Source organism: Cyrtonyx montezumae, unplaced genomic scaffold (assembly GCF_038088225.1).
Source record: "Cyrtonyx montezumae isolate F1298 unplaced genomic scaffold, pur_monq_1.0 scaffold_25, whole genome shotgun sequence".
NCBI classification, from domain to species: Eukaryota; Metazoa; Chordata; class Aves; order Galliformes; family Odontophoridae; genus Cyrtonyx; species Cyrtonyx montezumae.
Genome location: NW_027071992.1, coordinates 3771025 through 4347740, shown reverse-complemented (window position 1 = coordinate 4347740; position 576716 = coordinate 3771025). Strand labels below are relative to the sequence as shown.

Genomic DNA, 576716 nt, shown 5'->3' with positions numbered 1-576716 from the left:
TCCCAGTGAAGCTTCTGTTGGTTTCATAGAACCTGTACAGTCAGCCCTCTGACACCAGACACCAGACCTATGGGATTGGTGCTTAGAGGCTTACAAATTTGTTAGAAATCCAGAGTCTTCTATCTCCATTTTTACTAATGTAAATAACCTGTCTGTTGTGCCATGGTGTCTCTGCAGGAATCATGGAAGTCAGGCTGAGCAAAATTTTGTAGTCCAGGTCTTATTAAAATTCACAACCAGACTACACTTGGTGCAGGTTGCAAATATAAGGTTCTCATGAGGGTTCTAATGTTTGCACATAAGCACACATGTATCTGTCTGTTGGCTGTTATCATTCTGAATTCAAGCTATTGTTGTCACTCAGAAAGCCCCATAAAAAGTCTGCTTCTCCTCCAGAATCTCATTTCTGTTCAGAAAATGTCAACTCATTTCCAGCACTGTTTCAGTAGTTCCCTTAAACTTGACTAAAAAAGTCAATTCAAAGGATCTGAAGCACCTTCATACTCCTTTCCCAGATAGGTTTTGGCACATCTGATAAGAATGTCTATTGTTTGAAGATGAATGGAGGGAGGAGCACTTCAGGGAGAGCTAAAAAAAAGTTCTAGTTTAATTCTATGTTGTCATTTTGGTGAAACCAAAACCATTCAGGAAATTGCTGAACCTGCAGAGGATCAAAATGAAAAGCCCAGATGCTTTAACTAAAAGGCCAAAGGTTTGCTGAAATTTTATTTTTGCTTATTGAATGCTATTTTATTTTTTATAACTATGCTCTATTATTTTTTATAACTCCTTATTTGTCTAGTAGACATGAGAAGAAAAAAAGTGTATTCAATATGTTAAATTATTCTTCTGAATTTTAATATTCTACTGATGATATTATATTATTATATATGATTGTTATATTATTATAATAAGTATATGCATACTCATACTACTTTCTGGTAAGCTATTTATATATATATATATATATATATATTTTTTTTTTTTTTTTTTTTTTGCTTTTTAATATCTCTGTTGAAATTGTTTCTATATAATGAGCTGATTTAAAGCCAGTGTCAGGTGATCGGTTTTGACTATCATAGAACAAAAAAGACAGTCTGTGGAGGGCTACAAAAATGGTGAAAGGTGTAAAGGAGAAGGCATATGAGGAGCAAGTGATGACCCTTGGCTTGCTCAACCCAGAGCAGAGGAGGCTGAGGGGAGGCCTTTGGTCTACAGCTTCCCTCAGGGGAAGGAGTGGAGGTGTAGCACTGAGCAATTCTCTCTGGTGACAGCAGCAGGACCTCAGAGAACATCACAGAGCTGGGTCAGGGGAGGGTCAGGTGTATATTATGGAATGGTTCTTCATCAAAGTGTGGTTGGGCACTGGAACAGACTCCCCAGGGAAGTGCTTATGGCATCGAACTTACCAGAGTACAAGAATCATAATCAACAGCATCCAGCTTCAGAGGTCAAAAATAGATGAGCACACTTTCCTAAAGACCTTCTTTATTAGGGCATTTCTAGGGTTGTGAGCTGCTGTTATGCACATACACAAACTTCTCCTACATGCTTGTGTTGATAATTTGCACCAATACTAGGCAGCATGAAGGAGGAGTAAATCAGACTGAATGTACATGCAGTGCCAGTAAGGAGTTACCAGAGTCTTTGCGTTACACAGTACAGATAGCATGAAACTATGTTCCCACTACCCACTTTTGAGATTGAATATGCTTCAGTACTACTTGTGAATATGGAGAACTGAAATCCAGCTTCACTGCTTGCCTTGCAAGACTTCTCCATCAAAAAATAACAGATTATTTAGGACCATTTATTTTTGTCCTTTCAGAATTGAATACATCTTGAACACTGTTTAGTTTTGGGCCTCTCACTACAAGACATTGAAGCCCTGGATCAAATTCAGAGAAGGATCAAGAAGCTGGTGAGTGGACTGGAGCATAGGCCTTATGGTGGAACTCTAAACATCAGAAAAATAGGATTTTTAGTTTTTCCAGCAAATCTCAGCCCATAAGATCAGTTCTAGAAAGTTAAACTTAGCACTGGAGATGTAGGCAAACTGCATACAGATATAAGCACTCCTACTTGCAGTTCCTAGCTCCAGCAGGGTCAAGGTTAAGGAAATAGATTTGTTCTTGATTCTTTGTTTCCTAGTTTCAAAGAGAAAAGGAAAGAGGAAAGGAAAGAAAGGAGAGGAGAGGCGAGGGGAGGAGAGGCGAGGTAAGGTGAGGAGAGGCGTGAGGTGAGGAGGGGCATGAGGAGGGGAGGGGAGGGGAAAGGGGGAGGGGAGGGAAAAGGGAAAGGGAAAGGGAAAGGGAAAGGGAAAGGGAAAGGGAAAGGGAAAGGGAAAGGGAAAGGGAAAGGGAAAGGGAAAGGGAAAGGGAAAGGGAAAGGGAAAGGGAAAGGGAAAGGGAAAGGGAAAGGGAAAGGGAAAGGGAAAGGGAAAGGGAAAGGGAAAGGGAAAGGGAAAGGGAAAGGGAAAGGGAAAGGGAAAGGGAAAGGGAAAGGGAAAGGGAAAGGGAAAGAAAAAGAAAAAGAAAAAGAAAAAGAAAAAGAAAAAGAAAAAGAAAAAGAAAAAGAAAAAGAAAAAGAAAAAGAAAAAGAAAAAGAAAAAGAAAAAGAAAAAGAAAAAGAAAAAGAAAAAGAAAAAGAAAAAGAAAAAGAAAAAGAAAAAGAAAGAAAAAGAAAAAGAAGAAGAATCACCTGCAGAATTAACAGGGAAATCCACAGGTAGTTTAGGCTGCATAGTGCATGATCCAGCCTTGCCTCAAATGTCTCCAGAGATGGAGCTTGCACCATATCAATGGGAGCCAGTTCCAATGCTTTACCAACCTCACTGTAAAACACTTTTTCTATACATCCCACCTAAATTTACTCTTTAAAATTTGAAACCATTTTCCCTTGTTCTATCACGAAGACCCTGATAAAGAGTCTGTCCTCTTCTCTCCCTTAGCTCCCATTTAGATACTGAGAGGCTGCTGACCTGCTTCTTTAGATGCAGCCCAAAAGATAAATGCTATAAACAGCGAGTCATAGTATAAACAGAACTATTTTATTTGATATATCATGACATAAAAATATATCTCTGTCTTTTCAAAATTTTTAACATGACGCTGAACATCACAGGATGTTGCTATAGTTCCTCAAGGCTATGGGAGGTTCTTTAATTGTTGGGAAGATACAGTTTAAATGTCTCACCAATAAAGAATTTAGAGTTGATAAAATGATTTTTTGTTTGTTTTCACAGGAGAATACAAAAGTAAGCAATTGTGCTCTATACTTTATGTTCCTCCTTTATCTCTGTAATACTGAGTAGCTTCTGTTTTGTTTTAATTTATGAATTCTATAAATATTTGTCTATTCATTGAACATCCTATTAGGCACACTTACTTGTCCACTTTAAAAGTCTTTCTAATGAAATTAAGTAAGCAATCAAAAACAAATTTAACTGTCAAAAGTAGAAAGTGTTTTATTGCAAAGTGTTTGGAAGGTAAGAAAAAGTACAGATTGCATAGAGAATTGCTTTGAAGAGCCCACGTGGCGATTCTGAAGCAATTGAGAGATATCTGCAATTCCTAAAACAGTGAAGCCTATTTCATACTTAACCTTGTCTGCTCTTACAGTGGTTTCTGCAAGTAATGCAATCAACTGGCTTTTTATGTTTTTTTCCTTGGAGGTATACCATAGGCTAGAGTGTTAGAAAGAAAAGGGGATTATGTGAGCTGGTTGGAACTTAAACACTACTTCTTCCAAGCTCAAGATCAGTGCATCCCTAAGAGTAAGAACTCAGGGAAATGTGGCAAGAGAAGTGTATGGATGAGCAAGGAATTCACAGATAAACTGAACGGAAAGAAGATTCATGAAATGTGGAGAAAAGACTTGTCCACTTGAGAAGAATATGGGAATGTTGTCAGCATCTGTAGGGATTCAGTGAGGAAGGTAAGGCGCTTTGCAATTAAATATTGCAAAGGAGGAAAGTACAAGAAGAGAGGTTTCTTTAATTATGTAACTTTAGGTAAAAGAAAGACTAAGGAAAATATGGGTGCCCTATTAAATTTGGGTTCCTGGGGGTGTTCAATAAACATTTAGATGTTGTACTGAGGGACATGGTTTAGTGGGAAATACTGGTAATAGGTAGATGGCTGGACTGGATGATCTTAGAGGTTTTTTTCAACCTCAATGATTCTGTGATTCTAAACGACGTGGGTGACTTATTAAAAGGGGACACAAAGAAGGTAGAGATTCTGAATGTCTTCTGTTCTTTGGTATTTAATGATAAGATTAGCCCTGAAGAATCCCAGACCCTAGCGGTAAGTGAGAGAGTCTGGGTAGAGGAATACTTTCCATTAGTAGAGGAATACTTTCCATTAGTAGAGGTGGACCTGGTCAGAGAGTGTTTAGATAAAATCAGTACACACAAAGCTTGGCCACAAGCCAGCAGTGTGCCCTTGTGGCCAAATGGGATCCTGGGGTGCATTAAAAAGAGCACGGCCACCAGGTAAAGGGAGGTGATCCTCCCTCTCTGCTCAGGTGAGGCCACATTTAGACTACTGTGTCCAGTTCTAGGCTTCCCAGTTCAAAAAGGACAGGGATCTCCTAGAAGGAGTCCAGCTGGGAGCCACGAAGATGATAAAGGGGCTGGAGTGTCTCTTGTATGAAGAAAGACTGAGTAACCTGTAGTCTGTAACCAGCAGCCTGTTCAACTTGGGGAAAATACTGAGAGGAGATCTGATTAATGTTTATAATTATCTAAAGGGAGATGGGAGGCAAATGGCTGATGCTCTTCTCATGTTGTGTAGCAATAGGACAAGGAGTAATGGCCTAAAATTTGAACACAGAAAATTCCATATAAACATGCAGAAGCACTTCTTTGCAGCAAGGGTAATGGAGCACTGGAGCAGGTTCCCCAGAGAGGCTGAGAAGTCTTCTTCTACGGAGATATTCAAGAGTCAGATGGATGCCTCCCTGTGTGACCTATTGTAGAGAACCTGCTTTAGTAAGAGGGTTGGACTTGATGATCTCTTGAGGTCCCTTCCAACCCCAACAATTCTGTGATTCTTACAGCATAAAATCTAACAGCATATAGGCACACAAGCAGTAACCTTTCCTATGCAAATTTTAGCTTTCAGTACACTGATCAGACTTTACAGATCACCAAAATAGTTTACTTGACACATTTTTGGTGGAGAAATTGAGAGTAGAATCAGGTAGGTAAATATTAAGTTCCTATTGGCTCATTTGTAAATCAGATATGAGCTTAGAAAAGTTAATGATTATGCTGATAATCCTTTTACCTGCACCAGTATAACTCTTAACTTTAGGGAATAGGATCCTGCTTTATAGCAATCATAAAGAGCCTTAAGGATTGTAAGTGCAGAACAAGCTGACTGTGGACTTTAGTGATCATAGGTGCATGAGTACAAGAGGCCCAAGACATATTTAAGAGAGTTTATTTTATGATGTTGATAGTATTTAATGATGAAATCTATATAATCTATAACAGGGACATCCACAGCTTGATCAGATGGCTCAAAGTCCCATTCAGCCTGGCCTTGATTAACATCTCCAGGGACAGGACTTCCACCACATTTCTGAACAACCTGTTCCAGTGCCTCAACACCCTCACTGTAAAAGACCTTCTCTTTATATACAACTTAAATCTACTCTCTTTTAGTCTGAAACCATTTCCTCTTGTTCTGTCACCACAGATCCTGCTAGTTTGTCCCCTTCTTTCCTGTAGCTCCCCTTTAGATACTAAGAAGACAATACTGAATGATAACCAGTGTGTTTTTTTCCTTTATGAAAATAGGTATTTCTCTCAGTTGCATTTGTTCTTTCCCTTAGATATATTTCTCTGAGCATTTTTCAATGCTCAGATATGAATAAATAGGAAAAAAATAGCTTGCTTTTGGACAGCACTAGGACATCTGTGAGTCTTTGAGAAAGTTGGTGGTGTTTAGTCAAGGCTTGGAATTTTTATTCAGTTCTTGTAGTTTTGCAAGATGATTATGAGGTCACAACCCCTGCAGGTTCTATTTTTGATTGCATTATTTGTGGTTTAATTCAGATGTTTAATATCAGCTTGTTAGAGCATACACTTCTTACTGTTCAATCTGCAAATCAAAGGGCACTTCACAGATTGCTGTAGCTTGCTCTCAGAGAAAGATTAATGCTATTTTGATTAAAGCATATTTGAGGATTCTTCTCTTGGAGCGATTGATTCTGTTTACAATTCCATAATGAACATTTCAAATCTTTTATTTTTATTTTCAAATCTTTTTTTTTTTTTTTTTTTTTTTAGAAAATAAAGATGAGAAGTTATTTCAGATACAAAGAAACCTTTCATCTAGTATAAGAGTTCATTTGATTTTTGAAGATCACATTAAGGTATATTTGGAGGGGAAAAAGTCTCACCTCAAATTAGCAAAGTGAACTGCTTCATTTGTAAAACTTGAAGTTTGAAAAAATTCTGATTTTTTTTCTATGCTATGCTCCATTTTCTCCCAAAATACAATTCAAACAAAGATTGTGAATTTGAAAAGGATTCTGCTGCTGCTAAATCCTAATTTTTAATGAAAAATTCAATTGACTCCTTTACTACATACTTGTATAATCACCATATTTTCATATACAGAGAAGTTTATTATGTCATTTAATACTCCACAGCATGAATTATTTTCGTAATTTGTTCTACAAATATGGCAATAAAAATGCAATATACTACAATCAGCTTTTAGAAAGTGTGCTGTATTAAAATTTGTCTCTGATAAACCTCACCTGAACACCTCCTTAAATTTAGCTGCCTACATTTTTTTTTTGCTTCCCAACAGTACTCTGAGCTAGGACAGTTAGATCAGATTCCTTAGGGCCTGAGAACTGAATATCTCCAAGGAGAGAGAATATTCCACGATCCTATATAACTGTCTCACCCTCCATTTTTCAAACAAGTACCTGTGTTAAGAAGAATATGAACAAGGCTAACTAACTCATAATGCCCCAGTTACTGATAAAACAGCTTGCTTTCTTCTGCTGCATTTCAGAAGACCAGAAGTACGTGGCATTAGTGTCATCAGCAATTCTAGAATTGTTAGATTTTAAATAAAGAACTGTTGATAATATACTTTTTTTAACTCAAAAGCAATCCAGTAGCTTGTAATTTTACTTTTAAGTATTGCACTACTTCATTGGAATCAAATGCAATTTTACCTCTAACTGTGACCCAGATAGACAAGATTAACTCCTATTCACTGAGAACAATACAATTCCTTATGAGAACTAAGAGCAAGCAGTTTTTTCAATAAAATATTTATTTTCTGTTTGGTGTTGTTCAGTATGGATTCCTTAACAGTAACAGATCTATTTCAACACAGCTAAGACCCAGAAAATTTTATCACTAAAAAATGCAGCATAAAATGCCATTCTATCTAAACTATTTTATTCAATTGCAGACTCTTCTTTCAGCTTTTGGTCTTTACATTCTGACTCACTAGAATATGCTAAATGCCAAAGTACGATAAGTACAATTTTTGTTTTTGTTTGTTTGTTTGTTTTTGAGGCAGGGAGTTGAAATGATTGCATTCTAGATAAACCTGAGATCAAAACTTATACCTTAAGGCAGTCTTTGAAACTTAATAAATCAACTTCATTGTGAGAAAAAGAGCAGAAATACAAATACAAAAAAAAAAAAAGAAGTTTTTCTTTTTAACTACAGTCTTGCTTTCTTTTATTATGCTGATTTTGTATATTTTGATAGGTACATAAAGTATTAGATAACATGCAACATCTGAATAGTGATCATTATCTGAGCATATCATTAAAATAAAGTTCTGCTTAATGGGGATGTCTTTTTCTTGCTATTTCATCTTTCCATTTCAAAGAGAGCTTCAATTTAAATCATATTAACACACGTTAATAACTTCTACTGATTCAAGTCTATTACTGACAGTTCAACATAAGAAACCCCGGTCTATCTTATTTCATTCTGCTTCAATGACTTTTTAAGTCTTCCGTCACTGATCATTTATGTTTTTATTGGTTTTTCTCTCACCAGGATTTATTTTCATAAACAATTAGAAAAGAAAATTGCGTATTCCCACTTCATTAAAAACATTATTATAATTATTTCAAATGATAATTCAGAGCAATCCATTCTGATTTAAATTAAGAAACTGAGAGTGTAATCGCCACATATATTGAATGTATGTTCATTCACTCTTGCAGCCAAATTGTCCCATTTCCAGTACTCTCTAATAATTTAATATTTCTGTTGTGGCTAAATAACTGAGATAAACCACAGGAGAGCCTTCATCACCAGAATAAAAACAGATACATAAAGAGAGAAAACTACTATACTCTTTATACTGAGATGCATGAAGTCTAGAACCATAAAATGGTAAAATTAAAATAAAAGTAATGAAAAAATAAACTCAGATTTTTAATGAAAAATTCTGATGAACATCTTTTTTCCTCCTGGATGACATGCTTGATCACATGAGGAATAAGTGGGTGATCCAAGACAGCCAGCACAGCCTCATCAGTGGAAGGTCATGCTCATCATTATCTTGAAAATTGTTTTTATTATAGAGATAATGTCATAGCCACAATTTTTACAATGATAAAAGCGAGGCAAGATCCATAGAGAATGCCTTTCTTTAAATATTATCAAATGTTATTTCTAAATTATATGCATTTCCTAAACTTACTTTAATTGGCATAAGATAATCTCCATTGTAACTTCTTTAGGGGAACCAAGATAGTGCTGCTCCCTGAAATGTTATATCTTGAAAGTGAAGATCTTTCTTTCCATTCATCATTTATAGAGAGCTCTATAAACTGTTATTCCAAAAGAGATCAATGTTAAGTGCACTTTAAATTTTAGTTTTCTTGCGTCTACCTTTCCTTTGTCAATTGTTCTGAGCATTCAAATCAATTTAAGCTTTTATTCTACTAGAATTGGTTTCCTTTTCCTTTAATGCTTGCCAGGCTGTTAAAATGATGAATTTAGATACAGTGATTGCAGAAATATTTGTTTGAGTTTTATAAGTTCCCATATGTCTGCAAAATTAGGTTTGTGACAGAAAGAATGCCTTCATTGTAAGGTGTTAGAAATGGTAAGGGAAATAATCCTTACTGTACTAAGTATTTTGTTCTTACTTACATGAACATTGGAAATCACAATTAAGAATACATCAGAATGCTACAATATGATATCACATATATTCTACACGAGAATAAGACAGCAGGATATTAATAGCTCCTTATAGTTTTACCAAAGATATAATTTTCATATGCAACTGCAATTGATTTGCATGATATTTATTATTTCACACTCATAGTGGATGGCTGTAATTGATTTTCTTCTTTCACAACACAGAAACTGTGCACAGAAACAAGTCTTTCTTGGTACTTGAGGGATTATCAAGTTTCTGCAGTAGGAGAGGATAAAGCATGCTTTAAAAGAAAATATTGATCTTTGAAAAGTCTATTCAGGATTTCACCATAGAAAATTGTTGTAATGTAAATGTACGAGCACTGTTAGACCTAGAGGATAATAGACAATATTCAAAATAGATAAGCTCATCAGAAAAAATAATTAACTCTATAATGTCTCAGGATTCTCTTGTATGATAAATTTATGCCCCAGTATGTCCGTGAGTTTCCTTTTTTTTTTTTTTCAGGTAAGTATATCGTGACATAATACATATCTTTCTCTAGTGCAAAAACATCAAATGTCAGCCTACAGAATAGCTTTGATCTTTAACACAGTAGAAATAATAGCATCAGGAAAAGAGAAACAGAAGGTTAAAAAAATGCTTTGCACTTTTATTAAAACTAGGACTACACTAGAACTAAAAGGAATAGAGTGTAGCTAACAGATCAATCTTTATTATGGTTTAAGCAGAAGGAAAACATTTAACAAAGTTCTGACTTAATGGAAATGCTTAAAAATTGAATGAAAACAAAACAGATGAGGAGTCATGTTGTTTGTCATTGTCCAGGTCAAAACTTGTTAATGTTTAGCCCGAAAAACACAGCTTCTGTTGTACAATCCCAGGAAATGAAAATCAACCATTAAAAACAAAAATAAAACAAACAAACAAACGAAGCAACAGAAGGAGAGATGGAAAGACCAATAAGATTTGAGCGCAATCCTTTCTGCATTTTAAAAAGGAGTATATTCAGTTTCATAGCATATCAACCACCAGTACAAAACAGAAAATGAGAACAAGAGGTCTAGGCCTTAAATCTCATGATGCTGATGAAAAGCTTTGTTTTTCATTCTGATTGCACATAATATAAGTTGAACTGATGGTTAAATTCCTACAGAACTGGTACTTAGTGCTTAAATTTTTTCCACTTGAACATTGATTAAAGACAAGAAAAGATCCTCTGAAAGCCTTAGGAGCAACTCAAATGTGCAAAAGAGAAAATATTTATTATTCAGTGCAGTAGCCAAGTGCTTACCTAATCTATGCTTGAAGAGGATTGTTAAGTCCGACCAAAATTCTGTAAAAATTACACCTAAGGATCTGCAAGTGCTTTGCAGATATAAAAATATACTTTCATTTCCATGTATCCACTCTCTAATACGCTGACTTAGTTTTGAGAAAAAAGTTTCAAAGATAATGAAGTGAATGAAGGACAAACTGAAAACTTTTTTTTGTTTTGTTTTGTTTGTTGTTGTCTCTCTTTTTTTTTTCCAAATAATGCACTAATAAATTTTTTCCAACTCCCAGACTCTTTCTATACTTATTCATTTGAAATCTTATAATTTTCCTGAAATAATATTTGCACTGTTGTAAGTGACAATTTCAAATGAAAACTGAAAATATTCTGATACATTAAATATATTCTCAACTTTATTATTGTATTTCTGGAACATGATGAATTAAATGACATTTCTTTCTATTGTCTGTTATTACATGAAGAAACTACAGTGAGGTAATTATAAAAACTAGTGATGTTCATAGTATCCCCTGCCAGAAAGGTGAAACAGGCAATCATTCATCATAGATTAAAAAAAGCACAATTCAATAAAAATACAGTGATGTTATAAGTTTATACCTGGACTTCTCCCACGTGTCAAATATATACTTCAGTATCTTTCTAAAATTGAATTAACATTTTCTAGGGCATTTTTGGTGAGGGAGGAGTCAGAAATTACAGCAGCTCTGAATATTAACCCTGTCTGGAGTCTGGAATAGCTCATCCTTGCCTCACTTGGAGAGAACTGAGGCAGGTAAAGCAGCTTCCTTTGCCTGAGATTTAACATTAAATACTCATTGGAAAGATAGAATGAAAACATGTTTTTCAAACTTTTGCACTGTATAGATATCTCTGTGATGGACTTTCAGTCCAGACATAAATCATACTGATTTTCATTTCCCCTTCTTACCAGGACAGGCTAAAACTCTTCTCCTTTCCATAAATAATGCTCTTTGAGGTAGGAAAAAAAAGAACAAATGAAACAATGTGAAAGTTCTCCCTTAGAACACTGTTTTTCCACATGTATTACATGAGTAAAATGAAGCTTTATCTGGAGAAGATAAGTATGAACCTCCCAAATCAGGCACCATCATATGTACTCAGAATGTCTGTAGGATATAAACTTTTCCAAAAGTTCACTCCTTTCCGACAGAGAAAGAATTTGAGCTATGATCACCCAACACCAAATGAATGCTCAAACTATAGGCTACTAGGCTACTAAAAAATGTGGGAGTGAAGAGAGGGAGGTTGGTGCTTCCTCTGTGGAAGTGTGGTCATCTCACACTGATGGATTGTTCTTTCATTCCCCCTCCTGAAAATAACTGGGAGAAAATATGTCTCATGGCTGGACTTAAGGACAGGAAGATCACTTACCAGTTATGATCATGGGTAAAATAGACTAAGTATAGGAAAATTAATATAATTTATTTCCAATTACTAACAGACTACAGCAGTGAGAACTAAAAGGACACTACAGAATTCTTGTTTTAATTCACTCTCTTCTACTTCCTCCCCCTGAGCAGAACCGGCAATGGGGAATGAGGGCTGCAGTCAGCCCATAACACTCCATCTCTGCTACTCCTTCACGGCTACTCTGCCCCTGCTCCTCATGGGTCCCTCCCATATGATTCCATCCTTCACTAACTCATGGGCTTGCCACAGACTGCAGATCTCCGAGAACTGCTCCAGGATAACTCTATACCCCGAGGGCCAACCCTCAGGAGTGCCCTGACCCAGTACAGGACCTCACAGCCAGCAGCTGCCGCAGCCCTCCTGCCCCATCATGGGTCACTCCCCACGGGCTGCTCCTGCTGGGGCTGTCCGTGGGCTGTGCCTCCTCCAGGCCTCAGACACAGTTGCACTGTGGGCTCCATGTGGCTGCAGGCAGCTGCTGATCTGTGCCTGCAGGGCTGCTTCTCACATTTCTCACTCCTCTCTCTCAGCTGCTGTTGAGCAGCAGTTTTCTCCTTTCCTAAATCTCCCTGCTCCGAAGCACACCCATCATTGCTCATGGCTCAGCTCAGCCACTGATGAGTCCCTTTTTGAGTTGACTGGAGCTGTTTCTCATCTGATACAGGGCAGTTTCTGGGCTCTGCTCACAGAGGACACCCCTTTAGCCCCCTACTACAGTCACATAAGCACCCCCAAAAGTGCCCATTACTGTATGACCAGGGAAATGTGTTGTTAGTATGACCTATGATGGATGCAAATTAGATGTAAGATCTATCAGATCTTAAGTCACTGGATCTTTAAAAAGTGGCAGATGTTTGGGCCATTTTCTGCATGAGAGGGAAGAATAAAAAGTCAGAAGTGCCAGAGGATTTACATACTTCAGGATGAGAATCATCAGTTAGGTGTCCAGGCAGGTCTTGAACATCTCCAAAGGAGGAGACTCCACCACCTCTCTGTGCAGCCTGTGCCACTGCTCCGTCACTGCACTGGGAAGAAGTTCCCACGCACATTTGTGCAGAACTTCCTATGCAACGCTTTGTGGCCATTTCCCCTCATCCTATCATCACACACTGCTGGAAAGAGTCCAGCCTCGTCCCTTTGCCTCCCTCTGCTTAGATATTTTTAGACACGGATCAGATTCCCTCTGAATCTTCTTTTTTCAGGGCTGAACAGCCCCAGGTGTCTCAGACTTTCTTCATAACATGTGTTCCAAGCCCTTTATCATCTTTGTAGCTTTCTGCTGGACTCTTTCCAGAAGAGCCCTGTATTTTTTTTGTACTGGGCAAGAGGTCTAAATTTTTTTACTGAAATACCCAAATCCCAATTAAGCAGTTTCTCATTTCACAGCAGTTCATGATGATATTTTTCCATTGATATCAATGGGACTTTTCAAGGGTTTACTTTGAAATACTGTGTCTGTTTCCAGTAAACTCACTAGTCCCATACATACTAGTCTGCATCATTAAAGCAGCTTCACAATTACCATAAATGAACAAAAAATAGAGAAATCATTTTAGAAACTCAGAAGCCATTTTCCTTCTTCTTCCATAATAAATCTGGAGTTCTGTGAGCAAGGCAGTAACATTACTATATTATCCCTAATTTACCTTCCTGCTTCATGTTCAATTACAGTGGTTTAAGAAAAGCAAGAAAATCACACTATCATAGAAATATAGAATGGCTTGGGCTGGAAGGGACCTCAAGGATAATCAAGTTCCAAACCTCCTGCCACAGGCAGAGTTGTCAGCCTCTAGATCAAGTACTTAACCAGATTGCCCAGAGCCCCGTCCAACCTGGTCTTAAACACCTCCAGGAATGGGGCATCCACAACCTCTCTGAACAGCCCATTCCAGCAACTCACCACTTTTTCAGTAAATTCCCTCTGATATCTAATCTAAATTTCCCTTGTTCTACCACTATCTACCTGGGGTAGAAGTTGATTTATCTTATGTTTAATAAGTTCCCTTTAGCTATTGGAAAGTCACAATGACGTGTCCCCTCAGCATTCTCCTTTCTGGGCTAAACAAACCCAGTCTGACTTCATAGGAGAGGTGCTCCTGCCCTTGGATCATCCTTATAGCCCTCCTCTGGACCATTTCCAAAAGCTCCTCATTCTTCCATGTTGGGGCCCCAGACTTGGATGCAGTTCTCATAAGTGCAGAATAGAGGGAGACAATCACCTCACTCTTACTGCTGCTGTTCACTCCTCTTCTGATGGAACATAGGATACCATTGGCCTTCTGGTCTGCTCATCTTACATTTTTCATCAAGCAAAACCCCTAAGTCCTTCTCAACAGGACTACTCTCAAGGAGTTCTCCCAAATAGAGGAGATTTTCAAGGTGGAATATTCATCACAGTCTCAGCAAATTCTTTATGATCTCAAAAATATCAAGATCCTACTCCTTTTGAGTGTAGCTAAGTCTCCTAAATGAAATAAGGATACTGAGTTCCCTGAATTGGTCATGACAGTGATGTCTGAAATCTCTTGCACTGGAGAGAGGACTAAATTGTACATGTGCTTAGCATGTCTAATTCACAGGAAACTCTGTAAAACTTATGAAATTAAATTTTCAGCAGCAACATTAGCAAGATCTCATCACTGATGTTCTTCAAAAGTTGGAACATGATGGATTGAAAAAACTGAAATAAAATCTTCAGATTAATAAAGGAAAATCAATGAGGGTTGGAAGCATGCCAGAACTGATCGTTTGTAATTTCACCCAATTAAGGATGTACATCATTTAGCTGCAAAATAAATTATTACAGACTATGGTCTCCCATCCATTCCAAAATAAATATTAGAATTGCAAATTTTTTTAAAACATTGACAGAGATTAAAGTCCATCAGTATCAGCAAAAGACTTAATGCTTTTCAAATTAAACTCTCATTCCAAGCAATTCTCAAGAAATTAGAAGTCTTCATTAATATTGCATGCAGATCCTGTGAGAGCTCTTCTCATTGACAGGAAGTTTTCCTACAATTCATGGTTGATGAAGAGGGAGACAGGGGATGGGATTCTGGCCTAATGACAAAGAATGCAAACTCTTGGCTTTTTCTGGTCATTTCTATGTTCTAAAAGAACATAGAAATTCTGAAAGAGTTTTCTGAAAGAGTGATCAGGCACTGGAATGGCCTGCCTAGGAAGGTGGTTGAGGCACCATCCCTAGCGCTGTTCAAGAAGCGTTTAGATGAGGTGCTAAAGGATTTAATTTAGTAGTTGGGTAGAGATAGTGATAGGAGGATGGTTGGACTAGATGATCTTATAGGTCCTTTCCAACCTTATGAACTTATGAACTTATGAACTAAAAGGCAGCTTCTGCAGGTGTAAAAGCTTATTTATGTATTGCAGAGAAAAACACAGAGTGCTTAACTGTAGGCCCTAAGAAACTTCACAGAACACATTTTAAACAGGACACATTATCTTCACAGGAGCTTCTGAGATGTCTTGAGGCAGTGGTTCCTGCCTATTTTCTTTTAGTGAAGCTTTGGATCCCTTTCATTCCTCCTCTGGATTTCTACTTTTGCTCCCTCTGTGTTTTTATTTTTTTTCCACCCCTGTACAATGTTTTCTCTCCACCAAATAAACTTTAATCTTCAGGATCAAGCTGGAGACATCTCACAGGGCTGCTCCTCTGCTTTCCAAATGACCTCCAGTAGGGATAAGGAATGAGGGGGAATCAGCCTGCTGCAGTGACCATTAGCTTTTCCCAGGACTCTTTCCACCACTTAATGTTTCCAGCCCAGCAGGCAGCCTCCTCTTTAACACCAGTCTAAACTGCCCCATGTGTCCAGATAACAATTATTTGCCTCATATGCTGATGGTGTGCTCAGTTTTACTGAACTTTAACTTTAGCTTTAAATGCTACTGGTTTTCTTCCTAATTTTTACATACAAGAGGACAATTTTCCTAGAATCCTTTTGTTTAATTCCTCAGCATGACCAGAAGTGTTAAAAATTTTCAGTGTTACAAGAAAAATGAAACCATCTCTACTTAGCATCCTATGTCATCTATCTGATCTGTTATTTGTACTACAGTATTTGAGGCTGTTAACTCTGTGTGACAGCCATATTGAAGACTGTCTTTCATTCTCAACCCAAGTTCCTCTAACCTGATATTAAGCATACAGTGATACTTTCTGAAAACTGCTAATCAACATTTCAAACTTTCAGTGAAGATGAGAAGATAGATGGAAACCACTGGTTACAAACATCAGAATTCTCAATGCAGTTAGATACAGTAAAATAAATAAATGCAAAAGTACAATAAATAATACTTCAAAAGCAGAAAATAACCTCTCTAAGTTGTAACTTCATTCTTGTGTGATGGAACTGGCTCCTACCAGAACCAGAACTTTTATTCTTTCTGAGATCATTTCAGCTCAGTCAAGAATAGGCTATATTGCAGCATCAGTGGCAATTGTTACTATAAGGAATTAATTCTGCTTGTCAGAGTTCCTCAGACAATTTCAACTGAAGCGGCAGTTTCTCTGATCATGCTTCCAGACATATTTATTTTCAGAAGTACCTATTTTAACTATGTGTAGGAAATACCTAGAAAAAGGGTATGGACTACTTGCTGTGTTAAACCACAAGATAGCAACCATTTTATTTTCTTCCTCTTTTTTTATAGAGAGGGAAATGCAGACAATGTGGATTAAAAGAGATTTGTTTAAGGTCACAAAAATTAAGGTCTCAAGCCTATGTTCTTGCCCTCTGGAAATCTCAGTCCCTAAAATTTTCTGTCAAAATCTGGCAGAGAGGCAAGGAAATTAACGTTCAAATTGTGATTTGCCTGGAATTACAAACTAAATCAATGTGTAGGTCTCCACAGATCATGGAAGTCTTCACTGTATAGCCCCAAAAGGATCATCTCTTCACTTCTATTAAGCATTTATATCTACCAGTTGTATTCTAACAAGTCTTTCTTCATCTGAAGAAATTTGGTGACTTCATTAGTATGCTCAAAACTCCTGTAATTTTGACACATGACAATGTTTTCATTGTCTTAACAGTTTATTGTAATCAATAAGTGGATGTTGACACATTGACATTTATGAGAATTTGTTAACTGCCTGATAAAAATAGTAGGTTATCATAATGACCTATAACAATTTGACTGAAATGGACACAAAGAGAAAACTAAAGTTTTGGTTATATTTTCATCTCTAATTTTCTCTGAAGAAGCAATTCACTAACAGTCCCTTACACTGTCACAAGGTATTGCTTCTGCTTCTTGATACAGAAACTGAAGTAAGAAAATAAATAAAATTAAACACAATTTAATATACATTATATGTAATTAATTCAAACTTTTGTTCAAATACATATTTTAGTGAATTTAAGGACAATAAAATAATTTCTATATAATCCCCTCAAAAAACTGACAGATCTCTCTAATATTGCATAGTTGCACAAAATAAGTGCCATAGACATAATTCTAGTTCTGCATTATTTGTATGGTAAGGTTGCTGTGGCTCTGGGCAATTTTAATAACTTCACTGAGTTCATCAGACTGTTCACATAGGCACTCACGTGGAAATGCAGTATGAAATCTGACAACCAGGAGCTGCTTATACTGGTCTAAAATTATTCAAAGTCCACTGGTTTCAGCAGTTACCCATTATTTACACCAGTTTCAATTAGTGAAGAATCAGTCTTCATAAGTTTGCTGGAATTGTACATGTTTTCAAAACATTCAGTAAATTTCTGCTATTGCAGAAATTTAACACATTCATTAGAATCATCTGAGCAAGCTAGATATTTATACCAGTTACAAAGAAAATTAAAATGTACTATCTTAGTTTTTTTAATTACTTCTTTGGATGAAGCAGTCAAATTATATGAACCTGGTAAAGTTCCTGGCTTGATGTCTGTATTAGATCATTCTTTCCAATTAAGTAGTTCAGTCTTTTTTTAAACATTCATTGGAAAATGCATCACAAATTTCATGCAATGTTCACTGAAAAATAATTAGTGTGAGGTACCACCATCAAAACTAGCAAACACAACATCTTGTGAAAAATAGAATCCTCTTTGATCTGACTAGTGACAGGATGATGATTCCTTAATGACTGCCAGCACTTTGTTCTCACCAAGATGACCTCTTTATGTAATTTAGCCTGAACTCATGAGAATTTTAAATGACTACACTTTAGTTACATTGTTCTTATTCTCACCCATACACTGTAACATTTTGTATTTCACTTTTTTAGTATAGACAAGGAATTAAGTTTTCCAAGTCTCAAGTCCCAAGAAAAATTATGGAGCAGATTGATGTGCTTATAGGTTTGTATTTCCTCTAATCCTGAGCACCTTGTAAAGTCCCCATATCCTAACACTACAGTGGGGATAATAACCAGCAAGAAGCTCCTTTTAAAAGGGATTACCATCACAACCTTCAGAAAGAGGAAGTCTCCATTTCCCAGTGTGCTGAGAACTGAAAATTATATCAGTTTATCTATGTCTCTTCAGCTTCCTTATAACACTGCTCTGTCATCACCCTTAATTGAGGTCTGATGCAAGTGTTGAGTCTGAATTAGGCAGTTATAATTCTCCATCTTTCTGCTGATGTGCTTATACACTTCAGACTTCCACCCCAGACAAATTAGCTTCTAACACCTAATAACGTATTTCTTGATAAACACAGTGGAATCATCCTTTCCAATACAGAAGAGGACATGAATCTCTTTGGTGGCCTTCAGATATCTTCAAAACCATGAACAGGACCACAATTTTCGTAGGTCTGACAGAAGGCCTTTTGAGTATGGAACACTATGTGCCAAAACAAAATAGTGTAGCCAGCAGGAGCAGGGAGGTGATCATCCCCCTGTACTCAGCTCTGGTGCGGCCGCACCTCGAGTACTGTGTTCAGTTTTGGGCCCCTCACTACAAGAAGGACATTGAGGCCCTGGAGCGTGTTCAGAGAAGGGCAACAAAACTGGTGAGGGGTCTGGAGCACAAGTCTTATGAGGAGCGGCTGAGGGAGCTGGGATTGTTTAGCCTGGAGAAGAGGAGGCTCAGAGGAGACCTTATTGCACTCTACCACTTCCTGAAGGGGGGTTGTGGTGAGGAGGGGGTGGGCCTCTTCTCCCTGATAAATAACGACAGGACGAGAGGGAATGGCCACAAGTTGCGCCAGGGAAGATTTAGATTGGACCTGAGGAAGCATTTCTTTTCTGAAAGAGTGGTCAGGCACTGGAATGGCCTGCCTAGGGAGGTGGTTGAGGCACCATCCCTAGCGCTGTTCAAGAAGCGTTTAGATGAGGTGCTAAAGGATTTAATTTAGTAGTTGGGTAGAGATAGTGATAGGAGGATGGTTGGACTAGATGATCTTATAGGTCCTTTCCAACCTTATGAACTTATGAACTTATAATTTACTGTCCACTGCCAACAGACTAGCACAGTAAGAACTAAAAGCAAACTACAAAAAATCATGCTCTTCTAATTCCTCAACCTGAGTAGTGCAGAAGAATAGGGAGTGGGGTTTGTCATCTTGTAAATGGTTTACAAGACAGTTCTGTGACGAGTGGGGCAAGGAGACCAATGAACCAGTGCCCTGGAAAAGGGGAAGGGGAAAAGGGAAAGGGCAGGGAAATGGACCTGAAAATATCAGCAATGCTGTGAGGAGGAAAACTAATTTACTAAATAAGATATTGGAATGTAAGATAACACAATATAAGACCATATAATTGAAATTGAAGCTAATAAATAAAATGAGAGTCTAAAAACCAAAGACCTTAGTCTAACTCTGTGGTGGCAAGGTAGTACACATTTTGCTGGGATGATCCAAAAGGGAAAAGAGGGATCTCCAGACTTGCCAACAGTTTTATATTTCCCTCTGAATGGAAAACGGAACAACACAAAATAACACAAAGTTCTCTGGAGTACGTAGTTTTTCTTATCTTCTCAGACAGGTATACCCAGAACTATTGATTGATGAAACTGGAGCATTAACTTTTTAACTCCCAGTGCACTACATCATGTTATGATGTGGAATGTTTATGACAAAATCATAAAACCATGATACATCTCTATTTCATTTCTGCTGCACCTTTGTCAGTGCTGCAGAAAGTTGCTGCAAATCCTAATAGATGGGAAGGAGCCTGTAAGGGGTCTTCACATCTTGGTCAGGGACAAATCCACCACATGGGTTCTGGTCACAATACAGACTAAATGATGTCTTCCCAACATCCCTTTATTCTGACAGTGAAGATACCTGTCATGATCCTAAATCTTCCTGAATGGTCAAATCAGAAAAAAAAATGGAAAACAATATGGAGTTCTTTTTGTATGAATCTGGTAAAGCAGGTAAAGACATCCGAGCCTGTCATGCTTTCCTTCAGGTATGTGGGTTTAATCATCTTGGACTTAGTCCATTGTGTACTGAGAATGTGGGAATGTCCCAATACCGTGCCATATATCTCTTTATAATGGAGATTTTTAACAATTCTATGGGAAAATAGCCCGAAGTCTGAATATATCCTTGGAACATTATGGCTAAAGATACGTGTTCTCATTTTAATTTACAGATGAAGAGCAAATACTTACTGTTGCTGCAGGGAATTCTTTCTTAATTACCTTGAGTCAAAAGCTGAGTGCCTGTGTTCTTAGCCTTTCTTTAAAATATGTCAAAGATGGCTTTGTGCCGATATAATGTAAAAGGGATTGGAACTGAAGCTGGATTGCGGCATAAAAGTATCTGCTCTTTCTTCAGTGGTAAACCTCAGGCAACCCCTGCCCTACGTAGGTTACTTACCTTCTTATTTCAGTCTCAGCAAAGCTCCACTTTACTGTGAGCTAGGTCTCTTCTAATATACTAGAGACAATGCAACACCCACTTTTATGATCCTGTTGTCGTCAAGAGCACAGATGGATTGCTAGGGATTCTTGGCCCTGGTTAACAGGCAGAGAGTGAAGTGTCAGAAAGCATTCTAATTACCAACTTTAACAAGGGTATACTACTCTCAGTAATGAGACTGTCCATCAGCCTCCCAGTATGCATCTCTGAACTAATGCGTACTTTCAAGGCTTAATTTTGGTGTGCCAGTCTAACAGAAGACCAATGCAGGCTGCTTGAAAAGGAAGATGTTCTTATATTTTACAGTCAGCATGTATAATTGTGTTTTAGTAAATTGGTTACTTGGGATTATTCAGAAAATACTTCAATTCTGTCATTCCCATCATTCCTTCCATTTGTTGACAAAGGGCAAGCACAACACTTTTGCAATTTGCCAAAGTGATCTTTCAGAAGACAGAGTCCATACTTCCCAGATATATTTTTGGAAGGTAAGTAGACAGAATGCAGGGAAGTGAGAACTGGGGAAATGGACTCAGGCTCAGATGGAGAATAGAGAAAGGGGAATTCTTCAAATTTGAAGAATATCACAGCCTCGCAATGGCAGAGTTAATTAATAGGCTCATCTCAGGGAGAAGAAACATTGCTGCCTGCAGGTAATACCACACTGAGATGCGGAGACTGCCCCCAGGGATATTTGGCATTTAAATTCTTGAATGCTATCATTCAAATAAAAAAGGCATTGTGCTATGCTTAGGAAAAAAAGAAGGCAGAAGAACTTAGAATTTTTTCAGTAAAAAAAAATGAAATATTGAAATGGTTACTTCCAAAACTGCTACAAAAAACAAACTTGAGTCCAGGAGAAATATTTATATTTGACTCAGCCATTACCTCACAGCATATTTTCATAAGTCTAATGTCTGTAGTACTCCAGGGATTATATCTGGGTAAAGGAGAAGTACCAAGAAGTTGAAAGAGTAAATAGAAAGCACTCCTGGTTCCTTTCAAATCAACAGTTGCAGTACTCCATCAAAACTTTCTACATATCATTTGCTTGTTTGTCTAGAGAAATAATATGAATCCATTTGATCTGTTTGGGTACAATTTCACAGAAAGTCAAAGGCAATTTTTTTCTTTGTATTATCTGAACTTACAACCCATACTGAATATTCTTTATCTTCCTTGCTGCCTATTAAAATATACCCAACCTAACATAACGAAGGGGATAACTGTCTGTTTAAAGCAGAATATTGGTTTTCAGGAAATGCAATATTGTTGGAAAACACTCATAGTTTATAAGTTCTGAGAACTCTTGGTGAGAACTGGGAACATTTGTGGTTAATAGGCCAATTTATGCAACCAAGTTTGATATGAAGAAGAGATCCAAAATTTCTAAAATAATATTAGAAGCCACAAGTAACTGGCAGATTAGGTTTCCACCAGAATGTGTGGAAAATTAATGCTTGCAGGTGGTACTAAATCCCAAGCTAGAAGAAGATGCCTGGAAGATGTTTGGTTAGACAGGGATTGTTCTTGTTTTTCTGGCTTATGTCTCATCACAGACCTGAGAATTTGGAAGTCTTAACTAGAACCAAACCATAGGAGCTACATATCCATGCAGAAAAGCATCTATACTTAAAATATAACTCAGATTTTATGGTATAGAAGTACTTCAAAGTTTAGAGAGAATTTCATTGAAAGGAAATTTACTGTTGCAAAGTAGTATTGAAGAACAGAATGAATAAAATGGTGGTTGAATACAACAATCATATTTTTATGGGAATTAAGCACTGCCACATAAGATAAAAACTATTCACTACTGTATGACATAAAGTTGTATTGATTTTTCATTTAAACTCGAAGAAGAAGAAACTGTTCAGAGCATTACCTGCTCATAGAATAGTAATTGAGTTTATTTCATGGCAAGTTATGTTGACTGTTATCACCACTCTCAAAAAAAGAGAGTAAGCAGTGCATCAAGGCTGGTTAATAACCTTCATTCTGGTCCCTGTGACTTGATGCAGTGTCTGAAGGCTGAAAGAAACAGGCACTGCCTGTCAGCCACCAGAGTATAACCCAGTTTGATCTACCAAACATGTTATTTCTTCTGACCCTTCAAGGATACTTCTAAATGTAACATGTTTAGAAAATGCTTTATGCTGCAATCAAGTCTCTTGTTAATTTTTTATTTATTAAATACATGCCAAACCACTAGGAATTTAATCAGAGAAAAAATAATAGTTCTTTTCTTGTGTGTTTTTTGTTGTTGTTGTTTTTGTTTTGATTTTTTAAACCAGCTATGCGGCTTCATGTAACAGAAGTAGAGAGCTAAGGCAAGAGTAATACTGATGGTTCTTCTTAATATTGGAGTAGTAACTTTCTTTGTGTCTGTCTCTCATCAACATAGAAACAAGAGTTATATTCAGTCAGTACAATCTGTTTCAGTAGCATCCATTAAGCAATCATTTTCATAAATGGAATAGAGCTCTGGAATTACTTCTTTCTTCATTAAGCCATCTGAAGGTCTCTGGTAACTAGTTTGTTTCTCCCTTTGTTCTGAATCTGTATCCCAGCTCCAAACCTCAAGAACCCATCTAGGATGATCCCAAAAATACAGGAGGATCCCTGATTTCATCCAGGGCATTTGGCTCTGCATCATGAAAGTGAAAGCTCAGTTTCTGTGAAGTGGCAGTTTGTATTCAAAATAAGCAGAGGAGAACTGAACATGTGAAGTATAGAGTAGTGCAGAGCTAGATCCACTTATGTCCATATAGGAGAGTAGGCCTTCTATGTCCTCTTTGCTCTTACCTACAGAAAAAGTGTAAGAAAAATAAAACAATATCTGACCCTAAAGTAAGCAGTCACTGATGTTCAGTCGTAAGTTCCTAAAAAAATACTAACTGCTTTGAAAATACCAAGTTGTTCACTGCTGAAGAAAAGTTACTTAAAAGTCATGTTCTATTCCCTTTGAAAAATATGTTCTTTATAATAAACTGATAAAAGCTTTTGTTTGTAGAGACTGGCAAGAATCCATTCCCAATTAAATGCAAATATATTTCTTTCTGTCATTCTAAACTATTAACAGAAATTTGCAAAGATACTGGCATTTCTTCATTTCAGGAGTTACATTAGTTCATCTATATCATGTGGGATTTGTTGTTATTAATCCTGATTTTTCTTGAGTAAGAGAAGTTTTAAAATTACTACTATTTTTAGCTTCAGCTCATATTCCTGTGAGATGGATAGCTAATCTTACAACAGCTATATTAAGTATAATGTGAAACAAACATAAAATGTATAAAATATATATGATGAATGTATACTGGTTCAGCCTTGAGAGAGTCACTCCAGGAACATAATCTACTGTTCATTGTACCATATGAAACTGGTAACCAAAATGATGAAGAATCTATTTTGCACTAATGTATTTAAGACAAAACCAAAATCTGTATATACTTAATAAGGTCAACATCCATATATGCCTAATAAGGTCAACATATTTTTTCTTTGATTCAAATACATATATGTATGTCTTATTTACAGTGCAAATAAAAAAGTCTGATTTCCTTACTATTAGCTCTGGAAAACATCTATTGACATTCACAAAATATTCTGTGTCATAGTTCTGCATATGAGGCATGAGGGTTTTGTCTGTCCCTAGCATTAACTATGGAACCATAGAACCATGTATTTTGGAAGGGAACTCATGAGGTAATCTTGGTCTTTTCCCTGCTCAAAGCAGGGATTGCTTCAAAGTTAGATCAGGCTGTTTTCAGACAAGTAATAAATAAAGAGTAATAAATACTTGAAGTGTCAGGGGAAAAGCATCTGTTCATAATTTTTTATCATGAAAACCAATATTTGAATTGTTCTTCCAGATGAAAATCCTGTGATGTCCCCTTCTTTACCTTTTATGAATTCTCATTTCCCAACAGCTGAATCAGTGGTATTTATAATTTTTTGGCTGCATTATCTTAAGATTACTCTTTTGCAGCTACCCTATAGACTCAACAGAGGAGATAATTCCATGAAAACTTATTTAAAAGATGTTCTTTATAAATTATCCCTCCTCTGTGATAATTAAATGTCACATTGAAAAAAAAAAGCTAAAGAATTCTGTCCTGGTTTATTTATTTATTTGATTGATTGATTGTTTATGTCTGAATATGCCATCCCCAGTGGAAGAAGAAACATCAGTTTAGAGGAAATTGATCATACTTTTCATTAATAGACTTTTTGTTGTTCATGTGTGTGTTTTAATATTTCTCTAGTTAATCTACTTATTGTCATCTGTTTTTGCACTGAGGTAGAAAAACAACATGCATGAGTACTTGATCTAAGGATGAAATCATAACTGACAGGATTGATTTAACTGTAATGAGTAATTTCATCAGAGGAAAGGAGATTTAGTTCAACTAAATTGGGGGCTGAATTTTAACAAGGTCCCATCTACTATGGTAGTGATTAGATCTCCTGTCAATGGTTTACAGACTGGTTTGGCCCAGTTCCATGATTATTGGTGTGGGGGACCCACAGCCCAGCAAAGGGGAATGGGGAAAAAGGGAGATGGGCCTAAAAAACAGAACAGCGGCAACAATCTGAGGAGGAAAGCTAATTTTCTAAATAAGATATCAGAAAGTAAAATAACACAATATAATACAATATAGTCAGAATTGAAGCTAATAAAGCAAATAAAATGAGCAAGAGAGAGTGTCTGATAAACCGAAGGCCTTACGCTAACGCTGAAGGCGGACGGCAGTGAGCACCCACTGCTGAGTCCATCCCAAAGGAAAGAGAGTGTCCCGTGACCACAGACAGTTTTTATCTTTCCCTCTGAGTGGAAACATGTAAAAATGCAAAGCAATGCAAAGTCCTTTGGGGAATGTAGTTCTGCTCTTCTGAGACAGGTATACCTGGAACTATTGATGATCCACAGAGCTGGAGCATTAACTCCTTAACTCTTAATACACTGCATGATGCTATGATGTGGAATATCAATGCCAAAAATCATAAAACGATGACATCTCCCCATGAAAATCTAAGTGTTAAATAGAAGGTGGCTTGCTCCTCTACTGCCTGCTGCCTTCAAAATATCCTATATTTCATGAGTATTGCTGTTCTGTTTGCTCTTAAATTTGTATTACCCTGAAAAGTGAAGATTTAAAAGGAATATATTTTTCCTATTTGGTTGTGTTATTTTACCTGTAGGATTTTTTATTTTATTTTATTTTATTTTATTTTAATTTAATTTTTCATATAAGTCCTTTCATTTAATTTTTTTTTTAATTGAAATTTTTCAAAATGGAATTTGAAGATTTTCCATATATCCTCAATTTCTGGATGTCTACTAAGTGTCAGATGGGATATTACTTCACAAAGAAGTGAGTTGACTCACCTGATGTGTGTTTAAAAACTGCGATGAATCTGCTCAGCAAATCTGTGTCTACATCCTGTGTGCTATACAGCACATTCAGCAATAGGAGGGAACTTCTGTGCATGTGCAGCAAAGCAGCTGTGATCCTGAATCTCAGAAGAACCTGGATTCAATAGATTTGGCACAATGCTCTGTTTAGAAAGCTTTACTATTGATGCTGCTGCATGTATTAAAACATGGCATCAGAAGAGTCATGTATACACAGATGTAAAAAGAAAATAAGGCTGGAGGTATATTGAACACCAACTAGGTATATCTGAATGAAGTTAATTTCACTTTCAGTCACATTATTGAAGATGGACATAGACATTTTCTTTGCATTTTGATGGTGCAGAGTGCCAAGTAGTTATAGCTGCCTGTCTATTTGCTATCAAAGGCCTGATGTAGGACAGAGCTTGAAACAAAGATTTGTTTTTTCCCATTGCCATCATTTTTGAACATAGCTCTTCTTCAGTTCTCTCCTCCCACACACAGTGTAGTCTAGCTATTTGCTACAGAACAACTAACTCTGGATTTTGATATGGAGGCCATATTAAGACCTAATAGTATAATCCTTTTTAGGCAGAGATCTAAAGGAAGAGGATCAGCTCAAATGCGGGAGGCAATAAAAGTGGTTTGAAGGACTGGGAGGGGGAAGCCAACTGGCAGATCCTGATAAACAAAAAGGTTGCTTGACAATATAGTATTCAAGGTAAAGGAGTGGAAATACAGTATTTGATAGACTTTGTCACAGACTTCTTGTAGTCATTGTAATAGTGCAGTGTGGATGTAAAATGAAACCCTGATACTAAGTACAAAGTATATGCTGCCACAAAGAATTCTGTTGTACAACAAGTAACATATATATACAAATAATATATATATATAATGGTGTATATAACATTATATATTATTAATAATATAATTCATATTAATAATATAACCTTATATATTATTATGATATCTATACTATTATATGTTATATATATTACAATATATATATTTATTATTATACACACACACACACTTGTTTGTTTGTTTGTTTGTTTGTTTGTTTGTTTGTTTTTACCTCAATTTGAAACTATCCAGATATCCATCTTGGAGAAGGGATCTGAGCAAGCTGAAAGAAATGTGAGAAGATGGGAGTGCATAAGGGAGAGCAAGAGCCTGTTCAGATCACATACACACAGAAAAAGATTGTCTTACATGAACTGCAGCCAGAGCTCTTCTTGTACTAAAAGCAAATCATGTGTCTGTAACACTCTGGAAACAAAATTCTCAGCTACAGGCAGACATGATTAAAGCTAAACTCAAGAAATTCCACAGTCAATGTGCAGAGTATGCTAATGGGAGCTGCAGCCAGCTGCCTGTCAGAGGAAGAATAAAATTCACAGGAAACATCTGAGGTTGGTAAAAACAAACAAACAAACAAACAAAACCATTCTGTGTGGTTCCTTCCCTCTGAACAATCGAGAATCAAATAGTATTTATGTTTAGCAAGTAGCTTTCTTTGACAAACCATGATAAATCTAGAGCTGCTCTGCCGGTATTGCACTGATCAAACCAATTCCTTTTGCACTTTAATATATTAGCTACACCAATTGCCAGATGCAGCCCTTAGGAACAGGGATATATCTTAGAGGAGTGATTGCAGACAAGGAGAATACCAACAATGATCTTAGTCTTAGGCCATGGAGAGAGAACGCAAGTTCATTTTCAGCAGGAAAGAAGATCTGAGAGTGAAATATCTTTGCATATTAAGTCAAAAGGGATTCTAAAATGAAACATCTCATAAAAAACACAGAACGCCAAATTCATCTTTGTACTTCAGCAGGTAGAAGTGGACGTCCCTGTACTACACTGTGTAAAACTTCTTTGCATCTGGAGAGTTTGTGGCCAATTTTATAGACACTCAGAATAAGAAAGCTGAACAGATGGGGGAAATTGAAAGATGCAGATGCCCAATGGAATACATAAGTTAAAGCAAAGTGATCATCAAAAGAATAACTGTGTCAAGTAAGAAGTTAATTACTATAAACTGACAGTCTGAGTCATTGTACTTGTCACTGTGAGTTTTTAGAAAACCCTTATCACTCTTGTTCTGAAACTTTCAGGGGAAAAGGAGGGAAAGCAGTCTATACACTACAGCAAAAAGAGATCAGGATGGATGGCTGCTCTACATCTTTTTTATTTTTTGCTTGACTGAAGTTACCTGATGTCAAAGAAATGTGACAAATTAATTACAGTTCTCATAAATGACCTTTACAGAAGAGTATTCCCTGGCCATCTCCAAACTAATTCTCTATTAGCACCAGCTCCAATCACATTCCAGATTCATAGAGTCAGAGAATCAGCTATTGGAAAGGACCTCTGGTGATCACCTGATCCAACCACCACCCCACACACATACACATAATAAAGCAAGTCCCCTATAATAGATTTTACATTCTTGAAGAAGTTCTGGCTAGGAGTGACAGAGAACTTGAGAATGACTAGAGGGTCCAAGTAAACACTTGTTTTTGAATGGCATATTGTCTTCTTTCTATCACATACTGATTCCTGAGTTGATGCTGAAGGTATCAGCTAGTGTTTATGACAGTGAATTCAAAAGTAGAATTTTCCAAATCCAGGATGTGCTATTTAAACAAATAGGACACTAATTTTACTAAATTAAGCTGAAAATCTTTTTTGTATAAACATTCTCATGTGTCCACTATCAGAAACTCCGGATATCTCATGAATTAAGCCAAATTCCAATAGTTAAAATTGAGTGAAAGGCTTCAATAATTTTTGCATTTCAGAGGAGTTTAGATTTGAAGGCTGCTAAATAGAATAGAGATGATTAAGAAGAAAACCAGACTGCCTTACCTTTCCTCAGGACTTTGAATATTAACAAGGTACATTTGTAGGGACAGCTATTGAAGAAATCATTACATCACAATTTTATATCCAGTTCCATATTTTTCTAATGCTACAAACCAGGAAAGGATTTCAGAGTCATTTTAACATGTAACACATTTTGAATTAAGATATAGTAACACTTAGATGTTAAGTAAAATATTAGGAGGTTTTAAAGAGCTTTTTCAAATGGGTTTCAAAAAAAACCTGTAAATATAGCTGTAAGGCTGAGGCATCATGTTCCACGTCAGCTAAAAGGAAATGTGCATGGACAAACCCTAACGTGTAGGAGTCTATAAAGGAAGTGCTGACCCAAGTTTAACTATAGTGATGTGAAGAATACTACACTAATGTAGCATTTCCATATGCATTATAATTCTGCAGCCACAGATTTTCTTAAAGAAAACAGCTGCAGTGCTGAAGTTTTAATCTTCTCAAAATTAAAAGGCTGAAAAATTACTCAGACCTCAAAATCGGAGTATCACACAAACAAATTGTTATGAAGACTGTCATTATGGTAACTATCAACTCTTGCTAAAAAGATTTTTAAACCTCTAGTTTTGTTGTGATGATTGCTTTCATTAGCCCATCGCAATGTCCATCATTTTTACAACACAAGAGCAAGTTTTCTAAGATGTGTAATAAGAAAAGGGACCCAACACAGTTAATGACAGAGCTCATGCTCGTATAGGTCAAAATACCTATGCATCAGCTATCAAGTTAAAAAGAAAAAAGAAATTGCTGATTAATGTTCATGCAAGCGAAGGGATGGATGTAGTCAGTAATATATTTCTGTCTGATGAATATATTCTTGTCTGATTTTCAGGTGGAGAATGTTTTGAAAATGTGCTGCAGCTTTCTTCTGACTTGCACAACCGTATTTCTTCTGGAGAAACTAAAGCCTTCAAGAATAATTGTGTTGCATTTCTTTGTGGTCTGGATGAAAGGAGGTATACATTTTGGTCAGGAGTTCATCTTTTTGATCTGTGTGAGTCCCTTCCGACTTGGGTTATTCTGTGATTCCATTATAAGCCTGGACATCATTTCAGGCCCACTACATTAGATATAGTTACAGTGATGAAACTTCAGCTGTCAGGTTCAGATCTCTAAAGTTTCAGTTATCTTGGAATCATAGAATCATCTGGGTTGGAAGAGACCTTCAAGGTCACCAAATCAAAACATCAGTCTGACCTACTGAGTTCCATAACTAGACCATAACCCTAAGTGTTACATCCACATATCCACATCTTACATCTCTCCAGGGATGGAGACTTTAACACTGCTCTGGGAAGCTCATTACAGTATTTGGCCACCATCTGCATAGAGAAATTCTTCCTAATATACAATCTAAATCTCAATGCAGCTTGAGACTATTTTTTCCCATTAAACTTGTCAATCTCTTGATCTTTGTGTCATTCTCCGGCACTTGCAGTGCCAAAGTTTCTCTAATGTTTTGGAACCTCATATGACAAATCTGTCTGATCAACATGATGAAGAAGGCTCACATAAAGTGAAAAAGCCTTCACCACTGTAGCTGGTATTCACATAACCTCATGGAATTCTGTAAAGGACATATATCTAAAATACGTTTTCTTTATCTTTTCTTGCTGAGCAAGGAGGATTCACTTGAGACATGTTTATTGATTTCTTCTCATATCTATGAATGTTTGAAAAATACTTCTCACAAGGAGAAAGCTTTATATGGACTGTCTTTTCTGCACTAGATAACTGAATTAGAGGTATTCACCTACCAGATAGTGCAGAAGAAGATCATAGTATGCCTACAAAGAACTTAGGTTCATATGTTTAACAAAGAAAAATAACAGGATTCACTGTATTTGAAGAGGCTCATTGATAAACGATTAAGCACTGATTATTCTGCTATTTTTAATCGGGTTCCACACCGGGAAAACATGCCTATCACATTTTCATCTAGTGATAGTAATATAGTGATTTTTCTCTATTTAATTTTGAACATCTTATTTGTACTGTATATTACATATATTATATATAAGTTTGGAATATTGTATAGCCAGCACATAAGAGCTTCATAGCTCACATGGCCACAGAAAACAGGGCACAAATTACTGTTAATTCCTTTCTGTAGGTGTAGAATTCAAAGTGGTGGTAAAATGTCTCATAGAGCTGGGATTATCACGGATGAGGTTTACATTACTCCCAATCCCACTTTAGTGATCACTCTGCCTCAAGGAGAAAGCACAATAACTTGAACACCAAATAATCTTTACCTCATAAGAGGTGAATTACAGTGTCAGGAACTCTGGTTTCTGGACACTTATCACTAGATTCCTAGTGCATCTCTAACCTGTAGGGATAATTTTTTCATTGTATTATGAGAAAAACTATTATTTAGAGCTGCTGTGATGACTGTGTTTGTATCTAACTGAGAGGTGAAATCAGAAGTGATTTAGTTCTATCTGCTGTATACCTCTGTTCATAGAGTTTTAAGCTGAGTGCGTTGGAGTACGCAGCATTAAATATGAGATGAAGAGGTTATGGATGAAGAGCAAGAACATTTTCAGCAGTTGGTACCTGCAATGGAAATTGTATCATAGGGAAAACATTTGAAAGCTCCTCTTTGATCTGACATGCTTAATCTTCAGCCCATAGTTCAGGATAGCTAGTCATGCAACCTGGCTCCTGCTGCCATGTCATCATGGTGGCAGCTCTTCACTGCTGCATGGCATATGTGCACCCATAACTCAGCAACAACAAAACCATTAGTGTGCTTTTAACACAGTCTGAGCTGAAACTAGGACCAAGGGAGAGAACGCTTCAGTTCTAACTCTTCCCATCACACTTGCCACTCACGTTCAATCAAATTGAAATCACCGTGTATTACATCTTACATAAACTTGTGCCACTTGGTGAGTAAAATACAGAAATTGTCAATAATAATATTTCAACCTGTTAATGGCATTGAAAAGATTCCTCCCCCCCAAAAAAAACAAACAAACAAAAAAAAAAAACCATGGATGAAAAAATAGGGTTTAAAAAAAAATGGATAGCTATGGATAGCTGAGTACATTAGTAGTACAAGTCTTATGAGGAGCAGCTGAGGGAGCTGGGAGTGTTTAGTCTGGAGAAAAGGAGGCTCAGAGGAGACCTTATTGCACTCTACCACTTCCTGAAGGGGGGTTGTGGTGAGGAGGGGGTGGGCCTCTTCTCCCTGATAAATAATGACAGGACGAGAGGGAATGGCCACAAGTTGTGCCAGGGAAGATTTAGATTAGACCTGAGGAAACATTTTTTCTCTGAAAGAGTGGTCAGGCACTGGAATGACCTGCCTAGGGAGGTGGTTGAGGCACCATCCCTAGCGCTGTTCAAGAAGCGTTTAGATGAGGTGCTAAGGGATTTGATTTAGTAGTTGGGTAGGGATGGTGATAGGAGGATGGTTGGACTAGATGATCTTGTAGGTCCTTTCCAACCTAATGTATCTATGAATCTACGAATTATTGTTGTGAGAGATTATACAGTTGTATTTGTCAGAAAACCATGTCAGTTTTCATAGATTAAAATATGAAAAAGCATTATATGCAAAAGCATGCTTCCATATTCAATTCATGTCAAAGAACATTTTGTAAATATAAAATAGCAGAACTGAAAAAAAGTCTGTCATCTCAATATTTTATTTTATCATTTAGTTACAGTTCAAATTAATTCTACTGTGAAAAAAAAAAAACAACATTTATGTGGTAGAAAATGTGACAGCAAAAAAATCAAAATCATTTACTGATGGCAAATCTATTAAACAGTGTGTAGAAAGCAAAGCAAATGTAACTTGTCCTAATAATAAATGAAAATATATATATATATATATTTCTAAAATTAGCTTTTCTCACCAGGCTATAGCCAGGTGTTCTGAAGAAATAGGAAAATCATTAAAAAAAATGTATACAGTAAATACTAATGTTAAATTTTATGTACTGGTGATAAACTATTGATTCTACAGCCAGGGCTCAACTTGCCATTTTTTTTATATATTTATTGATAATGAATATAATGTCACTAGAAGAACTAGTCTCTTTTATGCCATTAAAGGACACAATTAGAATTAAGCTGTAAAAATTACAATAACTTTCTTTAACCTTTGTTATTATACCTGCTATAGCTACCGATGATGTCCCAGTGATGATTGATTGATAAAAAATGTGAATCTATAGAATTAATAGAAGACTATGCAATTGCCACCAGCAACTCATGTTTGATGAAATATCATGGCACCGTACTTCAAGAAAAATTATTCATGAAAGCTTTAAAAATTGATAATAAGCAAATTGTTGTAAAAGCTATGAATTTCATGAAGACTAAGGGACGGAATTGTCACCTGTTCAAGGTTTTCCTTGAAAGTATGGATGCTGACTATGAGGATATCATTTACTTTTCTGAAGGAAGAAGGCCAAGTTGAGGTAAAATACTAAGAAGATTTCATAATTTGGCAAATTAAATCAAGTCATTCATGAAAACAAAATGAAAAAAATACGCCAAAAATGTGAAGATTAAAAATGGCTCACAGATGTTGCATTTTTAGGTATACAACCACTCTTTTAAATAAGTTAGATGCAAATCTTCATGGAAAAAATCAGTTTATCTGCACTATGTTTCAAACCATAACAATGTTTGAAATGAAAATTAAATTACAACAAACTCAAGTTATGGCAAATAATTTGATGCATTTTGATGCTAAACACAGTTAACATAGAACTGTGATTTCTATTTTGATAAAGGAATTTGGGAATAAATTTCAAGATTGACAAAAAAGAAAACCATCAATTTTTTGGTATATTTTTGACTCCATTTTCAGTCGACATAAATACACTACCTGTGAATTTTCAAACGGAATATACAGAGTTGCAATCAGATGTTTGACTCAAAAATTTGATCAGGTCTCTTTAATACATTATTCTAAGAGTGGTGAGTGATATCCTGTCTTTAGAGTGAAAATTATCCCCCACTTCACAATCAGCCTTATTCATGTTTCTGCTTTTTGGCAGTACTTATATTTGTGGACAAATATTTTCAAGGATGATGTACAGGAAGTGAAAAAATTCATCAGAAATCTTTGGCAAACACCTCACCAACTCAAACACTTCAGTTGAAACAGATTATTCTGTTAGTTTCGCAAAAGCAAAGTTTTATGTCTTTGTTGCTCTCTTTTTATGTTTTTATAAGAAACATAAACATATTTTTAAAACAAAATAAGTTTTATCCTACTTACATTAACCATAACATATGCGGCCCAGAACAATTCTTATTCAATCAGTGTGATGTCAGCAAAACAGAAGATTGGACACCCATGTCCTAGATGGACACAGTTTAATGACTTGATAATCTATTCCTAGCAAGTTAACTGTGTTAGCAAGTAATATAATAGTGAAGTTTTGGGGGGTAATTAATGTTGTAATTAAAAATAGTGAGAATTACTGCAGATCCAACTGTTTTTTGTTCTTCACTTTCATCTTCTATCCTCCTTTACTTGTACTTGTGTAGTCAGATGTGTGCTTAAGCCCTTCCATTTCTCAAAGTCAGCCTTCTCCATGTCAGACGTCCAATTGTCTCCCCAATTTATGCCAATAAAGAGTAATTCTAACAAAGTTAGTGAAGTTAAATTAATGAAGAAATCTCAACGTAAATGAAAAGAATAAAGCTCTTTAAAGCTTCCAGCTAACATTCATAACGCAGCCCATCTGTTCTGTGCTCCTCCACCTGATGTAAGAACTCATAAGACCAGTGTAAACGACAAGATAGCCAGGGAAGTGGGAAGGGGAAGGCAGGCAATAGAAAATAGACTGGTAATAAAATCAAGGACTCTTTGTAGAAAGCGAGAGAGAGTCCCCACCAAGTCTGCTTGTAGTTGAGATATTGGTCTTCAGAAGTTGTGAGTCGACAGAGATTGTGCTGTTCAGTTGGCGACTGCTAATGGTGACATTACAAACTTATTTATAATAAGTCCAGAATGGTCGAGTCAGGCTTTTTTTTTTTTTATTTTTTTGGTGTGACAGTTGCTGGCATTCGGGTCTAAACAGGAACTTCTTTGTTTCCCATCTTCCGGGCCTTGCAAACTTAATCCAGCAGATAAGAGGAAGCAGGGAGATGCCAACTTGTATCCTATCTTCACATGATACAGTGGTAGCTCATCCCCCAGTCTCCCACACCAGCTGGAGATATTTGCTCTCAGTCCAGATCTTCCACTAGTAAAAACATCTGGTCTCTCCCTTTTGAAAGCAAACATCTCCAGATAAATGCTTTCAAATGTAAAATTGTCCACAGAGTGATGTTTATTGGCACAAGGTGACACCTATCACCCACTCACCTCCTAGATTAATCAGTTAAGAGTTTTATAACAAAAAAAAACATGTCTCAGAAGGAAATAATAATAGTAAAAAAAGCTATTTTCTTTCACAAGACGTTAGTACAATTTTAGTAAGCATTTTCGTTATCTATATTATGCTATTTTTGTAGAGGAAAAAACTCATATTTTATTCCTGATGAGCATCTTTTCTTTTAAATGCACCCAATTGATCTAGAAATTGACATCCTAAATAATGGCATGCTCATTATGAAATCACTTAACTGAATCATCAGGTTTTTATATTAATATAACACATGTAAATTATCTCAACCAATAGGAAATCAAGCCAAGAGGATATCTAATAAACCATGAGTAAAAATCACCCCTGACGACAAAAAGTCACCATCATTATTTTAAACCATGTTAGATCAATAGATTCCTTTTTAGTGTGATGATTTTTATAGTACATTCCGACCACCTCTTTGCAAGAAACAAGTTCTAGTGGTTAGTTAAAGTTACAACACTATCGATTTTATTATAATTAAAGATCATCACTTCCTACCTTGGTAAACTGCAAGCACAGCACTGAAAATACACAACCTGTTTATCATATCATCTTTGTGAAATACAGTCTAAACAAACCCAGCTTATGTAGAATGTGGGCTTAGCTGATTGATTTTTAGAACTCATATCAATTTTCACATTTACTCATTTTATGTGAAACCCAGTGATTTTTTGAAATGTCAGAATTAAAAAATCATAAAATGGTTTAGGTTTGAAGGGATCTTAAATATCATTCAGTTTCAACTCCCCTGTCATGGACAGGGCTGCTACCCTTCAGATCAGCCTACCCAGGGCCCCATCCAACATGTCCTTGAATACTTTCAGGTATGACACACACACAGGGCAGCCTGTGCCAGTGCCTCACCACTCTGAATAAAGAATTTCTTCCTAACATCTTTTCTAAATCTGTCACAATCACTATCAAACTGCATAAAAAACTCCCCTCAAGTACTGGAAGGTCACAATTAGGCCTCCCTGGAGCCTTCTCTTCTCCAAGCTAAACAAGCTTTTCTTTGTATTAGATGTGCTCCAACCCTCTGTTCATCTTCATGGCTCTCCTCTTGATCAGACTACAATAATTCCATATCTTCCTTGGGCCTCGGGCCTCAGGTCCTTAAGTATTGCAGGAGGGGACTCACAGTAGAGGGGAACAATCACACTCCCTCTCCCTGCTGGCTACTCCTCTACTGAGGCAACTCAGAACACTGCTTGCCTTCTGGGCTGCAAACACACACTGAAGCCTCATGTACAGCATTTCATCCCCCAGAATCCCACAAGTCCTCTGCAGTGCTGCTCTCAGTCATTTTTCCCAGTCTGTACAGATATATATGGGATTGCCCTGACCCAAGTGCAACACTTTGTTCTTTGCCTTGTTGAACCTATCTTTCCAGAGGAACAGTTACATGACCTTCCCAGGCACAGAAGTGAGGCTCTGTGGTGAGGCTGTAGTTCACCAGATCTTCTTTTCTCTGTTTCTAAAAATGAGAGTGGTGTTTCCCTTTTTCTAGTCACTTTTCTAGAACTTTTCCAGACATCTAATACTTTTCAAATATAATGGAGATTTGCTTAACAACCACATCAGACAGTTCCATCAGTAAACTGGGTATACATGTCATCAGGTCCCAAAGACTTGTGCACATTCAGCCTCATGAGATGTTCTCTGACTTGCCCTCCTCTTACAGAGGGAAGGATTTTGCTCCTCTGATCCCCACCTAGAAGTGCAGAGATGTGAAAGTTGTGGGAGTTCCTCAGCCTTCTTCATGGCTTGTTGAAGCCAGTCCTCTCTTATAATTTATCAAGGGTGAAATACTCATTGCCTCTCTTCTCATCATTGTACCTGCAGAATGCCTTCTTGTTATTTTTCACATCTTTCAACAAATTCATTTCCATCTGCACCTTGTCTTTCCTGATCCCATCCCTGCACATCTGTATGACATCCCTGTGTTATTCCAAGGCCACATGTCCCTGCTTTCACTACCTGTACATTTCCATCCTTTCATTCTGTTTGACCTGCAGGCCCTTGCTTGTTCATGCTGGCATCCTGTTTCCTCTGCTGGATTTATTATGGTGGAAGTTGGAGAGCTCTCAGAAAGATGTCCTTAAAGACCTCTCAGCTCTGAGAGTACCCCAGGTAGTTGCACCCATTAATAACTTAAACAGACAGAAGTTTTCTCTCCTAAAGTTCACTGTTTTTACTTGAGCATAAGAACACAACGTATTTGTTATTTTTGTCTTTTATAATTTCAGTATTATAGTCTGTGTATTAATGGAATAAAACCCAAATGCAACAGGATACATAGCTGTCAGAATACAAAATTTATTCAACAAAGATTTTACAATACAAGCTTTGGAGATCCAAAAGAAAGCAAGACCTAATAGATTCAGATGAGCCTATCACAATTTATATTCTGCAGCTAATATTGGCTTTTGCTTTAGTTTGTTTTTCTCTCTTATTTTTTTTAAAGTGGTCAATTATATTCTAGTTTGTTTATGAAGAATGTCTTTTAAAGCTGTCTATCCTCTTCATGAATATGTCCCTCAGGTCAGCATTAGAATTGAACTCTAAAAGAGATGGTGTTGGATGATCCAGATATGGAATAGTGTTTGTCATCAGTACTAATAGAATGAAGGCATACTCTTCTTGTCTAACCTGACAAAATGACAAGGGAGTCAGTCATCCATCTACATAGCCTGGGACTGGGATAAGGTTGAGTTTACTACTATCACAGCTTGTTAATCAATTATTAGAGGGCATCTATTCTCACAGATTCTCCATGTGACAGTTAGAAGAACGATTCCCCAGAATTCTACCAGTAGTCCCAAAGAGCTACCAGGAGAATCAATTATAATTTGCCTTGGCAAAATACTGCCATACTTGATTGTAATAACATTGAGATATTTTGTATGAAGGTAGCATCTATAGCCTGGACAGCCTATTTTTCCTGAGATCAGTCCTCCCACTTCCTATGTCTTCATTGTTATCATAGATAAGTCTTCTTATATTCTCAGCTTAGCTATTGTACTTGCAGGTCTGGACGCTAGATATACGAACAAACAAGAAGCTTGTAAAGTTTTCAGACTTTTACAAAAGTCTCTGCAATCAGTGTGTAGTGCACAGGTCAGAATTCTAAAGGAGTATGCTCCCAGTACATGCATCAGAGGTGATTGTCAGGTTAGAGATTTTAACAGAACAAGGTAATGCATTTAAACTAAAAGCTTTTTAATGAGAAAAAGAAGTCTAATATTGAAAAAAATCCATCAGAAAACTGCTGAGTTTACAGTGACTAATGAACAATAATCAGGCAAGGAGCTTGTAATATTTTGATATACGACCTCTGAAATTGAATGTGATCTGTTCAGAGACTTAAGGTGATACAATTCCTTATGGCCTTCTGAAATACACTACAAACTGATAACATTACCTTGAAACATTTTCTTTAAAGGATGTGCTCATTACAAATTCTTTTTCTTTTTTTTGAAATTTCTTTTTCTGTTTTCCTCATTCCGAAGGGAGAAACTCTCCTGATCATAACATAGGTAGAAGCAGACGTATCTTGGTGGAAGTCAGAAGAAACTATCAGATGTCAGTCCCAAAGAAGCATCTGGTCATATTACTGGGAGAGTTTGCACTTAGTCATTTGTGGCAGTGTCTCATTATTGTATTGGGAGTTATCTACAGTTCAGCTTTAGGTAATATCAACATATATATGAAGGTCATTTTGGGTAAGAGCAGTCATCCTTAAGATTGAGGAGAAATAACTGATTTCTTTAACATAGAACAGAAAGGCTGCAGTCACCCAGGTACAATCTGTTTCTATTGTAAGCTTCGATGAATAGATTTGCCAGTTTTCCATGCAGGAGCATCCTGCTGTTCAAATACATTAACTCTTTTGTTGAAGCAGGATTTTAATTTCAAATGTGTGCTAACAAATATGAAGATTTATGTCCATTAAAGTTTAAATGCAAGATCAAGACCATTAAAAAAAACCCATTTCAAAGTGGACTGCACATGGCTATCAAGTTGTTTATTAGTAATCAGTGAATAGAACTAGAATAAAACCCATATTCTTTGACTGGAAGCAATGATGGAAGAGTTCATGTGCTCCTGTAAAGTGTAGACTACAGTTCACAATGAAAATGCCAAAAGCTAAAATCAGTCATATAGCATAGGAAGCAACTGTAGATGTTGCTTCTGTTAAGTTTCCACAGCATTAAATAACTTGTTGAATCATCCCTAACAGAGAGTAAAAAAGAAAGCATAAAACACCAGTGGTTCTTGAGTTGCCAATATGTCCTTAGGTAAAAGATCTTACTTATTTGACTTCCGTAGTCAAGTGAAAGCCTAGTGTATGAGGAAAACATAACAATTTCACTAAGAAATGAGAGTTCTGCAGCAGACAAAAATTCTGCAGCAGAATCCTATGGACAGAATTATATTTACTTGCCTCTACACATAGCTGGGGAAAGCCTAATGCATAAAGTGTTAGTTTTACAAATAAATACAGAACTCACAGCAATCCCTGACTGTACCATGACAGCAAATTTGAGCTTCATTTGTAAAACCCAGGTTCAAAAGAACGTACTTTTTAAGCCGGTTTTCACCAAATAAAATTTTAGCAGAACTGCAAGTTCAGTGAAGTTACTCCTCGTTAACCTTACCTAGTGGAAGTGATAGAGCCTTCACATCTGCAAGCTGTGTTCACATACAAGAAACCACCACAGAGGCCAAAGTAAAGTAGTTTTAGCTTCAAAGAATTACATACCCCAAGGAAGAGAGATATAGATTGAAGGGTTGCCTATCTTCTGGAGAGATCACTGGAAATCCAGAGCTGCTCATTTTCTGCCTAAAGAAAAATGGCAAGTTTAGATTTTGAACTTTGAAAACTTCTGTGGAACTACTTCTTCAGTTCTACATTATATTCAGTCAATCTTGCTATTTTCCTCTTCAATGAAATCTATTAAATAAATTCTTAACCTGGAGATGAATAACCTCTCCTCTTCAATTTGTTTGTTGTCACAAAGTGATACTTCTTCCCAAGTACACTGTAATTACTGTGGTTATTTCAAGGACTAGTCTGCATGCTATTTTGTCTAGTGCTGTTTTTATCCCTACATTACAGATGTTTTATCTAGTATAATACAGTAGATCTGTCTATTCTGCCATTGAATTTATTGTTGTAACTTAATAAATAATTATACATCACCTACACTGCAGTCTGTATACCAGAATTGCACAATGTATTCATAATTCTTTCTGCCATTAGTGTTTAATCAATTTATATAATGTAATTCTTTTGAAATGTAATGACTAGATGTGATGACTTAGGAGGTGTGTTCTTTCAGAGATATGTGTAATAAGAAAATTGCTGCTGTGGAAGGACTTTTCATACGCTATTGTGCCTAATTAATACTCATCATTTTCTAAATGAGATGAGGTGGCATGGAGGAATGTAAGTTTTTCTTTATTTTTGTTTTGTATTTTATTTTTATCGTCATGAATGTACAGATTTTACTGATAAAGATGTGTGCCTGAACCTTTTATGTATTCCTTACATTTACATCTCTTCCAGATTAGCATCTTCTGACTTCTTATACATGTTCTGGAGCAGACCCAGTGATTGCAGCAGAAACCATCAAAACAGTGCTGGTTGTGAGAAAATTCATTACAGTTTTGGAATTCCTAGTAGACAATTAAAAGAAACCAGCCAATTGGCATTTGGACAGGCCTCATTCTAGGAGTCTGCAAATATAATCTTTACTGACTTAAAAAGCTTAATAAAAATGTAAGAAAAAGGAGGTAGCATGATCTGTGCGATCCTAGAGTCTTTCATAAACGTTGGTCTGACTGGTGTTATCAAGGAAACAGTTAAAATTTAGTATGCATAACAGTTGATTAAAATGTCAGACAGAGAATCCAGAATCCTCTTGTATCTCAGTTAAATGACTGAAAAGCACAGACTTATTCAATAAAAGGTACAATTCTTTGTCTCTTTTAAACTTTCCAATCAGGTAATGCTCATACAGGTACAATCTCCACTACACATAAACAAAGCATGTTGACCTGACCATGAAGGTACTTTTATGAAGTGGCTTGCATTATAACACTGATTCATCCACAGACTCTTACCATTATATTTACAAAGCCTGAAAACCTCTTCCTTTCTCAAAATTCTGCAAATTGTCTACGTCTACTTCCTTGGAGTGAGAGCAAAGAGATCATGAGATTGGGGGGCTGAATTCACAACGTGCATGAAGTTGGAAAGAACATCTGAACGTCATCTTGTACAATCCCAGTCAACCATCAGCAGGTGGTGAGCAATTGTTTTTGCATCACTTGTTTTGTAAATATACATATATAGTATTATTACCATTTTTAATATTTGTATCTCTTCCCTTTCAATCTTGATAAATAGTTTTTATTTCAGCCTATGAGCAGAGAAAAGAAGGCTCCCAGGAGACCTCATTGTGGCCTTCCAGTACTTGAAGGGAACATATAAACAGGAGAGGGAATGACTGTTTACATGTGTTAATATTGATAGGACAAGGGGGAATGCTTTTAAATTAGGGCAGGAGATTTAGGTTACATGTTAGGAGGAACTTTTCCACTCAGAAGGTGACAATGCACTGGAACAGGTTGCCCAGAGAGGTTGTGGATGCCCCATTGCTGGAGGCATTCAAGGCAAGGCTGGATATGACTGGGTAGCCTGGTGTGCAACCCTGCCTACAGCCAAGGGGTTGAAACTAGATCTTTGACGTCCTTTTCAACCCAAGATATTCTATGATTCTAGGATTCTATGAGTTCTACTTTTTTTGTCTCTCTCACTCATCCCAAAGGGTGGAAAAGGGGTAAGCAAAAGGCTGTGTGGTGATTAGCTGATTGCCAGGTTAAACCACAACTGCATCTCCTCTGTCTGCCTCCCTAGAAGAATGTAAGCCTCCTACAGATCTTTTGTAATATCTGTGAGCTCCATGAAAACGATTCAGATTCCACTGGGCACTTAATGTGGTACTAGACAACTGTTTGGACAAATTAGTGTCTGAGTTGCTTTGAACTAGAATGCATAAGGGTTTCATAGCACCAGCTTGACACTAGCTGTATTAGGTAAAGCTATCCTTTTGGGTTTTTTGTTGTTGTTGTTTGTTTGTTTGTTTTTGTGCCCTGGTTTGTTTGTTTGTTGTACTTTTGTTTAACCAGTTCTCAGAATCATATATAGATTGCTCTGAAAGTAATACTTCCCAATTATCTCCATGGAAACTACAACAGATATGAGGAGCACATTATCACAATTGGACAGTGCAAATTTTCAGCTACAAAATGCTCTTTTTCAGCATAGTGACCATCCTTAGCTGAGCATTTTAGCCAGCAATGAACAGGAACAAGCATGCTACACTTATAAAATGTGCTCCAGTGAATGTGACCCACTGTAGACATAGACACTGCTGAAACACCAACATAATAATATAGGAAGCATTAGTTTCATGAGCCCTCTTAGAATCATAGAATATCCTGAGCTGGAAGGGACCCACAGGGATCATTGAATCCAACTCCTGGCTTCACACATGACCATGTACATACAAACAGTATGTCTGAGAGTGGTGTCCAAGTGTTCCATTTCTTGAATTCTGGCAGCTCAGTGCCATGATCACTCCCCTGGACAGACTGTTCCATGGCTACCACTGTTCAGTTAAGAACCTTTTCCTAATGCCCACCTGACTTTCCCCTGACACACACTTCCATGCTGTTCCCTTAGGTCCTGTCACTGCCAGTAGAGAGCAGACATCATTTCCTTTGCTATCTGTGAGGAGCTGCAGCCTGCCATGAGGCCTCTTTTTCTAGCCGTGGTCTTCTCAGAGTTGGCACAGACATTTTGTTTTGTCTCTTGTTTTACTTGTCTCAATTTTATTTCTCAATAGCTAATTTGCCTCTGAGATCAAGGCACAGGTTCCCCAGATGAGGTCATGAAACTGAAGTATGTGTTCAGAGAAAAGGTACAATACAGTCCCATGTAATGAACGTAGTTCTCATATCAATTTGTCCTCAGAACTATAGAGTCCACCTTTGAAGACAAAAGCAAATCACTGAAGTTTCAAGCTACTTTCCACTTGTCACTTGGAAGAACCCCTTCAGGAACTTTCCAATTAGTTATCCAGTTAATTCAGGGGAAAAAACAGTAATTCATTCTTCATGTAACATCAAGTGTCATAGTCAAATACATGTAATAGGCAGACATGACATAGCTACTGAAGTAGTGTAACATTTTGGGTCAGAAGTTGGTATTCTAGATCGAGTTGATACATTCCATCCTTGGTACCCAGCAGTCAACACTGAAGCCATTAACTCCTAGTGTGTACTGGGACAAACAAGTCCAGCAATCATATTTCACACTTACCTTCCAATTAATTAAAAATTAAGATTGCTTTTAATGAGAAGCAGATGATATGTCTACTTCAATTTCTTTGTGACCTCATATGGGTATTTGTGGACAGTTAACAAATCTACTTACTTTCAGTGCTAAGAAAAAAAAGGAATGCTAGTGAAGTAGGATTGAAAACCATTAAAGACGTTTCTTGGAGTACCTAGTGTGAATGGTTATATTTTGCACTCATGTCAGGTATGAAACTTCCACTGCAAAAAAAAAAAAAAAAAAACCAAACAAAAAAAAACAACCAAACCTGCTGTGGTAATGAAACTGAAAATATTGTCTATCTAAACAACACATTTGCTCACAGGTTTTACCCATAAATTGAAAATCTTTAGAAGGAAAGAGGTGTTCTCTAAGCAGTGTTTACCTAAAACTGTAACAAATATATAATGGCATTCAGACATACAAACCTACAGCATCCATACTTGATTTATTATGAAAAGTCAGTGAGACTTTGTGAATCTGATGGAGGGAAACACTTACTGGAAAGATGAGATAAAGAGGAAACCATAGGTTCTTATCAACAGGCAAGCAAAATAACGTATCACAGCCATCTCTGGATGCTGAGGAAGAGCAGTCTCTGTTTTCTTCAGGTCTGGGTATTTCCAAACTTATCATGTGAGGAAATCCCTAAACTAAAAATCAACAACTGACAGTGACAACAGCTGTAAGGACCAAATGTGTATGAGACAGGTATATGACAAAGTAGAGGTCAATTTTTTGAGTCTTTCTGTATTACGGCCACATGCCAATCACCTGAAAATTACTGAAAGAATTTATTAATCCTATAAGAAATGCAGTTGTTCATATGTTTACACTATAGGCTCTTCTGAATGCCTTCTTAGATGACTTTTATTTCCATTGCACTAAAATGTATAGAGTGAATGAAATAAAACAAAAATTGAAAATATAACATAGGTTTTAGAATTGAAAAGGACATTTCTGGATACTTTTCAAATAAAACCTAATGCAAAATAGCTCTTCTATATGTAAACCAATGCCTGGGCTGCAAAATAAAAAAAAAAAAACAAAAAAACAACCATTTTCTACTTCCTTAAAGTAGTGGAAAAGCTAAAATTCTCACACACATCTGTTTTACTTGTGTTCCTTTCAGACTGAGTGAAAAAGCACAGCCATCTGTCAGTGAGTGTCAGGCAGGAATCAGCCTCAGTAGCAAAGAAAATGACGCCTTTGGGTGACCTCATATCCAACCTGCTGTTCATGTCAATGCTATCCTCAGACTGGAACTCTGGAGCCTTTGGGGAATATACTTGAAAGTACAAGTAAAAGGTAAAAGTATTCTTTGAGTCAGAATAATAATGCCTGTCTCTGGACAGATGAATTTTTCCGAGGAAGCAGAACATTTACTCAGAAGGAGCAAAACCTAGGTAGAGTAGTATAGGTTTAAATTAGATATTAGAAAGAAATTCTTCACTATGAGGTAAGAACAGCCATGAGGCATGTTGTAAGTACTGATGGCTATTCTTTTGTCCTTTGAATGTTCACTACTGTTTTGCTCAGAAATATTTTCTAACAGAAACTTGGCTGCAGAGTGCTTCTGTCCATTTGATGAAGATTCATGCAATTTATAATTGCTAAATATATGCATTAGTTCTACATATATTCACTATGTTTACTATACCTCAAGGAATACTTGCTACACTGTGGTGATATCAGACCTTTCTATTCAAATATAAGTAGAAAAAGAAGCACATAGATTTTCAGAAGTCTGAGGGATTTAATTTTAAATTAAATGAAAAAGAAAACATTAAATAGATATAGCCTCTTCATTTTCTAAGTAGAGCTGTAAGAAGTCAAGGCTCCTCAAGTGTTACTGATCTACAGAATATGCTTCTGTACTATAAAACACAGATTTAAACTCCCTTCTCCATCAGAAAATCTTCATGTGCAGTTTATTAACTCCTGTGAAAAGATATCCTGTGCATGCACATTAAAACGTCTACACATATTGTGTGCTAGTATAAGCACATGCTATTCCTATTCATGTTTATAACAGAAGAAAGTTTTTATTAGAATAGAACATTGCATCAAACATACTGCCTAAGCCAAAACGTATGGTCAGTATCTTGCACTCAGTAGAAGAGTATGTAATACATCTTTATGTGAAGTACTGAAAAGATATGTAGATTGAGATAAATGAAAATTAAAAGGGTTACATTAGTATTTTCTAGTAAAATGCTGTTAACATATTATAAATATGTTTCTATTGGTATAAATTTCTTTTCTAAGCAAGGAAATATGACTTACTGTAAGGGAGACTGTCTAAATCCATAGCATTTGTTACACTTAATCCATTGCAGTACATTTTTCAGCTTTGAGCATTTTCAGTCTTCTCTTGATATCACTGTCAAGAGCATGGAGATTAGACCCAGGCAGACAAAATCAAAGTGTTTTTTGTTTGTTTGTTTGTTTTTTTCCCTATAAGCACACTAACTCTGCAGAATTTCAAATCTGAGACCATCCTGTAGTCTTTATTCACTAGGATGTACCTGCTGAGGGGGTTTAAAGCTCAGAGTGGTAACGTGACCATCGCAATATAATTCCATTGTAATGATTTACTTTAACATGGCTAGGGTAAAGGAAGGTAATGACATCTTATAACATGAGTAGTTAAAAAACTTTGATGTTTTATTTACTTAGATTAGAAATAATGTTTCAGCATTATATTTCTGGGATTTTATGGCCAGCCTTCCATAAACTGAAAAAATTCTTACTTCAGATTTCTTAAATATACAGTTTTAGGCAATCTCTTTTCCAGTGTTTCAGCTACAATCTTAAAGCAGTACATGATCTTTGATATGATATAAACAATAGTCTACTTTCAGGCTCTCTATCTGTGTAGACATGCTGTTTGGGATACTGTCTATTTTAACAGATAGTTTCATCAGCTGGGGACTTACTAACAGTGTAGCTTATGCTAAAAAAGACAGATAAAACATCATTTTCTATATGGGGCTCTATCATTTCAATAAAATAGCTCAGTGGAAGTGATGAAAATTTTGAAAAGAAGGAAGGTTAGCTTTTAACGATAGATGTTAAAAAAATTTATAGTCACAAATGGACTCAAAGGGTAAAAAGCATTCCTTCTTTCACATTAGAAGCTTTTGATATGTCCCAGGGTTTCTGGAACATGAGCTTCAAGTTACGATTTCTACAGGAAAACATTAGCTCAGTAGCTATAAGCAAAGAACTATGCATTAGCAATTATTCCAAAAAAAGAAAAAAGAAAAAGAATTCACTGTAATTTTCATAAATCTGAGGTTCATCACTGCCTCAAATAATGTGACCACATCTGCATGCCTTCCTGCAGAGTCCTCCTGCACCTGGAAAAATGTTAGAGAAAGGCAACATGGGCAGTTAGAGATACTGGACAGCTTCCATGCCAAAATCAAGGCAATCGGTTGGGATTCCTTATCCTGTATCTGAGATTGTTTAAGGGGAAATATGATTCAGGTCCACAAAAAATGAAGTGGCTAAAAAGAAATACATGTAGCTCAATGATCAGCTACATTCAACATAGGTAAATAACATGTACATAGGGTAGAAAACACTTCAGGTCTCTGCCAAGACAACGAACAGGGACTATCAGACAAAGCTGGATTGGAAAAAGAAAAACAAGAAATTGGTGCATCAAAGAGTACATGACAAATGAGTGGGCTCCTTGCTGTAGGAAATTGTGGTTGCCTTGTGGATGCCCTGCTGTGGACCTGTCAGCCACACTCAACAAACTGCCACCTCCTGGTGGGTCTCTCTACTAATCTGGCACTTTCCTGGCTCAGGAAACCCCATTGATATTCCTAATCAACTGCCTTGCTGTAGGTAGATCCAGCACTGGAGCTGATCACATTGGTGGATGAAGGCTGAATGAATCTGTGGGAAAACCATTGGCCTGTCCCATGGGTAGCCATTTATGACAACTGTTGAAGGCAGAAAGATGAGCAAAACATACTGTTGACATGAACCAGAGGAAACACATTTATAGTGTAGCCATGAATGTTAATAGGAGAAAAAAAATGAAGAGCTCTGATTATGAGTCTGATAAATAAGACTTGGATAACCAGAAAGATTTCTTTAGAATGTGGAATTTAAGGAAGTTGATTCTGAAATATATGTATAGACAGACATAAATATAGATGAGAGATAGAGATAGAGATAGATAGAGATAGATGAGATAGAGATAGAGATAGAGATAGAGATAGAGATAGAGATAGAGATAGAGATAGAGATAGAGATAGAGATAGAGATAGATAGAGATAGAGAGAGAGAGAGAGAGAGAGAGAGAGAGAGAGAGAGAGAGAGAGAGAGAGAGAGAGAGAGAGAGAGAGAGAGAGAGAGATGAGATAGAGATAGATAGAGATAGAGATAGAGATAGAGATAGAGATAGAGATAGAGATAGAGATAGAGATAGAGATAGATAGAGATAGAGATAGAAATAGAGATAGAGATAGAGATAGAGATAGATAGATAGAGATAGAGATAGAGATAGAGATAGAGATAGAGATAGAGATAGAGATAGATAGAGATAGAGATAGAGATAGAGATAGAGATAGAGATAGAGATAGAGTTAGATAGAGATAGAGATAGAGATAGAGATAGAGATAGAGATAGAGATAGAGATAGAGATAGAGATAGAGATAGAGATAGATAGAGATAGATAGAGATAGAGATATAGAGATAGAGATAGAGATAGAGATAGAGATAGAGATAGAGATAGAGATAGAGATAGAGATAGAGATAGAGATAGAGATAGAGATGATAGAGATGATAGAGATAGATAGAGATAGATATAGAGATAGAGATGATAGAGATAGATAGATATATTTGTTCCAAATAATCATGATATGTACTCGGAGTTAAGTGGGAAAAGCACTCAGACAAAAATAAAAGTATCGACAAATTTAAAAATAAATAAATAAATGTATTGTGCTCTACTTTAATAATAGTCCAGAAAAACATATCACCCTTCTTCATTAATTTTTGAGGGATTAAATATATTTTGTTATCTTTGAGGGTTACAAAGTTTTCATATTGTTTTTTCCAATGATAGGTTTAAAATATAGTAAAACATGCCAGAAATACTTTTTCTGCTGAACTTCACCTAAGTCAGGAAATAATGCAAGATGTGAGAAGAAATCCAGTACCCTATCAACTCAAACTCCTCTTCCCAAAACCAAATGCTTCAGATAAGGATTGATGTACACTCTCCAGAAACAAACATTTGAGCAAACTAATCTTCCTCTATGAAATATTTGTTGGGCTTTAGTGCATTAAAACTTGAAATTTCTAGGTGGATCTGGGTGAGCTTTGTTTCTTAGTGCAGTGAGTTACTAATACAGATCTGAGATCACAAAAATAGTGTCTTTCATAAGCCAGCTCTGAAAGGGGCAGCACTGGTATTTTTTCAGGCAGAGCATAAGGCTCTCTATTGCTCTACATGCCTGTGATTGAAGATAATAGTTATTGAAGATTTTTTAATTGAAGACAAAGTTATTCCTGTAGATCCTTCACTTTCTTGTTATAAATAAACTAGAATTTATTGGTCTTAGGAGGAAAATTCCTGTAATAATCACATGTGATAATATGGCTGAGATAAACTTTGTCATGAGGGTGGAATCCATCTATATCTGTATGGTATGGATGGACTCGGGACTGCCTCGGGAAAACACAGAATTGTTTAGTGTGTGGAAAATAGAAACAATGACCTTTTTGTATGTGGTCAGAGTTTGAATGTCTGATGGGAAAGAATATTGTGTACTTACTTACAAAATAGTAGATAAATCCTGCCTATTAAGTGGACTCTGCAAGACTTGGTAAGGGCAGCAAATCTATGATCCATTCCAATTTCTTCTGTTTTCACAGCATTCTCTTGGGAAGAATATGATCCTGCCCTTGTCCACTCTGGTGCACTTTTGCAATTGATATTGCAGCTGTCTGTGAAGTAAACACTCATAAGGTCCTGAAAAAAGGTCCCATTGCCTGAAGGTCTTGTTACTATAGCATGTGTAATACATATTTCAGAGAGCCAGAGATGTTAACAGGAGGAACAGTTTGTAACCTACACAGAGATGCTGCTCTCAGTAATTTCAATTTGATAAGAAGTAATTAGATGATAATGTTATAATTAAAGGAGTGATGTCTTGCTATTTACTGTCACCATACATATCACAACAGGGCACTATCCTGGGCAAACTCAATTTTGTGACAGCTGCAGTATAAATAATTCAGCTTTAATCAAAAGCCACATCTGGTCAGTCTTACATGGTAAAATGTCATGTCAAAATAGGCCTTATTCCACCTGACGGTCTTGCATGTGATTTGTATTACTTCTGTATGAAAACATCACAGCCTGTGCCCCTCAGAGGAATGCAAAGCACATAGGCACATTCAGAATAAGGCTGAAATTGTTCTTTAGAGATGCATCCTTGTATTGCAGGCAAAAACTTATTGTTTGTTTATAAGCATTACCTTGCTATGCCACACTCCCACTGCTATCATTTACTAAGTCTGTGGAAGTAGTCCATACACATACAACAGAAGACAGCATTTTTCTTGTTGTTATAACCCACAGATGATCATTTTCAGGGCAATAATACTCTACTGTATGTCTTAGGCATAGTGGAGTGAGTATGCATGAGTGCAGCTTATCTACTTACTTGGTATGTCAGCACAAAGCAAAAGATTCTATTGGAAAAATAAGTACACGTTGATTCTGTAACACACCTTGCAGTTAAAAAGCCAGAGTGAAGGACTGCGTTGTGATAGGAGTTAAAAACTGCGAATTAGCAGTGTGACAGACTTCGTAACACATACAGTAATCAATAAAAACAATGGGCAAATATTTTCTCCTGTATGCTTCTAGCTAGGACAACAAACGCTCAGGACCAGAGAGTATCTCCCACACTGAGTCCAGGCCTCTGGAAGCAGCTATATCCCTTCTTCTGCCCTGAAATTAGATAGCATTTTGTCAGAATCATCTTCTGGCAAGATTTGACTAGAGAACCACTTTCATCCCAGTTAGAAATGTACTACTGCCCAGTACATTCTCAAACACAGCCAGTTCATTCACAGTTGTTTCTGTGCAAGCATTTTCTTTCAGCTGAAATAATTATTTTCCTTCGGCATATTTGCCCTTAATTTTTGCATTGTGAAACATCCACTGTCTTTGAGACGACTTTTAACTTACTGCAGCCTGTGGGCAAATGAGAAATTCCAGTTGAGTTAGCTCAGGTGCAAGACTGAGAACCTAATTTAGTTTCATTAGATTTATTTCATAGCAAGACTCTTTAGCCTTAACTGAATTCTCATCCTCATTTCCCTTATTTTATCTATAATTTCTATCAAATACTTACTGAAATTCAGAGACAGATTGCTTTTCTGTGAAAGTACATTTCCTCATCAAAGATCAATATAGATATAATCTTTAACTAACCCATATGTGTTTTGTATTTTGTTTTAATATCTCTATCCATTATTCTAATAAATATGTACCAAAACTTCACATGGTACTGAGTTTGAGTTAGTTAAATAATATCTATTTGAATCTCTTCCTTCATACTTTTAGATCTCTCTCCCCTCATAATTTTCCTGTTTTAAAATACAGTTATTTTATGTGTAGTTCTGCAATTAAATAGTGTTACAGTGAGATCAGTAAGGGTCTTTTAAACAATATTCTTTTCTGTGCTTGTCATTGAAGTATTAGTTCTTTCAAAATCTAGAGATTACATATGTGTTATTTTCTTTTTCTTCCCTTTCAGCTGACATAAAATCCAATGCCATACCTTCATTTGTATTCACCGAACTACTTTGTCATTACACAACCACTGTAATTATGGAAAGTTGGGGCAAAATACATATTTTGTGCTGGGACCAGATCTAGATTGCTTTTATATTGTACCCCACACTCACTGTGGATAAAATTCCTTCACTGTTTCCCTTTAACCTATGAGAGCAACAAAATCTTTTCTACTTGGTTTAATTTCCTACTCAAGATCAACATCAGCTTCGTATTTGCCAGAACTCACATTGCCATTGAAAGGTTTGCTCTATAAAATAGCTTCTTTTGTTAGTCAGTTGAATTCTTCATTCTAGATTCTTAGATATACAGGTTCATTTGGGGGGGTGACTATTGCCTTGGTTGTAGCTGAACCTCTTCCTGTTTTCCAGATGACGAGTCTGTTCTCTAACATCCTAGCTTTACAGAAGCTCCTTCACCAGTATAAAGGAGACAGGCTATAGTTATATGATGGAAAAGAATAAACAGAGAAGTCAGGGAGAGGAAATAAGCTGAAATTCTGGAAGCCAGTAGGATGAGGGGTTTTTTTTTGTTTGTTTGTTTGTTTTGCTTTTTTTTTTTTTTTTTTTTGTAATAGATGATCGTAACGATAGAGCTTCCTTGTCTCGAAAACTGTCTGGTTTCAGAATGCTGCTCCCTGAATATAGATAATATTTTATTACTTTTTATAAAATGAGAAGATCATGTTCTGTTAAAATATCTCTTACACTAATGACCTTTTCAAAAATGTATAATACTGGTAGCAGAAAACATTCTCTTCTGTGAGGTACAAGCCTTTATTATTAGCAGGCTTCTTCAACGCAACATGTCTATATTCAAACAAAATATTATTGCCAATAATCTCTGTGGTTCTTACACTGGCAAATTATCACTGACTTCAGAGTTAAGGCTGAGGTACTGTCAACAACAGGGTTGTTACAAACATGAAAAAAGGTATTTTAAGGTATTTAGCTCTACAATTACTTCTAGCCTATGAAATTTTTCCTGTTTGTTTTTTCTTTATAGTTGTTAGTTTTAACAGCAGTGAAAAAAATTATTTTAAAGAATTTCTGAGAAAAATAAGTTTGAATTCTTATTAACTTTGAGTCATTTCTCTATCATTACAATTATTTCTTATCTAAATGCATGGACAATTTCACCCAGAAAAGTTAGACCAGAAATGACAAATTAACCATCAGATGATCAGATAATGCCTGTCAACTAGAACCTTCCCTTTGCAGATTAGTTGTACCCGGTCAGGCTGAATTTACAATACATTCAGTGTAGTATTCATCTCCCTTTATCACAAACGGACACAAGCGGTTCAGCTATATTTTACATGATTGCAAATATCTATCAGGAGGAGCCAAAAGCAAGGATAATGGGATAAAAGTGTTACTGCAATTCAAGCTAGAGGGTGTGGATGGATGACCACATGGGATCTGATATACAGTGCTTTTTTAGTACTGTTTTAAATTCCTTCATATGAATGAGCATCAGTTGGAAAATATGAAGAAAATTACACTATGAACAGCTGTGGGATATGCACAACTGGAAGCAAGAACATCAGTGATGATTTGGTACTTCAACCTGAAAGATTTCCAAAAGAAAACTTTTTTTCCCTTGAAATAGAGGGTGGTAACAACTACAGAATCAGCAGCTAGTTTGAAATTAAGCCCTGACATAGACTTTCATTGTGTGAGGACAAACTTTATATGGAAACTAATCATTTACCATCTAGAAGATGCACTGAGAAGCCTTTAGGATACTGATATACTACTGTCTAAGAGAAATAATGCTATTAATAATCCTACATGCAACATAAAATGGAGTTGTTCTACGTATGAGAAATGGCCTCAGAAAATTACTTGCTAAGGACAATGTGATCAAAGATTTAGAAAAATGATCAAGGAAAATCATTGTAAATGCTTCACTTATTAAAGAAATGGATAACATTTACTGTTTTATAACAGATTTGTAGCCAGCTTAGAGACTTACAATGATACAGCAATGATGGCTTCAGTCAGAAAAACAGATAGCTGACCAGAGTTTCTTTTTTACACTATATGCATTCTCACAAGTAAGGGTTCACAGAAATCCATGTTATCACAGAATCATAGAATGCTTGCATTGGAAGGGATAACAACCCCCCGCTGCCACAGGCAGGCCCACTAGCCTGGTCTGAGTACAATCTGGTACAAGATCAATTTGCCCAAGGCTCCGTCCAATGTAGTCTTGAAGATCTGCAGGGATAGCACATCCACAGCTTCTCTGGGCAGCTTGTTCCAGCACCTCATCACTCTCTCTGTAAAGAACTTCCCTGATGTCTAATCTAAACTTTCCTTCCTTGGGCTTAAAACCAGTCCCCTTTGTCCTGTCACTATCTACTCTTGTAAAAAGCTAATTCCCCTCCTGATTATAATCCCCTTTTAAATACTGGAAGGCTGCAATGAGGTCTCCTCTTATCCACGCTGAGCAAGCCCAGCTCCCTCGCCTGTCAAACCATGGCACAAGACAATGGAGATGCAACTGGAAATAGAAAGCTTTTTTAAAAAAAAAGTATAGCAAGGATATTTCAGAGATCCTGTTCCTGATCATTACTATGGGACATTTTTGGCCCAAGGTAGGATCACAGTGGCAATTCAGAATGCATCTTCACTACAGATGTCACTTGACTGATTAGCTCCAGTGGTCCTAGCTCATTGCGAGAGTCTGCACTACTAGATCACACTGATGTCAGTTTTGTGTTGTGGACACATGTGACAGAGAACAATGTTTCAAAATGATACATGTATATGGATGCGTGTATCCGTGGCTAAGGGCAAAGAATCATTGTCTTAGCACCACGATTCTGGGACAAAAGATGAATCGTTCAGAAAACCAGTGAGGGAGAACTTTGTTGTTTAGACACCTGAGTAGAAACCACCTGCCAAGATCATATACAAACCACGAGCTTTTTACTTTTATTCAGTTCTATATTGTGACTTCTGTTCCAGATTTTAACTGTTTTGGAAGGGGTGTATTAAGACTTTGACTTGTACCATATCACTTCACTAGGGTTAATCCCATCTCACTGAACAGTTGCAGAGCATATCATGTAGCTCTGAATGCTAATGTCCTATGCTTGACACCTGGAGAAAACAGTGAAAGTGTCATGCAGAACAAAGGGCCAGTGTATTACTATTGTGGCATTCAGGTAAAATGAATTCAAATGGCTTGGTAAGTATTCAGTTAAAAGTGACTTTTTTGAGCTATATTCCCTACATAGATTTAGAACATCTTCGATGAATAATTCATTTCATGAATATGGTTTATTGTGCCTGAAGAACTAGTCACATCTCATTGCTTCTCAGAATTAAGATCACCACAAAATAGGTTTGAAGGATTCCCTAAAATCAAGAGTCTGAGGCAAGGCCGCAGAAAACTATATAAAAAAATCAGCTCTGTCTTTGAGTTGAAGTTGATCCATCAGTCATTTAATCATGACATGAAAATACAAGCAGTAGTGAGTCAGTCCCTGGAAAATAGTTTCACAAACCAGCTCTCACATCAGTCCTTTATTCAATATTAAAATTGTTTGGATAATAATATGGAGTATACCTTATTACATCTTTTCTTTTGTATTTTGTGCCTTTTATTATCACTGTGTGAATGTTTGTGTTAAAAATTAGGAGATATGATTCATGACTTTCAGGGACAACTTTAAAGAACGTTTTCTTTCCCAGCTACATATTTCATTAACCTCTGTCTTAAGCAATCTACTGTAAGTAACACTTCCAGCTCTGTTTTTCTTTGAGCAGTTATTTTTGATCACTGCTTCCAGATTTTCCCTTCTGGTGATCCCATTTCTAGTATCATATGAGACTAGTGGATGTTCTCAGTTGGCAGTTCCAGTTTTACAGCTGAATTTTCACCTGACATTTAACTCCAGAACCATGGACCATGATTTAGTCAGGCAGTGGCTGCTTGAGTGGGTATTATTTGTTAATTTTTGAATAATCATTTGTAATGTAGAAGTTACCAGACAAAGTTAAGGAAAAGCATTTCTGTCTATCTCGGCTGTTGACATTTAAATTTCCTGTGTTTTATTCAAGCATTATATTTCAATTTTCATGTTGAAGATGCATTTCCAGAGATCTCAGAATCACAAATTATCCTCTGAAATAAACCAAAGATCAATTCTTATCATATAGCTTTGCCTGTTTCTCACTTGCATTTGGCACCAGAAACATCTGAGCGAAAATCTTTTCTACTGATTCTGTCATTAATTCTGATCCAAGTTATCCACAGTGATCCTTTCAAATGTGCGAAGTTATTTGTTTTATAGTCAGCTACTGTCATTACTTGCTGCTGTTTGTTGAAGCTTACTTCTACTGTCTGCCTTTTTGACCATTTAGACTCTTTCTTGCAAAAACTATAATATTGGAGTACTCAGAATTAGATGGACCAGCATCTGGTATCCCAAAATAAGTGAGAAACTGGCAATCACTACTTGCTATATTCTTACTGAGAATGCTCATGACAGAGCATCAGTATAGTAAAACTGCCCGTATTTGATGCCTCTTCATCATTCCATTTCAGACTCATTTATCCACATTTGAAAGCTAGTGTTAAAAAGAGATGGCTTTGAACCTGGATCCAGCAGGTCTCATAACAGGGGGTATTCAAATTCCATATCAGCTTGCTTCACTCACCAAGGAGGTGAATTTACCTTCTGACATTCAGAGAACCAAAACAATTAATTGAAGATTATATACAAGAGTGTTCTTCTAAAAATATTCCTTCTAGAAAAGATATCTATATTTTCCTCCAGGTTTACAAGATTTTTACTTCCAAGGAGAAAAGTTGTGAAATAAGAAGGTGGTAATAGTGGTGGTCAGGAAAAAGAGCAGAGGAGAAAACTGAGCTTGTCTGGTAGAAGAAATACCAAAGACATTTGTGTCACTTTCATTATAAGGATCATATCTAAGCCGGTATCTTTTTCTGATTTGTTTGCTTCTCTTTTCATCTGTTTCTGAAGGGAAAGAACAAGAATTTGTCCTTTCATATTGTTGTATAAGAGCGGTTAACTTTGAAAGACAGTGAAGTACTAGAGGAGAGTAAAAATATCCTTCTCATATTCTTGACATTGAACAAACTCAGACTGTAGAAAAAGAATATTTAAATCTTCAGCTATAGGGACAGTCTATGTGGATTCGGGGTCATTCTACAAACACTCAAAGCCTCAGGAGAACAGGCTGGTGGATACAAAGTTTCTGTATTTCAGCTATGAACATACACACCACTGAAGTTTTTTGCTAAACAGAGTCATAGCCGTATACTTTAAAATATAGATGCCCAGCTTATCTGTAAATATGGCATATTTGGGAATCTCTTAGCACTCAGTGAAACACTGGAGCTTGGTATATGATTTCACATAGTATTGTACCACATAAAAGAATACCTATAGATCTATGACTGTGATCACTCCTTGTGCTTGAAACCCAGTTGGGAGATGTAGGTTCCCCAGGAACATAGCAGTTTATTGGTAAGGCAGAATAACCTACTTCGAGTTAGAATTGGTAGCAATCCACAGCCTGCATTTGTTTCCAAAGGGACTTGAAGAACTATTTTAAGCTTTCAGTTTCTATTCATCTACAAGAGCTGTTCACAAGTTTTCTAATGATGATTTATCAATATGGGAATTCACACCCTCTCCAACACTAGTCCAAAATAATCTACATCTTTTCCATATTGAACGGGCCAGAACTTTCCATCTGTCAAAGGTCTTTGCAATAGAACATATGCAATAAAATTAAGATAAAAGCAGTTTGTTTGTTTTCTGCTGTTAGTTATGGGTAAGGAAAGATTTTCTGTTTCTTCATGATTGTATAGTGTACATGTAATTGGCCGAAGTGTGCGCAAAGTCTTAATGAAATGTCATTTACACTGTCTGCTGAAACACAGACTACCTAATTATTTACCTAATTCAAAGGGAAGAATGAAAAATGCTTTAGACTTTCTGTCTAAATCAACAAGATTCATAGTTTATATTTAACATCTCTCCTTAAGTGCCCAAGTGTCTCATCAATCCAAGTCAAACACATTTTCAAAATATGATTTACCTACCGTATTCTTTGATATTGTAAAAAGGACCAATTTTTTATGTACTAAATTGGAAGAGTAATTTTTAGCATGCCGTGTGAAGATTTAATTGTGCATCTCTCATTAAAGCTAATGGAGATTGTGTTGTTAAATCACATTGCGCATAACATTCCATATTCCCTTAAGTGTCCTTATGTTGTTGAACTGGGAAGAGGACGAAGCAGTATGCATATGTATTTTGGTAAAGATCTGTCTAGGAGGCTAATTTAGTTTTCAGGTCTGAGACAAACACCCTTGAATATCTGGTCCCATGTGTAATCAAACTAAACCAGATGAACTCAAGTCTTTTAAGTGAATAAGTGAAATAGCCAGAATTAGTTTAAATTAACAAGATGTTGTATCTGTGTGGGACTTGGAAAGTCCAAGGAAAAATGCACCTGTAATAACTTTTAGAAGTAGTCCCTTCACATGCACTGATAAAATCTACCATGTGAAGCTTGGAGCAGGTAAATTATTTGGCTTTAGTACTGTTCAAGTTTAGCTTCATTTTTTCCTGCCCTTTTCATCATTTCCTTGTTGTTCTTTCTGTTTTTGCTTGTGTTATTATTGTTATTCTAAATTGTCCTAGAATTTTTGTTTTAAGATCTTCAGCTAAAAATCTCTTACAGCCTTGCAACAAAAGAAGTAATTGCGAGGTTATCAAAAAACAGACCTGATGATCATTATTGTAGCTTTGGCATAGAACTATTTTACTGAGGAAACTATTTCTGCTAAGATCAACAATTGGTTCACATGAAGCTTTCTTGATGTGCCCATCTTCTCATGACTAACTCCTCCCTAAATCACTAAGGAGCAATTTTGAGACTGGAAGGAGAAATGGCAGAAGTGGATAACTGTGTTCTACTTCATTATCAGAAAACAGTAACAACAATTAGAATTCCAGAAGGAGCTCTGGAAGGAAACTCACTGGTGTAACCAGGACACAAGGATCTCAGCTAAGCATAAGTACTGCCCCACATCTCACAGATACTCTGTTGGATATACATACATTTTAAGAATATGAGGAGTTTGCAGGTAAAATCTTTCCTATTCATCACTGTCATCTTTTTAGGTGGTATCAGTGATTTATCTTAAAATTACAAGGGCTGCTCTGAAAGTAATGCCTCTCATTTTATTATATTGACCCACAACATCAGAGGTTGGTAATGTGGCAGCAGAGGCTGAATTTTTCCACTGATATTGCATAACATTTCATTGCTGTGTGACAGGTGGCAGCAGAGGGGCACTCTGAAAAAATGGTGTTGGACATGGAAGTGCAGATGAAGCAAAAGTGTGTCAATGAATTCTTCCATGAGGTAAAAATGACATCTTCTGACATTCATCAACATTTACTGAGTGTTTATGGAGACAAAATAGTGGATGTGAACAGTGAGGTGGTGGGCGGCATTTCAGCAGTGGTAACAGTGATGTAAAAGACACAATATACAAGGCTGTCACACTATGAAATGAAGAACATCTTGAACAGCTCATCTGCATGAATTGGTGGATTATGACCAGTGTACGAACTGTGATTATGACCAGTGGACAACCATATTACAAACTTCGTACAGTGCTGAATATCAGCTTCACTGTGTTGAAAATGATGGTGATAGCACTAGAATATTTCAAAGTCTATGCCAGTTGGGTTCCATGAGTGTTCACATAAGAAATTAACAACATTTTCAAGTTTTTCAGGACCTATTTAACCACTGTTAAGGATGAAGAGAACAGTTTCCTAGATCACATCATTTCCAATGACGATGAGATGTGGAACCAACATGATCAGCAAGAGTCAAAACAGCAGTGCATGGAACAGCAACATGTGAATACCCTACTGAATAAAAAGTTCAAGATACAGCCCTTAGTGGGAAAAGAGTTATGCACTGTCTTTTGGGATAAGAATCATAGAATGATTTAAGTTGGAAGGGACATTTATGATCATCTAGTTCCATCTCCTTTGTTATAGACAGGGATACCTCCTAGTAGACCAGGTTGCTCAAAGTCCTATCTAGCCTAGTCTTGAACACTTGCAGGGTGGGAGCATCTACAGCCTCTCTGGGCAAGCTTTTCCAGTGACAGACCACCACCACAGTACAGAACTTCCTCCTAATATTTGGTCTAAATCTACCCTCTTCCAGTTTAAAACAATTTTCCCTCATCCTGTCGCTACATGTCCTTATAAAAAGTCCCTCCCCAGCTTTCCTGTAGTCCCTTTTCAGGTACTGGATGGCTGCTATGAGTTCCCCGAAAGCTTTTTTTCTCTAGGCTGAAGAGCCCTAGCTTTCTCATCCTGTCCTCATAGCAGAGGTGCTCTGGCCCTCTGATCATCTTTGTGGCTCTCCTCTGGACTTTCTCCAGCAGCTCAATGTCCTTGTGTTGGGAGCCCCCAAAACTAGGTATAGCACTCAGGATGGTTTCTCATGAGAGCTGAGTAGAGGGGCAGAATCTCCTCGACCTACTGGTCACACAATTTAGGATACAGTTGTCCTTCTGGGTTGCAAGCATATTCCCAGCTCATATGGAGTTTTTCATTAACTGATACCCTTAATCTTTATCCTTAGGGCTGATCTCAAGCCATTCTCCATCCACCCTGTATCTGTGCTTGGGATTGCCCCAACCCAGGTGAAGGACTGTGCACTTGGCCTTGCTGAACTTCATGAAGTTGTCATGAGCCCATCTCTCAAGACTGCCCAGGTCCCTCTGGATTGCACTGCTTCCCTCTGGTGTGTCAACTGCAACACTCAGCTCGATGTCACCTGCAAACTTGGTGAGGGTGTTATCAATCCCACTGTCCATGTCACATCAAAGATGTTAAATAGCACCAATCCCTGAGGAATGCCACTTGTCACTGGTGTCTACTTGGACATTAAGCCATTGAGTGCAACTCTCTGAGTATGACCATCCACCCAGTTCCTTATCTAGAGAATGGTCCATCCATCAAATCCAATTTTTTCTCCAATTTGGTGATCAGAATGTCATGCAGGACAGTGTCAAAGGAGTATCCTTCTGGAATCCTGGAACTCTGACTGCTGCATCACAAAACTAACTGAGCAGGAGGTTAAAACTTCCGGAGTCAGGCCAGAGAAGGAAGATAACCTTCCTTTTGCAATATGATAACACGAAGCCCCATACCAGCTTGAATTCTGTGGAGTATATTGCCAGTCTTGACTGGACTATCCTACCACACCCACTGTATAGTCTATATTCAGTGTCTTCTCACTTCCATCTGTTTGTGCTGATGAAAGATAGACTGTATAGGCAACATTTAGCTAGCAGTAAAGTGCTACTGTCGTACCAGGTGTGAAACAGTGGGTCAACTCTGCTGGTGCAGACTTGTATGAGCTCAGTAGGTTCTTGTTCATCACTGACATAAATGCATAGCTACAGGTATTACTGTTTAATAGTTGTGTTTTGTAGATGAGATTTTGCACTATCAAATAGAGTTAGTATAGTCTTTGCATCTTTTGTAGTTTCCATGGAGATAAATAGGACCCATTACTTTCAGAATGACCTACATAGGTAGCCCTTCTCTCTCTCCCACCCTAAGTTATAAGTAACATATTACCTCCAAAGGAGAGAAATTTACCATCTTCTCAGCTGCTCTATAATACATATGGAGTAGATTTCTGAACGTACAGGACTTCCACGTGGACAGAAAAAATTACTAACCATGATAGTCATAGAGCATCATAGGTGTTTATTAGAGCATTCCAGAAGGTAAAAGCATTTTTTATTGAGACCAGAAAAATGAAAGCTAGAAAGAGAGATGACTGCTGTGTATTGATTAAGTAAGCTATGGAGACTGCTCATGATGCACAGTTTCCCCAAGAGCAAGAAAAGTAATTGAAATGTAGTCTACTCTTGGTTTGTTTTCTTCCATTTCCTTTTTGCAATACCCATTAGCATTCTATTTGCTATACATCAATTTTCCCTTCCACTATATCTGCCAAGGTTCTTACTTTAATCTTCCTAGCTCTTTCTGCCTCTGCGTCCTTTCTTCACATTCCCATAGACCAGCTATCTCACCAGTATTTTGCAACCTCCTCATGTATGTTTTGTGCATTTTCTTGCTGCTAGCTTGACAAAAAGCAGCAAGGTACAGATATGCAGCCTTCTGCCAGTGAAAAATGGTTTATTTCCCCTGCTCTACTATAGTGGCATTAGCCTCTCACCTCTAGCAAGCTGTTGACTAAGATGAATTTGCTGTCTTTGGGAGAACTCCTCCACTATCACACAAGTCTCTACCATTCTGGAAAAAATGCTAGAAAGAAATTTACTGTATCTACAATTTGATACAAATACATCAAGAATACATTTTAGACTGAAAATTATAAGTTTAAAACTTTTAAGTTGATTCAAAGACAGCCCTCTGACATGAATTGTGCAGAATAAAAAATATGATTTACTGATAACATACACAACTTTACAACATAGTTAAAAAGAAAGCTTTACATGATATGGTGGAAGAGAGAGTGTGACATGACAGGAAAATCCTTCCAATTTCATATTTTTTGGACAATTTTATAATCTAACATCTCCTTCTTAAATAATCTCATACAACACACATCACTAAAATACAGGCTGAACCACAGAGTGATTCCCTCATAATGTTAAATCATAAAATAGTAATTTTCAAGACCAGATGAATTCATGACTGATGAAGCAATGGATGCAGACCTTCCCCTGGGAATGTTGTAGAAACACTGCACTTGTAACTAGGAGTCCAAAGAGACAGAAGTGTTCTTCAAAGAACACACTGAAGTGTTCTGTGAAGCCTTTACTTCTACTAGATCCAGACTGTATTTTTGGCCGTATAGTGATTTTCAACATCTTTTAACTAGCATCAGTACCAACTGCCACTAACTGTCATCTGCCATTAAAGCCTCTTCTTAGTTAGGTATCTTTAGCCTTCTTTGATTTTATTAAGCTCATACACCTGGGCTGAGTTCAGAGAAGAGATGAAACAGGAAATAGCTAGGAGGAATCAAAAAGACTGAAGTCATAAAAATCCAGTGTCCTTTGATAGTTTGATGACAGGTAGCTGAATGAATTTAACTAGTGAGAATCCTTCTGCCAAAACTCTCTGTTCCAGAATAAATATATTTTTCACATTTCCTTATCTTAGATTCATGATGACCCTGAAGATGCCTGTGAACAGTATGACCTTTGATACTGTTTTTATTCTTTTAATTAAAGCAACTATCTCCTATACACTTCTGTTTACTTTCCCATCAATTAAAGTAGAATGGAACAATTCTGGAATGTAAATCACTCATGAGGCTTTCAACAGCCATTTAATCAGCTTTTCTGCAGTTCATGATGTATGCAAAATCAATTAATACCATCTCTGACTCATGACTTATTGTTGTCCTTGGTTGTAAATAACTCATTGCAAAGTTTATACCTTGCATCTCATCTCACTGAAATTTAAGACCCAGATAGTGAGATAGCACATATTTTCTTCAGGTCTGACAGAATCATAGAATCATAGAATCATAGAACAGTTTGGGTTTGGAAAGGACCTGAAAGACCACCCAAACCCCTGCGGTAGGCAGGAACACCTCCCTGTAGATGAGACTGCCCAAAGCCCTATCAAACCTGGCCTTGAACATTTCCTAGGATGGGATATCCATAACTTCTCTAAACAATTTGTTAAAGTCCTCAACAGCCTTATAGTGAAGAATTCTGCCAAGAATTCTAAGATAAACCTATCTTCTCTTTAAAGAGTATTAAAAATCCATTTGAAGCTGTTACCCCTTATTCTATTGCTACATTACCTGGCACAGAGTCATTCCTCATCTTTCTTGTATAGTAATACAGTAATAATGAATACTGGAAGACAATCATATGGTCCTCCCAGAGCTCTCTCTTCTCTAGGCTAAATAATTTTATTTCCCTACTCTTCAAGCTAAGTAGAATAAAGCATGTTCACTTTTGAAATGGAAATATTTACTGAAACCATCCAAATGCAGAAGCAATGTTAACATATGTCAGTAAAGTGTGTTTTTTCCTTCTGCACTGATGTAAGTGAATGTATCATCTTGCTCTGATGGGGCATCAACTGGTACTAGAATATACAAGTTCATGTTTTTGGCAGAGCTGAAGAACCAAGATCAGTCTATTTATAGAGCTTAAAGTGATTGTAATGTAACTGAGAAAGGGGCAACTGCAGTTCTTACAGACCTCATCAAGTTCACTTACGTTCTAATTAACACAGCCTGTGCTGATGATCATGAAATAATGGCTTTACCCAAGCATCATGATAACCAAAGGGTGGCCAATGCCCACATTACTACAGTTTTGTTGTTCCTCAGATCCAAAATGTTTAGATCAAAACTAGCTGATGTTAGTCATTTTCCAACCACAGAATCATAACTATATTTTGTCCATGTAAACACAAGCTGTTTTTGCATATTATCTTTAACATTTCTCCCTGTTCATGATTGTGTTATGTTTCTATGTTGTTGTTTTTTCACGACTGACAGTTACATATCAGTCATTGGTGAACCCACTCATTTGTATCTCATGCAAGAATATCTGTGTTTTGAGATACAAATTTTCAGTGTTGGCAATCAAAAACACAGAATTTAAGGTTCAATTAGTGTTCATTTTTCCCCTTACTTTGTCAAGACTTTTGAGCAACCAATATGTTATCTTGGTTAAACAACTGTAAAAATCTTTAATGTAATGTAATTTCCATAACCAAATATAAATAATAGTGAGCAGACACCCTTAGGACTGAGCAGATGAAAATATAATTTTCTTAGATTTTCTTGAGCCTGGAGGATAAGTGCATTTTAGAACAGGATTTGACACATCTACTCTCTTCTAAAGTTTCATTTTAACTTAAGTGCCATCTGAGATAGTTGATGCCTGCTTTCACTACAAATAATTTTATGATGACAAAGAACAGTTAGTCCATTCAAAAAAAAAAAAAAAAAAAAAAACTAGTAGAAATATCTGCAAAGGAATTCATAAGTTCATAAGTTCATAAGGTTGGAAAAGACCTATAAGATCATCTAGTCCAACCATCCTCCTATCACCATCCCTACCCAACTACTAAATTAAATCCTTTAGCACCTCATCTAAACGCTTCTTGAACAGCGCTAGGGATGGTGCCTCAACCACCTCCCTAGGCAGGCCATTCCAGTGCCTGACCACTCTTTCAGAAAAGAAATGTTTCCTCAGGTCTAATCTAAATCTTCCCCGGCGCAACTTGTGGCCATTCCTTCTCGTCCTGTCATTATTTATCAGGGAGAAGAGGCCCACCCCCTCCTCACCACAACCCCCCTTCAGGAAGTGGTAGAGTGCAATAAGGTCTCCTCTGAGCCTCCTCTTCTCCAGACTGAACAATCCCAGCTCCCTCAGCCGCTCCTCATAAGACTTGTGCTCCAGACCCCTCACCAGTTTTGTTGCCCTTCTCTGAACACGCTCCAGGGCCTCAATGTCCTTCTTGTAGTGAGGGGCCCAAAACTGAACACAGTACTCGAGGTGCGGCCGTACCAGAGCTGAGTACAGGGGGATGATCACCTCCCTGCTCCTGCTGGCTACACTATTTCTAATACAGATTCTATTTGCGAATAATAATAAATAAAATAATTCTATTTGCGAAGAAACTTATGTTATTGAAAATTTCAGGGCCACCATGCCAAGGGATAGCTCTCAAAAAGCATCAAAGAAACATGATCGAAATTGCAGTCTTCAAGTCTCCTCCTGTTAGATGAAAGAAAGTCTCAGGTAGTATAGCTTATTGTTCAGCTCATGTTTTTTGAATGCTCCGAGTGAAATCTCCCCATCTTATCCAGACACAGACTGGAACTGGCATTCATTTGACAACATATGAGGATGATGTCTGATGTGGATAAAGAGCTATAAGAAGAGAGATATATGGAAACTTGACAAGGATTTCACAGGGAGACTGGGAATAGGAGACAGTGGGCAAGAGAATTTAGGAATGTCATTGTGTAAGTAAAGGGTATATATATTATTTTATACACCCTTATAATATGATATTCTGACCTATCATATTGTCTGAGTACTGAATTCCAAACCATTACTAATATTTTATTACCAAAATTACTAATATTTTATTATTATATCAGATTTTAAAGAAATAGGTTTTCACATATAAATACACATACCCATGCATAATTTAAAACATACAAAATACTTGTTTAAAGACCTTTTTTTTTTTCCCACGGTAAAGTATTGCAGAATCATGAAATGCCTGAATTAAGGGTTTCCAGGCAACTCAGTTTGCTTTCATGTGTGAGTACATTACAACAGAGTTAAATTCCAACAGTTTCTAGGGCTGAAGTAGTTCTGTGTACACCAGCAGTAGAACAAGTCTTTTGGAAATTTTTCTAGACACCATCCCTGGGGCCTCTTGCATAAAAATTCCTACAGAAAGAGGATTTATGACAATGCTAGCAATCAGACCCAGTAAAAATGTGGGTGCCACAGATAGTTTGAAAGGCAAATCATTAAGAAGTGTCAAAATACAATGGAAAGTATGTTTTAGATTGGACTTGGTGATTCCCTTGGAAAACTAGCAAAAAAAGTGCCATACCGAGAACAGGTTCACAAAAAAGTCAGTCATTTTGTTCTAGTTTTTGGAAACGGAGGGAAAGAGATGCTGTGGAAACTGTAGGCTTAGAACTATTAATTATAGTTTAACTAAATCATTCTGAATTAAATTGCAGCTCCAAAGTAAGGTAAGGTATATATTCATGGCAAGAAGCTTGGTAGGGGATCATATTTAACTCCTTACACATTGAAGGTGGTGACACTGCAAATTTTATTCCTTCTGCACATCCATATATGCAAAACCCCACTTATTTTAGAAGATGGACAGCTGAGTCCTGATAGTAGCTACAGAGCTTTATGCCCCTCAGTGCACACAATGTATAAAATATGCTTTCACATAGAAGTCATTAGCATCTTGGAACTGGTAGGAGAAGGGATAAAAAAGGCTCCTTCTGAGTCAAGAAGTCCAGATCCTGCTGTCCTGCAAAGAGCTTTTAGAAATTTCCCAGTGCTCTGAGTTACATTCTGAGACATCTTTTGCAAACAATTATTTGTATCTGTTGGTATCCTCTTGTGGCCCACAAGACATATGTTTCGGCAGATTCCAGCCTAATAAAATGTTGCTACATATTATTATGACAAAAAATAGCTCTGGATTTTTTTTTCACTTGCCAAGACAGCTGTGGTGTTTTTGCAGATTTTGGAATCATTAGATCAATTTATGGCTATAAATATTTTAAAACACAAGAGAAAAAAGTTTTATTTTTCTGCTAAACTGAGATTGAGAACAAGCAAACTTCAGCTGTCATGCTTTCTCTCTGTCAAAATAAACATCAAAATGGTAGAAAAATTGGGAATATTCTTCTCAGATATGCTGCTTTATGAGGAAAGAAATCCCAGTGCATTTGCCTCTTCAGTACCTGCAGACGTCTTTCTTCTCTGTGTAGATAAACAACTGCACCTTAGTTTTTCAGTTTTTCTCAGCACATCTCCTGGTTGTATAGTACTAGGAAGACTCAAGGCTTGCATTGTCCAGTGGAAGATCTAACATTTGAGAGGCATATTTCTGTGGAACAAGATTAAAAGAAGTACTTACTCCACTTAAACAGTGTGAAAGGACTTCCAGATCTTCACAGATTCAGTTAGAGGAAAATTGCCTTCAAATAATTCACTCCTGCACAGAGATCCTCATCCTTAGTACTGACCAATACTCTTGTGCATTAATGGCACCTGAGAAGAAAGCAGAAGGGAAACAAATGCTGGTTCATCATCCTGTTGTTAAGGTAGGGAATTTGAGAGAGTGTCAGGAGACATGGATGCTTTCGCATTCTTTTTACCTATACGTCTCTAAAACGATTTGGGAAAAAGTCATAAAATAATAAAATCCTTCGATTTTGAAGGGACCTCTGAAGGCCATCTAGTCCAACTCCCCTGCAATGAATAGGGATATGACAGCTAGGTCAGTTCACCCAGGGCCTGATCCAGACTTGTCTCAAAAGTCTCCAGGGACAGGGCATCAACCCCATCCCCAGGTAACCTGTTTCAGTGACTCATCAGCCTCATTTTAAAGGATTTTACATATATCCAACTTCAATCTACCCTCTTTGAGACTGAAAACATTTCTCCTTCATCTATCACCACAGACCCTGCTAAAGAGTTGGTCCTCTTCTTTCCTGTAGCTCCCCTTTAGATATTGAAAAGCCACCATCAGGTCATCTTGCAGCCTTCTCTTTTCCAGGCTGAAGAAAGTCTCTCCAGGCTCTCTCAGCCTGCCCTTGAAGGAGAGGTGTTCACTTCTTGGTTCATTTTTGTGGCCTTCCTCTGGATATGCTCCAGCAGGTCCACATCTCTCCTGTACTGAGGACTCCACATGTGGACGCAATACTCCAAGTGAGGTCTCACTGGCACAGAGAAGAAGGCAGGATCACCTCTCTTGACTTGCTGTTCATACTTTTTTTTATGCAGCCCACATTACAATTGGCATTCTGGGCTGCTAGGGCACATCCCAGATTCATCTTAGTCTTAATAGTTAGGCCTTATAGGACAATAACATGCTGGTATCTTGTCATTACTTCCAAGAGCTGAACAGGTTTAAGTCTCTCAGTCTCCAAGATTTTTATTTTTCAACTGTTGATTCAGCCATGTGATGGGCAGTACCCCTTGCTCCTGAGAAGTGTGAACCATAACCACTACAAAGCTTTGATACTTGGATGCTATATGGACTTCAATTTTTTCTAAAAGGACCTTGTGGTGGTAGTTGTTGCTTCTCCGATGCAGTAGAGTCTTCCTCCCTTTCACTGGTAAATAACGTGGCACAATTAGATTTCAAAGACTTTCAAACCATGTGACTGATTTTTGAACTTTCTAGGTCCAATAAATATTTCTTTTTTGGGCCATTCTTTTGGAGGCACTCAGGTTGGTTACTGACAGATCCTACATTCTTTGGACCACTTCAGAACTTTTGAAAAATCTCTACAAATATCTGAAGAGGTTGCATCCCCCTACAACTGATAGACCTTGTCTAGTCATACTGAGCCAGCTATGAGCCACACTGCTGTTACGTGCTACAGCCTGAGTAAAGTGCAGAGAGACACACTGTGCCAAAGCATGTGAAAAACACATTTCTCCTTGACATCTCTCCTCTCTCATTTTCCATGACTGTTGTCACACGTATTTCATAGTTCTGCTTCACAAAGATGGTCTCAGGCTCTCCGATTTCCTAAAGAGGACAACAATGGCATTGTTGCTCTGGAAATGTAACTCCTCTGAAGTATTCATCAGGACTCATTGTAGGGTAAATAATCCCCAAGGATGGTACTCAAAAATAGTATGGAAGATGTTATATTTCAGTAGGCCTATATGGATGGTACACAGATATCTAGCAAAAGAGGGTGGCTCACCTTTAGGATGATAAAGGCTCACTGTGGACTCCACACAGGAGGGATCTCCAAGAAGAGATCTTTTCCTGATGGTGGTCAGCCCTTAAATGGAGTTTGGGAGAGGTGGAGCCAGGCTCCACCCCTTCCAATCACACAGGTACATTACCTTCACCTGTGCCCCTGTGGCTGACTCGGTGCTCACCTCAGGTGACCAATCAGTGGTTCAGGCCATGATTAAACAGTTACCATACACTCATCCTGCAGCCTAAGGGTCAGTACATCACAGTAGTGGCAGTCAGTACTGTCCCAGCACCTTCCAATGAAAAACAACAGAATACTTCTCCACTCAGCTAAGGAGTTCACCTCTAGAACTGTTTTATCCAGTATCAAATTCAACAATTAAAATTACCAAATCATTTGAGTTTTTTAACACTGTGTTAGATAATCAGCTAAGCCTTTTCAAGCAGAATGCAAGAGTTAAGAGATATTCTGACATCCCTAGGTAACGACTGCCAAGATCCACTCTGTCTTATAAGCTCAGAGGAACAGTCATCCCTCTGTGATCTCTTGGCTCACTTCCCATATATACTGCAAAGGCAAAAACACCTCTGGTTGTGAGGAATAAGGATATGCCTATATCTGTGGTGTGAGCAGGTATACAAACCATACTTCTCAAAAATGTCCACTCGGTAACTTACATGTATCCTTATTTCAGTTTAAAAGAGTAACTTTGTTTTTATTTCTGAATTTATTTCTTCTCTGGCTTAACTTTTACTTGTTACAGGTACATTTTTTCTTAACACAATTAGGACAATAATTTCTGCAATATTATTTTACAATTTAGAAAGAAAGCTTGCATCACAGTGCTAACAAAAAAATGTTCGGTTGTTTAATTTTCATGTAGTCTCACATATTAAAATGAAGAAAAAGAAAGAAAAAAAATGAACTTATCAAAGCCATGCTAGAAAAATTTTAACACTAGAGGGTTTTGTTGCTCTTTGTTTTGTCTTTAATTCATTGAGGATTTTTTGTTGTTGCTTTGTTTTCTTTCAGTTTCCTGACATTCTAACATTTTATTCAGGACTATGTGGATGCATATTTTTGCTACTGTTTTGTAGTATATTTCCTTCATACAGATAAAGGAGAGAGGAAAAAAGCACATTCTGAAATGTGGGAAATTCAAACAGTGAAGTCAAAAATATTAACAGGCAGTTATAAACATATTAACACATTGATTTAACTCCCTCTGTCTTTATGGCTATTTCACTGACTGAAGTAAAAAGAAATTATTTTCTTGCCTATTTTCCTAAAGCTACCCTCTTAGTTTTCTGAGGTGTTAAATTTGCCAAACTTGTAAAAAAATGTGCAATTCTTCTGCAAGCAGTAATACAGCTACAGAGAACTGTTCTGGGATTAGTACTCCTTTCCATATAGAATTCTTCTGAAAAATGCCATTGTGTATGAACAACTCCAGTGAGTCTCTGTGCCTGTAAGACAGTTATAGGCTCTCCCTTTCTACTCTGCAGCATTCCACAGAATACTGTATGACAACAGTAATTTACTATGTTCAATCATAGAACATCTTTTTCTTACATTGAATTTCCCAACGTTTTGAGAAAATTTGAACAGAAGTGCATGCCCTTGGGCACAAAATCAAATGCAAGTCATATGTAATTATACTGAATGCCATTGACTTCACAGGTGACATCCATATGCCATCTGTATGTCAGTCTGCACAAAACTAAGTTATTTTGTATACATAAATTATCATAATCATTTTTGCATCTATAATTATTGTAGTATTTCACCTTTATTTCTTTTATTATTTTGTTTTTAATTTTTCATATGCATGCCAAAATCATGTAGCTGTATTTTTGTTTCATTCTCATGGATCCCAGGTTTTCACATAAAAAGAAAAAATACAAAGAAGAACGCACAAAGTGTTTTTCAATCATTTAGATACTCTGAAAAGATTGTAGAAATTAGTTTAGAAATACTTAAACATTTTGAAATGGAAGAATTGCCAACTCTCAGAATTCTGTTTCCACTAGCACTGAGTTTGAACCACTTTTTATAGTAACTTTAGGAAATGGTTGCTTTAAAATCTTCATTAAACTCTATCCTTAGAAATAGGATTTGAATATCTGGTAGAAATGAATCCCCTTCTGGAATGCCTCTGATGATTCACTTCCCTCCAAAAATTTTCTATCATTTTTCATTGTACCTCATCAAATTTGTTGCATTTGAAGATAAATGGGAACAATAATGTAAGATGAAGAGTGGTCTTTGATCGGTAAATGACCGTGAGAACCTCATGCCCACGCCAGCTGGATGAAACTAATTTCCCTTTCATGCTTTTACAGTGTCGGCTGTCATGAGGAACAATTACTAAAGGATTGTGATGTTCAGGTATATCACAACAATGGCAACTATAAAGCACTGTGTGTCCTGTTCCTTTGTAATGAAAATGTTAATCCAACTTTCTATTCTACACTGTTGAATTTCTTTGATATAGATTATACCTAAAAACTCAGCAATTACCTGTATTTTCCTAACTTGAAATGCTTCATATGTATTTTTGTCAGTTCAAAATCCAGCTTTCTGTCACAGAGATAATTGAAATTCTTATGTGGGAGGTTTTTTAAACCAATTTATCCATTCCTCTTTCCTAAAGAAGTTTTTTTCCTCAAAAAATTAGTCACATTTTGATTACTATACCTATATTTTCTAAATATGACCAATTGTGAGTGCTCATTTAGAATGTTACAGTTGCTCAGAGGAGCTACCAGTTGTGATTTTCTCTTATCAAATCAGCTGCCTGGATAACATGGGAAAGTCTTACTCTCACTTTTCAAGTGAGCGACAAATGACTGGAGAGGTTAAAAGAAACATAGCCACATTTTGCCTGCTATCACCATATTTTAGGCTAGTTCTGCAAACCTCATTTATGCCAGATTAACTAACTCATTCACTAGCAAAATCCCATCTGGCTTTTCAAAGTGCAACTTAGCTCACTAATATTTTCATGTCCTTTTTACAGGATAGAGATAGCATTATACTGTAGAACAGAGCAATGTGTTTTGCACTTCACTGCTCACTTGAAGAATCAAAAGAATTTGGGAAGCCAGAGGCTCACCATGACTGACAACAAATGTAATATCCCAGTATCCACTACATTTGCATCTAATGTGACTGCAAAGATGGTTATTAGTGATACATATTCTCTTTTCTGAATCTTACTGATCTTATTTCTTGTAGCAATGGATTCCAGAGGCTTATGTTATTATAGAAAGAAGCACTGTAATCAGTCTTACATTTCTGGCCTCTATTTTTAATTTAACATTATACGAATTTATTCTTTTGCTTTAAGAGTTAGTAAACATACTTTCCTCATCTATTTCCTCTTTTACTTTTATTATGTTCAATAACTGTAATTAATCTCTCTGTAAGACAAATAAACCTAATCCTCTTGATGTCCCAGAGGAGCATTTTCTCTGTCTCTAATTATTTCTTGTCAACTAACTCCTCAGCATATTTTAGACATCCAGGCTGAGATATTTCTGTGCAGTCTATCTCAAGTGGTGGAATAATACTGTCTACTTTGCTTCGCAGGCATTCTGTTATATCATGTTGTGCTGTACAGTTGCTCTGTTTTTCTTTCTCTAAGTCAAAATTTAGTCCGAAAACCAAGAATGCAGATTTTTTTTCCTTATTCTCTACTTTCAGTCCTTCCTTTTCATCTGTCACAAAGCACTTTAGTCACTTGCCTGTGCAAGATTCATCTGGAATTATTCAGCTTTCCCTAGCACTTACCTTACACAGAATCTCTGAAGTGAAGATGATACTGAGCAGGAAATTTTGGTATGTCACCAGTGATCCTGTCATTTTTCAAGTCTTACCTTGAGAATTAGATTTAGTAGTTTAGTGGGTAGGGATGGTGATAGGAGGATGGTTGGACTAGATGATCTTGTAGGTCCTTTCCAACCTAATGTATCTATGAATCTATGAGAAGCTCCCACTGCTGCTCACTCACAGCTTCTTCATCAGGCTGTGTACATGCTGCCCTAGACTGCTTTTCTTTTTGTTTTAATCTTTTTGGCTCTATACTTCGATGGATCTTAGTCTTCATGGATTAGTCTTGTAACTGCCCTCAAAACCCCTTCTGGACTCTCAGATCATGTGGAAAACTTTCTCAAAAAATTGGCAGACAGTATTAAAAACAAATGGACTTTTATATCCAAAACAATTTAAAACTAAGCCTGGAATCCATCTCAAAAGTTCACCTTCAACCAACACAAATTAATATAGAGGGAGGAGTTAACCCTAGGTTGACAGGATGAATGACAAGGCTCATGGGTTTGTCTTTTCACACCCACAAACTTGAGCCAAATTCACGATTATGCAAACAGCTACATGTTCTCCTTTCATTGTGTGTGACACATTCATCTCTAACATGGAAAACAAGTTTTTTGACTTGGCATGACTGTATGAACCTTTAATAAATTTGCTGCAGGTTGGCAGTCTGCAGCTAGGAGAAAGAATGCAGCATTTCTGATGTTCATGTACCATATCACAGGAAGGACATGCACTGTTTATCTTTCCACATTACAAACAGTTCATCAGAATTTAATCTTCTTAACTGAAGTCATTATTGTAACACATTTAGACAGGCATTCCATTTTTGTGTGGTTTGTATTTGGGACACTGTATTTTATAAGTCGAGCAGCATGTTTTTCTGTGTCCAAATCAATGTGTAGATTGAAAAGTATTTAAAATACCACACTTAATTTCTTCCTTTGAACTTAAACAAAATGGCAAATGTTTAAGGGAAACATCATCACTCCGTTAGATTGTGATCTATGCCTCATGGATTGAGGCTGTAAAAACACATACTGATTTATAGATCTGGGCCTCCTTTTGCAGTAACTATATTTCTAATTCAGCTCCTGTGCAGAGCTATGTCTCACAGGGGGTGCAGTTCCTGGAATTCCTTTTATAATCTCGTAAATCCTTCGATCAAATGCAGCATCTGAACTTATTTATATTCCTGGCTGTTGTTCACTTTATTGAAGATAATAGGGCAATAAGTGCGTGTTTTCCTGTTGAATAAACAGGGGGATTTAGCCAGGGGAAACACAAGTAAACCAATACTATTCACTTCTGCTTCTTCTCTTGTCAATTGTTTATCATTATTAAATGAAAATTCCTTACGAAATGCTACAATGTGCAGTCTTCCTTAATCTTTATTTGGTTTCTTTTGATAGTATGACTTCTCAGGACCATTATGGGATAGTTTAACAGTGCAAACATGAATCTCACACATGAACAAGAATTTCAGCTTTCTGTTAGATTCTACAATAATGAGATATAATTAGTAACAATAATCTACATGCAAATAACATGCACTGATGAAAGTATATTTAGGGTAGCATTTTAAAACCTATCAAAGACAACACAACTGCACAGGACGCATTTCTTTGCAGACAGACGTTTGTCACTCTCCATGAAGTTTTATGTTTACTTTTCCATTTACCATGTGTGCATGCTCTGCTTTTCAGTACTCCTCTACACTGGACAGATTTCCTCAGACCTTAAAAAAATTGCAGATCTCACTTAAGAAACTTCTCATGTCTCCTTCGAACTGAGAAATACCCGAGTAACCATCGCCACAGCTTCACAGTGATCCAGTAGGTCTGCAGTGTCACAGAATCATAGAAGTAATGGAAAGGCTTGGGTTGCAAAGGACATCAAGGATTATCAAATTCCAGCCCTGTCGCAGGCAGAGTTGTCAGTGACTAAGTCAAGCACTACATCAGGATGCCAAGGGCCACATCCTAACTGGCGTTGAACACCTCCCTGGCTTCTCTGGGCAGCCTGGGCCAGTCCCTCAGCACCCACTCAGTGAAAATCTTCCTTCTGACACCTAACCTAAATCTCCCTCCTTTAGTTTAAAATCATTCCCAATTGTCCTATCACTATCTATATGTGACAAAAGTTGATTTTACTCCTAATGATAATCTGCCTTTTAATACTGGAAGGCTGTAATGAGGTCTCCTCACTACCTTCTCCAGACTGAACAAGTCCAGATCCTTCAGCCTGTCTTCAGCCCTCTGATCATCTTCATGGCCCTCCTCTGGACCCTCTCCAAAAGCTAAACATCTTTCCTGGGTTGGGGGACCCAGACCCAAACACAGTACTGCAGATGGGACCACACAAGGGCAGAGTAGAGAGGGACAATCACCTCCCTGTCCCTTCCAGCCACCCCTCTTCTGAAGCAGCCCAGGATACCATTGGCCTTCTGGTCTGCAAGTGTCTCTGGATGGCACCCTCTTCAATATCAACTGCCACCGATGATAAGACAAGTAGGATTTGCTGTCTTCATTGATGTTATGTCTCTCTTCCCCTTGGCACATCTCTGTACAGAATCATTCATTCATTTCCAACTCCCTGATTACTAGACTCCCACATACAACATGTAATTAATATTGAATGTTGCTCCAGCCTCTGTAGTTCACAAACACTTACCATCCATTTCCCCTCTTCTTTCAGAGCAATCCATCACATTGATCTGATCATAATAATCACTGCAGGTATTCCCAAGTTTAAGGTGATTCCTACTTCTCAAGGAAAGCCTAAAATTCACATAAAAGAATGCAACTGTCAGGTGCCACTCCAACTCCTAATATTCTGAACTTTTTGTTTCATACCAAATGGAAGCTGTCCGAGTCCTACCATCTTTGTGGACTGTTTTGGAGACATGTTTTGCAAAGCAAGCATGAGGTGTAAGAAAAAAAACAAGTAAAGCAAACCTGCTGTTTGTAACTGTTCTTGCTTGATCCAGTTTTAGACTGGAGTGGAGCTATCAGCCCTGAGCCCTAGGTGAGGCAAGGACAGGCAGAGAGGCCATTAAGCTGTCCTCAACTGCAGCAGAATATCTTCTTGGGGCAAATTTTGGAGGTCTGGCCCAGCTCTTTTCTGTCCTCTCCATCTGGAAAGGCCAAAGGCTCTGGCAATTCTCCACCTTTCACCTTACTCAGCCATGGTGGAACTCTTAAAAAAACACTGGTTAAGTCTAGATCCAGAGTCTAGTCCAAGAAAATAAGAGTGTTTTTTTTTTCCAGGTACACACAAAGCATGGTTTTATATTGGATGAATGCAGGCAAATGCTGTCCTCTTTATACAGCCATATCCGGAACTGTTTAATTTTTTGGAGAAAACTCAGAGGTAAACATTTTGCTGCAGTTTGCTTTTATTTTGTTGCTGTGCCCTCTCAACAATCTTGCATAAATTAGACTCACAGAAGTTTCCGTTAATGCTTTTTCTACTCAGCCACTTTCCTTACACTGACAATAATTTTAAATCATTGTTTCCTTCTGGTGGGTTTTTTGTAAATCTTCCAGTGTTTCAAAACCCTTCTAAATTGTGCTCTGCACTTTGCATACACATACACAGAACCCATTCAGTCAAATCCATGTCTCTATTCTCTCATCCTTCTACTCAGCATACAGCATGGTGATTATGACTATCTTTACCTGCTTTCAAACAAGAAAACTGGTGTTAATCTTTGGAAATGTCAGATGAGTAGCTGAGAATTTGGCTCTTCTGTCCTCCCATGGAGCTCCCAGGACAAAATGGACTCCCTCACCTGCCTTGTTTGGTGAATGCAGCAAGGTTTGAGGCAGCGCCTTGTCCCAAGGCTCTCCCACTCTGTTTCTTCATTCTGCCTGTGCTGGCATGGCAGCTTTACGATCTTGTGTTAGTGCACATCACCATTAAACTTCTGCTAAAAATGTTAAGTTACCCTACAGAAGTGTTTGTTTTCACATTCATCCACCAGCTCCAGCAATCTAAAGTTGCTAGTAGTTCAATCTTATCTCAGCTAGTCAGTTTTGTGACTTGCTTAGTCTGCTGCTTATTCATATAATTATATTCATGATTTCTGTCCAAAAATATAAATTATTTATTTCCTTCTTTTCTGGTACATAATTTCTGTTGTTTCCTTCCTACTTTTTAGTTTTTCTTAATTCTCACAACATCTGCCAATTAAATAAATGTGTTTTCCAGTAGGTAGGAGGAAGATACAATTCATGTTCTGCACAGATTATATTGAGCATTCAACACTGTGAAGTCGCACACTCCACTTAAAAATAGCTGAAAGGAGGAGAGGGAAGAATAAATCATTAGTAGCCTGTTTGTCTGACACACTGCTGGTAAAATTTAGAGAGGTAATAGGAAACAGTCACTGGAAGAGCTATGGGACTTTACTCTATGGGAATGTCTCCTTGTGATCAGTACTCATGGCAGAGTCTTCACCTTTCCTTTCTAAGAGTAGCTTGATAATAAGTTGCATGCCCCTTGTTCAATCTGTAAGCACAACTATTATGAAATATTCACCAAGTGTGTGTTTCAAAAGCTTACTCTTCTTATATCTACTCATCCCCTACATTATGTACAGAAGATCCTGGAAATATGTAGTATCTTTAAAGCACGAAGTGGCTATCAAAGACTACTCATCCATTTTCCTGAGTACTTTTTTCAGGGACAAGATTGTGGCTTCTGGAGACTACAGTTGAAAGGTATGGATGAAAGCTATTCTATCAAATGTTGCTGTCTCGGCTTGCAGGTCCTCTCTTGCCCTGCCCAGTCCAATATGAATCTGGCTCATAGCCTTCTTCCATTGTTTGTGTTCAGGAGCTGAAATTGCTGTTACTTCTTTCAAGGCTGGAGTTAAATAAAATTCCTAGGTTTCCACTGGAACTTCATTTACTAAAAAGAAATAAGAACACTGCTATGAAAATGCAAGGTTTTAAAGCAGAGTCAGCTGCAGTTCTGCAAAAATTAACCAGCACAGTTGAAAAATTAATGAGCACAGTTGCAAATAAAACTTGGGGTTTGGTAGTAGTGGTAAGTTAAAATGCCATTATTACTCACAGAACAAAGGGAAATCAATCTTCATAGAAATCTGTACAGGGATAGCTCTGAATCAACGTCTTAATTATCAGATGAGCTCCCTCAGCTAATCTCAAAAATGTGAACTTTGCTGATGAACTTTGAATACAATTGTTGGACTAGATTAATACGCGACATAGTGTTTGAATGATCACCTTTATCTTAAAAGTCAAATGAATCTCCTTCATCTGAGAATAACGAGCTTGTTTCCTTTTTGTGTGTCTTGGATTTAGTAGTGTATTTCACTGTAAATGGTATGTTTGGCTAGAATATTAAAAAGTTTTAAAACACCACATTGGTGTGATGTGATGAGGCAAGCCTCTGGGATAGAGAATCAGAGCTGTCCAATCTGCTGTGGCTTGCTTGCATCTTGAATGGTCCATTAAATTATATGGTCTGATTCTTCTCTACCCACTAAGTATGGCAAGATGAGCTTTTAAAGAAGACAAATTGTTACTCAATTTGTATATCCAAAGTTGCAGTAATGCAGTCAGATAGCATAGATGCCTCTTCACTCCATCAGACTCAGCAGAGCTGGCACAAGGCTGTAGGCAGTGGATACGCAGAGTTGGAGCTGATAGGTTTAGCTGATTTGGCTCGTCATGACCTCTCTGCCTCTTGCCATTGGACACTGCTGAAAGGAGAAGTAGGAGCAAAAGGACTAGTCCCAGTTCCAACAGCTGAACAAGTTCCTGCCATTTAAGTACTCTTTTATTCTTCCCTACACTTAAATATGACAATGTCCTTGGCTAGTGCTCTTGCTCCATTCCCAGAAAGGAGTAACAAGAAAATGAGTACAAGTCAATGTGCAGGATGTTAGACTGCTCTTCTCTGAGTTCAGAGGTAGGTGAACAATTGAGGAAGGGAAGGGTTGCAATTACAAGTGTAATGCTCAAAGGTACTGCAGAAAGAGACCTCATGAAGGCTGGCTTACTGGAAGATTTAAAAAAATCAGGAATCCCACTTACCACCTGCACCAACTCCAGTGGTATCTCCCCACCCCAGGAAGCCTGCTGATTCTTCAGGGAGCTCTATTCTGAGTCCTGAAAATCTTTATCTCTGCCAGTTCTTATCCCTCTTACCCACCTTCTGAGTCTCCTGCAGGCTCTTGCCAGTTCTGTTTCCCTATTATTCCTCCTACTCGAATACCTTCTGATGTCACTGCAAAACTGATTATTCCTTTTAGAAAGACATTGTATCTGCAACCTCTTCTAAGGGTACATGCACAGATGTCCAGGTCTTTGCAAGACTTGGAGATGTGTGCTCATTTTAAAACTTTCTTTGAGAAAAAATTTCCTCATAAGTAGTATACTGAAAACATACCGATTAAAATAACCAAAAACAAAATCCTGAGTACATCATGTTGAAAACATCTACCACCTCAACTCCAGCTCTTTGAACACAGTGAAGTCTGTTTCTCAAACTACTTTCTCATATACACCAATTGTATTTTCTCTATACTTTTTTTGTTTGTTTTACTTAAGTTTTTCATTTTCTGAATGCTTTTTTTTTAAGACAAAAAAAAAAAAAAAAGAAAGAAAAACACTTCAAAGCAGGAAGAATTCCTCTGTTATATGAACTATTCTTAACTTTTGCGAGGTGAAGTCAAGTATGAGACAGAATGGTTGGAAATATTCCCAAGTAATATTTCACTCATTCAAATCCCCACATAAATCTATATTTTGTTGTTGTTATTGTTGCTGCTGCTCAGAGCTATTTAAAAATCTTTGAAAACAGGAGTTCATAATGAACACAGTTTCTTAAATTACAGTACTGAGATACTAAGAAGTAAGCACCACTATAATCAAGCTAATTAAAAGGCCATCTTAAGGATGGGAATCTGCATATGAAAAGGAACATCATTTTCCTGACAGCAGTTTTACTATCCTCTTATATTTGCATGCACCCTTACCATCATTTGAAGATGTACTGCTTAAATAAAAAACAGGTTTTCTCTCCTTTATCTCTTTAAACCAAAGCAATAGTTCTTGTTTTCACCAACTGTTCCTGTGTTTTTCAAAGTTCATTCTTTGAAGAACTGAAACATTTTCGTTTATCCAAAAAGAGCAGATGCATAGCACACTTGGGGACAAATGAGATGAGTGAGTTGTGTACTGCATTTTTAATGATCTTTCCCTGGTAGAGACTTCAGAAGGCACTTTTGAAGATTACAAACTAACTGGATAATGAGCAGTTTTCTTCAAACCAAAACTAAGTAGAAAGATCACTGTTGGCTTCGATATTCATAAGGTGTTGCAGGATGGTCTGTTCTTAACCAGTTTTATTAATTGCCAGAAACATAAAGAAGTGGAGTGGGGGAGACTCTAACAAAAGACAGTAAAATTCACACAAGTCTCTTTCCTACAAATCTTTCGTATGAATGTTTTGTCTCATGAAATCTCTCTTTTGGTGACAAATAATATGTTTTCTGAAGATGGAAACTTTGTTTAGGATACAAAACATTTTGATGAGTTCTTAAGTTCAAACAGAAGGAGATTGCTTGGAGCTTAGCATCTGGAAGTATAGAGTTGATGAATGAAATACTTTGCCACAGTTTTTTGTTTTTGGTTTTTTTTGTAATTTATTTTATTTATTTATTCTTGCAGTGTATCCCTACAGTTTCAGGACTAAGCACATAAACTCAGGAAGGAACTTCTACTTCTTCTAAAATATTGCTATAAACTTGAAAACTTACAGTATCTGTGCTGTAGTGACCATGCAAAGGTAGAGCTCACACTCCTGAGGGATATCAGATCAACAAAGAGTAAACCACTATACTAAGTTTTAGGAAAGCCAAATTCCAGCTCTTGAGGGAGTTAAATAACAAAATCCTCTGGGAAAAAGCCTGTAAGGACAAGGGAGTAGTGCAGAGCTTGCAGATCTTTAAGAAAGCTTTCCTTAGGACACAAGCACTCTCTATTCCTAGGTGTAGGAAGTCAGGAAAGGAAGGAAGAGACCAGCTAGGCTGAACTGGGACCTACTGGTCAAACTGGAGAGAAAGAAGAAAATGCACAGGCAGTGGAAGCAGAGACAGGTATCCTGGGATGAGTATAGGGATACTGCTAGGCTGTATATGGACAGGGACAGGAAGGCCAAGGCCAAGGAACTGAACTTGGCAACGGGTGAAAAGAGATCACGTCTGTGACCACGTGAGAAATCTGAACATACATAAATCTATGGGTTGCAATGAGATGCAACCCAGAGTCCTGAGGAAATTGTCTGACAGTTTCCAACACACTCTCAATAATATCTGAAAAGTCAGATGGTGGTCAGGTAGAGTTCCTGGTGACTGGAAAATGTCATCTTAGCACTCATTTTTAAGAACAGTAGGAAGAATGACCCAGGCAACTACCAACATGTTAGTCTTATCTCTGTGCCTCCCTGGCAATGAGCGTCATGGAGCAGATCCTCCTGGAAGCTATGTTTCAGCATAAGGAATAGAGAAAGATGATACAGCACATCCAAAAAGGCTTCAACAAAAGCAAGACTGTCTTACCAAACAAGTTATCTTCTATGATGGTGTAACTGAATCACTGGACAAGGGGAAAGCCACTGGTGTCATCTACCTGGACTTCAGTAAAGCTTTTGACATAGAACTGCAAAACATCATTCTCTCCAAATTGGAAAGATATGAAGGGGGGTGGACAGTTAAATGTTGTTTGCAATATCGCACCCAGAAAGAGGTGATAAGTAGCTCAATGACCCTGAAAAGCAACTGGATTATGGGCTGGATCAAAGGAAGTGTGGACAACAGAGCAGGGAGGTGATCCTGCCCCTCTACACCGTGCTGGTGAGGCCTCACCTGCTGGAGTAACACATCCAGATGTGGAGTCCTGAGTACAACAGAGTCATGGGCACATTGGTAGACCTGTGTCCTGAGAAGGACCACAAAAAAGATCCAAGGGGTGGAACACCTCTCCTACCAGGACAGGCTGAGAGAGCTGGGGCAGTTCAGCATGGAGAAGATCTGAAAGCGGCCTTTCAGTACTTAAAAAAGGGGCTACAAGAAAGAAGGGTACAGTCTGTTTAGCAAAGTCTGTTGTGATAAAACAAGAGGAAATGGTTTCAAACAAAAGGAGGGGAGATTTATGCTGGATATAAGGAAAAAGTATTTAACCAGTGAGGTGGTGGATGCCCCATTCCTGGAGACATTCAAGGTCAGGCTGGAGGGAGCTCTGAGCAATCTGATCTAGATGTGGAGGTCCCTGTACATTGCAGGGAAGCTGGACTAGATGACCTTTAAAAATCCCTCCCACTTGTAAATCACATCTATTCTGAGATTCTATGATACTATATAATGCCTGCCAAACATAACAAATTTTTTATTAACTGTTCACACCATTTCCTAAGGTTGATAATAATTTAAGGCCTCAGGGAGTGCAGCATACTGTGGATAATTTGTTAGTCAGCTGTGGTTTACTTTTCAAGTTTTTGTTCACAGTCTCATTGTTTTGCTTTTTTCTTTTTGTGTGGAATTTTTTCTTGTTCTTATCTTTAAATCATTCTGAACTACAGACTTTCTGGAATTGCCTAGAAGTCTTACAATTTATATGCAGATTTGCAACTATTTCCAGTCACTTTTATTACCCTGTTCAGTGAATGGACTGAGGGACTAATCCCAAATGTCTTGTTATGTCCTTGTATTTCTTTTATATTTTAAATTCCCTTTGGCTACTCACAGCTGGAATAAGGTTGAGGGAATATATCATGAAGAATATTTAACCTGTTAAGTTTACAATAATCTAGTCACACAATTGCATTGAAATGGTTGTTTCTGAATCTCAAGTTTTTCTAAATTGGAAAGTAATGAGGGGACACAGTAAACTTTCAACTCACTTTTTCACATAGCAATTTCATATCCATCTGCATTCACCTAGTACAATATAAATCTACTCTAGAGGAAGTACACCATCTTGTAAGAACAAACAAACAAACAAACAAGTTATTTGTTGTTCGGTAATGTATAGAGTCTATGTGGGGCTAGGAATAAGCTGTGTGATAACTTTTTTGTTTCTGTTTGGTGTTGTAGAGACATAAAAATCTGTAAAGAAATGAGCAACAGCATTAAACTAATTTCAAGTCAATAGACTGCCTCGATTCTCCTATTTAAGTATCTGTTTCCAATTATTTTACATCAAACAATTGTGTATATTTCCTGTAAAAAAAAAGTGTCACTGCTATGTGCCCACTGCCATTAATGATTTTAAAATGTCCATTATTATTATGTTAGTGGGAGCAAAATGGGTTGAATATCTCAATCTCTGTATACTATACATGTGAACAGATTGCTATGTACTACACAACTTATATTGTCAAGTAACAATCTATATAAATGTAATACATGCAAAGGAATATATTTTAGAAAAAAATGGAATTTTTTCAAAGGAATCAGATTCAATGAAATAAATGTTTTTGGCTGAAAAAAATTTGGCGAAAAGTTGGACTGGCTGTAGTCATTCTTTAAATAAGTTTTAGTCCAGTAACTTCTACTGACAGTACATTAGTGTTGCTGACATTCCGGTAGACCTTCAAAGCTGCTTCCAGAAATGTGTGTCACTTTCTCTCAATAGCATCTTTGATGCTAATCCTGTGATAGACACATAGACATCAGAAGGGACAAAGCCCACCCACTTAGTTCAGATAAAAAATCTCATTGAGTAGTCAGTCTGATACATAGGATAAAGACACAAGGAACATTTGTTTGTATCTTTATTGTGGTAGCATGCTCGACACAAGAAATCTAAGGCAGTTCGGTTCATGTGTATGTGCAGTCTACATGTCTTATAAAGAAATGCCTTCTTGAAATTAACCCTACCTTTCCTAGTGAGGCAAAAATTGGTGGCTTCCAGCTGAGTGACTGAGCTCTGTTGCAATTGCCTTGGCAAGAAGCAAGGGGCTGTATGATGTATTCTTCTGCATGTACTCATGGCACATTTACAGCCTGGAACTATTCAGACTCAAGGAATGAATTATGGTAAAATCTTCACTGATTAACCACTGTTCCCAAGCTCACTGGTTACAGTAATCTTAATTAAAAGCAACTTTTAAATAGGAGCTTCTATAATATTATTAGTGAGTGAAATGATGCCTGACAGAGATATCTGAAGAGGGAAAATACTTGCAAGAACTGCATATATATATCTTCAAGATGTCTGTGTGATCCACAGTGTCATGTCCTGAAAAGAAGACTCATGAACCTTTTGGAAAGGACACTTGAGAGTTATATATTACTTTCCTGCCAACCACATGGTGTCTTTCAGATGATAAAAACAACACACTGTACATGAGAGATAAATTCTGTCTTCAGAGCCATGTTAATCTTAGAGATTAAATAAGAAATTCAACTGTGGAGATGCAAATCACAGAGGTGACGAAGTTCAGGAACAGTTTTAAGGAGGTGATATATGAGTAGATTATTGTCATTTGTGCTGGGGATCTAAAATTTATTTTAAAATAAGACACATCTCAAGTGATGTTGTGATAGCTTTACCTGGGCAATGTAGGTAGTCAGTCAGTCATTTTTATTATTATCAAATCTCCATAAATAATAAAGCCACTGTAAATCTCCTCACCATGTATGGAAGATCTGTAGGACAAATTCCAGAAGGAGTAGGAACTTTTCAAATGCCAGAATCATTTCTAAATGTAAGAATAAACACAAGCAGCAGAATGAGAAGAAGCAGTGCAGTAGGCAGAGTACTCCAATCACTGTCCCTTCCTCCTCTTCCTTCTTTACCCCTACCACGCAGACTTGTCTTAACAGAGTAGAGGAGCTAGCCAGTGAGTCCAAGTGTTCAGTTTGGCAGTGACATTTGGAACATCAGATATAAAGATGAAATGGAAGACAGAAATGTTCACAAAGATCTCTGTTTTCCTGGAAAGCAAAATGTTTGCAGCCAAAATATTTTCCAGATTTAACTTTCTTTTTCTCTTGTGTATTCTGATCAAGTATGTCTCAAACTGGAAATTAATTAGTCAGTGTTTAGAAAACATCTGAACAGAACCAGTGAAGTACATCTGCATACTGATGAAAGCGTATCTTAAGTCTTTGTAGCCAGAGGCAGGATTTAGAAAAGCAATGTCAAGAATTTCCAGATGAGAGTCTGCCAGGCAGTTGGCCTGGGAGTAGGAGAGCCCAGAGCAAACATTGCAATCTTGCACTTGACTGAGCAGGCACTTGATTCAAAAGTCAGTAGGGAACAATACTGATGTAATTTTTTTTGAGAGACAGAACAACCTGAAAATGTTGATTCTGTTCTGTACCCATTTGTAAGGAGAACACTGAAAAACTATTGTCATAAAAAGAAGCTCCCAGATGATGTTGCAGATCAGGACAAAAATGCATGAAAGCTTATAACAGAATTGGCTGATGTAGTCACCAGGCCATTCTCAATATTTGAAAAGTTATGGTGGCAAAGAGAAGTACTTACTTACTTTAAAAATGCAACATCAGACCTATTTTTAAGAAAGGTAAAAGGGATGACCCAGGGAACAAGCAACTGCCAATCTTGCTTCTGTGCCAAGAAAGATCATGAAGCAGATCCTCCTGGAAGTTATGCTAAGGCACATGGAAGACAGGAAAGTGGAATGGGAGAATCAGAATGATTTCAGAAAGGGCAAATCCTGCTTGACCAACCTAATGGCCTTCTATGATGGTGTAACTGCATCAATAGACAAGGGAAGAACTACTGATGTCATCTGTTTTGACTTCAGTAAGGCCTTTGACGCAGTACCTCACAACATCCTTCTCTCTAAGTTAGAAATATATGGATTTGGACCATTCAGTGGATGAAGAACTGGCTGCAGGATTTAATCCAGAGAGAGGTGGTCAATGGTTCAATGCCCAAATGGAGATCAATGAAAAGTGGTTCCCTCAGGGTCAGTACTGAAAAAAGTGTTCTTTAACATCTTCATGTCATCAACAGTGGGATCAAGATCACCCTCAGCAAGTTTGTGGATGATGTCAAACTGTATGGTTGATGTGTCTGAGGGACAGGATCCCCTTTAGAGACCTAGGCAGGCTTGAGTAGTGGACTCAGGAAGTTCAATAAAGCCGAGTTCAAGGTCTTGAACCTGGTTTGAAGCAACTCCTGCTACTCATTCAAGCTGAAGGATGAAAAGATGGAGTACAGCCCTGCTGAAATGGACTTGAGGGTACTGAGGATGGGAAGCTGGACATGAGCCAAGTGTGTGCCCTCACAGCCCAGAAAGTCAATTAGATCATGGGCTGGATCAAAGGAAGTGTGGACAGCAGAGCAGGGAGGTGATCCTGCCCCTCTACACCGTGCTGGTGAGGCCTCACCTGCTGGAGTAACACATCCAGATGTGGAGTCCTGAGTACAGCAGAGTCATGGGCACATTGGTAGACCTGTGTCCAGAGAAGGACCACAAAAAAGATCCAAGGGGTGGAACACCTCTCCTACCAGGACAGGCTGAGAGAGTTGGGGCAGTTCAGCATGGAGAAGATCTGAAAGCGGCCTTTCAGTACTTAAAAAAGGGGCTACAAGAAAGAAGGGTACAGTCTGTTTAGCAAAGTCTGTTGTGATAAAACAAGAGGAAGTGGTTCCAAACAAAAGGAGGGGAGATTTATGCTGGATATAAGGAAAAAGTATTTAACATTGAGAGTGGTGAGTCATAGAAAGAGGGTGCCCAGTGAGGTGGTGGATGCCCCATTCCTGGAGACATTCAAGGTCAGGCTGGAGGGAGCTCTGTGCAATCTGATCTAGATGTGAAGGTCCCTGTTCATTGCAAGGGAGTTGAACTGGATGATCTTCAAAGGTCTCTTCAAACACTAGGCAATCTATGATTCTATGTTACCAGAGAAAATGACAGTCAGTACATAAAATATATTACAGGTTTTCTAAGACCTTATCAAAGGCATTGTTGTTCCATTCCCACCACTGATCAAAGACAGTTGAACTCTACTTCATCATTAATGTTGCAAGGTGATTTCACTTCAGAGGTCACAAAAACTGCACCAAAACTTTCTCCCTACTGTTAAGTTCAAAGGAAATTTTAGCAGAAATAACTCACAGGGTAGAAAACATATTGGTTTCTGGTCAGAACGTGTGTTTGGTCATTTTTAAAGATCATTAAAAATACTAACACTGTTCTGAAATTTTTAAGCATATTTACTTGGGATTTATTGCTGAAGGCTTTATGTGTGAGCAATTAGTATTAGCTCTGCATATTAATTTGTAGTAGGTGAAGAAGAGATTGCAGCTAGTAATTCAAAATATATTCCCTCAATTAAACCAAAATAGTCTTTAGAAACCAAATCTGGATGCAGACAATGGATTTCTGCATGATTCCTAAAATCTGAGCACAGTTTGTAAAGACTATTAGTTTGGTAAAACACTTTCAGTTGTGCTTTCCAAACTAGAAATGAACAGTCTTGTCTACATCTTGTGTACAGCTCAAAAGTCTACAGGAAAGCTCCTTTCCTTTTTTATGTACATGGATATCATGTGTTCACTGAGCACAATGTGCAGTGCTCTGGCTAAGGAGAAATTCTACCTTCTCCCAAGGTTCCTCCCACCTCTGTAACTTTTCTAACTCTTGTCTTCTAAGCTTTGCTCATGCAGGCAAAATGTAATCAAAAATTTAACTAAATGTAACTCAGGTTACTGGAAAAAAAAAAAAGCAGTGCATTTGAAAAGTGTTGCACTTCCTAGGAAATTCTATTGACTCATTCATCATTGTTTACATCAAGCCTTCTTCAGCAGCTGATTTCTGTTGCTGATAATCTGCAACCTTAGACTATTCCTGGAGCTGTTTATCACTGTCAGGTTGAATCACATAGTTGTAACTTGAAGCCTTGAAACTTGATTGCAAATCACTGTCAAATGCTAAGACTTCTTATTTTACTTTTGCTTCTAAGAACACAATGGGAGATGAAGAGAATGATTTACATTGTCATCTTAAACATTTATGAAAAACAGATAAAAAGTAACAGAACACCGACTAGATAGACACAAATAGAACTAACAGTACTGTATGTCTTATCCCAGAATCCATGCTGACAAAATAACTAGTTCATTAAAAATTATTTTTGTATCCCTGTATACTTTTGTGATGACAGTGTTTTATTCAAGTGAGTGAGCACAGAGGGGAGCACTTGTGGAATTCCTTTTTTTCTTCTGGTTATTTTGTCTGTAAAGCAGATTTTGTCAAATTCTTGACTACTGAAGAGGCAGAAATAGAGCTAATGCAAGCATGGTGGAAATACTCACAGACTGGAATCATCTCCTGCTCTGTACTCAGGCAAAACTCCAACTGATTTTCATTATTTAAAAAATCTTTGTGTTCTGCCTCTGCCCTGAATATATTCATTTCCACTGAAAAATGTTCTGTTTTGTTTTCTTTTTCTATTTAGTCCTACATGAGGTTGACTATAAACTAATGAAATAACACAAAGGCATAGGTAATTTTCAGTATATAACAGAGAATTGCTTCACATCCAATCAAAAGTAGGGAACCAGGGAAGAAAGAACTCAGGCTTACAGTTACTTCACGTAGTAGTTCTTTCTATGGTCTTAATACTTTGCTTTGATTGTTTCACTTTGGATCTTATTTTGTGTAGCAGAGAATGATAAACTTATCTATACTTATAAAGAACTTTGAGAACTATATGAAAAACAAAATAGATTTTGGTGACTCACTACCTATTCAAAATCTGAGTATATCTGTGTCATGACTGAGCATCACCGGGGACATTACCAATAGGAAACAGACACAATCTTACAAATAGTCTTATCATCCTTCCACTGAAGTCAGTACCATTTTTGGTACTGACTTTTGGTAATTTCACATGTATGTCCATTTCCATAATCTCCTTTGAAAACCAGAGGAGAAGACAAGTTGGGACCCAAAACTGAGGTACTCTTTGAAAAGCATTCCGTTTGGGAACAGAATCATTGCTAGAGACTTACTTGGTTTAACCTTTTTGCTGATAAAAACCACAATCTTTTTGTATTTCTATTGCCATTGCAGTCATTATATGTGCATGGTCTTATAATGCTATTTCTAGCCAGGCTTGCTCACTGCAAGGATGCTGCATGAATGAGCTATTATTTTCCAGTATCCAAGCTGTGTAACTAGTTCCTGTTCTCACACAGCCATTCACTTTGCCAGATTCTCACTACTTCCACAAGAAAATTCTGAGTAGGATCCTAAATAGGCAAACCATGCTTTTATATCTCAGGTCTAGACATAATTCTGCATATTCACTTCCCATTTCTTTGCCCTGAAAAAATTTGCAGCTCAGCCCTGTTGGAAAACCTGAAAGGTGCTATAAATTGTGTAGCAAAGAGATACAGTACATGTCTTTTCTCCATGCAGGTGACCATGGCAAATGCTAATCCTAGAAATCGTCTCATGCAACCTCATTTCCAAGTGCTGAGAATCTGAGTGAGCTTCAACTTCTTGTATATCATCACATACAGCTTCTGTGGCAGTAGCATTCTCATGTGAGCAGGAGAGGCAGAGGCACTGGAATCAAAAGGGGTGCTATAGACACGTGGAAATCTCAGCATGTTAATACATCCTAATTTCAACAGTCTTTTTGTGCCCTCAAAATCTCTCTTATTTCTGTGTGATCTATTTTTCAAGCTAGTAATAAATACACATCTTTTTAAAAGGTTGTAGCAATTAGAAAATATTTATTAAGTCATAAACACAACTAGCAAAACAATCAGAAATCTGGAAAATTAAATCCACCTGCCATCAAAAATAGCTGGATGTTATTCATAAAAGCCTCTACAGGGCATGAAGTGCCTTCAAGCCTAGCAGAGTTCAGAACAGGAATTTAGTCTGGCTTTGTAATTGAATCAGGCACCTAGATTCATCAGCCTATGTATTAAAGTGTTGAAATACATCAGAGGCACCACTTGCGTCACAAATCCCTTCAGAGTAATCTAATCTGTTTTATTTAAACGCAGTTAGTTCTCTGTTTTTGGCATGCAGAACACTTGTTTTCCAGTCACTGAAACTAAGTGTACAGCAATGTCACTGCACCCTCTCTGTAAGCACAGCAGTCCAATACCAGAAAGATTATCAGCAGAGATCAGCTGAAATGTCTGACCAGACTAAGAAGTGTCAAGTCATGCATCTGCCTATGTGGCTAGTATGGTCATGCTCCCTTGTTTCAAGGGCTCCTGAGGTGTTTAACAACTTTGGTCACATTCGTGGTGCCACTCAAGAGCTTGCATGGCATCCTTGAAGCATGGCTCCACACTACTTCCGCTGGTTTTGCAAAAACAACTCAACACAGATGACTCTGAACAGGCATCTGTGGCACAGCAGTTCCCTAAGAATGAAGAGATCCCAAGAGATCCTATTTTCCTGACTTTTCCTTCAAAGCATCCTAAACTTTACACTTAGTAGGTAATAAAGAATCAAATTGAACTAATTAATTTTCGCTGACAAATACATAAGCTTATCTTGAAATGCTGAATGTTTTAGGGGCATGGAATGGAAATGAGCCACTTGTCTAACCCTTTGATTTAAAGAAAGAGTCTGAGAAAGCAGTTCACTGTGTTCTACCCATCTCAGTGGTGGCCTAGTAGTATGGAATAAATATCTGAATAATTCAATTTTCCAAAAGCAGGCATGGTCATACATTTCTGTACAAAAACCTTTCATGTCAAAAGTTGACAACAATGTCAGTCTTAGCTGGAAAAGAGTAATGCCTAACAGTGAGGTGATGAGAGCATGGAGAGATAGGGCAAACAGTATCACTTGCCTGCAAACTGACATTTTCAGAATAAAAATCTTTTCATAATTTTCTATTCAGAAGAAAAACTGGGATGAAATTCTTTCAATCCAAGCCAAACTATTTCAGGATTGTTTTGTCTTTTTTTATTTGGTTTGGTTTGATCCTCATCTCTCTTTCCCTGGTTAATGTGTGTGTAGACACATACTTGTAGACACGCATGTTCCTTGGGTGTCACTTGATCACCATTGCAGTACCAGAGTTTGCTTTCACCTGTCATTCCTGATGCATGAGGATTTACACATCTGGCATGATATGCCTTACATCTTGAGGAAATAAGTAAATGATGTTTTGCCTTGAAGATACTGGTTTTGAGCTGTTCTAATAAGTTCCGGCCAGAGGTCTCTGAATGAAAGTAATTTCAGTAAACAGATACAATTAAGTCCAGGACAATTAGGATTCCTACACTGAGCATGACTCTCTGTCTTTCTTGCTAAGAAATCCTAAAGCATGCATTTGAAGGACCTATGACAACACAGATTCTACGTTGTGCAGCTTACTGATAGCACAGTAGAAACTCAGGGAAGAATTTATCCATACAGGAAGACAGTCAAAAAATTTAAGCTTCGAGCGGCAGTATGAAAGTACTTGGCTATACCAAAGAGATAAAAAGAGCAATCAGTTACCCATAAGACAGAAATATCAGACCAATGACACTTCTACGTTATAAGCCAGATGGATTGATTTTAATAAGATCAATACAGATTCTACAACTCATCAGATTAATTCTATTTTTTAGCTCTTTTCATGTCCCACAGCTTGGTTTATGAAAGAACCAGCGATGTGGTTTTGAAACCTTTCTTCTCTTACTTTAAGTTGTAGTTAAGTAATTAAACCAACCAGCTGAGACCTAATGACCAGCTTTCTGAAAAATAAAATGAAAAATAAATCCAAGTCCCCAGTTTGGTTAACGTGGCATGAAAGGGAAAGAATCTGTCATTCAAACAACTTAATGACCTGCAACCATATTTGCACAGTTAAAGACTCCAGCATAAAGTCTTTTGATCTTTCTACACCACTATAGGAAACAAAGTGTAGTCATTGTTCTCCTGATGATAATTTTAACTCTAGTGATTTTATAGGATTTGAAGTTAGCTTTAAAATATAGCAGTTTAAGCCTGAATTCCAGAGGCTTCCTCATTTTCAGGTGAAAGTTTTGAGTGCCCTCAGTTCTGCCTCCCAAGAACTACTCCAACACAACAGCTATTTATCTCTCAGCTATATAAGCCTTCCATTTATCCAGAAAAAAAAGATGGAAACTCACCAAAGGCCCTTGAGAGGCAGAGCCCCAATACACAACTGTGGCACAGATCTCAGTAATATCCAGAAAGTATATTCTTTTCCATTTGTCCTTCCAACTGAAGGTAAGCAGAGATCTCAGATGGCCTTTTTAAGCAATAAGAAAGTAGTTAAAAGCTCACAGATTATTTGGGAGGATCATGTTTTATGGTCCTCTGTGTTCAATACAAACAAAAAGGGGTTTTGTATAAGCTGTAAAATTTTCTGCCTCAGGGAAGTTGTGGATGTAAGGATCTTTCACATCTTCTAAAAAGCATACAATTGCCATCCTATACTATGTCATTCTTGTCTGTCTACACTATGGATTTGTTATTTTTAAAAGCATAGAGATGAAAACAGTGAATTTTGCTTTCTGAGTCTAGATAGAAGCTGAATATTTTTGGAGACACCAAATATCTGGAATATGTGATTTGTGAAACACATCTTACTGGCTCTGCAGGGTACCCTGAAACTCTGGCGTTATGGAATGTTCTTTTAATTGTTGTCTCCATTCTTGGAGATTGGACCACTGAGGACTAGCAATCTCCCCACGCTAGGGCCACTGCCATCACAGACACCAATATGGTTATGTAGAAAATGGCAAAATGGCATTTAATAAGGCACGACAGCTCCTTATATACATACATCTATTATCGTCTACTCCCCTAAGCATGCATAATTAATTAATCTCCGAGCAGGGAAGGTCCTGTCCCGTAACATCCCGATGTCCCAGCCACGCCTACTACAACATCTCCCCAACCCTTATGCTCGGTTAAGCCTTGCCCGTTACAGTGTGAACGCTACCTGCACCCTTCCAAAACCTCCCATGTAACCCGTGATACTATCATTGATCTGTTAGACAAGTCCTTTCTATCACTCATTACAAACAGCTTCGCAAGCATTCTACAAAGCACAGTAGCAAGCATTCTATAAAGCATGATAGACAGATCAAAATATATACAAAGATTGTGAGCCCTATGGCAAAAAGCCTTAAACAGTAGTCTTAGTCACGAGTCCATCTGTGATTTCTTCTATCTATAACATAATACCATTTGTTACCACCTTTCTGATATATCTCTCATTCATTACTTGTTGACATCTTCAGTCTTTCCTCAAAGTAGTATAATCATCCACACCTTTCTGATCTATCATGGCTTCTGTGTCTCCTTTGGTCATGACTCCTGCTCCGTCCTCTTTCTCTGCTTCTTGATTTCTTGTGGTCTCGTGGATGGCTCTCGTGAATCTTCTGTCAGATGTTCTTAACCCCCTTTATTATTTATTAGCAAACTATTAATATACTACAAACTAGTAACACTCTATAACAGTATTGCTGAATGTAAGAAAGAGACAAAGCAATGATATTATAAGGACAAGAAATATTCTTAAACTTAATAAGAAGTGAACAAACACACATTTCACACATAGCTTAAAGTTCCTGCAACCTGGAAAAGAATCCCTAAAGGTTCCATTCTTTGTGTACCAATAACTGATTAAAAAGAATAATTGCATGTCAAACAAAATCAACCTCAGTGGGTAAACCTGCTAGAGCACCACTAGTGGTATTACTTTCCTTTTGACAGCTAACATCCTAACTTGGTGACTGTGACTAAAGCTTAAGTGGTGCTGTTTCAGGGTATGCTGGATCTGAGAGACAAGATATCTCAAGAGCAGAAGCAAGCAAACTGCACATTCAGAGTAGCACAAAGGGTTAAAGTTTAAGTCAACATACACACACAGACATCCATTTTGGATAAGAGTAAGCATGAAGCAGAAACTCCCTAAGCAAGTGCATTATTAGCTATTAACCCTTGAGAAATGGCAAATCATTGGTGAAAGAAGAAAGAAAAGGAACATGCCAGTGGTGGATGCGAAAGGCAGTGCTAGCAAGGCGTCCCCTGCTTCAAAGTGCACTTTTCCTCTCTCACTTTAATCTCAAACTTTAATCCTTCTCAAAGTTTGCAGAGTTTTTTCCATTTGTACTCTGCATCTGTGTAGTCAGTGCTTGATGCAGAGCCCAAAAGGAGCACCTGCTTGCAAAACAGAACTACCAAGGTTAGCTCTCACTAAAATACTTACAGTCATAAATATCAGTTGCCTTAAAGCTATCAGAATACTTTGTTCCTTCCCAAGATCATTCTGTCAGGGGCTTTTAGGTTCCTAATATGGGTGCTAATTAAAGGAATCAGTGAACTTAACTATCTGTTGGGCAATATTTCTCTGTTAGAATCATATGTCAAATTGAAATAAGATAGTGTGTGCATTTATCTCAAGTGATGCATAGTCATTTTTTTTAAATTCTGATTTGTGGGTGAAAGAGAGTTAATCATTCTAAAACAAAATCATCCCTTTGCCTAGGATCCTTTTCCAGGTTTGTCTTAACAAATTAGAAAAGAGCTAATTGATAGGCTAACAACATAACTGTGCGTTCTAAATACATTAGAAGTGCTATTTCCATAGACTCCAACATTAGTAACATCAAATCTTATCTAACTCACACTTGACTTACTACTAGTCTAGAAAAGGCACAGTCACTACAAACTCTGCTGTGCACTAAATGCTGGAATGCACAGCTGGAATAGCACAGCCGGCAGCCTGTCATGCGTGGGAGACCCATACTTTCACAGCCAGCAGCCACGCTGGGCCCCAGTAGTTGCCAGGCAATGCTGGTAAGAGACAGGTCCAGGATCCCAGGGCAAATCAAGAAGTCCAGGGGAAAAAGAAACTTTTATATTGCCCCATAAAAATAAATTCCGTTCCTCTGAATTGCTATTGCTTCCTGAAATTTGAAATGGTAAACTCCTGGGTACAGCTGTGGACAGTGTGCCCCGCTCGCTCACAGCTGTAGGCAGAAATGGTACGCCCCTAGGTGTGACTGAGGAAGGTAAACTCTGCCCCTCATCCAATCCAGGCAGATGGACCTTTTGGTCCATCCAGACCAAAGGGTCTGGCCCCTCCCAGAGGGAGTAACGAGCTGGGCAGTAATCTGGTCCTGCCCATGAAAGTCACCTATTGCCTCACTCCTTCCATTATTTCCCCCGTTGTTCCCCCCATGTATGGAATGTAACTGAGATAAAGGATATAATGTTTTGACTAGGAATTCCAGATATGGCGATGGCGGGTAAGTAAGAGGCTGCAGGCTTCCACCAACTTGTTCATTTTTCAAGTAGGAGACGATCAGTGATGTCAGCGCCATCTTGCCCTTGCTTTTTCCCAAGCTGAGTATGGCCAATTCTGCCAGCGTTATATTGCTCACAGCCATCAGCAGCAGAGTGATCACTTCAGCCAGCTCCAACTCTTTTTGGTCTCTGCAAATGACAATCTCTCCTGGGCCCCCACCGGACATATGGCTGGGGTCCCCTCCAGAGCCCCCCGCATCCAGTGCCTCGCCCCCATTGTCACCGCTTAAGCCCAAAAGTATTTCAGCCTCCACCCATATCTTTCCCTCCTATCTAGCCACTTTCAATGCTCCCAAAATGAGACCCCACGTTTTTAACTCAGACCCCATCTGGATACTCATAGTATGTTGCACAAGCCTAGAAGTGAGGTCATCCCATCTCTGGTGGTCGAAAATCTCTCGGGGGGTTTTAACCTCCCCCTCCCACTCTAACCGGGAAATAATTGCAGTAATCTCCTTAGAAGGAGCATTCTTATCAAAGTAATCCTTACATAGCAAGAATATTAACTCAATTACCGATTCCATGATCCACACCGCCAGCCAGCGTCGTCACCCCGCTGCTCTCTACTGGTCGTGTACAGTCAGTTCAAGACCTGGATTGTCCGCATCTTCACTGTGCCTTTCCACTTCTACCGGGCCCCGGCTCAGTACCATCACCGCACTGCTTCAAGCTGGAGGGAAAAACGGGGGGGAAAGAGGGGCAGCGGCAACAATCTGAGGAGGAAAGCTAATTTTCTAAATAAGATATCAGAAAGTAAAATAACACAATATAATACAATATAGTTGGAATTGAAGCTAATAAATCAAATAAAATGAGCAAGAGAGTGTCCGATATACCGAAGGCTTTACACTAACGCTGAAGGCAGACGGCAGCAAGCACCCACTGCTGAGTTGATCCCAAAGGAAAGAGAGTGTCCCGTGACCACAGACAGTTTTTGTCTTTCCCTCTGAGCATAAACACACAAAAATGCAAAGCACTGCAAAGTCCTCTGGGGAATATAGTTCTTCTGAGACAGGTACACCCATAACTATCGATGATCCACGGAGCTGGAGCATTAACTCTTTAACTCTTAATACACTACATGATGTTATGATGTGAAATACCAATGCCAAAAATCATAAAACCATGACATTCCACCCCTTATTCCACATCTCTACATCATGCTTGATATATATACATGAACAATGATTAACATGCATTAGATAAACACACACACCATATATACAAGTATATACATGGAATTACTGATTACACTTGCCCAGCATCAAATTCCCTTGTGGTACACACTCAACATCCCCATTCTTCTGCATCACCCACCAAGTGGACCCAGATCCCTGAGCAAAGACAGTTCCACGGAGAGGTTTGCGCTTTCCAGAAGCTGGAAGGACCCAAACTGCTTTTCCCAACATGTTCTTTACATGTACTACAGGGACCTTATCTCCCTCTATAGTAGGTAGAGAACTGGATTGGGCAGGACCATCGTGACTTATGGATCCTCGGGTGTTGACCAACCAGGTGGCTTCTGACAAATGCTTCTCCCAGTGCTTAAATGTTCTGCCACCCATTGCTTTCAACATGGTTTTTAGTAACCCATTGTATCTTTCAATTTTGCCAGAAGTTGGTGCATGATAGGGGATATGATAAATCCACTCGATGCCATGATGTTTGGCCCAAGTATTTACAAGAGAATTTTTGAAATGAGTCCCATTATCGGACTCAATTCTCTCTGGAGTGCCATGTCGCCATAGGACTTGTTTCTCAAGCCCTAAGATGGTGTTTCGGGCGGTAGCATGGGGTACTGCATATGTTTCAAGCCACCCCGTGGTTGCTTCCACCATGGTAAGCACATAATGCCTACCATTGGGAGACTGTGGCAAGGTGATATAATCAACCTGCCACGCCTCCCCATATTTATACTTTTGCCATAGCCCTTCCCCCCAGAGGGGTTTCATCCTCTTGGTTTGTTTAATTGTGGTACATATATCACAGTCATGGATAACCTGTTCAATAGCATCCATAGTTAAGTCCACCCCTCGGCCTCTAACCCACTTATATGTTGCATCTCTTCCTTGATGGCCAGAGGTCTCATGGGCCCACCAAGCTAAAAATAATTCACTCTTGTGTTGCCAGTCCAAGTCTACCTGAGCCACCTTACCTTTGGCAGCTTGATCTACCTGATGGTTGTTTTGTTGTTCCTCAGTTGCCCGGCTCTTAGGAACATGAGCATCTACATGACGCACCTTTACAACCATATTCTTTATTCGGGCAGCAATGTCTCTCCACAGTTCAGCAGCCCAAATAGGCTTACCCCTTCGCTGCCAGTCATTTCGTTCCCATTGCTGTAACCACTCCCATAAAGCATTTGCCACCATCCGTGAGTCAGTATAAAGATAAAGCACAGGCCACCTCTCTCGTTCAGCAATATCTAAGGCCAGTTGGACAGCCTTTACCTCTGCAAATTGGCTTGATTCTCCTTTTCCTTCAGTGGCCTCTGCAACTCGTCGTGTGGGGCTCCACACAGCAGATTTCCATCTGCGGTGCTTACCCACAATGCGACACGATCCATCTGTGAACAGGGCATATCTCTTTTCATCTTCTGGCAGTTCATCGTATGGTGGGGCTTCTTTAGCACGTGATAACTCCTCTGCTGGTGTTGTTCCAAACTTTTTACCTTCAGGCCAGTCCATGATCTCTTCTAGGATTCCTGGATGACCGAGGTTCCCCATCCAAGTTCGCTGTGTAATCAGTGCAGTCCACTTACTCCAAGTGGCATCAGTAGCATGATGGGTGGAGGGAACCTTTCCTTTGAATATCCAGTTCAGCACTGGCAATCGAGGTGCCAGAAGGAGCTGCGTTTCAGTACCGATTACTTCGGAAGCAGCTCGAACCCCCTCGTACGCGGCTAAGATCTCCTTCTCAGTTGGAGTGTAGCACTCCTCAGACCCCCTGTACGCCCGACTCCAGAATCCAAGGGGTCGGCCTCGGGTCTCTCCAGGAGCTCTTTGCCACAAACTCCAAGTGGGACCTTCCTTTCCAGCAGCAGTGTAGAGGATGTTCTTTACATCCTGTCCCATCCGCACTGGCCCCAGGGCCACGGCACGGGCTATCTCCTGCTTAATTTGCTCAAAAGCCTGCTGCTGCTCAGGGCCCCACACAAAATCATTCTTCTTCCGCGTCACCCGATAGAGAGGGCTCACAATGAGACTGTAGTTTGGAACATGCATTCTCCAAAAGCCCACTGCACCCAAAAAAGCTTGGGTCTCTGTCTTACTTGTGGGTGGAGACATGGCAGTGATTTTGTTAATCACATCTGTAGGGATGTGACGACGTCCATCTTGCCACTTTATACCTAGGAACTGAATTTCTTGGGCAGGCCCTTTCACTTTGCTTCGTTTAATAGCAAAGCCAGCTCGTAGGAAGATCTGGATTATTTTCTCTCCTTTCTCAAAAACTTCTCCTGCTGTATTGCCCCACACAATGATATCATCAATGTATTGTAAGTGCTCAGGAGCACCGCCCTGTTCCAATGCAGTTTGGATCAACCCATGGCAAATGGTTGGGCTGTGCTTCCACCCCTGGGGCAAACGGTTCCAGGTGTACTGAATGCCCCTCCAGGTGAAGGCAAACTGTGGCCTGCATTCTGTGGCCAGAGGAATTGAAAAGAAGGCATTGGCAATGTCAATGGTGGCATACCACTTGGCTGCTTTTGACTCCAGTTCATACTGGAGTTGTAGCATGTCTGGCACAGCAGCACTCAGTGAGGGTGTGACTTCATTCAGGCCACGGTAATCTACCGTCAGCCTCCACTCTCCACTGGCTTTATGCATCGGCCATATGGGGCTGTTAAAAGGTGAGTGAGTTTTACTGATCACTCCCTGGCTCTCTAGCTGATGAATCAAGTTACGAATGGGGAGCAAGGATTCCCTATTGGTGCGGTACTGCCGTCTGTGCACTATTTTTGTAGCAATCGGTACCTGTTGCTCCTCCACCTGTAGCAACCCCACAACAGACGGATCTTCTGATAGGCCAGGCAAAGCAGACAGCTGCTTAATGTTATCTGTGTCCACAGCAGCTATTCCAAAAGCCCATCGGTACCCTTTGGGATCCTTAAAATATCCCCTTTTGAGGTAATCAATACCAAGTATACATGGAGCCCCCGGGCCAGTCACAATAGGATGTTTTTGCCAGTCTTTACCAGTGAGGCTTATTTCAGCCTCCATCATGGTCAACTCTTGGGAACCCCCAGTCACCCCAGAAATATAGATTAAGTCTGTCACTTGGTGACTCGAGGGCATTAGAGTGCACTGTGCACCAGTGTCCACCAGTGCCTTATATTTTTGTGGTTCTGATGTGCCAGGCCATCGAATCCACACAGTCCAATACACACTATTATCCCCTTTCCCCCACCTGGCTGGGGGGCAGGGGCTATTGTGGCTTGTAGGTACCTTGCTCAGTTTTGAAGGAGTACTGTTCAGACAGGAGGACATCTTGTTCGGACTGGAGGGTGTCTCTTTCAGGTTGGAGGGCACCTTGCTCAGATTGGAGACCGTCTTGTTGAGACTGAGGGTTGATGAGTTCAGACTGGGGGGGGCATCTTGCTCCGTTTGGAGGGCATCTCTTTCGGGCTGGAGGGCATCTTTCTCGAACTGAAAAGCGACTTGCTTGGTCTGGAGGGTGTCTTGATCAGACTGGAGGCTGTCTAAATTGGACAGGAGAGTCTGATTGGTCAGCTAAAAGACTCTCTTTTTTTTTTTTTTCTCTTTCAGAAAGGATCTGGACACTGTCCCTTTTAGCTTGGAGGCTCTCTTTCAGAAACTCTATGCCTCTCTGGGATAGTATTGAATAAGGTCTAATTGGCATAAGCCAGACCCCAAATAATTTGAGCCTCCTCAGATCTGTCTGAGCCACAACATCCCTGTCTCAAATATCTGCTTATGTTCTCAGGATCTTGCAGGTGCTCAGGGAAAAAGTCCCAGTACCTTTTGAGCATTAAAATGGAAAAACAATGAAATGTAGCCCCTTTAACAGCAGTTTTAGAAGAGAAAGCATTTTTTTTTCCTTTACTAAAACAAGTTAGCAGCACCCAAAAAAGTTTACATATATCCCAGAACAACTGGCAGTACGCCCAGACTTCAAGGTCATGTTTTGCAGCACAGCACCTGCAGTACAGATAAGCTTCCTAACGAAGCTCTCTCTGAGAGCAAAGAGAGATTTGTTCTAAAAGTTCGTGCCGCACGTTAGGCACCAAAAGATTTCAACAGTTTACCGGCCTGGTTCGGCCCAGTTCCGCAACAATTGGTGCGGGGGACCCACAGACCCACGCCCCAGGAAAGGGGAAGGGGGAAAGGGAAGAGGGAGATGGGCCTAGAAACAAAACAGCGGCAATGATCTGAGGAGGAAAGCTAATTTACTAAATAAGATATCAGAAAGTAAAATAACACAATATAATGCAATATAATTGGAATTAAATCTAATAAATCAAATAAAATGAGCAAGAGAGTGTCCGATAAACCGAAGGCCTTACGCTAACGTTGAAGGCGGATGGCAGCGAGCACCCACTGCTGAGTCGATCCCAAAGGAAAGAGAGTGTCCCGTGACCACAGACAGTTTTTATCTTTCCCTCTGAGCATAAACACGTAAAAATGCAAAGCATTGCAAAGTCCTCTGGGGAATGTAGTTCTTCTTCTCTTCTGAGACAGGTATACCCATAACTATCGATGATCCACAGAGCTGGAGCATTAACGCTTTAACTCTTAATACACTACATGATGTTATGATGTGAAATACCAATGCCAAAAATCATAAAACCATGACAGGTACTTAACTGGAAAGCACTGCAGGAAGTGTTTCCTTTTAGCATTCTTTTGTTGTTGTTGTTGTTTGTTTTCTTGTTTGTTTTTTACTGGAATACTTCTAGTCCTAATAAGTCACAGGGTAAAAAAAAATAAAATAAAATAAAATAAAAAGGAAGAGGTTTGCATTCTGTAACATTTCTTTTCAAAGACAGTACATTTTAAAATGATCGTCATAAAACCTTATTTTAAAAATCTATCAGTGGTATTTTTGTATAAAGTATTGCACCACACAGTATTTGTAGACTAATAAATGCTTGTCAGTCTTTATTCCTTTCTCCTGAGAAGAGATAAATAATTTGTGTTGCATTTTGAATGACAGTTATTCACTCAAGTGGATAAATGCCATAGAAGAGGTGACAGTGCATGTGACTGACAATGTCTATAATTGCCTTTACCTTCATAAACAAAAACATTAGCATATGCTGGGTACTCCAGAGAGCATTACCAGTCAGTCTTCAAAGAACACTGGGAAAGCCAACAGTCATTAAAACTGCGATTCTAAATTTAAACAAAACAAAAAAAAAAAAATAAAACATGACAATAAATAAAATTCTAGAAAAAGAAGTCTTAAGAGTCTGTCACCCTATTTCCACCTTTAAAACCATCAACGCATTTGTACTTTTGTGTTGTTTAACAAAAAATTGTGTTGAAATTTATATGGAACATCCAGGAACAACCCATCCAGTACTTTTATTTTCTGTACCATTCATGAAGACACATTCAAAGAAAGAAGGCTGGGGATGTTGAATTCATTTTGTAGATTAATACTGCCAGGAAACATGTTTTATATTATGAAAGACAGTTATAAATTATATAACAAAGTACCATTTGCTTGTCTTATTTACTCTTCATCAACCATGCAAGCTAATTAGCAAATAAAGCTAGATTTAACAGACATCTTTCTACCTGCAAGCCAAATTGTTTTCATTATTAAGGTGGTATAAAATTGGATAAATTGCACTGAAGTCAACTGTCTTATTTCAGAACTACATCAATGAATTCAGAAAATAGTAAAAGATTGACCCTGCATAAGAAAGTGGTTGAATGCAACTTCTAGGAAGATGAAATGTATAGTAAATAAAGCACAGATTACACACAGCAAATTGAACATGGCCCTGCAACACAGACAGCAGAGGGGAAAAATTAGTTCATGGTCTGGAATTTCCAGCACAGTTCAGCTCTTGCCAGCACTGCACCATTACTGCCTGAAAGTCAACCTAGCAGCATCATTCAGGGAAAAATAAGGACCTTGGTGACAATGTCCTCACAAGAAACGAAGTTCACTGCACCTTATCTTATAAATCCACTACTTCCTCAGTGTGAAAATTCTTCCAGCACATATATCATTCTTGTCACCAATCTTTTAAAATCCCTCCTGCTCTGAGAAATACAGATATTTCTCAGCCATATTAACTTTTTTAGCACAGAGCCACTATTTGCTAGTGCCCTAGCTTGGTATATTCATCCCTGGAAATGTAAAGGCTTACAATCGCTTTTGTGACTGTACATTTCATGAATAAGATATGATTCTCTTAATGGAATACAAATTGTTATTCTCCAGAAATACAGGAGGAAAGGAGCAGGCATAGTCCTAACTTAGTTTTTGGTAGCAGGAGTTAATTAGCAGCAAATGAGATTCAATGGATTTGCTAGTCCTATGTCTGCCTTCACTGGTCTGCTATAGTATCTGGCGGATATCTCACACTAGTTTTCATAGTTCTCTTCAAAAGTTGTTTTCAAAGCAAGGTGCTTTAGATATGCTTTAGGTATTAACTTCTGTCTTGATTTCAGGCTCTGAGGGCCACATGCAGACCTTCTGCTCAAAATATTCAGCTATGGCAACCCATGTTGCCATGATGCCTAGGGAGGTGGTTGAGGCACCATCCCTAGCGCTGTTCAAGAAGCGTTTAGATGAGGTGCTAAGGGATTTGATTTAGTAGTTGGGTAGGGATAGTGATAGGAGGATGGTTGGACTAAATGATCTTGTAGGTCCTTTCCAACCTTATGAACCTATGAACCTATGAACCTATGAAGTTTGCCAAAACAAGAACATCTTTAACACAACTCCTCACATATAGTTTGTTATGTTGCTTGCCACTTTGGGGCTTCTGTTTTCCCTAAATCAATGTATGGAGAGTGGAAATGCAGCAAGATTAGGAAGAAGAATGTTTTAATTTTTTTTTTCTAATATATTTCCACAAACATGTCCAAGTGTTTATAATAGCCCAAAGGAATGAGGCATAGGTCCTGAGCAAATAGTAGCATGAGACACCACGATTAAATCCTTTATTGTCAGTCATGCACAGGAGGAGGTGAAATAATAAGTATAATTCTGACATAAAAATTCAGTTTACCTGATCAACATCACAGGATACTAGTCTCAGTATAGTTTCTTGAGTTAATGTGCTAAGCATTCAGACATTTTTGCCTTCTGCTGTCAGACTGTTAAGCTAATTGTCAAATCATCTTTCCATCCTACTTGTTGCTAGCATCAATTGTGTTTTTCAAACCCTTTTGCCTTTAATTGCCTTTAATGCCAACACAAATGAACATTTGAATGAACATGACTGGAGCATAATAAATCAGAGTGAACAAGTTGGGAGTATAATAAATAAATCCACCAAGAATTAAATATTGAGAAGGTGATTTTTGCAGAAGGAAACCATGTTTCTGAGCATGCTCATGTCTTTTAATTTGGTAGCTTGTTTCTTCTGAGTTCCTAGCTTTTATGTAGCATACACATCCCAGCAATCTTTCCAACATCTCTAGTGGCATGTGAGAGGAATCCATAACTGCATGACTCAACACTAAATGCAAACCTTCAGGTAAGTGGGCCTTTTTCACAAGGCCACAGCTAGGATATCTATTGCTTTCTTTGAGTCACTTGTCCCTTCAAACAATGGGTATAGAATCATTCAGTATCAAGAGTTAGAAGGGACCTACAAGGATAAATGAGTACAACTCCTAGTACCTGGATCTAAACATGACATAAATTGATTTAAGGTTTTAGCTATTAAAAGAACCGAAGAATGTCACATTTGAATGATTTCTTGCATTGTCCCAGTGAAGCTGCAGCAGATGGATCTAGTCTGGTATTTTCTCTGTGTGCTCGTGTCTGTGCCATGAATTGTGTTTGCTATAAAGCTGTTTGTTTGACCTGTTCTGCCTGCCACAGAACATCTTTAATGGCTAGTTTAATGTTCTGGAAGACAAAGCCACACTATTCAGAGAGGGTGTTCTAGTTTGTGTAATCTTCTCCCCAAGGATGTGCTTCTGCTTAACACTGAGATCAGGGTAGTAGATGGAAAAGCTCAGCATACAGAGCTCTTATTACCTGGGGCTATTTAGCAGTTCAAGTGTAGTTGCTACACTAAAGTTAGATGGTAAAGTTAGTTGGCTCGTGACAACAAGTCATCTAATTCCTAGTGGTGGGAAGAAGCAAAGCAGCAAGGCCAATTCAGGGACCCGACTTTAAACTCAGTTCACATCTCAAGAGGGGCTGGAACTCCCGTGGAAGTGTTTTTCACCTGTGACCTTCAACTCTCTACAGTAGCAGACTGTTTTTTAATCTGGGGCCCCACAGAGACTTTTCTATGCTATGGTATTGTTAAGTAGTTTTTTATTTATTTATTTATTCTTGTTCCCTTCCTGCTTTGCACAATCACAAATAGAATATACTAGGTTTCCAAGTCACAAGAAACAATAAAAGGTGAAAGGTCAGTCCTGCATCAGACTGTAGTATTTTTAGTCATTTGGTATAAACATCAATGAAAATGTATTTCTGCTTCTGGAGAAGGAGCTTGACTGATTAAAGACTTTAGAAAGCTTTCTCTCTGTTTGAGAAATCAATGTGAGCTGAAATTCTGAAAGGCACAGTTCATACTCAGTAAACTGACTAATCAACACTGGCAAATTATACAACATTCTAATTTTCCTAGTATCCTTCCACTGAATTTTAAAGTGCATTTCTGGTTAAAGCAATTAGGAACATTTAAAGAGTTAGTAAGAAGAAGCATTCCCAGTGTTTGAATTAGTAATTGAAGATTGGAGAAAAAGAGACTGTGAAGAGAGACTAGGCTATTTGCTGCAATGATTGACAAGTCTGTTGCAGTATAGCCACGTATCATACTCATGGGTAAATAAAGAATTACCCCTTGCAATAATGCAGTGTTTGACATTTGTATGGGATTCTGAGTGAGACTTGCAGAAGTATCTTTTTTTCACTCTCAGTTCACAGAAGTCAATAAATTTCCTTCAGTAACTACCATGGAAAATGAAGCAGTTACTACAAATTTTAATTAACCTGTGCAACAAGTTCCCTGAAAGGCAAAGGCTGGGTCTGCACAAACACTAAACACATGGGCACCCAACACTGTGTACAGTCAATCATGGCATGAACAAATGCAGCAATTTGACATGCAGACAGCATTTCCTTTGCATTTCTGGATATGGATGTTCATCTGTGACTCTGCGTTATAGATGTGCCTTTATGACACCTGGGATTTACATTTGTGAATGTTCATTAGTGATTTCTCTGTCCGTCACATTTAAGGTAGGTAATCCTACCTGTAGGTAGTCATTTTTCTCATCATCAGGGGTTTGCCTTCTGTTACAAGTCTTACCTCCACTTCATTGTCTGTGTACAGCTACTATTGTAGTTGAATGTAGTTCAAGCAAGTATTCCTGAGCTTAAAGGCTCACTTGCAAATTAGCTGATGGAGTTAGGAACTTGTATAACTATTTTATAATGAAAACAATGCTGGAAGCTTAACCATAGAACTGTGATAGCTGTCCTGACAAAGTGAACAACTTATAGCTCAAAAATCTATCTCACAACTGGGCGTGCAACTTAATTAAAAATAATTTTTAATAACTGTATTGTGGTAGAATTAGCAAGGAACCTACAAAACTGAAAGTATATTAACTTCATTTGTGGGAAGTCCTGAATATCATTACTTTTAACTTTTAAGCCTGAAGCGCAATCTAATTACATAGATATTTTCAGATAGCACTTCTTCATTTTATCTGCTTTTGTCAATCCAGATCAATGTAGCACACTGCCTCCAGTGCCCTTGAAAACATTTAGGATCTTATGGACATTTTTTTGGCAAGGTTTGAAAAAATCTGGTCATTTTTCCTGAGCAGTAAATCCCAAGAGCATCTTCACGGTAGCTTCGATATCTTAGTCCATGGCTGCTTACTTAGTTCCCCCAGCTAAATGATTATGCAATCTCTTCCTTACCAAATTAAGTGTAAAATATGGGATGGGTCACTTGGTTTTAAGAAGGGGATACAACTTTCTTATATCCATGGAAAGAGAAGCTTCTTTAATTGGTTCACTGCCTCTTGATGACATAACATGTGACATGCCAGCTCTGCCCAAGGCAGGTGAAAAGAGGCCAACACAGCAGTAACTGCATCTGCATGGAAGAGATTTTGTCATTAAGGCTCTTCCTCGGTAGCTAACCGCTAGAAGGAACATAAATTAGCAGAAAGTTTTTTCAGCCTGACATGCTTTTAGAAGCTGGATTCTTCTGCTGTCAGCAGATCTGCGCTGCAGCAGTGTCTGCCAGCAGCACTGCAAGCTGGAGCACAGCCAGGATTTCTGCCATAAGCCTCTATTTGTCCTTATGTAATAATACTTAGCACAAAGGATCCCAAAGTACTGTGAAACTGCACAAGATTTATTCAGTGAGTGATTCATCACCAGGCCTTCTCCAGGGCACAGCTGTCCTTACATAGGCTGTAAATGTCTGGGGTCTTAAATAGCAGCATCTTCTACCAGCTTTTTAAAGCAAGGGGTGGGAGGTGCCTGTGCTTGACTAACTCTTGTCTGTGAGGCTTGACCTATTTAAATAGAAATAGGTGTGGTGATTTCACGCTGAAGGGAAGGAAAGATGCACCATTCTCTTGCTCTCTGTTCTTTAAAGGACAGAAAATGCAATGAAGAAAAGCTCTTGGGTTGAGTTAAGGACAGGGAAATCAGATACCAGTAATTGTCATGGGCTCAACGGACTCAGCAAAGGGATGATTAATACAGTTTATTGACTGTAGCAATAGACAACAAAAAACAGACAGACTAAACTAAAAGCAAACTAAAGTCACCTTCCCCACATCTGCCCTCCTCTGCCTTCTCCCCCTGAGCAGGTTGGTGCTATGGCTGTACATAAATTTGTCTCTCCATCATGGTTGCTCTCTGCCCCTGCTCCATGTGGATTCTTCCCTTGTTGATCCCTTGTGGGCTCCCCACAGGCTGCTTCTGTGGGGGTATCCGTGGGCTGTGCCTGCTCCAGGCCTCAGCCACTGCTGCACCGTGGGCTCTGCCGTGGCTGCACGGGGGATCTGCTCCGCGTGGTGCCCGTGTGCGGCAGGAGGGCAGCCTGCTCCTCCATGGGCCTCTCCTGGGCCGCAGGGAGCTGCTGCTCCGTACCCAAGCACCTCCTGCACCTTGGTGCCTGCAGGGCTGCTTCTCTCTCATTTTCTTACTCCTCTCACCAGCTACACAGTGTCACTACCAAAATTTTGCAACATAAGCCCAGTATGATAGATAGCAACAATAATATTGGACATTATCTTCTCTCAGTTCCTTGCAAATATTTATTTACAGCACAGTCGTATATCTTGCTACCATCTTAAGACCAACCTGGCATAACCTTAGCTGTTGAAATCTGATGAAATTGTAAACACAGACACTACAGAATGGAATTGGGTCTCATTACCTGGCTAGAGGCCCAGCATCTTGCAGAGATCTTAGCTATCAGAATCCTCACAGATACAAGGCAGCTCAGATTACTGCTCCTTCACAAATATTTAAATGGAAATTTGCAATTCTAAAGCATAGATGTTCTGAATATTACCTTATGGCCTTGAAGTATTTTTTTTTATGAATTACTATCCTTTCTGCTGCAAGCAGTTAAAACTTATAAAGTAATTTGGATATCAGTTCTCATTTCTACCTGGCATGAGTAATAACTGTTATCTTCATTGTGGGATCCTTTGGAGCAAAAGATGTGAAAGAGAGCATACAATCATAATGTTCCAAGAAGCTTGGTTTAGTGAGGAAATATTGGTGGTAAGTGGACAGCTGGATATTGGATGCTCTTGGAGGTCTCTTCCAACCTTGTTGTTTCTATGATTCTATGATTAAAACTGGTAATCATAAATATTAAGTGAAATAAGATTGTAACGTTGAAAAAAAAAATTAAGATTTTTTTTTTTTACTCAGAGCAGGAAATGGCTGTCACATACATTATAAATCTGATGAGCTGCCACTCATCAGATTTACTGATATACAGTACTGATATACTGATTTACATAACTGGCACTTTAAAATGAAATCTAATAGTTGTGAATCATGGGGAAAAAAATCCTAATAAAAAACCAACAAGCCATCAGTGCCTACTCCTAAGGACTGAGAGAAAGTTCTCCAGGTTTCACAGTCACAGAATCAGAGAATTCCAGATCTCCAAACACAAAGACAAGAAAAGATACAGTCTAAAAACAGAATCTAAAAACATAACCTAATCTTGCACTAGAAAGAAGACTGCAAGAAACAAAGGATTAATATATATATATTATATACATACACATTTACACACACACACACACATATATATATACACAAATGTATAATTATTTTATCAGGAATATCATCTGAAGAAATTGCTTGCTGATTTTCCCCTGGGATTTGTTGCTGATAAATGATTGTTGGCTGACTGCTGGCTAGAGTGAGGGAAGTGCCATTGCCAGTCATTCAAGCCCCATTTTCTGACAATCAAGTAATCTGAAAGAAGATACTGGAATTAGACAAATACATTCATAATACACAATTCAAAATATAATGGACAATTCCTCAGAAGACTGTCATTAGAACTAGAATGAGAATTAATTAATTAAAATACAATTAAAAATGAGAATTAACAAAATAGAAATTCTGGATGAATTCTCCTGACAATAGCTTAGGGCAGAAGGGTACAAACACAGAATGATTTGAGAGCTGCTATTTCTTTATCAATCAGAATTGCTAGAGAACATTCACAATCCCAAAAAAATGATGTAATAAATCATCTTGGAAACAAGTAGTTTAAATGTTGAAGCTTTCTACTTTCAGAGAATATATGACATGAGATGCTTAGATTTCAGAACAAAACTCATTTTAAATTAGAATACTGATTCATTTTAAAATTGGGTTTCCAAAGAAGTGATACTTAGAGACTTGTGCAATCTAAGTGCTTGTATACTTTATGGAAGAGAGAAAGGCAGATTCCTGATATTCTATATAATACTCATTTAGAAAGCATCATAAGAGAAAATAAAAAAATATTCTTTCCTTAGTGATTTTTAGGAAATGGAAAACCCAGTCTTTTCTCCTCAAACTCAATCTGGTGAGCCAGTGCCTTCTGGTAAAATGGTTCTAATTTACAAATAAATTTACTTCAATGTGTTGCATGCAATCTCAGCAAAGTCAGATTTGTTGCTAGAAGATATGTTGGGAAATAAAATCAATTCATTTCACATATATAATTGTAGCTGATAGTGACTAAGATTTTATTCCGTTACTTCAACCTAAGTAATAAAAAATATGTGGAAGAGATGTCATAAACCAAATTAAATATAGACTATATTAACCAGTAAAATTCCTTGCAAAATACATATGATATCTAAGGTCCAAAAGGCTAAAGCATGAAACACACAGATTAGAAGGTGATGCAGTGTAGTGAAAATAGTAGCTTTTAAATAAAATAATATCATAATTCACATTTCTGTAAAGGCCATAAGTGCTAATAGTATCATTAACACACATAATAAGTGACAGCCTGAAAAGCTGTTTCTAAGCAAACAGAAAAGGGGGAGGGATGATGGAGGAAAAAAAGAGTAGTGATAGGATGAACTCTGGAAGACAACTGAGACAGCACAATTATCTTATGCATTATATTGAGTTTACTGAGACCTTGAGCTTAATAATAAATGTGCAGTCTGCAGCATAAGAGTTGGCTTTCCAAAACACATGTGATGGTGCATGTTAAATCTGCCATCAATGAGAAAAACATCTTTCCATGGGTGTGCATGGCAAGAACCAGGACTGCAGTTTTCATTTTTGGCTGTTCTTCCCAGAATGGATCAGAAGATACACTGCTCTGGTCTTCAAGAAAGTTTCTCTTTCTGCTGTGTAATCAGTTGTACCTTTCACATTAGTTTCATGTTTCAGTTGCGTGGAGAGAAAACAGTTTTAAATCCACAAAAAAAAAAAGAGAATTCAGGCACAGAGTTTGACATTACCCTTACCTTCCATCACTCATTGTTTAGTCTGTGATATCTCCTTAAGCAGTATGTATTAGTAACATAAACAAGACATGAAGCAATTTATGTTTGGATGACATACCTACAAAGTCTTAAGAAATTGTTTAGGTCAGCAGAAAATCCTAAGAAGTCCTCCGTTCTCACAATTACAACCTATGAGAATCATGTTTTTCTCAATATGGAGGCAATATGGTCAGTACAAATGGAGAGATATGCAAGGGAGAGTATTGCTTTTTCATTCTCTTATTTGACTCAGCATCAGCTGCAGCTTCAAGTGCAGCAGCTGGCCTGGCTGCAAGCGATTCAGAGAAGAAACACGCTTCCTTCCAGATGCAAAGAGCATATATTTTCCAGCTAAGATATATGTAAATATGTGCATTTTTCTACTGTTACCCACAGGGAGTTCTGCGCTAGATAAATGAATTTTCAAGCTAGCATCTTAGCAGCAGCCAGTTTGCTTTGTTCCGTAAATACAAAAGTCAATTTAACATCACGCAGAGTCAGTGTGACCTTTTGCTATGGGAAACAGAGCATTTGTGGGATCTCTGGGGTTGCAAATAACAAAAAGGCACTGGTTTTGACCTTCTGATTGATTTCCAAGAAGGTTTTTCACATCTTTAAGTGCTGCAATAGTAATCATACCATCAGTGCTGAACTTTATTAGCAATAGAAAACCCTTGAGTACAAAATCCCCCATACGGATAAGTATGTATTTTCAAAGAGAAAATAATGAATCAATCTCTTTCATTACACATTAGTGGCTTCTTTATTCTCTAAAGAAAAATAATCAACTGCTCAAAAGAGAATAGGAGACTTCTGTATCAGTTAGTTGCAGATTTATTTTCAAGGCTTAAAATTTGTCTGGTGATTGTCATGTTAACAAATCTGGCTTTTAAAAATAATATTTCACTAAGGATTTGCCACTTTAAATTATAAAAGGAAATATAACAGTAGAATAAATGCATGACCAGCTTAAAACAGTACTGATTTTTCAGACATTGAAAACTGTCTGCAGATTTGGAGCCCACCCCCACTGAGGCAACACAGCAGCTTGTACTATCAGAAATATGCTAAGGAATTGCCTTGGTTTTAATGGTCTTTCAAAAGCGCTAAGTTGACTATACATTTGTGCTGCTTTAAGTCAGCCTATTGAAAGCAATTTCACTGATTTTCTAGCTCCGTGTAAAGTTGTTTGCATATCTGAATGTACATGCTGTAAATTGTATTTTCCTTCTGCTTTTTGTGTAGAGCTACCTAGCAAGAAATAGTGCTTTATTTCTGCCTAAAAGGTTATTTCCAGAACTGGCAGGAACAGGAACCTTAGAAGACCCTCAGATCATTAGATCATTTTTGAGCTGAATGTTTAATGTAGGTATTGTTTTCTTCAAATAGTGTTAATGGGAAAAAAAGAAAGCTAGTAGATTTTAACAGGTAGCAATACATGTGAACCAAAATCAGCACCTACCGTTTTCCCAAACTAACAGAAGAACTTCAAAAGGAGCCTGATATTTACTCACAGTAAAACTAGCTGCTTGATGTAGTAGAATTTACTGCACATAAATTTAATAATCTATTAGACTTTTTATTAAGATCAACCAAAGTTTTTCTACCATACTTAAATACCAGCTGAACATACCACTTAAATATCAGCTGAAATGTTCTTTTTAGCCAGATATGTCAACATACCAGAGGCAATAATTCTAGCATATTCATGAATTTTAAAATATTCTGGTTTTATAAAATGCAATGCCAATATTCTAATTTTTCCTTATGACAGGTATCAAGTGCATGTAGCCCTGGTGATTTTAGCTGTTAAAACTGAAAAATTCTGCCACATTTAGAAGCATTTTCCACCTAATTTCTCTCTCCTAGAAAGCCTGGAGATAGCCTCTCATCCACTGTTCTGATTTACAGGAATTGAACATTCACTTTTCAAGAATGCTTTGGTAAAATCTGTTGTCAAACATTTCAGTTATAAACTTAAAATTCTCATGCAAAACAAACATGAAAGGGGAGGAAAATTTTCCTTAAAAATGGAATGCATATTCAAGGAAAATATTTAATATTTTGAAGTATTTGCCTTGATTTATAAGTGGCATTTGGAAAGGAAAGAAACAATGCTTCCAATAATTAAGAAAGGAGGGAAGGAGGGAAGGAGGGAAGGAAGAAAAAAGTCTCTAGGATGCCAAAGGATTACTCCAGAGAAGCAGCGGGACAGAGTACCATGTCTTTATGCGGATAGGTGTCAAAGACCATCAACACAGTAAAGCTCAAATTCTACTTAAAATGTTCAACTACAAGTCTGCTTAAAGCACTGAGGAATGTTTAATCTTCACCATCAGTCATCTGTGAAGCTGAAACAGACACCTCTATTCTGGCCATCATGAAACTGAAGATACCTATCTCTGACTTTTTGCCTGTCAGAGCACCTGAGGAGGAGTACACTTGAAGGTTGTAAAATAAACATTGCCTATGGTTTGCTGCTGTAAAGATAGTTCTATAATTTTCACCCCAGAGTGAGTAGAGCTTGAAGGCACAGTAGGAGCTCCAGTTTCAGAGACTACCAGCCACTCCTGCTGCTAAAATAACTCAGGAAATTCACTGGCAGTATTTCTGGAGCTGGGTGGAGTTTGACTTTCCCAGGTTTAATAAATGTACTGCTAGAAGCATTAAAAAATGATAGAATTAAAAAAAGCAATAAAAAACCAGGAAGGTCCCCAGCTACTTATTAGTCCTCTTGTTTTCTGAGGCCCTGAAAGTAAGTTTGAGAATCAGTAACCCTATACACTGTATGTGTTGCATTGTGCCGGACTCGTATCACTACCAGTCTCAACAGCTTGCAGCTACATACACTTCATAGGACTCCATCAGCCCTTGAAAATCATCCACTGTGTTCCTGCAAGCTTTCAGCACAGCAGCAATCAAAGGCTTGTGTTGGAAGTTGTTGAGATCTGCACTTTGCTAGTACGAGCACAGCCTCCAACACTGCTAAACCTACAGAGAGAGTATGTCTACTTTGTCCTACCTTCAAACGCTCCTCAGGCCATGCCAGACTCTTTGCACTGTTTCCAGCAGTTTGAGGATCAGTCCTGAGTCTACACTAGCCAGCACAGTGATGGATAACTTTGTTCTGTCTTTTTTCTGACTCTTACCTCTTCTCTTTGAAGAGCCCTATGCCCCAGGAAAATCAATGAAAAGCTGTGATTTTGGGGATATTTTTTCCACTGATTCCTTGGAGAATGAAATGAAGCTCTGCAAGGGGAGGGCTACTTCTCTTTTCCTATTTGTTTGCTGAAGGCTTTACACATTCAGTAATGTCTAATTATTTCTCTTTCATGCCAATTAGTCACTGTGTATGATGTCTGTAGCTGAAGGATCTTTCTGAGGCATGGAAAAGCTCCTCTGATTTAGTTATCTTTCATATCAGATGTCTAGTATTGTGCTGCTGTACCAATTACAATCTATGTCAATGTCTTGTAGATTTCTTCACCCCGGAGATGCATATTTTGTAGCGCCAATCTTGTAGTCCAATTGGCAGTCCCACGTGCGTCCTCAAGTTCACATCAGCATTGCTGACATCTTTGCAATGAACACTTGTTCTTGCCTTTCATAAACTCTGCAGACCTTACTTGTATGTCCAGTATGACCTTAGCTAACATCAGTATAGCTGTGATAGTGCAGAGCCCATGTTTTCTTTAGTTCCAATTAGTTACTGCTGATTGGATTTGTTTTTTTGTTGTTTTTTTTTTTTTTTTTTTTTTTAAGGAATATCCTCTTTATAAGATCTGTGTTAATGACATCTAATACAAGTATTACTATATTTCCTCCCTTGATTACTAGGAGTAATCTACACTTAATTATATGGATAGTTTCACTCATATCTGCACTACTTCACATCAAGATTGTATCTCTAGCAATTATGTCCTGATTTTGTGATTGTTAGATCACTAACTATTGTGTCCTTAGCAACTGGCTCAGCTTTCCAAAACCACGTAAAAGTGCTGTTGTTTGGGGGTTTTTTTTCTTCGTTTTAGTCATGTTATATTGCCTTTATAAAGGTTATCCTCGCATAAGTGAGTCAAATTTCCCATCACATTATAGTTCACCCAAGAGTTTCTTGATGATGTTGTACAACTTAATTTTACAGTACCTCTTTCTGGAGCTCCTAGAGAGACACTTAGTTTCTTAGCTATGTGCCTCATAGAAGAAATAAACAGGAATGCAACAGTTATGAGATTAGAAATAAACAGAAAAATCATTTTGAAATGCTTTGCTGATAAAAATGAAAATTAAGGCCAAACAAAAAAATGAAAATTTTTAATAAGGATTAAAGAAACTGAAAGGCAGATGACCACATATAAATCGTAATTCATTTGCAAATATTTTAAGAAAATTGTGTCATATTTTGGTCACTAGGTCTTTTGGAAGCTGACAACACATGATTAACAAAAAAAAGAGACGGATTAGGAAATTCTCAACTACTGTCATACTTTCTGACGTGTTTCTTTTCTAACTAATCCATTAATCCATTCTTTGTGGCAATCTGCTTTTCTTAATATTTGAGGAGGTCTGTCACACACCTGGATCTATTTTCTACGTAACTCAATATAAACTCGTGCATAAAACATTTGCTTCTTTAAGTAAAAAGTTCCAAGTTTCCTCAGTTTTCCTTTGAAATCCAAAAAACTGCCTACTGACTAATGTCTATTTGTCTTTTTATTTAATTAAAGATGACATAAACTCTGACACTGTTCACAGAACTTTTTTCTAAATCCTTATGGGGGAAGTAAAAACCTGGTATCATTACCTCTATAATAATATTTCAAGTAATATATCTATGTCAAAAATCTAATTCTGCTGGGTAAAAGAAGAAAAAGTCCTTTCAGCTCTCAGATCTTCCAGTATCAGCTCTCTAGCTATCCATCAGCCTTTCCAAAGCATTTAAATCTGTCTTTGTTGTCCCTATTTTCTAGAGATAGTATATGATTGATGTATAATGTTATCCTTTACTTGCATTTGTTTTTCTCCTGAACACTGCAGGTCTTTCTACCTCTGTATTCTCCTCACAACCACAATTCTTATTTACCAGAAGCTCCATTTGGTCCTGTCTCATTCACAGACTACAGTGGGACTCTACTGGAATGACTAGAAGAATATAATGATTCATCAGTTTTGTTTGATACATAAATCCTTGCAACCTCATACTGAACTGTTAGTAGATGGACTCAGGAACAGAAGCATACATGGATCCAGTCTTGGAAAACCTTCCAGCAAAAGCCATAGGAATTTCCTGACTTTAGGGTATATCAGGATTACTCTTACCAGCAGCTTCCAGTAATGTACTCCAGTTTTACTCCCTCTTACTTGATCCAAGACCAGAGATCAATAAGTCCTTAGGCCAATGGCATAAACAAGTCAACATTGAATCAAAGTGGCATATTTATTCACTTCCATACTAATTAATGTTTTACTTTCAGTTTTGTATTTTACTAGGTGTGGAATTGCAATATGTACAAATTACCATTCTCGGGTTCTTTCCTGAGCAACCTTCTCTACTTTGATGTGAGGTTTATAAGCAATTGGTTACACATGAGAAAAATAAACAAATAAGTAAATAACAAGAGATGCAATGGCAGTCATTCACTAACAGAGTATTTGCCAGTCTCCAAGCAAATACTTCTATGGAAAGACCTCCTGCAGCTTTATTGTTAAGATGTTCTAGAGTATGGAAATCCTTTGGTTCAACTCAGGTCAGCTGTACTCACTGCATGCCTCTTAACTACCCCAGTCTGCTAACACGGGGCATAGTGAGAAACAGAGAATGCCTTAAGGTTGTGCAGATGCTGTTCAGCGAACAGCAATGTATTACCAATGCTGTTCAGTCACAAAAATAGAATAGAGCATATTACAGACTGCTACAAAGGAAATTAACTCAATCCTAAACATATCGGAATGGTACCAAAACCTTAATTTCTAATGTTTCAATTGTATTCTTTTAGCACCATTTCATAAGTCTCATGCTCTTAGCTCCTTGAAAATGAAAAACTGCTACCTACCAGATATTGGAAGAATCGCATGCGTAAAGCTCTGCAGGGTTAAAATAGTATGCTGGATCTCATTTCATGACTAACCACCATTACTTTCTATCTACAACAGTGAATACCCTTTGCTGTTGTCAGAGTGTAGAGAACATGCTGCCTTGCCAGAAAACTGTACGTCTTCCAGGGGTTTCCTTGCAGCAGCTCAGAAGGGTGCATATCCATGCACGTCAAAGTTACTGAAGCTGAACCCTCTTTGCAGCCACTACACACAGAGGAGGTACCACTGAGTTCTGGCTGCATTAGCCATGCATGTGCTTACTCATCTCTCCCCCTTCTCAGCCTGAGTAGGTTGTGACGGTCATGTCCAGGCATCCCCAGATACATCCAGTTTCCTAATTTCTTACTAAGCACACATAAAGTCTGTGTACTCGACTGTAATTTCATTTGTACCTTTGGTCACAGGCATCCTCCTGGTGGTCGGCAGAGATCAGGCACTCTTGCTATTTTGTTAAGTCCATCAAACAGGCCTTGACACTGGCTATGAAACATACATTAGGATTTCAGACTACCTACTCTATGTTAGCTTCTCATCTGCAGGCTTTTACCCTCAGTGACTAGGATGTACACTTAATTCAAGAAGGATCAAACTATACCCTAGATAATGTTTACAAAGACTTAATATCTGCTTACAGAGGAGTTTGACTCTCAACCTGTTGTAACACGTTTCTTCAACAGAAAAGAAAAACAGAAAGTAATCTGAGGCAGTTTTCAATGTCATAAATGCTCTGAACTGCCTACATTTACTGTCAGAAGAAGCAAGGTAACAAACTGTTCTGACTGAAGTACTTCAACTCTAAAAATCGCAGAAATGTTAGTTTTATAATAAAGCTAATGCAAGCAGCTACACATGTGGAAACTGGTGCTCTGAGGTTCCCTCCTTCCATGACCATCTCCTGATATTTTAATACTCTATACCTAATGGTACCAGAACTAGGGGATATACTAATCCTTAGAAAATGTTTAACTCATCTGCCAAAAAGGAACACTGTTGCTACTTTTATGTCACTGAAAGTCAATTTTGCTAGATTTTTCATGTTCCATTTTTACCACACTGGTTCTTCTTTTATGATAAAGTAAGTCCTTCACTGTTGCCAAATGGGAATATTAGATATTATTTTTTCTACAGTGCCATCTCAGTGCAATGCAGTAGACCAAGCACTCCACCTGTTAGCTAGAACTATTATCCAACTTAAAAACATGTACAAGCAGTGCACAGGAAAAAGAACTCACAGTTTTACAGGCCAGAACATAGTTTTGCCTGAACTTCATTGTCTTCTGTGGTTAAAAGTGCCACAGGAACTGCCACATGGATATTGATGTTTAGTCAAACTTGGGTCTGTCAAAGGATATTGTAATAGTCATCTTCCCTTTTCTGCTATGCAGCTGATGAGCAGAATGCTTTCAGTGGTGGGATGCCACTTTGAAAACTCAAATCAAGTTCGGGGTTCCAAGAATTACATCTGATATATGCAATGGGAGAAAATAATTCAGAATGCTTCAAACCAGCATTCAGATTCCTTTCCCACTGAAAGTGAAAGGAAATGGGACATAGAAAAAAAGAGAAACCTGCAGAATCTGATGGAAAAAAAAAAAAAAAAAAAGGTAAATTAATATGAATAGTCAACTAGTTTGTCAAAAAGAAAATAAAGGAAAATGCAGAATGCTGACTGCTCTAGATTTCAGACTCCATTTATGCCACTGAATACTTTCATCTCCTAAGATGCTGTTTAGATGAGCAGTAGATGCATCTTGTACTAGCAACTGCAATGCCAAGTTATTTATGTCCTAGAATATAGTCTGTGAATTCACACAAACTGTTTGCCCTAAAATAATGAAGCCCAGTTCCAGATTTTCCAAATTTCAAGAACTGACTTTGAAAGCAAGATCTAGAATATGCTGCGCATCTCGTTTTTGGATGCTGGTGCCAAGCTTCTGCAAGGTGACAGTTCTCAAGTAATGTCTCAATGATATAGTGAATTATATCCATCCCTAATCATAAAGTCAAGCTGACAGTACTAATTAGGGTCTGGAAACATCAATATCTGTTTTTTGTTTTGTTTGCTTGCTTGTTCTTTAAAAAAGAACAAATGTGTCATCTCAAGCTGGTTGATGATTATTAGATACCTACTTGCTGTCAGCACTATTTGGCACATTGGGTACTAATCTTGATGAGAATTCTGAAAAGTAGATAGCTATAGATCTTTACACATGCTGCCACATCTGCACCAAAATATAGGCTAGAAAACTACTGCAGGAAAAACTATATTTACTTTACCCATTAAATATTTTTGCTGAAGACAATTTCACAGTGTAGAACTTTCCCATACATTAAGTTCCACTGGGAGAAGAAAAATGAAGAAAAAATAAATCTTCTCCAACTCTGTCTACATTTAGGAGCCACTGGAAGGCATAGCATTTTGATGAAGCAAATGTAATCTAATTTTCCTCTGAAGAAGTTAACCAAAATGGTATCTGTCTTCTTAAGTGGTCTCCTAAATCCCATGCGCATCATCATTAGTAATTTTACCCAGTATGTATTCATACTACAACAAAAATCATCTTCTGCTTTCATTTGACAATTTTTAGTATATTGCTTAGGAAACATTTTTAAAAGGCATGAACAAATATAAAAATATCCAAGCTTGTTTAAGTGGGCTTTACTTTAGCTTTTCCAATATGCTAAATTGATTGAGAAGCAGCTTAAACATAATCTCTAACTAGTTCAGGTGCTTTCTGGCATGCATTTTAAATTAATTCATTAAATCCATTAAATTCAAAAACATTGAAGTAATGTTTTAATGTATTCATTTTAAATAAGTTTTCCATCTTAAACCATGAAGCTATGAGTCTCAGAGTCTCAACAAGCCCTAACAGTGCTAAAAAAAGTTGATTTATCTGTAACTAGTATATTGACATATCGCACATAATTAGACTAAACTCAAATGCATTTTTCCATTTTGATGTCTCTTGGACACATTCTTACATTATATTCAAGATATTCACTTTCTTGCATCTTGTTATTGTCCATCTCACTTTTGCTCGTTCCTTTTTTATTTTATTTTTTTTATTATTTTTTGCTATTATATATAGAAAGCTGAAGTATTGTTTTAACTCCTCAGATTGGAGTCTGACATGCACTGCTTAGAATCACAACCCACAAAATGTCTCTGCTTGGCATCCCAAATACACTGGAAAAGAAATCATGTTTTAGCTTGCAACAGAACTGCACAATTAATTTCCTAGTTAGTAATGCTGTTAGAAAAATTACCCTATGTAAGTAGTGCAAGCCATAACATTAAAGCTGGAAAAGTCATGTTCAGTATTTATACTTAAAATTATTATTTCTCTGTATAGAATATAATCTCATGGTTTGACTTGAGGTGCAAATGAAACAAAATACCTTGAATTAACTTCAGTCAAATGTAAATATTTAGAGTTGAGCTTCTTGCATAAGTGATAATCACCTGAATTAACTTTCTACAGGTGTTACTTTAAAATGGTATAAATGATATTCAGAAATGCCACTTTCCCCCTATTGCTCATAGGGATGAATAGCTTTTGTAGAAATCTGTATCATAGAGCTTCAGATTAGCTACATACTCTGTGTACAAAGGATGGAGTATGCACGGTACCTGTAATTAAAGAGACTGCAGTTACCTCTGGAGCAGTAATGGTAGTAACAAAGTTTGCCACATTCACATAGGGTTTTAAAACAATTCAAGTGGACAGATGCTTCTTGTGAGTAAGCAAATTCTGAAAGAATGAACCACTCTTGGTTTAGGTAGAAGAATTAAGCAATAATTAACCAATAATTAAGATGAAAAGAGGAAGAAAAATGTCAATAAATGGTCATACATTCAAATATAAAACATTCTGCAGAGTTTTGATTTCCTGTGCCACAGTGGTTTTTGCTAAACATTCTGAAACTACGTGGTGCTAAAAGTGAAATATCACAATCCCCGGTCCTCATCCTGGATAGAACAAAACCTTTTATCTACCTGGAAGTCAGTATGTCTTAATCTACTGGTAAGTGGGAGCCATCTGAGTAATATCCAATCTACAGATAGTTTCTAGTGCTAGTATGTCTTAATTTACACATCCAGGGGGATCACAATCATGGCTGGAGTCATCCAAATCAAATCAATGCTTAGGAATTTATTCCTCCTCATATTATTACCACTGTTGCTTCTGCAGGCAGTTCCTGTGGCCCTCTAAATAAAGGTACAGTAAGCACACAGACAGGCTGCTCTACCCTAACTTGTGCTGCTCAGACTCCTAATTTATCTAATTTACGTGATTTGCATGACACAAAGAAGTCATAATCTCTTCAATCCCTTTTGATCACTCAAATGTGCTCAAGAATTGCCAAGGATTAGATTCCTTCTCAGTCTCACTGATTATGCGTGTTAATGCTCACACAGAAGCTCTATTCCCATAACACTGCAGCAGGAAGAAGCTTTTTCAAAATAAATTTCTCATAAGCTCCTACCAGATTTTAACTCATAAAATAGTCCCTGATTCAAGAATGTCTTTGAATCTGACTCTTCAAAAGATGCAGCACTTGGATCATAAATTCTCCCCTTACAAAGTTTGTGGTATTAGTCCTGCTGAAGTACATTATAGTGTGGAACTTACCTACAGTTTGATAGAGGACATCTATATTAACCCTCAAATCTATCCTATTCCTTCCTTGGAAGTAAGGCTAAAATGGAAGATTAGAAGAACAGAGGATAGGTTCATGGAAGAGTCAATACAGGCTGATACCTATAGGGAAAAAAATCAAACAAATGAAGATTTGTCCAGAAGGGACAGATAAAAGAAAAAGTTTCTTTTCAGAAATTCTGAAGCCAGTATTAAAGACAGATGTCATTTATTTGTTGTCTAGGTACTTTTTCTGCCCTCAGCAAATTCACACATAGTGGCAAACATCAGGCAAGTATCAGACAGAAATCAAGAGACCTGGAAGTAATGAACATTTTCCATACTGCTGCCTGTTCTTTATATTTCCACATAGTATTGGCTTCCTAGTTACTTCATTTGGAGGCAGAAATGACTAACCATCTCCTCACGAGGTTTCCACATACACTCCTAAGTTATGTTCCGCAGCTGTCAGGACTGCTGAAGAATGGTTCAACATGCTCTTGCAGGTAGGTTTCACTGTGGCTTGGAGCATTAGTGCTTGGATTCATACAAACCAAAGAACATTTTTTTTAATGGTCACACGTCTCTTCTGTGATTAAACAGCAAAATATAAACATAAAATAAACAACTCAAATAAGTAGAGATCCACCAGACTAGGCATTAACCTATAACTCACAGCAGCATGAAGAGTAGGCAGCCTGATGGGCGTTGCAAGTCTGCATGCAAAAGCAGAAAAGTGGCAGGAAGAGAAATCAGATCTGACCATGGAAAGTGTTTCACATGGAGATTTAAAAACTGATTGCTTCCATCTGTGTCTGTACTTGGTTGATGAATAAATTATGCTATAGCCTTTTTGAAGAAAATTGAAAAAATTATTTAGTTTAGTGAGCTTAGTGAAGCTATATCAGCACAGTGTGGTGTATTTCATAGAGTTTAGCATACACATTCTATAGGATGATGGAGAGACCAGGCTGAATGCTTTTTTTATATATGCATTTTGTAGTCCTTATCATCACAGAGAGTTTTAATTTTTTCTGCTGATACTAATGAGAAAGCTAAAGTTCTAGTTTTCACAAAGTTTCTTTATGCAAACAAAAGAGTTTTCTGACACAAAGTCATTTTTCATCTTGTGCTGGAACCGGAAAGCAATACCTTGAAATTTCCAGTGGAAACCCCAGGCACACTATGACCCATGCAGAAACTGTAAACCCACCATCAGTGTCTCTGGCTCTCCAGCAACTCTGATTAAAAGACACAACATCTCTTACAGAAGAAGGGGCATTCCTAGGTGGCTGACGAATTGCTATACTGAGGAAAGGGTAGAGGTATTTCTGAGGGAAAGTGCAAAGAAAGGGAGAATCAAAACACAGAGCTAAAAAATAGAGGATGGTTAAGAACAAAAGTACCCTTTCCCTTTGTAAGTTGACCCATAGTGTGGTGACACTGTTGACATTTGGAACTTGTTCACCAGCATGGTATAAGATAACAGCTTTCCTTCATATTTCAAATTTGGACGGGTCAGCTGACAGTCCTTCTTGGCCCTAAAAACACTTACCTGGGGACTGAACACAAGTGTGAATGATCTTCAGAGCAAGCACATGGAAGCAAAAGACACTTTATTAGAAAAGGGCTGGACCATGAAAGTGACAGAGGATGGATACCTGAATTAGTTTCAAAGCTGCTTAGGCACACATGCCCACAGCGATTTCACTTCTTTATCCACAGCTTTTAACTTAATGAAGCTTCTCTGTACTTAGCAACTGTGGGGATGCCAAACAATTACCAGCTGATAGAAGATGAAAGCCACAGTAAGCAGCTAATCCCTGTGCAGCATCTCTACAGCTTCAGCTCTGACATTTTGCAGTTTTTAGATAGCGACCAGTGAACTGTGAATGGCTCCTGCCTCAGATACTATGGCCAGCCATGCAGAACATCAGCAAGTGTGTTTTAAGGGGTGATTACTCCCTCGTATGATCCACTTATTCTCAGGGAGATAGAAATCAGTTGAGATGGTGTTTGCATGAAGCAGATTCAGCGTATCTGCCACAGAAGCTTGGCAGAATGATGGTTTGCTCATATCAAGTTTTCCCACAAAGTGAGACAGACTTGCATGCGGCTGATTAACACCTAACTTGCTGAAAATTTAAGCTCCACTGCAAAACCTCATATCCACATATAATCATAGAATCACCAAGGTTGGAAAAGACCTCTAAGACCAGCCAGTCTGACCATCCACCTACCACCAGGTTTTCCCATTAAAACATGTCCCTCAGTACAACATCTAAATCTTTCCTGAACACACTTTCCAGGGAATCTTTCCAGGGATGGTGAATCCACCACATCCCTATGCAGAACATTCCAAAGCCTGACCATTCCATCAGAGAAGTAGTATTTCCTAACATTCAACCTGAATCTCCCCAGGCATAACTTGAGACCATTCCCTCTAACCCTATCACTAGTTACAACAGGAGAAGAGGCCAATCCCCACCTCACCACAACATACCTCCCTTCAGGTAGCTGTAGAGAGTGATAAGATCTCACCTGAGCCTCCTCTTCTCCAGACTGTGCAGTCCCAGATCCCTCAGCCAGTCCTCATACAGCTTTTGCTCCAGATCCCTCACCAGATCTGTTGCCCTTCTCTGAACATGCTCCAGGGCCTCAGCATCTTTCTTGAAGTGAGGGGTCCAAACCTGAACACGGTTCTCAAGGTGCAGCCTCACCAAGGCTGAGTATAATCACCTCCCTGCTCCCACTAGCAGCACTATTTTTGATACAAACAAATCATTGGCATTCTTGGACATCTGAGCACAATGTTGGCCCATGTTCAGCCAAGCATTGACCAACAATCCCCAGTTCATTTCTTCCACACAGTCTTCCAGCCACTCTGCTCCAAGCCTGTAGTGTTACCTGTGGTTGTCATGGCCAAAGCACAGGACCTGGCACTTGGTCTTGTAGAACTTCATCCCATTGGCCTCAGACCAGCTATCCACCATGTCTAGATCTCTCTGTAGGGCCTTCCTATCCCCAGGCAGATTGTCATTTCCTCCCAGCTTAGTGTAATCTGCAAACTTACTGATGATGCACTCAATCCCCTCATGCAAGTCATCAATAATATTGACAGGTCCCAGTATCGACCCTGGGGAACACCACTGGAGACTGGTCATCAGCTGGATTTAACTCCATTCACCACCACTCTCTGAGCCTGGCCCTTCAGCCAGTTCTTTATCCAATGAAGAGAGTTCCTGTCCAAGCCACGGACTGCCAGCATATCCAGGAGAATACTGTGTGAGACATTGTCAAAGGCTTTGATGAAGACTAGGTAGACTACATCAACAGACTTACCCTCATCCAGTAGGCAGGTCACTCAATTATAGTAGGAAATTGGGTCAGTAAGTAGGACTTGCCTTTCATGAACCCATGCTGGTTGGGTCTCATATCCCAGGTCTCCTGTGTGATCTCAAGATGATCTGTTCCATAACTCTTCCTGGCACTGAGATCAGACTGACAAGTCTATAGTTTCTTGGATCCTCCATTCACATAGTAAATCGTTGACATTTTCCATTCTTCTTGTAGATGGAAATCACACTGTCAAGCCTCCAATCTTCTGGGACCTTTCCTGTTGACCAGGAATGTTGATGATGGACAGCAGTTTGGCAATCACCTCTGCCAGCTCCCTCGGTATCCCCAGGTAGAACCCATCCACACTCATGGACTTCTAGCAGTCCAGGTAGAGTAGCATATCTATGCTTCCACCTGAATTGTGAAGGATTTATTCTGCTCCCCATTGGAGACTTTCAGGTCAGGGGGTAGAGTACTCCAAGGAAAAGTGGTCTGACTTTAGGACAGAAGTTATAGAGAAAGGCAATAACACACATAGCTGCTCCAAACCACTCTTAAATTAGCCAAGAAAAGTAAAGAAAAACAGACAGAAAGAATTGCTTACTATTACTGAGACTCTCCTTAACTCCCCCTCTTTATTAATAGTTAATATACTTGTAAAAATGTTGAATCTCCCCAGTGAGAACAAGGGCTGGTGATCACAAAACTTCTACTAACTGCTCATAGAATGCCTCATCTGTCTCTTCATACTGATTGGGCAGTCTGTAACAGATCCCCAACAGGATTGTTGGCACTCCCCTGATTCTTACCCACGTATATTCAACCTTATGATTCCCAGCCCTAAGCTGAATGCCAAACCACTCTCTAACACAGAGAGTCACACCGCCACCCCTCCTTCCTTGCCTGTGCCTTCTGAAGAGTTTACAGACACTCACTGCAGCACTCCTGTTGCAGGAGCCATCCCACCTTGTTTCCATAATGGCAACCAAGTCATACTTTGCCTGCCACACAATGGCTTCCAGCTCCTCCAGTTTGTTGCCAGCACTGCATACATTGCTGCAGATGCACTTCAGGTGACCTCCATGCCTCATCCCAAATCCCTTCACTGTTCTTTAAGTCTCATCTCTAGGAGGCCTGATTTTACCACCTTCCCCCTTCCTACCTAGTTTAAAACCCTCCCACTGAGCCCCGCCATCTCCTGTGCTAGGATTATTTTCTCCTTTGAGACAACCATCAGGCCTGAGTTGGAAAAAGTTGAAGAAACTACATTTGTGGTGATCCAATTCTCAAAACCAGTCAGAAGGAAGAAAGGAAGGAAGGAAAGAGGGAAGGAGGGAAGGAGGGAAGGAGGAAGGGAAGGGAGGAAGGGGGGAAGGGAAGAAGGGAGGAAGGGAGGAAGGGAGGAAGGGAGGAAGGGAAGGAGGGAGGAAGGGAGGGAGGAAGGAAGGGAGGGAGGGAGGGAGGGAGGGAGGGAGGGAGGGAGGGAGGGAGGGAGGGAGGGAGGGAGGGAGGGAAGAAATAACCTGACTTTCCTTTGTTTTCCATTGTAGAAAGAGCTCCTCTGTAGTGCAGACAGAAGAGACCCAATACAGTTTATTAAAAAAAAAAAAAAAAAAAAAGGTTTTCAGATTATACCATTTTAATTCTTCTTCTGTCGTTGTGGGTTTTGAATCGTTAAAGCTTCACCAGGGCTGTAGCTGAAACCAATCTAGTCTCAAAACTTTATACCACTTTTCTGCACTAAATGAGTACTACACTTGCCAGAAGTCATCAAAACTTTATACCACTTTTCTGCACTAAATGAGTACTACACTTGCCAGAAGTCATCATTAGTCAGAAGATTCACTTCAAACACAATGCTTTACAACAAGCCTAATTTACAGGTACTTACAATCCTGGTTTGCCAGTGTACAGTGAGAACAATGGTACAATGGAACAAATGGTGCTTCAAAAGTTAAAAGTGAATTTAATAAAAAAGATGTTTGAATCACTTCTAAACTTTCCACATACTATAATTTCAAGACTGACTTTTTAAGTAAGGTCCTGGAAATGACCTTTTTGTCTTGAGTCCTTAAAACATTATTTTACTTTTTCAAAACTAAGAAGAAAGTACACATTCTTTTGATTTAGTCTTAACGATAGCATCTAGCTCTTTTTGAATGCTGTTCAGTCAAATCAAGACAGCATTTCTGTGCCAACAAGGTTTTATGAAAAACAAGCTGATATACCCATTACAATATCAACTTCCAAGTTCATATCTCAAATGACGTTTAGGGTTGTTTTGCGTAGTCTACACATAGCTTGCTGGGACACTCATTTGCGAACTCAGAAGGTCCAGACTAGCACTCTGGCAACAGGCTGTGGCACACTCTGAAGCAATATTTGATTCAAACCCTTTTACATGAAGAGGTTTCCAGTGAACTTGGATGAAAAAATCTTTAAAATCATGCCAAAAACAAGTAAGAAGTACACTTCACTAGGAAGTCAGAACTAATTCCACAATTCTCACAATAAATATATAGCAAGCTTTACTCAAAAACACTCATTTATAGAGCATGAGAGCCATGCACTGTTGCTCCTCTTCATTTAGGGGGTTTTTTACAGAAACAAGGAATGCACTTTTTTTTTTTTTTAAATAGAAACATGGAAGAAAAACCTCAGCACCAGAACAAAACATAGAAGATTTTCTAATAAGATCAACAATAAAAGTTGTTCATCAGTTTTCAGTCTGTAGAGAGATCTAAAAAGTTCAGACAACTCTGTGTATGTTAGAAGGTAAAGAATAAAAAATAATTGATTTAAAAAAATCTAAAACATCCTTCGTCTGTCTACCAACCTAGATAAAATGCTAGCCCAGCAGGAAGTTAAAGGAAAATAAAATAAAAACAGAGGGAAATACGGAGAACAGAAAGATAGTAACAAAACCAAGTGTACAAAAAGACACATAAACATGGCAGTTCTTCATCTAGATTTCTAAATAAATTCATTTTATGTAATCATACTTCCACTTAACCTTAGATGGTCCTCTCTTTGCTCTTTTCAGCAATAAATTCTGAATCATTGTCAATTTTCAAGTATATTTAAAAGCAAAAGAAAAATATTTTCAATATAATTGTTTTCACATTAATTTTGTGAAATACAGTACATATGAAGAAAATGTCAAACAAGTAAATACATAGATCTGGCTGTAGTTGATTGCCACCGAGCTAATCAGCTGGTTCATAAACACACCTGTACCCACACCAACTCCGAGTACTGGCTTTCTCTGGGGAAGAGATCACAGATGTGATTATAGCCAGCCAGAAAGAATAAAGTCCAAGGGAGGTGGGGCGTAGACTGAAGAAACTGGGCTCTGCTTGTTAGTTCTTTTCATAAAGAAAATCAGAGGCAAAATTCCCTTTTACAGAGAAAAATCATCAGTATTTTTTTTAAGTTACTGACAGTCATATGAACTCAAAATTCCCTTCATTAAATCAAGCAGAAAAGCTTTTAATAGAAAATAATTTTCTGTCAGATAATAATAATTATTTGCCATCACTAATATCACTAATATCACTGCTCCATATTGCTCTATAACAAAATGGCTGTTACTTCTCAGGCTCTTCATAACTGTGTTACTTGCTTAACAAGAAGCTTCTCCATGTTTTATTTGGTCTCACTTGCAAATATAGTCAAAATTAAGAGAAGTCATGTCCCTTTATATGCTGAAGTAGACTATGTGCCCTACTAGCATGCTTCTTTTTCTTTCCAGGCCACTCCCTTCTGGACAGATACACAGCCCTTCCCCTGCTCATGTGCTGCTCAGTATCTTTGCCAGGCCACCTTCTCCCTTGCTTCCAAAAAATACTGTGCTTATTTTGTCTAGCAAAAGGGTACATCACAGTAGATGTTACAGTAAACAATAAGTTAAATGTGTCCAAGATCATTCCCTAGTGCAGGTGAAAACTGATATTACAGCCAGTGTCCAGGCTGCTAAACACACCCACCAGAAAGGAGTTGCCATAGTCCTTGGCTCATGCTCAGGAGTTATTTAGGACAGTGCTAGTCAGCCTGAGTCAATATAATATAGACTTACTGGTCTTAACAATTTAATATTGTAGAGAAGTGAATTCCAGCCTTGCAAGAGTTTATTTGCCCTGGCAAAATTCTAGTAGTTCTGGGATGGGGAAAAGCAGGTACAAGAGACTTGTACACTATAAGGTATGGGCTTAGAGGTGTTTTTGGATACCCTGAAGCAGATTTCTAATGGAATGCTGGCAGCCAACAAGCTTGTGGTGAAGCATGGAAAAGTATGGCAAGAATGGTTTCCAGTGTGGATATTCCACAAATTGAGTAGCAAGATTGCCTTTTCACTGCTATAAAATGAATTCTACTACAGAAAAAGATGTATTAATATTTATTGTTTTAGGATTATAATACAAATATGGATAAATAGTCTTTGTCTTGAGAAAGAATATTACCTCTGTGTGTGTCTATAGCTCAGTCTGATTATGTCAAACATATAAGTGCATATTAAACAGCAATCATGAAATGTCAACATCTGCTTAGAAGCAGAGGTTGTCATTAAAGCTTTGTGCAGATGCCATGGAAATAATAGTTGTGTCTGTGGTATTCACAGTATCCTTTTAGGTGTTACCAGCAATACAAGTGAACCAGAAAGAATGGACAAAAAAAAAAAAAAGTAACAGAATTCACAGCAAAACTTTCCCTTTCTTGTCTTTATTGTTTTAGAGGGATATACACTCAATTTGCACAGCTTTCTTATGTTTTATTTTTAGTTAAGTTTTTAAATGTATGTGTTTAAATATAGGAAAATAATAGTTTGGACAAACATGAGTTTAGAACACTTTAACTGTCTTAGTAGTAGGAACCCTATTGCTATAGTGACTAATATTTAATTTTTTTCTCTAGATCTCAGTGCAATTCACAGGTGAAGAAGTTTTCCATAAAAAACAAAGAATACTGTTTGCTGTAAAAGCTCTAAATAATCATTTGCGATATTTTTTAAATGGATTTTGTAAATGGATGCTGGGATTTAAAGAGTTAATTCTGTAGTGTCCCTCCCTCCCCACATGAGAAGAGAGGATAGAAGAAAAAAAGACTCAACTGAGGTAAGAGAACTAATTTATTGAAAGTAATGTGAGATAATACAGAATAATTAGGATACACTGAACTTTGAAGGTCCCTTCCAACTCAAAAGATTTTATAATTCTATGAAAATGAAGTAAGCAATCTGTCCCCTTTGATCTTACTTTAGAAATATGCTTCTTTTCTGTATAGATTCTGCCTAAACAAATTCTGTGAGTGAACAACGTTTTATGATTCTAAAATTATACACTTCAATATACTCGTCAACATTTAATCTTAGCAAATATTGGCCCAATTCATCCTGATAAATATACACTTTTAGTGTTTGGAAAAGTAATGCTTGAGTATGCTATTAGTACTCTGCTCAGTTTTGGTCCATTTACAACAAGAAATACAGAGAGACCCTGGAGCATGCCTAGAGAAGGACAATGAAGCTGATGAAGGATCTGGAGCACAAGTCTTATGAGGAACAGCTGGGAAAGCTGGGAGAGTATAGTCTTGAAAAGAGAGGGCTCAAGGGAGACCTCGTTGTCATCTACAACACCCTGAAAGGAGGCTGTGGGCATCTGGGGGTTGCCATCTTCAACCAGGTAACTGTGGTAGGAAAAGAGGGAATGACCTCAAGTTGTGCTAGAGGAGAGTCAGATTGGGTATTGGGAAGAATTTATTATCAGAAAGAGTGATGATCTATTGGAACAGGCTGCTCAGATGATGGAATCACTGCCCCTGCATGTGCTCAAGGATCAAGTGGATGTGGTTATTAGGGACATGGTTTAGTCAGCAATTGGTGGTAGGTGGATGTTTGGACTAAATGGTCATTTCCAACCTTAATGATTCTATTATTCTATTCTCTGAAGAACACAGAAGATTCATTATCATAGCTGATTTTTCTTATTGCTTTTGAATATTCATAGAAAATATTTTCTAGTGCACTTTTGCATTGCCAGCCCTTCATATGAGAGCCATGGAGCCATAGAAACATGGAATTTTGTTGGAATTGTAATCTGAATCCTTTTTGCACATGAATCACAAGAAAATCAACAGGATTTGGATCTGAGAAATCATGAGAAGTAGAGCCTGAATTGCTGCACTCCTTTACTTGGCTTGCTTCTGCTTCTTGAGCAAAGAAAAAAATCTATTTTCAGTCAAGGCAACTCTACTTGTACCTAGACTGTCAAACCTATTAAAACAAGTTTCTAATGAAGATTAACAGATTATTTGAACACAGTTTCCACATATCTGCATGGGCAACCCAAGTCAGGGACCTTTCTAAAGAACTCTGTCTGAAAGAAAAATATATCCCAATAACCCATGACTGAACATGAAGATTGAAATTAAAAAAGAAAACTGAAAATATAATCCAACTCATTAATAGTGACCGTAACAAATCACTGGAACACAAGGGAAGTGGTTTATTAGTCATCAGCTTTAAAATGGGATCTTCTTCAGAAAGATACACTGTAATTCAGCAACAAATTATTGAGGCTGATAGTTTTCAATTGCATAGTAAGAAAAATAATAATCTTCTCAGCAGGAATTATTGAGTAAAATTTGGTAATTTACATTATGTAGACATTCAGAAGAGTCTGATTTTAGTCCTCTCTACATTTGCATTTTAATTCTCTATTTTCTGTCTGTATCAGACAAGGATTTGAGCGACAGGGAGCTGAGCCACTGAAGCAGAAGCTGCTACCATTTTTACATTATTTTGTTATCACTGTCACACTTTCATGCTTAGTTGGTTTGCTTGGACTATACTTTTCATTCCCAAAAGGTTAAATACCCAACTTTCATATATTCAGCATTCTTTTATAAAGGATATCCTTAAAGCTTAGTCTTAATCACATAGTATTATAACAACATACTGCTTTTCCTGTTGTACTGTAACAATGAACTGTCTTGAAAAAGGAAAAAACACTAACCAAAGCTCCGTAGTGGCTCTATTGTGTAAAATACATTTTTGGGGTGTATGTCAAATTATGTACCTTTATTTTTATGTTTGCATAAGGCTAGTGATTTACCAGTTTTAATAGCTATTTTCTCTCAATATTATTCATAAATGCCGTTTTTACTTTCTACAGTCTTTCTTTGATAAAATCCCTCTGGCTGTAAACACAGCTCTGTTACAGCTTTCTCTATTTCAGTCTTGTTTGGCTATACAAAATTTTATTTCCAGCTCCTAGCACGAGTTCTTAAGAAGTATAAATCTGTGGGTTTCTTTGCAGCATTCAGAATAATTATGTCCTCACATTTAAAACAGCTGTCTGTCTTTGATATATTACCACCTTCTAGCTTCGTCTCTTATGAGAATAAGGCTTATGAAATCTGTCTGTATGTTTGCCAGTGTTCCCCTAATACCTTTTTAAATCTATTGACAAAATTCATTTAGTTTTGCAATCTCCATGGCATTATGTTTGCTAGAATTTCATGAAAATTGATAATTTGGATAAAAGAAAGTACTCTGTGGTACTGAAGGAACTATGAAGTTCAGGATGTAGAGAGAACAAAGAAATGAAAGGGAGAAGTTGAAAAAGATTGTAGGGAGAGGTTGTTTTCGGGTTTTTTTTTGTTTTGTTTTTTTTTGTTTTTTTTGGGGGGGGAAGCCGAAATGTGTATGAAATTCATTCTACTGCTCAACGCTATGATTTCCAGTGATTTCATTTATATATTACCACAATATTAATAATGAGATAAGTCCTTAAATCTTTCCCAGGGAACCTGCACTGCACTACTTAAAATAACTCTCTTTATAAAGTTCTAACTGTTATGGTTAGCAGAGGTTAGTATTTCACAAGTAGAGTAGTAGTATTAACTCTGGCTTTGCCAACTGGCAACTTATTAATTCTTCTTTTAGGTCTACATGCAGAAGTCTATCCTTTTCCAACATAAGGAAGTGACAAGAAATGTGAATGTCACACCTCCTTTCACCGGCATTCCTTAGCATCATCCACTTACTCCTGAAGCTAATGTGAAGAGCTGTGTGTTGCAGATGAGAGCTGTGTATTTACACCTTGCTTGCAGAGAAAAAGCATTATAGAAGTAAAAATTATAAGAATAATTGTGCAGAAGCATTGACATTGAGCAACAGTGAATGTGAATGTGTCAACTAGTATCACAGTGTGTGCCCATAGTTCTAATGGAATAATACATATAAAAAATCATTTTACACTCAGAAAATGTGAAGAATAAAATTTCTTGCATTTTTTTTCTGCCAGGATACTGTTGTGGTGTAGAACATAATAATAATTTTGCAGGTAAAGAGATTTATGAAGAATAATAGGTTTTGTAGATAGTCTTATTTTCCATCACAAATAATCTGTGGCTACAACTCAAGCACATCTATAGTGTTGCAAGATCTACTTATAGTTTTCTAGTGTAGTAGTGCATGTGTGGCAGGAATGACTGGGGTTGCACTAGCACCAAAGTTCTGGTTATGTTTCAGTACAAGATAACGGGCAGAAGAGGACCTCAGAAACTTTTAGACTGTGAATTCAACAGGAAAGGTTCATCACAGCATGTTCAGGTGTGCAGCAGTGCAGAAGAACACGAAAACCTGCACGGAGTCTGAGGCACAGACTCAGATGTGGAAGACCTAAATCGCTTATTACTGGTTTTAACATCCCTTATATACATTCACAAGTTTTCTTTTGTACCTTTCCCACCTGCCTTTACATGTCAACAAAATACTCCCCTAACAGTCCTTAACTGTGCATACAGGCACTTATCCAGTCAAGGTCAGAAGTCGTTTGAAGCTCACTCTTCCTCCAGTTGGGGTCTGCCATTACACAACTTACTTGGACTTGTTTTCCTTTTCTTCTCAAGTGTCCTTTGTTCTCTGCTTTTCTTTCTCATGTTGTTTATCCTGCTCCACAACTTCCGCTCTGAATATACTTTCTTGTATTCCCACAAACCTACTGGATGATTTCTCTATTTACCAACTCTCAAAAACTGTTATGAAAAGCCAATAAATACAACAGTATGCAAATAAAGATGTTTTGCACTAGAGGTGAGATATGCTCCAGCTCAGTCCCTCTGTTAGAAAAAAAAAAACTATCTGACGTTCTTATTCAGACCAAAAAACCCACCTCTCTCTGAAATGGGAAGACAAAAATGACTGAACTTTGTTTTTATTGTAATCTAGAAGCTATTCTACAGCCTCTACAGGACAGTGAAACTGGAGAACAGATGTGATTTAATGTCTGAGATCCCCACAGAATTTCTGAAGGTAAGGAAGGATGTTACTGTCATTTGCAAGAAAGTCTGTGTAAGATAAGAAGCTTCCCTTCAGTCATGGTGAGGTCTCTTTAGTTATCAAGGACAGGGGAAGCTTTAAAGTAGGCTAGAGATGGTATAGGAAGGATCCAGGTTGCAGAGCAGGAAGCAAGGAAAATGGATAGACCAGATCATCTCCAAAACAGTCTTACCTCTTGCAGTGAGAGTAGAAGCTAGCAATTTTATGAGGTCACCCAGAGAATTCATATAAACACCTTCAGACATTGGTGCCTAAAGTCATGGTTCCTAAGCAGAGAGAGAGACATAGCGCTCTTTGAGCAAAGAGGAGCTGCTGATCGCTTTAAATAATAGATTCACTCTGCCTGTATCAAAGAGGCACTCAGGTGCTTAATGTCTAGCTTGAAGGGATCTCAAGCTGTTATATATCTAAGTGCTACAAAAATAAATAGATTTTACTTCTTGGAGCACATTCAGAAGCCTCAGCACTCTGTGGGGAAATTAGAATAACTTTTCTAGTTGCACCAGCAGCAGAGGAGTCTGAACTTTTTCTGTTTCAGTTTTTAGAAAAGCATAAAATCAAATTTTGAGAGAAATGTGCTCCACTTCCTTAGTTCAGTGAAATATCAACTTAGTGTCTAGGACTAGTTTCCAGCTGTGTATATTAGATGGAAACAGAAAAAGAAAATTATCTTGCCTACCCTGACATACAGTTTAATTCACCAAGGTCATGAGCCTCTCAGCTGTCAGATGAGCATATCTTGGAAATAGAAACTGGCTTTATTTCATTTTCAGGAGTGATTTATGTGTGTCTCAGAGTAAACAACTACTTTTAAACTGCAGGCCATTACATTATTATGAATGAAAGAACTTTAATTGCAATAGAGCCTTCCAAAAGCACAATTACAGCAAAAGCATTGAGGTTTAACTTGAGTAAGCTACAGCACTCCCTCCAGCTAAGGAAAAGCTTTAATTTTTAACAGAAGAGTTCCTCTGCTGTTTGTATTATAAACCAAAGACTCTCACTGTGATAGTGAGAAGCAGGGTTAATACCCAAACCACACTGGCATGAATTTAGGCAGTGTGAAATGGCATGAATTTAGACACTGGCAGTTGCTAAAGGATTTAATTTAGTAGTTGGGTAGAGATAGTGATAGGAGGATGGTTGGACTAGATGATCTTATAGGTCCTTTCCAACCTTATGAACTTATGAACTTATGAACTTATGAATTAACTCCCAGCCTTTGCATGCAGTGTTTATCAACTAAAATTGTGCCATCTTATGTTCAAGTAGACTTTGACACATGCACACATGCACATTACAAATTTATAGCAGAAATCTCAGCTTTTCTCAGCAGCTGATATCGATGAATCATTAAGGCCCAGCAGGCATCCTGAGACCACAAGGAGAAAAGCAGGTGCTAAACTACATCACTGTTGGTGTACATGCAATTAAAACACCATGCCAGGAGAAAAAAAAAAAAAAAAGATTAAAAAAAAAAGACAAAAAAAGATATTTTCAGCAAAAAAAAAAAAAAAAGACTCGTGGTAGTTGAGGGAACAGGATAACACTGCACCCACTGAGCAGCTCTGTCTCCACTAACAGATTCCAGGCAGGACATAAAGATGAAAAACAGCACAAAACTTTCCCTTAGCTCTGTTGTGCTCAGTGGGCTGGATTTAAAGAAGATACATCTGAGTAGCCACTGAGGAATGTCCACTCTGCCCAGTGCTCTCTCTCCCAAACTTGTGGTTTGGGGCCAGGAGTGCACACATGGCTCTGCAGCGCTGTGCTAATAAGAGTAACAATAGCCCATCTGCATGCTTTGGAAAGAAGTTAATCTAAACCAATCCCTGGGAGTGTCTATGAGTAACTTCAGAGACAGCCTTCTCCAAAAGGCATTTTCTAGCTATGTGTACTCTTCACTGACCTCCAGCACAAAATGTGAGAAAGAAATAAGAACTTTCTCATGTCTTCGCCTACCTCTTGCTCAAACTGAAGATACTTTCAGTGTATTTTAGAGATAACCAAATGCATGTTTCAATCCTGAAATCTACTCAAGAGTTTCAGATCCACAGAGAAGCACGATCGATTGCATTCAACCTAATGCCATTGCAAACCCACTTCAAAACAGCTTCAGCTCTCTCCAAAGAGACACATGGACACCTGGACTCCTCAAAGCTGCCGAAGCTTTTTTTCATCAACAAGCACAGAGCCTAACCCCATTTTTCTGCTGGCAGTTAACAACTATGAACATCCATATGGGACTCTGACAAAGGCCCAGACCACACTGCCATCATCATCTGGTGGTGACACCTAACTGTTTAGTCAGTGTTATACATGGCCCAGACCAAATATTTTCAGGCTTGATGTTTTTTACTGTTCTATTCCTGAATACTCTGTGGCTCAACTTTTACCTGCTTATACTCTTTACAGCATCTGAAACATGTTGTGGTGACAGCTCTGGTATCAAGTGGACTTTGTCTCCAGTCATGCTACTGGGAGACAGATCCACAGCAGGGTTACCACAAACCTGTGGGAAAAAAAAAAAAAAAAAAAAAAGAGAGAATATATATTCCTCCAAAGAGGCCAGTGTTCTTCCTCCTTATATGTTAATTTCTGCTCCATCATTTATGGTTAAGAATTAGAGATTACTACATCTATCCTAATTAATCCTAACTATTATACAGTAAAGTGTATCATCACAGTCTAAGCTAAATCACAGCTTCCCACTCTTGTAGCCCTCATTCTGAGTAGCCCCATGAGTATTTCAGTTTCAAGGTATCAATAACATAAGTAGAGACACTTATACCAGCATGAGTGTTGGTTTATTTTTAATTAAAAAAAAATACTTCTGAACTATCAAATAAAAGCTGAAAAATAGCTTCAAAATCCAAGGAGGCAGAAGTCACATTTCATTAAGTTGTAATAAAATTTTGCATAATATATTGCTTAATTTCCTCAGAGTTCTTTATTGTTGTTTTTAAATCTATCCATGATATTCAGAATTTAAAGCATCATTGGCTGGTTCTGTTGAGTTACCTTGAAATGCAGTGCCCCAGGATGTTCCAGTAGATGAGCATTCATGTCACAACTCATGGGTTGACTTCAGCTGGTTTAGAAACTACAAATCCTAATTTTGATTCCTGATTTTGAAGAAACCATTTGTGCTGCTGGTTTGTGATACAATCTATCAAATAATAATAGGTTGGTCTTTGCATCTCAGAAGCAAGGATTTAAAATGCATCTGATTCTTCATTATTCTGAGTTCACAATATGATTTGATGAATGAATTAAGAACCAGATAGCTGTTTAAAACAGATAATCTTTCATAGACTGTGCAGTTTTTTACATCAGCAATGAAAAGAAATGATTGACTGTGGAAAAGATCAGCCAAGGAGCAGTGAAGGCATAAGACATCTGAAAAATTTCTATGAAAAAATTCTGCTTGCTTGCTTGAAGCATGAATTGCAGAAATGAAAGAATCTGTTTGCAAAAGAATTGTTAGGGGTCACAGAGCTTTCAGCTATGAAAAGGAAAATAAATATTGCCCATTTCTAATAAAAAAGTTTCAGCCAATTTTACTTAAGGATAGAGCTGGCATAGCTGGGAATAAGCTTCACATCACGTATCTGTGCAGAATGAGATGCTCTCCAACATTGATTTGTCCTGCTCAGTGGTTTCATTTGTAAGGAGTGCAGGGACATGGTCCGAATTCTCTTTTTTCTTCATATCCTGACTGGGAGACACAGGCTCTGCCTCTTTTTGTGTTGTCTGCATAGAGAAGTGGAGAAGTATCTCATCGCTTTGGGCATTTGTGGAGAGGAAATAATCAAAATGGTAATAATGTCAAAGAGAATATACAAGTCTTGTTCACTAGGTGGCAATCAGGAGTAGTTTTGCTTTGAGATAAGGAAAGTATTGTATTTTCTGTGATTCCAGATTATTGTGTATGTGATGTAACCTTTATCAGACCCACAGAAGCTGAGGGTCTCCACCCTTCCATTTTTTGAGTTTGCATAATTTCAGCACAGCAGAATTAAAAAGCATTTCTGCATAAACAAAACAAAACAAAAAAGAGGATGAAGAAGGTAGTTTTAAGAACAAAAGATTAGTTCTGATGTACCTTGATTTATTTTAAATTAGGGCTTTTCCTGAGAAGCAGTGTCTGGAGCTATTGCGAGTTTCTCCCAGGTAATACAGCACTTTTCCACAACTGTGGCTGACACCAATGATTTGTCTGAAACATATGGGTATAAAACCACAGAATAGTTGTGTATTTGATGATCACTGCAGAAATTGTGACTATAATGCTTTTGGGTAGATGCAGATCATCTCACTATATACATGTAAATCAAAATATGCAGTCTGGACTTCATTGCTCTAATGAAAAATCACAAGATTTAGGCTCTGAAATTGCTCAGCTTGCTCCTTCACATATTTCCTTTCCAATGTTAATGGACTAAAAATACTTTAGTATAAATGCTCTGTTTAAGAAATTGACTGTTTTACTAGAAAATCCTAAATACTGTACACATTTTAAAGGCAGCTTGTAGTACATTGAGCTGGGAGTTAGGAAGAACTACCCAAAATTATCCAAAGTATTCTGAGCCACAAAAGCAGACCAGTATTCTTGAAAATGTTCTTTCTGTTGTGATTAAATAACATACATTCTTCTTATCCCCTCACTTGTGTCAGCTTTACACTGAAATAAATAATCATTTCCATTGAGCTAATCCTGATCTGAAACCACATATATAAAAGAACCAGGTTCAGAAGCCTTTACTCTGTAATAATAGTTTGCCATAAGAAAAAAAGAACTGAACTTTGAAAACAATATTGGCATCCTAAATGCTGATTTCAGGTCTAATCAGAAGCACCCTCCCCATTCTTAAACAATCAAAGCTCTTAGAAAATAGTATTCCTTCTGTATATGGTGTATGGTCCCAACAAAATTTTCTGACTGTGTTTTTCCCTTGCCTTCTAGAATGGGTTGGTATTCACATAATCATAGAATCATGGAATCATAGAATAATCAAGGTTGGAAGAGTCCACTAAGATCATCTAGTTCAACCATCAACCCATTACTACCATGCCACTAATCATGTCAGTTAGTGCTACCTACACTCTTTTGTGAATACATCCAGGGATTTTGACCTCCCTGGACAACATGTTTCACTCTTTCTGAGAATAAATCTTTCCCATTATTTAACCTTGCTGACACTTCGTCCCATCTGGGTGTCACCTGTAAACTTACTGAGGGTGCAATAGAAATGTCTGTTCAAAGTTCTGCAAGGTACAACTGAACTCTTAGAAATAACTATATCCAGAGTAAAGTAATAGAGGAGCAATCTCTACATTTGCATCATGAGTATAAAACATGATGAATTTAGTAAAGAAGAATGATTCACATCAAAACCTGTGCTTTGAATGAACCTTTATGTAAACAATTCTTAGGAATTCGATTGTAGGTTTCCTGAAAAATGTGAATTTTGCCCAAAAAGTCTTAAGCAGACAAGAATTTTTAGTAGACATAGCTGAAGAAAGGAAAGTTTGATCCTGTGATGATTCAGTTTGAATTCTATGTGCAAAATATTTCTGATCTCATCTTCAGAAGGTAAGACACAAAGATATCAATGTACTTCACAGTTTCATAAGGAAAGCATCACAGTTACAGCCAATCCAGTCCAATTATTGAAGATATTGCAAGCAGAAATTAGTCTTTAATTAATATCTGTGGTCATATTGGCTTTTTTGTATATTGGATTATTTTTTCATCACTACAGATAACTCAGATTTCTTCTGAAATTTACACAGGTAGCACCAAAATCAATACCTCCTGTCTATTTCAATGGAAATTGCAACAGATACAAAGAGCATAATTACAGTGTTTGATAGAGCAAATTCTCAGCTACAAAATCCTCTTTCTCAACATACTCACCACCAACTATGGATTTTTGCCAGTGATGAACAGAAGTTCTGAATCTGCACCAGTACAAGTGAACAAATGTCATCACCACTGCTGAAATGCACCATCTATTGCCCCACTGTGATCACATCCACTAGTTGGTCTCCATAAATGTTCAGCAAGCATCAGTGAACATCCATGGGTGTCACATTTTTTCTGCATGGAGGAATTCAACGACACTTTTGCTTTGAATGCACTTCCCTGCTAGATGCCATTTTGCCAGACTGGCCCCCTGCTGCCATCTGTCACGTGGCAACAACATGTTATGGAATACTGGTGAGAATGTGAACCTTCTACTTTCACGCCACCAACATCCACCTCTGACATCATGAGTAAAAAGAATAAAATAGGAGGCATTACTTTCAGAGCAGCCCTCATTGTTTGTTTCACACAAAAATAAGTGTATCATTTTTGCAAACAAGGAGAAACTGTTCTGACCTCAGACTGTAAATTAACTGTGTCACAGAAGAATTTGGATCAGGACTCTAGAAACCAGCAGCATGCATGAAAGTAGCACTTTGAAAATTAGTCACTTCCGAGAGTTTGTTTCATAGCCAAGGCATGTTCTGTGTCATGATCAACAATCCTTAGACATTTCTGAGGCTTTAAATTCACTGCTTAAGATAGAATGTATCAGATGTCTCTTCCAGTATTAGTTCTCAAGTCATTTAAGGCAATGCTTTAAAGAAAGTATAAAGAAAATACTTCATTTGATGGAAGCACATCAGTCTCTTTGAAACCAATGGAAATTACATGCCTGCAACAGTGACAGAATAAATAAAGTCCCTTTTTCAAGTGCCATATGCCATAGCTAAAATATGTCTTTATTCCTTTTAAGTTTGAAGGAAGAACTTTGCTTTGAAGTATTATAATTCCCATAAAAACTAATCTAATCTAGCTTCTAAAATCCAAACCATGTAAGTGTTTTCAACTAGAAGAATATTAGAGGTATAATTCCCAGTAGGACCCATAAAATAATTAGTACCTGTAGGCCAAGTAGATGTGGGGAGAGCAGTGGACATTGTGTACCTTGACTTCAGCAAGGCATTTGACACCGTCTCCCACAATATCCTAGTTACAAAACAGAAAATATGGATGGTGAGGTGGACTAAGAATTAGCCAACAAGCAGATCTCAGAGGGTTGTCATCAGTGATGCAGAGTTTGGTTGGAGGCCTATAACTAGCAATGTTCCCCAGGGGTCAGTGCTGGACTGGTCCTGTTCAGCATCTTAACAGCCTGGATGAATGGATAGAGTTCACCCTCAGCAAGTTTGCTGAAGATACAAAGATAGGAGGAGGCTGTGCTACTGTTCAGCAAGACTTGAACAGATTGAAAAGCTAGAGCACTGTGATACTTGATGAGGTTTAACAAGAGTAAGTATAGAGTTCTTGCACTTGCAGAGGCGTAACCACACGCATCAGTACAGGTTAGGGGATGACCTGCTGGAAAGGAGCTCTGAAGAGAAAGACCTGGGTGTTCTGGTGGACAACAGACTGGCCATAAGCCAGCAGTGTTCCCTTGTGGCCAAGAAGGCCCTATGGTATTCTGGGGTGCACTGTAAATGTCATGGCCAGTAGGTTGAGGGAGGTGATTATCCCCTCTACTCCACCCTGGTGAGGCCACATTGAGAATACTGTATCTAGTTTTGGGCTCCCTAGCTCAAAGATAGGTATCTCCTAGAATAGGAGTTCTCATATGTGAGGAAAGACTGAGTAACCTGGGTCCATTCAGCCTGGGAAAAAGAAGATTGATAAATGTTTATAAATGTCTAAAGGTAAATGGGAGGCAAATGGATGTGGCCAGGTTCTTCCAAGTGGTGTGTAGCACTAGGACAAGGAGTAAAGGCAAAAAATTTGAACGTAGGAAATTTCATGCAAACATCCAGAGGAACATCTTTACAGTATGGGTGACAGCACTGGAACAGGTTCCCCAGAGAGGTTGTGGAGTCTCCTTTTATGGAAATATTCAAGGCTCATGTGGTCGGTTGCCTGCATGACCTATTGTAAGGAATGTGCTTTAGCAGGGGTGTTGGACTCAATATTGAGTCACTGGACTCAATGACTGTTATTCTGTGATCTTCTGATCTCTAAATGAAAAAAAAAAAAAAAAAAAAGAGTTTTTATAGCATATTCAGTGCTAGAGAAATTCAGACAGTATCATTCACTAACAAATAGCAGCCATGTGAGTGTACCTCAGGCCAACCTTGTGCATCTCAGTGTGATGTTCAGAAGTTTGAGGCTTTGATCTTAAAAGGCTGCAATTTAGACAGCTTTATTGATAACTGTTTTGATCAAGGAAGTTAAATGAAGACAATAGTAACACCTCACTGAAACTAGTGCTTTCAGAAGGAAGTCATGTCTAAGTAGGCCCATGTAGCCTGCCAATAAATAATAAAAATTGCAAATAAGATAAACAGGTGCAATCTCTATGTTAACCTGACAGTTTATATTTAACTAGTCTTTCTTTCCTGTTTTACCAGTGGTTATCTCCCTTGGACTTACACTACAAAAGTTTAATATGATTTTATTCTCACAATTTTTCCCTTTGGATACTTTATGAAACTTGTTTTTAATCCTTTAATCCTCTAACTTTCTTAATTAAGTTCTGAGTATATAAACAGTTATAAACAACCTCTGAAGGGTTATCCATGTTAGTTACTGTTTGTGATGAAGATTTAATATATATGATCATTGTAGATCCAGAAACAAAAATTATAACCTCACATAAAATGCTGCATAAAACTGAAGTGTCCTATAAATGTAGAGTTGTAAAGCAGTCAGTAAGTTGCTTTACACTTCAGAAATAATAGGTTGCTAACTCTAGACTATCCAAACTGTGTGATATATCTATAAAGCACACAATCTCAATGTTGTTTTTTTTTTTTGGTATATCAGAATAACTTAAAACTTAATGTAAAGGAAACTTTTTCCTACCATACTTACATATAGTTGGCACTGCCAGAAAAGCGCTAATTACTTACTTTTCACAAGTATTCAGTCTTCATTGTCATTGAGTTATCATCTTTTTTCAACAATAGCAGACAAACTTCTCCAGGATCCCATTTTTCTGTTTTTCTTTTTTTTTCATTTTTCAGTTTGTTAACCTTCAGGATTTTTTATTCCTGTATAAGTCCTGTAAAACATAATTCTAGTGACTAGACTAATAATATTTCTGTGTCTGACTGAATGTTAGTATATTTTCCATATTTAGCAATTCATCTTAACAACTTGATGAGAATTTATCTAAACGAGAGATGAAATTTTGCATGTTTTGTATATATCAATTAAATATGAGATGTCCATGTACAACACTGTACTATTTTTATTACTATGTTTGGATTACCCTTCACGGTAAAGCTATTTCCTAACATATTTCCACCCCCTTTACACAACACAGTGTTTCAAAAGATGAATCAGTGAAGCTTTTGATTTGAAAATTGATATGTAGGCAAAAAGCAGAATTTCATTGCTTTCTCCTTATCACTCTCTACTGATGGAAACTAGAAGTTTTCTCAGTATGATATGAAGTTTTGTCTGTGTAAGTGGACTCAGCAGATATGCAAACCACTTTCAAGTGTATAGTAATTCGTAAAGAATTCCTTTTCAGAATATGATCAGGATATGTACGTACATCTTGAAATATTTTAAAATATATTAAAAACTACTAGGTTGTTGAGCTTAACTGCATACTCACAGAAGTTAGGAGGAAATTCTGTTCCTGCTGGGAAACCTCTTCCTGATATAAGTTACTCATTTATACATTTGCAGTCACAATGATATATTCTTACCAGCATTGCTCTAATTAAAGATTACCACACTCAAATCCAAATTTTGAAATCAATGAGCTCCAGCTCTTAATCTTCTCATTCTGAGTAACTCGATCTCTGACATGTTCTGGGTAAGGTTGGTAGAGTGGGCTTTTACATTACGTATTTTCTATCATGCCAATGATAGGATGGATGCTTAAGCTTAAATGGCCTCATCATCCACACTGCCATGTCATGTTAGCACCTTCCTGTTCCCAATGCTCTCATCCCCTCTTTGAACCTTGCCTGCACCCCTGCAATGTCATCTAGTCACAGCAGCCTGAAATGCCCACTGGGGAATGAACAAAATGATATGGCAGAGATTAGGAGCCAGAACTCATTCCTTCTGAGGAAATAGTGGGGCTGCAATTGAAATGAGCCATAAGTGAAAAGATCAATTAAAAAGCAGCTTAAGTTCAGCAATGCAGTTAAGCTCTGCTCAGGTTTAGATGTAGCTACTGTGCGGCTATCAAGTCACTGTCATGGACAAAAAAAAATATTATTCATGTAATGTCTTACTTATTTAAGAGCTGCACCAAAGAATTATTATTAGTCCAGATCTAATTTTTACAGAGAATTTAAAGAAACCTGGGCTTGCCATTCTGGTACTGTGTTTCCTCTGGTACCATCTCATCACAAATCTTATGAGGAATGGCTGAGGGGTCTAAGATTGTTTAGCCTGGAGAAGAGAAGGCTCAGGGGAGACCTTTTTGCTCTCTACAGCTGCATAAAGGGAGGTTGTGATGAGGTCAGGGTCAGCTTCTTCTCTCAGTTAACTAGCAAAAAGAGGAAAGGGTATGGCCTCAAGCTGCACCAGGAGAGGTTCAGGCTGGATGTTAGGAAATGTTTCTTCTCCGAAAAAGTAGTCAGGTGCTGGCAGGGGCTGCCCAGTTAGATGATTGAGTCACCATCTCTGGAGTTGTTCAAGAAACATTCAGATATAGTACTAAGGTACATGGTTTAGTGGGGAAATATTGCTGGTAGGTGGACAGTTGCACCAGAGGACCTTGGAGGTCTTTTTCAGCTTTGGTGATTCTACTATTTGGTGATTCTATGATCACTTCAACTCCTCTGCACAGAATGTCTCCACTTGCAATGCATTTGCTATCACACCAAACTTGCTCTCCTCTGTATACTACCATCATACAACTAGTATATTTTTTAATACAAAAAATAGCAATGTGCCACCTCTACCAGTACAGAAGTCACAATTCTATTGAATGATTATGACATAAAATAAAGCAGATCATGCAATAACTAACTGATCACTAGAAAGAAAAAAAAAAAGTAATTAACAGATAATCAAGCTAAAGCAATGCTACAAGCTGTCCAAGCTCAGACAAAGCCTGACAAGTCCCTGTGGCCTTCGCTTGGATCTTGCTATGTCTTAAGAAGTATCCTAACCGGGCTACAAGTCTAAAACTTAGGCTGGATGTACTCCTGGTTTGTTGCCACTTGTCCCCCGATGTGCACTGACAGAGTGTTCCTCAGACAGAGAGGTGGAGTCAGGTTAAACTGCGGAAGTCTGCAGGGCAATTTTATTTCTGTGCAGTTGTATCCTGCACTGAACAAGTGATGAAATGTCACCCTCTTCCTAATCTGTTTTTGGCTGTTCTACTCTGGGCTTCCAAACAGAGCAGAGCTCAGCAGTTTTGTAGGTAATCATAAATGAACTCTCTAAAGCAAAAGGCAAGTGTTTGTACCCCCAGATTAGAACTGCCTTATTTTTTTAGCTGTACTCTATTATTTCTGCTCTACCTCATTTTAGAGAATTTTGTGCTCTCCACTTGTTTTCTGCCTTAAAATCAATTCTGACACACCTGGGAACAGCTTTACTTTTTTTAATATATATATTTTTTATCTTTCTACTCCTAGGTCAAAATAAGGCGTAGTTACATATTTGAGTGCTTAGAGCTATTATCTGCTGGCCCAGTGTGCTGTGGCTTGTTTCTTCACATTCTCAAAAGCATGCTTGACCAGGAATTGCTTTTAATAAAGCTGGTGAATGAACTTGTCATGTTCCCAGGCTGCAAATAAAAAGATAGAGCTGACCTTGCATGAAAGTTGTTGTTTTCTTTACCCGGACTTTGGGGAAGAAAAGAAGTTTTTTCAAAAGACATACGAAGAGTTGCAGACTCCTCAGACTCAGTTGTTTGAAATGGAGTACCTTTTAAAAGTATTTATTACAAACAAAATTCTTTTGCACTTATCTATTAAGTATCTACTAATGTAATGCAAACTTTACTAAAATTAACTGCTTTACTTACTTCAGTTCTCCACAGGAGAGGTCTCAAGTGATAACCTTTATGCTTGTAATATGGTTAGAAAAGATAATCATTGAGTAGAGTCCTCTCCTAATTCTGATTTATCTCAAGCTTTGGTAGGAGTCAATTTAGAAAATAATTTGGTCATCATAATAATTTGGTCTTCATGTGCCAGATATTACTACTATCCATTGGGAGGCTTACGTGCTTCTCCCTTTTAACAGCATCTTTTTCATCTCATTGTTGCTATCACTGCTTGTCTAGGATTGTTCCCAAGTCATACAGATAGTTTATATCTCTTAGAATATCTGTAGTGTTGTAGAATAACTGGACAATTCTCACTGCAACCACCAAACACCTCATTGTTGTCTTGACATCAACTAGTAGGGATCAGTTTTATCCCAGGGAGTAAACATGACTGGAACAACTCCACTGTGATATACAACAGATCTCGAGGGCTGTGTTTTTATCACAGAACTAATTTGGGTGCAAAAGTACCCAGAGGACTCCCATATCCTTGAAGTACCCATGAGACGCAAGGACTCGCTGTGAAGCAGAATTCCTATTATCCTCATCAAATGATTGAGGAATATCTCCATTCTTCAGGACCCAGAGGAACAAAGACAGCTATGGCAGAATGGCATTTCCCTGGATTAGAAGATAGGATAGCTATCAATTGAAGATAAGTAGTTTAGACTAAAACCTAAAATAAACCAACTCCACTTCTCAAAAAGCAGCATCTCATTTCCACGTACTTGAATGAACATAGAAAAACATAGAATGGCTTGGGTTGAATGGAACCTCAAGAACCATCAAGTTCCAATCCCTGTGCCACATGCAGGGTTTCCAGCTACTTAATCAAGTACTTGATCAGATTTTTCCCCCGAAATCTTATCTAAATCTTTCCTCCTTCAGTTTAAAACAATTCCTCCTTGTCGTATTACTAACTACCCATTTAAGAAGTTGATTTCCCTTCTGTTTATTAGCTCCCTGTAAGTTATGGAAGGCCACAGTGAGGTCTCCCTCAGCATTCTCTTTTCCAGGCTGAACTAGCTCAGTTCCATCCGCCTATTTTCACAGGAGAAGTGCTCCAGCCCTTGGATCACCCTCAGGACCTTCCTTTGGACCTGCTCCAGAAGCTCCACATCCTTCCAGCAATGGGGGCCCAGAATTAGATGAGGTACTCCAGCTAGGGCCTCTAGTCACCTCCCTGTCCCTTCTGGCCACTCTCTTCTGATGAAACCCAGAATACCATTGGTCTTCCAGACTGCAATCACACCCTTCTGGCACATGTTAAGTTTTTCTTCAATCAGAAACCCTAAGTCTGTTTCAGAAGAGCTACTCTGAAGGTGTTTTTCTCCCAGTCTGCATACATACCTGGGATTACCTCAGTTCAATTGCAAAACCTTGCCCTTTGCCTTGCTGAACCTCGTTAGGTTCACATGGGCCTACTTTTCAAGTCTATCAAGGTTCCTCTCATGGCAATGATGGAACAAAGGGTTCAATACAGACATTGTCCAAATAAGGGATTAGGATAACCTTACACGAATAACAAGTTCTAATGAAAGTGTATCATTTGGTCTTGCAGGGGTAATCTGAACAGTCCATGGGCTGAGGCTGAACGAGTCTGCCGCAGATTATGAAAGCATAGCCCCAGATACAATTTAGTTACGTTGGTTTGTAGTCCGAACCAATTCCTTTTCATTGTATAGTTTTATTCTGTATTTATAGCAAACCAAAATACCTACCTCTTCTCATACCTTGAAAAGAGCTTCCCATTTCCTGAACAAGTTCTTTAGCATTGGTTGTGAGATTTTCGTTAAGTTTTCATAAATTTTTGCAACTTTATTTATAAGGCCCCACTGACATGCTGCCTCAGATTGCTAGTATTGTAATCTGAAATAGAATGCTATGCATAGAATACATAATGTCTACCTGGGAGTTTTACTTTGAAATAAGTATTTCACTTTGAATAAATTTCCCTCAGGAAGCCAGGCATGCAAATTTTGTGCCTATCAAGTCATTTTCTAGAAACTGTAATAATTTGTCTTAATGACTAATGATTAGGTTCAACAATGATCCTCATTTTGAAAAGTCCTGGGGCTAACGATTTTTCTTACATAGCATGTAACAAGAAAAAATATATTCTAATCTGATATCTGCCTATTATTTTAGGAAGTAGTCTCATATTTTGTACTGCAGAATTTTATTTTGTTTCCTCTTTGGATTCATATTCATCTAATCTTCTCAGCTGGCTTTATCCTATAGGCAGGTTCTCAATACAGTATACTTCAAAGCAGTAGCTATACTACGTTATTGACAGAACAGAAAGAACTATGGTCAATTAGTATCTGGTACAACTCCCACTCTACCACAAAATGCAAATTACAGTTACTGGAAGAAACTGGTAATGTACCACATGCAGAGGACTAATTTATAGAAAAAAAAAAATCATGAGTAAGTTTGAATACCAAATAATTTCATGATCTGTTCATGAACTAACTGGGAACATTACATTTTTCTGCTGGATAAATTATTCATTGTGAAATATTTCCTCGGCACTATCTGTGACTGTAAACGATTTCTTTCCAGAGCACTGTAGTGTCATTTTTCTAAGGACTTAAAGTTGTTACTGAAAGCTTGCCTCTGGTCTCTGTGTGAACATCACAGACTAGAGGCTGCAGCAAATCTTGTGGTAAGAAATAAATAACTCTAACCATGAATAGGAAAGGTAATCCTACAAAATAAGTGATTAAAATCATCTTTTGGTGTCTAGATGCAGAAAATCATGAGTCACTGGAAATCTGAAAACGATGGGAACAAGCTAAAATGGGTGGGCTTACTTCTTGTGCTAACAGTCGAACTCATGCCTACCCCTTTCCCTCCTTCACCAGTTCTCCCACAAGATATGTGAATCCCTCTGCTCATGCCCTTTTTACCCTCCAGTACCTCCAAAGCCTTTCTGATATCCCCTCTTTTCTTCCTTCCACATCAGTACCCCTGGGATTTTTCACCTGCTCCTCCACTACAAGTTTGCTCTGTACAAGCTTCTCCCTCCAGCTCAGATGCCTCCATTCTTGGAACTAGTGTGCTACAGCTGCCATGGTTTAGAAGTCTGCTCATTTGAACTGGGTGCTGCTGCTTCTCCCTTCAGCTCTTGCTTTTTACCCTCCCAAAGTGCAAGAAGAGATCCTCAGGTGCCACCCTGGGGAGAAATGAATCAGCAAACATCCTTCTCTGTCCAGCATAACCCCGATCAATGCTAGAGGAAAGTTCTGGAGAAACACCTTATATTGAGCTAGGAAATAATATTCCCATTCCTACTTGGTGGTAACCGGTAAACATTTCTGGAAATCGCTGTGCTAGATAACAGCATTTTCATTGCCTCAGTACTTCAGCCACTATTTCTCTCTGCTCCAAGGGCACAAATATGTAATATGCTGCTGCATTTGAAGGTTATTCTAAAACTGTGTATACATGTATGCATGCAAACAAAAAAAGCACAGCATCTGAATTCAAAGGACCCAGACTCATAGGAAAGAAGCATGACTGTACTATAAGTCAAATCCACAAAAGAAGGTGTCATTGTTGAATTTTGGCTTTAATCATTTTTCTTCTGTCACAATGCATCAAATGCAGATAAAGGTCTGCATGATATATACAGTAAGACCAGAGTTTAAAAAATCCAGTTAAAGCACATTTGTAGAGGAAAGGGAAGAGGCTTAATATGTTCTCTGTGCCGGTAGCTTCGAAATGGCTATTGTGTGACAAACATCATTCCATAATACATCATCTGGAACAGATTTCAAAAAAGTTTTTTTCGTTTTGTTTTTTTTTTTTTTGTTTTTTGTTTTTTGTTTTTGTTGTTTTAGTCTTTTTTCTGAGTAACTGCAGTCAGTATTTCTGAGAAAAGCATGGATCTGCAAATGCTTTAAAACCTACTGTTTCCCTCATGTTTCTCTATGTGACGTAAGTGCCAGAGCTGCTCTTGCAAAAGTGGCACTGAGAGCACAGAGGGCCTAATCCAGTCAGACATCTAGAGGGATGTTGGCTGCTCGAATGTATCCAGCCTCTAAGCATTGAGTCTCATCTCAGTTCAGCTCTGAATCTGGCTGGGCATTACTTGTGGCAAAACCCAGAAGCACATCATGTCGCAACACACAGTTCTGTTGCCCTGAGTGTAACTGGGGTCCTGTTTCAAGGGACTCAATGTCTGAGACAAAGCTGAGATATTTAGCTGGTGGTAAGGATTCCTCTTCCTTAATATTCAGTTTGTCCCATTATGTATACATATATTTCTGTGTGTGTATATATATATATGTCCTATAATAGATATAAATATATATAATTAATTTATTTCTATGTTTATAAGTATGTAAAATTGCTGAGAAAGTAGATGGTTTTCTTTGTTCAGTGGATTCAGTTCTAAGTCTAAAAGTCAAAAATCCTCCACAAATTCTCAGTCTCACAATTAATCTGGAGAAAATGTGTCTCAAAAGCCATGGGCTATGTGAACACAGCTGACAAAAATCTTTAGCAGCTTCAAATTTCCTGTATATTAATACTGTATATTAATGCTTAAAATTTCTGCCATATAAAATCTCATTTTTCTTTACCCTCTAAAAATAAATTTAATAGGAATTCTACTGGAAAAACATAAAAGCTTTAGAGAGTACTCTCACAATAACAAACTTACTTTGGCTGAGGTTAACCCATGGGAAGAAACGAATAGTCCTTGCTTATGCATACATTAGTATTTGAAAATGGTGTTCTCAGATTGCAGTAAAATGTAGGAAAAGACCTTGGAAAACTTTGAATAAGGGAAAGGTAATATTTTAACTAAATCCCAATTGAAAATTAAATAAAAGGTATTGCACTGTATACATGAAAAAAAAATTCACTGTCTTTCATGTCAGGTCTTTAGCACCCTCTATTAAAAATTAAAAGCAGTCATGACATTGAAGCATCCTATCTTCTAGGACCCTGTGCAAGTCTCTAGAAACACTTCTGTAATTTCAGATCTTGTATTTTCTGCTCTAATTATCACTCAGTTTTCCAGTGAGAAAGGAACACTTGTGAGAAAATGTACACCTAAGTATAACATTTAATTGCTTTATTCTTAATAAAGACTGAAGAGGTCAGTTTCCAAAGATAAATGTCTTTCAGTTAATAAAATATCGACATTTACCAGTTCCTAGGTTCACAGACCACTTCTGATAATCCATTTATCTGAAGATAATTCATTGAAAGGACAAGGATAATCAATCAGATTTGCAGCAGCATGTGGAGTATAAGGACAAAGTCCATGTATTAGAACTCATATCATTGTTTAAAAAACTTTTTATGTTAAAAATGGGTGTCCATTTCTAGTTGTTTAGGATGCTTAGGAGGATAGAAATGTAGAAGAGATATCAGTCTATCAGTTACAGGCCACACTGATCACATGCTAAGATTCAAAGAAAATTTTTTCCAGCCTCATCATTACGAACATAAGGTATTTATTTCTATCTGAAATGCCCATTTCAGACATTGTTCAAAAAGAGATAGATTGTTTCATCTGGAAATGTCTCTGCTATCCTTTCTTAAGTGTATAAATAATGTTTGTTTCGGACACCAAAAAAAGGCCTTTTCACAATGTCATATTTCTCTAAGAACTGCAAACAAGCCTTAACATTTTTCTTTCCTCCAACTCAGTTGCACTGTCTCATAGGCCCTAATCTAGTCAGCTCCTGCTGAATTACTACCCTTGCAACACAGCCCAACTAAAACTTACCCAAGTAGGAATTTTTGATACAGAGCAGTATTTTTCTCTGAGGCTGAAATATGGAAGTTTAGTCAGCTCTGTTCTGGAGATATATATTTAAAGGTACAAGAGGGGTTTTGTTTGTTGCTGTTGTTTTTTTTCAAGGCAAATTCTATAGTTTAGCACTCAGGAAAGATGGCTCAACATAAGGCTTTCAATAGAAGAATTTTTTTTACAAAGGCATCCACAGAACTTGTGTGGATGGGAATGTTTTGAACATAAAACTTTGGAAAGAAGTACATGTTATTATGACTCAAGAAAGACATAAGTTTGACCTGAATAACTTCTGGAATCTGCTGATGATACAGAACTGAGAGGGGTGACTGACACAGCAGAAGGCTGTGCTACCATTCAGTGAGACCTAGACAGGCTGGGAGCAGGGCAGAGAGGAACCTTATGAGGTTCAGCAAGGGCAAGTCCGAAGTCCTACACCTGGGGAGGAGTAACCACGATCATCAGTACAGCTTAGGGACTGATCTGCTGGAGGTGAGCTCTTTGGAGAAAGGCTTAAGGGCCCTTGGGTTACAGGTGGACCATGAGCCAGGAGTGTGCCCTCACGGACAAGAAGGCCAGTGGTAATCTTGGGTGCATTTAATAAAGCAGGTCAAGAGAGATGATCCTCCCCCTCTATTCTGACCTAGTGAGGCCACATCTGCAGACATGCTGCATCCAGTCCTGGACTTCCCACTTTAAAAATGACAGGGATCTCCTAGAAAGGGCACAGCAGAGGGCTAAAAAGATCAAGAGAGCCCTGGAGCATCTCCTTTGTGAGAGAAGGTTGAGTGACTTTTGGCTGTTTTGCCTGGAGAAGAGAACACTGAGAGGGGATCTTATAACTGTTTATAAATATATAAGTGCAGGAGACAAGTCAATGGGAATGGAGATTTCAGTGGTGAGCAGCAATAGAACAAGAGACAACAGGCACAAACTGGAACACTAGAAGTCCCATACTAACACAAGAAAGAAATTCTTTACAGTCAAAGTGACAGAGCTCTGGAACAGGCAGCCTAAAGAGGTTGTGAGGTCTCCTCCAGAGATATTCAAGAAGTATCTGGACATCTACCTGTGTGACCTATTGTAGGGAATATGCTTTAGTAGGAGGTTTGGACTAAATGATCTCCAGAGATCCCTTCCAACTCTACAATTCTGTGATTCTGTGTGGTCAACAAAATAGTCACACCAAAGAGTGTCTTAAAATTAGTAGTTGGACTGATTTCCTGATCCAATATGAAGATCCCTCCACTTTATTATAATATTAAACTGTTAAATGTCTTTTAGAAGATTTTATTAAGTAGATGGAGTTTCAAACACAAAAAGCTACTTAAAAAAAAAAAGAAAATGCATTTAATGCATCTACACGCAATTTCTCTTAATCTTCTTACGAATGGAGGAATAAGTTTCAATATTAAATATTTACAATCCACATACATCACTAAGTAGTTTTACGTAGCCAGAATAGAGGTTAATGTATACCAGGTTCTGAGCATACTGATTCAAGCTGGATCCAACTAGCAATTCAGAAGTGCAGAAGTGATTTCTAAATACACAGCATTTTTTTGTGTCAGTTATCCAAAGAGACATACTTGTACAGATAAGCTTTAAAAGGGGAAAAGGCAAAGACAATTCCAAATTCGGGAATGCACAGTGAGACAGCTTCATGTTATGACTCTGCTGTCAGAATTTGCTTATAGTGGAAGCTGCTTTGTAGTGTATGAAAAATAATGCTCTGGTCCATGATATAGAGAACCTGACACAGCATTCTCTGACCTGGGAAGGCTTTGCGAATGGTTTACAAAGCTCCTACCTCTGTTAATTTGTGAACACCTTAAAACTTTTCCATCAGCTGAAGGCCACCACTTAGCAAATGCCAGGAGCTCACAGAACTAATGCCAGTAGTCTCTCTTTCCTTAATAGCTTTTCCCTGATTCTTTGGCAGTGATCCAGGGAAGTTTCTGATGGGCTCTGCAGGATGAAAGATTTAAAAAAAAAACCTGAATTTTCATGAGAAGTAGAAGAACTAGAGGCAGTAGCTATTAGCTGTTGATTTCAACCAAATTTGATCTAAGTTCACTGTGATTAAATTACAGAAGTCAGAATTTTGCCAGCATTATTTGTTATCTATGCAGTATCATGCTCTGGGCTTCTGTCAACACATCTGGAGTGAGTAGGATAATTTGGAGGAAGCGTGTTTGCCACCAGAATGCTTTAAGTATAATTTAAGAAAACCAGCTGTTCATATCAGCATTATTTATTGCCAGGAAGCACAGGTAAAGCTAGTGCCTGGTAAATAAAAGTTTTCAGGACTAGCCCTTATTAACCTGACATCTCTTCCCAACAGCCTGTTTCAGTAAATACTGAAAACATAGCAAGTATGAAATACTGAGTAACGTAGGTCTACTCAGTCTAAGGAAAAGAAGACTGAAGGGGGATGTGATTAATGTTTATAAATACCTAACAGGAGGCAAATGAATGAAGCCAGACTCTTCTCAGTGGTGTGTAGCAATAGAACAAGGAGTAATGGCCTAAAACATGTATATAGGAAATTCCATACATACATGTAGAAGAACTTATTTTTTGTGAGGGTGATGGAGCACTGGAATAGGTTGTCCAAAAAGGTTGTAGCGTCTTCTATGGAGATATTCAAGATCCAGCTGGATGCCTATTTTTGTGACCTGTATTAGGGAACCTGCTTTAGCAAGGGGGGGCTGAACTTGACTTCTTGAGGTCCCTTCCAACCCCTGTGACTCTGTGGTTCTGTATGATTCTGTGATGCTGTGAAATAGTTCTATCGAAGATATAGTTTTTTTAAGTCATAAAAGAGCGGTTTCCACTATAGTCTAAAGAGGTAAATTCCAAAAATTATCTACCAAGACTCCTCAACTGGAACACTTAAAACACTGTACCTATGTCTAGTAAATTACTGCGCAGTTTCTGTGATTCTTTTTCATCTTCGAAATCTCAGTAATGTTCATATCAATAGGATAATTCACCAAAGAACAATATGAAATAAAAATGTCTTCCAGGCATTTATACTGAAGATATGAATTTTACTTTCCAGTTTAGGCACTTAAAATACTGGAGAGTATTTATCCTCACAAAATCCTTCTGAGACCAGCAACAACGAAAATCTCAGGGTAGGAAAATGGTGTAATGAAGCCCATGACCAAACAGGGAAACAAAGCTGCGTCTTGCAAGTGCTAGGTTTGTATTGCCAATATTTGTGTCCTGTTCTAGGCTTCCTGATACAAAAAAGACAAGCATCTCCTGGAAAGAGTCCATCGGAGGGCCACAAATATGATAAAGGGCATGGAAAGTCTCTTATGAGCAAAGGCTGGGAGACCTGGGTATGCTCAGCTGTGAAAAAAGAAAACTCAGAGGGGATCTGATCCACATCTATAGGTATCTAAGAGGCAGGAGGCAAAGGGATGTATGGTGATAGGACAAGGGGGAATGGTCACAAACTGATGAATAGGAAGTTTCACACAAATGTGCATGGGAACTTCTTTGCAGTGCAGGTGATGGAGCACTGGCACAGGCTGCACAGAGAGGTGGTGGAGTCTCCTTCTCTGGGGATGTGTTCAAGACCCTCCTGGACTCCTACCTGAGCAACCTGATCTAGGGAGATGGTTTGGGCAGGGGGTTGGACTAGATGATCTTCAGGGGTTCCTTTCAACCCCTACACTTCTGTGGTTCTGTGATCATTATTCTCAATCACAGTGGGCTACCTGAATTTTACAACCTATGGAGAAGACTGAATAGTGCAAGAAGCTCTTCACTGATGGCTATCCAAATTGAAGTTATGCTCTTTTCTGGGGAGGGAGCAGCATTACAGGGGCAGATTGGGATGGAAGAGTTTCTCTGAAGTAGGCTCATCCATATTTGCTAATGTTCTGCTTTCTGTTCCATCCTCAGAAAGTGCTATTTCAACCATGGAGATAAAATCAGTCTCTGTTCAAGGACATCAAGAAAATTTTGCACAGTGTAGTTACAAATCACTCCATAGAGCAATTAGGCAAAATCATTGCATTACCCCATGGCACATTCAAGGAGTATGATCAGGATATTATCAGCTTTACACATTATACCAAGGAAGACCTTACCCTGTCAGGCCACGAAGAGGGGGCTACCAACACTAAGGTGATGTGGATAATCTGTTCCTGAGCAATGGGTCATCTCTGATGTATTTCTTGGTACATGACCAAGGACATGCTCACTCTCTGTTCAGTAAAATGTGGACTACCTGTTGTAGAAGACAGGCAGCACATAAGATGGGGGAGTCCTGTTAAAGAAGGGAAGGGAAAAGATTTGTGATTCTGCATACGGAATGGAAAATGCAAGACAAGGACAGAAATGTAGAGTGCCTTTAATTATTCTTCCTTTTCATGTTCCAGTGATACAGATTTTAATTCTCTAGATCTGTTGCCAGTGTGCTGGCAAAGAAAGGAATATGATGGGAATATCATATTTGCCATATGATTTGCAAATTAACATGTAAGTATATATTAGTATGAGGTTACCTGAAAAGCCTTAATTCTGAAGTGAATGGTACAAATTCAGCCCAGAAATATCACTAATGTCACACAGTGTGTGGCTTGCACTTCTTGTCTCATTGCATACTCATGTTTCAATCTCCTGACATGAGGTCCTTTGTGCTGTGGTGCAAGCAAATCCTGCTCAAAATGTTGTCATGGAAGATAGCCACAGGCATTTGAATACTAACAAGAATAGTTACTGGTAATTGTGTGAAAATCACAGGAACATCATACAATGAAATCGTAGCCCCGAAGAAGTGTGAGTGAAACTTTTATCAGTCACACTGTTTACAATTTAAGATAATTCTAAAAATATTCCAGTAAATGGTTCAATATGCATAATTATGAATAGTTCAATCATCTCTAAGAAATTTACACTGTTTTGTTTTGTGAAATTTCATTTTCCAGAAAATTATATATTGACTGTTTAGAATACTAATGAAAATTAATATCATTTCCCAATGCTTGCATCTGAATTTTCTCATCCCTTATGATTTTGGGGGGATTATATAAAGATATGTATTTTTTTATTGCTGCTATTAAGATTTCTGTCCTAATATCTAGAATTGTACTATGAGGCATCAAAGTTTAACCTCGCCTTTTTTTAAACAAATGACAACTTGTCAGCCAGCATTATAATATTAAAAATAGGTAGCATAAGTTCATGCTTGTTGGTCTCAGATGAAGTACAGTAGTAAATCTATTAAGCAGTTCTCTAATATGACATGTTTTATCCAGACAAAATTCTTTCCCAGTTATGCCTCTTTATATTCCTAATCATAGTGATTTACTCAACAGTTTGATTAAAAGATAACACAAAAGAAAGCATGAAATATATTACTAAATTAAGCACAAAAAAAAAGTTCCAAATAGCACTATGTGTCGCTTGTGAAATGGATGCAATCTTTTCATATGCAAGCTGCACTGTTTTAATGAAGACAAATTGTCGTAATGTCTCTCCACTTTCAAGAAGTCACTGTGTTCTCTTGATTGTGTTGACATCTACTCTGTTCTTTTAAGAGTGGAGAGAATCCAGTTTCCTTTACAAAAATTGACCTATACAGCCTTTCAGTGAATTTATAGTCTTTGATGAAAGAGTGTATTTCTACACTGATGAGATGTACATCCAGTACCAAAGCTCTTTAGCTAATGATATGGGTTACCTTTTCTGGTAGCTCTGGATGTTCTCATTGAAACAACAGGCAATCTACATTTGAACTCTGCAAGCTGACATCTTGACCTCAGATTTGTCTCTCATATAAGACTTTATAGTTTTCTCTTCCCACTGTACAATATGAAAGGAAGAGTTGTGTCTGAGTGGGAGGTGAGACAAATCAATCACTTGTCACTCAGCAGAAGAAAACTGGTCACAATTAAATGAAGAGTTATTGATTTCTCCCCACCTCTTTGTATTGGGGCAGTTATGTTTAGTGTACAAATGAGAAAATACAGGGAGAACTTTCAGGTTGTTGCTGCTTTACAGGTACCATGGGTGATAGGCCATCAGCTGAAAGTGAGAACTGGTGCTTACAGGTGAAGATTGACTACTACTAATTACAATATAGAAGGAAAACTAACCTCTGAATCCACCTTGTGGCATTATCTTTTCTTTAGGGAAAAAGACTTCTTACTGTTAATATAAAAAGTTCAACATTAGGCATAGAATAGAATGCATTGTCCTTCAGAACAGAGAGCAAAGAACAGATATCGTTATTAGCTTTGGGATTAATAACTAGATTCATTCAAACGCTGAAAAGTTTGACTGAATAAATGATGCACTGACAGACAAAAAACAACAAACCAAGAATATTTGTAAAATGTTCTGTAAAACGTTCAACAGAGGCAGTCAAACAACTTTATATGCTTTGCCAATGAGTAAGCAAGAGATATTGACAGCTTTCCAACAAGTTATTCAGCTAGTTGTTGCAATAACAACATTGCATCACATAATTACCAAGAAGAAACACATGGGAACTCCAGCCTGATGAGATACTGTCAAGTCCCATGCACTGGGCTCACCACCAGATTACTTTCTTCTAGTTCCTATCCCAGCTGAGACTGGTCAGATGGATGTGTGTTAGCTTGCACTGTGAATTCTGAATCACAAAGAAATAAAAATTTGAGATTTTTAAGCTGTACTTCTTTTGTCCTGAGCTTTTCCTGAATGTGAGTCAGAAGACTGGATGTGCAAATGGGCCTCCTGAGGAGGTCACTGAGGGATAATCTTACTCTCCTGCAACACTGCAACAAAGATGATCTAGTGAACTTCATGGTTCAGTCTCCTTACTTTTCCACAGAGTTTTTCTGATGAACTTTGGATCAAAAGAGATGATGTCAGTTCCCAGCTGCATGCTACATTAGCATTTTCAGAGGAAAATAGTTATTTTCTATTTCTCTCTCTGACACAGGGATAAAAGATCTTCCACAGTATCAAAAGCACAGAGACATCTGCAAAGAATCTACTTTCAGGACTGCTTTTTGGACACGTTTATGTTGAAAGATGCCTTGCAGAATTAAACATTAGTAGATATTAGTAGAGGATCAAGCACAAGGTACAAGCAAAGTTATACTACAAAGAGTTATTTTCCCTCTGCTGTAGCAGGGAATACAAGAAAGTTGTAGTATTGCTTCCACTTAATCGAACTTCATCACATGTATATTGTTCTTTTCAAGAAGGTGAACTGCCTGTGGAAAATCTCACAAAACTTTTACATAATTCCTCTGCAGCCTAAGCTTACTAACTTTAAATAAATAAATAAATAAATAAGAAGAAAGAGAGATGACTGAAAGCAAGAAAGAGAGGCTATGAGCAATTCTATCTCTGTTGAACCTGAAATGAAAGCCAATAATAACTGAGAAGATTTCAATAGCTTTCAAGAGCATTTCTCTATTTTCTTCAGCTAAATTAAAATGAACTCATACGCTCAACTGTGCTTAAGCAAAAAATAGTTACCATGGTTACAGAAGATTTTTTCTAAATGTTGCGCAGTATATGAAATAATCAGCCAAAATGACTATGCATAAACTGAAGGCAGCTGGGCAAGCCTTTTAAAAATACCAAGTAAACAGAAAAATAAAAAACTGCAGTAAGGATAATTCCTCAAGATTTATGCTATTTTCTTTATTACATTGTGAATAAAAAGATTGTAAAGGAGAAAGAGAATGAAAGTAAATACTTTAAAAATCATTTCTTTGAAATTTGTAATGCTGGCTACAAAGAAGCTGACTACCAGACAATAAAAAGGTAAATAATATACATTCTAAGACATCGTTAAATTGAACTGCTCTTTATAGAAAGCATTCTTTGAGATGTGTAAGAAACATTATTAATCAAAGGAAGTATATTGATTTACAGATAGAGGAAATAAAGCACAAATCATATGGAGTATATTTTACAGGCGGTCCCCTGTATAGAGTAGAAGCTCTGCACTTTAGCCTTTAGATGGTCTTCCCCCTCTCCATTAAGTAGACTAGCATCTGTATCCATAACAGAAGGGAGGCTATTACTCACAAGAAAAAAACACTGCTAACTAGTCTAACTTATGAGGAACCTGCCATTGGTTTTTGTCTTAGACAAAAATTTGACTTTTGTGAAGACATAGTGCATGCAAAGATACAATTTGTCTGAAGAGATCAGTCAACTGAAAGTAGGATTATCACTGAATAAGCTAACTACTGTCTTACTCAACTTGCTACAACCACTGCCACCCTCACTGTGGCATAAACAGAGATGAAGAGTAGATGTTAATGGCTTGCCTAGTGAAGAGGGAGCAAGAGTCTGGCAGAAGCCTCTCCAGCTCTGATAATCATCAGAACAATGCAGGAACTGGTACTGATAGCGCCTGTTCACATGTTGGGTCTCATTCTGGTGGTGGTATGGTTTCCCTTGCTCTGGAAATCTGTACCTTAAGTATGCATTCCAACAAATTACTCTGAAAAAATAAAGTCTGACTGACTGACCAGGAAACTCATCACAATTAAAGACAGTACAAAGATGAAAATGCATCAGAGTGCATAATGTTCATATATTAGATAGGCATAATTAACTTTGAGTTATAATACATATTATATAATATATATATACTAACATATATTCTTTGTCCATATGTATATATTATATATATATACACATATATGTATTGTATACACTAATATATATACTAATAGATTACATAAACTGATATACTACTATGTATAATGTTACATAATTGCTTTTATCAAACATTTAAATGCTATCTCAGCTGCATTTCTGTGAAGTCTGCTATGAAAATGATGAGTACAAATCAGTAAGATATTACTACTTTAGAACAGGGGCTGGCCAAAACTTTGGGAATGAAAAATGACTGCTGAAGGAAATTCTACAACCAAAGTCCTGGATTGACAGCTGAGAACAGGTTTAAGAAAAATGGAGAAAGAAAACCTGGACACAAGGTCTTTCAGAGTCTCATCTTTCCTATAATCATATGCAAGCTTACTAAAATTGGATTTCATCATCCAGGAATAAAAAAAATTATTTCAACATCTTCAAAATATCTGAATATAAAGTTCAAGAAAAACCTGACTTTTATCAGGATAGTAGAATTAAAACAGCTGTAGTTACTAGTTGAACACTTAAATATCTTCTTTTAAAAATGTGAGTTAAAGAAGCCAGTGCCCACTTGTTCCAAAGATATTAGAAATAGTAGAAGTATAGACGTTTGTTATTATTTGGTGTGACTGCTTAAAAGAAGAAGGTTTTAGCTCTGTTATTTGTTTCCTGTTTTGTTTGAGATTAACAACCAATAATAATAATAATCTACTTGCTGTTGATATATCTGATCTTTGAGCTTTGGGAAGGGCTAATGGACTGAGAACAGATGATTGTGGATTTACAGTGTCAGTTCCCTTTTAAGAGTAGTAGAGACACATCCTTCCTTTGCAGGGAAAGGGTTGACTTGTTTGTTTGTTTGTTTGTTTTGATGTTGTTGTTGTTATTTGTTTTAGGCAAAGATATCAAAATGTAGGTTTTGAAAGATAATTTACCAAAGCAAACACTAAAGAAAGTTTTCTTCTAAATGAAATTGTTGTCATTTATTTGGAGAACACTTCTTCATTTAGTGCAATGGAACTCCATACAAAAGTTTTTTTTATGTTCCTGTAGGTTACATTATGAGATCAGAGTCATTAGACATGCAGTAATTGCAGTGACAGTATTTTAGAGCTGGAACTGCTATTTTTATTACTATTATTATTATTATTTCCACCTTGTTATTATAGAAAAGGTGCTATCAGCAACACCAAAGATGTTAAATATTACAGTTTCTGACCACGGCTGTTTTCCCTCTCTGTGTTAGTTCCTGTGAGGGTTGAAATGTCTTAATAAATAAAGCATATTCAAATCGGGAAACCCTGACCTTAGAAGAATAAAGGCCACAGCCTGGGCAGTAATCTGAATCTCCTTACAGGATGCTATCCCTGCACAAAATTATAATTGGGAGACTCAGTAATAATTATCTAACTTACAGTTTAAAGCTGCAGTGTACTGACATGTTCTTGCTGGCCTAAAGCACTACCCTAAAAAGAAATCTTATATTTTGCTCTTTGGGTAGTTTGCTTTATTGTCTGGCCTCACAAAACACATGGCAAATTTAATCAAATACTTAATTTGTCTACAGGATATGCTCAGCATTATGTTACTTATGGTGATGCATGAGTAACCTAAACAGCATAACTGCAGTGTTCCCTATAATATAAACTGTTTTAATCTGGTCAGACAAATTGGCAGAAAAGATGAGTTTGTGCAAACCATAGCTTTAAATTGTATAGTCCGTGGATGGTAGTAAAATTCTGTTTGTTTTGCAAGGGACAATAAATCAAAACTGTGGGACAATAAATCAGAAGACCCCAGTAATTGTCCAGAATAAATCTCAATTGCTAACAAAAGGATGAGCTGACTTACTGCTATCACCCCCTAGAGCTTCAGTATTTGGAAGAAGGGAGAACAGTACGGATGCAGTAAACTTGCTGATTATCATTCTGTTACGGGGTGCTGAAATCCATTCAAAGCCCCAGAGCCTTCACCTTAATGATCTTAACCAAAACAAGCCAAAAAGTAGACTCCACATAATATTGCTTCCACTCCTAAACCAATTTGAAAAAGATTTCCAATGTGGGACTTTTATTTCTCATTTCTTTTCCCTTCTCTCTTACTGTTTCTTCCCTCCTGTTGTTTAGTAAGAGCTTTGCTCCAGCAGTGCTGTGTGCTCTGCAGCACCACTGTGACTTGATGAGCAGAAAGACAAAGAGCAATACTTTCAGCAGCCTAATAGTGGAAAGAGTTTGACAAATATTTGAATAGCTCAATATGCATGTTGTTTTTCTATAGCAGCACTGCTGCCAGATGGGGGGACCTGAAAGGCAAGCTTAAGCTATTAGGCAAGCTTAAGCTATTCTTGCTATCATGTTTTAAAATATTATTGCTCTCAGTTGCCCATACTGCACCTTTCCCAGGTTACTTCCATCACTCTAGGGATGGCTGAAGAAACATGCATCTGCATCTTTGACTGTCACCTTTGTTTAAAGTGGTGATAATATCAAGCAGTGACTGGAGGAGGGAGTAAAAAAGTTGGCTCACATTGGCATCTGCCTCAAACAGGGTGACACATGAGACAAACAGGCATGGAAACCCCTTTGATTGCCCCAGAGAATGGTAGAGCTAATCTGTAAAAGCACCTTTCCTCTTTATTTTGTAGGTGTTTCTATGGTTCTATTGTTTTCAAGTGTACTTTTAATCTCAGTTAATTTCTTTTTCCCCAAAAGCCTAGTCATTTTTATTTTAATATTTCATAAAAGACTGAAAAAATTTGTTTTTTTCCATATAATAATTCTCTACAAGTACAGGAAATGAAATTAAAGACATGGCTAGAGCCCTGATGAATATTTTGCATTTAAATGCAGATCATTTTCTCTATGCTTTTTCCTCTTTGTTCTGGAAGGTTGTGAAGACCTTAACAGAGGTTGTTCTCTGCAAAAATGCAGACATGTTGATCTCAACATTTAATTACATACGCCTTCCTGAACTCTTTGTTAAAGAGTTCAATAACAGATGCCATGCTGCCACTTTTCATACCTGAATCTAACACTGAGTGTATGTGAAAATGTCATTGCACGTTACCCAGAAAATACCTACTAGTTTCACAGGTAGCACCCATTCTGATGAGAATGAATAACAGTGATTTAAAAACAAAAATCTCAGTAACCTAGGATGCAACTAAAGAATGGGAGACAGCTCTGAAGCTCAGAGCATAGCTTAAAAAATGTTTTCTAGAAAAGTATTTTCTTTTATCTTATTAGGAGGCAAATGTATGGTTTATTTTTCTTGTAATTACTATGCAAAAGGCTCTTGTTTGGTCCTTGATGGTACCCTGTTTAAAGGCATTCCTTACTTCCACAAAAATGTGTGTGCAGTTTTACTCCATTTGTTACCTCACTTATTTGAAAAAAAATATATTATCAATAATGTAGTGCTTGAGCCTGTCATTCACCTGCAGAGAGCAGAGCAGGGCATGCCAGAATAGTATCGTGTTGACCTCGCTTGCCTGCACTCTTGTAATTATTAGCAAAAGGATCTTGACATTTTAATTTAATAACTAAATTTTACCTAGCTCACTGAAACAGAAAATTAGTACATTCTGACACATAAGATTTGAACAGGAAATCACAGAAAGAGGTAGTGCATTGATTTCAATACAAAATAAATACACTAAATGTTCTGCCCATAAATAAGGATTTTTCTCATTCCAAATGAGAACATTCTAACTTTAAATGCCGAAGATGTATAGAAAACTGGTGACTGTAGTGTTGATTCACATTCTTTCCTGAATTTCAATAGATTGATTCCCTTGCATGGTAGTAACACAGTTTAGTGATGGAACTTCATATGTCAGCTTGAGGGTTGAACTTGACAATTTTGAAGACCCTTTCCGAACTAAATAATCCTACGATTCTATGCTTATAAATGTACTGCCTTGGACCTAGATTAGTCACACAGAAACTAAAACTGCAGGAAAATGAAAATTTTTTCATTACCAAATTGTCTATAGGATTTCCACAACAGACGTATGGGCCATGAAGTCATCAAGTCAGTGACAAGCTGAAGAACGCTTCCACACTGAAGTAATTAGGAGCCCATTAAAAAAAAAAAGTAGGATATTTGAATGCAAGGAAGTTTTTCTCAGGAAATGTAAGTAAAAATATTTTAAATTGTCTTTGAGTCCTGAAAAATATATTCTGAACATTTTGACACTGAGAGCTAATTTACAGTGGCATTTTAAAATATGGTTTTGTCATGACTATTTCTCCTTATGTGTTTTCCCTCCTTTCCAAATGTTCTCATTCACCTTTCCCTCTCCTGAGCCACTGGGACACTGGACATATTTTGGAGATTTTGGATGTTTCTGGTATTGTCAAGTTTTGCTTAGTCAAGAGAAGGAATGGGTTGTGCTCTGTGACCATTCCTATGGAATGTAATGAACATGAACTTGAGGGAAACCTCCAACCTCTCATCTATCTCCTTATTTCCGAGCAGGAGCCTGCTTTGGGATATGGCACTGTTTGAGGTTCCTCTAGTCTTTCTATATAACTTCAGATATGAGCACTTGGCTTTATAACAGCCTGTAAAAGAAAATATTCATTTGAGCTAAAATGTTTGTTTGTCATGACACATAACAGTTTCAGTATACATAACCTCTAAATAAAATGCTGTTTTGTTGCAAGTATTCTGTAGAATTATAGGTTCATAGGTTCATAGGTTCATAAGGCTGGAAAGGACCTACAAGATCATCTAGTCCAACCATCCTCCTATCACTATCCCTACCCAACTACTAAATCAAATCCCTTAGCACCTCATCTAAACGCTTCTTGAACAACGCTAGGGATGGTGCCTCAACCACCTCCCTAGGCAGGCCATTCCAGTGCCTGACCACTCTTTCAGAGAAAAAATGTTTCCTCAGGTCTAATCTAAATCTTCCCCAGTGCAACTTGTGGCCATTCCCTCTCGTCCTGTCGTTATTTATCAGGGAGAAGAGGCCCACCCCCTCCTCACCACAACCCCCCTTCAGGAAGTGGTAGAGTGCAATAAGGTCTCTTCTGAGCCTCCTCTTCTCCAGACTAAACAATCCCAGCTCCCTCAGCCGCTCCTCAGAAGACTTGTGCTCCAGACCCCTCACCAGTTTTGTTGCCCTTCTCTGAACACGCTCCAGGGCCTCAATGTCCTTCTTGTAGTGAGGGGCCCAAAACTGAACACAGTACTCGAGGTGCGGCCGTACCAGAGCTGAGTACAGGGGGATGATCACCTCCCTGCTCCTGCTGGCTACACTATTTCTAATACAGGCCAGGATGCCGTTGGCCTTCTTGGCCACCTGGGCACACTGCCGGCTCATGTTGAGCCGAGCATCAACCAACACCCCCAGGTCCTTTTCCTCTATACATTCTTCAAGCCATTCTGTCCCAAGCCTATAGCATTGCATGGGGTTATAAGAATATTATTAGAATTGCTCTGTTCTTTTTCTGTTATTATTGATGGTTCTTGTACATAAAAACTAGATAATCAACACAAAATTATTTGCAGGATATGATAATCACTTCATATTACACTCTCTGTCTTGTTTTTGGTTCTGTTATCAATGTATATCAAACTAATTTGAATATGATTACAGTCTCACATGAGACTCTTTCAGATTTAACAATATTAATATTCTACTGGAATAAGCAAGACTGTAATCTGGCTTCCCATCTTTAAGTGCAGCACAATTGTCATAAAGGATTTGTTCCCACTGTAGTTCATAATTTTCTTCCTGGTCAGTGTGCATTATGACTGGTGCGTTTATTGTCTGTTCTACTTGGTTGCTCCCTGGTAATTATTTTATATGTAGATTTACATGATAAAAGCACCATTTTCTGTCAAAATGTATAATAAATAAATTAGCCCAAATGAATAAATTGGAACATTTTCCAATATAGATAAAGATGATGCTTTTGGAAATAAGATGTAAAACTACAGCCAGAATTTTAAGACACTTATAAGTGAAACAATAAATGTTAAAGCTACTTCTGCAACTAAGGAGGAAAGAATTCAAAGTAAGCAAAAAGACGTGTTAATAGTTTGCAAGTTTCCCAGGAAAACAGGAATTGTGGAGGATGAACAGGTAAATCACACAGAAAAATAAAATGGATTTTAGAAACATTGTAAAAGTACATGGCATATAGACATAAGTTTCTCAGGCTGATATGGGAATATCCTTTATTATATGCCTATAAACATTTCCATGTCAGAACTGAACAGACCACTCTGATGTATATGTAAGAGGTGAATTCTTCTTCACCTTCAGCTGTGTAAAGACATAAATGGCAGAAGATCTTTAGGAGACTTACCCAGATAAGAAAATGAAATATCTATCTAATGAAAGTACATATATATATGGGAAGTGAATATGTATGGACAGTCAGACATTAACATGAATTATTAAAAAAAAGGGAGATACCAATTCAAAAATATTGAGTGTTTGCACTGTTCATCTAGATTTGCAAATGTTCTTGCCTTCTTCATTTTCATTCTTATTAATCTGAATTAAACCACAAAGTTTAACCACAAAGTTTGTCCTAAATTTACTGAGTTACCAATAGACAAGGGCATAAGGATAAAGTCTGTTTGCAAAACTAGGATCCAAAATGCTATTTCTACTGCACCCAGCCCTGACCTCCTCTCTGAGTCATTTTGCCAAGGCCTGGGCTCCTGGAGTTCTAGTCCCAAATCAGAAGGCAGATGGGAAGCTTGGAAATGCTTGGAAATTTGCAGATGACACAAAGCTGGGAGGATGTGTCAAACTGCCTGAGGGTAGGGAGGCCCTTCAGAGGGATTTGGATAGGCTGAACAGCTGGGCTGAGCAAAATGGGATGAGGTTCAATAAGACCAAGTGCCGGGTCCTGCACTTTGGCCACAATAACCCCATGCAATGCTATAGGCTTGGGGCAGAATGGCTTGAAGAATGTAGAGAGGAAAAGGATCTGGGGGTGTTGGTTGATGCTCGGCTCAACATGAGCCGGCAGTGTGCCCAGGTGGCCAAGAAGGCCAACAGCATCCTGGCCTGTATTAGAAATAGTGTAGCCAGCAGGAGCAGGGAGGTGATCATCCCCCTGTACTCAGCTCTGGTACGGCCGCACCTCGAGTACTGTGTTCAGTTTTGGGCCCCTCACTACAAGAAGGACATTGAGGCCCTGGAGCGTGTTCAGAGAAGGGCAACAAAACTGGTGAGGGGCCTGGAGCACAAGTCTTCTGAGGAGCGGCTGAGGGAGCTGGGATTGTTCAGTCTGGAGAAGAGGAGGCTCAGAGGAGACCTTATTGCACTCTACCACTTCCTGAAGGGGGGTTGTGGTGAGGAGGGGGTAGGTCTCTTCTCCCTGATAAGTAATGACAGGACGAGAGGGAATGGCCACAAGTTGCGCCGGGGAAGATTTAGATTAGACCTGAGGAAGCATTTCTTTTCTGAAAGAGTGGTCAGGCACTGGAATGGCCTGCCTAGGGAGGTGGTTGAGGCACCATCCCTGGCGCTGTTCAAGAAGCGTTTAGATGAGGTGCTAAAGGACTTAATTTAGTAGTTGGGTAGAGATAGTGATAGGAGGATGGTTGGACTAGATGATCTTATAGGTCCTTTCCAACCTTATGAACTTATGAACTTATGAACTTATGAAACATCTTCATCTCAAGATTTCTGCAATAAAAGTCTTTCCCACAACAGTGACACTGAGTTTTTTAGGTGATTTCTTTTCCCAAGAAGATTCTCCCAGAATGGTCACAGTTGTGTTTTCCTGATGTTTTGCATTGAGCTTCTGGGCTTGCAGATATCTTCTATATCTCAAGGATTTTTTCTGGAAGAAGCATGCTGGAGTGGATGGTTTATTTTGGTTTTCTTGTTTGTTTGTTTGTTTGTTTTCATTTGGTTTGGACTTTGGTCTTTTTATTTTCTTTTTATTGTTTTGTTGTTATTGTTTGTTTTTTCCAATGGATTTCAGACACAAAGTTTTCAAATACCATCTATTGTTGCAGTTGGTTCAATTGTGTTAGGTTCTCATGATATGCCACTGATACCTGCTTGAAAACAAGCATTAAGTCTGGCCTTGTTGCTAGAAATTTATTCTTTGACAATCTGCAATTTTCCACTTACAGTAGCTGACCACCATTTCCCTTTATCTCTCATTTTGTGAAAGTGCTTTTTAAAAATCCTCTTATTGTCAGAGCATGGCCACTTAAGTTTAAGATGACATTTCCAAGTGTTATCATTCTTTTAACCACCCCTCTGGTCATAGATTGTTTGTGAGCAAAATCACTTTGCTTTTCTTTCTCTGTCCATCTTGATGAGAGCTGTAAACTCTTAGAGAATTATTTCTCCTAAAATAGAGAAATTTTAGAATTAGTTTCTCTTGTATCTTAAAATTAAAGTAAACTACTCTCTCTGGATAGTGCTTTAGCATGCAATTGCTATTTAGTGCAAACTAAGCTTGCAAAATCTATTAATTGGCACTCTCTGTCTTTCTCTGCACTTCTCCTATTTCTCATTATTTCTTAAGAATATTTTTAAACAAAATCCTTTGGGAGATTTTGGCCTTCAGCTGTTCGAAAGTCAAGACTGTGCATTCATTTCTGCTGACACTTTCTCTCTTGTCCTACTCAAATAGCACACTGAACATTAGATAAATCTTATTTCGATAGGGAATTCGGGACTTCTAGAAAACATTCTTGGCCCAGGTAGAGCATTAAATAAAACAATTAGAGAAATGAAGATAAAGTGTTTCTAAACAGGTAAGTTTTATACCAGATTTCTGAAAGACTTTTTCCTTCCTCCTTTCCCTAAGGGAGATGACTCTCAGACACATCATATGAGTCAAACAACAGCCAGGTTTCAGGCTTACTTTCAGCCTCATTCATATGGACAAATTTACAGGCATTTTAAGGGAAGCCTAGAGGGCCCTATGGCAGGATTCCCATCTCTAGCAAACAGCTCCCTACTGTTGTAGATATTGCACACCTGACAGAAGTGCTGGGATACATTCAAAGCAATTGTTTGGCAGCTCTTATAACTGCCTACGGGTTACCATTTTCAGTCCTGAAGACACATTACAGTTGTCTCTCTGACTTTTTAATAGGTGTTTAGCAATGTACAGTTGTGGATTTAAGCAAGTAAGACACTTTCTGCTTGCTTTACCTCTTTCCTAAATGCTGAGCTATCATGAGAGACAGGATCAGAAACTATTTCTTTATCACATCAAAGAAAGCTAATCAAGGAGGAAGACTGATCATGAGAACAGTGCAGGTATCTTTCCCCAGCACAAAACCTGTCATCTTTGGATGGAAGCAATGCAGACCACCTGTATCAGAATCTAGGTCACAGGCTGCCTGCTGCCAGGGACCTGCATTGCATTGCCTCATTCTTAGTTTTAAATCTCCACTGCAACATTTATATATCTCAAACTACAACATTTATAGAATCATTTAATCGAATCATAGAATCATTGAATGGCTTGGGTTGAAAGCGATCTTTTAAAAAGTTACCTATTTCCAAATCCCCTGCAGGGTTGCCACCCATCAGATCAGGCTGTCCAGCACCCCATTCAACCTGGCCTTGAACACTTCCACAGATGGGACATCCACACCTTCTCTGGGCAACTGTCCCAGTGCCTCACCACCCTCTGCATAAAGAGTTTCCCCCTAACATCTAATCTAAATCTTGGTCAAGGAGGATCTGGTCAGATCATCTGGGCAAACTTGACATGCACAGATCCATTGGCCTTCATAGGATGAATGCACAAGTGCTGAGGGAGTTGGCAGAAGGGTTTGCCAAAGGGCTCTCTGACATCTTTTAGAGGTTCTGGAAAACGGGAGAGGTGTCTGAAGACTGGTGGAAAGCCAGTGTCACTCCACTCTTGAAAAATGTGAAGAAGAATGATCCAGACAACTAAAGGCCTGTCAGCCTCACCTCTGATCCGAGAAGTTGATGGAAACATTTATTCCGGATGTCATTTCCAGCAAGTGGAAGCAAAGAAGGTTATAGGGAGTAGCCCATAGTCATTCATCTAGCATTTATGCTTGACCAACTTGGTAGCCTTCCATGATGATATCATGACCTGCTAAGAAGATGAAGGGGGAGCACTGGATACTGTCTAATATTGACTTTAGAATGCCTTTCAACACTCTCCCATAACATCCTCACAGGCGAGCTTAGGAACCATAGGATGAGTTGACAGTGAGATGAACTGAGAACTGTCTGACTAGTAGAGTTCAGATGGTTGTGATCAGTAGAACGGAGTCTGGATGGAGGCCTGTATTGCCCCAGGGGTCTGTACTGGATTCAGTCTTATTCAACATTTTCATCAGTGACCTGGATGAAGGGACAGAGTGCATCCTTTGCAAATTTACCGATGATATGAAGCTGGAAAGAGTTTTTGATGGCTGTTCTACCATTCACTAAGACCTGAACTGTCTAGAAAACTTCATGAAGTTCAACAAGGGCAAGAGTAGAGTCCTTTACCTGAGGAGGAGTAACCATATGCATTAGTACAAGTTAGGGGATGACTCACTGGAGAGGAGCTCTGCAGAAAAGGATCTGGGTGTCCTGGTGAACAACAAATGAATCATGAGTCAGCAGTGTGCCAGTGGTATCCTGGGATTCATTTAAAAAGAGCACGGCCAGCAGGTTGAGGGAGTTGATCCTCCCCCTCTACTCTACCCTGGTGAGTCCACATTTGGAGACATATTTTATCCAGTTCTGGGCTCCCCATTTCAGACAGGGAACTTCTGGAAAGAGTCCAGTGGAAGGCCACAAACAATACTAGGGGCCTGGAGCATCTCCCTTGTGAGAGAAGGTTGAAAGACTTCGTTCAGTCTGGAGAAGAGAATGCTGTTTGGGGAGCTCATCAATGCTTATAAATATCTGAAGGGTGGGAGTCAAGTTGATGGGGCCAGGCTCTTTTCAACAATGCCCAGTGACAGAATAAGGGACAGTTGGCAAAATATGGAACACGGGAAATTCCATCTGAACATGAGAAATAATTTCTTTACTTCGAAGTTGACAGAGAACTGGAACAAGCTGCACAGAGAGGTTGTGGAGTCTTCTTTCCTGGAGATGGACACTTTCCTGTGTAAGGTGCTCCAGGGAAACTAATTTGCCTGGGGAGTTGGATGTGATGATCTCCACAGATCCCTTACAACACAGGTCCCTACAGTTCTGATTCTGTAATTCTATCATTACCAGACTGTAAAAATTCACACTCCCTCCTACTTATAAACTCTTTTTAAGAACTGGAAAGGAATCTCCCTAGAACCTTCTCTTCTCCAAGCTGAACAGGCCCACCTTCCTCAGCCTTTTTTTTATAGGAGAGATATTCCAGCCTTTTACTCATCTTTGTGGCTCTCCTCTGTACCTGTTCCAACAACTTCACATCTTTTTGTGCAAGGGGCCTCAGGCCTGGACACAGTACTTCATAGGGTTCCTCATGAGACAGTGGAGAAGAGACAATTAACCTCCCTCAGCATACTGGCTACCCCTCTGCTGATGCAACCCAGGATACTGTTGGCCTTCCAGGCTGTAAATGCATATTACATATTCATGTCCAGTTAGTCATTCGTCAGAACTCCCAAATTCTTCTCCTCAGGGCTGCTCTCAATGAGTTGTTCTCTCATTCTGCACAAATATATGGGATGGCCTTGACACAAGTGAAACACCTTACACTTGGCCTTGTTGAACTTCACTAAATTCTCATGGGTTGTCTTTTCAAGCTTGTACAGGTCCCTTTGCACATCTTCTTTCTATCGTATCAACTGTACTCCCCCAAGGGACACCACTTGTGATTGCCCTTCACATGGATGTAGAACCACTGACCACATACCACTGCTGTGACCATCCAATCAATTTCTTATCCGCTGAATAGTCCAGCCTTCAAATCCATAACTCTCCAATTTAGAGATAAGAATGCTGTGCAAGACCATGTTAAAGGCCTTGCACAAGTACAAGGTAGGCAATATTAGTTGCCCTTTCTTTATCCACTGATGCCATCACTTCATCAGAGAAGACTGCTAGATTGGTCAGGCAAGATCTGCCTTTGGTAAAGCTGTGCTGGCTGTTGTGGATCACCTCTTCTCTTGTATCACTTTAACATAGTTTCCAGGAGGATCTGTTCTATGATCTTCCAAGACACAGAGGTGAGGGTCACCAGCTTGTGGCACCTCAGATTTTCCTTTCAACCTTTCTTAAACCTGGGAGTGAAATCACTAGTTATGTTCTAATTCTTCTCACATTGAAACTCAGTATGGCTTAGTAACAGACTTAATATAAGTAAAATGAGGTCCAGAATCTTAGCAACTGTAGATTTCATCAGGTAGACAGATTGTTTTATGGTGTATGAATTATCCATAAAAATGTGCACTGGTCCCTTAAAACAGTTTTAATCCCTTAACTGTGTTTAGTTACATAGCTAATATAACAAAGTTAACCTACCTAAATTCAGAATTCACCCCATATTCTCATCACCAGCAATAGGAATAAAACATGGGGGACAGAAGACTGACTTTGGCAGATGTATTAACCTCCTTGAAAATTCAATTTGAACTGCTTGTGTACATAAATGCTTGTGTACATAACCTCCTTCTGTTTCTTCTGTGCTATGCTGCTGCCTCATTTTTCAAAGCCTTGTCTAAATTACTTTCATATGAGTAGCTGGAGGGAAAACTTATAATGACTCTCATCTTAGAATAACCCTACCCTTTAAAAAAAAGCACAATAGTCACATCACTATTTCTGAGCTAACAAAGCAAAGGAACCTAGTCCTCAGCAACAGTGGCCATAGACTACTAGTTAGTCTCCTCCATAAGGTTCAGGCTTACAAACATTTACTAATGTGACAGAGAACTCTACTCCATGAGTAAGATGTTATTTTGCAGGTACATGGATAGGAGCACTCAAATCTGCCTGTTTCTGTCCCTTTTGTAATGCAGGTAGAATATAGAATTAGAAACTCCAGATCAATCATTAGGATTTGACAATTGCCCTTTCATTATTCCCCTTAGACATACGTATCTCTCTGTAAGATCTCTGGCTGATCCAGCTCCTACACAGCAGGTCTCCATTTATAAAATTTGAAGAACTGAAACTTGCAAGGCTGACATACCTTGAAAGAAGTTATGTAGTCTAGAGGTCCATGCAGTCCTGCTGACATGTACTATGTGGGAAAGGAGAGCAGTTTCCTGTCTAATTGATGTTACAGCAAATATATACATACAAGGAAAAGTCAACATATCCATCAGAGATCCGAAGCTGGACTCGACAGTCAGTGAGTAATACATTGTATATATTCCACGTTGTTTTTATGAGCACTGGTACTGAAGCAGGTCTTTGTGTAAAGCATGTATTTATATACCAGTACAATAGGAATGAATGCCCCTTTTCTCCAAAAGGAATTTGCTAGTATTAATGTACAATGGTCATGCTTCACATGAACTAATTACATTTCAACACTAGTAAACTCCCTCTGCCATCCTGTTACTGAAAAAGCATTAAGAAGTGCCTCCAAATCAGTAGAATCTCAGTAAGGATGCAATGAAGCTAGCCTTTGTATGTAAGGAACGGAGAGGTTTCTGGGCAGCCTTGTGTATCTGAACCCAGGCTGTGCTCAATGCCTGTTCTCCTTCCAGGATAGTAGGTGCAGGTGAGCCCTCTGTATTTAAAATGGCAGGAGATACGCATGAAAAAGGTTTCCCCTACAGAATTCTTATACAGTACACGTTTCTTCATTGAACTACTTAACATTGTGGCACATGGGTCATTTTGCAGTCTTCCTGCATCAAAAATCCCATCCTACCTAATAAAGAAGCTTCCTTTCATCCTTGAGGAGGGCAGGTAGAACTTTTTGAAATTATCTTGTGGATTTTTCTGGAGAGTACTTTACAAGAGGCTCAGGATGAAAGGTTTCCCATAAATACTAAAATTGCCGTATTCTTCAATAAAACTGGTTGGACCAAATCAGGAGATATATCCCAGGATTCAGACTTAACCTTCTGCTTATCAAAGACACTGTGCTGGTAGAAGTTTCTTGGTCAATAAACCGTTAGGAAAAAAAATGATTGTTTCTATCGATTGCCAAGCAATTAAGTTTCATCTGGAAAATTATTCATATACATTGCCTCTTCAGGGGAGGGTAGGTGCCACCTGGAGCTTTCAAGACAAAGTTTGGAATTAACTTAGTGAGTTCAGAATTCACTTAGTGTGCTACATCACGTATTTTACATATATCACTTCTCAAGTCCTATGCAACCCTTGCATTCATGATGTCTCTTACAGCCTGAGCATTTCTATGACAAGCAGATAAAAATTCAGAGCAGTTATATGGAAATGCATAGGACGTATTTTTTAATTATTTTCTACTTGTACAGTCAATTTCACTGAAATTTCCTAATAAAACACTCTTCAGTGTCTATTGTATTTTTAATTAATGTGGGCAATCAAGTATCCACATACTTAAACTAGATTAATCTCTTAATCATCTCATCACTGCCAAAACCCCTCAGTACATTTACATGGGAGTACTGATTCCAGAGAACCATCTTCAGGTTAAGTAAGAATCAAAGCAGGTTCACTACTCCAAGCACTCCACAGCTGCTGAGTATACTGTCACCTACTCTAAGGAAGTTTTCCTAACTGCTGAAGACAGGATGAGAGACAGGCTTTTTGATTTGCACTCAGATATCTTCAGAAGAAACCTCTAGAAACTATGCTGAATAAGTATATAAGAACAGACACTAAGACTGAAAAAAATTCGCATCTCAAACAACTTGCGATCTCCATAGCTCAGGAGGAGTGTCAGAGGAAAGGGACACAGCAGATTAGCAGATAAAGCAGATTAGCAGCTCACTTTTTTTCTGCAATTATTTCTGTTTGATCCCTCCCACCAGGCAAGAGCATGTGACCACAGATTCAACTTCGAGCTTTTAGCATTCTTTGTGTTACTGTTGCTGGGGTGGAGGAATAGAAAGGGAAGGTTGCTGCTTTCTTTCTCAACATGCCTCTGCTTCCATTATCACTATTTCCTTAATCTGAAATTCTCTGGAGAGCATATCCAAACAGTTGGTAGCCCACCAACAGAGGGACATAAAGATGACCTGTTCACAGAAAGAATGGAGGAGTCATACAAGAAGTGAGGGGAAACACAATGCTGCATGGTGTTTACAGTAAATACAGAGTAGGAAATCCAAGTATAAAATGTGAAATCATTGTACATCTCAGCTAAGAATATAGGTATGTTAATTAAATAATGTTAGTGGCCTAATGTTAGGAAGACTGAAACATAATGCAGAAATTGCTACCTGACCTCAGGGTCAGGGTAATAGAGATAGATATAATGAATTTGTACAAGTTGTAAAATTATAAATGTATAAAAAAATGTGATAATTTCTCCTATAAGCTCACAGATGATCATTTGGAAAAGACAAATAAAACATTCTATCTGGTGCCAGATTTCTCTGTTGTACCATCAGCGTAATGCAGCCACGAAACAAAGCAAACACTCTCCAAGGATACATCAGGAAATACATTTCCTAAAAGAATTATTAATGCTATTGCAACAGAAATTGGCTCCAGTACTTCTTTAATTTTGTGTATGGTGTCAGTCATGAATGAGAAGATTAATTCAAGCTAGGAAAGATAGAGGGGAAGGTCACCGGGATGCAACCAAGACAAAGTAAGTCTGGCTGGTTTAAACCACTAGAGTAAAGGCTGAGAGAAGAAGTCAGTGATGTCTATAAATACATTGAATGGATAAGTACAAGTGAAAGAGAATACTATCTGAAAGGAAGGACAAAGCAGGCATCAAGAAATTGATAAAACTGCCATGGATGACTGTAAATTCAAAACAGAAAGGAAGATGCAAAAATGAAAGGAGTGCTGTGTATAAGAAAACTGCTTTGGTATCAGCAGAAACAATATGAAATGAAATGTGAGACGGAGACAGCCAGGACAGTGCAGGATAGAAGACTATGTAACTTCCATTGAACAAATTTCATAAATTCCTTTTGAAATGGTTGTGTGGAAAAACACCACAGTCTATTATGAATGGGCCTCAGAAGACCATCTAGACCGATTGGTACTCAAACAATACCTCAATTATCAAGCCAGCCATGCTGACAAAGCAAATTCCCTTTGTGGAATTATAACAATTTTTCTTAATAAATAGAAAAAATCTTAGTTCTAAGGAAATTAATAAATAATTTTACTACTCAAAGCAGCAATTTTTAAGATGAATAATTCTTCCAGTTATGGTCCAAAGTACAGAGGGTACTAAAGCAGATGCCAGTTGTCACCTTCCTTTCCCACACTGTGTCACTGTTAGTCATTATTATTACGAAGTAGGCACCAGTGCTAGTCTCAGCTTTTCACAAGATTGAGGAGACATGATCAAGTGCACTGTCAGCAAATTTGCAGATGAAACCAAACTGTGTGGCATGATCAACATGCCTGAGGGAGGGGACGCCATCCAGAGAGATATGGACAAGGTCAAGCAGTGGGCCCAGGAGAACCTCATGATGTACAACAAAGACAGGTGCAAGGTCTTGCACCTGGGTCATGGCAACCCCTACTATCAATACAAGCTAAGGGATGTAAGGATAGAGCACACTCCTGCCAAAAAGAGTTTGGGAGTTCTGGTGGATGGCAAGCTGGACATGAGCCAGCAATGTGCTCTCAAAGGACAGGAAGCCAAACAGATCATGGGCTGCATCAAATGAAGTGTGGCCAGCAGGATGAGGCAGGTGATCCTGCCCCTCTGCTCTGCACTGGTAAGGTGTGGAGTGTGGAGTGTTGCATCCACATGTGGAATCCTCAGTACAGAAGTGACATGAACCTGTTAAAGCTCATCCAGAGGGCCACAAAAGTGATTCAAGGGATGGAACACCTCTCCTATGAGGACAGGCTGAAACAGCTGGGGCTCTTTCAACTTGAAGAAGAGAAGACTCTGGAGAGACTTGAGAGCAGCCTTTCAGTATCTAAAGGAGAGCTATAAGAAGGAAGATAACAGATTCTTCATAAGTCTGTTGTGATAGAAGAAGGGGAAATGGCTTCTAACTAAAAGAGGAGAGATTTAGATTGGAAATAAGACATTTTTTACAATATGGATGAATATGTTACCCAGAGAGGTGGTGAATGCCTCATCCTCTGAAGACATTCCAGGTCAGGCAGGACAGGGCTCTGGGCAGCCTGATATCTCTCTGTGGATGTATTTTTTCTTTGCTTGATGGCATTTAAAGCTTCCTTCCATCTCAAACAGTTCTATGATTCTACATTGGTGCATAACTTACTTGTGATCCAGGACCTAATCTCAGCCAGTACTTTCCCAAGAATCAAGACTGGTACTTTATAATAATTCTGACCTGATACAACAACGCTCACCACCACCCTAAAGAAACTTTTAAAAATTTTCAAAATAACATGTGGGGAGGAGGGGAGAGGGGAGGATGAGGGAAAGTCATACATTTCTTGGATAAAATCAATAATGTACTATGGCAAGATAATTTTATCTTCACAAAGAAAATAAAAAAATATTTAGCTAATTATTTCACAATGTTTGTCCCTTCCTGATTGATTGCTTTGGTACTGTTCTGAGTTAACTTAAAAACAGAAGGGCTGGTTGATGGAAAAACAGTGATAATATGTGAAAGTTATTTTATCAATTATGGTTATAATATCAGTGTTGACTATTCTTTGAAATCAAGCTCAGGAATTTTATATATTGCACTTTCCTAGTTCACTTATCATTTCTACAATGTCAGGGGTGAACTGAGTCAGGCTAAAAAGGATTAGGATAACTAAGATTTGTTCCAAATTTTCCAAACCAAGTAGCTTAAAATATAAGTTTATCACTTAACAGCTATGCAAAAAGGCCCTACAATGGCACCTCTAGTTATACTAATTTCTCAAGACAAACTGTACTTGCTAGACTCAATAGGTCTCAAGAAGCTGAATGGAGGCCAACTAAGAGCATGTTAATTTTATTAATCTATTAACTTTTTTTGTTCGTTATTTGTTAATAACAGTGTTCAGAATCAGTTACCCTAATTCGTCTGACCAGGTGTTGGTATCGTGCATCTACAAAAAAGTCTTCCCAGAAGGGGGCGCTACAGATAAACCTTTTGCCTTTACCCACTCGAGGTGCGGCTGCCCTCTGAAACCCGCCCAGGACATCGTCCATGGGACTGCTGCAGTTGTTTGCAGAAGATAGTCTGGTAAGACACGGGAAGTGGAAAACGCCACTTACAAAGGGTCCGGGAAAACCAGGAAATGCTGTGAAGATGCACCACTTGCCCTAAGCATTGCAGCATCTAGTAAATTTGGCAGCCCTCAGAAGTGGGCATCCTTCAAAGTGTGGGTTAGGGATGCCAGAGTTCTTAGGCACCAGGATGGGATCTGCACTGGAAATAGGAATTTCCAATCAAGTCCAAATCACAGAATCATAGAAACAAATATTATAATCGTTTTAATTCACAGGAACCTTCAGAGATCATACAATCCAACTCCCCTGAAACAAATAGGGTCAACAAATAAGGTTAAGGTGATTAAGAGCTCTGACCAGCCTGGCCTTGAACGTTCCCAAGTGTAGGACTTCCACTGCATCTCTGGGCAACCTGTTAAATGTATTTCTTGTAGGCAATAAATTTGTTCCCAAAGCTTTTTCAGTTATTGAAATGTTGAACACTCAAACAGTCATGAGAGTGCCAAGGAACTGCAAGAATGTATTTCTAGCCTGAAATTAGGTAAGATACTTACTAAGTTAAAGAAAATCTTTGTATAATTTTCATCTGGAGCCTTTCCTTGCTCTGTTTTGTTTTCAAAATCTAAAGTAACAGTTCCCGTGCTGTCTGCCACCTGCTGCATTGCAATCTCTTGATTTGCATGAATTAATCCTGATGCAGTTTGGAGCACACAATTGTCTTAAGCAACACACAACTTCATTCTGCTTATGAGAAGCTTTTTAGTTTAAACAGCTCAGGTGATTGTCGTAATTCCTGCTGACTGCAAACATCAGAATATCACCATGGGAAAGAGGCAGAGCCTGGGTACTTTAAGGACTAAAGCTAATACACTAAACATTGCAATCACCTAATATAGAAATGACAACAGGAGGAAAAATACTAAGGAGAAAAAATATATATGTCTCTACTTAAATAAAGTTTGACTGAGACAACAGACACGGCTATGCTGATCATCCAAGTCACAATAATGTTGTCAGATTTGCTGCACTACTTAATTTTGCATACAACAACCAGTTATTGGGTTTTTCAAATGATTACCTTATATTTTTAGCTGACTTACTATCCAAATACTATTTATCAGTGTTATCGGATTACTGCACACAAACTCAGTGCAAATATTACATTTCTAATGCATGCAGAGCTTTGAAGCTGCATGGTAATGATCAGCAAGGGTTGGCTGCTGTTCTAGGTCAGGCAACCCACAAACCAAGGTTGAGCCCAGGGCACGCTATACATTCACCTGTGGATAAAATTCCACAAGGTTTAGGCGCACTGAACAAGAGATGAACCAAGTCTAGGAAATATAGTCAGGAGCAAAAGAAAATAACAAATGAAGGACTGAGGGCAAGACCTTCAGGTCTAAAGTTAATCCTGTAAGCATGGTCAAAGGCAGAACTGGTAACTCCAAGCTGAGGGCTGCAGTTGACGCAGTAGAAGGCAGAGATGTAATCCAAAGGCAGAGGCGTCACCTGGACAAGCTTGAAAAGCGGGCCTGCATAAACCTAATGAGATAACAGCAAAGCCAACTGCAAGGTTTTGCACTTGGGCTGGGGCAATCCCATTTATGTGTACAGAATGGGAGAAGCCCTCATTGAGAGCAACCCTGCCAAGAAGGACTTGAGGGTTCTGGTAGATGAAAAGTTGGATATGAGCTAGCAGTGTGGGCTTGCAGCTTGGAAGGCCAACAGTATCCTAGGCGACATCAACAGAGGGGTGGCCAGAAGGGTGAGGGAGGTAATTATCCCCTCTTCTCCACCCCTGTGAGACTTCATCTGAAGTACTGAATCCAGGCTTGGATGATCATCTCCATCTCCATTCTAAGGCATTCTGTGATTCTATGACTGGAGACAAGATGCAGCATATGCCTGAAGTACAACCCAGAAACAAGATTCTCACAAGCAGTCCTAAGTTTCAGCAGGAGTCAGAGCTGGAAACAGGAAATCCATTTATACAGCTCAGGCACAGACAGGTTCCCAGCCTTAAGATGAAATGGGTCTTCCAGGCTAACAGGCATGTGGTGAGGATGGAGGCCCAGGTAAGTCTCCCCAGGGAGACTATTGGAGCCCTCAGGGCCCTGGCACAGGAACCTCAATAATCTTTTGCTTTTGTGGATCAAAATATCATTACATACTAGCCTGTAATTCATTTTAAGCTAATGGTTTGGGAATCCTACCACTGGGCTCCGGGCTTTTTAATCTTTGAGACTTTCTCAGATTAATTGTATGGATAGATTTCTAATGACATGTGAAAGGATTCCTGCTTTCTTGACCCCCTTGACATCTCTGAGACCTTCACTGCAATCTAGTAGCCTCCCTGTATGATCTCACAAGCCAGTTTCATTTCCTGTGCTTCACTGGTCATCTGTCAGCAGCCATACTTGCACAGATCAAGCATGGGACAAACACTTGGGACTTCTGCCGTGAAGAGTGGCACACAGCAGAGGTTTGGGTGCAGAGGAGTCCTCCAAGGCGATATAGTCCCTAACCTCAGCCATGTGCTGCCAGCCTTTCTCCAAATGATAGGAACCTGTCAGGGCATAGATCATTTGCACAAGTGCTGGTTTTTGCACAAGTCATCTTTTCTTTTGCATTTAGTGCTTCAGTTCTAATAAGATGCTGAGGCACTTTTAGGAGCAAAGTTTTCTTGCCTCCTGAGTCGTGTACAGCATTAAGCTCTGGCAGCTCTTGAGCATCACCAGAGCACATACTTTTCAGCTGCAGTTCACAGGCTATTTGCAGTTTCCAGTTTTTTTCCAGCACATGGCAGATTCCTTCAAATGAGAGTAGTGAGAGCAGGAATTGCTGACGGGTTTGTTCTCTGCTCTTACCAACAATCTGCAGAGATTATAAGCCTGTCAGAAAGGTATCACTGGGTATTTAAGGGATTGCTTTATAGAATCATTCTGAAATGACAGTTAACGGACAGCAAGCTCTCCATCATAATCTCCCACCTGGAAAAGCTTCTTACACACAGTAACAGTATGCTGTACTTATGGAAGAAAATGGTTCATTATAAAACATTTTTTGTGAAGAAGTAAATGAATTTGGTACAAATCTAATAACACATATACAAGAGCTGCTCTGAAAGTAATGTCTTCTATTTTATTCTGTTGGCCCACAACATAAGAGACGAGTATTGGAGGTATGGCAGTAGAAGTTGAACTTTCTTGCCAATATTCCATTACGTTTTGTTGTTGCGTGACAGATAGCAGCAAAGGGGCACTCTGACAAATAGTGTCTGACATGGAAGTGCAAAGGTGTGTCACTGAATTCTTCCATTAGGAAAAAATGACACCCACTGACATTCATCAATGCTTGCTTAATGTTTAGGGAGATCGAACAGTGGATGTGAGCACAGTGAAGAGGTGGGTGGTGCATTTCAGTACAGGAGAGTGACAGTACATCACCTCTATCGGTGCAGGTTTTACACATGTTCATCAGTGCCAAAAATGCACAGCTAATGGTAGTGACTGTGTTGAAAAACAATGTTTTGTAGCAGACAATTTGTTCTATCAAATAGTTGTTGTGCTCTGTGTATTTCTTGTAGTTTCTATAGAAATAAAAAAGAGGCAATACTTTAAGAGCAATCTATGTATTCATTATGGAGCTGTAACATTTTCCTGACTGCAGCTACCTGTTCAATCCCATCATGAGTAGTATAGAACAGGATCATCTACCCAATTTGTAAAGCATCACACATTTATTAAACATGCATCTAACTAAAACTGGCTAAAGCAAATAATAATAATAATCAGAAACTATTTGTTTGCATTGAATACTTGCTTATGCATAAATGTGAGCATAGTCTACTAACAATTGGACAGAGATTCCTTTGATATGCAGATTCAGCAGGAAAAATGATGGAGTTCAAATACTTGTTTAAGCTACGCAGTGTAGTAATAGTAATACAATAGAGACAGAAGTGAACTAATGTTTTAAAGGTGATTTCTTCTATGGCTGAATGTATGTAAACAGATCCTTTCATTAATTAAAAATAATGTAAATAACTGAGAAAATAATGTAGTCCATTTTTACCAAATGAAAGTCACTAGCTAAAAGTACAGTTTTTTGGCATTGTCCATACGGCTGCTTCAAAGCCAGATTTCTGTAACATGAAAAGCAAAAAGAATTCAAAATACTTTCACTGTTGTCATTCTATTATAGGCCAAAATTTCAATGTCTGCACAATAAATTTAAAATCAGACGTATAAGGCATTAAATAACAGTGGAATCATTATTTCATAAGCTGACACAGTGTGGTTTAAAGAAATTCAGATGTATATATGTGGCTGTCCTGATCGATTGTTCCACCACAGCAAAAGGCAGTCAGTCACAGGGAAGCAGCTGGATTAGAATGAGAACTAATTCTTTAATGCTAAAATGTATAAGAGTCTTAAGCAGCAAGGTTCCTCACGTCCTTTGTTCAGAAGCCCAGTGCTCACCATTCATTTATACAACGATAAATAAGATCAACTTCCTTAAGTAGAATGTATACTCAAAGGCCAAATGATACTCAGGGCAAAGGACAAGCTGTTCAAAAGAGGGCTGCAGATTTGAGCTGAATGGATCTGAAGTATATATTAAGTTACTCAGTTTTATGAGCACCTGGGGTGCATAAAAAAGAGCATGGCCAGCAGGTCAAGGGAGGTGATCCTCCCCCTCTACTCTGCCCTGGTGAAGCCCCACCTGGAGTACTGTGTTCAGTTCTGGGCTCCCTGGTACAAAAAAAACAGAGACTTGATCCACATCTATAAATATCTAAGGAACAGGAGGCAAAGGGACGAGGCTGGACTCTTCTCAGCAGTGTGTGGAGATAAAACAAGTGGAAATGGTCACAAACTGAAGCATAGGAAGTTCTGCACAAATGTGCATGGGAACTTCTTCCCAGTGCAGTGACGGAGCAGTGGCACAGCTGCACAGAGAGGTGGTGGAGTCTCCTTCTCTGGAGACGTTCCAGACCCACCTGGACGCCTACCTGTGCAACCTGGGCTAGGGAGCTGCTTTGGCAGGGGGTTTGACTCGAAGATCTCTAGAGGTCCCTTCCAAACCCTACAATTCTGTGATGCTGTGATTCTATGATTTCTACTCTTGGCCTTCTCAGATTTTTTTTTATGTGCTTTCCTTCTTAGAGAAGACTGGTGCCTTTAATTTTCATTTGTTACTTGTATGGGAAATCTTGTTTAATTGATGTAGTGATTTCTTTTCAGAAACTGTACTGCTCAGGGAGGTTGGTTTAGTTTTATGCATATTACTCTTGTCATCTTCTGTGGTTTCTACATAAACTCAGCCTTTCTCTTTGTCTCTTGTTCTGGTTTCAGCTGAGTAGAGTTAATTTTCTTCATAGTAATTGGAGTGATGTTGTATGTTGAATTTATGATACAAATAATGCTGATAATGCACCAGTGTTTCATTTGTTGGTGAGCAGTTCTTTACAAAGCCAAGAACATTTCAGTTTCTCCTACCACCCTGCCAGAGAAGCAGCTGGAGGGGCACATAGAGCTGTGAGGGGACACAATGATGACAGCCAGCAAAATCTGGCCCAAGGGATGACCCAAACCATATGGTATCACACTCAACAACAAAACTAGGGAACTGGCCTTGGACAGTCACTGTCTCAGCAGTGGCCTTGGACAGCCACTGCTGAGAGTCTGGCAGGACACTGGTAAGCTGGTGCTGGACAGTTTTGTTATGCATCACTTGTTTTTTGTGTTCATACTTGTGACTTTTCTTTTTGGTGTTGGTTTGTTATTATTAAAATGTTCTTATCTCAACCCACAAATTCTTTCACTTTTTTTCTCAGTTCTCCACCCCCTCCCACTGTTAGCAGAGAAGGTCTAACAGCTGTGTAGTGCTCATCTGCCTGCAAGGCTAAGCCACAACATCTCTCTTTCCACAGATTTCTTTCTTTAAATCATCATTTTTATCTTTTTTTAACTCTGTATTTTGTCCATACAAGGAATTGATGGGGAGTGGGATTTTCTTGTCAAAAGTCTCTTTTGAGATTAAGCTGTGGGTGCCTTCATATGAGGGTATTTCAAGGTGTGTAAGTATACATGTTGAAGTTAGACAGAACTGAAGAGGTGATGACGTCAGCCTGGGCAAGCCTACAGCATGATCTCCCATGGAGCTACTGATAGTAAAAATGAGCATTTTAATTGCTTCTTGTTTTCCTGCCCCTACATGTATCCTTATCCAAATTATTCCTGCTCAGAAGATAGTATTATCTAGATAGTGTTAATTACTGGGAGAGCAACATAGGGATGACCAAGCAGACTTAAAGAGCCAGTCCTGGGCATACACTGATAACTTTGATTTGCAGATGCATATTTTAAGTTGTTGAGTTAATGTAACATTTTGAACTATTATGTATGGATTTTTTTAATACATACATCTTAGCAAGAATGAAAATACAGGATTGAATGTTTTTAGAAAAAAAAACCAGTAATCTTAAACTCTAGACAGACTATATCGTGTTCAATTTCAGTAAATATTTTTTCCAGTTTTCCTTCAAGGTACCTGAATTCATTCTTAGTCCTAAATCCTCTATTGGTAACATGTGAATTCTAGACCCATCTCTTCCAGATTGCTTCTATTATTTACTAAAATATATTGTACCGTCACTTGACATTTTGTTAGAAAAGAACAAACAAATTAAGCACGTAGGCTATCCCTCCACCTCTAAACAGATATCTCCTCTTCAAAAGTGTGTTTTTATGAGTTAGTCTCAAGAATAAGTGAACAGACACAACACTAAGTTGCTGAAATTCTTTGTGCTCCTGCAGCTAATGGAAGTTCAAGTATTATCTCCTATGCATAAAGGTGAATAAATTGCCAATGCTCAAGCTCTTCTCACTGAGTTTGAATAATTACCTTCCCAATTAGTCACTGTGAGTGAAAAATGTATCACCTGATATTTATGGGCAACCTAAGTACACATGGCACTTTGCCCTAGAAGGAAAATGGAAGTCAAATATAATAAGATTCTCCCTTTAATTTAAGGATAAAACTTGTACACTACAGGCTCCCTAGTATGACTGCAGAGTGAGAAAATGTAATGGTTAATGAATGATAAGGGATTCTTTACTGAAAGCATGGATTTTCACAAGTATTTTGATGGAGCAGCATAGTATCTTATGTGCCAGGACATCCCAACCATAAGAGACAGGAGTGAAGTAGTTATGAAATCCTAAAAGTTGTAAATTGGGCCAAGTGTTGTGGTGTTTACCAGACACTGATACTGTCTTGAAAAGAGCTTAAGTAGAGTGTGACAAGAAATCTGGAAACATGCAGAGGAAGAAATGTCAGCTAACAAGAAGAGTAATGTTGATACAGCAATATGTAAAAAAAGAAAAAGCAAAAGTTTAACTGCTGTTTTACTTCCTTGGAATTGAAAAGCAGAAAGAGTAAGCTTGAACTCACCTGCGGTCTCTGAATGCATAGGTAAAGTCCCCCACAATTATTTATTTTGGTAGTGCCAGTACATGCTGGCTTTGCCATCCTGAGACCCTGATGTCACTTGTCACTTCTGTCTTCAACATGTTGTTTTTCATGTTGAAGGAAGAACTGGTTCAATCAATTGAAGATTTATAAAATTATGGGAGAGGATTGCATAGGAGGACTCTGTATTTTGCAATAGATTTTAAGACATTATAAAATCTGTTCAGCAATGCTTCTGTTCAGAAAGCTTCAAGTGTTATCCTTGTATGACAGCACAGGAGTGAAGGCACAGTCATGAGACGTGTGAAGAAGGATCAGCACTTGCAGTCATAGCTTGGGATCAATGATCTGGGAAGGGTGGGATGTGTGACTAAAGCAGGGCCACAACAGACAGAAGTCAGCATCAGTGTTGACTTCCCTAGTGAACTGCATGGTGCTGCCCTTTCTGCCACTGCACTGCTCCCCTGTGGCTGCTGGCAGACAGCCATGGAACAGTACGATGGTGTGCCCTGTAGCCCACCCTGTGCCACCTCAGGATCTGCAAACTTCAGCAAAATCCCTCCTGAAATCCTGGCAGGTCACAGAAGAGAGCTGAAATTCCCTTATCATCCTCTGAAGTGGCATGAGACAAAAGACCAGTAGGAAACCAAATGCCACACTTTTATTTTTATTGCCTGTTTGCTTGAGCTGTTTGCATAACACACAGAGCCATTTGGTACGCCCTGACAGTGGGAGACTGAGTTGTGAAGGACCCCACCATTGATGGTGTCAGATGACTTTTGGATAGCATTTGCACAAAAGATAGAAAAATAATCAAATAAGCAGTGCTGATTAGTGGATGATTTGCTGCTGAATCCCTATTTAAAATGCTGGTCTACCTTTCAGATGCTTCCCTCGTGTGCTGCATCCCATTTTGCTTAGCAAATGAGAAGTGTTTTAAGATACTACACAAGTGCTTTTTCTCAGCAAGATATATGCATTTTGCCTGTGATTAAGAAAGCCTGTTCCAGCTTTTGGCAGGAAAAGACCAGGGCTGTCAGGTCAAACTTGTTGGAAAAGAATGAAAATCTTCTCTATTCAATCAGCCCCCAATTACAGTTTATCAGCAAGAGAGCAGATCAGAAATGAGTTTCTTTTCAAACGGAGCTCTTTGCATGTAGCCATATGAGCTGCAGTGCTTCAAATCTAATATATAACCATTGGTATTTAGTTCCCTTGTAACAGTTTATCTATCTGATATTTCTGCTTCTACTCAAGACCACAGGTTTCTTTAAATGAAAGAAAGAGTAAAAAAGTACAGTCAATGGGAAATAATTTGTTTGTGTAAAGTTTCAAGCAATAATCACAGATGTATTTTTCCTTTATTCGGGGATTTACTTCAGCTTATTTCCCTTGACAAATCAGTTTAGTCTGTGATGAAGCTGTCATCTTTTGAAAGCTAAAACAATCTGTACTAAACCTATGGAACTTGACACAGTTAAACTTTTGTCCTGAATACACTGTGAACTCAGATGTTACAGTGTCTGTCTACTTGGCAGAGTACTGGTTTGTAAATGTTTTCCTACTGTAAACTGAGATAAACTTTTCTGCATTCATCAAGTAGTGTTCAAGCCTACAAGATAAGAATATGTTCTGTAACGAGTTAAATATTTATGTTTACCTTTAAAAACAAACAACAACAACAGAACCCATGAAGTGAATTATCTACTACTAAGGTGCAAAAAGGTTTTTTTTTGTTGTTTTGTTTTCTGTTTGTCTCATATCCGCCAAAGCCTTTCTCAGCTTTTACATATTTCAGCTGCTAAGGAAAATGTGCAGGGCTGGGAAAATTTTTACACTTTGCTTTGTGCTGCAGACAGGTAGAGGTACATATAAAAGGCAGGAATGCATACAAAAAAAAAAAAGAATACAAGAATGTAAAATAAATGACAAAGATTTTGGCTCTTAAAAGATGCACTTTTTTAAAATTAATGAAGTAAAGGATCAAAAAAATTAAGATTACTCTGGTTAACTGATACTGGAGATATTCTTCATATGGGCATGTACTTCTACACCATTCTTAGTCAAATATGTATATTCGGAAAAAGAGGAAAATGTTTTATGTTGTATATAAATCCTTAGTAAACCAGAAAAACATAACTCATTGGAATATATACTTGCAGAAAATCTTCATCATGAATTATTCTGTAATTATGTATTCTCAATTCTTATTCTGTATGTTCTAAAATGTAGTATTATTTTAAGATCACCTTTCCAGATTTTTTTTTCCAAATATCTAGCTACCTACCTGTCTGACTTTGAAATTTCAGTCCAGCATCTTCTGTGTACAAGGGAGAAGGAATCTGTTTCTGCTATTGAACAATGCCAGCCTTCCCAGCCGCAGTCATTCTGTTGTTCTGTGAACATAGTGGCAGAAAATTTTCTAGAAATGGAGAACACCTAGAATATGAATGTTAAAAGTTCCAGTTTAAGTTATCACTCATAGGCAGTCTTATGAGCATAGCAATAAAGTTACTTCATGCCAAGGGCTACCTACCAGCCAGGGTCTCAGGAAGGCTGCTGGCACATCAGTGGTGCTCAGCATCTGTCATGCCAGGAGGGAGCTTTGACATTTAGATCCTGTAGCAACAGCAGCATTTACTGGTCTTGAGAGCGAGTCTTCCTCTAGCATGAACTCCACTAAAATTAATGAATCTGTGCTAAATTATTCTAGTTGAAGGATCTCTTTGGGGTTTTACTGTAGAGAAGATAAGGAGCTAGAAGTAAAATACTAATAAATGCCAGTTAAAGGACTATGTCAAATCTATATTTTCCACTTCTTTACTCTAGTACATTTTAATCAGCTTTTTGAGTGCAGATGTGTTCAGTGATGATTAAGACTGCTGAGCACTCCCTCTGCTCTTTAAATCACTCTCACCATCCCATAGGATTAGAAATGAAACCACTGCTCTGCTTTCCATAGCACAGGGACTTCCTAACACTTCCTGTGTTCACAAAGGGTGGAGGATAGAGGCTACTTTAAACCTGCAAAGCATGCAGACATGTGAAGCCATCATGCAGATGGTGTGAGTAATTTACAGGAGGTGGAAACCAGGGGCCATCCTGCTCCATGTTTTCTTCTAAGCATGAAAGTACTAGAGATGCCTCCTTTGACTAGTATGAGTTTTTATACTGCTGTTGAGTCTGAAAGGGCTCCCCTACTGGATGGTAGAGTGCAGAGTAACAGAGTAAGGTGAAATGATAATACATAGGTCACTCTGAAAGTAATGTCTCCTATATATTTCCATGGAAACTACAAGAGATATGAAGAGCACGATAATATTATCTGAGAGAGCGAATTCTCAGCTTACAGAACTCCCTTTTTCAACAGAGACCACCATTAGCAGTGCATCTTTTCCCAGTGACAAACAAGAGCCTGCATGCCACTTGTAACAACCTGCCCCAGCAGAGGTGGCAGCTGTCCAGAACAAAGCTTGACTTTCACATTGCTGTCACCACTGTTGAAATGCACCACACGCCACCTCACTGTATTCACATCCACCTTTGGGTCTCCAGAAACATTCAGTAAGTTTCAATGAATATAAATGGACCCAATTTTTGCCACTCAGAGGAATTCAGTGACACACCTTTGCTTCATCTGCACTTCCATGTCAGACACCATTTATCAGAGTGCCCCTCTGCTGCCATCTGTCACACAACAAAATGAAATGGAATATTGGTGAGAAGGTTCAACCTCTACTGCCATACCACCAACATTCATCTCTTATGCTGTGGGCCAATAGAATAAAATAGATGGCATTATTTTCAGAGCAGTAACAGTCCCCTCATTTTGTTTTTTATTAGTGTGGCAGTGAACAAATGGAGTTTCACATCTTCTGCAATACTCATCCGAACTGATTATTTAGAATTTTTGGTGTAAATACTGACGCTAAGTGATGACTTCCATTGGTTTTTAGGATAAATATGAGGAGTTTTTGTTCACATGAATTGTGGAGTAAATGCAGCTGGAGTTCTTCAAAGGTGCCATTAATAGGGATTGAAAACCTCAGGTTTAAATCAACTTTGAAAATCTTGCCCTGTCAGAGGAAGATGCAAAGTGCCATTATTCAAAGCTGTGCAGTTGTCCTTTGATCTATCACTGGTGATTTAATACAGGGCTTTGCTAGCTCTGGTCAATTATTTTCCATTTCTGTTTCTGTTCTAAATGACTCCTTTCTTTTGAGCATTTCATACATTTTGGTACAGCTTTTCCCAAACCATTGCACAGTAGAGAGCAAATTCAATGAAAGTGGAGAGCTGCTTTGCTAACATAATATTTGTAGCCTCAGTTACATGAAAGCCGTGATAACAATGCTCTCCTTTTGCCCACAGTGCAGCAGCAATACTTAATCTTCTTTTCAAAGAGAAAGAAGGAGAAAAAAAAATACTACTTTCTAGCTGGATGCCTGTCGTTTTTGATGGTGGAAAAGTCAGAAAAATACAGAAGAGACTTTGAAACACTCATCAGTAACATTTCTGTGTAGAAATGTATAATGCTACTTCACAAGAGTCAAACAAGCATGGTTGACTTCTGGAAGGGCAGACTTGCATTATTTGTGCTTTTTGGCCCTTCATGCTTCATAAAATTTTACTGTGAAAATGGCCCATAGAGGTCCCAAATTGAGTCAGATTCAGATGCAATTGTTCCGGTACACAGCTCTTGGAAAAGATGCAGGATAACATGGTAGGTTTGGTGTGGGCAACTCACTGCTGATTGCTTTATCCTCAAGCACCAGCAGTCCATGATTGCCCTAACTTCCCATTGTATAGCTATTACCTTCCTTCCCGTTTTCCTTCACTACAATTAAAATCCTTCCTTTTGCTATTTTTATCTAAATAATAATAGTAAAAGGGAGGATAAGGAAGAGGCAGACAAATACCATTCTAGAAAACAGCAGGGAGTCACTGTTAGTTATGCAAGCTAAACTCTGCCATATAAGCAGACACTGGTGTAAAATACAATAAAATGAAAATAAATGAAATGAAAGGTGTGAACCCAGATTCTACTGAGTGTTGATTTACAAAGTGAACATCACAGTTAGCATGAGCAGAGAGACTAGGGCTAGAACAAGCCCAGAGCAGCTCTGAGGCATGGAGATAATCTACTTTACAGGAAGCCTAACATGTAACTGCCTCCTGCTGTGTTAATTAGAGCAAGCATTAAAAAGAGCTGATACCAGCTCTTTATAAAAGCAAAGTTGCTTTCTTCAAGAGTATTCTCTAGAAGATTGCTCTGTGATGGTGATGGGAAGGTGGCTCTCCCAAGCAGGCCTGTAGGGCTGAGAGTAGCCCTGTGGCTTGCTGCTGAGGGACTTTTCTCCTCAATGTCTGCAGAGACACAGTAAGTGGTCTGTTCTTTTCCACATGCTGGTAGCTCTATTTGTTGGTAGTGGGTTGAGAAAGATGAAATGCAGGCACTGAAGAGCCCTGTCAACTCTATCAGTCACAGAGTTGGGCAGTCAGATAAAAAAAATACATACATTAGAAAAAAAAATCTGAGTTCTTCCTCTTTAGTAAACAGTTTGATCTTTAAGTATTCCTTCCAATTCAAATGATTTTATGATTCTAGGAAAACCTAAGCATTGGTCTGACTTTGCCACCTAAAAGTCACAGTAATGCCCATTGACCTTGGAAGGGACAAAAGTTCGGATGCAAGCATCCAGATAAACCTCTTTGAGCTTACTAGAATGTGAAAGCCAGGAGTATGTACGCATCATTCTGTCAGTTTTTGGCATTCTCATCCTTTCCTCAGTTTCATGTGAAGAAGAGATTCAATTAAAATTTTGAAAGATGTTTTTATCTTCTTCTTTCTTGAAGTCTCTAGACTTCTCCATGTCTGTACCTCAACCAGGCCTGTATGACCTCTCAGATTCCTTATATACCCTGTGCCCCAATTTGGATTTACAGCCTGTAAAGGCCTCCAATATTACAATTAGTAGTTACAGTTCTATCTGAAATAGGATTTCCATTATTTCCATATTTTGCCTTGGAGGGACAACTTCTAAAGTTTTACTCTAGACAGACAGCTAAGTACTTTGTAAGATATGTCAGACAACCTAAAAAAAAAATAAACAAAGAAGAAAGCAATTGTAACTCACTGGCTTAAAATTATTCCTTGCTACGTTATTTTCATAATCTTAATAAAAATATTTAATGCCTACTGTGAGATCAAAGCTATTGATATCTGATTAAATTTATTTTCAAAGAACACTTGGAGAATTCTGTCTATATTTATATATCTATATATATCTAGAATTCAGACAGGCAGAATTTTCTTGTCAGCTTGCTAGAATCACCACTTATTAAAGTACTATTATCATGAATAGTCAACATGAGTTCACCAATAGAAAATCCTTCCTTAGTAATTTGATGTCCTACTGTAATAATGTGGTTGATGAATGAAGGGAAGAAGATGTAATCTTTCCAAATTTTAGTAAGGCCTTTGATACTGTGCCTCACAGAATCCTTCTGGACACACAGTCTGACTGCTAAATAGATAGGTTCATATTACACTGGCTGATGAACAATTCAATTGTAGATTTCAGAGGGCTGTGGTGAATGTGACAAAATCTGGACAGTGATTAGACACTAACAGTATTCCCCAAGACTCAAAACTCAGTTCTAGGGATTATTATTATATTATATGGTTTTATTTTATCAATGATTGGCGTTTATGAGAGATATGTATCGTCAGCAAATTTCCTGATGACACTAAACTATGAGGTGCTGTTGACTACCTGGGCAATTATTGACACAAATTCCAAACAAAGAAAATACCAGATGCTGCACCTGGGATGGAGCAACGCTGGACGTGGGCAAAGATGGAAGATGAGTGGCTGGAGACCTTGGAGTGCTGGTGCCAGCTGCTCAGCATGAGCCGAAGAATACCCAGGCAGCCAAAGGGCAAATCACATCTTGAGGTGCATTAACACCACACAGCCTCAAGACCTCATTTTACAAAGCTTAAAGCAGTTATTTTCTTGATCTTCTATGGTCTTAAGGTTAATCTTAGGGTTATTCATGATTAAGAATTTATTAGGAAATGCATCACTTCCTGTGATGCATGAGTGAGACAACAGAGAATTATACTTTCTAATATGAAGTGATAAATGATGTGATGTCTGGTTTCTTATACATTATTTTCCTTTTAGAATAAGTTATCCAATTTTAAAAGCAAATTATTAATATAAATTTTTATTCACTAAAAATTTTGTTCACATTTCTTCATTGAAAATACTTCTACTGCAATCAGAAAAATTACTTTTAACAATCTCCTGCCTTGTGCTTTTTAATTGCCTTCTGATTTCTATTAAAATTGATTGAAATACGATTATGCTTCTACAAAAACAAAGTTTTCCATCAGTTCAATGTAATAAAAATGCTAACAACTTTTAACGTTAACTTACATGGGCGCTACTTTAAAATTACTTAAGAAATACCAAGTAAAATATGAATTACCTGAGATTCTGATGCCTTAAAATGAATGTTTTTAAAAGATCTTGATTTATTTGAGGAAATAATTAAAATATATGCTTGAAAGATGGAATATGATTATACTAATTTTAGAGCTAATTCTTGTTGACCTTTATTCATGGTTTAGGTAAATATTTTTGTTTGTTTTTTCCTTTTGAGTATGTTTCCACCCAATTTTTTTCCCATCTTTAACTTTAACCCCTTTCATTTATGGCTAAACCATCTGATATCTAGGGAAGAGACACCAGAGCTCCACCTCAGCTCTGGATTTACTAATTTTTTTTCATTTTTAATCAACCAAAAAGACTTCAACCATGCTAAATCTGCAAAATATAGTGGATTGTTAAGAACACAAATTAAAAAAGGGGGGGGAGGTGAAATGAGGTCAAGAGTTTTCAGAAGCTATTGTACTACATTTTCAATCTTCTGGGAATGGATGACTGTTAACCATAAATGGCCTTATATTTGGATGCTTTACATTACATATAAATAGCACCCTTCCTTTGGCTTACTTTCTCCTTCCTTGAAGTTAGCCTTTAAAAAGAGAAACTAATTATCTTAAGTATCTACAACAGAAACATAATCCCTCTATCACTAAGATCTTTTCTAAATTGCCTCAGTGTTCTTAAATAATCCCTAAGTATGTAAAACAGATACAATTGGAGGTGTCAGTTACTATAATTTGATAATATGCCAGTCTTTCTTTTCTTGGTAAATAAATGAAAACTATTAGCCTAAATTTGCATCCATCTATTCCAGTCTTAAAGGCACAATTATGCTTTCTAGCTGGCTCTTCAAAACCTAGCATAGGATATGCTTACCTAGTATTCTCTTTAGACAGGGAATATTTCCATTTATTGTATTCTTTATATAGATTCACTAGAGGGAAAAAACATTAACCTTAGTTTTCTTAAAGAAAATTATGTAGGTCACACTGAAAGTAATGCTTCCTATTTATTTCCATGGAAAATAAAACTGATGTAAGAACAAAATAACGTGTTCTGATAAAGCACATTCTCAGCTACAAAACACTATTTCTCAGTGTAGTCACCACCATTAGCTATGACTTTTCACCAGTGTTGAACAAGAACCTATGCTGCATCCATATAAATCTGCGCCAACAGAGGTGATCCACTGTTGCCACTGCTGAAACACACCACTCACTCCTCCATCACTCTTTGGCCTCCATCAACATTCAGCAAGCATAGATGCATGTTAGGGGGTGCCATTTTTTCTGCACTGTTAAGACAATGACACGCCTTTACTTCATACACATTTCAGTGTAAGATGACATTCTGTCCAACTGCCTCTCTGATGCCACCTGTCACATGGCAACAGCTTGTAATGTTGGCTGAAATCACAGAATCCCGCAACTATATGGGTTGGAGGTGACCTCTGGTGATCATCTAGTCCAACTACCCTGCTAAAGTAGATTCTCTAGAGTACATTACACAGAAAAGCACTCAGGCAGGTTTTAAATATTTCCAGAAAAGCAGACTCCACAATCTCTCTGGGCAGTCTGTTCAGTGATCTGTTACCCTCAAGATAAAGAAACTTTTTCTTATATTCGCTTGGAACTTCCTATGTTCCAGTATGTACCTATTGCACCTTGTTCTTTTGCTGGGCACTGTTAAAAAGAAGCTATCCCCAGGCAGTTGCAACCCACCCTTTAGATATTTATTAGTGTTTATAAGATCCTTGCTCAATATTCCCTTCTCCAGGCTGAACGTGCCAGATCTCTCAGCCTTCTATGTACAGAAGATGCTCCAGATCCCTGGTCATCTCTGTGGATTTCAACTGGGCTCCCTCCAGAACTCCCCTGCCTGTGCTGTACTGGGAAGTCCAGAACTGAAAACAACACTCCAGATATGATCTCACCAGGACAGAGTAGAGGGGGAGGATCACCTTCCTCAACCTGCTGGCCACACTCTTTTAGATTCACCCCAGGATATCACTAGCCTACTTGGCCGCAAGGGCACACTGCTGGCTCTTGGCTGACCTGTTGTCCACCAGGACACACAGGTTCTTATCTGCAGAACTTTTTTCCAGCAAGTCAGCCCCCAGCCCGTAACACTGCATGCAGTTATTCCTCCTCAGGTATAGAACTCTACACTTCTCTTTGTTGAATCTCATAAAGTTTTCTCCACCCAAATCTCCAGTCTGCCCAGGTCTCACTGAACAGCAGCACAGCCTGCTGATGTGTCAGTCACTCTTCCCAGCTTTGTATCATCAGCAAGGGAAGGTTCAAACTCTATTGCCATATCACAAACATTAGCCTCTGAAGGGAAGAGTCAATGTAACAAGATAGGAGGCATTACTTTCAGAGCAAACCTCAGGAGTTTCCTAGTCAGCAGTATACAAAATACAGCTATAATTTATAATGTTGTTCAGAAGACTCTCTATTAAAACTTATAACTGATGAAGTCTAGCCTGTTGGTTAAAGTCAAACATGAGACCACATTTTCTCTCTAAATTTGACAGAACATTTTGCCAGCACAAAGAATGCCTACCTGGAGAACAACCATGCACACTTAAATGTGTGGAAAATGTTCTCTTAAACTTGTGTTAGCCAAAAGACAAAGAACAAACTTCTTACGAATTTGTGAAATAAAAAAATAGCAAAGCAATAATAATAAGAAGGCTAATTTTTACAAAGTATGTAGTGAAGAAAACAAGCAGCAATGGTTGTAAGTAAAACCATTTCATACAGGATAACATTTTAAGATGAAGCATTTCTCTCTAAAATACCAGAAGTGTAGACTGCAATTGTCTGCTTTACTTTCATTTAATCATTTTCAGTAAATTTCTTAGGAAAAAAAAAAAAAACTATGTAGTACAATAACAGAAAATCTGTTCAATTTCTGGGCCACAGAGCCTAATTTCCTACATTAAATACATGCAAGATACAATGAATAATTTACCATAATGGACTTCTTAAAATACAAATGTCAGTGGGAGTAAACAATAGGCATGGGTGGAAATGGCCACTAGTAATGCTGCTTTAAGCAGATTAATATGTGACTCACAGCAGTGACCAATGCTAATTAGCAACAGGAAAGTCTAACTTGTCTGGGCAACACCTGCTCACTATTTTGCTTCAATTTAAGAAATATAAGGCAACATAAAAGAAACCCATTCTAACATGCAGGCAAGAAGAATATCTACCACTACATCTGTCTCGCCATTATTTTAATGCCATATAATCATGTTTCACATGTTACAGAAATACAAACAAATGCCACTGGCAAAATCACTAAGGGAGCCCCTAGGCCACCTGCATTGCCCCAAAAAGGCCTTCTTCTGACCCATGAAGATGCAGGAAGCATTGCTGATATGAGTCAGCCAGCATATGCCTGATATCATACAGCCAGCCTGTGCATTGCAGTCATGGCACATAGTTCTTCTAAAAGTGAAAGAGGCAGAGAGGAGAGAGATCAAAAGGTTAGTTTTCTTGAACACTTCTTTGAACAATCATGAATCACCTTGATCTTTGGCTTTACAGCAAGTGCAGCCGGCATACAAAGATACCATAGAATCACAGAATCATAGAATACTTCGGGTTGGAAGAAACCATTGAGATTATCCAGTTCCAACACCTCTGCTATAGGCAGGGACACGTCCCTCCAGACCAGGTTGCTCAAAGCCACATCCAGCCTGGCCTTGAATGTTTCCGGGAAGAGGTCATTCACAACCTCGCTGGGCAACCTGTTCCAGTGTCTCATCACCCTCACAGTAAAGAATTTCTTTCTGATATCTTGCCTAAGTCTATCCTCTTCCTGTTTAAATCCACTTCTCTTCATTCTGTCAGTACAAGCCTTATAAAAAGTTTCTCCCCAGCTTTCCTGTACTTAACCCCCTTCAGGTACTGGAAAGCTGCTAGAAAGTCTCCTTGGAGCCTTCTCTTCTTCAGGCTGAACAGCCCCATCTTTCTGAGCCTATCTTCATAGTGAAGGTGCTCCAGCACTCTCATTGTCTTTGTAGCTCTCCTTTGGACCCACTCCAACATCCCCATGTCCTTCTTGTGTTGGGGGCTCCAGAACAGGGCACAGTACTCCAGGTGAATTCTCATGTGGGCAGAGTTGAAGGGGCATGTTAGTTCAAGTTGTTCAATAACTGCAGCATGAGAGCTACATACTTTGCACTTTTTGTTTGTTTGTTTTTTCTCAATGATAGCCCATTCTGTCTATATTATGCAAAGCGAGTAAGCTTTCACACTGTACATAACCTGCTTACAATAAAATGAAAGTAGACCAGAATCATAAAATGAGCCTTATTGTTTTCATACCAACAATTATCTCATCTGACATCAGGGACTGCAATCTATACCACTAGGTGAGTATCTCTTTGCTATATTAGACACCATGGATTTTCTTATTTGTTAAATGCTTTTACAGAAAATAAATTACTTTATTCTGCCATTTAATGCTTATGGCAGAAAGGAGTTTACTTTGTTCAGGAGAAAAACAAGTTAAAATAACTCTGTATTCTGTATTCAGAAGCCTTCAGAGTAAAGGCTATTAATCTTTTAATAATTAATTCTGATAGCCACATATTTTTGAAATCCAAAGTAATATGTTCACAAGACTACCAAAAAGAACCAAAAACCTGAATGTTCTTTGTGTTGTCTCTGTCTAGCAATTTATCAGTCTGTGCACAGGGAATCACTGATGGGCCATAAATAATGAAATGCTACAACTGCAGCATACAATGAAAACGCAGAAACCTATCTGTGAATGAGCAAGGAAAAAAATCTGAGGAGATGTAAAGTAACAAACACTGAATACTTGCCAGCTGATATCTGGTTGGAAATTAAAGATAATCTGTGAGTACGTCAAAAATGATTAAGTGAATTGTTGTGAAAATAATTACACTATCTTTGGGTGATATTTTTTAAAGTGTAATTGTTCCTTTAACTGATAAAAGTTACAAAAAATGAGTAGATGTCACAGTTGGCACAAGTAGCTCGCACACAAAAGCAGAGCATATGACAGACCAAATACACTGGTGTTTGCCTCATTCAGATCTTGTTACAATTTTAAGGAGACTGATGTTGGGGAGAGAGGGAATCATTAAGGGACAGATTGTCAGTGTTTTTGAATGTACTTGTTCTCTGCACTAGCCTGTCCTCAATATGACACATTTTATTTTAGCTGACTGAGATGGCCCAAAACCAGCTCTAAACAAAACCTCGTACTGTTGGGTAAACATACTGTGTACATGAAATACACAGTGAAAAAAATATGCACTCAAACAACCAAGAATCAACACAGATTTTGTTACCCCATCCTACTTGTTTTTATTTTCACGTTACTAACAAGATCTTATTTTATAAGAATGGTCAGACAAAGTTTGTACAAATGTATACCAGTGGTAGCAATTGTTCTTACTTGCATTTTGAGAGCCCTTAAATATTTCACAGGGTAACCCACCAACCCTCACCAACAGGGAAAGAAACTACATTAAAAGAAATACTTGCTTGTTTAAGGGTACTAACAGTACAAAGATCTGCATTTAATTAAGGGAAATCATTAACAGTTTGTTCAACATTACATGAATAAAGGCATCAGATATGTATAGACTATATACATATAAACAGTGATTAAAAATTACCTACTCCACCATTTTTTTCTTTTAGTTCTGATCATACAGAAATCAACATCCATTTTTAGCATGCAGAGAGATTTAATATAAATAAGGAGTCGTGTGAAACAGAGCTGATTTAATTCTGCAAAAATATATTTTACTAGTCCTACTCTAAGCTGTTGCTCACTCGCACCAGATACTCATCTTAATTCATTCCCATGAATATCTCTGTCATTGTGACCTGTGTGTGACTGTCTGGGGAAGCACAATTCCTCCCACAGGAGTGTACAACACGCCTGAGGAAAAAACATCTTTATCCACAGCCACCTGTGTGTTGCTGCCACTTCTCCACTGCCTGTCAATTGCTCCTGTTCTTTTGTCCTCTAGTCTCTGAGTAGACCCTTCGCAATCATTCATACTCACAGATGAAGAATAGGAGATGGGCAACATCACTGCTCACCAACACACAGAGATTGAATGTATTTGCTGAATGCTTAATAGAAAATGCCCAAGATGGCTTTCCAAAGCCAGTGGAAATACTGTGACACCAAGAAGAGGTGGGTACAAAAATGGCACACATCATTTTCATGAATAGCTTGTGAGAAGGGAAAGAGAAAGAAAAAAAACCAACAACAACAACAAAACCTCAATAATTCATTCACTATGAATGTTTCAACCTTTTGTTCCCAGTAATACTGATGACTTCACTTCAAGCTGTGCTTGAAGGTGCAAAGAAAGAAAGGAAGTACCCCAGATATTCAGTTTCCATAACATCTTACCCTGGAAACTACTCCTTCATCCCAAGAGATTCAAGTGAAGATACCTGTGCTCTGTTCAACTTTCATAAAAGTGGCCATTTTCAATCTGGATACATCCCCTGGGTACACAAATCCTGCATAAGTGAACTTTGTCAAGCTGTAAATCAGATCCACCAAGGATTAAAACTGAGGGACATAGATCTTTAAAATTAAACCTTCCAAATGATTCACCTGCTATCCTGGGTGGAAAGTAATGCTCTTGGCTGTATCCTTTTCAGAGTTCTCCCTGAAATTCAGGTTCTGACTTCCACTGTTCACAGTTACTGGAGGTTTGTAATGAAAATGTGAGACTTCATTGCTGGGCAGCATGTCACATTCATCATACTGTCCATGTCTGCTGGCAGACAGTTAGCCATGCAGCCCAGCCAACCTTATATTGAACTCACTTGAGTTAATGTGGTTTGACTGCCTGTCTGCCAAATATCGTAGTCATAAGCCCTCATCTGAACTGCAGTAAATGGAGAAGACTAACTGGGTCCAGCTCCAGATAACACACCATTTGCCTCCAAAGGATGCATTCTATCCTGCAGGACACCACAGCTGCAGAGAACTGAAGCATGAATATCTGTAACAGTGGCCGTGCACTCTAAGCTGAAATGCATATATATACGATTTTACAAAGGCTTCCTTTTCACCAAAATAGTAATAAAGAGGTAACCTCGGTCTGCTGATAAAAACTAATGCGCAAAACTGACGTTACCAAATGGCAAGCTCTAGGTCCAGTGCAGGCAGATAGCCCAGCACTTGGTCTTTATTTGGAACTTAATGGTATTACTCTTTCTTGCCCAAAGGAATGTATTGGGTAGTGCACATGAATAATTCCTGTCCTAGGATTTAGCAACAGAATACAAGCAGCTTTCCTCTTGGTGTTTTAAACCTTCAACTACTCACATTGGCTATACTATAAATGCTTGGGTGAAATGTTGTGCTCTGGGGAAAGGATTTGGTGCATTTTTAACCAGTGTGTCATCCTCCATCTTGTCCCCTGAAAATTCCCACTAAAAATTCCAGTATGCAGATATGTGTATCTACAAGTACACAGAGCCATAGGCACTTTGTCTGAGGCATCACTGTTAAGTCATGCTGTAATTAACTTACTCATTATGGAAATTGACATAAACTTAAGCATAGTAAGTTCTGCACCAAAATGCAAAGGAACTTCTTTCCAGAGAGGGTGACAGAGCAGTGGCACAGCTGCACAGAGAGGTGGTGGAGTCTCCTCCTCTGGAGGTGTTCAAGACCCGCCTGGACCCAACCTGTGCAGCCTGCTATATGGGTCCTGCTTTGCAGGGGTGTTGGACTCGATGATCTCTAAAGGTCCCTCTAACCCCTACAATTCTGTGATTCTGTGATCCTGTGATTTTCACTATTATATTTTTACCATGTAATACCAATGGAAGAAAAACACTGTCAAAGAGTTTTTTAAAAAAATGATTCTTCCTGATCTAAAAAAAAAAAGTCAGTAGGAATGATATGTTTGATAATTGATGCTTACTTCACTCCATGCTAGCAATGAGTGCAAGAGGATAATCCCCTTCACCTCCCCATCATTCCTTATTCCAGAGGCTGACTACATCCCAGTCTTAACATTTGAATTTCATCCTCTGCAATACAATTTGTATTAAACTTTCATCTGGCTGTGGACAGGGATTAAGTGTTTATTATCTCCTGCATTCCTTCTTTATGCCCTTGTATATATCACAAAGAAAATATAGAAAGAGGAAGAGGAAGATGAGGAAGAATTGTGATTGCCACCAATTCATTAGTTTTCCTATTTTGATGGAAGAAAAGGATGCAGGCTGAATGGAAAGACCTGGCCATGATTGATGTCAAAGAATTGAACAGATTCGGGTTGGATATAATGAAAACTGTCTTCTCAGAAAGAGTTGTGAGGTATTGGAACATGCTGCCCAGTGAGGTAGTAGAGTCACTGTCCCTGGAGGTTTAAGAAACACGTAGATGTGGTACTGATGAACATGTTTTAGTGGTGATGGGCTGATGGTTGGATTACTGATTCTATGACTTGTTTGCTGTGCTAAGTGATCCTGAGTGCAAGCATGGATTCACTTATTTAGAAGCTTCTGCAGCAATGCTAAATTTGTCAGTCTTCTAGTCTTTCACACAAGCTCAAGACAAAGAATTTTTCACTGGAATTGCTGCAGGTCTCTCCTGCTTCTGACTTCCTTCAGTTAGCCCCACAACACAAACTAACTTTGCCATTAGGCATCAAAAGTACTACCATGCTCGTGATGAAGTAAAGTGTTGATTAGACCTACCTGATTCTTTTAGCAATGCAAATAGCTTTTTCAACAAAATTGATGGATTTTCTTCTTTTTTTTGTAACTCCGTATTATAATATCACCATATAACAAAAGTAGCTTTTTTTAGATTAGAATTCAAGCTTCCTTTGACTTACTCCTTCTTCTTTCCCTGTCTCTTTAGGAAAGGAGGGATGATCTTACAAGAGAGAAGACACGTGTGTTTTTTTTCCTTCCTCTTCCATGCAGTGGCACACAGCAGGTATACTCTAATATCAATCTCTGTAGACTTCAGTGCCAAAGGTCCAGCTGCCATATCTATGCCTCAATCTGAATAGCCCTTATATTCTAGATTAATTAAAAATTGACTTTTCAGGATAATAACAGCCAGCTGCGCTGTCATCAGGGCCCTTGAGCTCCAAAGCAGGTCACTCTGGCCCAGGATACAACAATGATGAGTATAATGATAAACACATTCCATTTGAAATACTCTGGGAGGAATACACACTGCTTTGTTTTGAATGTTAACTCTTTAAATTAGCCAAGTGTACTCTTTGGGAGTGTAAAACAAAAAACACAAAGTTACAGCTGTTGGAGATGTCTGTACAAATTTTGCTGGGGAATGACTACAGGAAGATACAAATCAAGTTTACAATAAGCAGCATGTGGTATGGATCCACTCTACAATCTTGCTGACATGTTTTCATTACAGCAGCTACTGTCCCTACTCAAAAGCTACAAGTGATGCCAAAAAGCGGTAGCATTCCAGAATAATAATCACATTAATCACACACACTAAAATGGCTTTAGGACTGTAGATCTACCAGGCTACTCTGTAACATGAGACTAAAATGGCAAAACTCTACAAGCAAATTTTACAAATTCTTAAACAAAAACAACAGAAAAAGAAAATATTTGTTATTGTTTTAAAGACTTCTACTGGAGATCATTTGTGTGAATTATTTTGCTCTCTATCATAATCTAATTTGCATTACACTATTTCACATTACTACTACTATTACTAATATTCTGCATACAATAAATGCTAAAATCCATCAAGGAAAGAAAAGGATAAATTCAATTGCTCAGGAAACAAGAAAATTTTCCATGCAATGAAAAATTTGTCAAAATCTGAAGGAAGTTCTCAGAATGAAACGTAACTGTTTCTCATTCCAGGGTATATTATGTCACTATCCTTTTTCCTTCTCTACTTTAGTAAATGTGGCTACTGAAAATTCCATCTGGAGAGCTGAGTCACGATTAAGAATTTTAGTATTGAGTGAAATCATAAGGTATCTATGTAATATATCTGAAAGCTATTGAAGGCCTCTGCTTGTTGCCATGCAGGGACATTTCTGATTACTCCATAATCCACCATTATTTTTCTCTCTAAACAAATTATCACCAATATCTTCATCAATCTGGTAATGTGTCATGGGATAATACTAGACTGACTGTGAGGTTGCAATAAAAAAACTTGAGAAAAACATTTCCATTCTTTTTTTACATATACAAAAGAATGTTATTCCAATCACATTCTTCACATGCTTTTCATAAATACTATTACTTATGTCAGTGATTACATGTCCAGGTATGTGTATCTCCTTCTTTACAATGAGAGTGATGCAGCTTTCTGAGAAGCATCACAGCAATAATGCTTAGCAGTGGTAAAAGCAGCAATATCTTGCTGTTAGCTGGAAGTGTGCAAGATGTTGAGCTCTGAAAGCAAGTCACTGATTCAGATCTCCATGAGTAAGGTAAAATTCCTGGAAAGGCAGCTTTTTAACCTTGGTGTTTTTTGTTTGTTTGTTTGTTTGTTTGTTTTTGTGAAGGTGGGAGTGTGCTAGGGCACATCCAGAAGCACTCCCCTGTTAAATAGCACCACTGCCCCCAAAATTCTTCTGCTTGGACAGTAAAAGTGGAAGCAGTTAAGCTAAAACACCATTTTAGTATAAAATACTGGATGTCTTTAATAAAAAAAAATACATAAATTTCTAAAGCATCAGTATCTTATTTCAGTTCTGAGTGTGGCTAATGACTTTTGCGGTTATTTTCACATAATTTCTTGATGTCAATTTTAGCATTGTTTTATAGGGTGTAGCTGACTATTTTATAAATCACTAAACACTGCTGCTGCTTTGTAATGCTTGAAACACTTTTCACCATAAACGATCTCATAAAGGTGATGACTAAATTGAAGGAAGACAAAACGTTATCTGTCTAATTTTAATAATGTGAATAGTCTTTTAAAATTATTTATATAAGCCTTTGCAATTTATCATATGCTACTGTAGTGATCTGAGCCTTCTAACATTCTCAAAAACATCGCACAGCAATTTACTTAACTTTCAGAGGGAAACATTTGTTTTGCCCTTGTCTACAAAAAAAGCCACAGCTGTACAAGGATGTTATTGGAAAGACAGAAACTGCTTGTTGCCTTTCACTTCTCTTACTGAAATCAGTGAGAATTTAACAAGGATTTGCGTAAATTTGATTATTTTTTTATGTCTTATGGAATTGCAGAAGACCATGAAGTTTCAAATACAGATATCACAGTAATTTCATTGAAGTAATTTTGAAACACTGAAAAACTTTTATACCACAATTTTCAGCACTGGTAGAAATGGGAGGAAACAAATTATGAGGACCACTGAAAATGGCACTTTCAGGCAACTAGCTCAAGGCTGCTCACAATTGGTGCCATTAATTGAAATACAATGTGGAAAATAACCCCTTTGACCCGTATGGTGTTTTGATTGAATTTGTGTGCATTGAACTGCAACAAAATAAGGTAGCATAACTGCTGGCTTAAGGTATAATAAAAATAAACTAAATTCATGCCTTCTGCAATTCTTTGGGAGACAGCAATATTCTTCAAGGAATGGATTTTATCCAGTGAGTTGCCTGTTTTTTGTTTGTTCGTTTGTTTGCTTTCTCTCTGGATATCTTTTTCTCTAGATGTAAGTTGGTTAAAACAGGTTATTAGTCTTTGCAAAAAGAGTTTTAATTGGGAGAGTTCCTAGTGTTACAACCAAATATGTTGCCATGTAACAAATGCACATCACAGGAACAAAGACAAATAGGATATTAGAGAACTCAGCTTTATATCCTGACAGCAATTCCTGTCAAAAAGGACAATAAGTGCATCCATTTCGTGTGTGTTTCCTCTCCTAAAGTGAAAGAAAAAGCTGGTCTACAACCTTTGCCCACCCACAGACATCCACAGTAGTGAGTCAAGCCCAAACCATAACTGCACTACTGTACTGCTTGTGTTAACTCTCTTGACAGCACAAAAGCAGTTTTCACGTCTTCTCAGCCAGAGCCACAGGTGCCTCAGCAAGCTCAGGTAGTCAAGGCTGTTTTCAACAGAGATAAATTCCCCTTTAGAGACAGAGGATGGGAGACAGCCCGTGAAGGCATGAAAGGGGAGGTGAAGAAAACTCTTTCATTGACTTGAGCAAAGCTAGCAGCAGCTCTTAGGACTAAATCCAAAAAAGGCTAAAATTTGACAAAAGCACTTTTCAACTGGTATGTTGACTGGACCAAACCCTCTTTGGGTCAGCCCTCACCTAACCTGAAGTGTTCAATAATCTCTGTGTGAGGAGAGTAGTTGTTTCCACATCAGAAAGAGAACATCCTGACACTGTTCTCAGTGTCAAGCCTCCTCTCCAAAGCAGACTAAGACAACTCTGTCATGAATGCTCTCCTTCACTGACTTGTTCTTTCCTATGTTCCAGAGACTGTAAGTGCAGAAAAACTCCCCAGGGCAGCCCCCAAGGCTGTCACTTGCAGCATTCCCCCAGGGCCTTCACCTACACAATTCAGTGTGAATCACCTACCTTATCCACCATAGATGTGAAACTGAAGAGGGAGGCTGGAAGATAATGGAGATCAAACAGCCACAACACCCACCCTGCCCTTTCACTTCCACCAGATGTAACTTTTCCACAACTTCTGCCTGCGATTGGTATCTGGACAACAAGCACCTGCCCAAACCCAGGTCCAACCAGCACCTCTGATTGCCACCCAGGTGCTGTGTCTGATGGCTCCGGTGTCTGTTTTCAGATGCAAACCCGCTTCATTTCACCTGGCAGCACTCCTTCAAAGCCCATTTAGAAATGAATGTCCAGTGAGATTTTTACTTCAAAAGCATAATGCTTATGTGTCAAATTTAATAGCTTCCGAAATATTTCACAACCCACTTTGGTTCATAAGTCCTGTGCTTGGACCACAGCAGCTCAAAAAGAAAACCATTGTATGTGTTTTCCTCTGTCACTGGATAATTTAAAATCATAAGCAGCCACTTAGATATCAAATTGAAAAATAACATTTTCCTTCTGAAACACTTGAACAAAAGATTACAATATAATCCTGCTCTGTCCTACCAAGCCGGAAGGTGTCTTCGGATTTCAGTTAAAAGATCATGTGTCAAACACTCCCTAGAGATGGCATCATCTGTACTGTATGAGATTCCTTCAAGTCAGCCCTGCAGTCCAGCTACCAATCCCACCACAGGGGAATGCAAAGAAAGAGGAACAAGGTGCAATTTAAAATAGACTGCAGGAAAAAAAAAACACCTTTTGCTTATATCATCTCATTTCTTCAGTGTGTACATTACGGAACAGCAGAATGGGCGTAAATAGCTCTGAAATGTGAAAGTCGATTAGCAACTATTATATTGATTCTTTCTAATAGTAACATAGATTTCAAGTACTGTTTAGTGCAAACAATAAATAAGATGTTATTACAGTAGGAGCAGATACTGACCCCTGCATGTGTTTTTCATCATTGTCATTACAGGACCCCTGCGTCTTTTTCATTTCTCTATTTGTTTGTTTGCCTGCTTGAAGGATTTCTTTTTATTTATTTATTTATTTTCCTTTTTAAGACATTCACCTTTTTCAGCAAGTCTGTGAAGCCTGGGAGAACCACCTGGATGGTCATGTGCCTTTTTCTCATTTTTCTTTAGTCCTACCAAATTTTGTTCAGGTTTAGTAATTTTTAAAATATTTTATAATCCGTCTGTTTGCTGTCCCTCATCTACATTCTGCAGGACAGTGCTGACAGCCTGCCAAACCATCTTGGCACAGACATCAGCAAGGCTGGGATTTGTGGCCACTTGTGAGTGTTTTTAAGGGTTGAGTCTCTGGTCCCCTGTTTGAGCATTTTCCTTTTCTCTTAATTGAAAGAGGTATGAAAACATCAACGCATCTATCACCTACTGCCCAGTTCAAGAAGCCACCTCATTAAGTCAAATACTTTTGGCTATATTCTAGCAATGAAAGGTTTGTGCACCATAATTTTTTATTTCTAGCCTAACAGAAGGAATCTCATCCTGCTGGGTTGCCGCTTTACATAGCTGGAAGCCACACTGACTTCTCTGAGAGGACAAGATTGCAGCCGTAGGCAGCAAGATAAGGTGAGGCTCACAGCAATATGCACCCAGCAGCATCCTGACCTGGGATCCAGCCACCTGGGAGATGCAGTGCTCACAGTGAGCATTGTTTTGAAAGTATGAGAGGTGCAATCATTTCTAGCTTTCTCAGAGCCCCCAGGGATAGTTCCCACAATAGCCATTTAGGATTTTCTCCAGGCATATTTGAAAGGGTAATACTCACCTATACTACTGAAAACGTCTCTCTGAGCAACCATGAAAATGAAATTCTCTTGCAGTGTCCTTTTCTATTTCTATCTGAGGACTGCATTTCTGGTGATATGTTGTAATATAAGATTCATAATGCCACCCTGAGCGAAGTTTGAAACTGTCGATTTTGAAAAGGAGTTTCTCAACTACAGTGATGGTTGGGAGGATTTGTTTAGGGAATTTTACTGTTGTTTCTACTGGATCTGTAGTATGTTTTGCCAGCATGGGAGTGTAGGGGGAAAGTGGAGAGTCACATATACCATGGAGAAATTTTCTGTTTAAATAGATGTATCTGTGGTCACAAATGGTCACAAAGCCCTTTTTGTTTTTTTTGGTGGTGTGTTACAACTTAGATCATTCCAGCACATCTTTCTCTCATCCTATTCCCACACCAGCCCCAACAATAACTGCAGGTCGCTAATCTAAGTGTGCTCAAGAGATTCGTGTCAGTACCTCAGACACGGACCCAGATCAATTCAGCAACAGTGGAGTGGAACCACAGACCAGAGGAAGCTCAAAGTTATGAAACTTTCTTCTAATCTTGCAGCAGTCTAAAGGAAAGAAAACAGTAACGGATTTATGCCCGTCCTTGGGATCAGCAATTGACTCAAGTAGTTAAAACTCAATTTTCTGCAGCTGTTTGAAAAACGAAAATTTTTCTTCTAATTATTTGTGTGTTTAGTTGTTCATTGCTCGACTTTCCATGGGCCTTTTTAAACTAAAATGAAGTTTTCAGAACTGGGAGGAGGCTGCTCGTTAGGGGAGTAAATCCAATAGTACAACCAACCACAAATATTGATTCGACCCTGATTTGATGTCTCCTTTTAAAGACTCTAAATCTCCTCTTTGGTTGCTCTGTTTTTTTGTTTTACTCTCAAGAGAAATGAAATCGGGAATGTGAAAACCGCAGCCCAGAAACAAAACACCCCATCTCTGAAAGCGAGCCCCTTCACCCCCGTTACAGTAATGCGAGCACCCCGACTGAGACCTGCTTGAGGAGCGCTGTCCGTGATGAAATCGGGCGCTGTTTGTGCCGCGCAGTGAGGCCGGGCAGCAGCGGGTGAGGGTCCCGCTGCCCGACTCCCAGCGCATCGCACCCCTTTGCAAGCCCGAGCAATCTGCGCTCCCATCCGACAGTTCCCCATCCCTCTCCCGGCCGGCCCAGCCCGACAGGTAAGGCTCCAAAGGACAGCCTGACGCGCTCCGCGTGAGCTCTCGGCGGCAGCCCCCGGCCCGGAGCCATGCCCGAGGATGTGGGGGCAAAGAGGCACGCTAAGCAGCGGTTACGCTTTTCCAGACCAGGAGGTTTCTGGGGAGGTGTGAAATAAAAGGTGCAAAACGTGGCTTCGCGGGAGGTGACGGAGCTCGACGGAGGATCGAGCCCCGATGCCGTCCTGCCGACCCCTCTCGCCCCCGGTTCCCGGAGGCCCCGCAGAGCCTCAGCCCCCCGCCCCACGTCGCGGATCCGCAGAAACGTAGGTCGCCGATCGCCACTGGCACTTAGAGAACACCCGGAACGCGCGTGGGTAGAAGTGATCAAAGAGGACATAAGATCAAAGATCACTTTAATTGCGAAAATGAGGTCAAATGAGATTTTCAGAAAGTCAGTGTATCTCTGAGGCTGTTAAGAGCACAACTGCCATTTAATGTAAGCGGCTAAAGTTCGGAAACGAGTGAACACTTACATTCACGTGACGCGCAGATGTAACATTCCCTTTTACCTACAGTTAACATAGATTACACCGAACTAAACAGGAATACATCTATATATATATTTGGTCAAGCATTCCGTTCAGGCGGTCCTTCGCAGCGGTGCGCGCAGGGCTCGGAGTCGCGGGGACCGGCCCGAGAGCTCCCGGCCGTGTCCCTGGGAAGGCCGGGACACAGCGGCAGGACACGGCGGGGCGGGCCGGGGGCTGTCCTGCCACCACCCCGGGCGGGGCGTGGACGGGGAGCATCCCGAGGCGAAGCAGCGGGGGTTACCGGCAGACTGGCACTCTTTGGGGGGGTTAGCGGAGCGGGGAGAAGCCGGGTCGGGGCTCACCTGAGCGGCTGCCCCTGCTCTTGGCATCGCGGTGGCACCGACTTCTTTTGGCTGGGGCTCTGATTTTGGCAGGTTGTCGCTCTCACTCCGGCTGGGACTGGCCATGGGGAGAGAGCTACTCCTTTTCAGGGTGATTTCGCGTTCGCCACCTGCGGCCGTCGCCGGGATGCTCCCAGCCCCTCCCCTGCTGCCCGGAGCACATGGAAAAGTTTCGGTTGATAGGTTTGGTTCGTTCTGTTGTGTTCTGTTCGTTTATGCCCTCACCAACACGCGCGACCGCAGCGTCTCCCAAGAAACTTTCAAGCGGCTCCGAAAGAGACCAAACCCAAAAGAACCGCCACTCCGCGGCTGCTCCATCTTCCCGTGCTGCTCCCGGTGAGCTCGGGGACGGCCGCACGGAGCCCAGTTTTCCAAAGGCATTTTAAAAATAGTACATATCTCCAATAATGCGTGGGTAACTGCCCTTCCCTCCCCGCCGTGCAAAAAGGGAAACCCGGTGAAGTGGAATGTCCGAACAGAGCAGGAGAGCTGCTACACACACGTAAGGCAGAGGGAATGGCGCTGAAAGTACCTGGCGAGGTTGCGCACCGCGGCCGCGCTTTCTCCCTGTAAAGCCGCTCGGCGGTTGCCAGCACAAGGCCCCTCGGAGAGCCGTCGTCCGTCCCCATACTTACAGCGCAGAAGCGGGGCGGGTTCGGGGCCCCCCGCCGCCTCCTCTGAAATCCAAGAAATATCCCCAGCGCGGCGGTTTTCTGCATAGGGTGGTTTATTTTTACCGCTGCTACTCGGGCAGACGGCGTGGTTTACAGCGACCACAAACAACGAACGACCTGCAAACCCGACGTCTGCCCTGGATGACGGAGGAGGCGGGAGGCGGCAGCGCAGACCCGGCGAGGAGAGGCGGGGGCGGCCGCTGCTCCAGCGGAGCTCCGCGCTGCTCTGCCCGCGGGGCGAGTCCGACCGGCGGGGAGCGAGCGAAGAGGGGAGACCGGTGCCCCGCTGGAAGGGGGCTGGGCTGGGGGCACGCTGCGGCGGAGGGGCGGGCGGGATGATGCTGGGGCGGGAGCCCCGTCCCGGAGCGGCGGGTTTCACTGCCGGCAAAATTTGCACTTGATAATTTTCTTAAAAGCACTTTGGAAGTCTTTGTTGAAATAGGCATAGATGATGGGGTTAAGGAGGGAGTTGGAGTAGCCCAGCCAGTTGATGACTGCCCCCAGCCACTCGGGCATGTAGCACTTACTGTCACAGAAGGGCAGGACCAACGCCACGATGAAGAACGGCAGCCAGCAGAGGATGAAGGTGCCCATAATGATGCCCAGGGTCTTGACAGTCTTCCTCTCCCGGGACAGAGCCATCCTCCGCTTCGCCTCCGTGTTCTTCTCGTTGCGTCTCTCGAAGGAGGGGGGCGGCGGGGAGCCGCACGCTTCGCTGGGCAGCGGCAGGTGATTCTTGGAGGAGCTGCTGCAGCGCTGGACCTCGATGACCTCCAGGGCCGCCCCGCCCTCGCCCTGTCGCACCGCGCCGTTGACACAGGTGCCGCTCCGGGGCTCCACAGTCCGCCGCCAGCCCTTGCCGGGCTCCCCGTTGCTTTTCTTGTGCAGGGCGGCCGGAGAGAGAGTGAGGCAGGTGTCGGCGATTTTCTTTTTCTCTGCTTTCTTGACTGTCTTGCGGATCCTGAAGCGGGCCGCCTTGAAGATGCGGCCGTAGAGCACGAGCATGAGGAGCAGCGGGATGTAGAAGGCGCCGAAGGTGGAGTAGATGGTGTACCCGTGGTCCTTGCTGATGGTGCAGGCATCGGGGTTTGAGCGGTCTTCGGGCGTCCTCCAGCCCAGCATGGGCGGGATGGATATCAAGAAGCCGATGAGCCAGGTCAGGCTGATGAGCACGGCGGCTCGGCGGGGAGTTCGCTTGTTGACATAGTCGATGGGGTCCGTGATGGCCCAGTACCTGTCCAAGGCGATAGCGCACAGGTGCAGGATAGAAGAGGTGCAGCAGAGCACGTCCAGCGAGATGAAGATATCGCAGGTGACCTGCCCCAGCGTCCACTTGTTCAGCACCTGGTAGAGGGCCGCCATGGGCAGCACCAGCACGGACACCATGAGGTCGGTGACGGCCAGCGAGCCGATGAGATAGTTGGCCACGGTTTGCAGGGATCGCTCCAGGGCGATGGCCGCGATCACGCAGGCGTTGCCGCTCACGGCGCACAGGATGAGCGTGCCCAGGAGCAGGGAGGTGAGTAGCTGGTAGCCCAGAGTCACCTCGGCGAGGCCGGGGCCGCTTGCCCCCTCGGGGGAGCGTTCTGGGGAGGTAGTGTTGTTGGCCACATCCATGCTGGGACGGGGGGGGGGGTCGCTTCAGGAGACGGGCATGGGAAGAGACGACGGTCACTTGTGAGCTCCCCTGGCAGGAGGCATTGCTGCCTCGTGCGCTTTGGCCACGCCGGGTCCCCCCTCCCCACCACGCCACCCCTTCCACTCCTATATAGCGCTGCGGGAGGCGGCCGAGGCTCTGAGGACGGCGGCTGACGGAGCCGCCCCGCGCCCGCCCATCCTCGCCGCCTTTGCCCAGCGCGCAGCCCCGGGGGGGAGGGGGGGGGCTTCGCTGCCGCTGCTCGCTGTGCTGCTGCCGTCGCTCCGCCGCTCTCCCGCGCCGATTCCACGCGCCGCTCCTTCCTTCTCTGCCTCTCCTCTCTCCCCTTGCTTTCTCCCTCCCTCTCTCCTTCCCCTCCCCGTCCGTCCCCCTCCCCCCCCCATCCCTCCCTTTCGCGGGGGGTTGGGAGGGGGTCTCCCTGGGTATCATCGGTCCTCGGCGCTGCCGGCAGTCCAGCCAGGCGGGTTGTCCGCGTTTACCAGCGCCCTCTCCCAGTGGAGGGAATAGCAAAGAAACCCATCACGCCCCCCTAAATCTGCCTCCAAATCCCGTCCCAGCAGTACCGCCCCAGGCAGTGGGGACTCGAGGCTTCCCCACGGGACCGGCACCGGTTGCCGGCACATAGTATGCCAGGCGTGGGTCTCCCTGTGTCCAAGTACAGCCGGCCGGGGTGGGAACACTAAGTACCCAGCTCTGCCCGCTGACTTGGGGGTGCCGGGGAGCCTTGGAGGCTCTTATCGCCACCTGCAGGCAGGCGGCGGCGGCCCCAGGGCACGACGTCCTCGGGCGGCTCTGCTGGACTATTCCGTCAGCGGGTCCACCTGCACTTTTTGAGGGGCTACACCCTAGACTCCGTGTAGGACTGCATTCTCGCCCCCTCCGGGGCTGCTGCCGGCGCTATGCTTCTGGGGTTACCCGGGGAGCAACAGCGACCTTGCCGCTGAGCCCGCCTGCCGCCGCAGATGCGGGGTGAGAGGGTAGACATCAATAATGCATGGTGTCTCTGGAGAGTTTGCTTCAGAATCCAGTGCAGGGCAAAGCTCCTACTCAGTCGCTTACGAGCGTAATAGCAATGAAAGTCCCATTCGTGATGATTCATGCCATCGCCCCAGCGTCCTGCTGCGGTCGTCTATCGTCGGGGGCTCCGCGCCAGTGTGCGGCTCCGCGTGTCCATCCACGGAGAAACACGACACTGCCCAGCCTCCGTCCCCGGGGCAGCCGAGGCGGAAATTACAGTGCAACACGCTATTGAAGTCACTATCCTGTGAAGAAACAACAACAACAAATTGTATTGCAGTTCCTTCTGATAGGAAGGGGAAATGCTGAGGCTGAAAGTGAAATGAGAAAAATATCTTTGGGAACGATCTTGAACATTAAAAAAAAAACCCAAAACAGATTGACATATCGTAAACAAATCTGTTAATAACTAGTACGTAAAAACAATCATTCACCGGGGAAACACTTGTCATTTAAAGAAAAAAAGAAAAAAACATCAGTGCGATTGACAGACTTTGTCCACTAAGGGTAAAAGAAAGTCCTTGGACTTACATGGCAGGCTTTCCACAATCCTGAGGCTCAGTATTTTTAACGACGTCAGAATATTTCTCTAGTCTGTAATTGTGCCATGCAAGCTCAGAAAACTCAGGAAGCCAAATAATTGCTCAACAGTAAGATTTTGCCAGATTCGAACTTAATCAAACTTAAGATGAGTATCACAGAGCCTGGCTTGCATGCACTCAGGTTTCCTCATCTTCTCTCAGTCAGCACTTAAAAATAAGGCTGAGTTCGTAACTTCACAAAATTTTGATGGATTTCAGCCAGTTCCTTTTTGTGAAGGGACGAGGCTCCGTTTCTCTGCCTCTGAACTGGCAATCTTTAAATAATCAAGGCACACAGATGTAGGGTAAGTCTGGATAAGCAGAGCCGATCAGTACCCCTGCCTTTCTGTTGCGTTAGCTGACCTTACCAACATTATTTACATCTTTCTGAACGAAGACTTAACACTTTTGAGACACAGATATGACAATATTCGCGGGTAAACTGAAATATAAGTATGCTTTGCTCCTTCACAGACAAAATCTATTTCATTCTAAATGTCTTCTCAGATGCACGGCATGCTCGACTGGTTGTTTAAAGACTCCTTCCCTTCAATAAAATGAAAGTTGAAACTTCTAGCTGTTGAGAGCCAGCCTGATAAAAAGAAGAAAGTGCATTTCTGGGAGGCAGGAAAAGTATGAGGAGATTGTCCCAGGTTTCTTGCATGGTGGTGGGCAAGTCATTAGCCTAATTGGATTGGCCTGAATTTGCGTTTCAGAGCTACGGGGAATTTGTGTTTTAGAAATCCACTAAGGGTTATCGGGGAAAATATTTTCAGAGATATTTCGCATTGACATGGCCGAGGGAAGTAAATCTCATACACTTTACGCCTGTATCTTCTAATGGGGAAAAGTTGGTAGGGTCCTTTTCAGTTGAAATCTTTTAAATCGGCTTTAGTTTTCGGATTTATTTGTTGTTCAGAGACTGAAAGTCATTTCACCCTGAATTAAACTGTGAGGCAATTTAGGCAACCATGGAGGATGGGGAGGGAGTAGGAGGTGGAAGATTTACATGAAGGGAAAGCTCACTTTTGCGATGTGATAGTGCCTTTAATCCCACTGAGCATTTAAACAGCAAAATGCTGTTTAAATTTTCAAACAACTTAATGAGGTGCTAATGTGTGCTAATGTGTTGAGACAACCTATGTGAAACACCTAGGGAAATTTTTTAAGGAAAGCCATAACCTCGTAAAATCCATGCTAACTTGAGAGGAAATGAAAACATAACACTGCACAGCCTTGAAAAGTCCAATTGAAATATTAATGTTACTCATTTATGACACAGATGCAGAAAACAAGAGGTTCCTCGTTAAATAAAAATTTTAAAAGTGTCAACAACACTGGTAGAAGTTGCTTTGCTGAGCAATATCATTTTTCACCTTTCAGGAAAAAAAAAAAGAACTATTTACTCTTGATGGTTTCTGGTTATGGCTGTATTATCTGTTTTCTAATGAGAAACTAAAATGCTGTGATTTGAGCATACTGTGCTGCTCATGTGATTGCTTAACAATACTTCAGTTTGAAAAATATTTTGGCTTTGTCTATTTACCATTCACTAGGATAAGTTATACCAGCAGATATATTTAAGTAATGATTGGGCTTCACTAGGGAGCTAAGGGAATTAATGTTCACTGAAAGGGATCCAGTATCTGCAGTTCTCTATGGCACAAGTTCCAAACGGGTGGAAGAGAAAATGTGCCAGGAGACAACCTACCAGCTACAGACTTGAATTTTCTCATTAGGCTTCTTGGAAATACAGCCAACAGGAATTAGCACTTCTACTCCATGCTGAAAACCTTCTGAAGAACAGCTACAACTCTAAAATACAAAAAAGCCAACAGGAATTTCAGGTCTGAAGTGATGGTATAATAGAAATATGTTCCTTCCACATAAGCATATGCATTTCACTGGAAAAGATTCACTTTGAGAGATAGCTGCTTAATGTTTAACACCTTTCATAAACTTAAAATATCACAATATTTCCACAAAATTAAGTTTTGCCCCTTTAAAAGGACAAAAAAAAAGGCACAGAAAAGTTGAAGGCCATTTCTAGTACTGCAGTCACACAGCTCAGCTAAACTGGTCTGGAGCAAAACACGCCTGAATTTTGCAGTCTGCTTACTGCTGACTTTGTGGGCAAGATGAACAAGCCAGGAACCCAAGCAACATTCAGTATGAGTAGCAGAATCATTCCTTGTGTACTCTTTACAGCTACAGGGGAAAATAAATCCTTTTTGAATCTTACAATTAGTCAGTGCAGAAACAATAGACTACAAATTCAGTGGAGTAGCAGACATAAAGGAGTACTAAATTTCTGATTCTGGATCACCCTTGTGTGATATCTGTATACTTTCCCTAAATCAGTTTCCATCTTGAAACAGTTACTGGTTTCCTTCTCCTACTTTCACAAGGCAGTCCAAAATCTTGTCTACAAGTTAGAAGTCTTTTCGTTGATTATAAAACTCATAGTGGCTCTACACCACTCTCCTCCTCTAATTTGCACAGTTATTTCAGCAACTTTGGTCTATGTTTTGAATCACAACTTGCACTGAGCAGATGCAAAACTGAGTTAAGCCACTTGGCTGATTCTAAATTGCCTTTAGGAAGAAATTATTAATTCAGAGAGTGGTGAGGCACTGGCACAGGCTACCCAGAGAAGCTGTGGATGCCCCATCCCTGGAGGTGTTCAAGGCCAGGTTTGATGGGGCTTTGGGCAGCCTGAGCTTCTGGAAAGTGCCCCTGGCCATACCCATGGCAGAGGGGTTGGGATTGGATCATCTTCCAATTCAAAGCATTCTATGGTTCTGCAGAGGCCACCTTCTGAAGCCTGGAAGTTTGTTGGCTATTTTTCTGTGCAGTCTTGTCCCTTCAGCTACTATGGCTAGCTGTGGCCTAGCAGGAGCTGTTCAGTGCCCAGATATTCCAGTAGCTCTGTAAGAATCAGCTTGGGTCTAACAGAGAAACCAGCATCAGCACAGCACTAAGTTTAAGCTCTGTATTAAGTCATGCAAGATACTGTGGTGTCTCTCGTCCTGCTCTGTAATGCTCTCAGAAAACAAACACAGAAGAGTATATCCAAGTTCAGACCTGGCAAGATCTGCTAGCTCTGGTGCCAGTCATGCAAAAGCAGTTGTGCTGCCTCATGGTTTTAACAGACCTTTCAAGCAGTTGTCTGCTCATGCAGGCTTTTCTTGTATTTCTGCACTGAATCCAGTCCAATTTCTGTTTCTCTTTTCTTTTTTTTTTTTTTTTTTTTTTTTTTTTTTTTTTGAGACAGGTAAGTTGTTTTTGCACACTAACTCAGAGGGATTATCAGAAGCATTACCAGGAGTAACCACCTCAGAATGCTGGAACATCTGACTACTATTAATGACATTTTCCATCATCTGATTTCTCCCATTTTTCATTATCACCTCTGAGAATAATTAGTTGACTGCAATTTCTGCTTATTCTTGTTCCACTCAGTAATCATATCACAGCTCTCATATTCATCATTTTTATTAAGAACAGAAACAAATTGTTTAGGTACGCAAGTATTTATTTCCTACTTCTGCCTTCCTCTGCCAGGAGCTTACAGCACTAACTAGAATTATAGCATAATTCAGTGTAAAACCCACAAGAGGTTTCATTCATTCCACCTCACATTCTCAGATGTATTAGCTTAGTACATAATTGTTTCTTCCAAAAGGGATATATGCTATACCTATTCAAGTGGCATTACAGAATGAAGCCATTACCAGTGGTCCCTGCTAAATAAAAGCATGAGGCAGTTTTTACCAGGTCTAGAAATTTAAGACTAATTTTGAAACAATACATTTAGTACTACCACTCAGTGAAGGAAAAAATCTTCAAGTTTGTTCAAATGTAGGTTTTCACAAGTTTATAGAAACTTATTGGAATTTTGACATTCTTAGAAAACTTGAGTTTAGACTAAATTTTCTGTGTTGTCCATTCTGTATGTTGTGCATCTATGATGAAGAAAAAGCTGGAAGTTTATCTCTTAGCCATTTGCACTTCTTCTTGATGCTTAAATTTCTAAGCACAGATTTGATTCCAGAGAAACTCTGTGACAATCCACTTAGTAAACTCTAATCGTTCTGTGGAGAACAAAGCAATGTTCCTCCTGCATGGAGTCTTTTATCAGCACATCTCCTTTGTCAGAGACAAGGGAGCGCGGCACCCAAGGCTGGTGCAAGGGAGCTGGTCTCTGTGAGGAAATGTTCTGTAGCTGGTTATGAATCACCTGCATTGTGCAGTGCTTTCCTGAGAGTCCAGAACCTAAATAGTTTCTTGAGGGCTATAATCTAATACATTTAATTGCATTAAAAGTGGTATATCACAAATACATATGTATTTATCTGTCTGTCTATCTATCTACCTACCTACCTACCTATCTATTTATTTATTTTTCTGTCTGAGATTTGCAAAATAGATCACTCTGATAACACCTTTTGTACAATTCTAAACTTGCTGGCTTGCACAGAGCAGCTTGGTTAAATCAGGCTGTTCCTCATTGCTAATTAAGATTGTTCCATCTATTCATTTAAAACTCACATTCATCTTATAATATATACACAACAAGCTTAAAGCATTTGCTGACAATACATACCAGATTCCAGTAGTATTCTAGATGTTAAGCACTTTTTCCAGATATTGAACAATATTTGCATGATTGTTTAAATAAGGACTGATAATGTAGTCTAAGATTTGCAAGCATTTTTAAAGTATTCTAGTTCCTTTTTTCACTTGTTAGTCTGTTTTAAAATTGTATTTAATGGTTATATTTCAGTGGATACATTAAAGCCTTTTTGTTTTGTTCTCCTTCCCCCTACTCCAAGAAAAATAAGGGATAGCTTCCAATGAGAAAGACTTCAATGCAATGAGAATCAGAAGATTCCCAGTTAAATTTAGCTTAAGGAGAGAGAATCATGCTCCAAAGATTTTTATTGCAATGGCTATTTTCTGCTCTTTTATATACATGTATTATTTCACTTCAAAGGAGACATAGTAAGAAAGAAATTATTCAGAAATAACAGCAAGTTATGAAATGAATATTTTCTCATTTTCCTAGCTAATCTTCTGTAAGTCTCAGCTTTAAATATCAGGCCAATCTGAATTAATTTATCATTACTTTTCAAAATAAAGTTAAGGTACAGCTGAGCTGTACTGTAGCAATTTAGTCTGCTCTTGCTGTGTCAGAGATTTCATACGATACTATAGATTAAAAGTAAATTCAGTAATATCATTGTTTCATTCAGTAAAGATGGCAGGTATTGTTGCTTAAGTATTCAAACCCTCCTTTTTTGATGCACAGTGCAATACCAGTGCTCAATTGTCTGCTATTCAATATTAACCTGTGCACATTACTTTTTAAAGAAGACGTTTTTATGAACTAGTCTTAATTTCTTTACTTTAAAATGAATATAATACTATTATTATTTAAATATTGTTTTGAAAAAGGAAATCTGATGTGTGGGAATTAAATTTATGCCTCATCTTTTCAGACTTATTATCTTGTTAAATGAAAAGTAATTTATCTGTACAGAGACAAGTAATTTCTAGCTTAGCGGCCCACAGCAACACTGCATTTTGAGTGACCTCAACAAAGGCCACCAGGATACTGTGTTTCTTGATGTATTAATCTCCCTTACACATAACATTAGTACTAAACTACAGTGTCTTCCAGGGAATGTGGGATCCTACTCATGGGGGAAAGTTGTTGTCTTTATTAAAAGTAAATGTGCTCTTGAGGAATTAATCAGCTACAAACTGCTTCTTTTGCATCATGAGCTTGTTGCTTAGGGCAATAACTGTACCATGCCCAAATGCCAGTCCTGCAAGCAATTGAAGGCTACTGAGTGTGGCCAAAGATACCATGGAAGGCAGGAATGTTCCTTTTAGCATCTGCTCATACTTATCTACTCATAAGAATATATTTACTGTTGCTGTTCATGAACATTTAAGTAAACTTTTATCCTCTGGGTAATCTACCTTCCTAACCTGGAAGCCTGGGATGGGACAGAGAGCACATAAACCACAGTGATTCAGGTAGAGAAGTTTAGAGACCTATTGCTACACCTGGACTGTCACTAGTCCATGGATCAAGACTGAATCCACCCAAGAGTGCTGAGGGAGCTGGCAGAGTTGATTGCCAAGTTGCTTTCCAACATATATAAGTGTTCCTAGTCAATCAGATAAGTCCTCGATATGACCAGGTGATCTACTCGATGGACAAGTGAAAACTTGTTGAGGTCTACCTAGACTCCAGCAAAGACACTGTCTCCCATAGAATTCTCCTGGGGAAACTGGCAGCCCATAGCTTTGACTGGTAACACTCTTTGGTGGGTAAAGAACTGCTTGCAAAATCCAGCTTGCAATTGGTCATGAGTGGTATTTCCCAGGTGTTGATACTGGGACCTGTCCTGTTTAATAATTTTACTGCTGATCTGGATGAGGGGATTGAGTGCATCCTCAGCAAGTCTGCAGATGACACCAAGGTGGGAGAAAGAATCAGTCTGTCTGGAGGTGGGAAGGCCCTACAGAGTGGTCTGGATAAGCTAGATGGCTGAGCTGAGGCCAGTGGGATGAAGTTCAATGAGACCAAGTTCTGAGTCCTGCACTTTGGCCACAACAATGCCATGCAACACTGTGGTAGAGTGGCTGGAAGGCTTGTTTAGAAAAAATGGACCTGAGGATATTTGTCAACACTTAGCCAAACATGAGCCCACAGTATGTCCATATGGCCAAGAGGGCCAGTGACATCCTGACTTGTATTAGAAACAGTGCTGCCAGGAGGAGCAGAGAGGCGATCATCACCTTGTACACAGCTCTAGCAAGGCTGCATCTTGAGTACTGTGTACGGTTTTGGGCCCCTCACTACAAGAAGGACACTGAGACCCTGGAGCATGTCCAGAGAAGACCAACAAAATTGGTGAGGGGTCTGGAACGCAAGTGTTATGCGAAGGAGCTCAGGGGTCAGGGACTGTTTAGTCTGGAGAAGAGAAGGCTCAGAGAAAACCTAAACACTTTCTTCAACTGCCTAAAAGGATACTGTGGTGAGGTGTGGGGTCAACCTCTTCTCCCACATAAATAGCAATAGGACTAGAGGGAATGGCCTTATGCTGCGCCAGGAGAGGTTCAGGTTGGATATTAGGAAAAATGTCTTCTCAGAAGGAATGGTCAGGCACTGGAATTGGCTGGTCAGGGGTGTGGTGGATTCACTGTTCCTGGAGGTGTACAAGAAACATTTAGATGTTGTACTGAGAGGCATGGTTTACTGGGTGATACTGGTAGACAGTTGGACTGGATGATCTTGAAGGTCTTTTCCAACCTTGGTGATTCCGTGATTCTAGTTCTAAGTGTCATACTAACTAGATTTCAGGTTCAGTTAAGCATTTATAACTTATATGAAACAAAGGAAGTTCTGAGACAAAGATTGACAGAGAAGTTAGCTTACTAAGCACACAATCTTTTAATCCTCTCAGTAGCAAATGCTATGTTGTGTTACTTTATCCTGTTCTCATCTAAGTAGTTCAGATACTTAATCCTGCCAGCAGGGCTAGAAACCTCAGGAAGTTGCTATTTTCTAACAGTTTAAAAAATCATGATTTTTTTGGTTCACGATGTTTTCTTCCTTATGTATATATGGAGTCATATCATAGAATAGCTGGGCTCAGAAGGGAGATCAGGGGTCATCAAGTTCCGAAGCCCATGCCATAGGCAGAGTTGCCAGCCACTAGACCAAATACTAGACCAGATTATCCTGGGCCCCATCCGTACTGGTCTTTAACATCTCTCATCCACAACCTCTCTGGGCTATATGTTCCAGAATGTCATCACTCTCTTGGTAAAAAAACTTTCCAAACATCTAATATTAATATCCCTTCCTTTAGTTTAAAACCATTTCTTCTTGTCCTGTTGCTATCTAGCCTTGTAAAAAGCCAGTTCAGTGTGAACTGCTGATCTGAGCTTTACAAGGCCAGACTGTGTAGTCCATGTATCCAACTGGAGCTTAGATATGAGATTGATATTGCAAGGAAATAATCAGTTCTGTCTATTAATTGCAAAAACTTGGGAATTCTCTCAAGCTGACCTGAGAAGTTAACAGAGGAAAACAGGCCATTGGTAAAATCTGAGATATGGATGAGTAGCAGGTCATCCCCACTGCAGGCCTCTGTCCTTTGCCTCACTTTCAGTCCATTCACCAGATGATTCTTAAAGTACGCAACCAAAAGAATACTTACAGAAAGAGTAAATAGATACTTTGGCTTACTATTACACTTGAAAAAATAATAGCATATAACTTAAAACTAGAGTTTACTATCAAAAAAAGTTGAATAGACTGCCTACTACAGAGAAAACAAGCTAATGAAGCTACACTGAAGTGAGACGATCAAATCTTATACATAACCAAAAGAGTGTTTTTGTGCTGTTTCTTGTGTTCTGTTGTGGTTCATTGATGACATCAATTTAATGACTTTTTTTCAAATGCTTTTTTCTTCCTGCTCTCCTATGCCCTTTTTCACACTTTCTAAGCTCCTAGGTGCTAGGCAAAACTTCTGTAACTTCAAGAATTTTATCATATCTGCCACAGTCAACCAAAATCCCTTTTCTAGTTGCAATGGTCATTTGAACTACCTCCTTTCCTTTTCTGTTATCATTCAATTTTGTTCAAAATGTAAAAAAAAATGTTGACCTATTTACCCTGCTATTGATCTCTCATCTGATTGGATAGGGTCAGATTTTGAGGCCATCAATGCTACATGAATGACTGTACCTCCTGTGGAAACGATGAGGTGCATTTTCAATACACAGTGTCCTGCTAAAACTTTAGGAATCTTCATCTAGAACATGGGTATACAAACTTTTCTCTTGCCTGGGCTGCATTTAATGAATAGAAATGCCTCTTATTTATTTCCATAGAAACTACAACAGATACAAAGAGCATAATAACACAATAACTGATAGAGAAAATTCTCAGCTACAAAACATGTTTTTCAATGTAGCCATCACCATGAGCTACACAGTTTCACCACAGATGGACAGGAATTTGCATGCCATACTCTTAGCAGTCTGTAACAGCGAAGGTGACCCAATGTTACCATTGCTGAAACGCACCACCCACCACCTCACTGTGCTCATGTTCATATTCACTGTTTGGTCTGTCAACATTCAGCAAGCATTGATGAATGCCAATGGGTGCAATTTTTTCTGCATGGAGGAATTCAAAGACTCCATGCTCCATATGCACTTCTATGTCAGACATCATTTTATCAGACTGCCCCTCTGCTGCCATCTGTCACATAGCAACAAAATGTAACAGGATATTGATTGGAAGGTTCAAACTCTATTGCTGTACAAATATCTGCCTCTGATGTTATGGGCCATCATAATAAAACAGGAAGCGTTACGTTCAAAATAGCCTTTGCAAAATATAAAATATCATAAAAAGTAAGTAACAATTTTTATTTTAAATTTTTTTATTAAAACATTAAAAGAAAAAGGAGAGCCTAGTAGGATATTTGACCTTGTTTTTGAGAAACTAACACTCCAGTCTGATTTGATGGCAGTGGTTGCAATTCTTAGTGAGATCTCAAGGTATTCATGAGAGATTTTTGTTGAAATTTTACTCTTCCTGTACTTCATCTTCGACAGTAATTGTTTAAAATATGTGTACTACCAAGAAGCAATGATATGAATGAGCGAAGGGAATAGGGATAAGGATTATGAAAGTCTGCTAAAGAGACTATCATATTTTTGAGTTGAATATCTGATTGCAACTCTATATATTCAGTTTGAATATTTGCAGGGCATTTATTTATGTCAACTGAAAAAGGCCTCATAAAAATAAATAGATGATTTTTTTCTTTTGGCATCCTTGAAACCCCAAGCTGTGCCATGTGGTCAATACACATAAGGATGCCATCCAGAGAGACCTAGATAGACTCAAGCAGTGTGCCCAGGAGAACCTCATGAGGATCAAGAAAGCTGGGTGCAGGGTCTTGCGCCTGTGTTGAGGTAACCCTCATTACCAATACAAGCTGGGGATGAAAGAATTGTGTGCAGCCCTGCAGAAAAGGTCTGGGGAGTACTGGTGTGTAGCAAACTGGACATGAGCCAGAAATCTGACTTTGCAGCCCAGAAAGCTAACTGGATCCTGGCTGCATCAAAAAGAAGCATGACTAGCAGGTTGAGTAAAGTGATCCTGCCCCACTATGCTGCAATAGAGTGGCCACACCTGGAATACTGCACCCAGATGTGGAGTATTCAGTAGAAGAGAGATATAGACCTGTTGAACTGCATCCAGAGGAGGACCATGAAAAAGATCCAAGGGACAGAACAACTCTATTATGAGGGCAGGCTGAGAGACAATGTTGCCATCATGGAGATAAATTTTCTTGTATTTGATTTTATAAGACAAAGAAAGAGATGAGGAAGAATATATTTATGATTCTTTGTGTCAGCACTATGATTCAACTTAATAATCTACCTGAATTTAAACCATAAAACGGTATCACAGGAAAAAACCTACCCCTGCCATTTCTTACACAGCTTAAATCCTGAATATTCATTTAAGGTTTTGTGTTTCAAAATGTGACAACATTCCCTCTTCTGTGGGGACTCCTGTGGGACCATTCAGTAAGTAATGTGTCATCATATGATATTCAAAAAACTTTACATGAGGAGAAAGGCCTGTTCTTTATTTCTGCTACCAGAAATTCTGCCATTTAGGACTTGTGATGCCAGATCTCTACCTGGCTCTTCACAACAGTGAAGCACAATTTTTTTTTAATCTACAAAAAGACATATTTATTGGATTGAAACTATTGCAGTCTAAGGGGCTTTGTTAGAGTTACTCATAAAGAAATTTAGCCTCATCCCTACAATTTGAAGTCTATGTAGGCTAAACATAAGTTGCAGGTGGGAGAAGCTTCACTCATTGGAATGCGTAATCCATCAGTGGTCAGAAATAGCTATTTCAGAGGAAGATATAAAGCATCACTGCAAAATTATGCTCAGTATTTCTATTGGAGAAACTGAAAGATTTCCTATTTCCACCAGTCCATGATTAATATATACTTAAAAATAAGTTTTGTATGTCTTTTTTTTTTTTTTACCCTAATGTAATTAAGGTCATGAAGATGTCTGGATTAAAAAGAAAACATATTTTGCTCCTTATTCCATATCTGGCAACAAGTTGAATAGTTTGATTGTGTGTTGTGTAATGGATTATAAATGGGTTTTTACATTTTATTATCCAACATTCTATTTGTGTATTAATTGAAGCTTGAAACACCTTCTGCATCCCCATGTTATCTACATCTACCACTTTCTAACAAGTTCCTTCACAAACAGTATTATTGCTGTTGCTTAATTTCAGAGAGAAGACTTTCTAGCCCTCAAGCCCAGTATCAAAAGAAGACTGCCTGTAGTATCTCTTGGAAATATTGTTTAAGGAAATGAGACCCAGTCAACCTTTTTTTTTTTCCCTGAGAAAATTATCTTTAAAAAATGTGAATTTTTCACCTGGGAAACTTATTTCCTTAATGCTTCTAGTCTTAATAGTCCAAAGAGCATTATCAGTAGCTTGTTCCATCCTTGACCTACCCTACTCAATGCATATGCTGTTTGGAGAAAACTCCTACTGCTGTACACTACTTGGTTTTTCTTGCATCCTTCTTTCTGTCGTCTAGATATAGATTTCAAAACCTTTTAGCAAGAAATAGCATTGGTCATTTTATTAATTGTGAGTTCAGTTAGAAATGAATAATCAGTATTTAAATTAAAAAAATTAAGGAAAGTTCCTGCATTAAGAAAAATGGAAATTGGTTAGAATTAACATCACTATTAAAAAATGTTGGATTGGTTTCCTAACTTCTTTCAAGATAGTTAAATCAAAATGTAATTACCAGTGGCCACAAATTATAAAAATAAGCTGAGAATACAGAAAGATTCAAAAAAGTCTGTGACAGCTAAAATGGAAAATCCTTTGTGACACAAGCACAGATAAAAAATTAACACTGGTTTCTATCGCACCTCGTGACAGTGTGTAGGTCATAAATCTTAGGCATTGTAAATAATATTCCAGTATTCTGTTTCTTAAGTAAAAGAATGTTAAGGAAGGTAGATTGAGGAATTGGCTGTTGGAAGGAAATTGTTTCTTGGTTACTCTGCATTACTGCAATAATTTTTTTATTGAATAAAGCACATTCCATCTTTCTTAATAAAGTGCAGATGAGGGTGATATCACCAGACACAAGAAACTGGATGCAGATATATCATTTGTTTTAAGTACAGGCAGTGTAGATATGATCCACTGCACAGCAGCTGTAGCCCTGCAAACATCAGTTTTCATTTTTGAGTTCACTACTGTCCTGGCTTTTGGTATCTCCCAAATTTGCCCACAGTGCTCATCCATGACATCATAATCAGCTATTAACAAATATTCTCTCTAAAATAGTTTTCACCTGCACAACAGTTAGGTTTGCCATTTTTACTGGTAATTAAGTGTAATAAAGACCACCTTAAGAAAAGTTCTAGTATTCTATATGTGTATCTTTTCTAACTTCGTTTTCCATTTTTCAATTTTCGTTTGTCTTCCCTTGAGGGTTGCTGCAGATGGATCAGTTTTGTTCTTCTCTGGTTATATTAAGCTGCTGGTTTCCTTCATACATGAGCTGGATACCCCAGTTTTCAATAGAATGATGTCCATGGAATGAAGGCAATTTGGCAAGTTAAAGCAGTTTTTGCCTCGAGGAAAATCCCCTCAGATTTTAACAGAAGTTTTGCAATCATGAAGGTGTAGATTAACCAAATACATACAGACACTTCAAAATGCCATTATTTTCTCACTTAATTGTTTAAAACTCAGGGGAAAACCAGGAATAAAATATGGCTATTTTCAAAATAAAGTTCTTATACATTTAAGTTTTCATTGTCCTCAGTGAAATCAGAGTTTCTTTCAACATTTTATTTTCAGGTTTTCCATATGCTGAAACAGATTATCTTTATTTTCCTACAACATAAGAATTCACAATCCAAAAATACATAATAGAAACTAATATCAATGACTAACATTAAAAGAAAATAACTGGGTTTTTTTTAATCTAAAAGAAAATGACACTTAAAATGGTAAGAGCCAGTAGTCATCAAATAATAATGCTTCTATTAATACATTGTTGGTACTAGCCAATTTTCAAAACGAAAGAAGTTATCAAGGGAAAGTATAGAGTCAATATTTATCTCTCAATATCTCACTTGATTAAAACTGTGTTTCATTCTTGATTAAAGCCCTGGATGTGGTTTTCTTGTTTGGTTGGTTGTTTTGTTGTTGTTGTTGATGATGTTGTTTCAAAAATTTAAAATTATTCTACTTTCTGTAAATATGCATTAGTCTATAGGGAGAAATGATTCAATGGCATGACTCATAAAGTCAGGAAGTGGTTTCAAATTCCTATTCCTGTGACCATTTGCTTGCTTATACAAAGTGGAAACGCTTCTTCAAATGGCTAAATATCTCCACAAAGAATTGAAAAGTGTCTTACTTCAGTATAGCCAATAGCCTACCAACTAGGATTCCCACTGGGCATGGAGAAGACTTAAGTCTTCTGTCCTGTCCTTCAAGTCTGTCTTGCAAACCAGATCTAGGAGGATGTGAGTTTACATGCCCAAGACTCCAGGGATCAATTCCACCAGTCCCACTGTCAATTACGATAAATCAGTTTCAGGCCTTTTCAAAGGAGAAGGCATTTCATTTAAATATTACTAACCTTTCCACAGATATTAGCTCTAAATTTGCACAGCTATCTTGGAACAAGATTACTCTTGCTGTCAACAGTTTTTTCTCCAAATTCATATTCTGTAGACTTTGTTTCCAGATGAGTTTACTGAAGACAGAAGTTTTATTGTCATGGAATCCAGTTCTCTTAAATTCTCACTCTAACTAAAGTTCTAACCTAACTGCAAAACTAGTAGGGATATAACATTTTTCAAGATGAAATCAAAAAACAAACAAAAACCAAACAGTGGTTACAGTAGGTAATTGGTATCCAAGGTACTGTCTTCTTGACAGCCACCAGCCTCTCAAATTTTCATTGTAGTTAATCTGACTAGTAAATAGCTTAACATCTTTCAAGTCCAGGCTGCTAATTAGCTGTGATGAGACTGGGGGATATTTTACATGCTCTGGATTAGTCTGTCAATGGCATTTTTCCATTAAGGAGTTTTCCTTAAAAGCTAGGATAATACAGGCTAGGTATTTCATTCCTTACAGCCTCAGATGTAATTGTATGTTTAATACATTCAATGTCTACCTTAGAATCAGTGACAGTAGCAGCTTGGTTGCAAAAGCCAAGTATGAACACTTGTCTTCTCATTCAGGGTTCTAAACTAGTGAGCCATGAGTTTTGTGAGAGACCAGGAGCTTTGGATAACTGCACATAGGATCCTCTTTCACAACAGTTAAAATTCCTTAAGTGCAGCTAAGTAATTGCAGCTCTTTATCTATGCATTGGATGCCAACATGTACCAAACATGACTTGTTTGTTTGTTTAAAAAAAAAAAAATTAAGCTGCAGCTCATATTTTATCACATAAATCCTCAGTTTCCAAGATTAATTTTACACCAATGCATTCAGCATGGAAAATGGTTCTTAGAAGACCTTACTGCAGCCTTTCAGCGCTTGGAAGGAGCCTAGAAGTGGGAGGGAGACCAACTTGGTACACAGGTAGACAGGGATAGGACAAGGGGGAAAGGTTTTGACTAAACAAGGGGAAAAGTAGGTTAGATATTAGGAAGAAATTTTTTACTCAGGCATCAGTGAGGCACTGGCACAGGATGTCCAGAGAAGCTGTGGATGCACATTTCTTGAATGCATTCAAGACCAGGTTGGATGGGGCCCTGGGCAGCCTTATCTGATGGGTAACAGCCATACCTACAGCAGAGGGTTGGAACTGGGTAAGCTTTGAGGTCTCTTCCAAGCTAATCTACTCTGTGATTCTATGATTCCATAAATTCCTAGGATCACAGTCTGTCACAGGACTTCCTCCACAGATAGTGTAACAATGACGAGGAGTTTGCTTCTTTCCCATCCAACAGATTTATTCCAGTGTAATTCAGTGCATTCTCTCCCAGTCTGCAACAAGCAGATGAAAACGAAGCTTATAGAGTGATGCAGAGGTAGAAAAGATTTCTGTATGTGATTCAGCAGCTGCCAATCTGTAGCTAAGGCAGTGTTTCCATTTGCATTAAGCCCTATCTTTTCCTATTACAAGTGGCAGGACAACGATCTCACTTTCTCCAGGTATACAAAACTCTACACCAAGTATAGATGTAAGCAGCTCTACTAGTCAGAGCCAGGTAAGATTTCCAATATGAACACTGTAATTTAAATAAATAAATATCTTTGGAAAGATAAAATATATCTTATTATTTGGAAATAAACTGGGCTGGTGGAATGCATTAGGAAACAACCTGAACAGAATAAAATGAAATAAAATGAAATAAAATAAATAAAATAAAATAAATAAAATAAAATAAAATAAAATAATCTCCACCATTTTAAATTAAATGAAAATATATTTAAGTATGTTTTAGTTGGCAATCAGAAACTGCAATCCAACTCAATTTTAAATGCAACTCACTCGCAAGAATGCAACCCAAATCTTGAGAATTCTATTCACAAGTCAGCTAATAGCTATGAAAAAAAGCAGTGAAAGATGTGTCAACTCTCATTAAAAAGGGTTGTTGTTCAGATGAAAATGGACTGGTAAATGTTCTGCCGTTGGGAAACCCTTTTGTGAAGTTTGAAGTCCACAATTACAGCAGCAAGACACATTCTTTAACTTCCACTGATTCTGAAGATCTCAGTAACTACTCGTATGCTTAGAGATATGTAGAATTGAATCCTGATTCAGCAAAATACTTGTTAAAAAATGTTGAAACAAACAGGCATTTACATTTTTTTAGTGTCGCTGAACAAAATTACATAGCTGCATGTTTGCTTCAGGACACTGGCCAAAAGTCCTTATTTAGTGGCATTTCTGTCTCAGTAAAGCAGATAAATCTGCCAAATCTCTAAATCAGATTAACACATTAAATGGTGATATAGATGCAAAAAGGACTTACTGGAGCATGCAACCTTAAACCATGGATAGGTGAGAATGCCTTTCCAACATATGTGAGAGCAGGAGTCACAACAAACCAATGTGTAATGATACCCCAGACAGGTATGTCTACATTTCCTTTCAACTGGCTATGACTGGGGATCATTTATTAGGAAAAATGCAAGAAGCCTTTGAGTATCTAACGTATAATCCTTGTCATTCTCAGGATGAAACCACTCCATTTTGAGCTGTGCAAATAGCATTTTGTAAGCTTCCTATAGAGCTTGCTTTCTTACTCTTAGTCGTCATTCCAGTTAACGTTAGCAATCCTAAAATTAAACCAGATCTCAGCTGCTCCCTGAACTGCAGTGAAGTACAAAGAATTGCCAGAAAGGGTGCCAAAATCTTCATGTGCAGCTGAAAACACTAAGAGTTGTTGAAATTGATGTGGGTAATTTCAGTCACCGCTTCAGTTTTAACAAAAATGATCCATGCAGTGTAGTACCTGTGAAATACATTGCAAATAGCTCTAAATATAAAATTAGCTCAGTTTATTTATTATTCTCTAGGGACCTTTTGCTGATTTGGGGCTTGGGGCTGTTTATGGAATAGCAAATACATTTGGAGGCAGGTGTATGGGGCAGGGGGTTTATAGGTTAGTGAATATCTAAAAAAAAACAACAAAACTAACCAACTGACTTTAGACCTCAGGAAGCAAACTATGCAAAGCTAATAGAAAAATGGCAATTCTGTACTGTAAAAGACATAACTCACTCTCACTTTTATCAAACAAATCAGTGTCATGTCTGTTTGGAGCTGCCAAAAGTCATTGTTAAGCTGGGAAGCTGCCAAATGTTCCTAATGTACACTAAGATGAAAAAAAAATGAATGAATTACTATGGTATAAGTCTCTTATGCAAAGCTGTCTTTGTGATGTAACAGAATGGAGTTGGAGATTCACTAAATCATTAGTCACACAACTTTTAATACCCTGCTCAAGGTCTGATGTTATATACTTTTATAGCTAGGGTTGAAAGAAGTACAATAAAAATTGTTGGCTGGAATGAATATTACTCACCATCAAAGAAAGTGGCAATTTAAAGAATAACCATTCTTTTGAAAGAGAAATGATGGAATGACTGCATGTAGGCTATAATGGTCATATGGTATGCATGTAAGTATTGGAGTTTGTGTACAAAAAGGAAAAAATGGCCATTTATCAATCTGTCCTCCAGAATTTTTTTTTTGTTCATACTCAGTACGTTATTCATTTCTGTAAGCATAGAAGCATAGAATATCTTGTGTTGGAAGGGGCTCATAAGGGTCACTGAGTCCAACTCCTGGCTCCACTCAAGAGCACCAAAAAATTAGGCTATAAGACTAAGAGTGTTGTCCAGGTGTTTCTTGAATAAGCTCAGTGCCATGATTGCTGCCCTGGGGACCCTACTGCAGTGCCAGAATACTTTCTGGGGTAGACCCTGTCCCCAGCTTGCAGCTGCTCCTCCCCTGGCTCAGCTCCATTCTGTTCCCTCAAGCCATGCCACTGCCAGAGAGAGCAGAGCTCAGCACTGCCCTCCGATCCTTGTGAGCAGCTGCAGCCACCATTAGGTTTCCCCTCAGCCTTTCCTGCTCTGTGTCCCACACAAACAGAGGTCTCAGCCTCTTCTCATACATCTTTCCCGCTAGACCATTCACTGTATTTGTAGCCCTCCTTTGGGTATTCTGTAACAGTTTTGTCTTCTCTGTACTTTTCTGTGCTGTGGCATCTAAACTGCAGAGTACTTAAGGTGAGGCCACACCAGGAGCATGGAACATAGAAATGTCTGGCATATGTGGAGGGACCATATGGCATACACAGGGAGCCTGCTGTAAGTGCGTACCTGGTTCAAGACCAGCTAATGAACCTGAAGGTGCACAAGTCCATGGGACCTGATGAGATCAGTCCACAGGTTCTGAGGGAACTGGCAGATTCATAGATTCATAGTTTGCAGGCCTCTCTGAGCTATTTCATTGCTGCCTGCCTGAACTATCAGTAATGGATAGTAGTCAGTGGGGTGTATCAAATCTGGGAGTCTATGGGCCCCAGGGAGACAGCACACTTCCCTACAGTTTGGGTCTGGTCTGCAAATGGGGCCCTCAGTTCCCTTGAGAAGGGAGCCACCCACTACGATCACCTTCCTTTCTTTCTTGGCAGAGGCAGTCTCAATGCGCAGAGTTGACTGCCTTGCCATTGGTGACCTCCTGGAGGAATCTTCCTGCACCTCCCCTCTTATCTCCTCTTTAACGTCCAACGCTGCAAACCTATTGCTCATAGGGGGACCTGGGGACACGAGGTAGGCAGAGGGGGAGATTGCCCACAGTACCGAGCAGGGACTCTGCCAGCCCTCCCCATCCCTCAGATACCTCCCCTCTGCCCCACAGGGACAGGTCAGGGAGTCCACCACCAACTGCGGGGGATCTCCCCGGTGCCTTTCTCTCTGGTGCTCGAGGGAGCTACTCCACCAGTCAATCTCCCGCTTGCAGTCCCTGATGGCCCTCAGTCTGTCAATCTCCTCTTTCAGCTTTGTCACCGTGCTAAGCAGATCTTCCACCTGCTCACACTTCACACATGAGAACTGCTTGCCACCCACCACCAGCAGCAGCAGGCTCTGGCAGTCCCTGCAATCAGAGACCTGTGTAGCCACGCTTCTAGGCAGACCTTCTGTCTGGGTCGCCACAGCCTTTTTATGGCAAGCCCTCTATCTAGTAGAGACCATGGCACAAAAATAAAAAGAACAAACAAACAAACAAACAAACAAATAAATGTTAAAATAAATAAAAATAGTTTTGGATAATGATAATGATAATAATAGATATGTCTATATATATGAATGATAATTATAAAATAAAATTATATATAAAGATGAAGTTGCCAAGCCGCTATCCATCATATTTGAAAGGTCATGACAGTTTGGTGAAGTTCCCACTGTTTGGAAAATAGGAAACATAACACCTCTTTTCAAGAAGGGAAAAAAATATAATCCAGGGAACAACAGGTCAGACAGTCTCACCTATGCATCCAGCAAGATCATGGAGTAGATACTTCTGAAGGCCTTGCTAAGGCAAAATAAATAGATAGATAGATATGGTGGTTGGTGGTAACCAACATGCCTTCAAAAAGGAGGTGATTCTGCCCCTTTACACTGCTCACGTAAGATCCCACCTGGAGTATTCCATCCAGTTCTGGGGTACCCAACACAAGAAGGACATGATACTGTTGGAGAGGGTCGAGAAGAGGGACACAAATTTGACGAGAGGGCTGGAGTGCATCCCCTATGATGACAGGCTGAGAGAGCTGGGGCTCTTCAGCCTGGAGAAGAGAAGGCTCTGAGGGCACCTCATGTCAGCCTTCCAGTACTTGAGAAGGGGGTGTACAGGAAAGCTGGGGAGGGACTTTTTAGAAGAGCACGTAGTGACAGGACAAGGCGAAGCAGATTTAAACTGGAAGAGGACAGATTTAGTCTGGCTAATAGGAAGAAAATTTTTATTGTGAGGGTGGTGAGACACTGGAACAGGTTGCCCATTGTGGTTGTGGTTGCTCACTGTGGAAGCATTCAAAACCAGGCTGGATATGGCTTCGAGCAACCTGGTCTAGAGGAAGGTATAACTGCCTATAACAGGGAGGTTGGAACTAGGTGGTCATAAATGTCCCTTCTAACCCAAACAATTCTGATTCAGCGATTTTATCTCCAAGTGACCAAAATATCCAGGATCACTTTCCCTCATCAATGCTGATGAATTTTTGATATATGTCTAGAAATCAGTCAGAAATATATATAATGCAATGGCTATTTATTGCTCCTAGATATGGTGTTGCACTTGATATAGATTAGAACACAAATTTTTGTAGATGTTGCATATTTATGAACCAGAAATTTCATTGACATTAGCAGGAAAAAAGTTAGGATAAAGCTTAGTACGTCTGAAAATATTTCCCCAGAGGAAAGAAGATTCTAACAGAACAAGTATGCATTTTAATATATTCAATCACAGCTTCAATTACAATTTTATACTAACAATTAAGTAGTTTGAGAAGCTTCATCCATTGACAGCAGTTCTGCAACATCAAAAAATAAAGACCATGGCAGGCAATTCACTCTGTTCTTTTAAATTTACAAGAATGCTCTCAGGTGCTGAAGTGAAATGTACGAAAAGGTCCACAGCTAGCTACACTAACAAGCTTTCTTAGCACCTGAAATATAGTAGGTGAACCCCAATATGCCTTTTAGTAATGATCCCAAACAAAGGTGCAAGAGTTGACTGAAAGTGGCAATCAACTAGAGCTGAAAGCATTCTCAGAAAAGCTGATGAAGTTAGAGTATTCCAGTGCATTGTCACATTTGGCTGCTGCTTATCTATCTGAGAATGTGTAAAAAAGCCTGTCTTACTTTGGAAAAGGGGTTGACATTTAATATTGATCAGATTACGTTCCTAATAGGAGGCCTACTCGAATGCAGATAGTTTGTCAGTGGAGTCTCATAAAGACTATTTCAGGTAATGTATGAGAGAGAGTAGTTGTGAAAGAAGCATTAAAATCAGAAAGACACACTGACTTGTGTGGATAAAAATTGGAAAGCACAGCAAGAGACAAATATGGCTTCATCTGCTGTTCTTTAATGGGCAAGCAAGCATAGGTATTGAAGTCAAAATTAGAAGAAGTAAGTTGTAGACTAAAGGATAAAAACATAGAAAAACAGACATTATTCTGTAAGAAAAGGAAAGGAATAGTTAAGTGAACTGTGTAAAGGGGTGCAGTGATCAATCATGGGACAGAAAAGGGTGAAACATTCTCTCAGAGATCTACTTAGTAATGGACTTTTCTTTACATGGTCAAACAGATTATAACACAAAGGAAAGTAAAATATACATATATGCTCTATAAAAACAGTTTTGAAGGGGCTGGTAAAACATAGTTTTGATGGTTGAAGAAGTCCTGAGTAACCTTGGAATGAAATAGAGATTATAACTTTGAATCTGGAAAACATTGCATATATCTTGAAATGGAACAGAAAAAGACTTGAAGGATTATAGATGTCAATCTAATGTCAGTATTGGTAAAATGCTAAAACAATCAATCTGCAAGTACCTGAGGTATAACAATGCTAATAAATGTATTCAGCATATGTTTGTCAAAATCAGATGGTAAAAGATAATGTAATTTCTTCTTCTGTTTAGAGAACCAGTCCAGTTAAGTGAGAAAGCAAGATAAGTGATGTCCGGCCATCAGCAAGACTTTTGTCACTGTCTTGATTGACATTCTTATTTGCAACTGAAGGAAGCATGGTCCAGACAAATTAGTTGCCCAGTGGATAAATTCTCAAGTTGTGTGATAATTTCAGAAGTCTTATACAACTCTACTTCTGTTCAAGACTTTAATAGTGGCTTGGATGGTGAAATAAAAAACATATCCAGAAATTCTGCAGATATCAGACCAGGACCACTGTGGGTTTAAAATATTTCAGAGAAAAGGCAGAAAGACTGAAATTTAGAGTGTTTTTACTATAAGAGTTCAAATTGAATTGAACTTCCTTTTGTGAATTCCACTCATAAAACAAATGCAAACAATATTCATTTTATTTATATATATTCTAAATTTAAATGTTAGCTTTTTCTTTAAATTCAGAGGAGTGTAAAGAGAAAATATCTTAATGAACACTCACAGATCTTTACAGAATTAACTGAGTATAAAATACACCGCTCCAAACCCAACAAAATGACAAAGGTACTGTACATATTTTTGCATGAATACATGAGCAAAAATATAATAGTTCATTGAGCAACCAATGAGACTAGAAGCTATTTTTACATAACACAGATGAACAAATCAGGCTGGATAGATGAAATAAAGTGTGGTGAACATTTAGGAACAAGAAGTCAAGCATAATCACATATAAAATACATAGGGAAAATTCACAGAATTGGATACCCTGAGAGAAGATACGAAAGAAACATGGTAAGAATTGAAGAATTATTACAACAGTCCATTATTATGGAGCTACAGTGAAAAAGATAATGTAAAAGAGCAGCTAATGTCATAGTGTACACCACAGGCCATCCTGTGGTGTACACTAGGGAATAATCCATAAACACTCATCAGAGTGCCTGAACTAGCAACAGCAGTGTATACATACAGATAATAATTTCATCACAGCAAATCAAGATATTCCTGATTTCTATTTTCCTTTGTGTTTTTTTTTTTCTCTTTGGAGAAAGACTCATAAAGAGTGAGCTTCTCATGAGTCCTAATACACCATTTCACTGTATCTCCTCATCTTTTCTTGGAATCATAGGCTATTGACTCCTGGATTCACGGTGAAACTATGTTAACTTTGAAAATCCAGCAGAGGAAACTCAGACATACCCAACCATCAACTGGATGCAGGTTCTGAAGGCATTCTCAGCATGTTTCGTGAACTGAGAAGTGTTGTTGACTGCCTAGAGGGATAAGAAAAAAGCTTTGCAGAGGATCTAGTGATGGAGTATCAGTAGCATGAATTCCAACCAAGGAAATATCAGATGTTTCACCTAGAATGGAGCAATGCAGAACACCGGCACAGATGGGAGTTGAGTGGCTGGAGAGCAGCTCAGCAGGAGGGAACCTGGAAGTACTGGTGTCAGCAGCTCAGCATGAACCATCACTGTGCCCTGGCAACCACAGGACAAACTTCACCTTCGGGATCATTAGCACAGCACAGCCAGATGGGCAAATGAGGTGATTCTAACACTGTATTTTGTTTTGGTGCAGTCTTGTCTTAAACATTGTGTGTATTTCTCTATAGCATTAAAAAATGTTAAGGTCCTTGAAAGCATCAAGAGGAGTAATCAAAGATTAAAAAAACGTATGATTTTATGAAAGCTGGTGACAGGGCTGGAAGGTATGTGTTGTGAGGAGAGGGTAAGGCACTTTGAGTGGTCCAGTCTGGAGAAGATAAGGCTGAGAAGCAACCTCAGTGCTCCCTGCATCCCTTTGAGGAGAGGAAGAGGGAAGTGCCAGGCTATTCTTCTCTCTTGTCTCTTCTCCCTTCTTCCTCCTTTCTCCCTTCTCCTCTCCCTTCTCCTCTCCCTCCTCCTCTCCCTCCTCCTCTCCCTCCCCTCCCCTCCCCTCCCCTCCCCTCCCCTCCCCTCCCCTCCCCTCCCCTCCTCCTCTCCCTCCCCTCCTCCTCTCCCTCCCCTCCTCCTCTCCCTCCCCTCCCCTCCCCTCCCCTCCCCTCCCCTCCCCTCCCCTCCCCTCCTCTCCTCCTCTCCCTCCCCTCCTCCTCTCCTCCTCTCCCTCCCCTCCTCCTCTCCCTCCCCTCCCCTCCCCTCCTCCTCTCCCTCCCCTCCCCTCCCCTCCTCCTCTCCCTCCCCTCCCCTCCCCTCCCCTCCCTTCCCCTCCCCTCCCCTCCCCTCCCCTCCCTTCCCCTCCCCTCCCCTCCCCTCCCCTCCCCTCCCCTCCCCTCCCCTCCCCTCCCCTCCCCTCCCCTCCCCTCCCCTCCCCTCCCCTCCCCTCCCCTCCTCCTCTCCCTCCCCTCCCCTCCTCCTCTCCCTCCCCTCCTCCTCTCCCTCCCCTCCCCTCCCCTCCCCTCCCCTCCCCTCCCCTCCCCTCCCCTCCCTTCCCCTCCCCTCCCCTCCCCTCCCCTCCCCTCCCCTCCCCTCCCCTCCCCTCCCCTCCCCTCCCCTCCCCTCCCCTCCCCTCCCCTCCCCTCCCTCTCCTCTCCTCTCCTCTCCTCTCCTCTCCTCTCCTCTCCTCTCCTCTCCTCTCCTCTCCTCTCCTCTCCTCTCCTCTCCTCTCCTCTCCTCTCCTCTCCTCTCCTCTCCTCTCCTCTCCTCTCCTCTCCTCTCCTCTCCTCTCCTCTCCTCTCCTCTCCTCTCCTCTCCTCTCCTCTCCTCTCCTCTCCTCTCCTCTCCTCTCCTCTCCTCTCCTCTCCTCTCCTCTCCTCTCCTCTCCTCTCTCTCCTCTCCTCTCCTCCCCATCCCATCCCATCCCATCCCATCCCATCCCATCCCATCCCATCCCATCCCATCCCATCCCATCCCATCCCATCCCATCCCATCGGACCTGACTCTATTGTATTACATCCTACAAAAAGTGAATTGGCTTCTCACACTAAAAGAGCACATCAAATATCTATATTAGTAAAATGATGAGGTATTGTACTTTAATAGTGCAATTAAACAATTTTTAAATTGTTTAAACTTTTAAACAATTTTGCTTTAGTCTAAGGCCATAGCTTTGCCATCACTGCTACAAAATTAACATATTAATGAATTACGAGAATTATTAATGAATTATGAGAAATTGATCCAAGTATGCAGTTTATGGCTATGTTTATGCTGGTCTAGCTGTATCACACTGTGAAATTTATGACTGATATTCTGCCAAGAGCCAGATGCAGGAGGTCAGATAATGGGCCTGTGACAGAACGTCAGACCACCCAAAAGTGTGAAAACAGCTCAAGCATACAAGAGTCTACAGTGGATCAGTGCATTCGTGTCATGCGATGGAAGTGGCTTTGGTCTAGTATGGAAGCCCTAAGGCTAGATTCTGGATTCTGCATGTTGTGAAAACAAGGCCTGAAGGCACAGTTGTAGTTATTTTCCCAAGTGTATCTCAACTAATATAAAAAAACAAATTAAAAATCCACTATGCTTATGGATATATATTTTGATTTTTACAAAATGATTGATATCACCTCACTTTTATCAGTGCCAGAACCTGTGAGCTGTGATGTTATGCTGCAGACTGGGCACAGAAGGAAATTTTTCCCCAAAATGTTCATAGAATCACAGCATGGCTTGGGTTGGGAGGGACCGTAAAGCTCATTCAGTTCCAGTGTCCAGCTGTGGGTAGGGTTGCCACCCATCAGGTCAGGCTGCCCAGGGTCCCATCCAACCCGGCCTTGAAATTCTCTGGGGATGGGTCACTCACAATTTCTCTGGGCAGAGTGTGCCATTGCCTCACTTACCAACATCTAACCTAAATCTCCCCTGTTTTAATATAAAGCCGTTCCCCTTTTCCTATCAATTTCAGAACATGTAAAAAGTCAGTATCCCTCCTGTTTGTAAGCTCCTTTTAAGTACTGAAACATCGCCACGAAAGTCTCACTAAAGCTTTCTTTTCACAAAGATAAACAAGCCCTACTCCCCCAGCCTTTCCTCGTAAGAGGTGCTCCAGCCCTCTGATCACCTTTATGTTGCCAGTACCTTTAGTTTCTGCGGAGGATCCTTTCCCTAGTTATTCAAACATATCACGTCTTAAATTCAGAAGGAAAATACTAATGACTCCAGTATATCTTTATGAAATAGTCTCAAATATAAGTCTTAGATGACATACCAATTCCATTTTTCCTTCCAACCCCTACACGTGCTTTCAGTAGCTCCAGGAGATGCCGTCTTGCCTGTCTTCTCTTCAGCTTCTCTTCTGAGGAGCTGAAGGCACATTGAACTTTCAGAAAAAACCCTCCTGTCACAGGTGCTAATCTCACATTTAATCAAAATATTTAAAACTAATCTGTGAGAAGATCTTTGCTCTCTCTCCGCTTTCCATCCCTAGAATGCTAAGCATTATCCATCTTCTCCCTGAGTTCTTGATTTTGACATTTACCACAGTCTTATTGTCAACTTTATACAGCCATACAAGGAATATATTTCACTTTGAAAGCGCAAACATTCTTGTTAGTTTTCTCATCCATAAAGACCCACGTGGCATGGTCTTCTAGGAGCTAAACTTTCAGTGTTATATGTGGTCTGAGAAGTGAGTTAATGCATGTTGCCTGAATTTCCCAAGAGAACTTCAGGATCTGTTTTCCTTTCAGTTAGGAAATTTTCTCCTTAAGTGTTCAACACTGAACTAGGTAAATTCTGCAACATCAACAAATGCTAATAAGTAAATTGTTAGGTAAACAGTATGAAAGTGGGCAAGGGCCTGGCACGAAGGACAAATATCTCAGTGAAATAAATACAGGAAATATTTTCTCAAAGACTGAAAGAAGAGAGAAAACACAGTAAACTGCACTGAAACTTAGACAGTTAAGCATTTATAAAATTAGGGGAAAAAAATAAAACTGAGAACATACAACAATAAATGAATACATAAAATATAAATAAAACACTCTGTTTTCTCTGTACACAGTTCTCATCAACAAAAACATTTAAGTAGTTGCTGCTCCAAAGAGATATTGATTATGAAAGGAAAATATTGCACATTTTCCTAGCTTTTATCTGTTTCCACAGTGCTGGATTTTATTCTATTTATACCATAGCTAAGTAAATTTTCCCAAACCAGAGAATTTTCATACATATTAACAGAAATGTGATTCTGCATGTTTGTTTGAAATTCCTGGATCATATCTTCTTCATTTGTATTTCATCCTGATCTCTCTGCTGTTCACCAGCAGAGAATCATAAAATCACAAAGAAAGACTGGGCCAGCTTTTTAATTACCAGCAACTCCCTGTTTTACTTCAAAAGTTGTGGATTTTTGTTGTTGTTGTCATTTTAAACATTTACCCCAGTTTGTTACCTCCAAAAATCAATTTGTCACCTCTGGACAACTAAAATCTGGTAATTCTAAATCAGCTTATTCCCCCCAAAGGCTTTTGTACATTTTCTTGCTCATTTTGGCCCATAAAAGTAAAATACAGTACAGCTTAGAGTGAAGAGAGTTTTCTGTATACTACAACACTACTATCTAGACAGACAGTTAAAAAATACAGAGGCCATACTGTCCCAAATTGAAGTTATATACTTTCCTTTTTGATTTAAAGAAGAAGGAAAATTCAACCTTGGCAATAAGCATGGTTACTCCATCTTCTAATTTCACAAAATTCTTACCTATTTTAATTAAACTTTTTTTTTTAATATTCAGAACTTTGTATTCATGGTGTCAGGGGGAGCTCAGAGTAACAACAAGCCTTCTATGACAGCCCTATAGAATGCAAGAATGAAGAAATCAAGGAGAAAATTAAAGATTACAGAAATTACACAAACAAGCTGTTACTTGTATGCAAGGCATCCATCCAAAAGGATTTTGTTCAAATAATTGTGGCTAATATATACTGCTCTTGGATGGTTATTAAAATCGTTTTCCCATCAGGTTTTGATGTATTTTCCCCACAGAAATTACTTATAAAAAAAAAATAGAATCTGATATTGGGACACATCAACTCAATTAAAGAGGCCAAAGAAGAAGATGAAGAACAAACAGATCAAGGAGACGATATGGAAGTTCAAATCAGCCTGGGTAGCTGAATAGATAAGAAATACTACTGGAAACATCACTGTATTCCACATTTCCAAAAATTCTAGGTTCCCAGTACCCTAAAATACAGGTTCTAAGTTTGGGAATAGCAAGCAGGTCTTGGGAGTTGGGTGCAGGTCCACAGATACTGCAATCACCTTCTTCTTAAGAGCTAGATAGGGATGTTAAAAGCCAGTATCGAGTATACTGGAGAAAAAAATACATTACTGTTTTATTATTAAAGCACTAATACATTTTCCTTCATTAAACTTCTAGGTATTTCTTATTTTTGTTCCAGTTAAGTATTTCCTTTTCATTTTTTCATCCTGAAAATATCCAGTGATAGATATTGCTTAAGATATGCAACTATTTTAGAAGAAAATATATCAAAGCTTGTACATACCAAGGAGAAATCAATCTATCTTGATGAGAAATTAATCTAGAAAAAGTATTTTACAGAGAACTTCCAGAGATATGTTGCCTTTTTCTGGAAGTATCAAACAGCATTTTGCTAAATTATCTGATTCTCTAGTGGCTACAATTTCCAATGATAAGAAAAATTGCTCTAAGGGGAGAGTAATAAATGGATTTATTTAAAATAATAATAATAATAATAAAGTGAAACGGGAACTTCTGAAACTAGAAGAATGAAGATTGCTGCAGTTTCAACTAAGAAATCATGACTCGGTTTGAAGGGACAGGAATGAAGATAAAATTGCAATACAAATATATACAAGCATATAGACAAGACTACACAATGTTGCGAAGATAAGTAAACAGAAAGGGTTGGTGTTGTAATAGACAAAACAGAAGTTAAAATCAACAGGAGGCAACCTCTTGTAAATCATATCCATTGATATTTCTAGCCAAGGCTAATCTCTCGTTAAATGCTCTCCTTGTAAGGATAATCTCCTGTTCCTGGAAGTGGAGGTATTTTCAAGCGCAGAATTTGTGATGATGTCCATGTATGCTAACAAATGCATGCTGACACTTTTCTGCAGCATGAGCAGACATCACAGATAGCTTCAGCTTTGCTTTTCTGGGTTAGCATTCTGAGTGAAATTCTCTCTTGGACACCTCTTTAACCTTGAAGAGAAGTGTGGGATGACAGAATGACCAGTCCAGTACAGAGGAAGGTCTGTAAGAATATATTCTATTAAATTTTGTTGAGTACAACAGCTTGATACATCAAAAGGAGAACTATCACTAAAAATTATCTGTAGCGAGTAGAAACTTGAACTTACCTTAACTTGTGTCTGTTAACAAACTGTGATGTAAACCCAGAACTGTTCAAACAGCAACCTGAGAATTTAAAGCATGTTACTACCTCATAAAAGTTCATTAAACAAACTCCATGCAAAGAGTGGAGCAAGTTGCTATCTCACACCAACAAAACAGAAACCTTCAAAAGATAAATAGTATTTCAGTGCAGTTTTACTGGAAGAGAACTGCTGTAATGGACCACAGACCATGTTATTTTATCATTCCATACTCTTTCAGTACAATCCTTCAATCTCTGATGTGTACAATGCAAAAAATATTACTAGCTTGTGATCTAAATTCTATCCTCGTGGCAGAGGGTCATGTCATGTTCACTAAAGTACTGAAAAACTGACATACAGAAAAGGACTATTTTTAACAGTCCAATGGAGCTGCTCAGCTATAGAGCAGAAAGAAGAATTTAATCTCCTTATAAACTATATAGAATGACATCATATAAATTTGGAAGAAAAGAACACAGTATAACTCATCATAGCTCTTTTACAATTAAAGATATTTTAAGAAAGATCAAATTAAGGCATTTAATACAGAAATAACTATGACGTTTATAGACATTTCCCTAAGAACTCAGTGATGAAATAATACTGCATTGAACACAGTAGACTATACCAACAAAAATAGTAAATTTCCTAATTTCTATCAGATTTTTGTATGGCAACATGAACTTATACAAAGTAAAACAGAAAAATATTCAGTTTCCTATACATTTGAATTGGCAAGAGCTATCTAAGTCTAAAAAGAACTGCAGACAGCAGAGGTTTTTTTAAATATAATATCATGAAGTTTTTCATAATACATTTTTGATGACTCAGAAGCTTCTTAAATTAGTTTTATTTTTTGTATTTATATTCTTCTGATTTTAATCACATTGATGGAAAGAAAATTCTAAAGAAAGAGGAGACAACCACAGATCATTCAGAATTTTTCCAAATCTGTGCAATTTTTACTTTATATTTATTTGAAGAGTGAAACATTGTATTAGATGTACATCCCTGTTGACTGCGGGAGAGGTCATTCTTATTGCGGGAGAGTTGAACTAGATGGCCATTAAAGCTCCTTTCCAACTCAAACGATTCTATGATTCTGTGATTCCAACTTATATGGAAATCAATAGAAAGTGGGTGAATCAGTGTTGTTAAAAATCCAATACATAAATGTCTTTTCCAAAAATCTGCACATTTCTAATTATAACTTTCATAAGAAAACAATGCTCAGAAAACAATGAAAGTGAAAAATACATACTTGTATTACATGGTCTAATCCTTAAGTGTGTGATCGGTTTCAGTGACAATGGAACAGTTTAGCCTGGAGAAGCTTCAGGATCATGTGGGATAAGTAGAATCTTACCAATATTCCTCTATAGAGATAACATTTTCAAGCACCAAATACTGAATATTAATTGTTTGATTATGCTTACAATACTTACAGGTACTTGATATTAAAATAGTATGAAGGAAACAAAGAATCAAAGCCTTTAGCCAAGATAAATGAGTGGTGTTGAAAGTCCAGAAGGGCTGTCCACTTTATTGTCTACAGCTCTTTACCATGAGATTTTGTGAAATTTGTAAAAACTGTATATTACTGCAAAGCTTGCATACATTGAGGTCATATATTACGCAGTAGAATAGACCTGTAAGTACTGAAAAAACACTGAACACAGTGTAGGTAGAGAGCAGGTCAAGTTTGAATGAAGAAAGGCAGCTAGCATACGTGACACCTCCAATGAAGATACAATCTTGTAGAGTTCAGTGCAAGCTGATCGACCATACAACCAGCAGTCTAGAAATGTGTTGTTACTATTTTTTTTACTGAAGTCAACTTCTAAATATAGCTTGGACATGTCTATCTAGCTCATAATTACCATACCTCCTGTTCACATACAGGTACAGTCCTCATAAGAATGTTTTGCTTGCAATTCTTAACTTGTTTTGAGGCCATAATATAGTACTTTGATTTAACTGCTTGAACGGTCAGCTCTGGAAATCCATTTAATTAAATCAGAATTTATATAAAAAGTCACAGCCCAGCCCCAACAAAACTCAAACTACTACTGTTGTAAAAAGCTCCTCTGCTTTTGATGCTGCTCTGTATGAAATAAAGTATCTAATTATCAGGATTTTCTAATCTACTCTTATTTAACAACAAGAAAAAAGCAAATGAGGATGTCTTCTTTTCATAGAATCATAGCATCATAGAATCATAGGGGTTGGAAGGGACCTCAAGAGATCATTGAGTCCAATCCCTTGCCAAAGCAGGTTCCCTACACCATGTTGCACAGGTAGGCGTCCAGGTGGGTCTTTTGTTTTCTATTAGACTTCATAGACCATGATCCAGCCTGTCTCCTACAGATGCCAATAAATTTTAAGACAATTGCTGTGATGGGACCAAGCACAGCTGTCAAGATGTTAGTGTAAAGTCAGCAGTGTTCTCTTTTTTATTAAAATTCATAATCCATGCATCCACATACAAAAATTAGCATTTGTGATTGAGTAATGCATTCCTTATCCCCATCCACTGCTTTTTCTGTGTTTTCAAACTGAAATTTCTTAGTACAGGGATTATCATATTTCTTACTAAGGCTTTGAGCCTGTAGTGATCAGTCAGCTTTCTGTACATCTTTCCAGAGCCATACATCACACTTTAAGCAAAGCAAAAGACCAACAGAGTTTGTCTTTTGCTCTAAATCTCCAAAGACTTTTTCCTCTGTGACTCAACTGCTTTACTCATAACTTCTATTCAGAGTACACTAACCTGGTAATGATGGAAAACACTGAACGAAATGTTGTGGAAAAAAAGAAGTCTCTTAAAGAGAAGTGTATGTGTGTTTTTATAGAAAGTTTTCATTTTAATTTGCTGAATACATAACTTGCAGATAGAACAGTAACAATTTTGTTTTCTATCAGAATCACAAAATCAATTGTATTGCACAGTTGGGTTTAATATCTTACCCCTGTGCAATTGTCTGTCTGGACTTCTGCTGCATGAAGAAAATATGTTCAGCTTTAAAAATAACAAGCAGCCTAAAAGCCAATGTAGATGTTGTCAATTGATATATATAATACTAATATGTGAAGCCTGTTCAGTATTCATTTATGCCTTGTCCTAATGACATATAGCAGAAAGAGACCTGTGAAACAGAAGTCTTTAGACAGATAATCCTGAAATGACAGAAGGCTTCAAAACCTCTTTCCTGACAAGAGCATGAACGATTGTTTGGAAATACTTCCAGATCTTCCCACATTTGTGACAGTAAGTTTTCAATTATTCTTCATTCTGTATTCTCATTATTTGTCTCCTTGATACTTTCAGCCAGAATTTGCAGAATACAGACAAGAAATGTGAGAGGCAGCAACACAGACACATGTGACAAGCAGCACACTGCATAATCCAGGAAGACTATTCCAGAGTGTGAGAAGACATTAATATATTGGATAACAATTAGCAATTACATATGAAACTCAAGATTTCAGTCAGAATTCAATTGGTTTTAAACAGAGAATGTCATTCCTATCACTAGTGAGGACATAAAACATTTGACAACTTGTCAGAATCCATTTAACTCAGGCAAGAGTAATTTACAATTGTGTATCTTGCCTTCTGTATTTCTTATGTGTTCAAGTGTTTCTTTGATATCTTTATATTCAAGTAAGTAATAAGTTGCCTCTGAGCATACAAGTTAATAATTTTCCTTTAGCTACATCACTGTATTAACTGTTTACCAGCAAAACTAAATTATCTTCTCTGAGTACATTAAGTCAGAGGATTTGGCACATTTAGCATCTGTGCCTGTTGGCCTAAACAGGATGAGCATACACAGGACAGGCATCTGTTTTAAAGTGATATTCAGAAAAACAGGTTGTACCCTGTCTGTTTTACATCTTGGGGATTTCTCTCTTATCTTATAATACTTAACAATGTTGTTTCCTGCAACAATATATACTGTCTGTAATTTTTAGTGCATATGCAATTTGGCTTGCTTTTTCCTGCCTAGTTTGAGTGACAAAATGCACTCACAGATGCATTTTAAATGGTCTTACACTAGTAAATCCTGTGACTGAGAGCTGAACAGATTTTCCATGCATTAGCATGTAAAGATTCTGTTAGAATAAGCACTGTTACTTATGGTTGAGATTTGAAGCAAGGAGGTAAGGATTTGTGTACCAGCCAGTCTTAGGATGTCCAGCGTGACGTCATGGAACCACCATGCTGGATGGGTGTGCTGAAAGAGGGTATAACCTCTTACCAGCAGCTTACCAAGTGAGTGAGATTGTTATTAGGCCTTCAGTATACAATAGAACAAAAGCTTTCTAGTACAACTTGACATGACTAAAGTAACTTTAACACGCTTGAGACAATTTGCTGTTTCTGAGACCATCTACGAGAGAACAACTCTCTCCCTCATTTTTAAATTATCTCATCCACTTTAAAAAGCAGGACAGACAAATACAATCTGCCTTTTGGAAATGGTCTAGAGTGTATTATAAACCGAGCTTGGAATTCGTTCAGAAGAATGCACTAGGAACCATGCTAAAAATTTCACAGCATTTTACAATTGAATTTCAGTGCCCAGGATGTTCCCTTGCACAACTCATTATTTTAGCAGGTTGCAGTTAAGACAAATAATGAGAACAGTAATAGGCCCCTTAGAACTCTTGAGGTAGTTTTCTTGGTTAAGCATTTGTATAAGTTGAACAGTGTTGTGTGTGCAAATCATACATGGAGTTCCTGTAACATACTAAGGATCATTAAGACAAGAGATATATTAAGTAGTCATCACACTGAAAAACTGAATTTTTCATTATTTTTCTCTGTGGGTAAACAGTATTCATAATTTAAACTCTTGTGTGAGCAATTCACTGCCATTTCTGTGCAACAATGAGAATAGCTATGTAACTAACACCGAGAGGTTTTTTACATTCCTAATCACACTTGTTAAAATATCTGGAGAGACAGACAGTCTCTGATGCCATGAAAGTTTTTTGTAGTTTCCTCAAAATTTGCAGAAGACAGAAGATAAAGTCTAATTAAAAGAATCCTTAATGTCAAGGTCATTCTGACTAAAAGGTAAGGGCAGAAATTAGAGAAGTCTAACTGACTTCATTAGGTCTTTGCTGTTCTTTCCCTTGCTATTTATCTAGAAGTTTAGATTTGGAGCATAATGCATTTAGAGCAATACTGCTAAAGCTTCAATAATAAAATGTATTTTTTTTTAGATCAAAAGGATGTATTCAGAATGGAAAATGTTTATATTTCCATCCATCTTCTTGAGCATCCAGAATTTACAGACAAGGAGAAAGTAGAACAAATAAGCTTTCTAGCAGAAATTTTCAAGGTGGAATGAGAACAAATAAAATACTTACTTAAAAAAGATGCTTTCATTTTGGAAGTGTATACGATTTCTTACACAATGACACCATACTCTTAAGAAAAAAAATGTTATAGAAATCCATTTCAACAGAACAGATTCATGACCTATCTGCATTTTTCAGTATCTCTCAATGCTTCAGTTAGTATTTAGACCTTCTCTCTTTTCTGTTTCGTTATCATTTTTAGCTTTCTTGCTTAAGGTAAACAGTTTTCCCTATGTTTTCTGAGTTCTCAAGATTTTTATCAGGACTTGCCTAAGTTCTGTGTTCTTCGCAGTTCTGCAGATCAGCCCTTTTAGATTCTAATTTGTCTATCTGCAGCTGTGGCTCTTTGCTTGAAATGTATGTATGCTTCAAATGAGAGTGCAGGTCAATGATGTGGAGTAGAAGTTCTGAGAAAAGAGTTGAAATGCTTCATTTAAATTTGAGGTCTTAACTCTAGAATTAAATGTAGACTTTCGAAATACCAAAATACCAATGCTGTGAATTATGTTATGTTCAGAGGTGAAAAATTCGCTGGAAAGAACACTGCAGAGGGTATACAAAGCATGGGCTTTTAATGATGTTTTGTCTCCCTAAGAGCACAATTGGCAGTTCTAGAACACAAGGCAGTGTAGATGCACTTGCTGACAACTGGGGACTCCTGTCCTCCACTTAACTGATGACAAGTAGCAACAAGCAGGATCAGAACAGCTAAGCCTTAGTGATACTGATTCAGATTACTCCCACAGAAACTGAGATTATTACACATGTTTTCAGGAGTCCTGGCAGCAAATGCATGGGCATAGAGCAGACTTCCGTGAAAGTCAAGCAGATCACTGAAACTTCTGAAGAAATAGAAGATGGATTCCCTCCATTTTATCTCTGCTGCCTGAAGCTCCATCTCAAAAAGAAGAGGGCATTACTTTTTTGGGGGGAAGTATAAAGCCCAGAATTGACGTTTTATACAGAGGCAAATCCTAGTTACGTATAGAAGCAACTAAGTTAAGTCAGTCCTCCTGCTACCTTTCTACATTGTGAATGCAGGTTGACAGCTGCTTTACCTTGTTCATAGAAATGTATGGCTTTCCCTTTCACCATGAGTGGAGGAACAACTAGCTGTTACAATGACTCAAGTAACATCTCAAGAATTTAGGGGAGGTGAGATTGTTTTATTGATCCAACACCTTAGACTTCTTCCATGCAGTGCAGTGTTTCAAAATAAGGCACATCTCACCCAAGCTAATTATATTACTAGAAGTAGAAAAACTGATTTCAATGTAGGTTAACAGAGTGGGCAATCTATCTGTTTGTCATCGAGTAAGCAAAAAATGAAACTGTAAATCTTACAACAGATGGTAGATTTATGCTACAGTCTGTGTTCTTTTCATGGGATTTATTACCATATGTGCTGTTTCTATTTTACCATCCTTCTGTTTTGATTACTGATACAACTCTATTCAAATGCAAGGAGGATTAGGGCTCCATGTAATGATACCATGTCAGGTTCCAAAAGAGCAGTAAGCAGTATGATCATCCTTAATGTAAAGATGATACCAGATCAAAAGTTAAAATGATATAAAAGAAATTATCAAATTTGTTGTTAACTATGTTTTGATATTAAACACTGTGATTTATGTTCTGATAAGAAGGGGTTAGAGGCTCCCATATGCTTTTAATTAGCATTAATTAGCATTAATTAGCCCTATCATTAGTATTTGGCTAACCAGTCAAATCCATGAAGCAGATGGCAACTTCTGAAAGCTTCCTTGGGTAGACTGCTACATAGGGGTCTACTTTGTGTCCTCTCATTCTAAGATATGGTACCATTATTTCTAGTCCTCTCCATCTTCTCTATTTGACACCCTATGGCTCAGTGCTCTCCTGTATATCTTTATAATGAGGAAAAGGTCAGTATCTAGCTTTAAGAACAGTTGTGGTTGTGGTATAGAATATACGATTGAGCTATGAACTGTCATAAATTGACCCACAAAAATCTTTCTTGTTTTTTGTTTGTTTTGGTTTCATAGGTGGGATTGAGAATGGGAATCTGACTTTTAAAAGTTCTGTGTTCACAGAATTTCAGGGGCTAAAAGGGACCTCTAGAGATCATGGAGTCCAACCCCCCTGCAAAAGTAGGCTGCACAGGTAGGCGTCCAGGCAGGTAATGAGTATCTCCAGAGAAGGAGACTCCACCACCTCTCTGTGCAGCCTGTGCATGTCTCATTTTTGTAATAAAGTAGTTCATGTGCATAGCTTATTATATGGCTTCAATATATTGAGAAAATGCTATCATTACAAAAAAAGCCCTTCTTAACAAAGAAAAGTATCCCATCCCAGTAACAGGAAAGGTAAATACTATATTGGTGTTCGACATGACCTAAAGATCAGCAACAGTAAACCTCCTTGCTTCAACCAAGTTTCAAGCTTATTCTTTCTACATACTACAGATATATATTTCTACATAATACAGATTAGATTAATTTCCCAGAACTCCACCAGATACCTTTAAATTGTGATTTCATTTTCCTATTGACAATAACCTTCATCACCGTATGCTTTCTGAAAATCACGCTATTCCATAATTTCCCCTTATCTTGTGCTTGGACCTAAAATGGCACCCTGAAACACTGTCAATTCATTAATTAAAATGTTATTTCAAACATTAACAAGGCCCAGCGAATGGTATTGTCCCTGATGCAGAATTCGTTGAAATCCATCAAAATCTGTTGAAATCTTAGCCTCTCACTATTAGTTTGTACTTATAGTAACCAACTCTGTTAAAATTGTTTCTGAGCTAGAAATAAGACTGTTCCTAGGAGTCCTATGTTTAATAGAACTGAAAATTTCAGTAAATTATGTAAGTAGGAAATATACCAAACATAATTGCAAGCTGGCTTTTGTCAGCTTAGTTCCTGGACTGTTATTTCGGTCAGTTCACCTTGTCTGTATCCCAACACACCCTTTTCTGTGCTCAGTAAAAAGTGAGACAAACAAATAGTTAAATTCTCAAGCACAGTCTATACCCTCCTAAGAACTCAAGAAATCAATGCTTGTGAAACATTGGTGACTCATGGGTAAGTCTAGAATTTTTTACCTTGTTAATTGCCTGGAACATACTGATCAAAATTAGATTTATATTGTCCTAGACATTAGCGGTGAATTAATGTCTCATTATATAGGTTGACTTTTATGAATGGTTTCTTTTAATCATTTACATATTCTCCACAAGTAGTGATGAAATTCATGTTTTAACAGTAACCATTTCAGTAAGACGTATCATTTCAGTTTACACTATAATGAACAGATATGAAAAATTACTTGTTCAAGTAACAAGATAAATTTCCCTATTGAAGACTTAATCTCACTTCATCAATATTTGATTTGTAGCGGTCATAAAGATAAATGCCACTACTATTAAATAAATTATTTCCCTCATTAACATCTCATACTTCTAATCATCTAACCATTATTTTTGTATTTTTATCTCCCAAATTTCTCATGCTTTTAGCTAGTTAACTAAGAATTACAACCATTTCAAGGCAGTACTTTCTGTTTAGATAGTCGGCAAATTCTGCCAAAACTGCTCCATCTCTTTTTGTTACACTTTTTGTCACAAGCCTTGTGCCTGTGCCCCTGCTCGCATTCTGATACTTGTTCTTTGGGGCTGAGTCAGGGTATCTCTAATAGAAGGGTATTGGCTGTGGAAATCGCCCCCTCTACTGGATTTTTGAGCCTCTTGCTTTTGCCGTTCACAATCTCAACTGAAGCATTTCAGAGAGATCTAATCTGTGGTTTCACTTTCCCTATCTGTTTGCTAGCTAGAAGCACAGTCAGGACTTTTGCTTTACGTAAAGCAGTCTCATATGTACTTTTATAGAAAACAAGTAGATACTGTCCACGTGTTTCTGTTGAACTCAAAAAAATAAGAGGGACATTTAAGGAAAAATTAGATGTTTGATTAAAAAGGTTAAAAAAATACTGAATTCAAGATAAGGGTAAATAAAAACCATAGCACAAGAAAATCGGTACCTTAACAGGAGATTCAAAATGCTTCTAAGAGTACGTATGGGAACTGTTGAATCACAGCCTGAACCACTGATTGGTCACCTGAGGCAAGCACTGAGTCAGCCACAGGGGCACAGGTGAAAGTAATGTACCTGTGTGATTGGAAGGGATGGAATTTGGCTCCACCTCTCCCAGACCCCAGGGAGAAGAGGCCCACCCCCTCCTCACCACAACCCCCCTTCAGGAAGTGGTAGAGTGCAATAAGGTCTCCTCTGAGCCTCCTCTTCTCCAGGCTAAACAATCCCAGCTCCCTCAGCCGCTCCTCAGAAGACTTGTGCTCCAGACCCCTCATCAGTTTTGTTGCCCTTCTCTGAACACGCTCCAGGGCCTCAATGTCCTTCTTGTAGTGAGGGGCCCAAAACTGAACACAGTACTCGAGGTGTGGCCGCACCAGAGCTGAGTACAGGGGGATGATCACCTCCCTGCTCCTGCTGGCTACACTATTTCTAATACAGGCCAGGATGCCGTTGGCCTTCTTGGCCACCTGGGCACACTGCCGGCTCATATTAAGCCGAGCTTCAACCAACACCCCCAGGTCCTTTTCCTCTCTGCATTCTTCAAGCCATTCTGCCCCAAGCCTATAGCATTGCATGGGGTTATTGTGGCCAAAGTGCAGGACCCGGCACTTGGTCTTATTGAACCTCATCCCATTGAGCTCAGCCCAGCTGTTCAGCCTATCCAAATCCCTCTGAAGGGCCTCCCTACCCTCAGGCAGTTTGACACATCCTCCCAACTTGGTGGCATCTGCAAATTTACTGAGGGTACACTCAATTCCCTCATCATCTATGCTATGTCCCCTGTAGCATAGGATTGTAGGGCCATCAGTTTAGATCAGGGAAGAAGTGCTCCTGATCATTGACAGTTTGATCTGTCAAGGATAGCTGAAAATATAAATTTTCCTGACATTTTTACTTTATTTTAAAAATGCCATGTCAAAATCTGCCAAAGCATAAATCTGATTTCTCAAATTGTAAGACATGAGAATACAGCTATGGGCATGAGTCTGCTAATGATGTCAAGCTGTTTCTTGTCTCAAAGGCAGACGTAGTATCTTTAACTCCTTTGGTCAGTAATATGACAGTTCAGTGCCAATCCATATGTGGATGCACGAGCAGATGGCTCTGTCCCAGGATCATACAGAAACAGGCACACCAGTGACAGCTGATCAGAAGCAGAAAACTGAAGTGCAAGTGCATGCCCAGGAGGGAGAACTCCAACCCATAGAAGTCTATAGCTGTTTTCTCCCTGCAGGTAGCCTAGACGAGCTCTCCCTGCCAGCCACAGGCAACGTTCTGGGGGGGGAATATGATTGTGACCCATGCTGCTGCCTGGCTGTGAGAACACATAGAGTGCAGGTGGTTTTATGACATTATTTAGACTCTCTAAACTACACGTTCAGTTGCTTTTATAGACATATGATTTTTTTTCCAGTATTTTTAATGAAATTCTAGTTTCAACAAAATATGTAAAAACTTTCTTTCTTATATCTATTAATGCAGAATCGCCCTGTTAAGAATTCAACTTAAAAACATGAATTACTGTTTCCACATCAAGTGGACATAGATTCCTATAGTGAACTAAATTTACTTGTAAAGTACTAATAACTCTTACCACTTAACTCATCTGCTTGTCACGAGGAACCACAGGGTCCCTTGTAAAGTATAATAGCCCCAAATGAGAAACCACTGCTGTTTCTTATACATCAGTAAGCAATAGGGAAGGAAATACATCAAAACAGATATCTGAAACTTATACAATCAGAGATCTTGGCTTCCTGCATCAAAGAATAAGAGACGAGGCAAGAATTAGGAATGTTCTGAAACAGCAATGTCATGGTCCAATGGATAAAGCATGAATGAAATGCATAAAATGAAATGCATAAAGCATAAAATTAGTGAAGACTGCCACTTAATGTAAAATTATGATTATATGCCAACTGTATATTGCGTTGCCACTGTTGCATTGTGGCACTGATGAAGAATTCTGGTCACAGATTACAGGTCCAATCTTCCTCATGCTCATTCCTAAAGATACACAAAAATTCACTGCACTTGCCCTTAAAATTTTCAGTTTGAGTAATGCAAGTGTATCATCTGAGTAGACAGAGGAAGTGGGAGTGGATCATCTAAATGGGTGTGGGAAGTGCGAAAGTTGAATAAAATAATGTTAAAAAGGCTGTAAAGACTATCTTGATTGTAAAGGTTATGTTGTAAAGATTGGGTGGTAGCTGTGAAACACACAAGCCTGGATATCCATCCAAGGCTCCTAAAATCAAGATGCTCTATAAAAATATTAAAATAGAAAGATGATAATTTTACCTTTTTTACTAATTTTACTTCTTAAAATTTCTGCACCACTGCCTATAAAGCTTCATGCTTGGATTCCATAAGTCCATTTAGCACTGCTGACTTTGCTGTGCTTTAATGAGAACAGGCTTGTCCTTCATCCAACCATAAATTGTAAAGTCATGACTTATAAATGAATATGCACATACATTATGCTCCTCGTATGTTTATAATTTAACTATACATTTCTACTCATTTAGCTTTTCTCCATCTCGTGGAAGTTAAACTGCAAGCAACTTTCACCTCAGTGACATCTTTCCCACGAATTTAAATCAGTATAATCCCTGCTATAAGCAGGGACAACTTCCACTATACCAGGTTGCTCAAAGCCACATCCAGCCTGGCCTTGAATGCTTCCAGGGAGGGGTCATTCACAATCTCACTGGGCAACCTGTTCCAGTGACTCACCACCCTCACAGTAAACAAGTTCTTTCTAATATCCAGTCTAAATCTACCCTCTTCCAGTTTAAAACCTCATCCTGTCACTGGTTTCCACTTGCATTAATGAGCCGACTACAACTCCCTGAGCGTGACTGTTGAGCCATTTCCTGTTATGGTTTTGTGATTTTTGTTGTATTGTTGATATTCCACATCATAACATCATGTGGAGTATTGGGAGTTAAGGAGTTAATGCTCCAGCTCCGTGGATCATCAATAGTTCCAGGTATGCCTGTCTCAGAAGAGAAGAAGAACTACATTCCCCAGAGGACTTTGCGATGCTTTGCGTTCTTACGTGTTTACGCTCAGAGGGAAAGATAAAAACTGTCTGCGGTCACGGGACTCTCTCTTCCCTTCGGGACCGAGCTCGGCAGTGGGTGTTTGTTGCAGCCGTCCGCCTTCAGCGTTAGCGTAAGGCCTTTGGTTTATCGGACACTTTCTCCCTTGCTCATTTTATTTGATTCATTTGCCTCAATTCCAATTATATTATATTATATTGTGTTATTTTTCCTTTCTGATATCTATTTAGTAAAATAGCTTTCCTCCTCAGATCATTGCCACTGTTTTGTTCCTAGGCCCATCTCCCTTCTCCTTTTTCCCTTTCCCCTTTCCCCTTCCCTGGGGTGTGGGCCCATGGGTCCCCTGCCTCAATTGTCACGGTACTGGGTCAAACTGTCCTGCAAACCGTTGACATTTCCTCATCCAGTGAGTGGGTCATCCATCAAATCCATCTTTCTCCAATTTGGAGACCAGGATGTCATGTGGGACAGTGTCAAACACTTTACACAGATTCCTTGGATTTTATTTTCTCCCCTTCTTGAAAATAGGTGTTGTGTTTCCCCTCTTCTAATCAATGGGAACTTCACCAAACTGTCATGACCTTTCAAGTATGATGGATAGCAGCTTGACAACTTCATCTGCCAGTTCCCTCAGAACCCATGGATGGATCTCATCAGGTCCCATGGATTTGTGCACCTTCAGGTTCATTAGCTGGTCTTGAACCAGGTATTCACTTACAGCAGGCTCCCTGTGTATGCCATATGGTGCCTCCACATATGCCAGACATTTCTATGTTCCATGCTCCTGGTGTGGCCTCACCTTAAGTACTCTGCAGTTTAGATGTCACAGCACAGAAAAGTACATAGAAGACAAAACTGTTACAGAATACCCAAAGGAGGGCTACAAATCAGTGAATGGTCTAGTGGGAAAGATGTATGAGAAGAGGCTGAGACCTCTACGTGTGTGTGATACAGAGCAGGAAATGCTGACAGGATCCATCCTGTGGATGGATCTCATTGGCTCCCATGGGCTTGCACACCTTCAGGTTCTTTAGATGGTCTCAAACCTGATCTTCACTTACAGCAGGCAGATCTTCTCCAAGTTGTTACAAATGCTTTCTGCCTTCAAGTCCTTACAAAGTAAAATACTTTGGCCGATAAGAACAATTATTTGAGGGCATCTCAGATACATTTTTATGGACTGATACAATTCAGTTCAGTTGCAAAGTCCTAGTAACATCTGAGATGTTCTCAGGTATTCAACCCAATCTGCAGACATTCCTCCAGAGGCCATGTCATATATGCCACTATCACTAGATGTCGGTATCTTAAGAAGCAATGAAGATGTGTGTGGGTATCTAAATCAAGCTTTGTGTCAAAATCATAAAAAAGACTTAGAATACCAGTCAATTAATTCTAAAAGTGTCTGAAGTTTATAGATCTCCACATAATGAACCAAATAATTTTCTAAATGTTAAGGGTTAATATCTTCCTCAAGAAAATGTAGGCCCACAGCACTGCTTTTTGAGATCAAAGTGTCACTAAACTGTGGCAAAGGCCTTGGAAATGACTACTCAGTTATCTAATATCATCAGTTCTTCTGTATGAAGAGAATTGCACATCATGATTATGTAGGCGTGTATTCTTACTCACTAGCTCTGATGGAACTCTTCTTAGTACAAGAACAAAGAAATGCCCTTTGGGAATCTCATTCTTTGCTCACTCTGTGCCCCAAATCATGCTGCTAAAGCAAGGAATTCTGTTCCAGACAATTGGTACTTAATACTAACATCAGAAATACTGATTTATCAGGTACCTTTGTTGGATTAAACCAAAGTTAACATTTAAGGGTTACAGAATGAATTCTACAGCAAAAGCAGTAGAGTAACACTGAATTATGTAAAGCCTATCTAATTAAAGTTACAACATTATTTAGTGTGGCATCTCATTATATTACATATTTTAGATGATTATATGACACGATGAACATTTTGGATCTCTCTGAGATCTGGCAGCAGAATTCATAGGCATCATATTTCAGTAATGGTGAAAATATTATGAATAATCAGGCATGAGTGTAGGAGGTTCTTTTGACTACAGCAAAAAGAATATTTCAATACAGTCTTGTGTTAGAAAGACAAAGCTTCAAAGTCCTAACTTTCATTACATCTTTAAATTGTATATCCCAAGCACAACATAAAATGCATGACTACAAGTCTTGATTCAGAAACAGTGAAATAAAAAACAAAAAATACAAAAAAGAATCAGCATTACTTTCCAAAAATGAAATCCTAAAAATTACCTTAAAAATATTTATGACAATTGAAATTGATTGTGGATAAAACAAGTAAGTTTTTCATAATTGAAAATGTTAATTATGTAAAAACTGAGACATGTATGTAAACAAGGTAACTCTGAAGTAATTTATAGATCACCTGTTTTCAAGGAGAATGAGATAATTTAACCCAGGATGACTTACAAAAAGAAAAACAGATCACATTGTTCTCTTCAAGAGTCAGGCAATTTGCTTTCTCACTTCTTAACAGTTGTAAGATATAAGATTAAATATATCAGTCATGCACACATTTATATAAAAGAAAAACTGCTTAAAAGCTGAACTGCATTGGTGACCCTGTATACTAAAATCAATTTTCTGTTTAACAGAATAATCCATTTACTTGTATCTCAGCCCGAAAACCAGCCTGTTACACAATTTGGCACTGATGACTGAAAGAAACTTTCACTTCCTCCTATTGATTCTCACTGAAAAAGCGAAATCAACAGTTCCAGAAAAGGAGTGAATTTCAGGCTGCTCTAACAAATCATATTAGCATGCACTAAATAATAAAATAATATATTTGGAAATATTTAATTTAGACAATTGAAATATGGCAAATGGCCCTGAGGTCTCATGAAAGCTTAAACTTCACCAAATTGAAGTTTTTTGCAGAGATGCTCAGCACTTTGGAATGAGTCCAGCACTGGAAAAAATAAAAATAAAATAAAAATAAAAACAAGCAAACAACAAAACAAGAAAAGCATCTTACATATTCTTTCTGAATGATATAAAATACATTTTTACACTGCTTAACAAGTTTTTTCTTCATATATATATATTCAAGAACTGATGAGCCATTGCTTTTTACAGGACAGGAGAATTAGGGCTAAGTACACTGAGGATGCATACTGGATCACAAGATTACAAATTACCAAAGATAATATTTTCCCAGTAACTCCAAGACTTAAAAAAAAAATAATAATAAATTGTTGTAAGTGTAATAACAGAGGACTTGAAAGAAGCTTCCAGATCTTTAAGTCCCAACACCAGCCTCTGTAATCTTGTTATCATTCCACTATACTCCAGGTCAGTTCGTGTTTTTCTCTAATACTTTCCTTAGAAAGAAATTTAATTAATTACCTTGTTGGGACAGTTGCAGCCTTTTAATTTCCACCCTACATTTTTAAATGTCCAATTCATATATTGTTTTTTTACATACATCTCCTATGCTTCACAGTCCAGGTCACAATTTACCTTGTCAAGGCTGTAACACACTGCCAAGGCATAGACATCCTGTCACCACTTAGTGTACTCAACCAATTCTCCCTCTTACTGCTTCCACTAGGACAAGTCCCCCGCACTTACATCGAAAACTTTTGTTACCATTTGTTTCAGTGTATGTTTGGATCTGAGAGACAGGATTTCTCAGGAGCAGAGGCAAGCAAACTATGCACACAGAGCAACACAGAGGATTACAAGTTTTAGTCAACATGCACACGCTCTCACACATGCAGGCTCACATATCTTACATAATCCCAGTAAGAGGCAAGCAGAAGCTCACTAAGCAAGTGCTCTATTACTTACCAACACTTGAGAGATAGCAAACCACCAAAAAGGAGAGAGAAGGAACTATGCCGGTGGTGGATTCAATAGGTAGTGTCATCAGGACATTCCCTGCTTCAAAGTGCACTTTTGCTCTCTCACCCATCACAGCCTCTCTCCTGCTCTTATTCTCCCTAGGGTCTCCCCAGGCTTTTTCACTTGCATGCTGTACCTGTGCGGCCAGTGAGTGATACAGAGCCCAAGTGGAACACTTGCTTGTAAAATAAGTCCTTGCAAAAATAAGAAAAACTACCAAGTTCAACTCTCTGTACAACACTTCCCTTAAAGTTGCCAGAATGCTTTGTTCCACTCCAGGACTGTTCTTCAGTCAGGGGCCTTTAGGTCCCTTACACCATTCTCCAAGTGTATAATACTACATGTTATTCACTTGAATCTCATACATTTTCCATTTCTTTAATACCCAAGGTCATCTAGATCTTTTTAAATATTCTTTGCAAGTTCTAACTCAGCTGCAATTTAAACATCATTTATTCCATATATTCTTGCTCTTCACTTAAAAAAATAATGTCACTGTTCCTGTATTCAGTATTCTTTTATTCTTTTATTTCTTTTCTATTTCTTGTAGGTGTCCATATGTATTTCTATAATCTTTTCAGTGATTGCCCATTTAGGTATAGCATTATTTCTGCAAGTCGTTATCTTATTTGCTTAAATTACTCCTTGATGGTTTGAATAAATTTTACTTTAATTCCAAATATCCTCTCCATTCAAATTTCTGACCATCTGGACTAAATAAACTGCAGTTTGCTTTCAGTTTCTTTAGCTCACCGAAGCTTTAAGTCAAGCACTGTACTTGAAGTCATGGCTTTGTTGATCTTACCATTTAATTTAAAATAAAATGATTTAATAAAAAAACTTGATCACAGTGAATAATGGCAGATTTATCTGTAGCATCACTATTTTTTTACCTTTTAATTAAAATAGATACAAAATAGCACAGAACCCTATTGTAAGGGCTGTTAATGTATTTTTACATGTCTATTTTGTGTAAAACAATTACATTGGTCCTTTGAGGTCCCTGAAATTCCCTTTCCAATGTGAGTCTTACATTCCTTTGTGCACAGGTATGTTCTCTTCCATCACATAACAGTTTCACAGATCATAAGTTCTCTGAAGCTGGGACACCAGAGAGTAAAAGACAGAGTGTTTTTAGATGGTTAACCTGTGTGTTCTCCTGAGTCATAGGATATGTGGTATGAATAAATATGGTGTGGAAAAAAGTGACCCTATGTCTATTTTCTCTATGAATATTTCATTCACAGGAGCTAGTTTTTAACAGGTGATAAACAGAATACAAACTAATAAGCTTAACTGGCAATAATAACTAGCACAGCATGTCATCTTCAAGGTGTTTTATTTTCCCCACCTCAAGACAGCAGAATTCTTTGACCAGCAGGATTCTGAAGCACTGAAGAGATCCCTGCATCTGACATAATTTTGGATTCCAGGGAACAAGCCACTGCCAAGAAAGAAAGTGGTACTAAGAATTACTTTATTAGATCTAGCTAGGAGAGACTTACACACTTATATTTTTTATCTTAGGTCCAATATGTTCTGTGACCACACATAACAATTTTAGACTGACCTAACTGTTCTTTGATGTGAAACAAAATCAAGATTAATTAAAAGATGGATTTTCTGTATAGACACAAGATTTCATAAAGGAGAATGACAAGTTTCATCTGGTCTGGAAGCTTAACAGCAAATGTAAACAATTATCTTCAAGGGAAAGGGAGAGAAATGCCACTTTCTTATGATTCACATTGTAATAGGAAAAATTCTTCAGTGGTAAATCATATTGAAAATAATGGTGTGTTTTTGAAAGGAATATAAACTGTAGATGATACTCACCTTGGAGTGAAATGTTATGCTTCATTTTTATTGTAATACCCAATGTCAACAGGGCTCTTTCAGAAATGACACCTACTGTGAAAGACGAAACTGGACAGTTTTGCCTATTGGTGTTTTGCTAACACAATGCCATTCAAATATGCTTGATGCTTGAGATTAAAAATGAAACAAACAAACAAAAAAATGCTAAGAGCAACAGTACATAACTTCCTGTGTTCAGTACCAAATTCCTGAAGTTCTATCTAACAAATTCTGATTTATCACTCATTTCTAACCATGTCACTCTAGTCACTTCCTAAGATACTTTCCTCCAGTGCAAATGACAAATATGCAGGTCTTGGAGATGACTACAGAATAATGTGTCAAAGGACCAGAGATTACTGAGTTAATGTCTAGGTTAGACATTAGTTCAGCATTGAATATCTGGATAAAATATAATAAATTTGAGAATATGTATTTTGGTAAGTAAAGGAACTCTACAAGTAGAGTGAAATATCCATTTTCTAATTCTTCATCACTGTCAGCAGGGAGATCATATCAACTACGGGGTATTAAGTAACTATCCACGCACAGATCACTGCACCACCCCAATGTGCTTCCGTGTTCAGATTCACTGCACACAGCCTTCACTATAGCCTTCCTGATAACCCATTTCTGTCTCAGATCCATAGGACAAAAATACTCACTGTCTTCTGTGTATGGGAACTGTTGAATCACAGCCTGAACCACTGATTGGTCACCTGAGGCAAGCACTGAGTCAGCCACAGGGACACAGGTGAAAGTAATGTACCTGTGTGATTGGAAGGGGTGGAGTTTGGCTCCACCTCTCCCAGACCCCACTTAAGGGCTGACCACCACCAGGGAAGGATCTCTTGTTGGAGATCTCTCCCATGTGGAGTCATTGGCAAGCCTCAACCACTGTAAAAGATGAGCCACCCTTTACTTAACCAGTAGTCTGTGTGCCATCTATATAAAGCCTTACAGAAATATACTATCCTCCGTGATATTTTCTCTGAATTCCATCCTTGCGAATTATCCACCCTATGCTTCTGTTTTATTGTGTATCAGTTTGGTACTGATACACTGATAGCTGACCACGGACCACTCAGATCACGGGCCATCTCAGTAAAAAACACTGCATATATATATGTACCCATCTGGGAACTAATTCTACACCAGGCTGTCATGTACCCTAAAGCTACAGCATGTGTAATACCCATTAACTTCTTAGTGATCACTTTACTTTTTCTAATCTTGCACAGGCCAGTTGCCACATCTCATCCTGTGGGAGACAAAAACTACCTGTAAAACAACAAATGAGCTTACAACACAGCTAAATGTCACATTCCCCTTGCTCAATAAAATCAAAGATGATGAAAAAAAATCTCAAAATACAATTTCAGAGAAGTACCATAGGTTTATCTTTCCTCATTTCATTTGCTGTTTCTGTGGCATAAGCCATTCACTGCCTTTCATTTCCTTCCCTCAGTGTCTTCTCTGCTATTTCTTCTGAAGCATGGGATTCTATCACATTCCTATAGTCTAAACCTACATATTCCTTAAGAAAAAATAAATGAGATTATAACAGTTTAAAAGAGTAATATCTCCTTGCCCTAATAGTTTCAACATCCTTTTACCCCAGAAAGAGCAGATCTAAATTAGCAGCTAGTCATTTTAACTTGTCTTTTATATACTCCATTCATTTTGTTGTTTTCCCTGCTCTGTGTGCTTTTACAAACTGTCTGCTTTAAAACACCTTATAAGTTGCAACTAGTCATTACTGATAAACAGTGCTATTCACAAATAGTCCTTTAGGATAAAAATTGAGCACACTGTACCACAGTGGGAATTATTTCAAAATAACAGTCTCTTACTTCTACTAAGCAACCATGGCTGAGCAAAACAGATCATACTTACTGTGAGCATCCTACTGGTGAATGTCTTTATGTAAACCTTCTCTACTGGGTCTACCTAAAGCAAACAAAACAAAAACAACAACAAAAAAAAGGAAGCAATTAGCATATCCCACCAAATGTAATAATTACTAAAAAGATCCTAACACTGATGTTCTCAAAAAACAAACAAAACAACAACAACAAAACACCAATAAAGCAGCAAAATGGGTGATCATAGGCCATAGATGTTTGGTTGTATTTATATTTACTTTAACATGCACATGAATAAGTCTCTACAGAGCTGGAAATGAATAAACCTATGCAATGTCCTAAGAAAAAAAAGCAGACTAATTCTACTGTTATATGGCAGTCTGCTAGAACAACAGGGTAGCAAAGAGCAAAACCTAGTGGTATCATAAAATCACAGAATCACATAATGACCAAGAATAGAGGTCACCTTGTCCAACACCCTGACCAAGAAGGGACACCCAGAACAGGCTGCCCAGGACCATGTCCACACAGTTTATGATGGTCTCCAAGGAAGGAGACTCTACAACCTCTCTGCCTCCTAATGTTCAAGACAATGTCTTTAATAATATACTTTAACTTTTGTTTAGCCCTGAACTGGTCAAGCAGTTGAAATGGACAGGTAGTTTTACTCAATGTTCTTTGCAAGTTCCTTCCTTCTGAACTGCTCTAACTCTCTGGACAACCTGTGGTCAACCACTGAAGAAGTGTTTCCTGGTGCCCAAAGCCTCCTATGTTCTTCTTGTGTCTACTTTATGCCCATTGCTTCATCGTGTTACAGGGTGTTGGAGAAAAGGGCCTAGCTTCATCCTTCTGTATCCTAAGGAGGTATAAACATTGGTAAGTTATGCACTAAACCTCACTTTCACCAGGCTAAACAGTCCTAGCTCTCCCAGCCCCTCCTTACAGCAGGTGTAGACCAGACCCTTCTTCATCTTCAAAGCCCTTTGCAGGACTTTTTCCAGAATGTCCATGCCTCGCTTGTACTGGGGAGCCCTGAATTGGACACAGCACTTCAAGTATGACCTCACCAGAGCTAAACAGAAGAGAAGGATCACCTCCCTTAGTCATTTAGTAACATTTCTCCTAATGACCCAGCAGTGTGCCCTGGTGGCCAAGATGGCCAATGGTATCCTGGGGTGCTGAGGGCAGCAGTTCAAGGGCAGTGATCCTTTCCCTCTGCTTTGCCCTGGTGAGGCCTCACCTGGAGTATTGCGTTCAATTCTAGGCTCCCTGGTACAAAAAAAGACAGGGATCTCCTTGAAAGAGTCCAGTGGAGGGCAACAAAGATGATAAAGGGCCTGGAGCACTTCCCTTATGAGGAATGGCTGAGAGACCTGGGTCTGTTCATCCTTGAGAAAAGAAAGCTGAGGGGGGATCTGATCAATGTCTATAAATATCTAAGGTGTAGGAGGCAAAGGGAAGAGGCCAGACTCTTTTAAGTGATATGTGGTGATAATATGGGGAAATGGCCACAAATTAAAGCAGAGAAAGTTATGCACAAATGTGCATAAGAACTTCCGCAGGTGACAGAGCAGTGGCACAGCTGCACAGAGAGGTGGTGGAGTCTCCTTCTCTGGAGACGTTCCAGACCCGCCTGGACGCCTACCTGTGCAACCTGGGCTAGGGAGCTGCTTTGGCAGGGGGTTGGACTCGATGAGCTCTAGAGTCCCTTCCAACCCCTATAATTCTCTGATTCACGAAACTACTTCCATTGTTACACATTTCATTTAAGACTTTTATCTTTGCTTTGGTGCCCATTAAGACACTCAGGGGCCATGGAGGAGCTGACACACTGCTGTATGCAACTGCACCCTGACGCCTGTGGGTGCTCTGCTCCCAGTGGTTCCAGTCTGGCTGTGCTCACTCTGGGCAGTGCTTGTTCCTGAGGTCTGATTTTCAGAGCTCACGTGAGCACTGCCGCACACCTGGAGCAGCCTGAGGAGTTTGAGTACCTCCACCGCTGCCTTCATGGAAAGGGTCTGCAGCAGTCCAAAGCTTTTGTTACTGTTGTTTCATTTTTCATCGAAAAGTTTTCAGCTCTCCCTAATCCACTCCCGCGTCTCTTCACCTCTGCCGCACCCAGCCGCCGACACACCCCCACCCCGGCTCCCCCCTCTGCCTGTCAGGAGACAGCGGACGTGCCACCCTCAGGCCTCCGCGCGGCACAGCCCGCCGGACCTCCGTCCGCCGCCTCCCGCCCTGCCTCGGCCGGCACCCCGCGGGGAGGGGTCGCGGCAGCGCCCGAGAGGACCGACCCGCCCCTGGGTGATCACAGCGGGCAGGGCCGGCCGGGCACCGCGCTGGCTGAGCGCTTTCCGCAGCCGTTTGTCTCCTGTCTCTTCCCGTTCTCATGAGCAGCTGCTGCTGCGCAGCCCCTTCCCCGCCCGCCTCGGCGGCGTCGCCGCCTCCTCGTAGCCTCGAGCAGCGCGGCCCGGTAAGCGGAGCGGGCAGAGGGGCGGGGAGGGGCAGCGCCGCCGGCCATTAGGCCGAGCCGGGTTGCGCGCTCAGGGGCGGACACCTGCACGGAGCTCTTGGGGTGTCTCCCACCCCGCCGAGGGGAGCCTGGAGAGCGGCGGCGGGAGCCCCGACTTCTTCTCAGACTTTACTTAGCGGTGCCGCCGCCTGTCAGCGCCCGCAACGCGCGGGAGCGGAGCCCGGCGCTCCATGCGCCGCCCACGGGGCGGCTGCCGTCCCCCGGCCCCGCGTCGAGGCGGTCGGTGCCCGGCCGGGGCCTGGCGGGCGCGGCGGGGACGCGCGCTGGCGGGTGGTGGCTGGGCCGGGACACTCGGCTGGCCGTGGCTGTGACACGGTGGCTGGTGGCGGAGAGTGCGTGTGCCGTCGGGACGTGCGTTACTGAGGGCTCAACTCCTTTATTTTGTGCGACAGACAGTGTTTATAAGTGCAGAACCATGAAACAGTGCTGGATCGGTCAGTGGGATTTCGTGCAAGAAGAAATTTACGTGCCAGTCCCTGGTTTTCCAGTGACCCATTTTGTCTGTTATGTCAAAGCAATTTAAACACGCTGTACTCTCTTGATGTACCGTGCAGACTCACCGACTTCAGCAGCATACAGTAGAATTTTGTAGGAAATTAAGTAACACATAGCAAGTAGTATGTTCTTGCCTGTTTTAAAGGTTAACTGCCATTTAATTTACATGAGCTACTCTTGCTGGAAGGGAGTGTGTATTGCAGACTGCCACCCTCTCAGCAGCCAGTGGACCATGATACGGGGCTGACTGCACAACATCTGCACTGGTGGAGCAGTTTGCAGTCCTGCAGGAGCGACGTGCACATCACCTCACACATCTTGCTGCTCTGTTGCACTGGCAGCCTAAACATTGTTTTCTTTCTCCATTTATAAAATTACTCTTTTGAGAAATGCGGGTTAAGGGTCTTTTTAAAAATGTCTCTTTAAAGCAGAAAAACTTCGGGTATTGCAACCCAGCAGTTAGTTTTCTTGTGTGCTCAAGCTCCTTCAGGGATTGTTTCCCTGTTCACCAAAGTGATGGTTCTTCCTCTTCCAGGAATAGGAATTTCTGGTATTGACACTTGTTGGCCAAGACAGTTCATCTCACTTCTGATGCTCTGCCTCAGAGCTGTCATGCATCTATTATTTTCTCATGACTCTGTCACTAACGCTCATTTAATGTGCCCTAATTCCTTGCTGCAACCTAATTATTATTGTCATCTTCATGGCTACAGTATCCTGAAGGGGTCACAGGTGACTTCTGAACAAAAAGCATTGAGAACCTCTTTTATATAGTTGAGAGAAGGTTAAAACTAGTTGAAGAGACATACTAGATCAGGCTTTCAACAGAAATACATTTTTATGTTTAGTCTTTCACTTTGCACACTTGAGAAACTTTGGGTGGTCTTTACTTCATTTTTTCTACCAGTATTTTTGAGAGTAAATGGCCAAAGCTGAATAAATTGTGGAATTTGCATTGTATAAGAAACTTGAATAAAGTATCAAAGACATCCTACTTATGAGAAGTTGCCAGTAGGAAAAGTGTCTCATTCAAGGAATAATGAGTATACAGAAAGCTGATTAGCAATGTTTTCTGACTTTATTGTCTGCAGCTTCATCCTTCATATGATTCCTATTGTTTTCTTCACGATAGTTGTACTAGCTTATTTTGTTGTTGCTTATAGGTTTTCCAGACAGATAGGAGAAGAAAAAAAATGTTTTTATTGTTTTTTCTTCACTTAACATAAGCGTGTATGAATCTGAAAATCTTGAGGAACTCATGCAGAGACTGCACGTGAAAATTGCCACTGCAGTAATTGTTTAGTCTTCTGGTGTAACTTGTTTACAAAGAAATCTTGTGAATGTTGTGTTATTTTCCACCCTAAGAAGGCACTGCCCTTACCTTTTCTTCCTCATGAGAATTTATCTGGTCAGCTCAATGCTGGTAGCACTTCATTTTGAGTTCTTCATATTTGAACACAGCTGTGTAAGAATAGGTGACCCTTTTCAGAGAGTTCACAGGATTGTAGCAACAGCTGGAGATCAAAAAAGCACGATCTGTGAGGAGAAAGTTAAAGAATTGGTTTTATTTTAATCCAAAGACAAGTTTGAAGGGAAGCTTTGTATTGTAAAATGTTCCTGTATGGAAAGAAAGAAGACAAATTGTCCTCTGAATTCACAGCAAATAAGGGAAAGAGTAAGGTTTAAACTGGATGAAAATTCAGATGAGACACAGGAGAAAGGTTTTAATAATAAAAGGTAACAAAGTAATTAAATAGTTTGGGAAGGCTGTAAAATCTCCATCAGAAGCCTTGTAAGAGAAGGTTTAAAAAGATGTTTTAAGAGAGTATAGACTCTCTGACTTGGGAAGAAGCTCTCTGTTCCTGGATTTTCTGGGAATTAGTCACAATAATAATAATAATAAATAAATAAAATAAAAAGGTTTGAAAGACATAAAAACAAGCCATAGTGGAGTGTAGGCTTTTTTGCATTCAGATATGTTTGCATGTTATTTTGGAGGCAAATACAAGCTTACACAAGGCAAATAATCTGGAAGCAATAGAGCCACAACAAATATGGCTCTGTGCCGATCTGGAAAGGCCCACTGAAGTTGACACTATCTAGTTTCTGTGCACCTGCCTCAAAATCTCAGGTCTTGATGTTGACATCATTGCTGAAAGATGAAACAAGGTGAGAACAAGGTGCCTTGTGACAGTTTTAAAGGTGAACCATGAGAAATAAAAAATATGTATACTGAAATATATAGGTGGTTAAACTGTGGTTAAACTGCATTTGATTAATAAAAGCACTTTTGAACTCTGTGAGCATGATTTTATTTGAATTCCAGTTCAAGTTATTTGCAAATCAGAATAGAAATGAATGCTTGCTGAAAAAGTCATGTTTCATCTGCTTTTTTTCTTAAGTGGTGCATGTAAAAACCTCTGTAATGTGTTAGTGTAATTAGCATTTCTTCTGCCCTCTTGAAGGTTTGCAGAAAGTAACATAGTGTAGAATTTTAACAGTGTTACAGGTCTCTCCTTTTTAAGTTCTCTAGGCCAGAACAACACTTTACCTATAGTAATACTGTTTTTAAACGTATTTGAATCTAAAGGATTGGTTATGTTTTTCCATCTAGTTTAGTATCAGCAATCTTGATCACACTGTACAACCTGTAGCATGCAGATTATTGTATCCATAATATATTGTACATTTGTTTATCTTGTTTTTAAATAAAGGTATAGACAGAACTAAGAAAATGCTTATGGTGTTTAACAAGAAAACAAAACCTTTATTTTTCAGCATAACAGTGATTCCTTGCTAGGCAATGGGGATGTTTACATCACTTCGAATGTGACATTTTCATTAGACAGCCCTTTTTTTAAAAATGATTTGAACCTTGACTTTTAAATGTAGCAACTGCATTTATCCAACAGCCTGTTATCTGTTCAGAGCTTTATCACTAATTTGTTTTGTATCCCACTGCAGCAAGCATCACTGCCTTCAAATGAAGCAGCTTTTGATCAGATAAATGTTTTTTCTAGTTGGCATAAAGGGAATAGGCTATGTACAGAGACTTAAATATATGCAATTTGGATACCCAGATACAATATATATGCGGAACAAGACAGATATCACTGACTGCAGTTTCAAGAACATGTCTTCAGTAAATGAGGATATGGCTATACCTGAAATTCCCATTTGCGCTAACCTTAGGCAAAAAGTTTTTGAGGCCTTCCTTATCTTAGATTTGTGGTTCCCACTGAGGTATTGTAAGATTAAATTAATTTTAGGAGGTTATGAAACTGCCAAGGACAGACTAATTGCAATACCTTTAAGGTATTGGAATGATGCACACTTAACAACTGGTGATTGTTCCTCCAGTACCAAAGTGTAATGCCATAATTTTCATTACAAATTGATACACACTGCCTGTAAAATCTTTTGGAACCTGAATAATATAAAAAAAATAAAAACATTAGTGTCTTTCACAATGTTTCACAGACTGATTGAGGCTATTAATAAAAAGTTGAGATTCTGCTTCAGGCATCAGAATAATCAAATTTTTGTCACAAACAAAACAGATTTTCCCATATAAATTCTGCATTTTCTGCAAGTGTCTTTTTCATAATCTTTTTTTAGGCCACCTTAATGTACATTATCTACTTCAGTTCATTTATCTAGAAAAGAAGACAAATGGAATCTTCATAAAATTTTATCTTAATTTACCATGAGGTTGGAGGAATAGATTTAATGTTTGTCTTAATTTCATCTTCTTAGTTTGGATCTAATTACTAAATGCTCTGTGTACACTTGAGTTAGGAGTGTGAGGTATGCACATGATATATTAGTTATTCCTTGTTAAACCATATTCAGACTCCATAAGTATTTAGAAAATGTAGGAAATATGCTGGAAAAAACCTCAGGTATAAATGGGAAAAAATGAATATTGTATGTTTGTTTAGAGTGTTCTGTTCACAGAGTAAACAAAGCAGGAAAAGACAAGGCAGAAATACAGAAAACACAAAGATTTATGGAGCTTAGTAAGCCACATGGCTGTAAAGGCAACAAATGTTGATGACCCCAGAGCAAAAAATACACAACAGTGAAATAGAAAGAACTGCAAAATCACACTTGGACTGTGGAAGAACAGAGATTCTTTTAATACTAGTTTTAGGTTTCATAGCACAGCCTCCTTCATGGGAAGGACTGTGCAATTCAACAGTGTAAATAGGCATAATTATAGCATAATGTTCCAGTTGATTGTGTATGTGTAAAAGATTTTTTTTTCCATGTAGCTAGCAGAAAAGATTAAAACAGCTGCAGGAAGAAAAAAAAGAAAACCTTTGGAGAAAACATGGCAAAAGAAGAAGTTACAGAATAAAGCTGGAGGACACCAAAGAAATATTGTAACACAGCAAGGCATAGAGAGAAAAATATTTGCCTTTCTTAATTTAAGTATTAAATTTGTTTTACGAGGAAGCTGATTCTGGCCTGTGAAAAGCCTGGTTGCACCAGTAGCACTGATCCTCTTGCATAAGATGATTAAAGAGAGCAAACCTCCAGGGGTATTTTGAGTAAACAGCCTTTATTTTCATGTCAGCATTAACTATTGTTATGTGACATCAAATGAAGGCGTATATGTACATGTGTGTATGTGTATATGTGTATACTAAAATGCATAAGGTAACCATGACTTGTTTCTGTGGACATGTTCTGGGAAATAGTATGATGTGGAAGAGGAGGTTGTAATTGGAAAGGCTGAAGTTTTCTCATCTCTTCTGTAAGCATGGAGGAAATGAGTTTGTTTTTTAGATTTCAGGAACTTTCTTTTCTAGTTTTGTATGCAACCTGGAAATTAAATTAGTTGTTTTTTTTTTTTAAGTGATTAGATGATGTGCTGTACAAAATCAGAGCATGCTTGTAAATAAAGTATTAACCTTCTCCATCATGAAGAGGAGTTAGATAGACTGATAAGTTTCAGAGCTTCAAAAGAAAACCATGTATGGTTTTAACAGGTGACCAAATTGTACATTTTTTTCTTTTCAAATAGACTTGCGGAGCTGAAGGATCACAAGTTGAAATGAGTAACCAAGAGACAGATGTGCTACGTTGCTGGAGATGTAGAAAGTACATAGCAAATTCTGTTTGCATTGCAAAATGTTACGGAAAAGAGTCATCTGATGTAAGTATAGTGTCTAAAGGGGAAGGGTTGCTTTGTTTTTGGGTTTCTGTTGTTGTTTTTTAAACTTTTTCCAGTGCTACTGGTTTTTAATAAAGGAGAACTGTTAGTCTTGCCTTCACTAAATTTGCTTATGGAGATGAGTACTAAAATGTGGATGGCTTCATGGGGAAAAGTGTAAGCAGTAATGCTACTGAAGACAGGTAGTCAACAGTCAGCTAGTGTTCTGCATCGTGTTCATGATAACATTTGTCTGCTACCTTGAGTGTGTGTTGTTATAAATTTACATATAAAAATCTGTTTTATCTTTGCATCTTATTTTTTGTTGTTGTTACGATTCCTCTTAACTTTATTTCTAAGGTGTATTTTAAATGCTGATTTCAGTTAACTGGTAGTTAACTGTGTGTCAAATATTCCTAGATCAGATATTTTTACTATCAATTTTGGAAAATATAGTCTCTGCATAGAAGTTGTTCAGAAGATTAGCCTGCCTGCCAGGGAGATCCCCTGCCAAGCTAAAGACCACTTGGTGTTATTGTTTCATATTGTTTAAATAAAATGATCATGCAGAATAAAGCAGCAATAGAATATTTCTACTGCTTTATAATGTCACTTAGTTATTGTGAAGAGTTAAGAGTCCTTCCAAATACACTACGAACATTGTGCTTATATCCTATGATGTTGAATTGAAGAGGAAAAAAATAATAGAAAAGAATATGTTGATTTTATTTGTTTCTGAACATACTAGAAATTAAATACAGCATTATTTCTTTTAGCACTGGAGAAAATCATAACCAGTTAAAATTGAAAACAAAATTAACTATCAAGACCGTAGTATAATTAGTATTAATAATAAACCCTATTTTAACAATGTGTATGTATTTAGATGAGTAGTTGGAAAAAAAATGTTATCAACAGGTTTGCAGGACAGCAAAATACACTATCAACAGATGTACACTTGTAACATGGAACATTTTCAGTAGGCTACACCTTTTGAAAGCAGTATCCTTTTTTTTCCTTCTTCTTTTTACCATCACTGTCTTTCGTTTGTTTAGCTTCTGGAGTCTTTATCTGGCTTGTCAGCTGATTATGAGTTTTAGTCTATCGGGTATATCCTCTCAGGACTCAGGCATAAGAATTTTCATTAACTTTAGCATTTTCTAATAACAGCTGTTCACCTTTTTTCACCTAAAAACTGTTTATAGAGGAAGGCTAGATATTAACACACGAAAAGGTGATAAATCTGTTATTGTGTTGTGTTCTGCCATTTGGAATTCATTTTAAAGGTAAAATCTTGATATTTTTGAAACATAATCTGCCCCTACTCATTATGTACCTCTCCAAGAATACAAAAGTGAAGTTTTTAAATGGCTTTTTCTGAAGCAAAAACAGTAGCGTTAGTCCTTTTGAATAAATAAGCAAAACGTTTTTAAAGTCAGCAGTATCTGGATGCAGATTTTTCTTCACAAGAGTAACTTTGTTCTAATTAAGATATTTTCATATTCAATGCAATTAAATCAGCTGTTTCAGCTTGTTCTTAAATAGTGTATTGCTAGTGTCTTATCAGTGGATTTACTCCATTTGTAAATTGAAGCCCAGATTATGACTATATAAATACTTCTAAATTTAGAAGGAAAACTTCAGTTCCAGAGCAGCATTGTTATTTCAGAAGATGATGTATGTCTGTAGTTGATATGCATGTGAGAAGATACCTACAAGTGGGAAGGCAAAGACTCATCTGCTGTGTACATAATAGGAAATTACACTTTTCAGTACAGGTTTTGTGGGTACATTATTAAAATAACTCACAGTATATTCTGTTGTTTTTCTCACATTACTAGGTACACAGATCATACTTTCAATTTTAGTTCTTTTTGCATTTTTTTTAACACAATGCTTTGTTTTGTGGAAGGGGACATCTTTGCAAAGTCAAGACTAGTGCACATTTCCTAAGGCAGTGCAGCTCTTCTGACATTGTTTTGGGCTCAGCAGCAGTACAGATATATCCTGTGCTACTCAATCAAAGTACTAAGGCACACCTTTCAAGTGAATCCTTAAGTTCACTACAAACATTGGTACGCTGCTTCAAGATTCAGGGTGACCTGGCTGTCACCACAGTATACCTTCCTGTATTTCAGGATGTAGGATTAACAAGGGTGAAGTCAACTACCCATAATATGGATGTGATCTTGATTTCCTAACATACTGTACTTTTAGAAAGATCAATTTCTTGCTGTTTTCTTTTATGATTAAGCTCCTCTTGCCTGCAGAGCTTGAGGTTGTAGAATATTTTTCATAGTTTATACTAAAGTTTTTTTGTTTGTTTTGTTTGCCATAGATTTCCACTCCTTTCGTGGCAAAATATGGTAGAATTTTCTATTGATAGTAGAGGTCCATCTTTATTTTGAACAGAACTGAAAGTGCTCTTTTACTAATTAAGTAGAGAATAGATAAATGTAATTCAGTGATTCTTTCTGAGTCAGCAGAAGACAAATAAATTACTCAGAGTAATATTTTCAATATACCATATTTCCTTTTTGAATTTTAGGCTCACAGTTGAATACATAGCTTAAACACGAGTGAAAGACTATTATTGTAACAAATCTTAAAATCAAATGTTGAAGTCATGAATACAACACATCAGAATAGTTTAATCAATACTTTAAACAATACCTCAAATCAGAATTAGGTCTAAATTGAATCAGAATTATATGTAACTTGAAGTACATGCAGTCTTCATGGGAAGGATGAAGGTGATAGCATAGATGCAGCAAATTAATCTATTCAAGTTCTGCTGTCATTAAGTGGAGAATTTCTAGAAGTTTGTCTACATCATATGGCCCACTTTCAATTATCAGAATAAAATTTTTACTCATATTAGTTCCATAACATAGTAGTCAGTGTTTTTTCTCCACATTCATCACCTTTAACAAAGGAGTTTAGGACTCTCACACTTAACTAGACTTCTGTCTTAGCCATCCTTACAACTTTGTTGACATTCTAAACCACATTAAAAGGCTTTAACTGCACTTACGACATTTCTGTGCTAAAGAGTAGTTGGGTAATTTTATATATTTTTGTGTCATTTATTGAAATGCTCTATTTCTCTTTTTTTAATTTGCTCACATTACTGCACCTAAAACTCGAAAATTAATAAAACCCCTGATTTTTCAGATTTTTTTCTGGAAAGCACTTAAAAAATGATTAACTTGTTCAGTACTGACCAGTCTTCATATAACCTACAACTTAAGTTTTTCCTGTCTTTTTGGAAAATTGCAACAGCTGATAGTACATGTGAAATCAGTTTCTTTATATACTTGGAAGATCAGCTATTACATACTTTCTGTTCTTGCAAACAAAATAAAAACACCTCCAGACGCCTCCATCTCCACAGTGGAGTCTGTCCAATATCCTTAGATTCAGAAATAGTATATTCTTGACAGCATCTACTTGATTTTGGGCTTAAAGAATGTACCAGTATCTTTGAGTTTTATCATTTGTTAATAAAAATATTTACTGAATTTGAGAGGCTGATATTTGACTATGTTCAAACAAAAAAAGCCTACTTGAACATTGAATAACAATGCACTATTTTTTCAATAGATATCACGGCATTCAGCTGTTGCTCAGGAGTCTTGCAGCGTATGGCATGTGAACTTAGAAGCTATTCCAGAGTGGATTAAATGCGTCATTGAGAAGGTAGATATATATTTTTCTTGTATCTTTCTCACTTTAGAAAATGAGGGAAGAAATTTCAGGGGTACTTTTCTGAAAAGGTCTATATGTATCACAGAGACTTTTTAACTGAGAGAATTTTTCTTGGTAAGCTATATTATCACTGAGAACTGTTCCTTTGTGGGTTTTTTTTGTTTAAGTACAAAACCTGCTCTGAAAGTAATGCCTCCTATTTACAGTGTTAGCCCACAGTTTCAGAAGCATATGTTTGTGGTATGGCAATAGAAGTTAAACCTTCCCACCAACATTCCATTACACTTTGTTGCTATACAACAGATGGCAGCAGAGGAGCAGTCTGACAAAATGACATCTGACATGGAAGTGCATACAAAGCAAAGGTGAGGAACTTAATTCCTCCATGAGGAAAAAATTCACTGTTCTGCTCATGAAGAAATAAAATTGCTTCTAATAGATGAAGTATTCACAAGCAGGCCAATAGACACATACAGAAAGAAGAGCTGAACTCGCCCAACTGGTGAAGGGGATGTCTGGCTATACAGCACTTCTTCACAGGAAACAGCCAGCATCCAAATGACACTCTCTTTTCAGTGGCTGGCCCTTATATGAGCCCAGTCTGGGTCCTCCCCTTCTGGTCACATGGGGAGCACAGTTACAAACAATTTGCCTGTGCTCCTTTCATCGAGTGCTCAATCACCAGTTCAAGCTATGACCTAACAGTTCCCTTACATGCACCCACTGATATTGACTCCTGCTGAACACTGAAGATAACCTGAATGTACATAGTGAGGTGGTGAATAGTGTATTTCAGCAGTGGTGATGGTGAGCTTTGTGGCTCTCGTTCATGCTGGAAGATATCCATAGCTAATGGTGGTGACAATGTATTAAAAATGGATTAATTGTCTAGGCTTTGGTTTTTGGTTTGTGTTGATCATTATATTGATCATTTAGATCATTATATTGATCATTGATCTTTTAGTACTAGCAGATGTGGACAGTAACAGTGAAGTTTTTTTAGAGATTTGTTGGAATATTATGTAATTTCTTTCTTTTACATATTATGATATTTTGTTATATGTCTAAAATGTACTTACTTGCTAATTCCAAGGTCTGATGACAAGCTAGTGTGAATGCATTTGAGTCTTAACTGCCCATTGAAAATTATAAGGCTTCTTATAATTTTCTGCTGCTGGAATTACTGTTTCTGTTGAGTATATATATATATATTAGGTCTAGAACTTAAGTGTTTTTTGTAGAATCACAGAATGTTGTGGGTTGGAGGGGGCCTTTAAACTCACCCAGATAGGACCCTGTGCCATCAGCAGAGTTCCCAGCCACCAGATCAAGCTGCTCAAGGCCCCTTACCACCTGGCCTTGAACACCTTCAGGGATGGAGCATCCACAGCTTCTCTGGGCAGCCTGTTTGATTGTCACACCATTCTCTGGGTAAAGAATTTCCACCTAATATCTAGCTTAAATCCTTCCTTCTTAGTTTAAAGCCATTCCCTCTCATCTTGTCACAATGAGACTTGTAAAATGTTTATCTCCCTCCTGTTGATAAGCTCCCTTGTAGTACTGGATGGCCATAATGAGGTCTCTCTTGAGCCTTCTGTTCTCCAGGCTGAACAAGTCCAGCTCCCTTTGCCTTTCTTTGTAAGAGAAAGGGCATTCCAGCGCCCTGATCATCTTTCTTCTCTGAATCTGCTCCAATAGTTCCTCATCTGGTGTGTGTTGGGGCTGAAGGTCTAAGCACTGTACTAAATGTCAGGCCTCAAGAGGGCAGAGCAGAAGAGGACAGTCCCCTCCCACTCCCTGCTGGCCACCCTTCTGGTAATATAATGAGCCACATTATATAGTTAACCTTCAGGGCTGGAAGCCGATATTGCTGGATTGTGTCAATCTTTTCATCCACCAGAACCCCCAGGTCCTTCTCTGCTGGACTAGGAGAAGTAAGCAAAAACAATGATTTTGTTTGCCCTGCAAACAAATTAATGTTTGATTTTTGAGAAGCATTTGCGTTTCTGCTTCGGTTTCAGTATCCAAGTTTTCTTATATATACAAATGCATACATATTTCTGTTATATTCTATTCTTTTCTAATCTATATCTCAAGTAACAATTCTGATCTAAGCAAATTCACTTTGAAAAAATAACTTTGCAAAGAAAAAAATGATGACTTACTAAGAATTCAGAAATAAAGAAAACTTCTTTCATCCTCCTTTAATGTTTTCTGGTGTTTCTTTCTTATTCTTAAAGATTAATTAACCTTTTCTGAAAATTAATGAAATCTGGGACCTAAATAGTGCATGACAGAATAGTGCATCTATTTCAAAAATATTAATCTCTGGGAAGAAGAAAAAAAGCAAGGTGATAAGATATTTTCGCACTTTACAGATTGACCTAATCTTGAACGCCTGATAATAATGACCCCATTTTTAGAGTAGGTTTCATGTTCAATTATTTCAGTATAATTGGAATTAATGTTACATTAGTTGTAAATGCCCGTATTTCTGCATATGAAAACCAAAGGGTTCTGATTGGAGACTTGAGAGATAAAAGACCCATAGACAGTGACTGCTCAGAAGAGGCTTAGTGTATTTTCTCAGGATTGCAGAATAGCAATGGTTGGTGTTGCAGAGAACACAGTACTCCATGAAAGTCTTCAGTTTCAGTGTTTTGTTCTTCCTTTCATGCCCTGGAAACTCTTGCTTCATTCATTTCTGACCTCTCTGGAAAGCTGCTGTTGGTTTATGGATATATAGATGGGATTTTAAAACAATTTTGGTTTATCTGCAGATCCTCCTGGGCTTTGAATAATGGTGTGATCATGTGTTATTTTCTCCTTTATGACTCCTGAATCAAAGGCTAAATCATTTTACATAAGCTCAGAGTCTATTTGCAGCCTGTAACAGCCCACTGTTTCCCAGCCAGTTCTTTTTTGCCATCTGTCCCTGTTAACCAGTCTCACTGAGTTTCATGCACACATTATTATACAGAAAATCTTTAATAATTATAAATATCTGATTGGGGTTGCTAGTGATCATTATTTACTTGCATTCTCTTTTCACTATCAGTCTTCATTTTGTTTGGCTTTAAAAAAGGAGGCCAATTTGAAGTCTTTGTACCCTCAGCTCTTCTTAAGATCTTGCTGGCTTTCCCACTGCCACCACCTCTGCTATTACCTCTTAAACTGAGTCAGTGGTTCCTCAGTCCCTTGCCAAAGTAATGCTAAATCAATCCCAGACTCCTTGTACTGCACTTTGTCTCCCAGTCTCTCTGCACATAGGACATTGGGATGTCCTTTTTCTTCCCTACAATTTCTTGCTTTCCCATTTTTGCCTGAATCACAGAGTGGCTGAGGTTGGCATAGCCCTCTGGGTTTATCTGTCCCAGCCCCTGCTCCAGCAGGAACTCCCAGAGCAGGTTGCCCAGGTCTGTATCCAGGCAGGTTCTGGAGATCTCCAAGTATAAATTGCCCTCTGGGCAATTAGTGCCACAACTCTGTCACCTGTGCAGCACTGAAGTACTCCCCGCTGTTCAAGGGAACCTGTGCTATTCCAGCTTGCCAAGCCCTTAGCTTTCTATTGTAACCTTTGTGGATCATTTCCTTCTCTGCGTCAATTCATTAAGGTTACTGCTGCACTAAAAAGTGCTTTTTTGTGAATTTTAGTGCCCAGTCCATAGCATCCGAGAAATGGAGTGTGTGAGACTTGAAGGAAATCTCTGAGTTGGCTTATTTTTTTATTCTTTGGGAATGGCATAGATACAAGTTTATCAGGCTTACATACTAAGTCTGCGTGTTTAATGAATTTTGTGGGATTTGTAAGTGTTCGGGTACGTGTAAACAGATTTATTTTTCTCTAAGTTAATAACATGTCCAGATTCAAACAGATTTTCATCTGGGGATATCAGGGATATCTTTGATACTTCATGAAATTTTGAGTTTTTAACGTGCTACACAGAAGTGAGTTTCTTGAAATGTTTCCATAACTAAGTAAAAAAGGCCTTTTTTTCCACGCAAGTTCCTTTCTGAAACTGCAGATTTTACTGCAGTGAGTATACTGGAACTTGCAAAAGCATTCACTCAGACAAGTATTGGTCATGGAATCATTTGCCAAACTACCTTGCAAAAGATATTTGCAACTGAAAGCAATGCTTTTGCTAGAAATGCTGGACAGCTTCTGTATTCATTGCTAACTTCACTTCAGGCACACTAGTGAGTAACATGTGACTGGAGTTGATAATGTTTCTCATCTGGGCTGTGATCCTGCAAACACTAGCATGACTGTAATCCTTAGAAAAGTTTCTTGAACATATGAGTATACTTAGCTGTGCAAGTATGAAGGAGATTATAGGTCTTAGGTATTTTCTTTTCAGAGAGTGATACTAGGATTGAAATGAGAATCATAAAATGGCTGATGTTGTAAATAAGTATGCCCTTAATCATACAGTATTAGGGATTTATGATTGTGTCTGCACACAGATTATGTTGTTATACTACATAAACCAAAATGCAAGTACCATTTCAAGCTTTTTGTAGGTAAGCAAAGTAAAAAGCTGCATTTTCTTTCTGAGAAATCTCCTTCCACTGTACTTGGTATGCAAGAAATATATCAGCTGTCACAAAACTCTGCTGAGAAACCATGCTTGCCAGTTCCAGATTAACATGGTAAATTAATTTCCTTATTTCAAAGGGTCTAATGTTTTCATTGGTATTGTTCTACCTATGAACAAATTATTAAAATATTTTAGAGCCCCTACATTTTTAAGTGTATATTAGTACTAGAATTCTTACATTTAGAATAGTTATTGCGTAGAATTAATTATCACTTCAGTAAGAAGTTTTCTCTAGAACATTATTTTATGGTGGATTTTATTTTTAGTCTCTTTTCTTGTGTTTGAAAACAAAAGCTAAATCCTTTTGTAGAAGGAGAAAAGTAAATATAGTAATGATTTCCCTATCTTGGATTTGTAATGAATGTATTGAATGATGGTTTGTTTTTTGTTAATAGGCACAGTGGACTGCTGGAAAACTGTACTGTCCATTTTGTGAGGCCCGATTAGGGGGCTTTAACTTTACTTGCAACACAAAGTGCTCTTGTGGACAGCTTGTAAATATACACTTCTGCAAAAGTCGGACTGATTATCAAGCAGCTTGCTCTTTTAGATTGGCAAAATCAGCAGGAAAATGCTTACCTCTCTGTGAAATTAAGTCTGGTTTTAGCAAGGGTAGCCACCATGAAGTGGTAACAGCAGTTTCAGATATCAGTCCCCAAGAGCTTTCGTACATCACCAGAAAGAATAACAACGATACTGAAAGATTTACAGAAGCACTTTGTCTAGAAGCAAGATCTCCCAGATTTGTGATGGAAAGTAAAAAAATTGCCTTAAAGGCATTAAATCAAAAAGGAAATCCTTTTGCTTCCCATCTGAATGATGCATGCACACTGAAACCTTTTCACAGAAGATCACACAGTTTGGATTTAAATATCAGAGAGAGACTTGCTTTGTCACCTGTGTTATTTGAAACTTCCAGTATGGGACCTATTTACCGCATGAAATGGTCAGATAGCCAGAATGAAAATCCATCTCTTTATACACCAAGTGACCTGCAACTAGAGTCTAACAATAGTGCTTTTCAGGTCTATTATAGTTCAAGTGCTGGCAAACTACAGAAAAGGTTTCGAGCTTTGTCCTGTACCACATTGGTACACAGAGACACAGAAAGTGATGAATGTGATTTTGAAGCTACTGGACAATCTTCTGGGACTGCCATTGCTGATGGGTCACCTTTTCTGACGAGCATTTCTTCATCTACAAGTGCTGTTGAAGAGGATGAGTATTTTGCACCTGTTAGTCTTGTGCAGTCAACAGGTATTTCTTTCAACCGAAACCTGAGTAAGAGAGAAAAAAACAAGTTGAAAAGCATGAAGAGGAAGCAAAGGCGTCGAGAACAGTGGCTACAAAAGCAAGTAGGTGTTTAAAGCCCATTGTACTACTTTTTTGTTTGGCTTACTTTTGATACTGTCCCTTAATATGGTTTAAATATGGTTTTATTATAGTCTAGGATTAGGTATCCTGCAAACAAGGCATTTCAACTTTTTTCTGTGTGTAGTTTTTCTAATTCAATTCAATCTGCTTTTCCCCATATGAAAACAAATTGTAGTGGATATATATATGTGTATAAAACTCAATTCTGTCATTTTTCTTACTATTATCTGATATAACAGCAAATCTGAAGTGGGAAGAAATACCATAAAATTTAACCAATAGTATTGAAAGCAGCCTTCAAATCTTCTAAATGAGAAACAGTAGTATTTCTGAGTTTCCTAACTGCTATATAATGACATTTTAGGTTATCTTGGAAGCAAAACTTATTTTTAAAGGTGTCTGGATTTATTATTGATTGTAACATAAATATTTCTTTTTTTCGGTAAAGAATTGAGTGTTGCTTTTTTGCGACGTAAGTCATAGTAACTAAATGTCTTATCTACAAATTAAAAAGAAGTTGCATATTTTTATCTAATGTACAGCTATGGTTTTTCTCTTCAGACTATCTAAAGAAGATAAAAATTAAAGACTATACATGGCACCTTCTTGAGTAGGTGGAGACCAGAAATATATATTAAAGTGAATACACTTATTGTTTGCTCAGGGATTAAGTAGAAAGGCTAGTATTGTGTATGCCTTTAAAATAAAATTTCTCCTCATGATATTGCTGCAATAAAAACTGTGGCTGTAGAGAGCAAACATACTAACTCATATTAGAGCAGTATGAAGAAATTGCTCCATTCCAGGTAGGTATGTTGTTGTGGTAGTCTTTGAATAGGCCATAATAGTGACATATTTCACATGAGCATATTTTTATGTGATTGTTTTACATCTGATAGCAGTCAAGTTGAATTTAATACTTACACCTTACTGAGAAATGACAAGCTTATTTTAACACTGTACTTAGGTTAGGTATTAAATTGTTTTCATTGATTTGCATGTAATAAATAGGTTATACAGGATAAGTGGTTTGTCTATGAATCTTTAATCAGTCCTTTGTACATAAATGATTTTCCCTCCTAATGCTCTGCTACTGTGCTACTCAGGCAGTGAGTGACTTCAGGTTCTTTCCTACACACAATCAGTAGAACCATTACAGTATAGTACAGAATCTAAGCAGAACAGTGAATTCAGGATTGAAAGATAGTTACCCAGAGGCTGACTCTCTTAACAAAATTTAAGAACTATCATGAGAATGTGAAGGGACATCATAAAACATTTTCAATCTGTGCATTATTTTTTATTTGGGATTATTTTTAGTTTTCTTCAAAAATGTTTTATATTCATATTGCCAAATGTAGGGCAAATAATTCTAAAGAAAGGAATTCAGATGGAATAGTACAGAGGATGATACATTTCTCTATGGCTTTATACAGATGGTACACAGACTACTGGAAAAGAAAAGGAAGGCTCACCTTTACGATGGCCAAGGCATGCTAATGACTCCACACAAGAGGGATCTCCAACAAGAGATCGTTCCCTGGTGGTGGTTAGCCCTTAAATGGGGTCTGGGAGAGGTGGAGCCAGACTCCACCCCTTCCCATCACACAGGTACATTACCTTCACCTGTGCCCCTGCAGCTAACTCAGTACTTGCCTCAGGTGATCAGTCAGTGGTTCAGGCCGTGAACAGTTCCCATACACTCCACCCCTTCACAACATGAACCACTGATCAAGTAACTATAAGGTGAGCCCTCCTTGATACAGAGACCCAATACATCGCGACACTTACATAATTGCTCATCGCTATGCATATCGATGTAATCCAGAATGAGTTACGATTGGCATATAGATTGTATTCTTCTTTGGGCCAGTGCTTGGTGGTGTCTACTGGAAGCATGTGGTCACATGGTGCAGGTCCATCTTATGCTTCATCAGTCCCAGGTAGACCATCACCGGATGTTGCACATGATCTTATAGCAACACTGGAACACTTCAGCATTATTTGGTTCCTTCTGGCAACTCATAGGCTCATGGGGAGTAATATAGGTGTTTCAAAGGTAGCAAGAGGGGAAGGTCCGCCCTCCAGGGCAAGATACAGGCCGTATTCCTGTCTTGGATCAACACTTCAGCTTGTACAGGGGCATGCCCTGGCCGCCTGTACCAAACCTTTTGGCCCAATGTCTGTGGCTGCACGACTATATCAGGCACCAAAGGGAGTGTCCTGATCTGCCACAGAGACATGATAGGGGTCCCTTTAGCAACAAAGACTGGAATGTTGACCACGATCTCAGCAGGCCGCGTACCAATTACCGGAGGGACTACCAAACCCCCTACCTCCAATAATCTCCCCCAGGGTGCAAGTAGGCCACACCATTGTGGTCCTACCTGCACCTTCTAAGGCCATCTTATTGGTGCCTGGTTTTAGGTCTTCAGGGGCAGGGAGCAGAAGACTCTTCTCACGGCCAGTCTGAGGTCTCACCTCATTACCAGTACCCGTAATTTGGATCCTAAGCGGGGAGGCCCATGTTGTTCATAACATTTTCAAGGCACTGGGTCTGCCGTCTCTAGGTCTTTCATTCAGGTCCCTCAGGGTTTTGTGGAGGAGTCTCTCTGTCCACCCCTGCAGAGACTGAGAGTCTGTCTTCAAGGCAGCCTTGAGAATACCACTGTAACATTCTATAAGGCCTGCCCCCATTGGATTGTATGGCAGGTGGAATTGCCACTCGATATTGTTCTCTTCTGCCCAGTGTTGTATCATTGCACCTGTGAAGTGACTCCCTTGGTTGCTGTCGATGACTTGTGGTGTCCCATAGGCAGCCATCAATCTCGTGAGCGCCTTGATAGTATATACCTGGTTGGCTTTTGGTACTGGATAGGCCTGCATTAGCCCACTTGTGGTGTCGACACAGGTTAGGGCATATCTCGCTCCCTCAGATCGAGGGAGAGGCCCAATGTAATCAACCTGCCATCTCTGTAGAGGATTGTGTCCTCTAGCAAGATGGGCTGTTGTTTCAGGCAGGGACCTCGATCTCATTTTGGAGCAGGCGTCACAGTCTCGACATGCTTGAGCAATGTCCAATAGTTGTACGGGCAGTCCCCATGCCTTAGCAGCTGCCCACATGGTCTTCTGCCCAGCATACTGCAGCTTTTGATGTAGCCAGTAAGCGATGTTCTCGGATGGTGAGTTCTCAACCCATCTAACTCGGGCCAGTGTGTCAGCTTCATCATTTCCTGGTGACTGTAGGAGCGGATGACCAGAAACGTGGTAGACACATACAGTTCTGTGTTTAACTGCATTCCATATGTCTAACCACATATCTTTGCCCCAGATTGGTTGGGAGTGGATAGGCCAGTCCTGGGTATCCCACTGTGTGAGTGAGCCCCCAATACACAGCCCAACTATCTGTGCAAATATTCAGGATACCGTCACCAGATTCTTTGGTTATAACCATCCACAATGCCCGCAGCTCTGCCCACTGGCTGCTTTGACCATCCCCCTCTTCGAACCATATTGTGTCTGTGGCAGGATGGTACGCTACTGCTCTCCACTTACTTGGGTTGCCCTTGCTGGACCCATCCGTTTACCAGGCATCTTCAGGAATTAGATATTTTCCTTCCTGGATGGGACTCTTTTGTGGCATCACTGTGATACATCAAGGTTTGTTTTGGTGCATCACTGTGATACATCACTGGGCCTAGAATCTTTTGGAGTTCTTCTTTCAACAGTGAGGAAGACAGACTACTCCTCTGACTGAGATAGGCAACCCATCATGCCACCATCTGTGCCTGAGCCACCCCTGTCTTAGGAAGGTGGGTCAGATCTCTTACCCACCCCTGAATTGGCAGAGTGGTCTTAACTATAACTGTTTGTTTGGGTTATTGGCTCTACTGCTTGTAATGTGGAATAAGCAGCCAATAGCTGTTTTTCAATCATACTATATCTTTCTTCTGCTCCATGCCAGACCTGAGACCAAAATCCAATGGGGGTCCAAACAGAACTCTGACGTTGCCACAGGCCCCAGCCAAAGCCATCTTGAGTCACATGAACATCCAGTTCAGCTTGGAGGGTAGGATCAAATATACCCAGTGCCTGGGCTTGTTTAACCGCCTGTTTTGCTTGTTGAAAAGCATCGTGTTCTGTTCTCCCCCAATCCCATAATTGGCCCTTTTTTAAGAGTCTATACAAAGGTCTCAGCAGCTGTGCCAAATGAGGTATAAAGGAACGCTAATATTCCAATATACCTAGAAATTCCTGCAGCTGCTTTGGTGTTGTAGGGATTGGGAATGCCTGAAGCTTATCTACAATGGCACTGGGTAGCACTTTGGTCTTTCCTGACCAGACTAACCCCAGAAATTTTACAGACAGGCCTGGACCTTGCACCTTTTGAGGATTGATAGCCCATCCTCTTTCACTTAGGTAGGCAGTTAATGAATCTGCCGCCTCCCCTACTGCTTCCAGTGAGTCGGATGTTAACAGGAGATCATCAGTATAGTGGCATAGGTTCACATTATTCGGTTTTCTCCAATCAGCCAGGTCATGTGCCACCAAATTACGACAATATGGTGGTGAATGCACGTACCCCTGTGGCAAGACCTGAAAGGTCCACTGCCTGCCTCCCCACATAAATGCAAATTGATCCTGTGATTCCTCAGCAATCGGTATACTAAAAAATGCATTTGCCAAATCCAGGACATAATGGTGTGTTTTGATTTTCCTACTGAGAGTGTCCATTAGGGAAGCAATATTGGGTACGGTCGCATGACCATATATTCCCTATAATCTACTGTCATTCTCTATGTTCCATCTGACTTCTGTACTGGCCATATGGGGGAATTATATGGACTGTGTGCAGGTCTTATAATACCTACTTTTTCTAGTTCCTGCACCATCTTTGATATTTCTTCCTGCCCCCCCGTGAGTCTATACTGTCTTACATTAGTAATCTGGTGTGGTTTCAGCAAACAAGTGGGCTCATGTTTTGCATGGCCCCTCAATATTGTCTGTATTGCCCGGATACTAATGTACCTCTGCCAAAGTCTGAACTCTCCCACAGTTGTCTGGAGAGCCAGACCCCATAGAATGTCTATGCCCAGGACGTATTCTGGAACTGAGGCAATCGACACTTTATACTCCCAGGGCAGGAGACGTCCAACCCCCAGTTTCAACCATGTTTGGGTGACTGGAATGGTCTGTCCCCCAAACCCACCAATCATTACTCTATTACCCTTAAACTTTGATGGATCTCCATATATAATCGAAGTTTGTGCCCCAGTGTCCACTAAAGCCATCACCTTCTGAACATCCATTTTTGACCAGTATATCATCAACTCTACATAGGGCCTCCAGATGGGACTGGAGAAAAAGATAAACTACAGGGACCAATGTCTTTTGTTACTCCATGAATTTCACCAGATCCAGGTCTTTTGCCACAGACGGCTCAGGCATTGTAGCCCGCGACACCTGCAGATGTTTTTTCCTTCTGTTCGGTATTATAAAATTGGCTAAATTCCAAGTCATTGTTGGTGCTTGCTGTATTATTCTTACTCCTGATTTTCTGGTAGTACTCTGAAATTTCTGATCATTCCTTATCTGTTTCTAAAGTTGTAATAAAATGTGGTTGGGTTGCCCATTGATCTTAACAAATGCAACCCTGTCCCGAATAAGGTCATTAAACATAGTTTTTTGAGATACCCGTATGGGGCCTGATTGGGGTATCTGTGAGGTAGGCTTCTTGGTTTTGATTGGGATGGCCTCCCCCTCATCCACCATGCAGATATTGCACCTGGTTCTTATGCGCTCTGTTTCCCCTAGGTCTGCCACTAACTGGGCTGCCTGTTGAACAATGGCCTCTGAAGCCACCAATGGGTTCAGGATGGAGACCAACGTCCTATAAAGGTGGGAGGGGGCCTGTTGCAATATTAGGTCTCGCATACCTGCCATGAATTTCTTTGTGTCAGGGCCTTCAAACGTATCAGAGTACATAGCCTTCCTCATGCCTAGTTCTCGAATATATTTTTGGAGGTCCTCCGTAGAAGACCATAGACCAGTATTAAGCAGTATGTCCATTTTATCAGGCCATGTCAAACAGCATGCTGCCATCAGCCAATCTATAATAGTATGGGTTTCATTAGTATAGTGGATGGCAGCATACAATCTTTGCCTTAAGGCAGGATGTATAGTTATGGATGCCAACTTGGACATCTCCATCCCACTGACTAGTACGCCTTCAGTTCCTGCATTCCATAGTCTTAGGAGCCACGATGGTATGCTCTCACTAGGCTTCTGATGGAATTGCTGTACTAAGTCCATCAATTCACTTGTCACGTATGGATCAGCTGTTACACGTAAGCACATTTCAGCAAGGGGCCATTGGTCAGGAAACACCCCTGCTGGTCTGTCTTGTGTTTTCTTTGTTTTTTGGGTCATGATTGGTCAGATCTCAAATGAATCCATCAGATGGAGCTTTGAGATCCGATTTAGAGATCTTATTCTCTGAAATATCCAGGTCCGCTATCTCAGGGACCTGGGTATCCTCAACTGAGAGGGTACATATCTGTCTTGTTGGGACATTCAGTCCTGGTTTTTCAGTTGTTAATGTACTCAATTGCTGTTCTAGTTTTTCAGTGTGGTCCCTTAATAATTAGTTTTCAGTCTCTATATTTGTATTTGTTGTTTCTAATTTATGCAATGCCATTATTAGAGGCCAGGCTACCACAGAAGTGGCTAGCCAATGCTCCTTCGTAATAAGTATATCCTTATCTAAGCCAGAAAAATACTGTTAAACAGGGTGGAGGAGAGATATTCCCCGTAACCCGCAGGGGTCCCCATTTTTCAACAATGGTGGCCAAACCATGATAGGGTGATCCCATAAGCCCTGGAATTTGACCAGGGAATTTGACCTTGTTTGGTCTAGGGGAGTAACGTTCTCCCCCCTGCCCCATTTGAAAATGTTCCAAATGAAGGACATGTTTAATATATATATATATATTATTTTTTCAAGCCTGCCTGGCTCGCCAATTGTAGGGCAAATAATTCTAAAGAAAGGAATTCAGATGGAATAGTACAGAGGATGGTATATTTCCATATGGCTTTATACAGATGGTACATAGACTACTGAAAAAGAAAAGGAGGGCTCACCTTTACGTTGGTCAGAGCATGCTGACAACTCCACACAAGAGAAATCTCCAAGAAGAGATCCTTCCCTGTTGGTGGTCAGACCTTAAATGGGGTTTGGGAGAGGTGGAGCCAGACCCCTTCCCATCACACAGGTACATTACCTTCACCTGTGCTTGCCTCAGGTGATCAATCAGTGGTACAGGCCATGATTCAACAGTTCCCATACACTAAATGTGGAAAACATTCTGATTTTGTAAAATGCCAAACTGATACTGAGTAAGGGACCTTTCCAAGATTTGTATGTCTTAATATTAAATATTTATTTTCTAATAAGTTTTACCACATTGTCAGAGTCCTTTAAATTGATTTAAAAATTCAAGGTCTTCTTATTTCTGTTGAATGAAATGACAATGCAAAAGCATGCTGCATAAGAGCATTTGCATGATCATATCATCTATGGTCCCTGCAGCCAACTTTATCTTTGCAAGATGTTACTTTTAAGAGTAAAGCGCTGTGCATGTTTTCCTTATTGGGGGTATGTATGGGAACTGCTGAATCACGGCCTGAACTACTGATTGGCCACCTGAGGTGAGCACCGAGTCAGCCATGGGGGCACAGGTGAAGGTGATATACCTGTGTGACTGGAAGGGGTGGAGCCTGGCTCCACCTCTCCCAAACCCCATTTAAGGGCTGACCACCACCAGGGAAGGATCTCTTCTTGGAGATCCCTCCCACATGGAGTCCCCTGTGAGCCTTGTCATCATAAAGGTGAGCCATCTTCTCTTTTGTATTATCTGTATACTGTTTATATAGAACTACTTAAAATATACCATCCTCTATACTATCTCCTTGTGGAGTACCATCATTGGGAGTTATTTACCTTATAGGGTAACTGGAGAGAGAAAAAGATAAACTTTAAATCAATTAAATCTTTTTAAAATCTTGTTAGACCATGCTCCTTGCTGCTGTTACTGCTTAGGTATCCTTTCTTCCAAGTTTGCTTTCATTTCTCTTTGGCCTTCAGATACTCCTCTTGGTAACTATGTACATATTTTATTATGCTCCTGCTTAGAATGGGAGGCAGAGCTGCGGGACTCCATAACCATGATTTTCAGCATACTTAATCACCTATGTTTAAGCAATCAGATAGTAAAACCTAGGAATAGGAATGTTTCATTTAAGTGCTCTTCTCAGAGACATTTCAGTGCAGCAGAGTCTTTATGTGGGTGAATCTCTTACAAGTGCTCTTCACTATAGGTACTATATATCTTATTATCTTTAATTAAAGCCTTTCTGAAGTGCAGTTAGAGAGAACAGACCTCTTCAGACTTTGAACTTGCTTTACAAATGTGTCATGCAGTTCTCTGCTTTTATTTCATAGCATGGTAACTTTATCTGTTAAGTTTTCCTGTCTTTCAGTAAGCCAGAATTTGTCTGTAAACATTGTGTTATGGCAGAACGTGCCCTACTATAAAGGTGAAGTATATAAACCTCAAATTGTAAATAGGAACAATTCTGTGAGCTTCTGACACACACTTAACACTCGGAGATCTGCACTGAGTATTTACACAGGACTGAGCTGTCCTGCTAACAGCAGAGGGACCCAAGCTTCCTTTGACTGTTCTGCAGAGGAGAGCTCTTAAAGCTTGTGTACAAGCATTTTGTGCACACATGTAGGCATCTTTGTGTTTAGGAGGGATTTCTAGTTCTTCAGTGTATTGATAGTGTATAAAATATTTAAGCCTAGGAATTGCCAGTGTTAATATTTTTTTCTGAAAATAGCTAAGAAGATTTCTGTTACAAACTCTTATTTTACATACTTGTTATATTTGCATTGTTTGCTAGAATCTGAAGCTCATACTTGTATTCTAAAATATCTCAGGCTGCTCCTCCAGTTTTATTTTATTTCTGTTCACAATAATTTTACATAAAAGAAGACTAGTTTCAAAACTGCAGTGTCCTTTTGGAAATCATCCTGATCCATCTAAAAGAAATACTACTGAGTATTCTGAGAGCCTTCTCTGTCCTCTGCTTTCTTAGCAGATCTGTATTTCTTTACACTGCTTCATTTTTTTTGTGTGAAATAACTCCTTGTTACAGGTATCTGTGGTTGTCCCATACAGTGTTAACAAAAATAAAACATAGAAGACACAGCTATCTGATCAATTAGATAACCAAGTAAAACAAAGCTGCAGGCAGTAAAGTTCAGGTGGAGCAAGCCCAGTGTAGCTTCAGCTCAGACCTTGCAGGTTGAGAAGAAAGCTGATGCCCATTGCAAGCAGTGGCAATAGTGCATTAGAAGGCTATGTGGTTGCAAACATAAGGCAGTATCTTTGTTTAGCTAGTACATTTTATGAGACTGGAGGAGTATCTGAGCCAAAACTTGTGTATCTTTTCTTCTGATTTTATTGTGACTAATTTCTGGTACCTTTGTGATCAAGTTATTACTTCTGTCACAGATTATAAACTAGAGTGAAGAGAAATTAGCAGTGATGGATTCATGCCTAAATGTGTGGCATACCTTTCTTAATTGCAATTGCAATTTCAGAGGAAGTTGCACCTGAGGGATTTTGAGATGCATATGGTGCTCCTCTTGCATGTCTTAAAATCACAGCACTTTAGACTTTAATTACTTTTATCTGAAGTCTTTTTAAACTTTCATTTGTGATTGAAGTTTTTTAGGGTCTTTGGTGACCCAGCCACTTCATATAATCGTAGAAACATAGAATGGCTAGGGTTGGAGGGGGCTTTAATGATCATGTATTTCCAATCCCCAGCAGTGTGCAGAGTTGCCACCCATCAGATCAAGCTGCCCAGGGCTCTATCCAACCTCACAAATGCCTCCAGAAATGAAGCATCCACAACTTAACTTGCCAGCCTGTTCCAGCAACTTACATCAGAACCTCTGAGTAAAAAAAATTCCCCCTAGTTTCTAACTTAGGTCTCTCTTCTTTTAGTTTAAAGCTATATCTAACCATATAAAATGTTAGTTTCTATCTTGTTAATAAGTTTCCTTTAAGTACTGGAAGGCTGCAGTGAGATCTCCCTGGAAGCTTTTCTTCTCTAAGTTGAACAAGCACAGCTGCCTTAGTCTTTCTTCACAAGGGAGGTGCTCCAGCCCTCCAGTCATCTTTGTTGTCCTTCTCTGGACCCTCTGCAACAGCTCCACATCTGCATTGCGCTGGGGGCCCCAAGTCTGGATGCAGTACTCCAGATGGATTCTCACAGGGGCAGAGTAGAGTCCTCTCCTTCTCCCCTCTGGGCCACCTTTCTGTTGATGCAGCCCAGGATGCGGATGGCCTTCTGGGCTGCAAGCACATCCTGCTGCCTCATGTTCAGCTTTTCATCCACTAGTACTACCATGTCATTCTCCACATGACTACTCTCAACGAGTTTTTCTCCCAGTCTGGAGATTTGGTATTGTTCTGGCAGAAGTGTGACACCCTGCACTTCACTTTATTGAACAGCGTCATTTGGTTCACATGGGTTCGCTTCTCAAGCTTGTTTAGGTCCCTTTGGATGACATCCCTTCTTCCTCTCATATCAACTGCACCACTGCTTGTCAATTTCAGGACTCCCTCTCACACAGACTAGTCTCCCACTCCTCTGTATTTTATCATTGACTGTCAACATCAGTGTTTGTTAGATAGCATACATAATTGCTAACGTTCTGTGGTTAATACTACTTAAGTAAAATGTTGATGAGCAGCTGAGAACTATGGAAATACAGTATACTTCCTTCTTGCATACGCTATTAAGTTTGTATTATGGTTTTTGTTTTTTTTATGAGCTCACAGACAACTTAGTTAACAACAGTCTATGAAACATGCTGTCCCTCAACTAAGAAGAACAGTGATCCCTCAATTGAGGTAATTTATAGTGCTATGCACAGTATGAAAAGCAGACTGCACTGAATTGCACTCTTATGTAAGATGGCTCATGGCACAGAAAAATGAAAGTTTAATGATACAAGAATACAGAAGTACTTTCATATTTATGAAATTTACTGCAGATTAAGAGAAAGACATTGAATACACAGTAAGTAGAGTGTTTAAGATTTTTATCATGGAAAAGAATGAACTGTTACTCAATTTTGTGTCCCAGTGTCATTATCCTTCTTATCTACACGTTGTTCGGTTAATGATTCACTAACATTGCATTTTTGTCAGTTTTATATTTCTAATTGGTTTTCATGTTATCGAACTCTCTGGGTGCATATAAATGGTGGTAAATTGGAGATCTGGAGATTTTTTGCTTGGAGATTTAAACGGAAAGCAGACGTTGGTTCTGTGAATGCAAGTAGAATTTTTTTTCCAGGAAAAAAGAAATTCCCAACATATAGGAACAAAAATTGTCCATACTGCTTTATTTTGTTTTGTTCTGTTTGAAGAACTAATCATTCTTGCTTTGTAATGTTCAAGATATCTGATTTTTTCTCATTTACAACCCCCTTCAATTTTATGATATCAAGCATGCTAGATTTATTTTTGTTATTGTTTTCTTCCTCCCCACTTACCATGTCTCAGTATAGTAGAAAATAATGCTGTGTGAAAAGAATTGATTTCTTTACAATTCTTCAACTATTTTTATAAAAATTTATGCATGCATGGAGAACTCATTCTAAACGCTAAAAAGATCTCACACAAATAGAACTGAAATAAGAGATTTCATGAAAACTCACTGTTCTGAAGTTGGTAAGCTGTCTGATTCTAGTAGGAATAAAAAAAATAAAGTATATATTAGTGAAAGGAGTAATTATATATAGTATGGCAAAATTCTGAAGAGATATTGTACTGTAGCTGCATTTCAGAATTAAATGTGAGGAAAGGTAACATTTATTGTTAAAACTGCAGAAGGTGGTAGCCTTTGAGCATATGAGCACCTGTTTCAGTTAAAAGTACAAGCTTATACCAATATAATCTAATTCAATTAGTAAAGCAAAAGTTTTCTGTGTTGTCATCTAACACTCTAAAGTCTTTAAAGCTGTGACAACATCTTTTTTTTTAAGCTAGCTGTTCTAAAAGTTGTATTTCATACTGGTATTTATATATATATATATCATGTAGTTTTGTAATGTTCTATTTCATAAACTGAATCAGAAGGGGAAGCTTTCCTCTGCAGAGGACTTAGGTAAGGACAGGCTTCATACTTCATACAATTCAGAATTTTGGGAGGATTAAATGTGTGGTTTTATTCTTTTATTCATTTTCTTTTAATTATATCTTGTGAAGATTTTGTGAAGATGTTAGAAATCTGTCAGTTCCCATTACTGTAATTTGCAGTCAGGTTTTTAAATTGGAAGTATTGAATCTTCCACTTGAGCATTCAGATGTATTGTTTCTGAAGATTGGAATACTGGAGTGTCCACAGTACAACATTAGGACACAGTGAACATGAAAAGAAACTGATTTAGTAATGCCCTTACAGTTTTGAAAATGTCATCATTCAGAAAGAAGCAGACTCATCCTCATTAAGAAAGTCTTCCTCCACATAACTTTTGAAAATAAATCCAAAGGTTTGACAAAATTTTAATCAAACCTTAATTTTTTGTGGCTTGGAAAGTTGAAAAATTTCAAGTGAGCTTACTTGCATATTTTGTACAATCTTTTCATTCTTCTCCTAAATTTTGAAGCATTATGTATGTTCTTTATATATTGCTTAATAGATTTTAAAACCATTTTGAATTTTGATTGTGTGATTTAAACTTTTTGCTAAATAAAAAAAGCTAATAATAATAAAAATAATACTTATTCTGAAGCAAATCAGAAATAATTAGCTAGCAGATTTTGAACTAAAATATGGTCTTAGTTAAGACAGAGTAAAAAGAAGCAACTGGTGAGGAAAGTGAGGAAACTGGTGAGGAAAGTTTTTTTCTCTAATTCTGCCTTCCCCATAAATGTGAAATTTCTATTTCATTGTTTGGCTGTATAAAAAATGAGAAAATAAAAAATATTTTAAAAATCAGAAAAAAAGCAATTTTATGGGCTTTTTTAAAGATAAGATTAGAAGTAGATTCAAATAGATCTAATTTAGTATACGCCACCTTTTGAACTGCAGATTAAAATTATCATGTCTAAAGAAAAGAAATGCCAAAATCACGGTGCCACTCTGAAATGTGCTTTACATCAGAAACAAAATTCCAATTGCACACTGCTATTCATCATGTTATTTTTCATGCAAGTTAATTTATTGATAAAAAATATAAATCATATAGAAGTATTTAATTCATAAGGAGCAGAACAAAAAATACTCATTAAAAAGAGCATGATTGCCATCATTGTGAGGGCTCCCAGAATTGGCCAAACCAGATGACTTTGAGGCATTCTGAATGTTTTCCTAGTGGAAATATAAGAAAGTTGGTGGGTTTTTTTTTTAATTTTATGTTATAAAGAAGCATTAGACCTGAAGTTCTCAAAAAAACTAAAAACTGGGTGCTAATTTTTGTGTATTTCCTTTTTTTTCTTTTTTCTCTTCATTTCAGTTGCAGTTTAGAATCTGGTTTTATCTTACTCATTTTTAGGAAAATTTTAGGAAGGTACATAAACGTAAGAAAATAAGTATCCTAATGTGGGGAATGCTGTATATTTACATAGGAAAAAAATCAGTCATAGAACAAAAATCTACAGAAACCAAGCTAACACTGACACATCTAGAAGAGTGTTTTGGGTATGGGCTTCTGTTCTTAACTCAGAATAATTTGATTATATTCCTGAGCCTGAAGCTTGCCAAGTGCAGTAAACTTCTTAGGCCCGTTAAGATCACTGAGACCTAGTCTTGCAACTTATGGAAGCAGACGCTGTTAACTGTGTACATTTCCACTAACTGTAGAGTTGGCAGATTGTTTTCAGTTTATACACCTGTTTTTGTAATATTGATAACATTGGAAAAGTAGGATTCAAGAGTAGACAACAGGAAAATGCAGCACTGCATGTGGGCATTTGTAGATCATTTTTAGTATTCACCACCGTTTTTTTTCCCACCGTTAAATGGGTTTGGTGTTCTACCTCAATTACTATGGAAGAGGCAAGATTGTATGAAGTTACAGAAAAGATTAAAAACAGATGGACCTGGTAGTTGTTCTCGGTTGCATAATGACATAGCTTGATATAGCTTGTACTGCATGTAGTTGTTCCTTTGAAGTGAGTCTACAATCCAGAATAATTGAGAATGTAAATTATTTTACAGTAAAACTTAAGATACTTATTTGGTGGACTAGCAAAGTGAATGCTGATTTTATGCATTAGAAGAAAAACAGAACAGAAACAGATTTCTCATAGATGATCAGACCTTTGGTACAGGGAACTACTAAAATAAAAAGCAGAACACATTTTTTGTTGTTGTCGTCACAATATGTTGTTATCCAGCAAAACAGACCAGTCTGGTTTCTAACAGTAGGCTGTTTCATGAGGATATAAATAATACATTAGAATGATGGATCTTTCTGGATTGAAATATGTTAATCCAGAGAATACATATCTGTATTTAGGATGGTATTAACTGGTCTGTAGATATCTGTCTTTTGGATTTTTTTTGTTCTAAAGATATCCCATTTCCCTTTAGTTTCATATTGAATGAAATTATTTTTATACAAATATATAAGCAGCACCTAATTTTAGAGATAGATACTGGAAAGTGCAATACGGGACCCACCACAGAGCAGGACAGAAGATGATGGGGAGTAATGGTACTATTACACTTGTTCCATTATGCATTATGTGTAATTGCACTTTTTAATGGAGAACTAATGTAGCATGTAATTGCTTGGCCAGGCTTCTGAGATAGACAAGAAGTGGAGAACTGGGAAACTGAGTGCCTGGGTGTGTTCAGCACAGAGCAGAGGAGCTGAGACGAGCTGAGACGATTTTCTCATCATCTTATCTTCATTTTCCTGTTTTAACTCTAAAATAAGGTTTTGCCTACTTCTTTGTGTGTGCATGATTTTTGCAGACTTGCTCTACTTTTGCATGCAGTATACTTTTAATCATTATTTATTGCAGGTTAAGTTCAACTGTTCAAGTTGTTCTTCGTGAAAAATAGGCAGAAAGTGAGCACACTTCAAGAGCACTGGAAGCACAGTGGAAGAAATTGCTATACTTGGGAATGGATGATGTATGAAATGTTTGTCCGTATTTTCCTAGCCATGTGAAAGGTGTAAAGATTGTGCACTAAATAATCCTAATGACTAGTAAACATCTATACAGAATTACCCTGCAGCCATTAAGCTGTGGCCCGTATGTAGATTGCATGTTACATACTGCACTCCTGTGTGGCCCAGGTGATAATTCATAAGGGACCTTGGAAGGAGACCTGGCGCAAACAGATCTTGCTAGAAGTTTACTGACACAACTGTGAATCTTGATTCAAGTCTGAGACTGTTTAGGCTGAGAAAGCAAAGGAAATACAGTTCATTTTGTGTTCAGCAGTCTTGTCATGCTCGCACTGTTGGACAGATTTGTAACTGGAAGTTAAAGAAGATGGTGGGGCTGAAATGTGACTACACATCTTCTCTGTTTCTGTTGTGCTTTGTTTTGAAGCTGGCCTGTGCAGCAGAAAGAGGAGTAGGATTAGGCTGAGTGCACGCATTGCAGGCTATGATTTCTTACACATAAATAAGAAGGTAGGACAAGAAAATGAGTGAAACAGAATTACTAGAAGGTACATCAGTAGACACACACAAGTGAAATCTAAGTAGAAAATATATAAAAATGGTGGCTGTTAACTCCAGTTGCTGAAATAGCAAAGCAAAATATTTGAGGAGAGGGAGGGAAGGGAATGCAAGACCCAAAATGCAGAATATCTTTTATTCACTTGGCTTTGTCTTTCTCCTTTTTAGAAAAAGGTGAGTCAAGACAGAGTAGTTAAAAAGAAAATTGCAGCCATTTCAGTGGTGTATCCAAAATCATCTGTACTTTCTATATTCTTACAAGATTCCTTAAGGAAATACCTCTAGTTTGGTATTACTCAATAATGTCTTAATTATTTAGTGCCTAATTTATTCAGAGAAACATACATGATGGTCTGTTGAAACATTGCTACAACAAAAATTTGTGCTGATGATCAAACTTATCACTGCCAGTAGTTCACCCGTCCTGATTTAGAGCCTGATGCAAGATGCATCATATTATATAATATGGGACATTCTGGAAACTTTCTAGGAGTTCAGGATACATGGTACTTTACAGACTGCCCCTTGACAAATCTATAATAAACTGAGCTAGACTTTTTATGCTAGAGCTATAACACTTGTACAGTCCCCAGTCTTGTACCTTATTCACAGTTCGTACAAGTGACTTTAAAGTCTATGTAGAAACACCATCCTCTCAGAACTGCTGGGTTGGCACAGTGCACTGATGACTAACCCCAAATTTTTCAGGAATTCTGTTTTGCTCCCCTCATAAGGGAGGTGCTCCACATCCTTTATCATCTTTGTAGCCCTCTGCTGGACTCTTTCAAGGAGATCCCGGTCTTTTTTGTACTGAGGAGCCCAGAACTGGAAACAAAAACAAACAAACGTAAAAATAGAGCTGCAAACCAGTACCAAAACACACCAGTATCTGATTATCTTTTTAGTTTAAATTCTAGTGTTATTAGGCAACTTAGTGGTTGTATTTTGTAGTGGGTGAAAAGAAACTCACATATGATTCTGGACACAACTGTCTACTTTCTTCTGTGGTCTTGTCTCATTCCACAGTGTCCTGACTCAGAGTAGAAAACCAAGCCAAAACTAAAGTTTCTGTATTGTTCTTTCTGCAGTATCTTGCTGTGTTCAGTGGATTGCTACGGCAGCATAAGAGCTCAGGTGGAACTGTGTTGCTGGACATAAGGAAACATAACGATTAGGTCAGCTGAGCTATAACATTAGTGTAGTTCTGGTGTTTGCAGTCATGCTGTTTCCCGACAGCAAATCATCTTCAGTTGATAGGTGTTCTTTCTGATGTCTGTAACATTGTATTTAACTTAGTGGAAATATGTGAGACATTATCCAGAACTGATGTTCTGTGAATGAAATTAAGCTAGGAGGTATTACATAATCAGAGTATCTTTGCACTCTTACACTGTATTATGAGTTGAAGAACTGAACCATCTTTATTTTCATAAATTTTTAAGATAGGTTTTGCAGTCTGCCTTGGAGCTTCAGTAGCCTTACATGTTTAATGTATTAAATAATATATACTTAAATCATGAATTAGTCTAACCTATCGTGTCTGGGGATAGATTGCTTTGCAGTGTTGTCAGTGAGAATTTGAATTTGTTGTCAGGGAATTCACGTTTTTACTCGGTACTTTTAAACTGTTGTAAAAATTACTGGGATTTTCTTAATTATTTTTATTTATTTATTTATTTTTGAGAGAGAGATTATTTGTTAAATAGCAGAAAATGAAGTAGTGTTCAAAAACTGAAGAATGCTGGAAGTAACATTATTCTGTGTGTTAAGAGAATCTTGAAGTATGCTGGGAATGGGAGGGTGAGTGCCTTGGAAAACACATATGGTGAGTTTCAGTGACTATACAATACCAATAATGTGGGGGAGTTTGTGAGAGATATTATACGAATATTTACTTGCTTAATTGTGAATCAGAGAACCCAGTCTCAGAATGCTGTGTTTTTCTTCTGGAATCAAACGTAAGGACAGCAATCATTTCAGAGAACAATTCTTAGGCACTAAGGTGCCAGTCCACCCAACTGTCTTTTCACAAGAAAAGCATGTTCCTGGGTGAAAAAATAGGCATGGAAACAGATAGCTGAAATCTAGTTCAAACTGTGCCTGTTGATTTCAGTGTTTCCTAAGAAATGTACCATAAATAATTAGGTATGTTAGTTTAATTTCTTCTGAGCAATGGGTAGGACCATTCTAGCAGAGTATTTGTGCCTCAGTCACCTGAATGCTGTTAACACTGGATAATCACAATCTGAATCACAGAATCACAGAATTGTAGGGGTTGGAAGGGACCTCTAGAGATCCTTGAGTTCAACCCCCTGCCAAAGCAGCTCCCTAGCCCAGGTTGCACAGGTAGGCGTCCAGGCGGGTCTGGAACGTCTCCAGAGAAGGAGACTCCACCACCTCTCTGTGCAGCTGTGCCACTGCTCCGTCACTGCACTGGGAAGAAGTTCCTTAGCATATTGGTGCATAACTTCCTCAAGTTTTGGCCATTTCCCTTTGTCCTGTTCTCACAGTCTACTAAAAAGAGGTTGGCCGTGTCCCTTGGACTCTCATACTTAAGATATTTATAAACATTAAATAAGATCCCTGAGAACTAATTCAATCCTCAGTTGCTTCTAGGTAAAACAGATACTCACTCTTGTGCTTGTCTAATTCCTTTTATGCTAAATTAAGTTTTAGTGGACAAGAGTGTGTATCTTAAACATACTTAGAATTATCTACCTGCTATATGCATTTATAAAACTAGTCAGATATCCACAAAGTTATATTTTTTATCATTTTAAAGCAGAACCATTGTTCTCCCTTATTTTAGAGTAATTGATTCTGGTACTTGTTAATGTTTTTTTGAGGAGTTTTTTTAAATCTTTGATAGGAATCTCAAAAAAAAAATTGTCAAGCAGTAAGAGATTTTTCTGCTATTTTTTCTTAGAAATAACAAAATTGAGGAAAAAGTGGTCCACAGTAGTAGATACACACATTGATAGATTAGCAAAAAAGTATACAGCAGACTTATTTCAAAGCTGCATAGTTGTAATGGAATATTGCTCTACCAGTAATGCTGAATTACAGACGCCAAGCATGTGGATACTGATGATTACACAAGTGAAAGCAAAGTCTTAGCCAGTACATTATGGCATTCTTGTGTTTGTTTCATTCTTTATGTAAGGAGAACTTGACATAGCTTAGCTTCTTTGTGTGGCATTTAGACTGTACTTCCAAAGCTTATAAAAATTATTTCACATACTTTTTTATGTAGGAATGTTTTGGAAAAGGCTGCCCTGTATCTAAACAATAGCTGTAATTACAGATGATTTGTAGCCCAAAATAATCCATTACTTTTTGAAATGCATAAGCATGCATATGCACGTAACTGATCATAGCATTCTGGAAAGACAGAAATGAAGTTAAATGTAGAAATTTACAAATGTATGGTGTCTAGTCTGATTAAATTTACAGTGATGGTGGCTAAGAGCCTAAGAACCACAAAGAACTCTCCAGAAAACCACTTAACTTTAAATATTTGTAAGTTCATATACATATATATGAATCATTGGACTTGTAAACAATATTTGTCTAGCTGAGTAAGTGTTTTGCTGCATTTTAATTAAAACAGCAGCAGGTAGAGTATCCTAACATATTTATTTGTTTTAGATAACTTCAGACTTGTTAGATACTTTTCATTTTAGGTAAAATCAGTAAGCCTTGCTTCATTGGCATGCAGTATATTTTCAGAAATGATTCAGTGGAAGATAACAGCCAACTAGAAGGGTTTGCAAACCCTGTAAGCCATGCCATGTTCAGGCTAAAAACGCTGACAGATCAAGGATTTGAAATCAGGTATGTAAGGGCAGCTGCAGTTGCTCCATACTTTTTTTGTATCAGATTAAATTTAAATCTAATAATCATACCAGTTTTCTCAGAGTTTTTTCTCAGAGAACACAGAACACAGCAGTGACAGAGGGAGGTGATCCTCTACACTGCACTGGTGAGACCTTGCCTAGACTACTGTGTCCAGTTGTGGAGTCCTGAGTATAGGAGAGATGTGGACCTGTTGGAGCTCATCCAGGGGAGGGCCACAAAGTGATCCAAGACATGAAACTCCTTCCCTGCAAGGACAGGAAGAGAGAGATGGGGATGTTTGACCTGAAGAAGAGAAGGCTCTGGGGAGACCTTATAGCAGTCTTTCATTGTCAAAAGGGAGGCTGTAAGAAAGAAGAGGACAGACATATTACAGAGACATAGAACAAAGAAAACAGTTTCTAACTAAAAAAGGGAAGATTTATATTGGATAAAGTGAAAAGGGGTTTACAATAAGGGTAGTGTGGCACTAGAGCAGGTGGCCCAGAGATGTGGAACCCCCCATTCCTGGATGGACCAGGCTTTGAGCAATCTGATTGAGCTGTAGATGTCCATGTTCATTGAGAGGAGTTGAACTAGGTGACCTTTGAAGGTCCCTTCTAACTCATACAATTTTATGATTCTATAATCATTCTGGATTATGTCCCTCCAATCTGGACCATGTAAACCTGCCCAGGAGCGAGCTGTATTCTGCAAATATTCCTCAGTTTGTTTGCTGTGCTTTCCTGTATTACAGGACATTTAATGTGAATGCAGTGAGGGTTACATGCAAGCTGAATTCTTGGTCTTACACAGTCAGAAAAGAGCATGATGTTGAAAATAAGTGCTCCTGTATGAATGAGTCTGAATACAGGCAGTCAGATGTCCTTACCATACATTTCTGTTTCTGGGATCATCATGTAGAAGTATTTGAGCTAACATGCACAGAAGAGTTTCTGATGTGCCAATTTTATTTCTTCACACCATATTATAGTGGTTAGACTGCTCATATGCATAACCAGTCCTGAAAGCTTAAGATTAGTTTTGATGTGATTCTGGTTATGTTCTATGAGACCTGCTAAATAAAAGTGTCTGTGTAAAGAACCTGTTGTCTTTGCAATAATGGCAGTTAATCATAAAATTATAAAATCATAGAATTATGTGTGTTAGAAGGAACCTTTAAGATCATCAAGTTCCAACCCTCCTGCTATAGGCAGGGACACCTCCCTCTAGACCAGGTTGCTCAAAGCCCCATCCAGCCTGGCTTTGAATGCTTCCAGGGAGGAGGCATTCACAGTCTCACTGAGCAACCAGTGACTCACCACCCTCACAATAAAGTTCTTCCTTATATCTAGTCTAAATCTGTCCTCTTTCAGGTTAAAACCTCATCCTGTTCCTACATGCTCTCCTAAAAATCCCTCTTGGGATGCTTGAGATTGTCCCGATTCAGGTGCAGGACCCCTACACTTAGCCTTGTTGATCTTGGTGAGGTTGGCATGGGCCCACCTCTCAAGCATGTCCAGGTCCTTTTGGATGTCCCAAACAGGCATTCCAGAAGCAGAGAGTTGCCAGGGTAGAATACAAATTTACTTCAGATGAGAATGGCAGTGAATAGTGGTAAATTACTTTTCACTGGGTATTTTCAGTGTGACAAAAAGTTAAGTTTTATAGAGTAATGATATATTTCATTGGTATGGCATTTGAGGAATTCTTGTTTTCTTACATGGTCATTTTTCCTAATATCAGTAGTTTACTTTTTATGTAAATAAATATGTATGTGTGTATAGGCCTGCTACAAATCACAAATTATCTTCACTGTGAGAATTATAGTCTTGTGAAGTATTTTTCTAAGATAATTTAAAAGCTAATGCATTGACTGTGGTATGGAGCAGTCTGAATTATTAATTGAGTCTCATTTGGCAGATAAGAGTTCTTAATTGTGTTTTTTATAAAAAATGATGTAGGCCTCTATCCACTTTTCAAATATTATAATGTTTAATATTGAGTCCACAAAAAATTAGTATGCTCAAAAATGCTGTGCAGTCTGAAACTGAAAATGGGAAGTAGTTAAGAAGCTAAATGAAGAAGTTAAGTTTGGGTGATAAAGCTCAAATTGTATGAGATCAGTTATTTTCCAGCTAACTGTAGATTGTTTTGGGATAAGCAGATTAATTTAAAGTTTTAACTAACAAATGGAATGAAAGTAATGAACCTCTTTTCAAGATGTGTAAAACAAGTCCACATTTTACAGCAGCTCTTTGGAAAAGCAGTATCTATTGGTAAAGCGCTTTTTTTTTTTGCTGTACTGAAAACTGAGGTCAAAAGAGTCATGCTGAGACTTGGTAGACTGGAAGTAACTGTTGCATTCTCTGAAGACTTTTCCCAGATTATCTTAATGCCTTAAAAAAAATTGTTGAAATTTCAACTGAAAGTTAGGTTATAATTAATTCAAGAATCTTTGGATTCTCAAGAGAACTGCAGCTCTTTTACAAGCAATTATATTAGATTGTCATTCTGACAGAATGTGTACACATTTTGTGAAATCAATAGTTGAGGTTTTTTTCCATTAAAATGTTCAGGATCTCAATCTCAAATCTGACTTGATACAAGTAACATCCTGAATTATAGCATTTCATTGAATCATACTGTCTCTGGTATCAGAATCATAGAACGATATTGGGTTTGGGTTGGAATGAACCTCCTATATCACTTAGTTCCAACCCTCCTGCTACAGGCAGACACCTTCCTCTAGACCAGGTTGCTCAAAGCCCCATTCAGGCTGGCTCTGAATGCTTCCAGGAAGGGGGCATTCACAGCCTCACTGGGCAACCTGTTTCAGCGTCTCAACACCTTTACAGTAAAGAATTTCTTCCTAATATCTCGTCTAAATCTACCTTCTTTCAGTTTAACACCATTTTCCCACATCCTGTCACTACACAGTCTTCTATAAAGTCCTTCCCCAGCTTTTCTGTAGGCCTGTTCACATACTGGAAGGCTTCTATAAATTCCCACTGAAGCCTTCACTTCCCTAGGTTGAAGAGCCCATCTCTAAAAAGTATGTAAGTAATCTTTTGTAAGGAGAAAAATAAAATATCATTTTCTGTTTCAAGTTGGTTTATGTTCTTTTTAGTCTTCTACAAGACTGTCCTTCTTAAATGCAAAGCAAGAAAATTGTTCAGTCTGACAAGTTATGTGTTTTATGCTTTTCTTGTTATCAGAGGGAATTAAATATTCATCTACTGAACAATAATAGCAGTGTCATCTTATATTCTGAATCAACCTTTTATAAAAGCCAGTGTCTGAGATTCTTCTAACCTAACTTTTCAGATTACCGCCCTTGACGAAGGTACACAAAAAATAGTCTAAACAATCTGTTTTTTTACCACTTTTTGTATAATACTCAGGCATTTAGAAGGCCATCAAGTACTGGAAATTTGCTGCTGCTAGAAATGAGGTAGGAAGAATTACTTGGCATTAATTTCTCAGATGTTTGGTTGATGTATTGTATGTTTACTCTGAGGAGTGAGCCTGATCACTAGATTTGGTGACAGAAAAAAAAGAAATTTCACACAGGTTGAACAGGCTGCACAGGGAGGTTGTGAAGTCTTCTCTGGAGACGTTCAAGACCCGCCTGGACACCTACCTGTGCAACCCGGGCTAGGGAGCTGCTTTAGCAAGGGAGTTAGTCTTGATGATCTCTGGAGGTCCCTTCCAACCTCTACAATTCTGTGATTCGGTGATTCTGATTCTGGGTGAAAGTTTCTAGTTTCCTTGTCTATTTTATCTGTTACTGATTTCCTTCTTCTTAGTTTGCTATGTTGTTGATTTTGCTTTTGAATTTCAGCATAAATGTAAAACTTATATCAGAATATTGGAATGTAGTTTTGGATCGAAGGAGGAAGCAGGAGCTCCCATCTTATCGCTCATGATTTTAGAATACAAGGCTCTGCAATCCAGAAAGTGTTCTGGTCCAATTTTGTATAATTCTGTGACCTTTTAGCCACCTTGTGTTTCTTTGAGTAGATCTAGGTCAGAGACTAAAATGTGATGAGTACATTTGTAATTGCTGGAAAAGAGCTAAGGCCTTCAGTATTAGGCCTGCTGGCCCTTGTCCTGTGCATTCTGCTTGGAGCTCCTTTCCCTCAAAGCAGTATGGCTTTGGGTCTGAGACCCAGGTGGTGCACCACAGTCTGAAGATGCAGTCAGGTACTGGATGTTTCCTCTGTCAGATCTAAGTATCTGAACTGTTAGAAAAGGTCTATATGCATGCAACAGCCTAAGTGCAGTGATTTTTATAGCATTAAATTATAAGTAGGTTTTGCATAGCTAACAGTTCGAGCTGAGCATATAGGATGACTTTTCAGCATATTGGAAAACATTACAGAGTGTAGAAGAAGCTGTATCATCAATCCCTCCTTTCCCGTATACCAAAATTCCTATTGAAAAAATAGGATTTTGTTACTTTTATTTGTTCACCTACCTCTGGACTGGCCTATTGGTATTTGCATCCCAAATGCAGTGCTTCTAAGCACTTATCACATGTGTAAACTACAACATTTGAGCTTTATAGACCTGGTAATATCTCAGAAGTAGTGTTGTGATTTTGTGATTTAAACTAGCTTTGTATATTTGCAATTAAATTTCTTAATTTAAGTTTTTTCTATGCTATTTTCATTTGTTTGGTATCTTTATGCGGGTTATTTTATATTGATTATTTCCATATAACATCTTACCTAGTAAGACTACTTGTTTTGCAATGGATGCATGGATTGTAGGAAGGGAGCTGCTATATTGACTTCATTGTTGTGTTATTGCCTAACAAACTAATATTCTGTTGCTGTTTAGTTTTAACTACGATAAATATTTTTTTAGAAAAACTTTGAATTAAATAAAGCATGCATTATACTTAGGAGCTCACAATGCTTCTTTCTACTCCTTAGGAAAACTGCATTAGAAGTGCATAGTACGTCCACCTGAACGTAGAAGTACAGCTGGAACTCTGTATTTGCTACTGCAGCTGTGCAAAGCTAGTACAAAAGAATGGTTTCCACAGGTTTTTTCTAGTTTTTAAAGTCAGATGTTTATACTTATCTTATGATAGACTAAATTAAGAACAGCATTTGAGAGGGCTTATGGTAACATTTTGCATTATAAACTACATTTATTACACTTTAGTATTTGTTTTTTAAATAATATTTTAAGTCAATTGTTCTTGATATCAAGTAGTCTCTTCTATTATATAAAAATAGCTGATGAAACATGTAGGTCTACATTCTGTAATGTGAGGTACAGTGTGTGTAAGCATTTATAATGCTTTCTCATCTCCTGTAATTAGGGAATTATTCTCCACAATTATGCAACAGGTGATGTGGTTTTGACTTAATATATGTTTTGATACATAAATTTTAATATATAATTTAATGTATATTTTATGACGTGTAGACTTCCCCATTCCTTTTAGGATACAGTCATAGGAAGAATAATTAAAAACTTAGCACTTTCAGGGCTGTGGTAGAGTGATTCTGGTCAGCAGCCAAACACCCACTCAGCCTCTTGCTCACTCCTCTCCTCACTCTGGGAGGAAAATAGGAGGAAGGCAAGCATACTTGTGGATCAAGATAATAAGGGCTTAATAGAGGAAATGAAAACTGAACATACAAACAAAGCAAAAAGGAATTCCATTCACTACTTCTGATCAGCAGGCAGATGTCCAGCTTCTTCCTGGAAAGCAGTCTCGGCAAACATAGTGGTTGCTTCAAAAAAAAAAAAAAAAAGATGCCACAACCTTGAATACCCTCCATCCTCCTCTCCCTGAGTTTTGTTGCTGAGAGTAATGTCCTATGACACAGAATAATATTCCTTTGGTCAGTTTGGGTTAGTTGTTTGGCTATGTCCTCTCCCAGCCTCAAGCTCAAACTCAGTTTATTTGCAGTGGTGTGGGCAGAGAAAATTTCTTGTTTCTCATATGGGTAGTTGCTGCTTGTCACACCTTTGTACTTTTCTTTGCTTTCTCTTCTCAGTGGTGTCTCTAGTTGAAATCTGAGTCTGCTTCATTAACATTTCATGCCCCCCTGTGTCTATTAAGTGATCCATGCTTGAGTGACTGGTGTTGACAATGATGGACTTCATAGCTAATATTGCAGTCAGGATTAAGAGGGGCAGAATTCACATCACTGAGTTTTTCTTTCAAGTTGTCTCTACTAGTTAAATTTCATTACTTTTGAAGGCTTATCTGCAGAACAAGCACTGAGAACTACTTTTTAGTGACAAAATGTTGGGTATTAGAGAATTTGAGTTTTTCATGTGAGCTATAAGTATTCCCTTCACAAACGCTTTGTGTTGGGTCTTCTGCTTGAGGACTTTAGCTTGCTTTTATTAGGAGCCCAAAATGAAGTAGTAGCATCTCATTGAATTCACTGTGCAAGCCATAAAATAAAATGTAGCTTAATGTATTTTATTCTTTTAAGATAACCAGGTCCTTGAACAAGTGAGCTTTATTGTTACAAATATGCTAGTTTTGCCTGAGGAACTGACATAAATAATCCATCTAAAAATGTTCACAGTTTATCAGCTACAAACTTGTATTAAGGAGGCAATCCATCAGAGTCAAACTAAACAGCATTGCTTTACTTTGTGTACTTAACTGTACTGGCTCTTTTGTCTACGACTGTTACATTTCCTCATCAGAAAAGGCTTCTTCCATTCTGCTAAAGTAGGTCACAGAGTGCTGCCTGCATTAAGGGGAATGACAAAACCACAGAATTGTAGGGGTTGGAAGGGACCTCTAGAGATCACTGAGTCCAGCCCCCTGCAAAGCAGGTCCAGCAGGCTGCACAGGTAGATGTCCAGGCGGGTCTTGAAAATGTCAAGAGAAGGAGATTCCACAGCATCTCTGGGCCACCTGTTCCAGTGCTCTGTCACCCTCACTGTGAAGAAGTTCCTTTGCATATTGGTGTGGAACTTCCTATGCTCGAGGTTTTGGTGATTTCTCCTTATCCTGTCCCCACAGACTGCTGAAAAGAGGTTGGCCATGTCTCTTTGACTCCCATACTGAAGATATTTATTATATATAATATATAAATATATATTAATAAGTTCACCTCTGAGTCTTCTTTTCTCAAGTCTGAAATAGAAGGGAAAATATTCTATAAAAAGGTTTAGGACATTTATATATAAAAGCTAGGATGGTTTAAAGTATTTAAATATTTAAATTATGCTAAACTAAAGAATGATTCACTTTATCCATTAACCTACATCAGAGAGTGATTTTTGATACCTACGTATCCAAGAGTGACTTTTTATCTCTGTCTCATTCAGCTACCTAAGACTCTGAACACATTTGCTCAAAAAAAAAAAAAAATCAAATATGGCATACCTCACTTAGGAGCCTGGTTTTTCTGTTAAAGGGAAAGCTGAATGCCTCTGCTGGTCGACAGAGAGGCCCCTCCTGTTGCTGTTTTTGGGATCTTACGTGGTAAGGTGAGTATGTGTGCTGTGTCAGTCATATCCAAGGTATATAGGCAGCTGTGGTACATCCCAGGACAATGTTAAGTGCTCTTTTATAGCTAGCACTGGAAATTTTGCAATACCTCATTTGAGACTTTTGAATAATGTGGGATGCTATCCCACAGAGATCTGCCATTTGCTAAAGTTTTGTAAGACTGTTTTATTATTTCTCTCTTTTTACTACAGTTTTAAAAGATGGAGAGCAGGAAATAGAGTCATTTCTTAATTTCAGTATAGATAATTAAAATAAAACCATCTTTAACTAATGATAATAGCAGTGGGCAGCATTAGATTGTCATATTCAAACTGGAAATCTATTGCATTTTCCGGAAGGGATTATGTATGTTCTGATCCCAAATTAGAATGCAGTGTTGTGGCTCCTCCCAGAAAAAGAAAACTGCAGTGAATTTTGCATAACATAAGGCAGTGATTCATAAATAACCCTTTCTAATGTTCTGGGTTTTTTTAAGCATATTTTTAAATGTTTTCCACATGGAAATTCTGTAAGCTGAGCATTGTTTTCTCGACTTATATTTCTACAAATTTCCAAACTCTTTTTTTACCTTCTTTGTGTCAATCTAGCAAGGACTTTTTGGCTGGCAGCAGTGTATGTTTTGAGATGTCTTGTCTACTGATAATGAATTGTTTTATATATTGTCAATCAAAGTCAGATCTGTCTATTTGTTTTGTTACATGTCTAAGTTGGGCCAGCTACATGACGTGTAGGGCAGTGTGTAAAACCAAATACAAGACTTTTGATAAATACATTTTTATTATTGTTTATTTAAGGACAGTGTTACTGCATGAGAAGTTAAGCATTTTAGATAAGGTGTACTGGTACTAACTTCAAGATGTTATGATCCATTTTAGATGAAGATAGATGATAATGTTTAAGGTGTTCTTTTCCTCGGTTGCTTTTCGAAAAAATTTCAACCTTTAATCAAGAGTCTTGCATGCATTTAATTATCACAAATAGTTTTTTTATGTAACATTTTTCTTTTTTTTTAAGATAGCTAATTAATAAGACTTACTGTGTGCTTCTTTTTGTATCATAAAAGGTGCAGCTGGAATCTATACATTTATAAATACACAATATTTGTAGTACATCTAAATGCACACACACTGTGCTGCTGCAGTAAACAACTAGTAATGTGTAGCCTTTCTCATTTGATGCAGCAGAGTAAAATCCTAGACTTGTCCTAATGGTTTTAATGCAACATTGGTTTCACTCTGTTTACCAAAGTGCCAGAAGAGCCATGTCTTTAAAATGCATTGTTAGAATTGCAGATGTTCTGCATTTTATAAATTTATACTTCATGTTTGTTGGAGCTACATAATTTTGTCTCCCAAAGTCTCATCCTAAATTGCCTTTCAGTTTTATAATAAAAGAAATTAATTCTGTTCCAATAACTTAATTTTTCCGTATCATTCTTGGAATTACAAACGTAGGGAATTAATAAAAAAATCCCAACAGACATTGCCTCTTGTTCTTAACAGTAAAAATATTCATGTGTAACATGGCTAAAGTGAAATCATTTTATGAGAGACTGCCTGATTATAATTTTTTGAGTATCCCTGGAAAAGGGCTTTTTGCCCAAAGCAGTAGATTCCCAGTAAATTCAGTAATAAACAAAAAATGGTGTGAAATGACAGAGAATCCTAGAATGAATTGTATCACTTTCTCAGGCAGCATCTCATCATTGCCTTTCTTCAGCAGTGATGAAGGATAAATTCCTGTGAAAGAACAGAGTAGTTTTAAAGTATTATTTTAAACACCCCATAGTACTTTTCTCAATTTCTTTGGTGTATGCATATTTCTCTAATGGCTTAGGTAACTTTCTCCAGACTATCCTGCATCTCTGCAGATGCTGACAGCAGAAGAAGGCAAGATATGACTAGGACTGGCAGTAATTATTTTTTAAGTTAGCATCAGAACTTTGAATCAGAGCAATTACAATCAGCATTGAGCTTAACTTTAGTTATCCAGTTATAATGAATGTCATGAAGTTTTTACATCTGTTGAAGCTGTACTGATAACAGCAATAATAGAAGGTTTATACTCAACATCTCTATGGCTGAGAAAAAAAATAAAAATAGGAAGGAAGCTTTCTATATGCAGTTTGCTTTCTATGCTTGTGAAGCCTGAATGCACTTTTCTGTGATGAAGTCTTGTTTGTCTACGTGACATTCTTAAAATTTCTTTTAAAAATTTCTTAATTTCTGAGTTTTCTGAATTTCTTAAAAAAAAAGAAATCCTAAAAATAGTACTTAAAAATATTCTTAAAAAAAGAAATTGAGCTACTATAATGTTATGATTTTATGATTTCTGTTGTATTATTGATATTCCACATCATAACATCATGTGGTGTATTGGGAGTTAAAGACCAGTTGCTCCTCCACTTGTAGCAACCCCACAACAGATGGATCTTTTGACAGGCCAGGTAGAACAGATAGCTGCTTAATGTTGTTTGTGTCCATAGCAGCTATTCCAAAAGCCCATCGGTACCCCTTGGGATCCATAAAGCGCCCCCTTCTGAGATAGTTAAGTTTTAATAATATAAAAATATAACAACAAAATAACCATCAGGTAGATCAAGCTGCCAAAGTTAAGGTGGCTCAAGTAGACTTGGACTGGCAACACAAGAGTGAATTATTTTTAGCTTGGTGGGTCCATGAGACCTCGGGTCATCAAGGAAGAGACACAACATATAAGTGGGTTAGAGGCCGAGGGATGGACTTAACTATGGATGCTATTGCACAGGTTATCCATGACTGTCACACATGTACCACAATTAAACAAGACAAGAAGATGAAACCTCTCTGGGGGGAAGGGCTATGCCAAAAGTATAAATACGGGAAGGTGTGGCAGGTTGATTTATATCACCTTGCCACGATCTCGCAGTGGTAAGCGTTACGTGCTCACCATCGTAGAGGCAACTACTGGGTGGTTTGAAACATACGCAGTACCCCATGCTACTGCCCGAAACACTATCTTAGGGCTCGAGAAATAAGTCCTGTGGCGACATAATAATAACCATAACATATCAGCACATGGTATTAACTATGTCTACAGCTCGCAATGAAGTATAGTTTCAATATGTGTGTATACATGTATATATTTCTAGATATACCCAAGTTATCTACGGAACAGCGTTATTCCAGCCATACTAATACTGCATTATGCCCACACTAGTTATCTCCATTGAGAGAAAAAGTTCAATAGCTTGTTCACAGACATTACTACTTTCAGTCCTTAATTCTTGTTTCTTTATGGAAGTCCAAGTTAGGGTACACTGTAATGAAAAGAAACTTGGTTTTCTTTATTTATAGGCTTTGAGAAGAGAGGGAAGGAGGAGAAGCTGTTAAATTTAGCAATAGTTACCATAAATATTGCTGTTTGTTCTTCCCAGTGTTTATTCCATTAATCTCTTTTTTAACTTAGTCTATATGTGGCTACTAGTTTTATTTCACTAGAGTATTCTCCAGATAATAGCTAAATGGTTAATTGAATATTAAAATTATTTATTTCACTATATGTGAAAGCCAGAAGTATGAGCATTGCTTTAAAATTCTACCTGTTTGTATCAGCTGTATTTTCTTGGAAAACAAAAATTGTATTCAGGCATTTCCTTGCATTCTTCTGCTAGTCCTTTCACCTTTTCATTGGTGATTTTTCATTTCTGACTGTCATTTACCAACATATTTTTGTTCTTTCTGCTTTAATTTTGCAGTTTTGTTTTAAACTTCCTACATGAGTGTGAACCTTGTAAAGAAATTTGATCTACTATACATTATTTAAACATTTAAGCAAAAAGAGAAGAAAAGCAGGGGAGAAAGTAAGTTAGAACCCTATTTGGAGAGGAACACAGACAAAATGTACTCATCGGATAAAATTATCAAGGAGTTGGATTTCTTACAACTTAACAGAATGTGTCAGAATAGCTTCAGTTTCTGGAGATTATGTGATTAAAAAGCTGTAATACAGTTACAGTGCAATCAATGCACAGTGTTTGAAGCACAGTTTCTTCTTACGAAGACACTATTTTATCAAAAGTGAAAGTGGGAACAGTGAGCATTTTTGTACAGATCACTTAGTTAACAGAATACATTGCTGTTTGTATTTCACTAATAATGGACAGATAATAATAAAAATATATTCCATAAATGTGTAAAGTATGAATATAAATGTTAGAGGAATTGTACAAAATACATCTGAATGGAAGAACATCCCTGGCTGCAGAAGTCTCACTTCCTGCTACTGCCACTTTCTCAAAACACTTGTTAGCACCATTTTACACAGCTGGTTAATTTCTTTAGGGTACGAAGACAAGCAGAAAAGTAATTTTATTTTGCTGAGAGCTGCAGTAGCTTGCAAGTCCATTGTGGCCTTTCCCCTGGCTTGTCTTAACCATCCTGCATCCCCCTCTGAAGATAGAGTTGTGAGCATTTCTTGAACCAAATACCTTCTCCTATATCTTATGGATATAAAGAATTACGTTTCATCACTAACCACCAGTAGCCATAGATCTTATCAAGATTGAAACTGATGTTAAAAGCAGTGGATCACAGTATAGGGTCTAGAATCTCCTAAGCTTGGAGTCTCTCACTCTACATCCTAAATACTGCTTCTATGAATATGTTCTGGAACAGTTGAGCCAAAGGAAGGTTTGGTGTTTCCTCATCCAGCTTCTTTGCAAAACATTTTATGGCACTTCTGTATCATCTACAGGGCCATGTTTTACACAAAGACACAAAAGCATGAGAAATACTGGTTTAAAAGATAGAATTCCTATATCAAATGCCAGTTTCTTTTACTAATAAAATTTCATTTGCAATGTTACTGCTTAAGTTTCTTAAATAAAAAAAAAAATCAGTCCTGTAGCAATGTGTTTTTTAAACAGAGACTTAAGACATAATTATTATCAGAGTAGGACATGTATCATAAATGAAGCTGCGTATAACATCTTTTGGCCAGTGGAAAAAGTACCATGTAACATGTCTTGCCCACTGCCGACAGATGGAGTGAATTCTTTATGAGAAAGGGGGAGAGCTGTCAGTGCTCGTTGAAAGATCTCCTTGTGAGCAATCTGCTTCTTAAAAATTGGGAAGATACTGTTTCTGGACTAGCTATACTTTTAGTAAGGTTTATGTTGTAAAGACTTCATTGCAAAAGAAATAATGTTTGAGAAATGATGGGAAAAATGATTGTTTTGGGTTTGGTTTTTTTCATGTGTAGACTGAGTCACAAATCAATTACTTTGAGATTGCAAGTAGTTCTGTCATTTTGCAACCAGACGTATTTATAGACAGTCATACATTTTAGCACAGTAATTCTTAAATCCTTCTGTTGGTGAATATGTTGCACCAACATTAATAGTTCAATACTACTTTTTAATACAGGCAGAGAAATGTAAAATAAGCAGATGTTCAGCTCCATATTCTGTTTCATTATCCTATCTTTCCCAAAGAGGAGCTTGAAACTCTTCAGATTTTTCTATGGAAGGGAGGTGGATTTTAGTATTTGGTTTCTGAGAAGCTTTGTGAAAGGCTTCACTAGAAGGAAATCTGCAATATTAAATGATAAGAGAGAGAAAAGATAGAAATTGTTAGAGCTTGTTATTCAGTCCCCTCAAGCTTTTGAAGGAAGGCTTATAGGGAAGGGAAACGTTGCCACCCTAAAATTCAAAATGTTCTTAACATCTTCATAAATAACTTCTGGGAAAAAAATGAAGTAGGATGTGATATGCTGATTATACAACACAGATAATTCATGTCTTGCATAAAATAGGGTATGGATGTTGTAATATCTGCACAGCAAATATAGTTTGCTGCATACAGAGCTATATATTTTTGTAATAATTAGTACTTTAATATACATTCATGTGCGCAAGATTTTCTACTTATTCTGAGGAATAAAAAATAAGCAGTAATTTCTGTTCTGTTTATAGAAAAGATTTGGATAACAGCTGTTTAAATAGAATATCTGGAAAGAGGATTTATTTAAGTACCAGCATGCTGACAACAGGCTCCTTTGAAGTCATATTCAACCACTTCAGCCTGAGACATTTAATGGTTAAAAAAGCTTTTGCAGAGTTTGGATGACTTTGGATATGACTGAAATAAAATGACAAGGAAAAAAATATAGTGCTTATTGATGACAGCTGTCATCACAGAACTATAATTTATACTTTCTGGTAAAATGGCTTAAAAAATGAGTTGAGATTGCCTAATCAAAATGAGCATCTAGATATTATTTTTCAGAAAAGCAATACATGGTGTATTTGGATGGCATTTTGTTCTTGGAGATAATTCCAGATATTTGTTTGTTTGTTATGAGTAGGATCACATTTCAGTGTCACCCTCACCAGGCTGCATGAAAGGAAAAGGGACTCTTGATTTTTTCATAAGTACTTCTGTAACACTTTGTATTTTTAGTGGTTTACTGTTTTCATTTTGCATTGCAGTGTCTACTCACATGGACTATAAACTGCAAGTTTTACTGAGTCAGAATGATTAAAATATCTTGTTTGGCCTGTTTTGTTGATTGTCTTTTGTTGTTGACTCCTGGAGTTCTAAGCTTCTAAGTATCATTTAGAAGTGAAACTTTTCTGAAAGGCTATACAAGGTCTGTAGGAAACGAAAGACGTTTAAACTTCTTGCAGATTCATAATGGACTATCTACCTTATTTTTCTTTACATTTTTGAAGTGAGAACATATTTTTGTACCTCAGATATCTGTTTGCATTTTAAAGAAAAACTGTTCATGATTTTGTCGAAACATTCCTGAACTGCTTGGGAAGCAAATTCCAATATTCAAGTCTGGTAAAGTTTGGACTATTGAGTAACTATCTTATGTCATAAAAAAGATTGAGAGTGATAAGATCTGATTACTTTCACTTTTCTTTACACTTGTCTTTATTTTCCTTGAATGTAAGTGAATGTTGTACTTGAACACTGTTTATATACGGAATCTATTTATGTAATAAATAATTCAAAAATTTAAGTAACTCAGCCAAGATGCATTAAATAGATAGCCTGATTGTTCCAAGCTGATCACCCAATTGTTCTATCCAGTTAAGGAAGCTTTTGAAAACTGGAACAACCGTTTAATTGTCAAGTTTAGATTTAGATCCCTAATTTTAGAATGATGTATTTTAAAGCAATTCATCTCACTCAGTGGAACTTTCTTATACTGTAATATGTCACAAGCAATGTCTCAATTGTAGAAACAAAAGGTACTAGTATGTTCCTGAATGCAGGTGACCTATTTGTATCTTGATTTTGGAGTGAGACATAGGTATGCCCTAGGCAAGTGAAAAGGACACCCTGTGCATCTAGCTGAGATAGAAGTGTGTCATATTCCAGTGAGTGCCCAGCTGGTCACAGCTGGGAAATACCATAATGCTTATCCAGGTGAATGTGGGTAGAGCCACAGTTAATGTACTAGGGTTGCTCCAAAAGTAATACTTCCTATTTTACTTCGTTGTCTAATGAAAAGAGACAGATGTTGGTGAGATGGTAGTAGAGGTTGAGCCAGTATTCTGTTACATTTTTGTTGTGAGACAGATGTCAGCAGCCTGACAACATGGTGTATGACATGGAAGTGTGTATGAAACAAAGGTACGTCAGTGAATTCCTTCGTGTGGAAAAAATTGCACCCAGTGATATTCACTGACATTTTCTGAGTATTCCTGGAGACCAACCAGTGGATGTGAGCACAGTGAGGTGGTGGCTGGTGTATTTCAGCAGAGGTGAAAGCAAGGTGAAAAACAGGCAATGTTCCAAACAGCTGTGAACACACCACAAAATGAGGAGCATCTCAGTCAGCTCATCCACATGAATCAGCTAATGGTGGTGACTCTGCTGGAAATTAGTGTTTTATAGCTAAGAATTTGCTCAACCAAATCGTGTTATTGTGTTGTTTTATTGTGTTGTAGTTTGCCTGTGCCTTAGTTTCAGCTGGGCCATTATTTTCTTCAGAGTATCTGATATGTCTATGATATACTATGTTTTCGTTCTAGGAGAAAAAGTGTTGATAACACGGCAATGTTTATAGTTGTCTACTAAACAGTGTTGTAAAGAGCTAAGGCCATTCATAGCAAATATGTATACCTCAGACAGAAATTTTGTGTAGCTTTCATTGAGGTGTTCATATGATAACTGTTCGCAGACAACTCTGTGGAGTTGGTGTAGATTGTCTAATCAGCAGAGTACCTATTCTACATATGTATATATAGACTGTGGAATGTAAAGTACATAGGTAACTTGGAGCCAACAAATCCCATGAACAGTGAACCCTTGGTAGTGGTCAGAATATCAGTCAGTTAATTTTGTTGATTATAAAGCTGTGCCCAGAAACAGAGATACGCTGGAGCTACAGAGGCTGTTCAGAACAGATGAGGAACTCCTTCTCCAGACAGACCTCTTTTCATCTTCTCCATATTATGCCATACAGTACCTAAAGACTTACTTTAATGATAGGAGTTCCACACAAAGGGCCTTTTGTATGCTGTTAACTGGGGTTGTGTCATGCATCACTATAAATTGCTTTAGATTTATGCTGAATGACAAGAATTTCAGATGCATTGTTTCATATACAATGACTATATTTATGCAAAGCTGCCAAAATGTAGCAGCACTTCTCTAAACACTCTTTCACAGGCATTTTATTAAGAGCATTTTTCTTGAAAGGGCAACAGTACATACTCTTCTACAAAAAAAAAAAATGCATACAGTTGTGTGTTTTTTCAGTGCTGAAAATCTTTCTGTTGAATTTAAAACATTTATTGGACATAATACTCATATTTCAAAACAAAACAAAAGTTTATCTATTTTCTGGTTTTTTATATATGCACATTGATAGGATTGTTTCTTTTTACCATGTTCCAGAGTAAACTCTAGTAGCAGAAGAGAACTTTCCAGGTGTTCATAGTGATTGCTTTCTCTGGACAGAATTTGCAGACCTATGGGAAATAATTTTTTCATCTTATTATTTGAAATAATGATTGTTATAAAGATGAGTTAACTTTGCTTTATTGTTATGTGTAGCTTAACTAATTGCCATGCCTGGATGTTCTCTGCATATTAATGTCTGCTATGAAGCCAAATCAGATGTAATGCCTACACTATTCTCTTAAATTCCTGAATAAACAATATGTATATTTAATTAAATGCAAAATAGAAGTGAAAGTGAAGATAGGCTCTCACTTCGTGTATACTTGTTCAGAGGTGAATATAAAGATTCAAGTATTTAAATAATTGTTATTCAGGTACTTTAAGTAATATGTATTACAGTAGCCTACTTCTGAATTCACCTTGGTAATTAAATTATTTCAATAGGAAAAATACTTTTTATTAATTGAATGAAGTAGATCTCATCACCCTCAAGAGATCTTCATAAAAGTTATGCTTGTAGGTGTTCCTTTAACAGTAAATCAAATTCCCCTAAGATAAATTTCCAAGAGGATAATAATGCAAATTTAGATTTCTATTCCAGAAGCTTAACAGTTCAATTGCTTCATAAAAGGAACCACAGAGTTTGTTCAAGATTTGTTACAAAAAGTATGTAAATAATTTCACATCCATCACAGCAGGAAGCAGGTGCTTGTGAAAAAAAAAGGGGAGATGAATAAAAGAACCAGGTACAAGGGATATTCCATCATCTGTGTGGGTAGCTTGTTTTAACCTGATTCATAGTCATGGTCATAGTCATTCCTGGTCATAGTTAACACTGATGTTCCTACCTGAGCATTTTCCAGCGTATGAGATGCACAACACACCTTTGAAATCATGAGAAGTGCTCTCAGAGTATCTCTGAAAGAGCCTATGCATAGCCCCATCAGCACTTTCGATCTCAACTTCTTACTGTCATTAAAAAACTAATACTTAATTTTCTTAACAATGTTCTGTGTGTAATAATTGAGTAAACCTAACCCAAAAATATAGCTTTCTGTGTTGCTCATTATGGCATCATTCAGCATTAAGAAAAGTTTGCAGTCATACTATTGTAGCCATCATTATCAGGAGAAATAAAAAATCTGAGATTGATGCAGTAAAGTTAGTATGTGCACATATATCTGATTAGACAAATCAAGCGTATTTGATTAGGCAGACTGCAAGAGAATGGGGAAAAAAAAAAAGCTGTGGGAAGAGAATGTCTTTTCAGGTCAGTACAGTGGTAGCCTTTAAGAATAAACATAGCCTCAGAATAACTTTCAGTTAATAGAGAGGGAAAGGGAATTTGGGTGTTTCTGAGAACAAGTAAGACAGGTAGTTTACTATTTTCTTTGAAACATAGAGGAGGGTAACTGGAAGTTAAAGTGCAAATATCTGTTCAGAGTAACCTGATTTTCACTTTTTTTGTTTATTTATTTATTTATTGTCACTTTAATGCCTCATATATTAAAAGCACAGGTGTCTCATCAGTACTTGCCTTAGAAGCAAGCCATGGTTTGCAGAGCACTTCTCCGAGGGAGCTGGATAACACCATTGCCTACAGCTATTTCTAAATGACACAAAATGAAGATAAAAATAAATACGCTGCTTGCTTTAAACAAAAGTTCTCCGTGGAAGAAAATGTTCCTCAGTTGTTTTTCCCTTGAGCAATTTATCCAACCCAAATACAGCAGAGAGAGACTGAAGAGAGGCCATGGCTCCTGGTAGTAGGCAGCTCTGCAGAACTGCTTAATTTGCCATGCTTTGAAGTTTTTAGCTTGCCTTTGGATCTTTCTAAAATGTTGTATGGATAGATGTGTAGAGTGCAGGTAGTTCAGAGTGAATTATTGATTTGTACAGATATGTTAGTCATGAGCATTGGTGCTTGTGCTCTATTATGATTCATATCTTTCAAGCTCAGGTTTGCTAGCAGCCTGAAAAGACGTCCTTGAGTATTCATTCTACCAGTAAACAAAAATAGAGTGCTTAAAGGCATACATACCCAGTGGACCTATGGCCTGATATGAAAGAATTTTTGCTAGATTAGTTAGCGAAGATTTATGGATTTTGCTACTATATTTTGGACATGATTTGTCTTCTGTTGGCTTCTAAATCTTCAGAAGTGATCAAATTAGTCCGCAGAAATCAGGTTAGATGATTTCTGATCAAAGCAACAAAATATTAATGCTCATGTCACTAAAAGTTGTTATGTGAATAGGTAAAGCCTACTTTCCTATCATTTTCTATCTAACATATTTACTCCTCCTCCCCTCTATGATCATTATCTCCTTCTTTACTCTCTCAACCCATAAGTCTCCCAGCTCTTATCTAGAAATGTTAAAGCTCCTTACAGCATTGCTCTCTTATACCATATCCACACATTGCTCTTCCAAGTTTTCACTGTATATACCTACAGTCTGTCCCATAATAATCATAGAATCACAGAATATCTGTAGTTAGAAGGGACCCACAAGGATCAAGTCCAGCTGCTGACACTGATGGAGCTACACATTATTCAGCATTTCTTGAACTCCAGTGGGTTGGGGCTGTGACCACTGATCCAGACAGTGTGCTCCAGGGCCCAGCCACCCTCTGGTGAGGAACTTTTAGTCTGATACCCAACCTGACCTTTCCCTTATGCAGCTTTTTGCCATTCCCTTGGGTCCTGTGACCATCACCACAGGGAAGAAATCAGCTTATGCCACTCTGATACGTAACAGAGAAAGCCGTAGGCCATTATGAGGGCTCACCTTAGTCTCTTCCCAGGTTGAACAAACCAAGTAACCTTGGTTGTACCTAGTACATCTTACCCTTCAGACCCTTCACTATCTTTACTGCCCTCCTTTCAACTCTTTTGAATAAAGTGGTGGCACTCATTTCAGTCTATCTGTCAATTTTTATGAAATTTTCAGGAAACTCAACCATTGTTTCAGATTTGGTTACAATTGACTAACAGGTTTCAAAGCTGCTGTGGGACAGCCTGTCAGACATGACAGTCTAATCAGCTGTATTTTTGTAGGACATTAGGCTGAAATCACTGATGTTTCTTCTCCAATAATAACCAAGTATTTATTTCTTTTTGATCTATTTCTATACAAAAGAGGATCTATATTCATTCTTTCAATATATGGAATATATGAAATATATGGAAAACATGCGGTAATGTTTACTTAGTTTCAGAGCCCTTCAAAAACTCCACTTTTGATCATTGATCTTAGCTGGCTTAATATTTCTATGAAATAAAGTTTTATTGTGCTTTTTTTTTTTTCCAAGTTCTATTTCAGGCAGTTAATTTTGCAAAGTAATACTCTGAATTACAGCACTGATGTTTTCTTGGTTACCATTCCCTCTAATTATGGTCATTTTTTAACTTTAAAAGCATTCTAAATTGATCTGTTTAAAATGAAGTTCCTGTTCTCTTCATTGTTTGTCATCTTGGTGCACATGTTGTTCTGTGTGTGCTGTTATCTTGGTTTCAGCTGGGAAAGAGTTCATTTTTTCTTCATAATGTCTGGTGTGATACTCTGTTTTGGCTTTGGAAGAAAAATCCAGTGCTTTAGTTGTTGCTGAGCAGTGGCTGCACAGAACCAAGGATGTTTCAGCTTTTTGTATTGTCCTGCATGCATAGGAAAATGGGGGGATACACAAGGGGCTATAAGGGGAAGCAGCCAGGATGGCTGACCTAAACTGTCCAAAGGGATATTATGTGAGGAAAAAAAAAAAAGCAAACCTTGAACAATTGAGCGTAACTTGAAAAATTGAAAGCGATTGGCTGGGAGGTGCAGCTTGTGCTCAGAGACTGTCTGGGCATCAGTCAGTGAGTGATGAGCAATTGTGTTGTGCATCATTTGATTTATATATACACATAACATTATTTTCTTTTTCTCTTCCTTTTCTGTATTAGTAATTAGTTTTTATTTCAAGCCAAACATTCTACTTTATTGTTTTGGGAGCTTTTTTTTCTACTCTCTTCCCCAATGCACTGGAAAGGGGGAGTGATCAAACAGCTGTATGGCACTGAGTTGTCTGCTGGGGTAAGCATTGTTCTGCTCATACTCCCAAATGTTTCTCAGAATTTCCTTTTTCTGGTAGCACACAAACAAAATGCTATCTTGTAAATGTATTACCCACTGATTTATATCTATCTTAATATGGAGGGTAAATCTGACATTAAATATCAAGTTATTAATTGATATCTGTGTTCTCTCTGAATGTGAGTCTAAATTAAATACTGCTACAAAGTTGAACCAAACTACGTTAAACTCTTGATGTTAGCTAACGTTACTTATAGACATTACAAGCCGAATTTGATACGTTGTTTCTCTGTTACTTTATTAATGACCTGCTACCCATCCTTGAAGTATTAGTGACTATAGTCAGATGTTACTATCAGTTTTAGCAGTTTCCAAGAGATTTAAGAAGACTGACGTTTCTGTGTATTCTTATCTTTCTTTCAGTTCTTAGTAAGAGTAGTAGTATTTGCTCTCAAGGTTTTCTGTATTTTACTCTTTTCATTTTGTCACTGTCACCAGTGACTGCATGGCCTTTCTCAATTTTGTCTGTATTAAAGTTCTGCAAGAGCAATTGTCTTACACTTGTAAAGGTCCCAACCACTGAAGCTCTTCTAATTCAAATATTCAGGCACTGCTTAACTGCAGATGAAAAATGGTAACCCTATAAAATACTCTGCACTAGCTTCGCTCTGGCATTAGGAAGTTGCTTTGAATTAACTTTGTGATTCTAAAATAGTGCAGTGTGCATAGATAGATCTTTTGAGAAGAGGTGCAAAGCTTTAGAAATGATAGCTTTTCCTCTGATCCACTAGTCAAATTACTCATAACTAGAGTCTAGTTGGGACACTAGGATAATTTTGATATGCTTTTTAATTATAAATGGCTCTGTGATTCTCCTATCTGTTCATGAGTACCCTGATTACAAAGCCTCTGAACCAATAATTACCCTTGAGTTCTCAGCCATTTTGCTTTTAGCTCCATCATTTGTTTAACTAGTTCATGGAAAATGTTTAACTTGCAGCCCCTGGGAGAGCTGGCTCAATTACACATTATGTATTTCCTCTCAAGTCCAAACCAGTCAGCAAATATTGTTTCCACTCCACAACTTTTGGGTTTCTGCTAGCTTTCAATTATGATTTTGTCCTTTGGCAGAGTTCTGTGGGTTGAAGCTGGGACAGGGGGGTTGTATTTGTCACAAAAATAAGGGTTTCCTTATTTCTACCAAAGTCATCCCTGTCATGTATCAGGCTCAGAGTACACTCCTTGCTTCCTGTGCCAGTGTGTTTCCATGTTTTTGTCAATGAAATCATGTTGTGAGGCTTCCTTCATTTTAAAATTACCTAGCTGTAGTCAACTCCTGGTGATCTTTTGCCATGTTGTTCTGGCATGGGATATTTTGCTTTAAATATAGAGACAGTCTAGGTTAAAGAGAAAAACTTAATTTTTTGTAATGCAGTGCCTCTCTAACACTCTTTTGGGCATGCTTTCCCCAGAATATGACACAGATGCTTTCCCGCAGCACAGAGATAGAAATATTAGTCCTAGGCAAATGACATTGGTTGTGCATCTGGACAGCCTAGTTGCATTTGCAGTAAATCTCAATACAAATGTTTTCTGGACTCATCTCAGATCTGGAATGGAGAAAGCTAGTAATAAATGCTGAGATAAATGTTACAAGATCCACATATGCATTGACATTCTGGGTTTCATGTGAGTTGATGACTGGAGACAGTGCTAAACGCAAGCTGTCTCCATGCACTTGAGTAACAGCAGGCCAGAATATCTAAGTGCTCTTGGCAGCTGTTTTTCTGGAAAGCAAATCATGGAGAGCTGAGAAGTCTGGTAGAACTACTACTTATCTAGAGCTGATAAATTCTAGGTAGACGTTTCTGATTTGTGTTCTTAAATGCACTCTACAGTATCCATATTGTTAGAGCTTATTCATTATTTTCAGTGGTCAGCGTCACAGGCATCACAGTTCACCTGTGTTGGTCAGTAATAGGTTCAGTATTGCACTTTCCCTTGTGGGGCTGTCTATTACTTGGCTAAAGAAGTTATTCTCAGTGCATCCCTGGAGCCTCCCAGACTTCCTGAAGCTCACTGTGCTACTTTTCCAGCAAATATCAGGGTGGTTGAAGCCCCCCAGCAGGATGAGAGCCTGTGATTACAATGCTTCCTGTAGCTGGAGAAAGAAGTCTTCAGGACATGATTTAGTGGTAGATAGTTAGGGTAATGTTGTTAGATAGAGGTCAGACTTGATGATCTTGAGGGTCTTTACCAACCTGAGCAATTCTGTGATTCTACAATTGTATGATTCAACAGGTTCTGCATGCTCTGATGGCGTCTAGTAGACACCAACTACAAGGCTCCCTTTGTTATATTGATCTCTGCCTCGTGGTCATTCTTCAGAGATAGCTCTTCATACGATATTCCTTTCTTGATGTCTCTCCTCTTTCCTTGCCTGTCCTTTCCAAACAGTTTGTAGCCATCAGCAGCCACATTCCATTCATGAGAATCATCCCTCCAGGTTTCAGTAACAACAAGTACATCATGGTTTGCTAATTCCATATTGGCTTCCAACTCCTACTGTTTGTTTCCCATGCTGTGTGCATTAGTGTAGAGGCACTTTACCTGGGAGCCAAACTTGTTGCCTTCTTGGAGGATAACTCTTCAGTTCCTTTGAAATGTTTTCCTTGAGTTTTCCTGTTGCTTTCTCCTGTTGCCTCCGCGGTCCCTGACTTATCATCATAAGATTTCAAGTGTGTTGCAGTGTTGCCAGCACGTGGCAGGGCAGCAGGTTGAGACACCTGCACATTGTTCCTGTAATCCAGCTATGCTGTCTCACACCTTATTATGGGCAGGCTTGCTATTATCTCCTTCCACCTTCAAACCTAGTTTCAACCTGACATTTTAGCATGTTAGATATGCATGCTGGAGCCTGCAAGAAATCTCTGACACAACAGAACTTTCTACTTTAAGATCTAGTTACTGCATTGTATTAATATAATTGTGGCTTGCTTCAAATTGCTGAAGCATGCACTTTACTAATAACTTTTCAAGTGAAGAACAACCTCCAGGTTATTTTTATTTTTAGATTTTTGTTTTGTTTTGTCTTTCTTGGGAAATTATTCAGTTATTTTCATAATAAAGTTTTAAGTATATTGTTAAAATTTATTTAAACAAAATGTGACCACAGTGCAGCTGTATTCAACATTTTTGCTTTTGTTATTTTTCTTTACTGTCTCATATGATTTTTGTTCTCCTTCTGTCAGAATACTTACGACATTCCTGTCTTACCAGTGTTTCATCACCTCATTAAAAGTAACCTGTATTAAAAATTAATAATATCCCCAGTGTGTACTGACTTAATCATTATTTAAACACTTTCCTGCTGATTAGTTTATCCAAAATAGTTATGAAATGAGCTGTGAAGAGATGTTTTTCTTTTTCTTTTTCTTCTTGCAGACTGCAAATGATAATCTGCATACAGACGATGAGGCTGAACTCAGAGGAGATAAGGAAAGCTATCTCTGTGCAGTGTGCCTGGATGTTTATTTCAATCCTTACATGTGCTATCCATGCCACCATATCTTTTGTGAACCATGCTTAAGGATGCTTGCCAAAGACAATCCAGCCAGCACTCCATGTCCACTGTGTCGCACTACAATTGCCAGAGTCTTTTTCCAAACAGGTATCATGTTGAAAGTTTTTACGATATAGAAAATTATTTCTAACTTTTCGGTCATGTATTTCACAGAATTACAGGAGCTCAAACCTGGACACAGTTCCAGATAAGGCCTCACCAGAGTAGAGGGAGCAGAGAACTTTTCTCAACCTGATGGCAATGCTGTTCCTAATACAGCTCAGCATACCACTGACCTTGGCCACAAGGACAAATTGCTAGCTCATGGTCAACTTGATATCCACCAAACTTGCATGTCCTTATCCACCATATTAGCCTCCAGACTGTATTTGTATGGGGGTTAGTCCCCTGGGGATACACTACCCCACGCTTGCCTTTGTTGAATTTCAAGAGATCTGAATAAATATGTAGTTAAAAGTATAGTATACAATCATAAAATTATTCTCTTGTACAAAGAGATAGCAATGTGCAATGAGTATATCCAAAATCCATAAGAGCAAAATGAAGTCTTGTTATCCATTCTGAGGTTTTCTTTCCATTTAAGTCTTTCCAGGACTGTTCCATGCAGGCTTTAAACTTTTTGATATTTGAAGTGATATTCTGATATATTGTACATCCTTGGTTTCCACTTGCTGAATAAATTTGACAAGCTACAAGCATTACAAATATATACTGTATCAAAATACTTCACCAGAGGTATTTTTAAATGGCTAACTTAATTACAAAAAAGAAGCTTTCTGGTTTTATGATTTCAATTCTGCTTGAAGTGAAAATAAAGCTTGGCAGAGGTACAGAATTCTATCTTCGTTTTTAAATCCTCTCTTCCTGGCCTCTGCACTCTTCTCTCTGGTGTTTTTGTCTTTAATCAGTGAGAACACATGGTGAGTAATGGTTTGGCTTACATAGAACAACATAGATCAGTCTTTTATACCTGGAGATTTAAAAGGTAAAATCAAACCATGAATGAAATTCCACTACAATAAAGTACCTCTGTGATATCTGGAGAACTTTGCAGCACTTAGAACTGTACATACACAATCACAACATAGTGGTTCAGAGGAGGGCCACAGAGATGATCAGCGAGCTGGAGCATGTCCCTTATGAGGACAGACTGAGGGAGCTGAGGCTCTTCAGCCTGGAGAAGGCTCTGAGGAGACATTGTAGCAGCTTTCCAGTACCTGAAGTGGGCCTACAGGAAATCTGGGGAGGGACTTTTTATAAGGGCATGTGATGTATGGATGAGGGGAAATGGTTTTAAACAGAAAGAGTGTAGATTTAGGCTAGGTGTCAGGAAGAAGTTCTTTACTGTGAGGGTGGTGAGACACCAGAACAGGTTGTCCAGTGAAGTTGCGGTTGCCCACTCCCTGGAGGTGTTCAAGGCCAGGCTGGATGGGGCTTTGAGCAACCTGGTCTAGAGGAAGGTGTCCCTAACTATAGCAGGGGACTGGAACTAGATAGTCTTAAAGGTCACTTCCAACCCAAACTGTTCTGTGGTTCTGTGATTCATCTGTACTGTTTTGTACATCAAATGAGCCTTATCTATCTTTTCTGTCCTTGAAAATGAGCTTGCCATCCCTCTTAAAGGCTTTCTTTAAAGCCCTTCTCCTGTTATGACAAATACACATTTGGTCAGATGATGGAGTATCCAGGACACACATAATATAACAGATTTTGATCTGAATACAGCAACCCTTTTCAAATTGCTCTGCCTTTCAGATCTTGGGAAAAAATATGAAACACAGGTTGGCTTATTCTCTTTTATATTGTTAAGTGTATACAAGATTTGGTACTCATCCACAATAAATCCACCGCTTTGAAGATTCATTGTTTGTGCACAGGAGGTCAGATTGATGCACATGGTAAGGAAAGAGTCACTTGTGGAAAGATAGCTTTAGAGATGAAAGATAGAATGAAGCATGAAAAAGCAACCTTCAAAAGCGAATGTGAGTTGTCACCACTGCCTTTTCTGGGAAAAAAAAATAAAAAGTAAAAAAAAATCTGGAGTTGGATGCCTCACCAGAGTGTTCAGTATTTGGACAGTAAAGCAGATAGAGCTGAGTCAAATTTTATGGCCTCTACAAAGATCTCTCTTGGTGCTATAAGAAGTGAAAAGAGTCACAGCAGAGTATATTTCTCTGAATCCAAATAATTCTTAATTTAAATAAGATCGGTAGTATTTGAAGGTCTTCTATAAAACTTCAAAACCATGAATGAGGAATACAGTTTGTTCTATTTGCTTCACTGACAGAGGTTTATAGGTACAATAGCAATGATCTCTCATAATAAGACAGAAGGTTTGGGATTTCTGTACTCCATACGTCTTGTGTATCCTACTTCCACCTGCATTCTGACATCGTAATACAGATAGGTACCTAATAATTTTAGAATGAAATCAAGATATCTTTGCTTCAAATATGCTGACAGCTCCCTCTTACCCAGAAAGATTAGCTGCAATGAAAGGGTATTAGCACCCTTTCTTTTTTCTTTCTGGTGTCTGCTCATAGTAAGTTTAGCTTTCTCAGATTTGTCAGAGGAAAAGATACCTCCTGCTCATAAAATTCTGGTAATTGGAGACATGTAAAATTGCAATGAATAAAATAAACTAATAATACATGAGCTTTTACAAAGGTAGCAGCTATATTGTTAATATTTATCTGGACACATGATATTTAGAAGGCAGAATCTTTGTTAAGCAATCAAAACTGTGGGCTTTTAAGTTATTTGTAATTCCAAACTGGACAGCTTTGTCTGCTGTCATCAGATCAATTCTTTTCTGTAGTGGGAAAATATCATTACTTGTTACTTTTAAATTTTATTTTCCATTCTTTTATTCCTCTTGATGGGTTGGTTTTCCCAATTTTGAGTAGACCATATAGATATTAAATGAAATTATATCTTCACAAGCTAATAAGCTCTTGAGGTTCATAGTTCATATTATCAACTCTTACAAGCTATCATTAACTATTCTATGAATGTTCCTGTTAATCCTATATTTTTAAAATTTTGAAAATAAGTCTTAGACTTTTCCCTTCTCTCCATTACTGTCTATTACTGAGTGACAGTGTTAAAACAAAAAATAACATGAGCTGACAATTAATACAATAGTCAGACTGACAGATTCATAGAAGTCATCATAGGCCTGTAAATTAAAACTCATTTATAATGTATTTCATTTCATTAGCATTTGACATCTCTATTTCTGACTATTTCTGAGGAAACAGCACATTTAAATCTTGTTCTTGCTATGTCTGGAAAGTACGATTTTTTGATTCAGAAAAAAACTTGAAGAGATATCATAATTATAAGAAGTGTTTTGCAGTATACAAAGCACTTTTATTTTCCTGCATAGCCATGTACAATTTTTTTGCTATATTTACAGCATTTATACATATGTCTTTCCCATTAATTATTGTAGAATTGAACAACTCTACCAAGTCCTTTTTTCCTACGGAATATTTGAAGTTACAAGAAAGTTTTCAAAAATCTAATTCTGCAAAGTGGCCTCTACCAAGCTGCAAGAAAGCTTTCAGAGTTTTTGAAGGTAAGAACATTGCTTACATATCATTTTAGACAAGAATAATTTTTCGGCTGAGTATTTGTATTTGTTGATGTTTTTTCTGACCTTCATTCAGTCTTGTATGCACTAGTTGAAAATAAGTCTCTACCTAAATTCTGCTATGGGAAACCAGCAGTGGATGATTGTTGAAATTCTATTAAATTCTCCTTATGTGGTTCATACCTAGTGCTCTGGATCTACACATATACTGCAAATTTCAGTGAGGCGATTTGTGTGTATAAATTTTTATTTATTCTTAAATCTTTAATTTTATGCACATTGTCAGGATAATCATATGTGGTTTCCTACTTTGAAAAAAACGTGGCTGAGAAGTGGAAGAAAGAAAATTGCTCTGGATAAGGAGTTCCCAATTTGGAGTCTAGTCAATGAAGACCACTGCCAAAAAATCAGAATCTTTTATTTATAAATTCAAAATAACATTTAGAATAATACCAAATTTACTATTCTGATTGCTTAATTCATGTGAAATGGAGTAAAGAGTTTTTTAAGAACGTGATAGTGTGCAGAGAAAAAGATGAAAACATGAAATTTTAAATGTGAGGATAACTGCCTCTTTACAATACACTTCAGCAGTGTCCAAGAAGTTTGCTGGCATATGCTCTTTCATCTGGTTTATATAAAGCAGGTGGAGTGGTGGCTTAGTTTAACCTGGCAGCAGATCAACAGCACACTGCATTTGCTTACCCCTCCCCCTGCCCCAGTGGGATGAGGAAGAGAACTGAAAACAAAATAGAACTTGTGGGTTGAGGTAACGACCAACACCCTGCTACCAACGCAACATTTCACCACCTGCCAGCCAACACCCAGCAACCCTCAAGCACTGTCTGTCTCTGGCCATCTCCCACAGCTTTATAGCCTTCCACCTGATGTCACATGGTATGGAATAACCCCGTCACTAGTTCAGGCCAGCTGTCCTGGCTCTGCCCTGCCCCCTGGTGCCATAAAGGCAATGGCTCTTTCCCAACAAGGGGCCCCGCCTAGCTTTGGACATGCTCCCATCACTCAGCAACAATTAAATATAGGGTGTAGTGTTAAAACTGTCTCTTTAAAATCTGCCTGTAAAATTTTACTTTAAGAAATAAACAAATGCATTACATTACTCAATTGCTTTGAGTATTGGTGACTTCAAAATATGTAAGTGCACAATAAAAATAAAATCTCAAATAACTGTGTCATTAAATAGATTTAAAAATAGGTAATGTAGTTTCAATAGGACAAATATGCCTTACTAGAGTCTATTGTACTTACTCAAGTCTCAAACCTATGTTTTAATAGTAAATCAAGTATAGCCTTTGGTATGCAATGCCAGACTGGAACTGCATTCTGTAAACACTGCACAGTCACAGAAAGTTCACAAAGGGAGAGCAAAACTCCAAAAGTAATTTGATCCAGAAATGTGGATTAAAGAAAAAGTGATAACAATCATTTAAATTGAGGATACAGTGCATAGTGAATTTGCTGTAGTCAGATGCAGTATTGTCAAAAATGGACTGAAGATTGGGTTTTAAGTGGTTATTGAAAAAGTTTTCATGTAAAACTGAGATAAAAATACAGTAGAGAAACCTGAGAAGTATGGTAGAGTAGTCAAAGTAGTGATGGAAATGTTTCACAATAGTGATGGCTACATGCTTAGGCAAGATTTTAGGTGTACCTGAAGATGACCTACATAGCATTCAGAATGAGGGGCAGAAATTACAAAACCACTGCGTTACTCTTAGTGACATTATTTATAAGTATAGGTTTTGCTAGGCTAATAGGAAATTCCCTCCAACTGTTTTTATGCTAAGACCTTTATTTAGTATGTAGTCATTTCACTGTAAGTGGGAAAACCAATTTAGTAATAGAATAGTTTGTTTTATGGTTATTGAATGCTTAATCTAGAAAATATTCCACCAATGTTACATATAATGGAATCTATGCTATCTTCTTTCTGATCACAGCTGTTCAGTAACATAATAAAAAGCTATTGGCTTCTGCATCAGGCAGTGATTGCAAGATAGAATAGTGTCTTCAACTCCTGCTGTTACCAGTGGTAGATCCTGCAGCAGGCCACATCTGCCATGTCCTTTTAGGTAATTGTTCTTTAGAGAAAAAGAGCACTCAGATTTCTACACATTTTTCAAAACAGTAGAAATATTGTAAAAGTTTTTATTAATGCCTACCGACGTATACCTTTATTTCTGTCTTTAAAAATGTGCACTGGGATACAACACTCAAAAACCTTCTCCCTCATTCGAAGTTCTAATAATGATTTCAACTAGAAAGACACAAAAAATAATGTTAAACAGCTATAAAAGTATATGGCTGTAAAATCTCATCAACTAGGTTTTGAATTCATTATATTTCTCTTTTTAAAAAGAATGAAAAAAGACAAGTGATACTGTTTTTCGAGTTACTGGTGCTGTGATCTACTAAGAATAGAAACAAAACAGTTACTGAAAACAGAAGATGCAGCATTTATTTTAACCAGAAACAATAATAGTGGATTATGAGAATTGTCTCCATATAATTTTCATGTTCATACCCAGACTTGCATAAATTATAAGTTCATAAGTTCATAAGGTTGGAAAGGACCTATAAGATCATCTAGTCCAAAATTATTTCTCTTTGCTGCTGAAACAGAAAGTATAGGATAGGACAAGGGCAGGATATTCTGTTCTTAAGCCATAATCATACTTCCATTCTTATTTCAACAGTTTTTAGCTGCAGTTATTCAATATTTCAATAGTACCTGTAGAGTTGTTCTGGCAGTAGTTACAGCAAAATCTGTGCTACCCTTTGTTCCTCTTAACTAACCAGTCTCTTCTTCCTCCCGATTTATTACTCCATTCTTTCTTATTACACTTTTTTCTTTCTATTAATTTCCTTCCTCAGTTCTTTAAGTTTTTTATTCCTTTGTCATACAACTTCATCTGTGGTACCATGCAATGCTTCCAGAAGTACTGGTACCAGAAGGCTTTTTTAGCTGAGATCCAACAGTTTCTTCAGTATAGCTTGTGGAATCACAACTTACATATTTGCATTTCTTGCAAGACAAATATATAATGTAAAGTCTTCAAAGTAAGAGAATTTTCTGCTTCAAGGAGACACTTGTTACTGCAATGTGCTGTTTTTGAGCTCCTCTTATGCCTAAAGCACACCAGGACAGAAAACACAGAATTCGAGCATTGCTGGTTGAGGGGTCCTTATGAGGAGAGGATGAGAAACTGAAACTATTTAGGCTGGAGAAAAGAAGCATGAGAGGGGATCTTACAGTGCTTATAAAACTTAAAGGGCAAATGTCAAGAGGATGGGCCCAGGCTCTGTTGTAGTAGGTGTGGCTGGGACTTCGGGATGTTACGGGACAGGACCTCCCCTGCTCTGAGATGGATTAATGATGCACGCTTAGGGGCGTAGACGATGATAGATATATGTATATGAGGAGCCGCCATGCCTTATTAAATGCCATTTTGCCATTTTCTACATAACCATATTGGTATCTGTGATGGCAGTGGCCCCCTAGTGGTCCAGTCTCCAAGAACGGAGTCAACAAGGCTCTTTTCAGTAGTGCCCACTGGCAGGGGCAAATGCAGTGTGCACAAACTGGAGTGCAGGTTCTGTATGAAGATGATGAAAAACTTATTTTGAAGGCAACACTGGCACAAGCTGGCCCAGAGAGGTTGTGGATTTTCCTTCTCTGGAGATATTCAGATGCTGCCTGAATGCTTACCTGTGCAGTCTACTCCAGGAGTCCTCCTTTAGGAGGGGGCTGAACTAGGTGATCTCCAGATGTCCCTTCGAATGTCTATGATTCTATATCATAGTGTGTTGAAGAAAACTGAATTCTAACTCATCTTCATGTTCCATCAGAGATGTTTGTTTAACTAATTCACCTGCTGTATCAAGAATAACAATAGCTGTAGTTATGCAACGCTCAGGATTGTGATAGACTGGCCATGACAAAATCAAATATGTGCCTTTCCGCATATATTTTATGACATGTCTCTGAATGAATGTCATCAGTAGTGGCAAAGGGAACTGAGTATTCCTGCTCACCAGTAAGACAAGCTAAGAACTTAGACCTCTTGTAGTCCCACAGCTGTACTGGTTGGACCAAACTGAAATTGTAGGGGAGTTAAAAGTATTATGACTTCTACCCTGCTGCTTAAAAATTCCAAAAGTCTTTTAAGGAAACTTTTTTTTTTCTCAATATGCTGTGTTTAGGACAAGAGGGAATGTTCTATCATTCATTAGTAGATGCTTATGGGATAACAAGTGCAAGGACAGAAGTAAATGTTTCAGTTTACTCTCTGGAGGAACATTAGCAGTCTGATCATAGATGGCCCTATAATACAGCTTACACAATCTAGCTTACTTATAACTATGAATGAAGATGATAAACTTTGCTTACAGAACTACAATACTCAGGGTAATAAAAGCATAAGCCACATGCAAGCAGTTGCATAAGGTTGTCATAATACTTAGTGATCTTCAGCAATGTCTACATTCTTTTCCTTTCTTTGCAGAAGAAAACAGTAAAATGAAAAGGTAAAGAGAAGATAAATAAGGAAGTACAAAGTTTTGAATAATGTCCTAATGAGATATGTTTAAGTAGACTAGGATTGTTAGCTATATCAAGAGATGGTAAAAATGGAAGGCTCTGGAGGTAAGTCAAATCTTGAGAGACTTGGCATAAGTGAATAAGCTGGTATTATTCACTGTCTCATAATAAAAGTAGGGAACATTAAATAGAACTACCATCTGGCATATTCAAAATCAAGGAAATCCATAGTCTTATAATTTATAATCTGGCTGTGTACTTACTGTTCCAAGTTGCCACATAAAAAGCATGGAAAGTTCTGTTAATCCAGGAGGTTTACAAAGCATGGCAGTTTATTGCAAAAAAATGCAGTCAAACTAAACTAAACTAGACAGTGAAGTTCAAATAAACTCAAAGTTAACGTTTGCCTGTTATGATCCTTATCTGTGGGAACTGAGAGAATATACCAGGAAAGGATTACAGGATGCTTGCTCCATTCTTATACTCTTTCCTCACTGTTCATCAGTTCCTCACTGTTTGACCTTGTTAGAGAAAGAAGAATAGGGTGATAGACCTTTATTCTATTCCAGTACACCTTATTTCTTTTGAGCTGTCGCATGGTTCATTGTCAGTTATATCTTCAGTTACATTTTTACTTAGACATCATAAAATAATGTTATTATTTATCAAATAATGTTACAGAAATACTTGGTATTTGCCCTCCAGAAACAACTGAAAACAATACATAATCCTGCTTAACCACCCTAGCTAAACTTGGAATTATTATCTTTTTTCAACGGTGCTCTTTAATCACAGAAACCGATCAGAGAATAATATATACCATGGGCTTGATTGTATACCTTATGTAAGAGTCTGCTGAGACTAGTTCAGCTTGCGACTGATTTCTGTGAACACGTGCCAGCAAAGATGCCTTCCATCTTCATCACCAGCAGGGATTAGCAAGTATCTTCCTGCACATTTACTGGAAATGAGGAATGATCCTCTCCAGCTATGCCAAGTTGAATGGAAAAAAAAAAAAAATAGATTGTGGCCACTGAACAATAACCAGTAAAATTAATTATATTTGCACTTAGCTGTGAACTATGTTTAATAAAGGTAATGGCAGGCATGCTTCTCTGGTACACTCCTCCAATACACTTAGCACTAAAGTGCACTGCGTAGTAGGGCAGTTTGTAATGAAGTAGCCCCTGGAGAGACTCCACTGATGTAAGGATACCTTATCTTGATAGCTGCATTTGCTCAGTGTACTGAGATTTGATTCGATACCCCACAGAAATTCCATTTGCTGTAAAAAAAAAAAAAAAGAATCTGTGGCTGAGAAGAGGTTGAAAAGAATGTTGGAAGAGACCACTAGAAGTCATCTGGTACATCCCCACTTTTGTGGGCCCTTTCTACTAGATCAAGTTGCCCAGGGCCTTATCTTGAACACTTCTAGGGATGGGGCATCTGCAACTAACCTGGGAAGCCTGTTCCATTCAGTTATTAGAGGAAAAAAAATAAGAATGAAAATGTACATTTTTTTTCTGCTACCTAACAGGACTTTTTAACAGTTTATAGATGTAGTTTATCTTAAACATAGTTTATTTTAAATTGAAATAATAACTTTCATGATAAACTTTTAAGTTACCTTTTTTGTGGAAATTTATTTTTAATTTTCCAGTGAACAAACATGATAGCTTTTCACACAGCTATTTATGTAAAGCCTTGGGCAGCTTCTTAAAAACTATTTAAGTAATGCCAGTATTACAGGACTTTGAAGTCCAAAAAACGATGTCAGCTTTCTCAAGATATGGTTTTGCAGTGTATATTTTTCAGTCTCTGGAGGAACTGGTATTTCTTTTCTTTGCTCAAATGAGAAGTAGGAGTTTTCTGTATTGACAATAGCTACAGATTTGAATATTGGTCTCTTCAGAGACAATGGCATGGCTCCGAGATACGTCATTCACCAGTTTGTGTGAAGAGGTTACAGGAGGCATGCTGACGGACAGCTAGATGTGCAAATGTAAAGGCTTTGTGGCAATAAAGTCTTGTGTTACATAGAATTTAGTGAAGTACTGGCATGCCTACACGGTATGTTGCCTCTGGCCTCCACTGTCACATTGACTCTGTCTTTACACAGGTAGAGGCAGTTACTTAACTTATTTTTAAGAATGTATTTGCATTTAGGGTTCCAATAAAATTGGCTTAAAACATTAAATCTTTAAGCACTGAAAGTCTTGTGGTAAGCAAAACTTAACTCTTCAAAGTTTTTATTAAATGATCCGTAATATTATAGTAATATAATTTTTAAGAAAATAGAGTAATAATGCAATTTAAGAAGTAGCACCTGGGGACAAATTAAGTGCACCAAACTGGAGACAAACCCCTACTGATGCTATTTTATATGTATTCAATCTTGAGCTTTTATATTAACTCTTCCTATAAATGTCAACAGCTGTTGCCTCTACATGTTTTTTGTTATAGCATTTTCAAAAAATGGAGGCTGCAAGGAAATAAGTAGTTAGGAATAAAGCTAATGAGTGGTTATTACAACAGTATGATATAAAAGGTTGAAGGATCTTTTAATAAGTTTGGCAAGAGTTGATGACAGTATTTGGTCAGCTGGGGAGATGATAAAAGTAAAAAAAAAAATACATGTGTCTTGCAACATTTTTGAAAGTATTTGATGATAAGAAAGTAGAAGTGCAAGAGTTTGCCAGTGCTGAACGGAGTTTGAGACTGTGAAGAGTGAAGAGACAGGGAAATAGACATGAACGACATAGACAAAGTCAGTAGGAAAATGAATATTGAGATAGAATATGCTGAATAATTTCAGGTTAATTTCTCATGTAGGCCATTGATACACATACCACATAGAATTAAATATTTCAAGTTTTTGTTTGACATTCCCTGGTTTTTCATGTCTGTGATATTATGACAAGAGAGATATTCCACAAGGTAAATTCACTGTAAAGATGCAACTCATCTATATGAAAATGCAAACAAAAGGGGAAATAAATGAAAATTACAGTAATTATAATATGTGTCATAAATACATGTTGAAAGCAGAATGGTGTGCTCTTTACGATTAAATACATTTGTTTGCCCTAAAATGGACATTGACTGTGTATTTAAATCCATGGCGTGCTCTCACAAGGATAGTACACATTTGGCATTGATCAGCAAGGCCACATGAACTGCAGTCAGGCAAACAGGGATAGTGAAGTCTAAGGATTTTAAAGAAGCTGGTGTTTCAGTTCACAGAGCAAGGGTGCACCTTGAAAAAGAAGAGCATGCATTTCAATTACTGCATATTATTTTTATTTCATAATCCTTAATTGAAGTTTGAAATAAAGGGGTTTTAAATGAGGAGGCTAGGTTTTGCTTTAAATCATTTTAAAAATCTGTCATATGATGTTCTTCCTGTTTTGTACTTAGTGTGTTATACTTTAGGGGAAGGGAGCAAAGCTAGCAAATAATGCACTTAGAGATTTTTAAGAAATCTGCATACAAACTAGCTATCAAAATCCCTTCACATTTCCTACAATCAAACAACTTATGTATTGTGAAGCATGAGATCCCAGCTCTTAGACTCACCAATTAGCTTGTATTTGTGAATATCATAAGTTCATAAGTTCATAAGGTTGGAAAGGACCTACAAGATCATCTAGTCCAACCATCCTCCTATCACTATCCCTACCCAACTACTAAATCAAATCCTTTAGCACCTCATGTAAACGCTTCTTGAACAGCGCTAGGGATGGTGCCTCAACCACCTCCCTAGGCAGGCCATTCCAGTGCCTGACCACTCTTTTGGAGAAAAAATGTTTCCTCAGGTCTAATCTAAATCTTCCCCGGCGCAACTTGTGGCCATTCCCCCTCGTCCTGTCATTATTTATCAAGGAGAAGAGGCCCACCCCCTCCTCACCACAACCCCCCTTCAGGAAGTGGTAGAGTGCAATAAGGTCTCCTCTGAGCCTCCTCTTCTCCAGACTAAACAATCCCAGCTCCCTCAGCCGCTCCTCATAAGACTTGTGCTCCAGACCCCTCACCAGTTTTGTTGCCCTTCTCTGAACACGCTCCAGGGCCTCAATGTCCTTCTTGTAGTGAGGGGCCCAAAACTGAACACAGTACTCGAGGTGCGGCCGTACCAGAGCTGAGTACAGGGGGATGATCACCTCCCTGCTCCTGCTGGCTACACTATTTCTAATACAGGCCAGGATGCCGTTGGCCTTCTTGGCCACCTGGGCACACTGCCGGCTCATGTTGAGCCGAGCATCAACCAACACCTCGAGGTCCTTTTCCTCTCTACATTCTTCAAGCCATTCTGTCCCAAGCCTATAGCATTGCATGGGGTTATTGTGGCCAAAGTGCAGGACCCGGCACTTGGTCTTATTGAACCTCATCCCATTGAGCTCAGCCCAGCTGTTCAGCCTATCCAGATCCCTCTGAAGGGCCTCCCTACCCTCAGGCAGTTTGGCGCATCCTCCCAACTTGGTGTCATCTGCAAACTTACTGAGGGTATCAATAATTATAGAATAATCATAGATGTCTGGACAGAAAGACAATACTTTCTAAGCTCATTGTACCTTCCCATAATCTTTTTAGTTGTTGATTTATTTACTTGCAGGGAAATAAACAGCCCAAGACAGAAAAAAAAATGTTTTAGTTTTGATGTGAAATTATTAGTCTGGGCAAGGTAGCCTTTGAATGTTTTTCATGAAATTAGTAAACAGAATTTCAAATGTAAAGAATTAGCAAAAATCTTAGGCATGCATAATCCTCCTTGTAAAAATGTGTTTCCTTGCATGTAATGAGGCTTTGTGGATTTCTTCTTTCATTTTAAAAGCTTTGTCTTGTTTTATTTCTCAGTAAGTTGATTCTTTGATGAGATATACCAGCTGGCTTTCTGTTTTGTGTTCTAATTGGTAAGAGCTGAATTATTCATCTAGAAAATAGCAAGAGGTAATTTGCTTCATACATTTTTATTTGGTTATTAAGATTCAGAAGACTGTTATTGATTTCTGACAGAGGCACTACATTTATGTCTTTGAACTCAAACTAATGATAGGAATAGTAGCTATACAAAAACCTTTGAATTGTAAATAATCTCCACTGAATTCCAGTGGATGTTATTTTAATGGAAAAAAAAAATCTCCACACATTCTCTTAAAAAGAGTAAGTCTGTCATATCTTTCTGTCAGGTGCAAATATTTGTAATTTTTTGTTTGAATTATATTTAAAATACTTTAAAGAAGAAAAATTACTCCAAATGAGCAGTTTCTTCCTGGGAGAAGTGAGAGGTGTTAGTTGCAGTTATCAACAGTAAAAGGTCGAAAGACATGTTAATTCAAGCAGGGCTTTTGTGAACTAATGCATAGTACAGGAGCTTAGAACCTATGTTTGTTTAGATTGCATATATCAGGTTTATGTAGATTGCTTGAAAAAAAAAGAGTGAGCTATATGGAATAAAGACTTGAGAAAACTGTAACTGTTAATAGAACTTGTATAAATTATTTTGTTCTCATTTAAGTGATTACCTCTTCCGTCTCTGTATGTGTCATCCCAGTTGCATGGAGAGTTCATAAAGTTTTGAAATACATAAATGATTTATAGCTAGCAGTGCCAATAGTTAATGCTGATACTGATCAGCAAGGCATATTATATGACTAACTCTGTAGGGCTGCAGTTTTTACAAACTTCCTGCTTCAACAGATGAAATGTATATCATTTAATGGCTTTATCACATTTTGGGATTTCTGCACAATTTTGTCTGTTTTTTTTTTCTTGCATTGAATGCCTTAAGAATGTCACAAAACAAAAACCTAGTTGTATCAGTGAAGAACAGTGGTTCCTAACCACTGCCTTATAAAAAGGAGTGTTCCTTTGCATAAGGAACTCAAAATCTTGTGTTTCCTGTGAAAGGCTTCAGTTCTCGGCTTTTTCAAATACTTATAGTCATTAGTTGCTTTTCTAGACTCTTGGGAAACAAGGCCTTGGACATCTTGAAACACATTTACTGTGTATTACCTGCTAAGTTGCCTATGTGATGCTGATTATTTTGTGTGCAGATGAACTCTGCATCACATACACAGTGAGTTCAGGAGTCAGCTTTTGTGGATGTGCAAATAACTGCTTACAGTCAATTTACCTCTGTAAATTTATTGCAGATTTCAGCATTTAAACCAAAAGCTCTATAAAAACCCTACAGCCAGTAAGACAGATACGACAGTGAATATAAAAATTCTCAGACAGGGATTATATCCAGGTGTTCTGAAGCCCAACTGCTAGCATGCACTAGGGCCTGGATTTTCAGGGGGCAAAAGGAACAGAAAGATGTTCAGGCAGTCATATAATTTTAGTCAGACTTGGATACAAAGTGCTGGCATCCAGAGAGAGCCCACAGTTGAAGTCGGGAGAGCAAGACAAGAGAAGTATTTGAAAAGTGCAGAGAGAATGTGTAAGGAAAGCAGAAGGATGAGGGTGAGCTTAGGGCGGATGGTTGGGCATTGCAATGAGAAAGGCTGTGAAACAGGTGGCAGAATTTTAGTGTACAGAAGTTTTAGTGTGCACAATTTTAGTGTAAAAAAGTTAGGCTTTCCCATGTGCGTCCATGGGCAAGAGGAGTTTGGAATTTGGTAACTGTACAGAAAAGAATGAAATTTTGACATCTAAGAGAATAAGTATACAGATTTGAAGTATCTGAGGCAGGCAGGGTAGGGAGGTTTGAGCTTTTCATGCAGAAAAAGCTAAAACTCAGGATTTGATAAATGATTGTGATGGGGATGAGCAGCTGTTGTTTAAGGAAGGAAGTGGATGCTTTATTGAGTGTGGGGAAAGGTTTGAAACCAACTTGGAGCTTGGGACATAAAATTGGGGTTAACTGGGAAATCCTTGCAGGCATTCGCACTGAGTGAGTGCCATCTTCTCCTGAACATCTCTAGCAACAAATGCTTTTTTCCTTGTTGGAAGTAACTTAGAACTCATAGCTTATTTTAACTATTAAATCTTATACTGTCATTATAACCAGAATATGAAAGAGCATGATGTACACATGGGAGAAGGCCGGTGTGTGTGTAAGCAACTGAGGATGGTACTTCATCTGTTAAAGAAGACAGAAGTACTGTATGCTAGAAAAATGTTCAGGACAAACACTGGGAAATTTCATATGTGAAACAGTAAAGGAGATGTTTCATGAAATGAAGTCTTCTTTCAGGCAGGGCTCATAGAAAGGAAAGCAGACCAAAGCAAGACAGGCAATTGCACTGGCAATATGCTGTAAAAAGAGTATAGCAAGCTCTGTTGGTTTGTTGGAATCCCACAGATAGATCAGAACTTTCGTCAGTGTTGCAAAAGGGATACAGCATGATACTAAATTATTCAGTTCACTGATGATAGTAATATAGTACTTTCTTTATTATTGAATGAGGCAACACAATATCTTTCATTATGGCTGCACGATAAAAAGTGTGGTTAAGTGGGATCAAGTTTAAAAGTATGCATAGTCACGTCTCAGGAAAGGAGGTCCCATCAGTGATGTTTTAACACATTGTTCTGAGCACAGCTTAGAAAGCACTGAGCCCCTGAAGTGCTGGTTGCTGCAAGGACGCTGTGCCAATCCGTACTTGCCTCTTTTGTTAGTCTTTTGGTCTTTATCTGCTGCTGTTCATATCAATAACACAGGACTGGGTCAGAATGAAATCTGTATGTCTGGAACAGTTTTCTTAAGTAACTAATCTTTTATGAGCATTTACAGAATAAATGGTTATTGTAGGCTGCATATTAATCAGGCACAGTTTTAAAGTGAAATATGCCTTCTTATTATCTTTCCTTCTTCAGTAATAGCAAAACTAATTATGTCAATTTATACAGTTGAGAGAATATTTTAAGTTGTTGATAGCCTTATTTTGAGTATTGCTAGTACCTCAGTTTGGCAAGAACACACACCACAGATGTGCCCATTCATGTTCTGGTGCTAATCCTTTATTTGCTCACTTTCTTGATTACAGGATTTTGATTTGCACATAATGTTGCTTTGGTTATCCAGTGACTGGTTTTCACTAGCCATCTGCCAGACTCCTCTGGCACTGTGGATATGTATGCAGGTGATTTGACTGGAAGTTCCTTTTTAGAGTATTACAACACAGGCGCAAAAAAGTTAAGGTATACATTTTAACAAATACATGCCATTTTAGAAATTATTTAGGGAATGTAGTCATCAAATAAGATTGAGTTTGCTTTTTTAAGAAGGAGCAAATACATTGGAAATGATTTGGAGCTCTCTCAGTTGTTCTGTTTCATAATTAAACCCCTTTTGGAAGTTGCTGTACAATTTTTGAGGAGCTTCACAGCTCTGAGTTTTTGTCTGCAGATGGCAAGAATCAGATATAGAGACAGTTTATTTCAGCTCTTGCTGCAGTCATAGACATTTGGAGTTATTTTCCATGCCACAACGTATTGAAGACAGTAGTCAATATGGATCATAGTGCCTGAAGAAAACCAGCATGATCTTATAGAGTTTCCAAATTTTATCCTGTTTCAGTACTGTACAAAAGTTTATTTCATAATATGCTTCAGATCAAAGAAACATCTGTTGTTCTTTGTTGGCCTCTTTTAAGTTCAAGAATTCAATTCGCAGAACAGTTTTAATATTGATGTTCTCAACTGAAATTTACTCAATGTATAGGTGGTTAAAAAGAGACTATTTTAATAATGGATTTAAAATGCAAGCCATATTTACCAGCTGTCAGTTTTCAGATGTGTTATACACTAACTACTTCTTGATTGTATATGTATCTTTAATGTATCAACAGTAGTTTCTCTGTGACTTTCTATAGCAGAAGGAATACAGAGTAGTTAATTTCCTGTATTGATACAGCTGTTCTTAATGTAGAGTGGCTGCATTACAGGGTCTAATCCATGACAAACTCAGTCCATCTTTCCTTAAGGTTAATTGCAGACGTACAAGTGAAGAATAACGTTTGTCTAAATCCTGTAGAAGGTGAAGAATACCAAATTAAAATTAATGTAGCTTCTTGTCTACATAATTCCCCCGAGGAGATGCTCCCAAACTGTTCATCTGAAAATAGCTTCCAGCATTTTGTGTTATCTTTAAAGTAAGTGTAGAAAAAAGTAAGGAGAAATACTCCCACAACATTCTCCTGGAGAAGCTGGCAGCCCATAGCTTGGATAGGTGTACTCTTTGCTGGATAAAGAACTGGCTGTAGGGCTGGGAGAGTGGTGGTGAAGGGAGTTAGATCCAACTGGTGAGTGGTCATGAGTGGTATTATTCCTCAAGGGTCAGTATTGGGGCCAGCCCTGTTTAATATCTTTGTTAATGGTCTGGAAGAAAGGATTGATTGTGTGGACCCTCAGTAAGTTTGCAGATGACGCCAAGCTGGGAGGAAGTTTCAATCTGCCTGTGGGTAGGAGGGCCCGATAGAGGGGTATGAGCAGGCTGGATACCTGGGCTGAGTGCACTAGGATGAAGTTCAACAAACCCAAGCACTGGGTCCTACACTGCAGATGCAGATCTATAAGCAGGTTCTGCACACAATAAAACAATAGAAGTTGCCATAAATAAATAAATAAATAAAATGATATGAGTTGTCATAGATAGATAGATAGATAGATAGATAGATAGATAGATAGATAGATAGATAGATAGATAGATAAATGTGATGATGTGGTGATGTCTAATCAGTGGTTCTCCAAAGGAAGAATTTCTCTTTTCAGTAGTCCTTCACTCCTCTATACAAAGAATTCTCAAATGATTATATATTTTATCATGGACTAAAAAGATCCACCATTAAATATCACTGAAAGTACAGCAAAAATTAAAAATGGTCTTTTTTGGAATGCATGGAAACAACTGTGCTGACAAGTTCTGTACAAAATGTAGGAAAAGAATACAAAGAAACAGTCAGTATCCATAACTGAAAAAATGAATTCCAGCTAAGTTCTCTATTAAAATAGTTTTGTTTTTTTCTTGTTGTTTGTTTTGGTTTTTTTTTTTCTTGTTGTTTGTTTGTTTGTTTAATGGATTTCTCAATTATCTTGACTAAGGTTTGACATTATTTTAATGAAAATAACTGGCACATGAACAACAGTTTTTATATATTAGCCAATACTAAAGACAGGAACTTCAAGAAGTCCTGATTAAACAGTACTAGAAGGCAGCAGCAGCACTACAGCAGACAAAAAATGAATGAATGCTGATGAACATTGTCAGGCAGTGGTACACACTGAAGGAGACACAGATTTTATGTCTTATTCACCTTGAGACTCCCAGGAGACATTATATCTGTTTAGAGGAGAAAAATTTGCACGGCTCTGCAGAGACCCATCGTAATGATTGAGAGCAACCTGGAAACAGAGCAGAAGTACAGAAAGTGCTCCCTTGCCACCTTGTCCTTCACAGATGGGCCAGAATTTCTGCCTTTGCAGCTCACTTCCCACCCACTTTCCTCTGCCACAAATTGTGCCCAGCACAGATGCACGGAGGTGAAAGAAACCTGAGCAGCTCGACTCAACTGACATACACACATAGTAGGCTTACTTAGCATTTATCTTACTAAATAGAGAAGTCAGGAGGAGTGGAAAGGAGTGATTGTTTGGCAGGGTAACGGGGATGTTCTTGGGGTCTCCCAGAGCCTATAAAAATTTCAGAGATCTCTAATTCATATGCTTCAATTTAATCATGCTTCTCCAAAGTGACAAAGAGAAAAAAAAGAGTTTGGATGGCAGTAAGTTTTAAAGGTGATCAGAAATGGATAAATCCTTCCTCAGAAAAAAGTCATGGTAATTGGCATTATGGACTAACTGCTGTAACTTGCAGAATGGATAGGCAACCATTATTTGCAGATTTGCTTTCATTAGAATTTCAAAAAAATATTTAAAGGTATTTAAAAAAAACCTTAAAATTATCAAATACTTTTTGCACAACTTTGATTTCTTCAAATCTTTGACATTAAGAGCTTTAGAGAATTTAAAGTGGGATTGCAATTTCACATAAATGAATGAATGGCATGAGTAACCTATTTGAAAGCAAGAGTAACACACAGAGAAATCCCATTTCAGTACAAAAGCAAGTCTTTTGTTTTGGGGATTAAAATCAACTTTCCTCAAATCAGATACTTGCATATTTGATCATTATGTAATTGTTGAACTGAGGTTTCTTTGCACCTCTCTGTGTTGTTTACTGCTAGTTGTGATTAAGTGAATTTGGATGGAGTATGATCTTCCAATCCCTCTGCTTTTTCGCTGTGAATGTCTTCTACACTTCTGTTTTTCCAGAACAGTCATTACAAATAATTAAAAAATAGCGTAGTTTACAAAGAAAGTTATACATGTTAAGTACTTTGAGTTCTCTATTTTCATACAGGGTTTTTATTTTAACTCGAAAGACTCCACTTGCATCTGCAGATCTATAAAGTACTATGAGTATTTTATAAAAAGTAATTAAAAAAAAGTTTCTGATATACTTCACGTGGAGACATAGTATTAGAGCAAGCAGGATTTGTTTAGATGAGTGTTCTCAAAATAAATTCAAATACTTATAATAGGAATTCATATATGTTTGCACTGTTGAACTATGTGTGTACACGTATGGATATGGCTGGATTAGAGAAGAATTCATATTACTAGATTTAAGGAATCCAGAGATTAATTACTCAGGAGATGAATTACAGTATTTGGAGCCTTTCAATTCTTGGTCATTGAAGGGAATTCAGTGGAAGAAGGCACCAAAAGAGACAGGCTTATGGATCTTGTTAAGTATCTCATCCATCTCATGAGATAGAGTGTTACCTTACTGTAACAAAGAGTACCAACTCTGAACAATCAAATTTATTATTTGCTAAACACAGAAGACAAGAGTTAGGTTTTAAATCTTTCAAAATCAAGTCTGTGGAGAGCTTCTTATCCTACAAAGTGAGAAAACCTAGCAGTGAGGTGTGAGATTTCCTGCTCCCAGTTGTTCTGTTGTTCTGTAACTGAGAGAAGAGTTAACTTATTTTTGTCATAGTAAATCTAGTTGCTTTTATAAAGATGTTTCATCTGATGATGTATTCTTCAGCAGGTCTACGAAGACGCTCAGATACTGTAACAAGGAGACATTTCCCACATGCAGCTCACAGAATGGACTACATGGACTTTGAGGATGATAGCCGTGGATGGCGATTTGATATGGACATGGTGATAATATACATCTATTCGGTCAACTGGGTAATAGGATTTATTGTGTTCTGTTTTCTTTGCTATTTCTTTTTCCCTTTCTAGTCTGTAGAGATCGCACCTAAGGAAAATAACAATCCTGAACCACAATAATGTGAATAGAAAACAACTGGAGAAGGAGAAATGTTCAATGTTGCGTTTTTACCATTCAAAACTGCAGCAGTCTGCATCAAGCATGCTATTAGGCTTTTTGATGCTTCTGCCATGTATGACTAAGTACTCGAGTTTGGTTCCAGTTATAATGTGAAATCCAGATATTCTTCATTCACTAGCAGTTTTACCTTGTCTTGGTTGGGAACATTACTCCTAATGTATAAAATAATTACTCTAGAATTAGACATTACTGTTTGTTCTTAGAAGAGTTAGAGTTCTTTGTGCTGCGATGGAAAATGATCCATACAGTCATGCTTGGGCCTGACTCTGTATTAACACAGTTTGTAAATAAGCCTTCTCACTCATTGGTGCTTCAATTCCTTGTGTATAAAAACCAATAAAGGCCGTTGCCATATATATAATCAGATCTGTTGGGGATAGTAGATTATAAGCACTGCACTATGTAATATATAAATATTTACCAGAGTAATTTCACTGACATAATCCAAATTCCTGAAAGCTTTGACAATTGATAGACCTGTCAGCTTTCTGTTGTGGGGATATACTGTACTCAGTGCCTGAAATCTTGAGCCTATAAACCAAAAAGAGAAATTAAACTGCACAGCGTTTGACAGTTTGTCTTTTCAGCAAATGGCAATCAGAAGGAATCAACTAGCAACCCAAGATCTGCACATTAAAGGGACATTTTCTGTGCAGATTCACAGAGCAGTTGTACCTTTAGTAGCCATCCAGATGACTGCATATGGATCCAGCAAGAGAGTTGATGGGAGCAGGCAGCAGGCCTGCAGCTGTGTTGCCATGAGACACTAACTCCAGTAAATAATGGAGGAATAATGGGAATTGGAGCATTCTCCTGTAGTAATTCAGTCTGTACATGACTGTATTACTATTGAATTATTGTACCAATTTGAGGATACGGTTTAAGTGGGGGCTCACTAGTTCTATGTGTCTCCGGGGAGACCGTGTAGGAGTACACAGTGTTTATGTGCACCTTTCATTTAAAAGAATTGTAAAGCACTTTATATCTATTCCATGTAGAGATTGCTGAGTTTCAGTACCAAACTGCAGACAGGTCAGCAATCAGTCTGTACTTGCTACTTTACACAGTATTTTCAAATGAAAGTGAAATTAAATTACAGAGAGGATATTTGAAACTATATTGGGAATCAAATGCTGAATAATGATATAAGGTAGTTGAAGGGTTTACTTTTCAGGAAGGTACAAGGAAGTTATTTCTTAGTGCATGATCCGACAAAGTGCACTGTGGTTTGATCTAAAAAAGCATTTATGTTGTTACTGTGGTGTCAGGATTTGTGTGGGAGACCTGTGTTTTTCTCAGTAGGTGGTATAATCCCCTGTTCTAACAGAGAACAAGGAGAAACGTGTTATAGAAGGTGCCATCTGCCAAATGTTATGGAATGAAACCAGAGGCTTTATCAGTGTGCTTAACATTGAGCACGTGCTTACGCTTCTTTGCTGGAGCAGGGCCATCGTGCTCAGTACCTTATAGGTCACAAAGAGATCAGGACCAGAAACTTTTACTTAATCTGAAAAACAGCAGTAAATCATCTACTTATATTTAATTTTCTTACAGGCTGCATAAAACAATTTATTTGCATCTTTGAGAATATTTGTGTAGAATTAGACATTGCAAGTCTAACCACACTGATTGAAATAAATGTCCTTTGCCATCATATTTAATACATGCAAATTTAAGAAGGTATAATAATTGAGATTAACTATCACTGTGTGGTTATGACCATGACGGAAATACATTCTCAGTAATTGTATTAACACCTAGCTACATTATCTCTACTTAAAAATGATTGGCTTTATTACTGGTGCTGTAGGCATACAATTTTAAAAGCTTTAAGGTTGTAGGAAAGCACTTGGTAAATTTCCTTCTCTATACGAATGCAAGTAAATCTTTAAAAATTTGGAGTGTTTTTAGGCATAGGCTTCTGTTTTGCTGTAGCAAAACATACGTGTAGGTCTGTATGCTGAAATTTTATCTGTAATTTTTGAAACTTTTCTATTCCAGAACTGAGTTTCTAATCTTTTTTTTTGTTTGTCTCTAATGGTACGAACTTCATGCTCCTCCCTCCATGAAGAGAGGGATAGATCTACCTGTTAAGCCAAAATTGCTTCTACCTTTTATCTCAGAAAATACTAAAATAAAGAGATATGTTATGAAAAATATCTTTAATTTCAATGATGTAGTCTGAAATTTCAGTAATAATCTAAATTAAAATAATTTAACCAGGATACCTGCTGTAGCTGTATCCTTAAGTAAATATTTCAAAATATACTGAGACATAAAAAAACCTTAGAATAGATACTAACTAATTATATAAGAAAGAGTTACTTATATCATTTTTAATAGCCGGTTATGTTGGATTAATTCTGAAAAAAGGCAACAAGAAGAGTCAAAAATCCAGTGTAATGTTGTCCCCATCAAGTAAAAGTTGATAACTGAGGGGTGGCTGCATTTCCTGAATTTAGTATGAGAGATGGTTTAGTGTGGCATTTCCAGCTGAGCAGCAGCGCCTTTCTTTGTGGCCTAAACAATGAACTCTTTCTTGTGCTGTCCTATTTTACTTCATATTGTTTGTTATTAATTCCAGGTAATTGTTTTTTTTTAAGGCTTACAAATGACTGTTTCAATTTTGAGACATCTTCCATAAAGGGAAAAAAAACCACAGGAAAAAAAAAAAAAGCCTGGTAGGTGTAGAAAGAAGGTGAAATTTTTGTAGTTAATCACTTTTGTGAGATACATTCTTTTGTAAAATATACAGTGAAAATTAAAAGGTTCAAATCTGGTTTTCATCAAAGACTGCGTGTAAAATGATGTTGATACCTGTGGGAGCAATTTTCTGGTTTAGATGATCCTGCTCTTCAATTTTGTCTTTCTTATCTGCAATGGTATTACAATGTTTGCAATAAAATTTGAGTTGTTTATAATATTTTGCAGCCATTAAGTAGCTTTTCCTTGGTGGAACTAAATTTTAATAATTTTTTTTCTATCAATGTCACCCTATCTATCCTTCTTGGAGTACAGGTGGGTTTTGCTGAACATTTTGTTACTGCGATTACCTCTTTTCATATTAGCAGACTTTCATCAGAAATTATCCTGGGGCAAGGTTTCAGTCCTGGTGCTTCTAGTCCAAACTAATCAACTGTTCAAGTCAGCATAAAACCAGGATGAGAATGAGAAGTTTGCCTTTTGAATGTCAGAGGGACTTTGTGCACATTCAGTAACGTGTTTCTAGCCTAGCAGTGGCTATGTTTATAAATCTCTTGCCTGTTGGAGGTGCAGTCATTTTGCTTTCCTTCCACAGCTTATTTAAAAAATTCCCAAGCAACAGCTGCATCTGCTCACAAAGCTGAGATCGAAGGTTAGCCTTTACCAGTACTGTACAGATACAGCTGAAGTACATATATATGTCACCAACAGCATTACCACAGTTACTGATGGAGAAGGATGATGATGAAGCAGAGTTCGGGCTTATTTTGTCGCTGTGGAAAATAAACCTCATAACATTCTCATGAATCTCTGAGAGAAAAAAAAGCAACTATTTTAGCTGTCATAACAAGTACTCTGTCATGTAGCACTGCTTTTGTGAATATATATTAAGCATGCAGCATCTTTTGTCCTTGGCAGCTCATTCCACTTCATAACTGTGAGTTGTACTTAGAAATTAGTAAGCGAATCTCTGCATGAGAAACAGATTAAAAGAGAGGAAGGGAACACTGAAAATTCATATTTGCTCCTGTGGGTGCAAAAAAGAGAACTAACCTTAGCACTGCACTGGAAAACAAAAGATATTCCTGTACGGTGTATCAGAGATGTTACATGAAAGGACTGTTTTCACTCATTGATCGTGGATGGGATGAACAAGAGACAGAAAGTGCCTACTTGCAGTCCTCTTGCCTTCAGACTGAGAAGGCTGCTGTTTCCTGAGTGCAATTCCATGACCTCAGCACTGACGTGCTCCTGTTTCACTTCTGCCTCCATGACAAAGCATCATGACGCACTGGTAGAGGTAGCAGATGCAGCAGATCCTGCTTACATGGCTATGTCTCATCTACTTCAGGGAAGACTCAGCAGGCAGAATAGAAATATCCTATATTTGGGTTTGATTGAGGAAAGAAGATTGCCCACGGAGGTTTTTAGCTATATTTATATGTTTAATCTATGACCAGTACACCTTAAATTTTACTTTCTCATTCAGATCTTTAGGTCAAAGTCTCAGTGTCAAATCTCAATGTCCTTTCCTCTCCAAGTATTTCAGCTCCTCTACACCAGCCTTCTGAGGTCCTTCGGGGTAATTCCAGCTCTGTAGGAAGATGCAGGCGTCAGGAATGTAGGACAGTGAGTGCATTCTGCTGATACTCAGCCCCACAGCCTGGAAGATGCTGAGGGAAAAGAGGCAAGATACTTTGTGGATTGGACTGGGCTTGCTTGATTGGAACCACACAACAAGCTCTCCTTGGACATACCTATTTGTTTACCAGAAAATGCCAAGACAGACAGTATTAGCAAACAGTGAATTGGATTGAAAAACAGTGGAACAGACATACTCATAGGGTTGTGGTCAGTGGCACAAAGTACATCTGGAGGCCAGTCATTAGCAGTGTAGCAGTGCGTTTGCTGGTGACAAACACCTGGGAGGATTGATGTACTAGAGGGTTGTGCTGCCAACCAAAAGAAACAGGCTACAAAAAGGGACCAATGGGAACTCCATGCAGTTCAGCAAAGGGAACTGCAAAGCCCTGCACATAGAGAGAAACAACCACTATCTCCAGTATATTCTGGGGATTATCATCTGGAAAGCAGCTTTACAGAAAAGGGCTTGGGAGTCCTGGTGGACACCAAGTTGAACATGAGTGAGCAGTGCACCCTTGTAACAAGAAGGCTCTGTGGGCTGCATTAGGAAAAGCGTTGCCAGCTGGTTAAGGAAGGTGATCCTTCTCCTCAGTTCAGCTCATGAGGCCAAACCTGCATTGTCATGTCCAGTTCTGCATTCCCCAGTAGAGGAGAGACCTGAACATACTGGAGAGAGTCCAACAAAGGACCATGAAAATGATGAATGTAATAGAGCATCTCTCATGAGTAATTCTGTGAAGTGAAAAGAACTGGATCTTTCACCAGTGAGCAGATTGACTGGACAGTTCTGGGTAGAACATCATGGTTTTGCTTAAAAGTACAGGGCAGTATGGCACCACAAAATCTTTGAACACGTGTACGTCCATTTCAGTTGGTTTCTATATGTATTTTTAATTCACCAGCTGGAACAAATCCTGTTCAACTCTTTTTTTTCCTCTGACTTGTATCTTGAGTCTCTACAGCCAGTTTTTCTTCTTGTACAGTACAAACTTTCAGGAGATATTTTTTATTCTTTCAAATTTCCAGTTGTGGGTGACTTAATTTGAAACTCCTGACGTAAAGATTTCCTTTGAACAGGTCCTGAGGCAGAAGAACTAAAGCTCATGTTTGTAAGCCTCATAAACCTTAAATACACCTCTTTGTCATGGACAGTTTCCACCAGAATCAGCGGGAGCTGGTATTGCAGTGGTAGCTGCCCCTCAGTGTTACCAGGTATCAGTGATGAATCAGATGGCTTATTTAAGTTTTCAGTTCAGTTCTTGGATGAAAAAAACACAGCAATTATATTCTGATTATTTGCTAGATATCATTTTAACTTAGTCTGTGTCATTTTCTGTCAAACATTTTTTTCGGTTCTACATTTTTACATAAGGCATTAAAATTTAATCAGGCAATCACTTAAAATATATTGCACATGTAATCTTTTATGCTTAACCAGGAGGATGAAGCAGAAAGAATAAATGCCACTGGTAAAAAGATCACTGAAGATCATTTGATATTGATACAAGTATTAAAAATTAATTATATACAATTCTTTTTGCTGTCATAGGGAAGAATGAGTATTAAAATGCTGATTGTGTAACACACTCCATTGTTTTAAACTAGAGAGTGGAACTAAACTGAGCAGAAGGCAAATTTGCATGTCACAACACAATACTAGCTGTATAAAATGACAGATATTAGATATTGACACAAAAATCTGCATGATGACCCTCTTTGATGAAGGAGTTATAAACAATAAAGAATTCTATGTAATCTCAGTCCGCCTGAAATAATCCCCATTTGGGAGATGTTAGCTCTTTGTATAATTGGGTTTCCATACCAGAAGTACTGTTTAGACTTAGAATCTCAATGTGAAAATGTCTGAAATTTACAAACGCTTGTCCTCAATCCTTGAAGCTTATAAATCCCAGAATACGTTACCAGCCATAGTATGGCACCTGATGGTGCCTGAAAGACAGCACGTTCCAATTAGAAACATGTGAGGTAAGAGTTGCCTTGCAGATGGCTCTAGCTAACTAATGTATGCATTTCATCTGCCAGAAGTTAAACTAGTTCTGAAATAATTTGAATTAGACTTCAGGGGAGAGAGAGTATGTTGATTTTCTTTTATATCTCCTGAAGCAGAAAATATTTGCAAGAAGTGAATGTTACAGGCAATTTATAGCTCTAGCCATTTCCATCTTTAAAAAGTGGTACCCAGATTTTATCTTTCCAAGGGTAAGTGAATTAAATGAATATAGAAGTTAGTAATTATTTGTATTGTCTTCAGGACCACATTTTTTCCCATGCATATAGTGCAATCTTTCATAAATATCAATAGCATAACCTAGAACTGTATTACATTCACTTAGGAGTCAAGACTCTTGGGTGTTTTTTTGTTAACATCTGGGAAATGTCTTAAATTCTAAACCACAAAATAATGTCAAGATGTCATTAAATTACCCTGCTATACCTGTACTGTTATTTGATTCTGTTTAAGACAGAAATACAGTATGATAATAACAATAGCATAAGTCGTTAAACCCTTCCTTTTCCTTATTTATTGTTCCTCCATGTCCCATTTTTCAGAATGATTTACGGGTCAGATTCTCATAATTTTGAATCTCTTTAAGACAAGTTATTTAGAATTCCTACTTCCTGTGAGGAGTTCAGTAATAATACTGATAAATGTGCAAAGATCTGGAACTTGTCAGGTGAAAAGCACTTCTACGAGCACAGAACAGTATCTAAATTCAGGCATCACAATCCAGCAGCTGAATACATATTTCAGCAACAGTAATAAGTTATTGCTATCGTACTCTAAATCAAAGGACAGAAGATTAAACATGTATGGCATGGGCAGTTATTAGCTTCAGTCCTTATTGACTCAAAAAGAAATACACGTTTTTTTGTGTAAAAGAAAAGCTTGTTTGGCATGCACTGCTTTATAGGACGGTTAATATTAAAAGTTTTTCAGGATTTTCAGCACTCCGGTGGTAAGAAGATTTCTGTAACATTTCGACTAGCAGCATTCCTTCACGTAGCACACAGCCAAGTATCCTCAACAGGAAAATGAGAAAATACCTTCAAATGGTGCAGACAGCAGGTTACTTTGGGCAACAAAATGCAGGTTCTGATATTTTTTTGTGTGTTTGTTTTTTCTTTTAACCTTCCCAAAAGATTAGTTCATTTCACATTGAGCTTTTTATCAAAGATGCGTAGAGCAGTCCAGTGTCAAAAGCCTTTCCACTGTCAGCGCCATCTGTGATCAGGAATGTGATCACAGCAGTCACATAACTGTTTCTGTACAAAATGGTGCTTGTGAAGGCCTTTAGCTGCCTCTGTGAAAAGACAGTAAACGTAATAGTTCATTATTTTAGAAAAACACTGCAATTATGGTAAGCAGTGAATGCCAAAAAATGTTTTAAATGTTTTGAAATGACTCATTTTTTAACACGTTAGTAATGAGTGGATTTCAAAAGTGGAGTAACATTATTCCAAACATTATGAAGGGAACTGTAGTTGTTCTTGTAAAAAAATTGGTAATGCAAGAGCAATTACAATTGCTTTGTGTTCCTTTCTGAAGGATAATGCACAGTAAGAAGAGTCACAGTTCACCTAAAATCAAGGAGACAAATAAGAAAACGCCAAGTCCCTGAGAAGAGCCTTCCACACAAGTAAGGATGAAGTCCCAGTTCAGCAATGAAAGTTGCCCATGGCCCCTTGTATTTAACCTCTGCTAAGGGCAAATCCAGGCTCTTACTAGTCCTCTTTTTGTAGCACTGTGTGCTGCACGTAGAGCTGTACCGAACCTGATGTGGCTGTACTCCACTCCCTCAGCACAGGCATCCTTGCAGGGAGGACAGCAGGTGATGCTGGCTGCATGCAGAACCATTTGGCATTAGGAGATGATGCAGATGGTAGTGAGTGCAGTCAGGTGATGCTGCACACCGAACGGGCTCAAGGTGACTGTTAATAAAAGTGGAAATTCAGTGGCTGCAGCTTTCCGAATATTTCTGCTTTATTCCCAGGAAGGAGCTCCAACACAGAATGGTTTAGATGCATTCTACAAAGGTCCTCAGCACCTAACTCCCCGAACAGCAGTATCTGTTGTATATAATGTACCACATCACTGATCACAGCATTCTTTCTTCTACAGTTTCATGGCCATAGCACTTCCAAGAAAAAGACTGAAACGCAGCGCCACAGACAGAGCTTCCCTTGTGCTAAGTGCCCTGAGCACCAAGTTGTTACGTAGCTGCATGAGGGTGCAGCAGCCCTTTCCTGTCTGATGAAAGGAAGATGCTATGGTCAGTATGTAAATCCATTTGTAAGTACAGGTTTTCTGCATTCTTCTTTCACAGAAATTTAAGTTATGCGTGCATTAGTCATGGGTATGTGAGAGAAGGGGAGAAAAGGCCAGTGATGGGCTTATTTGCCCCTCTCACATTTTTGGAGGCTTTTTCACCTCCGGTCAGTGTCTGAGTACAGTGGGTCACATTCTCCTGCACCTGAACTCTCCTCTAGACAAAGAAAATCTCAGTCCTGCTTTGAATTTCAGTACCTTAGTGCCTCACCTGAAGTCTGAGATATCATTGCCTTGAACCCTTTTTAATCCTCCTTATGCACAGTCCAGCTCCTGGAAAATAACTGTTGTTTGTGCTTCTGTAAAATGCCCTATTTCAGTGCTAGAAGATCAGAAGCAGATTGATAAGGCTACTTTCAGCACATCCTATGAGTTAAATGCAACTAAAGCCACTGTCCGTTTAAAAAAAAACCTCCGGGTATTTAATTAGTGCAACATAGATGAAGAAGCTTATTGTGATCTTGTATATGCTACTGTATAGGTGTGATTAGAATGATAAAGGTATTAAAACCCTAACATAGCAAAGTAAATACCTGATTCAAACTCTGAAATTACTCTCATATTAATTAGTCACAAGGAAAAACATTTGATTAATTGATTTCCTGTTCTGTGCGAGTTTTCACCAGTGGTCTAAGCATCCTCTGGCAATCATTACTATAACTGAAATAAGCATCCTTATTGCTGTGTTAGTTATGTTTATACTGGAAGCCAACAGATTTATCATTCATTTTTATATCGGTAAACAGATTTCCAATGTGATAATGTAAACAAACATATTTATGATGAGCTACCATTTTGAAGTAGTGAATTTCAGAATCAAGTTAAACATGCTGCAGTAACAAATCAGAAATAGGAAAAAATAAATAATAAATAGAACTTAATCAATTAAGTTAATTACTTAATTAATGAACATTTCTTTCACAAGTTTAATAAAACTTAAAAAATAAACAGACAAAAAAAACAACAAGAATTGTTTCTCTTTTTATGTATTTGGTGAATACAAAAAATGGTCTGTGTTTATTTCAAATAAATGTTTATATGCTTATTTAACAATTTTCATGGAAAGAAAAAGCAAAATAACTCTAACATAGTTGTGCTAAACATTTATTAAGGTACTGTTGTTTGACATTACCAGTTGCACTTTTTAGGAACTCTATTGGCCTTGAGGCTGTTTATGAGAGAATGACCTTAAGGATCATCTCCATTTCCCTGGTAACCATATCCCCCATTTCCTTATGGAGGATACCCACATTTTCCCTAGCCTTTTTTTTAACACATTAATTTGGAATCAGAGTTCTCTCCTGCTGAGAGCCATGGGGAACATATGCAAACCCTCCTCTCTCCCATTCTGAGTTGTCATGAGTGTTCTTTCATTTTCTGGGAAAAGTGACAAATCTTTCCTTCTACAGCAGGCACTGCAGTTTCTGATGTTCTTTTCACTGTGCTTTCTTCAAAAGCTTGTGGCAGATTAAAAAAAAATGTTTTAATAATATAGATTACAAAAGAGCATAATGAAATAATTATATTAACTACTGATCATTTAAGAAACTTAAACCAGATATATGATGGCTATGGTATACCTAGTAACTTTAAAACCCTGTTGTTTTTTGTTTGTTTGTTTTCTTATAACCAATAATTTTGATAAATAATTCAAACTTCATAATTTCCAATCATTTTGTCTTTTGAGTAATGAGAAACCAACACTGTAGCAACTCGAATATCCATAAATGAGCCAAACACCACTGTCTAACTACTAGAATCTATGTCAGAATCCAAAAAAACGTTATCTGCAGACACTCTGCAGTGAAGTGCCAATTGCATCTCTCCAGATTACAGTCTATGAATATGGAGTGACTGGGTTGGGTTCTTGTAGGATGAACTATTCTTCGAATCCAGCTCTCTGCTTTCATACTCATGCAGATGAGTTCAATCTAAAAGTTAGCCCTGCTGCTGCTTTTTGCTAGAGATTCCTTATGTACCAGTTACATACGGTGCTGTTTTATGATAATGGCCACAAATCTCCATCTTGATGGCAGAACAGCAATCCAACATCTTCTATTTATTCCTCCAGAAATAGACTGCGTAGTGAGTTCGGTGTACTTTGTGTCTCACGAGCATACATAAACATTCAGTGCCGGGGTGCTTTTTATGTGTTAAATATTCTTGCTGATCTACAGACTGAGAACTTTTTACATATTGTTTATCACGAGCATGATAATCAGTGATGCTAATAGAAAAAGTTATCACTGAATACGACAACTAGGAGAGCGGAAGCACCATCAAAACAGTAATTTATTCTCAGTCTTGATGAGAGAACCGTGGGTTTCAAAGGGAGAATCATTTGACTTGGCTTGTATTCATGTATCAGCAAGCCCATCAAAGAGCCCCAGCCTGCTGTTCTCATGAGCAATTTCAATTACTGTGGTGCCATGTTAGCTTTGGACCAACTGTGAACAGGATGACTCCTGCTCTCAACGTGCATCCTGCAACAGGATCAATAAGAAGAGGTAAGGAAGACATCAATTAGGCCACCTTTGTTACCCATCAAAAGGTTCTTCTGCTAGGCCCAGCAAAAAGAGGGGTGCATATTTTCCATTGACTTTTCAAAGACAGGAAATAAAGTGATTTATATGGCTGTAAGGAGGTAAAGAAACACAGCCAGTGAACCTGAGTGTTGATAGTGAAAGAAAGATTTAGAAAGCAAACAGAGAGATTTTGCTTCTCATGTGACCTTCAAGATATTTACTTTCATTACTAATCATTACATTATCTTGAGGTCTCTGTTGTGAAACACTAATAGTGTTTCTAGGTTTTATTCTGTGGCTTTGACCTGATTCATCTCACAACAAAGCCAACTACTCCCAGTAGAATTTCTGAAACGTTTTACGACACAGGGTTATAAATTACTTTGGCAAAATTACAAACAGAAAGTTTCAGATAATGTGAATACTTTGACACAGGCTCTTTTGTGATTTTCAGCACCATTCACAGCTGCAGGTGACCCTTTGTTTGGCTTATGTAATTTAGGTCTGTGAATATGTTTTCAACTGCCTTCATTTCTCACACCAGTCTCTGGATCACAAATTTATCTGCTTCACCCAGAGTGTCAGGTAGATTAAAGAGTGTTTGATGCTGAACCTAGTACAAAGTGATTTCTGTCTCGGTGCAGCTGGTAAAAAAAAAAATCATACTCCAAATTTCCTGTCTACGAAGCAATGCTGATTTCAAGTAAGAGTCATCATGGCAAGTCTGCAAGCTGAGTCCTGTGGCACAAACAGAATACAACCTTTTTTCAGCCTTATGAACACAGTGAAAATGGTATGTGAGGCAGAATAGCCAGTTTTAAAATGTAACGTAAGAGAAAAAGGGATGACAGAGGATAATGCCTCCCTTCTCAAACATGCTGTATGCTCTTGACTGAAGAACTGCTTGCTGGACTATTAAAAGGACATCACTGATGGCTTTAACATACTTGTAAATAAATTTTTTATTATTTTTTTCTTCTGTACTTCAAACATGGGACAGAAATGCAGTTTATTGAAAACAAAAATATATTTCACTCTGTATGGTTCATGAATAGATAGCAAAAGTCTTTTAAAAAGAATGCTTTTAAGTTAGTATTACAGTCCTCTAGATAATTTCTTAGATCAGCATTCTTCCTTTCTCCTGAGTAAATGGTGCTCTGAAAGAAACAGCTTTGTTCCCGTCAGACTGAATAACCTGAAAAACCTATGAAGGGCCATGTTTCATAGCTTTAAGGAAAAAATCTTACTGGGATTTTCAGAAGTGCCTAAATCCACAGATTCCTTTTTATTCTCAATTATACTGACACTAAATGGAGACATCTTCCAGTGTGATCTTACCTGCCTTTGAAGCCTCCATTCCAGTGTTGATGCTATTTTAAATTAATTCCAGCTTTTGTAAACAGATGTTAGTATTGTCATCTATAAGATGCAAAGAAAGAAAAGGAGGTAGATGGTGACTCTTAGTTTTGTTCAGTATCTTCATCAATGAACTAGATGAAGGGATAGAGTCCACCCTCAGAAAGTTTGCTGATGATACAAAGCTGGGATGAATCAGTGAGATACTGGAAGGCAAGACCTGGTTAGAGTGCAGAGTTGGGCAGGGTGGAATCTTATAAGGTTCAACAAGAGCAAGTGCAGAGCCTTGCACCTGGGGAGGAATAACCACAGGTATCAGTACAGGCTGGGACATGACCTGCTGGAGATGAGCTCTGCAGAGAAGGACATGGGGGTCCTGGTGAAACACAGATTGGTCATGGAGCCAGCAGTGTGCCCTGGTGGCCAAAAGGGGAATCGCGGGGTGAATTAAAAAGAACGTGGCCAGTAGGTCAAGGGAGGTGATCCTCTCCCTCTACTCTGCCCTGATGAGGACTTATCTAAAATACTGTGTCCAGTTCTGGGCTCCTCGGTACAAAAAAGACAGGGATCTCCTGGAAAGAGTCCATGCGGAGAGCAGCTAAGATGATAAAGGGCCTGGAGTATCTCCTGTATGAGAAAAGGCTCAGTAACATGGGTCTGTTCTGCCTGGTGAAAAAAAGACTGAGGAAGGATTTGATAAATGTTTATGAATATCTAAAGGTAGATGGGAGGCAAATGAATGAAGACAGGTTCTTCTCAGTGGTGCAATACGACAAGGCGCAATGGCCTAAAATTGAGCATAGGAAGTTACTTAAATACATGCAGAAGAACTTTACAGTAAGGGTTACAGAGTACTGGAGCAGGTTGCCCAGAGAGGTTGTGGAGTCTTTCTATGGATATTCAAGACCACCTGGATGCCTACCCATGTGACCTATTGTAGGGAACCTGTTTTAGCTGGGGGGTTGGACTCAAGGATCTCTTGACGTCCCTTCCAACCCCTATGATTCTGTGATTCTGTGATGGCTTCAGGATTAGGCCCACAACCTGCAAAAATTTTGCCACATACTCCTTGTGAGGGTAAAGAAGTGACTGGAATAAAAAGGCTTTTGTCACCACAAAGCCTTATATGCTAAATCCAAGTTGTCCACAATATAGTTAATCCCTTTTCTCACAGAGACTGGAAACTCAAAACAAAACTTGACCTCTTTTAAGAGCTTTTTTACTTTCTCCATTTCATGTCTCTTAAGAAAGCCATCTCCATGCACCTGCCAGAGTGATGCCTCTAAAAATCAACTGAACCAGCTTGTATCTGGACATAATAGATGTGCTGGAATATATGTATCTGAAACAGAGTGACCTGAGTATGTGTCTGAATGTCATATTACTGTACTCTTAGAATGACAGCTCTGTAGGCTCACAGGGTCAGGTACTCAGAAGCTGTCATAGATCTTCCCTTCCTTTTCAGAGCTGTACTATGGTAAAGTTACCATAGATCATTTTCTGGCATTTGGTGTATTTTATAGCTTTATTTTTATTATTCATTTTTCCAGTAATCTGAATGATTGAAATATGATAGCAAATGAGAAAAAAAGTAGCCACATTTTCATACAGCACAGTTCTATAAATATAAGTGTGCATACATAAATGGCTAATTCAAAATGATTTTGAATTGTTAGGTTGGAAAAGCATCAGTAAGAAAACTATCCTTTTTTCTGATTCATTATAAACATTTTCTTCATCAGAAAAGTAAGCCGAGATTGCTTGGAGCTACCTTCCCCAATAACTTCCAGTCTGAACACATACATTCTGCATACAAATGGGACTGAGGGACTGTGGCTACAAATAGCTGTGCTTAATTTGAATATGCAAAAAAAATAGTATTTGCATATGCAAACTTTACTAGAAGGGAAGTAAGATAGTTTAAAAAGGAGAGTTGATATCTTTGCAGGATGGCAGGAATGTTTATCTAAATAAAGACATATGGGAATGTTGGTAAATAAATAAATACATTATAAAACTGGTGGGGAAAAAAGGGAAAAAAATTGAATTGCAATCCAGTATGCTCTCATAATTCAGCAATTAATCCAATTTAATAGAAATAAAGCTTCATGACCATTAATATTTCTGAGGGAAAAAAAATTAATACATTAACTTACATTAAATATAATCTTTGAAATTTACCAAGCTTCCCATAAGCTTGTGCCCTGGATTTGCATCTGGACAAAATCCAAATTCTATTCCTGCAAACTGAGGAAATCTGGATATTAAGAAGACAAATGTTGGAGAGTAAAAAGGAATAAATCAAATTAATGACACATTCAGAGCAATGCACTTGGAGCCAGACTCAGAGCAAATGAGACATTGCTCAACATACTGTTAGCAAAATTCCTGAGATCATACTTGCACCGAACATTCTACAATAAGGATGTTTAAGGCAGCAGCTACTGCTTTTCTTACCAATAATCCAGAACTGATTTTCTATATTAAGACTCCACAAAATGAAAGGTATCTAGCTTATATGGCACTGCTGTGCTTTTTGGCAGGTACTGTGTAGCAGTCCTGCGGAAAATCTAGACTACACATTAAATTTCAAGTGGTTTTGGAGCCAACTAAGCCATTAATGAATCCATCACTTGAAAAATCAAAGTAATTGGAGAACTTATTACTCCTTAGCCAATATTAAAAATGTCACTCTATGAATCTTTCTTTCAAAATAAAGAATAAGTACTTTCCTAGATACATATCCCAAATATTCTGTATACTTAGTGTGCGCTGCATCTGATAAGCTTTTAACATGTTTTTTATATGTTACTAAAAATGTTTCTTGTACAGAAATAATCATCATACTTTGTAATGCTTGACACATAGTTTGAGATACCATTACCAGCATTAAGGGAAATGCTATAAAACATTTCAAGTTCCAAGGACAACAAGGGAAGCGAAGGGTAGGGAAGAGAAGGGAAAGGAAGGAATAAGGAAAGGAAAAAGTTATATGATGCAATTTCCTGCTGAAAGATTTGAGGTTAGCTGTTCTTCGAGTTTATTTTAAGTGAGAAATTACATGTCTAAAAAAATATGTTCAAATAATGTGGGAATCAATGCTGCAAAGTCATATACACATAATGTACAATGCATACATGTGAGACAGTTTTAGAAAATGAAGCAAGCGTATTAATAGTATCTACATTTATAGTGCTTGATTATTTTTTTTCTATTATAAAATAACAATACAGCCAGCTTGAAACTAAAGCCAGTTACGTATGAGATAAAACACTGTCTCTAACAGCAAGTAATAGGAAAGGAGAAAGGAGATAACAATGCCACAAAAACTGATGTTGTATGGAGATTTTTAGAAGCTTTTATTTTGTAAATAGTTTGGTAGCTTTTTGTTTTCACAACATTTGGCCAAACAATTGTTCTGCAGATTTGTTATGACTAAGGTTTTATGCATGAGAAACATGTTCTGAAGTTGCTTCTTTTTTGACTGGGAAGTAGAAATAATCACAAAAATATGTTGCTTCTGAAACTGCAACCAGGATTTCACCCAAGCTGTTCTGTCATCTGTACTTAAGATGACATTCATCTTTGCTCCACAAACACAAAATGTTTGATTCTTTTATATATTTTAAAAAGAAAAAAGTGAAATAGAGAGAGAGCAATTAGAAAGAAAGATAATTTAAGCAATGAGAAGAACCAATGCAGACTAAATATAAAATTTTATGTTATTTCTTGTAGGAATACATGTTCATGCATACACCATGATGTATGTTTTTATAACTCAAACATAATCTGAAGCAGTTAGCTCTAGTGCTTAATTCACATCAACATGATAATATGTACTGATATTGACAAGCATTAAGACTTTTTTTTTAATAATATTAAGTTCATAATTTCTTCAAATTTTTGGTTGTTTTTTGTTGTTGTTTGTTTATTTGTTTGTTTTTGGAGGGGGGCTATTTATTTGGTTCGGTTTGGTTTTTGTTTACTCTAATACAAAGATCTCAGAATGTTTTCCTTTTTTTTTTTTTTGAATCACAAATCCTTCTAACTTCTGGATTTGTTATCATTGACATATTTTGAGAGGACTATTCTGCACTAAAAAATTAAGACCCGTTTCCAAGTTTAAATCTTAATGTAATCAAAACATTTTGAATTATTAGAAACACTTAAATGATGACCTGCTACATCAGCATGAACAGCTCCTAGATTTGCACTGGCTGTAGGAATTTCCCAACTGCTCTCCACTCTCCTTATAATATTCATACAGCCATCTCCTTCTGTATCATTTGGACAAATAATGTTAAAGACGTTAAAAAAACAAACTACTCAATATATTTATTACAACATGCATTGCCATGATGCTAGAAGTCTGTTTTAAAAAAAAAAAAAAAAAACAATAATAATTAAAAGTATTTTATAATTTTTCTTAGGGAAAGAAAAGTAAATAATGAAAAGTATACATTATCCCTTCAGTCCCCTATATCTGAATAGACATACACTGCATCTTTTGTTTTTGTCCTGGTTAATACCAGCAGTATTCAATTACCCATCCCTGGAGAGCCTGAGTGTGGCCTTTCAGTGTCTAAAGGAGGGCCTATCAGAAGGACAGGGACAGATTCTTCAGTGAGGTCTGTGGTGACAGAAGAAGAGGAAATGATTTCAAGCTTAAAGAGAGAAGATTTACACTGGTTATAAGGAAAAAGTTTTCTATAATAGGGATGTTGAAGCCCTGGAACTGGTTGCCCAGGGATGTGGTGGATGCCTTGTCCTTGGAGACTTTCAAGGCCAGGCTGGACCAGGCTCTGAGCAACCTGATCTAGTTGTAGGTGTCCGTGCTTATTGCAGGGGGGTTGGACTAGCTGGCCTTTAAGGATCCCTTCCTTCTCAAATGTTTCTATGATTCTGTGATTCTATGAACTGGACAAAGGGATATCTCATACCACATCACATCATAAAAAAACTATAAACTGGGGAGGAGTTGACCAGTTATTATTACAGATATTTGTCTCTTCCTTTTCTGTCTTAGTAGATAGATACTATCTCATCCTACGGGTTCTACTTATTTTCCTGATTCTCTCCCCATCTCACTTAGCTGCTGCCAGGTTAAACCATGACACAAAACTTGAGGAGGAACAATGAATAGAGAATGAAGAAATGTGTATTTCATCTTGTTCTTAAAATAAACTGAATATGGAGACTTCATGATCAACAAAAAATAGCTAGATCAATTCAATTTATTTTTTCAGCTAATCTAGCTGAAACATCAAGATGAAAAGATCATATTCAATGCTCAGCCTGTTACTTGAAGTAAAAAAAGTCTCATTATACATTATCTCTTTACACAATTATCTCTCATTATCTCTTTATACAATGTTATTTTCTATACTGAACATGAAATAAGATAAGGAGGGAAAAAAAAAAACCAAAAAACACAACAATTCTCCATACCACACACCAAAAAAACATCAAATAGTGTAGTAGTAGGGTTAAGAAACATGCCAAACTGTTCTCCGATTTTTACACATTACAGAATCCTACATAAAGACAGCAACAAATGGACTTCAGTTCCAATTCTGGACCTGCTGCTGTAAGGAAGTCCCTGAATATGCCTCCTTCTTGAATTACCCCAGAGGTTCTGGCTGCAAAGATGCTCTTGCAGAGAATTTAACTGCCAAGTACAAAATCCCAAATATGAGCATATTAAACTTGAAGTAGAAGTAACATGAGAAGAAGAACTATTTCAATTTCATATCTGTGCATGGACAATATTTTTTTTTTGATACAATCACAATACTCTAAATGAAAGCTAAGAACTTTCTATGTTTCAAGGTGCATATCTTCTTGCTCTGGTGTGCATTTAAAACAAATACTGGAAAAGCAATCTTGATCTTAAGGAATTATATTTACTTCCTAAAAATTAACTCTCATCTAAGCCTTGCAAAAGAATAACTAGAAATAGTGAGAACTGGTAGAAGCTCAGCTGACCTCGCCCTTCCACTAACAGAATCCTCTGCTGAAAGAACTGACACATTTGGAAATACAAAGCAAAACACAAAAGCGAACAAATCTACAGTAAGAATTATCTACTTGGTACAGTTTTGCCTTCCCCTTTTTTCCCTCATAAAAAGCCTGGCCCTGGCTTAGCAACCCTGGAGGCCTTTTTCCTTGCTTATATGGGCAGCTGCTGAACAAATGCCTTGTGCTTTGAAATTCACTGGGTTAATATACCGCTGTTTTCAGAAACCAGCTTTGTTGTCTACTAGTTCTGAAACTATTTGTCACAATCTCCTCTGGGAGTCTGAACACTTGCTGCCCACATTAAAAGCAAAGTCTGTTTCATCTGAAGAGTCAATTATTTTGTTTATTAAACAACATTTCTTCCCAAATGCATACTTCACATGGTTTGCTTGTAAATTTCAAGACAGATTATATACAAAAGAAAAAATCTCACATAAATTCTAATCACCTTGGATTTACTCTCTCCCATAGTAACAGTCACACAGCTCTGTACATAGCACTTAGAGATGAACTGCCTCCTTTTTTAAAGAAATTAGCGTTGGGTGATGACTTTATGTTACAGCTCCATAAAGCTAGGATTAGATTTTCCTTTTATTTCTGCAGGCTCTGACTCTCCACTCATTTCCTGAAGATGATAATCCTCTGTAGGGGGGAGATTTTATGCTATGTATCCTTATGAAGACACATAGACATAGTCTGGCACAGCCCTAATAGGGACTGGAAGAGGACCAAAACTGCTGCCACATGTTTCTGCTGTGACAAAGAGTACACTTCAGACACTGGATCCAAATAGATTCTATTCATCATATCAAGAATTAAACCATGGTGACAATGTGGACAGCATGAGGATGTGACTGGGAGAAGTTATGATCAAAAAGCTGCAGATGACCCACAACTAGGAATAAACCAACAAATGGCTGATGTTATACAATTCAACTTGTATTTATTTATGAAAGCCTGCAAATGGGCAGCACATTTAAAATGGGAATCATGCGCTTTCATTTTCTTGCTACACTCAAAGTAGGTGAAGTATTATTCATTAAAAATAGTAACTGGATTCAAGGAATTTATTTTTTTTTATAGCTGTAGCAAGTACACAGAGGAAAATAAATAAATATAAATACAACCTGTCCCCACTTGATACACTCTTCCTGCTGTTCATCCATACTTGTAGGTTCCTTTTCACTGCTAAATTAGTAAAGCTTTAATTTGACACTTCCTCAAAATAAATGAAAATATTTACAGATAAAACAGATGAACAACTCAGAAAACTCCATTCTTTTTCAAATGCCAACAACAGTTGTTCTGTGCACAGAAAGGGAGGAAAACAAAGCAGGAAAATAATAGGAGTAAAATGTGGACATGCTCCTTTGCTCACCCCACTGATGTGCATTTTCTTATTTTGATCTTCACTGCTAAATAACTTCTCTATTACTACTTTCCATTTCACTTAATCGTTCATAAATATTCTCTGTTTCTGTTGAATTTTTTTATTCACTGTTTATTCAAATTAGCACATTTCTTCTTTTTCCCTTCCTACCTTTCTCCCTTATTTCATCATTACCTTTATCACTGAAGGTTGTAAAGAAATCTGGAATATGTAATAGCACTAATACTGTCAAATCACTTCACTAGCACTGTTTTTAAAAAAACATTTCCAGTAAACAAAGGTTAAGAATTACTGCTTTCAACAGTACTGAACTGGCAAAGCAAAAAATGATGCCAGAGCAGCAGTAAACACAATGGAAAGATCTTTATCATGTGTTGATAAAAACCATGAAATAACAAAGTAAGACAGGGCAGAGTTGAAAAAGCATTTTTACCTCATACAGGAAAATTTATAAGTGAGTATTTCTTACAAAACTGAAATTATTTTTTGTAATTCCAAAAAGGCACAGAAGAGTAGAGAAGGACCTTGAGGTGTCTGTAATTCAATTTCCCTGTGAAGGAATGATTAACAACACATTTGTAATTTATGACAGAAGTCTCCTGTGGAAAGCTAATCCAAATCTTTACTGTCCTTACGATCATGAAGAGTTTTCCATCTCATCCGATTATTTTTGCTGAAATGTATGATATATTTCTGTGATTCCAGGTATTTTTTCCTTTGGCAGCAGCACTTGGTGTACTTCAGAAGTGCTGTAATTTTCCCTCAGCTCTCCACTTCCAATACTTTCAGTCTCTACTGAGTTCATGTTTTCCAATTCCAATTACAAGTTTTTTCTCCCTAACTCCCTTCCTTCCCAGTGGTCCTCATCTTCAGTGAAGAGCAAGAGACAAATTATTATTTGTCCCAAGTAGTAAAGTCAAAATTTACTGAAGATTAAGTAGAATTACTATTTAATGCATCTTGGTAGCTTTGCTACTAGTTATGACTCCTCAAAGAGACAAGTTTCCTTCCTAATAGTTTTGTTTTCAACTTGTTAACAAAAATGCTTAGATCCTACTAGAAAGAGTTTTACATAACCAACACTTATTAGTACAGCAAAAAACATAGAAAAATACTGTCCCTTACATATTTCCTCACATAATTACACAATTTTAAGGACAGTATTTTAGCTTTGCCAGGATTGCAATCTACATATGAGCAGCTATTGCTTTCAAATTTGTGATGTCTAATTTATTTCCAAAACTATCGTCTGAGTGACATAGAAATCTTCATTCAATGAGTATTCATTCAATGTTAAGAATAATCCACTGTTTTCATCTTTAGATATTATTCATACTACTTTATTAGCTTTGGTGCCCAGCAGGAAGAAATAGTATATGCACAGACATTAATGCATGGTAGATACATTCCATAAATATGCAACTTATATTCAATAGGATTTCTCTAGTTTCATGTTACTCTGAGAGAACAAAAGCAGGACTAGGAATATCTCCTTGTAAATCTAGCACATAGAATATATATTTTGTCTACATATATAGTTTAAAATAATTTTAAATCATTTGTATAATCTTCCTCTCTCATGAGTTCTGGCCTATTTATGGAAGGTTTTGAATTTTGCTCATGCTTGGTGATGAACATGCTAACTTCAAAGCTACATTTCTACTTGTCATGTTATGAACTGAACATAAATCTATGAACTATTCACTGAAAAAAAATAAGCATGGGAGTGTGGACTGCAGATATGTGTGAGAAATAAAATGAAGGAGAAAAAGGGGAAAACATAGAGAAAGGTAACATAAAAATAGAAAAAAAAATGGAGAATAAAAAAATAGCCTCCCCTTAAAAAAAAAAAAAAAAACATAGATCATAAGCCATGAGGAAATTAAAGCAAGGAAGCACTAGGGCAATGTTTAAGAAAAGAAAAAAAGGAAGCCCAAAAATAAAAATGCTAATTTGTGAAATTAAGCCCTTCTTTCTTTACCTTTAAAGTAGAATTCAGTCTTACATTTTTAGCTATACATTCACAAACATTTGACTCTTTATTGGCAGGACAACTGCTTCATGCAGGATTTCAAAATCTCATTTCAAGACAAAGATGTCCTGTACCTTTCTGAATCTCTGCAGGCCTTCCCATATGCTGTCCTTTTCTCAGTCCAAAATTCATTAAAACTTAAGTTGTTTTACTCAAAATACATTGTGAGAAATATTGGTCTTAGTGGATATGTCTAAGCCCTTCTGATTCAGAATTCACGACTGTGTTTAATACTTTTTTGATTCTCACAGAGCTGTTTATTATGGTAAAAATCAAAGCCCAAGTTAGAATAATTAAAAAGAATTCTTTAATCTTCTGCCTAACAGAAAAAAGGCAGAAGGATTAGCGGAGACAGACGCTGCCATCCAAAGCCTTCACCCTGATTTCTCTGGTTCTGAGCAGTATAGCAGCAACCATGAGCACAAGGCCACTTCTCTCCTTTATACTTCTCTCCATCTCCTCAATAAGCAATCAGCAGCTTTCAAAAGGTAAAACTGCAAGCCTACAGCAGCAAGACAGCACAGCTACACAACAACAAAGATTACAGATAAAGAGAGAAAATCAAAGCAACTACCAGCTCAGAATAGTTTGCACAATAATGCAAATAATAAAATAAGCAACTGGAAATCCTTCTAAGAAGTCACTATTCTACCATCAAAAAATACCATGAGAAGAAATATTCTTCCACTTGCTTTCAAGCTTATAAACAAATGCTTTTAATTGTTGATTTTTTGAAGCTAATTGAATACTCGGTGGCTCTGAAAGAAAAACTGACAGTTCTTACTTCTGTCAAAGTAAGTCAGACATGCACAGCCAAATTTAAAAAGTGCACAGCATTCCTCAAGAACAGTTATCACTTCTGTTTGCACTACTTTGACTTGAAGAGAATGTTCATTAAATGGAAATATAGTAGGCATTTAGGAAGCTGAGAAGCGTGGTGCAAGCAGATGGATAACACCTGATAAAGAATAAAAACAGTACAGGCTCTTGCAGTATGTGTTTGTTAAGAATGGTACAATTTCGGTGTAGTTACTCAGAGCAGCAAAGAAACTTGCAGGGCAAAATAAGATCTGAAGGTTCCCCACTAAAATTACCAGTTGTGTGCTTCAACTCACATGGCATTTTCATGCAGAAATGAGCTGTACCATACTTGCTGCTTACCAAAAGTAGAGAAGCCAGCATATGTGGTATACTGTAATGATGCCTAGATGGAAAACACATTATTTTCTGTGCAATTCAATCTTTCATTTAAAGAAAATACGAACATGTAGTTATGAAAATAGTTTTCTAAGCATGAAATTTCATTTGAATCTGCTGAGGAACAGTCCAGATTATGGCTCTTAAGAGGATATGACTTATTTATGTTCATTTCCATAAAATATTAATTTTAAAGTACAGTGATGATCATCTTTTAAATTAATGTTATATCTTCTCTGGCCATTTAAAAACAGAATAACAGACGCTGCAGTCAAAGTTGGCTTTGTAGGGCTACAATACCTCTCCTGTGCATCCATCAACATGTCTTCCACACAAGCATATGCCAAACATTGCATTTTGGAAGTAGCAAAGCACCAGTACACTTAGAGAATTACTTTGTTAAACACACATTTGGTGTACATTCTCTCTTCTCTGTCTTACAGCTCCTTGCAAATTCACGATATGCTCTGTTTCATAGCTGTTCCTATTCTGCCTTTATCAATGCAATGCTTCTCTTCAAGAGTTTAACCTTAACAATTTCATAAATAATGTACATGTTTATTAAGTGTAAGAATTTCTTCTAATATTTTACTACCTGGTCATTCATGAAAATGGTCATGGGGCATTTTAGGTGTCAGAAATTTGAACAGCATCATAAAAAAAAATTAACAATTAGTTCTTAAGAGCATTTTTAAATTACTTAGGTTCTTGAGCATTATGACCTTGGAGGTATTTTTTCTTAATTATTTTACACACATTTACAGGACATTTTCTCTTCCATTCAGTTTTAGCTTTGGTTTTATATCATGATTTCTATATATAAAAAGATAAAATTATGAGAAATTTTTCTTTTCTTCACTGTGCTAAAGACAGATTATTTCACTGATACTGTAGTAATCAGAAAATGGTGTTAGCTTTTAGCTGTTTACAGAATAACTTTAGAAATAATGGCTATTTTCTGCTGTTCAAAGATTTGTATAGGTAATGCTTATTTTTTTAAAGCAAGCATTTTGTGTACTTTTTCTCATAGTAACAGAAATGCTGATCACATTAACATTATTTTATTACTGATTTTACATTTTAAAGAATTACAGAAGTGAAATCAAAGAACCAGTATTCAGCATCATGGGCCATCATAGCTTTCCTTATCACTGAAACCTAAATCCACATAAATTTGGACCAGGAAGTTGTCTGGTACCTGGCTTCTCCCTAGAGTGTTTCTGTGTAAAGTCATGTTGAAATTACATATGTAATATTGTAAAAGCAATAGAAAAGTTAGGGAGATATCCTGGATTGCCTCAGTTAGAATTTCTCTCATTCTCTGACTTAACTGCCAAAAATATCACCACAATAATCTCTCACATCCTCAGGGCATAGCTTAAACATCACGTGTGGTGTTTTGCAATGCTTACAGAAAAGGTAAGCAGAAATAGACTAAAGGTATGTTGACATCTGGTAGCTTAAGCATGTTGGTTCACACCTTCATAATCAGGAGCATCCTGTCTGTACTGGGCTAGCAGCTACAGGCTCACTAATAACCACACTTACTATTCTGTTTTAATTTCTGCAACTGGAATGTTCCTCAGTATTACCATTGCTACATACTGACTGTGCATAATCTTCCTGAGAACCTTTGTAAATCTGTTGAAACTGATGCAACAGAACCTGGAAAAAAAAAATGGTATTTTCTTTACAATATTATGTAATACAGTGCCAGTCTTCATCACACTGCAAATGTAAATTTCACAGGATACAGATGACTTTGACTAATTTGATGGGTACCTACTTAAATTATGAAGATCACTCCAAAAATAATAGCTCCTATTTATTTCCATGGGAGCTACAATAGGTAAAAGGAGCACAACACTATTTGATGAAGCAAAATATCAGCTACAAAACACTTTTTCAGCATAGTCACCATCGTTATCCAGTGTGTGCAAATGAGCTGATGCAGTTGCTCTTCACTTTCTGGTATTACAGCTGTGCATGGCCATCCAGAATGTGGCTCATCTTTCATGTCACTGTTGCCACTACTAAAACACACCACCCAGTACCTCACTTTGCTCATATCCATTATTTGGGATCCATAGATGCTTGGCAAATGTAGATTAATATCAATGGGTGCTATATTTTCCACATGGAGGAATTCAGCGACACATCCTTGTTTCATATACTTCCATGTCAGACATTTTGTTTGTGATTCTATTACCTTCAGTACAGCCATTGTGTTTTTAAGCATTTAAAAAGAGACTCAGTTACAGGACTTGGGGTCAAAAGCGCTATACTGACTTCTAGAGAGACAAAATATAATTTTTTTTTCTGTATCTTGTTATTAGACTAATAGACACTAAAAACACATAGATGTGAAATACATGCCACAAAACAATCTGACTTGGTCAGTGCTGCTCAGAGGTTATGCTGAAGGGATGTGTGCAGGCACTGGGGGTTCTCCAACTCTGGGAGGCCCAGCATTTGGTCCATACTTGTCAATAGAGGCAAGCTTTCTGCATCCACCCTTCCCTTTACTTCCTAAGCTGGAGGTTGCAATTAATAAAAAACCAACAGCTGTGATTCTCAAATGTGCCATTGCACTGTCATTTATGAGTGTTAAACAATTCTACTCCACAGAAAGCCAGGTACAAAAATAGAACACTGAACCTCTGGACCCTGTTCTGACCCCACATTTTCAGGGAGTAAGATTCACTCTGCGACCAAAACAACTCCGGAACGCACTGCACTCACTTTCTTCAAATTGAATTTTAGAGAAATGTGAAAAAAAAGTTTCTGCTGTTAATTTTTCATTTTCAATCTCACTTTAAAATTTATTCTTTATTTTTCTGCCTAGTTGAGGTCATGCAGAATAACATTCCTTTATGTTCTTCACTACCTGTTCATTTTCTCTTCTATCCCTTCTTTCTATAGAAATGGGTTTGTTTGTTTTTTAGGTTGTTTTTTTTTTTTTTGTTTGTTTGCTTGCTTGTTTGTTTTGCCTTCACTTCTCTACTTTCTCCAGTGTCACCTCCTCACATTTCCCAGCAATTCAGTTTTTCTCTCATAATTTCCTGGTTTATTACATTTTACTCACCCTTGGGAGATGTTACCAGAAACCAATGATCAGAGAAATAAATGGATTAGGCAAAGATTACAATACAGGACAAAACAAAGTAAAAAATCCATCTCGGATCATTTTTCTAGAATTGAAATGCAGGGTATGTATAGAAAAAACTACATATTTAGTTGTATTTCCTTACAACTTACCAAAGAGTTTCACTAGGGAAAAGCAAAGCCCTGTTCATTGCAGACCATCAGCAACCACCTTATGCATCCCAGACAGACCTTCCCCAACACCTCTCAGGCACAACCCTGTGGCCTATCAGAGGCACACCATTCTGTGAAGCTTCCAGAGACTGCAGAATCATAGAATAATCAAGGTTGGAAAAGACCTCTAAGATCATCTAGTCCAACCACCAACCCATTCCTTCCATGCCCACTGACCACATCCCTCAGTGTTACATCAACACACTTTGTGAAAACCTCCAGGGACACTGATGCCATCACGTCCCTGGACAGCCTGTTCCAATGCATTACCACTCTTCCTGAGAAGAAATGTTTGCTATTATCGAACCCAAACATGCCCTGGTACATCTTAAAGCCACCACATCTTGTCCTGTCTCTGGAAGAAGAGACCAATTCCCACCTTGACAAAGCATCCTTTCAAGTCATTGTAAAGGACAATAATGTCTTCGCTGAGCCTTCTCTTCTCCAGACTGAACAATCCCAGCTTCCTCAGCCACTACTCGTAAGACTTGTGCTCCATACCCCTCATCAGCTTCACTGCCCTTGTCTGGACATGCTCCAGGGCCTCCATGTCTTGTGGTGAGAAGCCCAAAGCTGAACACAGTACTGGAGGTATGGCCTCACCAGTGCTGAGTACAGAGGGGTGATGACTTCCCTGCTCCTCCTGACAACACTATTTATGATCCAAGCCAGGAAGCTATTGACATTCTTGGCCCCCTGGGCACACTGCTGGCTCATGTTCAGCTGGCTGTTCACCAACACCCCCAGGTCCTTTTCCTCCATGCAGTTTTCCAGCCACTCTGCCCCAAGCCTGTAATATTGCCTGGGGTTGTTGTGACCAAAGTGCAGTACACAGTGCTTGGGCTCATGGACCCTCACCCCACTGGCTTCAGGCCAGTGATCCAGCCTGTCCAGATCTCTCTGTAGGGTCTTCCTACCCTCAAAGCAGATTGACACCTCCTCCCAGTAAGCAACCTTACTGAGGGTGCACTCAATCCTCTCATCCAGATCATCAGCAAAGATATTAAAGAGGGCTGGCCCCAGTGCTGAACCCTGAGGAATACCACTCGTGACCACTCATCAGCTGGATTTAACTCCATTCACCACCACTCTCTGGGCCCAGCCATCCATACAGTTCTTTACCAAGTGAAAAGTACACTTAACCAGGGCATGGGTTGCCAGCTTCCCCAGGAGAATGCCATAGGAGTCAGAGTCAAAGGCTTTGCTAAAGTCTGTGTAGTTCATATTCACAGTCTCTCTCTCATCCACCAAGTGGGTCATCTGGTTATAGGAGATGAGGTTGGTCAGTCAGCATCTGCTTTTCATGAACCCACTGCTGTCTGGCCCTTATCCCCTGGCTGTCCCACACATGCTGTATGACTGCACTCAAGATGACCTGTTCCGTGACTTTCCTTGAATATCATCTGGAAGAGTTCTGAAAGCAGGCAGTCTTGCCAATTACCAAAGAATCACTATATTCTCAAATGTGGAAACACTGAAAAGAGAGTGAGCGTCCTTCAGAGGTCTGGGACACCAGGACTGCTCAGAGTGTGGCTGTAGGGCAGAAACAGCACAGTTTGCTCAGGGCAGGTTTGTCTCCAGTGCTTCTTCCTGCAGGAGCTCATGGGACTTCTGCCACTGACTTCAAGGGACCAAACTACAGCTGAGATAGGGAATGTGGAGACAGACACACTGTGCGGTTTGGTAGATTCACTATTGTTGATGATTATTTTATTGGTAGTATTATTTACTTACTGGTATTCCAGTAGCTCTTAGAGACATGAAATAAGATGGGAACTCATGGCTAAAATGATATATGAGCAAGGATTAAAACAACTTCCCTTTACAAACACGTGTTATGTCACACATAGACGATGTGAGAAGGAAAGGCTGTGTGCCAGCATTTAACTATTTTTCTAGTCATTAGGTAATGGTCTGTATGTGGAAGCAGTGTAACATCTGGCTCAGAGCTGCATTCACGCAGCGCTGAATCCAAGCATTTGTTTCCTGTGAGTAACAGAATTAAGTTTACTACAGAAACAAAACGTGGTGTCCTTAATACTGTGCTTGTACACAGCAATCTGCTGCTGCTTGGGGCCCGAGGATCCAGCAGCGTGCTTATGATGTACTACTCTAGTCACAAAGTCAGTTCAGATTTGCTGAGAACTAATGTAAGCGCTGCACACCCATCACCACACACACTGGGTTTCATTGCTGAAAGAGTGTATCTGAAAGGGGCTTCAGAGCAGAAAAGGCGTTGAGCTGGAGGGTGCGAGGGTCTCTGAGCTGCCCTCGGAGGGCCACAGGCCCACCCGTGCACCACCAGCGGAGCCGTGACATGCATGGGACATGCATGGTGCTCTGCTGAGAGAAAGCACCGACACAGGCGGTTACGCTGACACATGAAACACAGCGACTTCGCGTTCCTAACAATGACCTGTTGTCCCAGAGGAAAGGCAAGGCCTCCAAGAGCCAGAGCCGCCGGCCCGGCCGCGACCCGGGGACGATGTGCACGGTACCCACTGAGTACGGCGGGAGCAGTGCCTCCCATCGCCGATTATTTAATCCTCGCCACAGAGAGCCATCTGGAGCGGCCGCGGCGGTATCGCACCCTCCAAGCGTTTGCTCAGAGCCCTACATAAGGCGTTTGCCAGTGAAAGAAGCCGACGGCGAGCGGTGGGTGACCCTGCCAGGCATGCTCCGGGCCGCCTCCGGGTGATCCGCACCAGCTCCGCCGACAGCCGCCGAGGGCCCGAGGCAAGGGAGGGGCGGGCGGCCCCGCTCTGGCTCCCGCTCTACGAAGCCGGAGCGGCGCTGACACCGTCCGTACCCGCGGACCCACCGCCCCCGGCGCGGTCCCCGCCGGCGGCTCCCGGCTGCGGGGCGGGGCGGGGCGGAGCGGGCGGGCGGGCGCGGGTTCCGGCGGGCGCTGAATGGAAGAAGCGCTCCTCCGCCGGGCACGGCCGCGCTCGCACCCCACCCCACCCCGTCCCACCCATTTCCCCCTCCCCGCGCCGGCCCCGGGGAGGAGGACGGCGGGGCATGCCGCCGGCGGGGCGGTTCCGCGGGGACTGACATGCTGCTGAAGGAGGGAAGGCGCCGGCCCCTCCGCCTCCCCCCGCGGTAGCCGGGGCGATGCTGCAGGGCGCTCTCCCGCCGGTGCCAGCCCTCCGCTCGCTGCCGTGAGCGGCGCGGGGCGCGCTCCCTCCCCGGGGCGGCGGCGGCGGCGGCGGCGGCGGCGGCGGCGGCTCCGCGCGGCGGATGCGTGTGCATGAGCTCTGCACCGAGCGGGCGCAGGAAGCGCCCCCGCCCCGCCGCCTCCATCTTCCCGGGCAGCGGGTCCTCGCCGCGCGGCCGCGACGGGGAGCGGCGGGGCAGCGGCTCCGAGGGCGCCTGCCAGAGCCAGCGGGCCCTGGACGACTGCAAGACGGTGGGTACCGACGAAGGGCTTCGCTCTCGCGTTCCGCTTCTCCACGGCGCTCCGCAGCGCCGCTCCCGCCCGTTCCCCTGTTGCCATCGGCGCGGGTGGAGGAGCCGCGCTGCCCGCAGGGCGCTGCCGCGTTCGGGCGGGTCGGTGACGGGAGGGGGGGCTGGGGTCCGCTGGGCCGCAGAGCTGCCCGCGGCCGGCAGCTGCTTGCCGCTGGAGCCGGCCAAATGTCAGCGCGGGATGAGCCTAAACGGGTCAGCCGTCGCTTCTTTTGCATCCGCTCACGTAAACCACCCCCTTGACTTAAAACCACGCTAAACGGGATGCAGAATTTGAGGCAGCAACGCTGTGTCCCTGTTGCACATGCTGCTGCTCGCTGACTCCCCACGGCAGCTGTTGTACGTCTCAGGTAATCCTCTGCATCCATGTTAGTTTTGGGCCATCACATGACAGCGTGGCATTTTTCTCCATTCATGCTCAGACAGTTCGATCCCAGCACCTTCCCGGTGCCGTGCTAAGTGTGTTTAGCTCCACAGCTGGCCTTGGGCCCCAAAACTGCCCTTCTCCCTCATGGCAGAAATTACAAGCAAATGTGTTGCTGCTTCTTCACCTGACAGATCTGTGCCTTGCTGCAGCTCTGTCCAACAGTACTGGAAGTGTTTCTGTTACTTCTGCTCCACCAGGCTCTGGCAGTGCTTTTCTCTGATATGCGAACAGTGCTGGCAGATCTCCACACCGATACTTCAAAACCGGCAGCAGCACCAGAGCTCCAGGGATCAGAGCTGCCAAGGTGGCTCTATAAATACATCCAACAAGTGGATCCCACTGCATCCTGCCTTTCTTCTCAGGAGCTTAATTTGGGTGGTTAAGCACAAGTGCCAGATTTGTTTCTTCACTCTTTATCTGGTAAAATTCTGATTAGAAGTATGACATGATTTACCAATGGATTGTCAAAATGCAGTGAGACAAAATGAGGGATCTCTCTCGTGTTCTGTCTCGATGCTGCAGCATCAGTGTGGTTTTGTTTTCCTTGGCAGTGCTGAGGCTGCTCAGTGTGTCCTCTGCTGGGTCAGGGGATGTCAAGCGAGAACCTGCAGAATGCATCTGCCTTACGGGTGTGGGATGAGGATCTCTGCTTTTTATGATGCAGAATAATTATGCTGTGACACAATGTAGTGCTCTTTCTCCACTGTTTTCTTGTGTCCTCTTAAGCTACACAGAATAAGAGATTTGAAGAGTTGGAGTGTTTTGTCTGGGGCTTTGTTGTTGTGCAGTTTTCTGGTGAGATGAAAGCACTGGGATTATTTACCTGCTCCAGAAACTAGCCAAAAAAATGCGTCCTGATACCAGTCCTTAGTCCTACTGAGTAATTACAGTGGTGAGCATGACTAGCCAGAATGTAAAACTGCCGGGGAAGCAGCTGATTTATTTTCTCTTTCTGAGTATGGCAACCTGAGGGCTGGACTTTCACATTTGGTGAAACTGATAGATAGAATGCAGGTGCCAGACTTGGCTTTTTGCCATGCTTATATGTTGGACATGCCAAAATCTTGATGGTAATGATGGCTGCAGTTACCAGCAGTTACTCTTGTCTGTTTCTATAATTTGTAAATTGAGGTCAAATCAGCAAAACAAAATAAATACGTATTTTGTTATAGCGCTCCCTTCCTTCCACCCCCTCCACCATGCAGGGCAAATGTTCTGATGTGCTTCTTCCAGCAGACAGCAAATGCTTTGTTTCCTTAAAATACCGTCCCACACAGGCAGTCAGTGGAACTGAATAGTCATGGTCTGTCCGTCACTGTGAATCTACTTGGGCTTCCAGCAGCATCCCTATATATCTTCTGGGTATCAGATAGCTGAGGAAAGGTCAGAATGTTTGTTTACCTCTTCACCTGCTTTTTGCTTCCACACCAGGAGCGGTGTTCTCTAGAATCCTAGCTGGGAAATGCCTGTCCAGTAAATCTTCCCTAGCAGTTATTCCCAATCAATTTCAGGTCTGAAATCTGGGTTAGAAGCCGGTGACAGAACAGAAGTCATTACAAAATTAGCAAGATCTCTAGTGTAAAAGCAAACACTGCATTCCAGTCCCCAAGTGTGTCATTAATCAGGAAGCAAGAGAAACAAAAGCAGTCATTTCTGGAGATATTTTCATCTCTTATTGATAGCAAAAAATAACCTACTAGTAAACCAAAGCAGCTGTTTGTCAGGGATTGGTTGCTTTTTCTGCTTTTTTTGTTGTTTTTTTTTTCTTTGCCTGCTTAGTATTTAAGACTAATAAACTTACACTTGCAGAGATTAGAAGCAGAAACAACACTTTCCTGCAGATGAATGTTTGTAGAACACAGGGGGCAGCTGGTAAGGAGGCCATCATTATTCACTAAATCTCAGGCACTCGATCCCATGTGCCATGACATTGGGAGCAGCAAGAACAGACTCGAGGCTGGATATGTGTTTATGAAAAAGCAGCTGTTTTTATCATTGTAGCTCATTGTCTCACCCAAGCACACCATCTGTTTTTCAGCTCGTCCAGGATTTCAATACACAGGTGGCCCTGTACCGGGAGCTGGTGATTTCCATTGGGGATGTCTCTGTCACCTGCCTATCTCTGCATGCAGAAATGCACAGGACCCGGACCCGGGGATGTGAGATGGCCTATCAGGCTCACCAGAAGCTAGCGGCGATTTCCGGGTATGGGGCCTACTCTCGTTTAGTTGAAGCTGTACTCTTATGCATGTCTCTGCTAAATATTCCATTGAGGAGACTTTCATTTCAAGCGCTGACTTGTATTTCTGTTTTAGGGATGGAGATGCACAATCACAAATTCTACCAAATGCTTATATCCTTATTATAGTGCAGTTTGGGGTCAAATCCCTGTCCCTTCACAGAGATGATATCTGACTAATTTCATGTAATGTTTTTTAGGTAAGTCAGGAGGATTTTGCCCTGTATCACCAGACAGTATAAAAAGGTGAAGGGAGAAACCTTGATTTTTAAGACCATTATTAAAACAGCTGCCTTCCTAGTCCTTCCCTGGGTATACCTAACTGAGGAGTTAGAAAGAAGTAACAGTGCTACTAGGAACTTAGCAATATTAGAGGAAAAATAATTAGGTAGAACTATGTAAAGGGGGATTACAAAGTTTGCTTGAAGCTTGTGCTTATTTTCTGTATGTTTTAATACTATTTGTGTTGAAAGGAGGATTGAAGCTTTCCCAGCATATAATTTTGTAATTTATTTCTCTCATGGACTTATTGTATTACATCAGAAGCATTCCTTTCCATGGAGACAGATGTATCATCATGTATCATCACCTACTAGAGACTGTGCCAAAGGAAAGATAATTAGGGATAGAATAATTGTTTTTCAAAAGTTAATTGTTTTCTGTTTTCACGAAGTCCAACTGTTTGTGTGTCACACACAGCAGATGACAGGGGTGTGACATTAACACACCCACCCCTGATCCTCGTCTCTCTAACCATGCTGTGTCAGAGCTTCCTGTTCCTGCCTTACTCAGCATAAACCTAAAAGATTGTGAAATCTTTATTTTCAGCAGCTCTGCCCAATGCTCATAGAATTTTTTTCATCAGATTAACCTATATGAGAAACCTGTCACAGGTTTAGTAAGTAGAGGAAGTCTGATGTAACAAACTCAATGGAAAAAACACTGGTCGGTCATTTGATCTGTTGATCTCTTCAGAAGTAATTTTGTGTAAAGTCTCTTGTGCTGATATTACAAACTGATTTGTTCCTGAAACATAATAGATGCTTTTAAGCTACTAAAGTCTGGGAGAGTTAATTAAAAAACAAAAAGTATGCAGTAACCTGTTCACAGTACCTCAACAAGTGTAGCACTGAGATCATGAAAACAAGCTAACAGCAATGAAATGGATTTTGTATACTTTCAGACTCAGTAGAGAGATAACCAAAACATACATTCAGATATCAGAACCTAGGGCAGATTTTTTCTTACAATCTTTATGTTAAAGAAGAATATAAATGCATGCTCATTCAGAACAGAGAGCTCCTTTAAGTAATCATTTCACAGTTGTGAGTCTGTCACATACACAAAGATGTCCTAAAGGTTGTGCAGTTGTTATGAGACTGACATTTAGCTATCTAAAACTATTTTAAATAACTGTGATAATAATGTGATATCCATAACAACTGGTAGGTGTTAGAAACCCTCTGGAAACGACTTGTTCAGTTTGACAGACGTTTTTCAAGATGTGCTTCATAGCCTCACCCTCCTACAGCTGAGGAAGGGCATATGAGCCAGCCCCACTTGTGTGGTGTGTCTGTGAGGAAGGATGGGAGGTGAAGGAGCAGCAGGGACTCTGTGCAAAACACAAGTGGAAGGAGTGGAGTAGTAAATAGAGGTGCAATCTGTAACTCAGATTGAAGGGCGATGTTGTGCATATGACATAGGATCTGGAACTTAATTTAGTAAGAGGAAAAAGTAGTGAGAGGAAAAATATTCAGAGACAGGGGTATTAAATCAGCTGCAATATTAGAGTCAGGAGAGTGGTGTGGTGCTCCAAAATCACTGGTAGTCAGCAGGTGGGACAAAGGCTCATTTGGTTTGCTATTTTAATTTAAAATGAGCAGCCTTGTGCTGTGCAGACTTCCAGATAACACAACTGATTCCACCTTTGAAAGCTTGTTCAAGATAGCTGTCCTTGCCAATTGCTTTCCCAGCCAGAGATAATTACAACAGTTAACTAATTGTGTTACTGGCTTTAAGATTTCAATACATATCAGCATTTAGTCAGTAACATTCTTTCGGGTTGTAAGTGACCTGAGCTATTGCAGGGCACTTGAGTTTCTTTCAAAAAGGTGGTATCACTTTATCAGATAACATTGAGGAAAAAAATAATGGGGTGGAGATGGTACATTAGTAACTGCATGGGATAGAAGTCAAGAGGAAAAAAAAGGTTTGGCCTTGGGAACATCAGTTCTGGTGTCAGAGAAGGACAGAGGTGTAATATGAACAAGAGAAGATGTCCATTGTAGCTGTAACAGATGTATACACTGATATGCCATCAAAGGGCTTATAAAAAGGCATATCAAAGAACATTGCCTTCCCTCACGTGCTTGCCACTTCCCAGTCAGTTGTTTTGGAATCTCCTGAATCAAAGGCTGCATCTGAACAATTAGTACCTGATCAATACAGGCTCACAGAAAATTTCAGAATTTGTATAAATATGAGGGTGTTCTACTTAGAAAATGCTGAGTTTTAAAAATGACCTCTATACTTAGAGGTCTTTTCCAACCTTGATTGTTTTATGATTCTATGATTCTACACTGTGATGTTTAAAAATGTTACAGATGGATTAATTAAGTTTTTCAAGAAGGGAAACTTCAAATTCCATCTTTAATTTAATACCTCTAATAGCTATTATAGCACTCATCCTCTTTTTAAACTTGCTCTGTTATATATTTTGGTCATAGAGAGAGGTGAAAACTTCCCAAAGAACAGAGTTTACCTGAGTTTACCAACAGTATGACTTTCAGGGAAAAAAAGATTAGAAATAGATATCAATTAAATGGAAATATTCTAGTTCTGGCTAATAATCTTTTAGGAATGAAAGTCAAAGCTCTTCTTTCAGGACTTCTTTCAGGACTTTACATCAATTCCTGTTCACAGTATTCATAATCCATATGAAAAATTCTTTTTTATTTTTAATGATACCATCTTCTGAGGACTGTGATCAAGCTCTGTTTCTTTCATTGCATTTTCTACTCTATTAAAATATCATAAATTAAGTAGCTTGTCTGAATTATGTTATGCATCTTGTAGTATCAGAAGTTATCATGAAACTCAGAGGAAGTAAAGCAGCAAGAAAATGGATCAGCATTTTTTTTCTAAAGATAAACCAAAGGAAAGAGAAAATGCTTGGAACAAGAGGGAGAAGGAAAGAAAACGTGCAGATCTCTATTTTGGAATCTTATTTTTTTTGGCTGATAAATACTCTGGTGGTATTTTAGATCAGAAGTTGAAAGTTTGGGATGTGAATAGAAATATAGCTCAGAACTGTATTTTAAGGCACAGTTCTTCACAATGGTACAGACTTCTTAAAATGTCCCTTTCATACTCTCAAGCACTTGACATGATTACATAATGCAAGTATTTCTGGGTGCATTTGTCACACTGGAACTAAAACTGACCATGTCTCTCTGATAGTCTGATATAAATGTTGATAGTGGCTGTTTCTTGAATAAAATAGAAGCCTCATCTCTGTGCTTTGAGAAGATCATGCAGGAGGTCCTCCTGGATGCTGTGCTTAGGTACATGTGAGATGATGAGTTGATTCAGGATAGCCAGTACAGCATCACTAAAGGCAGACTGTGCCTGACCAATCTGGTGGCCTTCTGTGATGCAGTGATGGTATCTGTGGACAAAATAAGGGCAGCTGGTGTCATATACCTGTACTTGAGCAATGCCTTTGATGTTGCTTCATACCACATCTGTATTTCTAAATTGGAGAGATATAAATTTGAAAATTGGACTTTTTGGTGTATAAAAAGTTGCTTGGATGGTCGCAGCCAGAGAGCTGTGGTTAACAGCTCTACTTCTAGCTGGATGCTGGTGATGATTGGTGTCACCAGGAGTCCATAATGGGACCAGTGCTCTTTAACATCTTTGTCACTGACACAGACAGTGAAACTGGGACCTGGAAAGTCATGTCAAGTAACCCCATGTGATCCTAATGAGGTTCAACAAGGTCAAGTTCATTGAATTGGGGTTGGGTTAAGAAAATCCCAAATACAGAGTATTCCTTGAGGGCAGCTGCTCAGTGAGGTATTTTGGGGATTTGGTGGGTGAAAATCTCAATGCAAGCCAGAATTGTATGCTTGCATCCCAGAAGCCCAGCTGCATCCTGAGCTGCATCAAAAGAGGGGAGGACAGCAGGCCCAGAGAGGGGATTGCCCCCCTCTGCTCTGCCTTCATAAGGGCTTGTCTGGAGCTCTGCATCCAGGCCTGGGATCCTTAGCACAAGGAAGAACATGGAGCTGTTGGAACAGGTCCAGGGGAGAGTCACAAAGATGATCAGAGGGCTGGAGCACCTCTCCTGTGAAGAAATGCCAAGGGAGCTGGGCTTGTTCAGCCTGGAGAAGAGGAAGACATTCCACAAATTAAAAAGAGCTTATAATCAGGAGGGAACTTTCTGTATGATCTCATAGTGAAAGTACAGTGGGGAATGGTTTTAAACTAAAAGAAGGGAGATAAAGGTTAGATCTTTGGGGTACGTTTTTCACTGAGAGAGTGATGAGGCACTGGCACAGGCTGTGGATTCCCCATCTTTGAAGGAGTTGAAAGCCAGGTTGGATGGGGCCCTGGACAGTCTGATCCAGTGCATGGCAACCCTGCCCATGGCGTTGGAGTTGGAACTGGATGATGTTTAAGGTGCCCTCGAACCTAAGCCATTCTGTGATGCTACAGTTCTATGAAGTGGAACTGTGCGAGGAGTTCAGGGATGCATGGCAATGTACACAGATGCAAACTTAACTTTAAAAGTAATTGTCCCGGGTTGTTCAGACTAATGTTGGAAATTCCAGACCTTGAAAGGAATAAACTCCAGTTATAGGGTAGAGACCAACCATCTTGAATGCAACTCTGCAGAAGAGGACCTCGTGGTTCTGGTGCATGCCATGCTGAAAATGAGCCTGCAGTTTCTCTTTGCAGCAATCACAGCCAACAGCATCCTTTGCTACGTTAGGAAGTGTCACTAGCAGGTTGAAGGAAATGATCTTTCCTCTCTGTTCAGCACATATCTAGAATATTGTGTCCTGTTCTGGGTTCCCCAGTAGAAGAGAGAAAGAGACATACCAGTATGTCACAGCATTTAAGATATCTGAAGAGCTGACAGAACATGCATTGTTTGGTTTGAAGAAGGGAAGGCTTGGAAGTGGCATTTGTCCCTGTATATAAATACCTGATGGGATAATGTAAAGAAGACATAGCTAAACTCTTCTCAGTGGTATCCAGCAGTAGAACAAGAAGTGGTGAGCACAAAGTGAAATAAAATAAATTTGATTAAAACATGTTTTAAAACCCTGTTTTACTGGTGCCTGGAGATGTGGAATCCCCATTCTTGGAGACAATAGGAGCTCAGTGAACACGGCCCTTAGTGACCTGCTGTAGTGGATTTAAGCAGCAAGAGAACTAGATGACCTCTTGCTGTCCTTTCGGCCTGTGACTAAAGTCTCAGTAAATCTCCTCAGGATTTATGTTGATCTGTTTCTGTTACTTTTACAACACAATTGTTATATGTTAACTTCTGCTGAGTTCAAGTAAAGTTGAGGCAGTAGGCCTAAAAATAACGTCCTGATTGCGTTCCTGTGTTTCTTGCAGCACATAGAAGTGCTTCCATAGTGTTGCTTTAGTTTTAGTTCATTTCCACTTTTGTTTTCTTTTACAGTCCTCACTAGAATTCTGTTGCTTTCCTTAGGCATTAGAGGGTAGGTTCTCAGGTATAATTTTTATTAGGTCAGTTCCTAAGGTTGTGCTCAGACACTTCGTTGACATCCAGCTGTAGCTATATATTTATTCTGAATTTTTAATCTGAATTTTCCCTAAAGAATGAGACTTTAAAATGGCTGTGTACTTACTAAAGCATACATGCAAGCAAAAAAGGTCTGCTCTAGAGTATTTTAGAAACTGAGAAAAAAGGGGAACAGGCTTGTAACTTTGTGAGAGCTGTATTAAGACAGACATAATAGAAACCGTGTTAACTGTTTCACTTAAGGTGTTAAATAAAGCACTGCTGACAAGCAGTATATCTCAGCAGAAACAGAACATGGCAATGCTCAGCTCAACAAGAATTTTTATAATCATGAATCAAGAACAAGGCAGACAGAGTCTGTCTGTCAGCAGAGAGAGCAACAAACTAGGGCTCACCCAAGCTAGGTATCAACCATGCAGCATGTATCAAGATCTCTGCCCTCCACAGCTGTGTTTATAATCACTGCTGCTTAACTCCCTCTCTCACTGTGTGTGCCAGGGGTCAATGCTGATCTCTGGAAATTTGAATTAAAGGCACTGCCCCTGTGTTCTTCTTCCACTACAGTTTATGTCGTAATAGACAAATTAAAAGTTAAGAGTAAAGTAAATGCTTCAGAGAGGTTGTGTCATGATACAAGAATATGACCTGTTGGAAGTATAATTGAGTATTAAAAGTAACATGATAGCTTGTAAGAAAACATGTTTGGGAATGTTTTGGGAAGGAAGCTCAGATATGGATATACAGTGAATTTACCCTTTACAGACACATAAGTGTGCAACAAGTACACAATAGCTTGCTCCTCTCAGAAGAATGAGACTCATGGACACTGCTCTCACTACATTTTAAATGTTCTTAAGTTATAGCTAAACCTGTGCACCTAAAATAATGGAAAGGCATTGAAAAGCTAAGGACATTTCCTATGGAACTGAGTTAAAATGAATTCTCTTGTTGATAATACAGTGTTTACTCAATTTAAGTTGCAAGAAGAAAAAGAAAGAAATCATTTAAATCAGATACCTCAAGTTCCAATAACGAAATCTTTGAAAGCAAATTGTGAAGAAGAATACAAGGTTACTTACAAAAACTAGGGTTCTCAAAATAGCTAACCTCCACAGTCCCAGTTTTCCTTTTATATCTTTGTCTTTGGAGTGTTAATATGTCCCTTTACAGATCTGCCTTTCATAACTGGGGGCCAGATTCAGCCAAGGCAAGTGTGCATAAAAATTTAGTATTTACTTCCCTGTGCAGAACAACAATTTAAAAAAAAACCTGAAAGTTCTACATCTGCAGTGACACAAAGTCATGTTATTTTGATGGAGTGGAAGGGAGACTTAGCACCTTGCTTTAGGGTAAGCCTAATCAGCAGGCAGAAGTGGGGCACTCTTCATTGTCCAAGTTCTGAAAAGGCTGATCTCATAGACACCAACATCCTCAGGGCACACTGTCACACACAAACAGTTTTGGGCTCCTGACAGTAAACAAAGGCAGCTACCACTTTCTTCTAAACCAAAGTTAAAATTGACTCAACTTACTTTTAGATTGCTAGTTCTTGTCTCAGAAAAAAACACCCAGACTTCCAGACTACTGCCAAGCAAAAGTGGGAGATGAAGGCAGAACAGACATCATCTTCATCATTCAATTTATTTGCAGTCAGGCAGGAACATAGCCCTGTAGCTTTTCCCCTGTGGAACGACCTGAAACAGAGAGGTAACTGCAGGGCAAGGAGGGCACATTGCCATCACCTGCCCAGCTGAGGTAGTGCTCCAGGGAGCAATGTGGTGCAGGGGCTTCACTCTGCTTTGGCTTTAAGCGGTACCAGTGTGGATAAATACTGAAAAGTGTTTAAGGAAATACCTTGGTCGTTATCAGAGTTTGCATTCTAGTCCTTGCTGCTATGACTTCTGTGTCTTTTAGGCAGATAAAACACAGCAATCTGCAGAAGAGCACAGTGCCATGTGGTTTTTAGCAGTCTGGTTTTAACCTGTTAAACTCTTCACCTACTCACAGCCTTGGTTTAGGCCTGGAGCAGGTTGCAGGTTTAGGGTGGTTTGGCTTCCATTTAGACCTGACTTCTGCATTCAGCCCTCCATTCTGGATCCCAGCCTACAGAGGATCAGTATTGGAACAGCATTTCAAAAAGAGCGAGCTGCCATATTTTAAGTCCTCCATTAGCACGCTTGTGTGTCATATGTATATAGCATTCCACTACAGCTAACTCAGGAATCACAGAGTGTCCAGCTGTAGGTATGTTCTGTTCCATGATAATTAAATATTTGAAATCATTATCAAACCGTTAAGTCTCAACTGATCATAGCATCAAATTAAGCATTCCTTCACCAGGAATAATTCCAGTGCTGTCAATTAAATATTCGTGTTTTATTTATGTTTTTTCATGACAAATTCATGTTTTAAAATTAAACGTATACTGAAGTGTTTCCACTATTGTACACATTATCCCTGGATGCTGTTTCCCCTTTGCTGGGTACACTTGCTGATCTATGTTTAGATTTTCTACATTTTTATCTGTAGGAGGAGAAATAGATTCAGTTACTTACACATGAACAATTGATTTCTTGCCTGTGGACTTGGTATAAGAATTCAAATGCTGTCATATTGTGCTGAATTATGTACTCAGAATTGTTGTAGAAGCTGCCTTCTCCTAGCAGAAGAAAACAAGTTTGAAGTGAATAAGCAAAGAAAAGCTGATGCTTCTTACCTCTATCATGGCAGGAGAGATGGTTGCAAATGAACTGTTGATAATTTTGCCAGTATGGGAGATGGTTAAAAGGCAAAATACTAAAATGTGCCATGTTTATACAGCAACCTCCAATTACTTCCACAAGTTCTGGGGCATTTAATTTAGCTGCAGACTTACCAAAACAGTGTACATATGGCCTTGCTATTCCTTTTTTATCCTTCAAGTGGAAATTACTAATGCGTCTGTGCAACCGTTAATGCAGAATACTGGATGCCCAAGGAAGACTTTGCACAGGCATCTCTGAGCAGAAATAGTCATTTCAGAATGAAAAAAATGTATTGCCAATTTGCAAAGTGAAATGGAGACTAAAGCGGAATTAAAAAATTTAAAGTGAAAATATGCAAAGTTCCTTCTGCTATAATACTGCTTTCTGAACACATTCTAGCAACAGATGGTTTTTAAAAAAATCTTATATAAATTTAAACTTTCTAGGTAGCTATTCCTTTTTGCTTTTTTTTAAGCACATTCAGGCTTTCTCGGTCTCTCAGCTGTGATTTTTAACTTAACTGCTTGTACAGACTGGATCTGAGAAATACATGGTGGGGCTATGTAAAATGCTTCTATTACACTACAATTTCTATTTCAAATGGAAGGCTTTTTTTTATTATTCAGAGCACTTCTAGAAGCATTTGATGCATGCAGCATCTCAAATATTACCTTATTTTGAGCACCGTAGTAGTAATCTGTTTGATGATCCAGTTTACACTGCTTCCAGTGCAGCAGTCACATTGTGGAGCTAATAAAATATTTTCTCTTTCTCTTTTTTTTTTTTTTTTTTTTTTGTTTTATTTGGAGGAAATATGAATACATTGTTCCTTACTACTTCTTGTTTTACTCCTATGTCATTCTGATCTGTTTTTTGTTGTTGTTGTTTTTGCTTTTTTGTTATTCTGAAATATGGAAACACTGAAATTTATGTTACAAATAGGTAAGTTATTCAGAGCATACAAGTGCTTTGTGGAATGTCCTTTGGAAAATTATTTTTTCAATTTATATTCAAAATAGTTACTAGAGACAGAAAAAAAAAAGAGAATTCAAACCAGTCATCTGGCTTAGTGTCCTGAGGATGGTCAACAGCAGATGGCATCAGTGCCTGCAGCAGAGTTCCTTCTAAATCCCGTATGGTAATGGTTTATGACAATCATACAGCACCAAATACCCAAAGCACTCCATCCATTTTCAAGCCTGTTTGGGAAATCTGACCCATCTGGAAGAATGTGATTGGTATCTGCACCAATCAGAAAAATAAACCATCCCTCAGGAGATACTTAATACTTGTCAAAGATTCAAGTGCTCCATAACTATTAATAAGTGAGTGTAGATATGACTTTTTAATATTTAAGTTTTGCAGACTTTTGAAAGATAAAGTTTATAATGTTTCATAATGAGTAGCAAGTCATTGAGAAACATTTTAAAGAACTTGGAGGAGGAATCCATAGGCATCATGAGTTTCATCTGTCTAGATGACTAGATCTTATTGCTCTCTCCAACCTTAATGATTCTATGATTTTAAAGTTGTAAGAGTCCATATGGTGATTGGGTTTGAGCCTGTGGACTGGTACAGACCTGTCCTTGCTCTCACTACTCAGAAACTAAATTGAGGATAACTTGCATAGGCTGAGAATTTCTTTGGGAAACTAGAAAATTGCTTCCCATTCAGTTAATCTAACTCTATCCTTCTTAGTAATCACATATGTTTTCTGAAAGGTCTGTGCTATGGTCTGGATTTATGTATTATATATAGTGTCTGGTATTTAATTTGAGGTAGTGAGACATCAAGTCAGATTGCTGGTCCAGATCAGGCTAGAGCTAGGCAAGGCTGACTTGAGAACTCACCTAAAGATTGCTTTTGTCTAACTTGACACTGCACCTCCTCAGTGAGAGACCTGATAAAAAGGTAAACATTAGGGCAACACTTTTTCTCTTCATTTTACCATGTTCAGTTTCAGTCCTTCACTACTCCTCAGGCCATCCCCTGAGAGGCATATGGCAAAGGATGAGAGCTACTGGATTATAATCATTCCATAACAGTTCCTTCTCTGCTGCTTCTTCGTCTTCCCACTTTTCCTATTCTCCAGCATGGGCTCCTCCTAGGACTGCAGTATTGTTAGAAAAATCTGCACCAGTAAGGGCTCTCCACATGTGCTAGTTCCTTCAGAAATATCAATCTGCTCTAGCATGGAATTATCCATGGAGTGCAGGATAAATCTGTTCTGGCAGATTCTTCTCCATAGGCTATGGGAATGTCTGTTCTGCCATGGAGAAGCTCCTCCTTCTTTCTCTGACCTTGATGTTCTCTTGTTTCTCACTCTTTTTCTTCTATCTCTCTATGCTGTATTCTGCCCCATTTGAAATAAGTTTTCACTGATGCATTACACATTAGACTAATGGTCCCAGCAGTGTCCTGCAGCAGAACTATTGTGCAGCTTGCTGGGATTGTCTGTGTCCCATGTAGGGTAGTCCTGAACCACCACTCACATAAGCCAACCTTCAGTCCCCAAGTTCTTGTCACCTCCATCTACTACACCTAACCTTGCCTAAGGATACACTGGAGGAATTTTGAATAAAATTTTGCATAATAGTGCTGCTTTACTTAAGCTTAAGTTCTGTCAGATGATAATAAGCAGTTTGTCTCCTGGTGGAAAAGTCTGGATAGACTTGTATTAATTTATTTCTCATCAATATCCAAGGTGACCTGATAGCAGCCTTTCAGTATCTAAAGAGGATCTACAGGAAAGAATGGAACAGACAGTTGTTAGCAGAGTCTGTGGTGATGGTACAAGAGGAAATGTTTTCAAACTTAAGGAGGGTCACCTATATTTAGGCTGGATATAAGGAAGAAATATTTTAGAGTGAGGGTGGTGAAGCATTGGAACAGGTTGCCCAGTGATGAGGTGGATGCCCCGTCCCTAAAGACTTTCAAGGCCAGGCTGGACCAGGCTCTGAGCAAGTTTCCAGCCTGTCCAGGTTGAAGAGGTTAAAGAGCAATTAATAAATTCATTTTAAAGGCAAGGTTGCTGCATCTCTAGTACCTCATATAGTGAATTCTCAAAAGAATTTTAGAACTTCAAGTGAAAAAAAAAAAAAGAGTAGACTTCAAAAAAATGAATAACCTTCAATTTTTCCTTGGGGAATATTTCTGAAAGAGAAGGGTGAGCTGTGTAGACCAGACAATATATGACTGTTGGTGTTAAGGTAATGTCTATGGAAGATTTTTTTAAATTAATTTTTGAATATATTAACTTTTTTTAAAAAGGATATTTCCTACTGATACTGTTCTAGGTAGACTATTTGAGCTTGGAAATATCTAAACTTCTGTAAATTTTGTTGTTAGAAATGTCTCAGTGATATGAGATATTGCACTGAGTCTTTGTTCTACTTATACTATAGTATAACCAGAACAAATCCCACAGATTTTCCCTTCTCCAGCTAACCAGAATCTGTCCTGAAAACTTCCTTCTGTTACTGAAAACTATTAAAGATAGTAACTGCTTCAAAACAACAATTTAATAAAAACAACCTATCAACAATTTATAGGTATACTAGAAAGAATTAGCCTTGTCCTTCCTATGACTGGGCTGAGATGTTGTGCAGCACTGGCATCACATTATTACAGCACATTAGTAGAACATAAAAATAACATGCAATGCTGAAACTGGAGCAATGTGCATGAAATACATGTATTTTAGAAGAAAAAAAACAATAACCCTAGCAGATGGGAGGAACACAAATAATGTTTTCTCAAAATCTGTACAAAGGAGAATGTACTCAGTTGATTTTTCTACTCAAAAGCATGAATGGTTACGTTATAAAAAAGTAAATGATGTGCTTAAGATAGAAGAGCAGAGGCAGCTTAAGTTGCACCTGAATCATTAGAAGAGGAGCCTCTGGCTGCTTGCCCTCAGCAAGAAAAGAAAATAATCATTTATTTTCTGCAGTGTATGTCACACCTTATTTTCTAGCAGAACCATAATCTCCGAGGTTGGTCTTACAGCACTTTTTGCAGCTGATATGTATTTCTAAACTGCACTGTGGAGCACTGCATTGATGTGATCAATTCATTTTCACTTTTGATTTGCCAAAGGCTTATTTTCTTCTAACTGATGTGATAAATCCAAAATGCATATTCCTTATTACAGATGTAGATCATCTCATAATACTTCACCTCTACTGTTACTGTTCATTAAAATGATATTTTGCTGTATATTAAAGTATGTTATTTGTCAGTGCTTGCCAAAAGGTATATCAAATGCTTTTGATAATTTAGCTGATTTTTTTAACCACAGATAGTACATTTGCATGCATTTTTAAGTGTTGCTGATAGGAATAGCGAAGTAATTCTCTAAAACAGTCACATGCTCTGCTGCGACTAAAGCTTATAAGTTAAATTCAGATTTATAGCAGCTTTGTTTAGTTCTAGCAGACTTAAATTTCAGTTATTTCAATGGAACTGTGAATGCTGTATACAAGTAGCAATTCAGAAAAGCCTGAAAGTGTTGTCCAGTTCTAACAAACATTTTGGCTGTAGAATAAGATCATCTGTCAAAAATTTTGAAAAGAAAAAAATTATATGTTTCTTTGGAGTTGAAAAATATAAAGTGTTTTCACACTTTACTTTTTTCTTTATTAACTCTTTACCTTCTCTTTACCTTCCCTGCCTTTAAGGAGGGACATGTTAAACATGAATTATTGTATCTTAAAATGGTTATTCAAAGCGGCACATTCACTGTTCCTACAAGAGGTAGAAAATATAATGGCTGGTATGAGAGCCCCCTCTATAGGTATTTCTGTAATATCATCTTAGGAAGAAAAACATTACACTTCTTGATAGTACTTCATAAACACGTTCAATTGAATAACTTTACCAAATATAAAAGTCAGAATTTTATAGAAAGAAAAACATCAATTTTACCAGTGGTCAAAATATAAAAGAAATGTAATGATATTATAGATCTATTTTAGTCGTACTTACAAAAAAAGTTGCTTATAATTTCAATAGCAGCCTAATGAGCCACACAAATGAAATTAATGGCTTTTAAACAAACATTAGCATTTTCTTTTTTTGTAAGTACTTCTAGTGCTTGTATATATCAGAGCTGTCAGACTGCAGAGGTGTGGCTGTGATAGTAATGTGAATTTCTTGGAGTTCTGTGCTATGGCACCCTGGTGCTATTGTATTCGTGTGATAATTACAGAAATTCCTAGTAAGGAAGGGACAGGATATTAGAAAATATTTAATAAACATAATTTAGCAGAGGGAAAATAAAAATGAAAATTTAAGCCACTTTTCTTAGACAATCAGCAAGTGCTTCTATATCAAGTAAGTAATCTTAAGACCTCATGGAAAGAAGTATGGTTGTTTAGAGTAATAAGGTAGCCATATTCCTTTCCTTCATACAGAACCTTTATTATTAAGAAGAATTACACTCCTTCCCTCCCCCCAAAGAAAGGAACAACTTGCTTTGTGTGAAGGAACCCATCCTCTTAGTTCCACATGCAAATCAAAGCCTCCAGTTTTCTAGTGAAAATGGGATTGGAGTGAAGCCTGCTATAGTTACTCAGCTGTATGCCAGCTTGTATGTGCCTATTTGCATGTACCCTACATGCAAAATACTCTCTTAGGCAGATTTCCCCTTCCTCATAATGTGGGAACACATGTGCCTTGAAGCTTCACTGACAAGTCAGCGGGCTGACTCTGCGTAGCAGCAGTCCATACAGTCTCCCTTTGGTTCCTCCCCACAGGGGACGTCCGTTGCATTCATCCTGACAGGGAGCAGTGTTGCCCTCTCAGGGAAAGTAGGCCCAAGAAGCACTGACTGTACAAATGCTATAAAAGTTATCAGTACATGTTGGTCTTACCTCAGTGGACAGGGAGAAGCCAAGAGATTTCTGTTCTATGGTGGATGAAGGAAGTGAGCGTGATTCCTGTTCTTGTGACAGCTGTGCTTTAATGCCAGTGGTGAGGCTGCTGGCTCATGGGCAAGTGCTCAGTGCTGTGATAGTTCTTGTATGACACTTGAGGTTATTAAACAGTGACAACACAATTTATCACAGCAGTTATATGAGATTGTATTATTATGAGATTTTTTAATATTTAAGTGGTCTTCATCAAGAAACTAGGTGGACTGACAGAAACTGAAGTGAGAGTAATAACAAGTTTGGGGATAACAATACAAATTTGCATTAACTTCTCTATATACATGAATACCAATCAGTATACATATCTATTTAATAATTAATCTATAATCAGCATTCTAAAAATTATGTCCCCTGTTCAACATTTCTCACAACTTGGACATAGAGGCATAGGAAATTACTGTGAGGTGAAATTGGAGATTCTTTAAAAAAACAACACAGAACATATATCAAGGATTATAAAAGAAATCTTTATGTATGTTGGCATCTGAGTATGTGGCTGTAAGAGTTAAAAGTGAGGCTTATATGCATGCAAAGGAGAGAATAGTTTGGTTGGGTGAAAGGAATGCTTGTGGTCAGTATTGCAGTTAAATGCTAATTAACCAGTTTGAGGCTGTTAGTAAGTGTAGTGGCCTGGAAATATTTAAAAATATTTTTCTTGGGTATCACTTCCGTTATTATATTTGCAAATGGGAGAAGATTTTTGCCAGCAGTTCAATTACAGACCCTCCATTCTCTTGAAAAACAAAACAAAACAAAAACAAAAAAACAAAAAACAAAAACAAGAAGAGATCTGAAAATGTACATATCAAAGGTGCTTCTAGTTCATATTTTTATGCTGCTCAGAAATCTGAGTTTACAGAAGAATATATGAGATTTACAACAAAAAAGTCAATGAAAATACCTATTAACGTGTCTTCCAATGATTGTTCCATCTTATCTGTGAATAGGAAGCCACTGAGAAATTCAGACTGACTTACAGGCCAGTCTTCTTGTGTATAGTTGCTAGTTTCTTAGTGTGCACAATTAAAAATTCTGCCAGCAAGGCTGAAGAATTTCTAATGAAAGGTGTTCAACATTTCTTCTTCTCAGGGATTAAATAGCAGTCTAAGGGACATTCTGTTTTCTTATACATGTGCTCTAGCCCTCAATCTCACTCCCAGTGACAAAGGAAAGGGAGAAATCCCTTGAAAATCATAAGGAAAGCTCCCATGATGATGATGACTCATATCAAATCTTAAGAATTTTTAACATTTGAAACAACACAGAGAAAATGTAGTAATCCAGTTTTATTAAAATCTTCCTCAAGAGATTTACTGACAAGAAGTTCCCATACTTCTGGCAGTGATAATCTTTAAAGAATCATTGTTTTCAGTAGAAATTCATGGATTTTGCTTCAATTAGGTAAGAGAGAAGAGTGTATCTGTAGACCTGTGTCTATTTATGAGAAAATGCTTTTGTGACTGAACAGAAAAAGGTCATTGTTGCCATCTGCAGCAGCTTTATTTTGTGCAGGTTCCACCTTGCGCAGAGAACATGAGGAGGCAATGTCCTACAGGTGGAACATGCAAATAAATGTCTTGCTTGTCCATTACTAGTTGTGTAAGTGCAGAAAGTCTTATTTAGGACAGAAAGTCTTTCTCAGGAAGAAAAGTTTAGGCATTCAGGAACATCAGGCACTTCAACATGCTTCCCTGTATACTGGGACATTGGCTCTCAAGGGCTTTAGTTATTGAGTGAAATGAGCAGTATTTTTGGATAGCTAAATTCTGGATCTGGATGTTGGTTCTGGCAAGTATGTGGATCTCCACATGCTTTGCTACCCATTACTGGTATGGGAAGCTCAAAGGAAATTACTTACTGTATTCCAATAATTCTGTGTGACTGGGGAAAAAAAGTTGCATACAAATCTAATGCAGTAATTCCATGGTGCTAACTGGAAAACAGTGTTCATGCACGCGTAAGGAAAATGTGGGACAAATCAAAATAATAAAAGCCCCCTTGAGTCCTTTTATTATCTAAATATGTATTGTATTCGAGAAATAGAAACAAGTATATATAACCTAAAGTTTAGAAAGTTAAAACCCTATTCCAGGGGAAGAAAACATGGCATGTTCCGGTTATGCAGTATTTTGCTAGATGTTTGTGCGGTAGTTGGTTAGATGAATTTTAGGAAGTTACATTTACTCCTCAGACTGCATCTTACAGCAAAAATCAGAATCCTACTCTAATTTAAAATTCATCCAGTTTTGTGGCAACTCTTACAGAGAATGGTGAAATAATCGGGAGCCATAAATGTGAAACAAAGCTGCTAGATACTGGACTTGAATATGCTAGTGTTGTTCAGAAATAACAGTGTTCTTCAGAAGAATTACTCCTGATTTATACTAAAACAAATCAAATTTAAATCTGGGCTGTATGTGTTTTATCTTCTTTGCTTAATACCAGTATAATTGCAGTAGAAACTGCTCTTACCATCTGCCCATTTGAAAAGAATTGGCGTTAGATTTATGATTGTTGCATATGCAGAGAGCTGCCCATCTCAGCAGCTAAGTGATTACAGATCAAATGAGTACAATTCACATAATATGTACGTTGCTTTACAGTGAAAGAAACAGCAAACACAACTGCAGAGACTGTTTAGGTTTAACCTTTTTAAACCAGAAAGAGTTCTATGGATTAAGGCAAGATAAAAAGTACTATAAAATATTGTAAAATATCTAGTAGAAATGCTAAGTGTGTGAGGAATCTTCAATTAGGTACAGATTTTAAGAATTATATAGTTTATCTCAGAGTAATTTCGTGTATATTTGTGTGTTTTGTATTGCTGTCACTCCTAAGCATAATTTTCAGTTTCAGAATTAGCATTCTAAATTGTTAAACTACTGTTTATGCAGTTGCTGAAAATATTCATGTTCTTATCCTTTGAAAACAATGTGAGATTTGAACAAGAATCCATTTCTAGCAAATATACTTTTTTTTTCATATGCAATGAAGGACTTGACTGTGAAAGAAAAAAAATAATGTCAGGTAGTGATTTTTTTCAGGAAAAATATTCTGGGACCTAAGAGAATCAAACATTTTCAGAGCTGGAGTCACTAAGAATAGAAAGAAATATTAGAGCAAGCATCTGAAAATGTATCTTCAAAGTATCTTTAGGGAAGGAGGGATCACTTCTTGTTCTGCTCCAATAGCTTTATTCTGTATCAACACTGAGGCAAAGAATCCTACTGCACATATGGTTCAATTTTTCAGCAAATATAGTTGTCAGTTTAGATGTAGAAAATTGGATGTGACTGAAAAGAATTGCTCATATTACAGTCTAGCCAAAGAAGGTAAAGCTCCTTTGGTGGGCAGGTTTATTAACATTTATACAGTCCTAAAGAAACACAATCCACAGTAACTGCATTGTGTGCTAGTTGTTTCCTATCTTTTTGATGATTTCTGGTTGTAACAGACAAGGAGTTGGGACCCATCTTCCTTTTTCCCTTTTTACTAAGCCCAGTGTGGTTTCTTTTCAGTTTGTAGTCTTTTCCAGCCTTCTCTCTCTCTTTCTTTTCTCCTCTTTTTTTTTCTGGCTGCATTTTTTGCATGAGTAAGCATTCTTCAATGAGGTTACCACTACTGTGGTTCTTAACAATTTTCATTAGCATGTACAAACATCGGTAGTCTTCCTTGATGAACTGTGGAAATGCTAAAATTCTTTCTGGACAGTTCTTGAAATCTTCACTATCCCATTTGATTTCTCATATCACTGGGATGGACAGTAACTCTTGAGGAAAACCACACAGTTTTTCCCTCATTATAGGCAGATTATGGCAAGTCCTTGCACCAAATGTTCCTCAGACTTCTCCCTAATCCTGCCCACTGAGCCACAGGCAAAGCGTTACTCCAAGGTCCATTTTATATTGGCTTTTTCTGTTTTCTTAATCCAGAATGTATCTGAGCATTTTCTTCCTTAGTGTTACTAAGTGGCAGATGGAACATTCTATCTAGGCCATGTCTGATTTTCTTTGTCAGAAATAATCATGAATCTCAAATACAGGAGTTTCATTTGAATAGAGCTCCTGTGAAATTGTATCTGCACAAACAAAAGGGTCATCTTTAAAACACAGGTTCTAAGACCTCATCTAAGGTTTCCTGACAAAAGATCTGGGCTTAACATTTCAACTGGATCATGTATCCCAGCATGAATAGTGATCTCTTACCTTTAGTCAGAAAGAACCTACTTTACTGGTTTAAATAGACGTTCTCTGCTGTAGGTCTCAAAGTCTTTGGTCTAGATTGGTGTTAAGAAGTTATTGGAACATTAGCAACCCAGTCTAGTATTGCTACAAATAGCTTACCAGGTAAGCTGCTTTGGTTCCCATAAGGAAATCTGTGAGTATAATTTTATTTTGTTTTCAGGAGCATTTTTTTAAGTACCAGTTCATTCATAGGAAATTAAATCAGTGTAAAGAGTTCCAGAACTCTTATTGTTGTGAAAGCATCATTTGTCATTTCATCATATCTGAAGATGTAATGGCTAAAATGCTGACTTTCCCATCTTAACACTTACTCCCCTGCTGAAAGTAGAGGGCTCTGAAAACCAATTTATCATGTTATAACCAGGTAGATGACTTCTTTAGCACTCACAGAAACAGTAAGTTTAAAAAGCAGTATGTTTATGCCAATGCATCATTCTCAGCCTACAAAAGTAAAATTTAATGCACAGTTTTACAGGTATGTTTGAGAACTGTATCCTGAATCTGGGTAAATTATTTTCATATTGTCCAAAGCAAATTGGAGAAATGAGATTACAGTTCCTGTTTTCAAAATTGTTACCACAGGTAACCTCTGGAAAGACAGCTTTTCTGAAAGAAAAAACAAGCCTCTAACTTCCCGTTCTCCTCACAGTGCAGTATGGCTGATATTTTAAATGTTGGGGAAAAAAGGAAATTCACAGAATTCATAGAATCACAGAACTGTAGGGGTACCCCTAGAGATCATGGAGTCCAACCTCCTGCCAAAGCAGCTCCCTAGCCCAGGTTGCACAGGTAGGCGTCCAGGCGGGTCTGGAACGTCTCCAGAGAAGGAGACTCCACCACCTCTCTGTGCAGCTGTGCCACTGCTCCGTCACTGCACTGGGAAGAAGTTCCCACACACATTTGTGTGGAATTTCCTGTGCCTCAGTTTGTGGCCATTTCCCCTCATCCTGTCACCACCACACACTGCAGAGAACTGTCCAGCCTCATCCCTTTGTCTCAGACAGAAACTGTAGAATCTAATGGTTTACAACTGTTTAGTTTATGATTAGGGTTGATCTGATCAACCCTAATCATCTGATCCATCCTATGTAACCTCAACTGTGACTGTGAAAGTGGCCCTGCAGTTTCCTTGTGCAGCTGCATCAGGATCCAGGGTAACTGCAACTGGATGGTAAAAGAGTATTTAGGTATTACCAGGAAATATCTCGTCAAAGATTCAAAAGAGAAAAAGAGAACTCAGACACTTATTTGATAAAAAGTATCTTTTATAAAAATCCAAAGAAAATAAGGACCATGCAGTCTTAGCAAAGACAAGCCAGTTTAGATGTTTTAAGTGCAGAGATTTATAGAGCTGAAGAATTCATAGAATCACAGAAAGGCTTGTGTTGAAAGGGACCCCAAAGTCATTTAGTTCCAATCCGCATTTTGTGGGAAGGAACGTCTTCCACAGCATCATGTTGCTGAAAAGTTGTAAATGCAGTTCAGCAGAAACAGCTTTTTTCATCATATACTTAGTAGTTTGTGAAGCAGATTATGATATGCTTGTTAGCAGCAGTAGGAAAGCGGAATTGATGACCTTCAGCTTTTTCCAGTCACACATCTAACTAAAATTTTTCTCCTTTTTTATTGCAGCCCAGAAGATGGTGAAATTCATCCTGAAATCTGTAGACTATATATCCAGTTGCAGTGTTGCTTAGAAATGTACACAACAGAAATGCTCAAGTCCATATGCCTGCTAGGATCCCTGCAGTTTCATCGGAAAGGTATTAAATTGCACAAACACACAGGCACTGATTTAAACAAATGAACAGTCTTTCAGGGAATGCTTGGGTATTCATGAAAGACAAAGCACCAAACTATAAAAGGAGTTATTCTACTGAAGCTTTTTAGATATTTCCATTTCATTATCATCATTCATAGAGAAGTCAGTCATGTCAGGCATGGATCCCTAATGTCCCTGTAGTTATGAAGTCTGAATTTATTTTCATTAGAGTGGTCACAAACTAGAAAATTTTCACTGTAATTAATTCACAGTGAAGCCAAGCTGTCTTAGTTATTATAGTAACTACTGCAAAAAGAAAGGTTTTGAAAAAAATATCTTGTATATCACGATGTTTTATTTCAGGTCAAGTTTCAGCACTTACAGATGTTAATTTTTTAGGGTTATAGTTAGGGTTAGAGCTTTACAGAAGCTGTAGCCATAATGCCTCGTTTCCATGTTTTTCTTCATAGAATGATACTTCTAGCCAGACTGTATTGCAGTCATGCTTAGTAATTATAATGGAAGGAAACAAGAAGCTTGGCCTGCAACACAGGCTGCATAACAATTTAAAATAACTATTAATAAAACTAAAGATTTCTGTTATTTTTGCAACGTATGTTTATTGTGTTTCATTATTTCAGTTTTACCACAGAAATAGTTTTATTCCCAAGAGTTAACTTTGAGAAAACAACTGATGTGTCCCTAAGCAAAATGCATTTGAACAGACCTTTGAGAGTGTCATCTTTGTGCCTTATGCGCATAGTTCAGCCTTGCCAGATCCAAGACTCTACAGAGTTAAAGCTTCCCTACTGGCTCAGATGAAGTGAAATTTGTTCTCTCTGGAAAAATATAGAAAAAAAAGTAACTTATTTGCCTCCCAAAACTACTGCCTGGATGGATATATCCCCTAACCCTTATGTTAGGTGTTGTCTAAAGAAGCCATTGCACTCGCCATTTACTTTACACAAATTCAGGTGCTCTAGTGTCTTGGAGAATACTACAGGGACAGCATTCGCCTCTCCAACTCTGACAAAGAAAGTGTGAGAACATGCCAAGGGCTTATAGTGCTGATGAAGTTCACCTTGCATTTCATAATAATGAGCTAATACTGTCATACTAATACTCTCAAGTATTTTGGATGACTCTCAAGTGCCATGTCTCAAGTGGGCTTCCTAGGAATTGTGTAAGGTGATCTCTGACAGAGCTGACTGGTGCTGTGTTTCCAGCAATGTGATGTCAGTGTGTTGGCTGCTTTAGCCACACTTGCCTTTCGGGCTGAATCTGCCAGAGTTCTGTCATAGAAGTCCTGATTCTCAACTGTTCTTTTACACGCAGTGTATATTTTGCCTATTTTATTGTTTGGCCCACCTATAAGGAGCTGCTGATGAATGAAATATACTAACTATGTAACTATAATAACTAATAAATAACTTGAAGAGTTCTCTAAATTAAGCAGAATGATTCTGATCAAACTGATAACTGTACTGTTATGAAAATTTTTAGACATTTAGGAAATAAATAATGCTGTCAACAGAAACCGAGTACTTTAAGCATGATGACCATATTGACCATATCGAAAGTAAAATGGAGAAATGGAAATAATTTACTGAACAGATCAATCAATAGCTTGGGGATTATATCTGGTCTCCTTATAAGTACTCTTTTCCCAGATAATATCTCAGCAGAATATACCAGGTAAAGATAAATCAAAGCTCTTGTCCTGTGATAAGCTTCGTGCGTTTCCGGAGAAGTCCTGTAATGCATCTTCTATATCTAGCCAGTGGTACTTTACATTATGAAAATAATAATTGGATGTTTATAATTGATAACTTGAGCTTCTTATCATTTTTCTTAAGTCAAAATGAAATCTATAAAATTTAAAGAGGCAGAATTAACAGAGCTGCCATGTACCAGCTTCTAAAATGAATTATCAAATGTGCATGGGAACTTCTTCCCAGTGGGAGTAAAAGAGCCCTGGCACAGGCTGCACAGAGAGGTGGTGGAGTCTCCTTCTCTGGAGACGTTCCAGACCCACCTGGACGCCTACCTGTGCAACCTGGGCTAGGGAGCTGCTTTGGCAGGGGGCTGGACTCCATGATCTCTGGAGGTCCCTTCCAACCCCTACAGTTCTGCGATTCTGTGATCATTTTTTTGGACAAAATGTACTACATTTCCTAGCATTGGCTGCAGTTGTCAAGGCACTTTCTGTAATAGTAGAATGTAGTTTGAGGTGACCTGAGTAACCCCAGTGTGTCTATCTCCTCTTTTTCTCTGGATGGAGTCAACATGATTAACTTAAGCTAAACTTCTGTCCCATGTCTGAAGTTTAATAAAACAAACTACACCTCTACAACATGAGCCAGTTCTTTTCCTATCTAGCAGTACTTCTGCTATGATTTGCACTGGTACCTCATCTGACCATAAAGAAGGTAGCTGTTCTGCCCTTCCTGAATGGAGTTCATTTTTATCCTTTATCCATAGAAATAAATACAGTAACTTGTCTTCAACTTTTTATGGCATTCTTTGATGAAAAAATTGTAATAGGCAAAAATGATAAAATCACAGAGATTTTAACACGTTGAACTAAATTGTGGAACATAGCCAGCAGAATGTTGTTCTTTATACATGGGATTCCTAGATATTTACAGTGCTCGGAAGTATTGTAAAGGCATCGTTCAACTTGAGAAATTATAGTTACGGGTATTTTTTCACTGTGATGGTCATCAAACTTTTGAACATGCAAAATCTCGATTCTTGGAGGTATTCATAACTCAGTTGGACATGGTCATAACAAACCTAGTTTGTTTTGCCTGGTACTATAGTGTAGGCAAAGTGCATAAATATATCTCTAGAAATCAACAAAGAGTTGATAATGTCACCAGTATAAAATATATTGTGTTACTGATAGCGTATAGCTTTTTTTACCTTTTCAACTGTTCAGTTTTTCAGCAGTTTTTCACTAAAATAGACATGTTTCTTTTGGCCACAAGGAGTACCACAGTGAACATTTCCAATACTTCCAGTACTAAGTTCACTGAACTCTTAAATCATGTTGGATGTTATTCCCTGCACCTAATTTCTTGCTTTATCTTGAAAGTTGATTATGAAGGCAACAGTTTCCATGTGGATGTAATATTTTCCATTTTCTAGTCCTCTGAACTGTTGGATAAGTATTTTTTTGAGTTTTGAAATCTCCCATAAGTTTCCACCAGTTTATATTCCTATAGAGATTAAAGTAGACTAACATGCAGACTGTTCTGACTAACCTGCAGGTAATAAATAATAATAGGGGAACTGCTCTCTTAACCAGACATTATCAAATAAGCTACAGAACTGATAAAGCTAAAACACTGAGCTGATGCTGATGATCTTCTCCCAAGAGGAAGCATGCCAAGGCTCCCTGCTGGAAAACAGATGCTCTTTTATGAAACACCACACTAGTTTGAAGGCCTCAGCTTCAGCTATTTTCACTCTCTTTCTCAGCACCAATCTTCTCATCTCCCCTTATCTTTCCATCCTACTGAAGAAACACTCCTATATATACTAAATAGCATATATCAACCTTCCTGTAGAGAAATTTCATTCTTACTTACATGCTTTAAATTAACTTAGTACTGTCATACCGCCTCTGCTAGAAAAGTCAGACAGTCTGTTTTTTTGTTTTTTTTGAGATTTAACAGTTACATTGGGGCCAAAAAACATAAATATTTCCAGCTGTGTTATGCAGTAAGTAAGCTGAGGTAAGTGCACTGTAATAAATTTGTTTGTAAGGTACATACACTGCAAAAGCCCAGTGCTGAAAATAGAGAGACACGGAAATGATCCAAGGGATGGAATGCCTCTCCTGCAAGGACAGACTGAGAGAGCTGGGGCTGTTCAGCCTGGAGAAGTGAAGGTTCCAGGGAGACCTGAGAGCAGCTTTTCAGTATCTAAAGCGGGGGTGTAAGAACAGAGACAGACTGTTTAGCAGGGTCCATGGTGGTAGGACAAGATGGTTTGAAACTAAAGAAAAGGAGATTTATACTAAATATAATGAAGTCACCTACAATAAGACTGGAACAGGTTGCCCAGATTGGTGACAGATGCCCTGTCCCTGCATGTGGTTATCATGTTCATAGCTTACTATGAACCTATGAACCTATGTGGTTATCATCAGGCTAGACAGGGCTCTCAGCAACCTCATCTAGCTGTAAGTGTCCCCGTTCTTTGCAGATGAGTTGAACTAGATGACCTCTGAAAGTCTCTTATAACTCAAAAGATTCTATGATTTTATCTTATGACTGCAGAATTCAACATTTAGAAAGTTTGCAATTGCTATAATGAAAGAGGTCCAAGTAGTCTTAATTCAACCTTGTTGCCTGTATTAAGTCTTTGATTATCTGATCATACACTTTGTTACTCCTCTCTACAGTCTCAAGGTTTCTGACTAACTAATACGTGTTAATACTTCCTTGGACATCTCATCTCTTTTTTACTCTAATTGTTCAGTGTCATATGTTGTATCTTTTGCACATAATTTTGTTATAAAGGCAGAATTCCTCTGTTTCTCAGACCTTTCTTGGTAAGTCGTACACTGATGGGAGTGTCTGCAGTACTGCGGTGAAGTAGTTAAAATTTATATCACTGTAGATGAGAAAAAAAGAGTGATGCAGTCTAGTTTTCAGTGCAGCACTGTGTCTTCCTGCATTCCCTCACATAATTGCTTTAAGGGCCTTGCTGTTTTGCCAGAACCAGGTGACAGTAGCAAATTACCTACCGGAGAAATGGCTGAAATGAGAGATGGCAGCTCATGTTCTGGCTCTTCCAAGAAATATTCTGAAATCTCTTCTGGATCAGTATAACACTCCAGCAGAATTTCTGGATAGAAAAATCTTTCTCAGACTTTGCCAAGCAACAGATGAGTTCACTTAACTGGGATCTGGAGCTTCTCTTCTCGTCTTGGTTTTGCTTTATTTGTCCTCCTCCATCATATGAGTTACATAGCTTTGTGCCTTAGGGATCAGTGTCAAACACAGATCTTACACTTGTTAATACTTTTAAAAACATGAATTATAGTTTCCTGGGAAGCAAGATACTCTGAACTAGCTTAAGTGCCTCTGAAGTGTTCACAAAATTCAGCTCTTATTTCTTTACATGCTGTATGTCTACCTTTTTGACTTTGTATGTTTCCAATATTTATTATTTTTCTGATTAAATAAACAGTCCTGGCTTAGCTGACAGATACAAGAGGAAATCGCTGACATAATTTCTACCTATGGAAGCTGCTGAATGTGATGGTCCTTTTTCTATATTATCACTGAGGATCCAAAGATCCTATGCTGAGCAAACCCAGAATTACCTCACAGTTATTAAGTACCCTCCAGCATTTGTTTCTGTATCCAGTCACAATTATTTCTTGCTCTTAGATTTTCACTGATAACTCACAAAGCATATCATTGCATTTGAATGTGTAAAAATAGCAAATAAAAGAGCTTTGCTGATTGATGTATAGACAGTAAGAATATTTTCATTTTACTGTAAGGGACTATAAAATATTAGTATAATCACTGGATCATCATAGCATGTCAGTGTGAAAGTACGGATTCCCAAGGTCTAATGCCTACACACATTTACATATAAATTTCTTAGAATCATCTACAGATACAACTTGCATTTTTTGTTGTCATTGTAATTATACATTTTAGATAAATATTTTAAGAAATCCTAGGCTGCAGATTGCAATCATGCTGTTACCTAGCTTTGCAATATTGGAGCAAGGTACTAATATTTCTGATTATGTAAGTAAGCCTGTATGACAAATGAATGGTAAGAGGTTTAAAAGTAGGCATTTATACTGAGATACATACTGCTTATGTAGGTTTAAGGCAGTATTATTATTATGGTCAAGAATCACAAGAATCTGGTATATTGTTTGTAATTTCTTGAAACAAAAGTGTACAGACATGGAGAGGTAATTCCTGGTGTCACACTCAGTAGAACTTGTGGGAATATCTATGGGAAAAAGGAGTCCAGGATTCATTACATTCCCAGAATCTTACACATCTCTATATGAAATGGTCTCAAAGTCATATCCTTTGTCTTTTTCACATGTTGATATGTGAACAGTTTCTCAGAATATTATACAAAATTATTTAATGCTTGTAACATGCTTGGATTTGTGGGGTTTTTTTACCACAAGTCTGCTTAGAAGCCCTAAGGAAAATAAAGCAGTCCAGTCACAGTTAACTGACTGGTACAAACATATCTGAGGATGGAAGGATAGCAGTGCTAGGATACTAGGGTGGTGGCTACCTGATGAAATCCTGTGACTACTTGGATAAGAGGGGGAAGAACTGCATGCTATGGACAGAATATACTATGCTTTTGTGATGTAAATGTGGGCTCATCTCATTCCTGCTATTGTTGAGAATGATATAAAATTGCGGATAACTTTGTATTATGTATTGTACCAAAGTTCAAAGAATACTTGATTTTCCAGCATTTATTTTGTGATACATACATTTCCTTAAAATAATACTAGAAGATTACAAGAAAGCTTACAAAAAGTAATCCTTAATTCAGTGAAGGGTTTTTCATTTTATTTGGCTCCATTAGTTTAAACTATATCTAACTAGCTATGTGGAATCTATAATAGACAGATGGATAGGTAGATTTGCATTATACAAGTTTATCTGAAACACAGGTGGAGATTAAGGGTAAAAATAGTATAGCAATCACAGAGGTCACTGCTGGAGCAGTAATGTGCACAACAGTTGAGAGATGTGAAGTACAATGATGAGATGATGTATACACCTTTGCTGAGCAGATCATTTTCTGTCCTCTTCTTTGTCCTGATTCAGTTTGCAGCTTCAGAGTTATTTAATTCATTGAATTTAATTCCACACAAAGGCAATGGAAAAAGTAAAAATACGTGCTGAATGAGAGGCTAGGAGACAAAAAAATACACAAGTTTAAATTAAAATTTCATCAACAGTAAAAAGAGCCTCTGTCAAGTGGTACAAACAGCCAGTGTATGTTGATACCTCTGTAAACACTGTATGCATATTAAACTCCAACTGAAATTAAGGAAAGTCTCTCCACTGACTAAGCTGAAATTAAACTTTAGGTTTCACCTCTCTATTTTAAGTATGGATAATACAGAAGATATCCTCCCCCATGGTAGAAGGGCAAGAAGATTATATAGCTTTTGTTTCCCTACAGTCTGTACCATGCAGTAGAAATGTTAAGCCTGAGTCATATACATTATTCAAGCAAAGCTTTTATTATTAGCTGAGCTTTAACTGTTTCATAGTGATTGAACAGATGTTCTGAAATTCAAAGAAAGCTTCATGAATTGTTCACAGTACAACAGAAGTATTGTAAAGAGAGCTCTTTTCATTGGAAAAGCGAAATCTGAGTTGCTCATTCTGATAAATCTGCAAGAGCTTGCATTTTTGCTAACAAAAAGAGCATTACAGTCCCAGTAAGTCTGCTCTCAAGTAAGGAAAAAGCATCTGTTATTTCATCTGGGACTGTTACTGTTTCCATTGAAACACCTTTCACATCCTGGAAGTCCATCTATAGACAGGCTTGTTATTGACAGTTATTGACAGTATGTCACCAGAAGTCAGCGGAGAGTTTCAGTGCAGCAATTCCAAATAGTGGCAGAATTAATTAAAACCAGTTACACCAATTACACCTTGTGATATCAGTGACAAATTAGTTTCTCTGGGGGCAACCCATTTCTGCATAGAAGTGGTAAGTGAATTATTCTTAGCAGCATATCATGTTACTTGCTTCTGGGAAAAGCGATGAATAGTGAAGCTTACACAAATGAACAATTAAAATCATACAATATGAACTACCTTAAAATAACGGCATATGCTGTGGTTAACAACTGAAAATCATTTGAAAGCTACGCTATTGCAGCTTAACCTGGCAGGCAGCTGAGTGCTACACAGCCTTTCACACACTCCCCAGCAGTGGGGAGAGAGAGAGAACTAGAAAAAGGTAAATCTTGTGGGCTGAGGTAGAGACAATTTAATAAGACAGAATAGGAAGGGAAAATAATAATAATGGTATGAAATATAATATCCCTTTGGCCACTTTGGGTGGGGGTTATCTTCTATCATTTGATGGGTTGAAATGGGTCATAGAGGGCGTAGTAGAAGTTAGCAGTGGATGCCAAAGTAGGCAGCAGAAAATGGGTTCGGGACATAATTTGTTTATTTTCACAGTTAAATTCCAAGGCAGGAGGCAAGAGAGGTCAAAGCAGGGAAGGACTTCCTACTGATTTTAAAGAACAATGCAAATATTAACTTAGCATCTTCTCTTGTATAAGTAATATCTAATTTGACATTCAAACAAGTAACTAAGAATGATCAATTTTTTTTTTCTACAAAGGAATGATTTATCATAATATCATCATTTAGAGAATCTTTTTTTTAGATCCAGGAATTTCCGGGATTTTTTTAAACAGGTTTACAAGGCATACTGTTTGTGATGTGGAAGTGTAACATAGCATTGTTTGTAATCTTAGTTTCCAGACAGTGAGGTTAGTAACCACTGCTCTGTTCATATTCTTCCTTTTTCTTTTTCAAATCATAGAGGAAGAATTCAGTTTTGTCCTGATGGGAGAATGGCAGTCATTATGAGATGAAAAAACATTTCCTAGTCTATTTCACATTAGTACTGAATTAAACTTTTTTTTCTTCTACCTTTAGGACACGTTATTTGGTTTTCTTTTTTTTTTCCCTGAGATTTTCTATACTTTTTTGCATTTTTAACTGAAAGTGGAAAATGAACTCAAAACAAATTTCTCATTTAAATGATAACTTGCAAAAACTATATGTCCTATCTTATACTTTGTAGCAGGTCTGTATTTGACACTACAGGCACTGAATACCAACTGGCTGTACACAGCAAGTTTGAAAGAAACCAACGCATCCCAGCAATTCCTAACTCTTGCATTCTCTCACATAGTCCCCATCTTATCTGACAATAAAAACCCAGGCAGGTGAACTCTTCACATAGTTCCAACACTGTCTTTTATATAGTAAACATGATTTAGGCAAGTGTAAGCATGTAAATTCAGAATATACTGCATATTGAGCTGAGAATGTTGGCCACTATGAGCTTTTATTTAAATCATCACATTAAAAGATTGCATATTTTTGTCTTTTGCTTTTCTTTAATACTACAGTGATAACAGGAGACAAGGATTGCAATGTTCTATAATGTTAGATTTTGAAGTTACTTTCAGAATGCACATTATATTTCCCTATGTATTTTGTTCTGTTTTGTCCTCTTGTTCTTATTTCATCTCATACGTGAGCCACTGGAGTTGAACTGGAAATCTTTCAATACTTAATAAGTAAAATCTGAAGCTCTACATATGCCTTTATGGGATTTCTCCTGTTCTAGTTTGATAGGAGCACTGCATAGCAGCACTCTGATTAGCAGATTCATGTGGCCTGCTCTTCTTTCTCAGAATTCATATTCACAGGTTTTCCTAATTTATGTTATGACAGATCAAGCCCATTTGAATTGAGTTTGCTTTTATTAATAATAGGGGTACATATTTGTTTGAATATTTTCAAGGAAAAGAGCCTTGCGCCCCACCCAAGATCCTGGATACTAAAGTGGAGGAGAGCTCAGAAGTACCTATTTTAGAAGACACATTGTCATCACCGGCAGATATTCAACAGCATTTATGGCAGGTTTCCACAGACATTGAAAACACTGAGAGGTATGTGTGGCATTTCATCCTTAAATAGAACAGATTAACATCTAGGGTTTATTTAGTCATTTACAGTTAAGCAGACATTGTTGCTACTGTAAAAGGTGTTTGTTAGTAAATTAAATAGCTGTTAACATGTTTGTTACATTTAACATACCTGAATGCGACTCGTAAAAGAAGAGCAAAGAGAAGTGACGTCCTTAATTTGGCTAATTACCAGAAGGTGTCTGTCAAAACCAAAGAGCCAGAAGTTATGGTGGGCCAGGTTCTCTTAGAGGGAGAGCTTCTGCTTCATCTGAAGTGGCTTCTGATTTTGTACCTGGAATCTGGTGGCCTGAAATCCCACATCCATGAGTTGAAAGCACAGAATGCAGTTCACTTCAGTTGATTCTGTCCATAGTTAGGAATGTGGAAGTCTTAGGAGGTGAGGGGAAGACTATCCATTGGTACATCAGGGTGTATTTCTCCTACTCTCTTAGCTGCAATTGAAAGACAACATTGAGACCCTATGGTAGGAGGTGATCCTAAATCCCCAACATTTCTTTCTGAGATGACATTTTGTAATCAGTACTTTCTGTCTTCTGCAAATTTTGTGCCAAAGTTTTCCTCCTAAGAAGAGTGAGAGCCCCATTTCAAAAACGTGCACTTAATGCCCAGGAAGGTTTAGTGATGTGGAGTAGCTACATGTGTAATTGCCTTTTAAACAGAGAAATATGATCATGGCTCAAGCTCAAAATGCCAAGAAGGTTAACACTAGTATTTATGCTAATTGTAAAAATTGACTGGTTTAAAAAAAGTGCTCCCTTATTTTGGTACGCACCTTCGGATATATGTATTTGGACCATTTGCTTACTCAACTGATTTCTGTATTATTTGGTTTGGTTTATTGTTTCATTATTTCAGCATGTAAAACTATACTATGAGATATTATCTGTTCAGAGACTTAAACTGCTGTTCTTTTGCATCTTTTTCAACTTTTTTTCCACAGAGATATGAGAGAAATGAAAAACCTTTTAAGTAAACTCAGGGAGACTATGCCTTTACCACTGAAAAATCAAGGTAGGTTTTACACTTTCTTCCTGTAAGGAAAATTAAGGTACTAAAAGGTTTTCGCTTATATTAGATCTGAAAAATTTAGGGTGGCTTTTATTTATTTGTTTGTTTTCCTGTTGAAGTAACATAAACAAAAATCTAGGTGAAATCCCTTCCCTACTCATTCAATGGTGACGGAATTTAATAACTGAACTTTGTCAAGTTTCATTCGAGAACATTATTCTTCAAAGCACAGTATTCTGAAAGTTTATAGATACAATATCTATAGATAAAATAATAGACTTTTCCTTGTGAGACAAGGGTAGCAGCACAACTAATCCCCCATGTCATGAAGTTTTCAAATGTAAAGAAGGCATAAATTGCACAGACCGTGCTGAGGGTCATGCTGAGTGGTGGGCTTTGCTTTACCCCTGCAAGGCTTATTGCTTCTGTATCATGACTTGATGATAATGAGACAGACATTTTGCAGAAGAAATACTTGCCTTGAATTTAAAAGGAGTATGTAAGGTCGAAAGCTAAAGAGACACAGGTTCAGTGTACTCTCACAGTTAGAGTCTTATTCTTGATGTGCCAAAATGTTCCAGTATTGGACTTCTAAATGGAAATTCTCACTGATGTGCACAGCTGCTTAGTATTATTTTTTCCATCTTTAAATTAAGTCAGAATGTTAATGTCAACATTTTAAAAGCTGCATGTCTACAATGAAGGTCTCAAAATTATTTATCTTTTAGTTTTATTTAGGACCCTAACATTATTCACCCAAACAGGAATATTTTGGCATAGTTCTGTCAGTACTTGAAGATTCGTTTCATTAAGGTGCATCACTGAACTTGTGCTGTTCTTGACAAAACTTCGATTGCAATATCACAGAAACCTGATAACTAGCATATTAAAACTCCTATAGAAACTTCCATTTATTATTTGCTCTGTGCTTAGAACAATAGAGTCTACTACTTGATCTTGTAGGCGATGTTAGAACACATAAAATACATAAACTCCTTTGTGAGAATGTGTGCGTACATATTTATATTAAAATGTGCTTGTTCTTTCTATGACAGATGATAGCAGCCTCCTAAACTTGACCCCTTACCCATTAGTAAGAAGACGTAAGCGAAGATTCTTTGGGCTGTGTTGTCTTGTCTCGAGTTAGAAGATTAAATACAGGAACACCAAGAAAGATTAAACCGCCATCATTTCACCTCTGAAAGGAACATTACTACTCTTGATTATAAAGTATATTTTCTATGCTGGCCTTTTCTTTTTCTCAGCTGCTCCATCCCCCTTTTCAGCATAAGGGTTTCAAAGCTTAAAGTTACTGTGGCCAAGAACCAGCTGCAGAATAGATATAGCGCAACTAAGAGTGTTTTTAAAACTTCTAAAAGTATGTTTTGCATGCCTACTTTCAACCTCTCAGAGAAAAGACATGTGGATTATGGTTAATAGGTTATTTTTTAATTTTTTATTGTTTGAACTACGGCTGAAAGTTTGTGCATAGTACAGTATTCTTATTAGTATCACATTGAAATCCTTGATCATATTCTAACAGTCTTTAAGCATAGAAAAATGTTTAACAGCAAAAGTACTGAAGTTCTAAAATATTTAAACACTATCATAATGGAATTTGCACAAAATCTCCAGTTGCTTTTTGTGCTCTTGTTCATTTAGTCTTCCACTGTATCTCAATTTAAGAGCTTCTTAGTAAAATATGATGCACAAAACATATATGAAAATATTTAGAACTTGTAAATACAGAGAAATCATATGATCTACATACTGTACAATACATAGAAATAAGAATTTTCCTTCTAAGCCAATAGTATCTCTAAAAGCTTTTGAAAAAAATAATGATTTATTGAAATGTAGCAAAATAAACAATGTAGAACACAACACCAACCCATTTTGTTTCCAGTAGAATTTAAAGCATGGTATCTGCACATCACTAAGTATTAATTCTTATAGGGCATGCCGGAATTATCTCAGACTGTAAGATACTAAACGTTTTACATTGTTAATAAAGTTTTTTATTTAAATTAAATTACTTGTTTCTAGCGATATTTCCAGAACATGTGGGGATTTTTTGTAATTTTACTGTAAAAAAAAAAAAACTACAAAGTTTTGGTAATTTTTCCATTTCGAGATGTATGTTTACAAATAGACAGAAAATGACAATGAATATATAAGTGCTAAAATGACAGCTAGTAGAAGCAATATATAAGAATTTACCTGACTTGTACTGATATTTCAGGATGATAGGCGGGATACCAGAACTAAACTTGCACTAGACAGTAATACTACAAGCCCCATGACCATCTGTAACTATGGTACAGAGCAAGAACGTGGCTATGAGTCTGTCTGCCACTCCACCATGAGCCAATGCATTAAAAGGAACAGAATTTCCTTCTTGCTGCGTCAGGGTTTAGTGGTGGGTAAGGAGGAAATGTTTGCTTCTCACAGAAAATGCCTCTAGAGTTAGTCTGTGGTCTTTTTGTAAGACAGGTCCAAAAGCAGTTTGTTACAGAAGGCTATTCACTGAACTGTATCCAGCACCTATTAAGTATGTTTCATCTGACGGAAAATTTTTCTCTTGAAATGCTATTTACTGAAAAAGGAAAAAAAAAAAGAAAAAGAAAAAAAAAAAACACCTTGACAGCAGTGTTAGAGAACTGCATGGCCCAAAACTGGAGATCTAATTTAATTCCAAGATGGGAAGGCAGGAATTTTTCTTTATGAATAGTGATCCAGTCAGTCATAGCATTTTAGATGTAGGAAGTTGTCTAACTGAGTTTATAACATTTATGTGAAAGGATACTTTTCTTCTCAAGCAGATGTAATAGACAGGTGTTTTTTTCCAAGCTGTAGTCATTTGCCCACCTTCCAGCCTTGTGACCCTTCAGAATGCTCCAAAAGTAATGCCTCCTATTTATTTCTGTGGAAATGATAAGAACTACAAAGAGTATAACAGCACTGTTTGATGCAGCAGTGTTTGATCAGCTACAAGACGCTTTTTCAGTACAGTCACCACTGTTAGCTGTACATTTGTTGCCTGTGATGAACAAGAGTCTGCATGCCATACTAGTGAAAATCTGTACCAGTGAAGGCAACGCACTGTTTCACAGCTGCTGAACAGCATTGTTGCCAGGAAAATGTTGCTATGCAGTCCATATTTCATTGGCCCAAGCAGATGGAAGTCAGAAGGCACCAAATGCGGACTATACAGTGGGTGTAGTAGGACAGTCCAGCCAAGACTGGCAGTGTGCTCAAACCAGTCTTCACACAGGTCTAGGGCCTGGCATTACCATATTGCAAGAGAAAGATTGTCTTCTTCTCTCACCTGGCTCTGGAACTTTGAGCCTTCAGCTCCATCAGCACCGTGATGCCGTGGTCAGAGTTGATGGTTTGTCCAGGTCACAGGAAATCTGGAAGGATCACCCCTTTCCTATATCAAAAGACAATGCACATCTCTTTACCTGATGAAGACTGCGTCTTGAACTTTTTTCTTCTATGGGGAATGCACGTGTCACCACTCCATGGACTGTTAACTCATAGTGGTGACACCATGTCTCATCACCAGCAACGACGCAATCCAGAAAACTGTCACCTTCAGCCTCATATTGGTTCAGTATATTCTGATGAACTTGCATATAATGTTATTTCTGTTCCCATGTGAGCATTTATGGTGCCCGCTTGGCATAAATTTTGAAATACTCCAACATTACCATCATTTTTTACAATGCATGGAAGCCAATATTCAGCTCTGTACACAGATCCCTGTTTGCAGTCTGCTTCAGGATCCACAAAATGGATCTTCATTTTGTGGTGTGACAGGTGTGCATGGCATCCGGAAGGAGACTTGTCTTTCATGGCACTGCCACCACTGCTGAAACACTACCTGCCTCACTGAACCCACATGTTTTGTCTCCATAGATCTTCAGCAAGCATCAGTGAATGTCAGTGAGTGCCTTTTTTTTCCACGTGAAGGAATTCAATGACAAACGTTTGCCTCGCATTCACTTCCATGTCAGACTCCGCTGAGTCAGACTGCCTCTCTACTGCCATTTGTTACACGGCAACAACATGTAATGGAATATTGGTGGGAGGGTTCAACTTCCAATGCCATACCACCAACATCTGCCTCTGATATCATGGGCTAACAGAATAAAATAGGAGGCATTACTTACAGAGCAGCCCTTGTATATTTTTAAATAATTAACCCCAAATAAACACTTTTGATGCAATGAGGACAAATGCAAATAAAATGCCCTCATAGAAATTGTGTTTCTATAAGCAAAATGAATTCCATCCAAGGAATGCATGCCAACATACATAAAAGCAAATAGCTGAAAGCACAATAGCATTCTGTAAATAGCACAGAGAAAGGTAACTGCAGTGTATTTTATGATTTCAGGTTATAATCTATTCAGAGTATACCACATTTATCATCAGAATACTTGTATTAAGTCACAAAAATGTGTGCTTGTGAGCATGAATGTATTTAAAAAGCATGGAATCAAAATGCATAGAAAGATTATTTTCAAACTCTATTTATTTTCCTCACAGCAGTGTCCTCACTAACCAGATTCTGCTTTCCTGTAATAAATAAAGAATGTACAAGAGATGGCTGCACTGTCATGTTTTCATTGAAAGTCTCAACAACTGATAGATGTGCCCAATAGCTCCATCCCAGAGATACAATGGATTTTTCCTGCTATAAAAATGAAAAAAAAAAAATCTGATCTCTAATGGCTATTAAAAAGGTTACTTGGGGAGATTATCTGAAATTAAAATTGACCAATTAATTTTGGTTCACAATATGTTAAAATCAGATGCTATTTCATCAATTATTTCATTAATGTGTACGTTAATGCCTAAAAACGGTAGACAACAAGATTATGTACACTGCAATGCTACAAGAGATAGAAAGGAAGAAAGCAAACAGCATTTATAAAACTTTCACACAGACATATGCTGTAAATTTGTTAAAATCTTGTTATGTTGGTACGTACACAGAAATTGCTCTTTCAGGTCAGTGTGATTATTTTTTTAAACTATTTCCAAACATAGACAGGCAGATCAAGAAGTAGTCATGCCTAACATGGAACTTACCCAAATACTATCACATGGAATTTAACAGGTTACATGACAGCTCATATCTCTGCATTTTTATTAACTTTATTGTGATGAAGCATACATTAATGAGATAAATGTATACATGCTATCAGTCATGCAAAGCTCTTGGCATGTGGCAGTGCAATGAGTTGCATGTCTTCAGCATGTCCTCTGATGGAATTGGGTTTATAAATGTTGTATGTCCTTAGAGGTTCTAAGTCCTTTTGGTTCTCACTAAGTGCACAGTGATATGCACATTCTTTTATCCTTTATTACTCTGTAAACTTTACTTTTGTTTCTTCTTCCTGAATGAAAAACTTTCAGACACTGTTCATTCTGAAACCTCCCCACAGTTGTACTCAATTTTGCAGTTTCTCTCCTGCCTTGGCTATTTGTTAAAGTATTCATTAACCCTAATGGATAGATGATTTAGTTTTCAAACGTAAGAAACACTAGTAACCAAGAGCTAATGGAATGCTTCTAGTTATTTTTTAATAGACAGTGAGTATGAGCCAAGGCCTGGTGAGTATCTGAACTGGAGGGGCATTAAGGGATTTCACTTAGACAAGAAAGCAGAGGATTATCTTTCACTAAAATTTTGGGGCTTTTTTTAAAGCCCCAAAACATCATGTAGATGCAAGGGTGATAGATGCTCAAGTTAATTAGTACACCATAGCAGAACAGGGCAATGCATTCTTCTCAGACACTGTAGTCACGGCGATATGGAACCTGGCAGAACTTGGCTCATGTGAGGACATCGAGCATGGTGTGTGCAAGAACTGAAACCTGGATATCAAAGAGAACAGATCATTAATGCTGGCATGTAGTCTCTCAAGAATGTAGTCTAACATTGTCTGCTACACTCTTAATGTAACTTTTGGCCTCCCCATATGTTTTCGTGGGGGAAAAAACAAACACTTCTTTCCTTGCAAGTGCATGACAATAGGTGCCTAAAATACAAAAATGCAGTTTCTGGGAAATGATACTAAATCCTTATAACTTCTTTCTATTTCACTTCTATGCTACAATGTAAGATAATAACTTCATCATTTTTGTGTCTGACGGAGGGTCTTCCCGCTTGACTCTTCCATACAACTTTCAAAAGCAGCAACTGGTAACAGGGGAACTGAGAGAAAGCTCTGAAGGAAGCTCCTAACAATCTTCTTTTTCCCCTTATATTTTAAAGACAGCTGCCGTCTTGATCTCTGTAGCTGAAGTCTTTTAAGACTTTCCTATTAAAAAAGACCGCATAATTCACGCCTACTAACGACCAGTTCAAAACCTAAATATTAAAGCAAAATCTTTATAGACCACGTATACACTCGAGGTTTTAGGGCACAGAAATACACAAACTGCAGAAGGCCTCCCTTCCGGGCCACATGACAAGTACCACCCTGCCATTCCTGTGCCCCAGCAGGAGGGGCGAGGAGCGGGCGGGCGCTGTGGGCAGGAGTAGCCGCGGCGGCCCCAGGCTGCCCTGCGGGCGTTCTGTGCCCGGGGCTTTCTACCGTCCCGCTTCCCGCCCGACGCGGGACCCGCAGAGGGGCAGTGGGCGTGGGGCTGAGGGAGTGGCTGGCCTCAGGGCACCGCTGCCGCCTCCTGGTTTCGCTCGCACTTTATGAAGTGAAAACAAAGCCTGAACTGTTTGATTTATTTTCATTTTGGCGGACAGTTCCTCTATGTAAACTAGTTTAAGGAGATGTTACCAGCGTACCCCTAGAGGTACCCGCTTGGTTTTGGTTCAGACACCTGTGTATAAATGTCTGAGCTCACTTCAGCGTCACATGGTATTCCCTCCTTATTACAATGATTACTCACAGTTAGCTAATCATAAATTGTCAAATCTGCACAGATGCCTCGGGAATCTGAGAACATCCCACATGGCACCAGGCACTTAGGTCTGGGCGGTGGATTCAGCTCCTTTATGGTCGGCCGCTTTTCTCTCATGTCAAATGGTTTCAGCAGTCTTTGTAACACTGGTGATGCTGTAACAAACTTAACCTGATTAGAGAAATGCAATGGAAAGAGGTTTGGTAGTTACTGGATTTAGGGGTGTTCAGAGACTCGTGCAGTGAGAGGTGAACTAGCTGTCAACAGCCGTGTCTGTTAGTAAGCAGTCTGGAGGAGCAGAACTGCAAAATTCACAGCCTGTTAGTATTCATTTTGCAGGTCTTGTCTTTTTTTCCATCTTTTGTCTGCCTGTCTGCAGTACTGGGACTTTCTAGCCCATTAGGTTAGTGCTCCTTTGCAGGCAGAGTCACAGCTGTCACTGGCCAGGCCAGAAAAGGCTGCTTTGTTGAAGTTCTTCACAGCTGGTTGGGACTCCTGTACTACTTGTTTACTGCTATTAGGGCTTTCATGTTTTGAAGTGAAAACACTGGTGTTGTTGACTCACAACTAGGTGTGGTCTTAGTTGTCATGTTATCATAAATAGAACTTTATCTCATTTCAATAATAAATGCACAAAGATGCAGCGATTCTCTTTTTAAAATGCGTGAGATTCCTCATTATCTATCTATTACTATTGTCCAGCTTCATAGACAAGATGCAAGACAAGCTAGAAAGGCATCTGTTTTTGCTGTATGTCCAGTTTTTTCCACTTTTCTGAGAAGATTCATAGCATTGTTTCGGAACATTTGGGGTGCTGTTTAAGTTTCAGGACCTTGATGAAAATGACTGACACCCAGCAAAACCTGACCTTAGCCAGTAGAAAACATGCAACCTCCTTTTTCTGCTTCAGTAAGAGTTAAGTCAGGACAAACTAAGGTAGAAAGGCAACATTTTCTAGAGATCGTAGAGTGACAAAGGTTGAAAATACTGAATTTAAACTGTTCTGTAGCTCAGCAACCTATATTAAATCTGGAAATCTTCTCCTTGAGGTTCTAATTCCTAGTACTCATTTTTTAAATCGTACCATCTCTGTCATACCTCAAGTAAGAGGCACACCTGCTGGTGATTGTAATGTTGAAAGTTCTAACATAAGCTTTTAAAGTTACCCTGCTCTCACTGCATATACAGCCTGTAGCTCAGATCCAGTCTCATGTTGTTAGTCTTACATCTTTTCTTTTTCGTTCTTTGAAATCATCTAGCTTTATTAATCTTGTCAACATTTGAGTTGCACGCTACCCTACCTTTATCAGCCCACTGCTAAATCATGTCCCTGAGCACCACATCCAGACCATTTTTAAGCACATTCAGGGATGGTGACTCAACCACTTCCCTGGGGTCCTTATTCCAGTGCTGAAGAACCCATTCTGTACAGAAGTTTTTCCTGATACCCAACCTCCCCTAGTGCAACTTGAGGCCATTTCCCCTCATCCTGTCACCTGTCACGAGTGAGAAGAGGCCAATCCCATTCTCAACTGCAATCACCTTTCAGGTATTTGAAGGGAGCAATATGGTCACCCCTCAGCCTCCTTGTTCCCCCAACTAAACAGCCCCAGCTCCAGCATCCTCTTAGAGCCCACCCTAAAGATCCATATGCCTCTATATGCACTCCTACAGCACCCCCCTCCCCCCCCCAGCAAGACCCTATAGTTCCATATCCCTCCCTATAGCCCCCAACAGCCCCCTATAGCCCCTACCACCCTATGGCTCCCCCCAGTCCCCAGTTGCCTCCCACAGCCTTATATCCCTCCCTATGGTCTCCCTCAGCCCCCTTTAGCCTCATATTCCCCATATATCTCCCCCAGAATCCCCTTTAGCACCAGGATCTGGGATTGCAGGGGGCACATGTAACAGCACTGGAGGGATCATGAGATCCTTCTTTCTGAAGTTGTATTTCTTGCTCTTCTGGGACTTCCGGGACTTGGATGCATAGAATGCCTCTGTCAGTTTCCAGCCTAAATGTATTCCTGAACAGCTAATATGAATTTATTTATTTGTATTTTAAGTGTATCTTCTTCGCTGTTGTTTTCTTCTTAAGCTCTAATATTGAAGGGAATACTACACTCTTACCTTGGTAATTGAGAAGTGAAGTTTTCAAGTTTCCTGTAAGCATTCTTATAGTGATATCTTTAGAGTAGAAAAGCCTTCCTCCTCAAAGACTGTAAATACCAATTTGTTTCTGTTTTTTAATTCCTTCAGTTATGGTTTACTAAAACAAGACCAAATACAATGCATGCAACTAATCTGGAGGGGGGAGGACCTTGTTTAGAAGTACAGAAGATCCCATTTAAACCAAAAGGAAACTATCCTTAAATTTAACAATGTGATGTGTTTTTTTCTTTTTTTTTTCTTGTTCAGATACTCTAGGACTGTGTACAGTGTCCTGTGTACTTCAGACTTCTTTCCAACAGATTTCCTGCTGACTCTGCTTTGGAAACTAAAAGGCTTTACTGAGTAATAAAACATTTTTATTAAATTGAGTTAAAACAGTATTTTGCAGTATTTGTCATCCTATTCTGCATAAAAAGATTGCTCCCTTTTCTGGCTGGGGACTGGTACAAGGTACTCCAAAAGATGAAGTGCTGAACACACAGCTTGGAAGCTCCTGAAACTGATTACTGCATGAAAGAGACAAGTAGTTTCTCAGATTCATTACTATACATCTCAGAGTGGCATGCAAATGTGACTTGCTTACTTGTTGATGTTGATGGAAACACTGAGAAAGTAGAGTTCAACATGTATTAATTATCTTGGCAGCCTAAAGATCAAACCTCTTAAGGTACTCAGTGCATTCCAAGTTCATTAAACTGCAATTTGTTGCTGTGATAATTGCCTTGTTGAATTCTGAAATAATTTAATTTGTTGCTGAAAGGAAAAATTTCACTCAAAGAGTGTAATAATTCTGTATTACTCTGTTTATTGTTATTTTATCTCCGTATCTTGGGTACCTATGGCTAATAGCTTTGTCGCCTAGCTATTCTTCCTTGCATACTGCAAAAGAACCAAATCAGACCACTAGTAAGAGTTCAGAACACGATACAACAAGTATTTGGTAACCTGTTGAAAATATTCCTAGAAAAAATCACAGAACTATGCAAGTTGACACCACGGAATGCCATGACCTAAAAAAAATATAAGCTTAATGGTGGTAGTATAATTTTGCTGGTAGAAGAGGTTGACTTTCATTCTAGAGCTGATTGTAAGGAGTATGGAGGTTGTTTACTCTTCATTATCATGTTACTTTCACCTGGTATTGTCGTAATTTCGATTCTTGATCTTGTTCCATGTACTTTTTGTGTGCATAATTTTTTCTTTCTTCCTGAAACCCTGCATTATGTCCTATAACTGAAGCCTGCTGACAGGGGATGACAGTCCTTGTTATCATCTTCATCTTGTAAGATCTTTGGTGCTTGTTAAGAAGCAGGCATATAATCACTCTTGGGCCTGTGGAAGAGCTACAGCTAGTAGCTAGTCAGACATTATTCTTTAAGCTGTGAAAACTGAAACAAAGAATACTTGGCAGAAGAAATGGATGAATTTTAAAACCAAACATCTTATTTGCATACCTAAACCTGCTTAATGACACTTTTTCTGGGACCAGTTTCTGGCTGAAACTCAAGTGAAACAGTAACGTTTGTTACAAGACATCAGAACCACTGAAATTATGGGAAAACAAAATGGGAAAACAATATAAAATTGATTCTTGTATCACCTTTTAAAGACAGCAAATATTAGCATGGCAAAGAATAGTTCATTGCAGCACTTCCTTGGTATGTTAGCTTACACCTAAAATCTTAAGCACTTCAATTCTGTGGCAAATGACAGTGGCCTGAATGTACATAATTTACGTAAAATGTTAATATAGTTTGAAAAGTACACTAACATATACAGTATTCTCTCTGTTGAAGGACTGCATCACTTGAGAGAATAGTGACGTGTAAATTGATATAACTATACAAGTTACACTTAAGTGTAGAGAAAGATCTTGATAAAGACTGCCCAGTTCTGGTACAGAAAGCTAAATAAAATTTAGCTAAAATTCAGTTAAGCGAAGCTTTCCAGATAGCTCAAGCTTTCAAAATGAGGAAACAAATAAAGTACAAGATCCCATTCCCCAGTTGGAATGCCTACAGAGGACCATGGGGAAATTATCCATGAGCTTTGAAATCCTCTAACTCCAATAACCCTTCCAATGTCATTAAGTAAAGAAAATACTAAGCGAAAAAAAGGTTTTGTCTTAAAAAGCAGCTGAATTAAACATTTCCTTTGGCAGCAGTATTGAGTTATTATGTAGCATACAGCTCGCTCAATGCCCTCCACAGAATCACTGACTTACAGAACTGACCCAGTTATTAAAAATAAACTCTAAATGCTCTATGGCTGCACAAAGGCCAGTGTGAACAGGGTGGTAGAAGCCTTTAGATTAGTATTTATAAATGTTCATAAAATTCTTTTCAATCTTATGCACAGTCATCAGCTAATTAAAGAGGCCATTTATATTCTCCTAGAAATCATGGTGTATGAATGAAAAATTAAGACATCAGACCAAAATCAGTAAGAAAAGGGCAGATGCAAGGACTCTCACCATTATTTACTGAGATCTGTTGAAGGTTACAGATTCTTTTTATTTGCTCTTTCTTGGCTTCCATGAGAATTTTGATCTCCAGTGTTCTACAGCGTAACATCTACAGTACAAACTGAGTTACCCAATAATTAGGGTACTCATCTTGTACCTATAAATTGAAGGAAGACATTTGATCGAGGTCTAGGTCTCACTTCCAGGACCATCACAGTAACCAGTAAAATATAATACAAAGTTTGCATTGACTCAATGTTCTAACCTACAGTAACTATCTCAGGGAATGATACTACTCTTAAGAAACCTTACATGCTGCTTTTCCTCATTTCTTGCCCCCATGAGACTTAACAACTATATGCTTAGTCACATATGCACAGATGTAGTCCTCTGAGGATGAGGCATGTCTGGGATGGTATCACAATCTGCTCAACTCTGAAGTATCAATTTATCTTTAACTGAATTGTGGGGCAGCCCTGAGGAGAAGGGTTTGGGTGTGTCAGTTGATGAAAGACTCATGAGCCAGCAAGGAGCACTTACAGCCCAGAATGCCAACCATATCCTCGTTTGCATCAAGAAAAAGATGACCAGCAAGTTGAGGGGGTGGTTCTTCCCCTCTACTCTGCTGTTTGTGATGCCACCTGGAGTATTGTATCCAGTTCTGGAGTCCTCAACACAAGAAGAACATGGAGCTGTTGGAGCAGGTCCACAAAGATGATGAGAGGGCTAGAGCACAACCTCTATGAGGACAGGCTGAGTAAGATAGGGCTTTTCAGCCTGGAGAAGGCTCCAGAGCTACTTTATAGTGGCCTTCCAGTACCTGACAGGGGGCCTACAAGGAAAGCTGAGGAGGGACTTCTTGTAAGGGTAGGTAGCATCAGGATGAAAGGAAATGGTTTTAAACTGGAATAGGATACATTTAAACTAGATATTATGAGGAAATTCTTTACTATGAGGGTTGTGATACACTGGAACAAGTTGTTCAGAGCCTGTTGACGCCCTTTCCCTGGTTGTGTTCAAGGCCAGGCTGGATGGGGCTTTGAGCAACTTGGATGAGAGGGAGGTGTCCCTGCCTACAGTAGGGGGGTTGGAACTAGATGGTCTTAAAGGTTCCTTCCAACACAAACCATTCTGTGATTCAAAGATACGACCTGAACACCAGGGTATCCAATTATGAAACTCTGACATACTTAGAATAATGTCCTGTTATGATGTTAAGTTTTTTTTAGCTATTGATATTTCCACATCATAACATCATGTAGAGTATTGGGAATTTTAATGCTCCAGTTCCATGGATCGTTGATAGTTCCAGGTATCTGGTTCTCAGGAGAGAGGAACCACATATCCCAGAAGACTTTCAGCGTTCTGTTCCCATTTTCTGCTTAGAGAGAAAAATAAAACTGTTCACAAGTAACAAGACATGCCCTTTCTTTTACTACTTGTCACTGTGGTTATGTACTCCCTAGCCATCTTGCCTTTGGCATTAGAATAAGGCCTTTGGTTTTGGACACCCTCCCATTTTTTTATTTATTAGCTTCAATTCCAATTATATTATATTAATTATGTTATCTTGCATTCCAATAACTTATTTACTAAATTAGCTTTCCTCCTGTTTTGTTTTTAGGCCCATCTCCCTACCTTTTTTCCCCTTTTTCTCTTTCCCACTCTCCCAGGATATGGGTCTATGGGTCCCCCCACCCCACTAGTCATAACACCGGCTGAACTGGCCTGTAAACCACTGACACTCTCCTGGCAGCAAAGGGCAATTTTTATTAACGATTTCAACATGATAGATTGATTGTCTCCCACGAGACAGAAATACACATTTATGGAATAAAATAACAGAAGCAATCTCATTTGAATTTCAAAATTTGATTTAACCATTCCAACATTAAGCATATTAAGTCCAAATATTTTGACACAGAGACTTGTCATGAAGTTTCCAAATGGTCCATTTAATAATTTGAAGCACTGATATTTGCAAATAGATTTCCTCCAAAAAAATATACATCAATATAAACATTATTGCAAAGCACAAATAGGCAAGATCTGAAAGGAAAAGCATCCTGTTCTCTGCAGAAATGAGAGCAAAAATATGCCAGCAGCTTAGTCACTACTAGAACTGTCTGAACTATCTGAAGATGAACTCTTTTCCTTTCGTCTCTTCTTCTTTTCCTTTTTATGATGTTTGCCTTTCTTAGATTTATTCTTCTTTTCCTTTTTCCTTTCCTTTTTATGTGATTTTTCTTTTTTTGACTTTGGTCCAGCCTCTTCAGCAGCACTTGATGAGGAAGATCTAGTAAAAATACATATTTATGGGCAATAAAAGAAGAATTTATTATTATTATTTTTTTTAGTATTTCTGAAACACTGAAATCAAGTTGGCAAAGAATTTTTACAGCAGCATCCTCTGGAAAGCTTATGCAATCTCCATCTACATGTTCAATTGAATAATGATTTTTCTAATTAGACTACTATGAATATAATGCAGATTAATTAACAATGGAATGGGTGTGTTCTGTGTTTTTCAATCTTCAGTATGAAAAAAAGTCTAAGAGTACAGACTTCACAAAAACAGAGCGAAAGTCTGACAGTAAAACTGTGCTTTCAGCTTTTAAAGTTCAAGCAAATCCTCATTTATAGTTTACAAGACCTCCATGGTCCTAACTCCAATGCAAAAGCCTGTGGCTTTACTATTACTCAAAGGATAAACAAGCCTTCACTGGAAGACAATTAAGTTTTTCCAATCAAAATAGTATACACAAAACCAATTGGCTTCAAAAAAGCAACCCAAACACCACAGTACTTCTAAATTTCTGTTTTGCAATTAAAATAGGTGTGTGAAAGAGTTACCTTTTCCTTGGTCTCTTTAGTTTTGTTTTTTCTTTACTTTTTCTTTTTTGTTTCTTTTTTTCTTCCTCCTCATTTAAATCTATTGACAAAAAAATAGTAGTTAACAACAGACTTCAGTCTGAACTAATAACAACATTAGAAGAATGGCTTCAATAGCACTGTAACGGTAATGTAAAATTATTAGTCTTTTCATTTCCCCAAATCCCAGATTAGTATATAGCAAGTGTATATTAATTTCAGAAATATTTCACAGAGTAGCAGAACTTGATATACAACTTATGTAATTTATCTGAAGACCACAAATGAAGAAGTCCTGTAAGACTTAGCATAGCTTTGCATCTATATTTTAAGAGTTGTACAAGTCTGAAAGCAGGACATGTAACTAGAAGATTTAAAATTAAAAAAAAAAAAAAGAATAGGTTTACTTGCATTAGTTTGACATAGCCTTATTTCACAATTGACAAATTTGAGTTAACTGTGAAAGCAGCATTTATGAAAATTGGTAGGAAAGACACCCTTAACTTGACATTTCCATTTTCACTATACAGTTGCTTAAAAAGCTAGAGGTAGAACAGAAATGTTGAAATACTGAATTAAGAGATAGCTGGAAAGAGAAATTAAGACCCTGGTCCTACCAAAATGAGGAAACAATTAACAGGCATTTATTTCTGGCAATGCAGAAAACAAGGGACACTGACAAAAAGAACTGTCATGCCTTTTTAGTCCACCATGCTGAAGACTGAAACCTCCAACTTTTTACTGCAGTGAACATGAAGATGCATAAGAAAGGCCAGTATTTTATCTGTGAAAACTCTTAATATATCCTGCATGCCCAGGAAAAACAGAGGGAAGGTTTGTACATTAAAATCCTAAAGCCCACAGATCTTTTCCACACTAATCTATGACTTGCTCAACATAGCAAAACATAGTATATCTGATAGACAAAATCCTTAATACTAGGTACAAGGAGAGTGAACAAAACTTAAATCCTTGTTTTGTTACAAATTCTCATTAACAGTGTGCAGTAATGGTAATAATTCTTTGTTGTGGGAATGCTAAAAAAACCTGTATTTTACGTAAGTCTTCAGTAGAACAGTCACGTTCATTGCTTACCTTTATTCCTTCAGTATTAAGAGGTAATTTCAAATTTCACTTACAACCAATATCTATATCTCACTGGATCAAATTTATGACCTTATTCTTTTCTAGATAATCTCATCAAGTATTTTTGAATTGAATGGATAGATGAGTATTAATTAAAGCATAGGCTACATATAGGAAAATGATGGTTCTAGAACTTATCCTTAAAACAGGTAGCTGAGATGGGGCAAAATTGGAGTAGTTGATGTAAACTGGCCCAATATCACACAAGGGACATTCCATACCATTTGACATGTGGAACTATAAAACTGGGAAGAGTTGTCCAGTGAGAGGGCACTGCTGCTTCTTGGGGACTGGCTGACCATCATTTTTTGACAATTGCATTCTGCATCACTTCTTTTGTAAATATATATAGATTATCATTACTATTATTTCTCTTTCTTTTCTGTATTAGTGAATAGTTTTTATATCAACCTAGGAATTCTACTTCCACCCCCTCAAGCTCTCCTTCTCTTCTATTGGAAGTGGAGGGGGAGTGAGCAAACAGCTGTATGGTGGTGCTTAGCTGTCTGTCAGGCAAAATCACAATGCTGGTCTATATACCCAGGAGTGAATTTTGACATATTTTAAAATGGTATAAAAGCTTTCCCATCTTTTTTAGGAGAACAGCCTTTTTGGAGTCCAAATTCAAATGAATTCACATATCTGTTAAGCAGCCAACACACCCATTTTCTCTCTGATGACAGCTTATTCTCAAATTTTACAAATACAGTTATGTATTTCTCCAAGTGTCAGTGTTGAAATTCAATTGGCCAGCTGTTTCAGCCAAATTACTACACAGAATTTGAAAAGAAGTCAATTGCTGTATTTATCAGCAAATTGGTTTCAAGAGTTGCTGTCGACTTCAGGATACTTGAATTACACAGAATCAACTGAGAATATCAATTCCATTTCCTTCTACGTAGCTGCTTATTAATAGACTTAGAATCTTCTGCAATAAGACCTTTTTGAGATTTTCTAAATGTGCAAACTATTAATTTCCATTATGAGGAATAAATAAGTATATGAATGTATCAAGTACCTGAAGTCTGAACATACAATGTAAAAGCTGTACTGTTTACAGTAGAGACTAATAGTATTTATCAGAAAGAATGAAGTGATAGGTCCAGCATATCAGATGACCATTGCCTGACTTACTATTAAAATAAATAACAAACTATATTTTTTAGAAGATCTAACTTACTTTTTTTTTCACGCATGGCTTGCAGTCTCTGTAACTCTTCTTCCTCACTGTCTTCACTGCTTGTGCTGCTAACATCTAAAACAATATCTCTTTGAGGATCCACTCGGAGAAAGTTTCGGCATTCAAATGTCAGATGACCAGCTGAAAAAAAAAAACACAAAAGTTTAGAAGGAAATTGAAAAATTAGCAAATAATATCAATAGCTAGAGTACTGTTTGATTTTAATAAGAGAAAAAAGGTTAGGATAGGCAGCAATTAATGAAAAAAGTAGGAAAACACTACAAATTCCTCTAAATAATTTTGAGAGGCTGTGCAGTGATATTCTAACAGTGCTTTATGATCTCCATTATATTGTTAATTTAAAGATTTTCTATTTCTTTAATCATCTCAGATCCTTTCAGAAGAAACTATTTAAAATAGCTATTTAAAAGTATGAAGATAAATATTTAGAAAACGATAGCACTGAAAAAACTATAGCAAGTCCTGCTGTATGCTGCTCTTTTCACCTCCCTTTAGTGAAGAACATTACGTTCTTCTTATGAAATACAAAAATTCTTATGAAATACAAATTCTTATGAAATACAAATTATTTTTAACAATCAGTACATAATACTGACCATGCTACTACTGGAATACTATTTTTAGCTTTCTAAGTTAGACTGTAATAATCACTACTAAGAGTTAGACACCTTGAAACTGAATACATAATCTAACAGGATAATAACAAAAAATAAAACAAATTGAAGATACAGTTTGTGAAAGAATTCAAACAAACTCAGCTTCTCCCTGTTAAAGACCCTACAACTTGAACACAGACTTTTAGGAAAAAAAAATAGGTTGTCTGATTTGACCATGCTTCCTTCTCTTGCAGAAAGCTTTTGTTATTGTACCTACAAATAGACCACCAAATCCCCATTGATATTCCTGTTTCTCTGAAAGACTGGATACGTAAGGCAATTTATTAATAAAATTTGTTGGAAGTGAAGTCTGTAGGGAAATAACAAAGCTTTTGCAGAACTTCCTGCAGAACTTGCAAGTAACAGCAGCAACAGGCAGCTTATGATAAAAGCACATAGCCCTGCACAGTGTCAGCTGATAGGGCCTTTAGGAGGAAAGCAGGCTCTTAGAACTCAAAGCACACCTTACAAAGAAGTATACATCTTTTGGTGTACAAGATTATGCAGATTTTAAACTATTCTAAACTATTTTTTCTTTCAAAACACACTGGACAAATCTTGAGCAGAAAACCCTGCTTAAGCTTGCACTGAGACTCAAAAGAAACACAAATGCTCACTTCGTAAGTACAATGGTAGATATAAAAGACAATGCTTGAAATTCAAGGTTTCTCAAGCAATTGCACTGCAAATTTAGTAGATGTGAACACAACAGTATACAGGGTGGTTTTTTTTTTGGTTTTTTTTTTTGATGGTTTTTTTGGTGCTTTTTTTTTTGGTTTTTTTTTTGCTAAGAAACTCAAGTCTTCAAAAACAGATAAGGATATATGGAAAAAGTATTTTACAGTAAGAGTGGTGAGGGACTGGAACAGGTTGCCCAGAGATATGGTGGAAGCCCCACCCCTGGAGGCTTTCAAGGTCTGTCTGGACCACGCTCTGAGCAACCTGAGGTGTGGATGTCCCTGTCTATCGCAGGGGAGTTGGAATAGATGATCTTTAAAGGCATCTTTAAGGGTTCCTTCCAACTGTAAGGATTCTATGATTCTGTGAAAAAATAGTGATAGGTATGAGAAGTCCAAGACTGAAAAGAAATGTAAAAAATATATATGGCAACTTAAATTGACAGCTGTTTAAGCAACAAGGGCAGAAATCTTTTTATTTTTCCCTCCCCCAAAAGTAGTTCCATGATCATAAATTGAAGAAAACACTGCACTATCATATTGCTTACTAGGCAGACTTACGATAGCCACATTTCTTGCATCCTGCTCTGATGTTATCCTTATTTGCACCTGAAATAGAGAACATCATCAATCAGCTGTTCCTAAATACAAGTCTTAAGCTCCTTTTAAATCTGGCTCCATAACGCCAGTACACAGACCACAGTGACTACTCTGAATTTCAGCAAAGTTGCTTCCTATGCGTATGTGTGCCCCCAGTTAAGGACTCAGTAACGGCTAACTCAGAAGAGAAAACCAGGAGACCTATTACCCACAAAAAGATCAGTGCTATTTTAAGCCAGCTGATTCAATTCATAATTCAAAGCAAAATACCATTTCCAAAATCAAAGGCTGTCCTTCTATCCAGTATGAAAAGTATGAAAAATGTATACGGTTTTCTGTATATCTAGTTCCTTTATTTAAATAACTAACATTCTTACATGTAATAAATGTAAGAAGAACACCATGAAATTAGGGAACCAGAAAGGGGGCACATCAGCCTCACAAGTTTAAAATTTGATTTACTGAGATAAGTACCATCTTTAGTAGATCCTACTCAAAGTAGCAGAGGAGCCTTGAAGTCCCATGGTTTTCTGCAGATCCCAAACCTCACCGTTACAAATCTCCTTAGTGGTTTATAAACTCAGCAGTTTTTATGTGTCTATTTCATAAGCAACTACCTTTAAAAAGTAAAACATAGAAATAAGGGGACAGGCAACACAGGAAAAAAAAACCACTAAGAGTAAAAAATACACCTATGTCATGCAGTACTGTATCACATAAATACTCAAGAGAGCATGTGCTGGTTCAGCCCACATCTGGACTCAAAAGCAAGATTCCATCTGTTTTCTGAAATGCTCAATAAACTTCATCCCTACTGTGTAATCAGTGTAGTACAGACAGATGCAGTGTTGACACAAAGAAAGTGGGCATACACTACAAAATCTCCTACTGCATATGCAAATGCCATTTGTCAGGATTTCCTATAATCACCCAGTACATGATAAGAAAAGCACTGTAGAACACTATGCTGAATTTGGAAAACTGTTTGGTCAGAAAAATAACACCAGTTCCAGTTTAAATGGATCTACCTACTCAGGTGCAACTTGTGAGACGTGTTTTTCTTAAAGATTTTCAGCACAAAGTTTCTAAGAGATAAACAGCAGAGAGATTAGCGCCAATTAAGAAAGGAGAAGTGTGTGATTGAAAGATATTGGGGGGGGGAGTGTAAAAGCTAAACCGTTAAAAATCACTAAAATCGGGAATCCCAGTCAAGACTGGTATCTTACTAGGGCCTGTTGACAGCATCTGAAAAAGTTCACGGCTCTCAATCCATCTAAAGATGGGTTTACTAGATCTTGATCATCCTTCATGCACCCATCGAATTCTTGAAACTGGTATCAAATCATTATTATTTGGGCTTTAAATAACAATGTTAGAAGTGGAGATTTAGAGTGAAGTTTCAGGCAATTAAAAGCAAAGAAATAAGGGCATCTTTTTCTCCCCTTCCCCCCTTCCAACTGCCAGTTCTCCAGAAAAATAACAAGTGACAGAGCAGGAAACATCTCCAAGGGCCTCATTCACTTAATGGACTGCAACATTGCAAAAATAGGCTTTGCAAAGCTTCGGACACGACCTCTTCCTTCAGAACCTACACCCCTGGAGCGGGAGCGGCTTTATTATGGAATAATTTTTTCTTAGTCTTTTGTTGGTGCTGCTGCTGTTTAACTCATGGCAAGGTTCAGGGGCTGACTGCACCACCGCTCTAACAGGCTGTTTAAACAACCTGGCGACAAGTAGGCGATAATCCAGAGCACAAGGAGGAAAAACCACGCGGGACGATGCCATTCTTGGCACCTCTACGTAAAAAAACACACAGCAGGAGCGCGGCAGCGGCCCCGCGCACGCAGCAGACTACGGAGGAGGGCCGCCCACGGGCATGGAGGCGCTGCCGGAGCCCCCCAACCCCGCTGGGAGCGCTCCGCAGGACAGGAACCGCACCGCCCCACGAATGGTGCCGCCGACCCCTTCGCTCCCCTCCTCCGCCGCCCCAGAGCGCTCCTCACCCGGCAGAGCCATGGCGATCCGCGTCCTCCCCGCAGCCCGGTCCCAGCACGCCGCGGCACCTCTCCCCGCCGGAAGGCTTTGCCCGGTGCGCTCTCGGGCCGTGCCACTTGCGGGGAGGGCGGGGGACCTCGGTACGACGGGGAGTGGCCGGAGGTGTCTGGAAAAGCCTTCACGTCCTTCCCTAAAGAATTCTCGTATGGGTGAGTCCGGCGGAGCCCCTTATCGACGGGGTGTCCCTCTCTCCTTTCCCCCGTTTCTCGGCATCCGCACCCTCCCCCCCGCCCCTTTGTGCTGCGTAGTGGCGCCCATGATGGCGGCGGGCGGCGGGCAGTAGCGCGGATAGAGGCGAAGCGTAGTTGAGCATCGGGCCCGGGCGGTGCGGGGCCGTCACGACACCCCTTCCCCACCATGAGCAACATCTACATTCAGGAGCCTCCTACCAACGGCAAGGTAAGGCTCCCTGCGGGCAGACGGCGCTTCGTTCTCCGTGCCGCGGAGCTGCGAGGGAGGGGAGGGCGGGCAGCGCGGGCGAGGGGCCCGCGCTTAAATGTATCACTCTCGGCCGCTTGTTGTGTTTACCGTTTTGTTATGAATTCGCATTGACTTTAGTGGTGTCGCTTGTAGTAGAGTTTTTTCCTAGAGGTTTAAGGTGTGTACTTATTCTGTGTTGTCTCACTGTGAAAATATTAAAGAATGTTTAATATTCTATTCTCTGTTAGTTATTGTCTTGTAAGCCTTTAAGTCTTTCCGTCTGTATTGCTTCAGAACTACATCTTAAGCACTGGCAAAGGGACATTGGGATGTCATAGAATCACAGAATGGTTTGGATTGGAAGAGACCTCAGAGACTACCCAATGCCAGCCCGCTGCTGTGGGCCTGGCTGCCTCCCACTGTCTCAGGCTGCCCAGAGCCCTGTTCAACCTGTCCTTGTAACCCCCAGGGATGGGACACCCTCACCTTCTTTCAGCAGTGCCTCACCACCTTCTGAGTAAAGAATTTTCTCCTCACATCCGACCTCAGTCTACCCTCCTTCAGTTTAAAACTATCAGCCCTTGTCCTGTCAACTCTCGTGTAAAAAGTTGATCTCTTGTTTATAACTGTACTTCAAGTACTGGAAGGCCAGATTGAGGTTTCCCAGGAGCCTCCTTTTCTGCAGCCTGAGCAAACCCAGTTCCCTCAAGCTTTCCCTCTTCATAGGAGAGATGCTGCAGCCCTCTGATCATCTTCTTGGCTCTCCTCTGAACCTGCTCCAATAGCACCCGTTCTTCTTGTTGGCAGCCCCACGTGTGGGTGCAGATCTCCGGGTGGGGCCTCACAAGGGCAGAACAGAGGGGTACAGTTCTCTCCCTCTTCCTGCTGGCTGCTTCTTTGCTTTGAATACAGTTGAACTTCTGGGCTGCAAGTGCACACTGCTGGCTCGCATACAGCTTTTCATCCACCAGAACCCGTAAGTTCTTCACAGAAGGGCTGATTTCAAGGAGTTCTTCTCCCAGTCTGTAAACATATCTGGGCCCTGACTCCGTATGCTGAATCTTGCACTTGGCCTAGTTGAATCTCACATGGCCCTACTTTACAAGCCTGTCCAGGTCCCTCTGGATGGCATCCCTTTCTTCTATCATATCAACTGCACAGCTCAGCTTGGTATCGTCAGCAAATTTGCTGAGGGTGCACACAGTCTCACTGTTATGTCAGTGATAAAGATGTTGAAGAGCAGGCGCCAGTTCCAAGTTGGACCCCTGGAAGATACCACTCATTAGCAGCATTAATTGTCTACTACTGTTGTTAATGTTATGAATTTAAGAGTATCTTTTAACTCTATAGTAATATTTGTTTATCACTGTCTAAGTTGCAATAAAACTAATGGTGTGTTTGCCAAAACTTTGTAGGTTTTGCTGAGGACTACAGCAGGAGATATTGATATAGAATTGTGGTCAAAAGAAGCACCAAAAGCATGTCGAAATTTCATTCAGCTTTGTATGGAAGGTAATGACAGAATGGGGAAGGATTTCTTTGAGTTACTGTGACAGTTTTGGGAAAGATAAGTCATGAGTAAGTTTTAATATGTTAATTAGTTATTTCTGTTACCTTCTACCCAGACCAAGAATGTTTTTCAAGGCCATTAAGGAACCCAATGGAAAAAGCACAACAATTTTTACATGGTTTTCTTAAATGTAGTAGTTGTTCTCAAAGGTTTAGGAAGGCTTAATTTCAGGAAGTCTCTATAAATGTAACTACTTTAATGAATATAAGAAATAGCAGTGATGCAATGCTTCTGTTAAGTTCATTCCTGTATCACTGTCCTTACTATCTGTTCTTTTCCTCATGAGTGCTTTTAATGTTTCATTTGCTGTAGTGTATCACTGACTAAAACCCTGTAAAGCCCTTCACTGAAATAGGAGGTATGAGGATTTTCCCTATTGGGAAAACTAGATAAAACATGTGCAGAGGATCCTGTCCATTTACATGTTTCTTTGCTGCTACTCATGCACCATTGATAAGATTTGGCAAGAGCTTTCTTTTAGCTCTCTGTTAAGGAAAAACAGCAATGTGGGATTTGTATATCTCAGACATATGGCAGGTCTGCTCTGTGCTCTTTACTGGTAATGTGAAGATGTGGATTTTCAAATATTTTTTTTTTGGAATGTTAAGTCATCTTCTGAGACCTGAGTTACCTTAAGTTATCCTCAGTTTTAAAGAACTGTGTTCCTTTCTGAACTTTCATGACTACTCTATTGGATCCTATGCTTTGTATTGTGTATTTCGGTATTTTTCTACTGAGTGCTGCATAGTATAACTATCTTTGAACATAAAGAGCTATGCTGTAACACTGTCAGATCCTGCTTTGTCTTGCTGCACACTACAGATTTAAACAAGAGAAGAAGATATGTAAAGATCTGTTGAGTTGAATTTTGCATCCTTATGTTTTCTTACAATGTCTAACACTTACATGAGGTATATGTGTGTGTGTGCACATACATAGAGAACAGTGACAAAATAACCTAGGGAGCAAAAGCAAATGCAGTGTAGGTGAAAAGTAAGAATTCTGTGTTCCATGCCATTGAGTGGAAGTGATAACCATTTCGTGAATGGATACAAATATGTATATGAGGTACTAGCTGAGACAGAACGTAGTAAGTAACTCTCCTTTTAAGTGATACATATTGGTACTAGCATTGGTAGTGATGAAAATAAAAGTACTCATTAATATAATTTTCTCAGTGGTATGCAGTATCTTCTGCAGCAGAAACTTAAGACTCCACAATCTGTTTTCCTGTCTATATGCTCCCTTCAAGTACTGGAAGGCCGCAATGAGGTCTTCCCTGAGCTTTCTCTTTTTCAAGTTAAACAAGTCCAGTTCCCTCTTCCTTTCCTCACAGGAGAGGTGCTCCAGCCCTCTCATCATCTTAGTGGCCCTCCTCTGGACCTGATCCTGTCATAGCCCTTGTTTTATGGAACTCCAGTCACTGATATGTCCATATAATCTATATGAAAGTGTGATTTTTAGGTAACTTGAATATATTTTATGTATTTTCTCTTTCTTTTTTAGAGTATTACAATAATACAATATTTCACAGAGTAGTGCCGGGTTTTATAGTGCAGGGAGGTGATCCCACTGGTACTGGGTCAGGAGGAGATTCGATCTATGGAGCCCCCTTCAAGGTATGTAGCTATACATCTGTGTGCCTTGTGCATACTGATGTTTAGTTTGTCATCCCTCCTACTGTGTTAAGTTGTGAGAAAACAAATTTTGCATAAGGAATGTAGTTTATTCTACCAGGAATGCTAAAGTTTTTTCATATTCTGAATTAGCATGTGTTTCAATATTTTTGAATATGCATTTTATAATTGAGTGTTCTTAAATCTGTCTGTTGTAAACCTGTGCAAAATATATAACCTGCCCATGACAGAGGATTGGAAGTGGATATGTGCAGCAAACTGTCTTTTACATGAATTTTACCTGAATTAGCATCCATCTCTAAATGTTGTATAGGTAGTCACTAGTATTATTGATAATGGTATGTCTCATGTCTTGTCACTTGATCAGGGTCTTCAGATCCTGAGTGTAGTTTCACATGCACAGTAGCTGTGCTCTAGTTCTGGTTGAGTATTTCAGATAGGGCAAACTTCTTTAGCTGATGACTGAAGCTGCGTGACCTGTCTGGGCCTTCAGTCCACCTGCTGCAATTGTAAAGTAAATCCAGCATGTAATGCAAATACACAGTTTATGGGAGAGGTTGGTACCTGAGCAGACAAATACTTCTAATACTGTAGTAACAACACTTCTTTAATTTAGTGCTATTGTTAAGTGTTAGAGCACTTAGGAGTTTTGTGCTACTGTAGTACTCATCACTCCCATCTTCATTTGATGTCCTCTTCTGTCTTCTCATGGTCCTGAAAATGTTCTTCCTTTGGATCTGAATGATACTGTACTATTGCAAAGTTACTGAACTTCCAGTTATTTTACATGAACTGGGTTTTCTGCTAAATGAAGCAGTTAACTACAATAATGGTTTTACAAGAAATACCTGTAATGCAGGGAGTGCTTTATTTGTATTGGATTGAGCATTAATTTCAACAGGAATAGTGACAGTTATTAGGCGATACTCAGAAAAAGTTAATGTAGCAAAACTTAGTTTATCTTAAAATGTATTTCTTTCTATCATTGGCATAGTAACTTCTAAACTTTTGCCTTCAGAGCTTGTTAGGTCTGTGTTTTGGTTGTTCTTGTTTGTTTTTGTTTTGAAATAATTCTGTTTGCTACTTTGTATTATTATAGAAACTAAGAAATACAAATGGACTAAAAGATTTTTTTCTGTTTTGAACAGAAGTTTTAAATATAATCTTGTTACTAAGATATAAAAGACATTGGTTTTATTAATGTTTGAATTTCTAATCTATTTTAACTAACAGGTTGTTTTTTTTTGTCAGTGTATGTTAATAAATATATGATGGTTACATACTTCTTTTTGTTTTTTCTAGGATGAGTTCCATTCACGATTGCGATTTAATCGAAGAGGACTTGTTGCTATGGCAAATGCTGGACCCCATGATAATGGCAGTCAATTTTTCTTTACATTGGGTCGTGCAGATGAACTTAATAACAAGCACACGATCTTTGGAAAGGTCTGCTACATAGAGTAGTTTGAGTTTGATAGAAGCAGATACATGTTTATTATTGAAGGTTCTTATAATGTTTTTTTTTGTTAGATATGCATGAAATTATTTTACTGCATTCTAAGCTGTCTATGTTCTGTCTGTTGTTTCTCTTGGAAATATTTCTATGGATTGTTTCCATCATTATCTACTTTGCTATTGTTTTTCTTTGGTAAAGAAGTGTTGTGCTCCCTTTCAAATCATCTCTTACTACAAATAAGATAACTGTTCTACTAATCTAATGCTAGTAACATTTTATTATTTATTTGTTTACATTTATTTATAAGTTATAATTACTCAAGGAAAGTCAGGAGAATGAAAAGCTTATGAACTTACCATAGAATCATAGAATCACAAAGGTTGGTAAAGACCTATAGGAAATCCAGTCCAACCATATACCTATCTCCTGTAGTTCTCTCTAACCCATGTCCCTCAACACAATATCTAAACATTCTTTAAATACCTCCAGGGTTGGTGACTCCACCACCTCCCTGGGCAGCCCATTCCAGCACCTGACCACTTTTTCAGAGAAGTATTTCCTAGCATCCAGTCTGAATTTCCCCTGGCACAACTTGAAGCCATTCCCACTCATCCTATCACTAGTTACATGAGTGAAGAGTCCGACCCCCAGCTCACTACAACCTCCCTTCAGGAAGTTATAGAGAGCAATATGGTCTCCCCAGAGTCTCCTCCAGACTGAATAATCCCAGCTCTCTCAGCTGTTCCTCATAGGGCCTGTGCTCCAGACCCCTCACAGCTTCATTGCCCTTCTCTGGACATGCTCCATGGCTTCAATGTCTTTCATAGTTTATTGAAAAGAAAGTAGAGCCACAAGTTTTGTATTTTGGTATCTTAGTTTCCTGTTTTACAACTCCCAGTAAAATTTTGACATCTTCCCCTGGTATCAGAAATGCAGGATTTGCTACTTAGATTCTTTGAACTTTGTCGTTAATTTTAAAATGAAAGCCAAAACCATTGATGCACTTTGCTTACTCTCTTTTAAAAAAGTCTTATATGCCAACAGTATTTGCTGTATCATTTGTATTTTCAAATTCTTTGCATAATGATTGCCCTGCATTTTGCAAAAGTACTTAAGTACTTTCAAACTCTTCTTGTTCTGTGTATTGAATAGGTTACAGGAGATACAATATATAACATGTTGCGACTGGCTGAAGTGGAAGTTGACAAAGAAGAAAGACCACTCAGTCCACATAAAATAAGAGGTAGTGAGGTGGGTATAATGTTCTTTAAAACTTGAATAATTTTGTTTGTATTACTAAGAAAACTGTGATCTGGTATGAAAACCTGGCATGCCTTTTATATATTGTTTTTAAAATACTGAATCATTTAATTGACAATGCTTATTAGGGATGTGACTAAAATATTCTTTTTTAATAGGTATTGTTTAATCCCTTTGATGATATTGTTCCAAGACCAAATAGAAAGCTGAAGAAGGACAAGCCAGAAGAAGAAGAAGATAAAAAGCCCAAAGTAAAAGGCACAAAGTAAATACATACAACATGAGCAGTGGTTGATTTTCTTTTACAAAAACAAAAAAACCTAACTGTTAAGGGATCATACAGATCAGTTAGGTTAGTTGCTGAGTGGTTATTGTGCATCTGCTAAGCTCTTCTGTGTAATAGTTTGTTGCACAGTGTAAACCATAGGCCGGAATAATATGCAATCATGTGAGACTGAGATGACACAGAAGTTAATGCATGCTAGTAACTTTGCTTCTGTTCTTTTAAATTTTTGTTATTTTATTAGCTACCACTTCTCTCCCATTAAAATAGTCATCAAAAGCCACGTTTGACATAGGAAATTTGAGATTTAATGAATGAAATTTGGTCAGTTTACACATTTGTGAGAAGTAATAGGAAGTCTGAACTATGTGCATCCTGTTGGTTCTGTTGGACAGAGTAGATCATTTTACAACTAGCTGTCGCTGACATAGTTAAAAAATAATTAAAAAAAAACAAACAAACAACCCTTAAAGAAGGTTATCTTTTCTAAATACATTGTGCAATTGTATTTATAATGTATGCTTTCCTGACCTGTTGTGTCTTGAGAATTTTGTGTTTACTATTTGAGTATTGCTGTATTCAAAAAAAAAAAAAAAAAAAAAGAAGAGCTATTGGCATTTATAGGACTATGGAAGCCAGTCAGGGCAGAATTTTGAATTCTGTCTTACTATTTTCTTAGTTACTTTAAAAGTATTCTGGTTTGTAACTGTCCTGATTGTTCTGTCTCAGGTATAGAATGGGAGAATCCCTCCCTAAACACTTGTAGTCTGTTGGATCAGTATGTTTAGCAGGAAAAAAGTTAAGATTACATACAAAATGAAAGTTGCATGTTTGAAGTTTATGAGATGTTAATAAAAGTTAAAATTTTAATGGAAAATGTGTTTTCTCTCTTAAAGAAATTTTAATCTGCTTTCCTTTGGGGAAGAAGCTGAAGAAGAAGAGGAGGAAGTCAACAGAGTTAGTCAGGTATCGTAACAAATCATCCTCATTTATATTTTCAACTTAAAATTAACTGTTTTACATGCTTATGAAAAAATGTGAAGTTCTTTGTATTGTTTTTACTTCTGAGTTTTGAATAATAATACTAAAATTACTGCCAGTTTCTTTAGGAGAATGTCACAGAAGAGAGTATCAAATGTAATAAACAAGGAAGGTGCTTATAAATCAGAATGAGATTTTATTATCCACGCTATTACTGTCTTCCTACAAGGGTTATGTTCTTCTGCAATTAGAAGTGTTTATGCTCACTGCTTAGGCTAATACTAAGTGGAAAGAAATGCCTGTTTTCTTACCATAGCCTTTTTCACCGTTCTGTCAAATGATGAAATTTGTAACCCTTTTTTTTTTTTTTTTAAACAGAGCATGAAGGGAAAAAGTAAAAGTAGTCATGATCTACTGAAGGATGATCCACATCTGAGCTCAGTTCCTGCTGTCAAAAGGTTAATACAAGTTTTCCACTTTCCTTAGCAGATTTACTTTCAAGATGTTAGGCCTGATACAATGATGGTCATTTTATGTCTGTTACTCTACAAGAAATTAAGAAAGGACTTGTTGGATTGGACCAAATGTTCCTTTCACCCACTATACAGTTGCCAACAGTGGGCACCCAGCAGTAGATGCCCAAGAAAGATGAAAAATAGGACAAATGTAATCATAGAATCAAAGAATTGCCTGGGTTGAAAAGTACTCAAAGGTAATCTCGTTTCAAGCCCCCTGCTGTGGGCAGGGTCACCAGCCACTAGACCAGGCTGCCCAGAGCCACATCCAGCCTTGCCTTGAGTGCCTCCAGGGATGGGGCATCCACAACCTCTCTGGGCAACCAGTAAAACCATTCCCCCTTGTCGTGTCACTATGAATCCATGTAAACAGTAATTTCCCCTCCTGTTTATACACTCCCTTCAAGTATTGGGAGGCCATGGTGAGGTCTCTCCAGGGCCTTCTTTTCTCCTAGCTAATCAAGCCCAGTTCCCTTGCTTCAGTAGTCTTACAGCCTGCAACTACTTTAAATTCAAGGAACTGCCATAGTTTGATACATTTCACCTAATTAGTAACGCTTACAGGGGTTGTCCTCACAGTATTTATTCAGTGACCTCTTGTAATGTTTTTCAACACACCTTGGTATCTGTTGCAGAAGGAAGTATCTCCATTGTTTTGTTTTGTTTTGAAACATCACGCTATTAGCCTTGTTTGGTGATTTCTTTTTATGTGGAAGAGACAGCAAGCAGCCCGTCCTTAACATAACTCTTTTTACTACATTCCCTTCTTAGGCCTTCTCTAATCCTTCCTGAATCCTTAACACCTTCTCAGCTTTTCTTCACACAAAAGTTCAGTATCTGTTGTTACCCTTGTTAGTCTTCTCTGATGTCACTTCTGTTCTAAAATATCTTATTTTTAAATTTAAGTCTAAACAAATTAGAGGTGAAGTTTATAGACAAAACTGTATACTTGCATAAAGGGGGTCTCTGGTTTGTCCTCTGTTTATTTTTTTTTAATACTTCTTAACTTTTGATGTGCTTTTTTAAATAATTGGGTATACATATTTTAATGGTATTAGCACAATACTCAAAAGAATTTATGATTAATGATGGTCATCTTAGAGCTCCTTGTCCTTTTTGTAGAATTCTTTGTCCACATGCACATAGCTCTTCTTTTATCTACTTCAAATTTCATCTCATGTTTTGCTGTCTTATCTTTCTGGTTCTTCTGCAGTTCATTACTTTGCTCTTGCCCTTACTGTCCTGCGTAATGTAGCATTATTAAAATAAATCAGCAGCGTGGTTGCTTGCCTGCTTTGTTATTGAGTTTGGTAACAACTCAACATCCAGCATGCTATTGTGGAAATATACTAGTAGTCTTCACTGCAACAAGTGATGGTTTGCTGCTGACTTCTGTTTCCTGTCTTTTAACCTTTAATTTATTAGTGCAAGGTCCTTCTCTCTCATCTGAGAGCTACTTAGTTTCCTTAAAAATGTTTGTTTAGAGAATGTGTGAGTCCAAATGTAATAAGGCAGATGCCTCATCCACAGCCACATGTAGCCCCTTCAAAACTCTGCCAGAGGTTTTTAAGGCTGTTCCTTTTACTGCCGCAAAGCAGTAAAGCCCACAAATTACTCCTTACTGTGTATCTGCTTGTTCAGTACTGCTGTCAGAATTCCAGAAGTGTATTAAACCAAAATATTTTCTTTAATTCTTTTAGATGATTTTTTAAAAGTCATTACTTCACAGAAAGTTTTTGATGTTAAGTTCATATGTCAGTATAATGCAGATAAAGCACACCTATGTAAAGACTTTCTTAAATATAGAATATTTTTCATGAAATAATAGGAATTTATAAATGAGATAAAAATCAACTATCTTAGGAGTGAAATTTATTTATTTTTTGTTGTTCTTTTAACAGCAGTACAATGCAGACAGTAATCAGAACACATCACATGCTCACTTGCATATTCTGTGTGATAATATTATTTTACTGTTATTTAGAATTTTTGCTTATGCTTGTAAGATATTACACTTAGATTGTGTCCATTAATCGGTTATTTATTGGTCCAGATTGATTTCCAGGACTGTTCTGTAGTATCCTGTTCACTTGCCTAATCATTATCTTTTCTTGATCAAAACATGTTTTGACTTAGAAGTTTAAAAATAATGGTAATTGTTAGAATAACTCTTCACCTTTGAAGCAACTGTATACTTCAGCATTTTGTCTGAATATGGTTAGTAATAGCATGTGTCTGTGGCAGATTATAATTTTATCCTATGCTTTTAAACGTTTCTGTTTAGAAAGAATGATGTCAAATGAAAGAAAACACTACTAATTGGTAATGTTAGGATGAATGTGAGGATGGTATAAAGACTAAGTTGACTAAAATTTCAATTAGTTAATTTTTTTAAAATAACTGTATTTTAAACAATATTTTAAGCCTTCTCTGATATTTCAAAGTATTAACAATTATTATATTTTTTTAGTGATGCAGGAGATGAAGAGAGTTATTTGAGTGGGGTAGGTAATCTTTTAAATTATTATTTATTTTTAAAAATAAGTCTTTTTTTTTTCCTTACAGTGTATGACTTACATTTTCCTATGGTAAATAAATGCTGCTCTTGAGCATTTTGAAAGCTAGCTCAAGTCAGATTTCCAGCAAAAACTAGTAACCCTTTCAGAGCTCTGAGGGTTAGCAATTGTGACATTTCATGCAGGGCAGAGTTACTGCTGCATGCTACCTACTGCATTTTATGAGAACTGCTTAGCAGATATTTCAGTCAGCCACTGAGGTATGTATGGGGGTTAAGTACTACAGAGTCACGAACATTAACACAAGCCCTGAAATTGCTTAAGGGAATTGCTTATGGGAAAGGAGTAAAAGATGAAATTTATCATAAATATTAATACAACTCTGAACTCTGAGGGGTTTAAGAATGCTGTTGGAAAGATTTCTTCAAGGAAACAAGATTTCAGTGAATATTTATTACTAAAAATAGCATTGGTGAAGACTCATCTCTGAAAGGTGGGAAATTTGAGTAAACAAGTAGTATAAATTGGACAGTCAAACATGGTGGATGTTTTAATAACAAGGAAATTTTCATAGATAATGCAAAATGAAATGGCAAGTTAAAGTGCATATTTACCTACAACCATGGATGGTGGGATAGATCTTTGAATTGCTGTTGAAACATAGATGCAATATTTGACTGGAAATATAATCCTGTGTCCAATAAATTGAATCCACATATGTACTTTGTTTATTCATATTTGTCTGCTATGCATAGATCAGTACCTATCAGCTGTTATCTGGTACACAGAGAGAATTAAGGACAGATGCAGACTCCCCCATCCTTGTGCCTAAACAAAAAGAAAACAGCTTTTTTTCCATTCTATGTCCTGTTACCTGTTTTGGAAAACATAGTATGTACTCAGCTTCTTAGACACTTAAGCAAGTTGCTTAAATTCTACCTTTATTCAAACCAAGTGCATGATCACATTCTTGCTTAAGCTGTGTTTCTCTGCTGATTTGCTGTCATGCTGTTTTTTGATACAAGCCTGGTAATTTCATAGAATCATAGAATGGTTTGGCTTGAAAGAGACCTTGAAGATCACCCAGTTCCAATCCCCCTGCTGTAGGCAAGGATACCTCCCACTAGACCAATTTGCTCAAAGCCCCACCCAACCTGGTTTTGAATTTCTCCAGGGAGGTGGCATCCTTAACTTCTATAGGCAGCCTGTTGCAGTGTCTCACCACCCTCACAGTAAAGAATTTCTTCCTAATACCTAATCTAAATCCACCCTTTTCCAGTTCAAAGCCACTTCCTTTCATCCTGTTGCTATACACCCTTCTAAAAAGTCCATCCCTAGCTTTCCTGTAGGCCCCCTTCTGTTCTTTTCTATAGTAAGGTCTCTGTGAAACCTACTCTTTTCCAGGCTGAAGAGCTCCAACTCTCTCAGCCTGTCCTCATAGGGGAGGTGCTCCACCCCTCTGATTATCTTCATGGCTCTTTTAAGGACCTGCTCCAACAGGTCCATGTCCTTCTTGTGTTGGAGGCCCCAGAACTGGACACAGTACTCCAGGTGGGGTCTCATGACAGCAGAATAGGGGGACAGAGTCGCCTCCCAGCCTGCTGGTCATGCTCCTCTTGATGCAACCCATCTGGGTTGCAAGTGCTCCTTGCTGGCTCCTGTAGAGTCTTTCATCAACTGACACGCCCATACCCTTCTCTTCAGAGCTGCTTTTAAGCCATTCTTTGCCCAACCTGTGTATATAGCAGGTGGGACCTCACAAAAGCAGAGCAAAGAGGGATGATCACCTCCCTTGTCCTGCTGGCCACTCCTGTATTGATTCAGCCTAGGATATAGTTGGCCTTCTGGGTTTTTGGTTTTCTTATAAGGAAAAATTAATGAAGTGTTTAATGTATTGCCTTGATCAAATTTTGATTCTATGGATAGTATTCAGACTAATAACATATTGCCTTGAGACCTTCTGCATACCTATAAGGGCTTAAAGTCTGACTGTTTCCATTTATTAAGGAATTTTTCTTTCAACTCCTTGTAAAATGGTGGATTTTCTCTGTTAGTTTCTTTGTCTGTTGTGGTAAAGAATGATTTCTGTAAGTAAGTTACCATATTCTAAATTCTGTAGTTAAAAAGCAGAAAAAGCTAAGGGTTTTTTGTTTCATGTTATATTAATAAAGGATGAAGATGAAAATGATGAAGATGCTGACAGTGTAGAAGATGAAGCAGCTAGTGATGAGAGATTTCAAATGAAAGAACGCATTGCAAAAAAGTTGAAAATGGATACAAATGAAACTGTTAAAATGCAACTTCAAGAGGAAGAAACTAAGATAGAAAAAAAAACCACCAGTCGCAGGTAAGTATTATGTGTTATTTTTCTCCTTCAACTTATTTGCAGTTATTTGCTGCTCAATTCCAGTTTTGTATTTAATGCATTTTTATTTCAGTAGTGCATTAAAATTATCAGCCTCCCTCAACTATGAAAGATGAAGCTGCCTGTTAGTTTCTTAGTTCTTAGTTTCATTTGGTAGTTTAAACTTGAATCTACCTATTGAGAAAAAAAGGAGAGAGTACCTCTGGACTGGACCAAAAAAAGATCAGTGTTAAATAGCTGTATTGCAGGATGAAAGGGAGGGGTCAGAAATTAAGGAGATATCCAAGGAAAGCTTTTTCTGAAGAAGATTCTTCAAGTATGTGGAAGCCAAACATCTTTAGAATTGCAGAACACATTGTGCTCAGCACACGCTGTATACAGCATTGGTGATACCATACATCGTGAGTACTGTGTTCAATTTTGGCCCCTTCACTATAAGAAGGACAATGAGAACCTGGAGCATGTCTAGAGAAGGGCAACAAAGCTGGTGAGGGGTTGGAACACAAGTCTTAGGAGGAAGGGCTGAGAAAACTGGGGGTGTTTAGTTTGGAGAAGAGGCTTGGGGTACACCTTATAGCTCCTTACAACTCCCTGGAAGGGGGTTGTGGTGGTGTGGCATTTGGCCGCTTTTTCCAGAGAACTAGTGATGGGACAAGAAGTAATGGTTCTAAGTTATACCAGATGAGGTTCAGGGTGGATATTAGGTAAAAATTTCTTCTTTGAAAAAGTGGTGATGTATCGTAACAAGCTGCCCAGAAAGTTGTTTGAGTAACCATCCAAGAATGGTGTTTTCAGAATAAGGATGTTTCACTGAAGGACATGGTGTAGAACAGTCACAGGCATGGATTGATGGTTGGACTGGATGATCTTAGGGGTCTTTCCAACCTTAATGATTATAAGATTCACTTGTGTGTTCAGTGCCCTGCCAACACATCTGCTTAACAACTTGTTGGGTTTTGCAGGAGTGGCTACTGGATCCAAACTTGTCTAAAGTGTAGTTGCAGGTTCTCAGCATCAGGTTGACTTAAAGCTTGAGCACACCTTTAGGAATGCTTACATTATATTTTTTCAGATCTCACAGATATTTGTACAAACAGTCTGTAAGCTGCTGCCTCTTCCTGTGCAAGTAACTGTGTTGTGTCTGTGGTTATTCCACTCTTCTAAGGAAGTTGTAGTAGTATTGCAGCCAAATGGATTATCTTGACTTTTAAGTTTTATCAGGTGTATTCTTAGTGATGGAGAGCAATAGCCCTGGGAGACACTGCTTAGTACAATAGGTAACATCAAATTCTAGAATTTGTTATTTTCCAAATGATAAGGCATCCTGTGGCATGAAAATTGAAGCATAGTTATTTGATATAAATAAAGTGCTAGTAACATTGGCTTTGATGAAATAATTAGTCAGTTATCAAGTTTCCTTGTCTAGTGTAGTGGCCTTTTTGTAAGTACAGTGAGGGTGATTGATAATATTATAGTGGTCTTCACCACCCACTATTGTTCCAAATGTGTGCTGGCTGGAGAAGTGGATGAGGTGTGGCTATCAACAAAAACTTTGATCACCATACTTATCTTGAACGGGCATGTCTAGTCACATATCAGAGGGACAAGAAAATTTTGAAATTGATCAGTAGTTCATCTCTTCAGGTACTTAAATCTGCTAATAGAATAAAATATTTTCTGAAAATATTTTTTCTGAGTAATGGATTAACATGCATGACTTTTTCTACACATCTTTATTCATTTGTATTACTGATGTTTTTTACACAAATCCTTTTGTGAAATCAGTAGTTTGCACATCCGTTTTAGATAATGAATATGGAAATAATAGACACCTTCTCAAATTCATGGTATTGAGATTCACAACTACGTCTAGGATGCATTTGTTGTTGGTGTGCTCAGACGATGATATTTTAGCAATTTGAGCATCCACCTCTGTCACGGTGTTATCCTTGATAGTGACACGGAAACAGAGAAGGGAGAGAATGAAAAAAAAAACTTCACTGTCAGTGGCCACGCGGCCGCGGAGCTGAGCCGTGCGCTCCGTTGGGGAGGGTGGGCGGTGGTGAATGGAGGAAATAGATGGGTCTGCAAAAAACAACAGCACGATCTCAGAAGGAACGGTAACTTTACCAAATCTAATAAAATTGAACAATTGAGAGAGACAAAGTTTCCAAAACAAAACTGCGACCTTACGATAGAGAGGAACTGCAGAGGAAGCACAGGGGCTGAATCTCCGCGGCAGCCCACAGAGCGTCTGGTGCGGAGCTCCGCCCCTCTGCTGCTCCCCAGCAACATTAACTCCTTATCTGACTGCATGATGTTCTGATGTGGAATACCGGCATCAAAACCACAACAGCTTCTGTTTACATAAAAAAATAATTTGAAGACACTTTCCAACTTTATATTAGATAAAAAACTTCAGGAAAAAAAATCCCATTAATTCTGGCAAGTCGTTAGAGAAACTCCAAATATCTGTTGTACTTGTTGCAGAAAGATTAAACTTGAACTTGAAAATAAAGAATAGCAGCGTACATGAAAATGCATTCAGATAACACTACATGAAGTTTTTAAAATGTTAGTGACTTCAGCAGATCAGCTGAAGGCTTCATATTATATAGCTCTCTTCTACTCTGGCAAATTAAAACTAGTTTTGTTTGTTCTTATCCTGTAGGTGGAGCTCAGATGCTACACATTTCTAGTTACTAGCTTTTAAAAATTCTCATTGTTTCTTCTTTGCAAAACACAAAGCATGCAAATAGAGTAGTTTTAATTGCGTGCCTAATACAGATGTGCTATTGAATTGCAATATGAAGTAACTGTCTAGAATAACTGAAGTGAGGAAGGAATGTAGTTTAATCACTTGAATTTAACTGTTTATCTTGTGTGTTTTACTTCTAATAATCCTATAAAGTGCGGCAAAACCAAGTTAATGTCCTTTTCTTTTGGCTTATAAGCCGCCAACATAAGGAAATGAGTGTCCGCACACATAATAAAGGAGTAGAAATATATTTACTACTACATTTTTTATATTTTCTTCTATATACATTCCACATTCCTAGATAAAGTTAGTGTCATCATAGTTATAATAAAATAATCTCATGAAGCTTCAGATATGTACTGTGTAAGAAATTACTTGCTTCATTGTAGCCTAAAAATGCTGAACATTTTTTAAAGTATAATCATCTGACCTGTTTTGTGTTTTTTTTTCCCCATTTGTTGTAACAGGATAAAATAGCTATTTTTTTCTACAAGTATCTGCACTTGCTTAAATGCCTTGCATCCTCATTGTAATCTTGACACCTAGCACAACAGTAATAAATATGCTAAATAGACATGCTCAGGTTCATACTAATATCATTTCAGACCATGCAGAAAAATTTCTTTGAAAGTGACATAGACTAAATGTATAAAAGTACATACGATTAAGGCATCATAACGTTAAACGGTTAAATAAAGGCTTTTCTTTCTGAATCTGTAGTTGCTCTAAGTGAAGAAGATATTTTTTCTAGACCTTAATAATATATGATAGAATATTTTGTTCTAGTACATTTCCTGTGCCCATGTTACATGGTGTTTATGATGCAGGCATACACATGAAAATAAAAAAATTTGTTTAGGAAACTGCCATTATTTTGGAATTAAGGAAATCTTTATTGTAAATGTAGAAAATCTGTAACCTCTTTGTTGTTGGTAACAGTTGCATAAAAGTTTAACTTTTTTAGCATGTTTGCTTTACTTGCTGTTGAGGAAATCCCATAGGTTGTGTTTCACCATGTTCTTCACTGACAGGTACAAACTTAAATGTTGCTCTAAGTGTTTTATGTATCAGTTAACAACACTTAATTTCTGTCCTACAGTGGTGTCAGCTTTCAGCTCCTATGTTCTGCATAAAAGCAAATGTTATTGGTATACAGACCTTAAAGTAGTTCTGTGTGGGATTTTTTCCCTTAACAAATGTATGATCTGAAGTATAGGAAGCAGTTATTTTGCAGCTCTAAAAGTTGTGTTGGATATGTTGTCTTTTATGATCTTTTCTCTTCTTCAAGTTAAATAAACCCAGTTCCCTCAACCTTTCCTAATAGGAGAGATGCTCCAGCTCTCTGATCATCTTACTGGCCCTCCTCTGGATCTATTTCAAGAGCTCTGTGTCTTTCTTGTGCTGGGGGCCCCAGGCCTGGATGCAACACTCCAGATGGGGTCTCAGAAGAGCTGAGTAAAGGGGGGACAGTCACCTCCCTCTCCCTGCTGGCCACCCCTATTTTAATGCAGCCCAGGATATAGGTGGCCCTCCAGGCTGCAGGTGAACACTGCTGGCTCACATCCAGCTTCTCATCCACCAGGACCCCCAAGTCCTCCTAAATTTTTAATCAAATATGTGTAGAATTATTAGTTTCATTTTTGGATATATAATGGGAAAAATAATTAGTTTTGGCTGCACCCAAATATAATACAAACACATTGCCCTTTTACCTTCAAAAATAGATGTCCTTTCTGTGGTGATTATGCTCTACCTGCATGGATATTCTTTTAAAACAAGAAACAATCAGGATTTGTAAACTAGCATACAAGCTTGTTTTTTTCTAATTTAATGTCTTTGCAAGGAGCCATTTTGTGTTCTACTTTGAAATAAATGTCCAGAGCTATTTTAAACACTTCAACAGATTAAATTGAGAAACTCCAATTTTGTGCAAAAGTAGCTATTTCATCACATACCATCTCAGAAAAAATTACTGTGTCAGTGGTGACATGGAGTAAAACTTTCTCTGCTTTGCTACATAGAGAGGAGTGTGTTTAAAATTCATTGTCTTGACTTGAGAACAGGGTAACGGTGATTATATAATAAATATGACAAATAGATGGTCTGTGTAATATATTGCTACAAAGTAGCAGATGAAGAGTTAGAACAATTTTCATGTGAATTCATTATGTTCAGTGCAGCCTGTAGTTCTGCTAGGATAGTAAACTGAAATGTGTATTCTTTACTTAGTGGGGGAAGAACAGAAAAAAAGTGTTTTATGCCACTACAATGCCAACTTTCCTTCTGAATTCTAGTAATTTGTTTCCTTACGTTAAGATATGTTGCAAAACTGTGGTTAACATAAAGCTTCCAATGGGTGGACTCCAGCACACCTCACTCTGCCCTCTTAATTCTTGTTTTTAGGTATAGTATATAATCAGTAAAACTTTTTTTGTTGTTGTTTTTAAATTGTTCTGGATAATTATGGAAAAGCAGCATCTCCAGCAACTTCTCCAGAGCTCTACGTGTTAGTGAACTGTATATTGTATACAGAAAAACCACCAATAGTCTTTGACCTTGTTCTTAAATGTTAAAACATTTTACTCAGAGGATGGTGTGGCACTGGCACAGGCTGCCCAGAAAAGCTGTGAATGACCCATCCCTGGAAGTGCTCAAGGCCAGGTTGGAGGGAGTCCTGGGCAGCCTGAGCTGGTGGGGGGCAACCATGCCCACAGGAAGTCTGGTTTGAACTGAGTGAACTTTCAGTTCCCTTCCAATCCAAGCCATTCCATGATTCTATGATAAAGTCGCTTTCTCTAATTGAGACCTAAGACACTTCCAGAACCCGGGATGTTTCCTCCAGCACTAAATATTTTTCATGCCAACAAGACTTTAATTTACTTTAATAAAGTAGCACAAAATATGTATATAGAATAATATAAGATTAACAATTCTCCCATGACAGGAGAGTTGGAACTACATTATTTTAAGGTTCCCTACAACTTATGGTATTCTGTGATTAGAGCTCACGTTGTTTTTAAGAGTCCGAAATGGGAGAATCCTTTGTAATTTTTTTATTTTTATTTTTTTGTCATCAGAGATCAAAGAAGTTCTACAATCTCATCTACTTTTTTGAGCCTAGTACTTTATTGTGCTGACAGAAAAGATCTCAGATTGTCATCTGGAGAACAGAACTTTGAAACTTCCCATAGAAATTACTTTGTTCTTCAGAACTACCTCACATCTTTTGTTGAGTAAAATGTAGCAACTATTTTGTAATCCATAAAATTCTAACCAATATTTATGGAAAAGGGCAGAAGTTCATACAGTGCTAAACTTGAAGGTATCATGTAAACATCAGGTCTTTCCTAGTATTCCTATTCAGATGGGAAGTATCAGAATATTTCTGCTATGTGCTTAAGTAAATGCTAAATGCAGATGAAGCTTCCATTTGGAAAACTATGGTGTAAAGTTGTATGTGATTAGGGTTTTTTCTTTATTTATTTTTAATGGTGGTAGTGGTGCTTTTCTGTTTTTATTTCAGATTTATATTGCAGAAGGTCCCACTTTGTGGGAATATGCAATAGTATGGCAGTATTTCAGTTTCCTTGTTCTGAATATTAATTAACCTGTATCTAGGAAGGATTTCATTAGATTAGTCGTTTGCTTTAGATACAATAGATATGCAAACCAGTTAAAACACAGTTGTGTTTGTATGTCGCAGGAATTCTTGAGAATGTACTAATTCAAGCGTGTGATGTTGGCTGTGAAGATTTGACAACTACTTGGAGATTATCATGTAGATTACATTTCTGTGTACATAACACTTCTTTGTAGGTCTCTTTGAAAGTAATACCTCCTACTTTTTTTCCAACTTCAGCAGATACAAAAAGCACAAAAACACTATTTGACAGAGCAAATTGTTAGCTAGGAAATACTCTTTATCAACAGTTGCCATCACTGGCTATGCGTTACATCGCCAGAGATGAACAAGAGCCTGCATGGTGCTCACAGAAATCTGCACCAGTAGAGGTGACTCACTCTTTCATAGCTGCTGCAACAGTGTCATTGCTATGAAAATGTTGTCCACAAAGTCATTTTATTAACCTTAAAAGATCAAAGTCAGAAGGTGCCAAAACTTCACTATATGGTGGTGTGGCCGAACAGTCCATGAAAGACTGGCAGTATGCTCAAAGTTGGTCTTCAAACTGGTATGGTGTTATTGTGTTGCAAGAGAAAGGTCATTTTCTCTGTCCTGACTCTGGAAGCTTAAGCCTTCGGCTATGCAGGATTGTGATGCAGTGGTCAGAGTTGATGGTTTGCTTATATTCCAGGAAATCCAGAAGAATCACCCCTTTCGTATCTTTAAAGACAGTGTGCATCTCTTTACTTGATGAAGGCTGCGTCTTGAACTTTTTCACCACTCGATTGTGTTCTGACTCTGGCTTAGAGTGGTGACACCACATATTATCACCAGTAATGCTGTGATCCAGGCATTGATTCAGTACGTTCTGACAAACTTGCATATGGTGCTCTTTCTTGCTGTATGAGCATTTGTGAGATTCACTTCACACAAACTGTGATATTCCAACATTGTCACTACTGTTTCCAGTTCATTGAAGCCAAAATTCAGCTCTATATACAATTCCCTGGTTGCAGTGTGCTGATTCTCACAGATGAGCTGATTGAGACATTCTGTTATGTGACAGCTGTGCATGGCCATGCTCTGGAGAGCATGGATGAAGTCTTTCATGTTGCTGTCACCACTGCTGAAACACACCACCTACCACCTCACTTTGCTCACATCTACTGTTTGATCTCCATAAATGTTCAGCAAGCATCAGTGAATGTCACTAGGTGCCATTTTTTCTGCATGGAGGAATTCGTGGCACATTTTTGCATCATACACCCTTCCCTGTTAGATGCCTTTTTGTCAGACTGCCCCTCTGCTGCCATCTGTCATGCAGCAACAGCATGTAACAGAACATTGGTGGGAAGGTTCAGCCTCTACTGCCATACACCAACACCCACTTCTGACGGCATGGGCCGGTATAATAAAGTAGGAGGCATTATTCTGGAGCATTCTCTGTGTGCTATGAATGTAATATCTACCTGAATATTTTCAGTATACGTGAGGATGGTTATCTTTTACTAGAGGAACAATTTGCAGGGACAAGGGCAATACTCATTCTGGAAAAAGATGTAGAGTTTGGAGTATCAGCTCTGAGGAAGAAAGTAAGGTATTCCATGTCTTATGAATTGACTTTAAAGCCAAATACAGAAAGTTGTTGCTGCTTTTCAAGATCACTGTATTTTCCTGTTTGTACTGCCTAAGTTGAGGTGATTCTTCTAACCACAGTCGTTGCTACACATACTCAAATCGGTGTGATAGTTGTTACATGCTTTAGGTGGGCCCAATACCTTTGGAGAATTTAGAGTTTATGTCAGACGTACAAAATAACAGCCTGTGAAATATTATGCAGCATAATACCTAGTTCACGCTGAAAGTGCATTATAGTGGTTCTGATTTATGCATGCTTCCTGTGGCTTTGCAGGTGGAAATCTATTGAATCTTAAATTCTTAGAGTCTCTGTTACGTGAGAGAATACATCTGTGGTGCCATATTGCCTCAGCTATGGTAAGCAGATGTGTATGAGCTGGAGCCACTTGCTACAAAAGGGGGAATTTCTTTTTTTATCCGTGTGGCATTGAGAAAAAGAAGCAACACAAGTTGGCAGAAATTCACTGTCTAGGTAACCTAAAGTATTGTGGGTGATGTTGGTAAATTAATGTGACTTTCATGAAAAAATAAATGGAAGTGCATTTTGACATATTCATTAAAGGAGTGCACTTTTCCATTTCCGTGGTTGAATGTGTCTGATTAATGTAGTATCTGATTTAACTTCTGACTCTTGAAAAATATAAAGTCTTATATATGCACTCTTTCACATGACTAATATTTTTAATATATAAACAGAACATTTGGGGCTTGGGGTTGTTGGTTTCTTATTTATAATTTATTTATTTATTTAGCTTTCTGTTTGTTGAGATGTCTTTATACATTAGATTCCCATAAAAAGGAGTTTTGGTACCTTGCTTGATCTTGAATATAACTAATGTTAAACTAGCAAACCATACACACAGAAATTATCTCTAGAATTTAAAAGGGAAGAAGAGGAAATAGGTTTACTCCTATGTATTTCAGGAGTGTCTGAAAGAAGGGAAATGGTTTCAGAGTTATCTGTTCTGAAATGAGTATGCTGATTTCGTATCGATACCATACATAGATTGACCCGCAGGCCATACAGTACCTTACAGTCATAGTTACCTGCACATCAAATCTTTTGATAATGCTTTCACATTAATCTGTGTGTATTTAGTATGCTTTGAGTGACTTACAATGGCAGATAAATTCAAAATGGATTTGAAACCAATGAGCTAATTTATAAATTGCCATCTATCCACAGTCATATGGATATCGCTCAGTTCTGCAGTGAAAGTATTCTCTCAAATGAAAGTTCACTGAAATAACCCTGAGTGACACTGAAATTCCTTTTGACTAGAATTTGACAATCATAACGTAGCATGAAGGATGAAGGAGAGGAAATAATATTTTGATGAAAATGACAGAGCAAGTCCTTACTCTTCAGACCAAATAACATTTTTCTGTCTTACAGAATTATTGCCTTTATGTCGCCTTGGCCACTTACTGTTGTCATTTTGCCCCAATTAGAGCTTTACAATTACTTGAGGAGTTCCTTGTAATATAGGTCTCTGATTCAGTACTGGTAAAACTTCAGAAAGAGGGAACTACAAAGGCAGGGACAGCTGTCAAAGTTGAGAGACTTTGAAGCAATTTTCAGTGCTGTAAAAAGTGTTCATGACTTTATGTCCAAGACATGAATACATAGGTATCAATGTAAGAAAGAAACAGAATGCATCTTGTTTTATATTGCTTTCTTTATATTAATTCTTATCACTTATTTCACTGAAATTTCATGTTTTAAATTGTATCCATTCTCTCTAAAACAATTGATCAGTTTTTCATTTGTAACATCCTTTGCAAAAAATAAAATAAAATAAAATAAATAAATATAATAACCTGAATAAATAATCTTCTTTTCCTATAGTAAAAAACAGTCCTTAAGGTTTCTGTAAGGTTTCTAGTTTGTTCCTTTTCATCTGTATTTTTATACTCGGTTGGAGAAATTGAGTATTTCAGTAGTGTATAAATGGCATACAGGAAAGAAAGATTATTTCAGAATCGGTTTCAGAAATACCATATTTTTGTGAATAAGATCATTTGCTTAGAGCTGAGAATTGTGTGATTCTTTTATTCTTTTCAGAATAACATAGGTTCTTCTTAATATTTACCTTAATATTCATTTTAAAGAGAAAATAACCCCAGACTTGTTCTTTGTAGAGTTAATGATTGGCAGTAACTTAAAAGCAGTCTATACTATATTAAACACAAACACAGATTGTTTGGGCACAAAAACCAGAATCCCAGCACTGAGATTTTTCTTGGCTAAGCATCAAAGTGTGCTAATAGGTATAGTGTTAGCCTGGGACAAAGACTGGATTGTTACTGTGGTATATTTCATCCTGCTGCTACTTGGCAAGAGTCAGTGTATTTTTAGGTGAAGTTTGTGTATGCATTTGTCTAATCACCTGGAAAAAAGGATGCGTAGATGACCCGTGAAAATGCAGTTAGCGTGATGGAAGGTGAGAATGTGTAATACTTATTATAAAGTGAATTGTTAGTGCCATACAGTGGGCAGGATAGCATTTCAAAGTGCTGGAGTGCTCTCAGTTGTTTAGCTGCAAATGTGATTTTTTCATTTTTTTAGTAACATAGCAAGACGGATTTAACAGTGGTATAGCCATGTACTTTTTAATTGCTAAATGTTCATGCTCCATTTCCTTTCTTGGTTTCAGTGGTGTTGAGAAGCATGGGAAGAGACATATTGAGGTTTTTGTTTCTGTTACGGAATACATTTTTTGTAAATATGATCGGTACATCTTAAAGCAGTACTGCAGTGAAGGATGTGTACGGTATTTTGAAACATTTTTCTTAATTCTTCACATCTGCTGTTTGTATCTAGACATACAAGTCATGCTTCAATTTATCATTTTTACTATTTTACATGCCTTACTATGGGGCAAAATGGGTAATAAATATTTTTAAAGTAGAGTAGAACAAATAATCTTGGTTGTCATATTCAAATTTTTGAATCTCTAATAGTGTTGCATGAATAAAAGGAAGTGAAATTCAATTATTTTCTGAAATGTTGTATTAATTTGATAGCAATAGTTAATATTACTTGACAGCAGTAGTTAGTTTGGTAATAGCAAAAGGAAGTAAAATGGTCACCTTTGAGACAAGCAGATTTGTTTGGGAAATCTTTCAGATAGTGAAGATTACTACTACTAATTTCACTGGTCTTCCACCCCGTCATAGCTACTACACTCTTAGTAGGCAGTTGTGTTTGATATTCTTTTGTATTCTGTTTTGTAATATTTAACACACTGATCATTTTCTAATTTCAAGTCTTTACCAAGTTGCATTCATGTCCACTCATCTTTTTTTGTCAAGTGGGATGATAAATCTTAAGAAATCATTGCTTTTTAAGCCCTTTTTATCTTGAATCAAAGCATAAGGAGCATTTAGACCTTACCATATTGATGAAGGCAATACAAATAATAATGAGATTAACAGAGCTATTCAGCTGTCTTCAGCTGTTTCATTTTTTCTATCACTTGGGTCAGCAGGGGAGATTTCTTTCACTTAAAGCAGTACAGTACAGGGTGATCAGCTTTATCTTTCCATCTTTTATCTTTGTTGTCTGTTGCTGGAAGCACTCTTCCCCTTTTCTGCATTCTTCTTTCGTAGAAATATAGAAAGCTTTTCCAAAATAAGCCACCTAGAAAGAAGAATATTTCATTTACTGGTAATCACTAATACCATTTAAAATTTTTTTTTGCTGGTAGCTGAGTTGCAATTAACAAAGTTTTACTCCCATTTGCTGTTTTTTTTAGGCTTTTGCTTGGTTTTCAGTCTAGTGTTGTTTTGTTTTAACATAACTGAATAACACTGAAGTTCTTATTTCCTTTGTAAATTTTGACTTTTTTTTTAACTGTCTCAAGTAATATTACTTAACATAACTGAAATTGTACTGAAACATACCTGAATTGTACTGAAGGGCAAAATATAAAGAATTTTGATAGGATGTGAAGGATGACTGATATTATTCTATAGTTTCATGAAGATATTTCTTTATGAATTACATGCTCATAAATAAAAATCAGTGCCCATCTATGTAGATCTTAAGTACTTATACAAAATTAGTATCAAATATTCTCTTAAAAGAGTATCAACAATGTTAAGTTTTATATTCTTTTTGAGAACACATTTTTTGTTGTTGTTTTGTGATCACATCTTATCAGGGAATGTGGATTTCTCTTTCCCACTGTTTCTTCTCTGTGAGAGTTACTTGCTTGAAATGAGTGGTTAGATGCATAATTTCTTTCAGCTTGGATTGTTTTGGATTTTTGATGATACAGGAGATTATTTGAGAATAACAGTAAAACCTGGCATTTTCAAGCTAGATCCTCCAACCTTTTGCTATGTCACAATTTCTGTAATTAATAGTCTTACTAGGTCACTGAGTAAATTCAGTGAAACTGACTAAACATGGTAATAAGCACTACAGTAAGTTTTAGGAATTATGTTTTGAGGAATGAATTTCTGAGGTTCATAGCTGGGCAGACTTCTAATAGGTCAAGAATATGAAAGACTGAAGTATTCCCTTTTTTAATCAGAATCTCTTGCACATAATTACGGCAAAGCTATGTAAATAAAATGGATTGTTTCTGACAAAAAGCACTGTTGTAACTTTAATGAGTTTCAGTGCTTGTATTCCACAGAGAGTGTATATAAACTGATTCCTCTTCATTGTGATCACTTGACTTTAAAGAAAGCTTAAGCATGGAGAGCATAGTAGTGTCATAATTGTAAGCAAGAAAAGCTATTTTAAATGTCTTGTTATAAATGTATTTAATGGAAATTATCATCAAAGGTACTTGTATTGATTAGTTCTGCAATAAGATCCAAGATGTGTTGAACAATATTCAGAATAGAATCTGTGTCAGCAGGAGTAAAGAAAACACAACTTAAGTCCTTATAAGGGTATATCTACTTCTAATGAGAAGAAGCTGTTTATCTAATGAAAATGGAAAACATCCAAAAAGCCTGGACTTCCAGAGGTTAAGGCAGAAAAATCTGCCATGATATTTAAGCGAGAATTTTACCTAACGGAGCACACAAGACTTTGAGAAATTGTTTTACATTAGTCTTATCTTTTGGATGGAAAAAAAAAGTCCCTTCCTTATGTTCAAATATACAACTAAAATTTATTTAATTGCTGTTCTTACTAAATAAATAAAAATACTGTTTCAATTTTTTTTCTGACTTCTGACTTGCTTCATCTTGTAGGCGTTATCTTCATCATTCACTTGTCTGCTAACTTTCTTTTAGCACATCTATCTTTGCTTGCAAATTGTGAACAAACCACCCTGAACTTTGAGTAGATTGCACATTAACCTTTCCTTTTGTGGCATTTTACTTCTCCCCAGTCTTTATCATGTATAAACTTGGTCAGAAATTATTCTGTTTTGTTCCTTCTCATGAGGTAATTTGACAATCTTTTTTTTCCTTATGTTTGTAAGAAGTAATTAATTTTATTTTTTTTCTGGTTTCTGGTGTTGTTATTTTTGCCTGAGAATAGTTTATTGGAGTCAGGCTTATAATTATCTGAGCTATGTTTTCTGTTTGAAAACATCAATAAGCATTAAGTTTTTCTTGTCCCTCCCTAGCTTCCCTCTTGTTCTGTTACGTTGTTATTCACCACCTGTATTCCCCAAGGTTCAGAAATTTCTTCTAGCTTCTTATTTTATTTATTTATTTATTTTAATGCTTGGATACAAATTGCCTGAGCTTGTTGATTTTTTTTAGTACTTAATTTTAGAAGCTGCTCTTTCCATTGCGTGTGGGGTAACTTAACAAAGGAAAAATATATTATCTTCAGATACCATATATGACTTCTTCAGAGAACAGGAAGAGCTGATGAGTCTCCTCTTCTATACTGTTAAACCTCTTCTGTATTTTTCAGACTTCGATTTCTAACTGAAAAAAAAAAAAAAAAAATTATTTTCTGTGTCCTCAAAGATACACATCTGTATGGCTTTACCTGTTGTCTATATTAATATACAGCAGTTATTCAGTGATAACTCTTCTATTTAAAAAGATTATTGCCCTTACAGTAATCTCTGAGGCCATATTTTCCCACTTTTTGATACTATTTTTTATTCAGGCTTAAATGAGTCACAGTGGTTTGACTCTTGGTAGGCGAAATGATTATAAAAATAGTTAAATTAACTTTTTTTAAAGGTACTGCGTTAAGATTTTCTTTACTCTGCAAAGAACACCAGAACTTCTCCGAGAATACCAACTAATATAATACCAAGTTACTCAGGTGTCACCTCAGGAGTTAACCTTTATCCAATATACTCAATTCTAAGTTAGATTGATAGGTCATTCTGGACCTGAGTTGATAATCATGAAGTTAGCTGTCTCTGCTCCAATTCTGTGTGCCTGGAAAACAAAGGAAGGATGGGAGACCTGGCCTGGGACAGAACAGTCATTGTTAAAGGGTTTTTTTCTGGCTCTATATCTCACTAAAGGCAATCCTTTCCCCCTCCTGACTTACTGTTTCTGGGAAATGACTGTTACAGGTTTCCCTCTTTACTGATCAAATTATGTTATTCTGCTTATGACTGAGTGGCTGAACATTATTTATTGACTGTTATGTGGTCAGTAGTTTACAGAATAACATATATTTTTAGTATATTCTTTTGTACTTAGGATATATCCTCAGTGATTCAGCCCAGGATCCAGTTGGCTTTCTGGGCTATAAGGGCCACTCTGTTGGGTGATGTCCAGCTTGCTGTCCACCAATACCTCCAGGTCTTCTTTGTCAGGTCTGTGATCAGTCTTGTTGTCCAGCAGCTTGTATTGATAGAGTTGCCACCTCTTGAGGTTCTCCTGGGCCCGCTGCTCAAGCTTGTCTGGGTCTCTCCAGATGACATCCCATCCCTTTGTCATGTCAGCTGCACCACACAGCTTGATAATCTCGATCAGCCAATCTGATAGTGACACACATGCTCCAGCAAGCAGACTTTTAATGTTTTCCAGTGTATTCTGTCTCAGATCATTACAGGAAAAATAAAACTAGATTTTCTAATCACTGTAAATTATGTGTTAAGAAGCACTAGGAAATGCATATTGATAGGATTATGGATTTATTTAGTTTTCAGCAGTGCCTCACACCAATTTGGACTGTCACAGAGGAGAACTGATGTTGATCAAACTCTGTTTTCTAAATTGTGATATTAAAATATTTTTTCATATTCATTGCTGGTTACATTTCAACTACTTAATTTCTTGTATCGATTTTTTTATTTATTTAAATTAAATGCATTTCTCCTCACCATTTCCCTGAGTTCTCATTGTGTGCTTGAAAATGTATAATCCACTTGATAAAAGGGTTAATGCACATTGTTTCACAGCTTCCTAATTTGGACAATGGTGAAGCATACCGTAGTCACAGTTGGATAATTTCACAATAAAATCACTCTTTAATGAGAAGTATGTCAGCAGTACAGAGCTTTTGAAGTTCTTAAGTTTGGCTGATGAGCAGCCATACTGAGCTCATTGATGGAAAAGCATCATTTGTTGAACAAGCGTTATGCTTAATGCTGGAAGTCACAGTTACGTCATTGCTTGGTTAATTGGCTGCACCTGTCACTTGTTAACAGCTCTAATCCAGTAGTCTCTGAACCAGGTGTTGAAAGGTCAGCAGGGGAAGGAAAGTGCCTGGTGCACTGGAAACATTGTTAGATGTAATCTTAGTTTGGCAACCTGTTGCGCTTGTTAAATTCAAATTGTCACTTTTCAGTTTATGACGTGAGTTTCTCAAAATGAGAATACTGCAAATAACTTTAAAGTACGTGTTTCTTTTCATTCGAGACAATGCTTAATTAACTTTTTTTAACAATGTTTTAATTTCTAGGTTTCTTTTGTACAGAATGCAAATTACATTTTGATGGAATGTAATTGGAAACGAGTACAAAATTCCTATGTAGAGAGGGAAAACATAGCTATTTTATATGCGAGTGTATGAATGTGTATATGAATATACATGTACATTTATTAGTATTTAGATGTCCATTTCATATCAAAGTGTAAGTCCACAGCTGTCTAACATATCTGCTGCTTTTTATCACATAATCTTCTATGGGGAATCTAATTTTCACTTTAAGTATAATATAGAAGTAATTATGCTAGTATTATCTACTACATAACTATATATAATCTATACTGAAGGTCCCTGGCATGTTTGTCAGCTAGCAAGAGATCTCTGAGCTCTTCAATGCATCTCAAAAATACTTGATTTCTAGTTATGTTTATACCATGTGTGAATCTTGGAAAGACATATGAGTATGTTGGGCTCTAGAACTTGAGGTAATATATGCTTTTCAATTTTCATACATTCTGTAACAAGTTTCCTAATTTATTTAGACAAACTGACTAAGCTCATTGAAGTGCAGAACAATGGTGCATCATAATCTTTTATTTCAAAGGAAGAATTCTTGGACCATTAAATGGAGACAAGACAAAAAAATAAGAAGGTATAACGAGTGATATTTTGTGATACTTGACTGACTTTCTTGTTAAATTCTTTACCAAACAAGAATGTTCTTCCTAAAATTCATTATGTGACCCAAAACAACATAATATATATTATTACACTTGGGTTGTCTAGCTCATACCAGAAAGAAAGTAGGTGACTCCTGCTTACAGTATTGTTCGTTTTTTACCTCTGTTTCTGAATGTGTTGCAAGAATAGCATCAGCTGGAGTGATTCTGAACACAGCACAGCTGTTGTGTATATATAACATCACTCAGGACCTGAGCATCCTTAGCAAGCGATGAGCCGTACCACTACCAATAAAATCAGTGTCTGCTTATGTAGCTTTCAGATACTTTTGCTATCTGAGGTAAAACATGCATAGTGTTTCTATATCTCTGCTTGTGGCGTAGAGTCACAGAATGGTTTGAGTTGGAAGTAACTTTAAAGATCATGTATTTCCAACCCCCTGCCTTGGTCAAGGACAGCTTCTGCTACGTGGAGTTGCCCATCCAATCTGGCCTTGAATGTCTTCTTTATATCTTTGGAAAGAAAATATTTTATGGGTATTTTGAACCATGAAGGTTGGAATTGTCGGGGATTGATATTTCAGTCTTATAGTAATGTATGACTTTAGAAAATTTATATCAAATGCTTAAAGTGTTAATTTCCCCACCATAAAACACACACCACCAGTGTGATGTGGATTGTTTATTATATCTTATATTTGCAAATATTCTTGATTCCTGGACAAATTGCCATCTTCTTGGAACCTTTGACACAATCTTAAAGTATGGACTGAATAACTTTGTTTAATCAAATGCTTTTCGTTCAGGCTTATAAGTAATGGTGCAAGACATACTTTGGTCTTCTGCTTGAAGGCATGGCTAAAGGGGTGAATGTGAAACAGTGTAAATCTATAGGGATCGGTAATTCCTGTGTGGTTACTTTCACTCTAGTACTAAAGTTGTTTCATTTTGTTTTATGGCTTAAGTTCCATGTAACTTTTAAAAACTTTGCTTAAAAAACTTAAAATATATATATTAAAAGTTCATCTGCATGGTGAATATCTATTGTTCTAATAGCAGAGGTCAGTTGTAGACTAAACCACTGCTCTGCGCATTATCCTTTAAATCCCTTTTTCTGGCTGTGCAGAAAGAAGCTCTAATACAGTCTTTCATTGAATTTTAATCTGAAAATATTTTCTGCTGTTCTGTCCTTTATATGATCAAAATGACATCACCTACCCCATCTTTGTGCTCAAAGAGTGAAGGAGGTCTGTTCCGTCTGTAAGGAGCTTCTCTCAAAAACTGTGGTTATGGGAACTCTGAGCTTATTTTCTCAAATCTGCTGATTCTTGCATTGACAAAGGAAAGGACTTTGAGTTATATAAACCTCTGCATACCAGCGGAGATTCTTTTAAAGAAGCATCCTCTGCTAAAGCAGGGTCAATCATCTTTTGCAAACTCAGCATTATTTATTGTCCAAAATAATCTAAATATTTTTGCCCAGCACAAACTCCATTCAACTCTAGGACAAAAGATTCATTATTGTGTTAGTAGATATTTAATTGTTTGTTCTGATGCTAATCAATAAATTTCAAAATATTCTTTCCACGCCCCTTTCTCTCTTTCATAAGTACAGTTGCACTTTATTTTTAGGATTAATTTCAATCTTGATTATATAAGTTTACTGTTTGAAGTGTTAGAATTGAAAATGTGTTTTTAAAATGACTACATAATATAGTTACGGAGGACAAGTGCTGTTGGAAAAGAATTACAGACTCAGAATGTGTTGAAGGAATGAAGTAAAACTTCCAGCTTCTGTGGTTCGTATTTCATAGTATAACAGTATATTTGGTATGCTATGGTCTCTTCCTACAATCTATCATTTTTCTCTGCATAAATTAGCCAAGAAATATATTCTATGCCAGCACTGATAAAAAGAGTACAACAACCTTATTCATAGGGATCTAAAATCAGAAAAAGTAATCTTTCTACTTATATTTATTGTCAAAAATATATTTTCACCATTAAATTCAGTGTTACATACATACAATTAAATGAACTTTACAATAACGTAAATTCATTATGCAAGTATTAATCGTACATACTTCTAAGTTTTGCACTGCATACTAAAGGGTATGTTTACAGAAGCAGAACAAAAAGCAAATCTAGCTAATGCTGTAAATTAGCTGACTGCTGATGAGGATTTCAAGAATGACCAAAAATGTAAACAGTAAAGTGGAAAACCGATTACTTGTTGAATATGAAAATTTATTTATCAGTTTATTGTAAAAAAGTAAGCAGATCTGGGGTTTTACAGATGATTAATTTTCCTGTTTAAGATGATTCTTTATAAATTCAGCTCTTGCTTGCACATTTTTACATTGTCCATGAGCACTTGTTCCAGCCCTTCTAAGAATTCAACTGACTTATTTCACTTTACTGTAAGAAAATTAGCTGAGTAAATGCCAAAGTATGCTTTTGAAAGGAATCTAGAAACTTGAGAGGGGCAAGAAAGGAAATAAGTCTGACTAAACTAGGGCTGACTAACCTAGTTCTGGTGGGTGAAGGTATCCTGCCTGGACACCTACCTGCAACCTGTTCAAAGGATCCTGCTTTGGCAGGGGGTTGGACTAGACGATCTCTAGAGGTCCCTTACAACCCCTACTGTGATTCTGTGAGATAGAACAGCATTACAAGAACTATTTTCAGTGACAGCAGATAATTACAAGATGATCTCTTCTTGAGACCTCCATCAGTGCGTACCATTAAATCTCAAGTAGTTTTTATAGTATCTCATGTTGGTTTTCATCTGTGAAATTACATTAAAGCATAATCAGTATTTTCAAATTTTCTTAACTTTGTCTTTCTGTCTAATCTTGGTTATACTTATAAGTAGATATGTTATGTAACTGCAAGCATTAGTGATGTTACAGGAGAAATCTTTGTGGCTAAAATATGAAATGGTATAATTTTTGTAGAATTTGTTCTGTCTGATCACTTACCTTAGAAAAGCAATGCCAGACAAGATTTTTGATACAAACAACTCATATTTAAGATCATATGTATTGTTTTCTCTCTCTATTGCATCTGCCAGTCCTGCAAGTGTAGAATATTATAGTGTCTCTGGGAAGACAGATGCTATCTTGTAAGCTTAAGGGAGCTTACAAGGAGGGTATCCCAATTTTTACATGGTCTTACAGTGATAGGGCAAGAAGGAAAGGCTTTAGTTAAAAGAGACTTAGGTTGGATGTTAGGAGGAAATTCTTCACACTGTATGTGTTGAGGCACTGGCACAGGCTGCCCAGAGAAGCTGTGAATGCCCCATCCTTGGAGGTGTCTTGGGCCAGGTTGGATGGGGCCCTGGGCAGCTTGATCTTGTGGGTGGCAGCCCTGGCGCCGTGGTAGGGGGTTGGAACTGGGTGATCTTTGAGGTCCCTTCCAACACAATCCATTCTGTGATAAAATGATTGATTCTATCAGTCTCATTAGAAAATTGTGGGACAATTATATCTTTGAATTCTTTTAAACAACTATATCCTTACTGTCATGAGAAAATGAGGGACGTTCTTGTAAGAGCCTAAGAAGCCTTCCATTCTTTCATATAATTTTGTTGACAGCAACTGCTGATGACCATTTTTCTGCTTCATTATATATGAAAGTATATAAATTAATCTTAAATGGTCCGAATTTTGCAGCTGCTATGAGACACTTCAGACCATTCTTCTAATAGTGTGGAGGACAGCCTAATAGAGAACTATATATTTTTTCCCACTGTTCCTTGGCAAACTTATTTTGCTTAATGAATGTGTCATGTAGAATTCAAATACATCATTAGATGCTTTCCCACCTTTGTATGTGTTTTCCAGGATTTCTGTACTACTAATCCTGCTTACTTTCTTAGATACAGCCTAAGAAGCAGAATTTCCCTTTCTCCCTTAAAAATTTTGAACAGAAAGCTAGACTATTTACTGGCTGGTTTTCTGTGGCATACTTACTGATACTGCTGTGACATCTTTTCATACTGTTTTTCTTATCTGCACAATTTATTTCTCTCTCTCAGTTTTTTCTCAATTTTTCAGTCTTCATAACTTTTTAGAACTGACCTAGTATTGAGAACTGTCACAAATTGGTTGGTTGGGTTGGGTTTTTTTGTTGTTTTTTTCCTTCTTCTCCCTTCCTTGCACTTAATTGTATTATTTGGTGCTTGGTCTGATTAAAAATTCCAAGTATATTCTACTACAAATTTGACATGTTTTCACTTCTTTAATTTAGACACAATTTTGCTTATTCATCTAATGGCAGGGCATTTAAAAATCTAATTTGTATCATAATATCTTTATCTTTAAAAATATCTTTAAAAAATGTGCTAAAAAGGAAACTTTACTACACTGAATGCTCTTTTCAGGCTTTATGCAGTTTTAACTAGTAAAACAACAACAACAAAATCATTGATGTGAAATGAACCCTATTATGCCCACTAACTCTTTAGAGTAGTCTGAGGTTACATTAACTTTTTGCTGACTCATCAATAAAACTATATATCTTTTTTCCATGACTGTCATAAGAATTATGGATTTTATAATTTTCATGTTTTTTTAAAAAATAACCATGACATTTGACATTGTGGATTTTTGCATGTGTGTGGGAGGGTGTGATGGTAAACAGTTTGAACCATTTTCAGTGAGAACTTTCTGAGCTGCCAAGTTCAGCTTTGAGCACCATGGGAAGCAAGTGGAGAAAAGTAGCTCAGCAGCAGTTCTCCAGTGACATGCAGGATTAGGCATGTGAACTCTCAGTGAGAACATTTAATTCTTCTAGAGGTAGTTACTCTTCCATCTCATGAGGGTGTTTTTTTACTGTTGGTCGGGTTTTTCAGTTTTTGTTTTCTTTGTTGTTGTTTGTTTGCTTTTAATACTGTTACTTATAAAGTGTTGTGGATACCTATAGCAATTCCTATTTCAGATCAGGATACAATTCTCAAAGCAAGTGCCACTGTGTTTTTTTGCCCTGTTTTTTTTTATTTTCTGTAGCTGAGAACTTGAAATTCTTGGTGTAAGAAACAATGACATGACATTCTGAACTGAATTTCTCTACTGTTCAGCCTCCTAGTCCACTTTATGGTCTTAGCTTTTAAATACTATCAAAGGAACACCTCTTACTCATGGTCACTGATTAGAAATACTTGAACCAATTTCAGTAAATGCTATTATCTATTGTGTTTTGCAAATATTCTAAATTAAAATACTGAAAACACTTTAATAACTGTAAGGGCCTCAGTTAAAATGGCATTGCAGTAATTATTCAGAAATTTAATACATTTTTATCTTAAATCCCTCTGTCTTTCCCCCTTGCCCACATTGTCTATATGTGCCAATGCATCATAAATTATAAACTATCAAGTTTTATGATGGCAGGCTGTCTTTCAAAATTAATGAAAAATAATATTCAACTAAACTTTGTCTTGAAAAGACATGCGTGAAATGTTTACAGTAAACTCTGTTTTGTCATGAAACTGCGACACTTTGTAATCTTTATTTCAAATATTGTATCCTTAGGAGTGAAAAGAGATAAAAACCTCTGTGGTTAAACCAGTTATCATGAGCTATTTTAAACCATTCATGCATTCTCTTAGTAAAAGAATTTGTTGTTTGGTTTGGTTTTCTGTGTGTCTAGATAAACTGAGTTCTGCAGCTGTTCTGCACAAGAGTGAGCTTAGGCCAGACAAGACTCTACTTGATGGTATCAGTACCAATATCAGTGAGTCAGCACATCCACTGAGAGAAGACAGCTGTCTCTGAATTTTAATTACAGAAATCCACCTTTTTCTGTTTACTGAATTCTTTCCATCAGTAAAACACAGATAGACACCATGGGATTGTTCCATGTTAGTGTCAGAAAGATGCATGATGATTCAGATAGTAGTGATTTATTTTTTTTTAATAAAAATGCATGAATTAATTTTGTATTCTTAGTTTCTGAGGATCAGAAAGTATTGCTACATTATGTAATCTTTCATGCCAGTCATTTGCTATCATAGTTACCCATACTGAAAACAATTACTTTATGTATTAGTCATGCTAGTAAGCTGTTATATCCAAAGTCATTATGTGCTACATTTAGAGACAGTAGTGAAAGATATTACCTGCACTTTATCATGCTAGAAAAAAAATAAGATTTGCCAAAGATAGCTTTCAATCTGTAGCAAGAGAGTGAGCGCCCAAAATTTCATGTGTTTTAGACCTGTGGAGAAGCTCCCTTGTGATACACAGACATTTTGAGACTTTTATCTCAGGATTTATCATAGCATCATCTGTGTAGGAAAAGGTTTTCAAGATCATCAGGTCCAACCGTCAACCTGACCTGCTGAGTCTCATCACTAACTCATGTCCCTAAATGCAATGTCCACATGTCCCATACAGTTTAGGGCCTGGACAGCCTGTTCCAATGCTTGAAGAAATTTTTCCTGATATCCATGTAAACCACCCTCGGCACAGTTTGAGACTGTTTCTTTGTGTCCTGACTTGTCACTTGAGAAAAGAGACAGATAACCTCCTTTCAGGTAGTTGTAGTGCATGATGAAGTCTCCCCTCAGCCTCATTTTCCCCAGACTAAATGACTCCAGTTCCCTCAGCCACGCTCCTCACAGGTCTTTTTCTCTATTCCCTTTACCAGCTTTGTGGATCTCCTCTTGCACTTACTCCAGCAACTCAATATAGAAAGTATTTTATTAACTTCTTTATACTACCTGAAATGTAGCCCAAGATATTCTGTGTTCCCATTCTTTTCAGTCACTAATTTTGTAGCTAAAATAACTCCCAACAAATTCTGAGTGTGATAAAAATATTTCTTGTTCTGGTATGTACAGTATCGTGTTTAATTATTATTGCTATCTTAATTCAGAATTATCATGAGCACATTGAAAAGATGCAACTTAGGTTTTTCACGGTGGACTGTAAAGTGTGTGCAGGGAAAGGAGCTCCATTTATTTGTTAATAAGTAATAAAAATAGATCAGAGGCATATCTTAAGAATATAAGATAGCAGAGTTCCTGCTTATTCCTGTATCATGTAAGAAGAAATTTTAATAAATATATGCTTACTGCCAGGAAATACTTGGGTAAACTAAGGCATATTCTGTTTTGCTTGCAGAGGAACGTTTATGAATCTAGGAACATAGGTAAAAAAGGGAACTTCAGATGCTTTCAAAATAGGTCCCTACAAGTGCCAAAGTGTACAATCCCTGTCATGAACTTAAGAAAGACAAGTTGTTCTTTTTGTTCATCTTAACATCTTAAAAAATAACAAAACAGCCATCTTTTCATTTGCTACTAACAAGCTAGAGATTTTTTTTTTGTATTTCTACTATTTTGTAAAGTTTAACAGTTCACTCTGAGAGTTCCAATTATAATATTTCAGCCACCCATTATATGAGATGCTGAGGATAAAAGGAGTTACATCTGCTTATTAAAAAGATTATCTCTTTTTTTTTTTTAAGCTCACCATGCATTCATAAAATCTGTACATCAGTATAAACGTAATTTTTTTCATTTAAAAAAATTACATTTACTATCAATCAGCATTGTAATACCAAATATTTTTCAGAATTAGTTCATAGATTGGAGAAAGTCTTTGGGGAGATTGGAAGAGTGTATTTCCGTGTTGGTTTGCATGGTTCTAGCATTAACTCAAGTAGCCTGGGTACTTTGGAATGTACAGCGTTTCCAAGGGATTTTCACCATATTTTCTTTCTGATTCTTTGAGAGAACTGTCCAAAACTATAATATTAGACTGTGCTGGCTCCATGAATTAATGAATAAATGGTCCATTATTCTACCACCTCCATGCTAATGATTATTCAAAGAGCATAGTATGTGATGGAAACTTGATGGTCAGAAACTTAATGGTCAAAAATCTACCATTTATATTTTTCATCAACTGTCTGTTCTGTTCTGTGAGTCTTAGTTAAGTTTGGTCATTATAGATTTTTGAATGCTTAGCAAGAAAGTATGTTTATTTTGGCTAAGACTGTGGAAACATGCGAAACTTAATTTTTCCCATCATGTAAACTGGGAATAGAAAAAATTAGCATGAGTATTTGGAGCTATTAGATCATCTAGTCTGGCCTTCTGCACACCATGGTTTCTCCAACTTACCCTTATTGTAAGCCCAGTAATTTGTGTTCCATCAAGGCAGAATTTGTATTCAATTGTAGCATATGTTTTGAAGAAGCATCCAGTTCCGATGTGAAAACAAGAAAATACAGAGTGCCTTCCTTCTATCCTTAGGTTGTTTCTTCTCATGATTAGTTCTGTCTCCTGTGAAACATTTGTTAACAATTTGGTAGCACCAGATGCACCTTTTTTCTTTTCTCTGAAAGATTGGATCCTCTTCAGTTCTGAATATTGTAAACTTAGGCCTATGTTCTCTGTTCTCAAGTTTTTTGTTGTTGTTGTTGTTGGTTTTGTTTTGTTTTTTAAGACAGAAAAGTGCAGGCTATCACTCTTTATTCTATTTTTTTTTAATCACTGAGTAGTTTTTTGGCTCATTCCTGTACTTCTTAAGAAATTGTACCAAATGGCTGTCTGCAAGGACTTACTGTTTCCATTGGAATTTCATCGTACTTCAGCATTCACAATGTGTAACAATCTTCCTATAACTTCTTCCTATAATTTTATATCAGCATTGGAAAGCTAGCTCAAATCTCATGCTATTTTCATATGCTTTTAAGCCAGTTTGCTCTTCTTCGTCTTTAGAAAGTTACTTTTAACTTGGCAATCTATAACCAATTAAACACAGTTTGGTAACTGGCTGACCTTCATCTCTCATAGTGGAGTCTAAAATACTTACTTTGTGTCAGATGCATTCTCAGTTATATTAAATGGTCATGTTGCTCTCATTAAACTTTGCTTTCATTGGAGATTTATTGTTTTATTCTCCATATCTAAATAAGAAGTACCTTTTAAGTAAAACTTTTTCTGGTTTTTTTTGGGGGGGGTGGAAGAGGTTGTTTTTTTGGTAGTCTATTGTGAGAAGACGTATAAATTTATTTTCAGGATTAACCTGATTTTTAACTATTTCTAACTATTCTTCATGCTGAAAAATTCCTTCAGGAGCAGAATTATTTTAAACTACAGCCTCCTAATCTTCATTTATTTTGTACCAGTTTACTTAACTAGATTTCAGGTCAGTAACATCTACCAAAAGTTTTCAACTCTCCAGTTAAGCATACTGACTTAGTAGGTTTTAGTAATATCATTATCAGTCAGGCAATTACACCAGTTAGTGTCTTCTCAATAAGTAGTTGGAACGTGGGATCATTCTTACTGCATATAAGGGCATTATAGAAGGTTAATGTAATCTAAAGACAGAAGGATAGCTAGCCTGTCATCTCATCAGTGGAGGATTATACGCTTTTATACTTTTCTAAAATCACATTGTGGAGAAAATGTTTACAGGAATGGTATTTCCATTACTTTTCTTAATTACTCTACCAGCAAATGTATTCTACTGCAACAACAAAGCTTCTTTCTTTCTTTCGTTTGTTTTGTTTTTGTGTGTTTCTTACTAGGTTATTAAGTTAGTAGAAGACTTCTTGGTCAAATGAGAGTCCATCAGCAGTGGCCTGTTTGTGTTTATATGCTGTACTTTTCTTTTAAATTGGTATGCCCTTACATAAAGACTAGTATATATGAATCCTTCCCGATGGGAATCTTTTGTAAAATTCTGTGCTTTTTTTTTCTGAGTTCTTTTATAGGTTTATGAAGAACTCTTCCATTAGTGAACTTAACATGTCTTATTTACTATCTCTTCCATTAGAACAGTAAGCTGCATTTAACTGCATCCCTTACTGCAGTCCTTGATACTTCTAGGTGACGTGATTCTTCACATCAACGTCATTGAAATCCTAAAGAGTAAGAAGAGAGAGGATGGTGTGCCTGTTGGAAATATCATTTAACTAAAAAGTTGAGGTTATAGTGGTCTGTTTTGTTATATTGTTGTGCTTTTTAAATCCCTATGTGAACACAGATAAAAGCTATTTCATATACACATCTTCGAAATGGTTTTTCCTCTCCCTTTTCCCTGTAATCAGATTTGTTTGTGGGTTTTTTTTCCATTTTATCTGTCAATTCAAATTACTTTTAGATATCTGTGATACTTAAAACATTACCATTTTCATTATTAGAAATTTAACTATTATCAGTGCAAATCCTTGGCATCTTACAATGAGCTGTTTTCCTCTTTTGGAGCTAGGCATCAAGTTTGCTTAAAATCGGCAGTTTGTGTGAAATCAGTAGCTTATAGCAGTCAGTTAAAAAAACCTGCAACAGTCCATCTATAAGTTCTAAAAAAAAGTTTAAAATGTCACTCTCAAAAATGTAAATACTTAGTGAGCTTGAATGGAAGTAGGTAATTGTTTTATTTGCATTTTTTATTTTAACAGTTAATTCTGCGTGTAATGTATACAGATTTCCTTTTGGTGGAGACTGAGAATGCTCTGTGCAAACATTTTGCTGGAAGGTAAAAGCTGCTGACTCATAGAATTGAAGAGACTGGGCAGGGTTATGGGGTGAAAAGAGAGGCTTGTTAAGACTGTGGAACAGGAGACAGACAAAACAGTGTCCAAATCTTAGAACTTCTTACGAAATGTATAAACATGTACCACAGAATAGAGGTGAGAGAAGGAGTCTGGAGGTATCTCAAGGAAATGAAGTTATAGGGAAAGGATGAATTTTAATGAAAACTCGCTATGTGTTCTGGAAATATCTTTTATGTGCCCCCCCAAGCAGATGAAAGGGTGCTTTTTTCTTTTCACGAATTGAGACCAAAACATAACATCACTACTCCACTGGAGACTCCTATGGGACAGGTGTGGTCAGAAAAAGACTGCTAACACTGTCTGAAAGGAGTGAAACTGAGTGAGCAATGATTTGAGACAGTTAACATTCACTGTTCTGTACAAGTCTGTGCAAATATTTTATTTTCAGACTATTTTTTATAAAGCTTACTTAAACAGCGAGCACAGTAGACATGTTTCTTTTTACATTTTCACTCTTCATTAAAAAAAAAAAATCAAATGTTTAGGTTTCCTGTACTTCAGGTGATATAAAGCATTTCATATGCAATTCCTGCCTATCTGTACTGAAAGATAGAACTAAAAAGTACATGATACTGAGTTGAAGCAAGACTTTTAAGCAAAGGAGCATAGACAGTATTTTTGTCATTAAGTCAAACTATTTCAGGTCTACAAAATTATTATTTTCTATTGGAGAATAAAGTAATTGCCAAATAGTATATAAAGATGTCAGTAAGTACAACTTGTCACATTTTATTCCTCTTTAAGAAAAAAAGATAGCTGTCAAGAATTATGTGTTTTGGGGTACAGAGGAAGGGATCACCAAGTGACTTAGGAAGGGCCCTCTGAGTCCAGCTGGCCCAACACCTGCTCCAGGCCGGACACTCAGAGCAGTGTGCCAAGGCCCATGTCCAGACGGCTTCTGGAGATCTCCAAGGAGGAGACCCCTCAGCCTCTCTGGGCAGCCTGTGCCAGAGCTCTGCAACCTGCATAGCACAAAAATGCTCTTGTAATTCAGTTTGTGCTCATTCCCTCTTGTCCTGGCTCTGGGCACTGCTGACAGAGCCTACCTCCATCCTCTCTTCACCCTCCTGTCAGGTATTCATACACAAAGGCGTACATTTTTGCAATGCTTTTATTTTTCTTATATGTTATTTAAAAATGGTTTTATGAATTTATGCATGAAACAGGTATAAGGAAAAGATTACCAAAATCTAAACTCACTACAAAATAAATTATCTGAACAGCAGAAGTTTGACAGAAGTTTTACTGAGAAAATAATTTCGAAGATCATTCCTGTAAATACTTGATGCAGAACAGCGTTGATTTTCCTGACAAAATCTATTGTCAGAGACTCAGCAAGCATTTATGTCACTCTTTTTCAGGGTCTAAAATCAGATTGTTCAGTTTTCAACCATTATACTTCCCTTGCCCACTAATAAGAGTGTTAGACATATTGAAACAGCACTAACTTCAATTTCAGTGTGATATCAGACATATGTTTGAGATTTGTTTTTCCATTTGTTTATTGATTGAAAGACTCACTTTTGCATCCAGCAAATAACTTGCTCTTTTTGACCCTAGCACTTCACACATTACTAATCTTTACAGTAGTGATGTAGCTTCACAGCTAACTACTAATTACTTTTTTTTTTTCATATATTCCTAAGGTGTCTTTGGGGGACTTAGAAATACAGTGAGCAACAAAACAGCAAATACTTTATTTGACTGTTCGTGTACTTAAACAAAAAAGTAGGTAAATAATAGCAGTTTAGTTTGTTTTCCTTTCTAGGCTTAGGACACCAGACAGTAAAAAAAACACCTGCATGTTCTGTCATGGATCTTGAATTATTCATCATCACATTTTTAATAACTGCAGTAATGCTGCTACCAAATGTTAAAAAAAAAAAAAGACAAAAAAAGCCAGCCAAACAAAAATACACCTCCACCCAAACAAAGCATTGAAACATGAGTTAAAATGTGTATAAATATATTCTCAAAATATTTTTTTTATCTGATCTCTGCCTTTCTAAAACTCAGACTGTTCTTAATGAATTTCTACACTTTCTTCCTGATTTCCCTCTGTCCATCATTTAATTTGCAACTCTTAACATACAGTAAGCCAGTAAGCAGCATATATACCATCTCCTCCTTATCTTGTCCATTAGCTTGTCTGAATAGACAAGTCTGAAAAGACCTGTTAGTGACTGCTTTTACATTTACTGGTTTCACAAGAAATGGCGTTAAGCTGGTGACTGCATTTCTCAGCACGGCAAGTGGATCTCCACCCCTAACTCGTAGGGGATCAGAGAAATACTCTGAAGGAAATCAGAAAATAGTTTGAGCAAAGTTGTGGCTTTGCGCCATCTCTGTGCCATTATTTCACTTCTGTAGGACATTTCCTCTGCTCAAAAGCCCCATGGGTCTGATCAGATCTGCATGTAAATGGCAGACCAGGAAGGAGAAACTTAAGAAAGAGTACCATCTGTTTGTTTTGGCCAGGCTTAGGCAAAGCATCGTTTACCTGGGATTGATAGTTGGAGTAACCCACCAAGACTGGATAAGAGTTAAAACTTCAGTTTCTTCTCCCCCTTCTACTATTAAATATTGAGATGATATGCATGATAGCAGATATAGTTTCAAACAAAAATCTGTGTTTATAGTTTTTGCTATTTAGTTACTGTTTGTGATTACATACCTGAATTACCATGTTTGAAACCTGGTTGTTGTGGTTCAAGTGCAGAATGACTCAAGAACCTCTTGGTACTGCAGCTGCTCTCAAAAGTGAATTAGCTCCAGTTTTAAAAAACAAACAGTAGAATAATCTGCAGTGCAGATTTTTTCCAAAAGCATGTTGTTTTCTCAACTAGAATTCTTTTATGGAGTCCTAAAACCATTCCTTTCCTGTCTAAACTGGAAAGCATGACTGCCAGTTATCCCAGTGTTAAGTTTCACTGATAGAAGCTTGACTCAGCCCTAATTTTGGTTCCTGTATTATTGCAACTTTTGTGATGTATATTTGAACTACGGGTTTTTTAGTTTTATACTGCTAACTCTGAGAAACGTACCTTTTTATATATATTCATATATAAAAGTATTTGGCAATAAGATACTGAAGAGGGAAGAAACGTACTGTTATACTGTTGTGTATATTTGTGTTTATATTTAGATATAAAAACAATCTGCAGATAATGTTTCATTTCTTGTTGCCACATGATATCACTCAAATTGTACAGTTGTTTCTTGCTAATGATTTGGAAAATGATGTTTATATAGTTCTACTGATCTCAAAGTGTTAATCAGAGTTGCTATAGAAGAATGTAATTTGTTCTCCATGTGTCTGTATTTCAGAGTTAGTACAGAAAATATACAATCTTTGCTACTCTACCTGTAATCTCTTGGCAAACAGAAAAGTGAGAATTATGGAGGACAAATACAACTGACAAATGATAAGATGCTGCATCAGAATGATGCAGAAAATGATAAGAACTGCATCAGAAGAAAACAATGTATTTTCCTCTATTCTTGTTTACTATTCTAATAAGTCCCAGTAGACAAAGACCGTGCGGTAAATCAAGAGGACAGTAGATTGTGATGGGCAGACATCTGATTACCCTTGGTATCAGTCAGAGGTTTTGTAGATGTTTTGGCAGAGGATGAGTAACACAAGAGGACTCTGAGGAAAAAGTGTTAGTTTTTCTGAATTCTATCAGGAAGTTTCCACCTAGACAAAAGAGGCAGTAAAAGAGAAAACAAATTAATATTTAGGGGAGAAGTTGACAAGTATTTATGTTTGTAGCTAGATACAGCTGTCAGAGGAAATCTGTGAGAAAGGGTCTAATTATAATTTTAAAATATACTAAATACATGAAGGGCAGTAACCTGATGTAATTTTACTTCTCTGTAGTAAGCCTAAATTTTTATATTTCTTGTAGGATGTGATAGGTGTCAAAACTGCAGTTATGTAGGGTCAATCTCCCATTGTACAAATGTCGTCAACAGTGAATATGTGTTTTTGCCATATTTAATTAATGTTAACAGAAAAACTTCCAGGGCAGCATTTTGAGCAGTTTTCTTCTCTAACATGGCATCCCAGAAACTTTGGTTAAATGTAGAAATTCGAAGTTGATGTGTTTAGAATGTGTTCCTGGAGAGCTATGAATCAAGACCCTATTTCTGCAGCAGTTTATATGTAAGCAGACTAGTGAACCTGAAGATTGTGTCTTTTATAGTGTGAGAGTTGTGAAATGTAGTTAATTTCATATTTATATTTTTTCCAAATGCATTCTCTGTTGGTTTTTTTGTTTGTTTGATTGTTGTTGTTTGTTTTTATTATTATTTATTTTGTTAGATGTAATAATTTATTTTAGTGAGGTTTAGGCATCTTTTCCTGATTTTTGTCCTCAGTGCCTCCCTTTATTTGCTACAGAAAGTTACTAACTAATTTTTTAAGCCAGCGTTCATTGTTAGCATTGAACTCTATCTAGAAAATAGTGCATTTTCTAAACTGCAGAAAAATGCAGAAGTCACCAGTAGGCAAGCTCCTTTCTCAGATATTATACTTCATGAAATGTAGGTAAGAAATAATATTTAAATGTCCCTCTATAAAAAACATTTATTAATTTTGCCATAGCTTCTAAAGCAGCTTTACTGCTTTCTTTAGAACATTAGAGAAATTACTTTCATTTGTCATGGTGTTCTGGTATATCTGCTTAGTGTCAGGGGTGGGTGGGAAGGGCAGATGTGAAGCCTGGCAAGAGAAATCCATGGCTGTACTTCACTAGAACTCTTTACTGATCCTGCTGTTTTCATTTTTCTGCATACCATAAACTAGATGTGGAAAAAAGTAGTTCTTAATTAATTAACCCTTCTTTTTACTCTTTAATGTATTTAATAAAAATATAAACAATACAGTCTTCAGTTTCAGGTATATCAGTCGTAAATGTTACATGAATGCATTCCCTCTTTTTATTATAAAATACATTATAACACACCATAAATTAAGGAGTAATTTGTAAATACAGGACAGCGCCATTCTGTGCTTAATCTTGTGAGATAAGACAAATATACAGAGAACAGTGTTTGGCAACAGGCTGCTAAAGGGTGAATTATTAAAACGGTAAAGCAGATAGCAGAACACTCTGAAAAGAAAAACAACTGATAAAAAGACAGGAAAAACTGTTGAAAGAACAACTACTGCAAACCCAATGGGCTTCAAAGACAAAGCTGTTGTCAAACACGTTAACGCTTGACTATGATGAAATATCCAGCACTTACTGATACTAAACATAAAGCTGCATGTAGATTGTCTCAGCATTGGATTTTTAAATGTTTTGGGGTGTTGGTTGTTTTTTTGTTGTTGTGTGTTTTTTTTAATGACAGATATGGTCTGGTTGATGTTGTTTTTCCTTTCTGGTCACACAGTGAGACAGAAAAGTTGTTTTTTGTAGACTGACTGTATAAGACCAGACAATCAATGCAACTTGTAAGGAAAACAGGGTACTTAATATTCTGAATTCAGGCCACACAAAGCTGATGTTAAGCACATAGAGAAAGAGTATATGTACATAGCTTGCTAATACCCAGGCTAGGGCAGGCTTATTATCAGGATAAAATAGATTTTTGAGGAAAGAAAGCCTGCAAACTTGTGAATAAACTTCTTTAAGAGCAGATGGAGGCAACCTGTGTAAGAGATGGATTTATGCTGCTGTGGGACATAAACACCATCATTGCTGGAGTTTCCATATAAGAGTTCTTTATTCATTTAATTATTTATTTTTACTTTCTATATACACTTTTTACATAGAGTATTTCAAAAATGCTCTGAGCATTTAATTATTAATTGCATGTTCTCACAGTTTTAGGGATATTTAGGTCGATTTATACATAGCAAAATCCTGTAATCTACTATTGTTTTTTAAGGGCTTGTATTATATACAGTTTTGAAAGAAAAGTACTTGCCAGGTTTAAGTTAGACATTTCCTATTAAAAGTGCTTTCTATTATAGAAAATACTTTATCTCTTGCAAACAGTACTGGTTGTTAATGCAGATCATTTGTTGATGATTATGAAGTAGGGAAGTTATTCTGAAAGTAACAGGTTACAGGAAAGTTTCTGTATATATTACTTGCTTTGAAATTTTGTTTAAGAGTTGGTTTTATTAATTATGAAATTTCCTACAATTTAAATGTCAGCAATATAAATCATTAATCATTTTTCTATGTATTGTTCTTTTAAGACTTAGTTTAAACAATGCATGATATAGTTCGTGGCTACTGAGTCACTTGAGTATTCTTTTGAGATTATTCTTTTATATGTGTCATTTAGAAAATATATACACATTATTTAATTTATATTAGTATTTATTTAGATTTAATATATAATAAAATATATATTTTACTGATGAAACAATTATAGAGCTGTATTCTTTTAATGAATTTTAGTATGTCAGAATACTGCGTCCTCACCTGAGTATATGAATGCCTTCTTTGCTTTGGAAGTCAAGATTTTAAGGAGGTAATGGGAGTAAAAAATGAACTCATTTAAGTGTATGTTTTGGAAGGTATTTATATGAAATATCAATAAAAATAGTCCTCCACTAAAGTTAGAAATACAATTGAATGTAGTTTTAACCAAACCCATTTTGTATGGCTTAAGTAATAACAACAACAACAAAAAGTGAAGTAAATTAACATGGGACAACTACACCTTAATTTCTGCTGGGAAGCTATAATTTATATTTTAAATGAGTTTTTAGCTAATATACTTCGTTTTGTGTTTGTGGTTGCCTGAACATGTATACAGTTCTGATTGGTCAGTGGTGCACAGTTACTTCTAAAACTTTAGTATCTATATTTGAGGGTGCAATTAGCATGTTACTTATAGGAATTGTTAAAGAACAAAAAGAGACAAGATTTTGATAGTAAAAGGAAAAGAAGGACCAGAATATTTGAACTGGATATCAGAAGTATTTTCCAAATTATGAAACATAAGGAAACAGTTGTTGCAGATGCTTAACCGAAGAGAACAAAAAAAAAGCAGAATATATCTTGTAGACATAAGGAAGCAAATACAGACAGTCATTTCTATCTTTTCCCTGATGTATGCTTCTCAAGATAGACTTCATTTCTGCTTGTATTTTAATTTTTTAAGTCTGTTAATGTACTTCTGTTTTCTTACTGGAGATAACTATTTAGTGTCTGCAGATTTTATTAATGTATTTTTTATTGTCTGATTCATAATTTAAACAAGGCAGTTGACCAATCTGTAATAGTTAAGAAACAGAGTGATGAGCAATTCTAACAAATTCAAAACATAGATTATTACTGAAGGGTTTGATTTGTGTTACTAAAAGCCTGGCAGTGTGTAATAAATAAATAAATAAAATAAAATACTTCTGAAGTGATCTGGCCACATGGAACAGGCTTATCTCGTATATGTTGCATGAGTATAACTCCAGCTCAGTCATAATGTGAAATGAAACACTTTTACATGAATAGTATTTAGCCTGAGCATAAATGTAATTCAGTTTGTGGAAGTGCAGTGCATCTGTATTAACAGACACACAATGATTTCTTAAAAAAAGTCTGCTAGCAGATGGTGTCCAACAAAGACCACTATTGTTTCAGCGTGAGATGCTTCAAATGTTCTGGGCATTTAGCCCAGACATAGCCGTTTTCCTATATATGTGACCAAGCAATAACAAAAGAATGAAAATAGAGGTGTCAGTATATAAAAATATTTTTATAACTTTATATATCTAACAAGTCAGTGGCAATGATTAAACCAAGCTAAATTAACAAAACTGATAAGATAATTCTCTTTACATTTTCACGTCTCTCTTAACTGTTATTTGTCATTCTATGTTCTTGAAAAAATGAGTTTGGAAAGTTAAGCTACCTGCTGGTACTGTTTAAATGCCCACAGATAACATAATTCAAGCTGCCTGGTGCCTGAAAGTGAGTGTTAGGGCAATCAACAGGAACAATAAAAATCTGTCCAAACAGAAAATCCACAAATCCCAAGGATTTGGAGCCTCCCCATGGATTTTCCACAAATTTTGCTGTTTTCAGCAGAATCTAAGCTTTTATTTTAAAGGTGAACTGCAAAGCTGAAAAGAAAATTGAGTTAATAAAATATGTGCTGAATCCCCTACTCTCCTTTTGCAGCCTACTAACTGGGGCCCTCTGCCACATATGTTTTAACTTGTTCTTTAAAACAAAAAGGAAAAAAACAAAACAAAACAAAAACCTTTCTTTTCTACTATTATCCAATACTTACTGGCTAACTTCAAGAATAAGCTACCATTCTTCCCAATAGTCTGTTAATTCTGAAGAGAGTATTTCATAAATCCTTTTTTTTCAAGTTCAGCGACTACCTCCAGCTTACTTTGATCTTACCTTTTTCTGCATCTAAGACTGTAGAATGTGAACTCTTAATCATACAGCTTCATCCTTTTACTGACATCATTTTTAAAAAATTAAATTAATTAAGTGTTCTTTGGAAAATCTATGGATATTACAGGTAGAAAATACATTTAGGGTAAAACTTTGGTACAGATACTTCAGTGCCTGTCATTCCTCTTTCTAACAGTTTATGAACAGGAGAACTTTATGCATTGTTTAAAAACAGACAAAGTATTGCATCTGTCTTGTGAGAATTTGACTTACAGTAACTTCAAAGCCATGAGAATAAGCTTTACATAAAATCTGAGTGGGCATCCCTTACTTGAGACTATTTAATTATCATCACTAGAAGATCAGTGGAAATGGAAATATGAGTTTATTGACAAATCATCAGATCAAAATGAGACACAGGAATGCTAATGGTGATAAATGAAAAATAACTAATATTCTTGTTAATAGGTAAGAATTTTTAAGAAAAACAATTCAGCATGTGTATTAATTTTATTTATTTTATTATCCATGCCCTTTATGCTAGAAAGGAGAGATACTATTAAAATACTCTTTTTTGTTTTATATAAAAGAGAAGTACCATTGAAAGCTATGAGTCCCAATCTTTGTGTTCCAGTCTTCTTTGTTTATTTTAGCAGTGAATAACTGGTGCAATGTAAGTAAGTAAATAAATAAATAATAAAAAAAGAAGATACACCCTAGGAAAAAGTGTTGACAAGCCTTTTGTTTTATTTTTTTACAGTAGGACTACTTTTTGCTATGATCTGTTAATCTCTTTCCTTTATAGCATTGTTATTCTTCATTGATGTTGTCTGGCAGTTAATGTTTTCTGACAGTAATTTCAGTAAGAAAATGAAAACTTTTCTTTTTAAAAAGGGTAGCCTTTGCTTTTTAAGTGCAGATCATTTTATTTCAACTGTCTGATATCTGCAGCATTGCTTATTATTTGTTTACTGGTAGACTTAGTATTTTTAGCTAATTGAAACTTAGAGATGATGGCTATTTTAAGTTCTGAATTCTAGGTTTTCAGACCAGATATCTCTGATTTACAGAATTTTCCTCAAACTGTGATAATTATTCTTAAAACAAAATTACCTTTAAAATCTGAAAATGTTGAAAGCACTGAATATAATGCCAGCTGTCTGTTGTATTCCACAGGTGGGGATCCACTCAGTTTCTAACTTTTTTTTCTTACCCTAAATGGGCTGTCTTCAGCAATTTATAGGTATATTTGATTACTATTACAGCTGAACTGGCTTTCTTGCCTATTAAATGGAACTCACCAGTAGAACTCACTAAGAATAATTTCATTACTTTATATATTGTAAAATGTAAATGTGTTAGTTTACTCAGTATATTGGTATATTAGATGCTATTTAAGCTGTAGTAAAGGAACTGCATTATTTTAATTAACTTCTAAATTTATTTGTATTCAATGTTTACACATAAAAATATTAACATTGATAATAAAATTTTAATATTTGACAAATAAGTGCCCTCTGCAGCACTCATCAAATTAATGACATTGCTGACATTGCTACAATAATTGTCCTTATGATATTAAATATAATAGTATTATATTTGCCAGTTTGATTATAAAATTTAGACAACTATTTTATAGAGTATTAGGCTAGTAAAGACAGAAATTTAAGTGACTAGAACCTGAAAAAGAGGAAAATTCTGAGATATTTATTGATTGGTTGTAAAGTTGCATGTGGGATAAAATGGATTATTTTTTGCCTCTCTTTTTAAATGCTTTCAATTAGTTTAACTTTACTGTTCATAAATGTTTGCTTACAAGCGTACTAAGCCTTTCAGCCTAAATGTTTTAAATCTGCTGGAATTTTCAGTACTGTATATCATTTTAAGGTACAGATGTAATAAATGGAGCGTAGTTGGAATAATAGCAAAATTATTTACATGAAAAGCGAAGTACAAAAGTATCTGCAGATTTGTCTTATTAACTATGGCGTAACTGTAGTTCCAGGACTACTCTGTAACACCTTCTATTCTGTTATGTTGGACCACAGCATCAAAGGTGGATGTTGGTGCTATGGCAGTAGAGGTTGAACTTTCCCACCCGTGTTCCGTTACGTTTTGTGCCATGTAACAGTTGTCAACTGTTGATCAGTCTGACAAACTGGTGTCCAACATGGAATTGTGCATAAAACAGAAAACATGGTATCCACTGACATTCATCAACACTTGCTGAACATTTATGGAGACCAAACAGAGGATGTGAGCACGGTGAGGTGGTGGGTGGTACGTCTTAGCAGTGGCAACAGTGACCATGGTAGCCTCCACTTGTGCTGATTTTTTCAAACAAGGCGTGCAGATTCTTGTTCATTGCTGGTCAAAGTGCATAGCAAATGTTGGTGATTGTGCTGAAGAATGATGTTTTCTGGTTTAGAATTTTCTCTGTTGAATGATATTATTGTACTCTTTGCATCTGTTGAAATTTCCTTGGAAATGAATAGGAGGCATTACTTTCAGAGCAATTTACATATGTTAACTGTTTAATATGGATGAGCTTCACACAAGTCCTAAATACTGGGTCAGGTATTGATTATATTGGAAAAGGTTTATTAATTCCTTTCTTATTTAAGCATTTGTACATTACCTAAAAATTAGAAATAGATTTTTCTTTTTATCTTTACGTATCCCACAGCTGTTACTTTCAATGTTTTTCCAGTTATGTAAAGAAGCTGATCTTTTTTAGATCTGTGTAGAATGTTTACTTTCTCTCCATTCAAAAGCAGAAAACAACATGGCACTTTCTCTGAAAATTATTTTTTACCAAAGAGATATTTAATCCAAAATAAAGCAAGAAAACAAATGTAGTTGTGCTCATTTAGACAGAGACTCCTACAAAATGAAAAATGTCACTCCACGCTTACATGTTGCTAATTCAAAGTAATAACTGTCAGTGTTTAGAAGTCACAATTGATTTTAGAATAAGCTGTGCTGGATTAGATCAAAGATCTGTTTAGTCAAATACCCTGTCTCTGACAGTGGCCAGAAACAGAGTAGGTCTAGGATAATACTGGGAAACTTTTCCTGTTCCCAACAATCTAAAGTTTAAGGCTTATATAGTAGAAAATTCATTTGGGCTATTGTGCTTAATGGTCTTTGGTATATTTTTCTTCCATGAATATGTCTTGCAGCTTTGATCCCAGTCATGCTTTTGGCCTGAGATATCATATGACAGTACGTTTCTCAATTTAATTTTAACCAGTGTGGACAAAATTTCCTCTTGCTTGTTTTAAATCTACTGTCTTCCAGTTTCATTTTACACCTTCAAGTTCTTTTCTTATGAGAAATTGTGACTAACTCTAGCAGCTTGTTCTGTTGAAGACATTTCTGTCCCATATTTGGTTGGGTACAGTTTACAGGATCCTTCAAATCTTTGTTTGTGTTATAATTTGCCTTCCATAGGAAATTCTCATATCTAGCATCTCTAATCACTGGACTCTCAATAGTGAAGAAGGTTTGGAGATGGTGAAAAATGAGGAATTTGCTCTTTCACTGGACAGCCAAAGAAGCTTGATTGCCTTTTGTCACTGAAATCCTAATTGGATGTGGTCTTCTGACAGAGTATTTAGAGGAGGGATAATAAAAATAAGGCAAGGACTCATAAAAGATCCTCTTAATCACTATTAATTTCTGAAACAAACAACTGTAGACTGAGCTGCAGTGCTTGACTAGGGAGCGATTTGCAGAATTTTTGGAAAGATAGAGAACCATTACAAAAGGTAACTGTTTTCTACAGTATAACATGACGTGGTATGAATGTGTTGTACTGTATATCTCTGGCAATTAATTCTCTGAAGTGCTACAATTACTGCACATGCCTTCATTTTCAGTCATAAACAAGGGAAACAGATTGCTGCTAACAACGTATTTCATACCTAGTACTCGGCTTCTTAAGGAGCCCCTAATACCTGGACAAGCAACTGTGATGTGGGCCAGATTAATTGTTCAGAATTTTGACTTCATCTGAGAATCCTGCAACCCTCTCCCACCACATAATGTGCATGTGGTCTCTTCATGTGACAAAAGAGGGCTTTGGGAAGGCAGTGCTCCAGCTTCTTTACGTGCTTCTTTACTTGCTGCCAGAAAAATTTTTTCCAGTCTACTCTCCCTTGTCTGGATCAGAGGAGCCCCTAGGAGAAGGGGCAGCCAGGAAGGATCCTGAGGCTGGATGAATCACCCTGTTGGATCCTTTGAGGCTAAAATAGTACTATTGGAAAGAGGCAGTTTTTGTGAGGCTCAGTGATTGCTTCTAGACTTGAAACATGCTACAAATCAGTCTTTAAACTGACATTAAGTTGATGACATTTTTATGTACAGAAAAGCAATTTTATATAATGTTGAGGTTTTAAAAGAATTAAGTTATTTTGTTTCCCTTCAGAGATCTGTTCATTTTAAGTTTTAGTAAAAAACTGAATCTGTATTTACTTCAGGAGGAATATAGGTAGATTCAGAAGAAGGTTTAACTGATCTAATTATTGCCTCTCAATTAGGCGTTAATCCTGTATGTGCCTCAGCACTATTGTATACTCAAATATAGTTCTCAGTATAGTTTGCAGTAGCAGAGTATGTGAATGTGATTTGTTTACTTGAAATTAGGGTTACAGAGAGATTGCAGAGTAGACACTAGGGAATCATGTTGCCATTTCATAATAGGGAAGGATGCTAAAATCTGGAAGTGTCTAAGCCAGCAAACTCTATGAAGCATTTTTGGCAAGATTTTCCTTTTTGAATCTGTCTTTTCCATATAATTTCAAATTAAGTAATGTTTACCATTTGTTTTATTTAAGGCTGCTTCTATGGCAGAATTTACTACTTCGTATAGACAGGTGATGTGGCAGGACAGAAAATGATCCTGTATGGCTGTGGTGGCTATATTTTACAGTGTCTGATAGGTTTTTATGGAACCATTTGGTGATCTCATCAACAACAAGTCTATTGTTTCATTACTATCAGATTCAGCGTGTCTGTGATTAAATCAGCAGAATGGGGAACATGAAGGGAGTGCTGTTCACGTTGCAATCATTTCCATCTGTTATAAATTTTTATCAGATGTTGGGAAACGGCAGGCAAAACTCTGAGCAAGTGTTTTATCTGATTTCCAAGAAACAGTGATATGTAATTGGCATGTATTGTCTGTCTTAGTTCAATCTGTCTACTTAGATACTTTAAATGTCCAGTGGCATACAGGTATTACACAGCTTATAGAAACTTATTTCCATCTTTATGCACATTATTTACCTCTGTACGCTCTAATGGTGATATAAATATTTTGATACTTAGTATGAGCACTGATGGCACTTTCTGTAAAATGGAGGGTCAGATTGAGACTTGGAGAGGAAAATCTCCATTAGGCATATGCTGCTGTCCTAAATAGCTTTGCCTCAATTGATGATGTAGAAATTGGCAAGTGGAATTGGCTGGCCAGTGGCCAGTACTATTTGCCTTAGAGAAGTGGGAGAGGGCTCCATCAAGCAAGAGGCATAAACTCATTTATAATTAGATAATCTCTAGGAATGAAGTTTCTCTTTTTTCTGAAAATTCATTTTGGCATTAATTATTCTAACAAAGTTTTTCTGTTTTCAGTGCAAATGTCTGAGATGCTCGTGTTTAATCACGTTTAGGTTTTCAGTGCAAAGAAAATGTTAGGAATAGAGTTGTGTGGTCTCATCTGAGGAGTTAAAAATTTCCTCAAAAATTTTTAATGATGAGAATAATTTTTGTTATCTTTTCTGGAGCTTCCCATGTGATTTGACCATTTTGATATGGGTTATCCAGTTTTGTGTGTGATATTCTCAATTGAGCAACACTGTTGGTTTTTTTCAAGCCTCTGTAATATTTGTTATATTGTCCTCCTTAAATGTAAATTATAACATATTACATTATATGTTTTTTTTTCATAACTACAGGTTAATGGAGTTACTCACCAAGTTGTTGCTAATAAAACTCAGAGTCTCTTCATAAGCTTATTCTTTGACTTTAGAGCTTTGTAAGGCATACAAGATACATTTCCTTCTGCAGAATCTCCTTCAGTTTTCTAAGAGAATTTCATTCGAATATCTGAGAAGGTATCTGTGTTCCATGTTTTTCATTCTCTACTCCTGACTAAAAATCCTGTGAAATTGCCATTTTGTCTAAGATTAACTAATCTCCTGCTTTTGGATATTCCATAAGCATTACTGTCAAGGATCTTGTTCACTTTTTTAAATTTTTCAGCTTGGAATATTACCTTTTGCCGTAGTGTAAGGATACTAGGTTACTGCTTATTCTTGTTCCAATTAGCTATATTTTTATCACAGTGTACTTTGTTTTCAATTTGTTCAAACCATTTGCCTTCTCTAATGGCACTTCTAAACACTCTTGTTAATAGCATTTTTTAATATCTAAAGCTCTTCATTTTATTGTCCATTCCTATATTTGACCACACTTTCACCAACACAGTGAAATGAAACTAAGTAACTGAAACAGCATAGAGACTCACCATTAGGAGTGGTATTTTTTAGCCATTTGAAACTATTCATGAGAAGTTGCCGTAAAGTTTACTGTGCGTTCTTCGTTATTCCTGTAGTTTGAAATACATGGTATATGTTACTGTCAGAGCATTTGATATAACATAGTTTTTTTGAGGTAAGTTAGTGGAACAGTTGTTTAGTTCCTTCCAGAGGATATTCTCTGAAGCTTTATTATATTTCAGATTGTTGATAACTCTTCTTCTGGCTCTAAGAGTGTATCATCCTGATCTCCAAATCACATCGAGTTCTTATAGAGTTATCTCTCTAACATCTTATTTTGAGAAAGCTGAAACAAATACATCATTTATCTTATCAGCAGTGTTTTTGTTTTGCTTTATTATTCCCTTTAATCCCATGCGACCTAGTGACCTCTTCCTTCTTTTATGTTTTCTTGTTTTACTTAATTCAGTCATTTTAGTATTAATACTTTCAGCTGTTTCCTCTTTAAAGTTTGTCATAGATTGTAACATACAGCCTTCTGCAATCTAATCTGCCAGCCATAGGTTAAAGTTTACAGATAATAAAATTATTTGGTATTTTTATAAGGTAACCCCTTAAACTTCGTTGTCTAGTCACACTAACTCCTTGCCTTTCTGCCCCCTTTTTGGTGAGGTTTTAATTACATCTAAGGCTTCTGTTGTTTTACAAGAAGCAACTAGTTACTTCTAAAGCATTTAGTATTTTCTCTAAGACTTCTCTTATTTATCTGGAGAAACCATCTTTCTAAATTTTCAGAATGACTGTTGAATTACATGTTCCTTCTATGATAGAACACTGTAATAGAATGGCCTCAGTTTGACAGAATAATTAAAGACAAGGATAAATGGCTAATGGAAAAACATGCTGAATTGGTTTACTAAAGGAGAACTTGCCAGACTAACTTGTCTCAAGATCCTTACAGATCAAAAATAATCCTTTTTTGTAGACTAAGTACATGATAAAAGGAAGGTTAAAAGGAGTAAATTGATAAAATGAACGAAATTCAAATTTAGAAGAACTGTAAAATAGATAAGCTAGTTAAAGGAGAACATAAATTATGCTGTAGGAGGTTTTGGTCAAGTTTATTAGTATAGTTCCTATTTTTGAGTTTTCAGTAGCAGTTTAAATTTGGGGATGATAACCAGCAATTTGTATTAAGTGAAACTTCTAGGATAGTATCAAGCTGGAAAGTAATGTTAATGAAATAGAAGTTAAATAGATTGAGATAACCTAGTGAAAAATTAAATCATCACAGAAGTTTGATTGATAGAATTAAGCTTAGTTATAAGTTTATGCAATAGGGGGCTAAAACAAGAATTCTTAATGCAACCTGTCACTTGGAAGTGACAGATGAGGAAGAAAACTTGTTAATCACTATAGTGATAAAATGAAAAATGTGCTGAGCTGAAAGACAAGAAAGAAAAAGGTAAATGTGCTTCTATCACACATGAAGCTACATGTTGCCAGTTGATATAGATACACACCAGTTGTTCTGGATCAGGTATGCTGGCAGTCTCACAAAGGTTTTTTGGTTACTCTTTTTAGGTTATAACAATGTTGCCTATATTACATTAGCCAAATTGAGGTCCTTCTCTTACACTGGAAAAAGTTAGGTTCTCCTACCTGTTCCAGAATCTACTGTGAAAATGGAATACAGATAGTGCATAAAGTCATCTTTAAGATAAAACTATGATATATGCTTCTATACGAGCACTAATGCATACATCTGTCGTTTCTGGCAGTATACCCAGTGGCTGAACAATATAAATGAAGCAGCTCATGTAGAGAAAGCTAATACCTTTTATTAGGCTAACTGTGAAAGAAAAATAAACTAGCTGAAGAAGAGCTCATATGCACTGAAACGTGTGTTATTTTTCCTCTCCAGCTGTCTTCATTGCCCTAGCGAAAGATACTGCTGTTTGCTTAATACCTTTTTTCTTGCACATGTTTATACTTCATGCTTGGTCTGTAGGCCTGGCTGTTCTGCTTAGCTTCTTCCAACAGAATAAAATGGTAACATTCTTCATCAATCTCAGTGTGTGTGAATTCATTGCCCAGTATGTTAGCTGACATAAAATGCAGTTTATATTCCAGCATGCATAATTACATTAAAATAATCAGATTATTGATATTCTAATCATGTGATCTACTTATTTACACTTGGGTTTATGGAAATGGAAAGACAGTAATGGATGCCAGGGTGCTCTCTAATAATTGAATATGCCAGTCATATCAGATTTCAGTATTGAAATCACTCAGTAGTCCTAGATAAAATATATAAATACTGGTAATTCATCCATAAACACTTCCGATGCAGAAGTTCTTTTAAAGTAAAGGTTATAGTACTAATTGCAAACAGTAATATAGCAAATAACCCTTACACACTAAGGGTTGTAGTAGTAAATGCAAAGAGTAACATGGCAAGAAACAGCATTAACTGTTAGCGTGTCCATACTGCACCTAGCAGCTACATCAAAATACATAGCTCAGGTTTCTAACATCAAGACCTGTTGAATGTCTTCTACCATTTCTGTATCACAGAATCACAGAATTGAAGGAGTTGGAAGGTACCTCAAGACATCATCAAATCCAATTCCCCTGCTAAAGCTGGTACCCTACAATAGAGTAGGTGTCTAGATGGGCCCTGAATATCTCCGTAGAAGGAGACTCAACAGCCTCTCTGGGCAGCTTGTTCTAGTGCTCCATCACCCTCACTGTAAAGTAGTTCTTCCATATATTATCTTCTTTTGCAAGATGTAATTGCAATGTACTATCTGCAGAAGATAGACATCTGTCTGACTCCTTCCTACAGCAAAGCCAGGCTGGCAAAAAGACATGATCTATATTCCAAACCTATAATTTTCAATTTGCCTTTGCAATTTTACAGTTGTAAATTTCTTGCAGTGCCAATGATGAATAGTAAAGTAATCCAGATAAAATAAGATTCTTGAACCCTAGAAAAGTCTTAGATCTACATGCCAAATGGAGGAATTTGCTACCCATTCCAAGAATTGTATGTTCTGCAGGTACCCTAAGGGGCAGAAGAGGGAGTATCAGAAAAGCCTCAAAAACTGTGACTTTGTAGAACAGCCATTTCTGTTGATCCTTACTCACATTCTGCATGTGGTTATACAACTATGATAATTTACTTTAATTTATCATTAGTGATCTAATAGAAAATGCTATTTATATTTTAACTTAGAAAATTGAAACTGACAGAAGATGTTAAAGGGTGTTGCTCATGTCACATACTTTTATGTGACGATCTTGTCATTCCTTTATATAATTTTAAAATGAATTTATGAAATTAACACGGTTTTTTTTATTCTCCTGTTATGTTCACATTGAGCAACACTTAGTAAATAGTTTTACCACTTAAGTATAGCCAATTAGTAATACGTCCTCAGCTGCTTCTGAATGAAAAGCCAGAACAAGGGAATGAGAAGAAATGGCCTTAAAAATAGTAATAATAATGTGATAATAATACCATAAGAAGAGGAAAGGAATTAACTTTCTACACCATCAAAAATAATGGCTTAATATTATTACAGAAAACATTACTTCTGCAAATTAATTCTTGCTTCAACTAAAGTACACCTTTTAGAGAAACATCAAGTCCAATTGTGGGAAATATTCTTCAGCTGTTAATCATTGAGTATTTTCTCCATTTTAAATTCACATTTCCCTGAGTGAATCCTCTGGCTACAAGGTTGTTTGTATATATTTTTTTTCTTTTGCACCAGGTAAGTACTTGAGTTGTGAAAGAAAATCACCTTGTTTGATGTTGCTTATGCCAGGATCAGTGAATGACTGTATTTAGACTAATCTCAAAAAATTTGGGCCTTCCTCAGTGCTCAGGTGGAATTTAGAGAGAGAACACTAACTACTCTGTGTCGCAGCGGAGTTTACACTGGAGTTTGGTAAATTTGAGCTTGTTTGAAAGGCTAAATTCTAAGGTATTTTTGTGATTGATATATATATCAGATGAATTTTAATCTGCTTGGCTTTGTCATTAGCAAATGAGTGTTGATTATGCACACCCTAAATCACGTTCTGGTAAAGGTCTGTGCCACTTTATGTCTTATTTCTGTCTTCGTGGTGGTTTCACATTGGTTGGCAGCTTAACATCGCCAGGTTGCTCCCATACTACATCTTCTCAAGAGAACAGGGAGAAAATCGGATGAAAAAAAAGTTTCATGAACTAAGGACAGGGAGATTGCTCATAACTTAATGTCACAGGCAAAACAAATTCAGTGTAAGGGAGATTAATGTAATTTATAGCCTACTGCTAAGAGACTAGAAGACTGAGAACTAAAAGCACAATGAAACGGGGACTGAGGCTGCAGTCAGTACCTTGCACTTCCTTTCTGCACACTCATAGAAGTGTGCATGAGCATACAAGTGCGAATAGATGTATATGAAGAGGGATGGGTTTGTGCTTGTGCATAAGAAGTATAATCCTATGGTTGCTTACACCAGTGTCAAAATTACTGTTCTGTAATCGTTTATCTTTCCTTCTGCCAAAGTAAAGTCAAATATATAACTTAGCCTTTTCCATTTAGGAAGTTAATCAGTGAATTCAGAAGACACCTTACTATTTGCTCTAAGATATCTTCAGCATATGGCACCTGGGAACAAATTCATTAGTTTAACTTAGAGTAGTTGACTAAATTTTGGTTTTATTATATTCCTTGTCAGCTAAGTATTAATTCCTTATTAGAAATATGAAAGAGAAAAAAAATATTAGAAAGCTGAAGCATTGATTGCATAATATTTTAAACATAACTGTATAAAAACCTTTGTTAAAATAGAAGCTTATTGAAATTTAAACTCTAATACTAATGTGGCTTTAATTTATTTGAATGCTGAGATATGGAATATCTGTAGTAAACAAGCATCACAATTGAGTTTTGCAGACATTTTTATCAAGCCAGAAACCAGCTATCTGAGCTTGAAACAGTGAAAGAGCTAACATAACGAAACTCCATACCTAATATATAGTCATGAGTTTTTGGAGCTTTTCCTGCTCACAGCTCTTAAGCCAAGTACACGGTATAGTGTGTGTTTATCCACTAGTAGGCAGATCTTTTGTTGCAGAAGGTAAGATTTATATTATTAACTTTTAGTCTGGTTTTCAGTCTTCTTCCCATTTCATTTTTTATGAGGATGGGATCTTGATCTGCCAAAATCTGCTTTCTTTCAAATTCAGTGGAAGGATTAGAAGAGATCAAGCAGTCACCATCAGATTGTGCATAGAGCCTGTCCAGCCATATGGATGACTTCAAACTGCTAGGCTTTTTCTTGCTTTATATGATTTGTGACATGAATTTCTGAAACAGTTTTAGATTAGGAGGCAAGAAAATCATGCACCTTATATATTGAAACAGTCAATGGAAGGTATCTTTTCACTTTGGGATTGTAGAAAATACGGGAAAATCTCTGAAAGATTTTCCTGACCGATACTTCTGCATGCATGTGGCCTGCTTTGCTTTGCAGTACATAAAACCTCTGAAGGTACTTCTCAATCATTACATATAAGCTGAATTGTTCAAGATATGCTGATTTACTTTGCTGGTGACTTAGAGTTTAGCAGTCAAATATCGTTGAGAATTTAATTTCATTTAGCTTATATAACTAAGTTGGAAAATTAAAGACAGAATGAAGTGTTATCAAAATATAAGCATTGTTCAGGGATGCTCAATTTGAGTGTGAAACAAAGTCACATTGGGAAGCAAATATTCTGGTTTAAAAAAAAATATGAAATTGATCAAAAAGAAAAAGGATATAGCAAAGAATGTTTCAAATTCAAACACCAATACCAACTAGAAACAAGAGTCAGTGAAATATTGATGAAATGAGGTTTGAAGCAAGTGAAAAGGCATCTTTTCAACAGTTTAAATTAAAAATAAAGGGAAAAAAAACCTTTAGACATAGTATATATTGAGTCATCTGCTATACAGAATCATAGAATCATTGAGGTAGGAAAAGATCTTCAGGCTCATCAAATCTAACCAACCACCTGACCCATCAGTCTGAATCCCATCATTAAATCATGTTCCTAAGTGCCACATCCGCGTGTTTTGTAAATACCTCCAGGGTTGAGGACTCCACTGCTTCTGTGGGCAGCCGGTTCCTATTCTTGACCATTGTCTCCATGGAGAAGTTCTTCCTGATATCCAATCTAAACCACCTCTGGTGTAGTTTGAGGCTGTTTCCTTGTATCCTATGACTTGTCATCTGAGAAAAGAGACTGACACCCGCCTTGCTACAGGCTCCTTTCAAGTAGTGAAGAGAGTTTTCCCTCAGCTTTCTTCTGGGAGAATAAACTACTACATCTCTGTCAGCTGCCCCTTCTGTCTTGTGTCCTTGTCACTTCACCAGTTTTTCTGCTCTTCTTGCAACTCATCTAGCAACTTCATATCCTTCTTGTAGTGAGGGGCCCAATACTGTCCACAGTAGTCAGATTGCTTTCTGTCTTACCAGGCTGAGTACAGAGGACTGATTACTTCCCTAGACCTGCTTGCCACTTGATTTCTTATGCAATCCAGGGGGCGAGTGGCTTTCTTGACCACCTGGGCACATTACTGCCTTGTCTTCAGCCAACCAAAATTTATTCATAAATATTTATTTTCTATATATGGAGTGTGCAGTATGCATAATGTGAGGAAGGTAAAAAGTTCATGTCCACTCACAAGGGAGTACATCTTTTAGCTTAAGGACTTGCAGAAAACAGGCCTAGTTAACTATGCTTTCTGCTTTACTAATGTTAATTTATAATAAAAAACAGGAAATTACAAAGAACTGTAGGACTGCCATCACAGTCTAAACATGGGAAAAGGTACAGTACCAAGAAATGAACATAATTTATCCTCTCTTCTTTTCTAACTAGGTATAACTGAATGCTTTCTTCATTATACTCAAAAGCAAAAAAGATGGCCAGGAAAGTTGTAATCAGTGTTGGCAATTAGTAGATAACTGTGTTGCTTCTTAGAGAAACTGGAGTGATAGAATGATGCACTTTTAAAGAGATGACCTTTTTGAATAAAAATAAAAGTTTATAAACATTGCTTATAGTACAAATAGATTTGTACCAAGCATTTGTTTATAAGCCCACTATCATTCTTGCTTTCATTTAAAAAGTCTTTATATGAGAGCAATAGGGTGCCTGAGGACAAACCATTAAGAATAGTTTGAATTAAATAGCACTTAGCCACAATGCTACAAGAAAACCTTACAATACTACTGCAAAATGGATTGTACAATTGGAAATCAGGAGCGTATGTTTTAACTGCAGGTTAGTACAATGGCTGAAGAACATTTTGGAAAGAAGTGGTAAGAAATGGGTTTACAGTCATCACAAGAAATTATTTGAGTACTCAGTGGAGTGATGACCTTGTATTCTTTGTGAATCAAAACAAAGGCAACATGTATACATTCAGCCATCCCTCACTGGAGTGTTCGAACCCATCATGTCTGATTCTGGGGCCAGTGTTCAGAAGGATTGTAGACATATTGCAGGGAGTTATATTGTAAACAGGAGTTACTAAAGTGATGAGAACATCCTTTCCTTTAAAAAGGACAGAAAGAAATATAAATTACTTTGTTTGATGAAGAGAAACCCAAGTAATGACCAAGATAGCAGTGCAGTTGATCATGCATTCAAATAGTTTACCACGAAAACTGATAGGTCTGCATGCGTATTATCTTTAAAATGCAGTAAAAGATGAACCTGAAGACAGCCAGTGTCTTGTAGCTTCTACATCATGGAGTTCCCATGAGTCAAACTGATGCATCTAAAAACCCTGGAGTTAAAACATTTTCTTCTAAAACTGATCAGCTAGGTTTTTCTTCTTTAGAATAAAAACATTCTGAATTTGATTAATTTTGGTATAAAAAAAAATGAACAATTCTTTTGATGTTGTTGTTCCGTTTTAGTTTTTGACTTAAGCAAGTACATTTTTGGTCTTGTTTTCTCATACTGCTTCCTGGAGCTAACTTGCCTAGATTTTGGCAGAAAAAGAAACTGCCTGTAATTCTTTTCAGAAGCATTCAGTATGCTGTTTATTAAATGAGTTCAGGCATATATAGAGACAAATAAATATATATGCAGTTATTTTTGCTTGATCTTCAATGTGGAACAGATAGTTGAGCTAGCTGATGATAATTATGCTTGGCCCTGGAATAGTATAAGCCTATGGGTAAAATGTTTCAATGGTTAGTATCTTTTAGGATGTTCCAACTTCAATTAGAAAAGGTTACTGAGGGTTATACAGTCAAGAGATGGTAGTAATTGTAGATAAATAAAAAGACTGACAGTTCCAGATAAAAGGTTAAAATCTCTTGTTTACAAATAAGCTAATGTTAGTCTTTATCTGGAAAATTGTGGCATTCATTTACTCTACAGTGTACTTTACATTCAAAAGCTATAAAACTTGCTGCCTATAGGAAATTTGGTCCATGTATATTTTTAGAATGAGTTCTTCAAGCTAGAATCCTGCTTGATACTTAAACAATTTCACCAGAGTGTTCTTCACAAATGTGGAGATGAAAGATTTTAAGAATGAGCTATGCTTCTGGTTTCAAAAAACAAAATTTAGAAAGGAAATGATTTGTGGTTTTGTACACAGCACTGGTAATACCACTTCAGAAAGAGAAAATGCAGTTGTGTGTTACTTGTTCGGTTTCCGTTTGTGTGTTTGGGACCTTCAAAATGGGAATAAGTAAGCTGAGGAGGATATTGCGCCTTTGGAAGTTGGTGTTGAGGGAGAGTGGAAAGCTTCCAAACTACAGAAAGGGGAAAGGAAGAATAAAAGCAAGAGGAGATTCCATTGCATAACACCATGAAAGCAGTGTAGTGACATAGGATTTCCACAGAAAAGAAGCAAGAGTGCAACTACATGCAAACAAAAGCTAAATTATGACAAGAGTGCAAATTTACTGCATGCAAAGACCTGTTAAGATATGCAGGGATCAGGTACAGACTGATTTGTGGTCCCTCGTTCCATTGCCTTTCTTCTTCAATTTCATGTTCTTCTGAGTATAGCTTGGCTTTCCAGTTAATCAGTTCTTTTGACTTCCTCATTTCCACAAAGGGTTTTTGAGTTGCTTTTCTCACCTGCCTACCTCTGTAAGCTGAGCCTAGGAAGGTACATAGTTTAGAGTTTAGGAATTTAGAGTTTAGGAGCCAAGTATCATAGTCTTTTATCAATGTACCATCTGTCTACTATTGATAATAGAAGGATCATGTAAAATTATTTTATAATTGGACTCCACAGGAATTAGGCATGTCTATGTTCTGTACAGAAACCTATTTGCAATGGAAAAATAAAAGGGAAATGTGAAGGATAAATAGCTGTCAAAGAATAGTTCGTTCTTCCACATTACATCAGAATAACTTAGAATTTCTAAGTGTGTCCCTCTTCCAAAAAACCTTTTGTTGTGTTGGACTGTGTTACTCTGAGTGCCATTTGTAACCACCACTTGCTGAGTTGCAAAGAATTCAATTTTTTTGAGGAGGAGGAGGGGAAGATGAAAGTTTTAATTGTACCTACCAATGTACTTAAGGAACTTAAAGAAGAAAATAACATAATTCCCAGGCACATGGAAAATAAATAGGAACTTAAATTTTGGAAAAAGTAGAAAATACTGATTCTAACACACAAAAAAAAATGGAAGCAGTTACCAGTTCTTTCATGCTAGTGTTATATGTGAATGTTGAATGAAATTTAAGAAATCAAATCTAAACATATGGAAAAGCTTTCTCATACCAAGGATGGTTCATCAGTGCAGCAGGTTGCCCAGAGACATTCTAGAGTCTCCATCTTCGGACACTGGACTAACTGGACTGTGCCCTGAACAACCTGCTCTGATTGGCCATGCTTGCACAGTGGAGTTGAAATGGATGATTTTCAGCAGTCCCTCCTTATCTATTTTGTGATTCACTGAAGAATCATAGAATCATAGAATTGCTTGGCTTCAAAAAGACGTTCAAGATTATCAAGTCCAACCACAACCAAACCATACTGCCCTATCTCTAATAACCCACCGCTAAATCATATCCCTGAGCACTCCATCCAAATAGATTTTAAACACATACAGAGAGATGGCTCAACCACCACTCCTTCCAGTGCTTAGCAACTCTTTATGTATAGAAGTTTTTCCTCATATCCGACCTGAACCTCCCTTAGTGCAACTTGAGGCCATTTCCCCTTGTCCTATCACCTCTCACCACTGAAAAGAGACCAGACCAACCCCATTCTCAGTGCAGTCACCTTTCAGGTATTTGAAGAGAGCATTAGGGTCTTTTGTCAGCCTCCTCTTCCCCAGACTAAACAGTCCCAGCTCCTTCAGTCACTCCTCATAGGACATATTCTCCAGGCCATTCACAAACCTTGTTGCCCTTCTTCAGACCTGCCGCAGCACCTCAATGTTCTTTCTATATTGAGGTGCCTAGAACTGAACACAGTACTTGAGGTAGGGACTCACCAGTGCCGAGTACAATTACTTCCCTTGCTCACTACACCATTCCTGATAAAAGCCAGTATGCCAGAGAAACACATTTCACTTTATATTGTCACAGTGACTTGTAATATTATTTTTTCTAGTGTTATTTCCTGTTTTCTTGTTCTAACATTTTAAAATTAAGTTAATTTTCATATGTAATAATTTCTCCTTACATACATGTAATCTTAATCACATCACAACTACATTATCTGTCCATCTAAGAAATCAAGAATGCTGGCACTCATTACTTCCATAAACTGATTTTTATAATACATGTAAAATTTATTTGGCATAATCTCTGTTTCAAATTCTCTTTTTGTGGCTCTTATAGTTAAATAGTACAGTGTTAAATTAAAAATACAAATCGGAGTTCTTTGTTTTGTTATTCATGTCCTTGACATATTTCTAAAGGACTCTTAAAATAAGTCATCTGTTATGTCCTTTTGTTGTCTTTTATAATGAAAATACAAGCTTTCTTAGTTTCTAATTGATTCTTAAGCCATGTTCCTAGCATGAGTGAGTCAGTACATCCCCTTCGTTTATATCAGAGATTTACTGCCCATTAACTTTGGTTCTGTTTCTCCTGAGTGGCTTTACATTCCCAGAAGATTAAATTCTTGTAAATATTTTTCCCCTTCCAGTGAGGAGCTGCGGAAAGAAGCACGACAGCTGAAACGTGAACTGCTAGAAGCAAAGCAGAAAAAAGAAAAGCAAACTGTAAAACCCCAAGAAAAGGAAGGTAAGAAAAGGAAGGTACAGCAGGTGCTGTTTAGATCTTCAGTTAACATCACAGTTTTAAACTTGTTTAGGTTCCACTTGCATAAATGTGGACAATATTTGTCAAAATAGATGGTGTCTGGGTGTTTTTTTTTCCAGAAAGTTAGTTTTCTGTAAGAATGGGAATGCTAGTAATGAAAGGATACCAGTATATAAATACACTGTACAGGTAGCGTTCATGCTTCAAATGTTCTGAATTTGAAATACAGTTTTGAATTCTTTGAAGGGTATCTACCTGTTCTGACCTCTTGCAATGTAGAAAGTTTTCTTGTCTATTCAAATTGGAAAAGCACTTAAGTACACATGCTTAATACTGAACTCAAATCAATTGACTTTAAGCTTCTGCGCTTCTCCTGAATGGTACCAATTGAACTTAAATCTAGAGGACAGATTATAAATAATTTAGAAAATAGGTAAAAAGTGTAACAGTTGTTAGATATTGTCATGAATTCTCTTGAATAACAAGTGAGATTAATTGACAACCAGTCTGGCAAATGAAAAAAATGCAGTATATGAAACTTGCATATGAAATCTGTCATATTATACAAAGTAGTGGCCCTAAAAAGGTTCTAGAAATCATATTCAGTCATTAAATGAATGCAAGCTCTCCTTGGCAAAACAGCTGATGCAGTCACTGGATACATGAATAAGAAGTGGAAGTGTGGAAAAGAGAAAGAATAATTCTTGTTTTGATAAATGAAAAAGAAACATGCCTTGTATGGCAGTTGTAATGCCATTGCTTAAACATATCCCTGTTTGGGTGCCAGTTACGTCAGAGGACTTACTGGGCAGTAATTAGAGGAAATTTCATAGTGGCAAACCAAGTTAATACTAGGACATGAATGATAGATAAAGCTACAGTACAGTTTGAAAATATACCTTTTATTTTAGGGGTGCTGCGGAGAAGGAAAGGAAGCTTTATGTATCAGTTTGTTTTCTTTTAAATTTCTTTGAAGTAAATAGCAGGTAGGATATAAACCTGCTGAAAATCAGTAGGTAGCAGCTAGTAGTGAAAATAATCCTGGTTTCCCTTTTTGAGCCCAAGTGGTCTATTCCATTGTTAAGAGACATATATGGCAGGAAAGAAACTATTCAACAAGTTCCTGGAGTAACTAAAAATTCTGAAAATAAACATATTCCAAAATCGAAGACAAAATTAAAAAGATGTTAAATTAGATGCAGACATTGATGGGCAAGATGATTAATGAAAATACAGTAATAGGAGAAGAATAAGCAAGAAGACGTTGTCTTTTGCTAGACAATAGTGAAATTTGCTTCATCTTTAGCATACAATTTTGTTTATATGGTAACAAGGGATCAGTGACATAAAGGAAGTACTGTAATTAAACTGGAAAGCAGGTATACCAATAATCTGGTTATCAGTGATTTGGAAAATAGGACAGATCACTTTTATTTGTGGACTAAAAAAATCATCTGTGGGGTAGGGAAGGGAAATGTAACAGGAAATAATTAAAAACAATGTATATTTAAATGCTAAGGTTTTATTTTTACATGCAGATGTTAAAAGGATGAGTTAGGTGAGGGATTTGCACTATCCCTGGCTTGTGTTAGTGCTTCTACTGATCTGATTGTTTGTTAACTTGGTAGAAAACTGTTGTTCGTTTGCAACACTTCCATGCTGAGTTGGTAGATTGAATCAGTTTGTAGAAGTTTAAAGTCAAATCATGATAAGCAGAATATGTAACTCAGAAGGGGAAGAGGTCTGGGGAATAAAAGGTAATAATAAGTGGCTTGTATCTCTTTTAAAAATAACCAATTGTATAAAAGCATGCTGTTCAGTGTGCAGTGCCATTTAGCTTAAAATCTAGGAAATATGGGGACTGAAAATGATTAAAATATTCTGTAACATACATATAAAGTGGTGTGTTTATATGCAAGACGATTGTCGCACTTGAGTGGGTCTTCAGCCTGAGTGTGAGCAAATTCATGAAAAAAAAAAAGTGAGAGACATCTTAAAAGATCACAGAGAAGAGCAGCAACAGTGACTGATGTTCTGGCAACATCACTTGACATTTGAAGATTTTATGAACAGACATCCCAAAGGAACCTATATCAAGGAACTTAGTGTTGAACGGCACCATGGAGCTAAGGTTTTGAGGGTGAAGAGAAACTAAGTGTCCTGCTACCAGTGATGATAGCTGTGTGGATGCATTACAGAAAGTATTGTATTTACCATCTCTGAGACTTTAAATTATACAGTTAAAATTAAAGTTTGTACGTCTGCCAGAATTGCTCAGAAAGGTATCAATGTCTTTGTTTTTTGCTTTCTCTCCACTTAACTTACTCTTGTACTCTAGTGAGTCATTTTATCTTTGTCAGAGAATGGTTGCTATCCTAATGATGTTTCCTCTTTTGAGGAAGACTTAAACAGAGAAAAGTAATTGACCATATGATCGAAAGAGTGACATTTCTTTCTATTAATAGAGAATCCGCCACTGAAAAATGCACACTGAAAAAATAAACGCAAAGGACTCATTAAACATGCTTTATTTGGTCTTCAAGAAGAGGTGTTTAAAATGCTTTATTTTCTGTACTGTATTCTACCAACTGCCTTTTAAAAATTATTCTTCACTTGTCATTCACAAACATATCAATTTGTTGTCTGCATGGAAAGCATAAGTACAGTTGACAGGTAAGGTTCTGGCAAAGGATGAAATCGCTTGCAGAAAGAGAAATTTTAATTCTCTAGAGAGGTGAAATTTTAATAGGAATCTAACTGGAACATACATCTTCATTAGTGTCTTTGCTGCAAACCAGATGTGTCTTTTTGGATGATGCCACACAAAAAGATGTGTTCCAAGAGAACACCTGCTGAGTTCCAACAAGTAGTCCATAATAAAACAGCCCCCAAATCGCACAGTGAGTGGATCAGGGCATTAGCAAATAATTTGCTACCATTTCATAGTATTTTTGGCCAATACTGCAGTAGCCAAAGTTTTCCTGTCTTTCGTGAGTTTCCGCATTACACCTAAAGGTAGCCTAAGACAAAAAAGGCAAGTCTGTCCACATTTAAAAAAACTGTTATTTTCTTTTTTTTTTTTTCTAAAATATTGTTTGTACAAAATATGATTTGTAGGGAACTAAAAGCACTTTTCTGAAATTTGCCTTTCTCACTCTAACAAAATGTTGAGATTTTTTCTCTTAACATCTGTTAAAACATTTGAGTTCTGAATTACCAGTTTTAAAGAAGGTGCAGATTAAAATGACTAAATAGCATTCTTTGACTCTTAACCTACTGTCTTGCTATGATGTTGGGATAGTAATTTAAGAACTGCAAGCAAAGACCTCTAAACTTGCTAGATGACATTGTGAAGGCAGAGTCATAGACACTTGTAAATCTTACAATACTGATGTAGTGTTATATCTCAGATTTAACTTTGGTCTGTGTAACATCATCGTATTTATTGCACATCATGTTACAAAAATTGCAACAGGACTGAGTATTCACACTGGATCTTAGGCTGTTGGAAAAGCATGAGAAAATGAATTTGTTGATTATGAAGAAGAAGAAGTAAATGTCACTATGTTCTAGATTCTCGTACAGGAAGTACCAGATTTAGACAGGGAGAAACATGTGGAAAATGTCACTGGAAATAAATTGAAAGTCATGTTGGAGTGTTAATATTTCCTTAATACTAAAGGAAAAATAATTGCAGAAGCCAAATGAGAAAATGAGAAAGCCATACTGATCTGATGTAAGATATTTCAAGTTTGTACAAGAACACAGTCTGAACATGTGTGATCCAGGTATGATCATGTGATTGTTAATACAAAAATAGTTAACTGTAAAAGCACAGTTATATTATTGCACTTTTTTCTGATGGTTGTACCACCAAGAGATACAGAGCAGTTGGATGCAAATGGGGAAAAAAAATAACAAAGAAATGTATGAATTTATTATTTGGAGATAGTTGAGAGCATTTATAATTTAAATAGGAAGTAGTGGGACCTTAAGTATTTAAGATGGCAAATGTAAAGGGCTAAGAAAGATACCTTTACTGTGTTTATATATAATAAAATCTAACAGCAGTAAAATGCTATGTTTTACCTGAGCAAGTGATTTTGCCCAAAAGTTAAAAGCATTTAATTTTATATTAAGCTTGCTTAATAATTTAACATCTGACAAATGTTAACAGTTTACCTTTTCTGCATTAGTTTGCATACAAGAAATTGTGTCATTGAATTCCTCCATGGAGAAAAAATGGCACCCACTGACATTCATCAATGCTTGCTGAACATTTATGGAGGCCAAACAATGGATGAGAACACAGTGAGGCAGTGGGTTGTGCATTTCAGCAGCAGAGACAGTGACGGTGGTGGCTTGATCTGGTGCTGATTTTTTTGAACACGGCTTAGAGGCTCTTGTTTATTACAGGCAAAAATGAATAGCTAATGGTGGTGACTGCATTGAAGAATAGTATTTTGTAGTTGAGAATTTGTTCAGTTGAATAGTATTATTGTACTTTGTATCTGTTGTAGTTTCCATGGAAATAAATAGGAGGCATTACTTTTAGAGTGACCTATGTCACATAGCACAGAACATTTGAGAAACTAAGGAGGATTAGGGTTGAAAATTTAAGTGTTTACATTGTTTCAAGAGGACAGAGATTAAAAAAAATAATTCCCTCCTTACAAGTTTGATTATAACCAGCTTTCCAATCTGTGAATACAATTGTTAACTATGCCAGACTGCTGTCAAGACCTTACTTTAAATAAGATGTTTTTCTTTTATGTGACATTCACTGCAGTGATGCCAGAAATTACATCAAACGTTATAATTTGAGTGCTGAATTACTTCAGCATTTTGAAGTACTTAATCAAGTGTTTGAAAAAGATATACTTCAAAGTCTTATTGCGCAAATCTGTGAATATACTTCAAATTTACTCTAGAGAAATATCATGTTTCCTTAAATACATGTTGGTTTTAAATAGTTTTCAAGTGCTATTTTCATTTTTCTCATTAAAATATTTTTTGAAACTATCTGATAATCTTTGAGTGAAGAAATTTAATTACCACACATGAAAAAAAAAGCCACAACATAATAACTACTAATGTAAAAATCAGCATAAAGTGTAAGGCTCCTGCAGGGGCACAGATTGTCATCTAGCTTGCTTGTAGCAAAATAATTGAGTGATAGAAGTGTTCAGAAAATTCAACAAAGGTAGCAAGAATGCAAGTTTAAGATTATGCTTTATTTCTGTTTTTATTTTTACGTCTGTGTAATGTCACTGGCATGTAAAGATTTGCCTAAGTCCTGTCAGGAAGTTTTCTTGATGTCTGATACCATAAGAGAATTGTGCATGTTTCAGAAAACTGAAAACTCCAAAATCCAAATTTTGGTTTTTGAAATTACATAGCATAAAGAATGTTAAGTATGAAGATCTGTGGGATATGGAGTAGATAGCATAACTCCATGGTATTGAAGTGTGTGCATCATTAATGTTTCATTTTTGTAAACTTTTGTTTTCTTCTACTACTTCAATTTTTATTTTTTTCTCCTATAAACTCTCCTGAAGTAATACCAAGAATCCATATTCAGCCTCTTTCCTGCTAAAGTGAATGCATTTCTCTCTTCTTTCTCTGCTTGCTAAAGAAAAGACAACAAAAGCTTTGCTGCAAGCCAGCTGTGATTTTAGTAGTAAACTTAAGCATGTTCTCGAAGTCAACTGGCATTAGAAAATTAACTACATTTTAGACTGGGACTTCTATAATGTCTGCCTAAAAGTTGCCAAATTTCAGAGAAGATTCACTAGGAATTTCCATTGTCACATAATGAAGTCCATCATTAGTGGGCTTTGCTTTTTCAAACAAATGCTTGAAGCTCTGAGAATTACTTGTAAGATTATGCTGTTTAAGTTGGCTAAATTAACCAGTAAGTTTGTTCTCTAACTATTATTTTTAACTGTAGCAAACTATATAATCCAGTAATAAGCTCAACACTGGAAAATAATGCTGTAAAAAAGTGTATTTGGTTGCTCACTAGAAATATATATTTCTTGACTATTGTCTTGTTTATTAAACAGTGGCTTTTCAAGAACGTAGAAGTTCCAGAGTTATAGTAATTAATAGTTTAAGATGTGAAGAAAATGACAAGTTAGGTAGTCCTAATAAAAAATATACTGGAGTAGGTTATAAATTCTTCAAATAGTAACAGTATTATTTCATATTCTATTTGACTGTATTTACACTTCAAGTTATTTTACAGTAAGTTAAAGTCTTATTGGCATGAACAGTATTTAGTGCTGGAAGAAACATCTCAGGTTCTGGAAGAAGTATCTTAGGGTCTTAATTACAGAAATTGACTTAATCATAGAATCACAGAATGTCTTGGGTTGGAAAGGAACTGAAAAGTTCACCTAGTTCAAACCAGCCTTCCTGTGGGCAGAGCTGCCGGCCACCAGCTGAGGCTGCCCAGGGCCCCATGCAACCTGGCCCTGAACACCTCTAGGGATCAGGCATCTACAGCTTTTCTGGGCAGGCTGTGCCTGTGCCTCAGCACATCAGTATGAAGAATTTCCTCCTAACATTTAACTAAGTATACCCTCTTTTAGTTTAAATCCATTCCTCCTTGTCCTATCTCTGTCAGACCATACTAAAAATTCAGACACCATCCCTTGTATCAACATCCTTCAAGTTGGCTTCAGTAAGGTTGCGAGTTTAAACAAGGATTGTACTTTTCTGATCTAAAACAGTCAGAAAGTCTAGAAGTTATTGGATTTAATTAAGTGGAAGGCAAAATTCAGTTACAGTTTGTGAAATGGAAGGAGTCTGATGCAACACTGGTTGAGTGTTTGTTTATTTAGTTCTACTTGTAGGAATGAAGCTTAGAACTTCTATAGCAAGCTTTATCTTCTGTTTAAGAAGTGATCTGAAATATTGTTGAAGAATGGCATTCAGTTCAATACCCTCAGTTCATATTCTCATTTCTTTGTTGTAATTCTTCTATTTTGTATTTCACATCATTTAAACTGTTCCTAATTTAACTGTGAAAAAAGTAAACCCTTCTGTATTTTTTAAAATCAGTCTCTTCCTTTCTGGTTTACAGACTTGAATCTCCTCTGTTATTTCAGGATATCATTGGAAACCGTGTCTCAAAATCAAAGTTTTAGATTAGATTACACCATCATGTTGGCATCTGTTACTCCTTAAAAGAATATTTTAAGATAGAAGAATCTATCTGAAAGAAAATAAATTACACAAATGCTGAAGTTTATGTCACAGTAGGTTGGAGGTTCTCTTGGCAGTAACTCAAGCTAGCTGAGAGTAAGTAGCGGTATGCTTTAGAAATTCTCTTAAAGTGAGATTGAAGTTTATTTCCAGTAAGGAAGATTATTTATTGTTTTGTTTTGTTTTGATTCAGTTTTTCTTCATCTTTCCTAATTATATAATGTGTATGCAACCTTAGAATTTTTTAAAAAATCTTCCTTTGCTTGACACAATTTATACTTCATGATTTGATGGCTCTAGAATATGTGTACAAGTTCTGCGTTACTTAAAGTAGTATTTTCTGCATCCTATGCTACTTGAGGAAGGCATTTCATTGTTAGTGCAGTGTATCCATTGCATTGTTTCACTCACTTTTATCTGAAAAAATCGTCTTAGATTTAAGAACTTGGAAGCTTGAATATATAAATAATAATGTAATGGTCTTAATACTTCTGATCAACAAGCCGGACCCAAGTTTGTCAGGCTTGATTTGAAGTTCAAGTCCATCAGATATTGATGTGGCCCTATTTTGCCAGCCCTGTTAGAAAAGATTTGGAGGAGCTGTGGAATACTGACTAGGAAGTAGGAAATAGCAATTAAATCTCTTCTTGTATTTTAAAAAGGCATTTTACATTTTAAATGGGATTCTTCCCACCTACAACTCTCTTTTCCAGACACTTTCTTTTCCTTGCTAGTTAGCTGTTAGGTTAGGCAAACACAAAATATTTTTTTATCAAAGAATTGCTACTTTCCAAAGCTGACTATTTTGTTTATATTAAAAACCAGGCAGCTGTTGTTATTTTGAAGTCATTGTAAAATGTGTTTGCAATCCATTGTCTTAAGGGCTATTGAAAATCCTTCCTATTGTATTATTTGGTATTAATGTGGAGTAATAGGTTGGAAGACCTCATGGAAAGATGCAAGTATGTCTTAAGTCTTTTTATTAAAAGACGCAGAAGTAGTATGCATACAAGTACATAACTGTTGTGGTTGACTTGCTCTGAAGTTAGTTCACATGGACCTGATTGTCATTTGTCTCACGAAGAGGCTTTTGTAGGAGGCAGAGAAAATGACATGGAGGATTAGAAGAACTCTGACAAAGACCTAAGAAACAATAATCACAAGAGAGAGCTTAAACTGAAATTTCATTTATTCATGTTTACAGTGTGACAACCAAATGAGTGTGATAAAAATACAAAAACATACAATTTATCCCATTTATATGAAGATTATATTTGAGCTACATTAGATTTAATCTTAGTCAAAAGGCATGTATGACTAAGGATCACATCTTTAGTTGCAATATATGTGAATTTAAGCTTGGATCACAGCATTATAATGTTTATGGTGTGTTAGAAACTGGCATTCACAACAAATTTTAGTAATGATTGTCTCAGGTCTGCTGCTTGTCGTATCTGAACAATTATACTTACCATTGAGTAGTTGGTATCTTTTCAGAGGTCCTTTTAGGTAAACGTTACCTGAAAAGTTGTCTTCTGTAAGAGATCTGGTGATTTGATAGCTCAAGTTATTTATCTAGAGACTAAATATTAGTGAAATAAGACACTGTGTTCTTTCTACAGAGGGTTGATTGGATACCTTCACACAAGCAAAATTTCATTTTTTTTAATTAGTAGAAAAGACTGAGGTAATGGGGGGAAAGACAAATCTGAGCTGAATCTGAGCCATTATGATTTTTAGTTCAATGCTGTACTTTGTTATTCTCTTCAATTCAGTATTTTATTGCTTGAGTTTTTATAGCAGATTGTTTCATTCATTTCTTTTTTTTTTTTCATTCGAGTCTTCATTATTCTCAGTGTAGCAAATGGAAAACAGGAAAAAAGCAATTCTGTATGATACTGTATATATTTGATGAAGATACTTTGCCATTTACTATTTAAACATGTGCATGCAACAAATAAATTATAATAACAAGGAAAGGAGGAAGCGATTTTATTTGTAGGTTTATATAAACAAATATACTTGATATGGATTATTGCATACTATAAATTTATTTCCTTTTTTATGATATTACATTGATAAAGTTAATGGAAAACATCAAATCAAGTAATAGAGTGTTTTATTTTAAAAAGTCAGTATTTGTCCCTGTGTAGCTGTCAGCAGTCATCCAAATGTCACAGATTTGAACTGTAGCTTCTTCAGCCTACAAAACAGAAAAACTGACAATTTCTCCATAGCTACAAAACATTAACATGGTATATCTGTTCAGCTGCTCCAGGGAAGGTGTTCAGAAATGAAGGTAAACTTTTTAAAGAAATTTCAGCTTTTTTTTTTTTTTCTGGTCTTAACACCAGAGTTTTCCTCTGCTTTCCCTGGCTGTGTCATAAAATATAATTGACATACAACATTTTGGGCTCATTGTCTGCTCATACAATGTTTTGTATTTCACTTTATCAAGCAGCAAATCATCTTAGTTACTCAGGAAGCAACTCAGCTGAAACATTTTATGAAAGTCTTTTGTTTGGTGTTTCAGAAGTAGCAAACATTCTTCAAAGTTGTAGTAAATCAAAAAGCCAAATGTAATTTAACCAAATGTATTTCCTTACTCAGAAGAGGAACCTGCACCAAATAGCATTGTTGAAGAATATCTTCAGGAGAAGAGAAAATATGAAGACAAACGGAAGCAGCAGCCAAAGAAAGGAGTTTCCCGTGAAGATCAGGTAATCACAGGGAATAAAGATTCCATCAAGAGCTCTGAAAACTTTCGTTTGTTTAAAAAAAAAAGTTTACAAATCTTCTACAGTCATCTTTTGATAAAAAGTAAATTGTTATTTCTAAACACTAATAAACGTGTTTGTGCGTTTGATAAGGTTTCTGTATGTACATGAATGTGCTCTGAGTTAAGCCACTAAAATCTTGTAAAATGAAAAGTTACCTTGATTATATTTACAAGAGTTTGCATTTCTCTGCAGTTCTGTTCTTGGCTTTGCAACTTGCCATGAAATAGCACTGAGACAGAAGTTTGTGAATTTGGTATCTGTCCAAAATGAGAGGCTTTTTTCACATTTTAAATGATGTTTTATAGAGATCAAATTCATACATATCTTTGAGTGATATGAAACAAACAAAAACAATTTTTAACCAAACTTTAAAAACCCAGTTTAAGTACAATTAAAATTTTTTTGTGTAGTCAAATTATACATAGGCTTTGGTAGACAAATGTGAGCAAAGTTAAATTTAATGTATTTACTTTTTTCTAAAAATCTGAACCTGCTAAATATATGAAACTGCTGTGAAGTGCAAAATATCATTCATCTAAAATTTGTGCTGGACATCAGACATACGGGTTTTAAGTGATGTGAGTATGTATTTTAGTAGATTATAATTTTTATTTATGGAGCCCTGTTAGAAACTATTCAACAGTAGTAACATCAGCTATTCAGCAAAGACTCAGCAACTGTTCAGTGATTAATAGTGAATTTCTTTAGAATCCATTTGTCAAGGGCCTCTTCTAGTCTTACGTTCTTACTACATACAATACAGTATTGTTTTCCAGCCTCTGTTTAGGAGTTGGAGAGCACAGTGTGTATGTACTTCTTGAATACCAGACACTGGAATTCCTTACCTTGAAATTCTACAATGGTCAGTTTATAAAGATACATAGTCCACATTATTTCATCTAATCATTAATGACATGAAGACTAAGACAGGTCCATTTAGAATAATGCTGGCACCACAGAAAGTCAGATAATACACGAGAAATATGGCTTGAGTTGGTCACAAATTCATGTGAAAAGGGTTAATTTGTTTTTATCTAATGTCCTGGGAAGAGATTTGTTGTCCTAGGTATTGAAAGCATGAAGTTTGCTTGCAATTGCATGGGAAGCTGTAGAACTTGAATGGTTCATAGGTTCAGGTGTATTTGAAAATTTCCTCCCCCAGCTTAAACAAGATTAACCGGAAAAATAAAGAAAATAAATGGAAAAAAAAAAAGAAAACCCTAAAACCCACCTTTGGCAGTGCTAAAATGTGTTTTTGAAAGAATTCAAAAGCCAGGAAACTCCTAAAGTTAAGATTGCTCCCAGAAGGAAATTTGATTCCAGTGAACACTTCTGGTATTTCCAAATTCTGTTTTCTATTCTTGTTTAGTTTTTATTCTTTTAAATTTGAAAAACTTGACTAAACAAAACTAAACAGCCGTACAGAGGTGTTTTACAGCATAGGTGGCCAACCTATCACCTACAGATCAAATGTAGTCTGACACATAAATTCAGTTAAGTACTTATTCCCTGGTGCTTTCCTTTCCAATAACATCTCAAATATCAGCCAGAATTAGGCTATGGACTGTGCAAATTATTCTTATGGTCTGCCCTTTTTATGGAGAGGCCTGTGGCCTTTGTACCATCACTATGCTTAGGCATACAATTCTTGTGTAGTTGATATCTCCTCTCAAGTGATCAGAAGGAAGACCTGCAGTGTGATCTTCCAATATTACCATAGATTAAACGAGTTTGTTGTAGCTGAAAGATAGGACAATGTCAGCTGTTAAATAAAATACCAAATATAAATCAGTATGTTTATGTTGTGTGAGCGTAAGGACCTGTACCTACCAAATTACTTAAGAGGGTTCTTTGTATTCAAGTAAAAAGCTTTGAGTTTTTTAATGTCAGCAAAAGAAATAAACAGCATTGTAAAATATAGGAGTATCAACTAAACTGCAACTTCAGTAGTTGAACTGTCTACAATTAATGCAATGGACTTGAGAATCTTGAATGCCTTTTCCTAACCTGAGCAATTCTATGATTCTATGATTTTATGATTCAATGGATTGCCTCACTGGAAAAAAACTAACATTCAAACAGTAACATTTATTGTCAGTGTCTGTAAATATAGCAGAAGTATCTGTTCCCTAAATACATGTTTTTATTTTACTAAGATGGCTAGATGAGTGCTCTCTTGCATATGTACTCCTGGCACTGCACACCCTCTCACTTGCTCAACATGCTGTTACTCTTGGCACGTCTCACTCTCTTTTGTTTGTCTCTGCAGTGTTCTTTGAAGTCATAGGAAAGTTCTCTCCCATCTCATCACACAGTTTCCCAAAATAATAGTTTGAAGATGTTGTATGATACTTGTTTAAAATATATGTAACTTCCTTAAACTTTGTATTTCATTTCAGACCCTGGCACTGCTGGACCGATTTAAATCAAAGTTAACGCAAGCAATTGAAGAAACTCCTGAAAATGAGATTTCTGAATCTGATGTAGACACTGATGAAGGATGGTAAGTTTTATGGATTTTGTTTTTTCTTTTTACTACTAGTCAGTATTGGCAGAGGAGAAGTAACAGACTTCATTTTTCATTTGTTTTGCAAACGAGTCTCTTCTTTCAGATTAGTGAACCCTCATCCTGTAAGACTCCTTTTACTAATATTTTACTTTTTAGTAGTCAATTAGTTGCTTGTTTCTTTGCCTTATTTCTTTTTATGGATATCATTATGAGGAAAGAAGGTAGCATGTTTTCTGTGTCATTTATCTCCAGCACGAAATAAGTTCTGAGAAGAGTTAGCTGCATCTCCTGCCTTAAAATTTACTAATTTCATCACCTTATAAACTTTATGTTATGTGTTTCTGAAACCCTATACTTCTAAGCTTAAATTTAAGAAACAGCTGAAACACCAAATTAAAGAAGAGTTGATGCAGCAGAGGTCACCTAAAGCATAATGTTTTAGCGCATTTGAAAATAAAGCAGGACAGTGGGAGTTGCTTTGTTACCCATACTGGGGGTTGTATTTTAAAGATTAATAGATGAGATAAGGAAAGATTCAACTGAAGGGGAGGGTGACCGCAATGAAGTAATTGATGAAGCACTGCAGAAGTTTTGACCTCAACACATTCCAGCCACAAAAGCAGCTTGCACCGTGTTTATTTATATCAGTCAAAGAATTCACCTTTAGATAGAGAAGGAGAAAAATCAGTGTGATTTTAATTGTGATTCTGCAATCTTAGACTGCGAGCTGCTAGACAATAATAAAAATATATGCATAAAATAGCTAGAAAAAGGTTCAAAGATAAGAAAAAAGATGTTTCATGAGAACTGGTCATATTTTTTATAAGACAAGTTATAGCACGAGTCTAATAAAATATCTCTGCCTGCAATGTTTCCCTTAGTTATACACACAAGCTGTTACAGCTACAACACAACTAGCTCAGAAGAAGAAAATTTAACAAAGACCTTGGCACTTGTGTGTTACTATCTCATATAATTTAAAATGAGTGAATAAAAATACGTATCATATATAGCCTTAAGATCTTCTTAAAGGCTTCTGTTTTAGAAGAAGAAAAATAATCTGATACCTACCTTCCTCATATCCCCAGAACAGTACCAATAACTAGCTGTGGAAAATGTTGAACTACAAAAAAGAGAAAAGTGAAAAATGTTCTGTTTTTAAATTGAAAATGAATGACTTAGCCAAGTATGATTAAAGCACCCTGTACCTTTTTGAGAAAACCTAAGTAAAACAGTAAGATAACAATAACTTCAATTAAGGTTTTCTCTCAGATGAGAAGACATTTAATGTTGTGAAGAAATGCAGACTGTTACATATTTTTAATGTAATTCTGCAGGTGAAGAAAGATGTGTTCCTAATAAGGCTTGCGCTCCATACCCCTCACCAGCTTCATTGCCCTTCTGTGGACACACTCCAGGGCCTCAATAGGTTCATAGGTTCATTAGGTTGGAAAGGACCTACAAGATCGATGTCTTTCTTGCATTGAGGGTCCCAGAAGTGAGCACAGTACTTAAGGTGTGGCCTCACCACTGATGAGTAGAGAGGGATAATCACTTCCCTGCTCCTGCTGACAACACTGTTTCTGATACACGCTACCACACAATTGGCCTTCTTGGCCACCTGTGCACACCGTTGGCTCATAGAATAATAGAATGGCCTGGATTTAAGAGGACCTCACAGATCATCAAGTTTCAACCCCTCTACCATACACAGAATCCCCAGCTACAAGAACAGGCTGCCCAGAGCCACATCCAGCCTTGCCTTGAATGCCTCCAGGGATGGGGCATCCACAGCCTCTCTGGGCAAACTATTCCAGTGCATCACCACCCTCTGGGTGAAAAACTTCCTCCTAACATCTAATCTAAATCTCCCCTGTCTTAGTTTAAAACCACTCCTCCTTGTCCTATCACTATCAACCCATGTAAACAGTTGTACCCCCTCCTGTTTATATGCTCTCTTCAAGTACTGGAAAACCACAATGAGGTCTCCATGGAGCCTTCTCCTCTTCAAGTTAAATAAGCCCAGTTCCCTCAACCTTTCCTCATAGGAGATATGCTCCAGCCCCCTGATCATCTTACTGGCCCTCCTCTGGACCTATTCCAAGAGCTCTGTGTCTTTCTTGTGCTTTCTTTCATGTTCAGCTGAGCATCAAACAATATTGCCAGGACGATTTCCTCTACACAGTCTTCCACCCACTCTGCCCCAAGCCTGTAGCGTTGCCTGCGGTTGTTGTGGCCAAAGTGCAGGAAGCGGAACTTGGTCTTGTTGAATCTCATCCCATTGGCTTCAGCCCAACTATACAGCCTGTCCAGATCCCTCTGTAGCCTCACTACCCCCAGGCAGATTGACACTTAGGGCCAACTTGGTATCATCTGCAAACTTACTGAGCATGCACTCAAGTGCCCTCATCCAAGTCATCAATAAAGATACTGAAGAGGTCAAGACCCTGTACCAACCACTAGGAAACACACCACTGGTGACTGGTCACCAGATGGATTTAACTCCATTCACCACCACTCTCTGGGTCCAGCCCTCCAGCTAGTTTCTTACCCAGCTAAGAGAGTGCCTGTCCAAGGCACAGGCTGCCTGCCTCTCCAGGAGAATACTGTGGGAGACAGTGTCAGTGACTCCGCATAGTCCATGTCAGCAGCCTTTCCCTCATCCACCAGTTGGCGAATGAGACCAGCTTTATTTTTTTAGTTCTTCCATATGCATAATTAATCATTGCTAGTTTTTAAATTATTAAGGTAAAGCAGCACAGATTCTGCATCTTTACCTTCACACTTTCTCTCTTTTCACTGTGAATCTGTGAAGACCTCACAGAGGAAATGCTAGGAAATTTTTTTTGCATAAAGCTTTGGACGCTTATACTAGCAGAAATGCTAACACTAGTAGTACAGCAGTTAACATACAATTCTTGCAGTCATAAAACAACATTTTTTCTTACGTAGAGCATAATGAGTGCATTTATATTTTCAGTGATTTTTGTGGGCATTAGTGCAGTCTGCTTTCATTTTCACAGATAACATTGATGAAATTTCATTTGAGTTACTGTATAAGCTATTAAAAATCCTGTAATAATTTTAAAACAATAACAATTCAAACATGTCACAACCTATCTTTTTACTTCTTATTTTTCTGATTATATACTTTGTTTAGAATATATATTTTTAATTTTACATAAGGAATGAGAATTTACTTTAGTTTTAGAGTCTAACCAAACTAATGAACGTGGTATTTTATAAGTTCAGATCAAATTTCTGACGTTTACTTTTTAGTTTTAATGGTAACTCTGTTATCTGAAGTGAAAAGAGGTAGTAACTATGTTTTCTTTGTTTATACTCCAGAAATTTTAAGAGATAAATCAGAGTGGAAAGATTTTTGCTTCAGATTCTTGTTTTTGAAAGTAGAGACATTTCTTTCCTAAATCAGGGCAAGTTTCTTTACATGCTGCTTGCTACTATTTAAATTTCTCTTGTTACCATCTATTGTGTAAATTTCTAAAGCACATAGTCTTTTTTCACTATCTTTTTCTGTCTCAGAAAAATCTTAGGATTTAATCTTAGGATTTCAGGATTTCAGTAGGACTTGGAGATTCTTCTGGGGTACCAATGTGCTTTTAAGCTCACCAGGAAGAATGCAGCCTTTCCTTTATCTATTACCACAGTAACATTGCCAGACTTTTATGGACTCATAGAGTCTAATAATAATCTTTCTTGTTCCTTCTTGCATAATTACTGTTATCTAATTGGTAATAATTCTTCACCCTGTAGATAATCTGTACTGTATGAAACAGATTGTTTCAATCTGAGATTATGAAATTGCTTGTATTTTTGCTCCAAAAAATAATATTGTTTAGGAAACAACATAGCACTGAATTAAAGACTTAGAACAGTACAAAGCTAGGTAATAGATTAATAATCAACATTATTATTATGTTAATTTTGTAGTTCAATAAATGTGCTTGTTAACTTTACAGAGAAACAAGTCTTACTCCAATTTCAAAAAATTTACTTTGAAGCTAAATAAATAATAAAATATTCATATTACATAAATTGGCTATAACCATACACAACATTAGCAAAGTAATGAAGTCTTCTAAAAGTTATTCAACTTTAGACTGTTTAAATGGCTTGGAGAGTTGAATTTCACATTTTGGGATAAAGGCTTGTGTTTTCATTGTCTTCGCTGGACTGGATTATTTGAGATAGCTATAGTGACTTCATATTAAAAAATACTTTCTTAATTCCAGTCTGCTCTTACAATGACAGTCATTCTACTCAAAAAACAAACATTCCACTTTGTATTATTTATGATAAATATAATCAGTGCATGGCATTTGCATATATGATATGCTCAAATTATGTGATTCTTCCAGCTCATTTTGTAGGTCATGGCTGCTGCTTTTATGGGCAGTGAAAGCTAGCCAGTATGTGCTGCTCTACTGTCAGGTTGTGTTATCTGAGGTAGAACGATTGCCTCTATGACATTTTTATGTGTCCACATGAGTGGCCACACATTGAGGTATAATTTTCATTTTCTGTCAAGATAGAAACCATTACGAATTTGTTATGTTTTCTTTTATTTGGCAAACTTTTCTCTGCATATTTGGCTGAGCTGCTGTATTGGCATGAAGTATAGCAGACATTTGGGTACTTTTCAGCAGCATTCTACTTTTTATGCAAGAGAAAAAGAAGAAAGAAATATGACTCTATTGTAAACAGTGTGTATGGTGTTTAATAATTATTACCAGATTTTACTGTCTAAGAAGTCATCTGAGGAAGTGCTGTGAAGAGATCTAAAATGTGTAATATACATGAAATAGAAAGATCTCTGCTGAGGCATTCAACTTCAATCTCTGCTGCTAAGTGAAAACGATTATATGTATCTGTCTGCAGCAATCAAAATCTAATTTCCTCCAGAAATCAGAGCTGTCAGAATAAACATGGTATGTACTACCAGAAAAAGGACTCATAACAGTAAAAATGTCTGGAAACAAGTAGACAGATGCATTTTTGTGGAATATAGGTACCTCAGGAAAATATACTTGTTCATCCTGGTGTAAACATTATTGTCCTTATGGCTCTATATTAAAAACTATTGTTTATGCTTTTTTTATGATTTGCCAGATTCTTTAGTACTTCTTGATCATTACTTGCTATTTAGTTTCATTCTGTCTAAGAAGGCATCGGGTATAGGACTTCCTTCTTCACTTCCATATAGTTTGTGTGGAGTGCCAGTATTTGTTCTAGGCTTACCTGGAACTTTAAATGTTCTAGGCTTACCTGGTACTTTAAATGACACTTTTCCCCAAAATGTGTGAGATTCATCACAGAGGAGGTAAGGTGTCAACTGCTTGGAGACTAAAAGTATGGAAACTTAATATATGACTGTAGAAGACCCAGCTGGAATAATTCACCTACATGTTACTTCACTGCTGAACTAGTGAATATGCCTGAATTTTAAATTGAAGATACTGCACAGACTATGTTTTATACAGAAGACTGCTACCAGTTTTCAAGATTTGTACTGCTTTTTATAAATCTTTTCATGCAAGTGATACCTAGACCAGTTGTAGTGCTACTTCAGGCCTATGATTTTTATATCAAATAGTTACACCTATAGTTAAAAGCAAGCTTCAGTCAAAATAATATTATGACAACTGCGTATAATGAAACTGATAATGCAGGTCCTGAGAACATAACATAAAAGATCTTCCATGGAGAGAATCCATCATGGGAGAAAAAAATCAGATGCAATCAAGTATTGTGATTTGATATGCAATTCAGTGATTGACTGCTATAGTTAAATATGGAGGATGGTTGGACTAGATGATCTTATAGGTCCTTTCCAACCTTATGAACTTATGAACTTATGAACTTATGTGCAAAATCTTCATCAAATATGATAAGAATGATACTTAGAAAGCTGAAACATTTTCCCATATAGTAATTCTTTGATTAAAAATAGTAAATAGTCAATGATGTCCCAACTACGTACTCAAAAAATGTTAGCAAGTTTGTAAAATCTGTCTATTTTTGTAGTTGATACTAATTTACAGATACTATACTGAGACATTGATACTTAATCCCTGACAGAGAGGTGGTTCACTTGTTGTTAATAGGCTCTCAATTTGGTGTCTGTTTCCAAGAAGGATAAGATCTTTTGCTAAGAAGTGAAACATTTTCCAATATGACATATCCTCTAACAAATGCCTGTTTATTCTTGTTAGCAAATAATGTTGCTGCTCAGTTGATAAAGAGTTTTCATTTCTGAATTCACTATGAATGCTGATTTCAGAATTGCAGCTAAAAAGGGACAGAGCAGGACCCCAGATTGTAACATAATTAAACAATCTCCATAGCCTCAAAAGAATGCAGGATATAAAGTTTTCTTACTGTTTGTCAAATTTGTTCTTGAAGTCCAATGATAGAGATTACCTAGGCAACCTCTTCATGTGTTTAACTATTTCTACTACTATAAAATATTTAGATGTAATCTTGTCTTCCTTTTGATAGTCTTCCTTTACATCATGGAGTCCTGAGGAAACTGGCTGATGTTGTCACCAAGCTGTTCTCAATGCTATTTTGAAAAGTCATGGTGGTCAGATGAATCATAGAATCCTCACTGTTGGAAGGGATCTCTAAAGGTCATCTAGTCCAACTCCCCTGCAATGAACAGGGGAAAAACAGCTAAATCTGATTGCCCAGGGTCTGATCCAGCCTAACCTTGGAAGTCTCCAGGAACAGAACATCAACCACATCACTAGGCAACCTGTTCCAGTGCCTCTCCATCCTCACTGTAAAGGATTTCTTTGCATCCGATCTGAGTCTCCCCTCTCTTTATTTGAAACTGTTTTCCCTTCTTCTTTCACCACAGACCCTGATAAAGATTCTGTCCACTTCTTTCCTATATCTCCCTTTTAGATATTGAAAGGCTACTTTCAGGTTACCTTGCAGCCTTCTCTTCTCCAGTCTGAACAGCACCTGCTCTCTCAGCCTGTCCTTGTAGGAGTGGTGTTCCATTCCTTGGATCATTTCTGTGGCCCTCCTCTGAATATGCTCCTGTACCAAGGACTCCCCATCTAGTTGTACTACTACAAGTGAGGCCTCACTGTTGCAAAGAACTGTTGTCCTGCTGCCCATACTTCTTTGATACAACCTAAGATCCAGTTGGTTTTCTTGGCTGCAAGAGCACATTGTTGACTACTGTGAGCTTCCCTTGCACCAGTACCCCCAAATCTTTTCCAGCAGGCTGTGCTCAATCCTTTCTGCCTCCAGCTTGTATTGGTAGTGCCGGTTTCCTTGAACCCAGCTACAAGATCTTGCATTTGGCTCTGTTAAACCCCACAAGGTTCACCTGGGCCTGCTACTCGAGCCTGTCTAGGTCCCTCTGGATGGCATCCCGTCCCTTTGGTGTGTAGACCACACCGCATAGCTTGGTGTCATCAGTAAACTTGCTGAGAGTGCACTTGACCCTACTGTAAGTGTTACTGATGAAGTGTCAAAGATTATTAGTCCCAGCAGTGACCCCTAGGACTCACCACTCACCACCGATCTCCATCCAGACATTGAGCCATTGACCACCACTCTCAAGACTTGATCCTGCAGCCAATTCTCCATTCATCAAACAGTTCACCCATCAAATCCCTATTGTTCCAATTTGGAAAAAAAGGTCTTGTGGGGTACCATGTTAAAGGCCTTACTGAAGTCCAGATAGATTACATCAGTGGCTCTTCCATTGTCCATTGATGCAGTGATACCACCCTAAAAGGCCACTAGTTTGGTCAAGCAGCATTTGCCCTTGGTGAAGCCTTGCTGGTTTTCCCATATCACCTCCCTGTCTTCCATGTGCTTTATCATAGATTCCAGGAGGATCTTCAACTTGATCTCAACCAGCACAGGAATTAGACTGACAAGTGGGTAGTTCTTGGAGTCATCATAGAATCAAAAAATCATAGAATGGCCTGGGTTGAAAAGGACCTCAAATATCATCTAGTTTCAATCCTCTTCAATCTTTCTTGTGCTGGGGGTACTCTTGATACAGTACTCCAGATGAGGCCTCAAATGAGCTGACAAAAGAAGACTGGGACAGTCACCTTCTTTTTCTTTCTGGCCACCCCTCTTTTAATGCAGCCCAGGGTATAGTTGGCCCTGCAGGCTACAGGTGCACACTGCTGGCTAGTGTCCAGCTTCTTGTCTACCAGGACCACCAGGTCCTTCCCTGCAGGGCTGCTCTCCAGGAGTTCCCCAGTCTATATAAATCCCTGGGGTTGCCGTTGAACCTCATTAGGTTCGCTTGGGCCCACTTCTCCAGCATGTCCACTACCATTGAGTCCACTACCTTGGACTTCCAGAGGGCAGACTTTGACCTGTTTGGGACACTTGTTGCAAGGGTCCCTTGGGACTCACTCCTGAGTGGTAAAGGGGTCCAGGAAGCCTGGATGCTCCTCAAGATGGAAATCTTAAAGACACAGGAGCGGGCTGTCCCGGAGTCCCGCAAGTTGAGCCGGAAGGGAAGAAGACCAGAGTGGATGAACCGGGAACTTTTGTTGAGACTCTGGGAGAAAAAGAGAGTCTGTGTCCTCGGAAGATGGAACAGGCTACTTGGGGAGACTACAGAGAACTTGCCATGATTTGAGGCAGGAAGTTAGAAATGCAAAGCCCAGCTCGAACTTAGACTGGCTACTGCAGTAAAGAAGAACAAAAAATCCTTTTACAAATATATTAACAGCAAGAGAAGAGCTAAGGAGAATTTCTCCTTTACTTGATGTGGCAGGGAATGTAACCACAAAGGATAAGGAAAAGGCTGAGGTTCTCAATGCCTTCTTCACATCTGTCTTTAATAGACAGAGCAGTTATCCTCAGTGTACTTTTCGCCCTGACCTGGAAGTCCGGGACAGAGCGCATAATGCACCCCCTGTGATTCAAGCAGAGATAGTCAGAGACCTGCTCCTCCATCTGAACTGCCACAAGTCCATGGGACCAGATGGGATCCACCCAAGGGTGCTGAGGGAGCTGGGAGAGGTGATTGACAAGCCGCTTTCTACCATCTATCAGAATTCCTGGTTATCTGGAGAGGTCCCACAATTTAGATTAGACCTGAGGAAACATTTTTTCTCCAAAAGAGTGGTCAGGCACTGGAATGGCCTGCCTAGGGAGGTGGTTGAGGCACCATCCCTAGCGCTGTTCAAGAAGCGTTTAGATGAGGTGCTAAGGGATTTGATTTAGTAGCTTAGTGGGTAGGGATGGTGATAGGAGGATGGTTGGACTAGATGATCTTGTAGGTCCTTTCCAACCTAATGTATCTATGAATCTATGTCCAGGTCCCTCTGGATGGCTTCCCTTCCCTCCAGTGTGTTGACTGCACCACTGATCTTAGTGTTGTCTGCAAATTTGCTGAGGGTGCACTTGATTCCTTCATATGTATCATTGATAAAGATGTTGAAAATGACCCAGGACAAACCCTTGAGGGACTACCACCTGTGACCAGCCTCCACCCAGACATAGAACCATTGATCACAATACTTTGGCTGCAACCAATTCATTGAGCAGATCCATAGATGTCATCCTTTTTTACGCTTTCTTAAAAACAGGTGTGAGTTTGTCACCACAGGCTTCACTTTATTGACACAACTTTTCAAATATCATTGAGAGTGGCTTGGTGACTGCTTCAGCGAATTCCTTCAGGACTCTGGAATTCATCTCATTGAGACCCATAAACTTGTGAATGTTGAGGTTCTTCAGGTGGTCATGAACTTTATCTTCACTTACAGTAGGACGGATGTTGCTTCCCCGATCTCCTCCTACCAAACTACACATTTGAGGGATATGTGGTGAGCAGTTACCAGAGAAGCCCAAGGCAAAAAAGTTATTGAGTACTTCAGCCTTCTTCTTGTCTGTTGTTAGTGGCTTGCCTGTTTCACTCACTAGGGAAAGTACACTCTCCTGGACTTTCCTTTCTTGTTGAGTTATCTGTAGAAGCCTTTCTGGTTTTTCTTGGCATCCCTTGCCAAGTTCAGTTCAAGCTGACAGTTGGCTTACCTGGCCCATCCCTACACAGACTAGCAGCTTCGTTAGAGTCCTTATAGTACCTTTCCCTGTTTCTGCTGCCTGTGAATTTTCTTCTTGCTCTTCAGTTTGACCAGCCAGTCCCAGTTCAACTGTGCCTGTCTCTTGCCTTCCTTTCCTGACTTACTGCACCTGAAGATGAAGAGCTCTTGCACCCTGAGGAAAGCTTCCTCAGTGTTCTGATCTGCCAGCTCTGCCCTGCACTCTTGCATGTGAGGACATTTTGCCAGGGTGTTTTGTTGAATAATTCCCTGAAGAGCTGGAATTTAGCTTTCACAAAATCTAAGGTCCTAATTTTACTCTTTGCCTATCTAATGTGCCTCTGGAGCATGAACTCAACCATGGTCACTACAGCCCAGGCAGCCTCCAGTCCTGATGTTATCAGTTAATTTGCAGTGGTGGGCAACAAATCTATGATATTGTATCCCTCCATTGTGGGACCTTCAATTACTTGACTTAGGAGGTTATCCTCATTGTCTTCTAGGAGCCCCTTGGATTGCCTACAGCTCAGCATGCTAGACTTCCAGCAGATGTCTGGGTGAATGAAGTCCCGAGTGACTGGGAAAAAGACATTTTGGCATCCATTTTTAAGAATGGATGACCCAGGGGACTACCCACCTATCAGCCTCACTTATTTGCCAGGGAAGGTGATGAAGCAGATCATCCTGGAAGCTATGCTTTAGCACATGAAATGGAGGGAGGTGATATGGGAAAACAAGCATGGCTTCACCAAGGGCAAGTCCTGCCTGGCTAATTGTGTCACTTTTTATGGTGGCATAACTGCATCATTAGACCAGGCAAGAGCCAATAAAATCATCTATCTGGACTTCAGTAAGTCCTTTGACACGGTCTTCCATAACATCCTTGTCTCCAAATTGGTGGATTGTTCAATATACAAGGAACTGGTTGTGAGACTGCATCCAGAGAGCAGTGGTCATTGGCTCCATGTCTAGCTGGAGGTTGGTGAGTGGTGTCCCTCGGGGGTCAGTACTAGTACTAGTGCTTTTTAACATCTTCATGAGTGACATTGACAGTGGAATTGATCACAACATTTGTCAACCCATGAAAGCAGGACAGAGTGAACCCTTAGTAAGTTTGCAGATGACATCAAGCTGTGTGGTGCAGTCGAGAAGCCCAAGAGACAGAATGCCATTCAGAGAGACCAGGACAGGCTCCAGTCCGTGTGAACCTCATGAGGTTCAACAAATCAAAATGCAAGGTATTGCACCTGAGTTGAAGCAACCCCTGCCATCAGTACAAGATGGGGGATGAAAGGAGGAAATACATCCCTGCCAAAGAAAACTTCTTGCTACTGGTGAATGGGTGTGCCTTCACAGCCCAGAACACCAACTGGGTCTGGGCAGCATCAAAAAAGTGTGGTCTGCAGGAGGTGATTCTGTCCCACTACTCTATGCTGGTGAGACCTCAGCTTGAGTACTGTTGCAGATTTGGAGTCCTCAGTACATGAGAGACATGGACCATTTAGCATGTGCCTGGAGGAAGTCCACAAAAAGGGGCCAAGGGTTGGAACATCTTCCCTATGAAGACAAGCTGAGAGAGCTTGGGCTGCTCAGTTTGGAGAAGAGAAGGCTCTTGGGAGACCTGGGAGAGATAAGGGAACAGACTCTTAAGCAGAGTGTGTGTGACAGGACAAGGGGAAATGGTTTCAAACCAGAAGAGTGGAGATTTAGATAGGATATAAGGAAGAAGATTTTTGCAATAAGGGTGCTGATGCACTGGAACAGGTTGTGGTTGCCCAGAGAAGTTGTAGCAGCCTCATCTTTGGAGACATTCAAGGTGAGGCTGGATGGGCCACTGAGCAACCCGTTGTAGCTGTAGCTGTCCTTGTTCATTGCAGGGAAGTTGAACTGGAAGTCCTTTGAAGGTCCCTTCCAACTCAAAAGAGTCTGTGATTCTGTATGATACCAAATATTTTATATTCAGTCCACAAAGGACTTTGCAAAACAGTTCACTTTCTCTTTTTGAAGCTTTTAACACATATGAAAATAATCATAAATGCATTTCTTTCATCTGGACAAAAAGATCTTTAGCTTTTCCACAGAGATTATTCTTTCTCAATTTGTGGTCGTTCTTCCTGAGATTTCTGAGTGATTCATGACTAGATACAGCATTAAGTCTTTGTTAGTGTTGAATGGAAGGATTACTTTATTTGTCATTGTTTCTTTCATGCCTGGTTTCCAGTCCATTCTAAGCCACAAATTGTTTTCTACTGAATGGTTGCCTAACCTGTATCTGTTCTGTACCCATGTTGCTTATTGTCCTTATTGAAATTCAGCCATCAAACTTCTTATTTCTGAATTGTGCTCTACTTTTCATATTATTAACAGCATGTTAAAATTATGAAAATTCTAAATACTCTAAGAAATTTTCAAAACCCTTCTTCACAAAATTCATAATCCATGTGCATTGTGTACACATATTCTTCTATCTAAACAAACCCAACAAATTTGTTTTTTCTTACTCTTGACAGTAACCTATAGCTGTATATTCATAAACATTAGGCTTTCTAGCTGAATTTTCACCAGCTTTATATCATTATGAAACTTTTTTTTTAACCTACACTTTTCCAGAAGGAATACTGTTGTTGTTTTTTTTTCAAAGGTACAAATTCTTTGCTACAAAAATGCATTTGTCATACTGAAAACCAGGATTCTGGAGTATTTTTCACTGTTCTCACTCCGATCTTTGGAAACACATGTAGACTTCATGAGGCTGATAGATTTATTGGCATACTTAGGTACTTACGTTCACATGAGAGTTTTACAAATCTGACAATTCTTGACTTGATGGAATTTTCTGTAGAAAACAGCAAACCATTTTCGTTTTTTGAAGTTCACCTGATCGCCACATGGGCTTACCATGTTGACTATAAAGTTCCTCCTCGTTTTTGAATTCTCAGGCAAAATGCACAAGAAGTTTTACAATCCAGCTCCAGAAGCATACTTGAATATAAAGCTTAGCTGTCAGGATCATGTAACTTAAAACTCACAAGGAGCAGCATTCCATTCAACTGAAAAAGAAATACATCACACACTAAATCAATCAAGACTACAATACCTTGTGAGGCCTGAAACCAACATAGATTAGCAAATAGTGTGTTGTGGGTTTTTTTTAACAGAATGGTTGAATATATATGCCCATCCTTTCAATTCTAAACAAATGAAGCTCATAGTTAAAATGCATATTAGCTAATGGGCAACAAATGCTGGAAGAACACCAGAAGGTATTAGTATATGCTTAACATTGCACTGGGGCACTATTCTGTTCTTGCTTGAAGATCGTTTCGACAGTGGTAATCTGAGCCTTGTAAGTATGGTTTTACGTTATTGCTGCAACTTCAGTTTGGATTTATTAGAAGATACTAAATTCATCCAGCTGGACCTTCAATATTCAGAATAGAAACTAAAAAATGAACATATTAAGGTTTGAAGTGTATTTAAACTATTGCTGTCACCAGGGAGGCAAGCAAAGTTTCTATCGCCCTCTGTAGAGCGCTTTCAACTGTAATCCAGCCAATTCACAAGTCAGGGCTACAGGTTGATTTTAGATTTGGTTTTGCAGGGAAGACCAGTAATTTTTCCTTCATTCTGCATGCAGCTACAAATTGGTAATTTCTTCTGAGTTTAGCAGTAGCCTCTATCTGCTCTCAGCAACGCGCTCCCCAGCCATTTAGAATTTGTCTGTGACTTTCATCACGCTACACAGTTCACTGTTCATTACAACAGCATAAGGTGCCACTGCTCCATAAGCAAAGCACTACAGTATTTCCTGGGTGAAATCTGAGGTGTTCAATGTGAACTACAATGCTTCTTGATCTTTCAGTGAGTTTGGCTTTTTCCTTCCCCTTGGAATACTTTTATAGCTGTAACTAGAAGTAATAAATGTAAATGAGGCAGTAAACTTAAGTATTTCTGGGAGGATGTCTAGACTCTGAAACTTACTGTCGTCCTTTGATATGAAATAACAAATCTGTTCAGCTTTCAGATATACTGTGGGACAAGAAAGAATGTGGAAGGAGCATATTTGAAATGAGATTATGGTTTTCACATGATTTTTCAGTTTAAAATTCTTTTATGGTTAGTTACCTTTGTTGAGTCTGAGCTTTGCTTGGTCTAAATATATACAGATCATTATTCTAAATGTTTCTTAATTTGAGGGATAGGAAAAATAGGAGTATTTGTAAATCAAAGTGATTAAGTTAATGCCTGAAAATACCGTTTCAAATTACATTGAAAAGGATATTGTGAAAATTAAGTGAGGAAAAGTCTTCCATCTCAAACAGAAATGCATTACTGATTTAAAAAAAATGCATTACTGATTAAAAAAATTACTGATGCTGACATGACTATTACCAGTCATTTGTGACAAACTTTGTAAGAATTTAATGGAATTGTGCCCTTTAATGGGCTGTTTAAAACCTTATGGCTGTTAGGAATCCTTTAATATAGTGCAAATCAAATGCTACACATAGGTCTGATCGCCTGATTATAGCTAAGAATAAAGAGCATTGGTGTATTTTAGTAATTCAACTTGTTCCATGGACAAAAGCTCAGAGAAGTTCAATACTGATCACTTAAGGCACAGGCTGGTTTCTGTATGTCATATCCTGTAATATGTTCCCAGTTCTGAATTTCAAAGAACTACCACTGAGGCCAGTTAAATTTCGGTAGCATTGTGTGGTAATGCTAAGCTCTTTCTGCTAGGACATTCATTGAAATTTAATTGTATAATGTTTTACCCAGTTTGTAGACACTGATACATTTTAATCCAACACGAAAAAAAAAAAAAAAGTAAAACTGTACATTCAATAAGGGTATCCTCTATCCACTATCAGTAGTTATGCCATTTACTGTCTTTAAAAATATTTTTTTGTGTATAATACAAGGAAAAGTTTCATTCAGACTGTTTAACGTTGATGTCAAAGAGAAATCTGGTGCAATCAGGATTGAGAATACAGTATTTTATTTATTTCGTACTCTTCCAGTAAAATATTTTGTGTCTGAGAGAGAGATGGTTCTTAAAAAAAAGCATCAAGGCACAACCACTCTGGTGTCTGCTGCAGGGAGTAGACTAGAATTGATCTTGTTGCTTATTTTTTCCATTGAAATAGTAAGTTTGGAATCAGGAAAATGTTGAACTCAGCCAATCAGTTTTTATATTACAGGATTTCATTTATATTAACAACTAAATCAATGATGCACACTGTTAATATTTACTGCACATAATTCTGTTAATGTCTTCCATGTTTTATTTCCAAGATTTCTTACTTTATACAACATCTGCTCTTAAACTTTGCACTGTGAAATCCTTCTGGATAAACACCTAAAAAAGGTTATATTTCTTTCATAAACCTATCCTTTTTGTATATATTTTCTAGAATGTCGTCTCTTTCTTTGCCATAATACCTTAGATCGATGATTATGAAATATGGCTTCCTCAAGAATAGCAGCAGTCTCTGCAGAGTCAGCTGTAGAAGCTTAGCTGTGACAAACACAGTAAGCTCTTGAAAACTAAGCAGCAGTCAATTTCACATGCCAATGCTAGCTTAGGGAATGAAAGAAAAAGTGCTGCTGTAATTTATGCCAGTGAGGCACAAAGATGGATTAAAGCCATGTTTGCTCCCCTCCTCCCACCCAGATTTGAGCCAGCGTTCTTCCACTAGTCTGGAAAACCTGGCTCTATATTAGGGCTCTCCTGCTAAGGCCATTGATTTACTCAACTACATTTAGTTAAAAAAAAAATACTTACTTGGTTGTTACAAAGAATAAAGGCATGCCAGAGGTCTGTATTAGAAACACATTGGACAGAGTGGTTTCTTTTCTGTTTGGCAAAATATAAGTGTTTGTTTGGGTTTCAGCATTTTAAAGGAAGAGTGGAAAAAAATCCTTTTGCTATAAATCTTTCCCATTTTGTCTCCACCTTCACCCTTTTACCACTAGAATGTGGTCAGACCTTGATATGTAAATGTTAGCTCCTAGCCCACTGCTGAACAGTCAGTAATATTGTATTAACAAATTTTTCTTCTGATGAAGTTATATATTTGTTGCTTCTAGCTGTTTGGCGTGGCTGAAAAACTCAGGGCATTTGGGGTGGGTTCTTTATTTGTTTATTTTTTTTGGTAATTCCTCCATGTCTAAGTTTATTTGGACTAGGCATCCAGGCCTGGAATCAACTACTGTTTGACTTAAATTCAGAGATGATCCATGCTTTACTCAAGGGATATCTAGTATTACAGTTACTATCTGGAAACGTTACATGTTATTTATTGCCAATAAGTCTAGTGAAGAATGAAGAAATAATCTTCTAAGTCTCGAATAGCTTAGCTTAAGCTTCCTGAGTATTTACACACCTTTTTAAGCACCCCAACTTCATCTGTTTCAATGACATGATTAAATCTTAGGGATTTTGATGTATTCAGAATGGGAAGAGGGAATGACAAAAGAGAAGGGAGCACATCCAGAAAATGTTGAATGCTAAGGTATGAAAATCCAGTATTCTTATGTTAGAAGCCCCCCTCCTTCCCCTCCCTCCTACTCTGTGCTCTGGTGATACAATATTCCCTGACTGTTTGTGTTAACCTGAGGAGACAATTTGCTGACTTCTAGACCGTCAGATATTGTAGATGTCCATGCCAGAGACAGGATACTAGGCTGGATGATCATTGGTCTGTTCTGGTACTGTGGTTCTTATGTACTTATAGTAAATGCTGTGTAAAGTTTTTCTATGCTGGTACACTGTCTGGAACAACATCTGGAATTTGCATTACAGTCTTCCATACCAGCCTACTCTACCAGGAGCAGCTGTCTATTTAAAGCACCCAGCTTCTTTCATCAGGCTACTTTACATTTTTGTGAAGGGGATAAAGATACACTGTAAATATACTCTACAGTTGTTACTGAACAGATAGACCATAACAATAGGATAATTGCAGTGATGTGTTGTTGTGTGGTTTTGTTTTGTTTTGTTTTGTTTTGTTTGTAAAAAATTGTTTAAAATCATAATCATCATTGTTTAAATATCTGTATTTATGGTTATGGTACTTAGAGAAAGCCCAAATTTTCACCCAGTGATTTCATTATCTCTAGAACTGGAGAACTTTTTCATTGTTAAGTTGATCTTACTTAAAATTAAATCATAATTGAAAGAAAAAAATGTGTAGCAGCATCTTGAGCAATGCAAAAGTACATTATATTAATCTTTATTAAAACGGTTAGAAGCTTTGAAAATGCTGAAGGTTTTTTGTTACACTAAGTAAAAATATTGCTTTTTTATTATTTTCACAGTGAGTGTTTTTGGGACAAAAGTCATTAAATAGCATTTAAACGGAGTATTTCAAGAAAACAGCAGGTTAGAAATATCTGCAAACGTTCACTGCTGATCATTTTATGTAGTCAACCTAACAGAAGAGTACAGTCTGACTCAGAAGGATTATTTTATTTGTCTATAATCAGTTTTCCTTGGTGAGAACTGAGGAGATTCTTGCTCTGTGCAATAGCAGCAATAGCATGTCACCTCCATTGTTAGTGTCTGAATGAATGCAGACTAATCTCCATTGATCCAAAAGTTAGAAAATACTCCTTTCAAGTTATTCTCATAAGAGTGCTTGGAGGGTAGAGATTACGGATAACATGTACAGTCTCAGTGAAAAAGGTGTATTGTATTTATTCTTAAATTTCAGTCAAAAACTGTACTCCATACCATATTCATAAACTAAAACAAATTGACTGAAACATTCTTACCTTGATATAGAATTAAATACTCACAAACTCGAGTATGGCAAATATTTGTCTTTCAGCAACAATTTTCTCAATATTTTCCTAAGTATTTTTTGTATTAGTAGCTTCAACATCTAATGATTTGGATTTTATTAGATCCAAGAAGCAAATCTTATTTCTCTTTCAAACAGCAAGTTGGATTTTTTTGTTGTTTTCTTGTTTTTTTTAATTTCAGAAAAAAAGATTTTTCTAAAGCACAAAAAGCTTAAGGGACAAGAGATCCAATTATTCAGGAAGGAAATGGTCAGAGAGGAACAGAGCAATGAAAAAAGGAGTGAGATCTTGCAGCAGTAACAATCAGAACAGAATCCTGATGACCAGAAAATACTATTAGGAGGCATAATAAGCTTTTTTGATGTGGTATCAAACAGTTTTGTTAAACTAGGCCCGAACCGGAACAATGTGCAATACTGGGGAAGATTTAAATGTCAAGTACTACAGAATGGTAGGGATTTTCGTAGATAATTTAGCCTAGCTCAGATGCTATGAACTAACGAGACAGAACATTCTCATGGAAACTTGTTGCCTGTGCACATCTCTTTTCCTGGTAGGAGTAAATGTGTGAAACATTGAGAATGAAAGAGATGGATCTTTTGTAGCTGCGTCTATAGCAGTACTTAATGCTGTTAACACTCATTTCTTTAAGAATCAGAACCTACATCAGATACTTGGGAAAAATTTTCTTCTCATGATAACTAAAAGAGAGCCGTTTGCGTTACAGGATTCCTTTGAAAGAAGAGTGATGATGGCTTATCCCATGTAGTAAAATAACAAAGGTTGATGGTGAGATAGGGCAGACAGAAACAAGAACTTCTCTGCAGGAGTTGTGTTGCATAATGAAAATGGTGGTTGCAGGTTTCATCAGACATAGACATATTTTCTCTGTCCTGATGAATTGAATTTACAAAATTATCTGTAAAGTTCTTGGACACTGTTATGCAAGAAGTGATGACAGCAAGCTAGCCACGAAGCTTGTTTTGATTGTAGTATCTCAGTTCTGAAAAAAAATGGAAACAAGTTTAGATTTTATCATTATTTCCTCTTTTAAACTTGTCATTGTTTTATGGTTTTGACATTTTTTGCCTTGTTCCTGCTCTTGTTATTTTGCTTTGATTTACATTTTTTGCTTGTTTTCAGTTGTAAACTTTTTTTTTTCATTTCATTTACATTTTGATCAGCCTCTTTTTCTCTGTTTCTCATTCCTATCCTTTTGTTGTCCTTTACCTTCCTAAATTTATTTTTCTTTTTGTCTCTGTTTCTGAACTGTTTCTCATCTTCCTGTGCCACCCGCTTCTCTGCTGGAAATGAAGAGTGCTAGTGAGCTCATTCTTCCAGAACAGCTAACGTGCTTTTTCCTTGGGAACAAGGTCTCATTTGCTTTGATCTGTGGATTCACTAATCTGTTTTGTCATCTGTTCACATGAACTACACATCTATCCACTGCCTATCTATCATGAGAGTGACAAAGGGAAAGTGTTGTAACATCTCTAGATTCATGTTTATGGTTTAACAAAACACATTTATAGTTGAAGTTAAAATCCGAGTTGTAAATAGAATATAATGTAAGGGAAGCAGTAGTACTTGATTACTGCTACGTATTTGATTACTGCTACTGTATATGGAGTATTTATTGTACTTGGGAAAAGTAGTTAGCATGTACTTTGCAAGTGATGTTGAACACAAAAATAGGTTGTGTGAATGGTTGTTACAGTCTATAGTGATAAAATTACTTATATTAAAGGTTTGAGACATCTGGCTAAGAAGTTTATCCTAACAGAACATTCCTTTCAACTAAAAGCTAACCATCTGTGATTGTTTCCAGCTCCCCCACTTGGGAGCTAAGATGACACTGGGTGTGCCACTCTTGCAGGCTCCACAAGGAGCCAGACACCTCCACACTGTCTCTTCTTAGAACTGCAGCACTCATCAAGTTACTTAAGGAGCCCAGCTCACCCAGGGACAGTACCTGGTTTTGTTAACTCTGGAATAACTGCTTTTCCTCTTCTTTCCTTTTCTTCCCCTGAAACAGCATATAGCTTAGTTGCCTTCAGATGAACAGATGCCACCCAGTGTTCTGTCTCTGTGATCATATTTAAAAAAGCTTCTGTCTGACCTGTCCCAAATTGCACTTGTATCATTACCCATTTGGAGTCAGTCGGTCTCTGACAGGTCCGTATTGATCTCTACATTCTCTCTTACTACAGGCAGCCTGTAAAGTGCTGTGAAGTGCAAAGATATTTATTATTGCTTCCTCCATTTCAAGCATCCCGATGAAATTCACCAATATTAAAATGGGAATAACTTTCAGAATTCTGATATTGTAAATTGTATAGAAACGTAATTAGTTGTTTGATACATTTTATCTGTATTTAGAAGAAGTATAATTTTTGCCTATGTTCAGTGTTCCAGTTTAGACATACTTTAAGTAGTGGCTTTCAAGCAGCATATTGTTCTGTGTCTGGAGAGTGAAGAGTGTGCGTTTCTTATTCCTCAGTGCCTGTTGATTGCAGAAACAAAAGGTCTGTCACCAGCTGACATGCTTTTTGCAGGCACCTCCAATGAGCCCTGACTATAACTGCTTGAGATGTTAGTGCCTCTCTGCCAAAAGCTGCTGCCCTCATAGCAGAGTTGGCAGAAATTGTCCACGCCTGTTGATGATTTACTGCAAAATTTATCTGTTTGAAACTGTCATAGGTTAGTGTAAGCTTATGTTCCAAGCACTCTATGGAAGTTACTGAGGTGCCAGAGCATCGCTTATGTTGTAACTTGGACAGGGAAGGTTGAATGAGCAACAGGTGGGCTGGGAACAGCCAGCAGCTGTGTCATATTGATAAACAAGTGTGAAATTAGACAATGCAGTTTTTCGCTTCCATTCAGGTAGTATAAAAATGAGTGATACCTGCATTGAGTTGTACATGGAGTTTAGAGCTTCATCACTAGAGCAAAAACATTTTCAGTGCTTCCTTGTTATTACTGATACTGAAAATAATTAAATTCACTGGTTGCCACTGTCCCAAAGGACAGTGCAAGAAAGACTAGAGATGTTGTGGTACCTGATTTCTGCTTATGATACATTTAAAATATTTGCCATCTGTCAGCAGCTGGCACATGCTTTGGATCCAGTGAATGGCTCACGTGTCCCAGTATCACAGGAACTACGGTGTATCCTGTCTTTTCTTAAATTCAAGTACCATTGCACTGCAGTAGGTTCAATAGAACACAGTCCGTCTTCTGAATAAACTAGTTGAGTCTGCCTGGAGAGCACCATGTAGGCAGGGTCTGGCCTTTGCTGCCCAGCTGGCAAATGCAGCTTTGGCTATGGTAGACTATTGGACACACAGCTTAATCGTAATTCAGCAGTTCTTGAAGTCTGCTGTAGTGACTTTTTTAGTGTTAGTTGCAGCAAAAATTCTCCCACTTATTACCTACTAGAAGGCAATCAAACTGATCACTGTGGTATTGTTCTGGTTACTGCAGTTTAAGGACATTGAGGAGATTCTCTGCTATTGACTGTGGAGTCTTATTTGCCAGCTGTTGCACGAATCATCTGCGAATGCCATTGTACCAGGGATGTATCTGCTTACTTTTGGAAATTCTGTGGTGTCTCTGACACAAGTTAAAATGTGCTCAGGTATTTCAGTCTAATGTATCAAGACATTTCATTTCTGGAATGCGTAAGAGGTGAGCACCGAAAGTCATCTTTTAACACTGAAGGAAAGAGGCGCAGGAAAAGGCATAGATGCTGCCCCAGTACATGAAATAGAACAATACCCAAATTATCCTGCAATTAATCCATGGTAAGATAATTACTGCCTCTGAGGTACTCAAACCTGAATCATCAGTTTTGGCAAGCTATTTAATTCAAGGTAGTTTTGAGGAGAAAAAAAAAGCATACCGTGTTGCAAAAGGTTGGGTTTTGAGTTCAATGTAGAAGAACTGACACCTTTTATCCTTTGAATTTTGGAAGAAAAAGAAGTATTTTAAATTTGTGTTATCTTATGTAGTGTAAGATGAACTGTCAGCACGTGGTGATAAGCACAAATGGAGTGATAGATTGTAGAAGTCATAGATGAAAAGATGCAGCAACAGCTTTCATCACAGTGAACGCAGAAGCATGAGGGGGCAGACAGCTCTCTGCTGAACTCAGGAGCATGAGGAAGGGGAAAGAGCTATAAACTGAAGAAGGAAAACTCTTAGACCACATGTGTTTGTGGAACCGTATCCCAAACTCAGCATTTGGAAAGTCGTGGAAATGCAGGCTTTAGCTGGAGTTTCTTGAGTAAGATTATTCTAAATTAATTAATTTCAAAATAATTACTAGATTCTTCCCATGTTCTTGCAAAAAAAAAAAAAAGAAGAAGAAAAAGAAGAAGAACCAAAATATTATTCTTTCAATGGTATGAAGTCTGATTTAGTATCTATATCAATGCAGAACAGACATAACTGTGAAGATGTGTGTCTTGTAAAAATAAGCTGAAGTTCACACCAGGGAAATGTTTTTGAAAATCTTCACTACAGTCTTCTGTTTATTTTGCATTACGTATGAGATGCTGCATCTCAAATTCATTCAGTGAGTGAGTTTCAAAGTAGTTGTTAATATTAGCGTATTTTTAATCACAACTGGGAGTAATTGTTAATATTAGGTTATTTTTAACTACAACCAGGAACGCCACAGTAGAAAGTTGTGAATGGAAGTCAGAGAGTGACTTCTTTCATGTCTTGGAAATGAATCAAATATTATGTGGTCAAATATTGTATGATCTGCTGCATCTTATTTCTATGGTCAGACCCTAGAATTAGAGAGACAGAGATATTTAATTCCTATTAGCTGTGTCCTACAAGTACACTGTGTCATAGTTTGAAACTCAAGCTGATTAAATGGTTAAGTGAGAGTACAAAGGGTTTAAGTGAGAGTACACTTCTGTATGCATTCATTTAATGTCCTCTAAAACCGTTTATTGTGGAATGGCTCAACATTCTTGGGACTGTATTTTATAAATTTAGTCTAGGATAGTGTGATATGGTATATATTTTTAAACATATATATATTCTGATGCTCATCTTTAATATGTTGAAAAGAACATGACAAATGTAAAAGGCATATCAAGTAAAACAAATTATTTCAGTCTTTCCACAGTGAGACAATGTTTTTATAATTATAAACTACAAAAACACAATTGTGAGTCACTGTGATGGTACATTATGTTACTCCAAATGGTAGATATGACTGAGAAAAAAAAATGTAATTAGTTTATGAGGGTTATAAACTACTGAGTACTGTACACTGGAAGTGACTCTCAAGAAGTATTTTCAGAGGACATGGCAATAGGTATTCCTACTTTCAGTACTGTTCAGTGAAAAATGTAAGAAACCGACATGTCAGTAATAGATTGTGTTGAAAAATCTCAGTTACTGTTACTAAGATTTTTCCATTCCAGCCCATATAGTCCATTGCGTTGAATTTTGTCTAATTTCTTTAATAGTGAAATATTGTAATCCACATTTACTGTGCTGCTTCTCCTCTTCACATGTGGAGATCTGCAGTAGAGCTCTTTGAAAAACCTGCATTAATCAGGATCTCTTACATGTTGTGAGGGACTGATAAAGCAATATTTAATCAGCAAAAGAGCTTTAATTCTGAATCTGACTTGTTTTTCATGCACTTCCTATTTCACAAAGACTTTACCAATATGTAATGCTGTAAAGACAGATAGGCTTAAATTCAGTTCAATATCATTGCTATTATTTTGAGTTGTCCCATCAAAGTTAAAAAAAAATTTACAGTTGATTAAAACAGAGTCCAGACTTAAGTGAGCTGGATCCCATCTGAAAAAAGTTTTTGGTGTTTGTTCCTAATTCTGCTGACTTTGTTCTTAAGTATCAGTGTTACTATGACTTTATATTCAATAGTCTTGTTAAATAATCATGTGGGTTTTTCATTTAAAATATTACAGCTGTGGTGAAAAGTGTTAATCCTATATGCAAGTTTTGATACATAAAACTATATTCTGTGATTCAGAAAAGTAACAGGGTTGTCAGTAAAAACCAGTAGATTTTCAATTACTTAAGCTGTATGAATCTGTAGTATTTTTCTTCTCTTTTCCCCAGTCCTTTTTTTTAAGGTAGAGCAAATAATTTATCTCGTTGTTTTTAGTCCAAGCTAAAACTTGTAGTTTTCTGCTACTAATAAGGCTATGGTTGATCAGCTTAAGGCTTTCCTGGCACTGGATATACCTAACAAGAAATTTTTTACTCCAAATTGTGGCAATATGGTCAGTCAGACGGGAATGGGAATTTGCTGAGAAGGGAAAATACCTAATGGGGAAGGTTTCTGATCAACCATAGAAAAAGATTTGGGTTGAAAAAGACATTAGTTTAGTATTGAAATAATTATCAGATTATGTTATTAGATTAATTATAATAATTATTATAATTATTATATTATTATACTATTATAAAGTATGATAAGAACCAGTTTAAGGTGGAAGAGTGGTAGTTCAAGCATTCACATATTGATCTGTACACCTACTTTGTTTTTCATGCAAGCTTTTCTCTCCTTTTGCTTAACTGTAACTGTGAGAGGAAGTCCAAAGTGACTAATAGGAAAAGTTTCTCAAGAAACACTCCCTGTTCCTGGGAAAACTATTCAGTACATTTGAGAAGATACATTAAATAGAAAAAGACAAGACAAGAGAGCTCAATTCTCAAAATAAAATCCAGAAGAGCAAACTGTATTTGTTATTTTTGAATATGTGTTTTCATAAAAGTGGTTATCCTGTTATACCAGGGTTTACTAAGAAAAGAAAAAAAAATAGTGAAACTTAGGTCTTCTTTTCTCTACAGTGCATGGTGTTACAATTTTGTCATGCTTATCATAATTAGAAATCATAATTTTCTGTTCTGTCACTTGTATTTTAGACGTTTTATTTGTTTTGTAGGATGTCACATGTACTTCAATTCGAAGATCGGAGCAGAAAGGTGAAAGATGCAAGCATGCAGGATGAAGACACTTTTGAGATCTATGATCCACGGAATCCTGTAACTAAGAGGAGAAGAGAAGAAAGCAAGAAGATAATGAGGGAAAAAAAGGAAAGGAGATAAAATGAATGTTACACTAGCCAGAGCTGCCTTGAAAAGTGACTGCAATAAAGCACTGGCTCTTTTGTAAGCTGTAGATCCTAAAAATATCACTGGAAAAGTGTGAACAGGAATCTCTCAGGACCCTGTTGTATGGTTTTGAATCTGAACTACCATTTCTTTCTTAAGTTGGGCAGTAAACTGTTCTCCATGCATTCACTATCCAGGTCCTATAAAGGTTTGTGTGTATTTAATAAAACAACTGACTTTACTTCGGTCTGTATTTTAATTGCAGTAGTCACCATCATAATAAAAAAGTTTTCAATGTAAAGAATAAGATTTTTTTCTCAGTAAGGATAGAATTAGAAAATAGAAACGCCATTCCAGAGGTATAATTATTATTACTGGAGTTTGAGAAGGTGCATAAACATTACAGCAGAAACCACCGACTTCCTGAGCCACTCTGTCATTGAATTAATGTTATTTAGAATGGCCCCAACTTTCTTGAAACAAACTACATTTAATTTGAGTTTTTGGTTATTTTTTCCTCCTTTTGAAATACATATTCCCATACATATATTCCGATACATACCCCAGCTTGCGATAAGAAATCTGGGGAGTGTTATTTCACTGTCAGTGCCATATTAATAAAAAGAGAATTTGAATGTATTACAATGATCGCTTAAACTGCTGCAATACTAGAAACCTCCCATTGCTAGAATTTTCATTTTAAAGTAGCTGGTAATTCAGGTTGATTTGTTAATTAGTCCAGTACAGAAATGAAAAATGTGATCAGTCTTACAAGAAATGCAACCCTTTTTAGATCAACTATTTTACCATCTTAAAATAAAAGTTTCTAAGGTTTCCAGGAAGTTGTAGTCTTTCCATAGATTTCCCCCTCCTTCCTCCTCTGAGTGCTGACATTTTTGCAGAAACCTAAGAATTTTCCCTGCCGCTTCTTTACAGCACTTTCTGGTGACACAGAAGCTTGGGGAACCCACACAGGTAATAGTTAAAGAAGGGGTGCACAAGTGAGGAAGGTCATTAAAAAGTGTGTCCCAGAGAGGTGTTTTGCAGATGTTGTTTTTAGAACTCGTTCAGTAAGGTATGGCATCCTTATCAAGCTGCCACTGCCAAATTTCTTGATAGGGTCTGAAGTGTGAGGTACATAAACCTGCACTGGTGAGTTAGTATGGCCCAAATGCCAGAGGGCAGATTAATGCACCCTATTGCTTTAATGTGCAGTGTAATCTTTGAGATAAAAAGAAAACTTGGAGGTGTGACATGAGATCCTGTATAAAGTTGTCATTATCCTCCTCTTAAGCTAAGTGAACTGTACTGTACCGTGGTGTAAAGAAGTTAAGAGGGGTTACATACTTAAACATAGCCATTCACAGCCCAGTAAGTCAAAATTATTTATCATTAGCCTCTCCTCTATCAGGCTTTGAACATCTTACATGAACATCTTATGTTGCATGCTATTCATTGCTTTGCTTGTAGAAAAGAATGCAAGTTTTAAGATGGTTATTATAGGAAATGGGCATATGAAATCCTGATTCTGATGGGATGGGTGAAAGTCAGGGAGAGTGTGGGTGAAAGCATGCATGCTGGGATAAGAGGACATGGCAGGGAAAGTGGGGACTAGATCTAGAAAGAAATTTCAGCATCAATTCCAGGCGACAGCTACTGGCCCTGTAATATAAAAGTGTTCTTATTATGTAATTTTCCCGTAAGCAGAAATAGGATGAATGAGGGAATGAATGAACAAGTTGACTAAAATCCCTTTTAGCTGATTTTTTTTTCCAACTCCTGCAGCAGGTCTGCTTGTGCTGCACTTAATGATTCACATTCTTAAGCACTAGGAAAGCACAAGGATAAAAGCTTAACTCAGAGTTTAGAGCTCCACTCAAGCAGGCAGTGGTCTGGAACTGTGATCTGTGATAACATCACAAGAACGAGAAAGTAACTCTATGCTGGTATCTTCCTGTTGGGTGAAGACTACATTGAAAATTAGTATACATTATTTCCATAGATAATTTATCTTTGTAATTAATGCTACAGCTGAAGCCACGTTTTAAAGCTGTTTTTAAACATTACTCAGTTACACTTTGTTCTGGGAGAGCACAAAGGCCTTCCTGAGTGAGGAGTAATTGTCTGGGGCCACATATAAAATTTATAAAATATATAAAATAGTTAATGTATGTAAGTAACAAGATGTTTTTTAATTAATACTTTTTAGTAAAACATAAGAAAAAGCAACAAAAATGTAGAACTAATGGGTTAGACACATAGGTATTTTGATGCAGAAGACAAAAACCTTTTGGAATGCCAGTGCCTTTGTTTTTGGTAAATGGGACAAATTTTCCTGGCTGTTGACATTTTGCTCTGTATCACACTCATGTACAAGGGTAGAGATTAAAATCCTTGCGTTTTCATCTGTTTATGAATGGCAAGGTACATTAAAAAAAAAAAAAAGTTGAATGTCATTCTGTTCAACAAAGGAGACAGGATTCGTGGTTGTTCTTCATTGTACTTCTGTGAATTGGACCAGTATCCTTTGAAACTAATATGACAACCCTACACGCAAAACTGTTCTAGCTCATCATGATACTGTACTACATGTAATAGCCAATGTAGATGCTACAGAATATTTGTTACAAAACAGAAAAAGCAGGTATGTGACATACTTAAGGCAGTCCTCAGTAACCTTGCCAATGGAAAGCAGAATTGTTTCAAAGTCACTTAGGCTAGTTTCTTGCATCATTTTTAGCAGACTGATACGTAATGCATTCCATCACACTAGATGACAGTAAAGTTTTATCATATTAAATTTTACCATATTTTGAATCTCTGAAATCTCAAAGGATCTTGTGTCATCTATTTTGAACATCTTTTCAGTCACAGCTGTTACAGAGGCAGCGTCATCAGTATCTATCCTTCTCCACTTGCAAACCTGCTGGACACCATCCTTATATACCCCAAGAGTAGGAGTAAATTAAATGCAGACAGAAGAACTGACAACTACTTGCTTGCTTTTTATCACCATCCAGAAAGTAACTTTGCAAGTAACACCATAGACCCTAAGTATTTCAGTTACCCTAAATTCATTTAGTTAGATTAACTAGTTTCAAAAGTGACAGAAGTCCTAAAATGGAATCTCTAATCACAAGAAGAGAGGACAGGACATGAGAGATGCTGTCATGGTCTGCAGCATCTTGTTACATAGCTTTTCCTGAGCAATGCTGGCTTGCAGCATGAGCAGCTTTGAGAAGAGGTTCCCTTATTGTTCACTTTCTGCAGTAAATGGGTGACTGAACTATACGTGTTAAAATAACTACACATCGGTGTTGTCTGCTCTTGTCTAGAGGAACTCAAGCTTGCAGGAGGCAGAGTTATGCTATGGCAACATAAAAAGCTACCTCAGACAGACCAGATGGCTCCAGCCTGCCTCATCCTGGCAGATCAGCATCTATCATTATTTAAATCATAAATTTAAATGACAATAGACAACTGGGACTGAGAGATGTATTCTCAGTAAAAGATGCAGATACTTGCTTACATCTTGCACTGTAACAAACCATGAGCTGATGAGGTTGTGGCTACACCTAAAATTTAATACTGGTGTCTATATAGAACAGAGGATGTAAATGGAAAATTGACACTATGTCTCTTGGCAGCTAATTGATTCCCATCTCAGCTGGTGTCTTAGGCCTCAAGTCCCTTGATGAGGGCTGCTTGTCCCCATCACTTCTTATTGCACTGCTGTCTCAGTACAAAAACTTCTCAGGATATACATCACCATAGAATGATTTCCCTCCTCTGTTTTTCTGGTCAGATGTTAGTCCTGGTCACTTTACAGTGAAATTAATATTTGTTTTTCACAGCAGGGCTTCTCTTCTGTCACTTTGTATTTATCAATCACAGATGGGGGTTTCCATGTGATCTTACATATATTCAGACCTTCCCTCATGACACCAGCTTTGTAAGATGCAGGTTAGAAGTTACTTTTTAAAAGGCAGTTGCAAATGTTGGACACTTTTGAAGATTTTTCTTATGCATCTCTCAGAGATGATGTTGAAGGTTTGATTGCTTTTTTCTTCCCCTAGACCTCATCACCACATTGTCTTTTCACCATTTCTTCCCTGTCAGCCACACATACTGATGGGCCAGAGGAAGGATGTTCTCCTCCCCCTTCCAGAATGGACTGCTACCACATTTATAGCTAGGCACACCATCTTGAATGACATCTCTGTATGCTTGTCTTCCTGATACACAACTGGACAACCTGTACAACCCTCACAAATACCACACTTAAACCAAGGCCCAATTTTATTTTATTATGTGCTTAATAAACGTTGAAACCTGGAAGCTGCTAGACATTTCTACTACATCAGACTGTTGCACTGAACTGATATCACTTGGCATAAAGTACGGTTCTAATATACAAGAAGTCTGATATCAGAATAAGAATCTTCTAACTTAAACTGCAACTGGTATCTGGTACCCCTTAAAGCTGTAAAAAATTCAGAGAACTAATTTTTGGGGAAAAAGAACTCAAACCTATTTTTTCAACATTTTAAATATGAATAGGTTGATAGTAAGCTTCTGCTTACAAAGTACTATTAAAAAAGATCAAATAGCTAATCTTAATTCTGAATTTGCAGACATTTGTAAAGTGGGAAAAACACAAAAGAGAACTTCTGCAAAAAATTATGTTCTTAGATCTCAGTACACTAGAAAAAAGTTGTGTACTCTGAAGATGTAATAAAGAATTCTGAGGTATGTGCAAGTTAGAGGAAAAATCTACCATTCTTGACCTAGAAGACCACATGGAAAACAACTTATAATGCAAAGAACTTCTACAACATTCTCTATTTTTAGTTTATTCAATTCGTTGAACACAGAACATTGCAAGGAACAACATTCAGATTCCCCAGTAAATAGGAGTCACAAATTTGAAAATTCTGTCCAATATTCACAAGGTAATTGGAGTTTTAACTTGCTCCACTTTATTATTTGTTCGTAAGAGTAAAAGGGCACAGTTAGAGAGCAGCCCTTTAATTTTGGCAGCTACATTTTGGCAGTAATGAAGCATTCAAAGCTGAAGTTTTTTAATATCAAGTACAGTCTGGAAGATCATGTTTTTGCAGCAGTTATTTGCAGCAGAAAAAACTGGCTCTGAAATATCATACACTGTTCTTCAGAAGTAACTTTTGAGTCAAGCAGATTTTACCAGAACATCGCACTCAAATTTCTTTCACCTGCTTGTACTGTCTGCACATTCTTGGCAAGCAGTGGGAGATACTCATTTACAAGCAAACTTGTATTTTTCCCATTTTTTCTTTTTTGCATTTTTTCACTGCTTGAGTGGTCTCTAAGACCTGTACTATTAGATACTGCAACCTACTGCCTCTAAAGTTATGGCTATGGAATGGCATATAGAGTTTGTATAGTACTGCCATATTTTTGAAAAGATTGCCATTACAGATATGCAGTACTTGCCCTTACATTTACAGGATATACAAAGCAAAATGTGTACGGAAAATTATCTTCAGCTACTTTTGTATTTTGAGAGATTTTGTATAAAATTATTATATTATACTTTTGTATAATGAGAATTACTTCGACTAGTGGAGTGTGCTATTGTCCTAATGGTAATGATTGTCACAGAAAAGTCATTTTAGAGAGTTCATAGAATCACAGAATCATTAAGGTTGGAAAGACCACAGAAAAATATTCTAACCTATGCCTGTGACTGAGACAAAGAAAAATAGTATTCTGACCCAACCACGCCAGACTTAGTTATGTTTATAATGCAATCAGAAGAGTCTCTTTCCAGTGTTTTATATTATTTTATTTTGTGAAGACAAAAATCATCCAGACAGAAAAACCACAGTAAGCAATGTTCCGCTTTGCCAAACAAGGAATTTACATAAACATCTATAACTGAAAAAATAAATTTAAAAATTTATTTTAACCTCTAACTCTGATGCCCACTGCTATTTTTTGTCTAATTTCAGCTGGTTTCAGATGAGACCTCATATTCCAGAGGGAACAGAATATAGTGCCTCACTGTCATATAATTAAGGCTCAGTCATACCTCAGACAATATTTTTACAAGGTCACTTTGCAAAAGTATGTCTAGCCTATCCAAATGACAATATTATTTATGCCAAAAGTTTCTCTTTAGGGATGGAAGAATTCCAACTACTGTTTAATAGGCTATATGGAGAAGCTAAAAAAAACATCTTTTGTAGCACACACAGCATATGTATTTAACACAGAACTAAGGAGCACAGCCTGATCATTGGAAATATGGTCTAAAACAGGCCTCAGGAAAAAAAAATAAAAACCACAAAAGCAGTGAGCTTTTGAGTTTTCCTCCCTGATATTATTTTTGGAATTCCTGAATGTAACCAGAAATAAGACTGTGAAATGCAGGAATATGTCTGAATTGAGTAGCTACCTAAGGTAGAATTTATTCTCAGACTTCTGAGTAGTGCACTGTAGAACACAAAAAAAAAAAATAAATAAATAAAAAACAGAGAATATTAAGAAAGGAGAAGATAGACAAAAACCCTAACAATAGAAAAAGGATGATATAGTGCAAAGGTCAAACTTGACTGAACAAAATTTCAGCAGAATGAGGCTCTGTAAGGCACACACTCCTGAAACTTCTCTTACCATATTTCCTCATGCTGTGCTTAGTTTACTGCATTTACATACAGCTGCCCCATTTCACGGGGCTTTCCAAACAATATTTATATAACTAGTAAACATGATTTCAGGACAGAACAGATGGGATATCAGCAAGTATACCTATAGAACTTCGATTAGAGTTTTGTCCAACGTCTCTCACTGAATTATTTACAAGATGAATTTAGTCTCATTCTCCAGTATGTTTGCAGGTTCTTCTTCACTTGCTAGATTTCTCGGCAGAACATCATACAAGACGGGTCAAACAATTCAGCCTGCATTACTCCTCAGCTGCCTGCAAAACCCTGTTACCACATGCTAGGAGGAAATTTTGTAGTCGAAGTTAATTCATGCTATCAAAGCTAAATGCAATTTCATCATGTTAGGAAAGATAATACGAAATGAAAAAAAAATTAACTGTTGGAAGATATTTGCTGAAATGCAATTTATCCTTAAAGTGATATAGTCAGTGTAAGACAAAAATGTCTTTCATAGTTCACTAAATCCAGCAGCATGAGCCAAGCTAACACACAGCTGAGGCTTAGAGCCTGATTAAGTCAGTCAGTCACAGACATTTCTTTTCCCCAAATGTGTCACTAGCAATAGCAATATAAACTCTAGCTGCAAATCGTGCGGCTGCGCATTTTCCAAGCTTCAAGTTTTTTAAAGTGTCAAGATGAATGTGTGAAACAATTAAAAGTCAGCCCTGGATTTGAACAGATGATACGATGGAGGTAAACACTACCAAACTTTCTCAGTCATTTTATGTCATCGGGGAGGCAGAGCTCCTTCTAAGAACAGGAAGTCTTTTATAGGTTCTTCCTTGAGGATTCTTCTTTATGTCAGCATGGAAAATACATAATCTGAATACACTAACAAAAACAATTTCACTTTGTAAGTGTCCTCAGTGGAAAAGTTCTAATTCCTCTTATCAAGGAAAAAGGTGGATGAATTAAAGTGTCAGGAGCTACTACTCCCATCTGTCATTTGATAACTGATTTGCCATGTCTGCCCTAAGGAAGTGGAACTCCTCTGTAGATTGTTTTTAGACTGATTTCTGTGTGCTTCTTTACACTTCAGTCAAGTGCACTGCTACTGTCAGGAAGCCCACCTGCTACAGAGAAGGAAGATAAGGGAGGTGCTTAAGTGTGTGAAATACTTACTGGTGACTGTGAATATAAAACAGTGTTCTACATTTGCAAAAGCTGTTTGGACTCAGGGAAAGATAATAGAGTATTCTCTAAGACCTCAACACTGTTTGAGAAAACAACCAGTTAGTGATGAGGATGAGGGTTAGTCTCTTGTCTCTCTTGTAAAATACTGCACATGTGATCAGGATGCATTTTCTGTTCCAACTGTCATGAATAAGAAGGCACTACTACTCTGGTTTTGTACATTGCAGTTTTTGCTAGCACCTAACCCTTAAATCTTGTGTCTTGGCTTGCTCTCCTCATCACTTCAGGTGGTTTGATTGGCTTTCTTCTCAAGATCAAAGAGCATTTTTGTGATTGGGAAATGGTAGTTCATTAAGCAGAATTCAAGGAGAAATATATTTTTTATTAAAAAGTCTGTGTATCTGAGAAGAAATTGCCTTTTCTTTAACTGATACCACTAACACTGATAACGGCAGTACAGTTCATTTCTGTAGTGCTTCCATGCAGTGACTGAATTCTGGGAATTTTGAAGGCAGTCAATTAGAATGTACAAGGGTAAAAATGAGTGACAGGTTTTTCTTAGAATCTATTGATACTAGAACATGGCTACTTCTTGGTATCTATGCACTTCTTAATGATCTGCTATTAATGTTTTCTGTAGGTCTATTCCGTCACATGCCCAAAATTTTGTCCATTCTTAATTCAGACACCTCTTCAACAGAGCCTCTGCTTTCCTCAGACACAAGCAAGGTAACATCTGATTAAATGAATAATTCTGGATTTCTTCGACAGCTCTTTCAGTGGGCATTAAGTAATCAAAACAGACATACCTATTGTAACTGTAGTTAGTGCCTTAGTCCTCCAAATTTTTTTCCTGGGATGATAAGAAACAGCTGGGCAAACAACAGTCAAGGATCCATCCACATTAGGCTCATTTTTCTGAAGTGAGATCTTAACATGACAAGCAGGGCTGAAACCCTCTGGAGTATGATCCACAGCACAGTACTTCTTTTCATGTCTAAGGACTAGGGTTAAAAGTTCCTCGTTTTCATAACTGAAAGTAGTTCTGCACCACCAAATTCTCTCTTCCCAAGCGTAGTCTAGAATCTGCATGTCAAAACAGGGCCACATTCAAGAGCTGCAAAGGAAGCAGAGCTTCTGAGAAACATGTTGCAGAGTCTCCGTCTAATTTAGCTGCAAACACCTATGCTAACTTATTTCCTCTGTCTCCTTGTACCTCGTTAGAGTCAGAAAGGTATAAGACCACTAGCATTATACACTTTTCCAAAGTTGTTGTTTCTATTTTACCTAACCTGACATTATTTTCACTTAATTAATCCCAGAGTGAAACTGCGACTTGTTTGGGTGTGGGAAAATGGTCAACCAAAAACTCTCAGAGGAAGACCAAACAGAAAAGCATATTTTAACCATTCAATCTTACTTCATGGATTTCGTAGATGGGATTTTTTTCACTTTACAAGAAAAAGACATTCATGCCAAACTTAGTTAGCAGGGAGACAAAACTCAAATGAGGCAATGTTATCTCAAAGCAGTTCAACTCACCTCCAAAATAACACAGCTGTAGTCTCTTGCTACATTTACCTATTGCCCACAAACAAAAAATAGGTGTATTGCTTACAGACAGCACTTCATTCCCCTAGAATCCAAAAAGGACATATCCCTGCCCAGTGAATGGACCCTGGTTGTTTTCACATCCAGGTAGAAGTATGTGGAAGTCTCAGGTATGGGAGTACTGACCAAGAATTTCCAGGAGACTAGGTATCAAGTCTGGGGCTCTGGTTTTAGAACAGTTAGAGGCTGTAACATACGTATGAATGCAATTCTGATAGACTTTAATGCTGAAAATGTTGTAATTGTGTATTCCCTTGTTGCTTTGTGATTTTTTTCCAAATTCTTTTTCAACACAGTTCTAGGAAGCTTTTAATGGAGGAAAATCCACTATGTGCCTAAAATGTATCGAATGCAGATACCACAGGAAGAGGATAAGATGAATTTGCTTCATTCTTGAACTGTCTGAAAAGGTATCAAACAGAAAGTGTGAATATTGCTGAATAAACAGTCTCTGGGCAAATTTACAGGAAGTTTTTTCTCCTCTCCACAATTGGCACACTATGACAAGATCACAGAGTCAGAAGTTAGCATTGCACAAAGATTAATTTTGAACCATATGGCGTGCAAACGTTTTATCTCTCAAGTAAAATAAATGCATGCCTAATAGAATAATAATATGCTAAAATATCTAATAACAGAGAAAATCTCATGAGGGAATCCCAAAATGTGTCTGCTTGTGAATCAATATGCCAGTTATATTCATGCTAAAAGAAAATGTATATATTTGTACTGTAGGAAGGAGTTGTTTTCTCTCTTCAACATTAGAAAATGTTGAATGGAAAGTTAGCTCCTCTCCAAGGAGCCACTGAGGCAAAAACTTAATTCCGTGGTTTAAACATAGAATTACTGCATGAAGTAAAAATTTTACCATATGAAATAAGTCTTAATCATTCTTTAAAAAATATTTTTCAGCATACTTGTCATTCTGCAGTCATCACCATATTTATTTACAGTGTAAAAGACTAAATTTTGAGATACATACAGCACTAAGAAACAAGAAAAAAAGAACAATTATAAGGAGAAAATGAATATATTACAGTTTCTTTTTCTTCTTCTTCTCTTCAGAAAGAGAAAACTCCAGAAACTTTCACCTTCTCTTCCTAGGTAGATCACCCTGCCTTAGGAGGACCAGTTGAGGTTAGATACACCCAGTCACTGAGAGAAAGACCCATTTTTATGGGACCACTTATGTTAACACCACATGTAAACCAAAGTCAGGGTTTTTTTTTAAGTAAGGATCTCAAGTTTTTGGTGTGTCCTGCCTTTGAAGAAAAAAAAAAAATGGAAGAAGTCTGCCTTGCAGATTTTTGTATTGTTCCTCTGTATTCAAAAGTTCTTCCTGCACACAAACAGAATTGATGGGAAAACATTTCTGTAGCATGCAAGTAATCAGTAATGCCCATGGTGTTGGCCCTATTTTTTCCCTACCCTAGTGCCCAGCACATTCTGAAGGTCACTAGGAATTTCAGACCCAGGCCCAAAAATGCATCTCCTCTCTCTGGGCTCAAGGATGGTCCTTGAACTCCCTAGTGAAACTCTCCAGACACCCTATGGCAGGTGCCTGGAAATTCCAGACAGAGTCTGAGTGCTCACAAAGAGTAATATCTGCTGCCATACAGACTTAAAGGATGCTTCTCTCTAGTACCAGAAGGGCAAAGCCAGATCAAATGGACCTAAACAGAAACTGGGCTATCCTACTGCCATTACAAAGTAATCTGAAGATAGTCAGATCACCACCCTAACTAAGAGCCAACAACAATTATCAACTAGTCATGTTCTCTAGAGGCAGCATGTGGATGGAGGCAAAGATGTTATCTTTGAAGCACTTCTCCTCCACTCTCCAGTGGCTGATGAGGGAACACACCGGAGTGCTGTTTCTTGCAGTTGTAGGGGGAGCACTGACTCTTCCTCCAGTCCTCTTGATGCCGTGTCAAATTCAGGAGGACAGTAAGATACTGTTCTCTATCAACATTTCATTTTAGGCCTTTTTAGAGCAAAGTCTCTAATCTCAGCTGGGCCTTTCAGGACAGTCTACGTGCCGGTGTGACTTCTGAGACCTTCCTCAAACTACTTCACACAGCATGATCACATGGCATGTGCAGGACAGCACAGGGATCAGGCTCAGTCAGCATGGGTTTTTGAAGGGCAAGTCCTCTTTGAGGAACCTGATCTCCTTCTATGATCACCTGATGGATGAGGGAAAGGCTGTTGACATAGTCTACTAGACTAGAATCTGTGCTGCTTTATCTTACTAAATTAAACACTAGCAATGATTCATTATGGATATGGAAGAACTAAAAAAATAAAAGCTGGTGGATGTGGGAAAGGCAGCTGATATGGACTATGTAGACTTCAACAAAGCCTTTGACACCATCTCCCACAGAATTCTCCTGGAGTGGCTGGCAGCCTGTGACTTGGACAAGGTACAATTTTTGCTGGGTAAGGAATTGGCTAGAGGGCTGAGCCCAGAGAGTGGTGGTGAATGGAGTTAAATCCAGCTGGTGACCAGTCACCAGTGGGGACCTGTCCTCTTCAGTATCTTTATTGATGACCTGGATGAGGGCATTGAGTGCACGCTCAGTAGGTTTGCAGATGACGCCAGATGGATCAAAGGGGCTACAGAGGGATCTGGAAAGACTGGATAGCTGAGCTGAAGCCAATGGGATGCGATTCAACAAGACCAAGTGCCACAACAACCCCAGGCAACGCTACAGGCTTGGGGCAGAGTGGGTGGAAGACTGTGTAGAGGAAATGGTCCTGGCAATATTATTTGATGCTCAGCTGAACATGAAAGAAGGCACAAGATGCAGAGCTCTTGGAACAGGTCCAGAGGAGGGCCAGTAATATGTTCAGAGGGCTGGAGCATCTGTCCTATGAGGAAAGATTGAGGGAGCTGGGCTTATTTAACTTGGAGAAGAGAAGGCTCCGGGGAGACCTCACTGTAGCTTTTACTTGAAGAGAGCATATAAACAGGAGGGGGAGCAATTGATTACATGGGTTGATAGTGACAGGATGAGGGGGAATGGTTTTAAACTAAGACAGGGGAGATTTAGATTAGATGTTAGGAGGAAGTTTTTCACTCAGATGGTGATGACACAGGTTGTGTCATGGATGGATGGAACAGGTTGCCCAGAGAGGTTGTGGATGCCCCATCCCTGAAGGCATTCAAGGCAAGGCTGGATGTGGCTCTGGTCAGCCAGCTCTAGTGGCTGGGGAATCCACAGGGTTGAAGCTCAATGATCTTTGAGGGTCTAGAGCACTGGCATTATGAGGAGCAACTGAGGGAGCTGGAATTGATCAGTCTGGAAGACACTCAGGGGTGACCATATTGCTCTCTATAACTACCTGAAAAGAAGTTGTGGTGAGGTGGTGTTCATTTCTTTCTTCAAGTAACTGCTGATAAAACTAGAGGGAATGGCTTCAAGTTGCACCAGGGGAGATTCGGTTTGGATATAATGAAATACTTCTCATAAAGAGTGGTCAGGCCATGGAACTGGCTACCTAGGGAGGTGGTGGAATCACTGACCCTGGAGGTGTTCTAGAAATGTTTAGATGTTGTACTAAGGGACATGGTTTAGTGGAAAATATTGGTGGCATTTATACTGGGTGATCTTGGAGGTCTTTTCCAACCTCGATGATTCTATGATTCTGAGCTCGGTTATGCTGTGCCTATTCCTTCTCCTCACCACTTCATCCTTCCTCACTCAAGCATATAGGTCATTGTTGTTCTCACAGTGCCCTAGGGATCAGAACAAATGGACAGAAAGGTTAAATCTCTGGGATGCCATGCCAGTGGTGTTAAAAGAACAGCTCTCACTTGGACATACTTAGGCCTCACTTGGATAGGAGCATAAGGGTTTTTCAGATACTAGTCCAAATCTGTAGGAAAAGCAAATCTTGAAAGGGTGCAGAATACATGTAGATGCTAAGCATTCATGAAAGGAAATATGTTACTGGAAGTGTCTGGAAATCAAATCATTTTTTTTCATCTGCAAGTGACAGATTACTGTTCACCATTTGATAGATCTCAGTGGGAAAGGACCAGTGTAACTAGAGCTTTTACAGTTCAGCTTTTGCACATGCTTTTTACCAACAGTTAATTTTCATAAAATCGTAAATCTGATATGATCAGTTAGATTGATTTTGCACTTTCCAGTCTCCTCTGGAATTCATTTTTAATCAAACAGTTTTCTTTCCATTCACTCTTCCAAACTGAAAATGCCACACACAAAAACAGAACAGTTTATGTATATATATTTTTTTAATTTTATGGCATTGTAAAATTTTAAAATCCACAAAATAAATACAAAAACAAACAGAATTCCCCTTATGTTAACCTTGCAGAAAGTAGTGAAGATCTTTTAAAATTGCAAGCAGAAACTTTTGGCTAAGCAATTAGTTTTACAGCTCTTAGCAATTAGTATCTTTACAGCTCTAAGCAATTAGTAAAAAGAGATTTTAGAATATTCACTTGGCAATTGAATGCATATTTAGAAATGCTGACTTTCTACAGGTGAAATTTTATGGATACCTACAAAGCACCTTGAGGAAAAGTTGCCTACATGTGCTTGCTTTAAAAAATACAAAAATGTGGTATTGAAATATTTAACATTTTGAATAAAAGCAGAACCTTGCAGTATGAGCAACAGAACAGTTTACCAGGTTGACAGAAAATTTTTGTATCCTAGAGAAGGAAATTAATATAAAGAGGAACAAATGCAACAAAACTGAAAAATTTCAACATCTAAATGCAGTGCTTAAAAGGAAAATTGATAACTGACAGTAAAAACATAAAAAACAAAAAAAACAAAAAAAACATCGAAACCAAATGAAAAGATACTGAAGGAATTCCGAAGGATCAAATCAAAAATCTAGTGATAGATGGTTAATATTATGCAGGTCTGAATGATTTTCTTCACGTAAGTACACAAGAAAAGGGAAGAGGATAACATCCTAGGGACCGAGGCATGTTTTCCTAGGCTTGAGGGAGTGCATTGTTGAAAGGATTTACCCGCATCACAAAACAGATAAGAAGGCAATTAGAACTACTGAAAGCCAACAAAGCACTAGGCCCAGATGACTTAAATCCTCAACTTATGAAAGCGGAAGAAAGGGAAACTGGAAACCTTATAGAAAAGATTTACGATAGCTTGCTGAGAACAGGGTATTACTACAGGATTGGAGAAAGAATTGATGTAGTTACCACATTTAATAGAGGAAAGAAGGATCCAGGGGACAGACTGATTCGACTGAGATACTGGAATTAATCATTGAGGCAGAGATACTGGAATTAATCATTGAGAAAGATAAAACATTTGTTTGAGACTGAGGTAACTTGTGTAAATAATGAGGAGAAACAGGACAGGAAACAGACATTTACAAAATGCATTATATTTAGTTTCCTTGTAAATCTGTCCGCCTTCAGTGTTGATCACCTAAGAAAGGTGATATATGGTAATTGGTTATTTACTGGCTTTGAGGCAGGAGTGTAATGAGTAGCCATAGAATATCCACCTGGATCTGCACTCATGTTTGTCAGCTCAGGAGAACAGTCCTTCCTGATAAGGAATCCAGCCCAGGCAGTTGCATCAGTCAGTGGAGCATGAATGTCTTCATTCCAGTGTGGGCTCTTGTTCACAGAAGCAGATGTTAACTGAGTAACCTGGCAGACACATCTGACCACTTAAGAGCAATTTCAAAACTGCCACAAGGCACAGAGACATGTAAGTAATCCTTAGTACTAGGGAAGCACCAGAACTCCACTGGAAGACACATGAGTCACAGCTCAACACTAAAAGGGACATTTTCAGAAGTGCCCTTAATAAATGAGCTCTTTTATAAGTGCAGACACAGCAGTTTGAACTTTTGTGAGTGGTTAGGCAGAACATGAGGGGAAAGCTTTAAAGAGATGAATTTGATTTGAGGTCAAAACACAAAAAGCAATACATGCAATGCAATAAGTGCAATGTTCCCTTCCCTTTCTCCACCAAAACACTTAATCTGGAAGTTATGCTACTAATTTAGCTTGGACATTAATTTCAACTTGTAATTTTTACTTTTAATTTGTACTTTCTATTCATAAAAAGTTACCAACTTCAGAAGAAGCAAAGCTTCTAGAATCAGAAGGTCAAAAATATCTACTTCTCCTTTTTCTATTTCTATTTTTGAGGGTAATATTTGAGACATCAAATTTATAAGTACTCCAAACACAGATTTCTATATCATAAGTTGAACTGGCACAGAACCATGTACTCATTTAGCCCACTAACTCCTTTAGAGATCTCACATACCACTTCACGTTGCAAGCTGAGCTGAGTACCATAAAATCAGTACGCTGAGGATATTTTTCGAGAAGAGAATTGTGAACATATGGAATAAACAGAAGCTTATAAAAGCTTAACAGCAGTTATAGGAAGAGACAGAGCCACAAGACAGCCTTTGCATTTAAACAAACGTGCAATCTTCAAAGGCTTCACCTTTCTTATCAGCAAGCCTGTGTGCACTTTTGTCAGAACATTTATCTTTCCTAAGCAGGAGAAGGACTTTCTGTGGGAAGTACTGTTAAAAGATTCACGGGCTTCATTGGTGTGAAATGATTTAAAGAAATACTACTATTTTCAGTTTTGGTAACAAGTTTAGTTCATTAATAGCACTTCTCCCAACTGTTTTAATCACCACATCAGATTTTTCTTATTGCTGACATTTCCAGTCATTAGAATCCTAAAATTATCTTGTCACATTTACACCCATTCTCAAAGTAAAAATAGGAAAAAGAAAGGTCTGGAGTCTGGGAGAAAAAACTCAAGGAAGATTTACCATGGAGCTCAAAATGCTTATATGAGCAAAACATATTAGAACCTGTTATCACTCTAAGGTCAGACACCATGTTTAATTTGGCTTCTGGAAATCACTTAAAGTGTGTACTAAATTCATGTACTGAGTTAGTGACAAGAGATTTCAAGAGATTTCAGTAATGTCATTCAATAATCAGTATACCAAATCAGCAGAATTCTTGAAATACGGGATAGCAAAAGCAGCAGTGAAAAGATAGTTAAAAACCATAAAATATGAAAATGAGGACATATGGGTATTAGTAATGTGGAGTTTCAGAACAACTACTTGTCAAATGAAAAGGCTGTAAGAACAGAAATAGAAGAGTCATGTTAACATCTCCAATAATTTTACTGGAATGGCTCTTTGTAGCTTCATTTTTCCAGATCATCTGGGATTTTATATTAATCTGTTCACAATACAGTTACCTTACTCAATAGAAGCAATTAATCTAAGGACTTCATTCTCAACTCTTCATACTTTTCTCGTGCTTTTCAAAACTTCAGTTGGAGGAAGAGCCCAACACAGACAGTGATAAAAAAGTACTTCACAGCAACAATCAGAAGCATATTTGCTAGTAATATGCAGTAAGATCTAATAGAAGTAAGAGCTGTGATGTTTTCATAAGTTCATAAGGTTGGAAAGGACCTATAAGATCATCTAGTCCAACCATCCTCCTATCACTATCTCTACCCAACTACTAAATTAAGTCCTTTAGCACCTCATCTAAACGCTTCTTGAACAGCGCTAGGGATGGTGCCTCAACCACCTCCCTAGGCAGGCCATTCCAGTGCCTGACCACTCTTTCAGAAAAGAAATGCTTCCTGAGGTCTAATCTAAATCTTCCCTGGCGCAACTTGTGGCCATTCCCTCTCGTCCTGTCATTACTTATCAGGGAGAAGAGGCCCACCCCCTCCTCACCACAACCCCCCTTCAGGAAGTGGTAGAGTGCAATAAGGTCTCCTCTGAGCCTCCTCTTCTCCAGACTAAACAATCCCAGCTCCCTCAGCCGCTCCTCATAAGACTTGTGCTCCAGGCCCCTCCCCAGTTTTGTTGCCCTTCTCTGAACACGCTCCAGGGCCTCAATGTCCTTCTTGTAGTGAGGGGCCCAAAACTGAACACAGTACTCGAGGTGCGGCCGTACCAGAGCTGAGTACAGGGGGATGATCACCTCCCTGCTCCTGCTGGCTACACTATTTCTAATACAGGCCAGGATGCTGTTGGCCTTCTTAGCCACCTGGGCACACTGCCGGCTCATGTTGAGCCGAGCATCAACCAACACCCCCAGGTCCTTTTCCTCTCTACATTCTTCAAGCCATTCTGCCCCAAGCCTATAGCATTGCATGGGGTTATTGTGGCCAAAGTGCAGGACCCGGCACTTGGTCTTATTGAACCTCATCCCATTTTTCTCAGCCCAGCTGTTCAGCCTATCCAAATCCCTCTGAAGGGCCTCCCTACCCTCAGGCAGTTTGACACATCCTCCCAGCTTTGTGTCATCTGCAAACTTACTGAGGGTACACTCAATTCCCTCGTCTAGGTCATCAATAAAGATATTAAACAAGATGGGCCCCAAAACTGACCCTTGGGGGACACCACTCGTTACAGGACGCCAGCTGGACTTAACTCCATTAACCACTACCCTCTGGGCACGGCCCTCCAGCCAGTTCTCCACCCAGAGAAGAGTGAACCTGTCCACACCACGGGCTGCCAGTTTCCTCAGGAGAATACTGTGGGAGACCGTGTCAAAGGCCTTGCTGAAGTCCAGGTAGACTACATCAACAGCCTTTCCCTCATCTACCTGTCTGGTCACCCAGTCATAGAAGGAGATGAGGTTGGACAAGCACGACCTGCCCCTGGTGAACCCGTGCTGGCTGGGTCTGATCCCTTTATTGCCATGCACGTGTCGTGTGATTTCCCTCAATAACATCTGTTCCATAACCTTCCCTGATACCGAGGTCAGGCTGACAGGCCTGTAGTTCCCCGGGTCTTCCTTACGGCCTTTCTTGAAGATGGGAGTCACATCGGCAAGCCTCCAATCTTGTGGGACCTCTCCAGATAACCAGGAATTCTGATAGATGGCAGAAAGTGGCTCGGCAATCACCTCTGCTAGCTCCCTCAGCACCCTTGGGTGGATCCCATCTGGCCCCATGGACTTGTGGGAGTTCAGATGGAGGAGAAGATCTCTGACCGTCTCTGCTTGAATCACAGGGGGTGCATTATGCACCCCGTCCCAGACTTCCAGGTCAGGGCAAGTACCATTTGGATAACTGTCCTGTCTATTAAAGTCTGTATTGTGACTCAACACAGGTCAGATTGCTGCTAATTCGCCTTCAGACAATATTGATGGTTGTTTTTTGTTTTGCTCTTTTTTCACCTGATGTTTTGACTTTTCATTTTACTAGCTCAGACCATGTCATCTTGAACTGCCTTGAGGGCCTCTGAGCAATCAATTGCACAGGAGTACAAAAGTTGAAAAAGCAACTGTAGGTGCAAAGTCTGCTATATGTGGTCCTACTTGGTGCACTGCAATCAACCATTGCTTAAGGCCTCAGAAACTCCAAAGCTGACCCTGGGCTTTATAAATCATGCTACTTTTACACAGCTTTTCCCTCTAGCTATTAAATGAATTGTTTTTGTATAAATATGCATCACATCTTATTGTTCCTTTCCAAGCTTCCAAAGCGCACACAGCTTATTTCAGAGAGGAGAAAAGCTCGGAGAGACTTGGAAGATCGTAATTTCAAAAAAAATGAAATGAAAGAAAAATGCTCTGCTACTATATTCTGACTTATAAAAAGCTGTGCAAAACAATGCCTATCGTCAAGATTTTTTTTTCCCTGTCTAAACAGTTTCTGGCATTATTTGAATGTAGCATGTTTTCATAATATTCATCTCTCCAATACAGTGAAATAGAAGATTTTTTTTCATTCATAATCACATTTAATTAGCATAATCCCAGGAAGATACAATAAGCATGACTTTAAGGCAAACAAACAGAAGTGTTTTATGGCTACTGTCAGTACAGGGGAAGTCAATGCTAACAGCTCAGAAGGAAGCTCAAGGTTTGCATCAATTCCCATGCCTGTCAAATCCTAATCTCTGATAATTCCCACCTCCACATGTAACCAACTCAGCAAAGTTATTGAGAAACTAGATTCAGGTTTAGATATGTACCTATATGCATTCCACATCAGATGCATTAGGCAAAGGCTGGGTCAAAGTTGTTTCTTATTCTCAGAACAGAGATGTTAAATCTTTCTCATTTGTAGGTATATGTGTTTAGGCCATGTGTGAATCCAAACAAGGCAAAAAGGAAATGTCATCATTAAAACATTCAACCAGGACGTGGTACACAAGGGTTCAGTACCACTGTCTGCCTTTGGGATTAGGATCTGTACCTCACCTATGATTTTTTATATTTATTTCTTTTCCCAAACACAGAGTTATGGAATACCTTAAGTAGATGGTGAAGCCTTAGACCACTAAAGGAAGATATCCCATTACACCGACACAACATCCCCTTGTGTATCTGGCCATTACATACTCTTGGAAATTCTCCCTGTAGCATTTGTTTACATGGCATTTTGCAGGCAGGCACACGAAAATTCCACCCTAAGGCTGAGCCAGCAGGACATGGGCCAGCTCTGAATGAAAAACCATACTGTTGCATTTAGCACATCATCGAGCCTCAAATGATAAACTTTGCTCAGCAGAAGGATATGAGAATTCAGTCTCAGTACCAGAAGCAACTTTAAATCCTGGCATTTCTTAACTTTTCACTTTTAACTATTTTAAAACCAAAAGAATCTTCTCACAATGTATTAAGAACCAAGACCGGGAATTTTCCTCTCTGGAACTTCCCTGGGACTTGAGTTAGTGGTATTAATTAAAGACTGTTTCACATTTAGTGGCTCTATCTGTTGGGGAAAAAGACATCCACACCTTGCCAATTTGTTTTACAGCTTTTTGCAAGACAGTAATGCAATCTGAGATCTGGGAGGAGCACATCTGCGAGCAAACAGGCCATGGGTATTGTGCCAGTAAAAATGATCTAGCTGCTTCTCAGAAAAAGGTTAGAGAAAAACCACAAGGCTTAAAAAATCATGGTCTTAAAGAAAATATTTATCATCTTTGACTTCTCTGTTCCCTTGCTAACAATAAGAACTATGCAAACCACTGCTAAAATGTCCAAGATTCACACAGAGGACAGCAGCCTATTGCTGTCAATAACCTGATTACTCTCAAGGATAACTTCTGTATGATGGACCACAGTTTTCAGCGAATTTAGAACCAAGGAAGCATCTTGAAGTATTTCAGTTTTTAAAATCAAGCACTGCAGTGTAATAACAACCTCGCAACATTGGTTCAACATATGGCCAGGTCAAATCTAACAGGGAAGGGAGCTGAAAGGACTCCAGTCTTTTACAAAGACGCCCTTCAAAGCCAGGGCTAATAATACACTAAAATGATCGTCATCCAGGAAGCTACCCAGCCACCATCCTGTCTGGTTAAGAAGTAGCAATGCTTTGTGCCTGTTTCTGCATAAACACGAATTTTTCAGTTCATTGTTAAGAAATAATTTTTCAGTGCATAAAGCAGATACATATGCACTTGAACCCTGATCCTGTATCACCAGTCTGACATGTTTGGTTTGTGTACACTTCAGGAGCAGAACAGCCATTAAACATTTCCAGTCGCTGTTAGAATCCTAAGCCGTGCCCAAGGGTACTTCTAACTCCTAATTAAAGGGGTAGGAGTTGGGAACGATCAAGCAGCAGAAGTGTGATGTCTAAACCTAAATTCTGAGTGCTTGTTTTAGTAAGGAGATAGCTGAGCAAAAGTTTGTTATTACATACATAGTCCAAGATTTATCTTGCAAGACAATTAAACCTTACTCTTGATGTGAAGTAAGACACTCTTGACCTCCTCTTCATGTTATTGAAGAGAAAAAATCCTTTGGTGTTCAGCTAAGCATGATTTTCGGTGTAGCCTTGTAACTGTGGAGTTAACATTGAGGTTCAGTAAATAGCTATTTACTTACATGTCTAACATTTTTCTGTGCAAATGTTGATTCCAGTCTGAGTGACCAAATACCACTGCATTCCTTTCCTGTGAATGTGGCAGTTCCTAAAACTGTGGGAAATACAGCATTTCAGCAGGGAGAGCCTAAATCGCCGGACACTCCCTATTCATCTGCAACACTCCCTCCCTCCTCTCATCTGACCATGATGTCATGTTGCATACTTTAATGATCACAAAACAATTTTTCTTGAACGACCTCTGCCCTATTCTGTATATTCCAGACTCAGAGGGTGAATCAGGCTACACATGAAGTATGAAAGGTTGTCTTCTGCAGCTCTTGGTTTTGCCAAAGAGCTGGGAGAATGAAGCCAAAACTGCGGATAGTCTGGTCTCACAGTAAAGGCTGGTGAGTGATAACCTAGAGCATTTTTTTTCTCCAGACCTATCCTTGTTGTAAGATTATTTTATAATTATTATTATTTTTTCAACTGTTGAATCTTTTCAACTGTGAAATATCACGCCTTTCAGCAAGCTGAAGGAGTTCTGAAAATATTAGTCATGCCTGATAAATGTTTGTGAACATTCATGTACTATTGTGACAACTTCCACATAAGAAACCATCAAAAATATTACAAATCTGTTTATCTAGCATGGTTTTAAGAAAGCACATTAAATATGGTCTAATTTAGTCACAGTAGGGTGTCATTCATCCACAGAATGGAACACTTCTCTTAGAAGGACAGGCTGAGAGAGCTAGAGCTGTTGAGTCTGAAGAAGAGGTTGCGAGGTGATCAGAGAGTGCCCTGCCAGTATCTAAGGGGGAGCTACAGGAAAGAAGAGGATGGATTCTTTAGCAGGGCCTGTGGTGATAGAACAAGGGAAAATGGTTTCAAGATAAAGGGGATAGATTTAGGTTACATATAAGGAAAATATCTTTTACTGTGAGGGTGGTGAGGCACTGGAAGAGGTTGCCCAGTCATGTGGTTGATGTTCTGTCCCTTGAGACCTTCAAGGAGGGACTGGATCAGGCTCTGAATGACCTGATGTAGCTGTGGTATCCCTGATCATTGTAGGGGAGTTGGACAAGATGGCCTTCAGAGGTCTCTTCCCCTCCAACACTAAGGATTCTATGATTCTACTATTAAATATGGTCACTTTATTATGGAGAGGCAGCTCAGCAAATACAGGTAACATAATATGTTGGTCCCTATACACAGAAGTATTGCACATTGCATTAAAAACCCATTTTAAAAATGTCTTGTTAGTAAAAAATCAGAATTCTGACTGATTTGACTTCTGCCACAAATTGAGTTCCATGTGATTAAATTTCTAGAATAGAAAAGAAGCTACAGGTTTGAGGAAGGAGGTGATATTTTTTATCTTCATTGATTAAAAAAGTGTTAGGGGAAGATGAGAAAGTCAGTGTTTAATTAATCTGTTCAAGGCTTCTGAAGTTCTGGAGCACCTAGGAAAACCAATATTTTAAACACACAAAACTCTTCCTACTTATATTTTATGTCTTGTTCTAGAACTTCGTTGACAAGAAGGTCACACTAAGGAAATGTTATTTAGAGGATGTTTTCTTTTCCAAGATTGAAATAAAAAGTCTTCAAAACTTGCTAAAATATTAAACTTTGTAGCAAAATATCAAATCAAAGGAAATCATCAGTTTGCTATAAAGTCTTTTCCTTAGGAGGGAAAGTACATTCCTCTGTGGCCTGTAAAATATATACAAAAATTGATAGGAACTTAGAAAGTAAGAAGTACGTATTTTTCTTCCTTTTTCTTTATTATAAACTCCCTTTAGTTGATACTGATTTGATCATGGGACTTTGAGATGGCAAGAGCCTAGCATGGCTGAGCCAGGACCTGCTGGTCAAACTGGAGAGCAAGAAGGAAATGCACAGGCAGTGGAAGCCGGGACGGGTAATCTGGGAGTAGTGCAGGGATGCTGTTAGGCTTTGCACAAACAGGATCAAGAAGGTCGAGGCCCAAATGGAACTGGACTTGGTGATTTGTGCAAAGAACATGGAAGATTTGTATAGGTACCTCAAACAGAGGAGAATATGTACTACTCTTATGGAGCTATACAGGCAGGCTGTAACAACAGACAAGGAAAAGGCTGAATTACTCAACAACTTATTTGCTTCAGTCTTCACTGTCAGCTACTCTTCGTATAGCCTCTGAGCAAATGGTTCAGAAGATTGGAACTGGGGGAGCAGTGCCCTTCTTGCAAAGATTAGGTTTGTGATTGCCTGAAGAACCTGAACATCTATAAGTCTATGAGTTGCAATCAGATGCATCTGAGTCCTGAGGGAACTGTCTGATGTAGTCACTCGATAGTTTTGAAAAGTCATAGCAGTCAGGTGAAGCCCCTGGCTACTGGGAAAGAAGGCAACATCGCACTCATTTTTAAGAAGGGTAGAAAAGATGACCCAGGGAACCTTACTTCTGTGCCAGGGAAGATGAGGGAGCTGATCCACCTCGCAGCTATGCTCCAGCACATGAAAGAGAGAGAGGTGATATGGGAAAACCAGCATGGCTTCACCAAGGGAAGTCCTACTTGACCAACCTTGTCACTTTCTATGGCAGCATAGGGAAGATGGTGTTATCGGGACTTCAAGTAATACGTTTGACAGAGTCTCACGTAACATCCTTCTCTCCAAGTTGGAAGGATATGGTTTCTGTGGGTGGAATGTTCAGTGAATGAGGAACTGGTTGTGAGATGATACCCAGAGTGGTGGTCAGTGGCTTACTGCCCAGCTGGAAATCAGTCACAGGTGGTAGCCCTCAGGGGTCAATACTGGGACCAGTGCTCTTTAATATCTTCATCAGTGACATTAACAGTGGGATTGAGTGCACCTTCAGCAAGTTCACAGATGACTCCAAGGTGTGTGGTGCAATCAATATGTCTGAGGGACAGGATGCCATCCAGTGAGACCTGAACAAGCTTGGGCAGCGGACCCAGGTGAACTTTGTGAGGTTCAACAAATCCAAATGCAAGGTCTTGCGCCTGGGTTGAGGCAATCCCTGCTATCAGCACAAGATGGGGCATGAAAGGAGGAAATACATCCCTACAAAAAATGTCTAGGCAGTACTAGTTTGAAGGGAGGCTGGACATGAGCCAGTAATACCAACCATATCCTGGGCTGCATGAAAAGCCATGTGGACAGCAAGTCAAGGGAGGTGATACCGTCCCTCTATTCTGTGCAGGTGAGGCCCGATCTGGAGTACTTCATCCAGGTGTGGAGTCCTCAGTACATTAGTGACATGGACATGCCCAAGGAAGAGCCAGAAACATGATCCAAGGAATGGAACACCTCTCCTATGAGGACAGGCTGAAAGAGATGGGGCTGCACAGCCTGGAGAAGAGAAGGCTCCAGGGAGCCCTGAAAGTAGTCTTTCAGTATTTAAAGAGGGTCTGTAAGAAAGAGGGGACAGACTCTTTAGCAGGGTGTGTTGCAAGAGAACAAAGGGAAATGGTTTCAAACTAAATGAGGGGAGATTTAGATTGGATACAAGGAAGAAAATTTTTACAATAAGGGTGGTGAGGCACTGGAACTGGTTGCCCAGAGAGGCTCTAGAAGCCCCATCCTTGGAGACACTCAAGATCATGCTGGATGGGTCTGATGTAGCTCCTGTTCATTACAGGAGAGTTGGACTAGACTACCTTTTATCATCCTTCCCAACTCAAACAGTTCTATGATCCTATTATTCTAGGATATTACAAATTAACTAATCCTCTTTCGCAGATGAACTGTGTTTTTTCTACATGGATACATTTTAAAATTAGTTTGTTTCTTCTCCTGCAACGATTTAAATACTTGACACTTCATACCGTCCTTGTTTTCTTTTTCATTTTTTGCAGGCTCCTGGATGAAGTGAGTTTACCCTCCAAAACCCTTCTTTGCTCAGAATTTATTTCATACTTGAGCATATAGTATGTAGTATTGAACTGTCATTTTCTCATAATTGAAAGTATTTTATTTGTCATTTATATTTGAAGATAAAAGGTTAGATTTGACTCTTTAAACAAATGATGACGCTTAGCAGATTTTCTTTGCAGAAACACCCTAACAAATTTTGTATTACATATAAATTTGTTTTGGAAAATCACATTAATTTTCTTCATATGCATAAGATATGGCAAGGAATTTAAAATTGTTTTGTGCCACCAAAAAGAGAAATATTAATCATACCATGGAAACCACATTGCAGGTGCTGAAAATTAAGTGTGATGGAATAATTAAACTGCTGAAGTATGAAAGTTACCCTTAAAAAAATGAAGTAAATTAACATTAACAAAAACAACATTCTGTCATAAATATTTAGGATCTTTGTACAATCAGTACTAGTTTTTATCCAAATGTGTTGTCAGGAGAGATTCCTTTCTTACCATTACATAGAAAGATACTCTCAGCTTCTTCAAGTCTCTTTTCATATCTGTGTAATGAGTATAGTCAGGAATTCAAGAATGTAACCTGTGTGGCCCAGTTTGTTGAACATACCCTGAAGCTGCAATACCACAAGTGATTAATACAGAGGAAACAAATGCCTCCTTGTTCTCTATTGGCTGAAGTAATTGCTATCATGGCTATCAAAGAAAACAGCAGAAGTTACTGAAAGGAAGAAATGAGCATCCCTCTGGGCATCAAGTTAACACTACTAAGCTATTTCACTTCAATAGAGAGAATTTCCAGTTCAGATATTTCTCACAGCATGACTGACCATGAAGAATAATCTTGCATATTAAAAATACACTAAAAATGTCCATATAATTATTATTTAATCCCTTATTTTTTTCTAAAATAAAATAAAGGAAACTACTGATAAGAGTAACATTAATTAGCAGTGAATCACACATGTTCTTTTCAGATTTGAAAACTGAAAGTAAATTACATTTTAAAGGTTTACCTCAAAACATTGTCCTAATTAGTGGTACCGACCTCTTTAAAATATACTGAAAAATCAAATGAACCATTATAAGAAAAATGACTCGAAAGGAGCTCAGCTGGTGAGGGAATATTGGAAAAGCCATAGATGTCTGAAGTAGCAAAGCAAAATCTTCAATAGAGATAGAAATCCTGTAAATAGCTTGTAATAATTTGTAATACAGAATTTTATTCGTTCAATCAATCTAGACCATGAGAACCCACTTTTTTTATCCCCTTTTTACATAGATTTTTATTCAGGAATTAACATTTGCTGTTTGAGCATGGGAACAAGTGTAAAATGTGTGTCCTGGCTGTTTGTCAGGCATACATGCTGGTCTAGCCCCACTGCTCAGATAATATGAAGAGTTTACAGGTCTTTAAAGTATCTTAGGAGGATTTTTTCCACATGATGCAGCACAGTGAGATTTCTAAACTGAATACAGCATGAATATTTTCACAACTTCCTGTTCTCGAGACCACTTACCAAAAATCAACACAAACCACAAGGAGAACTGAGGGGAACAGACAGGCCCATCAGTTCAAATAAGAGTTGCAGGAAATCATCTGTTACTATTGTGCATCTATTTCCAGTCTCACTCCTTCTTTTCCTTCTTCACTTTCTCAATTTATATAAAAAAATTAATAAGAAATATGTATCATACATTTAATAAGAAATATGTATCAGTGGCTTAAACAGGACACCATTTAGCCAATAAAAATTTAAATATTTTCCCTACCTTTAAAATCTCTAAAGATAATCATTTAAAAATGTTTTTTTATTGTTGTTAAAGTTTTATTTCATTTTTAGTACGATCTAAATGTTCCTGCTATAGATATATGAATATCTAATAATCTCAATAACAGTAAGAGTCATAGAATCATAGAACCATAGAATAGTTTGTATTGGAAGGGACCTCTAAGACCATCTAATTTCATCCCCCCTACTGCAGGCAGGGATGTCTCCCACTAGACCAGGTTGCTCAAAGCTTCCAGAGATAGAGCATTCACAGCCTTGCTGGGCAACCTGTTCCAGTCTCTTACCATTTGTTCCTCATATTTAGTCTAAATCTACCCTCTTCCTGTTTAAAACCATTTCCCTTTGTCCTGTTGCTACATGCCCTTATAAAAAGTCTCTCCCCAGCTTTTCTGTGGGCAGCCTCCCTAAGGCACTAGAGGACAACTATAAGGTTATCTCATAGCCTTCACTTCTCCAGGCTAAAGAGCCCCAACTTTCTCAGCCTGTCCTCATAGGGGGGATGCTCCAGCTCTCTGATCATCTTTGTGTACCTCCTCTGGACCACCCCAGCAGCTCCATGTCCTTCTGTTGATGGGAACTCCAGTACTCCAGGTGGGGTCTCACAAGAGCAGAGTAGAGGGGCAGAATCACCTCCCTCATCTTGCTTCTCTTAGTGCAGTCCAGGATACGGCTGGCCTTGTGGGATGTAGGTGCACACTGCCTGCTCACTGAACCTTTCATTAACTGATATCAGTTAAGCTGATATATTAAAAAAAATAATCAGAAGATAGCTTTTTTTTTTTTTTTTTTTGAAATAGCAAACTCATTGACTATTGAGATTAGACCTGAAATTCAGGTTTTATTTAAACAAAACCTATAATACATTACATAATTTCTTAATAATCTGCAAGTTTGGCCACATGACTGCAGCATTCTGTGCTAATATAAGAACAGGAGAGTAGAGCTATTCCAAAAGCAAAAACTGCCAACTCTCAAAACATGAAAAATGGTCTGAAACAGGACATCAGTCAAAAATTATCAGAGCAAGTGAGAATTTCTTTCTTTCTTAGGCTCTTCATAGTTTGAATTGATTACAGACACTGAAAGAGCAGCTAGTTCCAAAAATACTATATAGGGGGTTTTGAAAGGAGTTTAATTACAAGAAATATAACTTGCTGTCAGTTACAGAGTACTTTCTCTATTAGTCAAAGCCTAATATTGCTAGAATGTTTATATATGATCAAAATACATATTTAACTTGTGTGAGGCTAGGATGGAGGATTAACCACACACAGCTTGCAGTCTAGACTGTAGTCCTTCTACAGGGTGCATATTATTTTGGATAACAGTTTAATTTAGCTGTTATTTTAGAGTTATTTTCTATCCACTAGTTTGGTTTGGGATAATGTAGCCAGAGGAAGGAGAGACAAGGAATGTGTTAAAGGTGTTTGAAGAAGAGAGACATCTCTATGATTTCACTTATTCAGATAATGTGGAACATGTAAGGACATTTATAGCAAAGGCAATTCTTGGCTGTTTTAGGTTCTGGCTTTGCTTTTCCAGTAATGAGCTATGTAAAAGTAATGCAAATTGATTACATCTCAAAAACTAAAACTCATTCATCCATTATTGGCATATTTTAAACTTCATCTTTACATCAAACAAAACAGACAAAAAAAAAACTAGTATATTTTACTTGGGTGCCTTAGGCCCATGGTTTATGGGGTTAGTTTTCCAGTTTTGAAGCTACAAGAAACTTGTACACAGCATCCCTGAGGTAAAAAGGTAAAAATGACAACTCAGGAACTATCAACCTGTCAGTCTCATCTCTGTGCCAGGGAAGATCATGAAGCAGATCCTCCTGGAAGCTATGCTAAGGCACATGGAAGACAGGAAACTGATATGGGAGAATCAGCAAGGCTTCAAGTGCAAATCCTGCTTGGCCAACCTAGTGCCATTGTACCCTGCTCTGATGGTGTCATAGCATCAATGGAGGAGGGAAGAGCCACTGATATCATCTATCTGGACTTCAGTAAGGCTTTTGACACAGTACCCCACAACATCCTTCCCTCCAAATTAGAAAGATAAGGATTTGATGAGTGAACTGTTCAATAGATGAAGAACTGGCTGCAAGATTGAATCCAGAAAGTGGTGGTCAGTGACAGTGTCTGGAGGGAAATCAGTGACAATTGGTATCACCCATAGGTCACTGCTGGGACCTATATTCTTTAATATCTTCATCAGTGACATCAGCAGTGGGGTCAGTTGCACCCTCAGCAAGTTTGCTGATGGTACCAAGATGTGGAATGTGGTCAACACACCAAAGGGACAGGATGCCATCCAGAGGAACCTAGACAGGCTTGAGTAGTGGGCCCAGGTGAACCTCATGAGGTTCAACAGAGCCAAATGCAAGATCTTGCACCTGGGTCATGGCAACCATCACTACCAGTACAAGCTGGAGAAAGAAAGGACTGAGCACAGCCCTATTGGAAAAGATCTGGTGGATGGGAAGCTGGAGATGAGTCAGCAATGTGCCCCGCCAGTTAGATCCTGGGTTGTATCAAAGGAAGTGTGGCCAGCAGGGTGAGGGAGGTGATCCTGCCCCAGTACTGGTGAGGCCTTGTAGGAGACTAGTATTTTATACCATTGCCTCAAAGTTTGCTGAACATGTCCAAGCTAGTCCTGGGCAAGGGTTGTGAAATCCTTTGTCTAAGGGACAAGCAGATGGGCATGTCCTGGGGCAACGAAAGAGAGATAAGCTGCAGCTCAATGGCCGCTGAACACTCTTTTGTGTGGTACTCATCTCCGTGGGGAGATAGCCATCTCAGAAGACGCTTGCCTGGCACTCTCTAGCATGGGATTTGCCACATTGGGCAAGAGAAATGGAGGAAAAAAGAGGGATCGACCACCATGAGGTTGTTATTGGTTGGTGTTCTTCCATCAGAAACCTCATGAGCTGAATCCCTGCTGCTGAGCTCCCTCCCGGGCCTGCTGCCTGAGACATGCTGCTTTCTCCTGGACCTTACTGCTCCTTTGAGGTGTTCTACCATCTGAACCCTCACGAGCTGATCACTGCTCGCTGTTTCTCTGGTGCTGACTGACGCTGTTCCTGGACTTTCCCCACGCTGCTTCTCCTGTGCTGACCCGGTGCCGCTTCTCCAGGACAGCTGCTTGCTGCTCAGGGCTGCCCGTCGCTGCTGCTGTTCTCCCCGCTTCTGCCGCCCCTGCTCTTCTGCCTCGGACCGTCGGAGCCGCTTGCAACCGGACTGCCCCTGGGATCCTGGCTGCTGACTTTCCCTGCGTTGTACAAACCCTTGCTTCTTTCCTATCTTTCCTATCGCTTGCCTTCCCTTCCCCATCACCCTTATTGGTAACAATGTCCACCTTCCCCTTCCCCATCTCCCTGGTCAATATTGGTAATAAACTGGTTGGACCAACATTTGAACTGTTGCTTCTTAATCTCATGCTGGGTATATACATAATCTAAGAACCTTGTCTCCCTCCTTTATATTGCAGCGTGACAGGCCTCACCTGGAGTATTATGTCCAAATGTGGAGTCCTTGTTACAGGAGAAACATGGACCTGTTGGAATGCATCCAGAGGAAGACCACAAAAATGATCCAAGAAATGGAACAACTATCCTATGAGGACAGGCTGAGAGAGTTGGGGCTGTTCAACTTGAGAAAGAGAAGGCTGCAAGGTGACCTAATAGCAGCCATTGAGTATCTAAGGGGGAGCTACAGGAAAAAAAAAGAAAAAAAAAGGAAAAAAACCAGACTCTTCAGTAGGGTCTGTGGTGATAGAACAAGGGAAAATGGTTTCAAGATCAAAGAGGGTAGATTTAGGTTATGTATAAAGAAAAATTCTTTTATAGTGAGGATGTTGAGGTTGCCTAGTGATGTGGTTGAATTTCTGTTCCTGGTGACTTTCAAGGTTAGGCTGGATCAGGCCCTGGTCTACTGTATTTAGCTGTACATGTCCCTGACCATTGCAGGGGAGTTGGACTAGATGGCCTTCAGAAGTCTCTTACCTTCCAACTTTAAGGATTCTATGATTCAATTATTCTAAAATTTGTAACAAAATTTGTAACAAAAGATGTTAAAGAAGTATTCGTCTTGGTTCAAGATAAACAAGGAAAAGAGGGATACAATAATTAAGATTATATTTGCACACAAAAATTACATAGTAAAGAAAAATAGGATCAAAATCATTTTGATCAAAGTTTGGTCTCTCATTCACACATAAAATAATTCATTGCTCCATCATCATCCTTATATTGGGCATATTGGCACACTTTATTTCTGTCTAAACTAAAAGCCACTGATCAAATGAAAACGCTAGATTTTCACAGAAGTGAAATCCCACACAAATTACTGTGATATGTTTCTTCCTGATTACATGACTAGTGCCAATTGTTCAAAGGCTGCACAAGCACTAGACAATGCATTTAGGTGGAACACTCAGGTATTCAGTGCAGGTGAGATTAATCCAGGCACAAGAACTGTATTCTAACTGATCAATTCATGCAAGGGAGGCACCTTTTTACTTGACAGTTGCTGGAGATACACATTTGTTTTATCTTCACTGTTCTGGAAAAAAAAAAATGTCCCCCTACGGTTTAAGCTAATATTACAGAGTTCCACTTTTATAAATCATCTTAGCCATAAATAATCCAGAAAAGTTTTCTTTTCTGTCTGCCATGTCTGAACAAGGAAAGTTTTATCAAGCCAAACCACACTGTGTGACTACTCCTTACATAGCTTTGGTCCTCACCCTGACATTTCATTTTTTCCATTTATTGAGAAGGGAGTGGACGAGGTGCTCATTCCTTGGGTGTCCTCTGTTTGGGCTCCTGCCTGTTGTCATGTGTTCGTGAGCTCCTCTGGGCTTGTGCAGATGGATCTTTGATGGCTGCTGGCTCCTGTGATGGGTCTGGCAGCATTCCCTCTTCTGCCATTGTCTTTCTAAGCAAATGTTTTATCACATAATCTAAAACTTCGATTTAAAAATGAAAAAAATAAAAAGTTTGGAAAGTAATTAGGATGCAATTCAGAGTGATAACATATTTAGAGAATAGATACCTATAACCTAAGCATTTATTTTCCCTTCCAGTCTCAGGCCATAGTGAGTGTCAGCTATGAAAATGCTGTTAGAACAAAAGAAAGTGGAGATGAAGAAGCAGGGAAAAAATTGCATCTTTTTTTTTCTTTGTCCCAACATAGAGACAAAGTGGACTTTCTGTTGTTTCTCATCTATGCTTAGCTTCTTCTTTCCATGTAACTTCTGCTTGATTCAATATCACGTATGAGATGACAGATAAATGCTTAAAACTACTGGCATTAAATGGTTATAAGAACACACTCTGACTGTGGCTAGTACTGGCATTGTGAAACCACACTTGGACACGGACATTCTGATTAAAGCCAGGAGTTAATTTTATTTTTTTTATATTCTGGCAAAAATGGCAGGCACCTCAGTTGCTTCTATGACTTTCAAAATAAGACAAATGTCATTAACACAACATAAATTCAGCAACTATAACACCAAAGTGTTTTGGCTTCATATGAACAGTAAGGACAGTGAGCAGATTATTAACATACAGATGGGCATCTCACTTTACTGACTTTGGCCCAAGATTCCCTGAGACTGAGAGAAGATAAACTATTATTTTTTTCTATCACAATTCTGTGATTTCTAACTAACACAGAGCAACCTTCAGTGGTACCAATGTTTGCTATTGAAGTTACTAAACTTTCTTTTATAATGCCCTGCTCTGCAGGTCTTCAGCTACTCAGCAAAACAGCAGCTTCAAATACTCCTCAGTTTCTTTTTACTACCTAGGCTTGCAAATGATCCTGCAGCATCTGTAATTCCTTGACCACCAGGAATCTGTTAGCTGAGATTAAATCCAACAACAATAAATCTACCACTGTTTAAATCAGCAAATTGAGAATGTATGTGAAAACAGATTAGTAATAGAATTTCTCTATTCTTGCTAACTTGACTCAAAATAGCTAATCACAGAAACACAAGTTTCTGAAGTATAATAACGTTCACTTACGGCCATCTGTATTGCCTTTTTTGTGTTCATATGTCTGAACACTGCTTGATTTTAAAGCAAAATCTGCAGTCAGATTGATGCTTCTGAAACAAGCATGCATCATCAGACCTAGTTTCAAGAGAGAAAATCTTTACTTATTCGTATTTCATAATGTCTGAATGAGCCTCTGAAAGGTTTCACCACTTTCACCTAACATCTAAATATAAGACACTTACCCTGGACAGCAGTGAAGCGGCCGACCTCCCCTGCCACTATGCCAGGCAGCAAAAGTAAAACTGTACTACCTATCTGAAATCCAGGAGTTTCTCAGTACCAGCAGCACCATAGGAGATGTTGGCTCTGAGTGCTTTGGCACTGTCAGCACTGAAAGTTGTTTGACTTCTGGTAGGCTTGTAACAAGTTGCCAGTACAATGGGATTATCATACCAGCCTTGTTTTACTACCTCTTTGTTCTGAACAGGAATCTAAAACCATAAAACTTGCTGGGGTGAAAGTGTTATTCTCATTTATTAATAAAGAAATTATTCTTCTAAACTTTGAGAAGGATTACAAGCAGAAATCTTCTATTATGTCTTAAAACCTTATTGGTTACCCCACAGGGTAAGAGTTTAATTGTTAGCCTACTAACCTATGTGTACATAGCACAGATTACTAAAACTGGGATTTGCTTCTGTGCCTCCTGTTATATATCATTCAACTTTATTGAGTAATACAGGATGCCTAGATCTGACTAAACATGATCATTTGCTCCATACCAAATATGTAGGAACTCTGTGGGTCTTCACAGATCCAGATATCCCAGGCATCCCCTGGGAAATCCAAGCATACCTATGGAACACTTTATCACTTCAAAAAATCAACTCATAAAAACAGCACCTCAGACTTCCTGAAAAAGATTTAGCATCAATATTCAGTTTACTCAAATTTTATCTTCCAGGCTCATGCAATGGGAACACCAAGAGGCTCAGCTTTCCTTTAGACAGAATTACTTCAGCTGCAACTTCATCCATATCCTTTCAAACCACAGAGGAACCATTGCAGCACCTATCAGCAACCTTCCTTAATCTCCTCTTCAAAAGCTTCCAGCCAGCACAGCAGTTTGAAGGCAGTTCTGAGGGGAACTGTTAAGAACCACAGGTATAAGAGTCGCTCTGTATTCTGACAGCTAGTTCATTTTAGAACTTGCCTGGTGTTGCCAAGGACTGACTGTTTCTTGAAACTCTCAGTAAAAGCATGATAGGCAATTTCCAAGCTCTCTCTAACTTTGTGCTTCCAACCCTCAACTGGAGGCTTTGGAACAACAAGAAGTCATTTCCCTAATAGACCCAAGGCAGAAGAGGAAGCACCTACAGAACCTTAAGGGGAAGAAATGCTAACTCTACTTCTATTGCACAGGCATTTTGGAGTCTCTCATTTCCAAATATTTGTTCTTCCATTTGTTTGTATGCAGTCCAAAATCTATCTGTATATGGTGTTTCTCACAGCTGTGATGACAGCACCAAACCAGGCAGAGTAATACACCAGAGAGCCTGCTTCAGTGCATTTGTAAATTAAACAGACACACTGCTGCACTTCACATGTATTATCAATTTATTTTCAATATTCATTTTGAGTTAGTCATACAGAAATATTGTCTCAGAGCTTCATGCAACAGGAAAGCAGCTTTGTACTCAAAGCCCTCATCTGCAGGCTATTCCAGCAAGTGCATTCCTTCCTTTCTGTGGCACTGGACTGGATGATCTTGGAGGTCTTTTCCAACCTTAATGATTCTGTGATTCTATAGCTACCGTCTCTATGTCTGCATCTGCTGGCTTTTATAAATAGAGAACACAGTGCAAGTGCAAAAGCTACTTTATACCTACAGCAGTTTTTTCATTACAGTAACAATAGGGTTGCTGTGAATTACACGCTCAAGAAACAGGAAGGTAAGCTCAGTTTTGCTAGAGACCATTCAAAGCAGTATAAATAGTGAGATTCATTTCTTTTTACGAATAAGGGAAAATCCCGAGTTGAACTCAAAATCAGAAAGAAAGAAAGAAACCTATACAGACATAAGAACAGGCAGTGATGAAGCATGTGACCCTATCTGAACTGATGGATTTGAGTACTTCATGTCACATAGACTATAGTAAGTCAAGTACTGTTTTAAAACAGAATCATTCTGTGATGAAGCTGTTCAAAGTGTATTTATCAAAATAAAGTACATGATCTTAAACAGAACACTGTGTAAACATATCTGATGAGATTGTATTGGCTCTTGCTACTTGTTGGGAAAATAGAAACTAGTCTAAATATGGGATGTTAAAGTCATGCAGCTTACAGAATGTGGCACTTGCTTCCATATACCTATAGATCTGAAGTGACTGCTAGTGGCCAGTTTTTGAAAAGTGAGTGACAATCAACTTCAGGCACAAAATCATCCCAAATTACTCTACCAAAGCTGTCTTTTTAGAATAAACAATATCTGTCCAAAGTATAAGATACAGATGGAAATTTGCAGAAGTTGTGTATAACTTGGATGCAGTGCACACCTGAACATCAGTAAACAAATACCTTGATGCCTGGGTGTGCTTATTTTACATGTGATCTTGAGAATGCTGGTAACTTTCTGAAGAATTATCAGATTTCTGTAAAATGCATCAAGATCCACTCTAGAAAATGGTGAGCTGTAAGTAAAAACAATTATGAGAGGAGAAGAGCGGACTGAAGAGAGACACAATGTGTGTTTGCTTTCTTTTGGTGTCAATAAACAGCACTTGTGAATTAGTTATGCAATAGGTGACAAATAAAAAAAAACATTTCCATTTTTTTTCTCAAAAATATTTAGTGTATTATTTAAAGGAGACTGCTAACAGGTTTTTCTTTTTCAAAGAAACTTTAAATTATACTTCTGGAGCAGAATTGCTGTTTGTACTTATTTTTCAACTCCTAACTTATAAAGAAACTCATCTAACACATTAACATATAGGATAGCATTTATTGTATATGTATGTTTTATTTTTAATTAAGTTTTCAGAAAACAACATAAACTTCTCAGCTCTTTGTTAAACCTTTTGGGTGAATCACATGAGCAACCAGTTCCACCATATCAGTGTAATCATTCAAAGAATACTTATGCATGAAAAGTGGGTCAGAATATTCACTTGGAGAAATGATACTCTTCTTTGTATGTTTGTTTCAACGTAGTTATGTACTTATATGGAATTGTTAAACTAATCATATTTTTGCCAAACTGCCTATAAGATAATCCACCTACTACTCACCAACTTCAAAAGAAAAATTAAACATTTTTCTGTCATTAAACTTTTTTTCTATGGGTTTGAGCTTCTGAAGCCAGAAGGTCACTTGGATTATGTATACAATGCTAGTAGTTGCATTCCTTAACTCTACAAAATGCCATGAAGCTTGCTATTTTCCAAAATAGCTTTGCAAACAATGACAATTACTGCCCAGACATTTTCAAACACAGCAGGTTATTGGCTTAGGCAGTGATGGAAACCCTAAAAAAAAAAAAAAAGATAAATATTTTGAAATGGACTGTAAATCAAATTTGTGCACTGGACTAGGAATGGATTATCTGCCTCTAAACAGTAAAAGATGTTTTCATTTGAGGAGATTTTTCCATACTTATTTACTAGAAATGATTTTAAATAGTGTATTTGTAAGTTTTTCTAGCCTCTCAAGGTTTTTAGCAGTATCACTTTAATAAATATTCTGATTAGTTATATATATTCTACCCATTTTACTTACTGCTGTCAAAGAATTCACTTTTTCTCAATCTTTTAATAAAAAGTGTTTTGTTTTGTTAATTAAAAAATTGATGAGAACAATGCTATGTCAGATTCAAGCTGCTCTGCAAATATTTATAGCAGATGTATCAGCAGTCTCAGTTGAGCGAATTTCTAGGATGTTATTAACTGTGTTCCTGACTGAGAATGAGCCTGTTACAAAGTGATGTACAATATTCTGACACACCAAGAAAAAGAAGGCCACTTTGTATCTTTCATTTCAACAGGAAAGGAACAGCAAGTACAAAAAGCCCAGCAGAGAATTCATACAATCGACTGATCAAGCTTTGGCTAGATTCAATACTGAGGCAACAACAGTACTTCAAAGGCAGTGGTATCGTATATGTTGATCGCTCTGAAAGTAATGTCACCTATTTTTATTTCCATGGAAACTGCAACAGATGCAAAAAGCAGAAAAACACTGATTGACAGAGGAAATTATTAGCTACAACACATTATTTTTCAAAATAGTCACCACCATTAATTACACATTTTCATCTCCTATGAACAAGATCCTGGATGCCATTCTTGCAAAGATCTGCAATGACAGAAGTGATACAGTTTCACAGTTGCTAAGACAGTGTTGTTTCTAGGAATATGTTACCCATGGAGTCCACCTTTCATTGGTCCAAATAGATCAGTGTCAGAAAGTACCAAATTCAGACCATATGCTGTGTGTGGTAGGACAGTCCAGTCATGATTGGAAATATGCTCCAGCATCTTCAAGCAGGCATAAGGCCTAGTGTTACTGTGTTGCAAGAGAAAGGTTGTCTTCTTCTCTGGCCTGAAGTTTGAGCCTTCAGCTCTGTTGGTTGAGGTGCCATGGTCAGAGCTGATGGTTTGTGCGGGTCCTTAAGAATCAAGAAAGATCACTCCTATCCCAAAAGACAGTGTACAGCACTTTACTCACTGAGGTCTGTGAACGTTTTCTTTTGAAGGAGAAATCATGTGTCACCCCTCCATAGACTGCCCTTTTTTACTCAAGCTTGTAGTTGTGACACGTCTCATCACCAGTAATGATGTGATCAAGGAAACTGCCACCTTAAGCCTCTTTTGTGGTTTTATGATTTTTGTTATGTTTTGTTAGTGCTACGCATCATAACATCATGTAGTGCACTGGGAGTTATAGAGTTAATGCTCCAGTTCCATGGATTGTTGATAGTTTAGGGTATACCTCACTTTCTCTGAAGAGAAGAACAACATATCTCAGAAGACTTCCTCTGTTCCTTTTCTATTTTCTATTTAGAGGGAAAGATAAAACTGTTCGGGAGTCCCAAGGTGGTTCCCCTCTTTCACTGATATCTCTGCAAAACATGCTTCCTAGCTGTCTTGCCTTCAGCACTAGAGTAAGGCCTTTCATTTTGGACACTGCCTGTCATTTTATTTGATTTGTTAGCTTCAATTCCAATTTTATTATCTTATATTGTGTTATCTTGCATTCCATTGTCATATTTAGTCAATTAGTTTTCTACAATTATCTTCTTGTTGCTGTTTTGTTTTTTGACTCATTTTCGAGCATGGATCTGTGGGTCCACCCACCCCATTTAGTCATGGAACCAGGCTGAGCTGGGTCTTACTGGCTCATTAGATCCTGAAAAATTTCCATACGGTGTTCTTCCTATTCTTGTGTGAGCTTCTATGGGACCCATCTGGACAAGTCTGGGGACATTCCAACATTGTCATCATCATTCGCAACACACTGAAGCTGATATTCAGCTCCACATACAGTTCCCTGGTAGTAATTGGTCAATTTGCATGGATGAGCTGATCAAATCACTCTACAGCTGTGCATGGCTGTCTGGAACACAGCTTATCTTCCACACTGCTTATCGCCACTGCTGAAACACACCATCCATTACCCCACTGTGGTTACACCCACTGTCTGGTCTCCATAAACATTCAAAGTATCAATGAATGTCAGTGAGTGCCATTTTTTTTCCCACATGAATAGAATGAAGGAATTCAATGACACACTTTTGCTCCATATGCACTTCCATGTCAGATGCCACTGTCAGAGAGCCCCTCTGCTGCCACGTGTCACATGTAATGGGATATTGGAGGGAAGGTTCAACCTCTGCTGCCATACCACCAGCATCTGCTTCTGATGCCACGTGTCAACATAATAAAATAGGAAGCATCACTTTCAGAACAGACCTCATATGTGCACCAAGAGCTGATTATGAATTGTCAGGTTTCCGACTCTGTGCCTGATTCATATTTTCTGGGAAAGCAAGAGAGGATGACAGCAACATTACCTTTAGTAATACCATAAGTTCAGGGTCACTGGCACACTCATGAAAGAAGGAGTATGTGAGAAAGGATGTTGCTGCATAGCTGTTGAGACTTTAAATATAATATAGAAGTGGCACTGCATCTCTTTTCTACCTGATCAGAGATGTTACAGATGAGAGTGCAGGCAGAATATCTGTGGGCTCTTGCAGTTTTCAGCTTGAGGACAGTCCCTTGAATTGACTGAGTAGGACATAGTACTTCAGGTCATTATTTTTATGAAATGGGGAAAAGCTTAGAATTTGATAAACAGTTGCACTCACAGAGGAAAACAATTGGCACTTCTTAAAAAGTGTATATTCCCACCCATAATGGAACATTACAATTCTATGATTTATCATGCCAGCCCTTGTAATTTTTTAACGTCTGATGATACTTGTTTTCTACTGAAAGACTTCTGTAATTACTTGAATCCAGCTGTTGAGTTTTCTACTTCTCATCTCACCCTTAAAAAAGTATTTTTCCTTCTAATCTTAACACTAGAGGAGAAAAAATTTGATGCAAGTAAAACTTGAGGTTTCAAAAATGACTAATAAGAGAACAGCAACCCAGGCTTTTGATTTTGCTTTGGTGTCTGTTATTTTTTTTTTCCCAAAGACACTTGCATAATTTTATTTTATTTTATTTTTTGAGCATTAAGGCTCATTATTCTTTTTTTGAACTGCATGTTTTTCTGAACTTCCACATGTGAAGCCCACGCATGCATGAGCCTTTAAAAGCAAACTCCAAGAGGAGCATAAATTTTATGAAAATAAGCATAAGCTAGTGAATACACAAAGTGTGTAATATTGAAAAGAAAGGAAAAAGACAAGATGGCTTTTTACACTTAGCCACAGCATCCTATTTGCACAAATTCAGGCTCCTTGTGCAAGGTGACTGCTTTCACAGTTATTTTGCTCAAGCCAGAGAGATAATCAAAATGTCAGTCCAAACTTTATCAAAACTTGTTCCCAGTCTTACTCCTTTTTTGGACTTTGGTTTTACTTTTTAAAGACCTTAAGTGTAAAATTATTAACAAGGAACATACCTCCTGGAAGATCTTTGGGATCCTGATGACCAGCTGAGAGTCAATATACACTCTAAGTGTTCATCAGCTCAGCAGAACTACATGGGACTCCCTGAGTACCTGGCACTGGAGAACACTGCTGTCTTCATGGCAGGCATGTTTATGGACATCATTTTTGCAGCTGCTACTTTTTGTACTCATGTGCAGTTTGCTTATCTTCTAAATGCAACATAACCAATTATAACAGGATGTTAATGTCTTACCAAATGAGATCTTTATTAGGCTGATTAGGACAAAAAAGTTTTTGAAAATGCATGGTAAGGGAAATCAGGCTGTGGCCATTTTGTGTTATAAAGAGTTTTACTGATAACTGCAAGTAGTAATAGACTGAGCTAATCTCTTAAGCCTGACTAGAAATCCCAAAACAGACTACTATCTTGTCCTTGTATTTTGCCTTCGCAGCAAACTTGAAGTCTTTTTGCTTTTTATTTAAATAAGCTGTCTCATTCTCTATTTCACAGTGATTCTGAGCAAGCTGTGGTTAATTGATGTGTAATTATTTATAGCTGTCATACTTCCCCTCCTCCACAGAAACTCAGTTACCAGCAGGACCTTTGATAAAATGTTTGTGAAGGATAATACATTTGAAGTCAAGTGTTATCTACTAATTGACAGGATGGTTTCAACAGTGTAACCTTATCTTAGGTAAATAAACTTCTAAGAAAGCTTTGAGCCACAAAGGGCAAATGAGATGTTTGAGATTCCTTTTCGCTGCAGGTCTTGTTTTGATAGTGCATTTCAATAGCAAAGGCTAAGTGTGAATGGGAAAGAGACAAAAGAGAGACACATATCCCTCTGTTCATATCTGTTCTGAACTTAGAATCTTGAGGGGGTCTTCAGTTATTGTGGTTGAAAAATTAAAAACAAAAAAAATTCTCATTTGAAAGCAAGTAATAGCATTTTACTGGCTGTAATATTTTTCTTTAGATTTTTGTTTAAGTTTCTGAGTTAATTTTACTCTTTAACACAAATTCACAAGCCAGACAAAAATTAGGGTTTTTCACATGCAATGAAGTGTCAAAATAAAATACCAGATCAAAGGTAACAATACTACACATCAACTGCGAGATTCCACAGTCATGAGAGAAAACGGCAAAAAAGATGTGGTATGGTCCCAAAGGAAGAAGAGAATGGAGGGAAGAGAAGTTCAGGCCCAGTGTGCAAAGGCTGAGCAATGAATGAGCCAGCCCTGAGATAGACTGCAAACTTGTCAAATACACATAGCTGTTACTCATATCAGGCCCTGACTCTCTCTGATCACAATTCAAGGATAATAGATTGCATTGACCATATTAAGTGCTTTGCACTTCTGTACAATGATTTGCTTTGTAAGAATACTTGGCCTCTAAGCAATTGTGGTAATAAGAATTTAAGATGAACTCCCAATTTAACCTTGTTTCCTGAGATTCCTGCTAAAACTGGAGTCTATGTACTTCCACAGAGATGTAACTGGTAGACACTCCCACACATGCAGAACTGTTACCTCAACTTACTTTAACATGAAGTATTACTCAATACCATTCTGTCTTAAGGGGAAAAGAGATTTCAGTCCTACACACGACTGATTCTCATTACAAAAGATAAATAATATTACGATGGAATTTCAAACAATATGAAAAATGATTTTGTTATGTTATAAACATCGTAAAAACGTGTTCAGCTCTAAAGGGTCTGATGTCAAAAGGTGGATGAGGAGGGAGGAGAGAGTTAAAAAGCTGTACTGACTGTGAAGTGTTTAGCTTTGAAGAAATTCAGTTTCTAAGAGCCATGTCTTAGCCCTTACCAGCCAGGCCAAATCTGATCCCTCTGGGTGGTCATGGCAACCAAAGCCTGGAGCTTTCTCTGGCTGAGCATTCACTTCTAGCTTCCAAAACACTTCCTTTGCTATCTGAAGCTGTGATCAGATGGGTCCATTCCAAACAGGATTACTAGAGAAGTGAGGTTATTTATTAAAACAATCATCACAGGTCTTCTCTGAAAAGGTCTTACATCTTATAAAGATGGCATCTTCTCACTATTACTGCAGACATGCATCCTACCCCTTTCAAGGTCATATTTCAGTTATTTTCTGACTGGCAGCTATACAACTTCTGATGAGCATTAACCATGGCCTATCAAACTCAACAAAAATGGGACACAGAATCTTTAAATGCATGCGGAGCTGCATTCTGAGTGGCTCTGTTTCCTAAACTGGACATGAACTCCTCTTTTAACTGAGCTAGATATACTTGGGAAGCTACCAAGTCCATAGAGCTGTAGTGAACCTTGTTATGTGGCCGACTCAGCCCTTATAAATCCATTTGGGATTCCATTCTGATTACTGCATGCAAATGCTCTTACACCATTCTGTCTAGGACAAAGATCTGAGGGACCACACAGAAGCAATGATCCATCCTTTCCACCTCGTTGTTTGTGGTGAAGGGAAAACAGCCAAATAGGGCGTCACTTCTCACAGAATGACTGCCTCAGCTTAGTAATGGCCTTCTCTTAAGATTCTCATACTGATGAATGACTGACTGACTTCAGATGAAGCTTGCAGGACTCACCCAAAGACTTCTGTATTGCAAGTCTAAAAAGTCCTGGATTTTAGTTCCTAGTAATACAAATAAATAAAATAAAATAAAATAAAATAAAATAAAATAAAATAAAATAAAATAAAATAAAATAAAATAAAATAAATTTTAAAAGTCAGCAAAACAATCAAGGGCTATTCGGCATTCTAGAGAGTGTGTTTGACAGTCTTTCTAAGAGATCAAATACAATTAGGGATTTTATTAATGAAGGAACAATTGTGGGAGATAGAAGGGAAATCAGAAGAAGAATAAGCAAAACCTCAGGTAAAAATGGTAATCAATGAAAGATAGCCTCTACAAGAAATGGATAAAATAAAAGAGCTTAACACAGAAGTGTAACAGCAGAACTGGCTCTAGAAATAAGTTTGGGATGTAGGAAGAGTGCATTTAAGGAAGGGATTTATGTGTGCTAGGGACCATGTCAGCTTAGGTAGTGTTAGGTATAAGGTAGCAGAAGAGGAAAAGAGAAGACCATATATTTCAGTATATGCAGCTTGTTGTTGCAGTCCAAAACACAATTGCTCCAGGGTGAAAGAATACTGAAAACTGGACAACAGTGGTAAGACTATCAGGTAATAACTTGTAGTGTGAATGGACATAAGAGTTTTGGAATTACAGAGGAAACTGTTATTACATGAAGTAATTTACTAAGACTATTCCATCTTCAATTTATGGACTGAAAGGCAGTAATGCTACTTAATAAAAGATAGATAGAAATATCAGTATCTTTGAAATATGCAGTTGTTTTTTGAATAATCCTCATTAGTAAACAGAATAAAAATAAAAAAAACCCCAAGAGTATAAAATGCCTTGTAAAAATATTTATGTTTCTGTAACTTCTTTTGCCTCTGATTCTCATTAAGAATGACTGTTTTAATGAAAACAGGAG

General features: G+C 38.0%; 5 protein-coding genes across 7 annotated transcripts; 3 read left to right on the top strand and 2 right to left on the bottom strand.

The window, feature by feature from the left end:
• Positions 1-210970: 210970 nt before the first annotated feature.
• HTR1A (5-hydroxytryptamine receptor 1A) lies at positions 210971-212212 on the bottom strand. Its single transcript, XM_065739707.1, has one exon. The coding sequence runs from the start codon at positions 212210-212212 to the stop codon at positions 210971-210973; it is 1242 nt and encodes a 413-aa protein (XP_065595779.1).
• Positions 212213-270687: 58475 nt separating this feature from the next.
• On the top strand, positions 270688-362818 carry RNF180 (ring finger protein 180). 3 transcript variants are annotated; one of them, XM_065739805.1, is made up of 7 exons: positions 270688-270789; positions 274390-274485; positions 279491-280450; positions 324006-324231; positions 327599-327724; positions 344356-344504; positions 362774-362818. In XM_065739805.1, the coding sequence occupies exons 1-7, from the start codon at positions 270688-270690 to the stop codon at positions 362783-362785; spliced, it is 1671 nt and encodes a 556-aa protein (XP_065595877.1). In that variant the 3' UTR covers positions 362786-362818. The 3 variants fall into 3 exon arrangements, with proteins under 3 accessions (XP_065595877.1, XP_065595876.1, XP_065595875.1); XM_065739804.1 differs by lacking the exon at positions 362774-362818 and having other exon boundaries at positions 344359-346617; XM_065739803.1 differs by lacking the exon at positions 362774-362818 and having other exon boundaries at positions 344356-346617.
• Positions 362819-374448: 11630 nt separating this feature from the next.
• Positions 374449-411018, top strand: RGS7BP (regulator of G protein signaling 7 binding protein). The gene is made up of 6 exons (XM_065739834.1): positions 374449-374607; positions 377129-377295; positions 397665-397795; positions 407374-407521; positions 408501-408571; positions 409624-411018. Exons 1-6 carry the CDS (start codon positions 374449-374451, stop codon positions 409713-409715), a joined length of 768 nt encoding a protein of 255 aa, XP_065595906.1. The 3' UTR covers positions 409716-411018.
• Positions 411019-421888: 10870 nt separating this feature from the next.
• On the bottom strand, positions 421889-429391 carry SREK1IP1 (SREK1 interacting protein 1). Its single transcript, XM_065739837.1, has 5 exons — positions 429289-429391; positions 427247-427294; positions 425332-425472; positions 422988-423066; positions 421889-422430 (listed from the first exon to the last, which is right to left on the bottom strand). The coding sequence occupies exons 1-5, from the start codon at positions 429299-429301 to the stop codon at positions 422241-422243; spliced, it is 471 nt and encodes a 156-aa protein (XP_065595909.1). The 5' UTR covers positions 429302-429391; the 3' UTR covers positions 421889-422240.
• Positions 429392-429583: 192 nt separating this feature from the next.
• CWC27 (CWC27 spliceosome associated cyclophilin) lies at positions 429584-533684 on the top strand. Its single transcript, XM_065739811.1, has 14 exons — positions 429584-429739; positions 431176-431272; positions 432837-432949; positions 434270-434413; positions 435576-435674; positions 435842-435948; positions 436863-436932; positions 437326-437405; positions 439933-439966; positions 442150-442325; positions 495488-495585; positions 505423-505532; positions 507992-508095; positions 532907-533684. Exons 1-14 carry the CDS (start codon positions 429698-429700, stop codon positions 533067-533069), a joined length of 1437 nt encoding a protein of 478 aa, XP_065595883.1. The 5' UTR covers positions 429584-429697; the 3' UTR covers positions 533070-533684.
• Positions 533685-576716: the final 43032 nt, after the last annotated feature.

Excerpts from the sequence above, each read along its gene's own strand:
- HTR1A (XM_065739707.1), bottom strand. The coding sequence starts at position 212,212 with ATGGATGTGGCCAACAACACTACCTCCCCAGAACGCTCCCCCGAGGGG.
- RNF180 (XM_065739803.1), top strand. The coding sequence starts at position 270,688 with ATGAGTAACCAAGAGACAGATGTGCTACGTTGCTGGAGATGTAGAAAG. Across the intron at positions 270,790-274,389 it reads ACGGAAAAGAGTCATCTGAT|ATATCACGGCATTCAGCTGT; the intron begins GTAAGTATAGTG and ends TTTTTTCAATAG. Across the intron at positions 274,486-279,490 it reads TTAAATGCGTCATTGAGAAG|GCACAGTGGACTGCTGGAAA; the intron begins GTAGATATATAT and ends TTTTGTTAATAG.
- RGS7BP (XM_065739834.1), top strand. The coding sequence starts at position 374,449 with ATGAGCTCTGCACCGAGCGGGCGCAGGAAGCGCCCCCGCCCCGCCGCC. Across the intron at positions 407,522-408,500 it reads GACATTGAAAACACTGAGAG|AGATATGAGAGAAATGAAAA; the intron begins GTATGTGTGGCA and ends TTTTTTCCACAG. Across the intron at positions 408,572-409,623 it reads TTTACCACTGAAAAATCAAG|ATGATAGCAGCCTCCTAAAC; the intron begins GTAGGTTTTACA and ends TTTCTATGACAG.
- SREK1IP1 (XM_065739837.1), bottom strand. Across the intron at positions 425,473-427,246 it reads ATGCAAGAAATGTGGCTATC|CTGGTCATCTGACATTTGAA; the intron begins GTAAGTCTGCCT and ends TTTTTTTTTCAG. Across the intron at positions 422,431-422,987 it reads CTAAAGAGACCAAGGAAAAG|ATCTTCCTCATCAAGTGCTG; the intron begins GTAACTCTTTCA and ends TATTTTTACTAG.
- CWC27 (XM_065739811.1), top strand. The coding sequence starts at position 429,698 with ATGAGCAACATCTACATTCAGGAGCCTCCTACCAACGGCAAG. Across the intron at positions 431,273-432,836 it reads CATTCAGCTTTGTATGGAAG|AGTATTACAATAATACAATA; the intron begins GTAATGACAGAA and ends TTTCTTTTTTAG. Across the intron at positions 435,675-435,841 it reads ATAAAATAAGAGGTAGTGAG|GTATTGTTTAATCCCTTTGA; the intron begins GTGGGTATAATG and ends CTTTTTTAATAG.